This window comes from Ambystoma mexicanum, chromosome 2p, assembly GCF_040938575.1.
Source record: "Ambystoma mexicanum isolate Mex_15411 chromosome 2p, UKY_AmexF1_1, whole genome shotgun sequence".
Lineage (NCBI taxonomy): Eukaryota > Metazoa > Chordata > Amphibia > Caudata > Ambystomatidae > Ambystoma > Ambystoma mexicanum.
The window spans coordinates 1,123,155,096-1,123,731,811 of NC_090923.1; the positions used below are offsets into that span (position 1 = coordinate 1,123,155,096).

The window sequence follows — 576,716 nt, forward strand, 5'->3', positions numbered from 1 at the left end:
TGGATTCTTTTCTCTGGGACAATTGTTTTTAACTTCTGTACTATACGTGCTGGTAATGCCACCAGGTTCGGTCCTGGTGTTCCTCCAACCGCTTTATTTCGATCTTCTATTATCAAGTCCAGCCATGTGGCACCAAAGGCCGTTGCGGGAATATTAGGTCTATATCACCCATGGTAAGCACGGATGATTGTAGGCAGGACTCTACTTCCTTGTAAAACCCTGCAGGATTCTTTGTTATATCAGGAATCGTCTGCTTTATGTTGCTCACCTCCTGTCTGGAAAAGGGGACATGCACATATTGGGCGGTGTAATGGGTTGGTGTCACCTGCGCCGCTGCACCGCCCACTGCATGAACCTCCACTTTGAGCACAAAGATAGGTGGGATCTCTCTCATAGGAAATGCCCCACTTACCGTCCCTCCCCCTTCTCTTAGATGTAACAATATTCCCAGATCCAATGATAGGGCTGTTTCTCCTGTCCCTCGCTGTAGTGATCTTCTATATACTGCCATTATTTCGGGCGGGCTGGCCTTATCGTTTTTTATATCTTTATCTAATAAATGTTCAACCATCGATTGTAGCGCTTTTCTTTTCATAGGCATGGACTATTCATCAAATATCTCGTGTATCTCCATTGTGGGAATACTAGGATCTGATATCCATCTAAACGCTTCTCGCATACATACTTTCAACTTGTCGCCCCTTTGTACTGACGACATCGAATGTCGTCGTTGTATATATGGCTCTACAGTTTCCTTCCTATTTCTCCCGATATCTCTACTCCTGTACCCAGGTGCAGTAAACATTTCGGCATAGTCATTATCTAATTCATCTTTAAGCTCAAAAAGTCTATACACATGTTCTCTCACTTCTTCATCCCTCTCCCTACAGCGTGCTAATGCATTCAAATCTAACAATCGCTGCAGTGGTAATTTCCCAATTAGCTGTTTCCATTTCTCCACCAAATACTCACCCATGCATTCCAACACTACCTGTCTTTTGGTGCTCCTACGAAAGTCATCTATCGAAGCCAATGTTGCCGTCCCATCATTCCCATCTTTATACATCTCTGCCTGTTGCTGCAATTCCACCTTCCTTTCTTTGCTGATTGCGCTGCGGGTTACCCTCGTGCACTCCCTTTGGTCAGTCCCGCCTCTTGCCCCCGCGGTGTCAACTTCAACCCCAGGAGGAACGGACAGTACCGAGCCTGTGTCTAAGGCGGGAGGTGCGGATGGGACAATGGGAACAGGGAGTGTCTGTTGTGGGCCTGGTTGGCTAATAGGAAGTGTTACGTGCGCGGTCTGTGGCTGTGGGAGGGCTTGAGCTACCGGAGGGGGGAGCTTGGGCTACCGGCAGGGTCTGGGCAATAGCTACTGACGTGTCTGGTCTTACTTCTGATCTTGGGCCTTGTTTTGTATGGGTCAATATATTTTCTATCAATTCATCTGCTATGTGTAATTCTCGCTGTGGGTATATCTTTTCTATATTCAACTGGTCACGCCTGCCTGCCCTTCTTAGACTCTCAGTCCACTCACCTTTTGATTTATGCCTGCGCGCATGCTTTGGTCCGCTTCTAAATCGGAGCATTGCTTCCTTTCTCCAGTCTTTAATAGTCTCAAATGCTGCAGGACGCGCTTTCTTTCTTATCAACACCCTTTCCAAGTTATCTATCCTCGCCATCTCAAAACTGCCATTAATCGGCCACTGATGGTCTTGTTGCTTTCTGGTTTGCCTATGCCAAGTCTCACAGAATATTATCGCACCCACTCCATTCTTCACATACATCTCATACGCCGGCATTCCCCTAGGTGGTACAATTTGGCCATCTTCCAAAGATTGTCTACCACAGCGGAAAAACCCTGCTAGGGTGGACAATACCCCAAGCATGTTTCAACCTTCCCCCTGGTTAATCAACCTTACTTAGGGCGTTTGATTTTGCAAAGTCAACTCTCAACCAATATCAGGATGCTTTGAATCGGGGAATGACTCACCTGATAAATCAAGTCGTCTGTATACTGACGCACCAAAGGATGTCGTGTCTGCGTTTCTTGGCTTCCGCCTCGTTTCGGGACCCTCGCCTCCTTGTTCTCTAGCCAGGCAAGTCGATCAGGGATCAGATGTGTGCAGATCTGCAAAGGAGTCTCATCACTTTTACAGGGCGCCCCGAACACCTCTTGATCCCGGCTTCATCGTCCCGTCTTCGCTGTTCTCTGCCTTTCTCAATTACAACGTTACGCAAAGGAACAAGTGGGGGAGGGTCCCTATTCGGGCGCCATCTTGAAAGGGGCCCCTGGGCTATGGAAACAAGGCGGGTCAGCACACACGATAGAGACGCCAGACACGAGGTTGTATTCCCAAAGCTAGGGTTTTATTGCAAAGCAAAAGTCTCAGTTGGCCAACTCTGTCTCACGCCCCGCGACTTGTATCTCTAGACCTCGAGGGACGCAAGAGGGTGAATTACGTACATCAGTTACATATATACAAAATGCATATCAAACAATCAGCTATGACAGGTTTAAAACCCCCCTTTATTGGGTTTCTTTGAACTTGGTGTGATGATGGACATCTCCGACCACTATGACACCTTCAAACATCTATTCTAGTAACAATTTGCAATTTGTGAGTGCGAAGGCATCTTTTGGTTATTGAATAGAACACAGCGCTTCTGTTCTTGGAAGCGAACTACATACGGGGGTGGTGGTGGGGAGTTGCACTCCGGACCTTGCTCTCTATCAGGTGCTATTCGCGTCCTCGGAGCCGACTTGCTCTAGCAGGCTCAGCAAAGGGGGGCCGTTAGAACAGCATAATTCAAGCCTTTAGCGGTATTATTCTAACATATTCTACCATATAACGAGACTGGCTGGCAGCTGTGAAATGATTAAATGCCCTGCAGCTCTGCTTCAAGGCTACATTCGGGAGGGAGCCGGGCATTCTTCCTGGCGCTGCCTACGTTTGTGTTTCAGCGAACTCTTGTTATCCTCATGGCCCTGCGGCCTTGTCCTTTTCACATACAGACAACAATGTTCCACAGTCGAGCAGTGTAAGCGGAAAATATACTGCGAAGCATTAGGAACAGAAAGCAATGAGCAATGGTTGGAAAACAAAATGGCGATCCTTGCTACATCAAAATGGCCGTTTATTGGCAAACTCGAAAACCTATGTTCTGTCGTATCGTGCATGAGACGGTTGGTCCACGGCCACCAAAATGCGTTTGGGGTCTCAAAGTAGAGGTATCCGTATTTCTAGACTGACAGAGTTAGTGATTCAACACCTGCCCACTTGTAAGGCTCCGAGGTCAGATGGGCTCCCCAGTGAATTCTACAAAACCTATAAACAAGAGCTGCTTCCCCCGTTGCTGGCTATGTTGAACGAGGCGTACGAGCAAGGCAGGTTGCCAGAGTCCCTACGAGAGGCGGTGATCATTCCGCTCTTGAAGCCAGGTAAGCCTAGCACAGACTGCGGGTCATACAGACCCCCTTCGATGCTCAACCAACATAGCAAAATCCTTACGGCAGTGCTGGCAAACAGGTTTAAGCGAGTCATTGGCAAACTGATAAATCCTGAGCAAACGGGCTACGTCCCTGTGAGGAATATAACCGATAACCATAGGAGACTGCATCACATTATTGATCAGACAAAGGACGACCCGGGTGAGCTGGCGATCATCTCGCTTGACGCAGTTAAGGCTTTCGATTCAGTAAGATGGCCTTGGTTGCTGACGACTCTAGAGGGCTATGGAATGGGGCCCTGGTATCTCAGGTGGGTTCTGGTAGAGAACAGAGAGGTTTGCATTATTAACACATATGCTCCCAACCAGAATGCTGCTACATACTTCAGAACCCTATGCTCTCGTCTGGGCACGTGTGTGGGGGGAGCGATTATTTGGGGAGGGGACTTTAACTGTGTTCTCGACCCCAGGGCGGACATGTCCGACTGTAAGATTGATCACCCCACCCCGGCGGCCAGAGTATTACAGACATTGCTGGGCGACTTTGGGCTGGCGGATGTTTGGAGACTGAAACACCCTAATGCCTCGCAGTATTCTCACTACTCTGCCCCACAGCACCTACACACGAGATTGGATTACTTCTTTGCCATGTCAGAGGTGGTGATAGCGACCACTCAAATTGAATATAGAGCGAGGGTCCTGTCGGACCACTCGCCCTTTGTGTTGACCTGGCAGTATAGCCGCCCCAGGGCGCGGATACCTACATGGCGCCTTCGCGCTGAGGCGCTTAGAGACTCGGTCTTTAGAGAGGACATTAGAGATGCGATCACGCGGTATTTTGAGGTGAACACGGGCAGTGTAGATTCGGCTGGCACACTTTGGGAGGCCTTCAAGGTTGTGTTGAGGGGTCACGCCATTTCCAAGTCAAAGGGCCAACAAGGTGGGGTCCTGGCGGAACTAGAGAAGGCGGAGAGAGAACTGGAGCGCGAATGCAGCAGGGCAGGAGGGGACGCGGATTCAGTACTTGAGCTGCAGCAGCGGTGTTCGGAGCTTTGGGAGCGGCTCTGTAACCTTAACTAAAGAAAATATGTTGAGAGGCAGCATGCAGGTGGAGACAAAACTGGCCGCCTACTGGCATGGCTATATAAGAGAGAAACCCCCAGGCCCCTGATCAGGCTGATAGTTAGAGAGGACGGGGAGGAGGTAGACACCCAAGAAGGAGTTAATGAAGCCGTCTTTGATTATTATAGAGCACTGTATGAGGACAAAGGGGGAGGAAATCAGACAGAGATCAGAAACACATTGGAAGACATAGAACTACCCAGGATTAGTGATGAAGAGAGGGAGGAGCTGGACACACCTATTACACTTGAGGAACTGGAGGAGGTAGTGAAACGATTGCCCACCTGCAAGACCCCGGGCACAGACGGACTCCCGAGTGAGTTCTATAAAGTGTATAGGGCAGAGATACTTCCTCCGATGCTAGAGATGTTCAACGAATCTTTCGAGAAGGGTCGGTTACCGGAAACGCTCAGAGAAGCGCTGATAGTGCCGCTCCCCAAGCCTAACAAACCGAGACAATGCTGTGGATCGTATAGGCCGCTATCGATGCTGAACCAGGACAGCAAGATCCTGACCAATAGGCTACGAAGGGTCATCAGTAAACTGATACACCCGGATCAGACAGGCTATGTCCCCAATAGAAATATAACTCATAATCACAGGCGACTCCACCGGGTGATTGAAGAAGGGAACAGAAGTGATGAAGAGATGGTGGTAGTGTCCCTAGATGCAGTTAAGGCATTTGATTCAGTGAGGTGGCCGTGGTTGCTGGCGGCCTTGGAGGGGTACGGGTTTGGGCCTGGCTACGTGGGGTGGGCGAAACTGCTGTACAGCGAACCACTGGCCAGGGTGCGCACGGGATCAGTGATATCCAAGAGGTGGCGACTCAGTAGAGGCACCAGACAGGGATGCCCCTGGTCTCCGATGTTGTACATATTGGCCCTGGAGCCCCTAGCGGTGTACCTCAGACAACAATATGACTTGGTTGGCATCGAGGTGGGAGGAGAGAACCATTTGATATCCCTATATGCTGATGATCTGTTATTGTACCTGAAGTATCCGGAGGAAAACCTCCAGTACATTTTAGAGGTTATGGAAAAGTATGCGGAGCTGTCCGGCATAGCGGTTAATCCCAGTAAATCGAGCATGTTTCCACTGGGGAGCTTCGCAGGAGTCCCTCTGGAACGCTTGCCGGTGTTGCCCGTGCCCTGGGCAACTGAGTCTTTCCGCTACCTCGGAATTGATGTATATCATACTGTGAAGGAAGAACACTTGCACAATACCGAGGTGGCTGTGAAGAAAATCCGCGAGACTATGCAGTTTTGGGAGAAGCTGCCGCTGGCAATGATGGGCCGGGGGGCGATGCTCAAAATGGTGGTCCTGCCTAGGCTTTTGCACTTTTTCAGTAACATACCATACCTGATGCCCAGGAAGTTCTTTGTCAAACTTGACAGTGTATGCAGGGACTTCCTGTGGCACGGCATCCGCAACAGGGTGGCCCTGTGGAAACTGCAAAATTTCCACGATAGGGGAGGCATCAAGCTGCCGAACTTTGAGGCCTATTATGTGGCCAGCCAGTTGCAATACGTAACTAAATGGCTCTCTGATGAGGAAACTCCTGAGTCTAGGCTGGTTGGGCGGGACTGCGCCCCGTTTTACCTAAAAGAGATCGTCTGGGTCCCTAGATCAGAATTGAATGGACGCCCAAGTATGTTGCTGCTGGGGTGGAGAATTTGGCGCAGAGCGTGCCAATTGATAGAGAGCCCGTGCCCGTGTTCCCCACAGGTGCCACTGATCGCCTTAACTATGGGGGACAGCCAGCTTAGGAAAATAATCAGGACATACTGGGAATCGGTTGGGCTGGCCACATTGGGAGACATATGGCAGGATGGGGCCATTAGGGAATTCGAAGACCTGGGAGAAGAAACAGGGCTGCACGGGGGCCAATATGTTACGTACCTGCGGTTGGTACGGATCATCCGTAAGACTTGGCCGGAGACGGTGCTGGCGGAAGATCCGGACGCACTGATCGGAACGCTATATTATATATCAGAGGGCGGACATGAGATCTCTAGATTATATGAGGTGGTGATGACCCGGGTGGGGAAGGACTTGATGGATTTGAAGCTGGACTGGGAAGCGGAAGTGGGGGCGCAGCTGACTGATGGGATGTGGGAACGGGCCATGGGATATCATAAGAAAGTGTCCAGGAATGCTAGACTGCAGCAAATACAGCTATACATTACGCATAGAGCATATATGACCCCGAAGAAAATAGCCAAGTTTGTGAACGCAGGTAGACAAGCATGCCCGAAATGCGATGAAGACGACGCAGACATGACACATATGTTCTGGTCCTGCCCAGTGATTGAAGGCTTTTGGGGGGAAGTGGCACAGAAATTAGCAGATAAGGGGGTCCTGCTACGCATTGACACGGCCTGGGCCTGCCTCCTCGGAGGGTTCCCCAGACCACGGAACACCAAACATCTCGGGAAACTGAGAGACCTGGCGTATGTACTTGCTAAGAGAAGGATAGCCATGAGTTGGAAGCAATGCCATGGGCCAAGAATAGAGATATGGTGGCGGGACCTGCAGAAGTGGGCGGAGGCTGAAACAGTGGTGTGGCAGGAAGCGTGTAGCAATTGCGGGGAAGAAGATGTGGGCAACTTAGCGGCTTGGAGGATGTTAATTACGGGACTGTTTGGCACAGAAGTGGACCCTGCTGCTTCGGAAGGAGGCGACGCCCAGCCACACCAAGTGCACACAGAACTGTAAGGTTGATAAGCTCTTGGGGGAGGGGGGGGGTTTGAAGTGCAGTAACATGGGATTAACTGATGTTTACGGTTGTATTGTATAATGCTGCAAGTTTGGTTTGTATTGTTTATTTTGAAAATAAAAAATATTTTTTTTAAAAAAATGGTATCTCAGGTGGGTTAAGTTGTTATACAGTGCTCCAATCGCAAGGGTTAAAACCGGTGCCACGATCTCAGATAAATGGCAACTTAGTAGGGGCACCAGACAGGTGTGCCCCTGGTCACCCATGTTGTATATACTAGCGTTGGAACCTTTGGCTGTCTGTCTTGGACAACAATATGGGGAAATTGGGATCTGCACTGCGGGCAGCCCGCATCTTATTTCACAATACATCCTGGAGGTGATGGAACGATACGCTGCCCTCTCCGGCATAGCGGTCAACCCCAAGAAATCCAGCTTGTTCCCCCTGGCGAGATACAGACTTGTCCCACCTAAGGGTTTGCCAATATTGCCAATACCCTGGCGAACCAGGTTGTTACAATATCTCGGAATTGACATATACCACACGACAGGAGAAGAACACAAACACAACACGCTAAAGCCAGTGGAAGGCATTAAAAACAGCATGGGATTCTGGTCCAGACTACCCCTGGCTATGATGGGGAGAGCTGCTCTAATTAAAATGGTAGTCCTGCCCAGACTGTTACACTTCTTTGTAAATATCCTGTATGTGATCCCTAGACACTTCGCTAGTCTCCAGAGCTTGTGCAGGGGCTTTATATGGCATAACTCCAGAAACAGGGTGGCGCTTTGGAAATTACAGAACTCGTGTGACAGGGGGGGGGAAATAAACCTGCCGAATTTTGGTGGCTGTCTGAAGAAGAAACGGCTGAAACCAGGCTGTTGTGCATGGAGCCGGCACCATACTTCCTCAGAGAGGTGGTGTGGCTGTCCAAGCCAAAGGTACTAGAGATGTCGAGGCTGTTGGCGCTTGGCTGGGAGGTGTGGCATAGAGCATGGCAGATGGTGGGATACCCGGCCCCGTTTTCTATGCAGGTGCCATTGGTGGCGCTATGCAGAGAGGACCCCCAATTGATACAAGGGGTCCGCAGATACTGGGAACTGATGGGCCTGGCCACCCTGGGAGACATATGGCAGGAAGGGGAGGCCCTGGAATTCCAGAAACTAATTGAGGACACCGGGGTGCATAGAGGGCAACACATTACCTACTCCTGAATGGTTAAACGAGTGCGAGAGAAGTGGCCGGCGGTGGTGCTCTCAGAACAACGGGATGCTACCATGGAAATGATATAGGACATCTCAGAGGGTGGGCATGAGATATCCCGCATATACGAGCTACTGGGGTCGAAGGTGGTGAAGGAATTGTCCCTACTGAGACAACCTTTGGAGGAAGAGGTGGGAGAGCCTATGTCGGATGGGGCATGGGATAGAGCCCAAAGATAGAAGAAAGTGTCCCGGAACGCGAGGCTCCAACAGATCCAATTATATGTCTCACACAGAGCATATCTGACCCCTAGCAAGATCGCCAGGTTTGGGGGCCAGTCGACTCAGATGCCCCAGGTGCGGGGAGGAGGAAGTGGGGATGTTACACATGTTCTGGGCTTGCCCGGAGGTGGGTAGGTTTTGGTCAGAACTGAAGATACGCCTGGCAGAAAAAGGCATTACGCTGGATGTGGAGTCGGCCTGGGCATGCATGCTAGGGGGTTTCCCTAGGCCACGCAATCTGAGGCACATTAGTAAAATGAAAGACCTGGCATATATCCTGGCCAAACGAAGAATCGCAATGGGCTGGAAGGCAGCCCATAGGCCTAGGTTAGAGTTGTGGTGGGCTGACCTCTTGAAGTGGGTGGAGGCAGAAACGGTTGCTTGGTTTGAAGCGGTGAGCAGGGGAGGAGAGGAAGAGGTGGGACCCCTAATTGAATGGCGACAACTGTTGGCCACCATGGTGGGCCCCCCCAGCCAGACCGCAGTGATGATACAGACCTGAATAGGACAATAGACCTGCCTGAAGATGCGCAGGTTGGTGATATGGACATATTGGCTCAAGTTAAGGGGACGAGAGGGAACGGGACTGAAGTTCTTATTTTGTAATGTTATGTTGTTAAACTTGAACATGGAAGTCCTACGTTTGTAATGTTTGGTGTGTTATAAAATAAAAATGTTTTTTAAAAAAAGGATTGGAAATAGGTCTATTACTTTAGGCCCTTTTATTTTGACAGACTCGACTAGGGCTGCGTTATTATTTGATGGTCACAGCTTGCTCCCATCTTTAGATTTAGGATTAGATGGCCGTTTTTCAAAACCAATTGAAGTTCAATAAACACCCTTGAACTGTGATTACTTTTGTCTGTCTTACCGTTTGATACAATGCCTTTCCTACAGTTGATTGGTAGCACAATAAGTAGTAGAGCGATGTTGGTCTTGTTCTGGCAAAGGGACTCTTTTGCAATCAACGGGTAGGTGTTTTATCTCTTGGTTTCAGTTGGTTCCTGGGTGTGATGTTTTGGGATTGTTCCAATTGGTTTATTCCGTTTTGGTTATTCCTTGTACGGTCTTTCCGGGTGTGGTGCATTTAGTGGTTGCGGTCTATCCCAGGCGGTGGGGTCTATTCAATGGGGAAGGAGCTGTCCCAGGGGTCAGGGGCTGTCCCATGGCCTTCAGCGTTTCAGGGCAGAGCTATCTCAGGTGTAAGGCTGTTCCTGGGGCAGAGCTATTTAAGGGTGGAACTATTCCCTGGCTGGATTATTCGCCACAGCTGGATTTCTGAGTGGTAAGTTCTTACAGTGTTATGGGTCCTGGTTGTGAGTTCAAGTAGTGATGGACCCTTGTATTGGCGAGTGACATTAAAGTGGTTTTAGCCTCATTATGGTTTGGGCTTTCGTTTATAGCATGCTGCATAGTTATCGGCTTCACAGTGGCGAAGGCCTCTCTGTGGTCAAGTCTTGTGGTGCTTGTGGATCCCAGCTTGTTAGGGTTTTGTAGTGGTATCGGGTTCACACGGCTAAAGTCTCCCTGTGGTGTTGTATCTTAGTCTCCAGACTTCATAGTGGGAACTCCAGTTTTACAATGGTAGTATTTGAGGCAGGGGTTGAAGGTTTCCAGAATTAGTAGTGGGAGGTTCAGATTGTTGGAGCCCAAAAGGAACTAGTTTTAAAGTCGCAAGATTAAACAAGTTACAAGTTATAGCTGTTAACGGTGCCTTGTTGCGCATACCAAGGGAAAGGCGACATTGTCGCCTATGTGGTGACTGCAAAGCAATTGAATCACTCTAACATGTATTCACCTGCTGTAGAATTATGATAAAACATTATGTTAGATACCATATGCATCTAGCAGATGGATTATCAGAGATACAGAGTGAATGGTTTTGGCTAAATGGTATGTCTGGGTGCAGCTGGTCAAGATCAATAGCACTGGTTAAAGTTGGCAGGCTTTTGTGCAGGAACTTGCCAACTCTTCTAAATTATGTACAGGTTCCTAACATGGTACTGGTTTTAATGATGTCCAAACATGTTTTAAGCTATGCAATGTAGATTTACTGCAATGTATGTGCTTTTTGGAATATCTTTTAATGTAATGAAAGCTGTAGATTTTTCTTGTTTATATAATTTTTTTGTATTATGTGAATAGTTCGATATGAACTGTACCGCAGTGGGGGGGCGTGGCCAGGGCGCATGGAGTGAGGACGTGCCTCTCTCGAGCTCCTGCCCTGATCCTCGCATTGATCCTTCAGGAACTGAAGATAAATGTATGCTGCACCTAAAATAATCGCTTGCCCATTAGCAGCATACGCCACTGCACACTCGGCACCCAAGTCCGACGAAAATCAGAGCCGGCTTATGCCCAAACGCTGTCGCTGAAGCCGAGCCTCCCGGGGACCAAAGATGGTGGCTGCGATGAAGCCGCAGCACTGAATTCGAAGGACATCACTGAGAGGCTGTAAACCTGCAATGGCGACGCGAACCCGGAGATCCTGCCCCCGGACCCACTGTAATACCCTCTCCCCACTGCAACCGTCTGGCATGAGCAAAGACCCCACACCAGCTGGCACAGCGCGCCGTGCAGCGGGGACAGAGGCTGGTGATCCAGACCCTCGGCGCCCTCGCAAGCTGACTGAGAAGGACTCGGAGGCACGCTAAGACCCGGCGAGACAGTGCAGCCTGCCCGCAATCCCTGGGCTCCAGTCGGCCCGCCCGGAAAGCCAGCACACTACGGGTGGGCGGCACCTGTTCTACCCGACGTCGCAGGACCTGAAGGCCACAGACTACAGAAATAACACAAGGCCCCCGGTTGGGGCGAGGTCGAATGAGTGGACATTGCAGAGAGTGCCGCAGGCAAGGAAATAGAGCGCCTCGCTCCTAGAGAGGAACACTAACCAGCGGCCACCTTTGATCATCGGACGCCCCCTACTACAGACTGCACAATTTCCCAGCGTCAACCACTGGGCACACACAAGAACTCTTACCAGAACCCCCGTTTGACACCTGAGACCATAGACCGGGACCCCAATTGGACCCCCAGGTGGCATATTACAGGCATTCCACAGTCAACCATGCCGAACTCCAGAGGCAAACCCAAAAACACCATCATGGAGTCGTTCACGGCAGGCAAGTCCAAAGAACCGGACCAGCAGGCCATAACACAGGCTCTGGGACCAATTGCAACAGAAGGGAACGAAAAAGACAGCCAAATACTGGAAGCCATCAACGGGTTCCGTTCCTTCATAGACACTAAGATTGGGGAGGTGAAATCGGACGTTATGCTAATGCGCCAAGATTTGCGCAACCTCACAGACCAAGTGTCCACCACGGAGGCGGCATAGCAGGAATCAACAGAGGCCCTCAAAGACATTCAAAACAATGTGCTGGAACTCAAGAAACGTAATAAATTCCTAGAGGAGAGAGCTGACGACGCCAAAGGGTGCTCAAGATGAAACAATGTACTCTTACTTGGAATCCCAGATGGGATGGAAGGCCCCAACCCCACCGCCTTTATAGAAACCCTAATACAACAAGAAATAGGTGCCGGCCGTCTCTCACAAGGCTTTGCGGTTGAGCGGGCACATAGGCCCCTATAGAAGAAACCACCGTCTGGATCCCACCCGCGTACGATAATAGCTAGAATCCTGAACTTTCAAGACAGGGAAGTCATTCCACACTTCTCCCGTGAAGGAGGGGAAATCATGAGAGAATGCTAGGATAGCCATTTACCCGGACTACACACCGTTAGTGCAAAGGGCGAGGAACTCTTGTTCCAATGAAGGCCAGACGAGGCCAACTGAACATTAAATACATGTTAATGTACCCCTCGAGACTCAAGATCATACACAAAGACAGAGCAATTTTCCTAGAGTCACCAGCGGCGGCCACCATGTGGCTAGAGCATAACATCATGACGGATAGCGAAGAGAAGGCACCATGACATACGCATCAAAACTCCAGGATAAAACCACCCAAAGGCAAACATATGCAACAAATTAAATCACAGACAGCACAAACGGCAGGAAAGAGCCAGTCCACCGAATCGACCCAAGGCACCCCCCCAGTGAATGGATTGGCGGAAGCACACCGCTGTCGCATTATACCCTCTCAAGATGACCTGGAAAGGCCCTGACAGAGCGGGGGCACCCGAGCAAAGTTGTGCCAGCGCAAATGCTGGGTGTAGTTGGTCCACTTGGACATGTTTGGTTTGTTTTATTTTTTGGTTTTGGTTGAAGGGTCTCGCGGTCTACGAAGTAACCATCTCATGCAACTGGAGGACACAGCACGAAAGGCCTGAGGGCCAACTCTGTAACACATGGCAGCAGACATCAGGATATTGACCTCGAATGTCAGGGGGATGGGCACCTATATGCGCAGAAACAAGATCAAATCCTTTCTGAGACGGAAACATATTTCCGTTGCACTGCTCCAGGAGACATCTCACCGCGGAGACCGATTACCGGATCCAGGACTGGTGGGTGGTGGGGGGGGGCTGGGGGAATTCAGGGCTTTGGGGCAACATACTCAAAATACGCTCGTGGACGTGGAGTGTATACATGGATAAACAATGCGGTTCCTTTTAGACTCCTAGCCAAAGAAGTCAACCCTTAGGGCAGATACCTTATACTTCGCGGGAGCATTGAACAATGGGAGGTATGTCTAGTCAACACATCTCCCCAACAATGCAACCTCTGCTTACCTAGCCAAACTGTAACTGAAGCTAGCACCCTACAGAGAATGTTTCTTCATTTGGGGGGGGGGCGACTTCAACAGTGTGTGGGACCCTGTTCTCGACAGATCTGCTCCTCCAACACTGTTAATCAACCATCCACCCTCGGCCCTTCAAGGAGTCATACAAGAGCTAGATCTATCGGAGGTATGGCGGGAGCTACATCCAGAAGGTAGGGAATTTTCATACTATTCATCCCCGCACAGGGTATACACCCGCATAGACTACCTTCTGATAGACTATGCGCACATGCCCCAAATAGAGTCTGCCTCCTACCTGGGCAGAACTATATCAGACCACTCTCCACTCCTGACAGTATGGAAGCTTAAGGGCCCCAGACCGCCTATACCAATGTGGCGGATGCCGACGGATGCTCTAACGGATAGGGCATTCAAAGAAGAGCTCTGCAGCAAAATAGTAGAGTACATAGACAAAAACGTCAGGAGCATAGACAGATGGAGCACCATCTGGGAGGCCCTGAAGGTATTGCTGAGAGGGGAGATTATAGCTAGTGCTGGCGGGACTTAAACGCTTAAACAAGAACTGGAGGCCGGGGAACAGAAGATCAAACTCCTAGAGGCCACGGTCAAGAAGTCCAAGGAACGTGAAAAAGAAATGTCTACAACTAGGAAAGATTGCCTAGAAGCCTGGGCCAGGTTAACCAAATTTGAAAAAAATAAAAATATGTGGATGCACTCCAAATTTATACAGTGAAAGGTCAAAAACACATTCAATTTTAAAGTTCTTCAAGGTTCGGGGGAGAAAAAGTGGATCTGGCACAGGTCCACTACTACAAATTTGTAAAGAGAAAAAGGTCCAAAATTCTGGAGCCCTACCGTCCCCTGCACACTATTGCTAGTCCGTCAATGAAACGGTTCAATAATTATTCATATCAAAGTGTTGTTATTCAATAAGCGTAATTTCGAACATCTGGCCTTCAAAACATTATCTTCATAAAAAAAGAATTATTTATTTGATTTCTTTCACATTAGTTTCATGGATACAGAAGATCAACACAAAGGAACAAAGGATTTTGTAGGTAAATAAACAGTTAAAATGGCTGTGACGCGTTTCGAGAATCCCTTCTCTTCAAGAGCCATATTTAGAACTGAAAAGCAAAAATAATTTTGTTTAACAATCATCCCAAAGAATGGTTATAAACTTTGTCCAGTGTATCAAAAAGATTAACAGTACACAGTAACTACACCCATCTATACACACCTAAGAAGATGTCATTGTGAATGGCAAAATCAATTCAACATTTACGTAGTAAGTGTTCACGAAAGACTTGTGGCAAACTCAATTCAGCATTTATGTGGAAAGCGTTCTAGGGAGACTCGGGTATGTTAGTGGCTAATGAAAAGCCGCTACTGCTATGTCACATGAAGTGTGTAGTTATAGATATTATCCCAAAATGTCTCTCTCCACAGTGGTTTAGAGAGTGATTACTAGTAAGTAAAGAGTGACCCGTGGAGTTACACAGGTGTCGTTTATAAACAGTCTCACCTCTGTTCATGCTTGATAGTTTGAGCAAGAGCATAAAATGAAGTACCTTAATTCTACTCGGTATATGTTCCTTCTCTTAGTAAGAAGTGTAAATCCCTCTATAACATTTCAGGGAATAGATTAAAACGTTTTCTGTCCTCACTCTATGGGTTCCTGTAAAGTTCAAAGAGTCGAGTTAGATATTTGATAATCTATATATCACGCCCAAGTACGCCCATCTAGGCGATCTATTTGTGTGTAAAAATGGAAAACATCTTCTATTCATAAACTCACCCTTCTGTGAGGATTAATCTTGTGACTAATAGTCAGTGCCTGTATATCCAGTATGTCTGGAGAAATAGTCAAACCAATGCAGTATGTACGTTCAAGGGGTTCCATAATGCTGGGGTCCAGTGTGTCTTGAAAAAAGTCATGCTCCCCTGTAAAGATCAAGGCATATAACCTTATTAGACTAGGAATCACAGGTAGGAGCTCGTGTTAAGGCGCGCATTAGGAGTGGGGGGTATGTCAGTGCAAGAGCACTCCTACCTCGAACACCATGAGCTTGGCGTGTAGGTTGTCTCTCGGAACGCGCTGAGATGCACGAGGTACTGACATCGATCGCGCGGTGTGGCAGAAGATGCTGTCCGCGCTCTGTGTCAGGCTGTCTTCCGAGCGAAGCGTGGCAGTCGCCTAGGTAACCAAGAATAGCAGTGCCCCAAATAGAGTCTGCCTCCTACCTGGGCAGAGCTATACCAGACCACTCTCCGCTCCTGACAGTATGGAAGCTTAAGGGCCCCAGACCGCCTATACCAATGTGGCGGATGCCGACGGATGCTCTAACGGATAGGGCATTCAAAGAAGAGCTCTGCAACAAAATAGAGTACATAGACAACAACATCGGGAGCGTAGACAGATGCAGCACCATCTGGGAGGCCCTGAAGGTAATGCTGAGAGGGAAGATTATAGCTAGTGCTGGCGGGATCTGGAAAACGCTTAAACAAGAACTGGAGGCCGGGGAAAGGAAGATCAAACTCCTAGAGGCCACGGTCAACAAGTCCAAGGAACTTGAAAAAGAAATGTCTACAACTAGGAAAGTTTGCCTAGAAGCCTGGGCCAGGTTAACCAAATTTGACTATATCGCAAAAACCACCAGGGCCCACTCAGAGGTAGGCAAATCGGGCAAATTACTTGCATGGCTGTGCTAAAAAGAAAACCCAAAATGGCCAATCTTGGAAATCACAGACCAACCTGGAACCACACACACTACGCAAACAGGGATTAATGACGCATTTAAACGCTTTTACTCCCACTTATACAGCCACAACTCTATCGTACCCCAAGACGACAAATATGACACACTGGAGGAAATAGGCCTTCCTACACTGGAGGAAACCCAAAGAGAGATATTAAATCAGGAAATAACTACCAAAGACATACAGGAGGCGATCAAGACACTGTCCACCTCCAAAATCCCCGGGAGTGTTGGTCTACCCCCTGAGTTGAATAAAACATTTGCCGCCGAGCTAACCCCGATCTTATACAAGGTTTTCAAGGAAGCCTTCGAGACAGGAGTGTTGCCGAGCAGTATGAATGAGACCCTAGTGATCCCTATACCCAAACCTGGTGAAATCCACAACCGAGTGTGGCTCATATAGGCCGATAGCAATCCTCAATTATGACATAAAAATCCTCACAACCATACTCACGAACAGACTGTCGAGAGTCATTGGGACCCTGGTACACAAAGATCCGAACGGATTTGTCCCGGGTCGAAACACAGCGGCAAACCTACAGAGACTACAACATATCATAGCACATACAGCAGATTTGCAAGAAACCTACGCTGTGGTCTCCATGGACACAGTTAAAGCGTTCGACTCCATATATTGGGAGTGGCTTTTGGCTACCCTGAAACAATTCGGCCTGGGCGCACACTTCATCCACTGAATTGGGATTCTATACAAGTCACCGGTAGCCAGGGTCAAAACCGGAAGAATAGTATCGACATCATGGAACATACAGAGAGGCACCAGACAAGGATGCCCCCCTCTCCCCGATGCTATATATCCTTGGTTTAGAACCACTGGCAATATACATCAGAAAACAATTCTTCGACGCGGGGATAAAAATTGGGAGCTTATATCATGTGATTTCACTCTACGCGGACGACCTGAGACACCCACAACTCAACATACCCACTATCCTGGAAGTGCTAAATAACTTTGCAAAAGTATCTGGGATATCGTTCAACCCGGAGAAGTCCTGCGTATTCCCACTGGCAGGACTGGTGGGCACCACGAAAGAAACACTCCCAGAAGTAGGGATAAGTTGGGAACCACACACATTGATACCTGTGTATCAACATTTGGCATACCCCCGAGCAGCCACATGGGGGCAACACCCTATTGGCAATACAAAGGCTCAAGAAATCTATAATGTTCAGGTCCAAAGCTTCCCCCGTCAATGATTGGCCAAGTGGCCATCGCCAAAATGATAATACTACCCAGTTTCCTGTACTTCTTTCAAAACATCCACTACTATATACTGTCTCCTTCTTTCGACAGTGGGGAACATTATTGAAGGACCTGATATGGGGGAACTCCAGACAAACTCTCCCTGGACACACTGACATTACCATATAAAGTAGGTGGAGTCCAGCTCCCCAATCTGGAAAGATACTTCCTGGCAGCCCAGCTTAGCTTCGTGGCTAAATGGCTCGCAGATGAATCCACCAATAACCCTGTTACGCCTGAAGGAAATCCTTTATGTCCGATGGAAACACCTAGTGCAGATTCCCCTGCTTAACCAGCTGGGTCGCAAAGTATGGGACAGGACACTAAAGGTGCTGAACATCGCGAACCCATACTCTCCCGAAACACCGCTGACGCATGCTCAGGCAGAGAGGAACCGGCGCTGATAAGGCTATGGGAAAGATATAGCATCTATACCTGGGGAGATATGCACGAAGACCGCGTCTTTCGAGAGTTCGAATCCCTAGAAGCGATTGACGGACTCCCCAAAGGCAACCTCCGTTACCGCAAAATCAGAGAAGTGGCAAAAAGGAAATGGACAGAATGGCCAGAGGAACTCGAGGCAAATCCGGCCCTGACCCAATTACATTCCCTGCACGACGGTTGGAGGCAGACTTCCAGGATATATGCCCAGCTCACAGACAGGCCTAACCCCAGGAGTGACAATGAATTCATGGGAGCTGGATCTCGGAATAAGCATAACCGATCAGGAATGGGAGAGAATCTGACAGTACCCCAGAGAAGTATCAAGAAACACGCGGTTCAGGCTGATCCAACTGAACGTTCTTCACAGAACATACATGACTCCAGGCAGAGTTGTCAAATTCAGCAAACCCCCAGCCCCACTATGCCCCCATTGCCACTCGGAAGACGCGGGCATGACTCACATGTTCTGGGGCTGTCCCAAGATACAGCACTTCTGAGCAAGCTTGCAAAAGAGCAGGACTGACCCGTTATGAATGGACGCCGAAGGAATGCCTACTGGGCTCCCACCCACGAATAAGCAAAGTTAGACACGGCATCAAACTCATGGACATGGGCTGCATTCTGGCTGAAAGGGCCATCGCTATGACGTGGAAAACGCCGACCAGCCCCCGCTACCCCAAGTGGCTTAAGGAACTGGAACATTGGGCAGAGGCGGAAACTGAGAAATGGGGGGGCGGCATAGCTAAAACAGGGGACAGCCCAAACTCAACCTATGAGGCCTGGAAATCTCCGATTTGGGACATGTTCCACTCCCCAGATAACAAGCCACCATGAACAATATATGCCTACCCACATAACTCGGATACAATCCAGAACCCAAACCCTGTGATAGACTGTCCTACCTTACCCCGAAACTACAACATCCCGCAGATATTGCCCCTCTCCCAAGAACTTTACCCAGCTTCTGAAAACCCAGAATAAAACACAGAACTGCGATGACCTCTTCCTTTTTCTCTTCTTCTTTCCTGTCTTCTCCTTTTTCTGTTTGTTTAGTTACTTGTTCATTAACTAGCTAATAACTGTTCTCTCGATTTCGATGATTGTTGCTTACTGATGCCAAATGTATCTCTGAAAATGCTAATAAAAACATTTAAAAATAAAATTAAATGTATTGCAGTAAAAAATTAATATAACAAAAAAAATTATTGCAATATCAGTTTGGAGCTTTAGGTCAGGTAGCATGCAGGTGTGGCAAACTATAGGCATTGGCCAAACATACTGCTGGAGTAAGAAAATGCAGTGTGGTGGAGCACAACTCTAATGAGGTTGAAAAATGGAACTCCAACCCAGGGAACTCTCTGGGAAGAAAATACAACATAGTGAACACAACACTATAGAGATTTAGAAATGCAGAAAAAACCAGTCCAGGAGACACTGTGGGAAGAACATACAATGTGGTGGAACACAATGCGAGCAAGATTCAAAATGTAACCAATCTCTATCAGGTGGCGCTGTGGGAGGAAGATTCAATATGGCATCACTCAACACAAAGAAGAATCAAAATTGTATTTGTATATTTATAACGCGCAGTCCATCAGGCCCGGGGGCATCAGGGCGCAATTTGTACAAGGTTGCAAAAAAAATAGAGATTACATTACAAAATTTACAGTAACAGCATATTAACAGTCTTTCTAATTACATATATTACATAGATTACAGTGCAACTAGGATTAAACAGAGGTTGTGCTGAAATAGTAACAGAGGTAGTGGGTGAAACCAAATTCAAATTAGGAGCCGCTGTGGAAGAAAATTCAATGTGATGGAGCACTAGCGAGACACCAATATGCAAACAGTCCAACCTAGGAAGCACTGTTGAAAGAAAATGCAATGTGGAGGCACACCACAGTCAGATTCAAAATTCAAAGCAGGCCCAACCCAGGGAGAGCACAGTGAGAAAAATGCAATGTGGTGGCTAGCAAGATTCAAATTGTAAGCAAACTCCAATCAGGTGGCGCTGTGGAAGGAAAATTCAAAGTGGGAGGACACAACACTATCAAGATTTAAAATGCAAAGCAGACCCAACCCGGGAGCACAGCGAGAGTGAAATGCAATGTGGTGTAAAACAATACTAGCAAGATTCAAAGTGCAACATTACAACAATGATGAAGTCTCCTTCTTGTGTGTCCCTGTGAACGGCAATAGATATACCTTGCAGAACTGGACGAAGGTACCCAATGAAAGTGCCCTTTGCCTTACCCTTCACCTGTTGCCTCAGCAAGGCTGCCCTGGAGCTTCTGCTAAAGGCTTTGCTTTCCAGGTACTGTAACACCCTCACTTAGCCAAACAAAGGGGTGCAGGGAGGGCTGGTGCAAGGGAGGAAGGAAAGCGCGTGCAGCACTTCAAAAGTAAGATTTTCTTTTTTTTAAAGGACAAAAGCAAAAGGCGGACAGAGGAACATGGAAGTTCTGCAGTAGCAGAGTCTTACCTCTTTCCCACAATAAGGCGTCCCTGGAGAGGGTCAGCAAGGTCTTCCATGGCTTTGCTTTCTATGTCCCTTTACCCACTCAGTTAGCCAATCCAAAGTGGGGAGGGGAGGGGAGGCAGAGCGGGGAGGGCTGGTAGGAGGGAAAGTGCACACAGCAGTTTAAAAGTAAGAATTCCTTTGAAAGGAAAAAAAGGAAAAATTGAGGGCAGCAGAGGAACATGGGGGTTATGTAGCAGCAGAGCCTTAACTCTTTCCCATGATCAAGCCATCATGCCCAGCAGCTTTATGAACGTTATTTGGAAGCAGACTTGATAACCTTGGATTTATGCAAGCAGAGCCTGTACTCTTTCTTGTGATGGGTAAGCCAAGGCCAGATGTGTCTAGGACATCTCCCAGGAACCTTTTATTCTGACTTGGTATTAAGACTTCTTTTCGTCGTTTGAAAATCCTAGCCTGCATAGGAGACTTATCTTTTCCTGCATGCGTTTTAGACTTTGGCGCTTGTCCCGGTTATTAGCCAGTCATCTATATAGGGGTAGACTGGGATCCCTTTGCGACAGATATGATGCTACCACTGAAAGTACCTTGGTGAATACACACGGTACTGATGCAATTAAAAGGATGAACCTTGAATTGGAAATGTCTGATCTATTTTGTAACAGATATTTTCGATGCCTGGGAACATTGAAATAAGAAAGTATGCATCTTTCAAATCCAGTATTGCCATGTAATCCCTTTTTGAGGAGGGGAATGGTCTCTTGTAGAGTGGTCATTTTATAATTTTGTATTTTCTTATTTGTTTGCAGGTCTTAAATCCACAACTGGTCTCTTTCTTTTGTCTTTATTTGGGAACTGGGGAATACAAAGAGTAAATGCCCTCGTTTCCTTGTTCCAGCCGGGACTCTCTTGGTGGCTCCTTATGCTAGTAGAGTTTGAACCCCTTCCTGCAGGCACACAAGATTTTTTTTTTATTGATATTGTTGAATTTAAATCAACTTTTCAATACAGACATTTTTTCACAATTTAAAATATTAATTGTAAAACAATGGAATACAAATCTAAAATAGAGTACACAAGTAACCATCATCCTCGCACTACATTAAAGTTAACAGTGCCTCCCCTATTGACTGCACATGAGCCCTCTGCTGCCTGTTGCTTATTCCGTGCGCTCGCCATAACTTGTCGGCACTAGACTCCAAGTACATTGCAAACGAAATCAGATGCAGGCACGCTGTTCTGCGCCCTAAACTTGACACTAGCTGCTGTACCGTACGACAGCCGCACCAGCGAACAGTGCTGAAGTCTGTCTATGTGCTGCCCGAGATCTGCTCCGTTGCCGTTAAGGCATACTTGCACGCACCGCTGCTTTCTTCCCGCAGCCTACCACCACTCCCGGCCACGGCCTCTCACCATGCACTTCCTGGTGATCTAATCATCTAAATGCAGACTGCACACCCTGTACTTATTGCTGCACCGTACCATGCGCATTTTGCATATTCCTCTGTATTACCGCAAGCATGACCTTTTTAATGTGCCTACCTGCTAGCCATTGTGCCTTAGCCTGCTGACCACAGCGCCTTACTTTGATTGTGCCCACTTGCTAGCCATTGTACTGACCACTGCACCTCACTGATTGTGCCTACTTGCTAGCCATTGTGCCTTAGCCTGCTGACCACTGCGCCTCACTTTAATTGTGCCTACTTGCTAGCCATTAAGCCCCCTTAAGCACCTCTGAACAGCCACTGATCAAGGGCGCCCTCATCAATGCCCGCTCCCTGGTCGCCCATGCGCTAGATATTGCAGACTTCATCTCTGCCAACAACCTGCACTTCCTGGCCATCACTGAAACCTGGCTGCACCAAGCAGCAGGCCCAGCTCTATCCCTCGCCATCCCAGAAGGTTATTCAATACTAAGGAAAGACCGGGACAGAGCCAAAGGAGGAGGAGTAGCCTTCATCGCCAAAACATCCCTTGGCCTTAGATTAACCCCACCGCCCAGCTTCCGGTCTGCAGAACTTCTGTCAGCCAAGCTCAGACTCTCTGCTACACAAACCATACTATTACACCTCCTCTACAGACCCCCAGGCCCATCACCACATTTGAGGAAGAGATATCCAACCTCTTGACCACCAACACCAAAACAGGATCTCAAATTATCCTACTTGGCGACCTCAACCTCGGTCTTGTCGACCCAAACGATGCTAATGCGCTCTCCCTGGAAAGCACCATCTCCCAACTAGGGTTCAAGCTCAGAATCACAGACCCTACCCACAACAAAGGCAGGACCCTGGACTGGCTAGCGGATCTCAACTGCTCTACGACCATCACAAAAAACGAACAAACTGCATGGTCTGACCACCACGCCATCTCCTTCTCCATCCAAGGGAAATCACAACCAAACACGCCAACCCCCATCATCCTTAAAACCCTCACCAGAAATAACCGCAACATCACCTTACAAAACCTCCGCCCACCTATAGACAACAGCCTTACCCCCACAAACTACGTTAACCTAGATGCAGAGAAACTTGCTGACCTCTACAACAAAACGTTAGAATCAGCAGTAGACACCATCGCTCCACTCAAACTCACCAAAGCCAAACCGGCAGCCCACATGAACAAATAGTTCACACCAGAGCTAAAAATCCTCCGAAACTTCAAACGAGCCGCTGAAGCCACCTGGAGAAAAACACCCAGCCTATCCAACAAAACAACTCTCGATAGCAGCCACCACCTACAAAACCGCCATCCTCAAGGCCAAAAAAGACTTCTGACAACAGAATTGAGAGCGCCAAATCCAAAACAAAAAAGAGCTCTTCAATATCCTCAGGGAACCCGAATCCCCCTCCCCCCTCCCCCCCCCCAACCACACTGGCAGAAACATGCATGAAAGATGCAGACTGGTGTGAGAGGATTCAAAAAGCCCTAGCAGACAAAATCACCATGTTACAATCCAAAATCGAACAGAAAAAACTTAGCCTATCCAAAAAAACAAACCATCCACCACTCCCAAAACTCCCACTTGCCCCCCCATCTTCTCCTTCTCACCAGTATCCACTAAAGAAGTAGAAAGAATCATTAAGGGCCTCAAACCCTCCAGATGCCAAGGGGACTCATGCCCAGCTCCCATCATCCAAGAAGGCGCCAACATTCTGGCGCCCTTCATTACAGCCCTTATCGACGCATCCTTCAAATCAAGTTCAGTGCCTAGCAGCCTCAAGGAGGCCTGGGTCATGCCACTACTAAAAAAACCTAATCTAGATCCCAATAACCCAACCAACTACAGGCCTATCACCACCGTTCCCTACATCCTAAAGATCTTAGAGTGGCCTACCTACAAATCCAGAAGCACCTGGAAGACAACAACCCAGCTGGTTAAGCAGGGGAATCTGCACTAGATATTCCGGCTTCCGGCCAAGGCACGGAACAGAGTCAGCCCTACTGGACCTAAAAATCCAGATGGACGAGGCAAAGGACACGGGTAACCTAGCCATTCTCCTACTGCTAGATCTATCAGCAGCCTTAGACCTCGTCGACCATCAGATCCTCACAGATTATCTGATGACCTCAGCAGCCTTCTCTAACCAGACGACTGCCTGGATCCAGTCCTTCCTAGCCAACCAAACCACCCGGGTCTTCTCCACAGGGGCCTCGGCACTCCCTGCCCCCATCACCTGCGGCGTCCCTCAAGGCTTGTGCGCCTCGCCGACCCTATACAATATCTTCACTAAGCTATTGTTTGACCGCCTAGATAACCTGGGTGTCACATACACACACTATGCTGACGATACCCAGGTTCTCATCACCCTATCAGAGTGCTACGATGAGGACTCCACCAGAATCAATAAACTATATTTGGAGATCCAAGCCTGGATGGCAGAGCACGGCCTATGCCTCAACGACGAGAAAACTGAGCTCCTTCTAGTCAGCTCCCAACCACGGCTAAACAAACTAGACCCCCGTTACGCGTCCATCAACATAGACGCTAACCTAATCACAGTAGCCAAAGAAATTAAAACCCTTGGGGGTTTATCTAGACTCTACTCTCTCGCTCAAAAGACAGGTGAATGCCACAGCTTCATCCACAGCTTATACAAATATGCTTATCAACGCCTGCAAACCTTTCCTATCTCCATCCAGCTGCATTACACTAGCCAGAGCGCTAGTGCTCTCAAAAATTGACTACTGTAACACTTTCTCGGCACGTCAGAACGCAACCTGAACAAACTACAGGTGCTTCAAAATAATGCCCTCAGAGCCGCCCTCAGCATCCCCCGACACGTCCACATCTCCAGCATCAGGCAAGATGCTCAGTGGCTCCCTGTACGAGACAGAATCACTCTCAGATCCCTCGTCATCGTCCATAAATGCTGCTCCAATGACGCACCCAAATACCTGGCAGACAAGTTCCACAATCACACATCAACTAGACCAACTAGAACGGCATACTCACATTGCCTCTCCATTCCCAAATTCTCCCTAAAAAAAGCAGGTGGCTCCAGCTTCCTGGTCCTAGCTGCCAAACTATGGAACGCTATGCCTCTAAACCTTAAGCAGAACCCTCCTTTTGGACCTTTAGAGCCAATACTAAAACATGGCTTGCCAACAAAAATTCTGCTTAATGTACTTCTTCTCCACTTGTCCTTGTCGACCATCTTGTAACCTGGTCTACTACACTTAATGTTGTTATTTCACAGTCTGTATTGTATATTTTTGCCATGTTGTAACTGTCTCTAAGTCTTCGGCGCCCGGTTACCTCAGGGTTCGGCGCGCGGTACAAATAAAAAAACTAAACCAACCTAAACATGTTCTTTTACAATAACACAATTGATACCTAAAACAATTAGTTAGTAAAGAAGTAGTGAGTTAGATTTTTATTTACAGTTTTTCAAAACACAAAACAAATACATAACTCAACAAGTCAAATTCACTGCATAAAGAAAATTAACTGTTGCTATTTGTAAAGAGACATTTGATGTACACAGCAGTGTAGTCCACTTTTCAGCTGAATCTAAAATTCTCAGATGATTGCAGTGACCAGAGAAATATTTCAATCGTTCGTGAATTAAAGCTGGGCATAGGGACACAATATGTTCTACAGTTTCGAGCATCTTAGGATCTAAGCAGAATCGACAGAAGGATGACTTCAACTCGAGGCACTTAAGTTTACACATAAGTTCGCGAGTGTGCCACAAGTTGAAGCGCAGTCTAGCGATTCCGGAGCGTGTTTTCTTGCAAGGAAACCTAAGAAGGTATGGTTCTATGAGCCCCATACTTTTATGTCTAAATTTCTCAGGCAGGGCAGATTTGTATTGGAGACATCGAAATCTCGTCCTGATCCAATCGCAACGATAAATATGGTGTTTGCTTTGTCAGGGTTGTTAACAAGATATTTTGGAAGCAGATTCCCGAAACTTGGTGGATGATTGCGTGGGTTTTGGAGAAACTATACAGTACCCGCACTGTGAATAATGCCCACTGGTCTCATGTTATACCCACCTATGTGTGGGCAAATGATGTTATGCATCTGCCTAATTGGGAAAGTAGCAGGATTGGTGTGTCATGCCTAGCATGTCAGTGCTGAACTGCCCTGGTCGGTGGGACAAAGACCGATATGTAAATGGCTATTCTCCTCTGTGAAGTGTGCAGTGATCTAAAACGTGGTTCTAAACCCTCCGGAGAGGAAGACATTCTATAGAACAGGGAATTTGACCCATGTTCGTTCTCGGTAGAGGGGCTACCACAATCCCTTTACCAAATTGGTGTGTCATGGCTTTGCAGCAGATGAATCCTCTCATTGGGTCTGCCCTCTGCCACATGCTCTACCTCTGTTGAGGCAATGTTGATTTCGAACTGTGGTTCATGCTTGTAATTCTGACTGGTAAACCATGATCCTGCCAAGGGTATACATGATTGGGATGCACCCTGGTTGCGGACGAAAACAACGCCTTCCTGCAAGGGCACTCCTTTGTTGGAAGAGTTTGTTGGCCTAGACTTTTTGTCTCATGCTATTTTTAGCTTTTTCTAATGCTTTGTCTACTGCTAAGCCAAAAAGCTTGGTTTCCTCAACAGGCAAGTCTAACAGGATAGCATGCATCTCCAGTTTAAACCCCAAGCCTCGTAACAGGCATGTTGTGGCTTCTTCAATAAGTCTGCCTGCTGTGTCTGCCACATCTAATGCATTTCTTTTAACGTTCGTAGACCGTTTACTGTGATGAATCCAATGGTGTCATCATTAATTCCGCGACAAAGATTTCCTACCGTGATACGAGGGGACGGAAGCCTATACCTGATCCTAACCCTGGGGGTGGTATTATGAGGGAGGACAGTAACGGACTGTAGGATAAAACATTGACTGCTGACAATTTGAACGAGCGAGGAGCTCACAGATGATCATAGCTCAGATGATATTCCATTCTTTGCACTGATGAAGACCTGGTGGGGGTCGAAAAACACGTGTCAGCTTTGTGTGTTGAACTGACATTAAATTCTTGAGATTTTTGGATCAAGTGTAAAACAGTTCAATTACTTTTGAGACACTTTTCAAAATGCATTTAATGGGATCACAGCTAAACAGTGGACTCTTCTCAAAACGCCCTTTATGCAAAACATCATTTATACCTCATACACAAATTCCTTTAACTCTTGTCTCTAATGATTCTCTAAAGAGAGGTTCTGAACAATATCGCACAAACTATGAACTACAATTCCCAGAAAGCCTCAAGTAATGAGACGAGGAAGAGGAAGGAGTAGTTAATGCAGATCAAAAGAAACACCAAGTTAAAAATGCAGTCTAGTTTTGAGGAGGTCTGGGTGAGCAGGACATTTAAAAATGGCGTCTGCTTTAAAATCGGGAGACCTGAAGGAGAAGGAAGCAAAGCTAGGGACAAGAGAAGCAGAGTTGAAGCAGACAGCAGTACGGGGAAGGACTTTGCTGGAAGGAGCAGGCATTTCCACTTCGCTGCTCACAAGTGTTCCATACCCAGTGGTCGAAGTGTACGAACAAAAGTAGTGGAACTATGTTCCCTACTAGCCTGCACCGCTCCGCACAGACCCCATCGTCACACCCCCTCCCATGCACAGTAAAAACCGAAAAAACATGTGCCTGCTCTTAAAGGAAACATCTTGTGCAGTGCAATCAAAGTGCAAGTTTCAACTTCTTCCTACACTTATTTTAAAACGAAACCGTTCCGGAACGGTTTCTTTTTAAACTAAAGTATAGGAACGGTAAAACGTATTTAAAAGAAGTAGAGGAGCACCGCTCCTGCCCACTTCGACCACTGTCCATACCTGTGGGGCTCGAGACCAGAGGGGACAGGGCAGGCACAGAGAGAAAACCGCAGAAGAGCCAGCAGCCGCAGCGGGGAAACCGGGAGCGTGGTTGTTCAGAGGAGCAGCGGCCGTGCTGGCGGGTGAAAGCAGAGCCGACCATAGAGTTGGAAGGAAGTCTGCACTGCAGAGGAGGCTGTCCAAGAGCTGGAGCTTGCAGCATGCCACGGGCCACAGATGCTTTAGTACACCAGTGAGTCTACCTAGAGCCATTAGGGGCCCCGGGGCATACCAACAGGCACATGAACAGATAGATATTTGAATATCGAACCAGTGAAAGACAGCACTTGAACAAATCCCTACACATGAGATGTCAGTATGGGGAAAATTGGAGCAAATAGTATACCAAGCAAATGAATAGTAATGAAGACATACAAAGGCAGAAGTTTGACATCTCATGTATGGGGAAGTTGGAATAAGTAGAACCTAAAGCAATGGCGCGGAAAGCACAGTGAAGTAACATAAGTGTGTTGAATTAAAAGACAATGAAGTCAAGAAAAGTCCTGCTGAAAGGAACAAACCAGACAGTGAACATTGGGAGGCAAAACATCTTGCACCAGAGTACACCAGGGTTTCTGATAGACCTTGAAAGGGTTTCCTGGCAGGGGAGTATACCAGGAAGTCAGTTTAAGTGATATAAAGAATCGCATTTGTTTCACAAAGTATATGGTAAAGAAGAATACCAGAGACACTTGTTATTCTAAAATAAATGTTGCTTGAAAGATACTTTTGACATCTTCAAGGAATTATTTGAAAGTTACTTTTGCCATTCTTAAGAAACTCTCCTGGAAGAGACACTTATGCCTTTCTTAAGGAACTGTTATTTGAAAGACATTTTTGCCAACATACTTAAATAATCCAGTGAAAGGGACATCATGATCTGGATCCAAGGACTACCCCTTGTAAAAGACTGTTTCTGTTGGATTTCTTTACTTGCCTTATAGTATAAGAGATACATTTCCTTGCACTCTTAGTTCCTTTTAGAGTAAGGGTCAGAATAGTATGTTTTGTACTCAAGGACAGTTTATCTTTAACACTAAAGACAGTTTAACACTGATCTTTAGTGTTAGTTTTCTAGGTAGGGAAACTCTTTAGGATAGGGACAAAGGCTTCCATCCAACCCTTTTTGTTTAATAAAGATGTTGAAAACATTACAACTTTGTGTCCGCCTCTCATTTCCGACTCCCCACATTACCCTCATTTATAATTTTAGACATGGCCTGATGAAACTATTCTGGATGTCCTTTATGAAATCATCTAATTGGTCCCAATGGGCTCTGTTATATCTGGCCATTAAAGCGGTTGAATGAGCAATTCTGGCCTCATAAGCAGGTAATGTAGCCAAGAAGCGTACCTTTTTTATTTAGCTTTTCTGGTGGGAGTTCATCATTTGAAAGTGGTGTTTCGGCTCTTTTCCTTGAAGTAGTCACCACTAACGGGTCTGGTGTTAAACACCAGTTGATATACAATGGGTCTGTTGACAAAGGTTTATACTTTACTTTTTTTCCACCCTGGGGTTGACTGGTTTGGTCAACACTGGATTAAGAAATGAAGGGGAGATTCACTTTTTGACAGCATTCAGTAAAGGAATGTATTGGGCCACTGGCTTTTTTTCATGAAGGATATCCTCAATGGAATCAGTGTTCCACGACTCCTGTATGTCTATACCGAAATTAAGAGCAGCCCTACATAAGAGGTTGTTATACTAGCATAGATCATCCATGGGTGAAGATGTGATTTGTGCTTCATCTACATCGTGTGCTAAGAGGTTGCACTCATCTGTATCAATACCCTGCTCATACACAGTGATTGCGTCCTGTGTCCTTATCTTGGTGACTAAAGCTAACCTCACCCTGAGGTTCCTGTGACCTTGATTACTTCCAACCACCAATGTCTGTATGGCCACCTTGTTCCCTTTTTAAAGGTTTCTCAATGAACTCCATAAAAGAAGTGACCTTGTTAACAGAAAAAAGATCAATGCATGACCCCATCATTACCACACAACAGTCTAATATTCATTACTGAAATGTGGTTTCCAGGCTCACAAAGAGGCAATAGCTCTTGAAATCCATACACACTCTCCCTTGGTTGGAAGGCAAATGCTATTTCAGTGTTTATGTTCACACCTAAGAACTTCTTGACCTTCTCCGGTTATAAACTTGACTGTAGTTTATGGAACATTCCAGTTAGCGGAGAAAAAAGAAATTGCTGCCTGGGTGTGTTGCACACACTATAGGTTGTTCTTCCTCATTATGAGCCAGTCGTTCCAAGAAGGGGTAAGTGTGAACATCCTGCCTTTGCAGGTGGGAGCTCACTACTATCTTTGCCTTTGTGGATACTGTGAGGAATTGCAGGATTCCGTCACTTCGCAAGGGGGAGCCTTTCCCTGTGAGGCTAGGGAGGCGAGCCCGCTATGTAATACCTTCCCTAGGGGTAGAGACAAGCGAGACCTCGCCTGGAGCGACTCCCCCTCTGGGGACAAGGACTCCCATTCTAATGAAGAACTCCCTAAACAGGTCCCTGACCCATCTTCTAAAACATATCATGGAGAACAGCCTAGAATCTGTTATTGCCAGCCAAGCCCTCTGTTTAAACCTATAGAGAAACATTTATATTGTACAAAGACAACAAAGATTACTGGAGGGATACAGAGTCTAACTCAACCATAAAAGGACTTTTACACTATGCCGCGGAAGTACCACAACAGCGTTGTCTAGGCAGGGGAGACCTAAGGAGTGAAAGAGCGCAGGAAGTTCGAATCAGCTGGAAGGAGCATGCAGAGAGAAACTTGGATGCTTGGCATCCAGACAGAGCGAGAGACGCCAGAGTGTAGCCTCCGACGCTTGGCGCTGGAGGGGAGCGAGGAAGTGGTTGCAGGGAGTCCTGAACTTGAGACTGACAAGTGGTGGTGGGACCGAATCATGGTGGACCAAGAGGTCCATGAATGACACTGATCATATTTTTCCTACGGTATTGCAGAGTGAGCAGACAGACGGGGAAACAAAGAAACCAGTAACCATCCCGACAAGAACAGAAGGTCGTCTGTCAAGTCTCGGAGGGTGTAAACAACCCCTCCCTAACCACATAAGCCGAATTAAGATCCCTCCCACCTTGGTTGACACCGGTTCATGAGTTACAAATAACAGGTAACAACGGGGCAGCCAATGAGTGAAAGAGGGCTAGGTAGAAGTTGTGGATGGGAAGAGGGAGTTAAGAAAACCGGGAAGAGGAATTGGTTATCTTGATTGGATGTGTTTGGGAGAAGAACAGGGAAAGTAACAAACACCTTAGGAGGATGTGTCCATTGTACATATACCTGGTGTGCACCACCCTTGATTTTGCGCTGCCTAGAACCTAATGGTTGTGTCTACATGCAATTAGAACCAGGCACAACAAATCACACATGAATAATGGCAGTACTCTCCTGTGCTTCTGTACTGACTGCCACGACTGGTAGCGTCTACACAGAACACAACACATAAGCACACATAATGAAGACGTAACTTTTGCAACATGGAAAGCTACATACAAATGATGACAAGGCGTGAATGCTGATATCAGCCACATTACAAGCAAATGACCAGACAATATCACAAGGAAACCTAAACTGTATGGTTGACACTCTTGAAGAGCGTAACAGTTCCACATATCGTGTCTTCAGCCCTGCTACTTCACAGGATGATTTTGCACACTAGTAATTGGCGAATAACATGCACCCTTGACACAGTATTTATCTTAGGCCCAGCCAACCTCTGGAGGCCTCGCCCCGAATGTAGATGGGTCCTCAACCTTTTGTGCGCAGAGCAAAATTTGCATATGAAATGAAATGGAGAACAACAGGTATTCTCCAGTGCATTTTTAAGTGGTTTACAGGAAATGTTGTGGCGACAGAGTGGTCAGTAGGACATTCTAGACAGATAGGACTAGTCAAGCTGTTCAGTAGGACTAAAACATTACCATAGGCTTTAGATTATGGAGCAAAACATTTAAAAGACATTTTGTGCAAATGTTTGGACAGTAAGTCACAATTGGAGCACTGATTTTCAGGTGTACTCTGGGATTCTGGCTGGGGGATGTTCCAGAATCTTTTGTGGCAAATGGTGCATTCCTGCCTACTCCCGGAGAACCAGTCCAGGACCAGCGTCCCCGGAAGCAGACATGTTCCTGGGGAACAGGCCAGCAACCCCTAGTAGGGGCCCTTTGGACACTGTCCTGGCACCTTTGGCGCCAGGCTCATTTTGGACCTCAGTCCTGGCGCCATAGGCGCCAGGCTCATAAAGGGAGTGTTTATGTGAACTTACCTGATGCAGACCGTGCTGCCAGATCCAGACCTCTTTGAGGCCTGAAAGGGACTATTTTACCTGTGGAACTATTTTGCCACTCGGGCGTGGCCAGGGAAGAATACGTACCTGGAACTACTTTGGGGGCTATTTAAGCCACGCCCAGACAGCAGCTCACACTTCGCGTTGTTCTGCACCTAGCAGCTGGACGCTCACCGTGTCTGCTCCTGCATCCTGACTCCAGCCACACCCGCCTCCATCCTGGAACACCTGAAAGGAAAGAAGAGGAGGGAAAAGTTGAACAGAAGAACATTACCTGCTTCTACCCGGAGTCCGGAGTCATCACGCCGGCGATCCTAAGGAAAGACATTTATTTTAAAGATGCATTGCGTTGCTCGCTGCAGCGCCGCGTTCCACTCACCTGTTCACGAGGCATCTCCGTGCTCCTTAGCGACCATCTGCACGATCCGCCGCATACCTGCGCCTAAGGGGGAAGAGAAGAACAAAAGGAACATATTGAGGAAAGCCAGATTTTCGCCATAAGACTTACCTGATTATTGTTGGGATAATCTTCCCTCATCTCGGGTCGGCGCCGCTTCTTCGGCAGCACCGTACCCCGGCCCATATGGGGAAAAAAAGACAAGCATTAGTGGGTAAAGATAAGGACATTAAAGGAACCACCCATCATAAACTCACCTGAGTTTACCTTCGGCGAATTGTTTCCTCTACGCAAAATCTTCACTCAGCACCTGTGATAAAAGGGATAAGAGACGGACTACTGAATATAAAGGCAAATAGAAAAGGAGGCCAACTCTTGAACTTTTACAACAGTATACTTACGGCACCTTGCCAGGAAAGTCAAGTAAGCTTGGATCCTCACCAATCCGAACACCAGTGAAGTAACTGGATATAATCGCACCCCTGCACCAGAAGCAGGATGGAGAGCTCGTCCTTTCAAACCTTAAGGTGAGAGTCAACGGGGAATTTCAGAGGTGGTCTGAGGAGAGTGAAAGAGGGAAGTGGGAGGCCGACGCGCTACTCCGCAGGTAGTTAATCCCCTTTCTCCATCTGTAGAAGGATTCTCCTGCGAGTCAGACAAGCGAGATTTGGGGGTCCTGTCCAGTCGGTCTTCCGAGTTCTGCGCATCACCTTAGAAGAGGCCGCAGCAGTCCAGACCTGGTCAGCGTCTCCGTGGGAGTCAGGTGAGCGTAACAATTCCTAAGCATACAAGACCCGTAAAACTGCTGTTCCCCAGTCATTGATTACTGTATTGTGAACTGTTTTATTTGCATTTCTGATTGAACAGAGTGATCACCATCTTCTTCAGTTAATTTTCCAATGGCCAGGGCTAGGCACCACAAAGAAGATGCGCGACAACCAGAGGGGCTGGTTGGGGATACCAAAGCTAGACAAGGGGGCATTGGAAAGAATTACAAATTCACAAGAAAGTTATATATTCTCTTAAAACTGTTAAAAGGTTCAGAGGCCAAAAAAGAGTGGCAGTTTGAGTCTTTGGTTGAACCTACCTGGGGCAGTTATTGGCAAAGACATGCCCCAGTTCAGGAGGTCCAGGCTGTAGAAAGGGAGGCCCCATGAATTGATGCACAATGTAGAATCTCGAAAAGAAAATGGACCATGATTTAATGAGTGGAGTGTACATGGCTGGGCAGATTTATAGTTTCAAAAGGGCATATCAAAATTTCTAAAAGAACATAAAAAATAATTTTTGAAACAATTACACCAAATTGTTTTATGTTTAATGCAATTGTCTAGACAAGCATTGTGCCATCTCCTTGCTCAAGTAGTCCTTAGACCACCATCCCACATGGTTATAGACCAGTTTCCTTAATGGACATTGCCAGTAAGATACTCTCCAAATGTCTGTTCCTCAGACTGGAGGGGTTTGCTCAAATCTTGAAGCCTTCCTAAATGGGTTTCATGGGAGGGCTTAGTACAGTGGACCAGTGCTTCACTCTGAGCACGATCATGCAGAAATAGTTTAAGGGAGGGAGATTATAACTTTTTTCTTTTGGAGAAAGCATTTGATTTGATTGATAGTAACATCTTTTGGGATCATTTATATTTTATTGGGGTCCCTAATAGTTTATTAAATCTTATCCAATTGTGATAAGCAGATATCTCAGTGTCTGTCTGATATACAAGATCAAAGAATTATAAGGTGTTATTCCCCACCAATAAAGGTAAAAAGCAGGGATGCCAGTTGGCCCAAATTTATTCTTTTCAGACTTTGACTGTAGGAGTTCTTTTACCAAAAGTTAATTCGCCCTCCCTGAAGGTTACATTTTATAGCATGCTTCTTTATGCCGATGACACTGCCATTTTGGACTTAACCTCGGCAGGTCCCCAACATGGCCGGATGTACACAAATTACCCTTTTGGGAACTATAGATTGAAAGTATATATGATAAAAAACCAAAATATGGTGTTTGGGAAAAGGGTGATACCCTGTAGTTGATTTCAAAATTAATGTAGAGATGAGGAGGTAGTATCATTCTTATTTGAGCCTACTCCTGTCAAAGAGCTTGGGTAATTGTAAGAAGCTAGCTGAGAGTGCATCATTAAGGATTAAAGTGCATTTTAAGATTTAGTTTCAAGTTTGGGGCATTCAGATTGGACAAGTGCCTACAGGTATATAAGGCAAAGGTCTGTTCCATGATTTTTATGGCCGCGAAATCTGGAGTGGCTCGAACTGTCATGTCCTGGAGCAGTTGCAAAATAAATTCCTGTGACAAATAGCATGTCTCCCTCCATGTATGGCTTATAGGGCCTTATGAGCTGAACTGGGTGTGTGCAGTTTGAAGGTGTCGGCCCAGTTAAGATTTTTAACTTATTTTTTAAAAGCGTGATAGCAGGCTGCCCTGGTAAAGAAAAATACTTGTGGTACAAGGGGGTTCATACGTCACTGTCCATTTGGATAGGAGGGGCGGGATTTAACTAAACTGGAGACATTAAGTCAACTCAAAATAACTCAAAGAGCGAGCTTGTTCGATGGGAAGCAAGACAGATGTCCAAAATATTCATAAACTGCCCCCATTAGCTTTATATGCAGAATTACATACACATAAGACGGCAGGGAGAAATCTGTGAAATAAGATCCGCAGAATGCAGGGGGCTGATGCTAATGGCACGTTTAAATTTACACACCCTTTAATAAATGAAGGTGGCGTGCAGGAGGAAGCACAAAGTGTGCCAGAAAAATTGGAGTCGTCAAAGATTTGGTTAATTTTCTGCCAATGTGTCATTGTTTCTCTGTTTTGCCCAAGCGTGGACATGCTTGGAAACTATGTTTTATATTTATATATTTGTGCTCATTTGTAATGCTCAGGTATATGGCATACATTACTCATCGTAATCGTATTTCTGATGCTTCTATCTGCTTAAATTCACATGCTATGCATAGACCGACATCTAGTGGAAGGTGCGTAGTATTACTGTTTTTATAACTCAAAAAGGGACATGGTCAGGGCGTGCCAGTAATACTATCCCTAGCGTGACATCCACTGTACCCATGGTCTTTCACGCGTCGAGGTCCCTCAGATTGTTTTGTTTCTGACAGGAGGTAGCATGAAGAGTAGCACGTAGCACGAGTACAGGTGTATCCAAGCAGATATGTATCAGAGAAGCTCATATAAACATCCATGCACCTTCTCTCCAAGGGAGATCATGGCAGATACAAGCATCAGAAATATGATTATGGTGTGTAATGTATCCCTTCTGAGGCTTGTGGAATCTGCTTAGAGCACATGCTATGCATAGATTAGCCATCAGTGTTAGGAGAAGGTGGTGGATTGTGAGAAGGTCCAGCTGCAAATAGATGTTTTAGAACCGCTTGTCCCACCTCTATCTGCTTTGCAAGGAGTGTCAATGCAGTAGTGCTGAGTGAAAGTATGTACTGAGCTCCATGTAGTTGCTTTGCAAATGGTGTCTAGTGGGACATTTGCGATAAAGGCCAAAGTAGCTCCTGTACCTCTTGTGGAGTGAGCTCTTGGTGTGAAAGGCCGAGTTCTACTTGATAACGAGTATCAGAGCTGTATGAATCTGACTATCCACCTGGAGATGGCATTCTTTGAAATCCGGTCTCCTTCTCTGCCTGGTGCTACGGAGACAAGCAGTTAGTCTGTTTTCCTAAGAGGTCTGGTTTTGTTTACATAGTAAAGGACCACCCTCCTTACATCTAGTTTACGCAGTTTCTTCTCAGCTGAGCTTGTTGGATTCTGGAAGAAGGCCGGTAGCTCAATGGATTGGTTCACCTGAAATATGGAAATAAATGTAGGTGAAAACCTAGGGTTTGTACGTAAAACCAATGTGTCCTTGTGTATGACAAAGAAAGGGCCCTGCACTGACAATGCTTGTAGCTCACTAACTCTTCATATGGAAGTAATAGCCAATAAGAAGGCAGTCTTGTATGTCGGGTGTTTAAGACTTGACTTATGCATAGAGGGGTCCCACGAGCTTTGCGAGTACTACATTGCGATCCCAGCCAGGCGGTGGGTTTGAAATTGGAGGGTGGAGTCTCTACTCCCATCGTGAATGCCTAAATGACTGTCACTTTCCACCACAATACTTTATTTGGAGAGGTGGTTTAAGCTGATAAAGCCACCAGGTGGCCCTTTATAGAGTTGAATACTAACCCCGAGTCTAACAAATGGAGCATTTAGTTAAGAATGTGGGATGGAGTACATTCTATGGGGTTTGTTTAGACTGGCACCAAATTACAAATCTCCTCCACTTGTCGAAATAACTGTCTGGTGTTTGGTTTACGTGCCTCCTTGAGGATATCCATACACTGTTGTGGTAGATTAAGATGTCCGAACTCTATGGTCTCAGGAGCCATGCTGCCAAGTTCGCCGAGTGTGGTTGAGGGTGAACTGTTATTCCCGTGTTTTGGGTCAATAGATTGGTCTTGCACAGGAGTTTGATGGGATTGCACATAGCCAGTTTGCGCAGATGTGTATACCATGGTTGTCTCGCCCACATGGGAGCAACTAGGATGAGCGTCATCCATTCTCTGTGACACTTGTTCACCACCTTGCTCATTCGTGGAGTTGGGGGGGGGGTGGGGGAAGCGCAAGCAAATTTCCCTGAGCAGTTCATCCATAGTGCGTTCCCCTTGGAGTCTGGCTGTGGAAACCCGGACGCGAAGTGTGGGCATTGCTTGTTTTCTCCTATAGTAAACAAGTCTAGCGTGGGGTAACCCCACTGAAAAAAGATGTGCTCTACGACATTTGAGTCTAGTCGCCACTCGTGTTCTTCTGGTAGGGGCTCTCTGCTCAGAGAGTTTGCTAGAGCGTTGAGTATCCCTGGAACATGTTGGGAAAATAGGAACATCCTCCTGTGCTAGCTTGCCAGATTTGAAGAGTGTGTGCTCCCCTGCTTATTGATGTAGAACAGTGCAGTGGTGCCGTCGCTTAGGATTTGGACTGACTGATTTGATCAGCTGATCTTCGAATGCTTGAAGCACTTCGACTACTGCCAGAAGTTCCAGCAGGTTGATGTGGTTCTGTGCTGCAAGTCCACAGATCATGTGCCGTTTGGTGAAGGTGATGTGTCCCCCATCCAGAAAGTGATGCGTCTGTTGTAACAACCGCTTGCACTGCCGGATCGTGGAAGGGTTTTCCTTTGTCCACCAGTGTAGGTTTTCTACTAGTGTTGGCGAAATGACCACTAGATCGTCCCACTGACCTCTTGCCTGAGACCATTGTTTTGCCAACCACTCCTGCATGGGGCGCATGCACAAACATGCATGTGGGACCAGGTAAATGCACGATGCCATCATGCCTAGTAAATGCATTGCTTTGCATACGCTTATATCTGGTGACCGGCTTGATACAGAGGTATTTGCCGTGGCATGTTTTGAACTCTTTCTATTGATGGAAGACTAACCCTGCTTCCGTGTTTAAGACAGCTCCCAGGAACTCTTTGGTTGTGCTCTCGTTTATTGAGAAGCCCAATTGGAAGAGAAGGTTTATGGTTCTTTGAGTGTTTTTCCTGCAAAGATGGGGTGATTTCTCTGTAATCAGCAAGTCGTCCAGGTAGAGGTACACTGAGATTGCCTCCCTGCGCAGGTGCGCTGCCACCACCACCCGTACCTTGGTTAATACCCTTGGAGCAGACGCTATTCCGAAGGGCAGCACCTTGAATTGGTAGTGCTGGTTTGCCATCTTGAAACCCAAGAGTTTTCTGTGCCCTGGGAGCATTGAAATATGAAAATAGGCATCTTTCATATACAGTGTTGCCATGCAGTCCCCCCGCTTTAGCAGAGGGATTACTTCCTATAGTGTTGTAATACATCATTTCTGTGGCTTTACATAAGTGTTTGCAGGGCGTAAGTCGAACACTGAGTGCATAGTTAGATATTTTTTTAGCACAAGGAAGTAAGTTGAATAAATACCTGCGTTTACCTCGTTTGCTGGGACGATTTCTATGGCGTCCTTGAGTAACAGCGCTGTGACCTCCTTGAGAATGGTGTGTTCTTCATTCGTGGTTGTTCTTTGTCGCGGGGGATGGTTGGAAGGTCATTCAATTAGCTCCACGCAATACCTCCCCCACCCCCGCTACGGTCGATAGCCACTTATCTGTGGTGATTCCCTCCCATGCGTGGGTGAAGTGTGAAATACGTCCTCCTACAGGAGGGGTATGGGAGGGGACCTGAAGCGGTGTGCCATTGTTAATATTAAAGGATATTTGTACTGCGCACTATCACCACCGGACTGGTCCCTTGGCGCTCTGGTGGTTCTGAAAAGGGAAGGGGGGGTTAGTTAGTGGGAGTAAGCGGGAAAAGTGCACAAGAGCAGTGATGTGCTGTTGGCAGCCTCAACACGGTTAACACCATTCGCTGGGCTTGGGGTGTTTTCCGGTCGGTAGACGTAATGTGCTGTTGTGCGAGTCCATGTGCGGCTTGTTTTGTTGTTGAGGAGTAGTGAAGTTTATGCGGTTTGTTGTGTTATAGGTTTGTGGATGTGTTTGAGAGGTGTAGGCAGAGGGGTGAAATTTTAAGTGGATTGGCTATTGGCCTCGCTATATAGAAGCGATGTGCTGCATTTCCACGTTCTTTCTAGGTGTGGTGCGCGAACATCACTGCGTGTCTATCTAGCTCCGGCAACAGCAGATATTCACTATCCCTTTCATAAATGATGCTCGCCAACATTCACAATTGTGCCCAGGTTTGGCCCCTGCCCACCTTTTGGGGTCTATGTGTGCAGCTAGCTGGTATTCGCAATTCCATCCAAATCTGGCCTCGATAGCATTCCCAATGCAGTCCAGACGCAGCTCCATTCAACAACTGCTACTCTATCCAGATGTGGAAATGGTTGGTACATGCCAAAACTCACTGCGACGTCTAGGTGCAACATCTTCCATCATTCACAACTCCGTCTGGGCTCTGCGCATGTCCACTTCCATAGCTCAGTCCAAGTGGCAGTTTGCTAGCATTACAATTCCATCTAAGTATGGCACTTGGTAGCATTCTTGGGTGGGATGAGGTTGTAGGATGGAGTTGGGTAAGGGTGCTAATTCTGTTCTCATGGGGTAGTTGCTAGTTTCCTATTCACCTAGCATTGTGTCTCTTGTTATTGTCAGACTTTCCCTAAGTCGCTTCTGGCAGTTGTCTGCGTCATCCTGATTTCTGTCAACCTGTTCTTTGTGCTTCCTGTTTTGATTGTTTCAATTTGAATCTGTGGTGTTGAAGAGCCAGGTTTTTAGTAGTTTTCTGAATTGGAGGTGGTCTTTGGTGTTTATTTCTTTCGGGATGTTCCAGGTATTTTGCGGCTTGGTCGGAGAAGGAGGATCCCCCTAGTTTTTTCTAGAGGTATGGTTTTGGTTGCAGGCTGATCTTGTTGCTTGATCTGAGGAGTCTTGTTGGCTTGTAGATTATTTTCTTTTGTAGGAATCCAGCTCCCCGTCTGCTGATTGCCCTGTGTGTTATGCACATTGTTTTGAAGGTGATGCGCTTTTTGACTGGGAGCCAGTGTAGTATTTTTAGTGGAGTGATGTTGTCTCTTATGGATAGTTTGAGAAGGAGTCCGGCTGCTGCATTTTGGATGCGTTGTAGATTCTTCAGGAGGTATTCTGACATCCTGATGTAGAGGTGTTATACGTAGTCGAATCTCGACATGATTAGGGCAACGATTGTGAGTGTTTTGTGGGTGAAGGAGAGGAAAGGTAGGATGATGATTCTTGTGTGGAGGAGAAATATTTTTGGGGATTATTGCATTTATTTGTGGTTCTAAGGTTAGTGTGTTGTCCATGAGGACCCCCAGATTTTTTTACTACCTTAGATGGTGTTGGCGCGGTTCCCATTTCTGTATATTTCATACATATTTCATACATACATTTCTGGATATAATCATACATTCTGTCTTTCCTGGGTTGATTTTCAAGTTGTTGGCGTTCATCCAGTTAAAGACTTCTTTAAGACACTCAATAAGGGTTGAGTGATCGGGTCGAGTATCTTCCATTTTGTAGATGATTTGAGTGTCGTCTGCGTAGTTGTAGCATGTGATTTTGTATTTTTTGAAGGTTCTGATTACTGGAGTCTGGTAGATGTTGAAATACAGTGGCGATAGGGAGGATCCTTGTGGCACTCTAGTCTTTAACTCGTGGAGTGGATTTGAAGGGTTTTATCCATATGGTTTCTGTCCTGTCTGCTAGGAATGATTTAATCCAAAGTAGTGCCATGTCCTTTATACCTATGTCTTCCAGTCGTTTGGTTAGGGTGTCATGGCTAACTGCGTCGAAGGCTGCGGAGAGGTGGAGCAGAATCAGAGCGGAGATTTTGTTGGCGTCTGCGTTTTTATTTAGGTCGTCCTAGAAGGATAGCAGTGCCGATTCTGTTCCTCTTGCGGGTCTGAAACAGACTTGTGCTTAGTCTAGCAATTGTTTTATTTCTACACATGTAAAATGAGGGAGAATACGAGCACTGGGGGCCTGGAGGTCACAAAAGTATAATTTGAGGCTATGGGGCAATGGAGGATCAGGGTAGCACTCACCAGCTTCCCTAAATGGTTTAGGAGGTGTAGTTCAACCTCTGGATGTGCAGGACCTCCCTCGAGATCAGCGCTGGCCTCTCTGGAATGCCTGTAAGGCTTGTCCCTGGTTGTTACCCCAGGATGAGCCCTGACCATGTCCATAAGCTGAACCCCTTTGTGAGCTTTTGACCACAAAATCTACGAAAATTGTTGCGCCCGAGCTACAAGTTGGGGGATCACTGGCGTAGATGCAAGTGTGAAGTTACCAGCTTGCCCACAGTGCAGTAATGTGCCCCAACAGCAAGCAGGCTTCCAAGCTGTGTGTCAGTCGATTCCCTGCAGCCAGGCCCAAATGTGCCATAATCCGCCGCCCTGTCCTCGCAGAAGGTTAGTTTTACAATTGAAAAGGAACCATGGAGACACTGCTTCCTATTCCCCGCTCCCTGCCTGTGTCGTGTTCACAGCTCCTATTATCAGCAAACACTGGCGAGAGAGGAGCATATTATAGTGTTCCTGAGTGCGCGATTTGCACGCGCAGTACTGACCATCTCCTCCAGGGAGATGTAGTTTCCAGCCCAGCAACACAGCCCGAGTTGCCAGACAACCACAACGCAGGGCTCATTAGCCCACTTCTGGTGGCTCTGGCCGCAGAGGCCCTCAGTAATCCCCACCACCCCACAATTCCTGACAGGGTGCCAGCCTGTCAGAAAGCCCGGCAATGGTATCCCGGAGTAATCCAAGTCATTGGGAGAACAGGAGACCCAGGAGGGGTACCAAAGATGACAGGACTACTCACACTCATCCCAGTAAGGACAAAGTGCCAAGAGTATACAAAAAGAGCGAGGATCATTACTGGAACACACATACTTGTCACAGTAATTACAAAGTGTCAATAATATACGAAGAGAGAAATTACGGGAACGCTCATACTCCTCCAAGTAAAGACGAACTGTCAAAAGTATATAAAGAGTAAGAATCATTACTGAAACACTCAGACTCTTCACAGTCAGCACAATGTGTCACAGGTACATGAGACGAAAAATCATTGCAGCAGGGCTCATATTACTCTCAATCAAGATACATCGAGAGTGAATGAAAGTCAAACGAATCAGTGTTTGAGCCCTCAAACTCATCTCAATCAAGAAAAAAAGTGGACATTAAATAAAGAGAATCTTTGCTTTAAAATAAAAAGAAAGGACAAGAGATATCTAATGGAAGGAAGGAAGGAAGGAAAGAAAGACAGTTGAGACCTTGAATAACCCTATCTGACGGTTTGATAGCTACAGTTGCCAAGAACTACCCAAGCATATGCTATTAAACTGAACTGGGTGAAAAAGCTGCCACACAGGAGAAGGGAGTCCTTCTTCTGTGCTTTAGTTGTTCCAATAGTGGAAGGGTCAGGAAAGTTTAGTTTGGACAGTGGACTATTTTGGTTTGGACCATCGCTGATAACTGAGGTGCACCCTAGTTAGTTTTGTTAGGCAGAGAATACCCTCGCTTAGGGCAAGTTAGGAGTTTTCACCTTTTCTTTAATAAACTAAAGTAGTGAGATGGAAAACTAAAGTGTTCTTCTGACCTGCCACAATACACATGGTGCCAATGTGATCTGGGTAAAGTTCTTCTGTTTCTCAGAATTATTTCTAATCTTCCAAGTGAAGAGATTTTTATTGGATCAGCATCAAAGCGCTCAACATCAGTGTTTGTGCTAATGAGTAGGATTCTACTCCCTATGACAAAGTTGGTCGATTTCTGGCATGAGAGAGAGAGAGAGAGAGAGAGAGAGAGAGAGAGAGAGAGAGAGAGAGAGAGAGAGAGAGAGAGAGAGAGAGAGAGAGAGAGAGACACACACTTTAGGGGTGTTCTGTGGAGAGGGGTGGGCAGCTGTTTTGTAGCCCTGCGCACTCATTTGCCATCAAAGGCTTCTTCTATGAGTTTGGAGTCAGACTCACTACTTACCACACCTCGAATTAGAGAACCTCGAGATCCACATATTGTGACCCTTAACCCTTCTACGCCTGCATGGTGTACGTTGCCCACCTCTCCTGTCTCATAATCTTTGTTTTAAATCTTTTGCATGTTACACACTTTAGCTCTAAATGGTCCTTAGGGTGACAGTAGTTGCACACCAAGCGGGTGTCTGCCCATGCAAGATTTGGATTGCACTTGGGCCAACATTTTAATGTTTTCTCCCTACAGACTCAAGTCACAGGGTAGTCCATGTAAGATTAAAGTGTACTTGAGCTCACAGTAAACTATTAATTCTCGACCCTACCACAAACCAGCTACCTGCCCAGTCGGTCTCAGCTTGCTTCTGAGTTAAGTTGATGTCAGTTCGCATTTTTCTTCCTTCTGGTGATAAAGTTTGGAATCGAAAGTTACAGAACTCCAGCATAGTACTTCTGTGATCATCCAATGGCAGACAAAAAAATCTGAGGGTATAAGCACAAAAGGGCATTGTGGGAAACTGCACGCGCAGGAGAGGAATATAGTGATCGGAACGTCCCGGTTGATGCACATTTTTAACTTTGGAAGACAAATGTAATACTCCAGACCAACCAATATATGGTGGACTGTGCCTAGCATGTGAAGCTAAACCGCTTCACAAACTCCAGAAATAATTTTACAGTAATTCTGTATTGTATTGTATTGTATTGTATATTGGCCTAAATATAACCTGATACCAGCGCATTCATCATCTAAGAGTGAAACCTGACTTCTCTGTTGCACTACCAATTTAGAGAGGTTGGACCATCTTGGGCACCCTGTTTTGACACTAGTCCGTCGGTGAACTGAAACACCCCACTAGAGAGGACCTAAAGAATGTCAAACAGCTTGCTTTGTTGATACCGGTGACAGACAACAACTGAACAAGTTTTGTATTTCGGTGAAGGTTAAGACTCAGACAGCACTTCCAAACTGGTACTGGTGGAAGCGCTCATGGACCCCTTGGGGCAGCTCCAATTCTAATGGCTATGTGGCTACCCAGAGCAGTCCCCAATTTAAGCTGCATTTGCGACAAAGTTCTTAAGGAAGATGAATTGGTGAGCAGCTCAGGGCAAGCTCTGGTGGTAACCCACTGGGGACCATTACTGCAGCCATCCCCTGTTCCAGCAGACCCAATTAAAGAAAACTGGTTCTTGGCAAGGGGGACTATCAGAAAATGGAGACTACCAAGTTTGCACTTCAAAAAGGAAAAGTCCAAGAACTACACCAAATTCCCCTAATGGCTCCATCCAAAAGAGGTAGCAAAAACAAAGAGGTGATGGCTGGAAGGTTTAGACTTAATCTTAACCACTGGCAATGCTCTGGGCAACCCTCCAGACCACCGTTCTTCGCCTGCCAAGCCATTACAGAAGGGAAAGACCATATGCAAATCAGGCTTGGCCCCACCCCAAAAGGGGCAGTCCAGCCCGAACTGCTAGGCCACATCCCTTCTGCACGAGACCACAAGCATCCCCAAACATGTTTCGCCCTTGTTGGGGCTCATCAGTGAGGAGTAGCTTGGGTCTCTAGGCCCAGCAGGCACGGGACCCACGTCTGGGCATACCCGTCCCACTCGGGGTGACATAGCAAAAACAAAGAGGTGATGGCTGGAAGGTTTAGACTTAATCTTAACCACTGGCAATGCTCTGGGCAACCCTCCAGACCACCGTTCTTCGCCTGCCAAGCCATTACAGAAGGGAAAGACCATATGCAAATCAGGCTTGGCCCCACCCCAAAAGGGGCAGTCCAGCCCGAACTGCTAGGCCACATCCCTTCTGCACGAGACCACAAGCATCCCCAAACATGTTTCGCCCTTGTTGGGGCTCATCAGTGAGGAGTAGCTTGGGTCTCTAGGCCCAGCAGGCACGGGACCCACGTCTGGGCATACCCGTCCCACTCGGGGTGACATAGCAAAAACAAAGAGGTGATGGCTGGAAGGTTTAGACTTAATCCTAACCACTGGCAATGCTCTGGGCAACCCTCCAGACCACCGTTCTTCGCCTGCCAAGCCATTACAGAAGGGAAAGACCATATGCAAATCAGGCTTGGCCCCACCCCAAAAGGGGCAGTCCAGCCCGAACTGCTAGGCCACATCCCTTCTGCACGAGACCACAAGCATCCCCAAACATGTTTCGCCCTTGTTGGGGCTCATCAGTGAGGAGTAGCTTGGGTCTCTAGGCCCAGCAGGCACGGGACCCACGTCTGGGCATACCCGTCCCACTCGGGGTGACATAGCAAAAACAAAGAGGTGATGGCTGGAAGGTTTAGACTTAATCTTAACCACTGGCAATGCTCTGGGCAACCCTCCAGACCACCGTTCTTCGCCTGCCAAGCCATTACAGAAGGGAAAGACCATATGCAAATCAGGCTTGGCCCCACCCCAAAAGGGGCAGTCCAGCCCGAACTGCTAGGCCACATCCCTTCTGCACGAGACCACAAGCATCCCCAAACATGTTTCGCCCTTGTTGGGGCTCATCAGTGAGGAGTAGCTTGGGTCTCTAGACCCAGCAGGCACGGGACCCACGTCTGGGCATACCCGTCCCACTCGGGGTGACATAGCAAAAACAAAGAGGTGATGGCTGGAAGGTTTAGACTTAATCTTAACCACTGGCAATGCTCTGGGCAACCCTCCAGACCACCGTTCTTCGCCTGCCAAGCCATTACAGAAGGGAAAGACCCCTTGCCTTCTGTAATGGCTTGGCAGGCGAAGAACGGTGGTCCGGTGGTGGGCCTGCTGGGCCTAGAGACCCAAGCTACTCCTCACTGATGACGCCCAACAAGGCTGAAACATGTCTGGGGATGCTTGTGGTCTCGTGCAAAAGGGATGTGACCTAGCAGTTCAGGCTGGACTACCCCTTTGGGGGTGGGACCAAGCCTGATTTGCATATGGTTTTTCCCCTTTTGTAATGGCTTGGCAGGCGAAGAACGATGGTCTGGAGGGTTGCCCAGAGCAATGCCAGAGGTCAAGATTTATTCTAAACCTTCCAGCCATCAACTCTTTCGTTTTGCTATTGTCACCCCGAGTGGGAAGGGTATGCCCAGACGTGGGTCCCTTGCCTGCTGGGCCTAGAGACCCAAGCTACTCCTCACTGATGACGCCCAACAAGGCTGAAACATGTCTGGGGATGCTTGTGGTCTCGTGCAAAAGGGATGTGACCTAGCAGTTCGGGCTGGACTACCCCTTTGGGGGTGGGACCAAGCCTGATTTGCATATGATTTTTCCCCTTTTGTAATGGCTTGGCAGGCGAAGAACGATGGTCTGGAGGGTTGCCCAGAGCAATGCCAGAGGTCAAGATTTATTCTAAACCTTCCAGCCATCAACTCTTTCGTTTTGCTACTGCTTCCATCCAAAAGAGGACCTCACAACAAGCAAGGTGCCAGAGTGACAGTCAGCCAGGCAATTCAAGAAGCATTTGTGAGGATCATTCTCTGAGAAATGGGATTTACAAGAAAAGCAATCCTTGACGTGATTACCTCTGGGCCATATAGTTTCATTCCAAAAACGAGGGATCTTCAGAAGAAAGCTCTTGTCCATTAGGAGGTTTCTGACAACCAGCACTGGTAAAGGGTACTGGGAAGCCAGCCCAGTGGCCATACAAAGATTTTTTCCGTCTGGCCTGGTGTAAGGAAAGATTTTCTTTTTGCAACTTTCCTCCATTGTCCACTAAGCACCTACCAGAAACTGCTCAGACCTCCCTCCGTCATCCCTCTGCTCCCCTGCTTTCAAGGATGACCTAGTCCACATGGCTTAAGCACTGGCACCAAGAGACTTACAACTTGCCCAGTATAAAGTTGCCACAAGCTCTTCAACCCATCAACAACCAGTAGAATAAATACTTGCCTAATGGAGCGCATCTACATCACCTGTACAGCTGGTTCCAGGGCCCCAATACACAGCCTTAAAACTTGCCCATCCTATAAAGGATGAAAACACGCAAGCAGCTGCACTCACCAGGATGACCCACCCAGTCCACTGTGCATCAGTCCAGTAAACCGTAATCTAACACATTCAGACTCCTTACCAGCTAGCGCACCCAAAATCTTCTGAGCATCCCTACCACCCTCCTGAGTACATTTTACACCTGGACCCCTGCGCTCCCATGATGCTCTGTGCTCTTCCCAGCATAGACATAACATGGGCAAACAAAGTCACTACCTTTATTGATGCCTGGCTGCTCCCATTTGGTTTCAATGGAGGTTGCCTAGGACATGCATCCTCTTTACGGGAACCACAAAACAGGAGCGGCGTCGTCATGTGACCAGTCAGCTGATCTCGCATGCGGTACGGGTACACAGACTCCGCCTTACGGCGCCAGTTAAAAAGCCCATCCTCCATAGCGCTGCTACTAATTACAGTGCTACTTCTGAACCTTTGTTTTGCCTATTTCCTGACCTCAGATCTTTCAGTACGACATTTCTTCGCCTACCCCTTTGGTACCTCTCAGATCGATTGTTGACAACCCGGACTGCCTACTGAATTTCTTCTGCTTCTTGTTAATTGTGCCTCGCATTTGGTACTGAGCCCGCGTGTTCCCTGCTACGTGGTTTAAGGCAACACCGTCTCCTGAACGGCTCGCCGCAGACAACAGGCACCTCGCTGCTCCATCCAGCAAGACTGTTCATCTCCATTGCTGGTAGCCGTACTCAGACGTCCACCGACGGGGATCTCTGCGGACCTGGTAAGAGACGTACTTGCTCACAATACAAAATGTGTGTGCTTGCCCATTCATTAAGAAAAACAACACTCCTGTATTCTCTGGACATTCAAGACAAACACTTACCCAAGTTGAACTCACCTTTGGACCCATGGAAGAACTTCTTTTCACTACGTGCACCTTAGGACATTATGCTGTATCAGTGCACCTAGCCAAATCTAGCGCGGCCCTCGTTCCGCCCACGGCGGTATCCTATACTAACCTTCCCGTTTTTTTATTTTGTCCTTTCATTGCTTGGCCTTTTCTTGGATTCCTTTCTGCCGCAGCTCACTCCAGGGGGGTAAGCCTTCTAGTCTTTCGCTCATTCAGCAATCATTTGGGTTCAGAACCGTTTATACTTTTGTTTTGGGTTTATCATAGGTTCAGCCACCATAAACCAAAAAGAACACAGTGCCAGGTATTTCCCAAACGTTGTGGTCATAGTGTGTGACTGCCTTTGCTCGACTTGCACTAACCGGTTTGTATTTCATTACAGCAGTTTGGCGGTGTGGATATTCCCAGCTCTTTTATGTAATCGACATCTCTGTCTACTCATAAAGAGCAGAGAGATATATTGCAAAGAAGAGCTCCCTCAAGTTGAGGAGGCCAGGTTTTGAGCAGCCTTAGGGTTAGTAGAGGTACTCAGAACCTTGGCTGGTGAGCAGTGGTCCAACAAGGTCTTCCTTCCTCCTGGTCTGTGGATTCAAGGTCTTCTATTCAACGCCCCAACCAGAACGGTGGTGGTAACAGAATTAGTAGCCGGAAGAAGTGCTAATGGAGTCTACGGAACCCTTGCCACAGATAATGCAGATGGTCGTAGACGAAATGACCACTGCCCAAGAGGCCCTTCGTCAACGCCTCAATGCTCTACAGACCATGGTAACCTCACCCGGACATCAAGCGGCTGAAGCATCAGGGGCTACTGCTTCTGGGTTTGCCTTTTAGCGGCAAGAGCCTACTCCTGTAGTGGTGTCCACACAGTTTCCCCTGGCTCCGCCAGAAAGGTTCTTGGCTGACCCTAAACAGTATAAAACATTTGTGAACCAATGCAACCTGCATTTTCTATGCCGTCCTTCCTCCTTCCCTACATCAACTACTGAGGCAGCCTTTGTGTTGTCAGATTTAGGGGGTACGGCTGCGGCTTGGGCCAATCCCCTCTTGGAGGCCAACAATCATGTATTGTAAAACTGCGATGCCCTCTTGTTGGCCATGAGTAGAGTGTTTCACACTCGTCATACCACACTGGCATCTGATCTAGAACTCCTGAAACTCAGACAGGGTTCTTCACTCCTTACATATTTGGCTCGCTTCAATCAGTTGGCTGCGGAGACCGACAGGCATGAAGAGAAGTCTGCTGCCTTTTACCAACGGCTATCAAAGGAATTAAAGGACAGAGGTGAAAAAAGACCAGTACTTCCTCAAGTAGTCTCCAACACATCTGTTCCATCAGTTTCTGTTCCTGAACCCATGCAGATAGGTGCTGTCAGAGGTCCTGAGTCCGGCGCAGAGGGAACATCGCCATATCAATCTCTGTATGTATTGTGGTTCCACTGACCATCTGCTTGCCCATTGCACCAAGAGACCCAAGAAGAAGGCAGGCAACGCCAGATCCCAACAGTAGACGGAGTCCCTACGATAGGAAAACCAGTCTTGGACTCACCAGTTGTAGGACAAGCAGTCCTGTTCATTTACCTGTTACCTTTTCGGTGGCATTGGGTCTTCCATTCTCTGCTACAGCCATTATAGACTCAGGAGCCATCGGTAATTACATTGACCAACAGTTTGCTGCTGCTGCAGGAATACCACTATAATACCAATGGTTTCCAAAACACAACCTGAAACGGTCAGTGCAGTGGATGGCTCCGTGTTAGTTTCTGGATTGGTGATGCAGCACTCAGTTCCTCTCACCATGTGCACAGCCGAAGGGAATTCAGAAGAGATCACGTTTGATGTTACCAAAGCCCCAGCCTACAAAGTCATTTTGGGCATTCCCTGGCTGCAATACCATAACCCCGCTATTGATTGGTCTTTGAGATTGGGTCAGTTCCCTTCAGTTGTTTGCAACAGTCAGTGCATGCTGTCGCACAGGGTTACTAGAGAAACGCCCCGTCAAGCCTTAGCTACCACGTCTTCCTTCATTGGGGCGGTCTCTGCTGTGTCAATCAACAGCATTCCTTCGGAGTATCTTGGGTATTCCGATGTTTTCCATAAGGGTATGGCAGAAACGCTCCCACCACATCGGAGTGTCCGATAAATCTGGTCCTGGGGGCAAAAATCCCATCAGGAAGAGTTTATTCTTTGTCACTGAAGGAAGACAAAGTCCTGAAGGACTATCTAGACAAGGGATTGGCAAAGGGGTTCATCCGCCCGTCCAAGTCACCCGCGGCATCCGTGCTTTTTTTTGTGCACAAGAAAGGCGGCGATTTTAGGCCGTGCACAGACTATAGAACCTTAAACGCTGTGACAGTTAGGAATCAATATCCTCTTCCACTAATATCCGTCTTACTTGACCAGTTGGGTACTTCACAGGTATTCACCAAACTGGACCCACGTGGTGCTTACAACCTCGTCTGCATAAGAGAAGGTGACGAGTGAAAAACGGCCTTCCTTGTTTGGTCTTTACAAATAATTAGTGATGCCTTTTGGGCTTTGTAATACCCCTGCCGTGTTCCAGGCATTTATGAACGATCTATTCCATGATATCCTGAACCGGTATGTAGTAGTGTACCTGGACAACATACTGATCTACTCCTCTTCCTTGACTGAACATGTCCAGCACGTATCATCTGTCCTGCAACGTCTCAGAGAAAATAAGCTATTTGTTAAAGCAGAAAAATGTGTCTTCCACACAACCAAAGGTAGAGTTCCTTGGGTTTCATCTCACCAACCATGGCATCAGAAAGAGCGAGTCTAAAGTCAAGGCTGTAAGGGAATGGCCTGTCCCTAAAACCATCAAGGCCTTGCAGTCTTTCTTAGGCTTCACAAATTTCTATAGGCGTTTCATACACTCCTTTTCCTCCATAGCAGCGCCTCCTACAGCCCTGACCAGCGCCAAGGTCGCCTTTGACTGGTCTGCGGAAGCCCAGCTAGCAGTCGATCAATTGAAGGCTGCTTTTACCTCTGCGCCTGTTCTGCAGCACCCAAACCCAGATCAGCTGGTTTTTGTGGAGGCTGACTCCTCAGGTTTCACAGTGGGTGCTGTTCTCGCTCAGTCTGGTCACCAATACAGGGAAATCCATCCCGCCCCCTATTTCTTCAGGAAGCTTACCAGATATGAGAAGAACTAAACCATCACAGAGAGGGAGCTTTGGGTGCTAAGAGATGCTTTTGTCGAATGGCGACACCATCTTCTGGGCGCCAGGCACCCTTTGACTGTATTCGGACCATAGGAATATTTTGGCCTTTAAATCCATGAAATGTCTCACCGCACGTCAGGGCCACCGGTATCCGTTTTACTTGCAATTTCAGTTCGTGATCACTTATCGGCCAGCAAGACTTCACATTTCTGCAGATGCGCTATCCAGGTTGGACGCTGATTGTCATCAGGGTCACAAGGAACCACTTCCTCTCCTTCCTACTCAGGTGGTGTGTGGTTGTTCTGTTCAGCCTTCTCTGCGTTCTCTTATCGAGGAGTGGGTGGTATCCCAACCAGACGAGATCGCAAACCTCAATCTGGACATCATACAGGGCCTACCTTTCATACAGGGATGGCTGTTTATACCGCCCGGCCAAGCACATACGCATGCCCTGCAGTGGGTCCATGACTCAGTCATCGCAGCTCATCCTGGCCAACAGAAGACACTGGAATCATTGAAACGATGGGCTTCGTGGCCATCCATGTCTTGGGACGTCACAGACTACATAGCTTCTTGTGCCGTTTGTGCCCAGTGCAAGTCCTCAAGGTCCAAACCTATGGGTCTACTCCAGCCTATGCCGGTCCCTTACAAGCCTTGGCAGATGGTCTCAATAGACTATTGTGGAACTGCCGGTGGTTAGAAGGCTTGATACCATTCGAGTGGTAGTAGACTACTTCACTAAGTATACCGTTTTCATCCCCTGCTCTGGTCTACCTTCAGTGCCCTCTTTGGCCGATCTTTTCCTGACAAACGTGTTCAGACGGTTTGGCTTACCATCTATCATTGTTACAGACAGGGGTTCCCAATTCACCTCTCGCTTCTGGAAGGCGCTTAGCTCTTCTCATCGACGACAGGTTCTCATCTTCATACCATCCTCAAACAGATGGTCAAACTGAACGTGTTAATTCCAACTTGGAACATCTGCGGTGTTTGTGTCTGCAGTATTAACAAGCCTGGTTGTCTGCTTTGCCGTGAGTGGAATTTGCAACTCGATGCACTCTTCTTTCATGGTCATCATCCACGTTCGCTCCCTTTGGATTTCACCTTGCCTGGCGATAATCCTGCTGCACTAGCCTGTGTGCGGGATATAGACCAAGTGCATCGGGACGTGCGGTTACATCTGTTACATGCCCAAGTGAGGGCTAAACGGTATGCCGAAGGCCGCTGTTCTCCAGCCCCAGTGTACTGCGTTGGTATGCCAGTGTGGTTATCGACTCGCCATTTACACATTCCTGGTAGGAAAACCTTGTTGCCCCGTTTTGTGGGTCCTTACAAGATTCAATCTCTGATCAACCCAGTGGCTGTTCGCCTGTCCTTACCCGTTTCCTGGCGGGTTCACCCGGTGTTCCACGTCTCTCTATTGAAGCCCTGCCCGCCTGCCACTCGGTTGCCCTCACGCCCTGCGCCTGTTTTGGTGGAGGGTGAAGAGTTTAAGGTGGCTAAAATACTGGATGTCAGGTTTTCACGCGGTTCGCCCTTCTATCTAGTTGACTGGGAAGGGTATGGTCCTGAGGACTCACCGCAATCGTATTTCTGATGCTTGTATCTGCTTAGGATTCACATGCTGTGCATAGGCCGACATCTAGTGGAAGCTGCGGAGTATTACAGTTTGTTTTTCGAAACTCGAAAATGGGCGTCGACACAGAGCGTGCCAGTAATACTATCCCTAGTGTGACGTCCACTGTACCCAAGATCCCTCACGCGTCTAGGATCCTCAGATTGTATTTTTTCTGACATGAGGTAGCATGAGGAGTAGCGCGAGTACAGATAATCCAAGCAGATAGATAGAAAGGTAAGACTACAAGTAATCATGCGCCTTCTCTCAGAGGGGAGGAAGGGTGGGTCGCATGTGAATCTAAGCAGATACAAGCATCAGAAATACGATTACGGTGAGTAATGTATCCCTTCTGAGGCTTGTGTAATCTGCTTAGATCACATGCTGTGCATAGATTAGCGAGCAGTACTTGAAGAAGGAGGTGGGATGTGAGAAGGGTCATGAGCAAATAAATGTCTTAGAACCGCTTGTCGCACTTGTGTATCTGCCTTGGAATGGGTGTCAATGCAGTAATGCTGAGTAAAAGTGTGAATAGAGCTCCAAGTAGCTGCTTTGCAAATGGTGTCAAGGGGTACATTTGCAATGAAAGCCAGAGTGGCCCCAATGCCTCTTGTAGAGTGGGCTCTTGGCGTGAAAGGCAGAGTCTTTTCAGAGAGTGAGTAACACAGCTGGATACAGTTAATAATCCACTTCGAGATGGCACCTTTAGAGACGCGATCCCCCTCTCTGCCTGTTGCTACGTAGACAAACAGCTGATCTGTTTTCCTTAGCGGTCTGGTTTTATTTACATAGTAGAGGACCGCCCTACGCACATCTAGGGTGTGTAGTTTCACCTCAGCCGAGCTTTGAGGGTCCTGGAAGAAAGCCGGAAGCTCGAAGGACTGGTTTACGTGGAATTTAGATATAAACTTAGGTGAGAACCTAGGGTGTGTGCGTAAAACCAGTTTGTCTTTATGGACAGTAAAGAAGGGATCCTGCACTGACAGCCAGAATTTCACTGACCCTTCTTATAGAAGTCATAGCTCCTAAGAAGGCCGTTTTATAAGTCAGGTGTTTGAGACTGCTTTTATGCATGGGCTCGAAAGGGGGGCTTAGATAGCACCACATTAAGGTCCTACCCTGGAGGTGGGTTTGAAATAGGAGGGTGAAGTCTCTTTACTCCTTCCATGAAGGCTTTAACTACTGGTACTTTCCACCACGAGACCTTGTTATGGGAAGTGGTGTATGCCGACAGGGCTGCCAGGTGTACTTTCAGTGAGTTAAAAACCAGTCCTGCATCCAGCAGGTGGAGCATGTATGTAACAATAGTGGAAGGCGTGCAATCAACTGGGTTGATTTGTTTACTCTGGCACCAGATAACAAATCTCTTCCACTTGTCAAAGTAGCAGTGTCTTGTGTTAGGTTTCCTAGATTCCTTTAGGATGTCCATACACCTCTGTGGTAAATTGAGATGTCCAAACTCTATGACCTCAGGAGCCATGCTGCCAGGTTCATTGAGTTGGGTTGCTGATGCACTGTTTGACCTTGGTGCTGGGACAGTAGGTTGTACCAGGCTGGAAGTTTGATGGGCTCGCACACCGCCATCCTGCGTAGGTGTGGGAACCACGGTTGTCTTGCCCACATGGGAGCAACTAGGACGAGCGTCATTGACTCCCTGTTCATCTTGTTGACCACCTTCCTGATGAGGAGTTGGTGGAAAAGCATACACAAACATCCCTGACCAGTTCATCCACAGGGCGTTCCCCTGGGAGTCTGGTTGGGGGAACCTGGATGCAAATCCTGGGCATTGTCTGTTTTCACTTGTGGCGAATAAGTCTATAGTGGGGAAACCCCACTGAGAGAAGATCTCTTCTACGACCTCTCTGTGTAGAACCCATTCGTGTTCCTCTGGGAGGGAGTCTCTGCTCAGAGCATCCGCTAGGGAATTGAGCTCCCCTGGAACATGTTGTGATGACAGGAAGATGTTCCGTCTGAGTGCCCATATCCAGATTTTCTGGGCAAGCTTGGACAGATTTGTCGAACGAGTCCCTCCTTGCTTGTTCAGGTAGAACATGGCTGTCGTGCTGTCCGTCCGGATTTGCACTGACATGTTTAGTAGGTAGGGCTTGAAAGCTTGAAGCGCTCTGAATACTGCCAGAAGCTCTAGCAGGTTGATGTGGTTCTTGGCCACTGCGGGAGACCAGAGACCCTGAGCTGTGTGGTGGAGATGGTGAGCTCCCCACCCAGTCAGGCATGCATCGGTAGTGACTACTGCCTGTACCTCGGGATCGTAAAAGGGTTTCCCCTGTGCAAGATTCTCTCTTGTCCACCAGTGAAGGCTTTGTACCAGTTTTGGCGAAACGACCACTAGATCGTCCCACTGACCACTTGCCTGAGACCACTGTTTCGCCAACCATTCCTGCATGGGACGCAGGCGCGCGTGGGGGACCAAGTAAATACATGACGCCATCATGCCCAGCAAACGCATTGCTTTGCGTACCGTTATTTGGCGACCGGACTGATATTGCGGAATTTGCAGTAGTATATTCCGAATTCTTTCCCCTGAAGGAAATATCAACCCCTCTTGAGTATCTAGGATTGCTCCTAGGAACTGTTTGGAGGTGCTTGGCACCAGGCTTGACTTTTTCTTGTTGATTGAGAAGCCTAATTCGTGGAGGAGGTCGATAGTCCTTTGAATGTTTGTCCTGCAAATTACTGGGGTTTCCCCAGTTATGAGCCAGTCGTCCAGATAAGGGTAGACCGGGATTGCCTCCCTGCGTAGGTGTGCAGCCGCCACCGCCAGTACCTTGGTGAATACCCTTGGTGCCGAAGCTATCCCGAAGGGCAGTACCTTGAACTGGTAGTGCCGACTGTCCACCTTGAAGCGCAAGTACCTTCTGTGCGCTGGGAACATGGAAATATGAAAATAGGCATCTTTCATATCCAAAGTTGCCATGTAATCCCCCTTTTTTAGGAGGGGGATTACCTCTTGTAGAGTAGTCATACGAAACTTTTGTGGCTTGACATACTTGTTGGCAGGCCGTAAATCCAATACTGGGCGCATTGTCAAATCTTTTTTTGGCACAAGGAAGTAAGTTGAATAAATACCCTTGTTTACCTGGTGTCCCGGGACGAGTTCTATCGCGTCCTTTGCTAGCAGATTGGCGATCTCCTCGAGGAGAATCTTCTGATGTTCTAAAGAGTGTACTCTTTGTCGTGGAGGATGGTTCCGGGGACCCTGCAGTAGTTCTATACAGTACCCTGCGGATACTGTTGACAGCACCCATCTGTCTGATGTGATCCCTTCCCAAGCCTGGGTGAAGTTGGAAATGCGTCCCCCTACTGGGGTTGCGTGAGAAGGGACCCTGAACTGAGCGTCACTGCTTTGGTGGAGGCGTGCCGCCTCCTCTACTGGGGCTGCCTCTCCCTTTACCACATCCTCTCCTATTACCCCTGCCGTAACCCTGGGTAGACTGTTGGCTGTTGTTCCACTGTGTACCCTGCCCCTGGGAATAGTTTGATCCTCTCTGGGAGTTTTGGCCGCGTGGGCGACAAAAATTTCCATTCCCTCTCTGGTAAGGGGGTTTATTGGTTAGTTGGCCAAGGGACTCGAGTGTCTCATATTTGTCCTTGGCATTCTTTAGCGCGTTTTCGACCGCCTTACCAAACAGATCGTCTTCCACCGGTTTGTCCAACAATGATGCCTGGGTTTCTGCCTTAAAACCAGACTGCCGTAACCACGCATGTCTCTTGATAACAGTACCCTCTGCTATCAATCTGCCTGCGTTGTCCGCGGCGTCAAAAGTTGCTTTTAAAATGCAACCAGACACGGCTCTACCCCCTGCTGAAATTCGTACTAACTGGCCCTTTAAGGGTTCTGGTGCAGAGGCTAGGAGTGCCGCGACTTCTTCCCACTGATGGCAGTTGTAGCTGGCCAACAGGGTGGTGGAGTTTGCAATCCTTGCCCGATAGGCGGACGTTGAGGCTACTTTCCTGCCGAAACCATATAGTTTTTTGCTCTCCTTGTCGGGAGGAGCTTCGGACGATGACAAGGGTGTTGCAGCCCTCTTACGAGGGTTAGTGACAACCAGGGAGTCTGGCTTCAGATGTCCTCTTATATAGAGAGGGTCAGACTGGGCTGCCCTGAAAAGTTTTTCAACTCTGGGATTGACTGCTCTGGTGAGGTTTGGGTTCACCAGGGACGGGTCCATTCTTCGCTGAATAGACTTAAGAATAGGGATGGTCTGGGCAACAGGCCTCCTTTCTCCCACTAACTCCTCGGCAAAGTCCCTCTCCTGCTGGACACCGTGGGTGTCAATATGGAAATGTTCTGCCGCTCGTGCGAGAACCTCATTCAGGAGGGGTTGTCGACAGGGGAGTCGGTAACCGGGGCTTCCTTCTCTACCGGGGAATCTACTCTGTAGGTTTCAGGGTCTTCCTCTTCCTGGTCCTCATCATCCCCATAGTAGCCCGTCCCGGTTTGCTCTTCTACCATGCCAAATTCTGGGTCCTCACCAAAGGAAGTCTCTCCTTGATACTGTGAGTATGGTTGTACATCGAAGGGGTCCGAAGACCTCATAGGTGTCTCAAACCGGGGCTTCTTACTCGGGGGGGATAGGATCCTTAGAGCCTGAGAGTGCAGACCCTTGTGGATTATAAGAACGAAAATGGTCTGGATTTTTATCATAAAAGGCTGCCAAAGAAGACATCCTTGACATGACCCTATCTATGTCATCACTCGACCATTCTGTGGAACTGGGAATTACTCTCTCAGAAAGTCTACGAGACTTATCCTGAGTAGACTTGCTGGTTTTAGAAATAGCAGCAGACTTGGACTTGTCTGTCTGTTTATGAGGAGTGGAGTGTTTTACAGGTGTGGAAGAGTGCAGTGGCTGCTTCTGCGGTTTTCCCCCCTCCCCGTGAGTGGAAGAGTGTTTTCCCTGTCCCTTTGTAGTTCCGGAGGCTTTCGATGCCTGGCGTCGAGGATCGGGGGTAGAGTCCCTGTCCTTCGAACGTGGGGCTAGGGGATCGGGGGCCGCGGTGATCTTGTCTGCGGGCTCCGACTCTTGGAGAGCGGCCTGGGGGTGGAAGTCGTCTTCGTCCTCCGACAATCGAACTTCCGTTAGCTTAGGGAGCGAGGCACTCTTGGCAAGAGTGGATGATTGCCTGGAGTCATGCAGCGATCTCGATCGAGAACGCCCAGAGGACACCGATTCGGACTGTTCTCTATGTGCCTCTTTCCGAGAACTCGACGTCGTCGAGTCTCGGTTGGACTTCGTGTGTTTTGTGTGAGTGGTGTGTGAAGCGCTTGTGTCGCCGGGGTCTTCCCCATAGCCGCCCTGTCGGACGACCTTCCGAGGTCGGGGACTTGCGCTCGGCTGTCTTAAGACGCCGTAATGCCCTCGCCGTCCGAAAGCACGGCGTTGCTGCCATCGCTGAAGGCGCCCTCAGCCTCCATGGCCGCCTGCCTGGCGTGGTGGGCCCAACGCTTCGTCGAACGGTCCTTAAGTGTCTTAGGTTTAAACCTACTACACGCTCTGCAGTTCACCTCGGGGTGGTCCCTCGGCAAGCAGAGATTGCACGTGGCGTGCCTGTCGACCCAAGGGTATTTGCGATTGCACTTGGGGCAGAATTGAAAAGGGGTACCCTCCATACGCACCTTGAGGCAGCGGGCTGGTAAGTGTAGGAAATGTATAAGATGTACCTATATACAAAGAGTGTAGAGTATGTCCAACCCCCCACTCTCCCTACTTGCAGGGCCAAGGCCAGAGGCCTTCCAAGGCCCGGTCCGAGGCCAGAGGCCTTCCGAGGCCCAAATCCGTCGTGCAGCAGCCGACGGTCGAATTCTTCTCCAATCCGGCGTCGAGTGTCGAAGTTAGACGTTGGGGTGTGGAAAGGATGTAAATGAATAGATATTTTAGCAAAAGTATGGCTAAGGCCAGGGGACTCCGCGAAATGCTTCCGACCAGTATGGCGGAAAAAAAAAATCTGAGGATCCTAGACACGAGGGATCTTGGGTACAGTGGACGTCACACTAGGGATAGTATTACTGGCACGCCCTGTGTCGACGCCCATTTTCGAGTTTCGAAAAACAAACTAATACTCCGCAGCTTCCACTAGATGTCGGCCTATGCACAGCATGTGATCTAAGCAGATTCCACAAGCCTCAAAAATATATATGCAGGAAATTGGGGGGGGAGGGGGTTGAACCTTTCAGAGTCAAACTATTGGGGTTAGGTAAAATTGTTCTAAACCTTTTGTTTTGGGTTTACAATAGGTTCATCCACCATAAACCAAAAAGACCACAGTGCCAGGTATTTTCCAAACGTTGTGGTCATAGTGTGGGACTGTCTTTGCTCACCTTGCACTGACCTGTTTGTATTTCATTACAGCATTGGTTTGGCAGTTTGGATATTCCCCGCTCTTATGTAATCGACATTTCTGTCTACTCATAAACAGCAGGGAAGTATATTGCAAAGAAGAGCTCCCTCAAGTTGAGGAGGCCAGGTTTTGAGCAGCCTTACAATTATTAGAGGTACTCAGAACCTTGGCTGGCAAGCAGTGGTCCAACAAGGTTTTCATTCCTCCTGGTCTGTGGATTAGAGTTCTTCTAGTCCACGCGCCAACCAGAACGGTGGTGGCGAGAAACAGTGCACCAGCAAACAGTGTCAACACCACTAACAGTTATCCTCCCCGCAAAATTCATCCTAGTTAATGCTAGATCTATCCCAGCCGACACTCTAGACATTAATGATCTAGTTACTATCCACAGCCTTGACAACCTAGCCATTTCATGCCGAATCAGGCCCTGCCCAGTCCATTGGAGTCCCTCCGGGATTCACTATACTGCGCAGTGATAGATTCAACTCTAGAGGCGGGGGAGTTGCACTAATGTCTAGAGATATCCTCCATCTCAAACAGAGTTGCACTAACCTGATCGACAACTGTGACCTACTCGGTCAAACTCCCCATCTCACATACAGATACCATTACCATCTATGTCATCTACCGCCCACCAGGCCCAATCTAATCCTTTGAGGAACACCTCCTACACACTCTGGGCACGAACATCAAGCCCACCTCCAAAATCCTCCGCCAGAATGATGTGAACCTGGGCCTCAAAAACCGTGAGACATGAATGCCATCTCTGTAGTCAACTCCCAGAGTGCCCTAGGCTTTAAACACTGTCGCGGATCCCACTCGCATCAAGGGTTGCACCACGGACTGGACAGCCGAACTTAACTGCCAGATCTCTGTCTGCTCTAACACCCGATGGTCAGACCACCACCTAGTTTCCTTCACAGTCGGGACCATCAGCCAACCTGCATATCCTACCCTTCCTGTGCAACACACACAAAGCTATCGAAACCGCACAAATGAGCGATTCTTGCCCCTGCTGGGCATTCTACATACTGAATACCCCAATACACCTGACCCAGTCCTGCCAGCAGACCTTTACTCAAGGACGTTGCCTCTAGCTGTTGACTCAATTGCCCTGCGAGCACACTGCAACACCAAACTTCCTCTGCACATCAATTCCTGGTTCACGCCCAACCTCCAACCTCTCCCCATTAAAAAGCGTGAAGCAAAATTATTAGCCAAATCCACCATATACAACACAAAAGTTACTAATGGCAAGTCCAAAACTTGTGAGATCTTCACCATCCTCAGAACTGGAGACCCCCTCCATGCTCCTCTCAACATCACTAAAGATAATGCCTGGTGCACCAGGATACAAAACGCACTCCTTAATAAAATAGACACCCTACACTAAAAATTCACCTTAAGCAAACCACGCGGAGAACCCGCTTACAACCTCCTTTACGCCCTTTTGCCCTACAAGATCTTCCCAGGTTTCCGCTTCAACACTGTTGCTGTGGACAAAGTCATCTCTATACTAAAGGGCCTGAAACCTTCACGATGTAAAGGGGACATATGCCCAGGCACCATCATCAAGGACTTCTCAGAGGTCCTGGCTCCCTTCATCGCAACCTTCATCAATGCCTCCTTCACTACTGGCCTAGTCCGCACTAATCTAAAGGAAGCTTTGGTAATACCACTTCTTAAAAAAACCATCCCTTGACCCCGCTGTCCCGAGCAACTACTATCCCATTACAACAGTCCCCTTTCTCCTGAAAATCCTGGACAGGCCTACATACATCCAAATTCAGAACTACCTGGAATCTAACCATATCTTCAGAATGCCAATCTGGGTTCCGCCCAGGCCACGGAACAGCATCAGCCTTGCAGGACTTAAGACAGCTTGATGACATCAAGGATGAGGGCAAGCCAGCCCTCCTACTCATTGATCTTTCAGCAGCATTCGATCTGGTTGACCATAAGATCCTCTGGCAACATTTGACCTCTGCAGCCAATTTCTCGCCGGAGGCCACAATTTTGATTGCCTCCTTTGTGGAAGAGAGATCTATTAGAGTGTTTTCTGATAATACTAGTGCCTCTCCTTCACCTATCTCCTGTGGAGTCCCGCAAGTGTCATGTGTAACCCCTACCATTTAAAATAGCTCTACTAAGCCACTTTTCAACCTGCTAGACTCAGTGGGTATATCATGTACCAATTCCGCCGACGACACCAAAGTCGTCCTCCTCTCAGGCGACTACTTACAAGACTCTGCCACATTAAACACGGTTTACCTGAATATCCAGACATAGATGACAACACACCGTCTCTGCCTTAACGATGAAAGGATCGAAATCCTCCTTGTGGGAGCTTCCGCCACGGTTAAGAAACTATATGCTGCCTTTACTATAGGCTGAATCCCTGTCCCCATCTCCCCGACAGTGAAAACATTGCAAGTCCACCTTGATGCCACAATCTCCCTTGCAAGGGAAGTTAAAGCCATTGCCTCTTCTGCCGCCCACACTCCAAAACTGATTAATGCCTGCAGGCCGTTCTTATCTCCAGACAGCTGCCTTACCATTACCTGAGCAGTCATCGGCTCTAGGCTCGATTCTTGTAATGCACTGTCAAATCCCAACAGACCCTCCCGATCCTCCTCCTCACCTGTATCCTCAATAGTGCTGTTGTATGTCTGACTCCTTCTTACGACGAGGCCTTCTTAGTTCCTTGGACCTTCTGTCTTTCTTGTGATGTAGATAGGGGCTAGCTCCTTCGGAGGCCACCTTGACCTGAAAGGTAACCAGGACCAGAGGAACCCCGAGGAGCAGGCTCCCAAAATTCAGGGAAAAAGCCGCTTTGGCGTAAAAAACCCTGAGTTGGCCAAGTCCTGAGAAAGTCCGGTTGAGGTTTAGAAATGGAGGAAGATGCTTGAACTTGAGTCTTTGAAATTACTAGCAAAAGTCCGTATTGTAGATGGAGGAAGTTGAAGTATGAGCTGGACGGAGGATATTCAGGTAGAACAACTGAACTTGGCTATGCAGAACAAGAGGGAGGACCAGGGAGCAGAAGGCGTAAGAGTACTAATTGCAGGAAGTACTAAAGGAGTATTTTACTTGGAGGGAGAGAGAGAATGGAATAAACAGGAAGACGGGAAAGCCCGCTGAAGGCACGGGAGAGGAAAGGAAAAAAAGGGGTGAAAAATAAGAGTGGCAGGTAAGTCTACAGGTAAGAAAGTAGCGGAAAATAATAACCGGCAAAAGAACAGATGTACAGCAAGTTAAGGCAAGGGGAAAAAAGTAGAACGAAAGCCATGACAGCGAAAGTGCAAAGGCGGAGTCACAGAGAAAGGAAAGGTAAGATTGGAATCACAGAAGTAACGAACTGTGAGAAAAAGAAATATTTACGAGTGCATAACACTTACCCAACACCGCAGATATGATCGCTGGAGGAGGGAGAAAAAAGATACGCCGAGCGTAAGTAAACAAAGGGAAAGGCCAGAGGAGGAACCGGGCGAGACCGGTATGGCAGGAGCAAACACGGAAGGAAAGCGAAACCGCTAGGAACAAACAGGAAGAGCATAGGAGCGTCAACCAGGAAACGGATACAACGCTCAGAGCAAGGGACTCCACACAGGATATAGCACTGGTGGCCATGTTGGAAAAACACTAGACCGGCAAGGCGGAACATTGGCCACCATATTACAACTATTTCCATCTTCGCCAAACTCTCCACGAGCAGTGCATGACATGCGCTCTTTGCAGGTACGTGTCTTCACGCAATATACACAAGATGCAGGACATCCAAAATAATCTACTCCGAGCAGCCCACTAAATTCCCATACAAGATCGTACATTGGCTCCCGTTACAAGAACAGATTACATTCAGAACTCTGTCCATCACTCACACATGCCACTCTAATTCCGCGCCCCCTTTACCTCACACAGAACAAAATCAAGAGAGCCCAATCAACAAGGCCAACTAGATCTGCCTATGATCAACAGCTCGTCATGCCCAAATTTAAACAGGTTAAAGCCAGTGGATCAAGCTTTCCAGCCATGGTAGCTAAACAATGGAACACTCAAACACTTACCCTGCTATCAGAACAATTCTATTGGGCCTTCCGGAAAGCCCCAACAACTTGGCTCTTCTCATAAGCCCCTACACAGAGGTTATTTCATACATGCAGCCTGTACTGTAACAGCACCTTGATGCCCCAGGTTTAGTGCACTGTATAAATGTAAAAATAAATACTAATTTTAAGCTCTATTTTATACATTGGAGTACAGGGTCAGGTAAGTAACCCTTTCCTTTAAAGGGTGCTTCTAACTGTTGAATCACTGGCTCAATTCCTTTAGACAAGCTTTCCAAAGTTATTATCAATTCATAACATGCCCAAAGTATTACAAAATCAGGTGTCCTGTGCTGGAAAAAGTAGACTACCAGCACCTATGATCTGTGGCTCAGAAGCAGGGACTCCTGGGCCAGGCTCAACTGTCTTCGACCAAGATGAGGCTGCTACTTTTAAAAGAGAGCTTCACACCCAATGATAATCAATAGAAACAGGGTCACTTAATCGATATAAGCAAGTGTGCCTCGTGGGCCCCTACTGAAGAAACTGCAGTCCTCTACAAGGAATTGCTGAGACAACAGGGCTCACTGGTTTTGTTCAGCTGTAGCAGGGTCAGAGGTCCTCGAACGATTGGGGTAGCCTGTGGCAGAGACCCCTGCATGAGGTGAAGACATCTTAATTGTGCACCCCATGGCGCAGAAGGACCCCTTTGGAGCAGCAGATGGGAGCAGACTTTGTGCAGACCCTCGGCAGGGTCAGTGTGCTCTCAATAGCAAGACTTTTGGACTTTGGTTCTAGGAAGGCAGCAGGCTCTTCCTCATGGAGAAGAACAACAGGAGGATTGCAAAGTCCAGCAGAGCAGCAAATATGCTAGCAACGTTTCCAGCCTTTGGGCTACACATAAATGGAGTCCAGGTAGTGATGCAGTCTAGTCCCAGGGATATGGAAGCCAATTGCAGGCCTCAACAACTTCAGTTAGACAAGAACAAAATACTTGTTAGTCCCACCAGTCTAAGGGAGGGAGGCCCCTGGTTCGGGTCTCCCCGGTCAATAAGCTGTCATTTGCTTTGACAATGCACGATAGAAACTATTCTTGGGTGTTCCTTCAGCTGTGGATCGCATAGTAGACTGAGAAATGACACCAGTAACGATCCAATAGCAAAAGGCCTATATCAATCAAACAGGTAGCAGCTGTCCCGTAATGGACAGCCAGTTACCTCTCATCTGTTCATCAAGAAGGTATCACCCTGGCTGGAATGTGGAGTGGGGCTGGAGAAACACCCCACCCCCTGTTATCCGTCTGCCCCGCCATCATGCCAGTGCCAGCATTACCAGGTACAACAAAAAAAAAAACACTCCTCACTGCAAGAATCTCATGAAGATGTATGCCTTAATAAGGCTATAGCTGAGCTCAGAGGGCAGAGAGGAAACTAATAAAATATGGATCGAATAACGGGGCTTAGACAATGAGGCACATTCATTTTGAGTCTAAAGCACCGAAAAAGGCATTATTAAAAAAGGAACATAGCAGTGCTTACAAAAAAAAAAGAAAACAAAAATAACCAATGGATTCACTACCACAAGCCTGTTCAGGACACAAAAACAAGTAACAAAAGTCCCCTTTGAGAATATCAGATGGGACAAAGTGTCCCTACAGCACTCCACTTATGGACTGTGCTGACATTCAAAAGTGAAGGTGAACAAGCAAAATGGGAGAGTTCTTCCTACTCTGGTAACCCAACGGGCAAACCAGCGCACCCCAAATGATATTGGATGTGCAGGTAAGTCTAAAAAAGAAGACCGCAGTCATCCCAAAAATGTGTTTGAACACAAGAGATGACGGGGGTAGCAATTAGGTTAATAGGGGGAAGCTGAGGTCAATGGGTTTGAGTTGTATTTTTAACTGTGACCTGTGTGATTCCAAAGTGGCATTCCCACTTTGAATTATTTGTATTATAGGTCTTATATCATGTTTTAAATAGACATTGCATCCTGCTACCTGCAGTATTACGGCAAATACAAAACGCAGACTTTAGACTAGGCAACTCTTCATTATTAAACCGAGGTGACTTGGAGGGCCAGAGATAAATATCCTACAAGGCCACATCTACCTGCAAGCCATGTGTTGTGCAACACTGTCTCAAGTGGAGAGAAATAACTGGAGATCTTGAAGCCAGTAGGTTTGCTAGAAGGTGGGGCCTTGCCAGACACAGGATTTTCATTCTCACAGAACTATGGTTCAGCATAGCTTTGTAGAGGAGGAAAATACCATTAGTATGGAGTATAGGCGTAACTAGTCTGGCAGACATGAAGAATAACTTGCAGTACTGCTGCCCTTGCAGTCAGTTTATTTTCATGATTTCCAAAATGTAAGAAGCTGTACATGAACTTTTTGCATCTAGGGTCAGCAGTACTGGGGCCTTTCTTCTTTACCACAGAAGATTGGACCAACAGATCTGCAAATGGGTACAGTTCCAGCAGTCGTCTACAAGGCCTGGGGAAAGATTTAATATATGTATTCCAGCAAGCCAACAGTTGAAGACAACATTTAGTCCTGTGCCCAATATATATACCATGGCTGCAGGAACAAACATGTACACAGTGGGTGCACAGGGAGAGCTGGGACATACGGTGTTCCTAAACACTAGTGTTGCCACACGTCCAGATTAAGTAACCATACCTTCTTTTGTCAAAACTAATATTTCATCCATCCTATCCTTGAATCTGATTGCATCTCATCCGACATTTCAACAGCATTTCCGACTGTTCAAACAGAACATCTATATTTCCCAAATGGGTCCTTAAAAATCAGTACCAAGCCTATTTACCACACACAATACACCCGAAGCTGCAGTCTCTCCAATAAATCCATTGTTACCTCAGTGGTGATACAAACGTGCACTTACCTATAAGTGTTACTGTTGAGTCTGGCAGAGAGGAGGGGATATGGGGGTGGCTTGGAAGATAAGGAAAGTGTCACACATTCACAGAACCACAAAGCAACAGGTGGGGTGTTGAGTTAAATCACATGCACCTAGATCCCCTATGGCTCACATAAGCACTATAGAAAAAGAAAAGCCTTCAGCTATGTGACAAGCCTGTACCTTTTCCGATTGTACAGCTCCATCAAACCTCTATCCACTACAGTAACATAGTATTTTACTAACCTTAAACTGCCTTTGAAGTCCAAGTTTTAATTGTGTAATGTTTTTATTTCATGTTCTTCAATTATTTCACAGATTGGACAGGATTGTAACAAATAGTTAAACTGAAGTACCGAAAAAACCACTGTTAATTGCTGAATTTGAGGCTACTGGTGCTGATCAAAGATGCTGCATTTTTTCAACCAATGTAACTATTCGGCTCGAGTTAGGCTCCAACTGTGCTGATTTAATGCATGACAATGTAATAATGCGACAATAAAATCAGTCTAACCCAAATCTGAGTCACGTTAACTTAAAGTATAAAACCTGCCTCCTGGCGCACCTTTCCCCAACAACTGTGCTCCAGCACCAAGTCTCAAGGTGAACTTAAAACCTCCAAACCCTCCTCTGCTTAAGAAGAACTGTTGGTGTTGGATTAAGTAACTATACTCCGTGGATTTTGTTCTGGTGTAATAAACAGCAGTGCTGCTACTCCACTGGAGTTGTTCGGATGAAAAGAAGTTCTGCTTCTAAGCAGTAGGCATGGGCTGTTGCTATTCTGTAAACCAGCTGCACCTTTGTTCAATTTGTGGTTGGGAAGATTTGCTAATTAATTGGCTGCTGAACGGCACGCCTCCTCACTCTGGGCTGCTGGTGTAGGGTCAAGGAGCTGCGCTTCACAGAGCAGTGGATGTTTGCATGTAATAAAGCAGTTACTTTCCGGATAAGTAGGAGCTGAAGAGGTGAAGAAACCAAACTCCTCAGTCAGGCCTTTTTGTGTCCGGTGAAGCAGCAGTGTTCCTGCATGATCATGACTGCCGTGGCCATCTATTCAGGTTTAGGTTTCTCTTGAGAGGCAGGCTATGCCATGCAGTTCACATTGTCCTCTTTATTTTCTTGCCTTTCCTGGCAGATGTCTTTACCCGCTTCTGAGCCTGGGCAGCCTGCTCCTCCAGCTCTGGCCCTGTACCCATCTGCTTTGAGCAGACACTGTCCGTCACAGTCTCCATCGCTGTCCAGACTTCATCCTCCTCCTCCTTCACCTCATCCTGGGAAGTGGGCGATAGAAGGACCTCCTCTTCCTAAGAGAAGATCAGACAGAAAAGACACTTTGTTAGCAGTGAGATCTAGGTCTCGAACACCCAAAATTGTCCACACGATGGCCCTGGCAGGACAGGACAAGACATCCTCACCACGTCCCCAGACACGTGTGTAATTTGTGAATTAGAGCACTTTTCACACCTACCCCACCCCTCCAGTGGTCACGCAGCGAACAATGAAGTGGTTAAGCTATCTGTTTTGGCCTCGACAGGACAGAAAACAATTGGTTGTCTACCTTTGGTAACCATGTGCATCTCACACCACTACACACCCTCATCCTACCAACATAGAGCCTCAACATTCCAATCAAACAACTAGTCAACGGCACCCAAACACACTAACTCATGCTCATACAAACCCTCTGCAGTGCAACACACTGCAGATTTTGCCGATCGCATAACACGCACACAGACTCATTTTTCGTCATGACAATCAGTAACTAATAGGGTGTTTGCAGACATGTTTGACTTTCCCCCCAAATGATTCAAGAAACTTTCTCCAGTGAGCCCCCATCCAGGGTCTAACTTGGTACAATGTGTCTCCCAGACTCCCGGTTGGGTGCCATAAAGATAGTGACGCATCCCACCCAAATCTGCAACCCACAGCAAAGTGCTGCTGTGCTATGCACAACTTACACTTGTTAACACGACCAGCGATAACCACACCAATGCTCCCTAACTTTGGCACAGGGGGCACAGCTGGGTTACTTTCTTCCATGACACTGAAGAGCACCTGCTGGCCTCTGCATGGCTTCCTTGTGTATGGGAACCTAACTGTCGGTTAAAGGATTGGCAGTAAAGTCCTCGATCACGGACTGCCATGGCAACATCTTACTTTTCTTGAACCACTGGCCGACCAAGTATCCAATCCCTGCTACTAAATTAGCTGCAGTGTACCCCCCAGCATCTGATTCAACTGTCATCACTCCAGCAACGTTGTCTAAATCCTGGTAAAGTCGTCCTTGGCCAGCAGTTACCACTAGCATACCTTGCACCTCGTCTGCTGTACTTCGACTGACCGCTCCTTTTCTCTCTAGCCGGAGCATTTCTGCTGGTCTGTCACAATGAACAATTGCCCATTGAAAACCATTGGGTGCAAGCTAAATAAAAATACAACTTGTGCTGACTCAGCTGCAAATACTGACCGCTTTGCTTTAGTATAACCACAGAAAAGGCAATACTCCTTAAAAAAAACTACTGACCTAGACCATAGCAGAGTTTCATTATATAAACTCTGTGGACAATTCCCATATTGTGTGTTCTTTAATATTGCCATGTAGCTTTTTACCACCCTGCTTTGCACTCTTGCGAGTATAGCCTTGGCTGCTTTGCTAGGTTTACCCCTTGAAAAGTCTAGCATATACAGAGAAACTTAAGCCAGAAATCCTATTTTGGGGATTCTACGGCCACCTTTTGGGACCCTCAAATATTTGCTTTTCCCCGTCTTTTTTGGGTCCTTGATCTCTTTTTGGTAGCCAGAGGGACTGTTCTGGAAGTCCCCCTGCCATTACATCCCTTTTTTACCTTATAGAAGATATATTGTATTGGGTCATCCCAAAAGGTATCCAGTACCAGGGGTACCACTCATGCTCCCCATTTTTGCCCTAGGATGATTTGATCACCCTACACAGGTTATAGGAAGTAGGTTGGTAGCAGCTATACTTTCGTTTTGGCTTCACAAAGGGTAAAAGAATTTCTTTATTGTATAAAACAGTCATAGTATTAACTTTTTATACAAACATACATAGACGAAAATACATCACATCATAAAAATAAATCAGATCAAATTGATATCTAAAATTCAAGCTAAATCTAAACTCATCCTGAAAAGATATTTAATATCTTTATCTCACACTAGAATGTAGTCAAATGTTATTGTGATATATACTGCGCACAGGGGTGTTGCTAGCTCTGAAAATGTTACGGGACTATGCTATTGTCGTGGCTGTTGGGACCCGGGGCTAGCTAGCCTTTTGGTTGTAGCCCCCGAGCTTCTATCCGGGGCTACAACCAAAAGACCCAGGGCTATACCCCCTAACCCCCCCCCCCCAGCAACACCTCTGACTGTCTCCAGGCACTCTGGAGGATCTGAAAGGGAAGAAGGACTGGAAGTGGTTAGTCAGTGGGGTTGAGGAGGCAGGGGAGAAGCGCTGGAAGAGGTTAGTGGGGTTGAGGGGGGGCAGGGGAGAAGCGCAAGTGCTTTGATGTGCTGTTGGTGGCTCAACTGTTGTGCTAGCTTGTTTTTAGTTGGTAGATGTTGTGTGGCATTTGGTGTATGGGTGATTTGTGTGCAATTGGTTTGGTTTCCTGTTGGGTGTTGCGGCGTGTGTGCAGTTTGTGGTGGTTTTAATTTGTTTGGTGCAGTAAGGTAGGAGTGTGTTTTGTTCAGTGTTTGGGGTGAGTATGCAGGATATTGGAGAGATTTTAGTACAGTTAGCAGAGATTAGTCTGTCGTTTAGTGCCATGGCTATGTTGATCTGTCGAGTTTGTAGTATTCTCTGGTGAATTGTGATAGAATGTTTATTTTGTTGGGTGGTCATGTTTTGTTGCATCAGGTTTTGGTGTTCCATTGTGATATGTTGTTGGTTTTCCCGTTTAGCTTGGCGAGTTAAAGAGTCACGTTTTATGCAATTTTCTGAACTTTAGGTGATCTTCTGTTGTTCATATTTCCTTTGGGGTGAGTTCCAAAGTTCTGCTGCGATGGAGAACGCTGTTCCCCAAAAAGGCTGCTTTGCATTATTGTTTAGGTTAGAGATGATTTTCGTTGCTGGGCCTTCGTGTTCGGTTTGGTTTATAGATGGAAATATATTGCTGTACGATTTCTGCTCTTTGGCTGTGGATTGCTCTCCTTGTTATGCAGAGCGTTTTGAAGAAAATTCATTTTTTACCAGCAGCCAATGTAGGTTCTCAGTGCTGGTGTGATGTGTTCTTTCAGCGTGTCTGAGGAATAGCCTTGCTGCGCGTTCTGTCTTTGTTGTAGTTTTTTCATAAGGTGGTCTGTCATTTTGAGATAGCCTAGTCTATTCTTAACATGTTGAGAGAAATGTCGGCGTGGGTTCTATGCGGGAAGGTGAAAAAGGAAACTATCTGCTTGATTGTGTGTAGGGTGTAAGAAGCATTTCTTTCCTGCTGCGTTTACTTGCGGTTATATTGTCCATTAATATGCTGAGACTTTTTACCACTTTGGATGTTTCTGGTTGGTTTCCCATTTCAGTAGGCCATGGAAAGTGACACTGGTTCGACAGGTCATTGGGTGTGATCATGATTTCTGTTTTGTACGGGTTGAGTTTAAGGCTGTTGGTACTCACCCAATGGTTTATTTCTGTGAAGCAGTTGGGAAGGGTTAGGTTTTGATCTTTGTTGGCATTGATTTTGTAGATGATTGGAGTGTCGTCCACATAGTTATGGCAGGTGGGACCATGTTGTTTGAGGAGGTAATCGGGTCGGCGGATCATGTAGATGTTAAAAAGCAGTGGTGAGAGATGAGCCTTCAGGGACTCCACATGTTTTGTGAGGTGTTGACTCAAATGATGTTATCCAAGTTGTTTCTGTTCTTTCTGGCATGAAGTATTTTAGCCAGAGAAGCGATGTGTTGCACAACTTGGATTCCAATACCTTTGAGTCATTTATGCGTGTTTTGTGGAGGGTGGCAAATTCTGCTGATAGATCAAGTAGAATTAGTGCCGATTTGACGCTGGAGTCGAAGTTGATTTTTAGATCATCCCATATCGATAGTAATGCGGTTTCTGTTCCTCTCATAGGTCTGAAGCAGACTTGTGTTACCGTAAGGAACTCATGTTGACAACAGTAAAGACCGACACAAGTGATCACAGTTCAAGGGTGTTTATTTAACTGTATATGCGGGTTGGAAAAACAACTAATCTAAAACTAAATCTAAGATGGGAGCAAGCTACTGCCATCAAATAATAATAAGGCAGTCCTAGTGGTGTCTTGTCAAATGAAAGGGCATATACTAAGAAAAAGAAATTGCCAATCCTTATGCTAAGTACAAACAATCAGCATGGGATAAGGTTCACAGGAAAGAAAGAACTGTTCCTGAATAGTAACTCAGGATGCGGCAGTCGGGGTCTCCCTCCCCCCCCCGTTTTGAGCACAGGCCAAGGTAGGACTCCTGAGCACAGCACACGCTCTGGCTTTCCCAGCATGAGCTAACAGTTTGAATTTCAACTATCGGGCCTTCAGTGGTTAAGTCTCTGTTGGACAAAAAAAAGTCTCTTGCCTCTGAGGATCAGATATTTCCAAAAACAAACAAAAATGTCTTTCTGCTTGCACGTTGGGTGATGCCTTTTCACCCCTGGATCCCCCTCTTCTGGGCTCAGATCCCCAAAAAGTTCCTTTCAATATTGGGACGTTCGGTTTTCAATTTCTTGCTTCCGAGGGGCTGATGTATTCAAAACAGCAAAACAAAAGTTATTTTCTACTAGTCTTTAGAGTGATTGTTCTCCACCCATGGGTTGCCCTCTTTCGGGCTCACACTCCTCTCGAATGTCAGCCTCCCTCCGTCGGGTTCAGTACAGCTTTTGACACAATCTCATCTGTGCCATTCACGCATATTAAAGTCTTTTGAAACAGTTCACTGTGGACATCCGATCGCCAGGTTCATTCTTGCCAACTTTTGCAATTCACAAAATGCGGGAATCACTTCCCTTAGCTTCACCTTCATTTGCCGGTCAAAGACTTTCGAATGTATGAAGGATTTTGCTAGACCCCCGTATGACCAATTCGACCCAAGTCTCTTGCAATGTTCCCATGGCCATCTGGTAACGGTAGTTTTAACCATAGGGTATCCGCCCAGAGTTTCTAAAGCGAGCACCTGCATGGTGCGTGGCTCCCCTGTAGCTGGCTCTCCACCCCCACCCTCGTATCAAAATAACAGTTTTGTACTTTCTTCAATTAGCTGTTTTGCTACTTTTGTTCAAACAGTTCAGTTTCTTATCGGTTCTCTCAACTCAACTCACCGGCTGTGATGAAAAGCTCAGCTTTTATTTTCTCTGTAGTCAAGGTCGGTACCACGATGGCAAGCGTCTCCACTCGGCTTGGTGATCAGCGGAGGAAGCCCTTGTGTACTGTTGACATCTGCTGCAACACATGCTGGCTATTGTTCGTGGTCTTACGTTTCCTTCTGTGGAGGTTTCATGACCTGGCTTGGAAAGGGAAGGTTGTTTCTCTCCTTGTCACCCTCTCAGTTTGCGCCGTCTTTCTCCTCCTCTTGAACTGCCGTGCTGAGTTAGCTCTCTCATCCTCGGTCTGCCTTGCTCGTATTGTGGTCTCGTGGTCCACCTTTTATCCCCATGGGAAAGGGAAAGGGGAAAGGGCAGTCAGGCGTGTGCGATTCCGGTCAATTGCCTGACTGCCTGCGACATGCCAGGTAAATGGCTTTGGTGTTGGTCTGTCTTTCGCAATGGTTGGAAGTGTTCATGTTGGAAAAGGGGGAAGCGTCATGAGGAATGATACTGTTCTTCCTAAGGGTTTTGGTAAATTCAGAAGGGTAAGATTTGTAGTGTTTGTGAGAATGGCTGTGTTTTGTCTAGGCAGATTGGGAGTGCGGGAAATAATCATCAGAGGGACGGAAAGGAGAATGACTGAGTATTTGGATAGAAAACCACCAGGAAACAGGAATTCTGGGAGCTGTGGTTTTCAAATTTAACAGGGTTTGAAGGGGATTCATATAGGGGAGATTCTTTAGGACGAAGGGAGGTTGCACTGGTACAGTTTATCAAAGCCTTAATGACCTCATCTTCCTCGTCCCTTCGGTGGAATACCGCACCTCACCTGGTTTATTCACCCCCCCCCCCCCGAGCACAACCCCAGGTTCCCCTATCCAGGTGATCCCTCCCCACTCATCTACCCCTAGGGTGGGGATAAGAGGACCAGTAATCCCTGGCCACCTGAATAAGGTATTCCCTGAATCTTCTTGGGAGAATACCCTCAGGTTTCTCACATTACCCTCCATAAAACTAGACCAAAGGGATTCGCCGGAGAAAGATTTATACGCGAAGTTTCCTAAAGTGGACAAATATTCCCTACATAAGGTTTCCAAAGCATCATAAGCTATCAGCAAATGTTTACAACTTTCCACACTACTGCCACCACATAGCCTAAAATATCTTACTTCTACATTATCTTGCTGCCTTGCGCCAAGAACCTTACGGTGTCCTGAGATTAAATTTAATTCTCATACTTCCTCCTTATGTAGTTGTTAGGAAATTCCTTTATATACAATGAGGCTGATTAAATATGGGAATATGAGGAAAACATGCTTTACTTAAAGATTTGATCGCCGAATTCACCATAATATGTCCCTGTCAAGCTTCCCCCAGATACCCCCGAGTAGCCTCTTATATTAAAGTAATAATATATCCTGTGTTTAATGTTACATCCTCTACAGCAAGCAAATCTACCCCGTAATAACCAAGCACTTTGACTGCATCTTACTTGCCCATTCCAAAATACCATCTTGCTTAAGTATATTCAGGAGGGTATGACTAGAGTTGGCTAACTTCCAATAACAAGTCAATCGGCGCACCACCACCAATGACTCAATAGAGATGAGCCCAATTCACTTAAAATGTATTCCACAGGGAGATGATGGGGCACGTTGCAAAGTGATCTCAACACAAGCTTCCAATCTCTTTAGGCCTACGTGACAGATTTCTATTCCGTATAATATCAAAGGTAGAATTTCAGCAGATCGTAACGAGGACAGTGAATATGCACTGTATTTTACCGCAACGGTTTTAATCACCCCAAGTTATTGCATAACTGCTAAATTTATTTCATCCAGCTGAAGCCAGTTTATGGTCAATAATGACTCCAAGATGGACACTGTTCAACCAAGTGCCCAGAAAACTGCTTTGAATATTTTCCCACAGCAATTTTCTGCCTGGAAAAAAGAAAATACTAGTTCAGTTTTCTGGGTAGTTATATTAAGATTATTCTGTTGCGATTGAACTGCTGTTGATTCTCATATAATATGGAGGGTCCATGAGAACTGGATTGTCTGCGTAGCCCTGCCACTTCACACAATCATGCCCTTATTTGAGAGGAAATGTGTCCATAGATCTAAGTGCTGAAGTTAAATCTACCAAGAGTAGATTAAACAGATTGGGGGCTAATCTATGTTAGGGAGATTTATCATTTGTATGCTTCATCCCCTCTCGTAGCCCCCTGATCCCCCACCCCCCTGTACTGTTCTACTGTTCCTAAAACTTAAATTCTGAGAAATTGGCACACACCACCTTATGTAGATTTCCAAGGAGATACTTAGTATTCCCCTTCTCTCGGCTCATGTGACTTTTTAGTCACAGACAACTCCCCTAGTTATGGCTAGTGGCAGTGGACGTGTTCTACCAACTATTGTGCAATTTTTTTTTTTATCGCAGACTGTATACAGTCTCGGTTATGCACAATAGTGTACCCAAGTACTAACACGGTGGATCCTTTTGGTTTTCCGCCATTTCTAGCGTGGTTGTTCTTCGTTAGCCCTTCTTCTACCATTCTGGGAGGGGAGAGGTATGCGTGTGGGTTTTGCCTTTCGTGGGAACCCTTGGGTGTCCCCGTATAGGCTCCAATGTGTCTGGGTAGGCAGGAAGTGGGAGAGGAGTTTTTCACTCCCCTGATTTTTGTCTGCCTGGGTGCCTGAATGAAACCAGCTCCCACTGCGGGTCTGGCTGTCCTAATTCGACAGCCACCCACACATTCGTGTAAACTGCTAAGATATTGCAGAGGAGTGTGCTGAAACTGAATAAAAGGTGAGGATCCTGAGGTGAAAGGCAGGTGGACGACTGGAAAATGAAGTAACCGAAGACGACGACCAGAGATGCCTGCAGACCATTTGCAACACTGAAGCGACCACTGCTGTCCGGACCCCATTTTCTATGCGACAGAGGAACTCCTTCCCTTTGACTGGTGGGAACAACCAGTCCTAAAACAAACAATCTGAGCCATCTCCTGAGGTCCTGTGACTTTCCAATGCTAGAAAGAGCAAATACAAGGAGATACACCAGCCAATTGTAGTGTATCGTCTTGCCAATGCTGAATCCGTCCAAGTCTTTGCTGAGAACCAGGTGAACCTCCAGAGACACAATCCGACTCATCCAAGTCCCCTAACCAGAGTGCAGGACTTCAGGAATCGAAAAATATTGACTAGGTGAATCGCGTCCTTTGTTGGTGCTGCAGAAAAGGTGCCACAACTGCATACTGAATAGAGAAGCTGAGCAAATCCATGCCAGAGGTCCTCCCTCGAGACTGCTGCTGAGAGATCCCGTCCATTATTTTGCCTTTCGTCACCAGACCAAGGAATTCAGAGGTTCGGTCCAGCGCTGCTGCATCTAGGAGAATCCAGCCACGAACATTTCTTCTAACTTAAGGTACTTTGGGGAGAAAAGGTATTGCTTACCTTAATCCAAGGAGTCACTACAGAGTGTTGGAATGCACATAGAGGTGTACACTCTTCTCTGTGACCCAGGCTGCCAGCTTGTGTCCCTTTTACGAGTCCTTTTATAGGGTCTCTGCTGTTGAGTTATTCTTCTAGTATCCTTACCCGGAGACAAAGTATCCACAGGAACTTTTGCTATTCTGCTGCTTTGTAAGACGGAGTCCTCTCCGAACTGCCTTTTAGGTAGGGTTGCGAATTGGACTTTCAAAGCCTTAGTGTGCAAAGAAACTGCCATTAGAACCTTAAGCTCTGCTACTGTTTGACTAACCAACAGTTTTTCTTCCAAAAAGACTATCTACTGTGGTTTTGCTAACTAAATGCAATTACCGTATATATCTTTGTGCGCGAGTTCGCGTTATTACAGATTATACGGTAGAACTGTCATTAGTGTTACCTACAGCTCACATCTTATTATAATCCTGACTGCTCTGCTACCCTCCCAGGGTTCCATGAGTAGTACAGACTGATACTAAGAGTTGGGGACCGGTGTTGGGTAAGAATTGGTGCAGTCACACTGTGCGAGACTACACAAGACTTATCGGCTTGGTATTAGGTAACCCACCTTTTGGTATAGGTCTGTACTTCACAAGTTGATAGTTTGATTGAGCACCCAGGCCTATATAAAGAGGGGCGAGTGTGAGCTGTAGAGCTGTACAAATTAAATCTGTAAATACAAGTAGCCAAGTAACACTTACACTCAAGGTTTCAGTTATAAATGGTTATTTGACGTCAATTTTAAATAAGCATTCTTTAAAAAGGCAATTTGTTTTAACAGTTCAAATATACTTTAAAATGACTTTTCAGGATCAAAACAAGTCAGTGGATAATCTTTGGATATGCTTCATACACAATTCCTACACCCTGAGGGGATTTCAATCGCAAGGACAGTAATGGCATTTATAGATCACGCTAGAACACTTTGCAGAATCTGAGGTTGCAGAAAGGAAAGGTCTAGGGAAGAAAGGTTAGAACAGTTTCTTAGTAAATGTGAGGACAACTAAACACTCAAATGAAGTCCAGTTAAGCCTATCCCAGCAGTATGATAGATTTATAATGCGCTTATACAAAAGTGTTTCAAAGCGCGAAGAGGCAATGGAGGGGGAACAGAGGGAAGACGGAGACAACGACTTTACTAGGCCAGGTGACAATGAGATTGCGCAAGTGCAGGGGAGGGAGGAAAGGGAAAGTGCAGGTAGAGCGAGGGGGCAGTGCAATACATAGGGTCAACAGTAAAAAATAGAATGCTGTAGTGCTGCGTACATGCGCCCCCTCAGATGTCCGACCAGTATTGGGGCGTGGACCCTCGGGTTGAGACCCAGTAATAGAACGTGCGGTCCCTCAGCAGAGTCACTAGTAGGATCTTGTGACCCCTCAGCCTGGTGGCCGGTAGCTGAAGCAGCCTTGGTGCGTGTGCTGGTACTAGGCGTTCCCCGTTAGAGAGAATTTTCAGTCTAGTGCTAAATTCCTCCCACCTTAGAGACCTCCAGCTCTTTCGCTTAACTTTGGGACTTTGTACTTTTAAATTCTATGTGTTTTCTGTGTTTGTTTTTTTTGGTTATGGAGCCTGACAAACCTCATAGGCATCATCTTTTACACCTTCAGTGCAGTGACACAGTGACACAGGGACACAGGGAAGTCTTCCAGATTTCCCAAGGTTTAAATACATTTCTCTGGAATAAACTACTGTTTCCCAGAGCAGTTAAGTGAAATTGACTTTACTTACCATTGTAAGTTTCTAGACCCAGCACACACCATCTTACAATAGAGTGCTGGAGGGGTTACTTAATATCCCCTTTGTCTAGCTTCTTATATAGCATGTTTTTATGTTACCCTTTCCTCACTGAATGGCTGGTGGCAGTGTTTTTTTTTTTTTTAACTACCGTGGTTTGCATTTACCGTGACTGTTCGCGGCTCCGGTAAAGCAACCGCGGGAGCCATCCTTTTCAAAATGACCCCCGGTCTTTTTTTGCCATGTCTTTGTAGAAAGGTCCTTCTAGAGATTCTCTGTGCGCCAAACCAGGTTTGGTCTCTTTGTTCATTTCGCCTTTGGTGGGGTTTCTGAGTGAAACCCGCCTCTGGCTCCAGAGTGTCTAGGGTAGTGTTACACTTACCTTCTCTCTGCAGGGGTGTTGGGGCACAGTTGTAGCCCACCCAGGGGGGAAATGCGTCCTGGAGATATACTTGCCGTGGACACCAGTGACTGGCGTAGGAGTTTCTCAGGGTTACGCACGTGAATACAAAGGGGAGCGTTGAGTGATGCTAGCTGCGACCTTGCGCCCCTTCCGTCCCTCTCCAGGATTGTACTCCCGATAGGTGCTCTGTCCCAGTTGGCTCACCTTTTAGTACGGTCTTTGGGCACTCCGTCCTGCTACTTCTGGAAGTGACGCTTAATTGCCTAGGACAGAGTTCCTTCACTGGTCCTTAGCGGGCGGTAGTCCAGTCCAGCTGCGACTACCCGGTTCCTTCGGTAAGTAGTATTCTTAATCTTGTCTGTCTTATTTTGCGTGTTGGTTTTCAGCCTTTCCTTGCTTGTCTTCGTATTGTTCGTCTTCCATTACCTTTCGTTTGCTTCGTTCCTCAACAAGTGTCCGTTCTGTGTGTTCTTGTCTGTACCTTCTGTAATCCTTTTCTTTGCTCTTTTCCCCGTGCAGGTGATGAAAACGGGGCTCTGGAGCTGCTGAGCACAGATGCTGTAACCGGAGCGATGAAGAACTGGATCCGCGGTTGCAGGTAACAGGTAAGTTGAATTGTAGCGTTGCGCGCGTGCTCTTAAATGCAGAGCGGCTCCCAGTTGTTGCGATGCGCTAACCTTGGAGAAGACTGCCACGGAGAGATGCCAGAGCGGAGCGTTGGATTCCTGGATGAGTATTTCTCTGCAGGTTCATGCGTCGGTAAGCGTCACGTTGCTTTTGAATGTAAGTTAACGCGAAGCACTGGCTCAGATGATGGAGCGGCTTATATAGCTGGGCTCCTTTGGCCACGCCCATTAGCCTGTTCTGTCTGCCACGCCCAGACACTGGCACATGAAGCCAATAAGGCCACACCCAGCACTTTGCTAGTAAGAAGCCTGGAAAATAAGTGGTCCAATGGAATTACTGCAACTCAATGTCAATTCCTCACGAGTCTGGTGCCAGAGGAACCAAGACAAAGTCCAGCCGGGCCCCCTGTGTCTGTGTGTTCTAAAAGGGACACAAATGAGTCATTCCTCGGCATGGTCCCATGGCACCCACCATCTAGGGTATTTGTGTATGTGATCCAGGGTGTGTGGTCGTGACAAGTAGGCAGGAAGTGAGGGAGGTGCCCGCAACTCCCCGTGCTTAGTCTCATAGGAGACCCAAATGCACTCCACTGGACGAAGGAACCGAAGAAGAGCTTGAAGAGGACGCCTGCTGCAACTCCTGGACCGTTGGTTTGCCCGCTGAAGCCCTGCTGCAGTGCCAACTTATCTTTCACATTGACAGAGAAGCCCCTGCAAGGACGACTTCTCCCTTTGAGTTGGTGGGACCAATCAACTCCAAAGTAAGCCACCTGGACATCCATCTCAGAGCTGGTTGGATTTCCAGAGTTGCTGCTGGAAACCGTAGAGCCAAGGAGAGGAACACCAGATTGTGTGCGTTGCTTTTAAGCTGACCCAGAACTTTTGAAAGATCCTATGGACTCTCAAGAAGCAGGACTGACCAAGACTGAGCCCCCTCAACAGAGTGTGGGACCCCAGATGCAAGGACGACCACCACAACAGCTACCTGGATACCATTCTCTGAGCGGGTTAGGTTTAACCAGGGAGAAGGACACCAACTTGTGTGGAATGTGGATGGGTGATAAGTAGTCTAGAGAGGGTATGCAAGGACGAGAGACACATTATGTATGCAGCTACTGAGCACATTTTTGTGCAGCTACTGAACACATTTTTGTTGTGAATGGTAGCTGCATCCTTATGGCAGAGGTGTTGTGAAAAGTGTCTTTGAGTGGTGTATGATGGCAGATGCGTTTGGGTCTGCAGACGTGCCTTTGACTAGTTTCTCCAATCAGAGTGTAAGAGGTTCAATGGATTCTACATTCTAGCAGTGACCTAGGAATAAAATGAGGGCTAGACTAAGCCACCTGGCTTTGATTAGAGGTTAAATTCCACCTGCTCCCAGATTCAGCACAAAGGCAACCTTCAGCCTTCTTCTAGATTCAATATCTTGCTACATTCTTACATCTTCGAACATGGACTGAAATTCTTCATTCGTCTAGATTCAGTAACAAGGGTACATTCTTCATTCACCTAGATTCCATACAAAGACTATTCTGTGTTTACCCAAGTTCAGTACAATAGCTACCTTCCAAGTTCACCTGTAATTAATACAATGGCTGCATTCTCTATTCGCCTGGAATTAAGCGATGGATACATTACACATTACCTAGATTCAGTACGCTGGCTATACTCTTCATTCACCTGGATTCAAACCTGGCTGCATTCACCTAGTATTGATACACTTGGGTGCACTATACCATTTGGCTGGCAAGAAGAAAATAGCTACATCTTAACAGTGACCTGGCTGCATGCAAACCACTGGTTATGAGATTTAATGTCTGTTACTGGCAGTTGCCATCTAGGGCTGCGTGCAGGCTCCCACGGGTGTAAAGGGCGAGCTGCAGATGGAAGCTTCTCCTGCAAGCCGCCCTCAGCGCCTGGTTGGCCGCCCAATGTAATTGGCCCTGATGTAGCCTAATGTGCGTTTTTTTATTCCTGCTCTCTGCCATTTTGCGCTTCAGGAATTTCCTTTGTTTAGGTGACCATGAGGTAGGTCAACATGGCGATTTCGACCATGTGGGCTCTTTGTGGGCCATCGTGGCAGACTATATATTGGTCCAAAATTATTCAGAAAATGTATAGGCCCCATTCTCACTTCTTGTGGGGGTGGCTAAGGCTGAGTGGCAGCCCTACCGACCTACCAGTATCTGGTCATTGCACCCTCAGCCCCTCTTAGTGATGGGCGGCTGGCCTCGGGACAGCCCCTTTTGCAGGGCTATTTAGGTTCTGACCTGCCCCTGCCTCACTCTCTTAGTTTCCTATTCTGCAATGAGGACGAAGCGGATCTGCTGAAGGAAATCCTGGCAGTCAATACCGCTGTTGTATGACATTTTACACTGGCTAGTATGGAACAAGTTACTTACCTGTAACTGTTGTTCTCCAGCATGGGTCTGGCATGGATTCACATGCTCATGAATATTCCCCGTCAGGCTGGGAAGCCTCGGTAAAGAAAAAAAATCAGTATCAGTTTAGTTTTTGATCTGTCTTTCTTAGTAGTAACCAATCACTGATCTGTGGGTCATACTGCCCCCAGGCAATGACTGCCCACTCCCTAAGCCCCTCCCCTGGCAGCCATCCTCAGATTTTGTAGCATGTAAAGTGGCAGTATGACCAAGTGAAGAGCCGCAGAGGGGAAGGAGGGAGGGTTAGCATGTGAATCCATGCCAGACCCATGCTGGAGAACAACAGTTACAGGTAAGTAACTTGTTCCTTCCCCAGCATGGGGTCTGGCATGGATTCACATGCTCATGAATATAAGAATACATAGCAGAATACACATGCACAACCATGGGAGGTGGCAACAGGCTCAACATTAAGCATCTCTTACCTCCTCACCAGGCTCACCTTAAGCGAACAGTTTGCGCAGCATTGCTTGGCCAACCCTGGACTCCTCCCTGGAGTCCCGATCGACGCGGTAGAATCTTGTGAAGGTGTGCGTCGACCTCCACGTAGAAGCCCTGCAGATGTCCAGCAGTGGCACACCAGACAGGAACGCCATGGTAGCACCGATCGCTCTGGTCGAATGGGCTCTCGGACGGCCGGGCAGCGGTCGGTTTGCCAACCGGTGACAGTGCATGATGCAACCGGAGAGCCATCTGGAAATGGAAGCCTACGAGAGAGCCTTCCCTTGATTCACAGGTCCAAATTTCACAAACAGCTGTGATGTCTTCCGAAAACTCTTTGTGCGGTCCACGTAGAACTTCAGCGCTCTAGCTACGTCCAGCGAGTGCAGAGTCCTCTCAGCCTGCGGAGGGAAGAAAACTGGCAACACCAAGGGCTCGTTGACGTGGAAGTCCGATGGCACCTTGGGCATAAAGGAGGGGTGCGTCCTCAGCACCACCCTCGTGTCGTGAAAAGTCAAGTATGGAGGCTTGCAAGATAGGGCCTGGATCTCTCCCACTCGTCGTGCGGAGGTTATGGCCACGAGAAATGCGGTCTTCCACGACAGGAATGTCAACGGCGCCGAATGCATAGGCTTGAATGGGTCCCCCCATGAGCCCGGTCAGCACCACGTTGAGCTCCCACGCCGGGGCAGGGGCATTCACCGGCGGGACGATCGGAATAGTCACTTCATAAATTCCTTCACCAGGCGATGAGACCACAAGGACGCCCGTCCTGTAGTTCTGGTGTATCGGGAAATGGCAGCCAGATACACATCTTGATCGAGGCGTGAGCCAGTCCAGCTTTGGCCAGCGACACTAGGTACGGCAATACTTGAGGGGCCGTAATCAGCAGAGGGTTCATCTTCTGTGCACGGCACCAGACAGAGAATCTCCTCCACTTATGTCCATAGTACTTGAGAGTTGAGGACGCCCTGGCTTTTGCAAGAACCTCTCTACAGTCAGCCGGGATATCGTATCCTCCAAACTCTAGTGCTGCAGGAGCCAAGCCTGCAAGTTCAGCGACTCCGGGTCGTGATGAAGAATGGCGCCTCCTATGGAGAGAAGATCCCCGTCCGTCGCCAGCTTGATAGGTGGGGACGTTGACAAGTCCAGAAGGTCCGGGAACCAGATCTGTCTCGGCCACGCCAGTGCGACGAGGATCATCCTGCACCTGGACCTCTTGAGCTGGTTGATGAGACGAAGCAGCAACGGCAAGAACGCGTACAGGAACAGGCCGTCCCAAGGGAACGAGAAAGCATCGCCGATGCTCCTCGGCTGTGTGAACCTGCTGGCTAACCTCTGGCACTTGGAGTTCATCGCCGTCGCGAACAGGTCGATCTGGGGTTTGCCCCATTGTTGAAAGAGCCGATCCACCTGGTCCTGGCGTAGTTCCCACTCGTGGCACGAGGGCAGCTCCCTGCTGAGTGAGTCAGCAATGGAGTTTTTTTATTCCTGCCAAGTGGAAGGGAACCAGAAAAATCCCCTGGGCGACGGCCCAGTGCCACAGATCCTGGGCCTCCTTGGATAGGGCTGGGGATCTGGTGCCTCCCTGCTTCCGGATGTAGAACATCGTGGTGGTGTTGTCGGTGAAGATCCTCACCACTTTGTCCTTGAGGGGCGGAAGGAACGATTTGAGCGCCCAGAACACGGCTCGTAGCTCCAGGATGTTGATGTGGAGAGACCTCTCCTCTGGGAGCCAGAGGCCGCTTGTGTGGAGATCTCTGGTGTGGGCCCCCCATACCTTCATGGAGGCGTCCGTCATCACCGTCTCCCGATACGCCGGGGTCTGAAAGTCTGTGCCTGCCGTGAGGTGCGCACGGGTACTCCACCATAGAATCGCCCGACGGAACTCCTCGTCGTGCGGGATCCGGTCTTTGAAGCTGCCCGCCGCTTGAATCCAGCGGGCGTCGAGGAACTCTTGTAGCGGACGCATCCGTAGTCTGCAAAGGGGCACAAGGTTGATGCATGAGGACATCATCCCGAGGAGGGACTTGATGGACCTCACCCTGGCCATATCCGTGGCTAACAGGCGCTGCACCTTGCCCAAAACGGACTTCGTCCTTTCTTCCGATGGAGATGCCAATCGCTCCACTGTATCGAGCTTCGCTCCCAGAAACAGTGCTACCTGCAACGGAACCAGGTGGGATTTGGGGTAGTTGATGGCGAATCCCAGTTCCGTGAGCAGGCGGAAGGTCCTCGCTGTGTGTTCGACGGCGAGTTCTCTTGACCTTGCACGGATTAGCCAGTCGTCCAGGTAGGGGTAGACGTGGATCCCCTGCAGGCGCAGCCGCGCCGCCACTGGAGCGAGGCACTTTGTGAACACCCTGGGTGCCGACTTTAATCCGAACGGTAGGGTTCTGAATTGGTAGTGACGGCCCTGGACTACGAATCTGAGGAACTTTGTGTCCTTTTAGAATGGGGATGTGGAAGTAAGCATCCTCCAGGTCCAACGACGATAGGAAGTCGCCCTCCTCCAGCTGTCCCAGCACGTGCTGGAGGGTGACCATCCTGAATTTCTGTGCCTTGATGTACTTGTTTAACCGACGCAGGTCCAGGATGGGGTGCCAACCGCCTGTCTTCTTTCCGACGAGGAAGTACCTCGAGTATACTCCGGAGCCCCGGAGCCTCTTGGGGAGAAGCTCGATGGCACCTTTCTTGAGCATCGCCCTTACCTCCAACAGCAGTTGAGGGACCGGATTCTCCTTCCTGGCCACGGGAGGAATGCGAGGACACTTTAAATTCTAGCGAGTGTCCGCGGGCCAGGGTGTCCAGCACCCAACTGTCGGTGGAGATGGACTCCACACGTTGACGAACTTCTTCAGCCGGCCTCCCACCGGGGTGCTTCGGTGGGGGCCCGACGCTACGGCCGGTTCAGTCCTGCTTGGAAGCGGCCTTGCCGCCTTGGCCTCCTTGGCGACGGCGGCAAGACCCTCCTTGCTTGCCGCGGCCTCTGTAGGCCTCCTGGGACGAGGAGCGGGCCGCCTGGCGTTATGTAGAAGAGCCACCGCTGGATCCCTTGGAGGCTCCCTGTCTGCCTCCGGCGCTCCGAAAGGGCCGCCGTTGCTGAAGGACTCCTAGGGCTCGGGCTGTCTGTCAGTCTTTATGGCCTGGAGGGACTCATCCACTGTCTTCCCAAACTGTCTTCCCAAACATGTTGTTGCCGTTGAACGGCATATCCAACACTCTGGTCTGGACGTCCTGGCGAAAGTCCGTAGCCCCGAACCATCCTCGTCGTCGAAGGCAAACCCCGTTGCCCAGCTGGCCGAAATCCGGTATCGGCAATGTCCGTTGCCACCATATTGGCGTGATCCGACGCCACCTCACCTTCCTGCAGAATCTGTAGGGCCTCCGCCCTCTTGTCGTCCAGTAGGAAGTTTAGCAGGGGAGCTATCTTGAACCAGAGCTCCCTGTCGTAACGGGCCACAATCGCTAAGGCATTGGCCGCCTTAACCGTAGTCGCCGCCGACGAGATGACTCGTCGCCCCACTTCTTGCCCTCGCTGTCCGGCGGGGAAGTGGAAGTTGAAGCCGAAGCACCCACCGCTTTCTTCTTGGCCGCTGCAGAGACGACCGAATCCGGCGTAGGCTGGGCCCTGAGGCACAATGGGGCGGCGTCTGGGACTCGGTACTTCTTCTCATACCTGTCCCTCTTGGCGGGTGTCTTGGAAAGGTTCTTCAGGATAGCCAGCCCTTCGTCCCAGAGGTCTTTCTCTTGGCCTCCCGTCGTTGGTAAAGAAAGCCTTCCTTTTTCTGTTCCTCAGGGCAGAGCTGGAAGAGCTTGGATGCCCTGGCTATCATGGCGTGGAAAGAGCCAATTTCGTCGGGCGGAGAGGCCCGAGAGGGGTGGGGGGGGGGGGGATGAAGGAATATCTGTTGTATCATCGCCACCGTCGTCATCCGTCCCCGTATCTGTCGCCGTATCATCCCGAGGGTCCGGCGAGGGGGATGAGGGGTCCACAGGCCTTGTGGGCATGAAGGGCGGTGCAGGGTGGACTCTCCTCCGCTTGTTCGGAGGGCTTCCCGACAGTCCAGGTTCTGGATCCTCCCTCGGGGTCCGTGGTAACCTCGTCCTTATCTCAGTACATAAGGATTGGATCGCCAACAAAATGGCCACCATGCTATCCTGGGACTCGGGCAATGGCTGCGACGGGCGGGATGGATGCTCCACTGGGCCCTCGTCATCGCTATCGTCGCTATATTCGATCACATCAGCAGGATCCTTCTCCTGGGATCGAACCTTCTCGAACCTCTCGTTGAGGCCTTCGAACCTCTCGTTGAGGCCTTTCACGGTTTCCACCAGGTCTTCCTCGGAGGCTGTTTCCGAGTCCAATCGCCACCACCCCCCCACTCTTTTTCCACCGGGGTCTTCACGGGGGTCTTAACAATGGGCTGGAAAGAGGATTCCCTCCGTGGTGGCAGGGAAACTCTGGGCCCCGAGGCCGCCTCCACTGGCATAGTCTCTGCCGGCTTCGCCAAGGCCGCTGCGACAACCTTTGCCGGGTGGATCAAGGCCCTCACCATTTTAGGTGCATCCTGGGCCTTCGCTTTGGGGGGGAGGATCATCGCCTCGCTCTCCCTCGGCTCCCTTCGAGATCGACCGGGGCCTCTCCAGAAGTTTACCCGGGTTCTCGGACTTCCTCTTCCCCGAACCAGAGCGCTGGCTCGCGGTTGATCGTGCCGGGGAAGTCGCACCCTGCTTCGTAGCCGAAGAGCCCGACCTTTTGGTGCTCCCGGTGCCTGTGGACTCGCGGTGCTTGGCCTTCTGTTGAGCCCCCGTCGCCGGGGCGCCCTTACAGGACTTAGAAGACCGCTCAGATTTTTTCTTTGCCTTCTCAGCTGTTGTGCCCTTCTCCAGCCAGGCGGCGAGGCAGGAACGACGATCTTGCTTGGTTCGTTCCGACGGGTTCTTGCAGAACGCACAGTACTTTTCCACATGTGTCTTGTCCTCATGAAGGCAGTAGAGACATCGCGAATGCTCGTTCTCCTTGAAAAGATTTTGCAATCCGCATCCCGGGCAGCTCCTGAACAGGTTGGATCCGGGAGTCGAGCTTCCCTTGTCCTGGGCCATGTCCGTTGAGGTAGGCCTCAGATCTTCTGGAACCTCCAAGAAGCGTAACTCGATGAAAGCTTCCCCCTTGAGGGGCGTAGAAGAATTCCGAAACGGGTCCCCGTTATTGGAAGTGGAAACGGTGGAGCTTGAGGCTCGATTAAACCGAATAAATGAGAAAATCTCCTGAAAAAGCACGAAAAAGCAGTTAAAGCTCGAGAGCTAAAGCACGAGGACTCCCAACACTTGAACGTGCGGTAAAAATCTGAGGATGGCTGCCAGGGGAGGGGCTTAGGGAGAGGGCAGTCATTGGCTGGGGGCAGTATGACCCAGAGATCAGTGATTGGTTACTACTAAGAAAGACAGATCAGAAACGAAACTGATACGGATACTGATTTTTTTCTTTACCGAGGATTCCCAGCCTGACGACGGGGAATACTCATGAGCATGTGAATCCATGCCAGACCCCATGCTGGAGAAAGTGGTTTGGGCATTTTCAGTATTTTTTTTTTTGTCTCTGGAGGCACCTTGACGTCTCCACAAATCAGCTGGCTCAAGCCCTCATGCAATAACAGTTTCTAGTTTGCTTTACCACTGCGACCTATGGTTTACCACCAGAATCATCCGATTGGCTGTGGGTTGCTGCAGAAGTCCAGAAGGTGGCTGAAGTCTCCACTACCAGCCACATCTTCAGTTTGAGAAGTCAGAGGCTGCCACCAGCTTTTGTCTCCGTTCTGGGGCTATTTGCTGCCATGCTTCTGCCTGCTTTTCTTCACACTGCTGCTGGGAGCCGTTTCCATGGGCTCCTATGTCTCCCTGAAGTCTGTGCTACTGCACTTTTCACCCTGGCTTCAAGGTAGAGATCCTGCGAAGATCCTATGTTTCTTTCCTTGGTTGTTGGGGCCTTCGTTGGCCCAGGGTTCAAGTCTGTGTAAACCCAATCCTGCAAACTGCACCTGTGGGAAAGAGAAGTTTACTCACCGGGTTGTTTCGCACTGCTGGGCAGTTTGCCAAAACTGTGAATTAGAGTACCTATCGGTTTGTACTGGGGTGGGCAACAAAAGAAGTGACTCACCCTAGCGACTACCTTACTCCTAGTCCATAGTCCCCCTTCCTCCATACTTTCGGGACATTCCGTCCTGTGGGACGGGACTGGAGCAGTTCTGTAAAAAAGCATCAAATTGAAAAATGTGTCCTCTTTTTACGCGGGATACGCAGGCAGCCGTAAACCCGCCCTCCTTAGCTCCGCCTTGCGCATCGCCCTTCAGTCCTTTTCTATCGCCAGGTCTGAGACCATTTAAGCAATAACCGAAGAAACTTATTAGAGGGGACAGCGGGCGGGCGTATGGAGGAAAGGGGACAATGGACTAGGAGTAAGGTAGTCACTATGGTGAGTAACTTTGTTATACTCCTACGTCCCATCCCCTTTCCTCCATACTTTTGGGAGATTACCAAGCACTCCTTACAGAATAACGGGTGGATGAAACTCCTTTACTAAAAGAGGTTTTGGGAACAGCTTGGCCGGACTGAGCATCAGCCCTGGAGCTCAGGTCTAAGCAGTAATGTGTCACAAAGCTGGTCGGAAAGCCCATGTAGCTGCTTTGGCAATGGTTTGATGTGTTTACAGAGCGACCAACAGGTAGGAGGCAATGAGGGGGAAAAGCATAAGCTTTCATGTTGACCGACGAGCTGCAAAGAGGACCACCTCTGGCGTGCCCCATTGCTGGAAAAGTTGGATATGATATTGCTGTTCATCTCACACTTGTAACTGATGCAGACTGGTGCTTGAATTAATCTGCGGTCACATTGAGGTGACCCGAGATGTGTGGAGCCTGGAGCCAAACAATATACTGGATGGGCCAGCCCAAATTTGCATGACAAGATCCACAAGGAGAGGAGAGGAGAGGAGAGGAGAGGAGAGTCTGTATGGCCCTGCTTGTTGATGTAAAACCCCACTTTAAGGGATGTATTCAAAAAGGCCGCAGTGGGGGGGTGGCTTGGAGCGCCAGCGATGTGGCTGCTCCCCTGAGGCCCGCCGTGCGAGGCCCGCCGCTTCTGGGCCCCTAATGCGGCTCTACGCCTCGATACCGGAGCCCGGCTGATCCTATGGACGTCGGATGGCCTGGGGCTCATACAGGCTGAAGCGGGGATCATAACGCCCAGCGGGGACGAAGTTATTCGCCCCGGCTTCCCGAGCCGTCTTCAGCGACGAATTCCCAAGATGGCGGCCGAGCTCATCCCCCGGCCCAGGAGGGCGAAGAGAGCTCCTTGAAGCTGCATCCGGACGCGGCTCAGCTCCTCGAGTGCCCGGGGCGCGGCGGAGTGGCACCAGCCCCCCGGACTTTTCCTCCGGTGGTCTCCCCGAAGCGACCGCTGCGCAGCTTAGCCGCCCGCGGGGGGCCTCCGCTTCCCGCACTACCGGCCCAGGCCTGCCCGCGGCTACCCGACGAAGAACGGCACGGACGGTGCCTATCAGGTAGGGGCTGCTGGGGGTGAGGACCCGGGTGGGGGGCTGGCCTCCCATCCCTCCGGAGCCACACGAGAGGAGCCCTCCAGACCTGCCACAGCACCTGAGGTGGGGGCCACACCACTCTCCCCCCGCCCTCCATCCCCCGGCGCCCCCGGAGCGGGCTCCAGCCTCCACTCCTCGCTACCCGACCAATACCCGGAGATCCTGACCCCATACGCCGCATTCCTGGGGCGCCCCGGCCCACACCGACGTCTGGGGCCTCCGTCCTGGCCCGGGACCTGGAGGTCCCCTCCCATTATCATCCCCACCAGGGGATCCGGGCCTGGGTCCACGGAGGAGGGGTGGTCCTGGCCTGGCCGCGTTGGGGGGTCCACAGCTGCAAGCCCCGAGGAGGGCCTGACCTACGCACCACGAACCAACGCCGCCCACCTGGAGCCCCGGCCTAAGACCCTCACCGACGCCCCCCGACGCGGCTAGGCTAACCCCCGGGCCTGGCCACCCCTCCGCCCCGGGCTACCCCTGACTCCGGAGGGGAAGCCCCCCCTCCGCTACAGAAGCGACTTGGCTGTGTATTTCCTGGGGCGCCCCGGCCCACTGTATCACCCGCTCTTTCTCCCTGGCCCAGTCCCAAGCGGGCGCACAACAATCTATCTACCCACCGGGACCTACGCCCCACACATCTGCCCACCACCAAGATCTGGAGAGCTCACCCCCTTATTTGAAGCCACTGTGCACCGGCCAAGCTTGGAACCAGCATTCCCTCTCCTCAATCAAGAGCCTTGACGCCCGACCACAGGGTGGGCCTTCCAAACCATCCTCCCACCCACGATTCGCCACCATGTCTAGACAGTCGAAAGCTACTAAAAACGTGGATATTGCCACCATGCTCACCGCTCCTGACAAGGGAAAGAAACCGGATTCAGCTAAACCCACCCCAACGATCTCCCAGGAGGAGGGTGACACCCCAGCTACCAGAGGTGATCTACTGGCGTTTATGGCAGACATCAAAGCTGAGTTTCGGTCCTGCATGTCGGAACTCACCACCAAATCGGAACAAAGGGACCACAGGGTGACCGAGGTGGAGCAGAGACTGAGTGAGATCGAGGACCGCTCCCAAGACCAAACATCTGCTATGGGAGATATCCAGCAAACAGTAAGAGCCCTCCAAGACAGGTGCGAAATCCTCGAACACAAACAAGAAGACTTAGAAAACAGAGCCAGTCGGAATAACCTCCGAATCCAGGGAGTTCCGTCCTCAGTCCTCGACAAAAATCTTGCAGACTACATAGGAGACCTCTTCCAAACCCTCCTCCCACAACTAGATAAATCCCAACTGCTGCTGGATCGGACTCACAGACTGCGTCCGCGTCGGGGAGTAGACTCGGACCAGTTTCCAGATGTCATTACAAGAGTTCACTATTTCTCCACAAAAGAAGCTATCTCCGCTATCAGTCGGTCCGGAGAAGAACTCTCCTTCCAAGGTCACCCTCTTCAAATTTATCAGGACCTCTCCCTCTCAACCCTACAGAAAAGAAGGGCTCTCCGACCTTTAGCCCTCTTCCTCCAGGAGCGTCAAGTCAAATATAGATGGCTCTTCCCCACAGCATTGCAATTTTCTTATAATGGCTCCCTCCGGAGAATATCCCATTTAGAAGATGCCGCTAAAATCATGCAGAAATCCTCCTCCCCCGAAGGAACTACCTCCCCAGACTGGGATGCTTCAGGGAGCCCTACGTCAGCCTTTCCTCCCCACCCCAGGCGACCCTCATGGTCCAGGCCCTCCCGAAACAGAAAAAGATAGCCGGAGTCCGAGCGGCCCTAAATATCCTCCGCTCCTCCGGCGTCCCGGACGCCCGACGCCCTTTCAGCTAAACCCAGAAGCAGCAACTCCGGCCCAACACAGTCCTATGTTCACCCAGTGCGGCGGGCTTCTTTCACGGCCTATGCCCCCCTCCAAGGTCCGCTCCATTTTAGAGTCCTTGGATGCTTACGTTACTTTTTCAGATACAATTGGCCCTGTTGGCCTGGGGTGGGGTTACACCCACAATGTTTCCCACCCCGCCAGTTAAAAAGTTGGCCTCCCGTTGGGGGCCTCCGTTAAAACTGCAAGTGCGGTACAGATCGCTTCTACACCCTCTTCACGATGGCAGCTAATGGACAACCTGGAGTCCCCCCCTCCATCCCCCAAGCATGGAACCTCTAGCTCCCCGATCCTGAAACACCAGACGCTGAGATGCCTTTCCTGGAATGTTAACGGACTCAACTCTCCCCCCAAGCGCAAATCGATTCTCCAGAAGCTACAAGATGAGGAGGCCGGAGTGGTGTTCCTTCAAGAGACACATCTCCTCCCGGCAGACTTCGGTCGTCTCCGATCTAGCATGTATCCACGCCAGTTTTTCGCCTCGGGGAACTCTAAAAAAGGGGGCACAGCAATTATTTTCCGGAAAGACCTGCACCCCCAGATCTTAGATTCCATGATGTGCCGGAGGGCCGCTTCGTGGCCATCAAGTGCTTCCTACTGGGGGACCTCTACACCCTGGTATCGGCATATGCACCCAATTCGGGACAGGCAACTTTCTATGATTCACTGGGCTCCTCGCTCTCAAGCTTTGCGGAAGGCCAGACAATAATTGGAGGGGACTTCAATGGGGTTCCAGACCATACTAAGGACAAATCCCACCCCCCTGCTCTTGGCGAGTTCGGTCAGGCCCTCAGTCTGCTGCGGCTCTTCAGAACCCTGGAGGTGGTGGATACATGGCGGGTGCTTCACCCCACCGAGAAAGATTACTCTTTCTTCTCGGGCGTTCACCGAACTTATTCCAGAATTGACCTCCTCCTATCTTCCCCCCCCAAACTCTCGCCCTCGCTAATGAGGTATCTATAGGCCAGCGAATTCTATCAGACCATGCTCCGATAATAATGGAATTAAGCATTCAGAACACCCACGCTAAGGCGCCACGCAGATGGGCGCTCTATGACCCGATCCTCGATGATATGTCAATCAGAGACAATATAACTACCACCATCAAGAACTTCTTTGAGGAGAACCCAGCCGCGGACACCACCCTAGCCAATAACTGGGATGCAATGAAGGCTGTAGTTCGGGGATCCCCGATAGCCCAAGGCGTAGCATACCATCGAAACCGGAAACACGTCCGTTTATCCTTGGAGGAGGACTTGCGAGCAGCTGAGGAAGCCCAGAAAAAGAGTGGCTGGTCTCCCAGAACGCAAAGAGCGCTTTGTTCGGCCAGGAAGAAACTGGAGGCCCATTATGCGGAACACACTGCGCAACTTTTGGCGAAGACCAAACAATTTTACTATGCCAAAAGCAACAAGGCCAACAAGCTGCTGGTAGCCAAGCTAGCTAAAACAAGACGGACTAACACAATTATAGGGCTCCGAGACCCACGGGGGGTGATGCATCACTCCGAACAGATGAAACTACAACTAGCTTCGGACCACTTAACCCAGGTCATGACAGCGCCCCCCCGAGATCGGACGAAGCAGGAGGCATACCTGCGAAACGCAGCCTTAACGCGTCTCCCAGACTCCACACGAGAGCAGTTGGAAGCCCCAATAACAGATGAAGAAGTCGACGAAGCCATCAAGGCCCTCAAACCGCGAGCCCCGGGCCCAGACGGATTCTCCCCGAGGTTCTATAAGATATTTAAGCTCCAGCTCATCCCCCACATGGTGGCTCTTTTCAACTCTTTCCAGGTTTCGGGTTCCGTAACCCCCACAATGCAAGAGTCGGTGACGATCCTCCTTCCTAAGCCGGGGAAAGACCCGAGGGATCCGGCGTCATACAGACCCATCGCCCTACTGAATATTGACGCCAACCTGTATTCGAAGATTTTGGCTAACCGCCTGGCACTTATTCTCCCGGAAATAATCCACCCCGACCAAACAGGCTTCATTCTTCATCGAGCAGCAGGGGACAACATCCGGCGGACTCTGAATCTGGTGGACATTGCCCACCGCAACTCCCAAGGCCTGGCCTTAATGGCCCTGGACGCAACCAAAGCCTTTGACAGAGTCGATTGGTCCTATCTGGAATGTACCCTGGAAGCATTTGGGTTCGGCCCGACAACCCGAGCCATGATCCTAGCGAACTACAAGCAGCCCAAAACCATCCTCAGGATCAATGGCGCCCACTCAGCCTCGATATCTCTGACCTGTGGGACAAGGCAGGGCTGCCCGCTGTCACCGCTGCTCTTCGCCCTCACGATGGAGCCCTTCGCCCAGAAGATCAGGCGGAATGAGTCCATCAAGGGACTTCAGGTGGGCCCGTCTCACCACAAAATTGCTCTCTACGCGGACAATGTACTACTGACACTCACAGAAGCCAGTACCTCAGCGAAGCACGCCCTGGCCGAAATAAAGGAATTGGGGGAGGTTACCGGCTTTACTGTTAACTTCGCCAAATCAGTGGCCCTGGGAATCGGCCTCCGCCCAGAGGAAAAAGAGGCGTTAACGGGTCTATGCCCGATCGAATGGCGGGACCACTCGATCCCCTACCTAGGAGTTTTCATCCCGGCGAACCCAAGGGAGACCTATCAGGCGAACTTTCCCAAACTGATCAGGGAGCTGGAGGGAGACCTGAAGCGCTGGACCACGCAAGAGATCTCACTAATGGGCCGGATTACAGCCGTCAAAATGAACTTGCTCCCTAGGTTCCTCTATGCCTGCTCGTCCCTATCGGTGCCTTTCCCGGCCCAGACCCTCCACCACTTAGAGGAAGATATCGAAATTCATATGGAAAGGCAAAAAGGCCAGGATTCCCCACAAGACCCTGATTGGTAACGCCAGGCTAGGAGGCCTGGGGGTCCCGGACCTGCAGGCCTATAGCGCAGCGGCGCAACTATCACACATACACGCCTGGCAGTCGAGCACAGCCCGCCCCAGATGGGTGGAACTGGAGCAAGCCCAGCTTCCGCTCCCCCTCCGGTTCCTCCCTCACATCCAACCCTCCCTCAGGGCGCGTTGGAAGGACGTCCTACTGACAACGAAGCAGACCCTAAGCTCCTGGGACTGGGCTCTAAAGCAGAAAGGAATCCCGAGGGGCCAGAGCCCCCTCTCGCCGATCTTCCACAATCCCAACTTCTCCCCGGGAACTCATTCCCGCAACTTCCAGAATTGGATAGACGGGGGCTTTGAAACCCTGGGGCAGATGTACTCGGAAAACAAACCCCGGACCTTCGAACAGTGCAAGGAGACATTTCGGCTTCAAGAGAGGGACAGATTCACGTACTGCCAGCTCCGCCACTGGTGTTCGCACCCCCGGACCCTCCAAGCGGCAACTCGCCCCCCGACTCCTCTGGAGCTAACTCTCGCGGATCTGCCGGCTAGAGGAAGAACTTCAGCCATATATAGACGCTTCTTGGGGGATTTCCTGGTGGCAAAAACCCGATGCATGGCCCAGTGGGAGGCGGACCTAGGCCACCCGATTGAGGACCAAACATGGGTGGACATATGGTCCCGCACCCACTCCTCCTCCACCTGCGTCACCAACAAAGAATGTGCATACAAACTCACCCTGCGTTGGTATTACCCCCCTCTCAGACTCCACCACATGAATCCACAAGTGGACTCCGCCTGTTGGAGAGGCTGCACTCAGCCAGGCTCTTACCTTCACATGTGGTGGACGTGCCCCAAGATCCAGCAATTCTGGACCAGGTGTCTCTCAACCATTGAACAAATCACCGGCTCCGCCCTCCCACTGGACCCTGAAACAATTCTGCTGGGGAACCCGGTCCCCGGAATCTACCCCCGCTCCGGCAACAGGGCTAAGCTCCTCACACAATGCCTCTTGGCGGGCAAGACAGTTCTGGCCCGTTTCTGGAAGTCGCAAGATGGCCCCTGCCTAGCCCACTGGTGGGGAAAACTGTGGGACATCTTGATAGCGGAAAAGGTCACCGCAGCGAGAGCAGGGACTCTGCACTGCTTCCAGAATGTATGGGCCCCAGTGCTGGACTATGATCAGCGATTTCCCGCAATGACGTTCAAACCAATCAATGCCCGTTGGGCCCTGAGGGACCGGGAGAGTACACACCAGGCGGGGGTGATAGACTGAATCGCTGGCCCGGGAAAACCGGAATGATGGGGGGAAAAGGACACACAGCCAGAATCTTTCTTTTGCTATGTTATACTGCCATCCGATACTGTTTGTAACCTATACTGCCTTGCTATAAATAAACATTTGAAAAAAAAAAGAAAAGGCCGCAGTGGCCCGCAAAGGTTGGGCCGCCATGATCACACACCAGGGGCGAACTGCGTCACAGAGGCAAGTGAAGCAATAGTTTCCCCGGTGGAGTCAGGGGCCTTGCGTGCCATCCTAGCCTTGAACAAGGAACCTCGTCAGATCTAGGGTGTTTACATGACACGTCAGAGGCTTACCCAGAATTAGTGGAGTATCCTCGGCAGAGCTGGTACTGGAAGGTCTGTGGTACGTGAACACCTTCCTTCGCACCCTCAACAGAACTGGTATCCCCCAATGGCCGCGCACGCAGAAAGGCTTAGGGATATACCTTACAGCCAGTATCCTCGATGAGGCACTCAATTCTGTTGGTGACCGATTTAGCCCCAAGCAGGGGAACCTCAGGTTTAACCCTGTTCTTATAGCCACCTCGAGAGGGGCCTCGAGCCAAGACTCGGTACAGTTAGCTCCAGATGGAGAAGCTTCAGGGCGAACCCTGGTATCCAAAGCCACAGCTGAACTGAGTCAGCCTTAGCCCCAAATGGGGGAATCCTGGAAGAAGATCTGGTATTGGGAGACTGCTGCAGGAACCCTCAGAGTAGTTTCCGGTGCGTCTCGCTGAGCCGAGACCAAAGAGAGTACCCAAATCTGAAGTGTTCTGCTCCCACGGAGAACCACATCTATTTCATATGCGGGCACCAGAGAACCGCATATATTTCATATGCAGGCTCCAAGTCAGAATGTGCATTTACGCATCCTGGAAGACCACCACACTGAGTCAATCGCCCTTCCAAAGAGAGGACTTTATTTGGCAATGTCGTGATCAACTTGAATTTCTCTCGGAAAGATCAAAGTTAGTGTGCAGGGCAGCCTGGTTGAGCACTGTGAAAGGACAGCAGTACTAGCCCTTCCCTTGCCCCATGAGGTGAACAGTGTCGGAAGAGACGTTTGAAAGGTGGGGTAGGAGGAAATGGCAAGCGAAAACCCGCCTAAACGATGAACAACCCCACCAGTCTTCGGTGATGGTTTGCCACACCTCAAGATGAGACTAGATTCGTCCTCCCACCGAAGTGTAGTGTAGTGTGACCGACAAAAAATATCATTTGGTGATTTGTCGGCAGGGAGATTACCTGTACCTGTAGAGGAGGCCGATGACCGAGAGAAAAACCAAAAGGAACACTCCCACCCCTAGTCGTCATGAAAGTTGGTGTAAGGGAGTTATCCAAAATGGCTGCCGTGGACCAACGAGGTTGGGCCGCCATTTTGTCAACACCTGAAGAGAACTGCGTCATAGGAGAAAATGAGGCAACTGTTCCCTCATGGGAGTCAGAGGACTAAAACACTTAAGCCTTGAAACAAGGATCCTTGGCCGAGACAGTGCCAGGCGATCTAGGATGTTTATTTATGTATTAATAAAACGCCGAGGGCTCGCAAGCATCAGGGCGCGAAAGAGACACAAAGACGGAGAGTTCACAGGACAATACAAATAGAAAGGCAAAAGAAGAAAAATAAGCATTACAAGAGGGCCAGCATGGTGGAGATGTTGATTATTTGAAGAGTTTAGTGGACATCCTAGTAACTGACCCAGAATAAGCCTCCAATGGAGGAACCTCGGCAGAGCTGGTACTGGAAGGCCTGTTGCTGATCACCTTATTTGCCCCCTCGACAGAATCGGTACCACCACAACCCCGAGAGTGAGACGGTGGAGGAATGTACTCTACCGACTGGACCCTTAGAGGATCCCTCAACTCCATCGGTACTGTATTTTGAGGAACTTTGGGTTTTAACCCGGGACATATAGTTCCCTCAAGATGGCCCTTGAATCGTGGCGTGGTGTGACAAGCACCAGAAACTGAGACCTCAGGGCGTACCCTGCTATCAGTGTGGAAAGCTCCAGAAATGGAGACCTCAGGGCAAACCCCGGTATCCAGAGCCAAAGACGAGGTTAGCACCCAAATGGTGAACCTCAGAACCATGTCTGGTTTTGGCAGGTCCTCTGAGGGACCCTCAGAGAACCCTCCGATGCGCCTATTAGGCCCTTGAGGCACCTCAGGGGAATCCCTGGTAACAGAACTACACAATCCCTTCCCGGTCATGTAATACTCTCACCGAGCAGGGCTGCTCATCGCGGTCCTCATCCACTTAAGGCTCATCCCAACGAGAAGACTAGTCCTCCACGCCTACCGCCTCAGGTTTTAAAAAAAAACCGAAACGGAGCCGCCACGGACGGGGTGGAACAGGAGTGAAAAGACGCTTGAAATATATCCTCATAGGGTCAGAGTGCATGAGCATCTGAAACTTCCCAAGAAAACCCATCCTCAGCCGAGGGATTAGTAGGATTGTTGCCGGGATGGTCCACCCCCAGACGGGTCCACATAGATCAGAGGAGCAAAAGCAGGAGGGAGCGAGACAGTATGAGGCAGCGGAGCCCATGCACGCTGGTCAAAGAAGGGCATAATGGGTTACTATTGCTGAAAGGAATGCTTCCCAGCACCAGACGTTGCAAACGTAGGTGTAAGGAAGGTATCCAAAATGGCCACCGTAGGCCACGCAGGTTGGGCCGCCATTTTGTCACCACCTGAAGAGGACTGCGTCACATGCGTAGCTGAGGCAATTGCCTCCTCAGGAGAGTCAGGGGCTTAACTAACACTTGAGCCTTACAAGGAACCTCGGCAGAGCCGGTACTGGGTGGTCTCGGATGTTTAGTTGACATCTTCAAACCAGTCTCAAAATTAGCATCCAACAGAGGAACCTCGGACAAGCCGGTACCAGTGGGAATGCGCTCTGTGACCCCCCCCCCCTCTTTGCCCCCTTGACAGAACCGGTACCACCACGACCCTGAGCGTGGGACGGTTGAGGAAATTACCTCACTGACAAGACACTCAGAGAAGGCCTCTCAGATCTGTCGATGTAGACTTTAGCCTCCACAAGAGGAACCTCAGGTTTCAACCTGGTTACAACAGGGAAAGCTCCAGAAACGGAGACCTCAGGGTGAACCCTGGTATCCCAGCACCCAGTCGAACTGGGCTTAACTTTGGCACCGTGATGGTGAACCTCGGAACAATGTCCAATACTGGCAGGTCCGTCAGAACCCTCGGAGGAATCTCCTGTACGCCTGTTAGGCCCTTTGGGCACCTCAGGGGAAACCCTGGTGACAGAGCTACAAGAAAGGCTCTTAAAGTACTCCCTCATGGGGTCAGAGTGCATAAGTCTCTGAAACATCCCAAAAAAAGGCATCCTCTGATGAAGAGGCTGTTAGGAAGTGAAGACTGTATGCGGTAGTGGCATCCGAGCACGCCAGTCATATGAAGGGCGGAACGGATACACACTGTCGCGTGGAAAAGGTTGTCCACCAAAAAGAATATTCCTAGCACCCAGCGTCGATAGCGTGGGTGTGAGGGAAGAATCCAAAATGGCCACCGTAGACCACACGAGAAGGCCTGCCATTTTGTGAACATCTGAGGAGAACTGCGTCACAAGTGTAGATGAGGCAGTTGACTCCACACAATGATTAGGGTAAGTTGACTGAAATTCTAGCCTTGACACAAGGATCCTCGGCAGAGCCGGTACTATGGGGCCTTGGATGTTTACTGGACATCCTGTCTCTTGAATTAGCCTCCAAAGGAGGAACCTCAGCAATGCCGGTAACAGAGGAGTTAAAGTGGACAACCTCTCCCTGTGGCCCCTTAACAGAACCAGTGACTCTGCCAGCACAGGAAGGTTGAGGAATCCACCTCACAGACAAGGTCTAACAGACCTCAGTTATGTTGGTACACACCTTAGCCTCGTTAAGAGGAAACTCGGAACAGAGTCCGGTCTTAATAACTCCCGAGAGGGTTCTCGAACCGTGGTTCGATACAGAAAGCCTCAGGGCGCACCCCGGTGTCTGTGTGGGAAGCTCCTGACAAGGAGACCGAGCAAACTCCAGTACCCAATGCCTCAGCACCACTATGCAGGCTATTAGCAGCTGATCGGTGAACCTCGGATCGCGATCTGGTATAGGCAGGCCCCTCGCGGAAACCCTCGGAGAAAACCCTGGTACGCCTATTAGGCCTGCGAGGCCCCTCAGGGAAAACCCTGGTAGCAGAGCTTTTGAAGCCCCTCCCAGACCTGGAGGACCCCGGGAAGGAGTACCTAGGCCGGGGTGCCCCAAAAAGTAAGGAACTTACTCGGGCGTCTCTTCTTTCCGTCGATTAAGAGTTGGAAATGCGATGGAGGAACCTTCTGGAAGATCTCCTCCCACCGACGGAGACGGCGCTGTAGTGGCCGGACCGAAAGGGAGTCACAGAAGAAACATGAGTCCCAACGCTGATCCGGTCCCAGACACTCCAAGCAGAGAGAATGGGGATCCGCCCTTGTGAAGCGATGTTCGCAAGAGGAACAAGTAGCAAATCCCAAACGATCCGGCATAGACAGAGGACTACTGCAGACCCGGAGCAGGAGAAAAGGACAACGGGAAGGAAAAAAGGTCTTCCCGGTGATGCAAGTGCGTCCACCCCCGACCGCGTGGATTAACGGACTGAAGGGCGATGCGCGGGGCAGAGCTAAGGAGGGCAGGGTTATGTCCACGTGCGGTACCCCGCGTAAAAAGAGGACGACACATTTTTCTATTTGATACTTTTTTACAAAAGTGCTCCGGTCCCGTCCCACGGTACAGAATGTCACAAAAGTATGGAGGAAAGGGGACGGGACTTAGGAGTATTTGAGATACTCACCTTCAAGTGTTCCCTTGGTCCGTGGTAGATTCCTGGCAAGTCTTTACTGCAATACCCATACATATCTATTGATGGTTCCTCCTTTTCTGCTGCTTCTTCCTCTGCGGCCTGGGCCCATCTTCCAAACTCTAGAACACTTCTTTACTGTGGCCGGCCTTCCCTGTGGTTGCCCGTCGCAGCACCCACATCTGTGGGGACAAACAAACTTACCTTCAATAAAGCAGATTTTCCTTTAACATTCTTCCATCATGTGAACTTCCTTGGCACTCTTCTAAAATTGACCCTGGAGTACTTATCTGACCCCAGACATTTTTTTCTGGATCCCCTAAAGGTTCAGTGAACTCTGGGCCATGTTTGACATTTTTGGGACTCATTTTCAGATGCATTTATTCCATGGAATTGTAAGTGGAATTTCTAGTAACTATTTTTCCCTTTAAATATATGAACCAGGTAACTAAAAATGTTTTGCTACTTCTTGGAAGCCTTTGGCTAGGGTTTTCAATTGTTTCATTCTCTTTCTGCCTATAATACACCATATATTCCTGGGTATTAGATGTATACTGCCCTGGGGAGTTCAAATCAATATAGGAGTACTGTTTTAGGTTTTAGGGATTTATTAGATATTTTACTTGTGTGTAAAATTGTGTTGCCCTTTTTATCATATACCCTATGCGACGAATCCGAGGATGTCGTCCTTTCTACCCTAGAAGACCTTTCCCATGGGGCCAGGGCGGTGCATCCATAGTACAACAGTCCCCCCCCATCCTCCCCGGGTGGTGCACCGAGGGAGGATAACATGGGTAAGAAATCCCTCTTTGGGATTGGGGATGACCATTATCAGAGGTCCAGAGACGTAACTGTGAAAACCCAGAAGCAGGGGGTGGGGAGAGAGGGTTTGGGACCATGAAGCAAAGCAGGAAGAGTTGTATTCTTGGCAGGAGAGTGAACCAAGCAGATACAACTATACAGTGCGAACCTGGGACCCGCACCCAAATGAGAGGTCGCGAATAAGAGGGGCTGGGATCCTGATTGAAAGCGAAGTAAACCAGGAAGAGTTTGCTACTCTGAAGGAGAGTCAACCAAGCAAATACAACGCAAAAAAGTGAGAGTCTGGGACACACACCCATATAAGAAACCAAAGTTTAAGTGAAGATCAAGAGAGTCTGGGGTCCTGTGAAAAAAAAGTCCAGGAGAATACACTGGCATGGTAGGAGGCTAAACCAAATAACAGGGGGGTGGGGAGGGGAGCCTGGGAAGTCCCTCTGGCAGAAATTAGTCACGGTTACGAGAGCCTTACCCAGATTCTTTAGCTCACTATCTTTCACAGAGGAGAAATATCCAAAACATATCAGTCTTTGTCCTGCCCTGGGGCAGTCCAGCACCGAAATGCTAGGCAATTCTCCTCTGAACAAGAGTACCAACAGCAACCCCAGACACGTGTTTCGGTCTGGTTGGACCTCATCAGTAGGGTGGAGCTGTGTGTCTCAGAATAGTGAGCAAGGAGTCCACGTCTGGATTTCCCCTAGTAACTAAACCAAGCCATTAGTCTGGGTCTCTCACCCATATGAGAGACAGAGAATAAGAGTTGAGAACCCTTGAACTTACAGAAGGAACACTATACTTGTTAGCAAACTGTGCCAATTTGGTAGGATAAAAAAGCATGAACGCAAGTCACATTTCCTTGTAAATTGCCTAATGACACTTTTCCAAAATGAGTTCAGGAGCCCTAAAGGAATGGGCTTAAGACAAGAAGTCGTCTAGGGGAAAGGTGTAAGCACAACCATAGCATTGGAATCTTGTATTTTGGAACATTATTTTGTATCACTTTTTATTATCAGAGATACCAAGAACTTTTCTGTTGGTTGAAAACACAAGGAACACTTTCTTTGAAGAGAGATCTTCCTTGCACAGTTACATTAGGTTGTTAGTGACAGAGGCAGGTTTTGAGACACAACGGGGACAAACCTTTTAGTTTTGGACTTCCTGGTGTACAAACATTAGAGCTGTATAGTCCACTTTTTTAGGGGGCTGCGTGGAGGAGGACAAATGGTACAAATGTATATAGAGGATACCACAAAAACAGCTTCCCGCCTACACACGTACTCTGTGTTCAATTGCAAAAAATTACATGCTTCATGTCAATCAATATATGTAGACAGAAAAAGATTTTAATTCATATATACAGAAAGTTCAAAAATTTAAAAAGAACATCACAGACATCACATAAAAACATAGTGAAAGTGACCTTTTTGGACCAACAAACAGCTCTTCATTAGTCTAACCAGATCCACATATTTTTCATTAATAGGTTAAAATCCGTAATGTAATGCTGTATTTAGTGCTGTTACAACAATAAATGCATTTATATTTAACATCAGAAAGAATATCAGGGCATCTTAACCTAGAAATTATGTGATATATATATATATATATATATATACATATACACACACAGTAATCGTTATGCAGCGTTGCGCTGCTTTTTCCAGCCTTAGTAAAATGATATCCATCTCTAGCATTGCAAGTATATATATATATATGCTTTAAGTCGCGCGTGCCACCATTTTTCCACTTAAGATGGCGGCTGGAGCACGCCATCCTGTGACTCTGGCGCCGAGTCTAGCATTCAAATAGACCTGAAATCAGATGAGGCAGCTGTTGATTTAAGTTTCCGCAAGTAAACACTTGGATCGCTGAGCAGACGGACAGCTAACATTGAACAAGTAAGCACGTGAAGTCTCTCCGGAAAGAGACCTGCATGTAGATACTACAGCTCCGCTTTGGTAAAATGAAGTTATTTGCTGGTTTTTGAATTTGCACTTTGTTCCCACAGATTGGGCAATATTTACATCGCCGCTGAATTCGTCAACATACGTCCAGCCCCTACCACCACCAGCTGAACAGCGCGAGAACCGCGCTCATTCTACACACAGGTAAACTTTCACCTGTAGTCAGTTTGTGTCTAAATCTTGCTTATCAGGTCCATGCATTGACATAGATTAGACACGTTGTCCTTTCTGACAACCAAGCACAGTATAATATACTTCCCCAGCCTTTGTGGCGTGCTTTAACAAGAGTTCTACAGCAACAAGTAGACACAGGGGCTTGAGTCCAAATACAGGACTTGAGCACTTAAAGGTTTAAAACTTTGTTGTAAATAACCTTGCTGACCACTATTTGGTTTGAATGTTGTTTGAAGAACACATCGTTGTTTGTCCATGTGAAAATATACAAGATGCCACTTTGGAGGAACAGCAGACATGAGTGTCTATGCTCTATTTTTACAGCTACAGGTGTGCGAGGATTAAAACTCTGGTTAAACAAGAATCACCATCAATGTTACTACATGCGAAGCCCGATACGTCAAAGAAATTAGAAGGTTAGTGTTAACAGTTGCAATTGCCAACTAATAGAGATAGAATACGCCAAAAAGGTTTTAAAATGTCACCAATACGTTTTTCGTTTTGGTTTTTAGATTGTCAGAAGTGAAGGTTGCCAGACTTTGGGCCACCTCTCCACACTTCTCAATATTTTGTCTCATCACACAACGTCCTGAAGACTGGTCCAGTAGATGTCGTACAGCATATTTGGTTGGCTATAGACTGTCAACTTTAGTTGTTGTGGCTAGGACCCAGAAACACAGTGGGCCTCATTACGAGTCAGTCGGTCCGGAAATAACTGTGGCAGTAAACCCGCTGCCACCGGTGTTTCCGGACCGGCTGAAACCATCACGAGATGGTGCCGGTGTTTCCACTTCCTCGGACCCCATGGGAATGGGGATTTACCGAATTCCGCCTCCGGAATTACCGGGTCACCGGGGATGTAATGCCCTCGGTGATTCCGGGAATAACGGAGGCGGAATGGTAATACGAGTCCGGCGGTAATCTGCCGGTTTTTCCAGCTCGGTTACCCCCGGACTCATAACGAGGCCCATTGTTTTGTGTCGACATAGCCAAGGACAATTACACTATGATATGAGGATACATGAAATAATGAAATGTTCACCTCCCGTCCCTACTAACCACACGATCATTCTGTGATAAAAAGACGGTTTGTCTAGCCTAATGAGGGGCTGACTGTTTGTTGGTCCAAAAAGGTCACTTTCACTATATGTTTTTATGTGATGTCTCTGTATGTGATGATCTTTTTAAATTTTTGAACGTTCTGTATAAATGAATTAAAACATGTGAATCTCTATTTTTCTGTCTACATATATCGATTGACATGAAGTGTGGCATTTTTTGCAATTGAACACACAGAGTACGCTGTTTTTATGGTATCCTCTATATACAGTTTTAGACATCCTGACAATTTCACTAGTTTCCTAACCCCTCATAGCGTAGGGTCCGAAGCATTTTTCAAACCCACTTTTTATAAAGATCTACACCCAAAAAATATGCCACCATTGTGTCTGAGCCTTACCTCTGCACCCTTACAACTTCCATATGTGTTCGGTGCAGACGAACCGGTCTAGGGCATTCCACATATACTAGGGTTGGGTTGTGTTTTGGGACACTATGCATTATTGTACAGGCCAGTATGGTACTGATCTGCTTGTTAGTTTTTATACTTCGCTGATCTCCCCATCCTCCTGTTATTTTATGTCGGGTGCTCACCTCTGGTAGAGGGTCAACATACTGACATTGGGGTTAAGGGAATCCTTGTAGAGGCATTACCATTTTTATAATATGCTGGTATCTTTTTAATATTGTGTATTAATAGCAAAGGTACACAACTGAACTGATAAGTTGTATATGTGCGACTACAAAAGTAAGCATTTTTGGAGTTTCAGTGTAGTGTATTTTCTAGAGTTATGTGTGTGGATTAAGACCGACTACCCCTACTACCGGAGAGTGAAGCCTTGTCGCTCTGACCGCATTACTTACACTAAGAGAGGCTTGGCATCCCTTGCTTTTCAGGCGTGTTGTCCTCCCCGTCTCCACCCTAAGTTAGCGGTTGTAGCATCAGAGTGGTGCAAAAACTGCCTCAACAGAAACCATGCACCCAAAGTGTGCAAGCATGTCCCAACCCCTAAATTTAACACTAAACTCTGGTCACACACTTCTACAGCATCCAGCTAGCACATCAATTGCACAGGGAAGACAAGAGGATGTGCACCCTTCTAGATCCCTGGCAACCCATGCATGGTGCTCCTGAACCGTTACCTCATGCTTTCCCATGCTCAGCAGCTTCTGTCCACCTTATCTACCAGCCAACCCAGGAAAAAGCCTTCCTCAATGAAATTATAGATCTCATAATGAGTGTTAGGGAGAATTCTCATTAATGTGCTAATTCCCTCTACCTTAAAGCCCTCCAGCTCTTTTGCTAAACTTTGGGACTTTGAACGTTTGTTTTCTGTGTTTATTTCTTTTGGTTACGGAGTTTTAGACAACTCCATAGGCATCATCATTTTATTTGTGTCACACAGCACCATCAGTGCAATGACACAGGGAAGCCTTTCAGGCTGTCCCAAGGTTTAAATACCTTCTCTGGGATAAACTACTGTTTCCCAGAGAAAGTAAAGTTAAATTGACTTTACTAGTCTTTTTAAATTCCTAGACTCAGGACACCCTATCTTACAATAGAGTGCTGGAGGGGTTACCTAGTATCCCTTAAGTTTAGAAACGCATGTAGCAGTCAAATGCTGCCCTTTCCTCTCGAAATGGCTGGTGGCAGTGGTTTTACAACGAACTACCATGATTTTTATCGACCGTGAGCACCAGTAGCGTTCAATCGCGGGAGGCATGTTTTTCAAGATGGCGTCTGAACCTCCTTTGTTTAAAAGGGTCCCGGTCTTTTTCTGCCATTTCTTTTTGGAAAGGTCCTTCTAAAGTTTGTCTCTGTGTGCCAAACCAGGCTTTTTGGTCAATTTGTTCCTTTGTTCCTTTGACAGGCTTCAGGACTGAGTGTCTGGGGTGGGCAGGAAGTGAGGGAGGTGCCCGAAACCCCCTGTGCTTAGTCTCCTAGCAGACCCAAATGCACTCTGGCGTGACTGGCTGGCTGACTGTCCGGCAAAGGCAGCCACCATGCTGGGTGAGTGCCAGCTAGGCTGGAATGAATGGGGGAAAACTGTTTAAAAGGCAAGTCTCTTGGCTTGGAAGGCAGAGTCAACCACTGGAATGAAAGAACCAAAGACTAGCTGGAAGAGGACAGCTGCTGCAACTACTGGACCGTTGGTTTGCCCGGCGGAGCCACAAACCAAAAACCAAAAACCACAAACCAAACTGCAAGTATACTTTTCGGAATAGTGGAACACAAATTCAAGGAACAGTATAAACCTATAACTACATTCAGGATAACAGTTACACTAGGTGAGTAAGGCCTTTTGGGGTAATATACAATTACAGTAGCTTTTCAGCTCAGTGGAACACAGACTAGGGCAAGCAATCACTCTTTACACTGATTTAGGAGTGCACCAGGCAGATCAAGGTCAGCTTCACTTACACAACACTTTAAGAATGGCACACAGCTATTCTGGGCAAGTAAAACGGAATTTTGTAATATATTACATGCGGTTTTCAGATCAGTGGAACACATAATGAGGTAAGCAATAACTATCATTACTTATTATTACTTATTTTAGGATGGCCCAGGGCAGACTAAGGTTAGTAAAACCCTCAGTAATTTATTAAGAATTGCACACAGCTAACTCAAGGTAAGTAAATCCCATATACTATTTAAAGGAGATATCAGCAACATAAAGGTAGGTACAAACCTAAGACGGTTTTAGAATCTGTATAAAACAGACCAGGAAAAGCAAAACACAATGTTACGATTTAAGAATGACACACTGTTATTCCAAGTAGGTAAGACCCAAGGCAGACTTAGTTTAGACAGGTTATACAGTAGATCAGGGGAAGCAAGATCCTGTTGGGAAACTTACACACTAATATTCTGAAAGAAATAGTTAAGTGAAGCCAACAGCATTACTTTTGGGGAAGAGGCAGGGGGAGGACACCCAACAAATCATGCCTGCCTACAGCTAGTCCACAGAGGAAAGTCAGGTAGGTAGGACCCTCAGTCCCCCTCCTGTCCCCCCCACTCCCCACACCCAGGACAGACAGGGAGTGACCAAAAACCCCTCACACCAAACATCGCCAACCCAGGGTGGGGAACACACCTGCATCAGCCAGGTAGACCATACCACTAGAGTAATGCAGAGGAAAACTCCCACCCAACACCTGTCTGTCAACTAGGCGGACAAACTACAATACCAAACACACAGGACAATCATAGATGTTGGGCACAGAAGCGCAAAGACAAAGAGGTAAGCAAAACCTGTTAACGCAACTCTAAAACCTCAACCTTCAGCACACACTTCCCATAAAGAAATTCTCACAACTACATCTTTGCACAGCAATCCGCACGCTCCTTAAACCACACTGCAAAACAAACTAACACATAACCTGGCACAACAGCACATGGGAAGTTGCACCGACCCGGACACTGCACTTAAGCTCAGCAAACAGTGCAAACTGAAGCCACCAACAGGACATCACCTGTCACTTTCCTATTCCCACTCCACCCTACTAACTCCCACTCTCCTCTTTTTCACACCCTCCTTTTCATATCTGCCAGAGCGCCTGGGGACCACTCTGGTGGTGACAAAGCGCAATACAAATACATTTTTAACAGTAATTTCTTTTTAACAAAGGAGTCACTTGACCGACTTTCGAAGAGTCCGGTAAGCGGCCTGACTAGAGATAAATGGACCATATGTTTGAAATATGTAAGAAAGAAAGATAGTGAATTTTCTTTCATCTTGGAGGCTGGGCAAATATAGTCAATGTGGCTCTGGTTGTCAGTCTTCAGTTTGAGATCATCAGGAAGTAACCATTTGCTTTACAGCTCAGACCTCATGGTCTTGAGGGTAGTTTGAGAATTTCATTCTGAATTGTTAGATTTTTCTCTGAGAAGAATGAAGCACATTTTTGACATTCCTCTATGTAAGTACTGTTTTGTATCATTGGAAGGGGGTTCTTCATTACTTTCACCAGGGCAAACGATGCCCTTGGTTGATTTGCTGCCAATTCGATAGCCAGGTTATAATAATGTTTGGCATCCATATGTGCATATTCCCAACGCAATCATTTTAACTTATTTCGGTTCTCGGCAAAGGGGGCAACCCGCTGTTGAAATAGATTTCTTAACTCTGCCCTGGTGGACAGATGTTCAGGAGTCCACCCTTTTTAGATGAACAGGGGAGCACTTCCGGGAAGATAGCCAGACCAATTCATGGTAGCTTGGAGAGCAGTTGAGGCTAAATCTCCAGAGGAGTGAGGGTGGTCTGGGGTCTCCAATGAGCACACACTGTACCAAGAGTTACAATTGGACAGTAGTATATACTATTATAGGCCCAATAACACAAATGAATCTTCAAATGCAATAGTAAAACACTATGTAATATATAGGGAGTCAGTAAAGGGAAAGTTAATGACTCCACCAATACCTGGGTGCCGCTTGCGATCCCAAGCAGAATGGTGGCTCTTGCGTGAGCTCCAAGCTCGATCCCAAACATCCTAAACAATCCTGCATCTCCAGAAAGATTTAGTGTGCAATTTGAAGCAACTGGCAAACAGCGACTGCGGAGCGACCAGACAGTGTTTCACCCCATGGCAAAGCTGATTCTGGAGCCTCGCTGCGGTGCTGGTGCAGCGATCTGTTGAAAAGAGGAGGCAGGAGTGCTCTTGCCTCTGTGACCTACCGGTGAGGAGGCCTGTGACTGGGAGCGGCGGCATCTGGTGAGCACACCCTGTGGCAGCCACAGTGATCAGGGGGTCATTGCCAGGCTTCACCCACCCCCCCCCCCCACCCCAGTGGATTGTACAGAGTGGGACATATGGTATGGTCGTGGTGACAGTGAGGCGCTGGTGCCTGCACTCATAACAGGTGTGATACCAGTTGGAAGCCTTCTCTACCCCCCCCCCCCCCCAACTGCCAACCAGTCTGCCCTCAAACACTGCTCTCTGGAACGCCAGATCCATCTGTAACAAAACCGCAGCTACCCTTGATCTTTTCTTTCCCCTCAATCTTCATTTCCTCTGCCTGAGACATGGATTCCACCTCACAACACCTCTGTCCCTGCTTCCTTAACGACCTTGTCTTCCTCTCATCCATACCCCTCGTACCTCTGGTCGAGGTGGCGGTGTTGGTCTCCTATTCCACCCTAAATTAATTTCCTCCTCTTCATCTCCAACTCTCCCCTCTTTCTCTACTTTTGAATTCCTCTACAAGTCCTTCTCTTCTCCCTACCCTATTTCCTTCCTGGTCGTCTATCGACCCCCTGGTCCTCTCTCCTCCTTCCTTGATGATCTGGATCACCTCCTCTCACTTATTTCTCCACCTGCCTTTCCTTTAGTGGTACTTGGCGACTTTAATATCCATCTGCCTTCTCCCCCACAATCTTATCTTCTCCTCTCCTCTCCTCTCCATCCTTGATTCCCATCTCCTCTCCCTCCTTCCTTCCTCCACCCTCTACTCACTCCTCTGGTTCCACTCTTGACCTCATCTTTTACTCCTCCCCTGTCTCTTCTCTCCCTGTTTATCTCTCTGACCATGCCCTACTCTCTTTCTCCCTTTCCCCTCTCTCTACACCTACTATTACTAATCCCTCTCCCCCAATCTACTCACGTCGTGACCTCCGGGACTTTGACGCTACCCTCTTCTTCGACACCTGCTCTTCTTCTCTCCCATCTCACCAAGACTTTGCATTACTCTCTGCTGATGATGCTCTCTCTTCCCTTTCATCCTCCATCTCCACTGCCCTTGACCAACTTTACCCCCCTTCTCTCTTTCGCCCTACTCGGAAACCTTCTCAACCTTGGCTTACCTTCCATCTCCGCTCTATGCAACGCCATCTCAGGCGATTAGAGACTCTGGCTCAAAACTCCTTCGCTTTCTAATCAACCTCATACTTCTCTTACCACGCTCTTTACCACTCTTGTCTTGCAACCACCAAGTCCTCTTATTACTCTAACCTTCTCCAGTCTCAAGCATCTCATCCTCGGCAAATTTTTCAAGCTCTTACCCGTCTTCTCTCTCCTGCTACTCCCGATCCCTCATCCAACTCCACGCTTTCTCCCTCTGACTTTGCTAACTTCTTTTCCTCCAAAATCATCTCACTCTGCCAAAAAATTAACTCCCCCTCTAGCTCCCTCTCTTCTCCCCCCTCTCCTCCCTCTTCCACTATGTCTGTCTTCTCACCTGTTTCTGCCTCGGATGTCTCCTCCCTTCTTACCAAAGCCCATCCCACTTCCGCCCCCTCTGACCCTCTCTCCTCCGTTCTCGTCCCCAAAATCTACCCTCTTATCCCATACCTTACCACTTTCTTCAACTCCTGCCTCTCTCCTCTTCTACCTTTCCCTCAGCCTTCAAACATGCAACGATTATTCCTATCCTAAAGAAACCCTCTGCTGATCCACTCCTCACCTCTAACTACAGACCTGTCTCCCTTCTACCTTTCCTTTCTAAACTCCTTGAGCGTCTCACCTACTCTCAACTCTCTTCTTTCGTCTCTTCCTCCTCCCTTCCAATCTGGCTTCCGACCCAAACACTCCACTGAAACCGCTCTCACTTCTATTCTCAATTCTCTCCTCTCTGCTCGGCATGCTAAGCAATCTTCCATCCTTATTCTCCTTGATCTCTCTGCAGCCTTTGACACCCACTCCTCCTACACACTCTCTCCTCCTTCGGATTCAAAGGCCCTGTTCTGAAATGGCCATCTTCCTACCTCTCTTCTCGTTCCTTTACCGTCTCATGAGGGGGGCCAAACCTCTTCTTCCTTTCCTCTCATATACGGTGTTCCGCAAGGCTCTGTACTTGGTCCTTTCCTCTTCTCTCTTTACACTTCCCTCATCGCCCCTGTTATCTCCTCCTTTAATATCTCCCATCACATCTATGCTGATGATACTCAACTCTTTCTCTCTTTCTCCTCCTTTACACCTGACCTTCATCTTAAACTCTCCTCCTGTCTCACAGCCATCAAGAACTGGATGTCCTCCCGCTTCCTCTCTCTTAATACTGATAAAACCGAAGTCCTTTTCTTCCCTTCTAACACACTTCCTCCTCCCTCTCCTCCCCCTTTCATCCACTTTCCTCCCTCCAACCTCCCTACCTCCTCCCATGCTCGTAATCTAGGCGTTCTATTTGATTCCTCTCTCACCTTTTCACAACACATTTCACTTACCTCTCGTTCCTGCCGTTACCACCTCTACAACATTCACAAAATCTGTCCCTCCCTCACATTCCATGCGACCAAACTCCTTATCTCCTCTCATCTTTTCCCGACTATTCTACTGCTCCCCCTTATTCTTTGGACTTCCTGCATCCCAGCTTGCCCCCCTTAAATCCATTTACCACTCCGCTGTTCGTACTCTGTCTCCTTGCCTCCCGTGACTCCATCTCCTCCCCACTCTCTCACCTTCGCTGGCTACCTTTCCACACAGTTAAAATTCTGCTTTCTCTGCCTTGTTTTCAAATCCCTACATGGTCTTGCTCCTCCCCATCTCTCCTCCCTTCTCACCTTTTACTCCCCCTCTCGCTCACTTCGTTCTGCTGACCATTTCCTCCTCACTGTACCCTCCTTCCCCCTTGTGCTTCCTCCCGGTTTCCTTCCAACTCCTTGCTCCTCTTCACTGGAACTCACTCCCACTCTCAATCCGCTCTTCCACGACCCTTCCCTCATTTCGCACCTCCCTTAAATCCCTTCTCCTCCACTCTCCTCCTTGAAGGTCTCCCCTGTTCTCTCTTCCTCCCCCCTCTTTCCCTCTTCTAACTCCTCTCTCCCCACTCCCATTTCATTCTCCCTCCCTTCTATTCTTCACTCGCTCTATCCTTCTCTGTTCCCCCTCACCAATCCTACTCCCTCTCCACTTCCCCTCCTCAGTTAATTGCTTTTTGCACTGTTTTGTTGTCGAATGATTCATTATGTAATTTTGCTCCGAATGTTTATTGTTCAATGTATGAGTTGTTCCATTGTACAGTGCCTTGGTGTGAGGCGCTCTATAAATAAACAAATCAATCAATTGGCGGGACGGTGAGAGTTTGACCACTGTTCGATACAGTAAAGCAGACCCCCAACACCATCTGTGGACCTCTGGGCTGGGGAAAGTGGGAGAGGGAGCAGCAGCTAGAGGCACAAGAAGAGGAGAGCCTGGAAGGTGGGGGTCGGAGGGGCACAAGTGTATGATAGTCCCGACTTTGCCTCCAGCTTGGGTAACCGGTCTATCATGTACTAATAGTCCGGTTCATGCTCAACCTCCCTAAACAACCAAAACTTACAATAATTGCACCAATCACACACGCCCGTGACATCTTCTGGGAAGACCAGTGGTAAGCCAAGCGCACTTAAATGTCCTTCATATTTTGAAGCCTCTGCCTTTCCCCTATTGTCTAGGAATCTCAAATTCAGCTGTGTTTATATATGCCATTCTGTGAAAACTACACCTTTTCCCCACCATCTAGGAATCTTTAACGTAGGTGTGTTCGTTACTGCTACTCTATGAAAACTAGGCCTTTCTCCCACTTTTTGGTAAGAATTGATGCAGGCACGCTGTGGGACTACACAACACGTATCTGCTTGGTGTTGGGTAACACACGTTTTGGTATTGGTCTGTACTACACAAGATGGTAGTGAGGCCTGGCTCCCTGGTCAATCTCAAGAGGGGTAAATGTGAGCTGTAGAGCTGTACAAAAATGAAATCCGTAAATACAAGTAGCCAAGTAACACTAAACTCCAGGTTTGTTCGTTATTTAAAAATTGATGTTAAATAAATAAGCGTTCTTTTAAAAAGGCAATTTATATAACACTAACTATATTTTCAAAATACTTTTCAGATCAAGACAAGTTAGTGGATAATCTTTGGATATGCTTCTTACAATTCCTACACCCTGAGGTGACTTCAATCACAAGGACAGTAATGGCATTTATATATTACACTAGTTATACTTTTTATATTCTTAGATTGCAGATAGGAACATTTTAGGGAAGGAAAAGGTTAAACAGGTTCTCAGTAAATGTGAGGACAACTAAATCTTCCAATGAAATCTAGACAAGCCTTTCCCAGCAATAACGGTCTAAAACAAGTTACCACCTATGAGGAAACTAATAATCGTCCCGGACCTAGCCGACGCACTCCTCCAGTCTCCACCACCTACCTGCCAACTCAACAAACAACTAACCTCCGACGCCTTTGATGCATTGGCTCAATGCATCTCTGATGCGGCTCACACCCCCTTGCAAACCATCAACCCGCCGTGGCCTCTTCCCCAGATGGTTCACTCCTGAGTTGAAGATCACTAAACAACTATATAAGTACATAGAACGCAAATGGCAGAAAGACAAAACCCAGGAGAACAGGGCCACCTTGGCCCGACACCTTTATCAGTACAAGGCCGAAATCCGGAAAGCAAAAAAAGCCCACTACAACTCCCGAATCCTAAACTGCAAAAACCCAAGCAAAGAACTCCACAAAATCATCTCCGAATTCACCAATCCGGCTTGCAACACGACCGTCCTGACTCCCTCACAATCACTGTGCGATTCACTCTCCCTCCACTTTTTCACCACATCTCTCGAAAGAACAAATACTCTAGCCACCAAAATGGCTCTCTTACATCCACCAAGCAATTCTCTTCCCATACCGACCGGCCCTCCAGCTGCGACCACTACACAAACAACGTTTGAATCCTTTAGTCCAATATCACCAGAGCAATTTCTCAAACTTCTATCTGCCCGCAAACCATCTGGTTCGCCGCTGGACCCTTGCCCAGCCACAACCCTCAAAGAAATTTTCGCTTCCACCTGCACAGGTGAACACGCAAGATCCATCATAAATGCCTCCCTTTCCTCTGGTATCTTTACTGACGCATTTAAAACGGTTCATTTCAAACCTCTAATTAAAAAATCTTTGCTCGACCCTCTCGAGCCCAAGAACTACCGCCCCATCTCAAACACCAGATTCCTTGCCAAACTCATTGACCGAACCGCCTACTCCCAACTAAATGCCTTTGTCGAAGCCAACAATATGCTAGACCCCGCTCAATCAGGTATCAGAGCTCGTCACGGAACGGAAACCACCCTAACCTCAATTTGGGATGACCTTAAAATGACAGCAGACTCCGCGGGATGCGCAGCACTAATTCTTCTTGACCTATCCGCCGCGTTCGACACAATCAATCACTCAATCCTCCTAGACGCCTCCACTCCCTAGGAATACGTGGAACCGCTCTGAAATGGGTAGCTTAATTCCTCAAAGATCGGTACCAAATAATGATACTCTCCACCTATACCTCCCAAGCCCGAGCAGTCGACAAGGGAGTCCCACAAGGTGCATGCCTATCCACCCTCCTGTTCAATCTCTACTTGATCACCCTCCCACCAATAATTCGTTCGCACAATATCCTGTGCTACAACTACTCCGCCAACACTCGACTAATTCTAAAACTCCTGAATGCAAAACCCAACTCCCGACCTGACCTCCTGCCTCCTTGACAAAGAACTCTGGATGACCCAAAGCCACCTCCTGTTAAACCTCTCCAAAACGGAAATCATGGTATGTGGCAACCCCAAACTTCTTCCACACCCACTACCCTGGCCATCCGCCATGGGCAACTCACCGACCCCCTCCAACTCAGTGAAAAATCTTGTATGCACCGTTGACTCTGACCTAACACTCTTGCGCCAAGTCAACATCGTCTCAAAGTCCTGCCACTACCACCTTAAAACCCTTAGGTGCATCTTTCCATATCTCTCCTTTCCCAACAGACTCTCCGCAGTGCAATCAATCGTTATATCAAGACTGGACTACGCAAACCCCCTATACCTCGGAGTCCACGCGTACCAACTGAATAAACTCCAAAGAGCACAAAACGCGGCAGCCAAATTGCTTCTTGCGCTGGCCCAAGAGGCCACATCTCCCCAGCCCTTATGACACTGCACTGGCTTCCAGTAGCCCGAAGGGTGACTTTCAAAACCATGTGCATCTCCCATCAAGCACTGCATAAGACTGGACCTCAGTATCTTCAAGGCAAGCTAAAACCCTACCACCCCCCACACACCTTAAGATCAAGCTCAGCCAGCCCCCTAGTCATACCAAAGACAAACTCAATCAGGTTAGGCAGATCATCATTCTCAGCTTTGGCCCCCACGCTATGGAACTCACTCCCACCCCACATCCGCCTAACTGAGGATTTAATGTCCTTCCGCAAACTGCTGAAAACCTGGCTCTTCCCCTAAAAACAACCCGTACCAAACTAACCCAATCAGACCAACAGCAACTCAATGACACCAATCCATTCAAACCACCTGATGCGAGAAACTGACAGCTAACAACCCCTAATGTAAACTAGAAGGACAAACAGAATTAAACAGATAAAGTAGATCAAAGCAATGAAATGGTTGATAAGAGTAAATCATACGGAAACAGTAAAGAGATTTTAACTCCAGACATGGACAGAATGCACGTGGAGTGAACAAAGTGAATGGTGTGGATGAATTACTTAGAATCGATGAAACAGGTGGAACAAATGAATGTGCTGAATGGAAGAATACATGAGTCGAAGAACAGATAATTACATAGTTCGAATGAGTGTGGAAATCGAATGAATATGCTGATCGGATGAGTGTATGGAATGGATGAACATGTTGAGTGGATGAGTGTGTAAAGCGGCTGGGTGTGTAGTACGGACAAGTATGTAGCACGGATGAGTGCGTAAATACAGAGAAGTGAGTAGAACGCAGGAGTGCGTAAAAACAGATGAATGTCCAGAACGGATGAGCGTAAACGGGATAAGTGTGTAGAATAGATGAGTATGTGGAGCAGATGAGTAAGTAGAGCACATCAATGTGGATAACGGATGAATATGCAAGCGCAGAGAGTGTGTAGCTTGCGGGAGCAGATGAATGTATAGACCTGGCAAATGTATAGAGCGGAGGAGTGGATAAGTGTACAAAGAGAATGAGTGTACAGAACCGATGAAGGTATAGAACAGGTGAATGTAGAGATCAATATATAGAACAGGATATTGCTGTTGAATGCTTAAAGCGGATGAGCGCATAGAGGGGGCAGGCGCATAGAGGGGGCGAGTGCCTAAAACAGGTGAATGCATAGTACATGTGAGGGCATAAAGTGGACGAATGCCAGAGCGAACAAGTGCCTGGAGCGAACGAATGCCCAGAGTGAATGGACGTGTTGCGTAGAGCAGGCAAGTGCATAGAACGAACAAGCACAGATTGCATCCAATACGGATGAGTGCCTAGAATGGATGAACACAGGCGTGCAGGCGTGGGGCAGGCAGGCGTGCAGGCGTGGGGCAGGCAGGCGTGGGGCAGGCAGGCGTGCAGGCGTGGGGCAGGCAGGCGTGGGGCAGGCAGGCGTGCAGGCGTGGGGCAGGCAGGCGTGCAGGCGTGGGGCAGGCAGGCGTGCAGGCGTGGGGCAGGCAGGCGTGCACGCGAGGGGCAGGCAAGAGTGGGCAGAAGTGCATGGAACGGACCGGAGCACATAGAATTGGACGACGTATATAGTATGGTTTGGAATGCAGAGAACGCTTGAAAGAGCATACAAACCACCATGACTGGTGTTCGCATGGCCAACTGGAGGACTCGAACGTTCGCGGCAAGCCGGAATGCATGAAAGCATGGAGCGGACCAGAGTGTATGGAGCAGACTAGGTTGCATGGAACGAACTGGAGCGCATATAATTGCGCAACGTATATAGTATGGTTCCGAATGCAGAGAACGTCTGAAAGAGCATCTAACCCATCATATCACACCACCACGCTTACTCTCTCCTTACATCACCACTCAACTAGAACACAGAGATACTATGACACCATTCGGTATAATTGTTCTCATACCAACATCCGCTGCTCACTCCACATCATTCTAAATAATCACTGCTGGTTACACACACCCCAGCCAGGCGTCCTCCTCAGGCCTAACGCAGCCACATCCGGTCTGGATAAATCCTGCCAGAACGAACACATACTCCTGATCTCTCAACCATCACACCTACCGCTAAAAAGCAGCTATTACACGGATACCGCACAAGCTGCACACATACCCGGTGCTCACACGCATCTTTTGACTCGCTCTACTGATCTGAACTTCGGTTCCCAAGGGCGTTCAACCAACCAGCACCTTCAGACCATACCAATGGTATATAAGGCGCTATATAAATGCAAAATAAAACCAACAACAATAACCAATTCACATGCAAGTAAAATAACCTTGCATACACTTTTCAGAATGGCAGAACACATTCAAGGTAAGTAAGTCTATGGCATGAGTTCACTCAGAGGCAGAAGAGGGACCCTAGTGGCCGAGGAGCCATCTGTAGGCAGGGTGAGATGGGGGTCAGTTGCAGAATAAGTCAGGGTTCCTTTGGAAGACTGTTCAAACAAGTAAGTATTTCACTTTAAAGTTAGGGTCCAGGGACTTCTGTGAAGACACCCATGGAGGATTCCAGCAATCGGCCTGGGTAAACTGGATGAGAGGACTCCCAATCACAGGAAACACACCAAAGCTACACAGGAATAACAAAGGCTTAAGGTAGGTAAATACCACAGCCAACACAGTAAAGAGTTTGCAGCGGGGGAGAAGATCTGCAGCCAAAAACCCAGTCAATGAATTCCTGGTCACGAAGATAGGACACTGGAAGGGATTTTGCAGCAGGGATCAACAGGGAAGGCTCCAGGCAAGAGTTTCTTTGCGGCTGGCTGGGGCTCTGCTTGTGGTGCCCTTTTCAGGAGCCAGAATATCAGTGTTTGGATTTGCGTCGCCAATCTGGTCCAGCACTCTCGTGAGGGTACTTTAAGGACTGGAATCACATCGGAGGTATGGCAGCATGCCACCACAGTTTCAGCTCGATTATGAATTTGGAAGACCATGCACTGCACGATGGCTCGAGGTCCCAGGGTATTAGGGTATTGCAGCCCCGCAAGGCCGCAGCACGTTGTGGGATGGCTAAAAATGTAAGTCTGCTTGAGTCTAGTGGGTCTCACCAGGCTCTGGGTCCGGGTCATCCTTTTCAGAGTGCCCAGGCCGATTGGAAGGAAGGGTAACAGCAGGCTCCGGTTAAACAGCAGGCTCTCTGGTCTCTGGAAATCGTCTCAGGCGCAAATTCTTCATCTCCCTCTTCTGTTTTGGTTCCAGTGGTAGACTACCTCTTCAGCCTCCAGGATCGGACCTTTATGCAGGAACCCAGTCAATCAAACAGCCTTGCAACATTCAAACTTGGGGGTGGGGGAGTTGACAATCTTTTCAGGACAGCCAGCCTCCCAGTTTGAACTGGATTCTCACACTCAGGTTGGAAGACAAAGGACTAGAGTTTTGGACTCTGCCCTCACTTCCTGCCTTCACTGACACTCTGGAGCCTGGGCAGGGAGTCCACAAGACTCCTGTCGACGATAAAATTCACACAAAGGATTTTCCCACCAAGGAGGTCGACGGAAGGAACAAGAAAGGACTAGGAACACAAATGGCGAAAAAAGAAGCCGGGCCATGTTGGTAAAACGAGCACCCAGGGGTGCCTTTACCAGGGCTGTGGAAACAACCCGCTGTAAAGGTGCACCTAATTTGTTAAAAGGTTCACTGCCACCAGCCATTAAAGGTAAGCTTGTAACAAATGTTACAGTTAAACGAAGAAAGGGGATACATTGCATCTCCCCAGCACTCCACATAAGGTGAGGTGTGTGCTGGTTTCACCTAATAAAATGTAAAAGGGATCCCAAGATCCTTTCCACCCTTGGGAACCGTAGTACTCGCAGGGTTAGCCAGAGAAAGTTAAAAGGGGAGCCCCAAGGGCAAGCCAGCAACAATAGGCAGTATGTGCCAAAAGTTGTCAAAAAGCATACAATTAAAAAGACACTATGGAGAGTCTTAAAATGACACCCATAAAAAAAGAGTAACAGATTATGCGAGAGTGGCAAAAGGTTGCCACCCACTGAGGTATAGGGAAAAATAATCCACCAGTAAAGCAAAACGTTCTGGGGTTGACACAGGTCAGGAAGATTTATCATTGCTATGAAAATCTTATCTAACGGTCTCCCAATGAGACATGTTAAAAGTACAACTACTACGCTAGAGACACTAGCTTCGGAAGATCGAACAGCAGTAAACAAGCCTCTTTCGTCCAGTTGGGCATGTTCAAAGAAGGTAAAGAAAGTAGAGGGTGGAAGAAACGCTACGGGAAGGGGGCCCCACATGGAACTTTTCTTTTATGGTGAACTTGGGAACCTCTCCTTCGTTGTGAACCTTGGAACATTTCCTGACCTTGAGAACATTGCACCCTGAGAGACTCATACACAGGAGAAGGGAGTAATTCTCCTGGGTTTTAGAAATAACTTTTCTTAGATTAGGATTTGTGTTTAAGTGGTAGGGATAGAATAAGAGTTTGGAATAGGATGGTGAACTATTGATTTGGACCACACAGGCTTCCTGACTGCCCGAGTTTAGCTTGTCTAAGGTAGGGAAACCACCTCTAGTTGGGGACAGATAGGATTGTATCTTCCTTAAATACATGTTTATAGCAATCACTATGCCACCACTTGGTCAGACTACTCAATCCATGCTGCCAGTGCCTAAAGACAAGCTGGTGGCAGAAATTCTCTTTTTACCATTTTGTTTAATTTCTATATTGCACATTGGAGCGTACTGCGTATGGCTAAAAAAGCGTGGCTAGTGCCCTAAAATGGCCACACCAGGAGATTTTCACTTGTTCTTTGGCCATATTGTTTGGCTTTCTTGCTGCCTTGCCAGGTCAGAATAAATCCTGCCGCTTTTCGTGGGCTAGTGATACCCGTGTGTGTGCATGGCTCAGGAAGTGGGTGGTCCCGTCTGGTCCTGTTAGGTAAGAATAAATGCAGTCCAACTGGTGTGGGACTACACAAGACTTATCTCTTGGTATTAGGTAACCCACCTTTTAATATAGCCCTGTACTACACAAGTTAGTAGTCACTGAGCAGCCAGGCTTATTTTAAGAGGGGTAATGTGAGCTGTAAAGCTTGCAATGAAACAAGTATCAAATTAAACACTTACATATTTATTATATAACTGTGTATTTATTAATACACAAAGATATTTAAAGCATTCTTTAAAAAAGCACAAAATTAGCTGTAACATTAATCCCAGATGAGGATTCAATTAAAGTCAATAAAGCAGGTGAGTAATTAATTCATATGTTACATATGTTCCAGTATCCGGAGGCGACATAATTTGAGGTCAGTATAGCATTTATATAGTATCACCTTTGCAATATTGAGTTTGAAGGAAGGAAAGGTTAGGGTTAGATCAGAACAGACCGATAGGTTAGAAGAACAGTTAGATTCTCCCAAAGGGATGCAGGCAGTCTATTCATCCAGTATTAAAGTCTTCAACATTTAAAACCTGCAAGGGAAAACGCACTGCCAAAGCCAATAGGTTCAGAAGGAGGCCTTTAGGGAGCCAGGACAGCCAAAGTCAATGGGAAAAGTCAAAGCTCTGATGCTCTTCTTAGAAAAATATTCTTAAATATTCAGTGTTCAAAAGAGAAATCACAGCAACTCAAGGAGTCACTTTTAGAAAGCACAAGCTCTAAGGTCAATGCAGGCAAATTGAGGCCAATGGAAGCAAGTTGAGATCAAGTGTAGGGTTAAATTGCACTCTCAAAAATAGGAAGCATTGCAAAAATGATAAAATACCCCAAGCCCCACAGTACCTTTGAAATAAAGGAAGTGTTCCAGCTGGTTGCCTTCACGATGCAATAGAGTAGTCCCTAGTGCCTTATTCCTGGTCCTTGGTCGTGGTGACGAAAGGGAGGATGTCTGGTGGGCTCTTGCGACAGCACTCAAGAGAGGGACTCCGCAGCAATGGATTTCCGTCTATTCAGCGTCTTTGTGGTTTTACCACCTTTTTCTCAGCGCCAAAGAACAATGAAAAACTGTGGTTAGGATTTCCTTGATCCCTCGGTCCTGTACTCTGGTGAGGGGGATCTGGATGCAAATTTCTTGCTTCTGTAGGGTCCTCTGGATGTCCAGAAGATCTGGCCGGATACGGACTTCAGAAGACAATGCACTTGCAAGTGGTCGAGGCAGCCCAGGTATTCGGCTTCTGCAGCCTTGGAAAGTCACAGCAAGTCAGAGATTGCACCAAAATAGAGTTTGTCTGGAGGCTAGTTGGTCCCACCAGCCTAAGGTAGGAAGTCGGCCTTTACGGGTCTTCCCTGTGTATTCCAATACAGAGTCAGCACAGCTGCAGGGCTTCACTGGGCACTTCGTGGTCCAGGAGGGTGCTGCTGGCGTTTTATCCTTCGGATGTTGTCCTCCAGTGGTCGACTCTGCTCTTAGTCCCCAAAACCCTGCTTTTTATGCAAGTTCCCATTCATTAACAGCCACAGGCTGTCAATCACACGGCAGGGTGGCTGTCCTTCAGGGCTGAATCTAGCAGGTGAGTTCGGTACAGGACAATATGTGTTGGTGTGCATTCAATAGGATTGATGCTTTTGCAATTACACCAGATGACAAAGCGTTTTCATTTGCTGGAGTAGCAATGCCTGGTGTTCGGTTTCCGTGCTTCCCTAAGTAGGTTTCCGTGCTTCCCTAAGTATGTCCATACATCTTTGAGGGAGTTGGAGGTGCCTGAACTCTTATGTTATCCAGAGACCATTCCCCCTTTGAGCGGTTCTGCAGGTACCGGGAGGCGTAATCTGGGCATTGTGCGTTCTCCAGAGTTGCGAACAAGCTGATCTCTGGGAAGCCCCAGTCTGCAAAGACGTTGAGAACAATGTCCTTGTGCAATCGCCACTTGTACTCTACTAGTAATGGTAAGTCTCTGCTGAGTACCTCTGCCAGAAGATTGAGTTCCCCTGGAACGTGTTTTGACAGGAGGTACATCTTGTGTTTGAAAGCCCATTTCCATATAATCTGTGACAGTTTGGACAGCCCTGGAGAGTGAGTGCCCCATTGTTGAAGTAATACATGGCCGTAGTACTGTCTGTGAGGATTAGAACCGCCTTCCGCCCGAGACGAGGTTGGCATGCCTTCACGGCCTTGAACACTGCTAGCAATTCCAATAAGTTTATGTGGTTGGATGCTACCACTGGGGACCACAAGCCATGTTCTGTCTGATCAAGGAGGTGAGCCCCCCTCCCACCCTATCAGAGTGTCACGCCACTTACCTGGAGACCGGGGTCCTCTGCTCCAACTCGCTCTCCTCCCTCTTGGCGGATCTACCCATGCTTCCGCTTGCGGGGATCCGCCATGGGGAGAGCTTCTGGGGTTCCCATCGGCAGTCCCCTGCGCATGCGCGGGAGACCCCAGTCTCGATTCCGCGCATGCGCAGTTGATTGGGCTCTCTCCTCAGCAAGGCCTCGCGTTCCGAGCCTCGCTTTGGATGTGCCGGCACCCAGTAACAAGGCGGCTTGCGTTTCAAGCCTCTCTTGGGTGCCGGCCATCCTATAAAGCGAGCCTCGATCAGGAGCAAGTCGCGTCTCAACGCGGTTTGCCCTGATCGTGGTTACGCTCGTTACGCTACTTACCTGTTCTGGCTCTGCTCAGTCTCCAGCTTCAGCCTGCATCCTTCCCTGGGTTCCTGCCCCTGCAGCTTTTCTGGTCCTTCTCCCTTTGGGGTCTTGGGGATCCTGTTGGGCTTCCGAGTTCTCCCTGGGGTTCTGTTTAGTTTTCCCTGGGTTCCCCTTCTCAGTCCTTTCCAGTCCTGTTCCTGGGGTTGTCTTCCAGCCCTGTTCTTGGGTTGGCTTTCCCAGTCCTGTTCCTGGTTTGGTTTTCCAGTTCCTGGGTTGGGTTCCCAGTCCTGTTCTGGGGGTCAGGTTCCCACACTCTGCCTGAGTCATCGCCTGTTTCCTTTGAAGCATTGAGTCTCACAGCTGCTTTCAGTCGGATCTACCATCTGCCTGCGATCCCTGTTCCTCCAGTGTTTGCGGAAGTTCGACTCTACCACCAACTTCGGACTTCGCAGTCTTTGGACTTACTACATCTGCCTCTCCTGTCAGTGCTTGCACTGTCCTGACGCCACGCAAATCAGGAGAGTGCGTCCTGTGGCGTTGGGAGTCGGTCCATCTTCCACCCTGTTTAAACCTTGGGTGGCGGAGAGGCCGGTTCCTCGCGTCATACGCTCATCGTCAGTCTGGCTGCCACGTCAAGATCTTCTTCCAAGTCTTCAGGTACGCTTCACTCACGAGATACCCAGCTTAACACAGAGATGAGTCTGTGGTGAGAGTGGTTTCTACTGCGGTGGTGATGAAGGTTTTCCCTTGCAGGATGTTTTCCCTTGACCACCCCTACAGACACTGAACGAGGGCTGCTGAGACAACCCCTAGATCATCCCATTGTCCGCTGGCCTAACACCATTGGCTCGAGAGCCACTCTTGCATAGGGCGCATGTGCAGACGTGCGTGTGGAACTAGGTAGATGCAGGAGGCCATCATCCCCAACAGTCGCATGGCCTTGTGTATGGTCACCTCGTGACTGGCCACATAGTGAGGGATCTGGAACAGCATGTTTTGAACCCCCTCGTTGGAGGGAAAGACAAGGCCGTCTTTGGTCCAAATTAGAGCCCCCAGAAACTGTTTGACTTGGCTGGGGTCTAGACTGTAATTTTCTCGTTGATCGAGAACCCCAAGCTGAAGAGGAGATCTACAGTCCTCTGGGTATTTGTTAGGCATGTTCCGTACAAATCCCTTGTTATTAGCTAGTCGTCGAGGTAAGGGTAGACTGGGATGGACTGCCTGCGCAGGTGAGCAGCTACTACCGCCAGTACCTTCGTGAACATCCGTGGACCGGAGGCGATGCCGAAGGGAAGAACCTTGAACTGATACTGCGTGTCCTCCATCATGAACATAAGGTACTTTCTGTGCGCTGGCGACATTGAAATATGAAAGTATACATCTTTCATATCCAATGTGGCCATGTAATCCCCCTGCACCAGCAGTGGGATTACTTCCTGCAATGTTGCCACTAGAAATCTTTGCGGTTTGACATATTTGTTCGCTGGGTGCAGGCCTAACACAGGGCGCATGGTGAGATCCTTTTTGGGTACAAGGAAGTACACTGAATAAATACCCTCGTTTACCTGGTGAATGGAGACTACTTCTACGGTGCCCTTCTCCAGAAGGATTTGCACCTCTTCCAGCAGGATTTGCAGGTGTGCTGGTGATAGGTGTCTGCTCTTTGGTGGGTGATATCGAGGTGGCCAGTGGAACTATATGCAATAACCATGGGTGATCATCTTGAGCACCCACTAGTCTGATGTGATCCCCCTCCCATGCGTGAATGAAAACTGTCTTCTGAGCGGGGAGGCATGGGAGAGGAAGCGGACTGGCGAGTTACTTTGTGGAGGCCGGGGAGCCTTTTGGAGTAGTTTCTGCCTCTACCCTTACCTCTGTGCTGGCCTCTTTGCTGATGCTCGCTGTTGCCCGATGAAGCTTGTCCGGGGGACCATGGGGTGCCTCCAGCATGGGCCATATGGCACATGGGGAGAGCGGGAGAATTTGTATTTGGTTTATTTATTTAAATAATATAGGAAACCCAACCTTTGGTATAAGCTTATACTACACAGTTTTGGTGAAGTGTTGAGCAACCAGTCCTATCTCAAAAGGGGTCAATGTGAGCTGTAGTGGAGTTACACAGAGATGTACAGTTACAAGTATTCAAATAAACTCTTATACTCAAGGTTTCTTGAAAAAACATTAATTTATTTAGCAGTCAGAATAAGCCTTCTTCAGAAGGGAGCAAATATAGTAACACTCAAATACACCTCATGCAATACACACTCTTAGGATTTTTTAAATCAGTAGATACCCTTTTGGGATGGCTCACGGACACTATCTACATCCTACGGTGCTGGGGACAATAATATATCACTGTTGCATTTAGAATCATATAGTAATAAGTCAAAGGAACATGTTATTTAGAACATACAATAGACCACAAATATTCTTAAGCAGGCAAATACTTTTAGATCTGCCAATAAGAGTCATTCAGTGAAAAGAGGGTAAGCCAAAGTCAACAGGCAAAAGTCTTTATGAGCTGAAGCACTTCTTTGTAGGTAAGTAGAAAGTCTTTGCACAGTGTTTTAGAAGTCTTTGAAGAAAAAGAAGAATCAAATCTAGGGCCACAAGCTGATTAGATTTGTGAGTAGTAGAAGATGCAAGCAACTCTACAGTAAGAGGTAAGTTCTCTCAGACTTTACAGTACCTTTAGCAGATGACTTCTGTTCCTGGGCCTCAGTCGTGGGGACAAGAGGGAGGACTTCTGGGGACTCCTGCACTGCAATGGGACAGTCACCGCTCCCAACCGGCAATCTTCAATTCAGTGGCTGTTCAGTGTTTCAGCTACTCGCGCTTACTAACAAATAGCAACACTGCGGTTCCTGGCTGTCGAGATGGACTTTCCTTGCATCTGGGGTCACGCAGGCTTGGTCAGTCCTGCTTCCTGGGAGTCCGGAGGATCTTTCTGGAGATTTAGGCCAGCTTAAAAGCAACGCACACAATCTGGTGTTCCTCTCCCTGGTTACACGGTTTCCAGCAGCAACTCTGTGGAAATTCAACCAGCTTCGAGATGATGTCCAGGTGGCTTACTTTGGAGTCGATTGGTCCCACCAACTCAAAAGGGAGAAGTCGTCCTTGCAGGGTCTTCTCGTTCGATACAAATTTGGAGTTTCAGCACAGCAGCAGGGCTTCACCGGGCAAACCAATGGTCCAGGAATTGCAGCAGGTGTCCTTTTTTCAAGTAGTTCTTCGGTTCATTCGCCCAGTGGTCGACTGTCTTCCAAGCCAAAAGCCTCGCCTTTTATTCAGTTCTCTCCCATTAATTCCAGCCTAGCTTTCAATCACCCAGCAGGGTGGCTATCCTTGCTCGACAGTCAGCCGGTCAATCACCACAGAGTGCATTTGGGTCTCCTAGGAGACCAAGTACAGGGAGTTTCGGGCACCTCCCTCGCTTCCTGCCTACCCCGGACACCCTGGAGCCAGAGGCGGGCTTCACTCGTGAATCCCACCAAAGGCAAAGCTAGCAATGGAACCAAACCAGGTTTGGCGCGCAGAGTAAATCTCAAGAAGGACCTTTCCACAAAGAAATGGTGAAAAAAGAAGACCAGGGCCATTTTGACACAAATGGCACCCTTGGGTGCTTTACTGCAGCTGCGAACGCAGCCCGCGGTGAATGCACACCACGGTAGTTAAAACGAAACCACTGCCACCAGCCATTCAGTCAGAAAAGGGTCACATAAAAAGGTTACATGAGAAGCTAGACAAAGGGGATAGTAGGTAACCCCTCCAGCACCCCACTGTAAGATAGTGTGTGCTGAGTCTAAAAAGGTACAATGGTAAAGTCAATTTCACTTTGCTGCTCTTGGAAACAATAGTTTATCCAAGAGAAGGTATTTAAACCTTTAGGAAATCTGAAAGACTTCCCTGTGCCACTGCACTGAAGGTGCTGTGTGACACAATGTAAATGATGATGCCTATGGAGTGTGTCAGACTACATAACCAAAAGAAACACAGAGTTCCAAATCACATTCAAATACATGAAAGAGTGGGGGAAAAAAAAGTCTCCCTCTCCAGGTAAAAAAAATCAAGTCCTCAAAATCCAGCAAAGTTGCTGGGGGTCTCTAAGGTGGAGGGAATTAGCACATTTCTGAGAATTCTCCCTAACACTGTGTGCACAGCCCTGGCAAAGGCAACCATGGGTGCTTATTTCACCAAAATGGCAATATCTTTTTTTTTTTTGCCATTTTGGTGTTTCTTGTCTTTCCTTCTTCCTTTCCACAACATCCTGGGTGGGAAATTCCTTTGTGTGATCTTTATCTTGGGCGGTAGTCCGATGGACTCCCCGCCCAGGCTCCAGTGTGTCTGAAGGCAGGAAGCGAGGGAGGAGTCCAAAACTCCACAGCCCTTTGTCTTCCGCCTTGCCTGAATGAGGACAAATCCCAGTGGTGGGGCTGGCTGTCCTGATTGGACAACCAGACCGCCCCTTCTTGTAAAATGCAGGGAAAGAATGCAGATGCTGTGCTGTAGTTCCTGTTAAATACTCCGAACCTGGAAGCTGAAGACAAGTCGACCACTAGAACCAAAACCGAAGAGAATGAAGGAAAAGCAGCTGAGACGATTTTCAGCGAACGGAGAGCCTGCTGTGTAACAAGAGCCTGCATTAGCCCTTTGTTCCAATCGACCTGGGGACTCCGAAAACTACGTTCCCGACCCAGAGCCTGGTGTGACTCACTAGACACACAAAGATCTGCATTTTGAGCCATCCCACAACATGCTGTGACCTTGAGGGGCTGCAATAGCCCAATACCCTGGGGCCTCGGCCCATTGTGCAGTGCACAGTCTTCCGAATCTCGCTGAAACTACATGGGCATTCTGCTGTTAATTCCACGTTTCAATCCTTAAAAGTCCCCTCAGCAGAATGCTGGACCTTTTGTAATGACGAGAATCCGACCAGCGATATTCTGTCTTCTTCTGTGCTCCCGAAAAAGGCACCAAATACACAGAGCCGCATTCAGCTATGAGGAAAACTTTGCCTAGAGCCTTCCCTTTGATCCCCGCGGCAGAATCCCTTGCAAGGTCCTTTTTTCAGTCACCACGACGAAGAATCCAGCAACCCGGTTTTTTGGCTGCAGATCCAGAAGTCGTCCTGCTGCAAAATCATCTTCTGTGCCGAGGTACTTTTCTGGCTTGGGTATTTACTTACCTTAAGTCTCTTGTGATTCCTGTGTAGCTTTGGGGTGTTTTCTGTGATTGGGAGGCCGCTCGTCCAGTTCACCCAGGCTCACTGCTGGAATCCTCCTAGGTTCTCTTATGTGAAGCCACTGGGCCCTCAACTAACTCTAAAGTAAAATACTCACCTGTTTGAACAGTCTTGCTTAGCAACATTTACTACTTAAGAGCCTATCCTGCACTGCCTGTTGGACACTAGACCCTAATGACCCACATTCTGCCACCGAGAACACTCATGCTCCAAGAGTAAGGGAAAAGACGTTAAAAGAATTTCACCTAGAAAATAGAATAAGTACTTAAAAGTTAATTACTGTAAAAGAAGTTGGTTGGTAACTGTAACTCAGAGTGAACAGTTACAAAAGATACTACTTACCTTAGATATGTTGTGCCATTCTGAAAAGCATATGTACCATCTTTCTTTAATTTTAAACTGTTTTGCCATTCTAACAGAAAGTAGATGTAAGGGTATATTACTCACCTGTGATTTGGTTGTGCCTCTTCCCAAAAGTAATGCTGTTGGTTTAGCTTTATTATTCCTAATAGGATAATTGTATGAGTGTCCCCCAATTGGGCCTTGCTTCCCCTGACTTGCTGTTAGCCTGTCCAGAATAAGTCTGCATTAGGTTTTACCTACCTAGAATAACCTTGAGTCATTTATAAAGAGTAAGACTGGGTTTTGCCTTCCCTGTTCTGTTTTAGACAGACACAAACACAGGCTTAGGTTTATACTTGACCCAAGTTGCTGATAGCGCCTTGAAAATGTATATGGGTTTTACTTACCTTGAGTTAGCGGTGTGCCATCTTAAAATAAGTTACTAGAGTTACTGCTTATCACAATCTGTGTTTCACCAATCTCAAAAGCACCTGTAATTGAATATTACATCCTTATGTTTCACTGTTAGGCAAGATTGTATGTAGTAACCCTGTGGGAGACTACACTAGCCTTGTCTGCTTGGCAATAGGGAACCCAACCTTTGGAATAGGTCTGTACTACACAAGTTGGTAGAGTGACTGAGCAGCTAGACTTCTCAAGAGGGGTCAATGTGAGCTGTAGAGGTGGAACAGAGATTCACAGTGAAAAGCATTCAAATAACACTTATACTTAAATTAATAAATTATTTTAATAATAATCCTTAACAGTCAGTTTTAAAATAAGCCTTCTTTAGAAAGGGCGATATACAGCAATAAAATACACTTAAAAAATACACTGCTTCAGTTTCAGTTAAGTAAGTAGATACCCTTTTGGGACGACACACACACTTCCTACACCCTGAGTTGACTTCAATAGCTAGGAAACTGTGGACATTGATACATCACTTTTACACTTAAATGTAATACTGAGATTGTGGAAAAAGGAAAAGGTTAGGGAAGGAAACAAAGATTAACATGTTGCTCCAAACAGGGAAGTACTTTATAATCCCACAATGAAATAGAGGTTAACCCTTTCCCAGCTATACAAGTAATTTATGTATGACTTTTGTATGACTTTTTGAGGGACAGATTAACACAAAGTCAAAGGGTAAGAAGAGTCTGCAGGGAGCCAGGTCAGCCAATATCCATTGAAAAAAGTCTAGGAGAGCTGAGGCACTTCTTGGAGATAGCACAAAATCTTGCACAATATTATATATTTTGTAGAAAAGAATCACTGTTGGGCCACAAGCTGGGAGGCTTGTGAAAAGCAAAGCAGCAAGCAACTCTGCAAAGTCTCCAGTGAGAGCAAGCAAGATACACACAAGAGGTAACTACTCCTAGTTAGACAGTACCTTGTGCCTGGAGAAAAGGGTCCAGCTGGCTTCTATTCCTGTTATAGTCCTGCAGATGCTTGGTTCCTAGGCCCCAGTCGTATGGACAAGAGGGAGGATGTCTGGGGACTCCTGCACTACGGTTTGAAGGTCGGTGGCATCAATGGGCACACTCCAGATCAGCAGCACTTCGCGGTTTCAGCTACCGGTCAATAGCACCACTGCAGTTCTTGGACACCTTGTGAGCTCCCCTTGCTTCTGGGGTCCAGCATTCTGTTGAGGTGGCTCAGGCTTGGGTCGTCCTGCTTCGAGGGAGTGCTTAGGATATACCTAGAGCTTGGGTCCAGCTTAAAGACGATGCACTCGTTTCTGGTGTTCCTGTCCCCTGGCACTCGGTTCCAGCAGCAGCAAAGAAGTACAGGTAGCATGGATAGGGGTTCCAGTCAAGTTAGTCTTGGGGTCAGTTGGTCCCACCAACCCAAGAGAAGAAGTTGTCAGTTCCGGGCTTCTCTAGTGGATACGAAATTTGGAGCTTCAGCACTGCAGCAGGGCTTCAGCGGGCAAACCAACCATCCAGGAATGTGCAGCAATCTTCTCTTCTAGTCCCGTTTATTCTTCGGTTCCTTCGTCCGGTGGTCGACCCTGCCTTCCTTAGAAAAGACCTTGCCTTTTTTGCAGGTTTATCCCATTCATTCGCAGCCCCGCTGTCACTCGCACAGCAGGGTGGCTGTCCTCCAAGGACAGCCAGCCAGCCAGCCAATCACCTTTGGGTGCATTCCTGTAACCAAGGAGATAAGGGAGGGAACCTCCCTCGCTTTCTGCCCTGCCAGACACGCTGGAGCCAGAGGCGGGCTTCACCAGTGAATCCTGCCAAAAGCAAAACATCCGACTGGCGATATTTCGTCTTCTCCTGGCTCCTGAAAAGGGTGCCAAAAACACAGAACTGCATCCAGCCGCAAAGAAACCCTTGCCTTGAGTCTCTCCGGTTGATCCCGGCTCCAAATTCCTTTCCAGTGTCCGGTCTTCAGCCATCACAACAAGGAATTCAACAACCAGGTTTTTGGCTGCAGACCCTGAAGACGTCCAGCTGCAAACTCCTCTTCTGTGCCTGGGTATTACTTACCTTAAGCCTTTTGTGATTCCTGTGAATCTTTGGGGGCGATTCATGTGATTGGGAGTCCTCTCATCCAGTTCACCCAGGCCCATTGCTGGAATCCCTGTAGGGTGTCTTCTCTGAAGTCCCTGGAACCTTTCTACCAAAGTAAAATGGAGCTTGTACTGTCTCAGTTGTACGGTATTTAGGGGGCCCTTAGTTGGACTTCAGAAACACTGTCCTAACAGACCAAAAGAATCCTTGTACCCGCAAACCAACAGCAGGAAAGCAATCCACCAGTCGACCCATCCAGTCCTCTAGGACAATCAGTCTCAGGGGTTTAAGTAGACGCAAAGTATTTGTCTCCACCTTTTCGCCATAGGATAACATTAAGAACAAGTCTCTGTAGCCTTACACTTTTTGGTCGCCGCACCTGAGCAGTAAATGCTGAAAGATGAGAACACATTTTTACTAAACAGTAATTTTGTTGCATCTCTTCTCTTGAACAATCAAAACACAAGAACTTTGCCTGCATCAGATACATTATAGGGATCAGCATTGTGCTTTTGGGCACAAGGCCAACTCTTCATAGGGATTGGACTTCTGAAGCATCTTACTGCATCACTTACCTTCTTTAATTAGGTAATTGAATGCATTTTAAGAACCTATGGTGACTGTATGATATATTGCAGACCTGTAACCGCCTTTCTGAAAACATGCATTTGCTTAGATTCACATGCTTTGCATAGTGGTAGGGGCAGTGTATTGCAAAAAGGAACATCGACAGGGATGGTTTGTAATACTATCCATAGTCCTTCATGCATCAAGGTCCTCAGATTGTTGGACTCCAAGAGGGGAGGAAGGGTGGGAGCATGTTACTCTAAGCAGAAACAAGCACCAGAAAGACTATTACAGGTATTTGTCTTCTGAGGCTTGTGGATCTGCTTAGAATCACATGTTTTGCACATACTAGCAAGCAGTACTTGTAGAAGGAGGTGTGTTGTTGGAGGGTACAGAGGCAATAAGATGCCTTAGCACCACCTGACCGACTTGAGCATGGTATATAACTACAAAATATTGCAGACCATTACTGCGAGGTAGAAAACCCTGAATTGAAAACAATGGATAGATGGGTGGGTTGGATAGGGGTATTCAAATATTTATTAAATTGGGGGGATGAAAGGAGGGAGGGGCTTGCGGGGTCTCCCCAGCATTTAAAATACCTAAAATCCATGGTTTTAAATTGGATGTTTTCGACCTTGCAGTAAAGTATTCATATTTTCACATAGATCCCTTGTATGAGCATCCACACAGTAATGTTGAGTGAAAGTGTGAATGGAACTCCATGTAGCAGCTTTACAAATTGCTTCTAAAAGGTACATTTGCAATGACGACTAGAGTAGCTCCAGTACCTCTTGTAGAGTGCGCTTTGGATGTAAATAGTAATGTTTTTCTTTTCACAAAGACTAGCAGAGTTGGAAGTAATTTACTACACAACTGAAAATTGCTGATTTAGAGACAGGATCCCCTTCTCTACCAGCAACTAAGGAGACAAAGAATGGATCAGTCTTCCGGATTGATTTTGTCTTGTTTAAGTAGTACATTACAGCTCTCCTGACATCAAGTGTATGGAGGCTTCTATTTGCAGAGTTTTGTGGGATTTGAAAGAATGCAGGAAGTTCTATGGACTGATTAACACAAAATCTAGAAATATTTCGGAGAAAAACTAGGGCGTTCTTAACACTACCTTGTCTTTATGGATGGTTACAAATAGGTCCTGGATAGAAAGTGCTTGCAGTTCACGGTCACTTCTTATTGAAGTAATGGCTACTAAAAAAGTAGTCTCGTAGGTGAGGTATTTAAGAGTAGCTTTTATGAACATTCCCAAAAGGGGACCCCATTCGGAGTCGGTCGCAGAGTCTTTGGGTCTGTGCCTGCCTCAACTTGCTACTGGATTGCTTCCTGATTGCCCAAGTCCTCTTTCTATCTCCACTGCCCAGGAAACCCAGCCTGCACCTCTTCATAAGACTCATTCCACCGCGGAGCGGGCCGCGGAGTCGGTTGCAGAGTCTTTGGGTCTGTGTCTGCCTCAACTTGCTACTGGATTGCTTCCTGATTGCCCAAGTCCTCTTTCTATCTCCACTGCCCAGGAAACCCAGCCTGCACCTCTTCATAAGACTCATTCCACCGCGGAGCGGGCCGTGGAGTCGGTCGCAGAGTCTTTGGATCTTCAGGCTCTGCGGGACTCCTGCGGTCTGCTACGCTGATCCTTTAGAAGCGCATTCAAAAGGTGAGCGGTACCACAAACTTTCCTTCTCTGACACCAGTAATGAAGATACATGCTTGTAATCTAAATACACTATCCTTTCGATTTCCTATACCTACTCATATTTGTCTTCACATACTGTGTGAGAAATTATAAATCGTTACATAGAACGCTGTAACTCTCAACAACAGAAAACCTCTGCTCCCCCCCTTATGGTACCTCTCACGGCGCACTGAATCCGCTTGCTGTCATAAACATCCAACGCCCTGCCATGAGACGTGTGCGAGAATATAGGGAATCTGCCCTCAGACTTTGCATCCTCTGCAATCACTGAACTGGACATTGTAGAACCTGTTTATTCATCGTACAATTGCTAGAAGCCACTAACGTAACCTGAAACCACTTGAGGAACGGCGTGCGAGAGACTGACGAGTCGGATTCTTGATTTTGCCCACCCTTCTCGCATAACGTCAGTTTAGCAACTTGGCACTTCATACTCAACTCACCAAAGCAACTGACAACAAGCGCTCAGCCGGTGAGAGACTGCGGGGCAACTGCCCTTTGATCTCACCCGCTCAGCAACCAAAACGCTAATTACTGGAAACAACCAACTTTAACTTCTAGCGAAACTTGGCTAACGAACCTTCCAAGCTGCGACGGCTTTATCACCAACATCTGGCCTGTTGACGCCAATTCAAATTCTACCAGAATGGTCAATTGTCGTTACTAACATAAATCCTTGGATACAAAATACCATCATTCGAATACAAGCATCTGGCTTTAACAACCTTGATCGCTTCATATCCATCATGAACCTGTATTGGAATCCAGCATCGATAAACCGCAATTTCCTAGATGGTGTGTTTCTAACCATCGATCAAACACTCACAGAACACCAGCATGTGGAATTTATTATATGCAGTGATTTAAATATACATCTATATAACAAACTAGGCCAACGGATGGAGTTCATCGATTTGTCAATGCGGGCAAAAGAATGGCAGAAAGAAATCTCAATTCGAAATCTGAAACAAGTAGACCAACCGAAAGACGCCACGTGGTATGGTGGTAAAACGACAGCAATAATAGAGTACGTATATCTATCAATAGATCTACTGGAAACAATTACAGAGACTTAAATCAATCTATCAACAAGAAGTGATCATCACCAACTAATAGTCACTGGTTCTAGACCCACACAACCAAAAAAGACTGACTTCCGCATCCAGACAGAAGTTGCTGGCAATAACTACCAACTGCGAATAACCCAACAGCAAATAAGAGATCTTACAGACCGACTGACAACAATGCCAGATATTGACAAACTTAATTATGATACCTTCCTGATTGAACGAAACTAAATAATCATTATTACGATACTGTAATCGCTCAGAAAAAAAAACCCAGATGCGCAAGGACATTCCCAACCTAAAACTCACAAATGGAATTTCAATTTTTGCACAGAAGAAAAAAATAAAACAAAAATACACAAACTGGAGGAAATCATATCAGGCAACACTGATACAAAATGATGCACAAGCCATGATGAAAGCTTACAAGAACCACAACCCAAGACAACTGTGGAATCTGTTGAACAATAACGAAAGCAACCAACAACTCTTGACAGCAAACATGACCAAGCAAAAGTGGATAGATCATTTTGCAAACATATATAATGATTCAGCTATTACCAGGGCACGGGCGCTACAGACTAAATAAATCATGGAACGTTCGCTACGAGAAGGAAGACCTGATCCTGATCTTTGAAAAACTGAACACCTCACGTGCCCCGGGTCCCGACGGCCTGTCCAATGCAATTTCAAAACAAAATGCAGAGCTGTGGATTCTCTTCATGAGACTCATAGAAACCATCAACAAACAGAATACAATCCCGCCATCATGGAGAAGAGTGATAATCGTCCCCATATACAAACAAGGGCCGCGTGACAATCCTCAGAATTTTAGACCAATCGCATTACTAGACCCATTGGGCAAGATCTTCGCCGCATTGCTTCTCAAAAAACTTAAGGAATGGGCTAAGAAAACAAAGCGATTTGCAGCGAGACAGACGAGATTCACTGCTGGCATTGGTAATGAACTTGGTCAAATGTGAAGCAATAGGAAAAATAAAAAAACAGATCTATGCTGCTTTCTTGGACCTACATATGGCATTTGATTCCATACCAAGAAAACGACTATGGGAAAAACTGTCGGCGTGGAATTGTCCGGCGGAGATCCTGGAGCCCATAAAACTATTATATTCCAATACAACAATAGCTGTGAGACTTTCAAAGAATGGCACGACTACCCCCATGATAAAAACAACGAAAGGACTAAAACAAGGTTGTCCTCTCGCAGACACCTTATATAATTTATACACAGCAGACTGTGAAGAACATCTTAATGACCTGGCTCTGAATCCTCCAAAACGGAACTCTGTCCCAATTCCAGCACTGTTTTACGTCGACGACATTATCCTATTAGACAAAACCATCTCGGGTTTACAACGGAGCTTACATCTCATGGGAACCTACATGAAATCCAACAATCTAAGTATCAATACAGCAAAGACTAAAATCATGTCATTAGTAAAACTTCCATTTAAGAAACATCCAGCATTAAAATTCTCTATTGACAACATTTGCCTAGAAGAAGTATCGACCTTCAAATATCTCGGCATTATGCTAAAATCAGTCTACACTAGAAAAACAGTGGTTCAACTTGGAAATGAAAACCCAGACACTAGCCAGACAATGTTCTGTACTACACAGGAAATACAGTATATTTTCATTTAAACCGGTTATAACATTCTACAGACAGAAAGTAATCCCTGTAATTACATATGGCAGTGTCGCAATGATTCACTCACAATCCAACAATTGGGTGAAACTAGAAGCTATAAACTGGAGAAAGATCTTAAGGCTCTCAGATTCATATCCGATGGCTAGAATTCGCTATGAGGTCGCAACCCAATACATATCTTCGATAGTGACATGGAAACAGCTCGACCTGCTAAGAAAACTCCTGACAAATGATGAAACACCGGCCACAGCAATTCTGAAAAATAATCCAACTACTCTTCACAGTACATTTTTAAGGAAATGGAAAGAACATTTGTTCCAACAATTAAAAGACGAAGAAATATCACTCGAAACCCTCATTAACAGACCTCAACATGCAAAACGCAAATTGGCAAACAACGACTGGATCCGAAGAGGTCATGCCAAAACTTTATATTCAAGAAATCTTCAAAGCCAATTGGACATTCGAGCCCTAAACTAAATCCCGAAGTACATGGAACAGTTTCCTGATAATATCCGCACAGTGTACATGGGGATTCGTCTGAACAATTTACCTACAAGAGAAAAGCTGGCAATGACACGGCAAATCCCGAAAAAACTGACAACTATTGCCGTTTCTGCAAAGACAGAGAAGTACCAGATACAATCTATCATCTAGTAATGATCTGCCCAGAATTAACGACCAAGAGACTGAATTTCGGAAACGTTTTCAAAATATCGACCCAACAGATGGATATGGATATGCGTTGGTCTTTATTATTGAACGGACGTGAAAACAAACTAATTTACACGATAGTTCAATATTTACAACATATTTTAGGATTGCAGCCTGGAGCTCAACAGAAAGCCAAGTGAAGATACTGACGACTGGCCTAATTGATGCCGAAAGGGTCAACAAGAGATCTTCTTATCGTCTCTACATTTCTTTCCTTTTTTCTTTTTTTGTCTCTCTCCTCTTTCTACTTCTCAATTGAATTGCTAAATATTATAATTTCGTGCATCACTGAGTTGAAGTCCCAGCCTGGAGGTACATTTGAAATTGGGTGGTGAAGTCGTTTGACCCCCCCTTCCATGAAGGCTTTGACCACAGGAATTCTGCACCAAGAAATCTTGCTCTCCGAGGTGGTGTATGCTGAGAGTGCTGCCAGATGGACTTTAAGATAATTAAAGACCAACCCCGACTCTAACAAATACAACAGATAGTGAATGCTATTGGAAGGTGAACAGTCAATAGGGTTGACATTGCTCCTTCTGCATCACAACGCAAAGCGTTTCAACTTGTTGAAATAATAGTGTCTTGTGTTAGATTTTCAAGCCTTCTTTAAGATGTCCATTCATCATTGTGGTAAGTTTAAATGCCCAAACTCTATGACCTGGCTCAGGAGCCAAGCTGCTAAGTTCAGTGTTTGAGGACATGGATGCAGTGTTGTGCCCAGATACTGGGATAACATGTTGTAAGGTCTGAGTAGCTTGATAGGCAGGCAACATGACAATTTAAGTAGGTGCGAGAGTCAGGTTGGCATGCCCACACTGGTGCAATTAGGATCAATGTAAGATGTTCCTGCCGCATTTTGTGGATTAAGTGCGATAGTATCACCTGCTTGTTTTATTTTTTAATGTGTGTTTTGGGCCTGGAATAAATACAGTATTTTTGTACATTCCTGACTAAATTGAATTATTGTGTGCTTCATTGTGTGAACTCACTGTGGACCCCGGACTCCACTGCTGAGAATAGCCTTGACTGCTGTCCATTGCTATCTTGATTGGGTTTTGGATAACCTCTCAGAAATCCTATTCACTATACTAGAGTGGCCTACCACCAAGCCAGATCCTAGAAATCCAGCTCAACAGATTCTCCCTACCACGACTGCATGTTCTATCATACTCCTCCTTTGCCTCTGACAAGTAACGCTCTTTGGCGCCATACCAATGGCAGCAGGCGCTATGCAAATGCAAGATATCCAAGATAACGTTTACCCCCTGGCAAAGTCTGTCATTCAGGAGAAGATCTGCAACTTGGGTGTGGATGGACAGTCCTCTGTTCTGATTGCAGGACTTAGGAAAACATCCCCCACTTCTTGATCAAAGCTGTGTTAATTGGAATACTGATTGAACACACTCAGGACTGTTAGCTCAAATCTGGAGTGTTCAGTTACAAGATAGTATGGTGGTAGCACCATAGGGTCACCTCTTTACCAAGGTTATGAATCAGAGATGTTGACATACAAATGGTCAGAAATAACTCCCAGCGTTATAAGTTGCCAGAGTTTCAAACGAGATCCCAGAATACTTCTTATAGTAGAATGCTGACATTAAGAAGAGTGGATCCTCCCTCTACAGAATCTTTGCCCACTTTGTCTTACTTGCCTTTCCAGTACTTTCTTTGATGGTCTAACTCCTGAGCCGCTTACTCCACCTCTGGAATTCTAGTACCTCTCCTCCCACCCCTCCCATTCAGAGTCTGACAAGGGTCGATCCTGAGGCTCCTCCTCTTTACACCGGTATTCACAACTGCGGCTTTGCACAAGAGGATCACATTTGTTCCAACAAAGTGGCTCCATTCTTTTTTGGCAATTATTTGTGTGGTGGTTCTCTCTTGGTCCTTCTTCTAGCCTGGGTGCGGGAGGTCCCGATTTGAGTTTCGTCTTCGGTAGGAAGACATTGTGTAGCCCGCTGAGGCTCCTGTGTGTCTGAGAGGACAGGAAGCATGGGAGGATCCCAAAACGCTGCCATCCTTTGTCTTCTGGTGTGCCTGCAAGGAACTAGTTCCCACTGGGGGGGCTGGCCCGATTGGACAGCTTGCACCCCTTTCTGTATACCTCAGGGAGAGTTTGCAGAGGATGTGTGTGAAATCCTGATAAAAGGTGAGGTTCCTAAAATAGAAGGCAAGTCCACCACTGGAACAGAAGATATGAAGACAACGACCAGAGACGCCTGCAGCACCTTCCAGTAACCGTGAAGAGACCGCTGCTGCCCTGACCCCGAGTTTGAAACCACAGGAGCTCTGAAGAGAACGACTCCTTCCCGTTGGCTGGTGGAACCAACTAGCCATAGGACGACCTGCACAACAAGCCATCCCCAGATGTGCTGTGACCTTCCTGGGCTGTAAACCGCCAGTACCTGGGACCTCGGGGTGGTACTTATCCTAAAGCCATTTTGTTGCACCTGTGATACTGGAGTGCTAGATCCGGTGTTTGGGTGTTCAACAATACCATTTTGCCCAGCCCTAACGGGGGTACCTATTGAGAGTCCTTTCCAAGGTCCCCGATATCATTTTGAGCAACAAAAGCATTCTACTGACTACTAATCAAAGTATGGAACTGTACCTTATCGGCTGCTGTGTCTTACCTGCATTCCCTCCAAACTGTCTCTGAAGAAAACTCACCTACTTAGGGATAGACTGCTAATGCCTTGTGGCCTATGAAAAGCATAATAGGTCTACGAAAGTTTCAATGGCTAAATAACCTTTTTATTCGCACAACCGAACATTTTCTGAGCGACTATAAGTGATTTTACTTACCATTGAACTTTGTTTCTGAACTGTAGATGTCATTACTATTGGTTAACTCACCTACAGTATTGTTGATTTCTATGGTGTTGATTAGTTTAAATAGTACTTACATATCTGAATATAATTGTGGCTTGTGTATATAAAATACATGCCTATTTTAGTATAACTAAGCGTGTGAGAGTTCAGCTCACATCCTCCTCCTAAGATAAGCCAGGCTGCTCTGCCACTCTACCAAACCTCTACTAAGAGTTGGGGCCTGTATAACAAGGGATATTTTTATAGTCTCTCACCTGTTGGTGGACTTTAGGAAAACTCCCCTGGCAACCTCAATCACCAAAGAACTATCCTCTTGCATTACCAACTGCTTTTCTTTAAAAAAACAAGCAATTATCTATCTCATACGCTGTTGGGCAGATATTGGTTTTATAAATCCTTTTCCTATCTTCATTCAGCCTTCCAGCACTATTGAGGTACTCACTGGAAGAGTTTGTATTGACTTAGAAGGGGGGAGTTTTTTTTATCCCACTCACCCACTGCTTTCCCTTGTTTGGGGTCCAGTACTCCTTTTCGCATTTCCAGAATGGGGAACCTTCTCCCATTTGTTCTGGCATTTGTGTTTTCCAATGGCAGCACCCCCACCATATGTGGTGTGCAGCCAGGGGCCAATAATTTATCACTTCCACGCTCAATATGGTCAATATTGTTCACATTCTTGAAGTAATTGATGCAAAAGTGTGCAAAACTAACATCGCTACTAGGCTGGAGCAAAGGGAAGTGTATTGAAAAATAGGAATGAATGAGAAATTCAATGTACACTGTAATCGAATATCTTTCAAATCAATTGATCTAGGCGTAAGTGTACTGACCTCGTAAAGACTTTATTGTGCGACAAATTGCTTGTCGATAATTTTCATGAGAGAACTGGCCATCCTAGTTCAAATTGGAAATTAAAATGTATTTCTATTCAATACAATGACGGACTGTATTTCCACATGTTCATAATGGTATACATTACTCACCGTAATCGTATTACTGATGCTTCTATCTGCTTAAGAGTCACATGCTCTGCATAGTCTGACATCTAGTGGTAGTCACAGAGTATTACAAGATTTGTTTTGTTCGAAACTCGAAAACAGACATCGACCGGGCACGTTTGTAATACTATCCCTAGTGTGACGTGTACTGTACCCATGGACCTTCACGCGTCGAGGTCCATCAGATTGTTTCTGACATGAGGTTGCATGAAGTGTAGCGCGAGTACAGATGTGATAAAGCAGAAACGGTGATACATCAGAAAACATCTATGCACCTTTGACTCCAGTAGGGGAGGAAGGGTGGGCACATGTGAATCTAAGCAGATACAAGCATCAGGAATATGATTACAGTGAGTAATGTATCCCTTCTGAGGCTTGTGGATCTGCTTAGATCACATGCGTGGCCTAGAATAGCAAGCAGTATCTGGAGAAGGAGGTGGGATGTGAGAAGGTACATCAGCAAATAGATGTTTTAGAACCGCTTGTCCCAATTGTGAATCTGCTTTAGAGTGCTTGTCAATGCAATAATGCAGTGTGAAAGTATGAATGAAACTCCATGCATCAGCTTTGCAAATGGCATCTAGAGGGACGTTTGCAATGAAGGCTAAGGTAGCTCCGGTACCTCTGGTAGAGTGAGCCCTGGAGTGAAAGGTAAAACATTTTGGATAGGGAGTAGCAGAGCTGTATGCACTATCCATTTGGAGATGGCATTTTTCGATATGTGATCGCCCTCTTTTCCAGGTGCTATGGAAACAAAGAGCTGGTCCGTTTCCCTTAGGGGTTTAGTTTTGTTCATACAGAACAAGACCGCCCTCCGTACATCAAGTGCATGACGGTTTCTTTCAGCTGAGGGATGGATTTTGAAAGAATGTAGGAAGTTCTATGTATTGATTAACGTGGAACTTTGAAATGTACTTGGGTCAAAACCTAGGATGTGTTCTGAGGACAACCTTGTCTTCGTGGATTAAGAAAGGGTCTTGTACGGACAAAGCTTGTAGCTCACCGACTCGTCTTACAGAGGTGGTGGCTACTAGTAATGCAGTTTTGTGAGTTCAATGTTTTAGGCTGGCTTTGTGCATAGGCTCAAAGTGTGGCCCCATGAGCTTGGAGAGCACGACATTAAGATTCCAACTTGGTGGAGGGTTAGATATGGGAGGGTATAGCCTCTTTACCCCTTCCATGAATGCTTTAATGACAGAAACTTTCCACCAGGATACCCTGTTTTGTGAAGTGGTGTAAGCCGACAGGGCCGCAGGGTGTACCTTGATGGAGTTGAATACTAGGCCAAAGTTTAGTAGGTAAAGCATCTAATGCACAATGTTAGCTGGGGAACATTCTGTTGGGTTTAGGGTCTATGACCTGACCATATCACAAATCTCTTCCACTAATTGAAATAGCAGTGTCTGGGGTTAGGTTTCTGTGCCTCCTTTAGGATATCCATACACCTTTGTGGAATATTTAAGTGGCCAAATTCTATGACTTCAGGAGCCAAGCTGCTAAATTCATAGATTGAGGGCGAGGGTGCTCGCTTGTGCTTTGTTAGCATGTTGTATGTGCACGGGAGCTTGATTGGGTCGCACATTGCCAGTTTGAGCAGATGATATGATATGGCATTTATAACGTGCCTATACACAAGTGTTTCAAGGTGTGACGAGGCCTGGGTGGGGAAACAGAGGGAAGACAAAGACAACAATCCTACTAGGCCAGGTGACATTGAGATCATGCGAATGGGAGGAGGGAAGGGGAAAAGTGGGGAGGGAAAGGTGAGGGGACATTGCAGTGGATAGGGTTACAGCAAGATAAATAAAGACAATAAATAAAAGTGCGGCCAGCAGGTGGTAAGTGCTAGTCGGGGCTGTAGGGATATGGAACAACCCCCGGGTGCAAAGGTTGCTAGGGGAGCAGTGCAGGTGTGCAACTGGTGTGGAGGGGACCTGGGCCCAATATCAGAGGGCAGCCAGGTAACCAGTGCAGTTTCAGATGAAGTCAGGAGATCAGCAGGGGAGAGGAGGAGAGAAAGCATAAGCAAAGAGGAAGGTCTTGAGGTGCTTCCGGAACCGGAAATGGTTCTCCAAGTTTCAGAGGGGCCGGGAGGCTGTTCCAGAGGGAGGCCCCAGCAGAAGAAAGATCTGCCACCAACTTGCTGATTGGAGAAGAGACTGACCCAGAGGGAGTTGGTGGTGGATGAGCGTAGAGCTCGAGAGGTAGGACATTTAGGAAGAGCGAGTTGAAGGTATTGAGGTCTCAGACCTCAGAAGGCCTTGTGGACAATGCAGAGGGTTTTGAACGTAATCCTCACTGCCACTGGGAACCAGTGCAGAGATTTCAGTCCTGGAGGGATACGATCCCTGGGATGAGGCCAAGGACAAGTCTTGCAGTCCTGTCTTGGATGAGTTGCAGGGGGCGGAGAGTAGAGGCAGGCAGATTTAGAAAGAGGCTGTTGCAGTAGTCCAGCCTAGAGAGAACCAGACGTCTGGAGACGGTAAGCTTCTGGGGGAAGGAGAGGAAATTAAGAATACCTCTGAGGTGGTGCAGCTAGTAGTGAGACTTCTTGGAGTCGTCAGAGATGTGAGGAGAGAAGCAAATGGTGGAGTCGAAGACGACCCTGAGGTTTTTAGCCTCACTGGTGGGAACAGGAAGAGGGCCAAGAGAGGCCGGCTTGAGAGTGACAGGAAAGGAGGGAGCAGGTGCGCCGATGAGGAGAATCTCGGTCTTACTGGCCTTAAGGCAGAGATCATTGGCGGCACACCACTTCTGGATAGCAGAAAGACAGTCAGAGATGAGAGAAGGAGAAGAAGTGGCGGAAGGGAGCCTGAAAATGAGTTTGGTGTCGTCCGCATCGCACTGAAAGTTGGGGCAGAGAATGGCAATGTGGTGGGCAAGAAGTGCCAGGTATTGGTTAACCAGCCAGGGAGAGAGGTTAGACCCCCTGGGGAACACCACAGGTATAGATAGAGGAGAGGATGGTCCCAAGTTGGACCTGGGAGGGTCGATCGGAGAGAAAGGAGGTCAGCCAAGCCAGGGCCCGATCAGTGATACCCAGGTTATCACGGAGACGGTTGAGCAGGATGGCATGGTTGAACGTGTCAAAGGCAGAAGAGATCAAGTAAGATGAGGACACAGCGGGTGTTGGAGTCGAGGTTGGAGAGCAGGTCTTCACAGATGTTCAGGAAAGCAGTTTCCATGCTTCTGGTAGCTCTGAAGCCAGACTGATGGTCATGGAGACAACCAACAGATTCAGTGTGAAGGTTAAGCTGAGAGATTGCCAGCTTTTCCAGGTGTATGCCCAGGAAGGGAGTGATGGGGATTGGAAGATAGTTAGCCGGGCAGGAAGGGTCGGCAGAGGGTTTAAGAAGAGGGTGCACAAGAGAGTGCTTCAGGGGTAGGGAAAGACTCCAGTAGCAAAGGAGTGCTGGGAGAAATCAGCCAGAGCAAGAGCCAGCGTGTCAATGTGGTCATTTATGGTTTTGGAGGAACAGGGGTGAACCTGTTTTGACGAGACTTTCATAGATTGGACTTGTCTAGAAACCTTGTCTGGGGAGAACATGGGAAAGGCAGAGAAGGTGGAGAAACGGCTGCAGAAGGGCCAGAGGAAGAGCACGGAGTAGAGAGAGGAGGGAGAGAGGTAGAGAAAGGACAGGATGTCCTGAGTTTTAGAGATGAAGTGAGAAGCCAGGGCAGTGCAGATGGCCTGGGAGGGGACAGGAGAGGTAGAGACTGCAGCAGGATTGACCAGCTCCTTGCAGATTTTAAAGAGTTCGGCCAAGTTGTTAGATGCCGCCGAGAAGCAGGCTCTCTTCTTGGTGCGAGACAACCCACATATGAGCAACAAGGATTAGAGTTACTTGTTCCTAGTGCATCTTGTGCACTATTTGTCTCAGAAGTGGTGTCGTGTGAAAAGCGTAAGCAAATTTTCCTGACCATTTCATCCACAGGGTATTCCCATTGGACCATGGTTGGGGAAACCTGGATGCGAAGTCTGGGCATTGCGCGTTTAGGCTTGTGGCAAACAAGTCTAATGAGGGGTGACCCCATTGTGAGATTTTGCCATCTAGGATATCCTTGTCGAGTTGCCACTCGTGTACTTCTGGTAAAGGGTATCTGCTTAGACTGTCTGCCAGAGAATTGAGTTCCCCTGGAACATGTTGAGAGGATAGGAGCATGTTCCGCTTAAGTGCCCACTTCCATATTATTTCGGATAGCTTGGACAGACTTAGAGAGTGTGTGCCTCCTTGCTTGTTTATGTAGAACATGGCTGTGGTGCTGTCTGTAAGGACTTGCACTGTTTGACCTACAAGATGTTGCTGAAAGGCTTGAAGAGCATTGAGGATTGCCAAAAGTTCCAGGAAGTAGATGTCTTTGGGCTGTAGCATGTGTCCACTGGCCGTGGGGTGACGGAAGTGAGGCCCCCCCCCCCCATCCGACGAGTGAGGCGTCTGTAGGTAGGATCGCTTGTGCAACGCGGAAGGGTTTTCCTTTTAGCAGGTTTTCCCTGGACCAGCAGCAAAGAGCCTGTACCAGGGTTAGCGAAACAACCACTAGAACGTCCCTCTGACCGCTTGCCTGAGACCATTGGTTTGCTAACCATTCCTGCATTGGGCGGACGCACAGACGCGCGTGTGGAACCAAGAAAATGCATGAGGCCATCTTCCAGAGCAAGCACATTGCTTTGCGTACAGTTATCTGGCGACAGGCCTTGTAGTGAGGTACTTGCAGATTTTAGGAGATTGCCCGGTAATTAGCCAGTCATCCAGATAACGGTATATGGGGAATGACTCTCTGCGCATGTGTGCTGCCACTACTGAGAGCACCTTTGTGAATACTCTTGGCGCTGAGGGGATGCCGAAGGGGAGTACCTTGAACTGGTAGTGCACACCCGCTATCTTGAACTGCAGATATTTCCTATGTGAAGGGAGCATTGAAATATGCATCTTTCATATCCAATGTTGCCATGTAGTCCCCCCCTGTTTTAAGAGGGGGAATTACTTCTTGAAGCGTGGTCATGCAAAACGTTTGGGGCTTGACATATTTGTTTGCAGGGTGCAGAACTAGTACTGGGCGCATTTGAAAGGTCTTTCTTTGTCACAAGGAAGAACGCTGAATAAATACCCTTGTTTACCTGGTTTGCTGGGACGAACTCTATGGCGTCCTTTTCCAGCAGTGTCTTTACTTCTTCTAACAGTATGCGTCGTTCTTCTGGCGTCATTTTCCGGTGTCTTTGTGGGCAGTTGCGTGACTTTGCTAACAGCTCGATGCAATATCCACCTGCCACGGTGGACAACACCCACTCGTCTGACGTTATCCCCTCCCATGCGTAGGCGAAATGTGAAATTTGGCCTCCTACTGGAGTGGCATGGGAGGGCACCTGCAGCGGTGCGTCACTGTTTGGGAGGGGTGGAGCCTCTCCCAGGTGAGGTTCTGCCTCTTCCTCTAGATCTTTTATTTCCTCTTTGAAAACCAGAAGAGGAAGTTTGTCCTTGCGATGGGCCCCAAGTTCAAGACTGTCTGCCCAGAGTGCATCCGGAAGAGCGTTTTGAAACCTGACCACGAAACCTTCTGGAGGTTGAGGAGCCCTGTTGTACGTAGGGCTTGTTTGTTTGTTAACTGCCCAAGGGATTTAAGAGTGTCATACTCCACCTTGGCGCTCTTGAGCATGTCTTGGACAGCCTTATCGAAAAAGTACATTAGGTTCCACCGGCATGTTAGAGGGTGGCCCGAGTTTCTAGCTTAAAACCAGACTGAGCCAGGCGTGGCGCTTGATGAGCATGCCTTCTGTGATGATGTGGCCTGCATGGTCTACTGCATCAAGATTATTATTTTTGAGGCTGCAGTTTGATACCTGCTTTCCCTCTGAGACAGTGCTTAACAATTGTGATTTTACTGATTCTGGAACCGCTTCAACCTGGTGTTCCAAGTCATCCCGCTTATGGCATCCATAACTATCCAGGAATGTAGTGTTTGCGATTCTAGCTTGGGGAGGCCACTGAGGAGGCAACTTTCCTTCCAATAGCATAGATTTTCTCGCTTTCTTTGTCTGGTGGGGCCTCAGCTGATGCCAGAGGCGTGCCAGCCCTCATTCTGGTAGTGGTGACTACTAGTGAATCAGGTTTTAGCTGACCCCTAATGAACAGGGGGTCAGTGGGCACTGTCCTGAATAATTTCTCGATTCTGAGGTTAACCGCCCTTATGAGGTTCGGCGCAAGTAGGGAGGGCTGTATACGTCTTGTACAGACTAACAGTGGGATAAACTGAGTGGCAGACTTTGTCTCCCAGAATGTCCTCCACAAAGTCCTTGTCTACTTGTGCCTCTTTGGTGACAATACTAAAGTGTTGGGCAGACTTCAGAAGCACTTCATTGTGTATTGTAGTGGATTGTCTATGGGAGAATATGCTAACGGCTGGTCTTGGTGGTCAGGCGACCAGTTGACGTAGATATCATCATTGTCGTAGTATTGATTTGGACTGTAAAGGTCCCCTTGCGAGCTGGGGTCTTGTGACCCTGAGAGATCCACCCCATATATGTCCCGAGAGTGGTCTTGGTAGGCGTGAGGCCTAGAGCAGGGGTACTAGGCTGTGGGTCTAGCTGAGGTTTTTTGGCAGGGGGTTGCTGTTGTGAAGTCCCTGGCTGTGAGGCATCTCTAAGGGACGTTAGTTCTTCTGGATGCTTGTCTCTGAAGTCAACAAAGCATGACATTCTTTTAATAATTCTGTTCAATTGTTCAGGGGTATAGTCACAAAGGTGGGAAGCCTGACATAGTAGGGGTGCCTTTGGTAGGTGCCTGGACCTTGTGATTCATAGCCTCAGAGTTTGTCTACAGGGGAGGAAGAAATCAGTAACCCGAGGGCTTTTGGAGGACAAAGGCGTTGAGGAATTCTGACTTTTTGACCTTATTTTTAAGAGTGTAGCAGGGACGTGCTTTTTAATTAGTTCCTGCATTTTCGGTGTATGTTTAGGGGATGGCAATGCGCCTTTCGCCGCCTGTTTTACGGCACGTGAAAGGAGGGCCTTTTTGTGCGCAGTATCCAAACCGACTTTGTGTACCGGTTTTGGAGCCCGGTCATGAGGCGTAAGCGATAGCCCAGAGGACAGGGAAGATCTAGAGGCTCTTTCCGCAGACACTGCATGGGGCTCGACAATTTGGTTGTCTGTTGGCCATGGGTTATGTGCTTATTTTTCTTGGGCGTGTATGCGCTGTGGCCACCGGGTTGTCGTCTCCGTCACAGAGCCGCTGGCTTGCTTATTAGAGTTGGCACCCGCACATGGGGTTCCGATGAACCTCGATCTCCTTCAGCATCACCAAGGACACCGATTCTGCCATTGCTGTAGTCCTCCGTCACGTCGATGGAGGCTTCGGCCTGCAACGTGTGGACAGCCCAGCGCTTTGTGCAATGATCTTTGAGAGTTTTCGGGTGGAAAAGTTTGCAGGACTTGCAAAGCTTTTCAGGGTGATCCCCAAGGAGACAGTAATTGCACACTCGTTGCGTGTCTTTCCACAGGAATTTTCTATGGCAGTGCTGGCAAAATTTAAATTTTATTTGTCCATTATAAATGGAAAGGGCAGTTATGCGAGGAAATGGGAAAAGGGGTGGCAGAATATGCATTCTCTAAAAGGTCAGTATGAAAGACCTCTCCCCCCCTCTCGCTACTGTAAGGGCGAAAGCCCGAAGAGGCCCATGAAGGCCGCGTCTGGTCGTTGATTCAGTCAAGCAGACAAAGAAAGAAACAGAAGTCTATGAACTAGTCTTAAGCATCAGCCTGGAAGGAACTCTGCAACATGCGACCGACCACGATGGCGGCAACAATCAATCTGAGGGACCTCGACGCATGATGGACCATGGGTACAGTACACGTCATACTAGGGATAGTATTACTAACACGCCATGTCGACGTTCGTTTGAGTTTCGAAAACAAATCTTGTAATACTCTGAGACTACCACTAGATGTCGCACTATGCAGAGCATGTGATCTAAACAGATCCACCAGCCTCAGAAATATAAATATACACAGTATGACGAATTTGTCAATCATGTTGTGCATTGGTACCGTTTCATACATTTGTTAATTATCTGGGACGGACGAATGCACAAACTACATGTATAGGTTCACTTAACATGAATGAACATATCATCAAATTGACTATGACTGCGAGCCTTGAGGAACTAATTTTCTTGGAAGTAAAGTTCAAGGTACAGAATAATATCTTAACATCGGAGCTTTACCGAAAACAGACAGCATTCAACTCCGTTAGATGCAGGGAGCCAGCATCCTGTCCCTCTTATTAACAGTAACCCATATGGAGATACATTGAGAGCGAAAAGAAATTGCTCTGAAGAGAAGGTATTCAAATCAATGGCCAGATCCATAGGAGATTGTTTTTTGACGAGAGGCTACTCACATAAAGTTATAGATCGAGCCTATCAAAAAACTTAAAACTAAGAAAAGACAAGAACGCCTGAACCCTAAGGCTAACATAACAATTAAAACCTACAATCATCAGATATATATCACCCAATATAATGTACAATGTGCAAAAATTGTACAGATATTTTACAAACACTGGCCTATATTGAAGAGTGATAGGGATCTGAATCAGGCTCTAGCCAGCAGCCCACAAATCACAATCTAAAGCCCCCCACACCCCATTGAAGGAGAAACTAGCATCAAGTATGTTAAAAGATGTGGATGTGCACCAGGCAACCTGGTTGCACACAAACAAACAAAATAATGACGTTCAATCATGCAGAAAATATAAGATTTGCAATTTAGCTCCAAGTGGATACTGTAAAATATGGGGAGCATACTGTATGGCATATTGATCAAATAATTATATGCATTACGAAATATGTGGTTTAATATGTCTGTGCAATAGGAGGTATATAGGCTCCACCACAGTAGCTCTGAAATTGAAACTCCCCTAGCACTACACTTTCAAGACAAGCACAACACAGATGTTTACCTAATTAGATTTGGTGCTCTGGCACATGTCAAGGAACACAATCGCAAAGGAGACAGCGAACAATTATTGAGATGTTCGGAATCAAGGTTAATTATAAAAATGGAAACATTGAAACCAAAATGGACATAACAGTGATGGAAAATTGTAGGTATTTTTTAGATAAATTAACATACAAGTACCTTTAACATAACACATCGGAATGTACAACTTTAATTATGTGATTATTGTAAGATATAATGTGTAACATTAACAATTAACACCCTTAACAAGAGACATGCCTAATGCAGTATGGTAACTGAGGTGATTTAACAGACAGGTGAGCCACACAAATCAGAACATATACTGATAGACTCACCTCCCACTTTTCACGTCGGGTCATCAAGAGACAATTGAGTCGTGACTTCAGATAGACCTGCGAGAGATTGTGTGTGAAAGTAGTCAGCAAAAGACAACATAACAGGACACAAGCAGCAGAGGATGATGTAGTAGCACTCAGTGTGGGAAAAATATAGGTCTGACCATGTGGGCTAGTGAAAGAGTTGGCTATTGGTGTGGTTTTAAGGATATGGTTTAGGGACTTTCCCTGTTGGGGCATAGTGTCGGAGAGCAGTCCCTGGATGCAATCCATGTGGAGAACACTGTGTGAGGAGATGTAAAAAGAAAGCCTGTGTGGGACTGGGACGTTAGGGGGATTGTTAGAGTAGATGTCCACTTGTGTGAAATTCTCTCCACCTGAGTCCACCAGCACTTTTTGCTGGAACACAGGATTTTTGACTAGCTCTCCTGAGCGAGTGGGGACCTTTATCCACACGGACCCATTCTTTTACTCTGATCCTAGGAATCCTTTGTACCCCTTTTTGGAGCTATGCTTTCCTCCAACTTTTATGGCATCTACCTTTTACTATTATGGCAGCACACATCACTTTCTGCGCAGTGTTGCTGGGAGTTCCTAGAGCTTCCACTGTAGTATTTCTTTATTTTCCCTTGGCTAACTCTCAGTTACACCAAGTCAGGGGGATACTTTTTATCCTACCTGCATTTCTTTTTGCAAGATCAGCACACCCCAACTTATGTTTACTGCTGAGGGGATCCAATGTATCCCTTTTCACAACTCTCCAGTAACATTTTGGTTACTGTAACAGGCCCTCCGTTTAGACTGATGCAGTTTACCTTTTTGCATGACTTTTTGTGGACTTTTGTTGCAGACTGTTTTTGCAGCTGCTGTAGGGGACACAAGGGTCACCAATGACCCAAAATGGCGGCATTATTTTTCTAACCCCTAATGTCTTCTACCTTTCTTGGTGGGGGGAGGATTCTCTGGACCCAGTTTCTTTGTTGGGCTTCCTAAGGAAAGCCTGCAAAGGGTTTCCGAATGACTGGCAGGACAGGAAGTGGGGGAGGTGCCCGAAACTCCCCGGTCTTTGTCCTGCAATGTGGCTGACTGAAACCAGTTTAGACTGGGAGGCTTGCTGTCCCCATTTGACAACCCCCCCTCCCCCCAAAGTTTGAATGGTACACGGGTCTTGATTGGTGCACTTAGCCAGTGCTGGAACGGAGTCTACCACTAGAACTGAAGATTCTGCAGAAGAAGCCCAAAGAAGGATGCCACCAGCAACTTCCAGCTACCACCAGAGCCTGCTTAGTAACCACTGCAGCTCCGACCTCAACGTCTAAGCGTCAGGGAAGATCCCAACACTGCTTCATCCCTTGGACTGGTAGGCCTATAACCAGTCCCAAGACTAAATGCATTGTTTGCGCCATCCCTGGAAGAGCTGCGACCTCCATGGCCTGCAATTCACCAATACTCGGGGACCTGTGCTGCATCGCTGTGCAGCGTCAACCGAAGCGCAGACTCGCCTGGAACTTTGTGGCTATCCTTCTAAGCCTACAATGACTAGAGCCAGCTCCCCAAAGTCCCCTCACTCGATAGGAGGGCTGAGGAAAAGGAAAAGTCTATTGCCGCGACAGCGGTCCTTCATCCAAGCCTGAAAAAGGTGCCAGCAAGCCAGAAACGCTAAGATCCTTTGCTGGGCATCTGTCTGACCGAGAGCGGTCGGCAGATCCACCTAAGTCCCTTTCTTCTGTCGCTAAAACCGAGAAACCTGTGACCAGGTCTGCTGTCGCCTCACCGCTGGAACCATCCTACAGCAATGGCTTCTTCACTCCAAGGTACTGTCCTGCGCCGAGTAAAACTTAACCTGGAGTCTGCTTTGTTGGTTCTGTGTTCCTGGGGGCTGTAGGTAGCTGGTACCTTGCACCCTTCCAGGGCTCCCATAGAGTTACATTGGGGTGGACAACCCATTGTACTCTAATCCTGACTTAAGACATTGGTCTTGGGCTAACCCTTCAAGAACACATCTTGACTTCCTTGAGAAACCTAACTTTTACGTACCTGCAAAACCAAGAAGAGATCCTATTGGACTCTGCCACTCTGAACCTTTTACACTGTCTTCCTGTCTTTTCTGCCCTAGACCTGGTCACTGGAGATCCCTCTGAACATTGTGAGACTCTCATAAAATAGGGTTGGACTCTTTACAACAGGCTGAAACAAAATTACTAAATGTCAAGAGTTTGGAAAATTTTGCATATATGTTTCAGAGGGTTTTACTGTGATTATCTGCGATTTATTCTCCAAAGAATATTGAAAGTGTTGTTCTATTGTTTCACTATGTTCTAGTACTTACTTGAAAGTAACAACAGTGTGCCCTAGTGTATATATTAAATATTTTTTATATCACTTCCAAGTGCATCAGTGTTTTCATGGACTAAGGGTATGCTCGGAGTTTTGTACCTTACTACTGCCCTCCTCCCTCCTTAGACTAAGCCTGGCTGCTTGCCATTCTACCAAACCCTTGTGTGGTTCAGGCTAAACCTAAGTAGCGTAACACTGTTCGCCCAAGGTGGCCTTTCTTAAGTGCTGTCTCAGACAGTGCTTTTGTAAAAAAAAATAAAAAACAGATTTTTTTAAGGGTCCGTGGTCAGTGTCTGAAGTTAGATCTTCCTGACTGGTATTGCTAGCGATTCACTGAAGCGCACTATTGGTTTGGTAATATGGACACAGGAGCCCAGCCCAACTCTCATGCGGTAGAGCTGGGTGGGTCACAAGTGCAGTAAACACTTTTCATTAATACCCAATGAGAGATGGTTTAACACTACAGTTTTAGAAAAAATATAATCTTTACATATAAGAGAAGGCAAGGTGAAAAACAATGCAATCACAGGTAAGTAACTCTGCAAAACAGAAGATGGCACACTGTATCACACAAGTAATACAGTTTAAGAAAGATCTTCAGAGACTCCACCTAGAAAGGAAAAGGCAGCCACAGGTGTGCATAGGCTTTCCCATCTAGGCTGGCAAGTTCACAGAGACACAAAGACCAGAAGCACGAATAGTCTTTGGTAGGAAACATTAACATTGGGCACAAGTGTCCCCAAGCAGCAGTTCTTGGAGTTATGTTGGAAGGAAGCCCTCAAGAGACTCTGAAGGTGAAGAATGCGTCTTGGGATGAAGAAACATAAGACGTGTCAGCAGCGCCAGAGGATCAGAACAGCAATACCCCGGGACCAAAGAAGAAATTCTGCAGCAGGCGGTCAGCAGTTTCCAAATACTGTTGCTGTGCACGTTGTTCAGTGACCACCAAGGGATCCAGCGATAAGTCACTGATGAAAAACACCAAAACCCTTGCGGAGTGAGACTATTCTTGCTTTAGTGATTCCCAGTTCAGGAGTCCGGCCCAGAGGAGCAGAAGAGTGAGTCAGCCGAGGTCGGCGGTTCACAGTGATGCAGGGTCCCCAACACCAACAAAGTCCTTCGGCACGGAATTCAGCGTCTGAGGTTAGGGGTGTAAAGAGGAGACAAGGAAAATATTGTTTGCGATTTGCTTGGAGAGTCGCACCAGAGAGGAGCCAGCCAGGGAAGAAGCATGAGGAAGGCAAATTGAGTAGTGCAGTCACAGGAGCCGAGCCAGCACAGGCCTCTGAAGCTTCCCAGTTGAAGGAGATGGGCCTAGGGTGCTTGCTCAATGTCCTGGGATGATGATTCTCTGATCAGTTTGGCATAGTGAGTCTGGTCAGCAAACACCAGCTTCTGGGTCCGGCGATGCAGGCGCAGTCAGGAGCTTCAGGGGGACAAGGATCTTGAGCAGGAGTGGTGATCCAGTTGTGTCTTTTTGGGAAAACCGTGAGAAAAACCATCCAGGAATTAAAAGGTCAACGAAAGTTATGGACTTCAACTCCCATTACCACTCAGGTACTGAGCCGAGGACGACGACAGGAGTTTGTGCAGAGTGACAGGAGCTGAAAGTTCAACATTCAGACTCGTTTTTCCAAACCTGCAATGAGTGGGACATTTAAAAATGGCAACTGCACTATAGAACGGGTAAGGTGCAGCAGAAGAACAAGTTACTCTCTTACCTGGTAACGTTCTTTCGATGGGATGGTCCAACAACGTATTCCATATCTATGACAGTAATCACTACAGCTGTGCTGCTTCGGAAAATCTTTCTGCGTCTATTACGTCGATATGCTGTCCTCGAGGGCCTCTGTCGAGCCGACGTCACCGGATGTTATAAGTAGGACGCACGACGCCCGTAGCCTCAGTTGTATTTTTTTCCCCCAGAACGTGTGGCATCAATCTTCTGTCAGTATGACCACAGAAAGCCTTGCGGAAACGTAAGCTGCAATCGCATAAGAAATTCTGTAGCGGGGAAGGTAGGGACGGAGCGATATGGAATACGTCGTTGGACCATCCCATCGAAAGAACGTTACCAGGTAAGAGAGAGTAACTTGTTCTTCGAGAGGATTGGGTCATCCGACGTATTCCACATCTATGACAGACTCCCAAAGCAGTACCAACGTATGGAGGAGGGGAAAAAGAATTTAAAATATAGAAATTTTAGAAATTTAGAATGCCCAATCAAATTGCAGAGTAAAGGACCGCCTTGCCAAAGGCTAGATCCTGCCCAAGGATAGAATCTAGGAAGTAGTGTCGTACAAAAGTATGGACCGAAGCCCAAGTGGCTGCTTCACAGATGTTTCGAATAGGAACACCCCTCTGCAGGGCAGTAGAGGCAGCCATACCCCCAGTAGAATAGGCCAGTAAGCCTACCGGAGGGTCCTTACCTGCAAAGCGGTAACATTCAGAAATTGCCAAGATAATCCATCTAGACAAAGTCTGCTTAGTAACAGCTTGTCCCAAACGCCTTCCAGCATAACCAATAAAGAGTTGATCGTCCACTCTGACCCGCGACATACATGAAATGTAGAAACTTAAAGCTCTCCTAGGATCTAACCTATGGAGCCTCTCCTCGTCCTTACCAGGATGCGGAGGAGGATAAAATGCCGGAAGAATGACCTGGCTTAAATGAAATTCCGACAACTTTCGGGAAAAAGGAAGGACGAACTAAGGACAACCCTGTCCTTATGAAATACAGTGAAGGGTGGCTTAACTGAAAGTGCCTGTAACTCACTCACTCTGCGAGCGGAAGTGACCGCAACTAAAAATACAGTTTTAAGGGTTAACAGTCTCAAAGGACAAGAATGTAAAGGCTCGAATGGAGCACCCATTAGAAACTTGAGAACAAGGTTCAAATCCTAACCGGGCACCTGGAAAGGTGATGGAGGGAACACATTAGTGAGCCCTTTCAGAAACTGAGAAGTTAAAGACATTTTAAAATAAGAACACTCCTCAGAGCAGCGCTTAAATCTGGACAGCGCCGCCAGGTAACCTATAATGGTACCCACTTGCAGGCCCTTGTGGGCTAAAGAAAGCAAAAAAGACAGAACCACAGGAATGTTACATGAAAAAGAATCCACATTCTTAACCCTGCACCAGTCGCAGAACTTTCTCTAACGGAAAATGTACAAGGACTTTGTTGCCAGCCGTCTGGCCGAAAGCAACACCCCCATCACGTCTTCAGGGAGGTCCCAATCCTTGTACCTCAACCTTTCAGAAGCCAAGCGTGGATGGAGAACCCGACACCCCCCCCTCCCGTGAGAGCAGATTGTCTCGGTAGGGAAGACGACGTGGAGGGCAGATGGACAAGTCGAGAAGGTCCGGGTACTACGTCCTCCGGGCCCATGCTGGAGCAATGAGGATCATCCGGGAACCAAACCTCCGTAACCTCCGCATCACTTGCAGGATGACGGGGACTGAGGAAACGCGTACAGCAGTGGGAAGGACCACTCCACCACCAACGCGTCTCCTAAGGGTCCTCTTGGAGGAAATTCTCACAAGCAGAACCTTTCGCCCTTCCGGTTGACTCTGGACGCGAAGAGATCCACTTCAGGGGTCCCCCAAAGGGCGAAGATCTCCAGGAGAATCTCCTGAGCCAACTCCCACTCGTGAGAGATCGCGTGCCTGCTCAGAGCGTCCGCCATCTCATTTTCGTCTCCGGCCAGATGAACTGCCGAGATAGAAATTTCCTGCTGGATGGCCCAGAACCAGAGCTGCATCGCCTCCCTGCACAGAGGAAGTGTTGAGGTAGTGCATGGCCACTGTGTTGTGCGTCAGAATCTGGACATTCTTTCCTAGCACAGCTGGCAGAAAAGCCTGCAGGGCAAGCCTGACAGCCCTCAGCTCCAACAGATTGATATTGAGTCTGGACTCCGACGGAGACCAATGACTGCTGACTGTCAACTCGTTGGCATGAGCTCCCCATCCCGTGAGGGATGCGTCCGTCACGATCGTCACCTCCTGCCAGGGTAGCCAAAATGGATCCCCCCTCATCAGATTGACTTCGATGGCCCACCACAGAAGGTCCTGGGAGACCGAGGGCAGCACCTGAACGGGGTCCGACATCCTGCCGGAGGACTGACCACTGCATCTTGAGAGCCCATTGCAGAGATCTCATCCGCAACCTGGCCTCTGGCACCAGAAGAATTCAGGATGCCATGAGGCCGAGCAACCTCAAGAACTCGAACGCTGGGAGACTCTGGGCATGTTGAAACTTGTGCACCATCTGCTGAATGTGATGAGCCCTCAATCTGGGGAGGAAAACACTGCCCCAGGGATTGTCGAGCACTGCTCCGATGTACTGGAGCCGCTGTGTTGGCGTCAAGTGGGACTTCTTTAAGTTGAGGAAGACGCCCAGCTTGTGAAGGGAGTGGCAGGTGACGGACAGATGATCCAGGACTTGCTCGGGAGAGCGTGCCCTGATCAACCAATCGTCCAGGTAGGGGTAGACGTGAATCCCTCCTTTCCTGAGATACGCTGTCACCACCACCATGAGCTTGGTGAAGACCCTCGAGGCGGAGTCCAATCCAAACGGCAGGACCCGAAACTGAAAGTGCGAGTCGCCAACCGCGAACCTAAGGTACTTCTTGTGCTTGGGATGGATCGGCACATGAAAATAAGCGTCCTTGAGGTCTAGTGACACCAACCAGTCCTGAAGTTGAAGGGCCTAGAGGACTTGAGAAAGAGGAACCATCTTTAACTTGTCCTTCCTGAGGAGCTTGTTCAAACCGCGCAAGTCCATGATGGGTCTCAATCCCCTGTCTTTCTTCGAAATCATAAAATGAGAATACCATCCCTTGTTCCTCTCCGCTACAGGCACCAGTTCTATGGCGCCTTACTCCAGCAGGGATTGCATTTCCTGCGCAAGGAGCGGATCTGGACTCTTCAAAGAGATTCCCTGGTAGATTGTCGCGACGCCTCTGCCGGAAAGGAATACAGTAGCCATGGGCTATGATCTCCAGAACCCACACATCTGAAGTAATGGCACGCCACTCTACAAGATGCTGCGCCAGCTTTCCCCCAACCGGTGAACCATGGGACATGGCCTCATGACTGAGCTGAAGCGGCTGCGGCAGTGCCCGAGGGCAAAGAGGCAACTGCCCGAGCGGCCTTGGCACCATCGAGTACCCGGTTTTCAACCTCAGGCACTCCTACGGTGGCCCCTTTGACTTGCAGCTCCTCTCGATTTACTAAAGGACGAGTAATACCGAAAGGAACCTCCCCTCCATTGCTGTCCCTTAGGACGAAAAGGCGGAGGTTGGTGAACTGCAGCACCCAACGACTTTGCTGCAGCTTTGGAAGTCTGCAACCTCTCAAGGCTCTCGTCAGCCTTGCTGCCAAAAAGATGTTCCCCATCAAAGGGCATGTTGAGGAGCCGGGCTTGGACATCAGGATAAACCCAGACTTCCTCAACCACGCAAACCTGTGTATTACGGTGCTCGCCGCCATGGACCGGCTGACGCAATCAACCATGTCCAGAGCCAACTGAACGGATTCACACATGGCATCCTTGCCATCCTGCACGATAGCAAGAAAACCATCCCGTTCCTCCCCTTGAATATGATCAGCCACTAAGGAAATACAGTTCCACAGAGTGTGCGTGAAACAAGACAAGGCACAAACGGAGCTGGCAGCCTGAAGCGCCATACCCCCCCGAAGAAAACACCTTCGCCCAGCGGTCAAAACGTTTGTCGTCCCTATCAGGAGGGATGGTAGGGTATGGCGCCTGCTTTGCGGGGGCCGTAGCCGCCTGCACCACCAAACTCTCCGGAGTGGGTTGAGTGGTCAAGTAGCAGGGGTTGCCACTGGCTGGGTGATATTTCTTCGGCAAGGACTTGCTCACTGCCGGGAGACTCTCCGGAGAAGTCCAAGCCACAGCCACCCTTCTCTGCAAGGCCATATGGAATGGCAGCACTGGGTCAGTTGGTGGACCTTGGTCGAGGATATCAGTCAGGTCATCCTGCTGAAAATCCCCAGGGGGGGCCGACCACCCCAGGTAATCTGTGACCCTCGACATCAGGCACCGGTATGAGGACGCGGCATGCATGCCAGGCTCAGGCCTACCAAACTCCACCTCCGGAGAGGTGTCTAGACCACTGGCGTCGTGCAACGACTGACGCAGGTCCTCAAGTTGGCTATGACCAGAAAGGAGGTCATCAGGAAGCTCTACAGGAACCTCACCTTCCTCAGACCCCTCATCCACCTCAGAAATATAATCCAGGGGCTGGAAGGAGGGTACCGAAAAAGGAACAAAGACATGTTTAGCCTTGGCCAGAGCCTTTCTGGGGGGGTGCCACCGTGCCACGGGGTACCTCCGACAAAGCCGCCTCGAAAGGCATCGAGAGCATCGACGGAATCGGCGTCTACGTAGAGCGCGGCGCCGACAGCTTCGAGCCCAAAGGCGTACGAGCAGCGTCTCTAGAATGGTCACAGCCAGCGTCTTTCGACGGCGCGGACGGACCAGAGCCCTGCGATTGGAAAATCGCCAACATCTCCTTTGGGAAGGAATCTCATTCCTCAGGAGTGGAATGCTTGTTGGGACAAGCAACCCGCCGACGGGCGAAGTCCTCGGATGAGGACTGGGAAGGCGACCTGTGATGGCACTTCCTGGAGTGCCTCGAAGAGGCAGAGGAATGGGGCGACCGACTACCTGACCGAGGACCCCCGGACTCACGACGACGATGCCGAGAGTCGCCCCTCGAATCATCCGTCGAAAGACCAGTGGAACATGACTTCCAGGGCTTGGCCACCCTACCGACCGACAGCTTCTTCTTACGCTCCTGCAAGGCCTTCGATGTGAGCGATTGGCAGTCGACACAGTCATCCGTATCATGGTCCTCCCCAAGGCACCAGAGGCAAGCGTTGTGCGTGTCCGTCAGCGACATCTTGGACCCCCACACCAGACAGTTCTTAAAACCAGACCACGGGGTGGAAGAAGCCGAAGACACTATACAATATTGCAAGGAAGAAACAGGTTCGAAGAACTGAAAGAACAGGATTCAGTAGAACCGAGGCGCGCCGAGATCTCCGAAGCGAACACGTTCGCGGAAAAAACAGAACTGAAGCTACGGGCGTCGTGCGTCCTACTTACAACATCCGGTGACATCGGCTCGACGGAGGCCCTCCAGGACAGCGTATCTACGTAGGACGCAGAAAGATTTTCCAAAGCAGCACAGCTGTGGCGATTACTGTCATAGATATGGAATACGTCGGAGGACCCCAATCCCCTTGAAAAGGATGTTGCCATTCACGCCGGGGCTCCTGAACACAAAGCGCACCGACAGAGCCAGCAGAGGGGGCTGTTGGGAGCAGAAGAGGAATGCTGCGTGCGAGCAAGAAGGGCCGCAGAGATGCCAGTAGCAGTGCTCCTGGAGGTTCGGTCACTCGACGAAGCAGCAGACTTCACCTTGGGCTGAGTAGGAGAGCTGGCGTATGACCATGGAGCCACACCAGTTGCTAGGAAAGCATTTGCAGACTTCACCTTGGGCTGAGAAGGAGAAATGGCATTTGACCGCGGAGCCACACCGGGGGGCTGGCAAAGCATCTGCACACTCCAACCGAGAAGGCAGAGGAAGAAGCCATAACACAGAGGTGCAAGCAACATCGGTAACCCTGGAGAAGATTGGCGAGGCTGACCAAAGCAGCTGGGGGACCCCAACAAAATACCGAAGCATGAGATGCCAATGTGGGGGAGAAGTTTGAGCAAAATATGACCACAAATATATACCAAGCAGCACACTGTATAGGCTATTGTGAAACATCTAAGAACTGTGGAACACATACGAAGTCCTGACAGGCGAGAACACCGGTTTTATGTGATATTTCTGCATTTTAAAGACACAAAAAAAGACAGTTTTGTTTTCTTCTACTTTTGTGTTGGCTTTAAAATGCTGAAATATAACATACTGGAATCCCCGCCCACACCTGCAAGGTGATCTATTCCCCACCCCCACCCTCTACAGCTGGTTGGGGGGGGGGGGGGGTGTTAACCTCGCCGAACCCTTATTTACCCACCCCCACCCCCTTCCCAGCACAACACACACTTACTCCAAACACAACACTGCTGCAATTACTCCTCTTGGTCTCGCTGTGCCAGTCAGGCCCTGTGCGGCAGGGGCGTGACAGTTCAATTTAGAAAGACTGCTCTGTGCGGTCACAGAGCGTTCTTTGTAAATCCATTTTTTTTCCTGGTAAAGTGAAAACTATTTTTTCACTTAATACGGAGTATATCAGGCAGCTGAGATTATACAAAGATTCCTGGCAGGCGAGTACACCAGGCAGTTGAAAAATGTATAGAGATTCCTGGCAGGGGAGTATACCAGGTAATCTGTAAAAGGTACAAGGACTCTTATAGAAAGGTTGTTTCAGAACATTTTGCTTGAACAGAACTTGTTGGTTAAACAAGAATTTGTGAGTCCAGTAAAGACACCAAAGAACTGTTAGCTAAAGATACATTTTGCCATCCTGTTTAAGAATCCAGGGGAAGGGGACCATCCTCTGGATTCAAGGGTCTTTACCTTTGGGAACATTTTCGCTGGAGCCGTTCTAACAGTTTGGGTTTTGAACACGTTTTACTATCAAGTTAAAGACATTTCCTTGCACCTTCGTGTTTGTTTGAAGTGTGAGGGTCAGGATAGGTTGTTTTGGATACAAGGTCAGCTTTTCAGTTACGGACATCCTGAGACAGACAGTTCCTTAAATTTAGTTTCTAGGTACTGAAGTCCCTCTTTATAGAGGCATTTTTCCAATCCATTTTTCTTTAATAGAAATGTCTATACTTGAGAATAGAACAACCTTGTTTCCATCTCTCATTTCTGACCCTTTACATTGTGTACTGCTGAAGTGCCTTCCCTGGGTACCAACCAGGTCTCTCTGGTTGCTGTCTACAGGCAAGACGTTCCTCTGTTATCTTCTCCTATCTGGTATCCTTTCAGTCACTTTTGCCCCACTCTGGAACTTCTAGATATTCTGCCCACTCTGGTGCTTGTCTCAATTTTTCTCTACCCGCATAAGGTCTGGTCTCTTTCTCTCGTCCCACTCTGGGGCCTGCAGGGGTTTTCCGCTCTCCGTGGCTTGTCTCGATTTCTCTCAGTCTTACATTTCTTGGATCTCTCCCTGCTCAGAAGCTTGTCACTCTTCTCCCACTGTGGAACCTCTCGGTTCATTCCCCACTCCGGGGCTTGCCTCAGCTTTTCTCCCCACCTTGGGGTCTCTAGGGCGCTCCCAACTCGGGCTTGGCAGTGACGTCAGGGAACACAGCACCCAAGTGTTAGGGCGAATTCTCATTTCTGTGCAAGTTCCCTTTAAACTTAAAACCACCAGCTCTTTTTTGCTGGACTTTAGGACTTTTAATTTTAACCCTGGATTGAGTGGGACATTTTTCTCTCTCCGATTCATGTGTTTTGATCTGATTTGGATTATGTGTTTCCACTGTTTTTTTGGAGTTTGACAAACTCCATAGGCACCTTCTTTTTGTATGGTGACACACAGCACCTTCAGTGCAGTGTCACAGAGAGGTCCTTTAGATTTCTCATAAGGTTTAAATACCTTTTCTTGTGGGAAATACAGTTCCCAAGAATAGTAAAGTCAAATTGACTTCACTTACCCTTTCTCTTTGTAAGTCCAGCACACACCATTTTATGTAGAGTGCTGGGGAGTTACCTAGTAGCCCCTTATTCTAGATTCTCATGTAACATTTTTATGTTACCCTCACTACTTTAAATGGCTGGCAGCAGCGGTTTAATTTTCCTACCATTGTGCTTTTCTACCTTAGGCTGAATCCTCAGCTGCAGTACAGCACCCATGGGTGACCATTTTGTCAAAATGGCCTGCTCTTTTTTCGTCATTTTCTGTTTGTGAGGTTTTTCATTGGTGTAACTGTGTGTTGAGCCAGGTTTGAGTCCTTCGTTCATTTTGCCTTTGGCGGACTTCATCCCTGAAGCCCACCTCTGGTGCCAGTGTGCCTGGAAAGTTCCTGAATGCAACCAGTACTGAGACCTTTGAATTGCCCATTGAAACCCTGCTGCTGTGCTGAAACTCCTTTTTCAATTCGACAGAGAAGCTCCGGAAGGGATGACTTCTTCCCTTGGGTTAGTGGGACCAACTAACCCTGCGACGAACTCCACTGGACCATCTTCCTTGACGGGCTCTACTTCTTTGCTGCTGCAAGAACCGAGTTCCAGGGGTCGAGAAATCTGTATTGGGGTGCAAAGTCTGAAATCCAGCCAGAAACTCCAGCAGTCTCCTAAAGACCCTCCAGAAGCAGGACAGCCAGAGCTCGAGTCTCCTCACCAGAGAGCAGGACCCAAGGAGTGAAGTAAGCCCAACTGGTAGCCAAGATCCACGACGGTGCTGTTCACCGAGCTGAAACCTCAAAGTGCTGCTGAACCGAAAAAAGCCCTCAGCTGCCAATGACCCCCAAACTACCGCCGCAGGAGCCCTCCAGACGTTCTCCCTCTTGTCACGACGACTGAGGCTCTGGAACACGGGTTCTGCATCGCCGCAACAGGACAGGATTCAGCTGGATCACTCTTCTTCACCTCACTCTTCTTCAACCCAGAGGTACTGTTTAGACGTGGGGTACTTGCCTCATTGTCTTGTAGCTGTGATTTTCGCAGTTGGGAATTGCAGTGGCTTACCGTTCAAGTCGATTCCAACGTGCTTTTCACAGGCTTAACAGCTTGTGTCCCTACAAGTGATTTTTTTACAAACTCTCTAACTTTGTGCAAAACATATCTAAGAAGTGTCTCAGCTCCATACACTGATTCAAATTGACTTTGGCTGTCCTGGCTACCTGCAGCCTCTTTGACCAGAAAGGAGGTCATCAGGAACCTCTACAGGAACCCGACCTTCCTCAGACCCCTTTAGATATTGCTGTCCCTCATAGGTGGTAACTCGTTTTAGACTTAGTTCTGGGAAAAGCTTGCCTAGATTTCATTGGAAGATTTAAGTGTGCTGACATATACTGAGAACCTGTCTAACCTTTTTCCTTCCTTAAACCTTTCCTTTCTGCAACCTCTGAATCTGCAAAGTATGACTAGTGGGATATATAACATTTCTATACAATTCTAAAATTTAGAAAACTACAAAAAACCTGGCTCTTCAACACCTCGGAACCAGACTGAAACAATCAACCAGGAAATAGAAAAGAACAGGCTGACAGAACCCATGACGACACAGACAAAACCTAGAACAGACTAGGGAAACTCTGACAAGGACAAGAGAGACAATGCTAGGTGGAACAGAACACGAGCGATAACCCCATCAGGACAGAACAATAGCAAACTAGCCTAACACAAAGGCACAACCACCAACCTTACCCACTCACACAGTGAGTAGGGTACGGGCGCAGGTCGCAAGTAGATCGATCCAAGAGGACTAGTTTGCACCAACCGCAAACTGGGATGTAGTGGTTGGCCAAAAACAAAGATAGAAGTGCAAAGATTAGGTAACTTAGCATAATGACAGAGATGAGAGACAGCCTTAACAGGCTGAAACTAGATCACTTAAAGGAAGACAACCTTGTCTAAATTCCGACAGACACACAATAGGAGTGTGCTTTTCTCCAGACAAGGCTACTAACCAATCCTACAAAACTTCTAAAAACCTCACACCTCTTACACTTTAAACACAATCACACCTCTAGAAACCCACCAACCGGCCTGCATATCACCACACCGTAACAATAAACACACCACACAGACCCTCACACAACAGCACACGACAGGCTCGGACCGGATACCACACCAAAAAGCTCAGCGAACGGTGTTAACCGAACTGAAAGCTGCCAACAGTACATCACAGCTCCCCTGCTCCTCTCCAAACTTTGTCCTTCTAACACGCCCTAACCTACCCCCATTTTCTTTCATATCCGCCAGAGCGCCAGGTGACCACTCCGGTGGTGATAGTGCGTGGTACAAATATCCTTTAAAATTAATATCCGTGAGGCCAGGATGAACCTGCAAAGTCCAAATCGTGGTGCAGAACTCCTGGTCTCAAGTTCTCCCTTTCCAGAGAGCCATAACCCCTGCATGCTCCGTAACATTCTTAAACTGTGCAGGCTTTGCAGATCCTCTGTTGCGATCGTCTCCCTATATCATGTGCCTCACAGAGGCAAGTCTTTCAGTCGCCCTCCTGTTTCCCAGACAGACTGAATACAGTTTGAAACAGAAGCCGAGCTAGCCAGTACAAGGGTCATAGGGGTACCATATATTTTAGTTCCCATGTATCCCATAAAGGTGCTTGTGTCTGGGGTTCGGGGGAATGGACTATGGTTCCTTAATTCCTTCTCTGGGAGTTTTCTGACCCAGGGGGAAGTCCCTGCCAGAGGGAGCCCTCTTAGCCTGTTCCCCCAGGGGTTAAGCATAGCAGGCTCACCTCCCTATTCCCAAAGGAGGCGGTTCCCCCTAGGCGAGAGATGACAAACTCCCTGAATTGGTCGCAGGTGGATGACGAAAAGAAAGTTTGCTGGGACGGAAGGTACAGGTGGGGGAGTGGCAAGAAATGGTCGACAGGCTAGCCCCTTGTTGGATTGAAAGACAGAATGAAACTAAAGAAGGGAGCTGTTGTGGACAGCCAGCCAGCCAGCTAGCGAGGTGGCACTGGGGAGAGAAGAGTGCACAATTATAGAGTGCGGGTAGCAAAGTGCAAGAATTTGTCAATTGGTGTGAAAGAATAACGAACCAAGCTGGAGCAGTTCTTGAGCACAGTCTGGATGTGGTGGCAGTCGAATATTTTAAATTGTTTGAGTTATAGGTTTGCTGAGTAAAGAAGTCATCAAGGTTGTGGGCCATGGGGACAGCGTCTAGGTTCTTCCTGCTGGGGATGAAGTAAGACACAGGCTATTTAGAAGGTGTAGAAGCTCTGACAAAGCTATATGAGAGCAGTGCGGGATACTATCGGAGCTCTGGCTTTACATGATAAAGTAAAGACATGTGGTCTGCAGATGGTGGCGTAGATGTGCCGACTGCAGAGGATGTCATAGGAGGCATGTGTCCAGAGGATGGTGTAGGAGAACAGGCCCCAGTTTCAACTTTCTCACCTTGTGCTGCAGCTTCTTATCCTCGATATTGTGGACCCGGAGAAACCTGTCGAGGCCACAAGAAGCCACCAGCGGCATCGAAGGGTGGCACTGGATGCTGCGGATACTACCTGCAAAGCCTTTGAGGCACTTCAACAACCGTCCTGGGAGATTGGGAAAGTGAACAACAAGTTGGGTACATTTCATCCAGGAACCACATATCAGAAATTATGCAATAAAGCTTCTGGTCCCAGTTGCACTGCACAAACTGCCTAGCCTGACACTCTTCCACAACGCAGCAGTCCATAAACCCCGGCCCACATTCAATAGGAGGTAACAAAAGGCATCTATGAAACTACCCAAACCTACAGTCTGTGCTCCAGCCACTAAGCTCCTTTGTTTACCCCCATAGTTTACAATCTTCTCTAGAGCTACTACCCTCCTGTATGTAAACTGTCTCCCGGGCCCCATCAAGAGGTCACCCATCTACCATAGGTACAAATGTTCTCATAAAAACATACTCTGCTCAGGAGATGGACATTTAAGCTCACCTTGCCGCAGGTCGATGACTGCTATATTCCCGTGTGTGTTCCCCACCACAACTGAACTGAAAAAAAGAAAACGGAGTGTTAGAAAAACTACAATGTGCAATAACTGCCAAATTAATGGCAGAAGGGGACCTCATGGACCACCACCATGCTCCCAAATTCAGCAAAAACAGAAGAAAATCAAGAGCGCTAAAAGAGCAATTTTTAAAGAGCTAGTAGGCAGTGAAGTCCACATAGACATGGACACTCTGCCAGCTATTAATAAAGATCATTTTATTTTCTGTGAATCGTCCTTTTATGGGGTCCTTTGACACACCTTGAAACTTGTGGTTTTAGAACAAGGTTTCTTATGAACTATTAAAAAAGGCAAACAGCCTGTTTTGTTAAATGATGGTTTTGTTACTCAATGGTCGTACGACTGCAATTGGTGCATTATGGAGATCTCTCCACAGTTCTATGGTTAGGAGTATGAAACCATTTATCCTAAGGCAACAAAAGTTATATCTTCATTGGTAGCTACGGCAGAGCAGTCAGTCTGGTGGATAGGTAAAATTAGTCTGAAAAGAATCCACTACACAGATGTATTGAAAACAAACTGAAATGTATAAATATATATAAATCACATGTTCAAATAGTAACTGGTGTTGCAATACACTAGAACAGTACATGCTCATTTGCATACCCATTTGCTTACCAAAAATGCCTTACTGATGTTGCTCTGAACTGGAGGTGAACCTCCAGCGATGGTTGCTAGGTGGTGGTGTGGAATGTGTGACTTGGCTCAAATAGACTATTATATTAGCATACAAAACTTACCGTAATCTTATTTCTGATGCTTGTATCTGCTTAGATTCACATGCTTTGCAAAGACCGACATCTAATGGTAGGTGCAGAAGTTCGAAAAGAGACGTCGACTGGGCGTGTTTGCAATACTATCCCTATTGTGACAAGTACTGTACCCATGGTCCTTCACATGTCGAGGTCCCTCAGATGGTTTTGTTTCTAACAGAAGGGAACAGGAAGTGTATGCGCGAGTACAGAAAGGTAAGGAAAGATGTAGGAGTTCCATGTACCTTCAACTCCAGGAGGGGAGGAAAGGTGGGTGCATGTGAATCTAAGCAGATACAAGCATCAGAAATAGGATTATGGTAAGTAATGTATACCTTCTGATGCTTGTGGATCTGCTTAGAATCATATTGATATTTTATTTCTATTGCATCGTACACAAGTGCTTTAGAGCGCGGCAAGGGAGAACAAAACAACGATCTTACTAGGCCCAGTGACATTGAGAACGCGCAAGTGCATGGGAGAGGGGTAGGGGGAAAAGTGCATGAAAGTGGGGAGAAGTGGAAAGTGCGAAGCAAAGGAGAAACAGATCAATAATAAATAAATAATAAAGGCAACAAACAGTGGTAGTGCAGCCAGCACTTGGCAACTGCTAGGTTTAAGGTAGCAGACAGGGTAGGTCTGGTAAGTGCAGGAAAAAAAGGGGGGGCTGTATGGGTACAGATATAAACCCCAGTGCAAGGGGTGGGCCGGAGGCAGTGCGCGAGGGTGGCAGGGTGAGCAGGTACTTGGGCCCGCAGGACAGAGGGTGGCCAGGTGCCCGGTGCCAAGAGAGAACAGATCAGCAGGGAAGAGGGGGAGCAAAAGCAGAAGAAAAGAGGAGGTCTTGAGGTGCTTCCGGAACCGGAGATGGTTCTCCTCAAGTTTTAGAGTGGCAGGGAGGCTGTTACAGAGGGAGGCCCCAGCCGAAGACAGATCTACTTTGCATAGATAAGCGACCAGTACCTGAAGGCGGCGGAGGGTTGTTGGAAGGTACATTGGCAAAAAGATGTCTTAGCACTGCCTGGACCACCGATTAATCACCTACTGAATGTGCATCTAAGCAGTAATGCTATGTGAAGGTGCAAATGTAACTCAGTAGCTGCCTTGCAAATAGCATCTAAAGGCACATTTGCAATGAAAGCTACATTAGCCCCGGTACCTCAAGTTGAGTGTGCTCTGGGCGTGAATGGTAATGTTCTCTTGGACACTGAATAACAGATTTGGATACACCTGACAATCCATTTTGAAATAGCGGATTAAAGACAGGATCCCCTTCTGTTCCTGCGGCAAGGGAAATAAAGAATTGATCAGTTTTCTTCAATGGTTTGGTTTTGTCTAGGTAATACATTACTGCCCTCCTAGTGGCTAGTGTGTTAGGCAAGATTGTATGCAGTACCCTTTGGGTGCACTACGACAACCCTGACCTCCTGGCAATAGGAACCCAACCTTTGGTATAAGCTTGTACTACACAGGTTGGTAGCGTGTTGAGCAGCCAGGCTCATCTCAAGAGGGGTCAATGTGAGCTGTAGGGGAGTTACACAGAGATTCACAGTGACAAATATTCAAATAAACGCTTACACACAAGGTTTCTTGAAGAAACAATTATTAATGTATTCATTAGTCAGTTAGTAGAATAAGCCTTCCTCAGAAGGGAGCAATATAACAGTAACACTCAAATACACTTCAAAAATACACACTCTTAATATTTTTAAATCAGTAAGTACCCTTTAGGGATGGCCCACAGACACTACCTACACCCTCAGGGGGACTTTAACAGTTAGGGTGTTGGGGACATTAATATATCACTGTTGTATTTAGAATCAGATTTCAGAGTTGGTCAAAGAGAAAGGTTATTATGACAACAAGAGAATGTAAAATTAGTTAACCCTTTCCTGGAAGGAAGACCAAACACATTCACAGAGGGAAGAAGAGTCATTCAGGGAGCCAGGCTAAGCCAAAGTCAATTTGAGCAAAAGTCCAGGTGAAACTGAATCACTTCTCAGAGGTAGGCAAAAGTCTTGAACAATGTTTTAAAAGTCTTTGTAGATAGAAGAATTCAAAGTAGGGCCACAAGCTGTTTAGGCTTGTGTAGTAAAGAGGCGTTCAGCAACTCTACAGAGCAACCACAACAAGTTTCACAAACAGAGAACAAGGGCAGTTACACGACAAGAGGTATGTTCTCTTAGACTGTATAGTATCTTTAGGTTGAAGAAAAATACAGCAGATGACTTCTGTTCCTGTGCAGTTCTGCAGATCCTGGCGTTCCTGGGCCTCAGTCGTGGGGACAAGAGGGAGGACTTCTGGGGACTGCTGCGCTGCAATGGGACGGTTACCGACCGCAACCGGCAATCTTCAAACAAGTGCCACTTCGGTGTTTCAGCTCCTTCCGTCTGCCGCAAATAGCAACACTGCAGTTTCTTGCTGTTGAGGTGGACTTTCCCTGCATCTGGGATCCAGCACTCTGTTGAAGTGGCTCCGGCTCGGTGAGTCCTGCTTCCTGGAGTCCGGAGGATCTTCCTGGAGCTCTTGGCCAATTAAAAGCAACGCACACAATCTGGTGTTCCTCTTCCTGGTGTTTCAGTTTCCAGCAGCAACTCTGTGGAAATTCAACCAGCTCTGAGGGAATGTCCAGGTGGCTTACTTTGGAGTGGATTGGTCCCACCAACTCAAGGGAAGAAGTCGTCCTTGCAGGGGTTTCTCTGTCGATACAAATTTGGAGTTTCAGCACAGCAGCAGGGCTTCACCCGGCGAACCAATGGTCCAGGAGTTGCAGCAGGCGTCCTCTTCAAGTTCTTCTTCGGTTCCATAGTCCAGTGGTCGACTCTGCCTTCCAAGCCAAAAGCCTCGCCTTTTATTCAGGTTTCTCCCATTCATTCCAGCCTAGCTGTCAGTCACCCAGCAGGGTGGCTGTCCTTGCCGGACAGTCAGCCGGTCAATCACTACAGAGTGCATTTGGGTCTCCTAGGAGACCAAGCACAGGGAGTTTCGGGTTTCAAGCACCTCCCTCACTTCCTACCCCCACCAGACACCCTGGAGCCAGAGGCGGGCTTCACTCATGAATCCCGCCAAAGGCAAAGCGAACAAAGGGTCCAAATCTGGTTTGGCGCAGAGTAAATCTCAAGAAGGACCTTTCCAAGAAAAAAAAATGGCAAAAAAAGAAGACCGGGGCCATTTTGACAAAAATGGCACCCTTGGGTGATTTACTGCAGCTGTGAACGCAGCCCACAGTAAATGCACACCACGGTAGTTAAAAGTAAACCACTGCCACCAGCCATTCATTGAGGGGAAGGGCAACATAAAAATGTTACATGAGAAGCTAGACAAAGGGGATACTAAGCAACCCCTCCACCACCCTATTGTAAGATACTGTGTGCTGGGTCTAGAAAGTGACAAATGTAAGTAAAGTCAATTTCACTTTACTGCTTTTGGAAACAGTAGTTTATCCAAGAGAAAGTATTTTTTAAACCTTTGGGAAATCTGACAGACTTCCCTATGCCACTGCACTGAAAGTGCTATGCGACACAAAGTAAAAGATGATGCCTATGGAGTTTGCCAGACTCCACAACCACATTAAAATACATGAGTTGGGGGGGGGGCAGGGTCTCTCCAGGTAAAGTTCTCAAGATCCTGCTAAAAGTTGCTGGGGGTCTCTAAGGTAGAGGGAATTAGCACATTTCTGAGAATTCTCCCTAACGTAGTGAATGGAGGTTGTTTCTGCTGAATTTTGAAAGAAAGTAGGAAGTTCGATGGATTGATTGACATGGAGCTTTGAAATACATTTAGGAGAGAAACGTGGATGTGTACGTAGCACAACCTTGTCCTTGTGAATAATAATATAAACAGATCTTAAACTGAAAGAGCTTGCAGTTCGCTGACCCTGGCAATTGAAGTGACCGCACCAAGAAAAGCAGTCATATAAGTGAGATTTTTTAAGACTGGCTTTATGCATTGGCTCAAAGGAGTACCGCATGGGCTTTGTAAGAAACAAGTTACTTACCTGTAACTCCTGTTCTCCAGCATTGGTATCTTATACAAATTCACACGCTTATGAATATTCCTAGTCAGGTTAGGAATCCTCTAATATTAAAGCAGTTTTGCTTTAAAGCCTAAAAAACTGCTAGTCACTTTTATAGCCCATTGCTGTCCCTTTGGGTCATACAGCCCCAACCAATGAAGTTTGTCCAACTTGGCTCCACCCCTGGTGGCCATCTTCAGATTTAAGAGCGCACATAGCTGTGTTAGAAGGAGCCATAGAGAGGTAAGGAGGGAGGGTCGTATGTGAATCCATGCAAGATACCAATGCTGAACAGGTAAGTAACTAACTCGTTCCTTCTCCAGCATTGGATCTTACATTAGGATTGTCTGTTTAGGGTAGTATAGGATATAAACAGTATGCTTACATTACACACAAACATACATAACACATAGGCTAGAATATGTTTAGATATGAAGGATAGTACGTTAGCAAGATTATCCATTCTTTTAAAATGGATACTTGGTTCAAATGACTGCAAATCTCAGAATCCCACAAAGTGTTTAGAAAAAAACTGGGAACACAGAAATAGGGGTCTAATTGAACAGAGGCCAGTATGAGGGAGTTTAGCATTAAATGAGACAATATACAGTATTTTCACAGTGCCGTTTGCAAGTGAAACCTGGCACAGCAAGCTGGAATAATTAGCTAATAGAAAGCCAGACAGCTTATCTATGTCCTGAACATCGTGTGCTAAAGAAATCTGGAACAAATGCGTAATTCTCAGAACCTTGTTTTGATTCAGTGTACAAATTGCAACATATTGCATGGTCAAGTGAAATTTGGGAAACTGCCTAGGTTTGCTCATTTGTATAAGGAGTCATGGGTTTCAGACCTGCCATTTTCTAGTTTTTAAAATTACTCGTCATCCAGGAAAAATTGGGAAATAGCAAGTCATCCTAAACAGGAAGTGTTTTTTGGCCAATGGGAGATCAATGGTAGTTTGCCTCTTAGAAGGACCAATTAAAATGTGTTAAATACGTAAGGTCCACATTAGCATAAATGTTTGCACAATCCATTTTCAGTGCATAAAATCCATTATATATCCATGGTAAGTGTGAGATGTTCCTTTTTTTGATGAAGAGGAGTGAATAAATTAATTCAATCCCAGAGCAGACGGATGTCTCCCTTTCTCACACAAGTAGCATGTGTTGACAGGATGGCTAGCTGCAAGAGAATTATTGCTGAGAGTTCATCTTTAACATTTGGCGACCGCACGAGAAGGTGCCGTCTTAACTTCAAAGACCCCATGTTCCCACGTTCCCCCTGCACTGACCGACACAGGGGATTTGCACAGAAGACAGATGGTAAGGCAGTTGACCCTATGCTTCGGGGAATTTCCCGGTGCCCCATAGAGCAGAAAGCCAGCCAGCCTTGTGGTAATGTATACCATTATGTGGAGAACAGAGATGTGGGGATTTATGTGTGTCAGTTTAAAATTATGAAAATATTTTTTTTAAGTGTTTTGATTGTGTTTTGTCATATACCAGTGAGGACTGGTTATAAAGAGTTCATAGTTTAGTTTAAATGAATTAGGTTCTTCCACGTTAAGCTATGGCCTGTGTTTTAAATTTTCATAGTAATTTGTCTATTTTGCTAGCATTTATGGCTACAGTGCACACGACTGATGTTCAAATGCCAAACAAGAGATGGCACTACCTAGACTGATAATATATTTCAAACAGTCAACACAGTTTTAATAAATACAATGCCTGAAAGGCTTTGCTTGCAGGAATAGAAGACAAAGCACCTTTTTTCGAAGCTCTGAGTAAAAAGTTAATGTGTAGAATCTGTATTTTATCTAGGCTTAAACGTGTACATATTATATAAAACAAATGTATGTTTGAGCAAGAAACGAAAGACTTTAGAAAATGTACACAGACTTCCGATAGCCAGCGCTGCGCAGCAGACAGTTACTGTTTTCAGTATTTAGCGTAAGCTACAAATAAAAGACTAAGAAATAATAGTGTGTTGCCATACAGAGATGTAGTAGCAAGATTGATGGAAGCCTGCTAGAGAGACAGGCAGATACAGATAACATTTTTTTTATTTTGCCGCGCAGACTTTAAACAAGTGGCTAACGTCCCAGAACTACGACCTTCAGCAGAACAAAAGGGGCAGTAGGAAATAGAAAATATAAACAGCTTGCATCTCTTGGGCAATAACAGGAGATGGAAAAAGGCAGTGAGAGCTAGGTAGCTCAGTTGTAAGAGCAATAGTCGCTAAGCTGCACATAAGTGACGAAGTAGCGTGAAATTCTGAAGTTTTTAGATGGTTAAAGTGCTCCTAGGAAGAAGTAGTAAGGTATTATATATGCATTTTAATTGAGGCTAGATTCTTTAGGAGACATTATTTTATAGATGCCAGCAAAACGTAGGAAGCTTGGAGAAATATGAAGAGCTTGAGCAGTGTTGCAAGTATGACATAGAAGGAAAATGTTGGTTTTAGTATTGGTACTGATAGAAATATATTGGTAAAGCGTTTTGAATTAAGGAGCCATCTGATGCAGAAATACAGTGCGCATAAAATGCAGTTTGCTGTATAGTAGCAGTTTTGAGTTGATCATATGGACAGAATTGAAATTATGGTTTGACAGGAAAATACAAATATTTATGATGGGAATGACAGACGGCATGTAAAAACAGTTATTGGTGTATCTAGTTAGAGGATGTTTTGTTTGAAGGTATGAGGAAAAGAGTCTGAAATTATTGACTAATTTGAAGAAAAACAAAAATGAACACTTAATTTATATGCGAGGCACATGGAAAAATGCAAGTGTGGAACAAAGGTTGAAAACATATGGAAATAGAACTGTAAGAGGTAAGAATGAGGGGCTAGAGATGATATAGGTGGGCAGGCATAGAATTACTCTGGATTATGAATAGACATTTTTAAAATGTGTATTTTTTGTTTTGTTTGTGTGAAATTATATTTTGCATGTAGTAGCAAAGTGATTTTGGACAGACATTGGTAGTAGAGAAAAGATTAGAATGATTTTGATACTACATGTAGAAAATGTATTTTTAATACAGAACTTTAATTGAGCAGGGGCTGAGTGGTGCTTTCATGGAAAAAGTAGTCCTGAACAAGAACTCATTGAACTAACTTCCTTTTTTAACGGTTTATTTGAGAAGTATCAGTAATAATGGTGTTGTTTTTAGTATAGTAGAGGAGCTCAGTTTTAGTTTCATATAAACAGTTGAAGAAATTGAAAATGGAGATTTTTTAGGAGAATCTTTTTGGGGATATTTGTTGCACGTTATGTTAAAGTAATATGCTGGGGAGCACTTGATTGAAATATATGGGATTGTAGGGTGGGTAAGTACTTGGTTTTCATTTGGTGGGGGTCCATATATTTTGAGGAATATATTTTGTTTTGGCCAAAAAAACCATGTATGAGCACACTGTTTTACACTAGAATGTGTCCACTTTTTAAATATTACGTGAGCCACTTTCCATCTTAAGGTTTAATTAGGTATTTTGGATTTATGCCAGATACTCTTTTTTAAAGACTTGATCATAAGACATATGAGAACTCATCGAGCACCCAAGCTTTTTAAATTTAATGTTATCGTCATGCAACAGCAACAGCAGCAACAACCCTTACTTCCACCCACCTTGAGACGTCACATGGGTGGCCCGGCCCAGCGTCAGCAGAGGTGCGGGATGCCTTCAGGGTCCGCAGCGTCGGACCGCGAGGACTGAGTGTGACATCTGCGGCTCGACGCCGCACAGCAGTGCCGACATCACGGCACTTAGGACAATGATATGGATGGAGGCTGCCATGGCGCTTGTGGTCCTGGTGGACCTTCCAACGTCCTGGCCGCTCACGTGACCACGCGCGTAGTATTACAAACTACGCTTACCGCCAGGTCACGTCATGTGTGCCAGGGCCATCATGAGCAGTTTCCACGCGATCACATGACCAGGAAACACGAAATATAAGCAACACCTACTTTAAGGCATACGCTTCTCAGCTGTTCTCACAGCGTGTTGCCCACTACTGCTCCTGAGCTACGATCCGACTACCTCGTGTTTTGGACCCCGTTTTGGATTTTGGATTACCCTTCTGCATTTGGAATCCTGGTAGTGTTTTCTTCACAGTTTTTGGAACTCTGGACTTGGTTATTGGGCTGTTTCTGCTAAACCCTTGGATTTGGTGAACTTGGATACTTTTTGGATATTGGCCTTTCATGAACCACAGCATCTGCCACCACTACTTTGCACTTCAGAATTAAGAATCCTCAGGTGGGTCCTGGTTGAATCTTTCCACCTCCCATTCAACATTCACTACAGTTGGGGCATATCACCACATCTCAATCCCCCGCGGCCAGTCCTATATTCTTTGTGCCCAAGAGGGAAGGGGATCTACGCCCTTGCATAGACTATAGGAGGTTAAACCAGATTACTATATAAAAAAAAAAACAGTATGCGATTGACCGCTTGACCCATGCTACAATATTCACCAAGTTGTACCTCAGAGGTGCCTACAATCTGATATATATCAGAAAGGGTGATGAATGGAAAACGGCCTTTTGTATCCGTTATGGCTTATTCGAATATACTGTTATGCCATTCGGGTTATGTAATGCCCCTGCCACTTTTCAGAGAATGAGGGCTTCCATGATATAATGGATACTTATGTGGTAGTATATCTCATTGATATACTCATTTTCTCCCAGTCACTTCAAGAGCAGACATTAAATGTGCGGGAAGTCCTCAATAGACTCCAACAGTCTCTACGCCAAACTTGAAAAATGCCTGTTCCATGTACAAGTAGATTTTTTTTTTAGGATTCCATATCACTCCCGGAGGACTGACTATGAATACTGCAAAGGTCTGTGCTGTCCTAAATTGGCCAGTCCCCAAAACCATCAAAGAGTTACAGTCATTCCTTGGGTTCGCCAACTTCTAAAGGCGTTTCATCGCAGGGTTTTCAGCCATCGCTGCTCCCTTAACAAGAGTCCCAATGTCCCGTTCATCTGGTCCTCACATCAACAGGAGGCTTTCCTAACCCTAAAAATGGCATTTACCACGGCTCCTATTCTGCAACATCCCAACCCAGATCTGCCATATGTGCTTGAGGTGGACGCCTCTTCATACGCATTAGGAGCCGTCTTGTCCCAATCCTGCCCAGCCACTGGTTTGTTACATCCAGTTGCCTTCCATTCTCAGAAGTTTACACAAGCAGAGAGCCATTATACCGTCACTGAAAAAGAACTAATGGCAGTAAAGGACGCTTTTCAGATCTGGAGACACCATTTACTCGGGGCGAAACACCAGGTTGGGGTATACACAGACCACCGTAATCTCCAGGATCTTGCCACATTTAAGTGCACTAATAGTCGGCAGGTCCGGTGGCATCTGTTTTTCTCTGCTTACGACTTCGTAATAAAACATCGCCCAGGTAATGCCCATGGTAAGGCAGATGCTCTTTCTCGTATCCTGGGGAGAGGCACTTCCAATCTTCCCTGACACACTCTTAGAAGACAAACACGTAATCTGGTTGTGTACACCTTCTACTGATCGCTTAGCTATGCTTCGCCAATGGGCCTCCACACATCCCGAACGGCTTCAGGAATGGGATATCACCATACACGACGGTTTACCGTTTATTCAGAAGAGGCTATACCTTCCCACACCCGATACACGTTCAATCGCTCCGGAGTGGTCCCACGATACCCCCATTAATGGACACCCGGGACAAACGCGCACGTTGGCCCTGCTCCGCCGTTGGTGCTGGTGGCCATCTATGCTCAAAGACACGGTCTCGTATGTGGCTTTGTGTTCAGTGTGCGCTCAATGCAAAAACCAAAAGACACGCCCGTCTGGCCTATTACAACCGTTATCACCACCAATCCGACCACGGCACACCACAATGGATTTCGTTACAGTCATGCCTAAAGTGGATGGATTCAACACTTTATGGGTTGTAGTTGACTTTCACAAAAATGGCCTGTTTTGTCCCCTGTACTGGCATTCCTACAGCAGCAACTCTAGCAGATCTTTTCTTTCGCCACATATTTTGTTTCTTTGGCTTGCCCACAGTCATATCGGATCGAGGTACACAGTTCAGTTCTCAGTTCTGGAGATCACTCACACGATTATTAAGCATCGATTCCCGATATTCTTCCTCATACCATCCGGAAACAGACGGGCAGACAGAACCAATCCAAGGAGCAGTATCTCTGCTGTCTTTCCTTACAACACCAAAATACCTGGCATTCGATTCTGCATGTGGCTGAGTTTGCCTATAATAATGCAACCCACACATCCACAGGTTTCTCTCCCTTTTACTGTCTATATGGACAATACCCTCGAGTCCTCCCATTCCCGGATCCTTCACCGACACACCTGCCTGCCGTCAACTCATGCATTAGGGATATGAAAGCAGTCCATACCCAAACTGTTGCATCTCAAAGAGTCTCAGTAAGAACACAACGGGCAGCTGATAGGAAACGTACAGATGCGGCTGGGTACTCTCTGGGGGATAGAGTATGGCTCTCTACCAGACATTTGCCCATACCTGGTTGTCGCAAATTACTACCCTGCTTTGTTGGCCCACACCGTATCACGAAAGTCATCAATCCTGTGGCTTATAGGGTGTCTGTACCTAGTACATGGCGGATCAATGCAGTCTTCCATACTTCCCTTCTTAAACCATGTCCTGCCGAAATGCGTATAGTTCTACCCCCTTCTCCCGTTCTTAAGGGTTCGGATCTGAAATATGAGGTTAGTGCCATCCTTGGGTCACGCATTATCAGGGGATGTCTGTATTAACTGGTAGACTGGTTGGGGTATGGTCCGTGCGCGCTTAGTATTACAAACTACGCTTACGCGTGGGTCACGTGATGTGTGCCAGGGCCAATCAGGGGCCGTTTCCACGCGATCACATGACCAGGAAACACGAAATATAAGCAACACCCACTTTAAGGCATACACTTCTCAGCTGTTCTTACGGCGTGTTGCCCACTACTTCTCCTGAGCTACGATCCGGCTACCTCGTGTTTTGGACCCCGTTTTGGATTTTGGACTGATTTGGATTACCCTTCTGCATTTGGAATCCTGGTAGTGTTTTCTTCACGGTTTTTGGACCTCTGGACGTGGTTATTGGACTGTTTCTGCTAAACCCTTGGATTTGGTGAACTTGACACTTTTTGGATATTGGCCTTTCATGAACCAGAGCATCTGCCACCACTACTTTGTACTTCAGAATTAAGAATCCTCAGGTGGGCCCTGGTTGAATCTTTCCACCTGCCAGGGAGGGACATCTAGGTATTGAACCCACATTGGTCTTCCCTCAGGTAGGAGACAACAGTCCTTCTAGTGTTACATTTTTTGTACTGGCGGTATTGTCTCGTCTAACCCTATCCCTTTCTTGCAGCAACCTGGGATCCGTGTTCCTGTCCCCACCACCTGTGGTCTCAATCGGTCAGCGAGTTGTTATCTACCTCTCTGGCTGGTACTTGGGAACGGAGGTATACCTAACTTCGTGGAGCTCAGATTGTGACATTTAAGCAGTATAGTTATTTTATTAGCAATAGAAAGGGCATCTTGAAAAGGCATATACTATAAGCACGAAAAGGACATTCACAGATAAGAGGCAATGGAAAGAAACCATTTTTTAAGTTTAGGCACATTATTGAAAAGTAATTTGGAAAAGGGAAAGCTGCCTTGCTCAAAGGTTTTCCAATATACAGTGAATGAGCACAGGGAGATTCCTTGCACCCTTGTGATAAGCAGCATAGAAATGATTGCAACAACTGGAAGGGCTCTAAAGAAGTTTCAGTGCACTACCAAAAGTAAGAGCAGATGCGCACACAGCATATGTTTATAGAAATTGTGAAAAGAAGTAGTCAAGGAAGTATGTCAGCAGAAGGAAATGGGAAAGTGATTGGAGAAGGAGAAATAATGATGAGAAGGGGCACAGGCAAGGGAGAGCAACAGTTAAGACCGAGATTTCAATAAAGGTATGAAGTACTATAGGTAACTAGACAGCGAGGACACGGGTCAGAAGAGTAACTAAGAATTGAATGAGTGGGACAGCATCTCCTGCACTGCATTGTACATAAGCAAAAAAAAAAAAAATGTCCAAGATCACATATGGTGCTAGGCATGCGCCGAGATTTAAAATGCAAGTATGAATGCAAATTACATAACAAAGAAGGGTAAGGAACAAGTTACTTCACATGCTCATGAATATTGCCCGTCAGGCCGGGAATCCTCCGTAAAAGAAAAAACGTTCACTTACAAACTGTATTTCTCATATAAACCAATAACTGAGCACTGGGTCATACTGCACCCAGCCAATGACTGCCCTCTCCCTAAGCCCCTCCTCTGGCAGCCATCTTCAGGTTTGGTAAGCACGTAAAGTGCCAGTATGACCAAGAAGAGCAGCGGAGGGGATGGCGGGAGGGTTTGCATGTGAATCCATGCAAGACCCATGCTGGAAAAGACCATGCATTACTTACCGTAAAAGCATTTCTGATGGTTGTATCTGCTTAGATTCACATGCTGTGCATAGTCCGACATCCAATGGTCACTGCGGAGTATTGCATTTTGTTTTTCGTAGTCGAAAAGGGGACGTCGACAAGGTGTGTCTGTAACACTATCCCTATTGTGACGTGCAGTGTACCCACAATCCCTCACGCGTCGAGGTCCCTCTGTTTGTATTTTTTCTGCCCTGAGGGAGCCTTATAGACGTAAGTGAGTACAGAAAAGAGAGCTAAAGAATGTCTATGTTCCTTCCATCCGAGCGGGGAGGAAGGGGGGGGGCACATGTGAATCTAAGCAGATACAACCATCAGAAATGCTTTCACCGTAAGTAATGCATTGTCTTCTGATGTTTGTTAATCTGCTTAGAATCACATGCTGTGAGAAGGAACAGTAGAGAAAAGTCTTAATACTGCTTGTCCCACCTGTGAATCAGACCTAGAGTGGGCATCTAGACAGTAGTGTTTTGTAAAGGTGTGTACAGAACTCCAGGTTGCCGCCTTGCAAAAGGAGGCAAGAGGGACATTTGCAAAGAATGCTATGGAAGCCCCAGTGCCTCGAGTAGAGTGTGCTCTTGGCTTGAAGGGTAGTTCTCTCTTAGCAAGAATGTAACAGAGTGATGCATTGTACGATCCATCTAGATATAGTGGATTTTGAAACTGCATCTCCTTCTCTTCCTGCTGCCACCGAGACAAAGAACTGATTAGTCTTTCTCAGTGGTCTAGTTCTTTCCATATAAAACATGACAGCCCTGCGCACATCCAGTGTATACAGGCTTTTTTCTCCCAAGTTTGAAGGGTTTTGAAAGACCATTAGTAGTTCTCTAGATTGGTTCACATGGAACTTAGAAATTAATTTAGGTGCAAACCTAGGGTGTGTGCATAGAACCACCTTATCTTTGTGAACTGTTACAAAGGGGTCTAGAATAGATAGCGCTTGTAGTTCACTTACTTTCCTGATGGAGGTGATGGCTATTAGAAAAGCAGTTTTAAGGGTGAGGTCCTTAAGCGTTGCTTTGTGCATGGGTTTAAAGGGCGAGCCCATGAGCCTGGTTAATACCACATTTAGGTCCCATCCGGCAGCCGGGTTAGCTATGGGAGGGTGTATTCTTTTAACGCCTTCCATGAAGGCTTTAATAACTGGGACTTTCCACCATGACACTAAGTTGAGAAGTGGTGTATGCGGAAAGTGCAGCTAAATGAACCTTAATAGAATCAAACACTAATCCTGAGTCTAGTAGGTGAGTCAGGTAGAGTACAATTTGTGTGGGAGAGCAGTCAACCGGGTTGATGCTCTTATTCCTACACCATATGACGAATCTCTTCCACTTGCTAGAGTAACAGTGACGAGTGTTAGGCTTTCTAGCTTCTTTGAAAATGTCGATGCATCTCTGCAGGAGTTGTAAATTACCAAATTCTATGATCTCAGGAGACATGCTGCTATGTTCATGGTCTGTGGGCATGGGTGTAGTGTCTTGTCCTTGTTCTGTGACAGCATGTTGTACGGGCAGAGTAGTTTCACCGGTGGAGACAGAGACATCTCCATCAGGTGAGCGAACCAAGGTTGCCAGGCCCATTAGTATCATGGTGACTGGTTCCTGGTGCATCTTGTGCACTATCTTGTTGAGAAGGGGAGTCGGGGGGGAAAAGCGTAAACAAATTTCCCTGACCATGGTATCTATGATAGACCGTTTCCCATGGACTGGTTCTGGGGGTACCTGGAGGAGTAATCTTGGCATTGGGAGTTCTCCAGAGTTACAAACAGATCTATTTCTGGGAATCACCATTGTGTGAAGACATCGAAGACTATGTCTTCTTGTAACCGCCATTCGTACTCTGCGGGCAGAGGGAAGTCTCTGCTGAGTTCGTCTGCTAGCAGATTGAGTTCCCCTGGTACATGTTGTGACAACAGGAACATGTGTTTGAGAGCCCACTTCCAGATGTTCTGGGACAGCTTGGACAGTCCTGGAGAGTGAGTGCCCCCTTGCTTGTTCAGATAGTACATGGCTGTGGTGCTGTCTGTGAGGACCATCACTGCTTTCCCTTGCAGGTGAGCCTGAAAAGCCTTCAGTGCTTTGAAGACCGCTAACAGTTCCAGCAAGTTTATGTGTTTGGACGCTACGCTCGGAGTCCAAACTCTGTGTGCAGTCTGATGGGATAGGTGAGCCCCCCATCCTGTGAGGGATGCGTCTGTGGTTAGAGTGGCCTCCACTGCGGGGGTGGCGAATGGTTTCCCTATTACAAGGTTTTCCTTCGACCACCACCGTAGCGAGAGAACCAAAGCTTGCAAGACCACCACTAGATCGTCCCATTGTCCGCTGGCCTGACACCACTGGCTGTTGAGCCACTCTTGCATAGGACGCATGCGCAGTCGCGCGTGAGGTACCAAATATATACAGGACGCCATCATTCCCAGCAAGCGCACTGCTTTGCGCGCCGTCGTCTCTCGACCGGCCACATATTGAGGGATCTGAAACAGCATATTTTGGACCCTCTAGTTGGTACGAGAAGACGAGGCCGTCCTTTGTTCGAATTAGAGCCCCTAGGAACTGTTTGATCTGGGTGGGCTCTAGGCTGGACTTCTTCTCGTTGATGGAGAAGCCCAGTTGGAACAAAAGGTCTACAGTCTTTTGGGTATTTGAGAAGCAGGTCTTGTAGGAATCCCCTGTTATGAGCCAATCGTCGAGTTAAGGGTATACTGGGATGGACAACCTGCGCAGGTGGGCCACTGCCAGTACTTTCGTGAATACCCTCGGCGCTGACGCTATGCCGAAGGGTAGCACTCTGAACTGGTAGTGTTTGCCCTCTATCATGAACACCAGGTATTTTCTGTGCGCTGGCAACATTAAAATATGAAAGTATGCATCTTTCATGTCCAGTGTTGTCATGTAATCCCCTTGAAATAACAGGGGGATTACTTCCTGTAATGTCACCATACGAAATTTTTGAGGTTTTACAAATTTGTTCGCTGGGCGCAGATCTAGTACAAGGCGCATGGTTAAGTCCTTTTTGGGTACAAGGAAGTACACTGAATAAATACCTTCCGTTACCTGTGATAGAGGCACGACCTCTATAGCTCCTTTTTCTAGTAGCTGGTCCACTTCTTGAAGAAGGATGGCGAGCTGCTCTGGTGACAGGTGTCGTCCCCTTGGGGGTCTGTACGTCGGGGAGAGGTTGAATTCTATACAGTAGCCGCGAGCTATGGTTGAGAGTACCCAGTGGTCTGATGTTATTCCCTTCCATGCTGGAAGAAAGGATGTTAACCGGCCCGACCGGCGATGTATGGGAGGGGACCCGAATCTTCGGGTCATTTAGTGTTGGTGGCGTGGGAACCTCTAGGGGTGGGACCACGACCTCTTACCTTGCCACAACGCTGTCCTCTCTGGGTGTATTGTCCACTGGTTCCTTGATTCGAGGACCAGTTGCCTGCAGAGTATTGCTGCTGTTGATGTTGTTGCTGGCGTTGGCCTCGAAAAAAGCATCTGTTTCCATAACCTCGCTTGTTGGGAGGCCTTGAAATTTGATCTAGGGTCTTAATGGTGTCAACATCCTTTTTTGCAGTCTCTAGTGCATCATCCACCGCCTTCCAAAAGAGGTTGGCATCCTCTATTGGTTTGTTAATGAGAGATGCTTGTGTTTCGGGTTTAAACCCTGAATTACGTAGCCAGACATGACGTTTGAGGAGGATTCCTTGGACTAGGGAGCGGCCAGCCGTTTCTGCAGCATCCAGAGTATTCTTAATGATGCTCTGGTTGACTAAGGTTCCCTCAGTAACCGTGGCTAGAAGCCGAGTTCTTAGGGGTTCAGGTACCTCCTCGATGTCTTTGCGTAGTTTGTTCCATTGGGCATCTGCATAACTTGCCAGTAAGGAGTTGTTGGCAATCCTGGTAGAAAAGGCTGCCGAGGCTGTAATCCTTTTTTTACCTAGGGCATACAGCTTTTTACCTTCCTTATCTGGTGGTGCCTCGCTGGTTTATAGCGGGACCCCTACCCTCTTTCTTGTATTTGTTACTACTAAGGAGTCCGGTACAGAGTGGCCCCTGATGTATAACGGGTCCGATGGAGAGGGACTACATTTTTCTATCCTTGGGTTGACCCCTCTGACCAATGCAGGTGTAGATAGCAAAGGAATGATTTGTCTCTTTACTGAGGCAAGGAGGGGAATGGTTTGACTGACAGGGGGCTTCTCCTTGATGATCTTTTCCACAAAGTCTATGTCAGGAGAACTTTTCCCAGTCTCGATTTCGAAATGCGTTGCTGCTTTGCGTAGTAGTGCATTAAAGGTAAGTTGATCGTCTATAAGTGACGTATTCCTGATTGGTGAGTCTTTGGGGGGGGGGGGGAGGACAGATTTAGGGCGTCAGTGTCTGTAGACGCTGATGGGGACTGCCAGGGCTGTGAAGCACCTTCTTCTGGGTCTTCTTCAAAGCCCCCACCACCCATGTCTGGGTTATCCGCGAAACCTTCCTGGTCTAGGTTTTGTTCCTGTTCATTAGTTAAGAACTCCTCTTCATGAAAGTGGGAGTCCTCTTCAGTAGGTCATATAACTCCAAATCCTCCTGGGGGGAGGAGGGGGTTAAACAGCCTAGGGTATTTAGCCCTAGGATCCTCCTGAGGCCCCTCTCTTGGTCTTTTGGGTGTGGGTAGGTATTGAGTACACATAAAACTCTCCATTTTGTCCATACGAAGCTGGAGTCTCTCTAAGGTCCCTTGAGGTAACCCAGAGCGGCTTGAGGGTCCGGGGGGCGGTGGGGGGGGGGGGGGAGGGGGTGGTGGTGTGGTGGGGGGGGCGGGGAAGGCTTTCGGCCTGTAAACGCTTTGGCCTATCCCATAACGTCGAGGATAAACTCACATCGCCTTCTGAGAAGCCTTCTAGTAGGCTAGGAGTCCCTTTCGACGGAGGGGGCAATTCCTGCCTTCCTTCCGCCACTTTCGGCGTTTCCCTGGCCTTGCGAGCGGTATTCGCCGTCTCTTTCGCTGTCCGTCTCTGGCTATCAGTGGAAACAATACGTGCCAGGCTCTCAACGACTAAATGGTCTGTCGAGGGTACCTCTGGTGTCGACATTACAGGTGTCGCGTTCTCTACGCCGACGGGCGCTCGCTGACGGGGCACGTCGTCTGGCGGTTTGGTGATAGCGCCCTTATCTGGGGGTAGCCCAGTCGCTGGTCGCGTCTGCGAGGGGGGCTTTGTACCCTTACGGTCTGTGGAGGCCGCCGGTAGGACCTGCGTCTCCGTTGGCGCTAATGCTTTCTTCGACAAGGAAGAGCTGTGGGTCGTGTGCTTATGCGAGTGCTTGTGTGCGTCAGTGTCACCGGGGTGTTCATCCCCATAAGCAGGGAGTGAGTCGAGCTCGTCAGGGCCAGGGACAGACGAGGAGCGTGACCGCTCCCTAGAGGGGTGTACAACCTCCAAAGCGGAGGTCGGGTTATCACTTTCCTTGTCACTTTCGGCGGCGGCGGGTGAGGAATCGGACCTAGACATGGCGTAGGCTGCCCACCTCTTGACCCTGCGGTCCTTTAAAGTCTTCGGCTTAAGAAGCTTACAGGCCGCACAACCGTCTTCTTTGTGGTCAAGGGGCAAGCAACGGTTGCACCGTTTGTGCTGGTCTTTCCAGGTGAATTTGCCCTTGCAGCGCGGGCAAAACCTAAATGTTGTCCTCTCCATAGCTGAGGAAACGATCAGACGTGATAAACAACCCCGAAGGAAAAAGGTGGGGAAAGAGAAAGGCATTCTTAAAGAGAATCAAGAAATGTCCCATGACCCCACTCTCCCTACTGTTTGAGGCCGGCGAGGCCAGGCCACGTGTTCGGCGACGCCAAAGGATCTCCTCCGTCGAAGGCACAGCCGTCAAAGATCTTGTCGGCGGAGAACAGCTTTGTCGAAGAAGGAACCTAACATAAGGTAAAGTTAAATAATGACCAACGGTCGAGTGAATATTTAAATAATGACCAAATGGTGGAGTGAATATTTGCAATGTCTTTCGAGGAGCTCCGCGTAACGGCGACCAATATCTGGGCGGAAAAAAAATCAATCTGAGGGACCTTGACGCGTGAGTGATTATGGGTACACTGCACGTTACTATAGGGATAGTGTGACAGACACGCCTTGTTGACGTCCCCTTTTCGACTACGAAAAACAAAATGCAATACTCCGCAGTGACCACTGGATGTCGGACTACGCACAGCATGTGATTCTAAGCAGATTAACAAACATCAGAACAATAGTTACAGGTAAGTAACTTGTTCCTTCTTCAGCATGGGTCTGGCATGGATTCACATGCTCATGAATCGAGAATACATAGCAGTAGAACATTACACAACCAAAGGAGATGGCAAGGCTCAACAGAAGCAATTACTCTTACCTCCGGTTCAGGCTCACCTTCAAGCGAACAGGTTGCGTAGCACTGCTTGGCCAACCCTGGATTCCTCTCTGGAATCCCTGTCGACGCAGTAGAATCTTGTGAAGGTGTGCGTGGACCTCCACGTAGCAGCCCTGCTTATGTCCAGCAGGGGTGTTAGCGAGAATTCTCAAACATGTGTCAATTCCCTTCACATTAGAGAACCCAGCAACTTTGCTGGATTTTGAGGACTTGATTTTTTTTACCTGGAAAGTGTGAGCCTTTTTTCCCACTCTTTCATGTGCTTTGATGTATGCATTACTTGTGTCCTTTTGATTATTGAGTTGTAAGATAACTCCATAGGCATCTTTTCATGTGTGTTACACAGCACCCTCAGTGCAGTGACACAGGGATGTCTTTTTAGACTTCCTAACGGTTTAAATACCATCTCTGGGATAAGACATGCATTACTTACCGTAAAAGCATTTCTGATGATTGCATCTGCTTAGATTCACATGCTGTCCATATGGTCCGACAGCCAGTGGTAACCGCGGAATATTGCATCTGGTCTTTCGGGGGACCGAAAGGGGACGTCGGCATAGGCGTGTCTGAAACACTATCCCTATCGTGACGTGTGTAGTACCCAAAATCCCTCACGCGCCGAGGTCCCTCCGATTGTATTTTTTCTGCCATGAGGGAACCCAAGGCTATAGTGAGTGAGTACATGAAGAGAGAAAGTAGTAAGAAGTCTGTTCCTTCCACCCCGAGCGGGGGGGCAGGGAGGGCCCATGTGATTCTAAGCAGATACAATCATCAGAAATGCTTTTACGGTAAGTAATGCATATCTTTTGGTGCTTGTTAATCTGCTTAGAATCGCATGCTGTGCATAGACTAGCGAGCAGTACCCGGAGTTGGTGGTGGGTTGTGAGAAGGAACAGTAGAAAAAAGATGTCTTATTACTGCTTGTCCCACCTGAGAATCAGACCTAGAATGAGTGTCTAGGCAATAGTGTTTTGTAAAGGTATGTACAGAACTCCAGGTTGCCGCTTTGCAAATGGACTCTAGGGGAACATTTGCAATGAATGCTATGGATGCCCCAGTGCCTCGAGTAGAATGTGCTCTAGGCTTGAAGGGCAGTTCTCTCTTTGCAAGAGAGAAACATAGTGTGATGCATTTGCCAATCCACCTTGATATTGCTGATTTAGAGACAGGGTCCCCTTCTCTACCAGCTGCCACTGAAACAAATAATTGTTTAGTCTTCCTCAGTGGTTTAGTTCTATCCATGTAGAACATGACTGCCCTGCGCACATCTAGTGTGTGAAGGCTTCTTTCGGCCATGTTAGTAGGTCTCTGGAAGAACATGGGTAGTTCGATTGACTGGTTCACATGGAACTTCAAAATAAATTTTCGGCGCAAATCTGGGATGAGTGCGCAGAACTACTTTATCTTTGTGGACTGTAACAAAGGGGTCCAAGACCATGAGGGCCTGTAGTTCGCTAACTCTTCTGATAGAAGTGATAGCTACTAGAAAGGCTGTCTTGTAAGTCAGGTCTTTCAGACTAGCTTTATGCATAGGCTCAAACAGGGGTCCCATGAGCCTAGTTAAAACCACATTTAGATCCCACCCAGGGGCTGGGTGAGTTATATGGGGATACATTCTTTAACCCCTTCCATAAAGGCTTTAATCACAGGTATTTTCCACCACGACACCTTCTGCTGTGACGTGGTGTAGGCTGACAATGCCGCTAGGTGAACCTTTAAGGAATTGAAGACTAACCCAGAGTCCAATAGATGGGATAGATATAACACAATGTGTGAAGGCGAGCAATCGGTGGGATTGACGCCTTTGGAACTGCACCAAATGACAAAACGTTTCCATTTGCTGGCATAGCAATTTCTTGCCTCCCTCAGTATGTCCATGCATCTTTGAGGGAGTTGCAGATGTCCAAACTCTAGGACTTCAGGAGCCAGGCTGCTAAATTCAGAGTTTGTGGGCATGGGTGCAGAGTTTCCCCCCTGTCCCGAGACAACATGTTGTACGGGCAGCTTGACTGGTGGGGAGAGGGACATTTCCATCAGCTGCGCGAACCAGGGTTGGCGGGCCCACATGGGAGCCACCAGAATCATGGTGACTGGTTCCTGGTGCATCGTAAACAAATTTCCCGACCAAGTTATCCAGAGACTGTTCCCCTTGGATCGGTTCTGGGGGTACCTGGAGGCGTAATCTGGGCATTGGGCGTTCCCCTGAGTAGCGAACAGGTTGATCTCTGGAAACCCCCATTCTGCGAAGACGTTGGATGCAATGTCTTCGTGCAGACGCCATTCGTATTCTTCTGGCAGAGGAAAATCTCTGCTGAGTACGTCTGCCAGAAGATTTGAGTTCCCCTGGAACATGTTGGGCTATCAGGAACATCTTGTGTTTGAGAGCCCATATCCAGATGTTTTGGGACATCTTGGATAGCCCTGGAGAGTGAGTGCCCCCTGCTTGTTCAGATAATACATTGCTGTTGTGCTGTCGGTTAGGACCAGCACTGTCTTCCCTTGCAGGTGCTCCTGAAAGGCTTTCAATGCTTTGAACACTGCTAGTAGCTATAGTAGGTTTATATGGTTGGACGCTACCTGAGGGGACCACACTCCGTGCGCTGTCTGTTGAAGCAGGTGAGCCCCCCACCTTGTGAGAGATGCGTCTGTCGTGAGAGTGGCTTCCACTGCAGGAGTGGTGAAGGTTTTCCCCTTCAAGAGGTTCTCCCTCGACCACCACTGCAGAGAGAGAACGAGGGCTGGTGAGACAACTAACAGATCTTCCCATTGTCCGCTGGCCTGACACCACTGGCTGTTGAGCCACTCCTGCATGGGACGCATGTGCAGCCGCGCGTGGGGGACCAAGTATATGCATGACGCCATCATCCCTAGCAAACGTATAGCTTTGCGTACCGTCACCTCACGACTGGCTACATACTGAGGAACTTGAGAGAGTAAGTTCTGAACCCTCTCGGTGGAAGGGAAGACTAGACCGTCTTCCGTGCGGATTAGAGCCCCGAGGAACTGTTTTACTTTGCTGGGGACTAAGCTGGATTTCTTTTCGTTGATAGAAAATCCCAGGCTGAACAGTAGGTCTGCTGTCTTTTGGGTGTTCGAACAAACGAACGAGTCCCCCGTGATGAGCCAATGGTCGAGGTAAAGGTAAACTGGAACTGAAAGTCTGCGCAGGTGTGCCGCTGCCACTGCCAGGACCTTGGTAAACACCCGTGGCGCCGAGGCTATGCCGAAGGGGAGTACCTTGAACTGGTAGTGTTTGTCCTGAATCACGAACCTTCGGAATTTTCTGTGCGCTGGCAGCATTGAAATATGAAAGTATGGATCTTTCATATCCAATGTTGTCATGAAGTCCCCTTGTTTTAGCAATGGGATCACCTCTTGAAGTGTTACCATGCAAAACTTCAGGGGCTTTATGAACTTGTTTGCTGGGCGCAGGTCTAGAACAGCATGCATGGTGAGATCCTTTTTGGGTACAAGGAAGTATATTGAATAAATACCCTTGTTTACCTGAAGAATCGGGACGGCTTCTATGGCGTCCTTTCCCAGCAGCGCCTCCACCTCTTGGTCCAGGATCTGCAGATGTTCCGGTGAAAGGCGTCGATGTTTTGGCGGTCTGAACTGTGGGGGTCGGGAGAATTCCACGCAGTAACCGTGGACGACCGTCTTTAATACCCACTGGTCTGAAGTGATCCCCTCCCATGCCTTGAGGAAAGATGTTAATCGCCCCCCGACTGGGGAGACATGGGAGGGGAACTGAACTTGGTGGTCATTTCTGACCCAAAGTTTATGTACCTCTGGAATTGGAGCCGCTGCCTCTCTTCTTTCCGCGCTTCTGACCCCTCTGGGGGTAGTAAGTGGGGCTTGCAGCCGGTTGACTTGAGTTGAAGTTGCCCGTGCGGAAATTTTGAGCGGCGCGGGCTTGTCCTCGAAAGGACCGCCGAGAATTGCTGCCCCTCTGTGAAGAGGGTTTTTGGGAAATCTGGTGCAGCGACTTAATAGTCTCATGCTCCTTCTTGGCTGTCTCCAATGCATCGTCTACCGCCTTCCCGAAGAGGTTGGCATCTTCTATGGGTTTGTTGATGATGGATGCCTGGGTCTCAGGTCTGAAACCCGACGTGCGCAGCCACGCGAGTCTCTTTAGGAGAGTACCCTGTGCGAGAGACCTGCCTGCTGTCTCTGCAGAGTCCAGGGTATTCATTACAACATTTTGATTGGCAAGTTTGCCTTCCGAGACAATGGCGAGAAGCTTGGCTCTGGTTGGTTCCGGAACCTCCTGAAGGCCTTCCTGGAGTAGGTTCAATTGGGCGTCGACGTAGCTTGCCAGTAACGTCGTGTTATTGGCAATCCGGACGGTATAAGCAGCCGCCGACGTGACCCGTTTGCCTAAGGCATACAACCTTTTGGATTCCTTGTCCGGGGGTGAGACTCCCGTGGCAAGGCGAACCCTGCTCTTTTACGAGTGTTGGTCACCACCAGCGAGTCTGGTATTGCATGCCCTTTGATGTAAAGCGGGTCGGTGGGGGAGGGCCGGAAGAGTTTTTCGACCCTTGGGTTCACAGCCCTCATCTGAGCGGGTGTGAGTAAAGAGGGGGCCAGCCGTCTCTTTACAGAGCTCAAGAGAGGGATAGAATGGCTAGCCGGAGGCTTGTCATTAATGTTTTCCGCGAAATCCTGTTCTGGCAATGCCTCAAGCGTGGCAATTTTTAAAGAATTCTGCTGCTTTTTTTCAACGTGTTGTTGAAAGCCATTTGATCATCCACCGGTGGAGCCTGCCGAACCAGTGAGGATGGGGGAGAGTCGAGGCAAACGATATCAGAATTGTGATTGTCCTGCTGGGTGTCTTCCCAGTTGTCCGTTGCGCCTTGATCTTCCCCATAATTGTCCAGAAAAGTCGTCTCGTCTTCTTCTGTATAGATGTCTCTATACGTGTCCTTCTGGACATCTTTTTGATAATCAACATAGTATTGAACATCTAAGTGTTGAGCAACTTGTGTATGAGGGTTACGGTCTACCCAAGCTTTTTTCGGCGGAGGTTGATCAGAAGCCCCGAAAGCCTGCTGCGGCCGATCCATATACCCCTCAAATTGCTCCGTGGTCCACTTTGATGACCCAAATGGGCCCAGCTGAGCAGGAACCAGGTCCTCCGCCCTAAGGCGTTCAGAGGATCTCCTCAGGGTGCTTGAGAGGGGTACCTGGCTCTCTTCATAAGAGTCCTCAGGATCGTCTCCCAAAACCGTGGAAAACCTTTCGGCAGATTGGCCCATAACTGTGGGTGAAATCGGTACTAGGCCCACCGCCGTTGCAATACTGTTGATGCTCTTACTGATAGTTACCGAATCTTTGGGGGACAACGCCTCCGATGATGGCTTCCCGGGTAGAGGCCTACTCGTAGTTTTCGTGCCTGCACAATCCTTGGAAACCTTGAAACTCGAAGTTTCTTGTTCAGAAACTTCGGCGTGTGTAGTTTGGGGAGTAGTGCCTTTGTTATGTTTATTAAGCCCAGTCGTCATGCGCTGCTCCGGATGCGGGGAAGGCTTCGGATCAGATCGATCCGATGGCGCTTGCGCCTTCTTCGACAATGTCGTCGAGGAGGGCGCTTGGGTTGTGTGTGGTGCGAATGTACGCCCCTGTCACCGGGTGTGGTCCCTGTAGCAAGACCGGAGTCGAGCCTGGAAGGGTCGGGGGCGGGCGTGGCGGCTCTAGAATCGTCCGCCTCAAGGTCTACAACGTCCGCATTGGACGTTTGATCATCCGATGTACCCCCGTCACTCTCGGCTGGTGTCGCGGCAGGGGAGGGAGGCTCCACGCGTGACATACCCTACGCGGCCCACCGCTTCAGCCGGCACTCCTTAAGGGATTAGGTTAAGGAGTTTATACGCCGAACACCGCTTTAGTGCTCTAGGGGGAAGACAAGCGTACACGAAGTGTGCTCGTCTTTCCACGGATATCTGACCCTTCACAGAGGGAAGGATGACCAGACCAAAAAGGAAAGAAGTGGAAAAGAGGAAAGACATCATAGCAGTATGGCAAACCCCGAGCCCACTCTCCCTACTGTGTAGGCCTGCCAGAAGGCCCGACCACGTGGAGGTCCGAACGCTGGATCTTAGGTGCCAGAATCCACAGCCGTAGATGGTTCCCCTGTAGTCTTCTTCGAAGATGTTCTTGATAGACGAAGTGACTTAACGGGGGTTAAACCGACATTTCGGTAAGATAAACAATGTCTCATGAAGAGCTCCGCTATAGGGCAACCAGTTATCTGGGCGGAAAAAAACAATCTGAGGGACTTTGGGTACTACACACGTCACGATAGGGATAGTGTTTCAGACACGCCTATGCCGACGTCCCCTTTCGGTCCCCCGAAAGACAAGATGCAATACTCCGCGGTTACCACTGGATGTCGGACCATATGCACAGCATGCGATTCTAAGCAGATTAACAAGCATCAGAAACTACGGTTTCCCAGAGAATGCAATGTTAAATTGGCTTTACTAGTCTTTTTAAATTCCTAGACCCAGCACACACTATCTTCCTACAGAGTGCTGGAGGTGTTACATAGTATCCTCTTTGTCTAGAAACTCCTAGTAGTCAAATGCTACCCTTTTCTATCAAAATGGCTGGTGGCAGTGGTTTAACAACGAACTACCAGGATTTTTCCCGACCGTGAACACCGGTAGCTAAAAATCACGGGAGCCATGTTTTTCAAGATGGCGCCTTAAGCCCCTTTGTTTAAACAGGTCCCGGTCGCCATTTCTTTTTGTAAAGGTCCTTCTGGTGTTTGTCTCTGCGCGCCAAACCAGGTTTGGTCCCTTTTTTTCTATGCCTTTGGCGGGCTTAAGTACTGAAGACCGCCTGAGTGTCTGGGGTGGGCATGAAGTGACGGAGGTGCACGTAACTCCCTGTGCTTAGTCTCCTAGGAGATCCAAATGGACTCTGGCGTGATTGGCTGGCTGACTCTCCGGCAAGAACAGCCATCCTGCTGGGTGAGTGGCAGCTAGGCTGGAATGAATAGGATAAAACTGAATAAAAGGCAAGTCTCCTGGACTGGAAAGCACAGTCAACCACTGGAACGAAAGAACCTGAAGACGAGCTGGAAGGGGACGGCTTTTGCAACTCCTGGACCTTTGGTTTGCCTGGTGAAGCCCTGCTGCAGGTCTGAATTGCCCAGCTTGTGGCCCAACAGTGATTTAATTTTCTACAAAGACTTCTAAACATCTAAAACATTGTGCAAGACTTTTTACTTACCTTCAAGAAGTGCTTCAGCTCCCCTAGACTTTGCTCAATTAACATTGGCTGCCCTGGCTCCCTGAAAGACACTGCTATCCTCCGACTTTGTGCTTTAACTATCCTTCAACAAAGGTCACACATACTATAACTTGTGTAGCTTGGAAGGGGTTAATTTACTTTGCATTGGGGGGTTCAAAAGTACTTACCTGTGTAAGAATATTTGTTAACCATTGTTTTATTCCCTAAACTTTTCCTTTTGACACCAAACGCGGTATTGCTCTAAATGTGCCAGTGATAATATCAATGTCCACAGTGTCCTAATTATTTAAGTCACCTCAGGGTGTAGGAAGTGTGTGTGCCATACCAAATGGATATCTACTGATTTATTGAAACCGAGAGTGTGTATTTCAGAAACATTTGTTACATATATTGCTCCCTTCTAAAGAAGGCTTATTCAAACTGACTGTTAAATAAATAATTGTTTAATCAAGAAACCTTGAGTGTTTAAGTTTATTTGGATAATTGTCATGTTGAATCTCTATGTTACAACCCTACAGCTCATATTGACCCCTCTTGAGATAGGGCTGACTGCTCAGTCACTCTACCAACTTGTGTAGTACATGCTTATACCAAAGGTTGGGTTAACTATTGCCAAGAGGACAAGGCTGGTGCAGTCTCCCACAGGCTACTGCATACAATTTTGTCTAACAACCATGGGTATGAATTTAGAGTTCGGGCTTAACCTACCTTAAGGGGGATATATTTGTTGAAAGAGGATAGAATTCATATGCTGACCCGCATAGAAAAAAGCAGTGGCCAAAAGGAACTTGTCTTCTTGCATTGGTTCAAACAGACGATGCAAGAATCTGGAAAGTACTATATATAGTTCCCATACAGGCGTAGTCTTCTGACCGAGAGAAACGTCCTTGGTAGACCATCCATAAAGTGCTGAATGTTTGCAATGAATAAGAGCCATGTATCCTGTCTAGCCTATACCTGCAAATTGCAGGAGATGGAGGCAAAATATTTTCGGTATTGCAGCAGAAACAATTCAAGCACATGCAACTGCACCTAATAGAAAACCTCTTATTTCCTTCTCTATGCCAGCCTAGTGGAAGGGGCTATTGCTGTGCCAAGATATGGCTGAACTTAACTTGCACTCACTAAGTTGATGTATTAATTAACATGAGATTGTGTGTGCTGAAAAAGAGGTCCCAACTTTAAATTGTTCCACCTGCTATATTTCCTCACATGCCCTTGAATTGTGAACCTTTGGGTAGTGTGGGGAGGGGGTTGGTAACTACACTTCCCAGTATTACCAATCAACTCAGCCTACACTTGGTGCATAGCAGCTTGGTTTTGGGTTACTCCTATATGCTAGGGATCACCACAAAGGAGTGGCAGCACTAAATGCCTGTAGGGAGCTGCTTCTTAGAGTTACTCACCTGGCATCAGGAGTAAGGGACAGAGCAGTGAGTGGGTGCTCATCAAAGGAGGCCTCCAACACCGGTCGGCGCTTCGGGCAGCTTGGGTCATATAGCCGCACCTGAAAGAAAGGGGCTAGCAAGTGAGAATCCCAGGACTGTATCGAGAAACATGGATCAAAACACTGCCACAAGATCGGCCTTTTAGAGCGTAGACGCACACAATATAGGGACATTGTATCATTGGCAGGTAGGACCCCAAGGGCACAAACGGATAATGAGGAGAAACATCACTACCACCAGAAAAGGCCTACAGGAACCAGTCACACATGCATAGGAGATAAAGCACTGACAAAACAGAAAACACAACTACTCTAGATACACGTCTTATGAATGCAGCTGTGCCTGTTGCGAAGACTCTCAAGCCTTAAACGCACATCTTTGGGGCACAGCATTGCCAGCATAATAAAGCTCAAATGATCAAAGATGTATATGCTGAAGGCACACATCACTGCTGGTAGACGAGATACATATACCCAAGATCTGCATGCATAAGGAAGCATAATACAGCTTTCTGGAAGGTCCTCCACCACTGCTTTACGTGACCAGGGAAACTTGTCCCTGCTTTTTACATTGGCTCCCATGCTGCAGACAGTACTGGCATATATGATGGGGCCGAAGGGGGGCGACAAATCGCAGTCAATATGACACAGAAAAAAAAGACATGTGTCATGGGGATAAGTTTCAAGCAACTAAGAGACTACTTTCAAATTACTTTCTAGACACTGAAGTAGCAAATCTCTTGATACAGACCTAGTGTGTTTGCACGTCTCTTTTCTCCGACTGCATATGCTGCTCCCTCCCTTCCTCCACAATGTATCTATAAAACACATACCTGGTGGTAGCTAGTGCAAGTCACTATCTTCTCTGATCCAGGCAAAAACTGCATGTCTCGTACCCAGACGGGCACTCGCAAATCTAACCAGTCATTGCTCACCTGGAGATGGAGAAAAAAAAAAAAGGGGGTTAGGACAGCGCCAGCAGGGGTGATGTGTTGCGTACTTCCTCACACAACATCACCTGATCAATCTGCCCTTACTCTCATGCGCTACATGAAAGGTGTGGTCTATAACCCACAGCCACACACCAAAGATTGCAGATGAAGTGCAGATGTATGGTTAATCCTGGGTATGGCCTTTTGAGCTATAAGGGTAATTATGCCCTGCACACCAGATTGCAACTACTATGCGAGTAATCCTTTTTGAAGGACATTTAGATTTTTTAGATGGGTGTATGGGTGCGGGGAGAACAACAGGGCTTTAGCACTACAATCCGTTCAAGTAACGTGCAAAAAAATAAGCGTCCTTAAGTGGTGGACACTCCCGTCCCCAGCACACCTAAACTGAAAAAAGTCCGGTAGTAATTATATTTATACTAATAAATAGAAAACAGAATTGTCAAATTCATTCTTATGTTACTTCGCTATTACAATTGCTATATTCATATAATTCTGGCAAATACTCTTTCTGTGGTGTGCAAAACCAATTTTTATTTACCCAAAGAAATTAAGATTTGTGAGCTCTACACGTTTCAGGCAAAGCCCTTCCTCAGGAGCAATTTCCTCTCAACATTAATATTTCGTCATTAGAGATTCAATCTCTAAATGATAAAGAATACGAGGGTATCAGTAATGGCGGCATCTGCCATATTTTATATATATATATATATATATATATATATATATATATATATATATATACATACATATATACATATATACATATATACATATATACATATATATATATAATAGTTTACATGGTTTTGTACAAAGCAAAGTTGGGAGAGTCTTCCACATATTTGTTCCATCAATTTTGGGTCACGTGGGTCCACCAAGTGCCTATCGTGGAACATCACAATGTCACTCCCAAAATAGTTCCAAATATCATGTATGGCGATTTTATAAGTCACAAATTCCTGTGCAGGCACAATATCTTCGGTTCAATGACAACTACTGTGGAAGAGGAGACAGAAGAGGAGTCTGTGCCGTCTTTCTTTTACTTTCTCTTTACCGTTTATAAGTATGAAACATATGATGGAAGGCAGACTTAACTGGTAGGTGGTGTCTGCTACTCGTAATCATACTAGATTAGCTGCACCTAGCATCTGAATCTACCACATCTGATCTAAAAAGAATGGGTAAGTTATTGTCAATTCCCCCCCATCCCCCGATAGCTTAATAGTCTAGGGGCCTCATTACAGTTTGGGCGGTCCGGAATTAACAGTGGCGGTAAACCCGTCGCCACTGTTAATTCCGGACCGCCCGATCCAGAGTCCTGCAGGCGGGAGGTGATGTTCCCGCCAGGGTTTAACATCCGCCTTCAGGCGGACGTAGAAACACCATCACGAGATGGTGCCGGTGTTTCCACTTCCCCATTCCCATTGAGTCCTATAGGACTTAATGGTTCCGCCTCCGGAATTCCCGGGACACCAGGGTCGTAATGCCCTGGTATTTCTGGGAGTCACGGAGGCGGAATGGTAATACGAGTCTGGCGGTAACCGAGGTGGTAAAACCGTCTGGTTACCGCCAGACTCGTAATGAGGCCCTAGGTCTACGATTGAGGTCAAATTTTATGTATTTATTCCAAAATGTGGAAAGTTTCATACCCGCCTTGTTATGCGGACTCATCAGGAACTCTCGGCTAACGTGGGAGATTCTAAGATGGCTGCTATTTATGCTACATCATTGCCGTCTGACGTCCAACATCATGACGTTGGTAAATATTTACAACCGTGCGATTGCAAGCTTGCACGCCTGTTAACCAAGTTTAAGCAACCTCAGCTTCCAAATATTCGCCAGTAACTCATCAATTGTGTGTGATGTCCATCTGTGTGACACCTTAACTGAAAATGGATAAGAAAAAGAGCATGTGAACCCGATGGTCATCCAAACGACTATAGTTGCAACCCTGACACGTTACATCGAGATCCCACTTGTTGTCTACGACTGACATTGTATTCCTAACTTGACATGCTTTGTTGGTATCCATTCTGTATTGCAGCAATAACACATTTAGTTGACAGATAAAGTATGATGTTCTGTGTGATTCAATTATTAGTGTCGCGTATGTCAGTGAATGAAGTTTCTGATCTATTATACAACAGTTGTAAATATTATCACTATAGACGCAAAATGTCCTGCCGCTGATTCTGTCTAGTAACGTTCTCATGTGTGGAGAGTCATTCATCTTCCCACAGTGCCTTGGTGTGTAATGCACAGTTGCAGTTTTGCTATAAATACCTCGTTTGACTAGAACACAGTGTAATCATAAAAAGGGTACAAGAGAAAATTCTTCATTCAGCCCATTCGGGGCCATGGCATCCAATCTATGGATCCAATACATCTCTTTTCTCTAGAGGTTTGCCTGGGTTCCCACCTCCTGTTGGAATTCCTACTACTTCCAGGCCCACATACCGAAGTTGTGTCTCATTTCAGTGTAATGTCTCGCCACTTGGGATTTCTGGTTGCTGTTCCTGATGCTTGATTAAATGCTCTGTGATCCTCTTATTTTGCAAATGGTCTGTCCAACATAACATTTGCGACACAGCAAATTATGCCATCTATCACAAATTTGGAATCGCATGTGGCAAAGTTCTTGAGTGGTATTTTTTGTCCTGTACATGGATATCGTATATGATCACCTTTCTGAACATCGTTACATTGGCTGCAATGGAGGCAGGGTAATGTGCCATTTTTTGGTTTCCCAAGGTGAGTTTGTTTTCTTCTCTACATTATTTTCAGCTTTGACCGGTTTGTCCCTTAGATTTCTACCCCTTTTCTGGGCAATCATCAGTGCTTTGGGGAATAATTTGGCTAGCTGCTGGTCTAGTCTGGTAATTTGCCAATTTTTCTTCAGAATTCTATTGATGTGTGCACTTTGTCTGGAATAGTTAATTGTGTGAATCAATAGTGGTTCACATTTCTTCATTTTCGGCTGTAACAAGATCCCTCTGCCTAGATTGTAATTTCTTGCTTTATCTAGTATTTCTTTGACCCACTCAAAAAACGTCTGCAATCGATGGGAGTCAAATATGGACTAATCTTCCCTGCCCAACTAAAAAATGTTCATAACGGCACGACTGTGCACTTTACTGACCCCAAGGAAGCATGGAACTGGGCAGAAAGTACACATATAAGGTGACTGGAGCGCCGAGGGGAAGAAGAGAAGAGAACGCAACAGACCACATCCTGAGCGACCACCAGACCTAGAACCCCAGCAGCACCAGCAAATTGAGATCCCGCAACAAGGAAACGAATAACAGGAGGCAACGCCACTCAAGACAAGGACATCGCTGTATGTGAAAAGCAAGGGAGCGTATGCTCCGCACTGCAATTCAAACCACAAGGCATATCAAGGCTGGCGGCCAACCAGCAACCACCCCCCTAGACGACAAAGCGAACTCATAGTACCAAACGAAGGTGCTATACTGCCCAGCCCCAAGCTGTATCCAGTCTGTGGAGTCCGGCTGAGACGGAGCAGGCACATGAGAGCTAATGTTTAACTGTTTATAAGTTAAAGTTGAGCCGACAGATGCTTCAGTTGTGGGTGAAGTGTGGGGAGGGGGGGAGTTGGGAATATTGTTTTATTCAATGTTTAGCATACAATGGCACTACGAGCATACTAAGGGTGGCAATTGCCGTAATACAGCATGCTTTGTTAACGTCGGCACAAATACAACCTATGGAACACATCCGGGAACCTAACAGCCAAACAACTGATGGCACCTGAGATGGTGCCACATAACAAGCGCCTAACGCTCCTTACATGGAATGTGAATGGGCTGGGATCCAGCATCAAAAGAAGACTGGTACTGCAACACAAACAGGCACTCCCCAGACATAGCCCTCCTAACAGAAACGCATCTGGCGGGAACCACGTGCAAACTATTCCAGAGATCCAAATACCGCACAGCGGTACACGCGGGATTCTCCATGGGGGCGAGAGGAGTCCCAATTCTGATCCACAAAAGGCTACCACTGGAGATTAAACATATAATACAAGACAGGAGTGGTCACTATGTACAAATTCAAGCAATGCTTTGGAATCAAACCCTGGCAATTATGGCAACGTACTCCCCACCAGCCCTCCTCAATTCTCTACTGACCAACATTAGCCCCACCTTGACATAAAGTATAGCAGACACGTGTGATAGGAGGGGACTTTAACAAAGTAATGGACAATGCCTCAGATCGCACGCATTTGAGGACCAGAAACCCTGCCACCGTCACCAAATTAGCCGCCTTTGCGTCCGCACGGGGGCTCCGGGATGCGTGGCGTGACCTACATGGGGAAAAACGTGAATATTCCTTCCACTTAGGAGCGCATGCCTCTATGTCCAGAATAGACTATTTCTTACTACCAAATCAGAATATCCACAAAGCCTGCAGTGCATCCTTCCTCCCACGAGGGATATCTGACCACTCTCCACTATTACTTGAACTGGAGACGGAGAGGCCGCATCCCCATCCCACTTGGAGACTTAACTCCTACTATCTAGGGTTTCCAGACCTACAAGAGAAAATAGAGGCAGCCACCTCCAACTACTTCGACCTAAACACAGGCTCGGTGGATGACCCCACTATACTATGGGAAGCATACAAACCAGTCCTGAGAGGCGAGATCATCTCGTAGATATCAGCCAAGAAAAAAGCACACTGTGAACTGATCATAGAAGCTGAAAGGGAAGTTGTGGACAAAGAAATAGAACACATCAACAGTGACACCCCACAGACAAACAGAGCCCTAGTGCTAGCGCAGATAACATATCTCTAGATTGCGCCCAAAAAGCACATAGTGCCATGAAAGCATGTCTATACGAAACAGGGAGGAAAAGGCTGGCAAGCTGCTTGCATGGCTGGAAAGACGGGACGAGGGACAGCAGAAGGTAAAGAATATAAGGACAAGAGAGGCGGAGATAGTCTCCTCCGATGCACAAATAGCAGAACGTTTTGCTGACTTCTACGAAGAGCTCTATGCGCCTCCCAGTGGCACAGCAGACAGTTCCATACGGGATAGCACCGAGCTCCCAACACTTAGCGCGGAGCAAGCCAGCATGTTAGATAACAAAATAACAGGAGGAAATTTCAATGGCCATCGCCCAACTTCAAGCATGCAAGACCCCAGGCCCTAACTGCTTCCCACTCGACATTTGGAAAAAACTAAGCAATTTAGATATATCCACCCACCTCCTCAACCTGTTTGAACACTCCCTAATGGAGGGTACAACACTCCCGCCAGACCTCTGCAAAGCCACAATAATAGTGATCCCCCAAAAAAGGCAAACCCCCAGACGAGTGCAGCTCCTACAGGCCCATATCACTAATCAACAGCGAAGCAAAAATACTGGCCAAAATACTAGCAAACAGACTCCAAACGGTCATTACGGCACTTATCCATCCGGACCAATGCGGTTTTATGCCTCAAAGATCAACAAGAATGAATATTCGCAGGCTGCATTTAGCACTGGAGAGAGCTCCCGCTCTACAACAGTCATTGGCGCTGCTAGCCATCGATTTCGAAAAAGCCTTTGATTCAGTTTATTGGGAGGCTCGGTGAACCATTCATACAATGGGTCCAGCTTCTTTACAACGACCCGTTGGCTGAGGTGAGAGTGAACGGGTGGCCCTCGTGCAATATCCAGCTGGGAAAGGGCACCAAGCAAGGATGCCCCCTCTCAGCAATGCTGTTCGCACTGATAGTTGAACCATTAGCAGTCATTCTGTGGGGGTCAGCCACATGGACAGGTTTTCGGTGGAACCAGTTTGGGAGGACAAAATATCCCCATACGCTGATGACCTCCTGGTATACCTAGACGATCTGACAGTCTCCTGCCCCATAGTCACTGAAATATTAATAAAAATACGGAGTCTTCAGTGGCCTCAAGGTGAACTGGTCCAAATCTGTGCTTTTTCCAGTGAAGGGAGTAGACTACATACCGCCACTTGGCTCCCCATACCAAATAGAACTCACACAGTTCCGTTACCTAGGCATCATAATCACAAATAGACTAGATAGCTACGTGTCCCAAAATCTACACCCACTAGTTAAGAAATTTGCGCAAGATGTAGTCCACTGGGAGGCACTACCGCTAACACCATTAGGCAGAGCAGCGCTCTTCAAGATGCTTGCCCTACCCCGGTTCTTGTACATCCTCCAAAATGCCCCTCTCCACATTCCCACTGCAGAATTCCGTAAAATAGATAGAATAACACGTAAACTATTATGGGGAGGGAAACTCCCGAGGATAGCTCTCCAAACCCTCCAACGCTCAGTCTGGTAAGGGAGAATAGGACTCCCAAACATCCAAGTCTACTCCTGGGCGACCCAAATGGCGACGGTAAATGACATACTCCATGGCAACCCGAAACTTCCCCATATACTAGCTGAAATAGCTGCTCGGCAGGACATGTCCCCGATCGAAAGTCTCCACGGCAAAAAGAACCACCCTCCGGAATACTCGATAATAGCGCACACAGCCCAAATATGAAAAGAAACACAAACACATCGGCTGGGCCAATAGAGTCACTCCAGCCCATCTGGAACAAGGCCCACCTCGCAAGCCTCAGTAAACTCCCCAAATGGCCTAGCTGGGCAGCAGCCGGCATACAAACCATACAGCAAATTTATGTGAACAACCGAATCATACCATTTGCCGAGATCTCAGACACATACGGTCTTCCGGCCACTGAGAGGTACCACTATGCACAGCTACAACATGCATTCACGGAACAAAGGGACCAGCTGTCAGACATGCCGGAATGCACACCAATAGAAAGAAACCTAGTCGAAGACAGTGTGAAAAGCAAGGTCACATCCACCATGTATAATGCCATCTCCTCGTTTGCAGCGACTGAGCTATCGAGCTTGAAGTTGAAATGGGAAAGAGACGTGGGCCCTATAGCACCGGAAGATTGGATCTCGACCCTGATGTACCACAGAGACACTGCAATCTGGGCTAGAATCAGACTCGTCCAACTGAAAATACTTCACAGAATATACTACCCCTGCATAGCATTGTACAACTGGGGCAAAGTGACCGACCCCAAATGTTTACGCTGTAAACAAGAAGAAGGGACCTTCTACCACATCCTATGGCAATGTACACAGATACAACACTTTTGGAAAAATGTAGTGAAAGACTCAAGTGTTTTGGGCCGACCAATTTCAACTGACCTCAAACTCCTCCTCCTGGGAATTGAAGAGGAAGGGGAAATGTCACGCTTCAAAAAGCTGATGCTCTCAACTGCCACAGGAATAGCCAAAAGAAACATTGCACAACTGTGGGGCTCCGAAACAACTCCACACTATGACCAATGGACATCTGATGTAGATGCTATCATCCTAATGGAACAACGAGTCTACCAAGCAAGAGGCTGCCTGGGTAAGGCAGATAAAATATGGGGGAAATGGGAACTAATGCCATAAAATACAGACAGTACAAACTAATGTACTCCGGGGTGCAACCCTGCCATCGCTCCTAAGTGCAGCACCACTACTGATCATCATCATCATCACCCGGATGAACTTAGCAAGAATGTGCCAAAGTTGACTTTGTACTTGATATATATATATATATATATATATACAAAACGAAAATAATGCCCTGAAACAAGGCAAAATCCAACGGGTTGCACTCCCAAGAGCAGCTGAGGCATGGAATCCAGTCTCAGTAGACAAAAGGCATGACAACTAGTCCAGGCAGCACAAATTTTTCTTTATTTATAAAAGGTGCAGCAGAAGGAAAAGCCTGGATAACAAAACGACGCGTTTCGCGGTACACTGACCGCTTGTTCACGTAGGTAGGGAATTACATGGAAGAAGGACTCCTTATCAATGCTTTAAAACCTCTATGATACTAGTGCATACAATGTCCCCATTCACAAGGGAATACAATGTGGTGAACAAATGGCGGCCATCTTATAACTGTAAAAGAACGGCAATGCATAGCAACATGCAGTGTATTATATAAATAAAAACGCACCTCAATCATAAAAGCATTAAACCAATGTTGTATGATTCAAAATATGTCATTAAGTGCGCAGATGCTATAGTTGCATGGACTGAGGAGAAAATGGCAAAAAACACGGGTAAGTAGCGGACGTAGAAAAAATTATGTTGTCAAATATAAGTTCAAAAAAAGAAGAAAACATCACATTCAAAATGAAAATGTGCGTTACAAAGCCATGATAATCCTAAAGGGATGTGACACAATATAATATGTCTTTTTAAAGAAGATGCCGTTATAAAGCATCCACCATTAGTCTACATCCCAAATCCAAGACCCGCACTAATTACTCCCGCTATTCTAGCCACTTCCTCAACTGAGTCCCACCGACAATCCATCATTCATACAGTTTACTAGCTGATACATGAAAAAATATGATCATGCCAAGTGTTCACCACTTGTCTCGCACAAACCTATATGCGTAGTCATACGAGTTTAAATACTCATATGTATACAAAATAATAAACATATCAAGCTCAATAATACAGCGTTTGACAATATAAAGTGCTTAGTGCTTTAGCAGCAATTAAAGTGCATAGTGAGGCCACCAGGGGGCGCACAGGCAATGGCTGCCTGATTTGCGAGCTCTTCCCGAGACCAGGTCGTAGCGGGGTCTGAGCCCCCCCCCCCGTCCCCTCGAGAAACCCCCACGGTGCACAAGTGGGCCGGATCATGTTGTGACCCCCCCAGGGCCCCTACCACCGAGCGAAACAACGGGGTCTGAAGACCTCAGGAAGGCAGAGCACCTAAGACGCGGCTGCCGCAGCGGGATCGCCGAAGAAGGCCGCAAGATCACCCAGTGTGGATTTCGGGGAGGAGCGAGCAGGCCCGTCGGAGCCAGCGGAGGAAACGGCCTCCCTTCGCCTCCCTCTGAAGGCAGCACAGGCCGCGGGAACAGCGTGCTGCCACTGAGGGAGGGGACGCTCACCCGGAGAGGCCCCCCCCCGCCACAGCAGGATCGCCGGAGGAATCCGCCAGGTACGGGACTCGGAGGGAGGGCGGTCGGGCCCGCCGAAGCGGACTGACGAGGCAGCCTCCCTTCACCACCCGCAGAGGCCAGCACAGGCCGCGGGAGAAACACGCCACCACTGGGGAAGGAGACGCAACCCGGAGCGCGCCCTGGCGAGGTCCCCCCCCCCCGCCTGCAAGAGAGGTGCCCATTCCCTCTCCCCCCTGCCGGAGCCCGATCGGCGGCACCACCACGCGGGGTTATCCCTGGGGGAGGAAAGTGTACCCTGACAAGAGGGGCCCCCAACATCACATCAAGGCCAGCAGTCCACCACCCCGGGGTGGCAAAAAGCACCCCTCCCCCACCCCAGTGGATAAAAAGGGGCACCGGAGGCACTGCAGTCGCTGCCCTGGGTGTGAGGCCCCCGCCTGAGGCGAGCGGGCGCGTGCCCGCCCGGGGGCAACTACCAAGATCCAGCAGGATCACGCAGAAGGGGGGGGGGGGGAGTGTACCCTGCCAAGAGGGGCCCCCCCAACATCGTGAAAAGACCAGCAGTCCACCACCCCGTGTTGGCAAAAGCACCCCTCCCCCATTCAAGAGGATAAAAAGGGGCACCGGAGGCACTGCAGTTGCCACCCTGGGTGTGAGGCCCCCGCCTGAGGCTGGTGGGGCGTGTGCCCGCCCGGGGGCAACTACGAAGATCCAGCAGAGTCACGTTGAAGTGTTAGGGGGTGGCCACCGCCTCCCGCCTCCATCCCCTGAAGAGCGCCTCCACCGAAGAGACACCAACGGACCCGCGAGGTGTGCTTGTGGCCCACTAGGATCTGAGGTACCTTTGACAGAGAGCCCGGGGGGGGGCAACCTGATGGACTGGCAAAGAAATTTGATAAAATATCATTACCAAGACCCGGACCCCCCCGCAAAAGAACCGCCCCTCGGTAAGGTAATGGCCCATCCGGAATCCTCAGCACCCTCAACGGCCGCAATGGAGCGGGGCTTTGCTTCCATCTTGCAAGAAATTCGAGATATGCGTGCGGACATTGCCCAAAAGTTTGAAAAAAATGGACCAACGGGTCGACAAAGTTGAGGACAGACTCCTTCAGGTTGAATCCAACCAATCTTCATCGGCAACCCTTGAAGTAGAGGTAAACATGAGGCTAGCTGCCCTTGAAAAAAGAGGAGGAGAGGTCAAGACAGATGGATGATTTCGAGAACAGGGAGCGGAGAAACAACCTCAGGATTTTTGGGGTTCCGGAGACGGAGAGAGAGCTGACCCGAGTGGTGCGGAACATAATCGCCCTCCTCTTTGAAGAAGAGATGACCACTGAACTCATATTTGATCGGGTGCATAGAGCGGGAGTCCGGGCAGGGGGCCCCCGGTCGATCCTAGTCCGGGTCCATTACTACCTGGAAAATACGCAGGTGTTGGAGGCCTTCAGGAAAGTCCAGGAGATCAAAGTATAACAACTCCCAAATCTCCATTTTCCAGGACCTTTCGGCATACACCCTGGCTAAACGCAGGATGTGCCGCCCCCTCACACAGCTGCTGAAAGAGAAGGGAGTGCGATATAGATGGGGCTACCCCTTCTCCCTAACATTCGAATACCTATGCCAGCGAACGACACTGATCTCGGAGGAAGATATCAAGGGAGCCATCCAGGACTATGTGACTGACCCAACACCCCGACGAGAACCGTTGGGGCAGGCCAGGAGTGGACCGGGTGGCCCAGGCCCATCGGGCGAAAGACGGAAGAAATCAGGAGCAAGGAAATTTAGGAGGATGAACACGCCCTCCCCAGCAAAAGAGGGGGAACGGAATGACTGAGGGGTAATCGCCAGAGAGAGTGTGGTCTTTTGAGTTTACCAATGGACTTTGGTTCACCCGCGGGATGGTGATTCGGCAAAGACAGGAGGTAAAGAGGAAGCCAGAATTCCCATGAAAAGCAAGTTTAGCGGGACCAATACCGGGGAAAAGGTCGAAGGGGGGGGCTCACGATAATGTGATTGGTAACGATCGCCTGGCCGAGAGGGGCAGGCTGGTGGTCCAGCCAAAGTGCCAGAGATGGCTGAACTATCTGGCTGGACGCCGGGGCAGGGGTTGGGGGGCAGGAACGAGTTGGGGTTTGTTTGTTAGGGAAGGGGTTTGGGGGTCAGTTGGGGAAACTTTATAATAGTGTCCAAAAGTCGATTCATGGAGAGCGAGAAAGGAGAATTGTTGCGATGCTGCTGACCATTAGAACGGGAATCAAAGACTATGGCTGATAGCTTGCCGGCCCTGGGAGTGGGTACCCTGAACGTGTGGGGGCTGAATACCCCTACGAAAAGGTCCCTGATCTGCAGGGAGTTTAGGAGGGCTAAACTAGACCTGCTGTTCGTGCAAGAAACACACTGGGCAAGGGGAAAGGAGCCCAGGTTGCCGGCGGGGGGGGGGGGGGAAATCAAGGAGGTCTTTCATGCATCCCACAGGACTAAAAAAAGAGGGGTGGCCATCTTGGTGGCAAGGGACGTGGGGTTTGAGAAGGAAGACATCTTAAAAGACCCAGAGGAGCGATATTTGTTGGTTCGGGCACCCTACAGGGCTCCCCCCTTACTCTGGCTGTAGTGTATGGCCCGAACGAAGGACATGCCCTATTTTGGGAAGAAGTAAGAGATAGGATCAGACTATTCATGCAAGGCCCACCGGTGGTGGGGGGAGACTTCAACATGGTCCTCGACCCAAGCATGGACAGGAAAAGGGTAGACCCCCTTACTCCCAGAGCAGCAGAAGAAGCCATGGCACAGTCTTTCCAGAGGGTAAATGAGGACCTGGGACTAACAGATACAATTCCTTCTCCCAGAGTGGGAATCCCATCCTTCACCTATTACTCAGCCATACACAACTCTTTCTCCAGAATAGACTATGTCCTGGTAGATGATACACTCCGAACATATGTGTCAGGCACCCAATTCCCTGGTCAGATCACGACATGGCCAGAGTTACCGTAGCGATGGGGTGGTGCAGAGAACGCAGAGGGTGCTGGAAGTGTAACAATGCCCTATTAAAAAATGAGGTCCTTGCCCAGGAGGTCTTGGACTCCATAACAGAGTTCTTTGAGCTTAACGATAATGGGGAGGTCGCCACTCACACGCTCTGGGGCGCCTTCAAGGCTACCCTGCGAGGGGTCCTCATAAAAATAGGGCCCCAAAGGGAGAGGGAGATCCAGGAGAAAACTCCAGGAGAGAAAGAATAGCCCGTCTCCAACCGGTGAGCTCCCCGGGGCATCCATTAGAGCGTGACCGGGTGGCCGCTCTGGAAGACTGCAGGCTACAGCTAAAAGATCTACTTTTACACAGAACAGAAAGGAGCCTTCAAATGGTTAAACAAAAATATTACGAGAAAGGGGACAGGGCAGATCGGACCTTAGCCTGCAAGTTGAGGGAGGTTCAGAGAAGCAGGAGGGTGAAGGAAGTGAGGGACGCTCAGGGGCTCCTTGGCAACGACTCCCCCCATATCGGCAAGGCTTTCCGCCAATATTATAAAGTCCTCTACTCCTCTGAATATGATGGGGATGATGCCCAGATAGAAAGCTTCCTTAATTCGATACAGATCCCATCCCTTTCGAGGGAAATGGCAGAGGGGATAGAGGGCCCGGTAACCGAAGATGAAGTGGACAGGGGGATTAGTGGAATGAAGGTGGGAACTTCCCCCAGGGAAGATGGCTTCACAGTCTTCTTTTACAAAAAATTCCGGTCCTCCCTGATCCCATACTTGATGAGGGTCTTTAATGGGGTACTGGAGGGGGGCATACTCCCCGAGTCCATGATGGGAGCCGTGATAGCAGTCTTGCCCAAAGAGGGAAAGGATCCATCGGAATGTTCCTCCTATCGGCCCATATCATTGTTAAACATCGATGTTAAGATCTTGGCCAAGGTGGTGGGGAAGCGGCTGGAAGGTATAATGCCGAAGTTAATCCATGGGGATCAGGTGGGCTTCATAAGCGGAAGACAGGAGTCTGATAACATCCGCAAAACACTAGACCTGGTCCACTTTGCTCAAACATCGGAACTCCACGCATGTGTCCTCTCACTGGACTCGGAGAAGGCCTTTGACAGGGTCGAGTGGCGTTACATGGAGCTTCTCCTTTACAGAATGGGCCTTGGGACCCACATCATGAGCTGGGTAACTGCACTCTACAGAGCTCCCACGGCTAGGGTACAGGTGAACGGGACACTGTCCGGGTCATTCCCCCTCTCCCGAGGGACGAGGCAGGGGTGCCCACTCTCCCCCCTGATATATGTCCTCACAATGGAGGCTTTGGCAATAGCGGTCAGAGCTCACCCAGACATTAAGGGAATAAGAAGAGGGGAGATCGAATTCAAGCTTTCCCCGTTTGCAGATGACATTCTGGCCTACCTGGTAGACCCGGGCTCCTCTCTCCCCCCCCCTCCTGACCCTGGTGTCAGCATTTAGTCGCTTCTCTGGCCTAAAAATAAACACGGCAAAAACGGTCCTGCTCCCAATGCGAACAACGGACCCTGCGCTTGACCCTCTGAGCAGGTTCCATGGGATTGTAGTGGAGAAGATCGCCATACGATACTTGGGGGGTACTCCTCACCAGAAACATTTCAAATCTGGGCCCCGCCAATTACGGCCCCATGATGGCGGAGATAACTTCCGATATGAGGAGATGGGGCAAAATGATCCGCTCGTGGTATGGCCGAATGACGGCTGTCAAAATTAACATTCTGCCACGACTCCTGTACCTGTTCACGACACCCCCGACTAGAGTCCCAGCGCAGAACTTCATAGACTTACAAAATGGGGTCCGCGACTTTGTATGGCAAGGGAAGACCCTGAGAACTGGAAAGGCCACCTTGACCCTACCAAGGGAGAAGGGGGGATTCGGGCTGCCCAACTGCGCGTCCTCCTGGAGCACATGAAAGAGGGCCTGAGAACGTATTGGTCTTACCTGGAGGATATGGATGCCCACCCCCAGAAGGTCCGCGACCTCCTATGGGCGCCTCGCAGGGAGATCCCGACACTTACGATCTCACCCGACCCTGGGAGTCCAATGGGAGATTTGGAAAGAAGGCCCCCCAAACCGCTCACCTCACCACATGGCCGTCTCCAATGTCATCTCTCTGGGGCCACCCCATCAACCTGGGAGGGAGAGGGTTCAGACACTCCCAGAACTGGTCAGACATGGGGATGGAATGGGCGGGGCAGATGTTCAGGGACGGCGAATTCCTATCTTACGAAGACCGCAGGGAAGCACTAGGTCGTGATTCAATATCCAACTTCGAATACCTCCGCCTAAAGGGCATCCTTTGCGACCAATCATGGGGCACCAATCTGAGAAGACAGTTGACCCCTTTCGAGAAACTCCTCCACTCAGCGGCCTCCAGGAAGGGGGCGGTTTCAAGTATGTACAGGGTTCTAAATACGTACAACCTTCAAAGCAGGAGGAGCTTCCGCTTGTTCTGGGATGACCTGGCAGGTGCCGAAATCTCAGAGGATGACTGGGCCAGAATATTCAAAATCGCATTTCACGGAAACCTTTTCACCGGAGACATGGAGCACAACTAAGATATTACAGGGGTGGCACAGAGACCCCATAAAACTGTCAAAGATGTTCCCGGGGGTGTCGCGAAGGTGCCCGAGGGGATGCGGGGAGATGGGGTCCAGAGGCCACATGTGGTGGCACTGTTCGAAGGTTCAAACATACTGGGAACAAGTGAGGGACTGGATAGCGGAAGTGACTGAAGACCGTCTACCACTTAATCCCCTGACGATGTTGTTGGGCCTCCCCCCGGAGGACACGGAGTTGCACCGATATCCAAGGATGTGGGAAACCATGCTAAGGGCGGGAAGAGTGGCATTGGCCCAGAAATGGAAAAGTCCTGAGGCTCCCTCGAAGGAGGACTGGCTGAAAAAAGTGAAAAATATGTTTTTGATGGATAAATTGACAGCCATGGTCAACAATACTAGCTCTTTCCTTACAGACTGGTTTGGAGTACAGCAATCCTGGGGATGGGACGTTCACTGAACCCACAGAATAAATCCCTCCCCGGAGATGACGGGATTAACCCCACTATGTAGGTCAAAGACCTGGGGAACAGCGGCAGCAAGTCAACTGATGACACGGCCACGCATCGCAACATCTCCGAGATGAGGGAGACGGAGGTAACACCGTGAGTCTCCCATGCCGGACACACTGAGCTGGACACTGGAGAGGGGGGGGGGGGACCCAGGGGTGGGGCGGGTTGGCAGGGGGGGGGGGGTAAGGGGTTTCACAGTTATTTCTTACTTGTTTGTAAAGTTAAAAATGCCAATAAAAACTACAGTTTAAAGTGCATAGTGCTTTAGCAGCAAAGAAGGAATTAAAGGAAAACATTGTCCTCTCAACAGGAATATTATGGCTAGTGCTCCGAGTCCATGGATGCACTAGTATGTTCATGAGTGTATAGACAATATAGATCACAACATCATACAATTTACCATAAATGGATAAAAAAAACAAATATATGTATATCACAAAATGATAAAATAACATGGTCTCTAAAATATTGCCATAAATACACTCAATGTCACAACACATGAAAACATGCATACATGGACGACTGGAGAGTAGACAACAAGTTTGTCCCCAATAAAGTGCAAGTGCCTAGAACCCTTAAAATTGCCAATCTTAAATGGCAACCTACTCCCTTAAAAACCTATTGAGCACGATGAACCCAGAAAAGAAAATACCAACTCTGGGAAATCTCCAATTCAGCGAGACTGCATCTAATGACTGAAAATTATGAATCATCAATAAAAGAAAGCGAGACAAGTGAACGGGAAAGAGTTAAAAAGAGCAAGCAATAGGGAGTCCAATAACCAAGCCATATCAAAAAATATTCAAGATAATTAATATTAAGAAAAAACACCCTCCTAAGAATCATGTTAAAAACAATCATTCAAGAAAAGCTTCACATACGTTTGGAAAAAACAACCAATAAAGTGCGTCAGAGAAAAGGGATTTTTTTTTATATATATGTACATTTTGCTGTGTGGGCCAGGATAGAAAGCTGTTAAACACTGGAGGGTCACTCTAAAACGTTAAAGGTTTCATACATTTCAAAAATATGTTAATAAATTCAGAAAATATACTAGTCAGTACCTAAAAATGTGTATAGCTCCTCATCAAGGTTGTGACCCCTGGGTTTTTTTGTCTCAAGATCCAAAATGGACTTGGTTTCTAGTTGTCTCAACAGTAACTCCCGGTTACCACCTCTGGGTGATTTAGGCACTGTCCGGATACCAAAGAAGGAGAAACCCTCCAATTTACCTCCATGTTGAGACTGAAAATGCAGAGCCATTGGATAATTAGAACCAACATTTCTTATGGCTCTAATATGTTGAAGCCTTCTCATCTTCAATTTGCCTTTCGTACTGCCAGCATACCACATGTTGCAGGGACAATTCAAAACATAAACCACAAAATCTGTGTCACAAGTAATTCTTGATGCGATCTGAACATTGTTACCCAGGATAGGATGTATGTAACTAGTCTTATTAACTGCATAAGTGCAGGCTTTACACTTGGCACATTTATGAAAGCCTCGTGGTTTGGTGTTTAACCATCCGTTAGTCAATGCATTGTCAATCGGCCTCATAAAACTAGGAACTAGTGTATCTTTAAATGAAGTGGAGCTGCGAAAAGTAATGTTAATGCGATCTCCCAGAATGGTGTTTAAGTGTTCATCTGATTTAAGGATATGCCAATGTCGTTGCATGACTTGTCGAATATTATGGGCACCTTCACCATAGGTTAGAATAAGACGTGTCTCACTGGTGTCTGTAGTTCTATGTTCAGTAGTGTCTGCTAATAACAGTAGGGAGCGATCAGTGTCTCTAGCTTTCTGAAAGGCTCTCTCCAACACTTTTTTAGGGTAGCCCCGTTGCTTAAATTTATTGGCCATAAGGACACATTCGCAATTGAAGGTTTCGATCTTGGAGCAATTTCTGCGTATGCGAATAAACTCCCCATAGGGGATACTCCATTTCAGGGCTGCGGTGTGATTGCTCTTGGCATGGAGTGGGATGTTGGAGCTAGTGTGTTTTCTATACAGACTGGTCCTCAATTCACCCTGAGCCACAGTAACAAGAATATCCAAGTATGGGATAGCAGTCTTGCTGTGGCTCTCCGTGAATTGCAAATTAAGGTCATTGATGTTAAGTACTGTGACAAAATCCAACCATTCTGCACTAGTTCCTTCCCAAATTATAAACAAATCATCTATATATCTCAGCCAGAGGGCGATCTTGGATGTATGATGACTGTTTCTGGGATGCCAAACCACAAATTTCTCCCACCAACCCATCAATAAATTGGCATACGAGGGGGCAAATGTAGAGCCCATGGCAGTACCTTGTAATTGCATGAAGAACTGCTTGTTGAAAAGAAAACAATTGTTAGTAAGGCAAAGCAAAATCATTTCCAGAATCATTTGAGAATGTTGAAGGTAATTAAAGGATCTTGCATGCAAAAAATGTTCACATGCTTTGAGCCCATCTGTGTGTCATTATATATATATATATATATATATATATATGGGATACATTACTCACCGTAATCGTATTTCTGATGCTTGTATCTGCTTAGATTCACATGCTGTGCATAGGCCGACATCTAGTGGAAGCTGCGGAGTATTACAGTTTGTTTTCGAAAGTCGAAAATGGGCGTCGACACAGGGCGTGCCAGTAATACTATCCCTAGTGTGACGTCCACTGTACCCATGATCCCTCACGCGTCTAGGATCCCCAGATTGTGTTTTTCCTGACATGAGGTAGCATGAGGAGTAGCGTGAGTACAGATATTCCAAGCAGATAGAAAGAAAGGTAAGACTACAAGCAACCATGCGCCTTCTCTCGGAGGGGAGGAAGGGTGGGTCGCATGTGAATCTAAGCAGATACAAGCATCAGAAATACGATTACGGTGAGTAATGTATCCCTTCTGAGGCTTGTGGAATCTGCTTAGATCACATGCTGTGCATAGATTAGCGAGCAGTACCAGAAGAAGGAGGTGGGATGTGAGAAGGGTCATGAGCAAACAGGTGTCTTAGAACCGCTTGTCCCACTTGTGTATCTGTCTTGGAATGAGTGTCAATGCAGTAATGCTGAGTAAAAGTGTGAATAGAGCTCCAAGTAGCCGCTTTGCAAATGGTGTCGAGGGGAACATTTGCAATGAAAGCCAGAGTGGCCCCAATGCCTCTAGTAGAGTGGGCCCTTGGCGTAAAAGGCAGAGTCTTTTTAGCAAGAGAGTAACACAGCTGTATACAGTTGATAATCCACTTTGAGATAGCGCCCTTAGAGACGCGATCTCCCTCTCTGCCTGTAGCTACGGAGACAAACAGTTGATCTGTTTTCCTTAGCGGTCTGGTTTTATTTACATAGTATAGGACCGCCCTACGCACATCTAGGGTGTGTAGTTTCACCTCAGCCGAGCTTTGTGGGTTTTGGAAGAAAGCCGGAAGCTCGATGGACTGGTTTACGTGGAACTTGGATATGAATTTTGGTGAGAACCTAGGGTGTGTGCGTAAAACCAGTTTGTCCTTGTGGATAGTAAAGAAAGGATCCTGCACTGACAGAGCCTGAATTTCACTGACCCTTCTTATGGAGGTAATGGCTACTAAGAAGGCCGTTTTATAAGTCAGGTGTTTGAGACTACTTTTATGCATGGGTTCGAAGGGGGGGCCCATGAGCTTAGATAGCACCACATTGAGATCCCATCCTGGCGGTGGGTTCGAGATAGGAGGGTGAAGTCTCTTTACTCCTTCCATGAAGGCTTTAACCACTGGTACTTTCCACCACGAAACCTTGTTGTGGGATGTGGTGTAGGCTGAGAGGGCTGCCAGGTGTACTTTCAGAGAGTTAAAAACCAACCCTGCATCCAGCAGGTGGAGCATGTATGTTACAACGTTGGAAGGAGTGCAATCAACCGGGTTGATTTGTTAACGAATCTTTTCCACTTGTCAAAGTAACAGTGCCTTGTATTTGGTTTCCTGGACTCTTTTAGAATGTCCATACACCTCTGTGGTAATTTGAGATGTCCAAACTCTATGACTTCAGGAGCCATGCTGCTAGGTTCATAGAGTTGGGTTCCTGATGCACTGTTTGACCTTGTTGCTGGGACAGAAGGTTGTACCAGGCTGGGAGTCTGATGGGCTCGCACACCGCCATCCTGCGTAGGTGTGGAAACCATGGTTGTCTCGCCCACATGGGAGCAACTAGGATGAGCGTCATCGATTCCTTGTTCATCTTGTACACCACCTTCCTGATGAGAGGAGTTGGTGGGAAAGCGTACGCAAACATCCCTGACCAGTTCATCCACAGGGCATTCCCCTGGGAGTCCGGTTGGGGGAACCTGGATGCAAATCCTGGGCATTGTTTGTTTTCGCTTGTGGCGAATAGGTCTATAGTGGGGAAACCCCACTGAGAGAAGAGATCTTCTACTACGTCTTTGTGAAGGACCCATTCGTGTTCTTCTGGGAGGGAGTCTCTGCTTAGAGCATCCGCTAGGGAATTGAGCTCCCCTGGAACATGTTGCGATGACAGGAAGATGTTCCGTCTGAGTGCCCATATCCATATTTTCTGGGCAAGCTTGGACAGATTTGGCGAACGAGTCCCTCCTTGCTTGTTCAGATAGAACATGGCTGTCGTGCTGTCCGTCCTGATCTGCACCGACAAGTTTAGTAGATGGGGCTCGAACGCCTGCAGCGCTCGGAATACTGCCAGAAGCTCTAGCAGATTGATGTGGTTCTTGGCTACTGAGTGAGACCAGAGACCCTGAGCTGTGTGGTGGAGATGGTGAGCTCCCCACCCCGTCAGGCATGCATCTGTAGTCACCACTGCCTGTACTTCAGGATCGTAAAAGGGTTTCCCCTTTGCGAGATTCTCTCTTGTCCACCAGTGTAGGTTCTGTACGAGTGTTGGCGAAACGACCACTAGATCGTCCCACTGACCACTTGCCTGAGACCACTGTTTCGCCAACCATTCCTGCATGGGACGCATGCGCAGACGCGCGTGGGGGACTAGGTAAATGCATGACGCCATCATGCCCAGTAACCGCATAGCTTTGCGTACTGTTATCTGTTGACCTGACTGATAATGCGGAATTTGCAGAAGTATGTTCCGAATTCTTTCTTCCGAAGGGAAGGTCAATCCTTTCTGAGTATCTAGGATAGCTCCAAGAAACTGTTTTGAGGTGCTTGGCACCAGACTTGACTTTTTCTCGTTGATGGAGAAGCCTAATTCGTGGAGGAGGTCGATGGTCCTCTGAATGTTTGACCTGCAGATTCCTGGGGTTTCCCCCGTTATGAGCCAGTCGTCCAGATAAGGGTACACTGGGATTGCCTCCCTGCGTAACACAGACGCAGCAGCTGTTCATAATGCTCTTCCATATGTATGCATGGTTATATGTTTGTTAATGTATTAAACGTTTTCTTTCTTTTTTGTTGTATTTAAGGCCAAAATCCAATAAAATGTGTTATTAAAAAAAAATTATTTCTTCAGGATAGCCTCGGGTTCTGAATCTTTTAGTGATCGTACATACAGCTGCTTTGTGTGTGGTAGTGTCTGAAACTATTCGTTTGATTCTCATAAATTGGCTCAATGGAAGATTGTCCAAGTGTCTGAGGTGAAAACTCGCAAAATGCAGTGTATTGTTTACATCAGAGGGTTTGCGGTACACTGTCATAGCCAATGAGTTGTTTCTGACAGTGATTTCTACATCTAAAAAATGTATAGGAGTGCCGTTCTCTAAGGTAAATTGTATTCTCTAATTGCAAGAGCTCAAATATGGCAAGACGTTTTGGAGATGGAACAAGTTAATTACCTGTAACTGTTCTCCAGCATGGGTCTGGCATGGATTCACATGCTCATGAATATTCCCCGTCGTCAGGCTGGGAATCCTCGGTAAAGAAAAAATCAGTATCAGTTTCGTTTCTGATCTGTCTTTCTTAGTAGTAACCAATCACTGATCTCTGGGTCATACTGACCCCAGCCAATGACTGCCCTCTCCCTAAGCCCCGCCTCTGGCAGCCATCCACAGATTTGGTAGCACGCAAAGTGGCAGTATGACCAAGTGAAGAGCCGCAGAGGGGTAGGTGGGAGGGTGCGCATGTGAATCCATGCCAGACCCATGCTGGAGAACAACAGTTACAGGTAAGTAACTTGTTCCTTCTCCAGCATGGGGTCTGGCATGGATTCACATACTCATGAATAAAAGAATACATAGCAGTATACACATGCACAACCACGGGAGGTGGAAAAGGCTCAACATTAAGCATTACATCCAAAACTCAACATTAAGCAATTCTTACCTCCTCACCAGGCTCACCTTTAGGCGAACAGGTTGCGCAGCACTGCTTGGCCAACCCTGGACTCCTCCCTGGAGCCCCGATCGACGCAGTAGAATCTCGTGAAGGTGTGCATCGATCTCCACGTAGCAGCCCCGCAGATGTCCAGCAGGGGCACACCAGACAGGAACGCCGTAGTGGCAGCGATCGCTCTGGTCGAATGGGCTCTCGGACGGCCGGGCAGCGGTCGGTTTGCCAACCGGTGACAGTGCATGATGCAGCCGGAGAGCCATCTGGAAATGGAAGTCTTCGAGAGAGCCTCGCCTTGATTCACAGACACAAAGTTCACAAACAGTTGTGACGTCTTCCAAAAACTCTTCGTGTGGTCCACGTAGAACTTCAGTGCTCTAGCTACATCCAGCGAGTGCAAAGTCCTCTCGGCCGGCGTCGAAGGCGACGGGAAAAAAACTGGCAGCACCAAGGGCTCATTGAGGTGGAAGTCCGATGGCACCTTGGGCATGAAGGAGGGGTGCGTCCTCAGCACCACCCTCGTGTCATGAAAAGTCAAGTATGGAGGCTTGCAAGATAGGGCCTGGATCTCTCCCACTCGTCGTGCGGTGGTGATGGCCACGAGGAACGCTGTCTTCCATGACAGGAAATTCAAAGGCGCCGAATTCATAGGCTCGAATGGGGCCCCCATGAGCCTGGTCAGCACCACATTAAGCTCCCACGCCGTGGCAGGAGCCTTCACCGGTGGGAACGATCGGAATAGTCCCTTCATAAATTCCTTCACCAGGCGATGAGACCACAAGGACACCCGTCTCGTAGTCCTGGTATATCAGGAGATGGCAGCCAGATGCATTTTGATGGAGGTGTGAGCCAGTCCAGCTTTGGCCAGCGACAGTAGGTACGGCAGTACTTGAGGGGCCGTAATCCGCAGAGGGTTAATTTTCTGTGCACGGCACCAGACAGAGAACCTCTTCCACTTATGACCATAACACTAGTTGAGGACGCCCTGGCTTTTGCAAGAACCTCTCTGCAGTCAGCCGGGATATCGTACCACCCCAAACTCCAGTGCTGCAGGAGCCAGGCCTGCAAGTTCAGCGACTGTGGGTCGTGATGGACAATGGCGCCCCCTTCTCTGGAGAGAAGATCCGTGTCCGCCGGCAGCTTGACTGGTGGGGACGTTGACAAGTCCAGAAGGTCAAGGAACCAGATCTGCCTCGGCCACGCCGGTGCGACGAGGATCATTCTGTACCTGGACTTCTTGAGCTGGTTGATGAGGCGGAGCAGCAGCGGCAACGGAGGGAATGCGTATAGAAACAGGCCGTCCCAGGGGAACGAGAAAGCATCGCCCATGCTCCTCGGCTGCGGGAACCTGCTGGCAAACCTCTGGCACTTGGGAGTTCGTCGCCGTCGCGAAAAAGTCGATCCAGGGTTTGCCCATCGTCGAAAGAGCCGATCCACCTGGTCCTGCTGTAGTTCCCACTCGTGGCACGAGCGCAGCTCCCTGCTGAGTGAGTCGGCAATGGTGTTTTTTATTCCTGCTAAGTGGAAAGGAACCAGAAACATCCCCTGGGCGACGGCCCAGTGCCACAGATCGTGGGCCTCCTTGGATAGGGCTGGGGATCTGGTGCCCCCCTGCTTCCGTATGTAGAACATTGTGGCGGTGTTGTCGGTGAAGATCATCACCACTATCTTTGAGGGATTGAAGGAACGACTTGAGCGCCCAGAACACTGCTCGGAGCTCCAGAATGTTGATGTGGAGAGACCTCTCCTCCTTGTGTGGAGATCTCCGGTGTGGGCCCCCCCCCCCAACCCACCAGAGAGGTGTCCGTCGTCACCGTCTCCTGAAACGCCCGGGTTTGAAAGTCCGTGCCTGTAGTGAGGTGAGCACGGGTACCCCACCATAGGATCGCCCGACAGAACTCCTCGTCGAGAGGGATCCTGTCCTCGAAGCAGCCCGTCGCCTGAAACCAGCAGGGTCGAGGAAATCCTGTAGCGGCGCATCCGAAGTCTGCAAAGGGGTACAAGATAGATGCACGAGAACATCATCCCGAGGAGGGACTTGATGGACCTCACTCTGGCCACGTCCGTGGCTAGCAGTCTCCGCACCTTGCCCAGCATGGTCTTGGTCCTTTCCTCTAACGGGGAGGCCAATTGCCCCACTGTATCGAGCTTTGCTCCCAGAAACAGTGCTACTTGTGACGGAACCAGGTGGGATTTGGGGTAGTTGATGGTGCACCCCAGTTCCGTGAGCAGCCGGACGGTCCTCGCTGTGTTTTCGACGGCGAGTTCCCTTGTCCTTGCCCGGATTAGCCAGTCGTCCAGGTAGGGGTAGACGTGGCTCCTCTGCAGGCGCAGCCGGGCCACCACTGGTGCCAGGCACTTGGTGAATACCCTGCGTGCCGACTTTAGTCCGAACGGTAGGGCTCTGAATTGGTAGTGGCGTCCCTGAACCACGAACCTGAGAAACTTCCTGTGCCCTTTTAGAATGGGGATGTGGAAGTAAGCGTCCTCCAGGTCCAAAGACGATAGGAAGTCACCCTCCTCCAGCTGTCCCAGCACGTGCTGGAGGGTGACCATCCTGAATTTCTGCGCCTTGATGTATTTGTTTAACCGACGCAGGTCCAGGATGGGGCGCCAAATGCCTGTCTTCTTTCTGATGAGGAAGTATCTTAAGTACACTCCGGAGCCTCTTGGGGACGAGCTCGATGGCACCTTTCTTGAGCATCGCCCTTACCTCCAACAGCAGTTGAGGGACGTGATTCTCCTTCCTGGCCACGGGAGGAATGCGAGGGCACTTCTCTTGAAATTCCAGCGACTGCCCGTTGGCCAGGGTGTCCAGCACCCAACGGTCGGTGGAGATGGACTCCCACACACTGACAAACTTCGTCAGCCGGCCTCCCACCGGGGTACTTCGGTGGGGGCCCGACGACACGGCCGGGTCAGTCTTGCTTGGAGGCAGCCTTGCCGCTTTGGCGACGACGGCGGGATCCCCCTTGCTTGCCGCGACCTCTGTAGGCCTCCTGGGAAGAGGAGCGGGCCGCCTGGCGGTATGTGGAGGAGGCACCGCTGGATCCTTTGGAGGCACCCTGTCTGCCTCCGGAGGTCCGAAAGGGCCGTCGTTGTTGAAGTACCCCTAGGGCCCGGGCCATCTCAGAGTCGGTCTTGATGGCCTGGAGAGACACGTCCACCGCCTTATCAAAAAGGTTGTTGCCGTCGAACGGCAGATCCAACACTCTGGTCTGGATGTCCTGGCGAAAGTGTCGCCTTGAGCCATCCTCGTAGTCGGAGGCAAACTTCGTTGCCCAGTTGGCGAAACCCGGTATCGGCAATGTCCGTTGCCACCGTTATGGCGTGATCCAACGCCACCTCGCCTTCCTGTAGAATTTGTAGGGCCTCCGCCCTCTTGTCGTCAGGTAGGAAGTCTAGCAGGGGAGCTATCTTGAACCAGAGCTCTCTGTCGTAGCGGGCCACGATCGCTAAGGCATTGGCCGCCTTAATCGTCGTCGCCGCCGACGAGATGACTCATCGTCCCATGGAGTTCAACTTCTTGCCCTCGCTGTCCGGCGGGGAAGTGGAAGTTGAAGCCGCCGCACCTGCTGCTTTCTTCTTAGCCGCTGCCGAGACGACAGAGTCCGGCGTGGGCTGGGCCCTGAGGCACAAGGTGGCGGCATCGGGGACTCGGTACTTCTTCTCGTACCTGTCCCTCTTGGCAGGTGTCATGGAAGGGTTCTTGAGGACAGCAAGTCCCTCGTCCCAGAAGTCGTCGAGCAAAGGCACCGCGAGGACCGTCTTCCTCTTGGCCTCTCGTTGTTGGTAGAGAAACCCTTCCTTTTTTTGTTCTTCAGGGCAGAGCTGGAAGAGCTTGGATGCCCTGGTTATCATGGCGTGAAAGGAGCCAATTTCGTCGGCTGGGGAAGCCCGAGGGGGGGGAGGGGTGATTACGGGATGTCCGCTGTGTCATCGCCGCCGTCGTCGTCCGTCCCCATTGCTGTATCCGTCGCCGTATCCTCTCTAGGGTCCGGCAAGGGGGGATGAGGGGTCCACAGGCCTCGCGGGCACGAAGGGTGGAGAGAGGTGGACTCTCCTCCCCTTGTTCGGAGGGTTTCACGACGGGCCCGGTTCTGGATCCTCCGTCGGGGTCTGTGGTAATCTCGTCCTTATCTCGGTACATAAGGATTGGTTCGCCAACAAAATGGCCGCTGAGCTATCCTGGAGCTCGGGTAATGGCTGCGACGGATGGGATGGCTGCCCCACTGGGCCCTCTTAGTCGCCATCTTCGATCACGTCAGCGGGGACCGTCCCCTGGGATCAAAACTTCTGGAACCTCTCGTTGAGGCATATGAACCTCTCGCTGAGGCCCTTCTCGATTTCCACCAGCTCCTCCACAGAGGCTGATTCCGAGTCTGTAATGGCCACCGCCCACCCCCTCTTTTTCCACCGGGGACTTCAACGATAGGCTGGAAAGAGGATTCCCTCTGCGGTGGCAGGGATACTCCGGGCCCAGAGGCTGTTTCCACTGGCGTAGTCTCAGCTGGCTTTGCCAGGGTCGCAGCGACCACTTCAATAGAGGCCTTTGCTGGCTGGATCAAAGCCCTCACCACCTTAGGTGCGTCCTGGGCCTTCGCCTTGGGGGGAGGGTCAGCGCCTCGCTCCCCCTTCGAGATCGACCGGGGCCGCTCCAGCAGCGTACCCGGGTTCTCGGACTTCCTCTTCCCCGAACCAGAGCGCTGGCTCGTGGTTGAACGTGCCGGGGAAGTCGCGCCCTGCCTGGCAGCCGAAGAGTCCGACCTTTCGGTGCTCCTGGTGCCCGCGGACTCGCGGTGCTTGGCCTTCTGTTGGGCCCCTGTCGCCGGGGCACCCTCACAGGACTTAGAAGCCCGCTCAGACTTTTTCTTTGCCTTCTCACCTGCTGTGCCCTTCTCCAGCCAGGCGGCGAGGCAGGACGACGATCTTGTTTGGTCCGTTCCGAAAGGTTCTTGCAGAACGCAGTGTCCTTCTCCACGTGCGTTTTGTCCTCATGAAGGCAGTAGAGGCATCGCGAATGCTCGTCCTCCTTGAAAACGTTTTGTAATCCGCATCCAGGGCAGCACCTAAACAGCTTGGATACGGGCGTCGAGCTTCCCTTGTCCTGGGCCATGTCCGTTGAGGTAGGCCGCAGATCTTCCGGAATCCTCCAATAAGCGTAAACTCGACGAAAACGTCACCCTTGAGGGGCGTAGAAGAATTCCGATACGGGTCTCCGTTATCGGAAGTAGAAACGGTGGAGCTTGAGGCTCGATTAAACCGCAAAAATTAGAAAATCTCCTGAAAAAGCGCGAAAACGCAGCAAAAACTCGAGAGCTAAAGCACGAGGACTCCCAACACTTGAGCGTGCGGTAAAAATCTGAGGATGGCTGCCAGAGGCAGGGCTTAGGGAGAGGGCAGTCATTGGCTCGGGGCAGTATGACCCAGAGATCAGTGATTGGTTACTACTAAGAAAGAAATCAGAAACGAAACTGATACTGATTTTCTCTTTACCGAGGATTCCCAGCCTGACGGGGAATATTCATGAGCATGGGAATCCATGCCAGTCCCCCTGCTGGAGAACTGTTGGTGTACCCTTCCAAATAACAAAAATATCCCCACTGTATCTGCTCCATATTAGCAGGTTGTTGGCCTATTTTTCACACTGCAGGACATATTTGGTTTGGAAAGAATACATACAAAGGTTTGCATAGGCCGCAGCCACTGCAGAACCCATCGATGTACCTGAGGTTTGCATATAATAATGTTTGTTAAATTGGAAAAAACCATTGCATAGTATGATTTCTGTCAATTCAAGGATGAAGATTTTGTTAGCTTGCACGGAGTCTTCCTGTAATGAGATCCATTCTAAAGCTTCTACCCCTTCGCCATGGATAATAGAGGTGTACAGGCTTTGTACATGTAGGGTGAACAGCGTCCAATCTGGTTCTATGTGGGTTCATGACATGTTCGAAAAATGAGGAAGGCCTTTGCCCGAAAAGCGTAAACTCTTTTTGTAAATTAAAATTGGTTTTGAACACCACAGAGAGTATTCTCCACAATTATATGACTATAAAAATTGTAAAAGTCACAAAAGAATGAATTTGACAATTATGCATACTATGGCCTTCTGAGCAGCAGAACACTCATCCCCCATACCTCACAAGAGCAAGTACAGAGTAACTTTACGCCCAAGGCTGGGGTAGGAGTTCACGTGTAACAGTATAATATAAGTCATTTATAATGCGCCTGTACACAAGTGTTTGTAGGCACGAAAAGATAAGGGAGGGAGGGAAGACAGAGGGAGACGAGTGGGGGGATGGGGGAAGGGGAGTGCCAGGGAGCAGGACGGGGACAGCTCTGATTAAGTGCAGCACAGGGCAGTGCGGCTCTGGGTAAGTGCAAAGGAGGCAAGGGACTGTAGAGGTTACAATTACAACCCCCAAGTGCGTGGAAGGCCCGGAGGCAGCGCAGGGGTAACCGATCAAGGGAGAGCCTGCTACCCAGCGAGACTGAGGGTAGCCAAGCAATCAGTCAGACCGGCAGACAGGTAGGTCAGCAGGGGGGGAGAGAGAGAAAACAGAGGCGAAGAGGTATGTTTTGAGCTGCTTCCGAAACGTCTGGTGGTCCATTTCAAGTTTGAGCTGGGCAGGGCCATTTCAGAGGGAGGCACCTGCAAATTAGAGATCTACCCCTCACTCTCTTCCTGGAAAAGAGTCTGAACCTTAGAGAGTTGGAGGTAACTGAGCGAAGGGCACAAGAAGGCAGGTATTTAGGAAGAGCGTTGGATGTAGTGCCGGCACCGGCCACAGAAAGCCTTGTGGACAATGCAAAGGATCTTGAACTTGATCCTTGCAGCCACTGGGAGCCAATGGAGAGATTTCAGGGCTGGAGCGATACGGTCCCTGGGCTTGTGGCCAAGGATAAGTCTTGCAGCTATGTTCTGGATTAGTTGCAGATGGTGGAGAGTAGCCGAAGGCAGACTAAGGAAGAGGCTGTTGCAGTAGTCCAGCCTAAAGAGAACCACGATCTGGAGACAGTGAGCTTCTGGGGGAAGCTGAGAGAGGGAAGTGTACCTTTGAGGAGGTTCAGCTGGTAGTGGGACTTCTTGGCGACGTCTGAGATGTGAAGAGAGAAAGAGTGGAGTCGAAGATGACACCAAGGTTTTTTGCCTCGCAGGAAGGCGAAGGACCAGGGCCCAAAGAGGGCAGCCAGAGTGAGAGGGAAAGCAGGAGCAGGAGTCCCAACGAGAAGGATCTGGCATTAGGCAGAGCTCATTGGAGGCGCACCACTCCTGAATCGTGGATAGACAGTTAGGAAGGAGCGATGGAGGAGAGGAGGCTGAAGGAGAGCAGAGTGTCCTCCGCTTAACACAAAGTTAGAGGAGAAGGTAGAGATCAGGGGGGCCAAATACAAGTTGAAAACCAGGGTCAGAAGATGGAGTCCTGGGAAACACCACAGGTGGAGAGAGAGGTGGCAGAGACAAAGGAACCAGGGGGAGTTGGACCTGGGAGGGACGGTCCAAGAGGAATGAGGTCAACCATTCCAGGGCTTGATCCCAGATGCCCAGGTTCTCACAGAGTCGATTGATCAGGATGGTGTGGTTGACAATATCAAAGGCAGAGGAAAGGTCCAGGAGGATGAGGACTGAAGGAATGCTGGAATAAAGGTTAGGTCTTAGTAAAGGACTGATCAGTCTCCAAGACTACCAGTCCAGGAGTCCCGTTGGTCCTTTTACATTTTTCTGTAGCACTACTAACCCCCTTATGGAGAGTGCCTTGCTCAGTCTTTTGTTAGTGTCTCCTCCACCCCCCTCCCTGAGAGGGTGGTGCCAGTGTATGACAAACATAACTTTCCTCAGTATAGTCGGTCTGTGGTTTGCAGCTGCTTAGAATCACATGCTTTGTACAGGCAACAATCTAGTGGTTGGTGCAGCGTATTACATATGTTTAAAAAGTGGGCGTTGACAGGGGCGTACCTGTAACACTATGCCTACTCTACATGTATGGGTACCCATGATCCTTTGTTGTTTAAGCCCCATCTCTGCGGACCACTGCCTGGGTTGGCTGTCTCCCTGCTCTCTAGGGTGGGAAAGGACCAAATATGGGCATGCCTCTTTGGGAGAGGTGTGCTTGGAACTAGTAAGTGTTGGTTTAGGGTCCCAACACACTTGCTCATCTTCACCTCAGCGATGTCACCAGTGCCTCTGAGCCCATTATCCAGGATTGGATAAAGACTCATGTTAGGCAAGTTTGTATGCAGTACCCTACCCTGTGGGAGACTGCACCATCCATGTCCTCTTGGTAATAGTTAACCCAGCCTTTGGAACAAGTTGGCAGAGTGACTGAGCAGCCAGGCTTATCTCAAGAGGGGTCAATGTGAGCTGTAGATTTATGACAGAGATTCACAGTGACAGGTATCCAAATAAACACTTGCTCTCAAGGTTTCTTGATTAAACAATTATTTATCTATTTAACAATCAGTTGAATAAGCCTTCTTTAGAGGGGAGCAAAAATATGTAACAAAAATATACTTCAAAATACACACTTAGTTCCAATAAATCAGTAGATACCGATTTGGGATGGCACACAGACACGTACTATACCCTGAGGTGACTTAAATAACTAGGACACTGTGGACATTGATATATCACTGGTACATTTAGAGAAATACTGAGTTTGGGGTCAAAGAAAAGGTTTTAGGGAATAAAACAATGGTTAAAAAACTTTCTGAAGCAAAGTAAATTAACCCTTTCCCAGCTACACAAGTTATAGAATGTATGACTTTCGTTGAGGAATAGTTAAAGCACAAAGTCAGAGGATAGAAGAGTCTTTCAGGGAGCCAGGACAGCCAATGTTAATTGAGCAAAAGTCTAGGTGAGCTGAAGCAAGTTAAGTAAAAAGTCTTGCACAATGTTCTAGAAGTCTTTGTAAAAAAAATGAAATCACTGTAGGGCCACAAGCTGGGAGGCTTGTGAGGGGCAAAGGTGCAAGCAACTCTACAAAAGCAACCAAGACAAGTCTCAACTGAGAACTAGCCATTCTACACAAGAGGTAAGTCCCCTTAGTTTTTAAGTACCTTAGGTCTCAAGAAATTGGTTCCAGCTGGTTTATGTTCCTGTGTAGGTCTGCAAATCCTGTTGTTCCTGGGCCTCAGTCGTGGGGACAAGAGGGAGGATGTCTGGGGACTTCTGCACTACGAATTGAAGGTCGGCGGCAGCAATGGGCAAACTTCAAATCAGCGGCACGTCACGGTTTCAGCTCCTCACGGGTCTCGCAAATAGCACCATTGCGGTTCTCGGATAACTTTATGGACTTTCCTCACATATGGGGTCAAGCACTCTGTTGAGGTGGCTCAGGATTGGTCAGTCCTGCTTCATGGGAGTCCGTAGGATCTTCCTATAACTCGGGTCAGACTTAAAAACGTGACACTCGATTCTGGTGTTCCTCTCCCTGGCAATCGGTTTCTGCAGCAGCAATGGAAGTACAGCCAGCTCTGAGAGGATGTCCAGACTAGTTCGCTTTGGGGTTGATTGGTCGCACCAACCCAAGGGGAGAAGTCGTCCGTTGCAGGGCTTCTCTAGTCGAGGCAAATTTGGAGCTTCCACAATGCAGCAGGGCTTCACCGGGCAAACCAACGGTCCAGGAGTTGCAGCAAGCGTCTCTTCCAAGTTCTTCTTCGGATTCCTTTGTCCAATAGTCGACTCTGCCTTCCAAGCCAAAAGCCTCGACTTTTATGCAGGTTTCTCCCATTCATTCGCAGCCTAGCTGTCAATCACACAGCAGGGACAGCCAGCCAGCCAAACACCTTTGGGTGCATTCCTGTTACCAAGAGGATTAAGCACAGGGAGTTTGGGCACCTCCCTTACTTCCTGCCCTGCCAGACATGCTGGAGCCAGAGGCTGCCTTCACCAGTGAATCCCGCCAAAGACAAAACAAACAAAGTGACCAAACCTGGTTTGGCGCCCAGAGTAAATCTCAAGAAGGACCTTTCCAACAAGAAACAGCAAAAAAGGAGACCAGGCCATTTTGACAAAATGGGCACCCATGGGTGCTTTACTGCAGCTGCAATTGCAGCCTGTGGTAGAAACACACAATGGTAGGAAAAAGTAAACCACTGCCACCAGCCATTCATTGTAGAAAGGGCGACATAATGTTACATGAGAAACTAGACAACGGGGATACTAAGTAACCCCTCCAGCACCCTATTATAAGATAGGGTGTGCTGGGTCTAGAAAGTTACTAAACTCGAGTAAAGTCAATTGCACTTCACTGCTCTTGGAAACAGTAGTTTCACCAAGAGAAGGTTTTTAAACCTTTGGGAAATCTAAGAGACTTCCCTGTGCCACTGCACTGAAGGTGCTGTGTGTCACAATGTAAAGATGCCTATGGAGCTTGTCAGACTCCAAAGTCAAAAAGAGACACAAAGTCCAAATCACAGAAAAATACGAGAGAGTGGGAAAAAGGTCTCTCTCTCTCTCTCTCCAGGTTAGAAATTAAAAAGTCCTAAAGTCCAGCAAAAAGAGCTGGGGGTCTCCAAGGTAGAAGGGAATTAGCACATTTCTGAGAATTCTCCCTAACAACTCAGATAGTTTTCTGTATATCTTGAACCCATTCTTCAGTCGACCACTGAAAATCGAATTCGAAGCACTTAGAAGGTCCTGAAGTTTGTCAAGAGTGCAGCTTAAACAGACACCGGCCAAGCCACCTCTCCAAGTAGAAGTTCTGCAACTTTCGACCAAGTGAAGCCCGAGCAAGGTTTTTCCAGCCATTGAGCCAGTGGGGGATAGCTTTACGCTCGTCAAGCTGGTCTCTTGTAGGACATGGATCTTTTACAGTCTTCAGGTTCTGCACATCTTGAGAAGAGACCCCATCTTGAAACTGGGCACCGAGATTTTATACCTGCTCTCTTTAATGACCATTACTGGGAAAACCATGCATTTCTGGCACAGAAATTCTTCAAACATAGTTATTGATTTACAGAACGGAGAACCGGCATCCTTAAAAATGGGCGAGAGAATGTGGATGCAAGACCAGATGATGCAGGGGAGGTAGAAACATGAACAAGGGACGAAGACAGTAAAGCATGATATAGGAACGGGATAGTGGAGGAAGTGCTACGTTCTAAGATGAAGGGGTGAGGGTTAAGTGCAGTGGGGTTGTTGTGGAGAGCAAGGGGGAGAAGAGAACTGGGAGATGCGGTAGCACAGAATGCAATGCAAGTGGCTCTAGAGAAAGGGGTAGTGTGGAGAGGGAGAGCACTTAAGAGTGCGGAAACTAGAGTGTGCAGGGGGCACGAGAGTTGGCAGAAGGTGAGCCGAGGATGATCGTAGAAGTGAGATGGGCAGGGTGGGGCAAGTGCGTGTTTCGTTTGGAAGATGGGGAGAATGAGTTTATACTTTTCCCTTATTAGATTCGACTTCTAAACTCTGGCCTTGTGGACAGCTATTTAGAAGGCCAACCTATTTATAGTGACTAGGGAAACTCTGGGAGCTGTGGCCAAACCAATCAAGGTATCACAGAGTGGTGATGGCTAAATCGCAGGACAGTGTGTGGGGTCAGCGGTCCACATGAGTCCACACAGTGAGCACTGAAGGATTACACTTAGACGGTGTCCAGTCAAAGGATCAACTGAAAAGGATCGAATGACAAAAGGGTAGAGTCAAAAGGACCGAAAATCAAAGGGTGTTTTTAAATGTATATTTTTTTTTTGGCTTTCGTATAGGTAAAGAAAGTGATTTTTACACCAAAAACGGGGGTTTGGGTGGGGGACCACCCCAAATTTTTTTTTAAAAATCAAATAAATTTCGACCCATTTTTTGTCCATTTGACTCGACCCTTTTGTCATTCGATACTTTTCATTCGAACCTTTGACCTACAACCCACTTCGACAGTTATATAAAAAAAACTATTTATTTATGGCCAAGAACACTATGAAAATGACTAAGAACAGGTAGTATTACAACACTAATACATATACACAAACACAGCGAGTTAGCTTTAAAAACAAAAAAAAAATTATAAAATCAAGTCACACACCGCCCCCTGCCCAATGCCTGAAAGGGAAGGGGAAGGCAAGTATTAGTCAATACACCAACAGTCCACAGGAATAACAACCCTAACTTGAAAAGGCCAACTCCAAGTTGTATGGGGCCTTATGCCCAAATGTTCAGTTTCCAAAGTGTTTTAGGGAGTGGGAAAAAGTTAGGAGAGGGTCCTATGGGTGTGAAGAAGGTTCCAGAAGACAGGTGACGAGGTTCACTGGTGAGTAAAAGCTTTTTCTACCTTTTGGAGGGTTTTAGCAACAAGTATTGCCAAAGCAAAATGTTACTATTAAAAATGTTCCTCAAATGTTCAAAGGGTGGAGATAAGAGTGCAGGTAAGTCCCGCCAGAGGTCGGTTTCCCCATCGTTGGTTCCGGTCAAAGAACCCTAGGAGCTGCAGGTGCAAGAAGAGTTCCAGTAGGGTACAGGAGCTGTGTGCAGCCTCTTCTCGTGGAACAATGCAGCAGGCACCGGTGCAGGACTCTTCAAGATCCTTGACTAGACGTTGGAAAGTCTGTTTCAGCAACAGTCACTGATGCACATTGACGGCAGGAGTCACAGATGTTGCGGTTGAAGGAAGCCTTCTATCTCAGGACCCTTGGATGCTGGAACACCGAAGGTTCACAGAGAGGCTACTTACAGGACAAGCTGAAGACCCCCAAAGTTCCTAGTCAAATGACAGAATGGCGATACTTTTACTGCGGCAGCCCAAACTGGAGTTGGTCAGCTCACTGGATGGTCCAGGGACACTTCCGAAGGCTACAATTCGCAGGGCACCAATAACACGTCAAGAATGGTTGTTCCCACCACTCCACAGGTTTAAAGCACAGACAATGGCCTTCTAAGATAAGCAGCCAGACAGGGCTCCACCTGGACTGCGGCAAAAGGTGGTCGCCAGGCCTTCTCAGGATCGGTTCATGGGTCTCCTGAAGTTTTCACGGCTATGCAGGATACTTGGCTCCTCTTCAGATCTCTGGGGAATGGTTGCAGGACTCCCGTTTTCCAAAACTCAGGTGAGCATAGAAACTCAGCCCAAACAATGAAGATCTGCCCCTCACACGCACCGCAGCAGTGGTCCAATTAGGGACCACTGTTGGTGAAAATCATGCATGCACTCCAGACAGACAGAAAACAGTTTGTGGATTGGGACCAGCCAGTCCCAGCCCACTTCCTGGCTTGCAACTCGCATGGCCTGCAATAGCACTGCTTTAATGAGCAAATACATCATTAAAGGGTTTTCGTAACCTGGCAAGGCAGGAAGAACTCTAAAAGACAATGTCCAAAGAACACGCAATAAACCTTGTGGCCCGACCATGTTAGGGCACTAGCCACAGTAGGTAGCCAAACCCGGTATGCGAGAGAGCTCAAATAAAATACAGTAAAAGGGAAAGAGTAACTGCTGCCATCAGCTTTTCTATAGGCACATTTAAAAGTAACTAAAACATCCTCCGAGTGTAGTCTAGGGTGATACAAAAGTCAACGCCATTGCACTGCAAGGTGCTGTGTACAACAAGAAAGTTAACCAAAATAGATAACATTTACACAGAAAAAGGGAAAGTTTCCCCAACACTGACAGTCCAAAGAACTAGTCAGTTTCCCCATAACAAGTGAGCAAAAGGCCTGTGGAGTGAAGCTGGAGAATTAACTACAATGTAAAAAGTCAGGACAAGGTGTAAAACAAAAGCAACACGTTTTGCAGTCCGTAGAATGTGGAGGAAAACTTGCTCCAAGAGAAAATATTCCTGACAGCTCTCGGTCTCATAGATAACCAGCCTGCAAGACGACGGGCTACAGAGGTGGAGGTGAAGCGGGGAAGGTTGAAGAGTGTACAGACAGCAAAGCTGAGCAAGTCCATAGAGTAGACTAGTGCAGTAGTCGCATCGAGAAAGTACTGAAGAGGAGATTAGGTGGTTAGGAGTGTTGAAGGGAAGATGGTCTTATTTTTCTGATGTTGAGGAGATGACGTCTGGCCGCATTAGTAGATTTGGAGATGAAGAGTGAGACGTTCTGAGATTGGTCGAAAACACCAAGGTTGCAAGCAGAGTAGTGAAGTTAGTCAGAAGAGAATAATAGAGAAGTAGAGGAAGAGATAGCCTGTTCGGATGGGAAGTACAGAACTTCATTCTTAGTGGAGTTTAGCATGAGCGAGTGAGATGCCAGTTTGCAAACAAACAGGGTAAATTCGTAAAAAGCAAGGAGAGACGGGCAAGCCGTTATCGTCCTTAACCGTTAACCAGATACAATATGATCGCACAAAACAACGGTTCAGTAGGAGAGAGGTTATTCAAAATTACAGTGTATTTAATAATCTTACATGGTCACACAATCTGAAACAAGGGGAGACAACCAAGCTAAAAGCTAGCCCTGGGGAAGAACACCCTGACCCTGCTGTATGCGGCAATGCTGGGCGAAGATCACTGTAGAAGGTTAGGGACAGCTCTCTCCTCCATCGCTTTTAGATAGGCAATGCACCACACGCCACCTAGGGTGAGGGTCAGGGTGTTCGTGGGGATAGAGGGTTGATGGGGGCGAAAGAAGACTGTCGCATGAGAGGAGGGTAGAGGAGGTGAAGAAAAAGTAGCGGGTGGGGGATAGAAGGCAATTTGCAAGGGTATTTTGAATGTTGGACATTTTTTAAGTAAGGTAGAGAGCTAGATCATTAGCAGAAAAAGTAGAGGAAAGTTTAGGTGAGAGAATTGAGATTTGGAGGCACTTACGTTGAGAGGATTGAGAAAGTGAGAGCTAGAAGTGACGTCTAGCAGATTTTCTCAGTTATTTATCAAGATGCCGAAAGTAGGAGAAATCCAAGGACGTGGAGGGGAGGGTTTAGGAGTGGATGTAGCAAGAGTAAGAGAGAAGTGAGAGGAGAAGGGGGCGTTAAAGTTAGTGAAGGCTTTATCAGTAGATGGAACAGTGAATTTTGCATTGGAGGAGAGAGTGGTGTATGTCAGAGAGGTAGATGGTGAATTTGTAGGGGGGTATCCAGCAAGTGGTAATGCAAGTGGTAGAAAGAGTGGAGATTGAGGCAAATATGATGGAATGATCAGAGGGAGAAAGAACAGTGGAGATATTAGAGGCAGAGTTGAGAGGAGATGAGAATATGGTCAAGGGGTATGCCGAGAGTGGAAAAAAAGAGGTTAAGGAGAAGAGAGCTGAAGTCAGTGGATAGAGGTGTGGTAGAGAGACAGGGAGAAGGTTAAAGTCATCAGTGACGATGAGGAGGAAGGAAGTCAATTAGTTGGGAGGGGTGGTTGTTAGGCAGAATTCTCAAAGATGTGCTAATTCCCTCTACCTTAGAGACCCCCAGCAACTTTGCTGGATTTTGAGGATTTGATTTTTTTACATGGAGGGAGAGGGAGAGGGAGAGGGACCCTTTTTTCCCCCACTCATGTATTTTGATATGTGTTTTACCTCTGTTTTTTGTGGTTATGGAGTCTAACCAACTCCATAGGCATCATCTTTTTCAATTGTGTCACACAGCACCCTCAGTGCAGTGACACAGGGAGGCCTTTCAGGCTTTCCCAGGGTTAACTACCTTCTCTGGGATAAACTACTGTTTCCCAGAGAAGTAAAGTGAAATTGACTTGCAAGTCTTTTAAACATTCCTAGACCCAGCACACCCTATCTTACAATAGAGTGCTGGTGGGGTTACTTCAGATCCCCCATGTCTAGATACTCATGTAACAGTCAAATGTTACCCTTTCCTCTCAGAATAGCTGGTGGCAGTGGTTTTATAACGAATTACCATGCTTTTTCCCCCCCAACTGCGAACTATTCGTAGCTCCGGTAACGTTAAATCGCAGGAGCCATGTTTTTCAAGATGGCGTCTGAGCCTCCTTTGTTAAAACAGGTCCCGGTCTCTTTTTTCGCCATTTCTTTGTGGAAAGGTCCTTCTAGAGTTTTTCTCTGCATGCCAATCCAGGTTTGGTCTCTTTGCTCATTCGCCTTTGGCGGGCTTCAGGAGTGAAACCCGCCTCTGGGGCCCAGAGTGTCTGGGGTGGGCAGGAAGTGAGGAGGTGCCCGAAACTCCCTGTACTTAGTCTCGTAGGAGACCCAAATGCACTCTGTGGTGATTGGCTAGCTGACTGTCCAGCAAGGACAGCCACCCTGCTGGGTGAGCGACAGCTAGGCTGGAATGAATGGGAGAGAACTGAATAAAATGCAAGTCTCTTGGCTTGGAAGGCAGAGTCGACCACTGGACGAAGGAACCGAAGAAGAGCTTGAAGAGGACGACTGCTGCAACTCCTCGACTGTTGGTTTGCCCAGTGAAGCCCTGCTGCAGTTCCGAATAGTCAGGTTCGCATCGACGGAGAATCAATGCAACGGACAACGTCTCCCTTTGAGTTGGTGGGACCAATCAACTCTAAAGTAAGCCACCTGGATTGAATTTCCTCAGAGTTGCTGCAGGAAACCATAGGACCAGGGAGAGGGACACCAGCTTGTGTGCGTTACTTACAGCCACCGGAATTGAAGTTTGCCAGTTGCAAGCTTTTTTGACCATTTCAAGTGCAGTGCAGAATTCCCCCGATCCCCCCCCTCTTGTCCCCACGACTGAGGCACAGGAACAGCGAGATCTGCAGGAACTGCCAGGAACAGAAGTCAGCTGCCTCTTTTTCCTTCATTGTAAGGTACTATGAAACAAGACAGAGTTCTTACCTCTCGCAGTGAAAGTGCTTGAACCTTTTGCAACTCTTGCATGTCTAATTAGCTTGTGACCCAACATATGATTCTTCTTTTTACAAACTACTTCTAAGAACTTGTGCAGAGACTTTACCGTTTACTTAACAGAACCACTTTCTCCTATCCAAGGCATTAGCCCATTGACTTTGGCCTAGCCTATTGAATTGAATTGACTCTTCCGTTGAACTCCAAGTATTTACACTGCCTAAGAATAACTGTAATCTTTCATGTTCTAATAATCTTTGCCTTTTACTCCTCTTGAAAAGTATTCTGAAATCGTATTGAAGTATATTTGTGTGTGATTATATAGTTGCCTCCTTCCAATGAATGTTTTATAACTGACAGATAAATAAATTAATAAGTATTTATCAAAGAAACCTTGAGTGTAAGGGTTTATTTGAACACCTGTGATTGCAGACCTCAGTGTAACATCATTACTGCTCACATTCCCCTCTTGAGATAAGCCGGCTGCTCAGCCTCGCTACCAAAACTGTAGTACAGACTTCTACCAAAGGTTGGTTTGCTTACACCTGTAGTCATAGTTGTGTGTAGTGTTCCCAGAGGGTACTGCATACAAACTTTGCCTAACAGTGGCCAATAAACTGACTAGCGGGATCAGGTGGTGAATATAGAGATATATGAATGCCATAGGGAGCAGTGATTGCAGAGATGGAACAAGTTACTTATCTGTAACTGTTGTTCTCCAGCATGGGTCTGGCATGGATTCTCATGCTCATGTATATTCCCAGTCAGGCCGGGAACCCTCAGTAAAAGAAAAAACACTTGTTTATAAACTGTCTTTCTCCTATAAAGCAATCACTGATTTCTGGGTCATACTGCCCCCCAGCCAATGACTGCCCACTCCCTAAGCCCCTCCTCTGGAAGCCATCTTCAGATTTGGTAGCATGTAAAGTGGACGTATGACCAAGAAGAGCCGCAGAGGGGCAGGAGGGAGGGTTTGCATGTGAATCCACGCCAGACCCATGCTGGAGAACAACAGTTACAGGTAAGTACAAGTAATGTAAGGGGTGTAACCATAGATAAGTGCGCTATTCTCCAAAACAAACAAGTTGGTCACTTGCAGCAGTGACAGCAGGGGAGGTACCCCTAACTCTCCCAAAATTAAACAATAAAAGAGATGAGTAGTTGCTGTCAAATGGCGCTATAACCCTGAGTTAGTGCGCAAGTAATTTCTGTCTCATTAATATAATGTCCAATATGTTTCTTCAATGTGCTTTCAATTATTGCAAGGTCTAGAACAGCCGACATGTGTTTCAACTAGAAGGTCGTCCTCTAGGCTGATGGTTGTTCATTACATGAGTAGTCACCAAATATGCAAGATTATCAACATCAATATTCATGATCATCAGTTCCAATGTAACAATATTCATTTGAAGTTACAAAGGTTATCAATACATACCCATCATAAAGTTGGTAACAGATGAGGTCAGTAGGGAAAAAACAAACTTTCTGTTAATTGCGGTACATTGCTGTTAAATATCTAGTCGCAGCTTCACTACATACAGACTCGTTAGATTCCCAAACCCAATTCCTTCACCGATATTCAGCATGGTGTCTACGGCTCGTAGTGAATCATGATTTAGCTGTAAAACGTTTATTGCTCTGGACTCCTCCCTGGAATTCTGTCGACGCAGTAGAATTTTGTGAAGGTGTGCGTACGACTCCACATAGCAGCCTTGCAGATGTCCAACAGGGGTACACCAGACAGGAATGCTGTCGTAGCAGCGATCGCTCTGGTAGAATGGCCACGCGGATGGCCAGGCAGCGGTCAGTTTGCCAACCAGTGACAATGAGTGATGCAGCCAGAGAGCCACCTGGAGATGGAAGCCTTGGACACATCCAACAAGTGCAAATGCATTTAAGCCGTTGAGGAAGGAGACGAAGGCGTCAGAAAAAAAACAGACACCACTAAGGGTTCATTGAAATGGAATTCTGACAGAACCCTGGGCATGAAGGAGGGGTGCGTCCGCAGCACCACCCTCGTCTCATGGAAAGTCAAGCAAAGCTGCTTACAGGACAGGGCCTTAATCCCACCCACTCTCCTGGCGGAGGTGATGGCCATGAGGAAAGCTGTCTTCCAAAAAAGGAACTTAAGATTAGCTTGATGCATAGGCTAGAAGGGGGGGGGGGGCCCCCCCCTTGAGCCTAGTCAGCAACACGTTGAGTTCCCATGCCGGGGCAAGCGCCTTCATCAGCGGGAACGAACAAACAGTCCTTTAACTCCTTCACTAGACGATGTTACCAAAGAGAAGATCGTCCCGGAGACCTGGTGTAGCAGGAGATAGCCGCCAGATGCACTTTGATGGAGGCGTGAGCCAGCCCCGACTTAGCCAATGACAAGTACGGAAGGAGTTGGGGGGGGAGGGTCTGGGGGGGGGGGGGGTTGGGGAGGGGGGGCCGTGACCCTCAAAGGGTTAATCTTCTGCGACCGGCACCAAGTTGCGAAACGCTTCCATTTGTGCCCATAGCACTTAAGAGTCAACAACACCCTGGCCCTGGCAAGGACCTCCCTGCAGTCCGCCGGCAGCTTGTACCCACTGAACTCTAATGCTGCAGGAGTCAGGCCTTCGGGTTCAGCGAGCCTGGGTCGTGGTGCAGGATTGCACCTCCTTCCTTGGCGAGCAGATCCATGACCACTGGTAGCTTGACTGGAGGTGCTGCTGACATGCTGAGAAGGTCCGGGTACCATATCTGCCTCAGTCATGCTGGTGTAACGACGATCATCTTGCACCGACACCGCCTGAGTTGACTGATGACTGGTAGTAGTAGAGGCAACAGAGGGAATGTGTACAGGAACAGGTCTTCCCACAGGAAGGAGAATGCATCCCCTGTGCTCCCGGCTGGGGGAACCTGCTGGCAAACATTTGGCACTTGGGGTTAGTCGCCATCGCAAATAGATCGATCTGGGGTCTGCCCCACCTGAGGAAGAGGCTGTCCACTTGATCTTGCCGAAGCTCCCACTCGTGTCAAGAGCGCAACTCCCTGCTGAGAGAGTCTGCGACAGTGTTTTTTACTCCCACGAGGTGAAAAGGAATGAGAAACATCCCCCTGGGCGATGGCCCAGTGCCACAGCTGCTGCGCGCCTCTCTGGAGAGCGCTGGTGACCTGGTGCTTCCCTGCTTTCTGATGTTAAACATTGTGGTGGTGTTGTCAGTGAAGACTCACCACCTTGCCCTTGAGGGACAGACAAAATGACTTGAGGGCCCATAACATTGCCCGAAGCTCCAGGACGCTGATGTGGAGCTCCTTCTCCTCTGGCAGCCAGAGGCCTCTGGCGTGGAGACGTCCAGTGTGAGCTCCCCAGCCCTCCAGGGAATCGTCCGTTGTTACCGTCTTCTGGTACAGTGGGCTCTGGAAGTCTGTGCTCCTCGTGACGTTGGAGCGAACACCCCACCACCTTATCGCTCGACCGAACTTCTCGTCGAGAACAATCCTGTCTTTGAAGCTTCCGGACACCTGGCTCCAACGATAGTCCAGGAATTCCTGGAGTGGTTGCATCCGCAACCTGCAGAGCCTGATCAGGTAGATACATAACATCATGCCGAGCAGCGACTTAATGGTCCTCACTGTGGCGATCTTCAGTGCCAACAGCCGTTGCACCTTGCCCAAAATGTCCGCTATCCTTTCTTCTGAGGGGGCCACCAGGCAGGGCACAGTTTTGAGTCTGGCCCCCAGGAATAGTGTGTCCTGTGATGGGAGTCAAGCAGGACTTTGCATAGTTCACTGAGAACCCCAGATCCATCAGCAGGCGGATGGTCCTCGCCGTGTGATCAACGGCGATGTTCCGTGCCCTGGCCCGGATGAGCCAGTCATCGAGGTACAGGTACACATGTATCCCTTGTAGGCGCAGATAGGCCACCACTGGAGCCAGGCACTTTGTAAAGACTCTGGGCGCCGACTTTAGCCCTAAGGGGAAAGCCTTGAACTGGTAGTGCTTCCCTTGTACGACGGTTTCAAAAAAGGTAGCAGGCGCTCCTCTCCAGAAAGAACATGGCATGATAACCTGTTCTGAGTTGAGAGTTTGCAGCACACGCTTTTTGCTCACTGTACCTTTCACAGATGGGAAATACCCATTTGCATATCAGTCTTTGTCCCGCCCACATGGGCAGTCCAGCACCGAAATGCTATAGCAATTCCTCTCTGAAGAAGAGTACCGACAGAAACCCCATACACGTGTTTCAGCCTGGTTGGGCCTCATCAGTGAGGTGAAGCTGTGCCTCTCTGAGCACAGTGAGCAGGGAGTCCACGTCTGGTTGCCCCCAGGTAACTCAGGGTGACCAACCCAAAGTTCCTTACAAATGTTTCAAAAAAGGTAGCAGGCGTTCCTCTCCAGAAAGAACATGGCATGATAACCTGTTCTGAGATGAGAGTTTGCAGCACACACTTTTTGCTCATTGTACCTTTCACAGATGGGAAATATCCATTGTACGACGAAGCACAGGAACTTTAAGTGTTTTTTGTGAATGGGGACGTGGAAGTAAACATCCTCGAGATCCAACGATGACAGAAGTCTGCCGCCTCCAGCACGTGCAGCAACCTGACCATCTTGAATTTTTGCGACTTGATGTGCTTTTTGAGCCATCGTAGATGGAAAATGGGTCTCCAGCCCCCGGTCTGCTTTCTTACCAGAACGTATCTTTAGTAAACTCCGGAGCCCCAGAGTTACTTCGGAACCAGCTCCATCACTCCTTTTTCTAACATGGCCCGAACTTCCAGCAGCAGCTGAGGGATGTGTTGTTACTGCCGGGCCACCGGTGGTATCCGTGGACACTCGCTGAAACTCCAAAGCGTGCCTGTGGACGAGAGCGTCCAGCTCCCATCGATCAGTGAAGATGTTTTCGCCAGCTGGCCTCCCTGCGGAGTGCAGGGGTGGGGGCCTGACACCTTGGCCAGTTCAGTCCTGCTTGGGGGTCGGCACGCCACCTTGGGAGCCTTGACGACTATGGCGGCCACCTCTGAAGGCCTTGGAGCAACCCCTGTAGGCCTCCTGGCCATGGAACTGGAGGGCTGGCGGTAAGAGGACGATCCGCCGCCAAAATCCTTCAAAGATCTGCCCGACTTCCCTCCTGAGGAACGAAAGGACGGACAGTGTTGCTGCAGCATGCCCATGGCACTGGCCGTGTCCGTCTTGATGGCCTGAAGAGATTCATCAGCGGCCTTTCCGAAGAGATTGTCTCAGTCGAGCAGAATGTCCAAGACCCTCATCTGAACCTCCTGCCTAAAGTTGGTGGCCTTCAGCCAGCCATGGGGACGGAGGTAAACCCTGTTGCCCATCTGGCAGAATCCCGTGCCCACAATGTCCAGGGCCACGGTAATGGCATAGTCCGATGCCACGTCGCCTTCTTGAAGGATCTCCATCGCCTCAACCCGCTTGTCCTCGGGCGGAAATCCAGGATCCGAGCCATCTTGTACCAAAGTTTCTGGTCGTACCTGGCCAGGATAGCTAAAGTGTTGGCCTCCTTGACCGTCATCGCCGCCGAGTAGATGACCTTTCTACCCATTACGTCCAACTTCTTTCCCTCACTGTCCGGGGAAACGGAGGCTGAAGACGACTGGTTGGACAACTTCTTCCGCACAGCAGCCGAGACCACCAAGTCCAGTGATGGCTATGAACAAAAACACTTGGGAGCAGACTCCGGCACCCAGTATTTTTCAACCCGTTCCCTTTTCGCCAGGGCTGAGACGGGGTTCTTCAGCAGCGCCAGCACCTCATCCCAGAAGTCGTCCAGGAGGGGCACTGCCAAAATGGTCTTCCTTTTCGCCGCTTAGTGTCGATACAGGACGCCCTCCTTCATCTCCTCTGGTGTGAGCTGGAAGAGTTCCCGAAGCACGAGCGATAATCGAGTGGAAGGAACCAATTTCGTCCGGGGGAGATGGGGGGGGGGGGGGGAGAAGCCATTGGCAGCGGAGAGAAGCCGCAGTCATCATCGGTGTCAGTCGTGGCCGTGTCCGTCCCCGTATCCCTAGGGAGGGGTCGGAGGGGATACCAGCGCTTGGAGCAGAGGGTGCCTCTTCCTTTTCTTCGGCGGTGGTGGTGGTGGCCCCAGTGTCAACGGGATCGTCACTGGTAAAGGTGCCGTCAGCATCCTCTTCTGAATCTCTGACACCAGTGTGTAGAGGATCGAGAGAATATCATGCGACAGGTCTCTTGGAAGTGCCTGGGGAGTACGGTCTCTGGGCCCAGCACCTATGTCGTCGTCCACCCACCTCCAGCAGGTACCTCCTCAACATTCCCGTCGTCGTCTCCGTCTTCCAGGATGGTGTGGATGGATCCCTTGTTCTCTACGTCAGAAGAAGAAATATCCGTGCCTTGGAGTTCTTCCACACTCTCCCCTCCCCTTTTTTGGATCCTGTGGGGTCGGCCCCAGGCTAATGGACGGCATCCTCTTCTCCAGGGTCCTTTACGCTGGTTTGGCAGAAGCCTCCCGCTTGGGAAGAAGAGATACCCTGGCCACTGCATGGGCACCCTGGACCGGGTCAGCCCCTTTCGCCTTCGAAAGGGCAACTGCCAACAGCTCGATCTATGCGGACGATTTAGCCTGTATCACCTGGGCCTTAACGGGCAGGTCGGCCACCTTTTCTTGTTGCTTGGCCTTCTCCAGTTTCTCCTGTAGCTTCCCCAGAGGGTAGCTGGCTTTCTCTTCGAGGAAGAGCTGGAGCGATGGCTGGAGATTGAGGCCGCTGGAGAAGATGAACGTGCCCTGGCCGCCACAGAAGCTATTTGTGCGGCGACCCAGACGGAAACGAACTTGCAGTGCTTGGCTTTGTCTTGGACCCCCATGGATGGAGCGCCATCAAAGGACTTTGAATCCCTCTCTGGCTGGCTGGAACCGGAGGAGGCATGCCCCTGTGAACCACATGGGGCAGGGGCCTTGGATTTGAGCCACGCCGCCAGCCTGCTGGGCTGATCCTTCATCGTGCGCTTGGTAAAGCCACAGCAGATCTCGCAGTCCTGGGAATGCTTGTCCTCCGTGAAAACATTCGGCAAACTGCGGCTGTCCCCGTCCTCGACATGATCCGGCGTGCAGTGTAGGCCCTTCTGGAAACTTCGAAGAAGAAACACTCGACAATTCTGCCCTTGAGGGACGATGAAAGATGCCGAAAAATTGATTCCTGTTAGTCGGATAATGAAACGATAAAGCACACGGGCTCGATCGTACAAAAATAGGATTTTCCTAGCAAAAAAGCACAAAAAACGCAGTAAGCTCCAAGAGCAAAACACGAGGATGCCCAACACTTGGACGTGCAGTAAAAATCTGAAGATGGCTGCCAGAGGAGGGGCTTAGGGAGTGGGCAGTCATTAGCTGGGGGCAGTTATGACCCCAGAGCTCAGTGATGGTTTATAGGAGAAAGACAGTTCATAAACAAAAGTGAAACTGTTTCTTTTACGGAGGATACCCGGCCTGACAGTGGGGAATATGCATGAGCATGTGAAAGTATGCCAGACCCCAGGCTGGAGAAGATGCATTCGAAAGAGGAAGAAATAGCGGGAGATAGGGGAGAAGGAAAGATAGGAAGTTTGAAAGATGCAGACAGTCCTACACCACCGCCCCTACGAGTTGGGCGGAGAGAATGGGCGAGTGTGTTGGCTGGACGTGAAGGGTAGTAATGGTTGCAGAGTCTAGGGGAGATATCCCGGTTTCTATAAGGGTAATAAAGTTTCAAGTAGGAGAATGGTAAAGGAGGGAAGTCTGAGGTATAGGACGTCTTGTTACCGCCAGATTGAGCATCCCAAAAGTGTGAGTTGTAGAAGAACAAATTACTTTCCTCTGGTAATGTTCTTTCAAAGGGATGTTTCTCCCACAGATTCCTCATCTTAAATATATTCACATCCTGCTTTGCTGTCTCAGAAATGTTTCACCATAGAGGGCGCTATGCGGCATCGAGCCGATGTCTTCAGAAAATCGAATGCTGCAAAATATTGGCTATTCTGAAATCTCGTTACCACCTGCAAGATATTTTGAGCCCTCCCCAAGGAAGAGTACACGACCACTCCAATAAATTGCAGCTTTTCGAGAAGGTGTCACCTAGGACTTCTTGAAATGGGGGGGAAACCCAGTTTGTGGAAAAAGTGGCAGGTGCTGTTGAGATGTGCCAGAGCCTGTTCAGGGGAATGAGCTCTGATCGGCCAACCATCTAGGTATGGAAAGTTGTGACTTCCTCCCCCTCCTTAGATTTGCTGACACCACCGCCATTAGACCCTCAGTGAGCCTGGAGGGCAGAACACGAAATTGGCAGTGAGATCTGACAACAGCGACCCTCTGGTACTTTCTATGCTTGGGATGTATAGGCACATGAAGGTAAGCATGCTGAAGATTGAAGGATACCATCCAGCCTGGAGCTGAAGGGCCTGGAGGCTCTGCAAAAGAGGTACCATCTTTAATTTGTCCTTCCCGAGAACTTGTTCAAGCGCCTCAGGTCCAAGAAGGGTTGCAGTCCTCCGTCTTTCTTTTGACCCACGAAATAGGTGAAGTTCCAACCCTGGTAATGTTCCGTTACAGGTACCCTTTCCACTGCACCTTTCGCCAACAGGGAAAGAATCTCCTGTAGAAGGTGCAGATCTGGTTCACCAAGCAATTGTTCAGGGTCTACCTGCAAAGTGTTCAGAGAAGTTTTGGGGTTGTGGCAGAGAGCAGTGAGGAGGTTAGTGCCCGAGCAATCTTTCCTCCACAGCCTATGGGGGGCACGTGTGAATGTCCTTTGTCCTCTCTGGATAGCTTGACCTCTTGTCCTTTGTCCAAAATAGTAGTAACGAAAGGAATGCCTTTTCCAAGCCTGCGTAGGCAGGATTTGTGGCTGACGAATGGCTGCCCTCTTGTAGCTTTTCTAGGCTGCCTGCCTTTGGTCCAAATAGGTCGGACCCATTAAAGGGCATGTGCAGTCTTGACTGGACATCAGGGGCAAACCCAGACTTGCGTAACCACACAAATCTTCCCATAACTGCTAGAGCTCATACATCGGCCGACGCATCTGGGCCTGACTGAAGGAACTGGCAAGAGGCCTCCTTGATGAGATTATTAATTTATTTTTTTAAACACTCTTAATTGGCATTTTGTAATAGCAACCTAAATAACCAGTTTGGGTTTAAAGCTCAAAGTTGTGTCTCAAGTCGACATCGAAGGGTCCTTCGACTCCTTCGAGGAGTAAGTCATAGAAGCTTTTTGCTTCAATGTGGTCTCAGCGGTAAACACTAAGCAAGACGACATCCCAGAGATCTTCAAACCTGGGATTCAGGGCATGCAGGTCTAAGCCTTACTCAATTCCCTGCCAGTCTTGGACAAAGCGGTGGAACCTACAGCCTTTTCCGAGGGGCCGCCTTCGAAAAGACATCCATCATTTTTACTCCAAACTTTTGCCATTCGGCCACTGAAGCGGTCTCATCGATATGATAGGTTGTTTATATGATAGGTTATTTATAACGCGCTTAATACCCAGAGGTTTCTAAGCGCGGACCCAGGGATCGAACCTGTGTTGCTCTGTGTCGTCTTGTTTCCAAGTCGAGCACGTTGCCACTGAGCTATCCTCCTGGGACAAAAACATACGTGGCGCTTGTCGGGTGACGAGTCAGAAGAGGAATGATGGAGTTGTTTCTTCGACTTCTTCCATGACTATAAAGAGGAACAGTGATGGGGATCTATCTTGGATCCTGACCTTTTGGAATGTTGATCTTTTTTGGGCCTTTCTGGAGACTTTCTCTTCGAAGGTGTAGAAGACGGAGACTTGGAATCCGACTTGACCTAGGGTGATCTTCGATCTTCTCTCCTTCAAGGCCTTGCTCATCATTGATTGGCAGGAGCCACACTCAATGATTGCATGGTCATTATTATGGCACCAGAGACGATCCTGTGCGGATCAGGGATCAACATCTTCGATTCACAGTCATCACTTAAAGCCCGTTTCTGGCATAGACATTGTGAAGATTTACTTAACGAATTACGGCGTTAGTGATTCGCTGAGCGCAGTTCATGCTATTTATACGGTCATCGACGTTATATCCGGACGTGGGAATGGTAAACATCGAGGGACATAGATTCGAATCCACAGCACCTTCTGCTGTCGAAAAGATTTCTCAGATGAGGAATCTGTGGGAGGACACAATCCATTAGAAGCATACGGATGTTGAGTCTGCGAAGTGGAGAGGAACTGAGGGTAGATGCAAGAAGTGGAAGTGTGATGAAAGTTAGGTTTGGAAGTAAACAGTGTATGAGCGAGATGAGGGGTGGCAACAAGGAAAAGATGAAATATAGGAAGAGAGTTGAAGTGGTTTTGAGCAGAGGTGAAAGGAGTAGAAGAGAAAGAAAAAGGGAGTAAGCAGTGCATTGTGAGGGCGGGGCAAAAACGTAATTGGTACTCGCAAATAGCAGAATACAGCAAAGCAGTAGCTGAAATGCAAAGAGACTAGAGAAAAGGCTTGAGGGAGCGGCCCTCCGTTTGGTGTGCGTTAGGAAATATTTTCTTTTTGCACCTTTCTCTCCACAGATTCCTATAGCACCCTCATTCTTTTTTCTCGTTTTGAACCCTGGCCTGACATTTGGGAGGTCAGAAAAGCGTACTGCTTTACTTCCCTGTCTGTTTTGCTCATTTGTATGGGGAAACTGACCAGTCCCCAAGACAGTCAGTACTGAGAGACCGACTTCCCAGTATGAATTATTGTATTTTTGCAATAGCACACATCACCTTACAATGAAGTGCAGTTGGGATACTTTGTATCCTTATAACTTTTCATGTAATGGCGTTTTGGTTACTTTGATAACATGCCTAAGACAAGCTGGTGGCAGTGGTGTGATTTTTTCAGTTTTTGTGATGTTACTTGTGCACCTTTGTATTTTCCGCAAATGGCTACTTAAGGTGGCTAGCACCCTAAAATGGCCATGCCACAAGATTTTTCTCTTGTTCGTTGGCCATATTGTTGTTTGCCCTTCTTTCTGCCTTCTCAGGTCAGGAAATGACTTTAACGGAAATCCCTTTCTTGGGGAAAGTCGTTGCTTTTGTAGGCAAAGGGGCTTTTTATGTATGTGAGGCAAAGGAAGGGACTGGGACTGTCTAGTTACAATCTACAACCTCTGGTGCCTGCTTGGCATATGTGACGACCAGTGGTTGTTCCCAATTGAACAACCCTGGGCTGTTTAAATGTTGCAGATCCTAACCATTGGTGGGCTTGCTCCCAGCTTGAATCTCGGATAAAAGGAGAGCTCTGGCAACTGTCAAGCAGATCAGAGTTGGAGCCAATAGTTCTACGACAAAGAGCATTCTGCTGATGACCAGAGGAAGACCCCCCCCCCCCTCTAACTGAATAGCATGGACTCCAGCGATTGGCCCGGAGAAGCCCTGCTACTCTGCATGATCTCGGAAGACCCTCGTTGGGGCTTCGCCCCTGGACAGTGTGATCAACCGGTGGACTGACCAGCTCTCTGCTGGGCTACCTCGCTGCAGCAGTCATCGTTCCGAGCAGACCCTTTCAACTTTGTAGATCTCCAGCTTATGCCACAAGTCGCCCACTCTTGCATAGTAAGCGGTCTCACTCCAAGGGAAGCTGTGCTGGGGCAGCTTCTGTGTTCGCTTCTGTATGATGGCCTGTCGCCACCTGACAGTGGTGACCTTCGTTGGATCTGGTCTTTTTTGTTTCCTTGAGGTGACCAGTGGCCGTCTCTCCCGCAGGAATCGTCCTTTATTTGGGTCTTCAACTGGAAGCCGCTCAGAATAGATTCTGGTGCACCGCGACCGACCAAAACTAAATCCCAAGAAACAAAGTATCCTGTCTAGACGTCCCCCGCCTTGCGGTCAAAATCAGAATACAACGAATTATGGAACCTACACAAGTGGAATCTGAAACATCCCGAGCCAGGTGGGAGGGGTATACGTCAACACATCAGGTGCTTTCTCCCCCCAACCCGCAGTCTCCCATATGGTGTATTGGGCGTAAATTCCTGACCCTAACTCACTCAGACTTAACCCCTGATTGTTGAACCTGGGTTAAGGATGCTTCCCTAGGCCTACCCTAGTGAATAGGATGGAGTTGAGGCCTTACTTGAACCTTGCTAAATACGTATCTAACTTTGAAAACCTTCTAAAAGTGCCACCACAGCCCACTGCATCATTTCTGAATAACCTTCCTGAAGATACAGAGCCATGGCATTTGGACAGCAGCTCAGCTATGACAGGGCTGATGCGTATCAGCTGTTTGGCATGGGTGTCTACACAGCAGCCATGTTGGACAATGTCTAGGAGGCTGCTTCTTTGCCCCCCCCCCCCCCAGAGAAAGGAAAACACCCTTCTCCTAGGCCACAGGACTCCTACCGGGGAGGTCCCCTGGGAACCAGTGCTTCAAAGGCAGACTGGACATAAAGCTAATCTGACACTAGGATTCTGACCAGTGGACTCCTTTTGTAGTCAGCAGATATGGTAAGGGGGTGGAGTTAAAGTAGCCCAGACGCAAAGGTACCTCTCCGCACTTTGTGGAGACAAAGCACCATGGGTATGGTGACAGAAAGCAAATGACACTGGTGACAGTAGACTGGATTGGAGCCCTGAAATTAGGCTCTCTTTGGACCAATCACCAAAGAAAATCCCCAATAAAAACATGGTCCTACTGGTCTTGTGACAATGGGATTGTGCAAGCGTAGCCAACAGGAAGTGCAGGGGGGTGAAAGGGCAAGGGGAAGGTAAGGGGATGGGAGGGGCAGGGCGAGGGGAAGGAAACGGGAGGGGCAGGGGATGAAGATGGGAAGGGGCGCCAGGGGCTGGTTAAGTGTAATGCGGCCTATGGAGCAAGTGCTAGGTGAGGCCTCGGGGGCAAGTGCTATGGGGATGGGGTGAGGGTCAGGTAGTGCAAGGAATGGGGTTGGGGGGGTTATGCACCCGACAGTCTGATCGGGTAAGGATGACTGAAGGCACATGCAGGGTGCTAAGGCAGACTGGTCGAGGGGGTGGGGGCCTGGCCCCTGTATGACTCAGAAGGGACCAGGCAGCCAGTCATATCAGCAGGAGGGGCATTAGCAGGGGAGAAGGAAGGAGGAGTAGAAGAGGAAGGTCTTGAGAAGCTTTCAGAACTTAAGGAGATCTGGCTCAAGTCTGAGAGGGGCAGGAGGCTGTTCCGGAGGGAGCCTCCGGCTGAAGAAAGATCTACCCACCCCGCCCCCCCCCCACCCCCACACTCTCTGCTTGGAGAAACAGTGTGAGTTAGAGCTGGACTCTAGCAGGGCGGTATTTAGTGAGAGAAAAGTTGAATGTAACGCGGTCCAGCCTTCTTGACAAGGTCAGCAATAAGAGTTGAGAAGGAGGAGATAGAGGAGTTGAAGGAGGGGGGGAGGCAAGAGAGTAGGGGGGAAAGAAGAGGTGGTAAGGGGGATTACCAATGAGAAGAATCTCAGTATTACTGGCATTAAGACAGATCATTAGCAGCACACCATGACTGAATGGCGGCCAGACAATCGGGAATGAGAGAGGAGGTAGAGGAGGGAAGTTTAAAGGAGAGTGTCATCCGCATAACACTGAAAGTGAGGCAAGACGGTGATCAGGTGGCCAAGAGGAGCAAGATAAATGTTAAAAAGCCACAGCGATAGGATAGCATCCTGAGGGACGCCACAGATAGAGGAGAGAAAAGGACTAATTTGAACCTGGTAGGGCCGATTTGAAAGGAAAGATCAGCCAAGCCAGCGCCCTGTCTGTGATGCCCAGGGTATCACAGAGTCGGTTAAGGAGGGTGGCAGATCAAGGGGGATGAGAACAGAGGGAGAGTTTGAGTCTAGGTTTGAGAGCAAGTCTTCACAGGTGTTCAGGAGAGCAGTTTCCGTGCCTCTGGCTGCTGTGGAGCCAGACTGGTGGTCGTGAAGACAGCGGTCATGCCCTCCTGGAAAGTATGGGATCGCTGGCAACACCATTAGAATACTCCACTACGTAATCTGGTGTTTTCGCCCTCAGCGGCCTACTCTTTATTCAACATGGCCGCCTTCTGGGATAACAGTCCCCGGATTCAACGTTGCGGTGCACCTTGGTTCTTCTGTGCCGAACGCTAGTTCTGGTTTCTGTTTGTTCACACTCTGTAGCCTTTCTGAGTGTTTGAAAGTGCTTGTTCTCCCTTTCGCGGTTCCTCTTGCAGCTGCTTTCCCCTTTTTGTGGAGCCCTTGCTGCTGCAACGCTCTCTTTCCATCTGTATTCTTCCTTCCTCGCTTTAGTGCTTTGCTCGCTCATGGTTCCCCGTCTTGTGAGAGTTCTGTTTTCATTTCCTTTTCTTGCTACCCGATCCTCTAGGGATACTTGCTTACCCGTCTTCTCCGTGTTGCTCTCTCTTGTGCTTACCTTGCCATCTCCCGTATTCTAGAATTCACGACAGAAGCTGCAGCTGTTCAACTTGCCATATCTTTGCCTGAAGGAGTTCTCTGCCATTCATCTACGCCTTCACATTTCTTCAGCTATTCGTCCGGAGACACCATACCATCATACACCGGACTAAGAGGGTTTTTCAGCAAAGAGGCTTTTCCCTGAACTTGTGGTTCGCTCCTGTGGGGGATCACGCTGTTGGGTAGCTTTCAACCGACAGAGTGGCTACCCGAGGAGAGAGACCCTATTTACATCAGAAGAAGAACAAGAAGGGGAAGGACACCTTGAAGTCATGCCGAAGGAAGAAGAATCATCCTGAAGACAGCTCCACGGAGGACCCAGGTGAGGAGGAAGGGCGGTAGGTCTCTTCAGAATCTAACAGCATGCAACGCCAGAACCCATCATGGCATCCTTGGAGCAGTATCATGAATTGGTCTCAGCCATTCAAGGATTAACAGCGGAAGTACAGACTCTTCAATCTGAGAATGTTTCCTTGAGACAGCAGATTGCAGTTCGCGACGATGGGGTCCGAGGGGAATTACCTCCCCTACCTTTGCCATTTGGCAACTAAGATGGTAACCCAAAGGAATTCTTGGATGCCTGTCTCAAGTATTACACAAAACCCAAGATGGGAACCTCAGCAATCACTGGCACCTTGAGGAAAGAGCATACAGTGAAACACAAGATGGTGCCAGGAGCATGAGACTACCTGGAGAAGGAAGGCAGAAAAAAAAATCAAATTATTATTTCATTTTATTTTGATTTTAATATTTTAAAAAATTAAACATTTTAATCAATTTTGTTATAAAAACATCATATAAATCATGCATCCATACATTCAATCTAAATAAGTTCCTATAACATTCAATTATTTTGAGATATTGAAGAGGAATATACAATTCATTTCCAATTCGTTTCACACATACAATTAATAGTTGTTCATTCCAAACAAAGTATCGACTATTTGTGCCCATAAATGTAGGTCTTCAATAGCACACGGGCTTCCCAGTTGGTAAATAGTTTTGACTTGACAAAATATGTCTTCATCAGGATGGGATGAACATTAACAGATTCTGCAAACTCAACTTAGGCTCGCCTGGTAACTTGTTCTCCAGTGACCAAATAACTTGTGCTCCAGTATCCTCGTGAACATCAATGTTGCTCACTCTTCAAATACAGGCTAGTCCTCCACCGCAATCGAATCCAAGGTTTTCTTTGAAAGATCTTGAATAGAACGCATATGCGCGACGATTCGTGAAGAGTGCATTACTCCATTTCTGCTTGTTACGAACAGTTCCGCGTCCTGTAGTTGGACACACAGGAGGCGGTTTGATTTACCAAAAGGAGACCGTGCGAGAGACTCATCGATTTATATGAGCGCTAACGTGCGGATGAATTAGTGTGTTCGAACGAAGATTAGCCTGTACCACCCTCAGACCAATGGGCAGACAGAGGTTGAATGTCACGGTAGAGCAGTATCTATGTTGTTTTTGTTGTCACAAACAGGATGAGTGGAGTAGGTTTCTTCATATGGCAGAGTTCACGTACAACAATACTTTACACACCGCTATCGGAATGAACCTGTTCGTATGTACGTACGGATACCATCCTCGACATCTTCCACACAACGTACCAACCACCTTCAAACTGCCTTCTATAGAACCTATGCTGGAGACCTTAAATAAAGACCCACAAGCAAGCTGCCGAGCCTTGGAAGAAAGCCGGAAGGGTTGCAAGCAGAGAGCTGATTAAAGACGATTACCTAACCCGTCTTGGTCTAAAGGAACTTTGGTTTGGTTGTCCACAAGATATCTACCCAGATGGATAAGGAAAGGGGAATTCTCTCCCAGATGCATTGGTCCTTACCCTATTGAAGCCCAGATCAATCCTGTAGTGTTCCGTCTCAGTCTTCCGTCAAGTATGAAGAGAATACACCATGTGTTTCATACATCCTTGTTGAAGATCCACAAACCTGATCACTTTCACAGGAAGTTTCCGAGGCCAGAGGTTTCTGCTCCTTCTGACAAAGAGGAATATGAAGCATCCTGTCTGGTAGACTCTAGATACCAGAAGGGCGTTACAGTATCTGGTCCATTGGAAGGGGTTTTCTGAGGGGGCGCGTACCTGGGAACCAAGAAAGAACATTCACGCACCCCTGCTCATTCAGAAGTTCCATAGATCGCACCCGGGAAAACCAGGGGCCCCTCTGAGAAAGAGGGGGTCTACCGTCATGCCCTCCTGGAAGGTATGGGACCGCTAGCGACACCATTTGAATGTTCCACTATGTAATCTGGTGTTTTTGCCCTCAGCGGTCTAGTCTTTATTCAACATGGCCGCCTTCTGGGAAAACAGTCCCCGGATTCAGCGTTGCGGTACGTTGCACCTTGGTTCTTCCATGCCGAACGCTAGTCCTCGTTTCTGTCCGTTTACACTCCGTAGCCTGAGTGTTGGACAGTGCTTGTTTCTCCCTTTCGCGGTTCCTCTTGCAGCCGCGTTCTGTCTTTTCCCCTTTTTGATGAGCCCTTGATGCCGCAACGCTCCATTTCCATCTATATTCTTCCATCCTCGCTTTAGTGCTTTGCTTGCTCGTGGTTCCCCGTCTCGTGGGAATTCTGTTTTCATTCCCTTTTCTTGCTACCCGATCCTCTCGGGATACTGGATTACTTACCTGTCTTTTCCGTGTTGCTCTCTTGTGCTTACCTTGCCGTCTCCTGTGTGCTCTTGAATTCACGAGGGAAGCTGCAGCTTTTCAACTTGCCATACCATTGCCTGAAGGATTTCTCTGCCATTCATCTACGCCTTCACATTTCTTCAGCTATTCTTCCGAAGACATACCATCACACAACGGACTAACAGGGTTTTTCAGCCAGGAGGCTTTTCCCCGAACTTGGGGTTCGCTCCCTGTGAGACCACGCTGTTGGGAAGCTTTCAACTGACAGAGTGACATCCCGAGGAGAGAGACCCTATTTACATCAGAAGAAAAAGGACATGAAGGGGAAGGACACCTTGAAATCACGCTGAGGGAAGAAGGATCCCGAAGACAGCTCCACGGAGGATCAGGTGAGGAGGAAGGGAGGGAGGTCTCTTCAGAATCTGATATCAGCCACAGATTCAGTTTCACGGATTAGTTCGGAGAGGACCAACTTCTCCAAACGGTTGCTCAAGACGGGGGTAGTGGAGATGGGGCAGTAGTTTGCTGGGCAAGATGGGTCTGCAGATGGCTTTTTAGGAGGGGATGTCCAGGCGAGAGCTTAAGAGGTGATGGGAAGGAGTCAGTCAAAAGAGTGATTACAGAACTCAGCCAGAGAGGGTGCAAGGGTGGAGATATTGTCCTTGATTGAGAAGCACCTGTTTGGAGGAGACATTCATATAGTGACCTCATTCTGTGCTATGGGAGAGAAGGAGAGTAGGAGAGATGGAAAGAGCAAGAGGGGCCAAGGGAGGCCTAGGTGCGGGTGGAGGAAGAGGGGAGGGGGAAGAAAGTAAGGACAGGATGTCCTGAGTTTTTGTTGAAAAGTGGGAGGCCAAAGCCATGCAAAGGAACTGGGAAGGAAGAGGAGAGACTGCAGTAGGATTTGCAAATTCCCTACAGATTTTGAAAAGTTCAGCCATGTTATTGGTGGCCAAAGAGATGTGGCCTGAATATGGGCCTGCTTCTTGGACCGGATGGAAAGTCTATAATGGCTTTCGAGAAGACGACAGGCCAGTTTGTCAGAGGATGTGCGCGAAGCCGTCCACTTCCGTTCTGCAACCCTGCACTTGCTTTTCAGTGAGGCTAGGTCTGAATCATAGCAACTGTTGCACTGGAGACAGGCTTCATACAGATCCTCATGGCAGGGGCAGAGTTAGAATCAATAGCAGGGGTGAGGGGAGAATAAAAGAGGCAGCGAAGGCAGCCGACACTTGCTTCATCGGTCGGATAACGGAGAAGGAGATTGGCAGTGTGGGCAGAGGCTTAGCTGGGGAGCCCAGGGGTTACAGTGAGAGGAGAGAATGATCGGACCAAGAGAGAGGTGTATTGAGAGGGTTAGAGAGAGAGCGGTCAGCAGAGGTGAGTCCATCCAGCGTGTGGGCTCACACAGAGTGGGGCCAGAGGGAAGAATGGTGAGGGAGAAAGTCAGAGTTTGCAGAAGGGTAAGGCCACGTCCAGAGAGTCAAGATGGATATTGAAGTATCTGTGGAGACGCTTAGAGGTAGAAGTCAGGAGAGAAGATGTTAGGTCAGCCCATTCGGATAAGAAAAGGGAGACCGGTCCAGTAGATAGCAGCAAGAGTGATAGAAAAGGTAGGAGAGATGCAAAGCTTGCAGACAAGACATTCAAAGGAGTAGGATTGGATAGGTATGATAAAGGCAGGGATACATTCAGGGAAGACAAAGGCCACTACGCCTCCTGGCTGTTTAGGCCTGGACTTGGAGAGGATCTTGTAGCCCTCAGGAAGAGAGTGTCAAAAGCAGTGACAGAGCTGGCATTAAACCATGTCTCGGTGAGCGTGAGGACGTCAAGGTCAAAGTCTTTAAGGAGGGGACAGATGGCCGAGGAGTGCTTGACAGTGGAGCGAGAATTGAGGGTAGCTAAGTGAAGCTGGTTGCCACCTTTTCGAGGAGGGTTACGGTGACGAAGTACCACCGCTGGGGGAGGTGGGAGGGGAGGGTGAAGGAGGAGTGGCAGGAGAAGGAAGGAAGTTCATGAGAGACAAGTAGACACATGTCAAGGAGGAGGAGGTTGGGCTGAGAGCCCTTGGCCATGATAGTGTCATTCAAGTAGACATTAATGATGTACTTGGATGATGGGAAGAGTGTAACAAGCCCTTCCCATCTGGTTCCATCATTAATGGGTGAGGAAGGAAAAGGGGAGAGGACGTAAACCATATGGGGAGTCCATAGCTCAGGAGAGGGATCAACAAAGAGAATGTCAGTAATAATCTGCCTGGAGGGAGCACGGACATGTCGGCAATGGGCAGTCCTGGATTTGGGACTGGGAGATTCTTCTTAAACATCTTCCTTCCAGGCTTCGAAACAGAGGGCGGATAGGTAATACAGTAGCAGTTGGAACAGATAGGGGAGATACAGAGCACCATAGAGATGGGGTGGGTGGCAGAATATGCCCAGGGGAGGGAGTGGGAGGAGAGCTGCACAGTGCACAAAACTCACCAGGCGGCCTAGCAGCCAAGCAGGCACAGATAAAGGAGGTGCTTTAAACAAGACTTGGACAGGGTAGCAGAAGTTTAAATGCCCAGAAATGGGGTCTAAGCATACATAAATGCCAGCAGTATACACAAGGCCACAGATACAAGGGGCAAGACAGGAACACACAAGGGGGGCAGCACATTAGAATACAACAGAGTACAGTTAAAAAAAAAGGCATATTAAATTGCATCTGGATTTGATTTTCCCACAGCACACTAGCAATGCAAGGCCTTGATTACAGTTAAAAGAGCAGAGTAAATTAAATCTAGATTCGATTTTCCCACAGCACACTAGAATGCAGTTAAAAAAGCAGGGTAAATTACATCTAGATTCAGTTAGCCAGCAAAAGTAAAACCGCAGATTTGGTAGTGCCTGCAAATACAAATACGCTACTCGGCAAGAAGGAGGCGGCCCAGGACATCTAAGACATCATAAGTAGTAAGTGGTGGGAGAGGCCTCCAGTTCCAACCCGTGGATGCTGAGGGAGTGGAGGGGCAAAAAAGGCAGTCCTACTTCGGGCATTAGGAAACAATGAGGGGGGTGCCTACAGGGGCCCATAGGCAAACAGAGGTCCAGTCCAGTGGCAGTTAGTCAAGATTAGGGAGATAAGATGCTTGTGCAGCTCACGCTACGGTCCAGGTGAATTGCGCACCACATGATTATGGAGGGAGAAGGAAGAGACTCCTAAAAATGGTGTGCCTCAATGGCTAGATAGTGGGAGGAGGGCTGCAATTTGGGCGTGGCGGCAAGAGGAGGGGCGAGATTAGACCCAGCCACGAAACTAAAGCAAGTGTGCAGACTGATAAAAGCATTGCGAGTTGAGCGCACGGAAATGCCCTCACCTCTTTTGACACTTCACACTCTTCAAACCACATATCTACTCTTCCAGCTATACAGAGACCAGCTCGACCCGTTGAAACCGACGACCATGTGCAGACGGCCAACTCTCCTCTGTTGAAGCAACAGATTTGAATGCTGATTTGAGCCATTGGAGTCTATCGACGCAACTATCTACTCAACAAGACGGGGGCCCTCAAACAGACTATGCCCCATGGGAATGTACGACTCAACTGCAGCCAATATGCCTGAAAGTTTAGCTTGACATGGTTTCATTGCCTTCTAAAAGAGTCTTGAATATTGACATTTCTGCTGAAATCTTTTGCCTGAACACCCCTGCTTATCATCCCAGAGTGCCCTTTCTTTTCATAGTCTGCTTTCTCGGTGTTCCATTACAGGGATGGGCCTTTAGTGCTTTTAATTAGATGTGTGGATTTTCCCTTTTTTCCATTTTCTTTTTTTAATTTATTATTATTTTTTTTAAGTCCCCATTTTTATAGAACATTGATTGAACATACTTTTATTTTGGCAACACCACACTATTGTTGTTTGTGTTGCAACTTTATCAGCTCACACCGCTCTTGAAGATATAGCTCGACCCCGGCACACCTTACCAAAAGATGCAAAGTAGGTGTACAGGGGTGGACTAAACCAAAAGTGGCCCTGAAATTGTATTTCAAAGTGGCCCCATATCACACTGTTCAAGCAACACTAACCCTTCCAAGTAGATATTTAGGGATGTATGGAAAGAAATGGTCACAACTGGCTCATTTTAAAAGCAGATGTGTCCTCAGATAAAGATAAAAAAGAAGTTAAACATAAAAATTAGATATGTTAGCTTTTAGTTAAGAGTGAGAAAGAACACACTGGAAGCTTTGTTAAATTCTTTAGTTCAAAGGGATGTGGGGAAGCAGGAGAGATACGTGAAAGGGAGAGTTTTAAAATGGAGCGGTTCAGATGAGAAATCCACGGTAACCACAACAAGAGGGCCATGGTGCAGGGGCACACCAGGAAATCTCCAGAGTTCCCCAAAGACCAGGTCATCACTAGAGGTATACCTGTTGGACTGTGCACGTTTCACCTTAATGAGTGGGATCACTGCTGCTTTAGTAGTAGTGTGGTGCCGAGTAAGCAGTTTAGAAATCTACTCATCCCTGTACTCCTGCAGAGCAGTAATCATTTCGTCACTGCCCATCTACATTCCTTGGGCTCCTGCAGAGGGCTTGATTCACTGGGAGCCTGACGTCCTGCTACAGGCACCATTTGTAGCACTTCGACAGCTGTGGTCTCTGTTTAAGGAAGGACTGTCAGCTGTACCCAATCCCAACCCAAAAGCTAACCTCTGCACCCTTGACCCCCTAGACTGTCTTCACTGACACCAATGGCATTAGAAGTCACGCCCACCCTGCCAAAGTCTTCTGACCTAAATGGAGTTGTGGTGTCTGCGTGGGGGAGATCACGGGCATGCTTGCATACCCTTCCGAAGACTACCTCACTTCCAGACCACATCAATTCCATGGGGCACAAACTCCTTCACTGCAGCCATCACTGGCCTACTCTTAGGTGGTAAAACATAGATGTAAGAATTTGCTGTTGGCATACTCTGAATGCCAAAACAGCAGGCTGTTCCCTCTTATTCATTGGAAACCTTTAGTATATACGGCATAGAACAATAACCCCACCTATGTATTAGATTTCGCTAATGATAGCTTAGGAGAGAATATTTTGTATCGACAAACTACTCCTAAATTTGTGACTACAACCAATAATGGCACTACATAAGAACACTAGAACAAGAATAAGAGTAAACACCCAAGGAGCCCTGTCAATGGAAATAAAAACTAAGAGCAGTCAAGCAGGGATGCCCACTGGCGGCAACACTCTTCAAACTATACATTGCCGACCTTCCAGAAGAACTGAAACAGATAAATCATCACCCAAGTCTAAATAACATGGAAGTTTCAACAATATGTTATGCTGATGACTTGGTGCTTCTAAACCAACCAGAAATAGGACTACAACATCTACTAGCCGGTCTACAAACGTACATGGACAATAACGACCTAATAATAAATACTAAAAAAATCCAAAATCATAAAAATTGGAGGGAATAAAAGAGTCACAACAAAAGACTTTAAATGGAGAATAGGTTCCCAGACACTGGAAACTGTGAAAGAAATTCATTATCTGGGAATACTGTTCAACTCATCGATCTCGGAAGAAAATTGGAAAAGAGATCTTATGACAAAGGTAAAAATGCTTTGTTCAAGCTAAAATCATAAATGCCCGCTTTGGGAAATTCTCGTTGATACCAGCAAGGATGTTTTACATACAGAAAGTCACGCCCATACTAACCTAAGGTGGAGAAGCTGGATTGAATGTAAGCTGGAAGATACGGGATTCACTAGAAAGTAAAATTTGGAAATCATTCCTAAACCTTCCAAGAATTCTGCCAATTTCGGCAATAAGAGCGGAACTGGGTCTCCAATCACTGCATTCGATCATTTGTTGGAAATCAATACTATTACTGAGAAAGATCCTGGTAAAAGAAGTGGTGATTGGTTAGAATATACTGACAAGAAATGGTATTGGTAAAAGTGGGGAACTATTGAACCATTGGAAGGAAATATTGAGTGCGTAAGACATCGACTCAAATACAACTGAACTAATAGAAAACCCAGAGAGAGTAAAAAGAAAATTAAACGATTCAGACTGGATAAAAACAAGAGAAATTAAAATATCATACGAATCAACAAAAAATGTGGAGAATGCCAGTCGGAAAAGAGATACCTTACCAGAATATCTACGATACTTTCCAAATTAATTTCATAGATATAAACTTCTCCAGATTCGAATGGATGTGTTGCCAACGAATGGCTACTTACATAGTAGAGGAAAGCATGGAGTGAATAATGTCAGTAAAACAACATCTCCTAGAATGTGAGGCAGTATCAACAGAAAGAGAAAGAATTTTCCAAGAAGTTAAGACTTTTTAAAACAAGATCGATAGAGGACTGGTGGAAAGAATTCCTGAACGGAAACAACATAAGACTAACATGTGCAGGAATAAATTCCATCGAGAAAACACTGGGAGATCTTGATGAATGCAAAAACACTAAGGAACGGACTCAAGGACTCATTGGTCAATGACAAAACGAGAAATGAATGTCTCTTTTTAATTTTTATGAAGGAGAGGAGTGAAAGTATTGTGTAAAAAGTTAATGAACTAAACTAAAACCACAATAAAAAAAATTAAAAAAAATTGTGAAACTGCTTACTTACCTGTGACTGTTGGTCACTTGTACAGGTGCTAAAGCTGAACTCAAGTCAGTATTGATTGTTTTGCCTTGTAACTTAAATGACCTGTAATATGTTTTAAACAAGGTTTTCTTCAGACTTTTTTTCATTTCAACAATTGTACACACTTTATTAAGCGATTTTGACCCTGCACGAGGCCCAGCCCTCCCTCGCGCCCCGATTGGTTTCCCGGGCCATTACCACAACACAGCCCCCTTTTGCCGGTGCACGGCAAGCGCTGGCATGCCCCGACCCACAGAGCCATCCAAATCCGCACAAGTTTATGCTTTAAAAAAAACAGAATCAGTGGGATGTGCGCATTTTTGTTTCCTCTTAACTGGCGGCTTCCCAATCCACCCTCCAGCCCGCCTCCCAGACCTCCCTTGCACCCAGATTGGTTTTCTGGTCCCATAATGGACAATCCAACCAGGGCAGCCCCCTGCCCGGCAGCCCCAGCAGCTAAGGGTCCCAAGGCAAAGGGTGGCTCCTACAGCAGCAGCTCCAGACTGTCTGCAAGGTCAGCAGGGGGGGCCAGCGGCCAGCCGTCAACCAGCATCGACCATCAAGGTAGGTGTGGCCTGGGTGTGGCGTAGAGCAAACACTCTACTCCGGAAGCCCTGCCACTCGACCTAACCTCAGGACATAGCACGCCAGCATGTTAATACTAACTAGCTTAACAACTAGACAGGATAATGAATGTTAGCCAATGCCACATTAAACTCAATGGTGAATATTAGCCACACTTAGATATAATTGCGAATATTAGCTTGCGTCACATCTAAACAGGATTGAAAATGTTAGCCAGGTCCACATTTAGATAGAATTGTGAATACCGGCTCCCGCCACCTAAGAAGGTGCATCATTCAGATATAATTGTTAATATTGCCTTGTGTCACATCTGGTCAGGACTGTGAATGTTGGCCGTGCCAATTTAGATACAATCGTGTGAATATTAGCCACATTTAGATATAAATGCTATTAGCTTGCGTCACATCTAGACAGGATTGTGAATGTTAGCCAGTGCCACATTTAGATATAATTGTGAATACAGGCCTGCACCACATCTAAACAGTGCCTCATTCAGATAGAAGTGTGAATATCAGCTTGCGTCAGATCTAGACAGGATGGTGGCTTGAGCCACTTCTAGACAGGACTGAGAATGGTAGCCAGTGCCACATTTAGATTTAATTGTGAATATCAGCTTGTGCTACATCTGGACAGGATTGTGAACGCTAGCTAGGCCCACATTTAGACAGAATTATGAATACTGGCTTGCGCCACATCTATACAGCGCCTCATTCAGATATAAGTGTAAAAATTAGCTTGCATCACATCTAGACAGGATTGTGAATGTTAGCCAGTACCACATTTAGACATAACTGAATATCATCTAGCAGGGCAACGGTACGTATATCTTACACCACATCTGTGGACACAGGCTGCAGGCACGGCAAGCATCCATGCACCGTAGAATGCAGCTATGGCTATGCTTTCCGGTCTAGCAGCACATTTAACCATCCAGACAAACATTTGATCTACCTCAACACCTCTGCCACTAGCATACGGCGACTACCTACGAAAGAAATCCAGTATAGCTGGTCACACATCGACTCTCAACAATAGCAATCTATCGCAAACCACCAACAGCGCCCACCCACTTGCCCGACCTTGCTTTGGGCTGCTTAGTCGAACCTAGCCAGCCATCCAAGTCCTAGACCGGCAAAATGCACACATGCGTCTTCTAATCTAAACTCTTTAGAATTTTCCAGAACATTGACTACGCTCACCGAGGGCATTCCAACCTAAAAAGAGCGCTATAGAAATAACCAAATACAATACAAGTGTGGGTGGGGCTCCTTTTGGACTCCTTACTGTTTTCAATGTATCGATGTAGGTGTTAATTATCTTGTAGTTAAACTAAACACACATTAATCTTATTAAATAATATATGTTTTGTTCAGTTCAAATTATGTAGACAATACCTTACTTTGTTTATTGATTTGTATTGCGCGTCAAACCCAGGGGTATCTGGGCACATTTGCACAGGGTTACAAGTATACTTTAGGCATGAGTGACAATAGTTAGAATGGAATGAGTTACAAAGTTACAATTAATTATACAAGGCAACGACAGAATAGCATAAACATCAAAATACAAAGAGACAGTGCAATGCAGGTACAGTATGAAATGCAATGATGGTCAGTGGCAGAAGTCACAATGCCTGAGAGTCATATAACGACAATTACCAAGGCTTAGACAAATGAGGTGTGTCAGAGGTCCTTAGCTACAAGCCAGTTTATGGTGTTTCGCCTAAAGTTAGGGAAGGGTTGGTCCGCTCTTAAGGAAGGAGGGAGGAGGGAGGGTGTTCCAGAGCTGCGCCACCCTAACAAGGAAGATGCCCCCCCCCCCGCCTTTTTTAAGTCTGAATCTAGGGGCAACCAGACAGAATGAGTTCACTGTCCTAGTAGGGCGTGAGGTAGATTTTTTGACAATTCTCTCAGAGTTAAGGTGGAGCAGCATTGTTGAGGTACTTGTGGGTTAGGGCGACAGTTTTAAGCATAATTTTGTCATTAATGGAGAGCCATTTAGTCTGTCTCCTCAGTTCCGATATGTGCTCCGTCCTCGATCTGCCCAGAACTGATCGGAGCGCATTGTTTTGGAGAATTTGGATTTTCTTAACAATGTTCTTGCTTGCACCCAGGTACAGTGCATTGCAATAATCCAACTTGGCGAGGATGAGGGCTCTGGCTAGGATAGTCCAGCTTTCTTTGGACAGAAATGGTTTGCAGGCCCTGATCAGTTTGCAAATATATGCTGTCGCTGATGAAGGGTCGAGTCGAGGTAAAAGCCTAATGTTTTTACATCTTTTACCACTTTAATAGTGTGCCCATCGATATTGAAAGAGGAGTATATTGTGCCAAGTTTGCTCAGGTTGACTACAGTTCCGAGAATTAGGAGCTCAGTTTTATCGTCATTCAGGCATAGGCCGTGGGCAGCCATCCATGCCCGAATGTGGTGGTAAATTGTGTTCACTAAGGCCGTGTCCTTGTCATAATCAGCAGTCAGGAGGCATGAGAATCTGGGTGTCATCTGCATAGTTAGTGTAGGTGACACCCAGATGGTCAAGTCATCGAATAGTGGCTTCGTGAAAATGTTATACATTGTTGGAGATACGCAGGAGCCTTGTGGCCCACTGCAGGTTATAGTGATAGGGTCAGCGGCATCAGTAGTAGAGAAGACTCTCATAGTCCTATTATTCAAGAAGGATTTGATCCAAGCAATGGCATCGGTGAAAAGTGAGCAGCTGAGGAGAAGTGTTTGCAGAATACCTTGTGGGCCACCAGATCGAAGACGGTGGATAGATCGAGAAGTAGCACGGCCATTTTCCCTTCATCTTTGAGTTCATCGAGCTGGGTAGGTTTTCAGGGCCGTTTCGTAACATGTTGTGGCCTAAAGCCAGGTTGGCATATTCCTAGGAGGTGGTTAGTTTCCAGATACTCCTGTATCTGGATGTAGGCTACCTTATCTAATATCTTAATATGATATGGTAGTGATCGGCCTGTAATTAGTGGGGATGGTAGGATCCAGGGATTGTTTTTTTTTATTTTTTTTAGAAGGGTTAGGACCCATGACTCCTTTAAATTGCCAGGGACGTTCCCAGATGAGAATGATGCATTAATACGTTTAGAGATGAAGGGTGCCAAATCTCTAGCAGCATCTTTAATTATTTGAGCTGGGCTGCTATCTCCTTGACACCTTGAAGGTTTGAGGGAGGCAAAGACTTTCAACCTCAAGGATAGAAACTTGTGAGAATCTGAAACTTTGAGGCGGTTTAGTAGGCAAGTGTTGGTAAGAGTTGTCTCCCTTGTAAGTGATCCATGCTTTATACCAGTGCCTAACCCTCCTAAGAGTTAAGCCTAACTGCTCAGACCCACTTATCAGTGAGTTGTCCAAATGTTTAGTGAAAAACTGCAGGTTCACTACAGGTTAGTCTCTATAAACCCCACACGAGTGATGGTCCTGAAAACCCTCCTCACAAAATGCCTTCTGAATTCCAGAGAACAGAACAGAGCCAGGGGAGTCTTAATGTTGGAGTAAAGCTAAGTGTACAGCAGGAAGGACCGCCATTCTTATCCCAGAAAGAAGAGGCATAGTACGTGAAGGTTCAGTCCTGAAGCAGAGTTAAACTTCATGAGCAGCAAAAGACCAGAGAGAGTGTCACTGAATCTGGAGTCTACTTTCATGGACAAGAGGAGGTTCCATAGGCCCGTTGGCCCATAGGATACAGTAACAGTGGATTTAATCCAGACAGTGAGCTCTAGATTTATGTGCAGCAGAGGGGTTCCTAACAGAACCATTTCAAAGCGTGTATGTTTAAGAGCAGAGGCAGGATGACATTCCCCAAGACTGGAGTTAATCCTCCCAAAACTGACAAGTTCCATCAGCAATGGCTACAAAATAGTGGGTGGAATGTAGTATACCCTGTTATATATTTTAACACAAGTGCAGGTGTAGACCAAGCTACAGGCTACTTTAAGAGTCATGTGATGTATGGGTCCCAGTTTCGCTATGTTGGACCCATTCCCAACAGCCTGCAGCTGCGTCATCTGTATTTAACCATTGCATGGAAGATCAAAAAAAAAAGAGGAGCAGCGGGGGAATCTCTGGGTGCACATCTGTAATGCAGCTTCCTATGCCACACATCTACTACCACCTTCCATTAGAGTGCCAGAGGGGAGCACATTAGCGAAAGGCAAGATAAAAGCAAAGCCAATGCCAATCAGAACCATCAGAAAAGCTCTCCATTGCTAAAATAGCAAGTGAGAGCCTTGATGGGAAGCATTTGGCGAATAATGATACGCCCTTTATTTTCGGTTACTTCCAGAGGGTACATAGTGGGGGAGGGGTGGGGGGGGAGTCAAGACTAACTGCAAAGGAAACTGCCTTCCAATCAAGAGAAATGTTAAACATTACATCTGGCTGGACACCTACTGGTGTGCAAAAACTCATGCATTCTTGGAGAGCCTCAGAAGGGTCGGTCCTGCCATCCGTAGGGTGAACACAGTATATACATGCAGTAGAGTTATAGTAAACAATATAATGTGCAGCAATATCTACAGTTACAGTGGAAAACAGTTTACAATGTGATGTGCAGCAATATCTACAATTTCGCATGAACATAAATACAGACGCAGGCAATTAACGATCCGCAAACGTCATGAGTGGAATTAGGCATTTAGGAATGTGTGGTGGATAGCCACTGTTTGGTTCTTTGTTTGAATATGGTAGGAGAGTATTCTGATCTGATAGATAATGGAATCGAATTCCATAGTTTGGAAGCGAGGACTGGGAAGCTAGCTCCCACGGCTTTCTGCAATTTGTATCTGGGGATGGTCAGGCAATGTGCTTGATCCGATCTGAGTAGCCGGGTGGGCGAGTGGTAGGAGAAGCGGGAGGAAAGATAGGTGGGGGCCTGATTGTTCAGACATTTGTGTGTGAGGGTAAGAGATTTCAGAGAAATTCTTTGTGTTACTGAAAGCCAGTGTAGGCTTCTCCTTGTTTCGGAGATGTGTGAGGATCTGGGGATATTGAGGGCAGCTCTAATGGCGTTATTTTGGGTAACCAGTAGTTTGTTCAGGTTACGTTGGTTAGTCCCTAGATAAGGCATTGCAATAGTCCAGTTTGGACATAACCAATGTCCTGGCCAGGATAGTACAATTCTGTGTGGTGAGGAATAGGCGGCATGCTGTGATACGCTTACATGTGTAAGTGGATGCCGAGACAACTGCGTTTGTTTGTCTATTAAGAGATAGAGTGGAGTCGAGGTAGATTCCTAGTGTTTTAGTGTCGGAGGAGACTTTAATAGAGTTACCATCAATGTTGAAGGTTTTGAAGGCAGGATCAAGTCTATTCAGTCGTTGTTGGGAACCCAGGATGAGGAGCTCCGTCTTGTCATCGTTAAGACAGAGCTCATGCTGAGCCATCCAGGCTTGGATGACTTGATAGATGTCGTTCAAGGCTTTTGAGTCCACTATGTAGTCACCTGTGATTAGAATGAGTATCTGGGTGTCATCAGCATAGTTCGTGTATGTAGCACCCAGATAGTCTAGTACATCAAACAGAGGTTTAGTGAAAACGTTATAAAGCGCTGGTGAAGTGCAAGAACCCTGAGGAACCCCGCAAGGCACCGGAGTAGGATCTGCTGAGGCATTCGGTGAGAATACCCTCATCAGTCTGTTATCCAGGAAGGAACTAATCCATTTGGTAGCTTTTGCGGAGAAGTGAACCGCTGATTTCAAGTGGCGACAGAGGATTTGATGGTTGACCAGATCAAAAGCTGCCGATAGATCAAGGAGTAATAGTAAGGCCATTTTGCCATTGTCTTTTAGGTCCTCGATCTGGGTTTTGAGGTCTAGTAGGGCTGTTTCCGTCTTGTGTTTAGCTCTAATGCAGTAAACAACCTTAAGTATGGATTGTGATATTTTTTTCCTTCCACGCTAGTCTATGTTAGCTTTGCAGCCTACTTAGGACTTCATTTGAGAACACACCCAGCTTTGTGAATTTGGTTAAGTCTTAACCGCGATCCACAGTAAAAGACAGAAATATATTGTCATTTGGGCTATGGAGTGACCAGGGTTTCTATAATTATTCAAAGCTTACTTTAAAAGCTGGGTACTTCTCCATTGTGTGACGAATCCAGGGAGTCACCCCCTTTGAGACTAGGGAGGTGAGCACGCTAGGTGTAACCCCCTGGGGGACAGGACAAACGGTATCCCACTGGGGGTGGCCCACCCCTTCGAGGAGAGGCAATCCCTATATAGGGATCCATGTTATCCTCCGCTGCTCACAGGAACAAACAGCTGTGTAGGTTGTATGAGCGCTAAACTCTGAGATGGTCCCATGTAATTCCACCAACAGTAATTATTTAGTGGTGATTTAATGTGAAGTAATTACTTCGAAATGTTTGACATTTTTTTATTTGGGGGCCCTCCCCATGCCCCCATCCCCTTTTTTACTGCCCCTACCCCCAACCCTCCAACCACCCCATTTTTGCCCTTTACCCCACAAATACCTATATTGTTCGAAGACATTTCGAACTAAATACTTCGTAGTAAATTACCACAAAGTAATTAGTGTTGATGAAACACGATAACCTGTGAGACACAGCAAATGTGGACAGGAATGACTAGTGTGGGTGCAGGCCCCTCTCAGGAACCATACAAGCCTTAGGAGAGACCAGGGAATAGTCCCACCACCTTGTTGCAGAAAAAATAAAGATCTCATCATCTGTGACAAAGAAAGGGGAAGAGCAGCTTACAGGAGCAGCAGAGGCTAGGAAACCTCCTCATGAGAGGCGTGGCCAGGGATCGGAAGCACATGCACAAGGAAGACTCCGAGAACCCCCAGAACGAAGGGTAGGCCTGCTGGGAAAGGTACTGGAAAGGCCCAGTCATTGAGACTGTTGAGGCAGGAGGATGCCTGAACCGGGAGGGGCAGCCACGTCAAGGAGACAACGCAGGAGTCCCGCTGAATGGCAGCAAGGTTCCAAGCCACACGGAACACAAAGAGAAAGCCAGGGAAACAAAGCTGCGTCACACTCCTGAAACGGTCACCCATAGGCGAACCACAAAGACGACAAAAGTACACAAAGGCTCCAGGGATCCGGGTTGTGGGTAGACTGGCCCCAAGAGACCCCAAGGCGGGGTGAAAGGGAGATCTCCACGGCAGGGTAAAAACAAGTTGACCCCAAGGCGCGGACAAGGTCAGATCTGAAAATGGGGCGAGACCGTCCACAAGCCAGGCTGCAGAACCCAGGTCACCAAGGAGGGGAAACAAGCAGGGAATAACTACTTGGAAAGAGTGCAGCAAGGCTCTGGAGCACAAAGTCCCGAGAAAGAACCAGGTGTTGACATACGACCCAGGAAGCACCAAAGGGTAAAATCAGGTCAGGGACTGGGACAGAGTGTTTGGGGTATTTTCCAAAAGGAAAGAAACTGAAGCCCCAGAGAAGGTAACAGACTTTATTAGAGAAACCTAGTGTTCTGATCGGAACTGTGCAATGGGGCAATAAAACCTAGACTTTTGAACAAGAGACATTTAGGTGCGTTCATGAACCAGCCAGCATACCTTTGGGTGGGTGTTAGGCAAAGTTTGTATGCAGTACCCTTTGGGTCCACTACACACAACTAGGACTACAGGTGTAAGCAAAACCAACCTTTGGTCTAAGTCTGTACTACACAGTGTTGTGGTAGCATTGCTGAGCAGCCAGGCTCATCTCAAGAGAGAATATGAGTTGTAAGGATGTTACACAGATGTCTCTAATTACAAGTATTCAAATAGACTCTTATACTCAAGGTTTCCTGGAAAAACACTATTTATTTCACAGTGAGTTATAAAACATTCACTAGAAGGAGGCAATCTATATCACACAAAAATACACTTCAATACTTCACACAGAGGCATTTAAACTACTTTGAATCAAGCAAAACGGCATTCAGAGCATTTGAAGTAGGAGCAAAAAGGCATAAGTTAATATAACGGATATTACAGTTACTCTTAAACAGTGCAAATAGTTGGAGTTCCCCAGAAGAGTTCATTCAATGCAATAGGTTAGGCCAAAGTCAATGGGCTAAAGTCTTGTATAGGATAAAGCAGTTCTGGAAGTTAAACAGAAAAGTCTTTGCCAAAGTTCTCCGAAGTAGTTTGTAAAAAAAAAAAAAAAAGAAGATTCAGATGTTGGGTCACAAGCTGACTAGGCCTGCAATTTGCCAACATTTCAAGCACTTTTGCAGTGAGAGGCAAGTTCTCTCGGTCGGGTTTTCAAAGTACCTTACCAATGAAGAAAAAGATGCAGCTGTAGACGTCTATTCTGGGCAGTTCCTGCAGATCTCGCTGTTCCTGAGCCTCAGTCGTGGGGACAAGAGGGAGGACGTCGGGGGACTCCTGCACTGCACTGGAACTGGTCAAAAAAGCTGGCAAAGGCAAATCTTCAATTCCGGTAGCTGTAGTCAAGCACACAAACTGGTGTCCTTCTCCATGGCTATTCTGTTTTCTGCAGCACTCTGAGAAAAATGCAACCAGCTCAGAGAATGGTATCCAGGAGGCTTAAGAGTTCATTGGTCCCACCAACTCAAAGGGAGAAGTCGTCCTTGAAGGGCTTCTCTGTCGAGATGAACTTGGCAATTCGGACCTGCAGCAGGGCTTCACCAGGCAAACCAACGGTCCAGGAGGTGCAGCAGCCGTCCTCTTCCAGCGCGTCTTTGGTTCTTTCGTTCCAGTTGTTGACTCTGCCTTCCAAGCCAAGAGACTCGTCTTTTATCCAGTTTCCTCCCATTCATTCCAGCCTAGCTGCCACTCACCCAGAAGGGTGGCTGTCCTTGCCGGACAGTCAGCCAGCCAATCACGCCAGAGTGCATTTGGGTCTCCTAGGAGAGTAAGCACAGGGAGTTTCGGGCACCTCCCTCACTTCCAGCCCACCCCAGACACTCGGGCGCCAGAGGCGGTCTTCAGTCCTGAAGCCAGCCAAAGGCATAGGAACAAAGGGACCAAACCTGGTTTGGCGCGCAGAGACAAACTCTAGAAGGACCTTTCCAAAAAGAAATGGCGAAAAAAGAAGACCGGGACCGGTTTAAACATAGGGTGCTCAGACGCCTTCTTGAAAAACATGGCTCCCGCGATTTACCGGTGTTTGCAGTCAGGAAAAATCATGGTAGTTCGTTGTAAAACCACTGCCACCAGCCATTTTGAGAGGAAAGGGTAGCATTTGACTTCTACATGAATTTCTAGACATAGGGGATACTAAGTAACCCCTCCAGCACTCCATGGTAAGATAGTGTGTGCTGGGTCTAGGAATTTAAAGAGACTAGTAAAGTCAATTTCACTGGGAAACGGTAGTTTATCCCAGATAAGGTATTTAAACCTTGGGACAGCCTGAAAGGCTTCCCTGTGTCACTGCACTGAGGATGCTGTGTGACAAATGAAAAGATGCCGCCTATGGAGTTGTCTAAAACTCAACAATCAAAGAACGCCAGAGTAAAACACACATCAAAATCCATGAGAGAGTGAGAAAAAAGGCTCACACTCTCTCCAGGTAAAGAAACCAAGTCCTCAAAATCCAGCAAAGTTGCTGGGGGTCTCTAAGGTGAAGGGAATTAGCACATTTGTGAGAATTTTCCCTGACAGTGGGCAACAGCCCTTTTTGTATTTTTGATTCTCTTTTTCTTTGTAGAAAGTGGTAGGGACAGAAGTCTGTCCAGAATAGTTTTCTGGATGACGGACTTGAATGAAGTTTTAAGACATCCGACAAGCGCTCAGTTTTCTTTTCTTTCTTTAGATTAGGGCCCACAGATTGGAGAAGTGGTGTACCATTGATACAGAGTCCTATAGTTGACCATATAAGATGGGACTTGTCTTAAGGTAGGAAGCTTCAAGTAAAACGGGCAACCCAGCTTTCTTGCCCATACCCAAAACAATGAGAGGCACAGTGTAATGTGAGGTTATTCTGAATGCAGGAATTAGGCTTCATGCGTAGCAGGTAGTCCCGAACCAAAAACCTTCCAAAATGAGTATTGTCTGTCAGAGCTTTGCAGGGGACTGATTGGTCAGGGCTGGAGCAAGGTACACCAGAGAATGAGCTTGTGGAAAGGAGAGCATAAGAAAAGTAGAGTGGCTGAGGTATAGGAGACTGTGGTGTACAGAGAGAGAGGGGACAATGAGAAAGGCAGAGAGTGAGCAGACTATATTGGACTAGGAATCGCAGAAGTACAGAAAACCATAGCAGATTACAGGTTAAGCCCAGGATGTGAAGGGTTCAGGAATGGATCGCAGATCACTGGCTTGAGGCCTTATGCATGATTAACTCACATTCTTGGCTTTGAAGACTGGACTCTTGGGGTTCTCCAAGTCCCAAATCTTCAGGCAGTTCTCCTTTCCACCTGTAGAGACACAGTGAGGCTTTACTGGATTCTGGCGCATCTTAGAGATCCCAGGGCCAACGTTTGCCTCGACCTAAATTGAGAAAACAGCAAAGGATGACATCATAGAACCACAGATCCTTAGAAAGATGGGCAACTTTCATGTGATGAAGGGTAGGATTGAGGTGTATTGCATAGCTGTGTGTGGACCGTAGTACTGGAATTGCAGGGGGTGCTGTAGGCCAGGAGTGAGATTCATCGGTACAATTATGTGCTGCTACTGGTAATGAAATTGCAGAGGTTGCAGTATGTAAGGACTGATTTTCTATACTCTGGCCTGGTGGACAGATGTATAGAAGGACAACCTATATTGTAGAACAAAGGGTGCAAAAGCACAGAGAATTGATTACCCCTCTCTAAATCGAAAGGGGAGTTGCGAGAAAAGAGTATTTGTCACACAGATATTAACATTTACGCAAACATATGCATTATCTTTTCGTTGATCAGAAAAGTACTAGCAGGACAGAGAAATGATTTTTAGTAGAAGAATTTTTCTTTTTAATATAATTCAAACATATTTGAAAGAAGGTGCATGAATTCATACATATTAATCATAAAAACAAACAAGGGGGTATGTCAATCAATGGACAAAAAGGGGTTTTTTTCAGAGGCAAATTAATTAGACGACTATATTTAGACGTCCTTTGAGAGATTGGTGTCGACATGTTTCGGCCATGTGACGCATTAGACATCCTCTCTAGTGTCCATTCGGAAAAGGGTCCCAGGCCCATCTTCAGGACAAAGGATTTCTTCCCAAGAGTCTTCACATATGTGGTTTATGGTGTATATTCAACATCATTAATTTGCTTCTCCAGTTCGGATGAGAAAATGACGGTGGTAAATACGTCAAAAATAAAGGATATTTCTTTTCAAACACACAGGCTGTTAGTGATGACTATTGGTCCTGTGGTCAAGGATCACCTTATTTTTAATGTGATCACTGATGTGTACATCGGAGTCCCGCAGATTGAGGGAAAAGAGCTAAGCAAAGTTGTTAGAGTGGCTAGCAACACAGTATCGGCGGCTGTCACTTGTTAAGTTCTCAGACAAGTAGAACTTAATTCCGCAGAAGCCCGGTAAACAATGCTTGACTGAGACTGAATAAAATAGCCAGTTGTCACTCAAATATTAAAGCCGCAGCTTCATGGATGGAAACTCGGTGGCTGCCATATGTTATTTTTGAAAAACATATGGCCCAATCAAGGATGCAGAGCCGTTGCTGTAAAAGAGACTTGATCGATGTGCAGCGTAACTTCCGACACATGTAAACCGTCTGGAGATCTATATTAAAAAGAAAAATTCTTCTGCTAAATACTCTTTTCTCACAACTCCCATTTCGATTTAGAGAGGGGTAATCAATTCTCTGTGCTTTTGCACCCATTTGTTCTACGTATACTTACCCATTTGAGAATTGCTCCCCCGGTAACAAAAAAATTGTGTCATTACCACTTCATTATATACAACCTATAATGTGACAGGGACAACTTTGGGGAGCTGTAGCTAAACCAGTTCAGGTAGCAGTGGCTAAGGTCTTCAGAGGTGGTGAGCTTGTAAAGGGTCCACAATGAGTTCACACAATGGGAATCACAGATTACACTTAGATAGGATGTATACAAATACAATGGTCATGTATTGGCCAAACACTATAGAAAAATGTCTACTGGCACGTAGAGTTATCACACAACACTAGAAAAATAGATTACATATATACATTCACTTATCAGAGGGCATAATGTACATCATGAACTCCTGCAAATGAAAGGTAAGGTTATATCATGCATTTTAGGTCCACAGGGAATTATCCCTAACTTAACAGCCCTAAGTTGACTGGGGCCTTTTGCCCAATAGTTCAGGTAAAGTTCCACAGATTCTGTAAGGCAGGAAAAAACTGTAGGTAGTGTCTCTGGTGTTCAGTGAAGGTTTCTAATCGTCAGAGCCCAAGTTAAACAAGCTAACAGAAGTAGACCCAACTTTCACAAGTCCTGTGCGAGCAAGCAACCTGTGTAAGAACCACTGTAACTCACCCCCCACCCCCCCACTCCGATTCTCCCAAGACTTGGCAGGTGGATGGAAAAAGGTCAGGTTGCTTTTCCCGCAGTCAAAATCCTCGATTCGCTGGGGTTGCAGGTTCTACCTGATCTCCGGTTGGTGTCTTCCTGGTGCAAGGACTCTCGAATAAAGAATGCAGCAAAAATGGATGCAGAGCAGCTCTCATGACTGGACTCGGGTCAGGTAAGCAATTTCAGAGAGTGGTCACGGCAGCACAACGACGCAAAGGGCCACACTTGTCACAGTCAGACTTTCCCTCCTATCTCGGGGTCCCTTTGAAGCTAGGACCCCGAAATTTCGCTGAGGGGAGTCTTATATGACAAGCTGAGGACCCCCAAAGTTCCAGGTCAGAACGAACGGTGACATCGGCAGCACAGTAGCCCAAAGTCAGCGCTGGTCATCCACAGGACAGTCCCAGGATGCTTCCAAAGGCTCTTCTTCGCAGAGTACCAAGCAGACTTCTGGAATGGATGTTCACTCCACTCCAAGGGTCGCAGCTCCCAGGCAGGACTGCTGAAGATCACAAGCAAGACAGGGCTCCACCTGGACAGCAGCAGAAGTTGTTTGCCTGGCATCCTTCCGTCAGATATCCGGTCTCTTCACGGGTCTCACAGCGGGACAAGAGTCTTGGCTCCTTCAGGTTACTCCAGGATCTCTGAAGAATGGGTGCAGGGGTCCTATTATCCTAAAAGCCAGGTAAGAGCCGAAACTCCCACTAACCAATAGCAGGACTAGCCCACACACCCCAGCAGTGGTCCAATCAGGACCACTGGTGGGAACACTCATGCATACCACTCAGACCCACTGAAACCAGTTTGTGGATTGGGACCAGACGGTCCCAAACCCACATCCTGCCATCAAACGCACACAACCCTCCAGTAGCCCGCCAAAAGCTTCTTTCCCGGTCACTGGAAGTCTGTTTTCCTGGCCTCACAAGCCAGAAAGAAGGCTAAGGGACAAGCGAAAAACCATCTGGCACGGCCATGTTGGGACACTAGCCACAGCTAGTAACCAAACGCGGTAAACACAGTAAGGCTAAAACGAAAAGCACCCAAAAACAAAATGATAAAAAGTCACTGCTCCACCAGTTTGCCCATTTAGCACACCAAGTGTAACCAAAAAACCTTTCAGAGCTAGTCTAGAGTAAAACAAAAAGTGTACCCCACTGTACTGCATGAGGCTTTGTACCATGATAAAAGTTACTACAAGTGATAACAAGTTACTAAATGTAGTAACAAAGTCGCAAGACTAAGGGAAACAATGCTGCCCAGTACAGACAGCCTGAAGGACATGTCAGTTTCCCCATAACAGATGAGCAAAAGACAGTGTAGTGAAGCTTAAGGCTTCACTGTACTGTAAAAAGTACAGGTCAGAATCAAAAATAAAAGCAAAAAGTTTGGGGGTCCATTAAAATGGAAGGAAAAGTGCAGTAACACGAAATCTTTCCCAACACTCGCCCACCCCTCACCCTCCACAGACAAGGGATATGGGGTACTAATTCACCCCTGGATGGGTACTCTGTTCCAGTCGGTTATCCCAGTTGGACAGCCCATCAGAATTGCTACTTTTGGGATCTGGCCTATGCCCAATAGTAAAGTTCAAGTCCTGCAGACTGATGAACCACCTTGAGCCACTTTGGATTCTCTCCCTTAATATCCACCAACCACTTCAAAGGCTTGGGGTGAGCATAGACGGTGAAGCGAGTCCCATGGACGTAGGACCTAAACTTCCTAAGGCACTATATAATGGAAAAACATCTTTTCTCCACCTGAGTTCTCCACACCTAAACCGGTAGCCGATTTGACATACAGCCTGAAGGACATGTCGGCTTCCCCATAACAGATGAGCAAAAGAGTGTAGTGAAGCTTAAGGCTTCACTGCCCTGTAAAAAGTACAGGACAGAATCAAAACTAAAAGTAAAAGGTTTGGTGGTCCATTAAAATGGAAGGAAGAGTGCATGCATTAAAATGGAAGGAAGGGTGCAGTAAAGCGAAATATTTCCCAACACAGGAAATCACGATCTGAGAGCAATCAGGATTCTTACATTTTCAGGGCCGCCTTCTCTCCACACCTTCAAGAGTCCAGACTCGACACATGTGATAAGAGCACTGAAAGAAAGAAAAAAAAAGAAAAAAAATAAAGAATAAGCATATCAATTCAAAACATCCAAACCATTACATTGTGCAGGTTAACAATCCTTGAATCCTATGTCCCACAAGCAAAGGTGGGCAGGGTGCACCAGACAATGCTGCTTCTAGGCTGACCTGTCATGGATGGCCAGTCCACGAAATGGACCCTCACCGCCAGTGCAGTCCCGAAACTCTGTAAATTTGCCCTTCTCTGTGCTGAAGACCTTCACAGTACCATTTCGGCAGCCCAAAAGCACCTGAAACAGGGAAAAGGAAAAATCATGTCTGAAGGGAGAGTTGGAGAGCGGACCACAGGAGGTTAAAGCACTGCATGGGGTTGCTAGCATAGGGGACTTAACCTGTAGATAGAGCTTTCATTTTACTAGTCTTTGTGGCTAAAGACAATCCAGGCATTTTAGCCTCCCATAAACAAATACAGCCACACTATTTGAACTATAGTCTTTTATTCTATGGAAACATTTTACAAGTACAAATAGTTAATAAACAAAAAGGCACTTTGATGAGCCACAGATGATTAACATTGGAAAGTGCCAATATGTGGGATCCATTGAGCTGTACATTTAGTGCAGGACTACAGTCACTATATGTAACTCACTGATGTTCACTGTTTAGGCATGAGCTGAATGGGTCATAAAACCAGCTGGCCAGAACCATAATCAGATTTTAGGCAAGCGTGCAACTAGCATTGCCCCACCCCTATTAATCTTTCAGGCATGCTTGAAGAGATTGCATTGTTCCCAGAGGAAAGTAAACACCTTCTTTGAAGGTGTTATGGAGATTTTCCTTATGGCCATGTAATGGCCAGTCAGTGCATGTGTCAAGAAGATCCATCCAATAGCTATTTCCTCAAGCTCACCAGGTACTCCAAGTGGTAGTCGTGTCAGAGCAGCCCAGGCCTAACTCAAAGGAGGTAGAGTGGGGTGGTTCACAGTCACAGTATATACTTCCTTGCATACCAAATAAGTTTCACACACTATGTTTCTATTAAAAAAAATAATCTTTGTTTTTTCTAAATATAAAGAGAAAAAATACATTGGCAGAGAAGTAAAACAGAACCCGCTACAGCAAGTATCACTTTAAAATATGGTTACTTTCTTAGTCAACAGAAAAGCCCTTCCTTAAAGTGAAACATCAATAACAAGTAGGCCTGGAACGATATGGACCAAAAGTCATATCTCAATATGATTATATATATATATATATATATATATATATATATATATATATATATATATATATATATATATATATATATATATATATATATATATATATATATATATATATATAGGATACATTTCTGATGCTTGTATCTGCTTAGATTCACATGCTATACATAGGCCGACATCTAGTGGTAGCCACAGAGCATTACATTTTTTGTTTACAAAACTCGAAAAAAGGGACGTCGACAGGGCGTGCCAGTAATAGTATCCCTAGTGTGACGTCTCCTGTACCCATGGTCCTTCAGGCGTCAAGGTCCCTCAGATTGTTTTGTTTCAGACATGAGGTAACGAAGTGCAGCACAAGTACAGATGTAATAAAGCAGATAAGAGTAGAAAATCCAGAAAACATCTATGCACCGTCTACTCCACAGGGAAGGAAGGGTGGGCGCATTTGAATATAAGCAGATACAACCATCGGAAATACCATTAAGCTGATTAATGTATCCCTCCTGGGGCTTGTGGATCTGCTTAGATCACATGCTATGCATAGGCTAGCGAGCAGTGTCTGGAGAAGGTGGAGGGTTGCGAGAAGGTACAGCTGCAAATAGATGTTTTAGCACTGCTTGCCCCACCTTTGAATCTGCTTTAGAATGTGTGTCAATACAGTAATGCTGAGTAAAAGTAGTATGGAACTCCATGTAGCTGCTTTGCAAACGGCGTCCAGAGGGACGTTTGAAATAAAGGCCAGGGTAGCTCCTGTAACCCTCGTAGAGTGAGATCTTGGTCTGAAAGGCAGAGTTTTGTTTGATAGGGAGTAGCAGAGCTGTATGCATTTCGCTATCCATCTAGAGATGGTGTTTTTTTGAAACATGATCACCTTCCCTGCTAGGTGCTATGGAGACAAGCAGTTGGTCTGTTTTTCTTAGCAGTTTTGTCTTGTTTACATAGATTTAAGGAGGGTGACTATGTCTATGCTAAGTGTATGGCGGTTCTTCTCAGCTGAGTTTGAAGGATTTTGAAAGAAAGTGGGTAGTTCAATGAATTGGTTCATATGGAACTTGGATATGAACTTAGGCGAAAATCTAGGCTGTGGTCTTTGTGGTTAACTAAGAAAGGGTTTTGCACTGACAAAGCTTGAAGCTCACTGACTCTTATGGTGGTGATGGCCACCAGAAAAGCCGTCTTGTACGTTAGGTGTTTAAGGGCTGATTTGTGCATAGGTTCAAAGGGAGGACCTATGAGAGTATGACATTGAGAACCCACCCTCGGTGGAGGCTGGAAATGGAGGACTGGGGGGTTAAAGTCTCTTTACTCCCTCCATGAAAGCCTTAACTGAGACTTTCCACCAGGACACCTTGTTTTGTGAAGTGGTGTACGTGGATAGAGCCGCTAGGTTAACCTTGATGGAGTTGAATACTAGGCCAGAGTCTAGTAAGTGGAGCATGTAGTTAAGAATGCATGATGGAGTACATTCAAAAGGGTTTACATTTTTTGACTGGCACCATATTACAAATACATTCCAAAGAAACAGTATCTGGTGTTAGGTTTATGTGCCTCCTTGAGGATTTCCATACAACATTGAGGTCATTTTTAAATGACCAAACTATGATTGAGGATGCGGGTGTAGGGGTGCCGTTCCCACCCCCCCCGTGTTGGGTGAGCATGTTGACTGGGCACAGGAGCATGCATGGGTTGCAAATGACCAGTTTGAGCAGATGCGGAAACCAAGGTTGTCTTGCCCACATTGGAGCAACCAGGATAAGAGTTGCTTGTTCAAGGTGCATTTTGTGCACTATTCTGCTGAGGAAGGGTGTCGGTGGAAAAGCGCAAGCAAATTTCCCAGAACAGCTCATCCATAGGGTGTTCCCCCTTGGATCGTGTATGAGGAAACCTGGATGCAAAGTCTGGGCATTGTGCATTTGGGTTTGTGGCGAACAAGTCTTCTAAAGTAGGATAGTCCCGGAGGGAAAAGATATCGACTAAAACTCTTCTGTTGAGGGGCCACTAATGTTGTTCGAGTAGAGGATCTCTGCTTAGAGAGTATGCTAATTGAGTTCCCCTGGAACGTTTTGGGATACTAGGAACAGGTTCCGCTTGAGTGCCCACTTATTTTCTGGGCTAGCCTGGACAGACTTGGAGAGTGCGCCTCCCTGCTTGTTCATGTAAAACATGGTAGTGGTGTGGTCTGTGAGGACCTGCACTGTTTGACCGGTTAGATGCACCTGAAAGGCTTGGAGGGCTTGGAGCACTGCTACTAGTCCTAAAAGGTTGATGTGATTTTGGGCTGTGATCTGTGTCCACAGGCCATGCACTGTGTGTTGGAGGTAATGGGCTCCCCATCCAGACAGTGAGGACTCTGTTGTAACCATCGCTTGCACTGGAGGATTGTGAAAGGGTTTTCCCCTTTAACAGATTCTCCTTTGTCCACCAGCGTAGCACTTGAACTAGGGTTAGAGAAACAACCACTAAATCATCCCACTGACTGCTTGCCTGAGACCACCGTTTTCGCTACCTAATCATGCATTGGGCGCATGCACAACTGTGCGTGAGGAACTAGGTAAATGCATGAAGCCATCATCCCGAGCAAGCGCATTGCTTTGCGTACGTATATTTGTCGACCGGCTAGATATTTAGATATTTGGAGTAGGTTTTGTACTCTCATTTGAAGGGAAGACTAGCCCCCTTCCATTTTTATGATAGCTCCTAGGAACTGTGGTTTTGCTTGCAGCGAGCCTGGATTTTTTCTCATTGATTGAGAATCCCAATTGGAACAGTAGATGGATTAACCTTTGGTTGTTTTGCTTGCAAATTTGAGGGGATTCCCCTGTTATCAGCCAGTCATCCAGATAAGGGTACACTGGGACAGATTCTCTGCTTTAGTGTGCCGCCACTACCACCAATGCCTTGGTGAATACCCTTGGAGCGAAGGCTATACCGAAGGGTATCACCTTGAATTGTTAGTGTTGATTAGCTATTTTGAAGCGCAGAAATTTTCTGTGAGCTGGGAACATTGAAATACAAATGTATGAATCTCATGTCCAAAGTTGCCAAGTAGTCCCCCTATTTTAGCAGTGGGGTTACTTCTTGGAGTGTAGTCATGCATAATTTCTCAGGCTTGACATGTGTTTGCAGCGGGCAGTTCTAGGACAGGGCACATTTTAAAGGTATTTCTTATTTCTTTGGCACAAGGAAGTACATTGAATAGATACCTTTGTTTACCCGATTTACGAGGACGATTCTATAGTGTCATTTAGTAGAAGTGCGTTGACCTCTTCCAGCAGAATGCGCTGTTCCTCCTGCGTCGTTTGTCTTTGTCTTGGCGGGTGGTTGGAATGGTCTGTATGGGTTCTATGCAATAGCCTCCCGCTACAGTGGAAAGTACCCTCTTATCTGACATGATCCCCTCCCATGCATGGGTAAAAAGAGAAATGCAACCTACTGGAGAGGCATGGGAGGGGACCTGGAGCAGGTGGTCATTGCTTTGGTGGGGTGGAGCCTGCGGACTTCTGTGGACCCTTTGAAAGTTTTGTTGGGAGTATTGCCCCTGCAAGGAACCCCAAGATGTCTGCCCAACCTGGTTGTAGTTGGAGGGCCACTGGGAGTTTTGACCTCTAAAACGGGGTGTATTAGAAGTGCCCCTCTGCACAAATGGTTTGTTTGTGAGAGGTCCCAGGGATTTGAGGGTGTCCTACTCGTCCTTAGCACTTTTTAGCGCATCCTCGACTACTTTCCCAAATAGGGCATTTGGCTCAATGGCATATTTAAAAAGGTAGCTTGGGTTTCCAGCTTGAAACCTGATCATAGCCATGCATGCTGTTTAATGAGGGTACCCTTGGCTACTGTCCGGCCTGCATTATCTGCTGCATCCAGATTATTTTTCAGGATGCAGCTTGCCACCCGTTTACCATCAGCTACTTTTTTAAACAGCTGTGTGTTTAGGGGCTCCAGGGCAGAGTCTTTGTTGTGAGCTCTCGGCCCACTTGTGGCAATTATAACCCACCAGGAGCATGGTGTTGCTGGCTATCCTTACTTGTTTAGCTTACTCGGCTGCTTCTTTCCTGGCCAGTCTGTAAATCATTTTGCGCTCCTTTTCAGGAGGGGCTTCGGAAGAGGCTAAAGGTCTTTTCCTTGTGGTGGTCACCACGAGAGAGTTGGGCTTTAGCTGTCCCCTGGTGTACAATGGGTCTAATAGGGCTGGTCTAAACATCTTCTCAATGCAAGGGTTGACTATCTTTGTCAGGTTGGGAGTAAGCAAAGAAGGCGGAATGCACCGTTGGATAGATTGGAGCACTGGAATTAAATGGGCTGCAGATCTCTTATCCCCGAGGATGTCAACTACAAAGTCTATGCCGACTTGAGCCTCATAGGCATCGATTTAAAAATGTTCTGCAGTTTTTAAAAGAAGATCATTATACTGCAGCTGATTATCCACAGGGGAATCAGCCACACGTTGGTGAATATGGTATGGAGATTGAATGATGTATACATCATAATATTTGTCTGTATCCTCTATGTCCCCTTGGTCGGCTATTGAGCCAGGGTCCAGCGAACCTGTAGTGCCAAAATAGTATAGGTCGTCGGATATGTTTTGATAGGTAGAGGTACTAGTTTGCGTCACGTCTAGGTCTTGGTCGTTTTCGTCGGGCTGCTCATTAGCTGCTTCGCCTGGAGGGTGGAAAGTTGATCAGGTTGTTGATAAAAAAAAAATAATAATAATAATAATAAAGCTAGTCATTCTCCAAACTGCTCCGGGGTCCATTGAGTAGAGCTTGATAAAACGGTGGGAAGAGGGGTATGGAAAGGCTGTTTGTGGTGCATTGCTGCCGAGAAGGTGTCACTAGGGGCAGAGTGTTCTCCATTATTTGGAGTGTGGATTCATGGAGAGTGTCTGGGGTGTGTTTTTTAATGAGTTCTCATTTTTGAATTATAAGCAAGGGCCATCGACGCGTCTTTCGACGCACGGTCGCCGGTACCAGAGGAGTTGTCTGATTTGCTTGCGGTGTCAGAGACAAGACTTCGGTGTCTGTTTTAGGGGCCTTTCATGTGGCGAACGCGATGGCCCAGGACAGGAATTTTTCGGACCTTTCCTTCAACACCGCGTGTGGCTTATCGGTCGATGACACGGTCGACTGTCAGCTATGGGGGGTGTGTTTAGTGTGGCATGCAGTGTAGGTCCTTGAACTGCCGGCTTGCTTTTTGGAATCAGGGGATCGCACGCGAGAATACGTCGGGACCTAATCACCCTTGATGTCACTTAAAACGCTGATGCTGCCATCGCTGGAGGCTCCATCAACGTCCCTGGCGGCCTCGGCCTGCATGGCATGGTGGGCCCAGCATTTACACTTGCAGTCCTTTAGTGTTTGGGGCCAAAACAGTTTGCAGGACGGGCACTGTTTTTCGGAAAGGTCCCTAGGAAGGCAGAGATTATACACTCTGTGTGAAACCTTCCAGGGAAGCCACCTGTTACAGGAAGGACAACATTTAAATGGTGTGTTTTCCATAGTATGGAAAGATGTCAGTTCGGCACTGTAAAAGGAAGAAGAGAAATGGCCATTCTCTAAACAAGATGAGTTATTACCTCCACCCACTCTCCCTACTGTGCAGGGCCGAGGCCCGTTGGGGCCTAGATAGGCCGCAGACTAAGTTTGTCAAGACGGCAGACTCGTCGTCTTCAACGTATGGCCTTTGCCTCAAAAGCAGTCGCCGGAGATCTTGCTGTGTATGGCCATCGGAAGGATAGGAAGAAACTCTACATTTAAAGTTGTATAAGTAATGGCGTTGGCCAGAAGAAGGAACTCTGCAACTTGCGTCAGACTATGATGGCGGAAAAAAAACAATCTGAGGGACCTCCACGCGTGAAGGACCATGGGTACAGGAGACGTCATACTAGGGATAGTATATTACCGACACGCCCTGTCGACGTCCCTTTTCGAGTTTCGAAAACAAAAAATTTAATACTCCGCGGCTACCACTAGATGTATGCCTATGATTAGCATGTGATCCAAGCAGATCCACAAGCCTTAGAGTGTGTGACGTCCACTGTACCCATGATCCATCACGCGTGTAGGACCCTCAGATTGTATTTTTTCTGACATGAGGTAGCATGATGAGTAGCGCGAGTACAGAATATCCAAGCAGATAGATAAGACTACAAGCATCCATGCGCCTTCTCTTAGAGGGGAAGGAAGGGCGGGCGCATGTGAATCTAAGCAGATATAAGCATCAGAAATACGATTACGCTGAGTAATGTATCCCTTCTGAGGCTTGTGGAATCTGCTTAGATCACATGCGGTGCATAGATTAGCGAGCAGTGTTAGAAGGAGGTGGGATGTGAGAAGGGTCATGAGCGAACAAATGTCTTAGAACTGCGTGTCCCACTTGAGTATGTGTCTTGGAATGAGTGTCAATGCAGTAGTGCTGAGTAAAGGTGTGAATAGAGCTGCATGTAGCTGCTTTGCAAATGGTGTCAAGGGGTACATTTGCAATGAAAGCCAGAGTGGCCCCAATACCTCTTGTAGAGTGGGCCCTTGGAGTAAAAGGCAGTGTTTTATCTGACAGGGAGTAGCACAGTTGGATACATCTGACTATCCATTTCGAGATGGCAACTTTACAGACGCAATCTCCTTTTCTGTCTAGAGCTACGGAGACGAACAGTTGATCTGTCTTTCTTAGTGGTCTGGTCTTGTCCACGTAGTAGAGGACCGCTCTCCTCACATCTAGTGTGTGGAGTTTCACCTCAGCAGAGCTTTTGGGTTCTTGGAAGAAAGCCGGTAGCTCAATGGACTGGTTAACATGGAATTTTGAAATGAACTTAGGTGAAAACCTAGGGTGAGTGCGTAAAACCAGTTTTATCCTTATAAACAGTAAAGAAAGGATCCTGCACTGACCGAGCCTGAATTTCACTGACCCTTCTTATGGATGTAATGGCTACTAAGGCGGCCGTTTTATAAGTCAGGTGTTTGAGACTAGCTTTATGCATGGGTTCGAATGGAGGTCCCATGAGTTTAGCAAGCACCACATTAAGGTCCCAAACTGGTGGCGAGTTGGAAATTGGAGAGTGGAGTCTCTTTACCCCTTCCATAAAGGCTTTCACCACTGGTACTTTCCATCACGACACCTTGTTATGGGAGGTGGTGTAGGCTGACAGTGTACCTTCAGTGGATTAAATACTAACCCTGCATCCAGTAGGTGGAGCATATAGATGACAATGTTGGAAGGAGTACAATCAATTGGGTTGATTTGTTTATTCTGGCACCAAATAAATCTTTTCCATTTATCAAAGTAACAGTGTCTCGTGTTAGGTTGTCTAGACTCTTTCAAGATGTCCATGCATCTCTGGGGTGATTGAGATGGCCGAACTCTGACTTCAGGAGCCATGCTGCCAAGTTCCATCGAGTTGGGTTGAGGATGCACCGTTTGTCCTTCGTGCTGTGAGAGTAGATTGTACCAGCACAGGAGTTTGATGGGGTCGCACACCGCCACCTTGCATAGGTGTGGAAACCATGGTTGTCTCGCCCACATAGGAGCAACTAGGAAGAGCGTCATCGATTTCCTTTGTATCTTGTTGACCACCTTCCTCATCAGAGGGGTTGGTGGAAAAGCATAGGCAAACATCCCTGACCAATTCATCCATAGAGCGTTCCCCTTGGAGCCTGGCTGGGGAAACCTGGATGCGAAGTCTGGGCATTGTCTGTTTTTGCTTGTGGCGAACAGGTCTATAGTGGGGAAACTCCAACGAGAGAAGAGATCTCCTACGACTTCTTTGTATAGTTGCCATTCGTGTTCCTCTGGGAGGAGGATCTCCGCTCAAAGCGTCCCCTAGTGAATTGGGATCCCCTGGAACATGTTGGGATGACAGGTAAATCTTCTGTCCAAGTGCCCATTTCCAAATTTTCTGGGCAAGCTTGGACATATTTTGAGAACCAGTGCCCCCTTGTTTGTTTAAGTAAAACATTGCTGTCGTGCTGTCTGTTAGGATCTGCACTGACAGGTTGGATAGGAGGGGTTCGAATGCCCGAAGCGCTCTGAAGACTGCCAGAAGTTCTAGCAGATTGATGATGTGATTCTGAGCCACTGTGCGAGTCCAGAGACCCTGAGCTGTGTGGTGAAGGAGGTGAGGCCCCCCACCCTGACAGGGATGCGTCTGTTGTGACGACAGCTTGTATTTCTGGATCGTAAAAGGGTTTTCCCTTTGTAAGATTCTCTCTTGTCCACCACCAAAGACTCTGTACTAGTGTTGGCGAAACGACCACTAGATCGTCCCACTGACCACTTGTCTGAGACCACTGTTTCGCCAACCATTCTTGCATGCGCAGGCACGCGTGGGGAACCAGGTAAATGCACAATGCCAACATGCCTAGCAAACATCGCTTTGCACACCCTTATCTGGCGACCAGACTGATTGAGGAATTTCGGGCAACAGATTCTGAATTCTTTCCTCTGACCGAAAGGCCAAACCCTCTTGGGTGTTTAGGACAGCTCCTAGGAACTGTTTTGGAGGTGCTTGGCACCAGGCTTGATTTTTTCTCGTTGATTGAGAAGCCCAATTGGAGAGGTCGATTGTTCTTTGAATGTTGGATCTGCAAATTACAGGGGTTTCCCCTGTGATGAGCCAGTCGTCCAGGTAAGGGTACACCGGGATTGCCTCTCTGCATAGGTGCGCCGCCAGTACCTTGGTGAATACCCTTGGAGCCGAGGCTATTCCGAAGGGCAGCACCTTCAACTGGTAGTGCTGGCTGTCTACCTTGAAACGCAAGAATCTTCTGTGCGCTGGGAACATGGAAATATGAAAATGGGCATCTTTCATATCCAATGTTGTCATGTAATCTCCTCTTTTTATTAGGGGGATTACTTCCTGGAGTGTAGTCATGTGGAATTTTTGTGGCTTGACATACTTGCATCGTTAGATTTTTTTTTGGCACAAGGCAGTAGGGTGAATAAATACCCTGGTTTACCTGGTTGTCTGGGACAAGTTCTATTGCGTCCTTTGCAAGAAGAACAACGATCTCCTCGAGGAGGATTCTTTGGTGCTCCAAGGAGTGCATCTTCTGTCTTGGAGGATGGTCGCGGGGGTGTTCTAGTAGCTCTATACAGTATCCCGTGGACACTGTGAACAGCACCCATCTGTCCGAAGTGATCCCTTCCCATGCGTGGGTGAAGATGGAAATACGCCCCCCTACTGGGGATGCATGGGAAGGGACCCGGAGCGGAACGTCACTGCTGTTTATTGGAAGGCGTAGTGCCTCTACCTGGGCTCTCTCACCCTACTGCGGCCCCTCTTTTGACCTGTGGTGAAACCTTGGGTAGCCTGTTGATTGCCACCCCATGAGGTTCCTTGATTCTGATAGTTATTTGACCCTCTCTGGGAGTTTTGGCCGCGAAAGCAACGAAAATTATTGTTATTTCCCCTTTGACTTGGGGGTTTATTTGTTAGTTGGCCGAGGGACCTTAAGGTTTCGTATTCGTCCTTAACCGCCTTCAGTGCTTCCACTGCTTTCCCAAATAGGACATTCGGTCCTACCGGCATGTCTATGAGGGTGGCTTGGGTCTCGGGCTTAAACCCTGATTGTCCTAGCCAAGCATGGCATTTACTAACTGTGCCTTCTGCCATTAGTCTCCCTGCATTATCTGCTACATCAAAGTTTTCTTTTAAAATACATCCAGACACTGATCTTCCGTCTGATGCAATATGGGCCAACTGGCTCTTTTGAGGTTCGGGTGCAGAGGCAATGAGGGCAGCTACTTGTTCCCATTGGTGGCAGTTGTAGCTTGCTAACAGAGTGCTAGTGTTGGCAATGAGTGCTTGGTATGCTGACGTGGATGCCACCTTCCTCCCCGGAGCATATATTTCTTTGCTCTCTTTGTCTGGGGGTGCTTCAGAAGAAGCTAGTGGTGTTCACGCCCTCTTTCTGGTGGTTGTTATGGTCGGCGGGAGCGGCCCTAAATAATTTTTCAACTCGTGGATTAACCGCCCGAGTAAGATTAGGGGTTACCAGAGAAGGATTGATTCTGCGCTGGATCGATTTTAAAATGGGGATAGTTGTGGCAATGGATTTCCTGTCCCCTAGAATTTCTTCTGCAAAATCTCTCTTCTTGGACACCCTGAGTGTCAATTTGAAAATGGGCTGCAGCTTTAGCTAAAACCTCATTAAGTAAAGGCTGATTGTCAATCGGTGAGTCAGTCACAGGGGGATCTTTGGGAATAGGGGAGTCAAGACTATAGGCTTCCGCCTAGTCTTCCTCTTCCTGGTCCTCGTCGTCCCCATAGTAATTGACCCCTGCCTGTCTTGCAGCATTTGTACTTCTGACTCCTCACCATATGGCTGGTAAGGCTCAATTATAGAAGGGTCTGAAATCAAACCCTGAACTGGAGTCTCAGACCGGAGCCTCTTAGTAGGAGGTTGAGGGTCTTTGGATCCCGAAGGGGCAGATGTAACTGGAGTACTATGATAGCCATGAAAGTAATTTGGGTCAATTTCGTAGAAATTGACAAAAAAGGACATCCTCCTCATCACTCTATCAATGTCCTCAGAGTCCCATTGCTTGGAACTGGGGATAACCCTCTCCTGTTGTGGTAATTCACTTATCTCTGTTAACCGAGTAGTGGGTGGAACAGACTTTCCCTTGGTGACAGGGTCAGGAACCTTGGATGTTTCCTTGTGTTTCTCCTTCTGAACCTGATGTTCAGAAGCTTTTTTATATTGTTTTTTCCCCTTTCTCATGTGTAGAGGAATGTTTACCTGATCCTTTGGGGTTTCCTGAATGTTTCAACGCCTGGCGTCGAGATTCGGAGGTGGTGTCACGAGATTCGGGAGTCTTGGAAGAGGGGTGTTGAATCTCAGAAGCAGATGTCGAACGTACTACAGAAGTAGACATCGAACATGCTACTTGGGGGGAAGAGGTCGGATTGTCTGACGACAGTACCTCAGGGACTTTTGGTAGTGTGGCACTCTTAGCAATCGTGGACAGTTGCTGTGTGTCATGAGGCGACCGTGACCTGGAACGCCCAGAGGACACCGAATCGGCAGACCGCTCTCTTTGTGCCTTCTGCTGATCACTCGACATACGTGCTGAATCTCGGCTGGGGTTAGTGTGGTTGGTGGAAGAGTTGTGTGTTGTGCTCTTGCTGCCGGGTGTTGTCCCCATAACTGAACCGCCGGTCAGTCACCCAAGGTCAGGGGCTTGAGCATGGGTGCCCGACGACACCCCTGTGCCCTCGCTGTCCGATAAGGCAGCGTTGTTGCCATTGCTGAAGGAACCCACTGGGTCCATGGCCTCTAGCTGCCTGGCGTAGTGGGCCCAATGCTTGGTTGAGCGGTCCTTGAGTGTCTTGGCTTTGAAGAGCTTACAAGCTCTACAATTAGCCTTGGGATGGTCCCGTGGGAGACACAAGTTACACGTATTGTGTTGGTCTACCCAGGGAAACTTACGGTTACACTTTGGGCAGACTTTAAAGGGGGTGTGTGTGTGTCTCCCTACTTGTAGCGGGCAGAGGCCTTCCGAGGCGCAAAGTCCGTTGTGTAGTCTCGACGGCTGTGCTTCCTCTCTCGAGTACCAACGTTGATCTTCAGCGATCTTTGACGTAGGGTTGGAGAATGGGGATTTTTTGTAATTATAAGGTAAATGGCTAAAGCCAAGGGAACTCCGCGATATGCTTCCGACAAGTATGACGGAAAAAAACAATCTGAGGGTCCTACACGCGTGAGGGATCATGGGTACAGTGGACACACTGGTATAGTATATACACACATATATATATACACACATTACTCACCGTAATCGTATTTCTGATGCTTGTATCGGCTTAGATTCACATGCTGTGAATTGGCCGACATCTAGTGGAAGCTGCGGAGTAGTAGTTTGTTTTTCGAAAATCGAAAATGGGCGTCGACACAGGGCGCGCCAGTAATACTATCCCTAGTATGACGTCCACTGTACCCATGATCCCTCACGCGTGTAGGACCCTCAGATTGTATTTTTTCTGACATGAGGTAGCATGAGGAGAAGCGTGAGTACAGATGATCCAAGCAGAAATAAAGAAAGGTAAGACTACAAGCATACATGCACCTTCTCTCAGAGGGGAGGAAGGGTGGGTCGCATGTGAATCTAAGCAGATACAAGCATCAGAAATACGATTACGTTGAGTAATGTATCCCTTCTGAGGCTTGTGGAATCTGCTTGGATCACATGCTGTGCATAGATTAGTGAGCAGTACCTGAAGAAGGAGGTGGGATGTAAGAACGGTCATGAGCAAATAAATGTCTTAGAACCGCTTGTCCCACTTGGGTATCTGTCTTGGAATGGGTGTCAATGCAGTAGTGCTGAGTAAAAGTGTGAATAGAGCTCCAAGTAGCTGCTTTGCAAATGGTGTCAAGGGGGACATTTGCAATGAAATCCAGAGTGGCCCCAATGCCTCTAGTAGAGTGGGCTCTTGGCGTGAAAGGCAGAGTTTTTTCAGAAAGGGAGTAACACAGCTGGATACAGTTAATAATCCACTTAGAGATGGCACCTTTAGAGACGCGATCCCCCTCGCTGCCTGTAGCTACGGAGACAAACAGTTGGTCTGTTTTCCTTAGCGGTCTGGTCTTGTTTACATAGTAGAGGACCGCCCTACGCACATCTGGGTGTGTAGTTTCACCTCAGCCGAGCTCTGTGGGTCTTGGAAGAAAGCCGGAAGCTCGATGGACTGGTTCACGTGGAATTTAGAAATAAACTTAGGTGAGAACCTGGGGTGTGTGCGTAAAACCAGTTTATGGACAGTAAAGAAAGGATCTTGCACTGACAGAACCTGAATTGCACTGACCCTTCTTATAGATGTAATGGCTACTAAGAAGGCCGTTTTATAAGTCAGGTGTTTGAGACTGCTTTTCTACATGGGCTGAAATGGGGGGCCCCTGAGTTTAGATAGCACTACGTTAAAGGTCCCATTCTAGTGGTGGGTTAGAAATAGGAGGGTGAAGTCTCTTTACTCCTTCCATGAAGGCTTTAACTACTGGTACTTTCCACCACGACACCTTGTGATGGAAAGTGGTGTATGCCGACAGGGCTGCCAGGTGTACCTTCAGTGAGTTAGTTAAAGACCAGTCCTGCATCCAGCAGGTGGAGCATGTATGTAACAATAGTGGAAGGAGTGCAATCAACTGGGTTGATTTGTTTATTCTGGCACCAGATAACAAATCTCTTCCATTTGTCAAAGTAGCAGTGCCTCGTGTTTGGCTTCCTAGATTCTTTTAGGATGTCCATACACCTCTGAGGTAAATTGAGATGTCCGAACTCTATGACCTCAGGAGCCATGCTGCCAGGTTCATTGAGTTGGGTTGAGGATGCACAGTTTGACCTTGGTGCTGGGACAGTAGGTTGTACCAGGCCGGAAGTTTGATCGGTTCGCACACGGCTAATCTGCCTAAGTGTGGGAACCACGGTTGTCTCGCCCACATGGGAGCAACCAGGACGAGCGTCATCGACTCTGTTCATCTTGTTGACCACCTTCCTGATGAGGAGTTGGTGGAAAAGCGTACGCAAACATTCCTGGCCAGTTCATCCACAGGGTGTTCCCCTGGGAGTCTGATTGGGGGAACCTGGATGCAAATCCTGGGCATTGTCTGTTTTCGCTTGTGGCGAATAGGTCTACAGTGGGGAAACCCCACAGAGAAGATCTCTTCTACGACTTCTCTGTGTAGGCACCATTCGTGTTCCTCTGAGAGGGGGTCTCTGCTTAGAGCATCCGCTAGAGAATGGAGATCCCCTGGAACATGTTGCGGCGACAGGAAGATGTTCCGTCTGAGTGCCCATATCCAAATTTTCTGGGCAAACTTGGACAGATTTTGCGAACGAGTCCCTCCTTGCTTGTTCAGGTAAAACATGGCTGTAGTGCTGTCCGTCCGGATTTGCACTGACAGATTTAGCAGGTAGGGCTTGAACGCTTGAAGCGCTCTGAATACTGCCAGAAGCTCTAGCAGGTTGATGTGATTCCTGGCCACTGAGTGAGACCATAGACCCTGAGCTGTGTGGTGGAGATGGTGAGCTCCCCACCCTGTCAGGCATGCATCATTTGTGACTACCGCCTGTATCTCGGGATCGTAAAAAGGGTTTCCCCTTGGACAGATTTTCTCTTGTCCACCAGTTTAGGCTTTGTACAAGTGTTGGCGAAACGACCACTAGATCGTCCCACTGACCACTTGCCTGAGACCACTGTTTCGCCAACCATTCGTGCATGGGACGCATGCACAGGCGCGCGTGGGGGACCAGGTAAATACATGACGCCATCATGCCCAGCAACCGCATTGCTTTGCATACCGTTATCTGGCGACCGGACTGATATTGCGGAATTTGCAGCAGTATATTCAGAATTATTTCCTCGGAAGGAAAGGTCAACCCCTCTTGAGTGTCTAGGATAGCTCCTAGGAACTGTTTGGAGGTGCTTGGCACCAGACTTGACTTTCTCGTTTATTGAGAAGCCCAATTCGAAGAGGAGGTCGATTGTCTTTTGAATGTTTGTTCTGCAAATTACTGGGGTCTCCCCCGTGATGAGCCAGTCGTCCAGGTAAGGGTACACCGGGATTGCCTCCCTGCGTAGGTGTGCTGCCGCCACCGCCAGTACCTTGGTGAATACCCTTGGAGCTGAAGCAATCCTTGAAGTGGTAGTGCCGACTGTCCACCTTGAAGCGCAAGTACTTTCTGTGCGCTGGGAACATGGAAATATGAAAATAGGCATCTTTCATGTCCAATGTTGCCATGTAATCCTTTTTTAGGAGGGGGATTACCTCTTGGAGAGTAGTCATGCAAAATTTTTGGGGCTTGACATACTTGTTTGCAGGCCGTAAGTCCAATACTAGGCGCATTGTCAAATCTTTTTTTGGCACAAGGAAGTAAATTGAATAAATACCCTTGTTTACCTGGTGTCACGGGACGGTTCTATCGCGTCCTTTGCTAGCAGATTGACGATCTCCTCAAGGAGGATCTTCAGGTGTTCCAAAGAATGTATTCTTTGCTGTGGAGGATGGTTCCGGGGACGCTCTAACAGTTCTATGCAGTACCCAGCGGATACTGTGGACAGCACACATGTCTGATGTGGTCCCTTCCCAAACTTGGGTGAAGTTGGAAATGCGTCCCCCTAACCGGGGTTGCGTGAGAAGGGACCCTGAACGGAGGGTCACTGTTTTGGTGGAGGCGTGCCGCCTCCTTTACTGGGACTGCCGCTACCCTTACCACGTCCTCTTTTATTACCCCTGCCGTAACCCTGGTAGACTGTTGGTTATTATTGTTCCACGGTGTACCCTGCCCCTGGGAATAGTTAGATCCTCCCTGGGAATTTTGGCCACGTGGGCGATGAAAATTGCCATTCCCTCTCTGATTAGGGGGTTTGTTGGTTAGTTGGCCTAGGGATTTCAGTGTCTCATATTCGTCCTTGGCATTTTTCAGCACGTTCTCGACCGCCTTACCAAACAGAAGATCCGGCTCCACCGGTTTATCTAACAAAGATGCTTGGGTTTCAGCTTTGAATCCAGACTGCCGTAACCAAGCGGGTCTCTTGATAACATTTCCTTCTGCTATCAATCTGCCGGCGTTATCCACGGCATCAAAGGTTGCTTTTAAAATGCAACCGGACACTGCTCTTCCCTCCGCCGAAACTCGTGCCAACTGGCTCTTTAAGGGTTCTGGGGCGGAGTCTATGAGTGCCGCGACTTCTTCCCATTGATGGCAGTTGTAGCTGGCCTACAGGGTGGTGGAGTTGGCAATCCTTGCCTGGTATGCGGAAGTGGAGGCAACTTTCCTGCCCAACCCATACAGTTTCTTGCTCTCCTTGTCGGGAGGAGCTTCGGACGATGACAAGGGTGTTCCAGCCCTCTTACGGGTGTTTGTAACAACTAAGGAGTCCGGCTTCAGATGCCCCCTTATATACAGTGGGTCTGATTGGGCTGCCCTGAAATGTTTCTCAATCCTGGGGTTCACTGCTCTGGTGAGGTTAGGATTTACGAGTGAAGGGTCTATTCTCCTTTGAATAGACTTCAGGATAGGGATGGCATGAACAACAGGCCTCCTTTCTCCCACTAACTCTTCGGCGAAGTCCCTCTCCTCTTGAGCACCCTGGGTGTCAATGTGGAAATGGTCAGCTGCTCGAGACAGCACTTCATTCAGGAGAGGTTGGTTGTCGACAGGGGAGTCGGTAACCGGGGGTTCCTTCTCTACCGGGGAATCTACTCTGTAGGTTTCCAGGTCGTCTTCATCCTCTTCTTGGTCCTCATCATCCCCATAGTAGCCCGTACCAGTTTGTTCTTCCAACATGCCCAAATCTGGATCCTCACAAAAGGATGTCTCTCCTTGATACTGAGAGTAGGGCTGTACATAGAAGGGGTCCGAAGACTGTGTTGGTGTTTCAAACCGGGACTTTTTACTTGGAGGTATAGAATCCTTAGAGCCTGAGGGTGCTGACCCGTCGGGAGTATATGAGAGAAAGTGTTGAGGGTTTTTTGCGTAAAAATCTGCCAATGACGACATCCTTGACATGACCCTGTCTATGTCATCACTAGACCATTCTCTAGAACTGGGGATGACCCGTTCTGGAAGTTTCTCTGACTTATCCTCACTAGACTTGGTGGTCTGAGTAGGGGTTTTTTTGATAGCAGAAGACTTGGACTTGTCGGTCTGTTTCTGAGGAGTGGAGTGTCTTAAAGGTGTGGAAGTAAGCAGAGGCTGCTTCCTTTGTTGTTTTTCTCCCTCCCCGTGAGTGGAAGAGTGTTTGCTCTGTTTTTTCACCCCTACGGAGCCTTTCGATGCCTGGCGTCGAGGTTCGGGGGTAGTGTCCCTATCCTTCGAGTGTGGAGGTAGGGGTTCGGGAGCCGCCGAAACCCGGTGTGCGGGCGCCGACTCCTGGAGTGCGGTCTGGGGATGGAAGTCGGCTTCGTCCTCCGACGATCGAACTTCCGTTACCTTGGGGAGCGAGGCACTCTTGGCAACAGTGGATGATTGCCTGAAGTCATGCGGCGAACGTGAACGCCCAGAGGACACCGATTCGGACCATTCTCGATGTGCCTCTTTCCGAGAACTCGACATGCGCGTCGAGTCCCGGTTGGACTTCATGTGTTTTGTGGAAGTGCTGTGGGAAGCGCTTGTGTTGCCGGGGGGCTTTACCATAGCCGCCCTGCCGGACGACCTTCCGAGGTCAGGGACTTGCGCTTGGCTGTCTTTCGACGCCATAATGCCCTTGCCGTCCGAAAGCACGGCGTCGCTGCCATCGCTGAAGGCGCCCTCCGCTGCCATGGCCTCTTGACGCCTGGCGTGGTGGGCCCAACGCTTGATCAAACAGTCCTTAAGTGTTTTGGGTTTAAACCTACTACACGCTCTGCAGTTTGCCTCGGGGTGGTCCCTCGGCAAGCAGAGATTGCACGTGGCGTGCCTGCCACCCAAGGGTATTTGCGCTTGCACTTGGGGCAGAATTGGAAAGGGGTACCCTCCATACGCACCCTATAGCAGCGGGCTTGTAAGTGTAGGAATATACAAGAATGTACCTATATACCAAAAGAGTGTAGAGTATGTCCACCCCCCACTCTCCCTACTTGCAGGGCTGAGGCCAGCAGCCTTCAAAGGCCCGGGCCGAGGCCAGAGGCCTTCCTAGGCCCAAATCCATTGTGCAGCTGTCGACGGTCAAATTCTTCTCCGGGCCGGCGTCGAGTGTGGAAGTTCGGTGACTCGAAGTTGGGGTGGAGAAATGGGTAAATTTAACAATATTTAGCAAAAGTATGGCTAAGGCCAGGGAACTCCGCGAAATGCTTCCGACCAGAATGGCGGAAAAAAACAATCTGAGTGTCCTAAACGCGTGAGGGATCATGGGTACAGTGGACATCACACTAGGGATAGTATTACTGGCACGCCCTGTGTCGACGCCCTTTTTCGAGTTTCGAAAAACAAACTAATACTCTGCAGCCCTTATTTTCATCACCTGTTCCACAGAGGGCCAGGGAGGTGAGGCCGCTACACGATAGTGCCCCTCGGGTGATGCTCAGTGGGAGGATCCCATGGGAGAGGAGCCCCTCTGTGGGAGAAGGGAAGACTATCAAGGGAGAACACAGTAGGTTAACCACAATGCTTTGCTCACCCAACAGCACAGATCAGGGCCAAGCATCCCCACCCTCTGTCTCCTCTTTCTTCTGTAAATTGTGAGTTGAGAAACAAAAAATACTGGTTGAGAGAGCACCCCAAAGAGACCAGAAGAGAGTAGGGCCTGACAAGATAGTAAACCGGGCCTGAATAAGAGACCATTATAAACCTAAAGAGGGGGTCTGGGACCCAGAAGGTTAAAATTTTTGATGAACTGTAAATGCGAGACAACGCTTGGTAGGATAGTGAACCGGGCCGGAGAAAGATTATCAACCTGAGGAAGGGGTAGGGCACCCACATAACCACAAGGGAAGACCAGGGGGAAGAGACATCCATCCTTTGGAAAAGGTCAGAAGAAGACCAACAGGAAAGAGAAACATTCTTTAGCCAAAGACAAGAGAAGACCAGGGAAAGAAATACTTTGGCAAAGGTCAAGAGAAGACCAGAGGAGGAAAGATACATCCTCTGGTAAATAATCCAGATATCATTGCGACTGTTAAAAGAAAGCCTGGTAAAGGCCTGGGGAAAGGTTTCTCCACCCCTTCTTCCCCCAATCTGTGTGGAACTATGTAGAAAGGCCTAGTGACGGCCAGCGGAAGGAGGATATTACCCCATCAGTTACGAACTGCCCAAAACCATGCAGAAGAAAAGGAGCCACCCTTCTGGAGTCAGGCTAAGGGCTGTTATTTGTATAAGGGACAGACATAGGTTTGGGGCATAGGACAGTGCATGATTTACTTTTGACAGACATTGATATCCTCAGTTCTGTTTGAGGAAGGGAAACCCCTCTTGGTTATAGGGGCAGGTAGGGTTCCATCTTATTTTTCTGTTAAAGTTTTATGACAGCAAGCATGCAATTTTTGTGTCCCGTTTCTACTTCTGTACCCTTACAGATGCCAACAGTACTAATACTGAACAGTAAAATGCATAACACAACTAACATTGTCAGTTATCCTCATGCTAAAATTGCAATCGATTCAAAATTACATCTTGACAATAATGGGAATACTAACAAAACAATTCAAGTAGGATACACATCCCTATATGCCCTAAAGTAGGCATTAAAGGGAAAGTGCACTCAAAAATGTTATTGTCTCGATCGGGCAGGTGGTTTCAAGCATAGTGTGATCGATCTTAAAAAAAAAATGTCCTATGCATCTTACCTTAGTTTTCCTCACTTTTACACATGCGAAAACACTGGGTCGGGCGCAGCCATGTTGTGCTAATCTTATCCGTTGATCCTTCGCCCTAAATTCAGGTGCCCTCGCTGCATTAAATCATATCACCCGCCCTTGACAACACTATTACAAACGATATGCTCCACCTATTTTCATGAGGTTAGTGGGCAGCGTAGCCAAATGCGCCCAGTCATCACCCAAACAGTAACGCCAGTTAACGCAGAACCCAGAACATCAACACACATCCTCTCAGTGCGTCCCAAGTTGGATTTTCTAACAATACTTTTAAAGAAAACATAATTAATCTGCAATTTAGCATTTGTTTTCATTTAACAAAGAACGCTCCAAAAACCACATTATCAAGATCTGCTGATTGCGATCAACAACCAATTTTCGAGTGTCCTTTGGTTGGATAAGCAAAACTTTTCAAACACGCACTTGGTGTTCCATTTGGGGGGCGTGGTCTGGCACGCATGGAGTGAGGAGGCAGAGGCGTTGAGCTCCGGCCGAGATCCTTCATATTGATCCTACAACAGCGATCATTCTGTGCTAACGTTGGCAGCACAGACACCATTGGAAAGGCAAAGTGATTCCCTGCGAAACCGCACTGAGTGAAATCAGACCGGGGGCAGAGCAGAAAAACCCTGTGGATTGATCTCCGCCCCACCCCCGGCTGCACAAAATGGCGGACGTGAGCGTGTGCCTGCGGAGCTGAATGGGGAAGGGTGACACGCCGCTAGAGCCACACAACGAGTAGCGACACCGTCCTGAGACGACTACAACACCGGCAAAACCCTCGGGCTGCAGGTAAACCCACCCGACCTGGGGGTGAGCGGAGGAGATAAGATTGGGAGCGAGGAGGCATTCTTGAAGAAGCTCTGAGCAAATGCTCCCAAAGACGGGCTGCCGAGCACGAGATTCAGACGCAACATCTGGAGCGCTGGAGCCAAGGAGAACACCACGGACGGTACCCTGATGCGGTAATGAAAACAAGGCGCCTGGCACCAAAGACAGAGGCGCACAGACGAGCCCCTGCTGCAACACGAAGCTGACGGAGGCCCCCTTAGACAGCGAGGTGGGACCTAACAGACGGGAGAAGAAAGGACTGTGACCCCCCCCCCAGTAGCCGCACAAGGTGAGACACTCGATCATGGGGGATGGCTGAGCCTTTTTGGGAGGGACAACTGGGAGCTTGAACTGGGGCAAACTTACACTGTAAACAGCGCAGGACACATTATTCCAGCCCCTGCAAGATAACGCCTAATGAAAAGCGGGACAGAGCAGAGGAACCCCAAGCAGACGCAGAGATCTGAGTAAGACTGAGGAGATCTAGGCAAACCCTGACAGGGCTGCGGCTTCGAAACTCTGCACAGAGGCTGCAGACACGCTACACGAGTACGGGAAGCAATCCACAGACCAAAGCTCCACTGGGAGTGGGGCGAGGTATGAGTAGCCCCCTATAACTCGCATGCGCAGCCTCGCATGAGCCCCAGAGCAAAAGACACTAGTACAGGCCTGCCTCCTTGCCAAACGTTAAGGCCATTTGCACTGAGCGCAGCATAGCCCAACATATCTACGCAGCACCCGAGTAACCTCGAAGGTACACAGCGACAGAGCCACCCCGAATGCCCTACACATAGCCGGAGCACTTTACCTGGGACGAGAAACCGGACCAACACAAAACCAGTGCTCAATATAATTGCCTGCAACGCCGGAGAAACAGCTGTTAACAAGTTACAGGGCCTCTCTGACAACTGGCCTGGGCTGCAAAATATGAGAGGTGGCAAAAGTGCAGCAGCCCATCTGGGTTTGGAGCAATAAGGTAGCAACTTAGGTGCAGTGGAAGAGTTACTTTAAGACGATCAAGGAGGGCCAAAACATCGGAGTACGGAGCGAACACACACACCAAGCGACCATGTCCGAAAGGGTGCTGCTGCCTTAGCGGGAGGCAAGAAAATTACGGAACGCTAGGCCACACGGCCCCCCTACCCTTTTCATCGTAGTGTAGTCCTGCTCCCGTCACTGAGGTCTGACTACTGCCATTGGACTGCGCATCTTACTACACCCAAAGCAAATATGCCACCCACCCAGGACAAAGATAAGCCAAAAACGACAATTTATTTGCATTTGTTAAGCGCACTTGCAGCCAAAAGGCATTGAGGCGCTGTTACAGAATGTGAGAGGAACTTGTGATTAGAAAAGCAGGATATACAGTGGTATGCAGGTGCAGAATAATGCATAAGGAGAATCACATTGGGAGGCCTTTTTAGACAAAGCCTAGTTTTGATAGGCTAGGTGTGACTCAATCAGTCTGAACTGAGGTGGCAGTGCGTTCCAGTGCGTGGCTGCTTGGGTGGGGAAGCTGGAGCCATCAGCGCGTGGTGGGCGTGACAATTGTTTTGACATAGCGTGACCCTAAGTGTCTTGAGGCCGTGTGCTTGGCGATTCTGTGCGTTAGGTAGGAGAGCGGGGGGGGCAAGTTCATGCAGGCATTTGTGGGTGATGGCGAGGGTCTTAAAGACAATTTTCTGTTTGACTGGGAGCCAGTGCGCCTGCCTGCTGATTTCAGAGATATGGTCTCTTCTGGCGGTACCTGTGGCTGCCCTCAGAGCGTTATTCTGGACTAGCTGCAATTTGGCAATGCTTTTGTTGGAGGTCCCAACGAGGAGGGCATTACAATAGTCTAGCATTGACCCGATAATTGCACTGGCAATGGTGAGACAGTTATGGGGGCACAGGAAGGGCCTAGCGGCGTTGAGGACTTTAGAGTAGTAGGCTGAGAAGGCGGCAATAGCATTTACCTGCCTGTCCATGGATAGGTTGGAATCCAGGTAGACTGAGCGTCTTCACATAGTTGGAGACCTTAATGGGGATGTTATCGATGGTGAAGGAGGTGTATTGATCTCTGAGGTTGCTCAGAGTGAATGGGGAGCCTATGACGAGGAGTTCAGTTTTATCACTGTTAAGGCAGATCCAGTTCTCTGCCATCCAGGATTGGATGGTGGAGTAGATGGAGGTGAGGGTTTTGGTGTCAGCTAGGTAATCCCTGGTAAGTGGGATAAGGACATGTGTGTCATCCGCGTAGTTGTATATCGAGGATGTTAAACAGGAGCCTTGTGAAGAGGTTGTAAAGCGTGGGCACGATACAAGAGCCCCGAGGGACACCGCATGTGATAAGGCTGGGAGAGGCAGATGCTGAGTCAGAGAAGACCTTCATGGTTCTTTCTTGGAGAAAGGAGGTGACCCATTGACACGCCTTGGAGAAATTGGCTTGGGTGGCTAGATGGTGGCACAGGGTGTTGTGGTCCACCAAATCAAAGGCGGCGGAGAGATCCAGGAGCAATAAGAGAGCAGATTTGCCTTTGTCTCTGAGAGAGTCCATTTGGTTCTTTAGGTCAAGGAGGGCCGTCTCGGTGCCATGGCATGGGCGGAACCCGGATTGCCACAGGCCGAGGAGACTTGTCTTCCAGGAATTTTTGGACTTGCAGGTAGGCTGCTTTGTCCAGTATTTTGAGCAGGAACGGAACAGTGGTGATGGGCCTGTAGTTCCCAGGGACCGTTGGGTCGAGTGAGGGTTTTTTTTTAAGGAGTGGGTGTACCCAGGCTTCCTTAAGTCCAGACGGGACATAGCCTGACTGGAAGGAGGAGTTGATAAAAGCAGTAAGGAATGGGGCTAGGGTGCGTGCTGAGTCTTTGATGAGACTAGCTGGGCAGGCATCGCCCTTACAGTTGGAGGGTTTAATGGAGTGGAGCAGGGCAATGACTTCTAGCTCAGAGACATCTTTGAAGTCAAATAGCGGGAAGGGGGTGGTCTTGTTGGGTGGTTTAGCCTGCAGAGTGGCTATGAGGTTGGAGAGGGCTTTTTGGTGTCCGCGAATTTTGATTTGGAAAGTGTTGAGCTTCTCTAACATGGCAGATTGGCTACTATTACACCACTTGACGTCCTTAAGGACTGAAGAGGGGGGGGAGCAGGTGGTTTTTCCAATTCCCTGAAGATGGTGAATAGCTCTTTAGATCCCGACTTGGCATCAGTGATCCTGGCGTTGAAGAAGGCAGCTTTGGCTGTGGTGTTTGTTTTATAGGATTTGGAGATGTCTTTGAACTTTTGTTTGGTGGCTTCAGAGGGGTTGGCTTTCCAAGCGGAGAGGGCAGTCCTCTTTAGGACACGTTGGTCAAGGAGTTCTTTAGTGAACCATGCATTGGCTTGTTTGTCCTTTTTTGCTTTTTTGAGGGTCAGTGGGGCGATGGTGTCCACGGCTGACGTGATGACTTCCCTTAAAGTGTTGGCTAAGGTTTCGGGGTTATTGGAGGATGGGGCCTGAAGGGCAGAGTGGAGAAGGTAGGGTGCTAGATTCTCTGCTGAGAGTAGATGTGAGCTCCTTGTGTAGGTGGCTGGGCAGGGCGGGGGGCTTTGGGGGGTGAGGGCAACTTTTTTGGTTCCAAGGTGGAATTGGATGTAGTGGTGGTCGGACCAGGGGATGGGGGTATTGGTGGTAATGAGAAGGGAGCAATTGTGATGGCTGATCCAGTCAAGGGTGCGACCTTTAATATGTGTGGGGTCAGATATAGATTGCGTGAAGCCGAGGTTGGACAATGCCTTCTTGAGGGATTTGGCAGGGGAGTGCTTGGGGTCATTGGGCTCTAGGTTGAGATCTCCCAGAAGTATAACCTGTGATGTCTTTTTGATGTTGTTGGAGAGTGCAGGGATGAGGGTGTCGTGGAAGTTGAGACATGGGCCTGGGGGTCTATTCACGATATGCATAGTTATGGTGCAGTTGGGGGAGACGTTACTTTTTAGTGGGAGGTAGTCGCTGTTGTTGTCAAGTAGTCCATCGACTACTCTGATGGCAATAGTTTCCCTAGCGATGAGGGCGATGCCTCCACGTCTGTGGGAGGTGCGGTCTTTCCTGAGGATAGAGTATCTCGATGGAATGGCAAGCGATAGTGCTGGGCCTGAACTCTCATTGAGCAATGTTTCAGTAAGGATAAGGTGGTCAAGGTCATCCTTGATGAGTAAGTCGTTAATGTCAAGGGCGTGGGCAGGCAATGATCGTGCATTAAGCATGGCGCAGCTGAGTGTGTAGGGAGTAGGGTGCTTAGGAGTATGTGGGCTGGTGGACATGGACGGGGCTGCAGCTGAAATGATCCTGGGGCATCAGCGTGGGCATTGAGCAGGGTAACATGAGCAAATCATTATCACCAGTAGACGAGTCACTATTATCAGTAGACAAGGGAGCAGCCGCATGTGCAGTAGGCATGGGAACATCATGAGGCATAACATTATGAGCAATAGACAAGGGAGCATCCGCATGTGCAGTAGGCATGGGAACATCATGAGGCATAACATTATCAGCAATGGACAATGGAGCGGCATTGTGCCTGGCAATAGGCTTGGCAGTGTCAACAGTTGTGGGTAGGGCAGCAGTGCGAGCAATGAGCAAGGTGCTGGCACTTAGGTTAGGCCTGGGTGGTGCCAAATAAATGCTGTAGTTGGGCGTAAAGTTAGTGGCGACCCTGGAATCAGTATCGGGGTTGTTAGCATGACGAGGCTGTCGTAGCGTAGCTTAAGTGTAATTGGCAGCCCTGAGGTTCAAGTCAGCCTTGGTGGCCGTGCGCGAGTAGTGGAAAGGCTGGGATCTCAAGCCTACCCTACTGTTGCGATGACCCAAGTCGGGTGTATAAGTATTGAGGTTAAGGGGGTGGGTGCGAGACCGTAGGCGTGCATTGCGGTACTGGCAGGGCGCGGTGCGCAAGGGGAAGATCTGGGTCAGCTGATGAGGAGGGTGAGGCAAGCAGGTAATGAGGCCGAGGGCCTTACCTTGTGCGAGCAGGGCGGTGCTTTGGGGTGCCGTCTGCGCCGTCGAGCAGCGGAGAGCTGTTGAGAGGGTGATAGGCTTTTTACTGTGGCCTCAGCCGCCAGGCAAAGCCGCCACACGGCGGTCCCCCTCTCCCTTTAAAGCGGGAGAGGAGGGGCTGCGGGTGGCAAATGAGCTGCTATTATGATGCTGGTTTCCATGGAGCCCAGACACGGCTCCTCGAACGTGCCGCTTGCGGCAGAGGCCGTGTGGCCGGCAATGCCAGCCTGTGCTGGTCTGGTGGGGGGGCACAAATGCATCCTGGGTGCCGGTGACTTTCCCTCTCGCAGCGGAGCTGCTGAGAGGGTGATGGGCCTTTTCCTGTGGAATAATGGACTCATTCGCGACATCAAAAACGACGCCCATGACGCAAAGAGGAGCGGCTGCGCCAGAAGCCCAAAAAATGACAGAAACAGACAATCGAGATGGGCAGGTACTTGAGGCCATAGCAGCTCTGAGGTCCTTCATCAACATGAAAATTGACAAAGTAAAAACGGACATGCAGCTAATGAGGCAGGATGCAAGGAACCTGACGGAGAGGGTGGCCACAACTGAAGCTAGGTTATTAGAAACCACAGAAACTACGACGGCCCTGAAATCCAAGGTAGCCGAACTGGAGAGGAAAGTCGAGATGCTACAAACGAGAGCTGAGGAGGAAGAAGGGCGGGCCAGACGCAGTAATGTTAGACTGCTTGGAATTCCAGAAGAAACGGAGGGTCTGAACCCGACCAGATACATCGAGTCCCTGCTACAGCAGGAAATTGGTGCAGGCAAACTCTCGCAGGGCTTCGCGGTGGAGAGAGCCCACCGAGCCCTTCAAAAGAAACCACCACCAGGCTCATACCCCCGTCCAATGATCGCAAAGATCCTTAACTTCCAAGACAGGGAGATTATACTCAAGTACTCGAGAGAAGGAGGGGTGATCGAGCGAGGTGACTCCAAGATAACCATATACCCCCGACTACACACAAGCTGTACGAAGAGCAAGGAACCTCCTATGTCCTGTTTAAATCACAGCTCAGACAACTGAACCTGATATACATTTTGCTATACCCCTCCAGACTGAAGGTGATTCACAAGGGGTGAGCTATATTCTTAGAGACACCAGCGGCAGCCAACATGTGGCTGGAACACAATAACCTGGCGGATGGGAAAGAAAAGGACACCTGACATACACTACTGCCGAAGAAAGAACACCCACAAGGAAGCAAGACTACCCTGAGATGCTGCCAGTGGAACAATTCACCGTCATGGAATGACCGTAGACGCATTTATCAAACGGCTGGGACCCGAGCTGAGCCACTCACCCTGTGTGCTGCACCCTAACCCTCGGAATGACCTGTGCGAGCCTGTTGCCGGCACGTATACATTTGCGCTCGATGCCCTGGAAGGGGCAGGACAGTGCGGAAACACCCGCGCACACTACTGGTTGTGTAGTTGCTGGGTGCAATAGTTTGGTTTGCATTTGTTGTTGCAACTGTTTTTTTCTGTTTCAAAGTCTTCATGCAACACAGTAGTAGTTGGGGGTACCAAACGATTTAAGTGCACAATTGGTGGGGTGAGGGATGGGAGGAGGAAAGGAGGGTCCCAATTGCAATTGCCCGGAACACGGGGAATGGGACGGGCGGAGGAGCTTGTGATCAAAAATGGCAACACAGCTTAAAATATTGACATGGAATGTGCGGGGAATGGGGTCCTACTTACGCAGAAACAGAATCAAGTCTTGCTTGCACAGGAAGAAAGTGGCTATTGCATTACTTCAGGAGACCCACCTCAATTCTGAGGCCCGGATTAAATTAAAGGAACGCGGGGGGGGGAGGGGGCAAGGACACAGGGCTCCTTACTCTAAATACACGAGGGGGATATTCACTTGAATCAATCCTGGGGTGCCCTTCCAACTACTGGGGGTTGAAACAGACTCAGAAGGGAGGTACCTAGTATTATGGGGGGCAATCGAACAGACAGATTTGCATAGTAAACACATACTTCCCTAATCATGGCATACCACAATAAGTTACAACCTAAGATGACTCTGCACCGGGAGGGCCTCTACATTTGGGGTGGCAATTTCAACTGTGTGAGGGACCTGGACCTAGACTGATCTGCACCCCCACAGAACTGGGCTGAAACAGCTCCAGTTGCATTAAACAACACACTGGGTCAACTGGATCTCGCGGATGCCTGGAGGGAACACCACCCTGCAAATAGAGCTTATTCATACTACTTCGCACCACATGGCCTTTACACACGGATAGATTACATTTTCATTGACAAAACACATCTAGCACAAGTGGATTCAATACAATATATGGGTAGATCGATCTATGACCACTCACCCTTACTTATGCACTGGGCAACGATAGGCCCTAGGCCCCCAATTCCGCTATGGCGAACGCCTACATATGCACTCACGGATCCGATTTTTTAAAGATGAGCTTGGGGATAAATTAACAGAAAATGTCACGATCAATAGTGGCAGCGTGGAATGTTGGAGCACAGTGTGGGATGCCCTGAAGGTTGTAATTAGTTTATAGCTGGTGCAGGAGGAATCAGGACAATGCTGAGGAAAGAACCGGAGGAGGGGGAAGAAGAAATAAAGCAAATGGAGACCACTACCCTAGGGACCAGGGCGGAGGAGGCAAGCCTAATGGAGGCATTGACAAGTTGTCAACTGGGGTGGGGGCAGCCATAACACGCACCGCCAGGATGCACAAGGAGGGGTACAAACCGGGTAGACTGTTGGCATGGCTGTGCAAAAGGGAACACCCGATGGTGATGGGGAAATACACAAAACACGGATCAATAAACAACACCTTTGCAACCTTTTACACTAAACTATATGCCCAGAACACTTCAGTGCCGCTGGCAGACATACGCGAAACGCTGGAAGAAATTGAACTTCCCAAGTTGAGCAGGACACAGCGAGAAGCTTTAGACAAAGCAATCACCCCACAGGACATTACAGAGGCTAGTAGATCTCTGGCAACTTGCAAGACCCAAGGAACTGATGGGCTCCCTCCAGAGTTCTACAAAGCATACAAACCGACACTGACCCGGGTACTCTATGAGGTGTTTCAAGAGGCTTATGAGGTCGGGACCCTACCGAAAAGCATGAGAGAAACACCAATTGTCCCGATACCCAAACAACATAAACCAGCCGATGAATGCGATTCTCATCGCCCTCTGGCAATGCTAAATTACGACAGCAAAATACTGACCACCATTTTGACCAAGCGCCTGTCCAGAGTGATAGGTAGTCTGGTACACGAGAATCAAAACGGCTTTGTGTCTGGTCGCAACACGACTGCCAATTCACATAGACTACAACACATCATGTCACAAACAGAGGAAGACAAGGAGCACCTAGCAGTAATTTCACTGGATGCCATTAAGGCGTTCAATTCCATATAGTGGGAATGGTTTGTGGAGGTACTGAAGGAATTTGTGATTGGGGAAGGCTTTGTGAGGTGGATCAAAATATTATACAAAGAACCCACGGCAAGAGTCAAAATGGGCAAAATGGTCTCGAGAGCTTGGAACATACAGAGGGGCACTAGACAGGGTTGCCCTTAATCGCCCATGCTCTATATCCTTGGGCTAGAACCGGTTGCGGCTTATTTCAGGAAACAGTTCTGGGATGCAGGGATACAAGTAGGAGGGAAATATCATGTAATCTTGTTATATGCAGAGGACATCTTACTCTACGAGAGACCCACAAAATAATGCCCCAACTGTCCTAGAAGTACTGGATAACTTTGCACACTACTCAGGGATACACTTCAGTAAACAGAAATCTTGCATGTTTCTGCTCGCTGCTCTGAGATGGACACCAATTAGAAATGTACCGGAAGTGGGGATACAGTGGCAGTTGGACACATTCAAGTATCTGGGGGTCAAGATCAGACACACGCCAGAACTCATGCATGAGCACGATACAATGGCTGTAACACAGGGACTCCGTAACTCAATGAAGTTTTGGTCCGAATTACCACTGTCAATGATGGGGAGAGCATTGATTGCCAAAATGATTACATGAAAAATAACAACTTGCAAATTAACACGCAGAAAACTAAAATCCTTCTCTTCACAAAATCGACAGTCGAAAGCAAAATCTTGTCAACTTGGTTTTTGGAAAATACCAAACTGGAAGTGGTGAAAGAATATAAATATCTTGGGATGTGGATTAATAATTCCCAGAAAGAAAACACCATCACGAAGGTCCTGTGGGATAAAACAAGAAATCTGACAGTGCAATTGAAAGCTGTGGATAAAAATTTTGAAAGTTTTCATGGACGCCAGCGCTTCAATTCTACAAGTCCAAAATAGTCCCAGCTTTGGTATATGGAATGAGTGCGAATCTCACCCTTCCGCAAGATCTGTGGCTAAAGCTGGAAGGCTTTGTGTGGAATGCGGTGCTGGGTCTGCCGAAGTCAGCACCTATGGCGGCGATTCGACGGGACCTAGGCCTTATGTCTCTTGCATCAACAGTCGAGCAAGGTGCGCTGCAACTCTTCAGAAAAATTATTTTGCAGGACTCCCTCCCTATCTTCCAGGCTGTAGCAGAAGAAATTCAAAGAGGGAAGTGTAAACCTCTAAATGACTGGGTAAAGAAATTAAAAAACAAACTGGGAGAGATAGCCTGTACGGAAGAACTCCTAATCTTAAACCCAGGCAGAGTGAAGAAAAAAATAGAGCAGCAAGATTGGATTTTGACTAATGAAAAAATCATGTCATGCAAACTTCTCAAAGATCTCCCGCCGGGACACAAACTAAAAACACCATTGAGATATTGTGAAAAATTCCCTGAGAAAAATTGAGAAGAACATTTCTGAGAGCTCGGTTAAATACCTTACATACAAGAGAAATCTTGGCTCTACCATAGCTTCATGTCGGCTATGTGAAAACCCGGACCAGCTTGAAACTGAGACACCTACTGACGTCCTGTCCTGAAATGTCTAAAGAAAGAGGCGTACTTGGCACCGCTATTATCTCACCCATCAGCATTAAGTGAAGAAACGGGTTGGTGTCGGCTAATTGCTGGTGACTCAGCCAGACGGTCGAGGGCTGCAGCTAAATGTTTGGATATTGCATTGAAACGAGCCAACCCAGTCAACGTCTAACGTCTATCCTTGAACGTTTACCGTAAAACGGATATTGATCAGTCTGATGATAACATTGCGCAAATGACTTGGGAAAGAAAAATTCAGCCGATCGCGGTGTCCTAAGTACTCTCGTATGAACTTGTTATCGAAATGACTAAAGACTTTTGTAAAAATCTTTTATTGATTAAATACAAAATAAAAAATAAAAAAAGATGATTATCCTCCCAAGGCTCCTATATTATTTCCAGAACGTTTGCTACTATGTCAGACCGACATTCTTTTGAAATCTAGATGCCCGGACTAGAGATTTTATATGGGGAAAGACACGCCATAAACTAGCACTGACCACATTGACTCTACCACACGGAGCAGGAGGCATACAACTCCGATTTTGAATGATACTACCTAGCAACTCAGCCATGTCACCAGGTGGCTGTCAGACGCCACTACCGAGACAGGCCTTTTACAGGACCTGATGGCAATCTTGTGGATTCCCCAGGTCCAAATGAAACACGTTCCCATGTTAGCCACGGTGGGTAGGCAAATATGGAACAGGGCCAAAACCCTCACACATCTGGTGCATCCCTATTCTCCTGAAATACGAATCGTGGCGGAGACAGGAATAACACTGTCTGACCAACGCACCATGAGACAATGGGAAAGGCTGGGCATATATACCTGAAGGGACATGTATGAAGAGGGGGAATTCAGAGAACTGAAATTGCTTTATGAGAAGGAGGGGTTGCCAAAAGGGACAATTTCTATGGTACCAAAAGCTTAAACATGCGGACAGAGGGATATGGGACGGCTGGCCATCAGAACCAACAATAAACCCCCTAGTGACCGAATTATATAACTTGAGCGACGGATGGAAACCAGTTTCAAGGCTGCATGCTCAATTAAATGATAGCCCCAACCTCTGCAGCACCACACAAAGTCAAATGGGAGGGGGACCTTGGTGAAACTATTACAGACAGTGAATGGGAGAGGGCACGGCAGCACCCTAAAAAAAGTGTACACTAACGATAGATTCAGAATAATACAAATTAATGTCCTATATCGAACATGCATGACCCCACAAAAAGTGGCAAGCTTTAACAAGCAGACGAAGGCAACATGCCCGTGGTGCGATAGTGGTGAAGCCAACCTGAGACATGTTTTGGAGATGTGGGAAAGTAAGTTCCTTCTAAATAGACACTGAACAAGCATGCAAGAAAGCTGGAGTCAAAAGATATGCTTGGCGTCTGCTTCTTGCTACACCGTAAACTATGACAGGTTGCTAGTTGTCGCTGGTGCCGCGAAAGGGCATATCGGACCCGGTCAATCGTCCCACAAGACGGTGATCAAAATATATCCGTTTAGGCGTATCTGCCATTGTTGGCTAAAGAATCCATCCCTCTGTAGCTATGGCAATCGCAGAACAGTAGAATATATCTGTGTAGATAACACAATAAAAATATATTTTAGTAGCCGTTCTTTACTCAAATGTATCCATTTACCCTGTAATTCTTCAGCGGCTGAACCGCATATAATGAACACACACATACAAATATGGGAGACTAGTTGAGACTATGATGAGCATGAAAGGATAGCACTGTGAAGTAAGTAAAGCTCCCAATGGGAAGGAGAAACTCACGGAGAAATGGAACAGACAGACAGCATTATAATGGAACTGGGAATTTTATCTATATAAAAGTGAACCAAGTTCACTTGGATGTGAAGGGATCAGAACATTTTCCAATAATGCAACGTTGATAGCACACCCAGATATTCCATGGGACGAAGTGGCTTAGATATTGCTAGCCTGCATACTGGTTGTGGTTGCATGTCGTCGATGAATAATCGTCACAATATGCACAAACTAACATGTGAGTAAGCAATACCATCCCAAAAATAAATAAAATGGAACCTTTACTCACTCCTCGTTAAACTATACACAAATAACAATTATTAGTAGACTTATAAACCGCGAGTTACACTTTTTTTTTTTTAAATATGGCGCAGTATGAATTTAATCAACGGAACATATTGGGTCCTCTAATTTTTTCAAATGGCATATTCAAAAGTTGCTGAATAGTTACATATGCATCCAGCACAAATGCCGTTTTAAAAATCGCGAAAAAATATTACGGATAGTTGAACTTGCATCATGTTTGGTACTTCCATTCTATTGGCGTAACACAGTGTCCGCTCAGAGCAACAGTTTGCATAAATTGAAACTAAACCTTCCAATGTACACTTTCTATATAGTCAATGTTATCATGTTTGCGGTTATTCAATGCCTTCTGTCCTTCAAGCCTAGCGATTGCTCCCTTTCATTCAGGGTCACATAACAAATGAACCTAGTTTTCAGCTTCTATGCATGGTAAGTTGTGTGTTTGTGAAAGAATGCCACAATAAAAAATAAAAAAAAAAAACATACCGGACAAGGCGCATCAGTGTGAAATTATTAAATTTCATCTATTCCCAGAAGCATCATCCCACTAAGTGACCTTCACACCATGGAGCGATTAGCAGAGGTGACCCACGTGGCATTCGAAATACACCTGAAAAACAAACGACTTGTTGGCTGGTATCCACCAATGCCGCACGATCACGAATACTGTCTTACCCATCACTAGTGTGAGTTATGTACCTATATGTGATGTCATTCATGACGCTGTGACCTTTTGATAGGCAAATTCATTCATTCAGGAGTCTCAACATTCTCGAAGAGCAGACACCTCTGATTAATTGGTTTTAATTTCTGAAAAAGTTAACCTATTGAAATCCCACAAGCTATCTCTTGGCTTCTTTGCCGAGAGGCTTGTATTCATTATGTTGTGAGCTTGACAGGGGGCATACTTCAATTGCACGCCGTCTTCTATAATTTATTCATGTCCGTTCAGACTATCTATCCCACCTGACGCAGCCCTGTCTACATTTGAGCAAGACAGGTTACATTCATTGTCTATACCAAGTTTGTTTTCATTCATGATCCGACTAGACCTTGTGTTGATCGACCGTGCGAGTGCATAAGGTAAGCAAGGAGGAGCATTAGACAATTTTTCTCAGTCGTTCCATAACTTTCGAATGCGGACCTCAGAGGTTGGTAGCCTTCAGCTCAGCGTTTCAGTTGTGCGCGAAACTGCACAATCGTGACGGTCATGCAAAAAGCGTTTCTTCCTGAGAAGGCCGTAGCATGTCAGGAAGGGGCCTATGGCGATGAAGAATTGGTTGCCACTATTCGAGTAGGATGTGCCATTGGCGGCAGACCAGTTTTCAAAAGGTGAAAATAGCTTATGAGCGCAGGCCAACCCAGCCAACATTGAATTCCTTTAGTAGACCCCATCAGTTCTACCGTGACTCTCAACAAGAAATCACAGTGTAATAAACTGCACAATACATTTTACTGATCGTCTGAAACTCAATCAGAACAGTGCAAACCTATGAATTGTATTCTGAATAACGGTCATTCACAGGGAGTTGGACCTTGTGGTGTAATATTCAATTAGTTACTTTTCGGCTGACAGAGTAGGGGAAACAATTACTTCAACTGAATTAGCCTCACAGGTGGGAGCAGGAAGAGGGCCAAGAGAGGCCAGCCATAGAGCGACAGAAAAGGAGGGAGCAGGTGTGCCGATGAGGAGAATCTCGTTTTACTGGCATTAAGACAGAGATCATTGGCTGCACACCACTCCTTGATAGCAGGCAGACAGACAGTCAGAGATGAGAGAAGAAGAGGTGGCTGAAGGTAGCCTGAAAATGAGCCGAGTGTCATCCGCATAGCACTGAAAGTTGGGCCAGAGAGCGGCAATGCAGTGGACAAGAAGTGCCAGATATTGGTTGAACAGCCAGGCAGGGAAATTGGTTAGACCCCTCGGCAACCCCACAGGTAGAGATATAGATAGAGGAGAGGAAGGGCCCAAGTTAGACCTGGTAGGGTCAATCGGAGAGGAAAAAGGTCAGCCAAGCCAAGGCCTGATCAGTGATACCCAGATTATCACGGAGACGGTTGAGCAGGATGGCATGGTTGACCGTGTCAAAATCAGAAGAGAGATCAAGTAAGATAGCCAAGGAAGAGACAGCAGGGGGGGGAAGAGAGGCGACATCAGGAGAAGAAAGGAAATTGATGAGGCGCGGGAAGCGTCTGTCAAAGAGGAGACGGTTGGATTGAGTGCCTTGCACCAAGACGGTACCATTCAAGTAGACATTAATGAAGACCTTAGATTAGTGGAAGTAGGCCAAGAGGGCCTCCAACCAGGTGCTCATGCAAAACCAAATACAAAGTTACACTGTACGATTGATCCAAAATTATGTCTGTAAAACCTAGGGCAGGCTTTATCTGCACAAGCTAACAGCTTGTCAGGGGAAGTAAAACCCAGCTATACAATTATTCTTACTGTAATAATAAAATCAAAACAAAATTCCTTTTGTGGGGGAGCAACAACCAATTCTTATGCAAGCAAAATAACCTTATATATAGTTTCAAGAATAGCATAACATTTCAAAGGTAACTAAAATGTCACCAAATTGGATCACAAGAAACTTCTATCCTTCGTGAACTGTAGTTCTGTTAAGGTTAGCCATGAAATATCAAAGTTGGTGCACCTACGGCAACCTAGCAACAACTGGCACTTATTGACAAAAACTTGACAAAGAGGATACATTTGAAAAGACAATTTGAAAGCTATTTGGAGCTATGTAGAGCTATGGAAATTCCAACAAATCGTACACATCAAAAGACTAAAATTCTTGCGAGTGTGTAAAAGGGTGCCCACTCGCTGAGGTATTTCAAAAAATAATATACTGCCAAAGCAAAACGATCTGGAACTTATGGGGTTGACACAGGTCAGGCGATTGATCATTGCTATGAAAATCTTACCCACCATAGGTCATCAAAGCCAGTGCCATGCACATCACGTGTGGGTGTGGTTTGGGTCTAGCAGAGGGTTTGACAGACTTGAAGCCTCAGTGTACCTTGCATTGATGGCAAATATCCATTTGCCCATCAGTACTTCAGCAACCCAGCAACTATGTGCTAGGGCAATTCTATTCTTAAATATACCACCAATAGCAACCACAGACATGTGCCTTATCGATCGATGACCAGTATTATAAATGAAGGGACGGTAAAACATATACATTAATGATTCATACACCCACTTAAATGTGCATAATTACTTTTTATAGCATTGAAATTTCGTGTAAAAGCATTCGATTGTTGATGTACATTGTCCAAACATTGGTGAACATATAGAACATTTTATTGTGAGCAGATTATGAAGACAGCTGCAAATCATTTAAATCGTGAAGTCAACTTTTCACCAAGTTCCTCGTTTGGTGGACAGGGATCATTTGCAATGTTTTGAGGCATTGTATGTGTCCTGGGAACAAAATCAGGATCAATTCCATGAGAATGCATGGCCAATACATTCAATGTCAAATCTTTCACAAATTCGAATTCCATTTCCTCTTATATTGGCTTAGCCAGCCATTGTTTGCTTCGTTTCGTAACGGCCATGAGGTAACGAAGCATCGCAAAGTTTCCTGCAGTTTACGCTTGTTCCCTCCCAACATTCTCACTGTGCGCAAGTACAGCTAGTCTTGTTCGGGCCGCCATACCGTCTATGCCGAAATGCAACCTTTTGTGCCTGTATTTTAGACACATATTATGTAACACCTCCAAATCTCCGGTGTGACAGAATTCTGAGAGTCCCTTCAGGTCTCTTGAAAGCATTTTATCGTACACAATCTTCTCAAGAGTTTTGTGTGGAGGTGAACATGGCACCAACCACTTCTTACGTTCCTGCTAGTTAAAGGTCCATGTGTAGATTGGTGAAAATGTTGGGTTTCTGTCCAAGAGTGTACGTTGGAACAATGGTGCATCAATGAACGCCATTTTTCAAGTAGAATTTCTACAGACCCATCACAAGTTTTGGAGCTCCAAAGATGGTTGCTGATAGACTGACAACTTTGAAATATTCTTTTTTTTTTTAACCAGCATTTTTTTTATTGACTTATTTGGCAACGTGCCACACATCAAATTGATGACGAATGTGTGGAAACTGCTCTCGCATGGCCTTGGCTATTGAAACACGTCTGTCAGTGGCTATCAGGTCTATTTGCATTGCCCTCGATTGAAGGTGTTCGGCTGATTTGATGAAGCCATGTTCCTCCATGGCCACAGAGGATGTACATTGGGACACCTGCACGATCTCCGAGCTCACCATTTTTTTTACTTTCCATGTCTTGAAAGTGGTATGTGCCGTACTTTGCTGAAAATCCTGGGCTGTCACACTGTCCATCGCCAGATAGCCATAAACATTTGCCAGAGAATGTGCTTTTGATTGACATCTGTTCAATTTTCCAGGCTTGACTAATAGCGGGGAATAGGAATTCCCTTTGATATTTGTAGCACTGGGTTTTAGCAAGGAACTCAAGTCCAATAAATTTACAGAAACTGGAAATTTTACGGTAAGTTGACCCGCTGAAAAGTAAAGCTGCTGCACATATTTTTTGCATGTCAGTAGGGCTCCCCGTTGGGATACTGGGCATGTCTGGTTTCTTGACTTGTGAGGGTCTGTACTTCCATAGGAGTACTCTGCGAAAATAAAGCAGGGACAGATGAAGTATAGTGAAATGTTGTATAGTAAAAGTTGAATACAATCTGGTAACGATGGAAAGTTTAGTAAGACACATTTCAAGTAAATGTACACCGAAAGATCCTGTACGTTTCTGAAGTTACCTTTTCAATACCCTACCCTAAATAGAGAGATCGAAAATACTTATGTAGACCATCGTCCTACATGACAACAAACACAGCTAATTCATCATCCATGACTCACCTGGGACAGTGTGTGCATACCTTTAGTAGGTATTGCATCTCGAAGCAATTTACGAAGAATTATGGGTCAACCTTTTTTGTGTACTTCAATTGTTCGTACATATCGTCGGTAAAGTGCAGGCTGCAGATGCAGAATCGATTGGCCCTCACGTCCTTGAAGACATTCTTTGTTCTACTTTCAATCTCGTTCACCACAAAACCACAACATTTAACACGTTTTCTTACCAAATCAATATCCTTTGGGAATGTATGCAGGACTACGCCAGGACTTTTGGCATGGCTCTTGGAAGGGCAACCAAAAACCATACAAGCAGGCATTCTTGAAAAGTCTGAAAGGTCTGTATAAAAACAAAAAAAAGAACATTTAAAAGAAATAATACTCTATGCATTTGATTGATGGAATTACATCACAGCTTTCAAGACAATATTTGTTTTAGTCAAAGAGGGAAAACAAGTAACTTAGTCGAATGAACACAGCGATAACTTTCTAACAGAATTGATTTGTATTGCACAAATCGTACCCTTTGGCTCGTCCGTTGAATGTACTTTCATGCATCAAAAGGAAACATGCTTACAAACATGGACAACGAAAGATTCCATTCCAAATAACATTGATGCAATGTGCTATTTATCGAGATCAAAATACTTGAAACCTTAGACAATGGTGAAGTCATTGAGATCAATGAAAACTAAAATACTGGGAATATTAGGTGTAAATAGATCTAAAATTTGAGATCAATAATCCACGAGTATAGAGAAGTAAATAGGTGACCAACCCATACCTGGACTAACAAACAAGCCAATTCAGCAAGCTGGGGAGCAAGTAGCCGGGGAACAGGTAGCCGGGGAACAGGTAGCACGATACAGCAATATCTTGCAGAGCTCCGAGATGTTCCCCTTTAAAATGTCAAGGTGTCTATAAAGGATTAGAAAAATGGGTGAGTATGAGAAAGTGTGATGTGTTTGTTGCGTGGTCTTGAAGAGGGGAGCCTGGAGACACTGGGTCTGGGGAGGCCATGAGAACAATGGTGACTGTGCAGAAGAACCCTTTTGAAATGTACATGGTGTTTGGCACCTAGTCGAGCCCCCTTTACGAACGAATGCCCACAGGTGCGAACTGCCATTGATACTTGGCGAGGGGGGCGGGGAGAGAATTGATGGATGGGCATGAGTCGAGCGCAAAAGGGCTAGAACACACGCAGAAGGGAGACACACTTATGTGGATTGCAGGGGCGGAGTATTGAAGAGGGGAGCCAACCCCCCCCCCCACGGCATTATGTTGCACCACAGAAAAGAACCCATACTTTATAGCCCCCCAGCTCAGCCATAAGAAACCATTTTGAACTAGTATCAACGCCATCTTTGCTACCAGGCCCGAAATTCAATCTCTATGTAGAAATGCAGCTCGATCCATCATCCCACAGCCAGCCCACACCATCGCCTCCCCCTTGCCAGCTCTGCGCAAGCCATGTTCTCATGGAAGGCAGTCATGCTTTGTTACAATCCTGTAGTACGATTTCAGAAAGAATGTGCTCTGCGAAGAGCGTGAGAAAGTGAGAAGTCATAAGCCAATTCATCTCCACTAAACTGCCCGTACTCTCTCAACCACCACCCCATAAGTCCACAGCCCACCAGCTCTGACCACCCAGTTCCTTTCATGCCAATACCCATCTGACCCTCCAGTGCTCCGATGACTCCAGGACCCCCACAACAACCCCAATCCTGTGTGGCAATATATTTTTCCAAAAAAACAACAAAAGTCTACCCATTTTATGAAGACCCAAGCGGGCCAGATGGCAGATCAAACCTTTGGGGTTGGCGCCTGGGTGCAGAGTTTGCGGTATAAAAAAGTCAAAACAAAAAGGGGAAAAGGTTACAATGCCAATATATTAGCTCGTGCTGCCCGATTACCCATAGACATGCAAGATTTTATGTGTGCCATTATTTCTGCATTATCAGATCCTGTGGTTTGGTTTAGTTAGAAAGATGTGTGGTCTCCCTTGCCCTGACCTTCACACCGCGGAGATGAGCCCAGCTAACTCACTTGTGCCAAGAGCAACGGAGAAACGACGGCCAATTATCTTTCCCATATAGCATCAACTGTTCCTTAGGACCCCCTCACCAATCCAATGCTAGAATGTGCACCCTATTCACGATGTCAGAGACGCTGGTACATTGATATTGGAGGGGGGGGGGATGGATGGGCATGAGGCAAGCGCAGGGGAGACACGTATGTGGATTACAAGAGCAGGGTCTTGAAGAGGAGAGTCTGGAGACACTGGGTCTGGGGAGGCCATGAGAACAAAGGAGACCATGCAGAAGAACCCTTTTCAAGTGTACATGGTGTTTGGCACGTTGGCCGTTCACACCCTCCCAGCCCCCTAGCGAGAGCATGGCCACAGGCGAGAACTGTCATGCATACTGGAGGGGGATGGATTGGCATGAGGCAAGCGCAAAAGGCCCGGAACACTGCTGATGGTGTTGGTACCTTGGCCGTTCCCATCCTCCCAGTACCAGAGCAAGGTATAATGGAGAGGGGATGGATTTATGCAGACAAGGTGACTAAAAAAAGCACCAACCATTCTTTTATGCCACTCAAACGAGTGAGCATGTTCTTGATGCACTGAAAAAAATTAAACAACTATTCATATATGACCATTTGAATTTATTTAGTTTGGCGATGTTGATGTCTCAAAAGAAAAACGACAAATTGAATACTTGAGGTTGCAGCAAAGTGTGTGAAAATCCCCTGTACTCTCCGCTGTCACTGGGGAATTTGGCGCAAATGGCTCTAACGACACAGACAGGTATCACTCGGCGAACGCAGAATCCAAGCCTCCCGTAAAGCCACCATGTAAATTATTGGTAGGCCACTAGCCTGTACCACCTGTGAAAGAGAAACATACATACTTTAATTAATTGAACCTGATAAGTGTACAACTCTTACTTGAAAATGCACCCTGTATCCTATGGCATAGTTGCTTGTTCAAAAGTTACTTCATGGATAAATGGCATTCCTTTGTCAGTGATCGATCAAAGTTACAACAATGTAGGAGAAAGACATGAAATGTTAGTCGTCTCAGTGGTCAAAATGACATCACATGTAGAGTACACTTACTCGATACTTGGATTGCGAGGGCGAACAGTTGCGCGATATTCGTGTATACGCTCCATCATAATCCTCAACACGGACCTTATGAGGCAGGCTGACTAAGTCGTGCAGCTCGGTAACGCATAGCGATGGTGTGTCTTCTTCCGATATGTAGGCCGAGCATCCAGAGTTTTCTTTGCAGCATCAGTTCTCCACCTCGGTTGGCATGACCTTGCACTGATAGCAGGTACACCAGGTGGAAACGTCTTCCATGCGACTAGGCTCAGGCTCATGCTCCGGTGATTCATCTTACAAACTATCGTTCGATTCCCCATTGTTTCCGCATCTTTCCCTTTCAATTACTTCCTCCTCGGAATACTCCGGCTCATACTGGCAGGGCTGTATTGTTGCCATTATACTGCACATTTTTGAATAAAACTGAAGTAAAGATTTAAAATCAATAGTAATGCTAGTGTAAGTATTTGTTTGCAGGGGCTTCGTGCAACGAAGATAGCTGAACAGAGCACAAACAAGTCAAAGGCGATCCAACAAGAGACAGTCAAACGTTTGAAAAACCTACTCTCATGTTGTCTGATGAAAATGGGTTTGAGGAAAGTGGCGTCTGGCCATTGCCATGGAGACATGCCAATAGCTTGCGTGCAGAGAACCTTGACACGAGACATGCACTGGCGTTGTGGAAAGGGCCGAGCGCGTCTAGTGAAGTCAGTTTCAGGGGCGGCTGATATGATTTAGTGCCGCGAGGGCACTTGAACTTAGGGCGATGGATCAACGGATAAGATTAGCACAAGATGGCCCGCCCAACCCGTTTTCGCATGTGTAAAAGTGAGGAAAAGGTAAGATGGAAAGGATTTTTATGATCGATCACACAATGCTTGAAAGCACATGTCCCTCCTGTGTATCACCATTAGAATGTGTGTCCAAACAGTAATGTTGGGTGAAGGTGTGTACTGAACTCCAAGTGGCAGTCTTAGGCATCTAGGGGCACGTTTGCTATGAAGGCTAGAGTTGCCCCAGTGCCTCGAGTTGAGTGTGCTCTGGGCTTAAAGGGAAATGGTCTCTTGGCAAGAGTGTAACAGAGTTGGATGCAGCGGACAATCAGTTTAGAAATTGCTGCTTTAGAGAGGGTCCCCTTCTCTTCCAGCCACTTCAGATACAAAGAAGCAATCTGTTTTACCGATCGACTGTCTTTTGAAGGTAGAACATGACAGCTCTGCGTACATCGGGGGTGTGTAGACTTCTTTCTGCTGCGTTTGTTGGGTTCTGGAAAAACACAGGAACCTCAATAGCTTGATTGACATAGAATTTGGATATGAATTTGGGTGAGAAGAGAGGATGTGTACGTTGCACCACCTTGTCTTGTATAACTACGGAAGGGTCTTGTATTTAATTATTTCATTAATATGCATTCAGCCAACAAAGGCTTTACATATATCACACAATAGTACATCCAATGAAAACTTGAGGTTAATAAAAAAAAAAAATGACAAACACAACCCAAATACATCTTCAGCTATAAAACAACTGTTAAAATAGGATGCCATCAGACAATTGTTTAAGCATTTTAAAACAAAAGCTCATAAGAATTCATCATGTGAAACATTAACAAAAAAGGGTTTCCCATAAATCCTTCATAGTATCAAGGTCGCTAAAGTTATCGTAAGCTTTCAAATATTTCAATCTTAAAAAGTTGACTCTCACATCGACAATATGTTCAGCGGTTTCAATTGATGGAAGTCCCACATAACCTACACAACCTGTTGCCTCTTAAAATTCCGTATTTGTCTCCCACTATTTAAAAAGTATCACACACATATTTAAATAGCAAGTATCGCCCAATTGTTTTGCTGTCTGGAAACGCAAACTGGTATTTAGGTATTCCAGGATAATTCAACCATTGTTGCAAGAACATGCCACTATTAACTTTAGTTGCAAGTTCTACCATACCTCTTTGTTTACCTAGTTCATAAATCACATTTTTCAGTTGGCGCTTGATCTTCACATGCGAAAACTCTAGTCAGTCATAAGCATTTTCCCTGGCCCATTTAAAATAAGTAGATTGAATATATTCTAATGCACATAGATCATAATAGTTGTCCAGATTACTAAAACATCTCATGAGTTCTACAATAAATGTATCATTATTCAGTGCACATTATTTAACGAAGAGCATTGCGATTTTGTAATCCATGATATCGCCTATGCGCATCAGGTTGCATTCCAATAGTATATACTCACTTGAGAGCGACTTTGGTATTCTAAATTTAAAAAAAGTTAAATCTTTGCTTCAAATCTATTCAACTCAAGTTTGAACTTCTTCCCCCAAATTCCGACACCATAAACTAAACAAGGAACAACTTTACAGGAATAACAATAAAATAGTACTAACTGAGCATCCACCTTGTGTGCCAATGAAATGGCTTAGTGACAGTGACCTTCATACATTTTGTTTTAATTTCAGCCCACTGTTCATTGCAACACAATTTCTAATCATGTGGAACCCCCAAGTGTCTGTAGCAATCTACAACTTCAATATTCTGAACCTACAATAGACCACCTCATGTTGTTTACGCCATGATATTTTATTGTTCCTAGGAAGGCAAGAACTTTTTCTAGATATTAATTTTTTATCCGTTAGAGACTGCAAACTTTTCGAGCGCATTCAATTTAGTCTGCACACGTTTTGGAGTATGATCTAGAAGCAAGAAGTCATCTGCATAGCCTAGCCAACCTAATTTGTTTAGTCCTATTTTCACATCATTAGATGTTATCGCATTAAGTTCCAGTGGTAGATCTGCCAGGTGTGAACCAAAAAGGGTGGCAGCCAGAATACAACCCTGTTTGACCCCAAGGCATGTTGGTATCGATTCAGATATTTTACCTTCTCTGTCGAACCTCACTCCAACTGAAGAAGTGTCAGTATACAATAGTCCAATCATAGAAAGCAGCCCGGCAGGAATACCCCATTGATTCAGTTTAAACCACAATTTGTCCCTCAAGATGGTATGGAAGGCTGTGCTAAAGTCAATTAAAGCACCATAGACTGGGGGGTGCCATCTATTCCACAAGTATTCCATTGCAGACACTAAGTTGGTAATATGAGTTGTGGAGGATTTTGCTCGAAAGCCGAATTGGTTAGGGGGAAGGATGCGTTTGTCTGCCATCCATTGGTTCAGTTCTTTCAAGAGCACTTTCGCAAATATTTTGGCTGGAATATCCAACATCGCCAAAATGCAATAATTGGAGGGATCTTTCCAGCTGCCTTTTTTATAAATGGGTAAGATGGAACTCACAGGAGACAATCTGTCTAGAGCATTACAGGTGCCGTCAGGGCCTATTGCTCACGATGTAGGGAGAGTTTTTATCAATTTTGTGAATTCATCGACAGTACAACTTCCTGTCCAGACTGCCTCATTAAGTGTAGTCAAATCGTCAATTTTGTCTTGGGCTCCTAGGGTCTTATTCACATGTACGGTCCATTCATATTTGGAAATGCTATTAACGGGCAAGGATTTATTTTTTTGTTCCATTAACAGCCCATATACCTTGGTTGTTATTCGACTTGGCAAAATGAGCCATAGTTTGCCAAACTTCGTTGGCCTTGTATGCTCGGTGGCAGTGTACCCACTGTTGGTACTCTTTCTTGGCTCTTTTTATCCTCCGAGGAGCATCAGCATGATCAGCGCTCTTGTTCACATTGATTGTTCTGAGCTTTTTTTGGCCTCGTGAATATCTCCATCAAAGTATACGTTCTTTGGCTGGGTAGCATTCCATCTCTCACTGGTGCTACTATAATTACGTTTTTGTTTTGTCACGGCTTTAATGGCCACCAAAATGTGCTCAAATGCTTGTATCATTATATTCTCTATGAAGCTAGTTAGCTCCTGTTCTGCCACCTTTTTCTAGTTTAATAGGATTCCAAATAATCCAATTACCTCCATTATTAATGGAAATATGTCCATTTAATTGATGGTTACTTTTCTCTTTAGCTATGGCAAGCAAAATATAAAGAGGGAGATGATCACTTTCTTCACAGATACCTACTGCCATATCCAACACGAGTTTGTTGGCACTACCATTACTAACTATATAATCAATAGTCCCCATACTTTGACCACTAACTCGCGTTGCACTTCTGTTGCAATCACTTAGACAATTACCACTCAACTTGAACAACTGATGTTTTACGAACAGACTGGCCCATGCTTTTCCTTGTCGATTTCAAGAACTATGGTCAAGGGGCTGGGGGGGGGGGGCAGATTCTTGCATATCTTCTACACACTCAGAGGACCACTCAATGTTAGCATTCAAATCGCCCAGTAGAATTATAGGAGTGGCTGTGTCGCATTCTTCCAGAATACGCGTTACAGTCAGAAAGTTGGCTTTATTATGTACATCATTTGGAGGATTATAAATATTAACTAATATGGGCGGGCCTGTATCTGGTCACATTGTACCAAGACTACCAGCACCATAGCAGTAAACCAGATGGTATCACAGCCCACCCAAGGATGTCTAATTGAAGTCAAAAGCCCTCCCTTTGGGCAGCCCTTGGGCCCTTTAATTTCTAGTCTTTGTACCATGCTACGGCCATCTTTTTCACAGAGTTCCCAGAGCCAAGTTTCTTGCAGGGCAACCACAAAGAAAAACTGCATGTTAGCAAGAAGATATCCTTCATTTGTAAAATGTGAGTTCCCTCTCGTATTCCAAGACATAATGACTTCAATATCATCGATGTTGCTTTCAAACTGAGTTTTTAATGCCACTGGCAACCATTGCCAGTAACCCTTAGTCACGTCTATGGGGGATTCCATTCTGGGCTCGCCATCAGCATTCTTACTACCAAAAACATTTGGATATGTATTTTTCTTATCTTTCTTGGAATTATCATCAATAGATAGATTTAGAGGCAGAAGTATGAGGGCTGCTGCTACTAGAATGATATTTCACTATTCATAGATATCTCTTTACAAGAGTAACCCAAATTCCTGAAATGAATGTTGTAGGATATATTCCAGAATAGATGAATTCGCACACCATACATTTGTGAGAACGGTCGTAGTGGCAACCAATTAATCAACCATTTTAAAATCCTTAGAGGACACCATACGCAGAGGAACTATGGAGTGGCATAGCTCAATTATACGTGCTCTATTCAAAAGCATTGTTTCATTAGTTCGATCTATTGCCTGGAATTGAAGAGCACGTATAAAGTTCTGAGAATGCGTCTCATAGGGTTGACTGTTCTTATCCAATTGGTCAATGTTTACAACAATTACAACTAATTTTTCCTGCGGTTGCTGTCTAGCACTTGTGGAAGGATTAAGATTAATCACCCCTGAGCTCTTTGAGGCACATTCCATATCTATCGTTTCAACAAAGATATTCTGGATATCGGCCAGTACAGTATCCAGAATGCCAATATCCTTCTTTGCCTTCATCCTTTGTAGTTATTTTACGTCCACCTTGCCACGATGGAAAGGGAGAGGGATGCTCCTTCTGGACTGGACTTACTAAAAAACATCCAATATCATTGGTCTTCACAGATTTCTTGTTTTCTTTAGACAGAGGCCTCTTATGGGTGGCATGAACAACCGCTGCATGGGCATTACTACTGGAAATCTCACCGGTCGCTTGAGCATGTGTCTGTGGCTGTATCTTAGCCAAACTCGAATCTGAAGTATCATTAGGAATTTCATCTCTTTTCCGGTTATGGCAGATTTCTCAAGTGGGCAAAAGGTTCAAACGAAATCTTAAGAAATCGGATCTTACTATAGGATCGGGGAATTTCATCAGATACATGGGAAGAGAAAATCTAGGTTTATAAATAGCAGTTAAAGATGAAGATTTTTGAAGGTCGCACGGCTGCTATAGTTCTGATCCAATCCAACCTTTTTAGACACTCCTTAACTTTGATAGCATCAATCAGGGTCTCTTCCGTACAGTTGGCCTCAATTAAGATTCTTGTACACAGCGTCTTAAGAGTTGTTAAGTAACGATTAGAATAGTCCTGGAGAGCAAAAGACACGTCCTCATATAAAGACAGTGGGAGGGGGACCAAGATCAACCTACATAGAGAAATCCACCTCCACTCCATCCATGGCGCGAGCGACTGTAGGCCCAAGTCGTACCTTACACATGCAATGGGCACAGATCTGGGAAGACGGAGGACACTTCCATATCCACAAGGCCGGACTTGAGCCATGTCTCCTGAAAAGCAATTAAATCAAAGCACTGAAAAATATATGCCTTCCTTCGATCATTGCTAAAAGACCTGGATCCCCTAGTATTCCACCCCAGGAATTTGGCATTGACTTTTGTTAGAGCGGCTTCTCAGTTAAGCCTAGTTTCAATAGAATTTGAGCTACAATTTCCGGCACTGCGTCCCACACATTTGAGATCCCTGTCATTTTTTGTGGGTCGCTTTGCCTAGTTGAAATGTTATCCATTGAGGGGGCTCGAATGGAAATAAATGTAGCTGGCAAATCCAGTAAAGCTTTATAGCTCTTTCAAAATGTCTGCAGCAGCTCCCATGATTGCATCAACCCCCAGTCTCGATTTCACCCCCATTTCCACCGTGTCTGTTGAAGGAAAATGGGGGAAACGGATGTACTCAATATCCACTGAAGTAAAATGCTGTAAATCGCAAACATCCTTGAAGAATGACAGCATCATGATCCGAGTTAAAGGCCTACTTCTGGAATTAGATGCAGTTACCCTTTGAATAAATATTTTGGGGACCCTTCTCTGTGGCGGACCCTGCAGCCATTTGCCCTGGGCAAGTGGAAGAGTGGCCTGTCAAGCCATAGAACATGAACAGCAAGTGGCTCCTTGTCTCAGGGGGCCCCCCAGACTTGATGTCAAAGTTAGATCCCCAGCCTTGTTTTTCACAATGTCAATGAGAGGAAGTGGTGGAACTTCCTTAGATGGGAGAATTGTGAAATTATCTTTTTGCGTTGCATTGTAGAGGTTTATGGGAGCCGCCTTATGATGGGTTAAGATATTCAACTGCACTGCCAGGAGGAGCCATTGGGTCATTTCGAACTCTGCGTCCATGTTTCCCTCTAAGGAACATTGGGGCAATCTTCCTGGGGACACATGAAGTGACAGTTTGAATCCCCACTGTTGACTTTGTGATCCCCGCTTCCGGAGCCTCCAAAGACACACATCCTACTTGTTTGCAGTTTTTCCCCTTTCTTTTCGCTGGAATTATGGGAACTGTTTAAGACACTCTTCAATACCTTCTTTGGCACCACCACTTCTTCCACCTGAACCCATTTTAGTTTTCTGTTGAACTTGGTAGCTTCCGAAATTCCTTGTTTTCTTAGGCCTTAGGTACCTTGTCTTCTTTGCCTGGCACTCCGTAGGCGCCTGACTCCTTCAAAATCATCGCTTGTTTTTTCTGCCTTTTTTGTTTTCCCATTTGCTTTATGGGCCGAATCTTTGGTTTCCTTTGCCCGATCTTCCGCTGTGGACAAGAAGCTGATGTTTAGTTCTTTTGTTTAAACTACTTCTGGAATCTGCGGAAGACGGATTAACTACTCTAACATCAAGGCCGAAAGGGGTGCATCATCCATTGAGATTACCGGGTCCTGCTTTGACAATTTAACCGAACCCGTCGTACACCTCCCATAACATGGACGGTGACCATCCAAGATTTCTCCCCCCAAATTTGTTTTCAGCACCATCAATTCTTCGACACCCTCCCATTGCCTCTGGAGAGAATAGAGTTTTTCCAAATGGAGTTTACAATCCATACGCAACTTTGTCAAAGCATCCCCCATGGTACAGTTGATAGACGATTTCAGGACTACTAAAGCTGTTTCACTGGTGTCCATATCCCTGGTTAATTCAAGAAGAAAACCTGAGTGTTGGTGTACTTCCGTCTTCAAAGATTCAAAAACCTTTACCAAGGATATCGGGGAAAAAATGTAAAGCAGAAAGCGTCTGAGCCGAGTCATTTGAGGCTTGGCTCACGTGTCCTTTTGCTCCGAAACTCGGATGGCCTCTCCAGGTCCATTCACTTCCTACTTATCTATTCACACAGGTGAGGAATCCATTAGGGCTGAGATGGCATTGAGTTCAAAAGAAGAATCCAGTGAGATTTGGAGGATGGAGAAGCCCTCCCCCTCATCGCCCCCGCCCCGTAAATTGTTAGTGCAGGACATATTAAGGTGTGCACCCTCCCTCCAGAGCGGGTGGTTGGGGGAATGCAGCTACAGAGACCTGTATAGCGTCATTCAAGCTGCACGACCTTCAAGGGAAAAAATTCAGAAGAACAAGTTACTTTCTTACCTGGTAATGTTCTTTCGATGGGATGGTCCGACGACGTATTCCATATCTATGACAGGTAATGTCCACAGCTGTGCTGCTCCAGAAAATCTTTGGCGTCTGCGTCCTGCGTCGATGACGTCGATGCGCTGTCCCCGAGGACCTCCTCCGACGGCCGACGTCGCACGATGTAATAAGTAGGACGCACGAGGCCCATAGCCTCAGTTATACTTTTTTCCCCAGAACGTGTGCCACCAGTTTTCTGCCAGTCAGACACACAAGGCCTTGCGGAACGCAAGCTGCAATCGCAAAAGAAATTCTGCAGCGGGGAAGGCAGGGAGGGAGCGATATGGAATACGTCGTCGGACCATCCCATCGAAAGAACGTTACCAGGTAAGAAAGTAACTTCTTCGAGGGGATTGGGTCCTCCGACGTATTCCATATCTATGACAGACTCCCAAAGCAGTACCAAACAAGGAGATGGGAAAGAATTTAGAATACAAATTTAGCATGCCCAATCAAATTGCGGAATAGAGAACTGCCTTGCCAAAGGCCAGATCTTTCCCTCTAATGGAATCGAGGGAGTAGTGACATACAAAAGTATGTACTGAAGCCCAGGTGGCTGCATCACAGATGTGACGAATAGGAACTCCCCTCTGCAGGGCAGTAGACGCAGCCACTCCCCTGGTAGAATGGGCCCGCAAGCCAGCAGGAGGATCCTTACCCGCCAAGCGGTAACACTCGGAGATAGCTAAAATAATCCAACGAGACAAAGTCTGATTCGTCACAGCTTGTCCCAAACGCTTTCCAGCGTCACCAATGAAAAGTTGATCGTCCACTCTGACCCGGGACATGCGCGAAATATAAAAGATCAACGCTCTCCTAGGATCAAGCCTATTGAGCCGCTCCTCTTCCTTACCAGGATGTGGAGGAGGATTGAACGCCGGAAGAACCACCTTCTGGCTCAAATGAAATTCCGAAACCACCTTCGGGAGAAAAGAAGGACGAACTCTAAGGACAACCCTGTCCTTATGAAACACAGTGAAGGGTGGCTTAACTGAAAGTGCCTGTAACTCACTCTGCGAGCGGAAGTAACTGCAACCAAAAACACACAGAGTTAACAGCCTCAAAGGGCAAGAAAGTAAAGGCTCAAACGGAGCACCCATAAGAAACTTAAGAACAAGGTTCAAATCCCAACCGGGCACCAGAAAAGGTGACGGAGGGAACACATTAGTGAGCCCTTTCTAAAACTGCGAAATTAAAGGAATCTTAAAATAGGAACATTCTCCAGACGAGTGCTTAAATATGGACAGCGCCGCCAGGTAACCTTTAATGGTCCCCACTTGCAAGGCCCTGTGGGCCAAGGAAAGCAAAAAAGACAGAAGGGAATGTCACATTCAAAAGGATCCACATTCTTAACTCTGCACCAGTCGCAGAACTTTCTCCAACGGCAACGGTACAGAGACTTCGTTGCCGGCCGCCTGGCCGAGAGCAACACCTCCATCACGTCTTCAGGGAGGTCCCAATCCTTATACCTCAACCTTTCAGAAGCCAAGCGTGAAGGTTGAGGGATCTGACCTCTGGATGGAGAACCTGACCCCCTCCCGTGAGAGCAGATCGTCTCGGTAGGGAAGACGACGTGGAGGGCAGATGGACAAGTCGAGAAGGTCCGGGTACCACGTCCTCCGGGCCCACGCCGGAGCAGTGAGGATCATCCGGGAACCGAACCTCCGCAGCACTTGCGGGATGACGGGGACTGGAGGAAACACGTACAGCAGTGGGAATGACCACTCCACCACAAACGCGTCTCCTAAGGCTCCTTTTGAAGAAAATTCCCGCGAGCAAAACTTTTCGCACTTCCGGTTGACACTGGAGGCGAAGAGATCCACTTGAGGGGTCCCCCAAAGGGCGAAGATCTCCAGGAGAATCTCCTGAGCCAGCTCCCACTCGTGAGAGATCATGCTCTGCCTGCTCAGAGCGTCCGCCGTCTCGTCGTCGTCTCCGGCCAGATGAACCGCCGAGATCGAAACTTCCTGCTGGATGGCCCAGAACTCAAGCTGCATCGCCTCCCTGCACAGCGAAAGGGACCCTGCCCCCCCCCCCCCCATTTTTGTTGAGGTAGTGCATGGCCACTGTGTTGTCCGTTAGAATCAGGACACTCTTTCCACGCACAGTCGGCAGAAAAGCCTTCAGGGCTAGCCTGACGGCCCTCAGCTCCAACAGATTGATATGGAGTCTGGACTCCGACGGAGACCAACGACCGCTGACTGTCAACTCGTTGGCATGCTCTCCCCATCCCATGAGGGATGCGTCTGTCAAGATTGTCACCTCCGGCCAGGGCAGCCAAAATGGGGCCCCCTTCATCAGATTGCCCTCGACGGCCCACCACAGAAGGTCCCGGGCTACCGAGGGCGGCACCTGAACAGGGTCCGACAGCCTGCCAGAGGACTGAGACCACTGGAGCTTGAGTGCCCACTGCAAAGATCTCATCCGCAGACGAGCCTCTGGCACCAGAAGAATGCAGGATGCCATAAGGCCGAGCAGTTTCACGAACTCGGACGCTGGGAGATCCTGGGCAAATTTAAACTTGTTCACCATCAGCTGAAAGTGAAGAGCCCTCACCTGAGGAGGAAAATACTGCCCCAGGGAATGTGTCGAGCACTGCTCCGATGTACTGGAGCCGCTGCGTTGGTGTCAAATGGGACTTCTTTAAATTGAGGGAGAAGCCCAGCCTGTGAAGGGAGTGGCAGGTGACAGACAGATGATCCAGGACTTGCTCGGGAGAGCTCCCCCTGATCAACCAATCGTCCAGGTAGGGGTAGACGTGAATCCCCCCTTTCCTGAGATGCGCTGCCACCACCAGCATGAGCTTGGTGAAAAACCCTCGGGGCGGAGGTCAATCCGAACTGTAGGACCCGAAACTGAAAGTGCGAGTCGCCAACCGCGAACCTCAGGTACTTCTTGTGCTTGGGATGGATCGGCACATGGAAGTAAGCATCCTTGAGGTCGAGAGACACCAACCAGTCCTGAAATTGAAGGGCCTGGAAGACTTGAGAAAGAGTCCCCATCTTGAACTTGTCCTTCCTGAGGAGTTTGTTCAAACCGCGCAAGTCCATGATGGGTCTCAATCCCCCGTCTTTCTTCGAAATCAAAAAAAAATGCGGCGAATACCATCCCTTGTTCCTCTCCGCTACAGGCACCAGTTCTATGGCGCCTTTCTCCAGCAGGGCTTGAATTTCCTGCGCAAGGAGCGGATCCGGACACTTCAAAGAGAGGTTCCCTGGTGGATTGTCCTGAGGCCTCTGCCGAAAAGGAAGACAGTAGCCGTGGGTTTTGATCTCCAGAACCCACACATCCGAAGTAATGGCTTGCCACTCTACAAGATGCTGCGCCAGCCTTCCCCCAACCGGCGAACCATGGGACCTGGCCTCATGAGTGAGTGGTAGCGGCTGTGGCGTTGCCTCAGGGCAAAGAGGCAACTGCCCGAGCGGCCTTGGCACCTCGAGTACCTTTGTTTCCACCTCTGGCACCCTTACGATGGCCTCTGACTGCTAGCTCCCCTCGCTTTACTGAAGGACGAGTAATAGCGAAAGGAACCTCCCCTCCATTGCTGTCCCCTAGGACGAAAAGGCGGAGGTTGGCGAACTGCAGCGCCCAACGACTTTGTTGCAGCTTTGGAGGTCTGCAACCTCTCAAGGCTCTCGTCAGCCTTGCTGCCAAAAAGGTGTTCACCGTCAAAGGGCATGTTGAGGAGCCGGGACTGCACATCAGGAGCGAACCCAGACTTCCGCAACCACACAAACCTGCGCATTACGTTGCTCGCCGCCATGGACCGGCTGACACAATCTGCCAAGTCCAAACCCGACCGGCCTCACACATGGCATCCTTGCCATCCTGAACCATTGCAAGGAAACCATTCCGTTCGTCCCCTTCGGGAATATGTTCAGCCTCTAATGCAACACAGTTCCACAGAGTGTGTGTGAAACGAGACAAAGCACATATGGAGTTGGCCGCCTGAAGCGCCATACCCCCGAAGAAAACACTTTCTTCGCCCAGCCGTCAAAACGTTTGTCGTCCCTCTCCGGAGGGATGGTAGGATACAACGCCTGCTTTGCCAGGGCCGTAGCCGCCTGCACCACCAAACTCTCCGGAGTGGGGTGCCTGGACAAGTAGCAGGGGTCGCTACTGGCTGGACGGTATTTTCGCGACAAAGACATGCCCACTGCCGGGAGACTCTCCGGAGCAGTCCAAGCCGCCGCCACCCTTCTCTGCAGAGCCATATGAAACGGCAAAACCGGGTCAGTGGGGGGACCGAGATCAAGGATGTCCGTGAGATCATCCTGAACTAACTCCCCTGGGGGAGCTGACCAACCCAAATACTCGGTGACCCGAGACATAAGGCGCCGATATGAAGAATCGGCATGAGTGCCAGGCTCCAGCCTACAAAACTCCGCCTCGGGAGAGGTGTCCAATCCAATGGCATCATGCAGTGACTGCCTCAGGTCATCAAACTGGCTATGGCCCGAGATAAGCTCACCCGGAACCGTAACCGGAACCAAGCCGACATCAGAGCCTTCATCACCCTCTGAAATGTACTCCAGGTGTGGAGAGGAAGACCTCTGGGGACCAAAGCAGTGCCTGACCTTAGCCAGAGCCTTTCTAGGGGCAAACCCCGTGCCACGGGGCCCCTCCGACACCACCGCCTCGAAAGGCGTTGAGGGCGCCAACAGAAAAGGCGTTGACGTCAGCTGCAGCGCCGCCAGCATAGGCGGCGTCGACACAGGCCTCGAAGCCAGAGCTCCGAGCGTGTCTCTAGACGACCTAGGCGCCGACGGCGTCGACGACCCCCTCGGAGGCAGAGCCTCGAGAGAAATCGTCGACGGCCTCGGCGCCACAGGCGTCGACGTCTTCTTCGAAGATGGCACAGGATCACGCGGTCTCGAGCGCGTCGAGGACCGGGACCTGGCATGGCATGGCGAGAACGGCTACCCTTGTCCGAGTGGGACCTCTCCCGCGAGCCGGGCCGACCGGCCCCACTCGGAGGCGCGGACGGACCGGTGCCCTGCGATTCAAGAATCGCTAGCATCTGCTTCCCGACGGAAGCCAATTCCTCCGGTGTCGCTTGCATGGAGGGATAAGCGACCCGCCGCCGGGCGGAGTCCTCGGAAGAGGATGGGGAAGGCGACCTGTGCCGGCGCTTCCGGGAATGCCTCGAAGAGGTGGAGGAGTCGCGAGACCGACTCCTGGAAGGAGACCCACTGGACTTCCGACGATGACGCGGAGAGTCGCCCCTCGAGTCATCCGTCAAAAGCCCTGCAGACCTCCACTTCCGGGGCTTAGACACCTGGCCTACCAACAGCTTCTTCTTGCGTTCCCGCAAGGCCTTTGCCGTGAGCGACTGGCAGTCGACACAGTCGTCCGTATCGTGGTCCTCCCCGAGGCACCAGAGGCAGGCGTCGTGCGAGTCCGTGACCGACATCTTGGACCCATAGTCCCCGCATTTCTTGAAGCCCGGACGCGGGGTTGAAGACGAAGTAGACATCGCCACGAACAGGTCTTCACAAAAAACCGAACAGGTTCAACAAACCGAGAATTCGAAAACAGCAAACTCCAACGAGTTGAGGCGTACCGAGATTCACGAAGCGAACACGTTCGCGGAAAAAACGGAACTGAGGCTATGGGCGTCGTGCGTCCTACTTATCACATCGGGTGACGTCGGCCGTCGGAGGTCGTCCTCGGGGGCGGCGCATCGACGTCATCGACGCAGACGCCAAAGTTTTCCGGAGCAGCACAGCTGTGGACATTACCTGTCATAGATATGGAATACGTAGGAGGACCCAATCCCCCTCGAAATGGTTTTTCTTAGAGTTGATGTAGTGATTGTATACTCCATGTTTGATGTTCGTGCACCCCTCAAAATAGGATGATTAGGTGTTGAGAGGATACTCTTACACCTTGGACTGGGGGAAACTTTGTTCCCAAGCCTGTAGGAACTTGGCTGTCCATGACAGAGACACACTCAGGAGGGAAAAACCTGCCACCACCAGCAGGATATGGCTTGAATATATTTCTCCATATTTATTGTGCGCTTTCCAGAGACATTGGCCCCGCCAGGTTTAGGGGCCCTTAACTCATCCCCCAACGCTCTACTACGGGACATTCTGTTTTGCCCTCTCAGAGGTCTCTATAGTTTGCTATAGAGCACTATGGTTCCCCAGTAAAGTAAAATAAGTGGCGCTTGACAGGTTCAAGGGCCTATTAGATCCGATATGAGTAGCCAGCTGAGGAAACAATTACAGCAAGTGTGTTCGTCAGGCAGCTCAAAGGCTTTTCCGAGCCTGCAGTCACTGCCCAAATTCATCCCCCCCTTACCCTCAAGTGAGGCGGAGACAATGGGGGACAGGGCTTCAACTGAGGAATTTGTTTTCACCACTGCAGTACCGTTCCCAGTTTGAGCAAATACAAACACGTAGAGTCAAAAAGGTATTTTTGAAGCACGATGAGAACGAGTGCAAAGAGCTGGCATAAGGCTCACCTCGTTACTGCTGAGCAGGGTCTAGTTTACAAGTGCAGATCTTGGTCAACCAGCTCAGAGGCTTGTTAGAGCCCTCACTTCCCGACCCCCTCCAAAAATAAAGGGGGGGGGGAGACAAACGGGGGGGGCAAATGAGAAAAAAGGCCACTAATAGTTTTTCACCGGGGCAAAGTTTATGGGCGGTAGAAAGAAGATCCAAATGTCACTCGGCAAGCAGGAAATTCAATGGTCAGTATGCCCGTTCGTGTATGGAGGGAAAAGTATGTGTTTGATCGTGGAGTCTCTGGGCCAGTGCGTATGAGGAGGAGGAGCCAGCGGGGATATACAGTTTCCACACGAGTAAGAAGCAAAAAGGACAATCTCAAAGGGCCCCGGGTACCTTATTTCTTGGAATCATTGAGCCCTGGTGTCCCACAGTGAACCATGGTAAACCATTCTTGCACCGCTCCCGCACCTTTAGGGAATGGATAACAACCCATGAGTCTAATATGTGTGTTTGTACAGGACAATATTTGTGGGGGAGAAGTCAAAGGGATTGACGTTCTTACCATTGTGCCAGATAGTGTTTCCACTTATTGGCATAGCAATGTCTGGTGTTGGGTTTTCGTGCCCCCCCCCTCACCCCAGAGTATGTCCATCCATCTACGAGGGCGTTGGAGGTGACCAAACTATGGTTTCAGGAGTCAAATCGCTAAGTTGAGTGTCTGCGGGCACAGATGCAGCATTTCCGCTTGCTCTTGCAATAGCATATTGTACGGGCATGGCAGTTTCTTTGGGGGGGGGGGTGCGAGGGGGATACTGACATCCCCATGAAGTGGGAGAACCACAGCTGCTGGGCCAACAAGGGCGCCACCAGGATCATTGTGACTGGTTCCTGGTGCATCTTATGCACTATCCTGTTCAGTAGGGAAAGTCGGGGTGCATGGGGGGCTTTGAGGTGTAGGCAAATCTCCTAGACCAAGTTATCAAGAGACCGTTGATTTTGAGCGCTTCTGTGGGTACCTGCAGGCGTAATCTGGGCATTGGGTATCAGTCGCAAACAGGTCGATGTCTAGAAAACCCCATGGGTAGGTCGAAGTCTCAGCTGGGCACATCTGCCGGAAGATAAAGTTGCCCAGGAACAGGTTGTGTTTGAGTGCCCATTTCCAGATGATCTGGGATAGCTTGGATAGCCCTAGAGAATAAGTGCCCCTCCGTTTGTTCAGATAGTACATGGCCTTGGTGCTGTCTATAAGGACGAGAACTGTTTTCACCTGAAGGTGAGCCTGGAAGGCTTTCAGTGCTTTGAACACTGCAAGCAATTCCAACTGATTGATGTGATTGGATGCTACTGTTGAGGACCATACGCTGTATGCCGTCTGTTGATGGAGGTGAGCTCCCCACCCCGACAGAGATGCGCCCATGGTGAGTGGCCTATACTGCAAGGGCGGAGACTGAAAAAGGGCTGTCGAGACAACCACTAGATCGTCCCACTGGCCTGACACCATTGGCTCAAGAGCCACCCCTGCACTAGGAAGATGCAGGAAGCCATAATCCCAAGCAGCTGCATGGCCTTGCGAATGGTTACCCGGTGACCGGCTACATAATGGGGGGATCTGGAACAGCATGTTTTAAACCCTCTTGTTGGAGGGGAAGACAAGCCTGTCTGTCTGAATCAGGCCCCCCAGAAACTGTTTGACTTGGCTGGGTACCAGACTGGACTTCTCGTTAATAGAGAATCCTAGATTGAGTAAGAGATCTGCTGTCTTCTGGGTATTTCCCATGCATGTCCCACACAAGTCTCCATTTATGAGCCAGTCACAAGGTTAGGGTACACAGGGATGGACTGCCTGCGCAGGGGAGCCGCTGCTACCGCTAGAACCTTTGTAAACACCCTTGGGGCTGAGACAATGCCGAAGGGGAGAATCTTGAACTGATTGTGTGTGTCCTCCATCCTGAACCGGAGGTACTTTCTATGCGCTGACAACACTGAAATATGAAAGTATGCATCTTTCATGTCCAATGTGCCCATGTAATCCCCCTGCCGCATCAAAGGGATTACTACCTGAAGAGTTGTCATCCTGAATTTGAGGTTTGACATACTTGTTTTCAGGACGCAGATCTAAAACAGGGCGCATGTCCTTTTTGTTTACAAGGAATTATATTGAATAAATATCCTTGTTTACCTGGAGATGAGGGATGACTAATGCACCCAGGATGCACAGATGGTCTGACAGTCTGCTGATGGAGGAATTCAATGCAGTACCCGTGGGCGACAGTCTTGAGTACCCACTGATCTGATGTGATTCCCCACCTACATGTGGATAAAAGATGTTAGACGTCCCCGACCGGCAAAGTGTGGGAGGGGACATGTACTGCCAAGTCACTTGGAGGCGGCGGCCAGGGAGCCTCTGGAAGCAGAGTTTCTGCCTCTGCCTTTCCACCGCTGACGAAATCCTCTTTGTTGAGGGGACTGGAAACCACTGAGGGAGCCCTGTCCGGAGGTCCAGGTGGAGCCCCCCAAACCATAGAGCAGGAGAAGGACTGCCCATGAAAGGGCCAGCGGGTGTAGAATTGTGGAAATTGTCGCACTGGAAGAAGGGCTTGGTCGAGCCTCATCAAACGCTTTCCTGAAAAGGTTGGCTTCCTCCACCGGCTTGTTGATCAGGGATGTTTGGGTCTCGGGTATAAATCCTGAATTTTTGAGCCAGGCATGGCGTTTGAGAAGGGTCTTCAGTTCGGCAGCATCCAAGGTATTTTTAAGAATATGCTGGGTGACTTGCCATTCTTCCGCAACCACGGCCAAAAGGCGGGTGCGAGCGGGTTCTAGGCCTTCTTGGAGGCCCCTTTGGACAAGGCCCCACTGAACTTCACTATAGCTCGCTACGAGAGTGGTATTATTGGCTATTCTGGTGGAGAAGGCAGCAGAAGTGGTTACATGCTTGACAAGGGTGTACAGTTTCTTGCAGTCCTTGTCGGGAGTGGATTCCGACTAGGACAGTGGTATCCCAGCCCTTTTCTGTGTAATAGTGACGACTAGAGAGTCCAGGATGGCATGGCCCCCAATGTACAGTGGGTCAGATCGAGCAGGGGCAAACATTTTCTCCACACAGGGATTAACCGCACGTGTGAGCGATGGTGTGAGTAATGAAGGGGTCAGACGCTTTGTGATTGAGTTCAGCAAAGGGATTGCTTGGCGGAGTGGATGCTTTTTCTTATTTTCCACAAAGTCCAAATCAGGGACGGCTTCTTGTGTGGTAATTTGAAAAAGGTCAGCAGCATTCTTTACAAGGTTACTGAACATCATCTGGTCGCCAATAGGAAAGTCTCTGGTCTGAGGAGTAGGTAGTTGGAGCGTCCAGAATTTTTTTTTTACAGAATCATGAGGGGGAGTGGTAGGCCACCGGCCCGGGTCATCTACAGGGTTCCAATCGGGGTCCTGTAATCTAGAAACACATCCGCCTTGGGTTCCTGATGGGAATCACTCAGAGAAGAGAATTGAGCACCTGGGAAGTGGAGCCTCTGATTTAGGAGGGACAGGAGAGGGGTCAATAACATTTTCACAACATCATCAAAGTGGGCCGAGAAATTAATGAAACCTGCAATTTTATTCGTACACACCTCAAACGTGTCCCTGGTCCATTCAGGAGTCGGAAGGATCAAGAGGGGGGAAAGGGCTGTGTGGGAGGGACCAGGTCATTGCGCAGGGCTTCAGAAAGAGGAGTAGAGTCTGAAGAATAGTTCTCAGACAAGGTGTGACTTTTTTGGGGGTCTGAAACAGCTTTGGAAAGCTTCTCCCGAAGCTTTGGGAGTTGACGAGTGGACCCGTCTGGGTGCGTCTTTCGACAGTACCACAGGTTTCGACACCACGGCATTCGACTATACAGCATCAGAAGCCTTAAATTTAGTGGGCGTGCCCGCTACAGAAGAGAATTTACCGCCATGCGTGGGCCGCAAGGGTGTGTGCACAGAGAGCGTTGAACCACAAGTTTTGGAAGGCCTCGCTGAGGACTGGAGCAGGTGATGCTGGTGTGCCTTGGTCGCCGGTGTTAGGGAGAATTGTCCGAAATGTGCCAATTCCTCTCTACCTTAGAGACCCCCAGCAACTTTGCTGGAATTTGAGGACTTGAATTTGTAACCTGGAGAGAGTGAGACCCTTTACCCCCCCCCCACTCTCTCATGTATTTTTAATGTGATTTTGAACACGGTTTCTTTTGGTTGTGGATTCGGACAAACTCTATAGGCATCCTCTTTTACATTGCGTCACACAGCACCTTCAGTGGAGTGGCACAGGGAAGTTTTTCAGATTTCCAAAAGGTTTAAATACCTTCTCTTGGATAAACTACTGTTTCCAAGATCAGTGAAGTGAAATTGACTTTAATTACCATTTGTAACTTTCCAGACCCAGCACACACACTACCTTACAATAATTAAATTACTTAGTATCCCCTTTGTCTAGCTTCTCATGTAACATTTTTATGTTACCCTTTCCTTGATGAATGGCTGGTGGCAGTGGTTTACTTTTAACTACCATGGTGTGCTTTTACCACAGGCTGCACTGGCAGCTGCAGTAAAGCACTCAAGGGTGCAATTTTTTGTCAAAATGGCCCTGTCGTCTTTTTTCGCCATGTCTTCTTGGAAAGTTCGTTCTTGAGATTTACTGTGCGTGCCAAACCAGGTTTGGTCCCTTTCCTCGATTTGCCTTTGGCAGGATTAATGCATGAAGCCCGCCTCTGGCTCCAGGGTATTTGGCAGGGGCAGGCAACGAGGGAGGTGCCCGAAACTCCCTGTGCTTAGTCTCCTAGGAGACAGGAATGCACTCTTAGGCGATTGGCCGTCTGGCTGCTGGGTGACTGACAGCTAGGCTGAATGAATGGGAGAAACCTGCATAAAAAGGCAAGACTTTTTGGCTTGGAAGGCAGAGTCGACCACTGGATGAAGGAATCCGAAGAGGACGCCTGCTGGAACTCCTGGACGTTGGTTTGCCCGGTGAAGCCCTGCTGTTGTGCTGAAACTCCAATTTCGTATCAACAGAGAAGCCCCTACAAGGATGACATTCTCCCATTGAGTTGGTGAGACTAATCAACTCCAAAGTAAGCCGCCTGGACATCCTCTCGGATGCGGTTGAAATTCCACTGCAGTTGCTGCTGGAAACGAATAGCCAAGAAGAGGAACACCAGTTTGTGTGCGTTGCTTTTAAGCTGGCCAAGAGCATCAGGAACATCCTCCAGACTCCCATGAAGCAGGACTGACTGCAAATGCAAGCAAAGCCCATCTCGACAGCCAGAAACCGCAGTGTTGCTATTTGCGGTAGACGCGAAGAGCTGAAACACCGAAGTGCGACTTGTTTGAAGATTGCTGGTTGCAGTCGGTAACCATCCCATTGCAGTTCAGGAGTCCCCAGAAGTCCTCCCTCTTGTCCCCACGACTGATGCTCAGGAACGCCAGGATCTGCAAAGCTGCACAGGGAAGAAGTCATCTGCTGCATTTTTCTTCAACCTAAAAGGTACTGTACAGTCTAAGAGAACTTACCTCTTGTCGTGTAGCTGCACTTGTTCTCTGTTGGCAAGACCTGTTGTGGTTGCTCTATAGAGCTGCTGATAGCTTCTTCACTTCACAAGCCTATACAGATTCTGGCCCTACTTTGAATAATTCTTTTCTCCAAAGACTTCTAAAAACATTGTGCAAGACTTTTGCCTACCTCTGAGAAGTGCTTCAGGTTCACCTAGACATTTGCCAAATTGACTTTGGCATAGCCTGCCTCCCTGAGTGACTCTTCTTCCCTCTGTTAGTGTGTTTGGTCTTCCTACCAGGAAAGGGTTAACTAACTTTGCATGGGGGTGGGGGTTTAAGAGGGGGGGTGGTTTACAAAAAGTACTTGGCAGCTTTGACAATATTTGTGAGATCTCTTGTTGTGTCTTGATAACCTCTTTTGACAAACTCTCAAGTGGGATTCTAAATGCCAACAGTAGTATATTAATGTCCACGGTGTCGTAGTTACTAAAGTCACCTGAGGGTGTAGGAAGTGTGTGTGCCATCCCAAATGGGTACTTACGGATTTAGAAATATTAAGAGTGTGTATTTTGAAGTGTATTTCTAGGTTGCTATTATATTGCCCCCTTCTGAAGAAGGCTTACTCTAACAGACTTAAATTAATAATTGTTTAATGAAGAAACCTTGTGTATAAGAGTTTATTTGAATACTTGTCACTGTGAATCTCTAACTCCCCTTCAGCTCAAATTAACCCCTCTTGAGATAAGCCTGGCTGCTCTACACGCTACCAACCTGTGTATTACAGACTTATACCAAAGGTTGGGTTCCTATTGCCAGGAGGTCAGGGTTGTTGTAGTGCACCCAAAGGGTACTGCATACAATCTTGCCAAACAGCCAGGATGCTGCTTCCCCATGGCACTGCAAGTGGCATGCTTGTCAGGGATGGGGATAGACACGGGCGAGCGCAAGGGCTCCACAGTAAGGACGGCCTGCAAATCGTAGCCACGGCTCCAGACAGACTCGTCGGAGGCTACGGCACCAGCGGGAGAGGGACTCTCGGGCCTGCATAGCATAGGCCGCCCTCCTTTTCATACGCCTGGTTTTCAGGGTCTTGGGCCGAAAGAGCTTACAGGCCTTACAGTTAGGCTCATGGTGCTCAAGGGGGATATGATAAGTCATTTATAATGCACCTGTAAACATGTGTTTCTAGGCTCGAAACACAGATTGCATCGGCGATGGGTGTCTTTGCAGGGGAATTTGCCGTTTTGCACGACAGGCAAAATGTGTAAGGCGTCCTCTCCATAGCAGAGGGAAACGGCAGCCAGACCAAAGGAAAGGAGAGAGAAGGGATGAAGAATAGGCCTTCTCAAGAGAGGGCAGTACCAACAGGGCCCCACTCTCCAGACTGTAAAGGCTGCGCCGGAGGGCCAAGGCCATGTGGAAAGCAGTTGCCGAGCAGTCACTGGATGGACAGTCAGCAGACAAGATCAGGCATCGAACAGACGTTGAGTAGTCGCCCATGGCAAGCAAACTGCTGAAGAAATAGGAAACAGCAATATAAAATTCTTACGAGCTCTGCATTATGTGCGACCGACTAGATAGGCGGAAAAAAAACTATCTGGTAAGGACCTTGACGCGTGAAGGATTTTGGGTACACTACACATCACATTAGGGATAGTGTTGCAGTCACACTCATGTCGACGTCCCCTTTTCAATCTTTGAAAAAAAAGATGCAATACTCATATTTCCACTAGATATCGGACTATATGCACAGCATGTGATCTAAACAGTCACAAACATCAGCAATGGTATTTCCACCTAACAGCCAGTCAGGGGGAAAGTGACAGAGGCAGGGCTTCCCATGACTTTTAGAAAGAAGGTAAAAGGCAAAAGCGCCTCCATCAGACCTGAGGAGGAGACCACGCCGGGAGACCTGAGGTGGTGCATAATCTGTACTGGTTAGCCGCTGCACGCACCAGCTGAACACAAGGGGCTGAAGAAAAGAAAAAAAAGGGATTACACCAGGCACGGTCAAACAGTAAGCTCCAAGAGGAGTGAGGGGGACTGCTGAACCCCGCTTGGGACCTGGGGCTAAAGGGTGAGAGGTCCAGAGAGGGGATTGGCAGCGCGCTTGGGGCGCATAGACTGCTGGTCTAATACGGAGAGGAAAGGAGACCTTCGGAGTGGCCAGACATTTTGAGCTCAACCCCAAAGCTATTACGATTGTGGAATCCCAGAGGAGTTGCCAGGCGGAGGCATCTGCGCGGGTGGTACATGGGTGTAAGGGGTTAGAAACATTGATTCTGTGGTTGAGGTGCCCAGTCCCAGAGAAGACTGTGCAATAACAGCTGTGTTCCGGTCTGTGAGGGGGTCCAGTTCCTGGGTGAAAGCACCGACTCCGATTAATCTCTCTTCGCCGGCGGGTGTGTGCAGGTCCTGAAGTGTGCTGGGGGAACGGTACCCCGGGTCGGAGTGACGCGGGGAGGACCTCGCGAAGCCACAGATATCCGGATTCATAAACTAGAAGTATCGAACCGGCGCTCGCCCGGGGCCCGTCCCACCCATGCAGCATGTCAAAATCCGGTAAAGGGGGCAAGCAACAATCGAAACTCCACTTCGAATCGTCAGCCAAACTAAGAACAGTGCAATGAAGGGAGATTCTCCTACGGCGCATGCCCCAGGGGCAGATCCGGAACCGGCCGCCGCCTTTCAAGACAATAAAGCTATGCTTTCACAGCTGCAGTCGGGAATACAGTCTCTGGATGGGAAACTCAACACCTTGACCTGTAAGGTAGATCACATGCAGGTCTGTCTGGACAAGCATGGGGAGAGACTGCAAAAAGCGGAGGGAAGACTGTCCGGAGTGGGATGTGGCGGCCTCTGTCCCGGGAGAAATATCTGGGGTAAGAAAAGCCCTGAAAGAACTTAAGCAGAAGCAGGAGGACCTTGAATCGAGGTCAAGAAGAAACATAAGAATTGTGGGCCTTGCTGAATCGGTCGACCAGAGGGATATGGGAGCTCTGGTTGAAAGAATACTACTGGAGGCGCTGAGGCCTGAAGGGTTCTCCCCAGTGTGTCGAGGAGAGAGCGCATAGAATCCCAGGCAGGAGGAAGCCGATCCCGGGGGCGCTGCCTAGGCCGCCGATTGCTCGACTATTGAATTATAGAGCTAGGGAAACAGCGCTCCAGAAGGCACGAGAAAAAGGAACTTTTACCTACAAGGGGGAAGTCATCAAACTCTTCCCTGATTTCTCAGATAAGGGGCAGGCGACCAGGAGAACATTTCTTGATGTGAAAAAATGTACCCCAGCGCGGGTGGGGGGGTGGATGGTGGGGAGGGAACACACTGACAAGTTGGGGGGGGGTTGTTGGTAGGGGTGGGGGAGGGGACTTAACGGTACAGAAGGTGCACATAACTGAGAAGACAAGAGGCAAGTGGAAGGCGTGCATTGTGCTATTTACTAATGGTGACACTTAAATTCATGACCTGGAACGTTAGGGGCTATAACAGCCCGCCTAAGTGCCGGAAAGTTTTACAATATCTGAGACGACACCAGGTGGGAGTGGCCTTCCTCCATGAGACCCATCTGACAGTAGATTCAGAGTCTCACTTTGGTAAGAGCTGGGGGTGTCAGAGGTATTTCTCCTCCTATTCTGCATATTCCAGGGGTGTATGCATATTGGTGCACAGTTTGGTGGGGTTTCGACAGACCAAGGTCCTGAAAGATCAAGAGGGCAGAGCACTGGTGGTACAGGGGCTCATCCAAGGGAAGCTGTACACACTGATCAGTTACTATGGCCCCAATCAAGACACAACTGAATCTTTAGAGTGGGTCGAAAGGCAGCTGGGAGCCATCCCTGAGGGAGGAATCGTATGGGTGGGAGATTTTAATTCTGTGCTAGAACCGGCCAGCGAACAGGTGGGGAATGCCCTACGCACAAGTAGAAGCTCTGTCCCCATCCAGGGCATGCACACTGTGTGGGGAATGGAGGACGTATGGAGGATGAGAAATCCGCTGAAAAACCAGTTTACACACTTCTTTGCCCCCACATGACTCAGCCGCGGGGCGGGATTATTTTCTGGTATCCCACGAGCTCATGGGTCAGACCACAGGGGTGGACATTTTGGCTCGCACCCTCTCGGATCACTCCCCCGTCCTGTTAACTATCCATTTAAGATGCCGCGCGGGGATGAGGCCCCCGTGGAAATTCAGGAGCGATGAACTCACAGATGCTGTCTTTAGGGAGGAGGTATCGAACGCCATAGACAAAATACTTTGAATTTAACGAGGGGTCGGTATCCTCGGTGGGCACCCTATGGGAAGGTTTTAAGTGTGTGATAAGGGGGGAGTGCATAGCTAAGGAAGCAGGGATCCTAAAAGGGATACAAAGGGATCTGGCTGACAAGGAGGACGAGATACGCGTCTTACAGGAGGCAGCCCCCGTCCCATCTAGGGCCCAACAAGGGGACATAATGCAGAAACTTCAAGAGTTTCACGCCCTAGCCCAGCGGGAACTAAAGTATGGGTGGGATAGAGCGGCACCCCGGAGATATGGTGAGGGTCAGGCCCCGGGACGATAACTAGCCAAAGCCACTAGGATGTGTAAGGAGGGGAATAGGGTTGCGGTGATTACGGGCGAGTGGCGGGTAGACCACTTTAAAGATGAGGCAATAGTCTGCGAATTTCAAAAAATGTTAGTCACCTATACTCCGCCCAATTGCGGGCTAATCAGACGGACATTGACACTTATCTTGACCAGGTGGGACTGTACAGGTGTTCGGAGGAGCGACGTGAGTGGTTGAATAGGCCGTTGACATTAGAGGAAGTAGTAGGTGCCATTAAGGGGCTGCCGAGGGGGTGGGGGTGGGGGGACAAGTAGTCGTCGTCCCCGGGCAGCTTTACGGCCGAATTTTATAAATGCTATATTGACAAATTGGCACCATACCTACTACAGGTGTATCTGAGGGTCGATGATTGCCAGACTCCCTGTGGGAGGCAATGGTTGTCGTGCTGTTGAAGCATGGGAAACCAGGAGGGATTGCTCCTCGTATCGCCCGATATTGCTTATTAACCTGGATAATAAGATCATGGCTAAAATTTTGGCAGCAAGACTGGCGCCGTTGATGCCAACTTTAGTCAGGGCTGATCAGGTGGGATTCATTCCCGGACAGTCGACATAATTTGGGCTGAGGAGGATGTTTGGGCTCATGGCGGCTCTGCCGAGGGATGATCCAGTGGCGGCAGTCTTCTTGATGCCACTAAGGCGTTTGATTCCGTCGAATGGCCATTCCGGTTTACGGTATTGCGCAGGTTGGGCTTGGGAGGGTCCTTCATCTCCTTGGTGTCATTACTATATAAAAAAATCGGTAGCTAGAATAAGGGTGAATGGGCAGACAACCAAACTAATCCCACTTGAGAGGGGGACACAACCCCCTATCCCCTCTGTTATTTGCCCTAGCGATAGAGCTGTGGGCCGAATTATTTAGAGAGCAGCATTTACATCTGGGCATTCAGCTGCATACCCATAAAGGTAGTAATTTCGCTATACGCGGACGATATGGTCCTGTTCATCCGACAACCAGAGGTCAACCTGGACCCGATCATGTTCGACGTTCAGAAATTCAGGGAACTGTCAGGGCTACAGGTAAACCCTAACAAATAGTTGTATTTCTGCTGACGGATGGGCTGAGTCGCTTTCAAGATAGGTGGGGTTTTCAGTGGTGCCTGCTAAGCACAAGATACCTGGGAATCACAATAGCCAGGGATGAGCGGGTGGTCTACCGAAGTAACTATGGGGAGGCATTTGAGTCGGCCAGACTGGCGATGCTGAGGTGGGGCTCGCTCCCCCTTAATTTGTTCGGTAGGATCTCTGTAATCAAAATTTCTATTCTCCCCAGATTTCTGTATGTGTTTCTTAATGCGCCAATAAAAAGTACCCAAGAAATACTTCAGGGATCTCCGCTCGATGGTGTCGAAATTCATCTGGGCTGGCAAGCAGGTACAGGTCTCGTGGAATAAACTTATGGCACCTGCTCCGAAGGGGGGTTGGCCCTGCCAGATTTTGAATTAGATTACACTGTGGCGCAAGCAAGTTTCCTCCGGTACTGGTTTGGGATGGCGGCTGAACATAGGCATGTGGAAATAGAAAGGTCGATTGCATCCCCAGTGTTGTTGAGGTTGGTTATTCTAACTTCTCCGAACCGCCCGCGAAAAACCGAAACCCGGTCGAGTTGACATGTGGAGCTTGGTCCCTTCTGGAACGTAAACCTAGGGGTAGCATACTGTACTCACCAAAGCTCCCGGTTATATACATCATGGATGTTCCCCTTACTAGTGAAGTACGGTATGTGGCGTTGATGAAGAGGTTGGCAGCAACTAAATTTGGAGATTTGTTCCCAGAGGGGAAGTTCATACTGAAACACTTGTGTATAGGCGCGTTACAAATGCCATATCATATCCATCACTCAGCTGAGGGAAAAAGGAGCTCTCTCCGCGTTACATGTGTTTTTGTACTATAGGTTGAAGGTGGCGCTGCAGTGACTGTTTCCGTCCTTTCCAGAACAACCCCAGGCAGCGGGAATGCTTGATAAGGTGATGGGGGGGGGGGGGTCGTGGTCTGGGGCGGAGGGTAGTCTCTGGGAAGTATGCGATGGCTTTGGGAAATAGACCATCAGTCGCGAGGTCACCGCGGGAGGTGTGGGAGAAGACATTGGGCATGGAAATACCAGAGGCCACATGGGACTACTGCTGTGAAATGGTCCGTAAGGGTGCAATCAATACCAATTTTAAACAGATTCATTTCAAGTTCCTGCACCAGTAGTACTATCCCCCGGTCAAGTTGAAAGTACTTCCCACCAGAGGTTGGGGGCCTGTGTCAGATGTGGACAGGAGGCTGCATGCTTTCTCCATGTGGCATGGGAGTGCGGGGAACTCAGTTTTGGATGCATGTGTGAAGTGATTGGAGATATTGTGGGACAGCGGCTTGCACCGGACCCCATAATGGCGCTACACCAAACAAGTTCCTAAAGAGACTCTGAAGCCGATAGGTCTTCTTCTAATCCTGGCAAAAGGCTGAGTGGCTACGGGGTGGGGTAAGAAATGAAGCCCCTCGGCAGCCCAGTGGTCCAAGGATAATTTGTACTGCAACGACATGGAAGCCAGGTGGGGCGCAATGCAAAGGAATGGCTGGGGAAATTGCCAGATATGGAATGCATACATGCTATAGTTCCTCAAGCAACCAAGAGGGGGTTTGGGGGGGGGGGGGGACTCTGAACCCTACTCCCCGCAGGGAGCCATGCATGAACCCTCCCCATAGAGGGGCACCCACCTGCTTTGGTGTCCTAGCTGAGGCTCACTGTACCATGGGCATGGGACTTTGAAGGCACTGGGATGCTGGGAGCTGGGCAGATGTCATGTCAGAGCCCAGACTTCCTGAGTGTGTTGTCCGCGGAATCCTGGACTTATTGAGTTACGAATAGCACCACATTCATGTTTGTAACATTAAGTTTGTAATTCATCAGTTGATTGCCTTGTCATGGTTGGTTCTGCTGTTAAACGAAACGCTAATAAAAAAAGTAATAACAAAAAACACACAGGTGCCCAAAAACACACAAGGGCGACAAGGGTGTACCCCCACCCAAGGGTGCCATAATGGTATCCCATGAGTGTTGTTCAACAAAAGGAAAACATGAAGCGCTGCACTGCCAGAGGTCCAGGCCGATCCTCTGTGGCAGAAAACAGAGGAAACAGCGCAGGAGGCCCGGTCCCTCCATAAGGCATCACAAACTGAAAAATCCTCTGAGGCACATTGGTTTATATGATGCGTGAAAGCACATAAATGAAATCCTACTGGCTAGCTGTATTGCAGATGATCATGGCAATATTGAACATGCACATTGACCTCACCCAAACAGAAACTACTGTGGGCTCAGCCACACGCTTTCAATTCCTTTCCCAGAAGAGAATAAAAATCTAAAATGTTGATTAGCACAAAACAACAACCATTGGATATAGCTAGAAATACGACAAACTACACCGGATGGTGGGCACCGGCATCCATAGCAAGGAGGTGCAACATCATAATTCTCAATCGAGGCTTACAATACATTTAGTAAAATACAAATCAAAGAACCTGCAGTCCCTCAAACAAGAATACGTACAGAAGTAGAACACATGGTAAGGGTTAACAAAGCTATCCATGTTGAAGCCATTCCTCCATGAAGATGCCCTTATGTTACGGATTAGGTTCCCACAAATGCATGATTTCCCTTTACATCAGGTGCTGGCATGATATGAGATAAGTCCTTTAAGTGCCATCATACCCAAAAGTAGAGAAAAATAGATTTGACTGTATTTTGCTTTTCTTTCTTCCTCTTCTCCATTTTCAAATGTAAACTTCTAGCACACTCAAGCTGGCTGAAAGACACTGCTCTGGTTTTAGGGGTATGGTCCTGAAAACCAGCATCTCCCCATGGTTTCATTGACGTTTTCAGTTAAAGGTCAAGATTTATAAAAGGCTCCCACCATTGAATGATACCATAAGTCTCTTCATACTGCCTACACTGATTAGATGTCATTTGTCTTGCACCCATTGTCCATGGCTCAGAATAGGCATGTTGAATCGTATTTCTATGCTCCTCCTAATACGACTCCATGGCACCCATACTTGGACCAAATCAAGTCCTCCTTTCAAGCTCTCTCTCTCATCTACTACACTAAACATGCCTTAAGAATTTAATAACATGCTTGCCTTCTCCCTTGAATATCACCATCCTCCTCGCCACTTCATCTGCCTCCCACCCTTTACCTTGGATCTCCCCAGCAATCCAACTAATTAAGATAACCATGTGTCGCCAGTTAAATCAAAGCCACAAAGATAAGTCCCTCATTCTTCCTTCTGTCACGGACCCCTCAGACTACGCCCCCAACACACAACGCTCCCTATCCTCCTGTTAGAACTTTGCATCCTACTTTGACAAAACTTAATCTCTCAAATGCAGGGAGTCATGCCTACACTCTCGTCTTTCCTATCGATTTATCTACACATTTTCTATATAGTACCACTCACCCGGAGGCCTCAGAGCGCTGACAGGACAAAAACACAAAAACATGACTGGGTAAAAGCTGATTAGGTCAAGATCTCCTTAGTCTTTACCTTTATCAAAGAGAAAGGTTTTAAGACTGTTTATAGAGTGAGAGAGATGGTATTCCCTCAGCAAAATTGGCAGCATGTTCCACATCATAGGAGCCCAGGCATCAAAGCTGGTCCCTCTAAGCTTTTCTAGATTGAAGCATGTGCAGGCCTGGGTTCCGCTTCTATTAGATCGCAAGGTTTGTGTTATAGGAGGCTTTAGGACGTGTGAACAGAGATACAGGGGGGGCATTACCAGACATGCATTTGTACACAGGGAGTTTGCATTATGCTGTACTCTTTGCTCCACCATGAGCCAGTGTAGCTTCCAGCGAGCCTATACTTGCGCTGGCTTCCCGAACTCACATACCGCTCGCACAGCTCCATTCTGTAATTTTTTCATATTTGCCTTTGAGGTGCTGACCAGCAAACTGTTGCAGTAGTCCAACTTTGCATTCAGTGACAGAGGCCGCTACTGCCCCATTCCGACAGGTAGGGTCTTATTTGCAAATGTATGAACATGTGGTTTTGAGATGCTTATTCGATGTTAGTTGTGAGTGTGGGATATATTTACCCACTCAGCAGTACTTCCCCACATCTTTGAAACAAGGGGGAGGGCGTCCTGCCACTTCCTATTAAGGCTCTTCACCTATGTATTTGGTTAAAGGCTAAATTATTTTGCATGCTAAATATGGCATTAGCTATTTCATTGAGCTGTCATATGTGTTAAAAAGACGAGCATTAGAGCCCATCAAAAGTACATTCTAGCTTTTTTTATTTTGCTAATGTTAGTAGGTACACATCACATTTTATGCATTTAAGTTAAGCAAGTCACTATTGCGTTTCATAGTGTGCATTTCAATCAAAACATATTAATCTTCTTACACAAATATATTGAAGAAAAGGTGACAATCATTATTTACACAAAGGTTTTGGCTCAATAGGATACAATGAACAGAAAACCCTTCATTAATGTTTTGTCTGAATGTGCAGTAGATGCAAGAGAACCTCATACATGTTGTATTCTTTTTTACAAGGCAAACAATTACATGAGGTAGCTAAAGTCAAGAACCATATGCTCTTGAAGAGAAAGGGACCAACAACTAGGTCCCTTTCTCTTCAAGAGCCAACAGAAACTAATTTAGTTATAGAAAGAATGCCCTTTCCATTTCTTTCTTTTAACATATGGTTCTTGAATTTTGCTCCCTCATGTAATTGTTTGCCTTGTACAGACTGTTGTGTAAAACAAGCTGACTTCAGCTACAGAACAATATTGGGAAGTAGATGGATGATAAATCCCAGCAGCAGTGACCACGTGTCAAAATGGGCTTTTACAAACCAGAGGAAAAAAAATGTCTGTTCTGTTTTAAAAAGTACAATGTTGAATGAAAGCTTGTCCGTGCCGAACAATGTAAAGAGGTTTGTTGCGGCGAAAACGTATGGGCTGGTTAATCAACAGGCTTGTTTTGATTCAGGACACAATAAAAGAAATATAAAACTGTTAAACTGCATGGGCTGGATTTTGCAAGTTCCCAAAACAGGTTATTCCTGTTGGCAGAGCTAAGGCTTCCCCCAAAAGGGAACCACCATAAACTTCCAGGACACGAAAGTGATAATTGCTAGGTTGGAAAACTTTGACTGACCAAGATAAAGAAACTTCACATACTAATCAGACTTGGGCCTGGGCTGAGCCATCTTACAATGGAACTTCTAGGACACGGATGTGCGAAGTGAAACATCACACCTACTCGTGACTTCTACAGTAAGAAGCTTCAAAGGAAATCTCCGTGACAACCCTGGATTGAGGGGGTAGCTTGGAAGCTATGCCCGTATATGGGGAAACCACCCTGAACATTTGTTTCCAAAGACTATTTTATAGTTAAAACTTGTAAGACTTCTATCTTTGCCAGAGGACTTTGCAATAATGTGAAACGTTAACAGTTTAAATGTGATTTGATGTGCTTTCATTTAAGACAGACTGACACATAGGGAATAGAAATGGCAGAGAATTGGGTATTATAAGGAAAGTATCCATGATGCCATTGCAAATGTAATACTTACGTGCCTAATGATAATCCACACCCATGTAAAAAGTTATAGAATTTTAAGTAATATAATTCTCACTGAAAGCGCGAAAAACTGGTAAAAGGGCGAAACAAGGTGCTACAACCGTGAGGATTGGACTGCTATGCTCTACCTACAATATGCAATCTGCCCATGTGATTGGGTAAAATGCCACAAATGTATAAATGTTTAAAATAGGTTAGGACTGATTTTTGGCAAAGAGGACTGTTGGATGGCTCGTTACCTCAAACTGGGACTCCTCCTCGAGGAGGCAACCAACATTGATTGTCCTATCCGCTTCTTGGAGGTAGGCCTTGCTCAGGTCCTGCCCACCAATAATTCTGTGATGTCACCATGCTGTATAAAGAAGAGTGGTTGACAGAGCTCCAGGACACACTCGTTCCTGAATTTCCAGTGCCTGTGTTCCTGATCTTCCACATTCATCCTGCCATACTCCAGATTCCACTACAAGGCCAAAGCAAAGCTGACCAGATTTCACTGCCAGGGCAAAGCATAGCTCACTCTATTCCAGCAAAGGCCTAGATTAAGAAAATGCCACTAAAATCCCATTAAAAAGGGGAAAGGCTGTGGTACTTTAGCATCCTGAGACCAGACCGTCTTGTCCACTACCTGTGCCATCCAGTGACCCGAATTGCCCAGCTGCACTTGCCATCCGGTGACCAGACCTTTGCCCAACTATCTTTTGCCAGGAGAGTCCGCTACCTGGTGACCCGAGCGGTGCAGTGACCAGAACCCAGTTGACATTTTCAAAATTCCCAAACCCAAGCGTAGACTGAGTATCCCAAATCCCATAACACAGTCTACCCCATCCTGACCAGTTTGTCTTTGTTCCACTCTCTAAGCAATCCTACCCCTACCCCGGTAACTTATTAAAAATGTTAGAATTCTCTGTGCACCCTGTCATTGAATTTCCCAGCGTTAGCGCCACTTTCCTATATTCCTTTTGTTTTGCATAGATCTCAAGTCATGGCAATATTTTGATTAAATACATTAATTTTCCCTAAAGAAAAGGGGTACACTGAGTGAAGGGTTACAACTGCAGCGTGACTTTTATATTCACAGGTGGCATTCCTCTTTTCTTAGCCATCAAATCTAGTTTAAGTAAAACTTGTCTTTCATTTTAAAACTGATTCTCTTTGTCACTGCTATATTTTCCTAAAAACGAACCTCACTCTGCCTTCCAAATCTCTCTCAATTCACCAGCTAGAGACCTATGTTCACCTCTATATTGTCCCTGTGATATACATCTATCCCCCAGCGCAAACACTGCATTGAGAATTCAAGTATTTCACCAGTTTTTCCTCAAATTCGTTTAAAATGACAAACGGGAATTGAGAAAATTGCAACTTTCTAACATGTCATTCGGGTGCAGCATGTTCCAATTTTCCACTCGTTTTTGAATTGTATGCTTCTTGTTGATCCCTTGCTACGGTTTATGCACTACTGTTGTCGTGAGAAGTCATATTTGTCTCAAAGATTTAACCGCACATTCATTATTTGTCATTTCATGCTATTACAAAGGGGTTTTCCCTCTTATTTTGTGAAGGAAGGTCAGATTTTGCTCCGTTTGCTGCCTCTTATCCCCAACTACCTGCTGCTTCTTTCTATACACTCAGAATTTGGTTATTTGTGGGTTGAGGAAACGTTGCAGGGGGAAACCTTAACTTGGGTGCCATCTATGCTAATTCAAAAAGTGCTCCTATTGAATTGTGCTTTGGATATGTTCCACTAGAAGGTTAGCCAAGTGCATTGCTTCCATTTCCATTGTCGTTATCATCCCATTGGTGATTGCTGCCCAATATTAACATTTGTGTTATTTTTGTGAATTCTAAAAATAACTAAATATTGTATTTCACCAACCGGCCTGGTTCATGGTCCATTGTGACCCGAGATATTTGTAAATGGGGGTGAGAGACGGGTCGGGTATCGGCTCAATTTGAATTTATTGAAATTAAAGAAAAAGCATTCCTATTGAGCACCACATACCAGGCTAAGACCACTTGTCCTGGTCCATTGTGTGACGCCCGATTGGTATCCTTAACATGAGTCTAGGTAGATTCCCAATGTTTTGACGTGCTGGGCAACAGGAATGACCTGCAATTTCAAAGTGACTGTATTGTGGATCAATTTCCTTTAGCCTTGCACCAGTTCCAATGATCAGCAACTAGGTTTTCTCGTTATTCAGGGCTAGCAAATTCTGCACCATCCATGCCTGAATTGCAGAGAAGATTTGGTTGGCTCTTTCCACATCTGTGGAGTAAACCCCACTGAGTTCAATAAGAATCTGCGTGTTGTCCACATAGTTGGCGAACTGCACACCCAGAGTGTTAAGTCGCACAGGGACCAGAGATATATAGCTATATATTGGATACATTGTTCACCGTAATCGTATTTCTGATGCTTGTATCTGCTTAGATTCACTAGCTATGCATAGGCCGACATCTAGTATTACAGTTTATTTTTCGAAACTCGAAAAGGGACGTCAAATAGGGCATGCCAGTAATACTATCCCTAGTGACGTTCCCTGTACCCATGATCCCTCAAGCATGTAGGTCCCTCAGATTGGATTTTTTTTCCTGACATGAGGTAGCATGAGGAGTAGCGCGAGTAGAGTATCCGAGCAGATAGATAGGACTACATGCATCTATGCGCCTTCTCTCAGAGGGGAGGATGGGCAAGCGCATGTGAATCTAAGCAGATACAAGCATCAGAAATACGATTACGGTGAGTAATGTATCCCTTTTGATGTTTGTGAAATCTGCTTAGATCACATGCTGTGCATAGATTAGCGAGCAGTGTTAGAAGGAGGAGGAAGTGGGATGTGAGAAGGGTCATGAGCGAACAAATGTTTTAGAACCGCTTGTTCCACTTGTGTATCTGTCTTGAAATGAGTGTCAATGCAGTAGTGCTGAGTAAAGGTGTGAATAGAGCTCCATGTAGCTGCTTTGCTAATACTGTCTAAGGGGACATTTGCAATGAAAGCCAGAGTGGCTCCAGTACCTCTTGTAGAGTGGGCCCTTGGCGTAAAAGGAAGTGTTTTGTCTGAAAGGGAATAGCACAGTTGGATACATCTGACTATCCACCTAGAGATGGAGTTTTTAGAGACGCAATCTCCTTCTCTGCCTGACGCTATGGAGACGAACAGTGGATCTGTTTTTCTTAGCGGTCTGGTTGTCTATGTAGTAGAGGACCGCCCTCCTCACATCTAGTGTGTGGAGTTTCACCTCAGCAGAGCTTTTGGGCTCCTGGAAGAAAGCCAGTAGCTCAATAGACTAGTTAACATGGAATTTTGAAATGTACTTAGGTGAGAACCTAGGGTGAGTGCGTAAAACCAGTTTGTCCTTATGAATAGTAAAGAAAGGATCCTGCACGGACAGAGCTTGGATTTCACTGACCCTTCTTATAGAAGTAATGGCTACTAAGAAGGCCTTTTTGTAAGTCAGGTGTTTGAGACTAGACTTGTGCATGGACTCAAAGGGTGGTCCCATGAGTTTAGCAAGTACCATATTAAGGTCCCAACCTGGCGGTGAGTTAGAAATTGGAGGGTGGAGTCTCTTTACCCCTTCCATAAATGCTTTAAAAACTGGCACCTTCCACCATGACACCTTGTTATGGGAAGTGGTGTAGTCTGACAAGGCTGCCAGGTGTACTTTTAATGAGTGAAACACTAACCCTGCATCCAATAAGTGGAGCATATAGGTTACAACATTAGAAGGGGTACAATCAACAGGGCTGATTTTTTTATTCTGGCAGCAAATTACGAATCGTTTCCATTTGTCATAGTAACAATGCCTCGTGTTCGGTTTTCTTGACTCTTTCAAGATATCCATACTGTCCGAACTCTATGACTTCAGGAACCATGCTGCCAAGTTCATCGAGTTGGGCTGAAGATGCACTGTTAACCCTTTGTGCTGGGAGAGTAGGTTGTACCAGCACTGGAGTTTGATGGGGTCACGCACTGCCAGTTTACGCAGGTGTTGATACCATGGTTGTCTTGCCCACATAGGAACAACCAGGATCAGCGTCATCGGTTCCCTGTGGATCTTGTTCACCACTTTCCTCATCAGAGGGGTTGGTGAAAAAACATAGGCAAATATCCCTGACCAGTTCATCAATAGGGCGTTCCCTTTGGAGCCTGGCTGGGGGAACCTAGATGCAAAGTGTGGGCAAATAGGTCTGTAGTGGGGAAACACCACTGAGAGAAGAGGTCTCCTACGACCTCTTCATGTAGTCGCCACTCGTGTTCCTCTCAGAGGGGTTCTCTGCTCAGAGCATCTGTTAGCAAGATGAGTTCCCCCGGAACATGTTGAGATGACAGGTAAATCTTCCCTTAGAGTGCACATTTCCACATTTTCTGGGCAAGCTTGGACATATTTGGAGAACGAGTACCCCCTTGTTGGTTTAAGTAAAACATTGCAGTTGTGCTGTCCGTTAGGATCTGCACTGACTGGTTGGATAGGAGGGATTCGAATGCCCGAAGCGATCTGAAGACTGCCAGAAGATCCAGCCGATTGATGTGGTTCTGAGCCAGTGTGTGACACCAGAGACCTGGAGCTGTGTGGTGAAGGTAGCAAGCTTCCCACCCTGCCAGGGAGGCATCTGTTGTGACGACGGCCTGTATCTATGGTTCGTAGAAGGGTTTGCCCTTCATAAAATTTTCTCTTGTCCACCAGAAAAGACTCTGAACCAGTGTTGGCGAAACAACCACTATATCGTCCCACTGACCACTTGCCTGAGACCCCTGTTTCGCCAACCATTCCTGCATAGGTCGCATGCGCAGGCACGCGTGGGGAACCAGGTAAATGCAAGATGCCAACCCACTAGGGATAGTATTACTGACACGCCATATTCGATGTCCCTTTTCGAGTTTCGAAAAACAAACTAATACTCTGCAGCTTCCACTAGATGTCGGCCAATGCACAGCATGTGATCTAAGCAGATTTCACAAACATCAGAAATATAAATACATTACTCACCATAATCGTATTTCTGATGCTGGTATCTGCTTAGGTTCACATGCTGTGCATAGGCCGACATTAGTGGAAGCTGCAGAGTGTTACAGTTGTTTTTGAAACACGAAAATGGACGTCAACAGGGCATGCCAGTAGTACTATCCCTATTGTGACGTCTACTGTACCCATGATCCCTGACGTTGCAAGGTCCCTCAGATTGTTATTTTTCTGAAATGAGGTAGCATGAGGTGTAGCGTGAGTACAATTGTATCCAAGCATATACGTATCAGACAAGCTCCTAAGCATCCATGCGGCTTCTCTCCGAGGGGAGGAAAGGTGGGCGCATGTGAATCTAAGCAGATACAAGCATCAGAAATACGATTACGGTGAGTAATGGATCCCTTCTGAGGCTTGTGGAATCTGCTTAGATTACCTGCTGTGTGTAGATTAGCAAGCAGCGTTAGAAGATGGTGGTGGGATGTGAGAAGGTTCATGGGTGAACAGATGTCTTAGAACTGCTTGTCCCACCCGTCTATCTGTCTTGGAATTAGTGTAAATGCAGTAGTGCTGAGTGAAAGTGTGCATTGAGCTCCATGTAGGTGCTTTGCAAAATGCTGTCTAAAGGGACATTGGCAATGAAAGCCAGAGTGGCTCTTGTGCTCCTTGTGGAGTGAGCTCTTGGTGTAAAAGGCAGTGTCTTGTTTGATAGGTAATAGCACAATTGTATACACCTGGCTATCCACCTAGAGATGGCATTCTTTGAAATGGGGTCACCTTCTCTGCCTGGTGCTATGGAGACAAACAGCTGATCTGTTTTTCTTAGCGGTCTGGTCTTGTCTACATAGTAGAGGACCGCTCTCCTCACATCTAGTGTTTAGAGTTTTACCTAAGCTGAGCTGGTGGGTTCCTGGAGGAAAGCCGGTAGCTCAATAGACTTGTTTACGTGAAATTTAGAAATGAATTTAGGGGAGAACCTAGGGCGAGTACGTAAAACCAGCTTGTCCTTGTGTACAACAAAGAAAGGATCCTGCACTGGCAATGCTTGTATTTCAATAACTCGTTTTATGGAAGTGTTGGCCACCAAGGCGGCAGTTTTATAAGTCAGTTGATTGAGACTAGACTTATGCATCGGCTCGAAAGGGGGTCCCATGAGCTTAGCGAGTACAACATTGAGGTCCCATCCTGGCGGCGGGTTCGAAATTGCAGGATGGAGTCTCTTTACTCCCTCCATGAATGCTTTGATGACAGGTACCTTCCACCACAAGACCTTATTGTGGTATAGGCAGACAAAGCCACCAGGTGGATCTTTAAGGCGATGAATACTAATCCCGGATCTAGAAAGTGGAGCATATGAATTAGAATGTGAGAAGGAGTACATTCTATGGGGTTGATTCGTTTAGACTGGCATCAAATTACAAATCTCATCCACTTGTCAAAATAACAGGGCCTAGTGTTAGGCTTTCTTGATTCTTTTAAGATATCCATACATCTTTGTGGCAGATTAGGATGTCCAAACTCTATGACCTCAGGAGCCATGCTGCCAAGTTCATTGAGTGAGGTTGAGGGTGCACGGTTAGTGCTGAGTGAGAAGATTGTACGGGCACTTGAGCTTGATGTGATCGCACATCGCCAGGCTGCGCAGATGTGGATACCAGGGTTGTCTTGCCCACATAGGAGCAACTAGGATGAGCGTCACACCTGTTCCTTGTGGATCTTGTTCACCACCTTCCTCATTAGAGGTGTTTGGGGGGTTGGGGGGTGTGTTGTGGGGTCTAAGCAAATTTCCCTGACCAGTTCATCCATAGTTCGTTCCCCTTGGAGCCTGGCTGGGGGAACTTGGACGCCAAGTGTGGGCATTGTCTGTTTTCGCTTGTAGCGAACAAGTCTATTGTGGTGAAACCCCACAGAGAAGAGGTGCTCTACTACTCCTGCGTGTAGTGGCAACTCGTGTTCCTCTGGTAGGGATCTCTGCTCAATGAGACAGAGTTGAGTTCCGCAGGAACGTGCTGTGACGATAGGAATATTTTCCGTTTGAGTGCCCATTTCCAAATTTGTTGCGCAAGCCTGGACAGATTTGGAGAACGTGTGCCCTCCCCGCCCCCGTTTGTTGATGTAAAACATTGCTGTAGTGCGGTCTGTCAGGATTTGCACAGATTCGAACGCCTGAAGGGCTTTGAATACTGCCAGTAATTCTAGCAGATTGATGTGGTTTTGTGCTGCCGCGTGAGACCACAGACCCTGAGCTGTGTGGTGAAGGTATTGAGCCCCCACAACCAGCGAGTGGGGCATCCGTCGTGACAATCGCTTGTACTTTCCTGATCGTAGAAGGGTTTCCCCTTAAACAGATTTTCTCTTGTCCACCAGTGAACATTTTGTACTAGTGTTGGCGAAACGACCATGAGATCGTCCCACTGACCACTTGCCTGAGACCATTGTTTCGCCAACCACTCCTGCATGGTTCGCAGGTGCGCGTGAGGTACCAGGTAAATGCAAGATGCCATCATGCCTAGCAAATGCATAGCTTTGCGCACCCTTATCTGGCGGCCGGCCTGATAATGTGGTATTTGCAGTAACATGTTTTGGACACTTTCCACTGACGGAAAGACCAACCCCTCGAGTGTTTATGACAGCTCCTAGGATCTGTTTGGTCGTGCTTGGCAGTAGGCTTGACTTGTTTTCTTGTTGATGGAGAAGCCCAATTGAAAGAGAAGGTTGATAATTCTTTGAATGTTTTTGTCTGCGAATTTGGGAAGACTCCCCTGTAATCAGCCAGTCATCCAAGTAAGGGTACAATGGGATTGCCTCCCTGGGCAGGTGTGCTGCCAGCACCACCAGCACCTTTGTGAATACCCTTGGAGCAGATGCTATTCCGAAGGGCAGCACTTTGAATTGGTAGTGCTGGTTCGCTATCTTGAATCGCAAGAACCTTCTGTGCGCTGCGAACATTGAAATATGAAAATAGCCATCTTTCATATCCAGTGTTGCCATGTAATCCCCCTTTTTTAGTAGGGGGATTACCTCTTGTAGCGTAGTCATGCAGAACTTTTGTGGCTTGAAATATTTGTTTGCAGGGCGCAAATCTAATTTGGGCGCATTGTTAGATCTTTCTTTGGCACAAGGAAGTAGGTTGAATAAATACCCTTGTCTACCTGGTTGGCCAGGACAACCTCGATGGCATCCTTTAGAAGAAGCGTGGCGATCTCCTAGAGGAGGATGCGCTGGTGTTCCTTGGAATGGGTCTTTTGTCGTGGTGGGTGATTCTGGGGTTGTTCGAGGAGTGCTATACAGTATCCGGCTGTTACAGTGGACAGCACTTGATCTGCCTGTGGCGATTCCCTCCCATGCGTAGGTGAAGCTGGATATGCGCCCTCCTACTGGAGAGGCATGGGAGGGCACCTGGCGTTGATAGTCACTGCTTTTGGGGTGGAGTGGCAACTTGGGAGGAGTTGCCTCTACTGCGTCTGCTGGATCTGCACGCTCCTCCAGGGTAATTCTGGGAGGACTGACCCGGATTGTTTCTCCAGTTAGTACCTTGGCTTTGGGTATAAGTGGAACCCAACTGTGAATTTTGGGCGCGTGAGCAACGTAAATTCCTGTTTCCCATCTGGCCAGTAGGTTTATTGGTCAGTTGGCACAATGACTTGAGTATCGTATTCTTCTTTGGCCGTCTTTAAGGCATTCTCGACAGCCGTGCCAAAGAGCACATTGGGCTCAACTGGCATGTTGATAAGGGTAGCTTGCGTCTCTGGTTTAAAAGCCGGTTGGTGCAACCAAGCGTGACGCTTGAGAATAGTCCCTTATGCTATTATCCTGCCTGCGTTGTCTGCGGCGTCAAGATTGGTTTTTAATAAGCAGCTTGACACTGCTGTCTTCTACAGCAAGCTGAGACTTAAGTGGTTCCGGGGCCGAAGACAGTAAGGCCAGGACCTCATCCCATTTGTGGCAGTTGTGACTGGCCAACAGGGTAGAATTGTTAGCAATCCTAGTCTGGAATGCCGCAGAGGTGGCTACCTTCCTGCCCATTGTGTAAAGTCTCTTGCTTTCCTGGTCAGGCGGGGCCTCAGAAGAAGCTAGGGGAGTACCAGCCCTCTTTGTCGTAGTGACAACTAATGAATCGGGCTTCAGTTGCCCTCTGATATACAGCGGGTCAGAAGGGGCAGGTCTAAACAGTTTTTTTATGCAGGGGTTCAGTGCCCGCGAAATATTAGGGGGTCTCCAGCGATGGCTGTATTTTTCGCTGAATGGACTTGAGGGATAAACTGCGTAACAGCCTTCTTATCTCCTAGGATTTCTTCTACAAAATCCTTATCTTGTTGTCCTTCCTGAGTCTCTATCTGAAAATGCTCTGCCGCCTTGACGAGTACTTCATTTAGTAGGGGCTGGTTGTCAATGGGAGAGTCCCTGACCGGGGGATCCTGAGCAACAGGTGAATCCATGGGATACATATTTGCCTCGGGGTCAACCTCAGGGTCATCATCCCCGTAATAAGGGTCTGCTGCATCACCCCGGTAATAAGGGTCTGCTGCATCATCCCCGTAATCTGTGACCCAGAAAATGCTGGGGTGGGGTGAGGAGCAGGGGGGTGGAGTGGAAACTTTTGAAATAGACAGGGTCCTTTTCATAGAAGTTGGCCATGAAGGAAATCCTCCCGATAACCCGCTCTACATCCTCAGCTGACCAATGTGCAGAACTAGGGATTACCAATGGGTGAGAAGGGAGCCCTAAATCTTCATCTGTTGGAGGAAGTAATACAGGTTCTTTGGGCCTAGCCTCTTGAGATTTCTCCCTATCAGGTGTCTTAGCCCCATGTCCCTTTTAGGACTTATTTTTGGACTCTTTCTCGTTACCCTGGCCCCTGAATCGAGTTCCCCCCCCCCCCCCCCCCCCCGACTGTTTGGGGTCTAGTACCCGACTTGACGTAGAATGTCAAATTTCGGGTGTGGGCTGAACCGGAGCCTCGTCTGCGGACAATCGGCCCTCGTGGGAGTTTTTGGGGCGACGTCTGTGCCGCCTCGATGTCGTGCGTTGCCGTTCGCTCAACACGTGCGTCGAGTCTCGGTCTTGGGTTGTGCGCTTAGTGGTGGATGAAGTGATATCGCTTCCGCCGCCGGGTGTTGTCCCCATAACAAGACCGACGGTCTGTCTTCCGGGGATCGGGGCCTGCGCTTGGGTAACCAGAGCTACCCAGTCGCGGACGAACACCGCTGCATTGCTGCCGTCGCTGAAGGCACCCTCTACTTCCATGGCCTCGCGCTGCTTGGCGTAGTGGGCCCAGCATTTAATAAATCGGTCCTTCACAGTCTTGGGCTTGCAGAGCCTGCACGCTCAACAAGAACACTCAACGTGGTCTCGTGGGAGACAAGTTACAGATGAAGGGTTTATCAACCCACGGAAACTTCCTATTGCACTTGAAGCAAAATTGAAAGGGGGTCTTGTCCATAACGGAATGATATTGCAGGTAGGCAAATGTAGTGTAAGAAAGGGGGCATATACATTCTACAATGACCTCCCCCCTCTCTTCTCCCTACTGTGTGGGCCGAAGCCTGGAGCGGCCTTCCAAGGCCGAAACGGATCTGTCGTGGGAGTCTTCCAACAGTCGTTTTTCTTGTCTTCACCGGCATCTGATGTTTCGATGGGCAGTGATATAACGGATAGTAAGAATAAACTATCGGTAATTGAAAAATAGTAAATGGCTATAAGCCGAAAGAGGAACTCAGCGTCCATCTAGAATGGCGGAAAAAACTGAGGGACTTCGGCGCGTCAGGGATCATGGGTACAGTGGACGTCACACTAGGGATAGTATTACTGGCATGCCCTGGCGATGTCCCTTTTCAAGTTTCGAAAACAACAACTGTAATACTCAACAGCTTCCACTAGATGTAGGCCTATGCACAGCATGTGATCCAAGCAGATTATATATATATATATATATATATATATATATATATATACATATACATATATATATATATATATCAATGCATTACTTACCGTAAAAGCATTTCTGATGGTTGTATCTGCTTAGATTCACATGCTGTGCATAGTCCGACATCCAGTGGTCACTGCGGAGTATTGCATTTTGTTTTTCGTAGTCGAAAAGGGGACGTCGACAAGGCGTGTCTGTAACACTATCCCTATAGTGACGTGCGTTGTACCCACAATCCCTCACGCGTCGAGGTCCCTCCGTTTGTATTTTTTCTGCCCTGAGGGAGCCTTCTATACGTGAGTGAGTACAGAAAAGAGAGAGATGTAGAAAGGTGTCCATGTTCCTTCCATCCGAGCGGGGAGGAAGGGTGGGCGCATGTGAATCTAAGCAGATACAACCATCAGAAATGCTTTTACGGTAAGTAATGTATTGTCTTCTGATGTTTGTTAATCTGCTTAGAATCACATGCTGTGCATAGACTAGCGAGCAGTACCCGGAGTTGGCGGTGGGTTATGAGAAGGAACAGTAGAGAAAAGATAAATACTGCCTGTCCCACCTGGGAGTCAGATCTAGAGTGTGCATCTAGACAGTAGTGTTTTGTAAAGGTGTGCACAGAACTCCAGGTTGCCGCTTTGCAGATGGACTCAAGGGGAACATTTGCAATGAATGCTATGGATGCCCCAGTGCCTAGAGTAGAATGTGCTCTTGGCTTGAAGGATAGTTCTCTCTTAGCAAGAGTGTAACAGTGATGCATTGAACAATCCATCTAGCTATAGTGGATTTTGAAACTGCATCTCCTTCTCTTCCTGCTGCCACCGAGACAAAGAACTGATTAGCCTTTCTCAGTGGTCTGGTTCCTTCCATGTAGAACATGACAGCTCTGCGCACATCAAGTGTATGCAGACTTTTTTCTCCCGAATTGGAAGGGTTTTGAAAGAACGTTGGTAGTTCTATTGACTGGTTTACATGGAATTTTGAGATGAATTTCGGTGCAAACCTTGGGTGTGTGCGTAGAACCACGATCTCTGTGAACTGTTACAAAGGGGTCTAGAACAAAAAGAGCCTGTAGTTCACTTACTCTCCTAATGGAGGTGATAGCTATTAGGAAAGCGGTCTTAAGAGTGAGGTCCTCAAGAGTTGCTCTGTGCATGGGTTCAAAGGGTGAGCCCATGAGTCTGGTAAGTACCACATTCAGGTCCCAGCCGGGAGCTGGGTTTGCTATCGGAGAGTGTATTATCTTTACTCCCTCCATGGAGGCTTTGATAACTGGGACTTTCCACCACGACACTTTAAGCTGGGAAGTGGTGTATGCAGAAAGTGCCGCTAGGTGGACTTTAATGGAATTGAACACTAGACCCGAGTCCAGTAAATGGATCAGGTACAGGACAATGTGCGTGCGGGAGCAGTCAACTGGGTTGATGCTTCTTCCTCTACACCAGATGACAAATCTCTTTCATTTGCTAGAATAACAGTGACGAGGGTTAGGCTTTGGATGTCCATGCATCTCTGCGGGAGTTGTAAGTGTTCAAATTCTATGATCTCAGGAGTCAGGCTGCTAAATTCATGGTCTGAGGGCATGGATGCAGTGTCCTGCCCTTGTCTTGTGACAGCATGTTGTGCGGGCAGGGAAGTTTCATCACTGGGGGAGATAGAGACATCTCCATCAAGTGAGCGAACCATGGCTGCCGGGCCCACATAGGGGCCACTAGTATCATGGTAACTTGTTCCTGGTGCATCTTGTGCACAATCTTGTTGAGAAGGGGAGTCGGGGGAAGGCGCAAGCAAATTTCCCTGACCATGGAATCGATAGACCGTTCCCCTTGGATTGGTTCTGGGGGTACCTGGAGGCGTAATCTTGGCATTGTGAGTCCTCCAGAGTTGCGAACAGGTCTATTTCTGGGAATCCCCATTGTGTGAAGACGTCGAAGACGATGTCTTCGTGCAACTGCCATTCGTACTCTGAGGGCAAGGGAAGTCTCTGCTGAGTTCGTCTGCTAGCAGATTGAGTTCCCCTTGTACATGTTGCGACAGTAGGAACATGTGTTTGAGAGCCCACTTCCAGATATTCTGGGACAGCTTGGACAGTCCTGGAGAGTGGGTGCCCCATTGCTTGTTGAGGTAGTACATGGCTGTGGTGCTGTCCGTAAGGACCATCACTGTCTTCCCTTGTAGGTGTTCCTGGAAGGCTTTTAGTGCCTTGAACACGGCCAGTAGCTCCAGTAGGTTTATGTGCTTGGATTCTACGCTCGGAGTCCACACTGCGTGAGCAGTCTGATGGGATAGGTGAGCCCCCCATCCAGTGAGGGATGCGTCTGTGGTTAGAGTGGCTTCCACTGCGGGTGTGGCAAAGGGTTTCCCCCTTACCAGGTTTTCCTTTGTCCACCACCGTAGCGAGAGAACCAAGGCCTGCGAGACCACCACTAGATCGTCCCATTGTCCACTGGCCTGACACCACAGGCTGTTGAGCCACTCTTGCATTGGGCGCAGGCGCGCGTGAGGTACCAAATAAATACATGACCCCATCATTCCTAGCAAGCTCATCGCTTTGCGCACCGTCACCTCTCGACCTGCCACATATTGGGGGACCTGAAACAGCATGTTTTGGACCCTCTCGTTGGAGGGGAAGACAAGGCCGTCCTTTGTTCGAATTAGAGCCCCTAGGAATACCTTGCTCTTGCTGGGTTCTAAGCTGGACTTCTTCTCGTTGATGGAGAAGCCCAGTTGGAACAAAAGGTCTACAGTCTTTTGGGTATTGGAGAAGCATGTTTCGTAAGAATCCCCTGTTATGAGCCAATCGTCGAGGTAAGGGTATACTGGGATGGACAACCTGCGCAGGTGAGCCGCTGCCACTGCCAGTACTTTCGTGAATACCCTTGGTGCAGATGCTATGCCGAAGGGTAGCACACTGAACTGGTAGCGTTTGCCCTCTATCATGAACCTGAGGTATTTTCTGTGCGCCGGCAACATTAAAATATGAAAGTATGCATCTTTCATGTCCAGTGTTGTCATGTAATCCCCCTGTGCTAGCAGTGGGATCACTTCCTGTAAGGTTACCATACGAAACCTTTGGGGCTTGACAAACTTGTTCGCTGGGCGCAGATCTAATACAGGGCGCATGGTTAGATCCTTTTTGGGTACAAAGAAGTACACTGAATAAATACCTTCCCTTACCTGAGATAGAGGCACAAACTCTATAGCCCCTTTTTCCAGTAGCTGGTCCACTTCTTGGAGAAGGATGGCGAGGTGTTTTGGTGTCATGCGTCGTCCCCTCGGGGGTCTGTATGTTGGGGAACTGTTGAATTCTATACAGTAGCCGCGGGCTATGGTGGATAGTACCCAGCGGTCTGATGTTATTCCCTCCCATGCTGGAAGAAAGGATGTTAACCTGCCCCCGACCGGCGATGCATGGGAGGGGACCTGAATCTTTGCGTCACTTGGTGTTGTTGGTGGCTTGGGGGCTTCTAGGGGTGGAACCCCGACCTCTCCCCTTGCCACGGCGTTGACCTCTTTGATTGTACTGGCCACTATTACTTTGGTAGTTGCTGGCAGAATATTGAAGTTGTTGATTCTGTTGCTGGCGTTGGCCACGAAAAGAACGCTTGTAGCCAAATCCCCGCCTGTTAAGGGGCTCTGAGATTTGGTCCAAGGTCTTTATGGTATCAAATTCTTTTTTCGCATTTTCCAGTGCGTCGTCCACTGCCTTTCCAAAGAGGTTAGACTCTTCAATAGGCTTGTTAATGAGCGCCGCTTGCGTTTCCGCCTTAAACCCGGAATTGCGAAGCCAGACGTGGCGCTTCAGCAGAATTCCCTGTACCAAAGAGCGGCCAGCTGTTTCTGCTGCATCGAGGGTATTCTTAACGATGCTTTGGTTGACCAGAGACCCTTCATTAACTGTAGCCAGCAATCGAGTTTTTGGGGTTCAGGGACTTCCTCGATGTCCTGCTTAAGCTTTCCCCATTGCGCATCAGCGTAGCTTGCCAACAATGTGTTATTATTGGCAATCCTAATTGAGAACGCTGCCGAGGTGGTAATTCTTTTGGCTAGGGCATAAAGCTTTTTCCCCTCTTTATCCGGGGGTGCCTCGCTGGTAGACAGTGGGACCCCAGTCCTTTTCCTAGTGTTAGTCACCACTAAGGAGTCCGGGATTGAGTGACCCTTAATATATAGTGGGTCTGATTGAGAGGGTGAGAACAATTTTTCGATTCTTGGATTAACCCCTCTTACTAGGGCAGGGGTGGCCAGTGAAGGGTTGATTCGTCTCTTAACAGAGGCGAGTATTGGAATTGTTTGGCTGGTGGGGGGGGTTTTCTTTGATAATCCTTTCCACGTAGTCAGTGTCTGGGGTGACCTCCCCGGTTCGACCTCAAAATGTGCTGCTGCCTTCCTCAGCAGCGCATTAAAGGTGGGCTGATCGTCAACAGGCGAAGGGTTCCTGACTGGTGTGGTCTGAGGAGACCTGATGTCTATAATGTCTGGCTCTGTAGACCCTGATGGTGACTGCCAGGGATTTGGGTCACCCTCACCTGGGTCTTCCTCGTACCCTTCCTCACCTATGTTAGTGTCCTCATGGAAGCCTTCTCCCTCTTGTTGGTTTTCATCATTAATGAACTCCTATCCTTCCTGGAAGTGAGTGTCCTCTTCGGTGAGGTCGTAAGAGTTCATATCCTCCTGAAAGGGGTTATAGAACAACTTCGGGTATTTAGCCCTTGGACTTTCTAGGAGTACCTTCCTAGGTCTTTTAGGTGTCCTATTTTCTGGAATGGCCATGAATCTTTCTAACTTGTCCATACAGGACTGGAACTTCTCTAAGGTCCACTGAGGTAGGCCAGAGCGTTCTGGGAGTGAAAAAGGAGTTTCTTCTCCTTGTATTTGCCTAGATCTGTCCCATAGTGTCGAAGATAAGGTGCCTTCGCCTTCTGAGAAGTGTTCTGGTAGGCTAGAGCTTTCCGTCGACGGTGGGAGCTGTCCCAGCCTACTTTCCGGCGCCTTCGGCCTTTCTTTGGCCTTGTGCACGGTTTTTGCCCGTCTCTGGCCGTCCCTAGAAGATATACGCGCGAGGCTTTCGGCGATCATTCTCTCTGCCGAGGGATCGCTCGCCGTCGCGCTAGGTACCGTCAAGTCATTACTGGCAACGTGCGCACTCTTACGAGGCGCGTCGCCGCCTGAGGGTTTGGGGTTAGCGCCCTTATTTCCAGAGGGCCCGGTCGCCTGTCGCAGAAGCGGTGGCGGGGAGGGCCGGCGACCCTTACGGTCGGCGGAAGACGCCGGTGGGCCCGGCGCCTCCGTTGGCGCTATGGCTGCCTTCGTCTTCGACTAATGCGTGCCGTGGGGTATGTGTTTATGAGATTTCTTGTGTGCGTCCTTGTCGCCGGGGTGTTCAACCCCATAAGCCGGGCGTGAGCCGGGCTTGAGCCAGGCTTGTCGGGGACAGACGAAGAGGAGCGAGAACGCTCCCTCGAGAGGTCTACAACCTCTGTTACGGGGGCCATGTAATCACTGTCCTCGTCACATTCGGCAGCAGCGGTCGAATAATCTGACCTAGACATGGCGTAGGCCGCCCACCTTTTGACCCTGCGGTCCTTTATTGTTTTGGGCTTAAGTAACTTACAGGCCGCACAGCCGTCCTCTTTGTGATCGAGGGGCAAGCAACGGTTGCACAGTTTGTGCTTGTCCTTCCAGGTATATTTGCCTTTGCAAAGTGGGCAAAACCTAAAGGGCGTCCTCTCCATAGCTGAGGGCAAGAAGTGTGATTACGACCTCGAAAGAGAGGGAGGGGAAAGAGAAAGGCATTCTCGGAGTGAAAAGAAAAGATCACACAACCCCACTCTCCCTACTGTGTAAGGCCGGCGAGGCCAGGCCACGTGTTCGGCGACGCCGAAGGATCTCCTCCGCTCGTCCTTCCGTTGAAGATCTTGCTCGGCGGAGAAACAGCTTGCAGCTTTGTCGAGGGAGGGATCTATGTGTTAGATATTAATGATAATAAACGACCAAGGGTCGAAGAAATGATTTTGCAATGTCTCTCGAGGAGCTCCGCATAGAGGCGACCAATAACTGGGCGGAAAAAAACAATCTGAGGGACCTCGACGCGTGAGGGATTGTGGGTACAATGCATGTCACTATAGGGATAGTGTTACAGACACGACTACGAAAAACAAAATGCAATACTCCGCAGTGACCACTGGATGTCGGACTATGCACAGCATGCGATTCTAAGGAGATTAACAAACATCAGAAATATATATATCTCTCTCACAGTAAGGGGGAGAAGACATGATCACTGTGGTACGCTGCAGGTAAGCAGTATAGGAGAGGATTGCAAGTCATTTTTGGTCACTCTTGCTGGTCTTGGCCCGATGAAGCATTTGAACCATTTAGCAGCAGTGTGTGAGCATTTCCTTAGTGTGATCAGGCGGTCCACCAGCATCTCATGATCCACCAGGTCAAACATGGCTGACAGGTCTAGCAGGAGGAGTAATAACGTTTGACCTTTGTCAACAATTTTTACAATGTTTGACTTTAAATCCAGGAGTGCCCTTTCCGTCCCATGTTTGGAACGAAACCCGAATTGGCCAGGACCAAGAAGTTTATGTTCTTTAGCATATTCACAGTACTGGAGATAGACGGTTTTGTCAGTGATTTTCAACAAAAACAGTAAATTGGTTATGGGTCAAAAATAGGAGGCTACATATGGATACAAGTTATCCTTTTTTTTGAAGAGGTGAAATCCAAGCTTCCAGCAGGCATGATTAATTATTGTTGCCACCCGTGGTAGCAGTGGGAGGAGACAGTCTTTAAACAGAGAGGTTGGGAAGGTAGCACATTTACAGGAGACTGGTTTTAGGGCTTGCACAATGTTCTGAACCTCTAACTCGGATAGTTCCTTGAAGAAGGGAGTCAGAGGGTCGGGTGTTTCTTCCATGGTCGGCAGAGGTTGGTTTTCAGTAACGTGCTCCCCTCCACCCCCCCCCCCCTCCAAGAGTAGTGCTTGGGATTCAGTATCGTGTTCCCCCAGTAGAGCGACACGTTAAGCATTTTGGTGGCATGCCACTTTTCTAGAGCACTTATTTTGGATGTTCAGACACCATCCATCATTCACCAAAAAACTGGATTAAGTCGCGTTTCCCTCCAATTCATGCAGGATGGAGAAGAGCTCAGGTGAGCTACATTTGGGAGTGGTAATTCAGTAATTGAAGTTGTTTGCTTGGCTGTTAGAATAGCCTTTTTATATTTGTTCTTTTTTTATGTGCTACGAGTGTGGCGGCACATGTTTTCTCCAGCTCCGTTCAACTTTGCGTTTGTCTTTCCTAAGTGCAAATATCTCAGTGTTGAACCAGTAATTGTGCTTCAATACTTTATTTGGTTGGCAGAACCCCCCAAAAAAAAATGTAAAACAATGAAACTTTACATGAAGCTGGCCAGTGCCAAAATCCTTCGAAGATTTCAGCACTGGACAGCTCCATGTAACGTTTTAATGTTACAAAAAAAACATCCAAATGCCATTTTTTACATTTAAAAGTCCATATCCTTCGAAACTTATCCATTTCTATATTTGATGGACAGGTTTCGAAGGATAAGCACTTTTACATGTAAAAGATAGCATTGATGGATTGGCATTCGATGTGTGAACTTGAATATAAAGCTCATGGGATAACCTGGTTCGAATAGGGTAGCTTGGAGGGCATTGTGATCACACCTGTTGGATATTGTTTTGGATACTATAACAAACGATGTCCTGTCAATATCAAACTTTACATGCAACAATCTTGCATGTTTATGAGTCTTGCATTTCAGAGGTATTTTATTCCCTGCCCGCCTTCATATACCTACAATCTGGTTCTTGTAAAGGAATACATAACAATTATGTTCCTTGTTTGTTGCCAGTTTTCAATTGGCCTCATTTTATTTCTTTTTTTATAACTTAGTTTCACCTTCAATCTTTACTTTAGGTACTATATTTATGAAACCACAAACAGTCAGCGATTAAACATTTGTACAAAAACAGTTTAAAACATTTATACATATCGTTGAAAAACATTACGAAAATAATTCATTTAACGTTTTCAACAAAACAGTTAATTTATGCATTATGTCAAGAGCATATCGTGACCAATCCAGGGTTGATGTCACTATTATTAGCATTAGACTTGTCTGGACACTAAGGGTGTTCTCAATTATTTTCTTAATGTTTTTCAACTATATCTATAAATGTTTTACACTGTTTTTGTACAAATGCAAACTTTGATATTGACAGGACATCTTTTGTTAGTTATAATATCATTGTATTGCCCATAGTCCTTGCCAAAATTGGGCTACGTTCCATTCCCAAGGATATTGTTTTGGAACCACCCCTAAACTTCGGGGGGAAGCCAAGAGGGGTAAACAAAACCTTTTGCGGTGCAGCACTCAGACAAGCAAATACTCAGACCCAAGGACAGTCTTCAACAATGTAGAATGGAAAATAGTTCATACGCTGGTAGGGGTATCGACCCAGGCTTCCCCACTGTGGCCCACTTGGTTCATTGTACTGCCAGTGGGTTTGTTCCGTGTTACTGGAATGAGTGACTCTCCCTCTCAGGATTACAGCTTGGTGGTTGGGGTCCTCAACCTTTCCCTGGTGGTCAGTGGGTTGGACCCGATCACTGTGACGAGGGACTCCTCTCGGATTCTCTTGCTGCTGGTAGGGGCTCTTGACCCTTCCGTAGTGGCCTGTGGGTTTGAGCAGGCCACTGTGACCATGGGGAGGAAGATCATAGGCAGTCTGTCCCTGGGGTGACACCCTCGTGTCTGGACTACATAGGATTCCAGGGAGAGCAACCTGCGCCGCTTCCCCTGCGGCTCTCCCATGCCAGCCCTTAACTCTCAGAGTTTTGCAATGTCCCCAGGGATTACAGAGACAGCGAACTATCAGCTGAGCTTCCTCAAAATCTGGTTTCTGCTACACGGGCGGGACAGCGTTCCTCGCTGTAGCTTGCGTATGTTCGCCTCTTTGCCGACTGATCTGCTCCTGCGAACACTCTAGTACTGACGCTCGGCCGACTGCCAGCTTCTTCTGAGCTCCTCCTCTCCTGGTTACGAACGTGAGTTTGAAAAGCCTGCATTTGGTACACCGTGCACCTACAGTCATTCGCGGCTACCTCATTATTGTTGTCAGCCGCGTCTGGTCTGGATGGACAAGTCGTTGTCAGTTTCCTATGTTGTTCTTCCAGGACTCTGCTGGGCCACCTCGTCCCAGTACTTGAGTGGTGAACACTCCCGCTGCTCTTTCTCGTCCCAGTGCCTCCTCCTTGCCAATAATACAAGGAGGTAAAAGGCAAGAGGGGAAGGAAGGGGATATAGATTGCAGAGGTGCAATGGGGTATACCTGGTAGGGGGGCCAAGAGGTGTTGGATTGGAGTTGTCATACTGCATTCTTCCAAGATGTTCTCCCTGATCCCCAGAAGGGGACTCTCCCCATGAAACCCTCCCACCGAGTTATCACCTCCAGGGGGACTATCCGGTAGCAGCCTCACCTCTCTGGCCTCATGGGAAGGGGCTGCCCCTCGGGGAGAAGAACAAGTTACTTACCAAATGGTAACGTTCTTTCAACTGGATGTTCCTCAAACGTATTCCTCATTTATGACATATAATGTCCACAGTTGTGCTGGTTGGGAAATCTTTTCCCACAGCAGAGGGCCCCTTGCGTTGATGGCGTCAGGTTGATGTCCTCAAAGACCTCCATTGAAGGGGACATCATTAGATGTTATAAGTAGCACGCACGGCGCCCGTAGCCTCAGTTCATGTTTTTCCCCCCCTCACAAAGTGTGGGACACGTGCCCATAATACAGTATCGACTGCACTTGGCCTTATTGGAACGAAAGCTGTAATGGCATGGGAAATTCTTGAGGGGGTAGGCTGGCAGGGGGATGAGTAATAAGTCGAAAGAATGTTACCAGTTGGTAAGTAACTTGTTCTTCAAATGGATTGTGTCCTCCAATGTATTCCTCATCTATGACAGACTCTCAAAGCAGTATCCAGGAGTGGAGCTGGGAGAAGAATTTAGACATACCCAATTAAATGGCAGAGTAAAGCACTACCTTACCAAAGGCAACATCCAGGGAACAATGCTCAACAAACGTGTGTGTATGGAAGACCACGTTGCAGCATCACAGATGCGCTTTACCGGTACACTCCACTGCAGGGCTGTCAATGTAGCTATGCCCCTGGTGGAATGAGCCTGCAAGTCCTCAGGAGGGTCTTTGCCAACCAATCTGTAGCATTCCGAAATAGTGAGGATGATCCACCTAGACAAGGTCTGCTTAGAAACAGCTTGGCCTAATCGGTGTCCAGTATACCCCAAAAAGAGCTGATCATCCACTCTGACTTTGGACATTCTAGAAGAACTAGTTACTCTTACCTTGTAACGTTCTTTCGATGGGATGTTCCTCCGACGTATTCCTTATCTTAGATAGAAATCCTTCAGCTTTGCTGGCCTCGGAAAATTTTTTTCGCCAGAGGGCGCTGCGCGTCGATGATCGCCGAGTCGATGACCCTCGACGGCCTCCGTGCCGACGTCGACGTCATCCTGCCTATAAAGGCCGCGCGCAGCGTCCGTTGCTCAGTTCCGTTTTGTAGTCCCCAGTAATGTTTTTGGATTAGACTAATCACCTTGAAGGAGCATAGGCTGCAAACCCACAGGAAGTCATACTGCGGGGATGGATGGGAGGGTCGATAAGGAATACGTCGGAGGAACATCCCATCGAAAGAACGTTACAAGGTAAGAGTAACTAGTTCTTCGAAGGGATTGTGTCCTCCGACGTATTCCTTATCTTAGATAGACTCCCATAGCAGTGGTATTGTGACTGGAGGCGGGAGTAATAAAAGTTATGTTACCCTTCCAGAATGGACAGAGTGTAACACAGCCTTGCCGAATCTAGTTTCTTGACTAGAGGAGGAATCCAGGCTATAGAATTTGGTAAATGTATGTGCGGACGACCATGTGGCAGCCGCACATATATCTCGAATTGGCACCCCTCTTTGAAGGGCTGAGGATGTTGCGATACCCCTGGTAGAATGAGCCCTTAGATTTTGAGGAGGCTCCTTTCCTGCCAATTTGTAGCACTCCAGAATGGCTAAAATAATCCATCTGGAGATGGTTTGTTTTGTTATTGGAAGGCCCAACTTATGTCCTGCATAACCTACAAAGAGTTGGTCTGCTTGTCTGATCTTAGCCAATCTGCTGATATAGAAGCTCAAGGCTCGCTTAGGGTCCAGCCTGTGCAGTCTCTCTTCCTCCTTCCCCGGATGAGGAGGAGGGTAGAAAGAAGGTAATATAATCTTCTGAGTGATGTGAAACTCCGAGACTACCTTCGGGAGGAAGTTAGGCTTCACCTGAAGAACAACTTTGTCCTTGTAAAAGATTGTATGTGGAGGTTTACACGATAAGGCTTGCAACTCGCTAACCCTTCTAGCAGATGTCAATGCTATTAGCAAAACAGTTTTGAGGGTGAGAAGCTTCAATGAACAAGAGTGTAGTGGTTCAAAAGGGGCACCCTTTAGGAAGTTTAAAATTAGGTTTAAATCCCATAAGGGAACTTGAAAAGGTTTCGGGGGATAAACATTAGTTAATCCTTTTAGGTATTGTATTACCAATGGAATTTTGAAGTATGAAGGCTCCTCTGCAGTGCGCTTAAAGATTGATAGCGCTGCGAGATAGCCCTTAATTGTGCCAACCTGTAGGCCTGAATTAGCCAGGTAAAGTAAGAATGACAACACCATAGGTGTACCACAAGAAAAGGGTTCAATATTCTTTTCTCTGCACCAGCTGCAAAATTTGTTCCAACGGCAGCGGTATAGAGTTTTAGTTGCCGGCCTTCTGGCCGAAAGCAACACCTCCATAACATCATCCGGAAGGTCCCAATCCTTGTACCTCAACCTTTCAGACACCAAGCGTGAAGGTTGAGGGTCTTGATGGCTGGATGGAGAACCTGACCTTCCTTCTGCGAGAGAAGATCCTCTCTGTATGGCAGTCGAATTGGAGGGCAGATGGACATGTCTAGAAGGTCCGGGTACCACGTTCTCCTGGCCCAATCCGGGGCAATTAGGATCATGGTCTTCCGAAACCTTCTCAACCTCCTGATCATTTGAGGAATGACAGGGACCGGAGGGAACGCGTACAGAAGTGGGAACTCCCAGTCCACTACGAACGCATCTCCTAGAGCTCCTCTCGGGGGAAATTCCCTTGAGCAAAATCTGTCGCACTTCCTGTTGATACTGGTGGCGAACAGATCCACTTGAGGGGTTCCCCAAAGGGCGAAGATCTCTTGAAGGACTTCCTGAGCTATCTCCCACTCGTGAGAGACTGTGCTCTGCCTGCTCAGAGCGTCCGCTGTCAAGTTCTTCTCTCCGGCTAGGTGAATTGCCGATAGAGAGATTCCTTCCTGAATTGCCCAAAACCAGAGCTGCATCGCCTCTCTGCACAGTGGTAGTGAGCCTACGCCTCCTCTTTTGTTGAGGTAGTGCATGGCCACTGTATTGTCCGTCATTATTAGGACGTTTCTTCCCCGTACAGACGGCAGAAAAGCCTTCAGCGCTAGTCTGATGGCTCTCAGCTCCAACAGGTTGATATGTAGTCTGGACTCCGATGGAGACCAACGACCGCTGATGGTCAAGTCGTTGGCGTGAGCTCCCCACCCCGTGAGTGAGGCATCCGTGACTACTGTTATCTCCGGCCATGGTTGCCAAAACATTTCTCCTTTCAGGATGTTCTCCCGACAGGCCCACCACTGAAGGTCTCGGGCTACTTTGACCGGGATCCGAAGGAGATCTGTCATCCTTCCTGAGAACTGTGACCACTGAGTTCTCAGTGCCCACTGGAGGGATCTCATTCTCAGGCGAGCCTCCGGCACGAGGAATATGCAGGATGCCATGAGGCCTAGCAACCTCAGAAAGTCGTAGGCTGGGAGATATTGGGCATTCTGAAATCTGATGACCATCTGCAGAATATCTCGAGCCCTCACCTCTGGTGGCAAGGCTTTTCCCAGGGAAGTGTCCAGGACTGCTCCAATGAATTGGAGTCTCTGTGATGGTATCATCTGTGACTTCTTTAAATTGAGGGAGAAGCCCAGCTTGTGAAGGAAGTGGCAAACATAATCTAGTTGTCTCTGAGCCTGTTCCGAAGATACAGCTCTGATCAACCAATCGTCTAGGTAAGGGTAGACATGAATCCCTTCCCTCCTTAGACTTGCAGCCACAACCGACATTAGCTTGGTAAAGACCCTCGGGGCGGAGGTTAGCCCAAATGGCAGAACTCGAAATTGATAATGAGAGCTGCCAATTGCGAACCTCAGGTATCTCCTGTGCCTGGGATGGATCGGCACATGGAAATAAGCGTCCTGGAGGTCTAGAGATACCAACCAGTCCTGAAGCTGGAGGGCCTGAAGGATCTGAGAGAGAGTCACCATCTTGAACTTGTCCTTTCGGAGGAATTTGTTCAATTCCCGTAAGTCTAAGATGGGTCTCAGTCCTCCGTCCTTCTTCGGTATTATGAAGTAGGGGGAGTACCAACCCTTGTTCCTTTCCGCTACAGGTACCAGTTCTATGGCACCTTTCTCTAGCAGGTCTAAAACCTCCTGCAAGAGGAGCGGATCTGGAAGCTTCAAAGGGTTGTTCCCCGGTGGATGACTCTGAGGGATATGTAGGAAGGGCAGGCAGTAACCTTGGGCCACTGTCTCCAGAGCCCAAGCATCTGACGTAATAGCCTGCCATTCCGTCAGATGGTGAGTTAACCTGCCCCCTACTGGTGTTCTGTGAGGGGAGACCTCAGAGTGGTTTTGAAGCGGCTGATGCAGTTGCCGAAGGTAAAGTGGCTCCTGCTCCTGCGGGTGCGGCTTTCTTTCCCCTACCCCGTCCACCACGGGTAAATCTTCCTTGGCCTCTTTGAGCCGGTCGTCCCCTGCCCCTTCCATATGAGGAATAGTAACGAAAGGACCGTCCTCTCCACGATGATCCCGAAGGACGAAAGGTATTCTGACGGATAGCAGCTCCCAATGACTTGGCTGCTGCCTTGGACGTTTGCAGTTTCTCCAAACTGTCATCCGCCTTCTTTCCAAAGAGGGTAGAACCGTCAAAGGGCATATTCAAAAGCCTGGTCTGCACGTCAGAGGCAAAACCAGACTTCCTCAACCACGCATGCCTGCGGATTGTGGTACTTGCCGCCATGGCCCTGCTGATACTGTCAGCAGAATCTAGGCCAGTTTGTAGGGTCTCGCACATCGCATCTTTACCATCCCTGATGATGTTTAAAAATGCGTCCCTTTCCTCTCCTTCTTGGAGGCAGTCAGCCGCTGATGAAGCGCACTCCCAAAGGGTGTGGCTGAACCTAGCGAGCGTACAGGTCGCGTTAATAGACTTTAACGCCATGCTACAGGCAGAAAAAACCTTCTTAGCCATGGCATCATACTTTTTGTCATCCCTATCCTGCGGAGCAGTGGGGTATGCAGATGTGCTGCCTGATGAGGTTGCAGCCTGTACAACCAAGCTCTCAGGAGTAGGGTGTTTTGACAAATATTCAGGGTCAGAACTAGCCACCCTGTATTTTGTTGACAGTTTTTTATTTACTGCCGGGATAATTTCTGGCGTTTCCCAGTTTGTCAAAATCCTTCTCTGTAGAGCAGAGTGAAATGGAACCACAGGATCCTCCTGTGGGCCCTTGTCCAGTATGTCAGTGAGGTCATCCTGCTGAAAGGCAGGAGAAGGTGCAGACCAACCCATAAATTCTATGATTCTAGACATCAGAGCTCTATATGGAGTCTCCGCATGTTCTCCTGGGTCTGGTTTGATAAATTCTGCTTCAGGAGAAGTGTCCAAGCCACTAGCTTCCTGAAGTGCATCCTGAAGATTTTTTAATCTTCCTTCCTCAGAGGCGAAAGTCTCTGGCTCTGGTGATGTGGTCCTCTGTAAATCAATATCTTGGTCTGAATCCTCCCTTTCCTCAAAAATCGAGGTTAAAGGGGGATACATTGGTTTTTGGAATGGTATAAACCCCATTTCCAATGCAGAAGGAGCCATCATCACAGGCCTTGAAAACGTCGATGTCGTCGACACCGACGTGAAAGTACTCGAAGGCGCCGTGAAAAGCGTCGAGAAATGTGTACTAGGCCTCGAAGAACTCGAAAGGATCGGAGTCTTGCTCGAGAACGACGTCGACGTTCTCGGCGTCGAGTCGGAGGTCTTTTGTCTAACCGTTGGCTGTGGAGTAGCCGTGGTTCTTTCCTTCACCGGCGTCGATATCGGCGTCGACGTCGGCGTCGACTCGATCGACTGATGCGCCGATGAATCCTTCGACAACGGCGTCGATGGCGCCGACCTCTGTTTCGAAGGAGTTTTCGACGATGGCGTCGATGATGCTTTATCTCCCGATGGCTCGAGGCGCTTTCGGGTTGACTTTTCCGCCGGGTACTGCGACTCGCGGCGTTTAGATTTTTTGGGTTTTTTACCCGGGGTATCACCCTCAGCTGTCTTCGAGGGGGACGAGGCCGCTTTCTCGAAGACGCTTAGCATCTTTTTCCTGAATTCCTCCCACTCAGCTTGCGAGCTGCGTTTTGTGGGGCAATGAACTCTCTCAGGAGAACTCGACGAAGATGACGAAGGGGATCTCCTACGTCTCTTCTTCGAGTGTCTCGATGTCGACGAGTGGTGGGAGCCACTTCGTGATCTAGATCGAGAGTGTTTTTTATGGTGAGGAGACGAACGTCTCGACTCTACCGAAGAAGCTTTCGAGGAAGTTAAAGTTGACCTACCTCTCTCGAGCTTCCCCCTACGCTCCTTCAAGGCTTTCGCCGTCATGGAAAGGCATTCCTCACACTCCGAACTCTGGTGCGTGATTCCCAGACACCACAAACAGACCCTGTGAGGGTCCGTCAACGACATTTTCTTCCCGCAGTCTCGGCACTTTTTGAAACCGGACCGAGGGGTCGTCGGGTCGGAGGAGGATGCCATCGATATCGAGGTAAATAGTAGTTATTATATACGTTATCTTGACGAGAACTGAGCAACGGTGTTCCGAGGCACAACGAAGCGCGGAAAAACGGAACTGAGCAACGGACGCTGCGCGCGGCCTTTATAGGCAGGATGACGTCGACGTCGGCACGGAGGCCGTCGAGGGTCATCGACTCGGCGATCATCGACGCGCAGCGCCCTCTGGCGAAAAAAATTTTCCGAGGCCAGCAAAGCTGAAGGATTTCTATCTAAGATAAGGAATACGTCGGAGGACACAATCCCTTCGAAAGATAAAAGCTCAATGCTCTCCTACGATCCAACCTATGGAGTCTCTTCTCGTCCTTACTAGGATGAGGAGGGGGATAGAAGGCAGGGAGCACCACCTTCTGACTTAAATGAAATTCAGACACATTAGGTAGGAAGGACGGCCGTATTTTCAATACAACCCTGTCTTTGTGGATCAAAGTAAAGGGTGGCTTAGAAGAAAGTGCCTGCAACTCTTAAATGTCAACAACCACAACAGACAAGAGTGCAAAGGTTCAAACGGAGCACCCAATAGAAACTTTAAGACCAAATTTAGGTCCAAGACCGGCACCTGAAAAGGCGATGACAGGAACACATTTGTGAGTCCTTTCACAAACTGAGTGACCAGTGCAATCTTAAAATAAGGGCATTCCTCGGACTAGCACTTAAAGATAGAAAGCGCTGCCAGATAACCTTTAATAGTTCCCACTTGAAGACCCCTGTGGACCAAAGAAAGTAAGGAGAGAACCTCTGGAATTGAGCACTGAAAAGGATCACCATTCTTTCCACTGCACCAGTCACAAAACATACGCCAGCGGCACAGGGATTATATGTTGCAGGCTGCCTGGCCGAAAGCAACCCCTCCATTACGTCATCCGGGAGGTCCCAATCCTTCTATCTCAAACTTTCAGAAACCATGCGTGAAGGTTGAGAGTCTTGACCTCTGGATGGAGAACCCGACCGTCATCTCACAAGAAGATCTGCTCTTTGGGGAAGATGCATTGGAGGACAGATGGACATTTCTAGAAGGTCCGGGTACCACGCTCTCCTGGGCCAATCCAGAGCAATGAGGATCATGTGTGCCTCGAACCTCCATAACCTCCGTAGGATTTGAGGAATGACGGGGATCGGAGGAAACGCGTACAGAAGCTGGAATGACCGATCCACGACGAATACGTCCCCTAGAGCTCCTCTTGGAGGAAATTCCCTTGAGCAGAACCTCTCGCACTTCCAGTTGAAACCTGTCGCAAACAGATGCACCTGCGGGATTCCCAAAAGGGCAAAGATCTGCTGAAGGACTTCCTGAGCCATCTCCCACACATGGGAGCCCACACTCTGCCTGCTCAGAGCGTCCGCTGCTGCGTTCTCTTCGCTGGCTAGATGCACTGCCGCCAGAGAGATTCCCTCTTGGATTGGCCAGAACCAGAGCTGCATCACCTCTCTGCACATTGGAAGCGACCCTACACCTCCTCTTTTGTTGAGGTAATGCATAGCCACTGTGTTGTCGGTCATTATCGGGACATTCTTCCCCAGTACAGGTGGCAGAAAAGCCTTCAGTGCTAGCCCGATTGCTCTCAGCTCCAAAAGGGAGATGTGTAGCTTGGACTTCCATGGAGACCACCGACCGCTGAAGGACAGATCGTTGGGATGAGTTCGTCACTACGTTACCTCTGGTCACGGTTGCCAAAAAAAGTTCTCCTTTCATAAGATTTCCTTCGCAGACCCACCACAGAATATCCTGCGAGACGCGACGCGGAACCCGAAGGAGATCTGACATCTTGCCGGAGAATTGGGACCTTTGTGTCCTGAGAGCCCATTGAAGGGATCTCATCTGCAGTCGAGCCTCTGGCACCAGAAGAATGCAGGATGCCATGAGGCCGAGCAACCTTAAGAATTTGAAAGCCGGAACACTCTGGGCATGTTGAAACTTGGTGACCATTTGGAAAATGTGTCGAGCCCTCGCCTTGGGTGGCAAGCACAGCCCAGAGGTACTGGAGCTGTTGGGAAGGGGTCATGTGTGACTTCTTGAAATTGAGTAAGAAGCCCAGTTTGTGGAGTGGCAGGTGACGTCGAGATGATCCAAGGCTTGTTTGGGAGAACGCGCCCTGATCAGCCAATCGTCCAGGTAGGGGTAGACGTTAATTCCCCCCACCTGCCCCCCCTCTCCTGAGATGCACTGCCACCACCACCATGAGCTTGGCGACGTCCCTCGAACGGAGGTCAACCCGAATGGCAGGACCTGAAACTGATAGTGCATGGCGCCAACTGCGAATCTCAGGTATTTCCGGTGCTCGAGATGGATCTGCACATGAAAATAAGCATCCTGTAGGTCCAATGACACCAACTAATCCTGCAGCTGGAGGGCCTGAAGGATCTGAGAAAGAGTGACCATCTCGAACTTGTCCTTCCTGAGGAACTTGTTCAAGTAACGCAAGTCCGAGATGGGTCTCAATCCTCTGTCCTTCTTGGGAATAAAAAAAATACAGGAAGTACCAACCCTTGTTTCTCTCCACCCCAGGCACTGGTTCTACAGTGCCCTTCTCTAGCAGGGTCAATATCTCCTGCACAATGTGCGGATCTGCAATCCTCAAAGAGTGCTTCGCTGGTGGATTGTTGTGAGGCTGTCGCAGAAAAGGAAGGCAGTAACCGTGGGCAATGGTTTCCACAGCCCACGCATCTGAAGTAATGGCTCGCCATTATTCTAGATGCTGAGAAAGCCTGCACCCTACCGGTGAACAATGAGTCAAGGCCGCAGATTGGTTTTGAAGCGGCTGCAGCAGCACCTGATGGCGAAGCGGCTGCTGTTTGAGCGGCTTTGGCACCGCTACCTCATCCACCACGAGGAAACTTACGTTGGCCCCTTTGACTGGCCAACCCTCTTGCCCTTCCAAATGAGGAGTAGTAGCAAGAAGGAACCACCCCTCCATTGCTGTCCCCTACGACGAAAAGGCTGAGGATGTCGAACAGCTGCTCCCTAAGATTTGGCAGCTGCTTTGGAGGTCTGCAACCTGAAGGCTCTTGTCAGCTTTGCTGCCAAACAGAGGAGACCCGTCAAAGGGAATGTTGAGAAGACGAGCCTGCACATCTGGTGCAAACCCTGACTTCCGCAACCACGCAAATCTGCGCATCACGGTGCTCATAGCCATGGGCCTGCTGACACTATCTGCAGTGTCCAACCCAGATTGAAGGGATTCACACATGGCATCCTTGCCATCCTTCACAATAGCTAGAAACTCCTCCCTTTCTTCCCCTTTGGGAATATGCTCAGCCGCTAAAGAGATGCAGTTTCACAGAGTGTGCGAAAACTTTGCTAAGGCACAGGTGGAGTTGGCCGATTTTAACCCCATACTCCCAGCAGAAAATACCTTGCATGCCCATCCATCCATCCATCCATCCATCCATCCATCCATCCATCCATCCATCCATCCATCCATCCATCCATGCGCTTATCGTCCCTATCCGGAGGGATGGTAGAGTATGCCGCCTGCTCCGAGGTGGCCGTGGCCGCCTAAACCACCAAACTCTCTGGAGTGGTGTGTGTGGATAGGTAGCCGGGGTCGCTACTGGATGGGCGGTATTTCTTCGTTAATGACTTGTTCACCGCCGGAATACTCTCTGGGAGTTCCAAGTAGCAGCCACCCTCTTTTGCAATGCCACATGAAATGGCAACACAAGGTTGGTTGACGGTCCCTGATCCAAAATATCTGTAAGATCATCTTGATCAAAATGCACCGGAGGCCTGCAAAAGCCCAGGTACTCCACAATTCTCAACATAAGTCTCTGATAAGAGGAGTCGCCATTATCCCCCGGGTCTGGCTTGCCGAACTCCATCTCAGGGGAAGTGTGAAGGTCACTGGCATTGTACAAAGACTGACACAGATCCTCCATCCGACTCTCTTCAGAAATGAGAGTCCAGAACATTAGGGGTCCCATGCGGAAGACCAAAAGGGACAATATCCTCATCCGACCTTTCTTCGTCCTCAAACGTCATGGAGGGACTCAAAGAAGTCCTTCCTTGGGAGAGGAATAAACCTCTTTTCAGCCACAGGCTTCACAGACTTAGAAGTAGCCTTTCTCGTCGGGTCCACAGTCACAGGGACCTCCACCAGTAAATTCGCCTAGATGGCATTGAAGGAGGCGATGGCTTTGACGGAGTCTGAGTCGACAATAGCGCCGACTGCTTCAAGGGCCTGACCGGGAGCAAAGACCGGACAGGCATGTCGCTGATGGTGTCGACACCTTCAAGGGCTTCGACGATTTTGCAGGCTTTGACGGAGACTAAGACCGCGACCTGGTTAGTCCCTCACATTCATCCGTAGCGTGGCCCTCGCCGAGGCACCACAGACAAATGGATGCGGGTCTGTGATAGACATCTTGGAGCCGCAGTCCTGACACTTCTTGAAGCCAGACCGCGAGGTTGTCGAGGTAGAAGACATAATTCAGTAACTTCACAGTAACCTCGAGGCGCGCCGAGTTTTACGAACCAAACACATTTGCAACAAAAACAGAACTGAGGGTACGGGCGCTGTGCGTCCTACTTATAACATCCAACGATGTCGCCCTCGACAGAGGCCTTCGAAGGACATCGACCCAACGCCATCAACGCAAGGTACCCTCTGCCAGGGAAAACATTTCCATAGATGAGGAATACATTGGAGGACACAATCCATTCAATCTCTGGGATCGTCACGCAACCAACATGCAACTGCCAGAGGGCAGTAACACGGGGTGAGCAGTTGTAAGGTCGACCACTTTATTTTTGCATTGGATGGGAACATTACAAAAAGGGAAGAAAACAAGGTATGAAGCAGTATAGACACTACATCGAGTGTCAGTTTAGGTGAAGGTACCGAAGCATGGAGGCTTAGGTGAAAGCCAGGTTTTCACATTTTTCCTAGAGGTCCAGCAGGAGGGCTCTTTTTAAAGCGGCAGGGAGATTCTTCCAGAGCTTAGTGGCAATGCCAGGGAAGCTTGTGCCTCCTGCAGTTTTTCAGTTGAAGCTGGGTACTCTGAGGTAACGGCAAATCGTGGATCTCAGTCGGCAGGGGGGTGTGGGGAGGGTGTATTTCTTCACGCGGCAGGTGAGGCATGCCGAGGCAGTGTAAGTGAGGCACCAGTGTGCTAAGGACAAAGCCTTGAATTTTATTGGCCCTTTTTTCTGGCTTCTGAGACATTGTGTTTGGACTGACCCAACGCAGCGGGGAGGGCGTTATTTTGAGTGGTTTGGAGTTCACACAGGTTTTGCTCAGAGGTGCCTGCACAAAGGGCGCTGCCGTAGTCAAGTTTAGCACCGATAGTGGCTCTGGCCATGGAGAGGCTGTTGGTTCTGGTAAGCAGGGTTCGAAATTGAGGGGAGCTGGGAGTGATTTAGCACCTGCTTCTAGCATAGTAGAGCCTGGTTAGAACACATCTAATATAAGTTTTAAACACAATGGCTCATACACAATGGAAAAGGACATCTCTGGAGCTCCTGGTTCCCCTGCAGTAACTCCTGCCTACAGGGTGATGACTAACACCCAGCAGCTGGTTTTAGCTCCTGCTCACCGGATCTCAATTTCAAGCCATGGGTAAGGAACGGTTTGCTGGCATCGAGTAGTTTGGCGTTGTAGACAGCAGAGGAGGCAATGGCGTTTAATCAGCACGATGGGTCAAGGGGGGCATCTAAGCAGATGGCCAAGGTTTTAGCTGTGGGTGAAGTTTCGATCAGACTTCCGTTGCGGGGTGCGGCGCATGAGCCTACGATGAGAAACTCGGTTTAGTCAACGTTTGGACAGGAGGTGAGACGCCATCTAGTTTTGGAGGATGTCGTAGACCAAGTTGATGGCCGCGACATCTTGGTGGTAGAGACCTAAGAGAGGGAGGAGGATTTGGGCATGGTCAGTGTAATTCGTGTATATGCCATGCCGAGGACATCCAAATGTCCATAAAGGGGGTTTGTATAAATGTTAAGAGTAGGGGAGATGTAGGAGCCTCGTGGTAGGCCACAGGTTATCAGCATGGGTGGGGCTGCATGATCGTTCATGAAAACACGAGTGGGTGGATCTGTCAGCCAGGAAGGACCTGATCCAGTAAAAGGCTGCAGGGGAGAAGTTAGCTGTTGAGGTGAGGTAGTTGCAAATCTTGCAGTGGTCGGCGAGGTCAAAGGCTGAAAATAGGTCTAGCAAAAGGAGCAGGGAGAGTTTGCCAGTGTCTTTAATGTCATCCAGTTTGTTTTTAAAGGTCCAGCAGCGCAGTGTTGGGTCCGTGTCTTGGGCAGAAGCCGATTGTCAGCTGCCGAGGACATGCAAGGCGAAGGTCGGTGCCAGCATGTTTTGTTAACTAAGGAGGGATCTTTTCTCCAAGCTGTTTCTGCAGCGCGTTTCTTAGCGCGAGTAGCCAGGAGCTCCAGTGTGAACCAAGAGGTTTTGTTTTAGTAAGGGTTTGGCTTTGTGGTGATAAATAGGTTTGGGCCGATTATTCCAAATCAAATAGGGCATTGGAGAATCAGTCTTTATTTTTTTACAGCTATATATTGATGCATATATATGGAGAAGATCACCCTGCCGTAGGCCCACCCCGGAACCCCCAATACATTAATTCTATCCCTAAACCCCCTGTAGTGATACACAAAATTGCAACCTTGCCAATCAGGGCTTTAGACGACAGCATTAGCCGCTGAAAGCCAATAGTGTATTCAAAGTATGTGCTAAAAATGCTGACAATAGTCTGTTGTAGCACTTCTATTATGCAGTAGTGAGCTACAAGGAATATGCAGGCCTAGTATGAGTGATCGGTCACATGTTGATAGACAGGCAGGGAGAGGGCCCTAGCTCTGTCGCTAATAGACATTTTTGGAGTGTTTGGAACATTATGGCACCTATATAGCGCTTAGATAGCCAGTCTTAAGCGCTATGAACACTAAGCTATGAGTGCATGCCTTTTAGAGCTTGCAGATGGGGTTAATACATCCCTGCTTCCCTTAGAATATTCTGCCTCACTAACGGTAGCCCTGCATGGCCCCAAGCTAATCTCCTTTTCTCTGGGAAGGCACTGATAAGACATTCCTGAGCTTTCGCGCAGATGGGCTCCAGGGAGCCAGGGAGGGGCTCAGAAGAAGCACAGTGGAAATTAACAGAGTTGGGTTTTTTTCCATGAGCCAGCCTATATTTTGCACAGGGAAAGTTCTGGAACTGTGCGTCATGGACGGGCAGCACGAGATTATAAAATATGCATGCTCACATGACTCAGGTGGGAGATCGTCCTGTGGACTTGGTTCGAGCAAGATCAAGTGCCCGGAATTTGGAGCTCTGATGGCACCCAGCAGCGCTGTCCTCTGAGCAGGGCTTGTTACAGCTAGTTTATGAGGGCCAGGGTCTCCCAGTGCTGATTGAAGGGGCGTAAAACTGTTTCTCTATGTTTCTCTATGTTTATCTAAGTTCTATGTTTCTCTATATTTTGCATTTCTCTAAGTTTTGTGCTTTGTAATCTTCTCTAACTTGAATCCCAAATGTATATGAAATTCACTGTTTAGAATAAATACTAAAACTTATTGAAGGTGTCATGTGTCACTAGCATGAGTTCACTGCTCAGCACAATAGAACCTGTATTTTGGGCTGAATTGGGTATTTTTGCTCTCAAAGGGCTGGCCCCGAGGAAGATTTTGCCCATAACAAGACACCCCCGTACAAATATATGCGGCAAAATGCGCAATACAAATTCTCCTGTGACCAATTTGGACGCCCAATAAATCAACCAATTAATTACCAATAAATAAGACACCTATCCAAAAAAAGCAACCGCTGGTTACGTGATCCAAACATTTTATGGCACTACTTGCAGTCCATACGCTACCATCCACTTTAGTGCGATTTGGCTGCTTTGGAAGTCGCATAAGGGAAGGTTTGGCTAGTTGAACCTTATCTAAAATCAGAATTATAATTTAAAGGGCCCTGGGTCACTTTGGGGCTCAACAGTATACTCGGATCATTTGATGTATATCCTGCAGCCAATAACTTAAATCTGATCCAATCATTTATCAGATAATCAAACGTGTACACATGTGCAAAACTAACTATTGTAAATGTATGATTGTTTACATAACAGAATGTACGGAAGTGGTTCAGTGGCAGGGCTAAAGACAAGCATTTCAAGTTAAAAGATAACCTAAGTGCATACTAAGCTATGAAAAAATAGCAAGCGCTCCAAGGGCGAGTATAGTGGATGGAATTACGAGGCATAGGGGAAACGGAGCATTTCGGGGCATAGCAGTGAAATCGCCAAGCTTTCCAGGTGAGAGATCTAAAATTGAGAAGCATTCTAAGGCAGAAAACAGGCAATTCAGAACCGAGAGGTATTGCCTTTTCCTACCAACACCTGCATTATAACGTACACAATGCAAATGGTTGCAATCCATCCAGGTACCATCGATCCAGTAGGAAGTCGGCAACAAGCAGTTCCAAGTCATAAAGTGAAAACAAAATGAGCAACAGCTGTGATTGGAGACACCTGCCAAGTAAGCCGCGTATGGAGGGGAACAATGGAGTGTTCAGAGTCGGAGGGCAACGGACATGGATTAAGAGGCGAAGAGGAATCAAAGAGTATTCCGAAGGGGCATACACAAATCAGGGTTTTATATACTATGAACTAGGGTGAACAGAAACAGAGGGCTTTGAAAAAGGGAATGAGATACAATAATGAGAAACACCAGGATAGGTGATGGGGCGAGTGGAGCAGAATTGGGCTCTCATAGGGAGGTCAGGAGTTCAATGAAGTAAAGAGACCTAAACTGTTCCTTGAAGAAAATTTGTTTTCAGTTGTGCTCTGCAACAGAGGCATCAATAAGCATTCAGGGAGTGAAAATTAGAATCGGTAAGGGAGCATTCCACAACACAAGGAAAAACAGAAACAGGTTAAACCCCATGACTAACAGCTTCACTTGTCCTGTGAATCTTTGTAGATGCACAATCAATACTGCACAGCACTCAACCAGTCCAAATGCCTTGTATCACTAGTATCGAATAAATCTTGGAGTGCAGGGTGAAGCATCTTACCTCAGACTCCTGCTCATCACCCCAGCACATGGCGCAGATCTCCTGGTCTCGTGTGAGGTTGCTCAACTCGGTGTAGTTGGTGGCCTGCTTCCTATGCAGGTTTACACCTGCGTAACAAAAGCAGGTATGGAGTCAGTATTAAATAAGGGCCTCCTGAAGATTGTGGATTTAGAACGTGGATGTGGAAGAAAAGGAAAACATTCACCAAATATGCTAGCAACCAAAACCTTCTAAACTACAGGATCCTGAAAAATCTGATCTAATAGCATAATTACAAAATAGACATTTAACTTTATTACAAAATGTATTTGATATAAAATGTGTTACACAAAATGTATAAAACCACATAAAACTCACTGCAAACACAACATCCACAATACATCAAAAACACATTGCCAATGTATATTCACCCACAATTGGGCACCAGACGAAATCTTCAAATGGTAAAAGTTGTGTACATACAACGTTTCTAAGTTTATTAGTATACTTATAGCGAAAAGCTTTGTAACACAGATTAAACATATACATCTCCAATGTTAAAAAAACAGTTTAAACAATCACATATCTCATCATATTACTGCATATACCTGGGCTTTACAAATACCTATATCTTGCGACATTGCTGTTGTACGATGCCTGTTTCATTTGTATATTCGCTTTTGTACCTTCTGTAAAGACCGGAGGGGGGGGGGGCCTGTACATCCGCTCTCTATATCGTTGACGAAAGGCACAGAGGACCCCTGCCAAGATTTTCTATTATTGGTAGACATATCTGAGCAATCAAGGCCTAGCTTATCAGGAGGTGATGCGAGCTAGTTCTTAAGTACAGTGTAGTCCCCAAGCACCCACAAAGGAATGTCCACACACTGTATTAGTTAAAACACAGTCTTTATATAATTAGTATGCAAGGTCATATACACGGTCATGATAACTCACTTTGTACTCCGAAAATCAACAATGGTAAATATGTACAATTCTAAAGTGGTACCACTTGCGTTATTAGATCTCATTAAAGTGCATACGGTCAGAATGACACAGATCAAAATAAAGAGGAAACCAGCAGTAGAGAGAGGAAGGAAAGCAAGGTGGTTGAGCAATTGGCAGAATACTGGTAACTACCGTTAAACACAGCTCTGTGTTGAGGTGCCCCCCACCTGAGCAACCTGTAGAAGGAGGATACAAGCCCAGTCCATATATTGCTCACCCTAGACTTTCCAATAGTTCTGCCACCCCAAAGTACCCTGGCGTTGTAGCTTTCCGCGTCAGGGAATCGACTGCCCTTCTTGAGTGTCCTCCCTTTCAGGGAGGAGTCACGGGTCGAACATCCGACGGAGAACAGGTCGAGCTACGATGGTGAAGTGGCAGCTTCGTTCCTAGCGGTGCTCGTTGACGGGGAAGCGTAAACGTCCTGCAAGGAAGAGGCGTGTGGGGCACCTCAAGGTCAATAGTTCTGGACCGCAAAGAGTTGAACTGTGGCCCAGCAAGGGCGTCGAGTCGTCGGTGTCTGTGGTCTTTGGGTGGCGGGAAACCCACTGGTGGATGTTCCTCCGCTGATCGACGGTCAGGCCTTCTCCAGCAGGATACAGCGGCGACGATGCGGACGAGAGCGTCCGTGGATCAATGAAGTTCTTAGGCAAGAGGAGCACGGCGGCAGTGGTGGACAACAGTCTGGGTGCTTGTCCTTGGAGTTCCGCAGCAATCCCCGTATAGGATCGGCAGCCTGTCAAAGGTCTGTCTACCAGGGAGCTTAGGCAAAGATCAGCTGGTGCACAATGGTCCCTCGTAGCTCAGGAAGAGGGCGCCTTACCAGATCCTTTCTGGGTCAGTCCTTGAGGCAAAGCAGCTTTCAGATTGTGAAGGAGAGCAACAGCAATTCTTCCTGTCCAGCAGGGCTTCAAGATCAAGCTTCAGTTACTCCAGTTACTCGTCGTAGTGGACTTCAGCTTCTGAACACGATTCCTAGCAGTGAGAGGTCCCCAGATATACTGTTGATCTTCCATTCATTCCCCTGGGTCACACTCAAGCATCCAATCACGACTAAGGACATTCATGCAGGCAGCCTGCCAGCCAATCAGGCACACGGTGCATTCAGGCCTTTCACTTCTCTCCAGACACAACAAGTTATGTGTATTGGGACAAGTACCAAGCCATTCAACACTCCATACTGTATTCATACCGGTTTCGGGCAGGGCTGTCTAAGGCATTGTATCAACCACCAGATACTAGACACCCACAACATAGAAAGCGTATTCGTCACACACTCCATTCACCCAGGTCCCACCCACAAGCGTACCCACAGGTGTACCCACAACATACGGTCTTTGAGAAGGCTCCAGCCAGTCTGGTCGGCACTTCCCCATACTACCATGTATGGAACTTCCACCCAACAGCCAGTCAGGGGGAAGGGACAGAGGCAGGGCTTCTCGGGACTTCAAGACGATCAGGATAACAGGTGATGGAAGGCAAGAGGCCATGGGGGCCATTTTGTCTCCATCCGGAATCTACCGATTCCAATGACAGGGCCTGGGCATCCCAAAATGGAGGACGCTCAGGGCACCAGTAATTTCAGAGCGGAGCTGCCACCAGCCCATACCCTGCTCTGTGGGTCACACACAGGTGCCCAAAAACATACACTACGGGCACAGGGTTGCACCCCTACCCATGGGTGCCATAAGGGTATCCCATGGGTCTGTTCACCAAACCAATAGAGTCCCACATGAACTCCTGTGCGGAAAGCACTACAGAACACATGATAAAAAGAGTAAAGGACAAGGATACGGAGGCCCTGTCCCTCCGATGCATTTCCAGCATCACAGTCGCTCCCCCCCAGACTGAGGCTAGGGTGCCTAATCTCCCACGAGATAGACACCCTCATCCAGACAGTCAACATACCTTCTGGAAAGGCCATCTGCATTATCGTGACTCTTCCCTGCTCTGTGCTCAATGGTAAAGTCTAGCACTTGTAGACTAATGGACCACCGGAACAGTTTAGAGTTTTCACCCTTCATCTGCATAAGCCACTTAAGGGGCTTATGATCGGTTTGGACCTTGAAGGTAGACCCCGTAAGGTAGGGCCTAAAAATGCCTAAGGCTCCAAACTATACTAAAACATTCCTTTTCAACAGTAGCCCACCTAAGTTACCTACCCTTAAATTGTCTACTGATAAATATGATCGGATGTTGTCTTCCTTTGTCATCTAACTGGGACAAGACAGGTCCAATTCCGGTGTTGCAGGCATCAGTTTGAACGATAAAGGGCTTGCTGTAATCAGGCGCACACAACACGGGTGCCCTACACAGACTTTCTTTCAAGCCATCAAAGGCCCTCTGACAGTCTTCCGTCCAATTAACCTTCCGCGGTTGCTTGGGCGAAGTCAGAGCTGTCAGGGGTGCAGCTATGGTTCCATAGTCTGCCATGAAATTGCGATAATACCCCGTGAGGCCCAAAAAGGCTCTCACCTGGGTTTGAGTAGTGGAAGTCTCCCAGTCATGTACATCCAGTACTTTACTGGGGAGAGGTTGGATTTGACCCCCTCCTACCTCATGACCAAGATACGTGACTTTCCCCTGAGCTATCTGGCACTTGGTGGTCTTGATAGCGAGGTTAGCCCTTTGCAACGCCTGCAACACTTTATCCAGATGCGTCAAATGCTCTTCCCAAGTGGAACTGTAGACGGCAATGTCGTTGAAGTACGCCACAAAAAAAGGCTTCCAGCCCACTAAGCACATGATTGACTAATCTCTGGAAAGTGGCAAGGGCGTTCTTCAACTTGAAAGGCACGAGTCCCTCTGGTGTTGAGAACGCTGTCTTTTCCTTGGCATGGTCCGCCAGAGCTATTTGCCAATAGCCTGAGGCAAGGTCAAAGGTGCTCACAGATTTGGCAGCCTCTATGGTGTCCACGAGCTCATCAGCCCGGGGCAATGGGCGCGCGTCAGTTTTAGTGATGGCATTGACTCCTCGGTAGTCCACACAGAACCGCCAATCCTTGGTACCTGCCTGGGAACAAGGACCATGGGACTGGACCAGGGACTGGGTTGAGGGTTCAATAACACCCAGATCCAACATCTTGGCGACCTCAGCCTGGATGTGGTTCTTAACGGTATCTGAAATACGGTAGCACATGCTTTTGACAGGCACACTGTCACCAGTGTCAATCTCGTGCCTACACCACTGTGTAAGGCCTGGTGTCAGCGAAAACAGAGAGGCGTACTGCTGGAGCAAAGCCCTGCAGGCCCTCTGCTGCTCTGCTGTCAGATCGGGAGAGAGATGGACTCCCTCCACGGAGCCATCCTGAGGGTTGCTATGCAAATCAGGAAGGGGCTCACTCTCATCCTCTCCTTGCCCTGAAGCTAGCAAGAGACATGAGACTTCGGCTCGCCTGTGGAAAGGCTTGAGCTTGTTGACATGGAATACCTGAGGGGCGACCCCAGAGACTCCCATGTCAACCAGATAATTGACCTCGCCCATCTTGGAGATTATCCTGACGGGTCCAGTCCATTTATCTGCCAAAGCCCGGGGCTTGGTAGGCTCCATCACGAGGACCCCCTGTCCCGGAGTCCAATCCACTTGCGATGCTTTAAGGTCATGCCAGTACTTCAATTCCTGCTGGCCTTAAGATTCACTGTTGACTGACCCATCATCTGTGCCATCCTCCGTCTGAGGCCTAACACATAGTCCCCCACTTGCTTGGCGGGACCTGGAGGGGTGGCCTCCCAACCTTCTCGGATCAAAGCAAGGGGCCCCCTCAAGGGATGTCCAAAGAGTAACTCAAGGGGCTGAAACCAACACCCTCTTGAGGAACCTTTCGGTAAGCAAACAGCAGGCATGGCAGGAGAAGATGCCACTTCTTCCTGAGGGGCTCTTCCAAAGCGCCTAACATGCCCTTGAGAGTGTTGTTAAATCTCTCAACCAACCATTGGTCTGGAGGTGGTAAGAGGTGGAGAATTTGTAAATTACTCCGCATTCTTTCCGCATGGTTTTCATGTAACTCGACATGAAGTTGGGTCCTCTATCAGAGACAACCTCCTTAGGGAACCCAACACGGGTGAAAATGCCCAGGAGAGCCCTGGCAACCACCTTGGCCGTAACCGCCCGAAGGGGTATAGCCTCAGGGTACCTGGTGGCATGATCGACCAGGACCAGGATGGACCTATGGCCACCTGACGTGGGTCAAGGGGACCGACGAAGTCGATGCCCACCCTCTCAAACGGTGTGCCAACCACTGGCAATGGTTGCAGTGGGGCAATTACTCTGCCTCCAGTCTTACCAGACAACTGACAAGTGGGGCAGGTCCTGCAGTGGGAATCCACTTCTACTCCCATCCAGGGCCACTAGAAATGGGCCGAGAGCCTCTGCTTTGTCTTCTTGGTCCCAAGATGACCATCTAAGGGCACCTCATGCGCCAACTGTAGCAGGAAGGGCCTGTAAACCTGAAGTACCACCAACCTCTTGAGGGCACCAGGTTCAGGCTTAGTGGGCTCACCAACGAGGAGCTCACCCCCTCCCCCCCAATAAATCCGAAATGTCCTAGGCACTTCTCCTTGTGCCTGGGACAGGGCCTGTGTCCTCAGACCCTCGAGAGAGTGGCACACGCTCTGTCCCTTACAGAAGTCTGCCCGGGAGGGTCCCCCTTCAGCTAACAAGCATTGAAGGTCGGGATGATCCTCCAGGTTAAGAGCCTCTCCCACAGGAAAAGACTTCTGGCTCTTCTCCCACAGGAGCTGACACGGGATTTACCACTGGACCCAGCCCATCCGGAGCATGGATCCCAATGGGTGCTGTCGGAACAGCAGGGGCTTCCTCCACAGAGGTGGCCTTACTTTCCTGTTTCCTTCGTGCCTTGCCCTGTCGGCAAGGGTACCGGGCTCACAGCCGGACCCTGTGTGACCTGCGATCGGGTGACTGCCACAGCAGCCATGGGTAGACCATCCGTGATCATCCCCAACTCGACCAAATCGTTTCCCAACAAAATGTTCGCATGCACGTTGTCCTGAACCAGAACCGGAAGCTTTGCTGTCTTGTCTCCAATCATAATGTTGACTAAGGCTACAGGCGATAATTTGGGAGGCCCACCAGCTAACCTGGTGCTTCTCAGAGGAGCACCTACATAGTCCTCTGGCTTGAGCAGGGTCCTGTCCACAAACTGTCATGCTTGCCCCAGTGTCTCTCAAACCAGTAGAAGGCTGGCCATTCAAGAGGACACTTCTCAAAAACCTACGAGTGTTTTGTGGGATAGTCACCAGTACTTCTGCATACTGGTCCCAGGCCCCAAGGGACACTAAGGAAATCTCTACGGGATCACTGAAGGCGATTCCAGTAGAGGAGGGGAGGACAGTGGCCTCCACCTCAGGTACAGAGTAGGGGTAGGTCAGGCTGGCAGCCTGGACTCCAAGTGCCTTACCCTTACACTTGGGGTCACCCCTTCGGTGGTCCAGAGCCCCACAATCCCAACAAGTGCCGGGAGTGCAGGGTACGGTACTGGAGCCACTGGGACCCTGCTTTGCAGCAGGCGGACCACTACTCTTACTCCCACCCACAACAGACTTATCCCCACTAGTTTTTTGGGTCTTCGGAGAGGAAGGTTTTGGCTTACCCGACTGATCGCTTTTGGGACTCCTCAGCTTTCTGAGAGGCCCCCTTTTCTTTGTCCTTGTCCTTCCCACTGGAGTCCTTAGGGGACACCCGGTGGGAGACCCACTTGTCAGCCAACCTAGCCAGCTTAAAGGGGTCCAATACTGACGCAGCTCTTGTGAACAGGCTTCCGAAAAATGCTAAAAAAAAAAAAAAACAGGTGGTGAGACAATTCAACAAACGTTTTCACTTTGTAGATAATCAATCCACCCCATCATGTTCATGTGCACAGCACTCACCAGTCAACCCAAGAGACATACACTCGTTTCTTAAAATCCCTGAACCATTTAAGATATTGGGTAGGCGTTTTGCCAAACTTGGCAATTAAAGCAGACTTCATCACTCATACTGACTCCTTTCTTCCACACTCAGTTTCAGAATACAGTCATATCCCGTTTGAGGCACTCTGCTTAACAAACACTTAGCACAATCTCTCAACATCGTGAATTGCACAAGCCATTTCAAACGCTTCAATCCATTGGAGTATATCAGAACCCTCCGCATACATACCAACCAAATCTTTCATAAACTTGGTTGCTGGGGACCCGACACAACTGGTTTCGCTGTAGTCTCCACTCGAGCTTTCTCCAACTGGATTCGCTGACATTCGGTGTACTTGTCTTTGAGTTCAAGATCCCTATTCTTGAGTTCCACTTGCTGTGCCAACTCCTCTTTCTTAAGCTCAACATCGAGTTCCAACTTCATCCTTAATAACTCAAGCTCTAAAGAACTGCTGGTGTTCGGAACAGAGGCCGCAGGAATGGTGGCATTCCCAGAATCGGACTCGGCGACAACCCCAGGGGTAGAGTCCTCATTGGTTGCATCCCCCCTTCAAGAGTTTCACAATCGATCCGTTAGTCCACCAGGGCAGCTATTAGCTCAGCCCTAGAGTTATCCACAAAGTATAATTCCTTGGCTTCACAAGCACTATGGAGAGCCTCTACGCTCATCTGAGTCAATTTACCATTCGCAATCTTGTACAGGACTAAACCTTAATTTAACAAAGTGCACATATCCTTCGTAAGTGGGACGGTTACACGCTGAGTCTTAAAACCATACGCATCCCACCGCTGCCACCAGCTGTAAAGACCAGAGGGGGTGGGGGGTCTGTACTTCCGCTCTCTATACGGTAGAGGAGAGGCACAGAGGACCCCTGCCAAGATTCTCTATTATTGGTAGACGTAGTCGAGCAATCAAGGCCTAGCTTCTCAGGAGGTGATGCAAGCCGATAAGTACAGTGTAGTCCCCAGGCACCCACAAAGGAATGTCCAGACACTGTATCGGTTAAAACACAGTCTTTATATAATTAGTATTCAAGGTCATATACTCGATCACGATAACTCACTTTGTACTCTGAAAATCAACATTGGTAAATATGTACAATTAAGTGGTACCACTAACGTTATTAGATTCATTAAAGTGCATACGGTCAGAATGACACAGATCAAAATAAAGAGGAAACCAGCAGTAGAGAGAGGAAGGAAAGCAAGGTGGTTGAGCAATTGGCAGAATACTGGTAACTTCCACCATTAAACAGCTCTGTGTGGAGGCCCCCACCACCTGGGCAACCTATAGCAGAAAGATACAAGCCCATTCCATATATTGTTCACCCTGGACTTTCCAATAGTTCTGCAACCCCAAAGTACCTTGACGTTGTAGCGTTCCACGTCGGGGAAATCGACAGCCCTTCTCGAGTGTCCTCCCTTTCAGGCAGGGGTCACGGGTCGAACGTTTGACGGAGAACAGGTCGAGCTACGACGGTGAAGTGGCAGCTTCGTTCCTAGCGGTGCTCGTTGACGGGGAAGTGTAAACGTCCTGCAAGGAAGAGGCGTGCGGGGCACCTCGAGGTCAATAGTTCTGAACCGCAAAGAGTTGAAGAACTGTTGCCCAGCAGGGGCGTCGAGTCGTCAGCGTCTGTGGTCTTTGGGTGGCGGGAAACCCACCAGTGGATGCTCCTCAGCGCGTCAACGGTCAGGCCTTCTCCTGCAGGATACAGCGGCAACGATGCGGACGAGAGCATCCTTGGATCAATGAAGTTCTTGGGCAACGGGAGCACGGCGGCTCCAGTCGGCGACGGTGGTGGGCGACAGTGGTGGACAACAGTCCGGGCGCTTCTCCTTGGACTTCCGCAGCAATCCCCTTATCAGGTTGGCAGCCTGTCGAAGGTCTGTCTACCAGGGAGCTTTGGCAAAGATCAGCTGGTGCACGATGGTCCCTCGTAGCTCGGGAAGAGGGCGCCTTACCAGGTCCTCTCTGGGTCAGTCCTTGAGGCACAGCAGCTTTCAGATTGTGAACGAGAGCAACAGCAATTCTTCTCATCCAGCAGAGCTTCAATATCAAGCTTCAGTTACTCGTCGTAGTGGACTTCAGCTTCTGAACACGATTCCTAGCAGTGAGAGGGCCCCAGATATACTGTTGATCTCCCATTCATTCCGCTGGGTCACACTCAAGCATCCAATCATGACTAAGGGCATTCATGCAGGCAGGCACATGGTGCATTCAGGCCATTCACTGCTCTCCAGACACTCACAACAAGTTATGTGTATTGGGACAAGTACCGAGCTATTCAACACTCCATACTGCATTTATACCGGTTTCGGGCAGGGCTGTCTCAGGCATTGTGTCAACCACAAGATACTAGACACCCACAACATAGAATGCATATTCGTCACACACTCCATTCACCCAGGTCCCACCCACAGGCGTACCCACAACATTCGGTCGTTGAGAAGGCTCGAGGTGGTCTGGTCGGCACTTCCCCATACTACCATATATGGAACTTCCACCCAACAGCCAGTCAGGGGGAAGAGACAGAGGCAGGGCTTCCCGGGACTTCGGGAAGATCAAAAGTAACAGGTGATGGAAGGCAAGAGGCCATGGGGGCCATTTTGTCTCCATCCGGAATCTACCAATTCCAATGACAGGGCCTGGGCATCCCAAAATGGAGGACGCTCAGGGCACCAATCATTTCAGCACGTAGCTGCCACCAACCCGTACCCTGCTCTGTGGGTCACACACACAGGTGCCCAAAAAAATACACTAGGGGCACAGGGTTGCACCCCTACCCATGGGTGCCATAAGGGTATCCCATGGGTCTGTTCACCAAACTAAAAGAGAGAGCTGCACCGCCAGGAGTCCCACATGAACTCCTGCGCAGAAAACACTACAGAACACACAATAAAAAGAGTAAAGGACAAGGATACGGAGGCCCTGTCCCTCCGATGCATTTCCAGCATCACACCTTCCACCTGTGAATAGATACCAACTGTTTATACCCTATCTAATTAATATCTGTATGTACATTTTTACCCTGCTGCTGTAACTAAGCTTCGCATATACTTGTAACTGCTGCGCCCTGTTACCCTAGGGTATGTTGCGCATTATAAATAAAAAAAAAAACTATTACAATTCAATACATCGTAAAATTAGAACGATCCTTTTATAAAATACAACCATAAAATGTATCAAATTGATATAATTTCCACTCATAAATGGTCTCCAATCTCACAATCAAAAGGTGGTAAATAGACTCAGTTACTTCATTACCACACAAGTGACACATTCGGCTGTCTCGTGGTATGCCCATCTGTGCACCCTTTGTTTCCAGAGCTTCAGATCTGTTGAATTTCAGTAGTAAATATAGCCAAACAGTATTTGGACTAGGATAGGCATTGATATAGCCCGGGGGGGGGGGGGGGGGAGTTGAGGGGAGAACTTCTGGCAATACGGTCTTGACAATAAACGCTGCTATATGATTTTGTTGCTAGGTTAGTTAAGTATTGTCCATAACCAACTTCTTTCAGTTTACATTTTAACATGTGTTTTATGATGTACACACTGGTTTGGTCGGTAATTGAGGATACGCCAGCCCACTTGATGTGTAACATTTTTTATTTACCCATGGTACCAATCAATACTTTACTATCTAGTCTCAGAAACGCTGCAACATAGGGTGCCGTAATTCTATCTATTTCTAATCTACTTAACTTCTCAAAACCCATCACACATTGATTGATGAATGGATGAGATACCAGACAGATTGAATTCCAAGTATAGGTACTCCACACTTACATTCGGTGGTAAGCGGAACAATATGATGATAGCATAGAGCAAAATCAGTCTTATTTTTGCTATATATATGGTCAAAACTGCAGAGACAGAATATCCGCAGTTTCGCCCGATAAATATAGTCGGAGCATTTGTTGAGGTTAAAAACCGAGCTTGAAGAGAAGCCCAGTGTGAGGCCCATGTTAGTCGATCATCCACTATAATTCCCAGATATTTATAGGTCGTCACTTGTTCAACTGTTTTGCCATACAGCGTCCACACATTTTTTTGGCCTACGTTTTTTTTTTGTGAAAGCCATCACTTTACTTTTGTCAATATTGATTGGCAATCCATTGTCGGTACAATATTTGACAAGGGCATCCAGCATACGCTGGAGACCTGCAGGTGTATAATCTAATAGTACAAGATCATCGGCATATGCTAGTCATCCGATGATAACATTGGGGATCTTAACTGGATTGGCAGTATTAAGACTGAATGCATCTTGTATATCCGCCAGATAGAGGTTAAATAATACTATGACGACCATACATCCCTTTTTATACACCACTGGATGTTTCCATAGATGCTGATAGTTTTCTCTCTGCGTTTAATCGAATCCGCACGGTAGGGTCGATATGCAGCAACATGAGCATCTTAAGGAGACCCTTTGGGATACCCCATGCATTCAACTTCGTCCATAATCGATTTCTCTGCACTGTATCGGACGCTGCAGAGAAATCGATATATGCACAGTACACATCCAGAAAATCAGTCCAACATTTTTCTGTCCCTTTCTAACAATTACTAGGACATTCACCAGGGGACATCCATTTTTTGATAGGCGAGTATGTTGGTCTCCACAGCGTTACAACCAAGACGCAGGATTGTTAAAACTACAAAAAGAAAAGGACACCAATTGGAAAACACCAAGTTAATTGATCTCAAACAGACCAAGATAGCACCACAAATGGAATGGAATCTGGTCACTGCTCATTTCATACAACAAACACGCATAATTAATGAGGGGTACCTGCTAACTGCGCATGGTATTGTCTGATATGTAGAAACGCAATGAAGTCCTCCTTAGTAGAACTTGTAATAGTAAATGAAAGGCCTCAAAAGGCCACCGCCAACACTGCAACACAAAACGTACCCCCCCCCACCCAAGGTAATCACTTGCAGGATTTTTGGTTTCTTATCCCATAAACCCCCAAACATGTGTGGTTTGTACAATAAACAGGGAAACATACCTGCCATCTGAAATGAAGGGAAGGACTGAAGCGTGCTTCTCAAAAGGTTCAGAGTGCAACAAATTCCTACACAGGCAAAGAATCAAACAGAGAACCCCGTATTGAATGAGGATTTCACATTCCAGGCCAATAGCAACGTTACCATCACCCACCAAAGGCATCCTAATCCACAATCAATGATCAGACCTGCTGCAGTGCCATACACGGAGTGCTCATACCCCAAAAAAAGATGCCATCAAACACCTAGAGTGCTACCAATTTCAAAGCACCAAGGCACTATATAATACCACTGTAGTTCCAAAAACATGTCTGGCACCGATGGCGGTATGCACAAATATCACATGCTGCTGGTTCGATAAAAATCTTCCCATTCGACACTTGATCTATTCCTCTTATATAAAAATGTGCAGCACAATTACAACCCATGTGTCAAATCAGGTAGAACATAAAGCCAAAGTAGCATCCCACAAGAAAAAGATGACCAAATGGTGCCCGCGGCAAAAACGGCATTTACAAATCATGTTGTCAATTGAAAGTTTAATCCTCACTCTCAACCCTTTCCATCTCCAAACACGGAGCAATCCACGAATGACCCACGTTTCACCTGCTTCTACACAGGCTGAAACGAAGAATGCCCATCAAAACAGGACTAACCGATTGAGAGACATACCAGGAAATGGACCCAAAAAACGCGGCCCAATCTTTAAAAGGCATATTACTCAATCTAATCTCATGCATGTAAGCCCACAGACAAGAAGAAAATTGATGTTATCCTAAAGATTCTTCAACAATATTCAACTGATATATTACCAACAACCAGAAAGACCTGGTGTTATACACGGCTGTGGGGATCATATGATATGGCATTTATAACGCACCTATACACAAGTGTTTCAAGGCGCGAGGAGGCAAGGGAGGGGGAACAGAGGGAAGACAGAAAACGATCCTACTAGGCCAGGTGTCATTCAGATCACGCAAGTGCATGGGAGGGGGCAATGTGCAGGAGGGAAAGGGGGAGGGGACAATGCAGTACATGGGATGATAGAATAAATAACAATAGTAAAGTACGGCCAGCAGGTGGCAAGTGCAAGGATCAGGTGTCAAGTGCTGGTAGTGGGACTGTAGCGGTACAGAAAACAGTCTCCAAGTGATGGGGTTGGCAGGAGGGCAGTGCAGGTGTGCGACTGGCGGATGAGGGGACCTGTGCCCGAGATCAGAGGGTGGCCAGGTAAACCGGTGCAGTTTCAGTATCACCAGGAAATCAGCAGGGGAGAGGAGCAGAAAAAGCAGAAGCAAAGAGAAAGGCATTGAGGTGCTTCCGGAACCAGAGATGGTTCTCCTCAAGTTTCAGAGAGGCAGGGAGGCTGTTCCAGAGGGAGGCCCCGGCCGAAGAAAGTGATCTACCACCAACTTGTTGCTTGGAGAGGAGGCTGACCCGGAGGTAGTTGGAGCCGGATGAGCGAAGAGCTCAAGAAGGAAGATATTTAGGAAGAGAGACTTGAAGGTATTGAGGCCCCAGGCCCCAGATGGCCTTGTAGACAATGCAGAGGGTTTTGAACTTAATCCTCGCAGCCAATAGGAGCCAGTGCAGAGATTTCTGTCCTGGAGAGATACGATCCCTGGGTTTGAGGGCAAGGACAAGTCTCGCAGTCCGGTTCTGGTTGAGTTGCAGAGGCCGGAGACTAGAAGGAGGCAGATTTAGAAAGAGGCTGTTGCAATAGTCCAGCCTAGAGAGAACCAGAGTTCTGGAGACAGTGAGCTTCTGGGGGAAGGAGACGAAAGGAAGAACACCTCCGAGGAGGTGCAGCTGGCAGTGTGACTTCAAATAACATCGAAAAATGTATTCAAACCTTTACATTTTTGAAAAAACAAACATTTTGAGGTAACCAGAATACAAGTCATATGGAACACTGACATCATTCATAAGGCAATACATTTAACATCACACTTCTTCAAAACTGCGCACGCCTTTCCAATTGTTTGCATCAAGGCACCTCAGATGTCTTGATGCACAATCACTATTGCATTTCCTTTCTGATAATGCATTTACATGATTTACAGAAAAAGATGGTAGCTTCCTAGGTTTGTAACCCACATCCACGTGCCCCACAATCTAAATACAACCCTCATGTCTCGAAGTCTTAATGGAGTATTAATATGAGGTGCGCAAACACACGTGAGCAAAAACTCAGTCAAAAGGACCATATGCCAGAAACCCTTATGCATAATGATTTCAACAAATGAAAGAAGGAACCAGATTCCTACTTTGTGTCACATGTAGAGACAGCTAGAGGTATTTTAAGCTCAATCAACTCAACCATACAGGACTCTCTATGTGATGTGGACATGATGCCATTCAAGCCCATCATTGAGACCGGATACATGGCTAATGGGTTTTCAAAACAATTTTTGCTCAAAAGGGAGCAGTCTTTGATAAGTATCTTCTTTATTGAGCTCTTTGATCTTCTTAAGTATGCCCCACGTCATGTTATCATATGTGTGCCCTTTTCCCATAGTGTTTTACCAATGGGGCCTGCATGATATTCTTAATTCAACTCGGGTGCTCTATAAATCTTTGCACTTCATATTAGTTTTTCCTAGATATAGTAGCTACACGAGCAGGTAATCATGTACACCACATTTGAACTGTTTCAGATTGTTTGATCTTTAAATCAACCATTTATCATGCAAGCCACTGTCCACTTCATTGTTTTTTGTCGTGTATTCACATATCATGCAATGTCCACAAAGGAAATGGCCAACTACCACGGCCATACCCCACAAGATTGACCATTTAACCACCCTAGGAGGTTTGTCGGTAATGTAATTCCTGATAATCATATTCCTTATATTTTGACTTGTAAGCTACTAAAGGAGGGGCTATTTTCTTTGTTAAGACCTTCCTCCAATTCCTCATAATGCCCGACTATTTCGTAGGAAAGATCGGAAAAGGTATTCACAAAAAACGGTCCCGTAAGCTAAAGAAAATCTTTTGGAAAACATCAATTTTCTGCATGTCTGTGGGCATCCATGCATGAGATTAGATAGAGTATTATGCCTTTACAGATGGTGCCTGCGTTCTTTGGGTCATTTTCCTGGTATATCTTTCAATCGTGTAGTCCTTTTTTGATGGTCGTTCTTTGTTTCAGCCTGTGTAAAAGCAGGTGAAACACGAGTCGTTCGTGGATCTGTAGACATCGGGAGAGCACTGTGGATTGCTGCGTATTTGGAGATATAAGGGGTTGAAAATGAGTATTACACTTTTAAATTGATAACATGATTTACATGATTTGCACATGCCGTTTTTGCTGCGGGCACGGTTTGTCTTTTTCTTGCAAGACGCTACTTTGGCTTTATGCTCTACCTGATTTTGACATGTGGGTTGTAATTGTGATTGCCACATAGTTTATGAGAGGGGAATAGACAAAGTTTGGTCAAATAGAAACTTCTTTTTGAACGAGCAGAATGTGATTTTTTTCGAACTAGGAGCATGTGATATTTGTGCATAACACCATGGTCGCCAGGCATGCGTTTTTGGGATTAGAATGGTATTATATGGTGTCTTGGTGCTTTGAAATTAGTGGAACTCTAGGTGTTTGATGGTATCTTTTTTGGGGTACAGGCACTCATGTATAATTATAATTGGTTATTAATAACACGTTTAATACCGTAAGTGCGGACTCTGGGATCGAACCTGTGTTGCTCCGAGTCGTTGTGCTTCCAAGGCTAGCGCGTTGCCCCTGACCTGTGTGAATTAGGACACCTTTGGTGGGTGATAACATTGCTATCGGCATGGAATGTGAAATTATCACTCAATATGGGGTTCTCTGTTCGATTCTTTGCCTGTGTAAGAATTTGTTGAACTTTGAACCTTTTGAGATGCAAGCTTAAGTCTTCCCTTCACTTCAGAAGGCAGGTATGTTTCCGCAATATTGTACAAACCACACATGTTTGGGGGTTTAATGGGATAAGAAACCAAAAATCCTGCAAGTGATTACCTTGTGGTGGTGTGCGTATTGTGTTACAGTGTTGGCAGTGGCCTTTCATTTACTATTACAAGTTTCACTAAGGAGGACTTCATTGCCTTTCTACACATCAGACAATACCATGCGCAGTTAGCAGGTACCCTTCAATTATGCGTGTTTGTTGTTTGAAACCAGCACTGACCAGATTCCATTCCATTTGTGGTGCTATCTTGGTCCGTTTGAGATCAATTAACTTGGTGTTTGGTGACCTTTTTCTTTTGATTTTTCTAGCTTTAACAATCCTGTGTCTTGGTTGTAACGCTGCAGAGACCAACATACCCACCAATCAAAAACTTTGCAAATGCTTAGTGGATAGCCCCTGATGAATGTCCTAGTAACTGTTGAAAAGGGACAGAAACATGTCGGCCTGATTTTGTACATACACAAATTAGACCATTGTAGATTTTTGATGTTGTCCAATTGTGGGTGAATAAATTGGAAATGTGTTTTTGTATGTATTGTATAGTATAGTGTATTTTGTGTTTGCGGTGGGTTTTATACATTGTGTAACACATTTTATATCAAATACATTTTGTAATAAAGTTCAATGTATTTTGTAATTATGCCATTAGATCCAATTACTCAGAATCCAGTAGTTTAGACGGTTTTGGTGACCAGCATTTTTGTTGAATGTTTTCTTTTCTCTTCCTCATACACGTGTATATTGCCGTTTCCCAGACGGTAGAGAAAAGGTTCCTTTCCCTGTTTTAGGGAAAGTCTGGGTGGCTTTGCCCCATTTAGAATATTGAGCATCTTTAGGACACATGCCACCAAATGGTACAGACCCTTGCAAGCATCTCTCTCTCCTGCGATAATTCTATTCACTTTACTCTTGCTAGTATGTTCTTGCGGTGGATGCTGCGTTCAGAGTAAAGGATTTCTGATCACCCTTTCAACCACTCGGAATGCATCCAGGGGGCAGAAATTCAAGTTGCAAGCAATTAGCCATCCATAAAAAAAAGCCACTCGCCACCTCAATTTTATACATATGCAGAGCTCACCATTTCTTACTCGCCAAGACCCAAATGCCACTAGCCACTGGCTAGTGACAAGTGCACATTTTGCACCCTTATTAATCTATTAGATGATATTCTGCCACTTCTATTGTTTGTTCTATGGGTGGAAAAGGGCAAACGTATGTGTGCTAAACAATCCGCCCTGTGATTGTTTAGTGTATTTAAGCTTTTGTGAACTTTGGCTCAAATGAATGGGCAAAACGTTCCGAGTCAGTGCAGAGGGACAAGGTAATGCATCTAGGTATTGCAAAATGCGCTTTCCTGCATTTGTGTGTGCAATACACGCATAGCTCATCCGTCCCCGGTTTATTTATTGCCATATTCTTACTTGTAGTGTTGCTTTTTATATTACAAATCAAGGACTACAAATCCCTGAACACAAGAACAAAACTCAGGAGTGGATGACCAATTGTTGAGGTTTTTTCAGAACCTGCTCTGGTGAGGGGTTCTCAGAAGCCAACGTAAAGGTGAATCTAGATTACACAATTCTTTGACCAAATGCTCAAAGGTTGAGTGACTGAGTAGTAAAGCTTAGACTCAGTAAGAGCTAGACTTGGTGTTAACAAGGGCAAAGTCAGTTAAAGACTAGAGGCACACACCTTTTAAGCAGGGTTCAAAATTGAGGGAAGCTATTTAGCCTAGAAAAGCCTTGTTAGCTTGTTACCAATAGCTACCATGATTTTTGACTACCCAGGCGAGCCATTGCAGAACAGACAAACCTATGTGCATTTGGGACAATCTATAAACATTAGGACACATATATACAACATTTAAAGCATAAGGGGTCGTAAATAACGGATACAATTTTATCTTTGCATCTTTTGTGGAAGTTCGATTTGCGGAATGCTATGTACTAGCGCCTTGTTCCCAAGTGGTAACTCCTGGTCCCTGGTTAATGCTGGATGACCAGGACCTGCTTCCAGCTCCTGCTTACCAGATTTTAATTTAGATCCCAGTTTAATATAGTAATATACAAAAAACATCAAATTCAACACACTACTGGTAAGAAAAATTATTAGGTATATGTACATCAGCAGTTTAACACCAAAATGGGTTATCTACCATTTTAGAAATCAACATAGTTAGCCAACGCGCACAACCAACCATATTGCGGAGATCCCCCTATGGAAATGACCACTTACCTCGGATATGTAAATACATAAACTATGGCCAAACTTGCAGTATACCAGGTTAGGGGACATGTATAAAGATGGGTCTTTATTGGGATAACAAGGCAATGCAGGTTGCTATTTCTCCTGCAATACTTACAGCAGGTGGAGTGCGGTCATCCAGACCAGATGGCCTACATTTTCTGCAGAACAGATATACATCCCTGTCCATCATACATAACACTTTCAAGAAGATGCCAGAAAAGCGTGTCTGCTATATATAAACTGATTCATAATCAAATATCTGAGAAGCCTTCCAAGCATTGGGTCAAATGGCCCACAGATTTAAATATAAAAATAACAGATGTCACAAAGCAGCCCATGTGCAGGCTGACAGGAGATGTCTCCCTAAACTCACATTTTAGAGACTTATCCAATTGAAGGTCTTGAATATGGCACAGTACACCAGCTAGAATGAAATAATGTGTGTAAGCTTGCTAGGGCTTATGCCAGAGGTGTTGGGGATATGATGCCACATATTGTAGTCATGCCCCTATCTGGGGAAATTCTGGAGTGATCTGTGCTCCACATTAAAGGCAATTACAGGCATACACCTACTAAGTACATCTTTCTGTTTTGCCAAAGTCCCCAAGTGGAAATATAAATGCCCGAGTCTGTGCCTCCTTTTGGCTAATACATGACTACTCTGAAATTCGACTCAACAAAATGTTCCAAATACAGACCAGTGGAAATGGGATATAGTTTAAGCTAGGAGAAAATGCTGATAGCACCGCCACTTGCCGCGAGCCATCCAAACGACATAGGGACAGACTTCAAACATACTTGTTCACCCAAAACACACGATCGAACAAAACACCAACATTAACGTCAGTGTGCTTGTAGTGACACATCGTGACCAAGATACTCACATACATCCACATTTATCTTTTGATCTTTGGCATATGAAAATGTATATATCGTGCTGCTGTGCAGTTTGTGTGTTCAATATATTCTCGAAATAGAAAGTAAGTAAAAGTTATAAAATATTTTTAAAAAACTTCAGTTAGGCATAGGAATACACTGCAAGAGAACTAAAGTGATGGAGCAACGGTTAAATGTAGTTCCACACGAGGGCGTGGCCGGTGAGCAAACCAAGAAGGCTGCATGATCGATGAGCTCTTATACGGAGCACTTCTAATGGCCCCTCTTAAAATATACATATTTTAGTGATGAAATAGGTGCGCACAAGGAGGGCACAGCTCTGAACCAATGCTTCCTCATATTCGTGTGACTACTCGGATACACGAACGGCCTCGCTTTTGAAGAACACCAGCGCTCTCGTCTGACTGAAAGCGTGAAACACCAGTGCTCTCCAGCACTGCTGCTGCTCCGTTATGATATGATCGTTTATTTATATAGCGCCTATACACAATGTGTTTCAAAGCGCTTCAAGGCAAGGGAGGGCACAAGGGAAAATACAATGACATTCTTACAGGCCATGAACAGTAAGGATGGGGAAATTAACTATCGTACTCGGCCTGATGACATTTCAGATAGTGCAAGAGCTAAGACATAGCTAAGGAAGGGAGGGAGGGAGGGGGAAGAGTGGGAATGAAATGGAAACAGACAGGCGACTACCGTACTAGGCCGGAGGACATTTCTGGTAGAGCCGGAGAAAAACAAAAGGTGAGGGAGAGGGGTGTAGAAAGGGAGGGGAGGAACAAAACAAGCGACTATCGTACTAGGCCTGACAACGTTTCAGATAGTGCTGGAGGGAGGGGGGAGGGAACAGTAAGGGGATGGGGGAGCGACAGACGAGGTTGCTATCATACTAGGTCCAGGGACAATTCTGATAGAGTAAGTGCCTAGAAGAAAGTAAGGGGAGGAGGGGAGGAGAGAACAGAGAATAAGCAGTCAAAAAGAGTGGAGAAGCAAGAGGGGAGAGTGAATACAATTGCAGAAGTCAGTAGTAACACAATGTTGCAAGCCAGGATACAAGATGAAGATGGGAACAGCATGATTCAGGGCCACCAAGAGTACAAGATGCAAAGATGTTTGTTTCCTTTACATGGGTGTGGTCCGGTAAATGGAGACATATGGTGACAGTGACCCGATTTCCCCCTTTCATCAGCTAGGCATCAGCTTGCTGAGCATACCGTTGCTCCAACATTCAACGCTTCTCTAGACGTACCCCCTGAGGTAAGGAATCAGTCACATGCTACGTGACAACGCAGTTTCCAGGACCTGAAGAGGCCTCAATTTGCTGACACACAGTGACCTATGCTGCTAGTACATGTGAGAATATTATTTTTACTGTTTAACCTGAACTCTTCAGCCCCACTTTAAAGCAAATTAACTCTTACAAGAAATTAATCAGATTCCCCATCAATATGCTGCGCAATACATGCAGTACAGGACCCCAACATAATGTACTTCCACTCCCTACCTTTGTCAAAATACTAGCTCCTCAATTAGTCAATTTTTCAAGATTAGGAGTGCTCATGAGGAGAAATATACTTCGAAGGGATTGTGTCCGACGTATTCCTTATCTTTGATATCATCCATTTCAGCTTGCTGCCATCGGAAAAAAAATTCAGTAGAGGGTGCTGCGCGTCGCCGTCCCTCGACAGCCTCCGCATCGGCGCCGACATCATCATGAGTATAAATAGACTCGCTCCGTTGCTCAGTTTTCTGCGCTTCGTGGGCCTCAGAAATGTAACACTCGGTTCCTTTCTTCAGAAAAACCTTCTTATTCTACGAAGATTATTTCCATTATACGATTGCTTCTTCATCCGAACCATCGACCCATCGGTCCGGTTTCAAGAAATGTTGTGACTGTGGGAAGAAAATGTCTTAAACAGATCCTCACAGGATCTGTCTGTGGTATCTGGGATCAGAGCATCACTGTTCAGAATGTGAGGACTGCATGTCCATGATGGCGAAAGCCTTGAAGGAGTGTAAGGGGAAATTAGAAAGAGGTAAGGGCTTTAAAACTTCTACTCCCTCAAACGTTTCTTCGTCTGAGTCGAGACATTCGTCTCCTCATCGAAAAAAGAAACATTCCCGTTCAAGATCTCGAAGCCGTTCTCATCAGTCTTTGAGATCAAAACATTCTAAGAAGAGGCGTCGTAGATCTCCCTCTTCTTCCTCTACCTCCTCGGGAAGGGTCACCTGCCCCACGAAACAGCTCTCCGGCAAAGTGGTAGGAATTCCATAAAAAGATACTTAGCGTCTTCGAGAAAGCGGCCTCGACCCCCTCGGAGACGTCTAAAAGGTGATACCCTGGGTGAAAGACCCGAAAAATCAAAACGCTGCGAGTCATTGAACCCGGCGAGAGAAGGTACTCGAGAGCCTCATGAACCCTCAAATAAAACCAATAAGACCGCGTCATCGACGTCTTCCAAGATTCCTTCGACTCACAAATCTGCATCATCAACGCCTTTGTCGAAGGTCCCTTCGACGCATAATTCGATTTAATCGACGCCACCGTCGACCCCGATGAAAGACAAACCTATAACTGTCACGTAGTCACAGGCAGTTGGTGTCGAAAGCCACGACTATGAGGTCGAGGATACCATGGACAACCTCAACGACGTTGAGTAGGATTCCGATCATCTCGAGTGCATCAAGATCTTTTCAAACTTTTGACGCCTTTTTCAGGATTGTCGAAGCGTATGACGTCCACAACCTCGACGTTTTCTCAGGCAGTGAGAACGAATTTCGAGGTCTTCTTCCCTAGAAATAGGTTTTAAAACATATCCTAGGTCCGACTACTTTAGAGCCTTGTCCTCTATATAAGAGGAAGGGGATGATTCAGAAAATGAGAGACCCTTTGTTCTCCAAAGGGCTACAATACCCATGCCAGAGGCGTTAATCTCTGAGGAGAACAGGAGATCTCCAAGAGTCTCTACATGAGGCAAGTGGTTTAGATACTTCTCCAGAAGTAGTGGTTTGCTAAAACAGCTCCTGAAGAGCATGCCGAGACTCCTTATAGGATTCTGATGTCTAGAATAATTGAATTTATGGGGTGGGCTACACCTACACCACCTTTTCAGCAAGATGACCTTACTGATATTTTAGATAAAAGGTCCACAGGAGGATCCTGTTCCTTTTCATACTGCTCTGCAAAGAAAAATATCTGCTAATTGGGAAACTCCTGAAGTTATCCCTGCAGGAAATAAAAAACTTTCTGCTAAATACAGAGTATTGGCTTCAGATCCTGAATATCTGAGTAAGCATCCAACTCCAGAGAGTTTAGTTGTACAAGCAGCGACTTCATCTAACAGTAAGTCGGCATACCCTACTATTCCACAGGACAGAGATGATAAAAGATTTGATGCCATGTCAAAAAAAGTCTTTTCGGCATGTAGCATGGCGTTTAACTCTATCAACGCCACTTGCACGCTAGCAAGATTCAGCCACACACTTTGGGAGTGTGCTTCATCTGCGGCTGACTGTCTTCCAGAACGAGAAGAACAGGATGCATTCTCAAACATCGTCAAGGATGGAAAGGATGCAATGTGCGAGTCTCTCCAAACAGGCATCGATTCTGCTGACAGCATCAGCAGGGCAATGGCGGCAAGTACCACAATCCCCAGATTTGCATGGTTGCGGAAGGCTGGGTTTGCTCCAGATGTGCAAGCCAGACTTCTGAATAGGCCCTTTGACGGCACTTCTCTATTTAGATAGAAAGCTGATGACAGCCTGGAGAAATTGCAAACATCCAAAGCAGCAGCGAAATCCCTTGGGGCTGCAATCCGGCAAACTCTAAATTGTCCCACAGGTACATCCTGGAGGGGGGGTCGCTTTTACTCCGCATTCGAAGAGGCAGAGGACAGCCAGCTCAAAGGGGCCAGCGACGATTCACCCGTGGTGGACGGGTCAAAGGTACAAAAGCCGCAGCAGCAGGTGCCACTTTACCCTCGGCATCTGCGTCAGCCGCTTCTATACCCCTCTGAGGTCTCCCCTCACAAGACACCAGTAGGGGGCAGGTTAACTCAACATCTGGCAGAATGGCAGGATATTACGTCAGATGCTTTGGCATTGGAGACAATTGCCCAAGGTTACTGCCTTCCCTTCCTACACATTCCTCAGAGTCATCCACTGGGGAACAACTCTTTGAAGCTTCCAGACCCGCTCCTTATGCAGGAGGTCTTAGACCTGCTAGAGAAGGGTGCCATAGAACCGGTACCCATAGCAGAGAGGAACAAGGGTTGGTATACCCCCCCTACTTCCTAGTACCAAAAGAAGGACGGAGGACTGAGACCCATCTTGGACTTGCGAGAATTGAACAAATTCCTCAGGAAAGACAAGTTTAAGATGGTAACTCGTTCTCAGATCCTTCAGGCCCTCCAGCTTCAGGACTGGTTGGTATCTCTAGACCATGGGTGCACAACATACGGCCCGCGGGCCAGTTGCGGCTCGTCATGCTGTTTTTTCCGGCCCGCGAGGAGCATCGGCCGCCCTCCATTAGGAAAGTCTTTGTTGTCTTCCGGGCCGGACAAAACACTGGCCGTCATTGGCTCAGCACAAATGCACCATGTCACTCCTACGAGCCACATAGTGCGTGTGTGCTGTACCAATGGAGTGCCAGCACTACGGCTGGCGTGGCCAGTAAGGCTTGATGCCGGAAGGCATTTCAGCCTTGCTTGTCACGTTAGCTGTAGTACGATTCCACTTGCCTCGCCAGCGTTCCAGCTTACCTGCCTTCCAGCACGTCTCCGGTAAGCGGTCTGTGTGTTTGTGTTTGTGTGTCGGGTCTGTTCTGCTGTATGTTTGTGTTGTGTATGTGGAGATTGGGGGGTTGGGGGGGTCGTGTCGGATGTGTATGAATGTTTGTTTTTGAGTGTTTGTGTTGTGTATGTTGAGATGCATGTATGGGTACATGCTTCAGAGTTTGTGTGCTGAGTTGGGGGGTTTGGGTCTGTATGGGTGCATGCTTGAGAGTGTGTGTGTGTGTGTGTGTGTGTGTGTGTGTGTGTGTGTGTGTGTGCGCCGAGTTGGGGGGGGGGTTCAGGTCTGTATGGGTGCATGTTTGAGAGTGTGTGCTGATTTAGGGGGGTGGGGGGTTTCGGGTCTGTATGGGTGCATGTTTGAGAGTGTGTGTCGAGTTAGGGGGGGTGGGGGGGTTCGTGTCCGTATGGATGCATGTTGTATGCTTGAGAGTGTGTGTGTGCTGAGTTGGGGAGGTGGGGGGTTCGGGTGTGCATGAATGTTTTGTACGTTTGTGTTGTGTATGTTGAGATGCATGTATGGGTGCATGCTTCAGAGTTTGTGTGCCGAGTTGGGGGTTTGGGTCTATATGGGGGCATGCTTGAGTGTGCTTGGGGCATAGTGTTTGGTTGGGGGTTAGGGGGCCATAGGGCATAGTGTTTGGTTGGGAGTGAGGGAGCCATGGGGCATAGTGTTGCACTCCAAGAGTGAACTCAATAATAAAAGCTAAAACAGGCACAGTTAGGAGATGTACATCCTTTGCTTTTTTGAGGAAACCTGACTCATCGAAGGCCATACTCCTCTTGGGCAACCCAAACGGCAAATTATAGCAGTCCAAAATAACGGAATGTCCAATCAAGGGTCAATAAAATATATATAATTTAATTAAACAGACGATATACAATAACTAAATCGAAATAAATGATAACAATGGAAAATGTGTAGTACAAAATGTAAGTTTGAAATGCAATAAAAATCGTTACCCCTCAAAAACATTCTTTTTCCATGTGTTTAATACAAATTGGGGGTTGATAAAGCCTCCTGACATGTCCCGCCTACCGCCCCGCCCACTTTTACTTTTCGGCCCACTATAGCCCTCATGTAAGGTACTTTCGGCCCTCTGTCAAAATCAGTTGTACACCCCTGCTCTAGACCTTCAGGGTGCTTATTTCCATGTGCCATTCCATCTCAAACACAGGAAATACCTGAGGTTCGCAATTGGCAACTCTCACTATCAATTTCGAGCTCTGCTATTTGGGCTGACCTCCGCCCCGAGGGTCTTTACCAAGCTAATGTCGGTGGTGGCTGCAAGTCTAAGAAGGGAAGGGATCCACGTCTACCCCTACCTGGACGACTGGTTGATCAGAGCAGTATCTCCGGAGCAAGCTCAGATCCAGCTAGATTATGTCTGCCACTTCCTTCACAAGCTGGGCTTCTCCCTCAACTTAAAGAAGTCACAGTCAATACCGTCACACAGACTCCAGTTCATTGGAGCAGTCCTGGACACTTCCCTGGGAAAAGCCTCGCCACATGAGGTGAGGGCTCAAGATATTCTACAGATGGTCACCAAATTTCAAAATGCCCAACGTCTACCAGTCTGACTTTTTGAGGTTGCTAGGCCTCATGGCATCCTGCATCTTCCTAGTGCCAGAGGCTCGCCGGAGAATGAGATCCCTCCAGTGGGCACTAAAAACCCAGTGGTCGCAGTTCTCAGGAACAATGTCAGATCTCCTACATATCCTGGACAGAGTAGCTCGAGACTTTCAGTGGTGGACCTGTCGGGAGAACATCTTGAAAGGAGAACAGTTTTGGCAACCATGGTCGGAGATAACAGTCACGGATGCCTCACTCACGGGGTGGGGAGCTCATGCCAACGACTTGACCATCAGCGGTCGTTGGTCTCTATCGGAGTCCAGACTACACATCAACCTGTTGGAGCTGAGAGCAATCAGACTAGCGCTGAAAGCTTTTCTGCCATCAGTACAGGGAAATAACGTCCTGATAATGATGGACAACACAGTGGCTATGCAATACCTCAACAAAAGAGGGGGCATAGGGTCATTGCCACTGTGCAGAGAGGCAATGCAGCTCTGGTTTTGGGCAATTCAAGAAGGAATCTCTCTATCGGCAGTTCACCTAGCCGGAGAGAGAAGAACCTGACGGCGGACGCTCAGAGCAGGAAGAGCACAGTCTCTCACGAGTGGGAGCTTGCTCAGGAAGTCCTTCAAGAGATCTTCACCCTTTGGGGAACCCCTCAAGTGGATCTGTTCGCCACCAGCATCAACAAGAAGTGCAATCAGTTTTGTTCAAAGGAATTTCCCCCCGAGAGGAACTCTAGGGGACACGTTCGTAGTGGACGGGGAGTTTCCACTTCTGTACGCGTTTCCTCCAGTCACTGTCATTCCTCAAATGATCAGGAGGTTGAGAAGATTCCAGAAAGCCATGATCCCAATTGCCCCGGATTGGGCCAGGAGAACGTGGTACCCGGACCTTCTAGACATGTCCATCTGTCCTCTGATTTGTCTTCCGCAAAGAGAGGATCTTCTCTCGCGGAAGCGAGGTCAGGTTCTCCATCCAGACATCAGAACCCTCAACCTTCACGCTTGGTTTCTGAAAGATTGAGATACAAGGACTGGGATCTCCCGGATGACGTCATGGAGGTGTTGCTTTCAGCCAGAAGGCCAACAACAAAGACTTTATACCGCTGGAACAAATTTTGCAGCTGGTTTAGAGAAAAGAATATTGAACCCTTTTCATTTAATACATCGATGGTGTTGTCTTTCTTGCTTTACTTAAACTCAGGTCTACAAATTGGTACGGTCAAGGGCTACCTCGCAGCGCTGTCTATCTTTAAGCGTACTGCTGAGGAGCCTTCATATTTCAAACTACCCGTAGTAATCCAATTTCTGAAAGGATTAACAAATGTCTATCCACCAAAACCTTTTCAGGTTCAGGGACTTAAATCTAGTCTTAAAGTTTCTGATGGGTACTCCTTTTGAACCACTTCATTCTTGTTCACTAAAGTTTCTCACTCTTAAAACAATCTTTCTAGTGGCCTTAACTTCTGCTAGAAGAGTGAGTGAATTACAAGCTCTATATTGCACACCTCCACATACAATCTTTCATAAAGACAAAGTTGTCTTACAAGTGAAGCCCAATTTTCTCCCAAAGGTGGTTTCTGAATTCCATATTACTCAAAATAACCTTACCTTCGTTCTATTCTCCTCCCCATCCAGGGATAGAGGAAGATAGATTACACAGGCCGGATCCAAGGCATGCCTTGAGTTTTTATATTAGCAGACTTGCCAGGATAAGACAAGCAGATCAATTGTTTGTAAGATATGCAGGGCACAAATTAGGATTACCAATCACAAAACAGACCATTTCAAGATGGATCATTTTGACCATTTTAGAATGCTACAAATTGGCAGGAAAAGAACCCCCTCAACATCTTAGGGCTCATTCAACCAGGGGTATCGCAGCCTCTTTGGCTCTCCAACGAGGGGTCCCAATTAAAGATATATGTGGGCCTGCCACATGGTCGTCCGCACATACTTTTACCAAATTTGACAGCCTAGATACCTCCCCTAGCCAGGAGACAAGATTTGGGAAAGCTGTGTTGCATTCTGTACATCTTTAAAGGGAAATAATTCATCTTTACTCCCACCTCCTTTTTATACTACTTCTATGGGATTCTATCAAAGATAAGGAATATGTCATAGGACACAATCCTTTCGAAGGACAAGTTACTTACCAAACTGGTAACGTTCTCTCAATGGGATGTTCCTCCGACGTATTCCTTATCGCCCCTCCCATCCATCCCCGCAGTAAAACTTCCCTTGTAGTTGCAGCTTACACTCCTTCAAAGTTACTAAGCAATTAATGCAGAGCAAATCTGAACTTCAAAACGGAACTGAGCAACGGACGTTCCGCGAGTCTATTTATACTCATGATGACGTCGGCGCCGATACGGAGGCTGTCAAGGGACACCGACTCGAGAGACGTTGACGCGCAGTGCCCTCTACTGACATATTTTTCCGAGGCCAGCAATCTGGAATGGAGGATATCAAAGATAAGGAATACGTCGGAGGAACATACCATCGAAAGAACGTTACCAGTTTGGTAAGTAACTTGTTCTTCCATAGAAACAACACCCAACACATAAAAGAGAGGAAGTAGCTTGAGTGAGTGTCTGAGCCCTTCGAGGAGTTTGTTGCCCTGAATTCTAGCCGAGACATTTGTGAAGATACCTTAGCCCAATACATTAATTTGAAAACGAATGTTGCCTTTTACAACCCTATTCTCAAAACTAGCCTGTGCATGCCAAAAAATCTACAGGCTTACACCAAGTGATACCGGGAGGGATCCCAGCCTACCACATTACTGGATCATGCAAGAAAAACCTTATAACTACAAAAGTGTATCTGGTATTTGTACTTACACTGCTAACTCTTGAATGCTATTAGTTCCTGCAAATGGTGTCTATCAATACCTGTTTAACTGTGCGCTTGTTCTACACACAGTACCACAAAACCAACAGGGCTGTTCTGGATAGATTTTCATCCCAACTAAGACCCACCAGCATTAGAGTGCACCCAGGGCTTCCATTTGTTAATTAACTTTGCATTTTAAAACAAAAGATATCTCTGGGCGATACATGACTGCAAATAGCTCTGGTAACCCCTCTGGAGATCTATCTGCCATAAATAAAGGCGCGGAAACATTTTTACTTGTACTTTCCACCAGTCATTCATTTCTGTGCTAGATTCCAGATCCCTACTTATTCAAGATGTCCTCAACTCCTTTAAAAATGAATAAAACAATCAATGCCAGACTTTCTGAAGTTGAAGAACGTGTCCTTCTCAGAAGATAGAATGGAAGGGCTTTAACAAATGCATTATAAAATCCACCACTTAGAAGATGAAGTCACAAATCGTGAAGACAGGAATAGAAGGGACATTATAAGAATTTACAGAATTCCTGAGAAAGTTGAATAAAATTATTCCATTACATTTCTTACAGATTGGCTTTGTGAGAAACCTGAAGGTGTCTCCCTGACCAGTCCCCCAGGGGTATGTCATCTAAGTGGCCAGGACACAGCCATCACCATTGGATCCAGTTCCTGGGGGGTGGCCTAGTGAGGGAGGATCACCTGGTTGGGGGGGGATCTTCGTGGAGTGAAGTGACTTCCCTATAGGATACTCAAACACTCTACCCCCCCTTTTCTCACACAAACACCACGAAAGACGGACAAACAACACACGTTTATATGACATGTCCCAACAACAGGGTCAGGCAATTGACAAAGATCGCACACACCGGACGGCCCTTTCCCCTTGCCCCACAGGGATAAAAGGTGGAGCACAAGAGCACAATACGGGCAAGGCAGAACACTCAACGAGATAGCTATCCAGGCACAGCAGTTCAAGAGGAGGAGGAAGGCAGCGAATATTGCAAGGCTGACGAGGAAAGAAGCAATCTTGCCCTTTCCGACCCAGACCTGTGAGACCTCCGCAGAACAAATCGTAACACCGCGGACAATAGCTCAAGTGTGCTGCAGCAGATGTCAACGGAGTGTGCCGACGCTGATAAGCAGGACCGAGGAAGATGCCTGCTACCGTGGTCCCGGCCTTGACTCCAGATACAAGGAAAGCCAAGAGGTTCATCACAGCTGGTGAGTTGAGCGGAGAACCGATAAGTAACTGAACTGTGTTGAACGAAAGTCACAAAAAGGGCACATTGAGAAAAGTTCAAAGAACTGTAAATTGTTAAGTGAAGACCAGCTGCAGAGGGAATCGGCACCACGTGGGTGCTCACTCGAAAGTCTCTGGTTTCTCTGGTGTGTTTGATTTACTGGAGGCTGCGCTTCACAAACGAAGCCTTTTGGTATTGTGTCTTTTCCAGCGTGAGCCCAGCAGCACTGTGAGTCGACCTCTTGCTGCTTTCCCTGCTTTCTGGAGGAGGCGGGGCCTAGCGCGCACACGTGACTGGTCACGTGACTTACAACCAACATTAACTGCCGGCTGATCCGCCCGAGCGGCGTGTGTTTGATTTACTGGAGGCTGCGCTTCACGAACGAAGCCTTTTGGTATTGTGTCTTTTCCAGCGTGAGCCCAGCAGCACTGCGAGTCGACCTCTTGCTGCTTTCCCTGCTTCCTGGAGGAGGCGGGGCCTAGCGCGCACACGTGACTGGTCACGTGACTTACAACCAACATTAACTGCCGGCTGATCCGCCCGAGCGGCGTGCGTTTGATTTACTGGAGGCTGCGCTTCACGAACGAAGCCTTTTGGTATTGTGTCTTTTCCAGCGTGAGCCCAGCAGCACTGCGAGTCGACCTCTTGCTGCTTTCCCTGCTTCCTGGAGGAGGCGGGGCCTAGCGCGCACACGTGACTGGTCACGTGACTTACAACCAACATTAACTGCCGGCTGATCCACCCTTGCGGCGTTAAGCCCTGGAGGCTGTAAGGGCTGGAGACGCTGTTCTGCTGTTCGGCGTGGACGGCGATCTCCACCTAGTAAGACTCTCTTTCCTCCGGACCTATTAATCTGCTGGGCCGCACTCTGTGCACCGACATAATATTAATTATATTGTTAATGTCATTGACTTTCTTTATCTTTTAATAATAGTAAATTGTGCTTTTAGAGACAGTGGAGCTGCAGACCAATATCTCTCATACTAATTGCTATTTTTGATATCCGGCCATACTTAGTCCCTGGTTCTCCAGATTTAAGATTATCTTAGTTTTTTTTATTCTTGGGGGAACCTGGTGCCAAAGTTTTATTTTTATATCGTTATCTCATCGTTATAATACTGATATCTTTCAACCTACGATGAGATCTGGTTTACGCAGCCAAAAAGGCCCTCTATTCTTATCAGACGCTATTTTAGCTGATCCGACTTTACAGGCTGACCCCACTTGTACCATGGCTAAGTGCAGATTATCTAATACTGTGCCCTCAATCACTTCTAAGTCTCTTTGCATTGCTCCATTTTCGGTGGAATCTACCTCTCCCTTAAATAATGCCATGTCTTGCACCCTCACTTTGCTAAAGCCTACTATTCCAAACACCCCGGAACCTAGTATTCCATTAGTCACGCATAAAGCTATGATTCATAACCCTGAGACCGCAGATGCCACTACCACTGTTTCCATAACAGGCGATATTGTAACACATAAAACTCCTGGAAAGCCTAAACTATATCAACAAGCACTTGGGCAAACATACATGGACAAATATATTTTAAAAGCAACTTCAACCAGCACAGAAATAAAACTCCCTAAAATTTTTAGAGGCAATGCTATGCTAGACCACTCAGCAATATCCACACAAGCTTTTTTTGGTGGAAATAATAATATCACTGATCTTAGCATAATCGAGTGTGCGGATAAAGCGATGAATCTGCCATCTACTACCGGAATTCCGGAAATTTCTAGATCCTCTTCTCATGAACCAATGGCTGATAACACACCTACCGCCCTTACTAACATTATTGAAGACACTGAAAACAACATACTGGACTATGATCCGGACTTAGCTCCTCTGCCTACAGATCAGAATCAAGCAAATTCTCCACAATTACACCATACATTAAAAGATGTGGATGAACGGATTCGATTGACACACCCAACAGTTTCAGCCCTTAACGCCGTTTTGAGCTCCTTTGTTGATCTCTATGACAATGTTTGGTCCGAGCTCAAATCTATCAAAATTGCTATGACAGAACTTAATCTGAAAATTGACTATTGGTACAGATGTCTTAGTGGATATTAATAATAAAGTGGACTGGATCGGCACCGAGTTTTCTCAGAGGTGTCCGGTGCAAGCTCCTCAAGGTGAAAGCTCTCCAACGCCCCCTAGTCAAATACCCACTGTTAATACCCAAATTATAGAGATATCAGACAACACCTTGCCAGTGGAACCCCCTAATACTGCTGCGGCTCATGTTCAAGATTTACCAGCAATTCCGGCTGGTCTTGACATTTTTGCCATTTCTACAGGTTTACTGGCTGATCCTATCCAAAGTTTGCCTATTCAGATCCCCAATCCGCGTCAATCTAACTGTACCCTGCCCCCATTTTTTATAGTGAATGCTACTGGTAAAGAAATTTTTACCGAACATACTAAGCCCACATCTTCGGCTTTTCCCCGCAATACTGCTGAGGATCCATTTAATACTATAAAATCTATTCAGCGGACAGAGCCCAATCCTATAACAAGCTTGTCCACAATTCAGGGGCTTAACCGTACACAAGATAATGCTCCTAAGTATCCAGCCCGCAAGAAATTGACGGCCCCACGCAAAACGCGCCTTATCAAGCGGAACTTGGCTACAAAACAAACCAACTTTCTCTTCACTAAATCTATTGCAAAGGTCTCTACTTCCTTGAATTCTGCCTCCAATCCTAAGGGTAATTCACCGAATATTTTTAAGCCTCCAACAACCAAATTGGTTGATTTCTTGGCTCAAACCGATAGTTGCAACCCTCCGGTTACTCATGTTTTAGATAAGTGGCTAGGAAACCCCCCAAAATTCTGTTTGGGTCCCTCCAAACAATCCATAAGTGAAACGCTTCACGTCTCCCTTACTCCAAAACCGTGCCCTCTGTTACCACCTCAACAGGGTTGTGGCACTGGCAAATTTAGGTTCAGTGAGCAAACTTCAATGGTTCCACAAGCAGCAAGCCCCAGCAAACCACAATCTGTAGCTGATACTAGTAAACTTAAAACTCTCGTAACAGCTCCGATGGCTCCTAGCGTGACTCTAGCTAGTGGTACTGGCTATTTTAAGATCCAAGAAGAATTCCCTATTATTCCTTCCATTCCACAAGGTGTAAATCACACCAAATTTCATCAGGGGTGCGGTATTGGAAAATTTACAACTTTCAAAGTAACTCCTCTCCCTTGTGTTAAGACCCAAGATACCGATCTAAATTTCTCACAGAGTTTGCCGGCCTCAAGGCCTAATCAAATCCCGGTTAACTGGGTCCCCACTCATCTGCAACCTCGCACGAATATTATACCTAACCAGCCCCTGCTCCCTGCCCTCCCTTTGGAGGTGGGATTGGAGAGGAGACTTTTTCAAGATACCAACTATCAGTCCGCCTCTACCCATCCCACAATCTCTGCTGGGATTCGCAACCTGGTGGATCGCCTATATAAACCACAGGCCAGACCCTTGCCCCCTGTTGTCACCAAACATCTTGATTTAACCATCAAGGGTCCTCAAAACCTAACAGCGAGCACTTTACCATGCCAAGAATTTACGAACAATAAGAAACCTAATTCTTTACACCTGATAAAGATTCAAAGCCTCCTTAAATTGGAAGAGCCTGTCTGTTTGAATCGGTGTAATTTATTATCTATCTTTTCTGAAATCCCAGCCCTTGCTCTTATTTCCTCTAAGGATATTGATAGAGTGGCTTTCTTTGATTGTAATTCCTTGGATATGAGCATGCTGTTTCTTGCGTCACCACTTGTCAAAGAACTGATCCTCACTCAAAAAGACGCTCTGAAGGAATTGGGATTCAGAGTTGAAGCAGCTGCTGCATGGGAACTGTCGACCAATGGGCCCCCTGTCCCACAATTATCAGTTAAATCATTAGGGACCCATGCAGGTGGCCAGAATTCCCTGCCCATTCCTTTAACCTCTTTGAATCAACAAAATAAAGACGTTGACTGGGCTGCCATCATCTCCACCCTGTGGCAAAAACTTGTGCCTTAGGCCTACCCCCCCAAATCTGACCTCAGATACTCAGTCGACCTTCTCCATAAAATCTTGGAATTCCAGAGGCAATCAACATTTATTCTCGAATTTGGAGTGCCTACAATTATTGAGAGTTGCAAATGTTATATGTATCCAAGAGACTTGGATGACCTCAACCCCCTGCTTAGATGGCTTCCAAATTTTCGATCAGCCGGCCCAATATAATTTGAGGGGCAGACCTTCGGGTGGTTTATTGGTGGCAGTGGATAACTGCTCTGGGCTAGCCGGCAAGGTTCTTTTGGGCCTCCCCTACGGCGCACTGGGGGTTGCCTTGAATTCAAGTACTGGCCAACTAAAATTACTAATCATCAACATCTACTGGCACTCAGGGGTTGGTGAAATTAAGTTGTTTGTGTCTCTCATCTCGCAGACTATTTTGGAGTGGATGCTGGCTAATGATTCAGGCCATGTACTACTAGCTGGGGATTTGAACTGTGATTGTTTATTCAATTATTCTCCATGGCTATTATGTGAGCTGTATCCCCCTGTTCGATGTGATAACAGGAAAAAACTGGCTAGTCAAACTTGGTACACTGAATTGGGCAATCTAGGTTTACAACCTCTACGTGATCTCTCCCAACCCTCTTCAATTCCTATTTGTTATACCTGGCGGCGGGGGTTGTCCACCTCTATGCTCGACTACATCTTTGTGGATGATTATCTTCTTACAAGATGTTCGAAGTTTGAAATTTTCCTGAATCCATGGAGTGACCATGGTATATTAACGGCAACTTTAACATCTGCCTGATAAAGGGGCGGCCTTGTCATTCGACCGTGGTCTCTCCAAATTCATCAGGTTCTGCTATCCGGTGGTCCCCTAAAAACATTGAAATTCTGAATGCTAAACTATGGGACATGCTTAACAAGACTACTCTGGACTGGAAATTGGCTACTTTTAACTCTGCAATGGTCACTACCCTAATACAAGTGGCAGTAGATGATATTGGCACTAGTCTTGTAAGCCGAATTCCAGTCACTAGGCATTTACATCAATATAACTCTGAGGTGGCAGCAGCAAAAACCTTTAAGAACAAAAACATTAGGAAACTACAAACTACAATAAGCGACTTGTCCTCTCGCCTAATCCTTATGAAGAAGGTTAAACAAACCTACAAGAATTTTTGTAAAACTATTAAACACCAGTTATTACAACAAGACTCGGAACTAATGCTACAGGTCATCCTGAAGGCCAATGTGGGAGCCTTCTGGCAGATTGTTAATGGACAGGATGGTAACCAGGCCATTGCTGAACTTAATCCAATTGCGGAACAAGGCTGGCTGGAGTTTTATACAAATAGATTCGCCCCTACCCCCTTAGCGGCAATGACCAGCTTCTCTGACTATGACCCTTTAGCCCCTTACCCTAAATGGGATCCTCCGTTAGAGATTGATTCAATCCTGGAGTTAATCCATAGGTGTAAGCGATCAAGAGCCCCTGGCCCGAATGGGCTAACGAACAATACCTTCAAAGCAGACCCGAATCTTTGGGCCAATCTTTTATGTATGGAGTTTCGGGATATCTTGCAAACTGGGTCATGTCCTTTCTCTTGGTCCACTGCATATGTGATTCCGATCTTCAAATGCGGTAGTAGGTCCGATCCCAAAAACTATCGGCCCATCGCTTTGATTGACGCGGACTGTAAAATTTTCTCTGCTTTTCTTCTCTCACACTTAAGGGAATGGGAAAACCACTCCACTAACATCAATGGACTGGTAGTTAAGTGCATCCAAGAGACTGCCTGGAGCTCAACTAAGGGACCCACTTTTATGGCCTCAGTGGATCTCTCAGCAGCCTTTGACTGTGTTGACCGAAATAGGCTTTGGCAAAAACTCCACGCTTGGGGCCTCCCAAGGGGCTTAATTGGCTTACTGGAGGGGGTATATAATAACTCTACCGTTCGTATCCGGTTAAACAAAAAGGGGGATATGTCTGATGCTGTTCGCACTCATTGTGGGGTTAGACAGGGTTGTGTGCTAGCCCCTTGGTTGTTTAATCAATATGTTTCAGACGTAGCAGAGCACCTTGTGAAAGAGGGGCTATTAGCGCCGTGTATTGGCACTTTGAAGCTTATTTGGTTGGCGTATGCAGATGACTTTGTTCTATTCGATCTAACTAAGGTGGGGTTACAGCGGTTGCTGGACGTATTCGCCAACTATGCCCAACTCAATGGTTTGAATATTAATCCTGCGAAGACCAAAATCCTTGCCTTATCTAAAGGGGTTGTTAGGAAGAAAACTAACCTCTGGAAGTTAGGAGGTGCAACTATAACCTGCTCCACTTCCCTTACTTACCTGGGCTATTATCTGGGAGCAAGTAGAGGCTCAAAAGGGCAGAACCTCCTTCTCCTGCATAAAGCTAAGGCACTGGCCAGTCAGGTCCTTAAAATTGACCGTAAATATGGCCGATTCTCTATTAGACCTGCTTTACTCTTTTTTGAGGGGAAAATCGCACCGAAATTGACATATGGCCTAGAGCTCGCTACTCGGTTAACCATTGCTAATTTGGATGGTATTGAAGGGGACATATGGAGACGGGTTTTACTCATCCCCAATGCAGTTCCCCTGGCTGCCATTCGTTTCGAGCTGGGCTATATCTCTTTAACAGCACAAGTTGATTGGAGGAAGCTGCTGCTTTATGCTAAACTGAAGGCCCCGATTGCCAACACGCTATATGAACTGGCTGGCAATAACATCTTCCGATCCGGATTTTTACACAAATTTGCTATGCTTTGTGAAGATATTCTGGCCAATATCGGCTCAGATTTAGAGCAACTAATCACTAATCCCACTAAAACCAAAATGAAGTTGTGGGATTTTGACTGGTGCCGGACTGTGGATGCCTTTCATGCATATACTTCAATGTCACACTTGGCTCATGAACATAAAAAAAAGAGGTACTCTTTCTTCAATACTTAAAATCTTCCCAAATCGGGAACACAGACACACACTACTCAAACTACGGTGGAATATCCTACCTACTTTGGATACTAAACTGAGGTGGAAGCAGATTACAGCGGCTAATAGTTTCTGCAGATTTTGTGGCTTAGTCCCTGAAACGGCTGAACACCTCATTTTGTTCTGTACCCATCTCCATGTACTGAGAGACTCCTGTTTGAATGCCTTGAAATTACAACTCCTAGGCCTCTCGACTGACCTAGTATGGCAACGCTGTCTGTGTATTGGAACTAGTAGGGAAGGGTTGGCCTTATCTAGTTTTAACCGGAACCTCCATCTTGAATAGATATATATCTGCTGTTACCATGATGTCACAAGATATACATATATGTTAAAGATATAGGTTAATTTGTTGCTACTGCGCTTGCTCTTGTTCTTGTAATTTTTAATTCTCTTAACCCTTTGTAATACTCTAAATATGTAATTACGTAAATTTATAATTGTGTATCTATTTATACTATGTGTTGATTCTATGTGTTGATGTCTTTTGTAAAGGTTTAATAAAACCATATACAAATAAAAAAAAAAAAAAAAAAAAAAAGTCTCTGGTTAATCCCATTTTGAGTGAACTACTGATACCAGAAGGCCATAGCAGGGGTCTAGCGAAATCCCCATATACTCGAAAGTCCTTCACGACAAACTGTTGAGAAAGCAAGTGAAGAGAATCCTGCATCAAGAGAAACAAGAGGAAATATGAAGTGGCAAGAGTGAAGCCGAAGGAGGGATGCCAATAAAGAGTGGCAAAGTCTAACGTACCAAGAAACAGTGTTTTGACCAAAGTGAACCCAGCAGAGGGAGTTCCATGTGAAACTGTTTAAAAAGACATTTGCAAAAGCCAGATTGAACTCGAAAGGAGGGCGGCAAGCGTTCGAAAAGGATCCAAGCCCAGAAGAGGGAGCTCCAGAGATGAGAAGCAATCGCTCCAATGACACGTAAAAGCAATCGAGAAGTTACCTTTGAATATAAGCCAGAGTGAACCCGACAGGAGGGAAGCTGATATTCGAGAGGGGTCTGAGCCGAGAAGAAGGGGACCCAGGGGTGAAGAATCATCCCCTCAAGTATAAAAGGAAAGGAACTTTTTGGTTTATTATTTTCGAAACCTATCAAACCCTCAGAAGCACGAAAATTAAACCCCCGAATGTTTTGATATCAATAGTAACTGTTTTGGAATCTAAGCCCAGAAGAAGGGGATCCAAGGATGAAGAGTCATCAACCAACATACAAGCAGAAAGGAACTTTTGTTGTTATTTTGAATACATCAGGTCCACAAAGGCTTTATACAGAACAAGACACTTGGCTATCAACTGTCCTGATAGCGGAGAATGCAACTGTCGTCTCGTGCTGGGAAAGCTCAAGCGTGTTCTGTGCTCCATAGTCCCGCCTTGTCCTGTGTCTTCAAAATGTGTAGAAGGGAGACCATGACTAGCACATCCCAACTTATTATTTGTGAACACTTCTTTATTTCCTGTGAGCACTATCCCAAACTCAAGGATTGGCAATAGGTTTTTCTTAGTATAGGCCCTTTTATTTGACAAGACGCCACTAGGACTGCCTTATTTTGATCTCATGGTCGTAGCTTGCTCCCATCTTAGATTTAGAGAAGACGTTTTTCCACCCTACATATGCAGTTTAATAAACACCATTGAACTGTGATCACTTGGGTCTGTCTATTCTTGATACCATGCCTTCCTTACAGCTTCCAACAACTATTTTTACACCTCCTCTTGAATTCCAATGTGCACATAGAATCAAGTCTCGTTTCGTCTCCAACAGCAACAGGCTCCTTTATAGACTGCCTACTACATCAGAAGCATGGCAGATTTTACTTACTGCAAAACAAATCTCACCTCTCCGTTTACAAGGCAACACACTATTCATCTCCCCAGACTCCTCCAAAGCCAAACAAGATAAAAGTAAGACATTTTTAGACTTACCAGCATTAAAAAACCGAGATATTAAATATGGTCTGTTAGAGCCAGCTAGAATGGCTCATCACGCCACCTGGAGACATCAGCAAAGAATTTCCAAATCCAGATGACCTTGATCTCATCAAGTCCCTTCAATCTTCACAGACGACTACTTTTCCACATGGAATCTCTCATGCTTCCAATTCAACTTCTCAACTACCCCTACATACTTATAATTTTTGTGGTCGGCATAAATTTAAACTTGGAAAATCCCATCACTCCAGAAGCAGAACTGAGGTTAATCCTACTACTAGTGTATTGAGAATCCTGAGAAACCAAGATGAATCCTGAGAAACCAAGATAAATCCAGGTCTGCCATTATGCATATTGAGCCTGAAGATACACGCCAATGAAATAATACTGCATTTTCTTACTTAACTCCCATTCTAGGTTTATCCTGGTTGTATCTTTAATATGCTGTACAACGATATGGCCTTACTGTATAACCAATCTTTTTGACAGCTCTGTCCAGTTCAGATTCATAATGGACTGTCTTGTTCCTTCCTATGGCCTCTCTTGATCATCAATTACTTGGCTTATGCTTTTGTATTGTAGCTCACATATTTCAGAATTCTTATGCATTTTTCAAGATTGTAACTATTGTTTGCCTTAGTTCCCCTGCCTCTTGTGTATTCCCTATCCCTACCCGTTATCCTTCTAATTAGGACTGTTTTCATATGGCTAATAACATTATTTTCATGGCACTACTTAACATTCCTTTTTGCAAAATAATTACTCTTATTGCATTTTCCATATTTCCTTTATCATATTCTATGCCTCAGTGATAATGAGTACAAGTATTTGAATTATGACTTGGAACGTTAAAGGGCTTAATAAACCTATTAAAAGACAAAGATGACTTAGCCAGTTGGGGAAAAAATGATCCCGACATTGCATGCATCCACGAAACCCACCGACAATCCATTGAAGAAAATAATAAACTAGTTAAACTATGGGTAAAAAAAATGCTTTTTCCACGCCAACAGTTAGGAAAAAGGGGCGGGGGGTTAGTATCCCCCATTCATAAGAAAAACACTTTTCAATTGATTAATGAACTACATGATCCCTTGGGGCTTTGGTCTATTATTGATGCCAATATCAAGAAGTTAAACGTTAGGATTCTTATGGTCCCAATGCTCTAGGCCCTTCCTTTTGCATTAATTTAAAACCTCTTTTTAACATAAATTACGACCAACTTGTTTGTGGAGATTGTAATCAAATTTGTGACTTCACCCTAGACCGAAAATCAAACTAAATTCACCAATTCTAAATCTCAAACAAATCATACATTTTACAGAAGAACTTGCCGTTGTTACTTGCCATTTTTGTCACCCTGATGTCGAAGAATGTACCTTTTTCACCCAGTCACAAATCCTTATTCAGATTAGATTATATATTTATCAATTCCGTACTCGCAAATCTTAAGTCTTCACTCCTAGCCCCATGGTCATTTCCGATCATGCCTCGGTCCTTACTGTCCTAGAGTGGAAACCTCAACCTACCCTTCCTTCCCGATGGAGATTTAATTCTTACTTACTAAATGACCCACACTTCGTCCAACAAATTAATACTTTCTATACTGACTTTACCTTTAACAATCCCCCAGACACCTAAATGCATAATAATTGGGATGCATTTAAAGTCACTCACGTGGTTTCTTTACACAAAATTACACTTAAAAACAAAATGAGCAATACTCTCAAGAACTACTGCGCTCCTTTAAATCTTTAGAAACCGCATATATTAGCACCCCAACTGAAGACTTAAATCCCTCGTCAAAACAATGAGAATTCAATAAGTATAACACAAACAAACCTTGCATATCTTTGTTGAGTTCTAAGGCAAAATTATATGGTGCATCAAATAAATCTGGTAAATTAGCTGCTTATCAAGAAAGAAAGCAAGCTAGCTCTACTATCACTTCTATTGTTAAAAAACAGGCAATTAGAGTTACGAACTCATTACACTGAGTTTTATACTCTATTATATTCCGCTGACCAAACCATTCGTAATGAGAATATTCTTAACTACTTCGCTCAAACAAAATAAAATCACTGATTACCCAATTGATCTCTCCTTTTAGATACCCCATTTCATTGCAGGAAATTCAAAATGCCATTTCTGATCTTCAAATCGGCAAGCCCCCGGGACTTGGTTTCTCTGAGGATTTTTCTTTTCCACTCGCTTTCCCCTAAACTTCTAGAACTCTTTAACCATTTAATTACTTTAGGATCTAGTACCAGATCTTTTGGACAAGCATTACTAATCCTTTTCCCCAAACCAGACCAAGACCCTTCATTTGTTAAAAGTGACCGTCCCATTTCACTAATACAGACTCAAAAGAAAATGCCAAATTTAGTCAATGTCAAACAAACTGGTTTCATCAAGTAAAGATATGCTTCATCCAATACTAGAAACCTTTTTCAAAATCCTTTCACATGCACAAAATTCCTCTGACCCTCTTATCCTTCTTGCGTTAGATGCAGAGAAAGTATTTGAAAGTTACAGGGCCCTTTCCATTTAAAATCGCTACTCTGGCAAGGGTTCAGACCTACCTTTTCCAAATGTGTCTCCTCCTTATATTACACACCCTCAACCAGAAATCAATTATGCTTTTTCTGAATCATTTCCTATTTCACGCAGAACCAGACAAGGCTGCCCGTTATCACCACTTCTTTTTATTCTAGCTCTAGAACATTTTCTTCAAAGTATCTGTTAATTACAGCATTAAAAGTCATTGTTATGAAAGATCTAACTATTACATGTTCTGCCTACACGTAGGATATTTTACTATACCTTTCAGAGCTGTCTACTTCTCTTCCAGCACTAAACTGTTCAGTCTCGGGATACGAATACAATTTCGACCAGTCAGAAATACTACCTCTTACTAATTCTTGTATTTTATCCGATACCCCTCTTTATGGTATGAAATGGTGCACAACCTCCATTAAATACTTTGGTATCTATTTTGCTAAAGATATTGCTTCTAGTTTAATTCTTAATCAGAACGCAACTATAGATACAATGAATTCATCCCTAAAATCAGCGGCCCCCCTATTCCTCTCTCGGTGGGGACGATTTGACTCCATTAAGATGACTCTTGGACCTATTTTTCTTTACTATCTGTCCATGATTCAGATTTTATTTCCTACCCCCTTCTTTAAATACATATATAAACTCCTAACCAATTTCCTTTGGAAAAATAAAACCCCCAAAAAAGCTTTGAAAAAACTTAAAACCTGTAAATCTGGTGAAGTTATATTCCCAGATGTCCTTGTGTACCAAAAATCTTTTATTGCAACAATTATCATATGAACACCAATTCATTAATGCACCCTCTTGGATTATATTAGAATCAAAATTCATAGCACCTCTATTCTTCTCTCATTTTCTTTAGAACTTCCTCTTGGCCTGGTATTAAAAAACATCCACTCCTTACTCTCTCAAACAGGCAGGGAGTTCCTTAATTCGATCCTCCATTACATAAGACTCCTCTAGTGCCTTCTTACGGTTTAACAAATCCTTCCCGTTGACACTTTACATAAATGGTACGCCGCAGGAATTCTTCTTGTTACACATTAATTCAATAATAACCTGCTCATCCCTTTTAATGAACTCTGCACTCTATTTAATTTGAATGAATCAGATCTCAAAACATACACTATTCTTATGAAGCCAATTACCAAAGCCATCCCATATTACTCCCAAAATGCACCATCAAAACATATTGAATCAATTTCTTTCTCGCTCTCCTAAAGCCTCAAAATGTTACACTATTCTTAACCAACTCATTGACACACATCTAAACTCACTATACTTTGGGAATCCGATTGGTAGCTGCACATTTCTCAAGAGATTTTGATTAAAATCTGGGAACAATGCTTTTCTAACTCTGTAGCTGCAAACCTTCCACAATCACATTATTTCATATTAGAAAGAGCAGATTTAACACCCCACCGTATTGCTAAAATTACTAACTCAAATCATAGCTTATGTTGGTCATGTCAATCCCCCCACAGACTTTATTCATTCAATCTTTAGCTGCAAATCTGTATTTTCCTTTTGGATAAGTTTGGAAATGCTTACAAAAAGGTATTTTCTTTTCAGGAACCGTTGTCATTTTGCAATGTTACGATTGGTGTATTAGTGAATCCTTTCAGGTCAACTGTTTCTTTGACAGAATTATTTAACTTTTTTGGTTTATATTGCTTTTCACCTCATCCCATCCAACTGTAAAAATACACAGAAATCATCATACAATGTATGGTGGAATTCTGCATGTTCTTTCTACAGAATTGAAAAAAAAATGTAAGCTTTGTCATCTAGGACTAACTAAATTTTTTTTCTTTTTTTTTTTAATCGAATGTCTTTATTTAGCGTAAATGTCATCATACCTTCCCCTCTCCTCCCTTATGCGTTTCCGAGTTTGTCTTGTTTGTCCCCCCTGCTCGTCCATATTCATATAATGGATATCATTACTATACTACAGCTGTTACAATATATTGTGTTATTTAACCAACTGTAGTAACTAGTATTGCAAAACGTTCACCTAATTGGCTTATCTCTATTATTGCATCTACTCCTGTATTTGCTGGTATATTCATACATTTTCAATAAAAATCAGTTAACATAAAAAAGTAGCTCCCTACATCTTAAAACATCCAACAACGTTAACACACAACAATGTTTTTGAAGTCCAGCCCTATCCTTTTCAGAGTGCCGTCTGTCCACACAGGGGATCTCATCAAGCAGGTTATTTTATAAAGTCACTGTAGAAAGTTTCCAGTTAGTCCTGTAGCCTTGGAGGGGTAGACTACTAGTACCTAGGCCTTTGATGGCCATGGAGGGGACACCCCCCCCTAACTTGTGCTCCACCGCCTACGCCCCAGTAAGGTAGCTTCTTTCTGAAAAAGACTTTACACCCGATACAAGTCAAATGGGAATAGCTGTGCTTAAAAGAAATATAAACCATCTTAAACTCCAAACACCCACAGGACAGCATCGGTGGGGACAAAAGGGTGCACTGTGGATGAAGTTGCTGAAGGCTCATAGGCTGTGGGTTCGAGGCCTCCACCGCTGTGGGATCGAGGCCTCCACCGACTTATCTCAAGCCCTTGGCAGAGAACCCTGGACAAGTTGAAGACTGTTCGATTGTGGCTCAAGCAGCACAGAAGACCTCTCAGGAGCATACAGTGTGACCCAGTACAGGGTCGGCAGGTTTTCAGGAGCACTGCGGTCAGAGTCCAGCAGGCCCTTCCTTTTGGTAATAGATGGCAACAGCAAGTTGACAAGGTCCTAGCAGAGCTAGGAGGTTCTCGGGAGAATTTTCAGCAACAAATCGGATGATGCCTAGGCAACAGTAAAGTAATGTTTCAGGCAGGTGCAGGCCAAATACAAACACTGCAATGACTCATCGCCTTGGAAAATTGATGGATTTACAGCAGTGCTGCAGACTCATTGGTCCCACTAGATCAAGAGGAAGGCATCTAGTTCACTCAGTGGGGCTAAAGGAAGAGGTCCACTCCTAGTTGTGGTTGCTGTCCTTCAGCTTCAAATGTTTGTATCTTGTAGTCTACTATCCCGATTGGGCTCCAGGGCCGCCTCTATTTAGAATTTGGGCTAAGGGCTGCCCCCCAGCCCACTTATGGAAGGGGACTGCTACAATGAAACAGTTGGTGGCTGTCAATCATGCCACCTTACCGAAGTATGCATTGGAACTAGGTACAAGACCCAGTTTCAGATGGTACTGTGACAAATGTGCTAGGAATGTGTATATGCTATGCAGCCAAAAGGAAATTGCACTAACCTGGATCAGTTAGGTAGCCTGTGGAAAGTAAGGAAACCCCCAGTGACCCTGTGCCACCTCCCCTGCTCCATTACAAAGGGAGGAGGAAACAAAGCCCCCAGGGAAACCCCCTAGGGAAGAAAACCCTGATGGAGTGTTGTCTTCTACTCATGCTGGAATCTAGATGGGCAGAGACGTCCTGTGGTCTCTTCTTCGTCAGCTGCTGCCCTACCCCATAGCTACTCTAAGAGTAAAAGAGAGAGGAGGTGGGGTTAACAACTTCCAGGATAGGTCAAAAGGAGAATAGGAAAGAAAAGAAGGATTACGCCAAAGCAAGTGAACGTAACAGCAGTGTGCAGGGGCAGCTGATCTTGTTCTGCGTGCCTGGGATTGGTACTGTGGTATTCAGGGCTGGGGAGCTAAAGTTCCAAAGTCAGATATTACAGAAGCTAGTAAGGTTTAGAGTGAAAGGTCAAAGAAGAAAACCTACCTGGCGCAGCCGAACAGAGCAGAGCGAAACCGCAAGTAATGGTGGCTGAGATCACAGCTGTCTGCAGAGATCGGGAGACAGAAGGCTGAGACAACACCGTATTGGGAGTGAATTTGTGTAGCTAAGAGGACTGGGGAGACAAGGAAGGCTAAACGCATTAAGAACCAAGACCTAAGGAAAAAAGGTCATGAGGACGAGGGTGACTAGGACGTACCATTGCTAAGCAGCCACTGTGCGTCCCGATCAAACCAGGAAATGAAGGAGAAGGCTGGAGCCGGTACAGGGGCTCGTACAACTTCAGGCTAAAGTGAAGGCAAAATGGTCAGAAGACAGAACAAAGAGGCAGCAGATAGTATGAATGTAAGCTCTAGATTTCGGACTCACGAAGCGTCTGAATAATGGAGTAGCAATGCGCTGCTGCAGAGTTTCAGCCTGCAGATATGCACCTTCGGCATGTAGAGGGGGCGGAGCCGCATGAGGGAGAATCACAGACTGCAATGCCGTCCACAGAGTGAGGTGCCATCTTGGGGGAAGGAGAGGTCACCATGGCTACCCGTCTCCACCGCCGCCAAAGGGACCAATCTCCCCCGCAGCCCATGAAAGGTTCACACCCACAAAGCACTGACCAGAGTCCTTTGCAAGACTCGTGCAAAAGTACATGTTCTTCTATGGCAATTTCCGAACTGAAGATGGCTAACGGAGAGGACACAAAAAAGGGCTTGAACCAAGAGGAGAAGCTATTTTGAGTAAATGGTCCTAAAAATAAATGTTTAAAAATAAGATACATGGCTTTGGACCAGAAAAAAGGTACAAGTCTTGTAGCTGCCAAATCAGACTGTTCAGTGCACATCACAACAATAACTGGAACGTTACTTAGAGAAAAAGAAATGGAACTAATCAACTGAAGTTGGCTTGAGCTACAGCGTAAAAATAAAGGGATACATTCCCTGCAATGACAGCCACAGGGACCAACCAGTGCACCCCAAACAAAATGATGGTGAGTGAGGCAAAAGTGATTCACTCACCACAAAAATCAGTCATGATCCAGACAAAAATCAGCAATGAAGTCAATGAAGGAATGTTACAAAAAGAAACACTTTCCCAAGATCTATTCACGCCAAGAGATGGACAATTTAAGGGTTCTGAGACTCAGCAATCTGCATAGTACGTGTAATCCAGAATTCTATGCAAAGGTAGAATGCTCAACAGACCACCTAAACGATGCATCCAAACAAAAAAAAACCTGAAGACAGCATACAGACAGTGATATTGTTCCTGCGTGTATTCATCCTTGTCCCGGTGCTTATTTGGTGATGAGAACCTTTAATATCAAAGCCCAACATATCCCTGAAGACAAAAACATCCATGCTTTAAAGACGACAACTATCCCTCCAGACTCTTTTCCTTGCCTGGCCTTCCAGACAGATGCCTTGTGGTCTCCATGATCAGTGAAACTCTAGTTGTTCCTACTATTAACAAGTATGGAACCCATAGGATATTGGGCAAAGTTTAAGAATTGTTGGTGCAGAAAGAAATCCTCTGGTGCCGTTGTGAGAAGGACCTTCTTCTTTTCTGTTCCCATTACTACCGTCCACAACGGAGCGAGCAAAGTATAGGGTAGAGGAAAAAAAGGTTTCAATTTCTCCATTTACAACTAGAGTTTGAGTTTGGGTCTTTTGTGCACTGGTGGAGACCTGCTAATCAAACCTGTAGCATCTCATTGAGACCAGCGAACATTTGATGCAAGGATTGAATGCCCACCAGGGGAAGCGGGGTGTGTGTAATATTTAGCTTACTTGGGGAATGCGCACAAGACTTCAAGGTTACCAGGGGTGTACAGCAGGAAGGAGTTTTAGCACCCCAGTTATTTAAATAACTATTCAGTTATTTAATCTTTAAAAACATACCCTGGCGAGCACCCTTCTATCAGGCGATAGGGAACGAAATATTATGATTGGCTAAGCAGGATAAACAGGAGCTAAAAGCAGCTACTGGGTATCCAGAATTTACCAGTGATCAGGAGCTTCCATGGCAGGACGAGGAGCTAGTACATAGCGTTCCGCATATCCAACTTCAGAATAAGATGCAAAAAAATAGTAGTGTCCATTATTATGACCCCTTTTGCTTTAAATGTTGTATAGATGTGTCCAAATGTTTATTTATAGATTGTCACAAACGCACAGAGTTAAATTCACACAGACGTGTTCGTTCTGCATCAGTTGGTCTAGCGAGCCAAATGTAGCTCATGGTTGCTGTTGGTTTTAAGTTAACTAGGCTCTTCGAGGTGACAAGCAGTAGCTAAATAGCTCCCAGCTCCCCTCAATTTCGAACCATAGGTGATTTTAATACCCCAAAGGCTGGTGGTAATCACGTACCTGTGCTAAGCTATGCTGATGCTAGTGCTGTTGGTTAGGAACCCCCCTTGCAAAGCTTGACAACTAAGCCGCATATATGGGAGGAGATAAACTCCCTTATTAATAGTAGTAAAACTAAAATTATGATTCTGGGTGGTAGACACAAATTCAATCACCATTTCACCCCAAGCAGTGTAAAACTTGAACGCGTTTAAACATTCATTTATGTAGGAGCAGTCTTCTGAAAATGTATGAAGTATGGCACACATAAGACACGTAGCTGGTGCAAGGCAACTGAATGGGGCTCTTGTCAAAAATTAGTTAGATAGGTAGTTGGCTGTGGCTGTGGCTGTTCAAAAGTTCTATAAAGCCAGGTCTTATTCCACTGGACGTATAGTCAGAACTTCAGGGATTTGAAGATTATCATCAATTTCAAGTTAGGTAAGATTGCTCCCTAAAAAGTATCCTTCAGCTCCCGAACTTTGCCCCCTCCTCATTGCCCAATGAGTTAAATCAGTTGTGCATCATAAATGAGGTGAAGTCGAGACCAGTTGGTAGTGGTCATCACTTATGGTCCAAATTTCATGCACGGCTGCTGCTGTCCATCATGAACGATCTTTCAGATCGAGAGCTTTATTTCCAGATTCTCTGGCTAAAACATGTCCATTCATCATTAATGAGCATACATTCAATATTTTGATTAGAAGTAGAATTTTAGGGGGTGGGGGTGTGCTGTTGAGTGCCGTGGAAAATGGCCGTCTGACCTGTGAGCTCCGGTAGCCCACAAACTCCTGTCTTAATTATCCTGCGGACCTCCTCTGCAGTAAACTACTTTCCCACAGACTTCTGGACCAGAGATCTGTGAACAGGTGGGGCGACTTTCAGCCCAAAACGCGACGTCTTTCCAGTGAAACCTGCTTTGCACTCCCCGACCCCCACTGATGGGCATGAACGGCTGGCGTACTGCGCGCCAATTCCTGCTTCTCCATAATCATCGGCCCTGAGCTCCGCCTTCCGCGATCACTCCAGAGCCCATCACACCCTTCAGGGCTGGCTGTGGCTCCCACTGGGGGGGAACCCAAGACATCTGCCTAGACTGCCAGTGACTTCTGTTGCGGGTTGCAGCGGGTGCTGGTGACCCGGGCGCGCGGACCGCGCACATACTGGCCCGCTCCCCGGCAACAGCTTGACTCCCTCGCAACGGACCACGGAGGGCTCTCCGGCACTGCCTCCTGCCTGGCCCCACATCAGACAACCCAAGCAGCTGGGAGAAGGGGGGCCGCAACCAAATAGAGGTATGCTGGGGGTGGCCAAAATCGCAGCGTGCCTGAGCATATGTGCATGCCCATCATCGACTCCTGAGACCGCTCGGCACCGTCTCACAGAGCCCCATCTCACAGAGCCCCACCCGGGCGCGGACACAAACCCCCCCCACCATACAAAACAACACAATGGATCACCCACTCCCCCTGGGGACAACTCCTCACACAGAACTACAGCGCGTGGGCCAGTGCCGGGGCATTCCGCACCAATATAGCACCACTACAACGTGCCACAGGCACAAGACAACAGTCAAAAGCAATCCATACTGCCCAAGATCTGCACATGACTCCCACTCGATCTGAGGGTGCCGTTTGGGCCCCCAGGCCCATCAAACAGCATGCAGCTGCAACAGCCTTTGGGTGGACAGCGGCGGAGAGACACGGCCACCCGGGACCCCTTATATCACCTAGACCACTGCTAAAGACTCCTACCTACGCGCCAATCCACCCTCCCGGCCTAAATCCCTGGAACTACAGGGAGGTGCTCGCTTCCACTCATCACACCCCAAAACACACACCCTCACACCCCTTAAGCTGTGCAATCAGTCCACGATGACTGGGGGAACAAAGAACAAGAAAAAGGGCCCGATGGATGCATTCGCTTACACCACCAATACGGAACAGAGCATAGCACAGCCATCTCCCACAGCAGAACCACCTAAGCAATGCATGGCCCCCTATATGTCGGCAATGGAAAAGGGGTTTCCCACCATCAATAATAAGCTTGATGATATTGGGGATAACATAGCCTCCATACAAGCCAACATACGGAAGGTAAACACCAGAGTCTCCGAAGGCAGAGGAAAGGGTGAACACCCTGGAAGACACAACTGCTACACAAGGCAAGGCTATCGAGGACATACACAAAGACGTCAGAGCCCTTCGGGCCAAATGCAAAGACCTCGAATCCCGATCACGGCGCAACAACATAGAGGTGGTCGGAATTGCAGAAACCAAACTCAACGTTCCAATGGAACAATTCCTCGAGGGAGTCCTCTGCACGCTATTCCCAGACACCCAATTTTCAAGCCAATTCCTTGTTGAAAGAGCCCACAGAGCACTGCCCCCCCTGCGAAAGCTGGCCGCCCGGCCCGAACTATCATAGCACGCTTGCTTAACTATCGGGACAGAGACCTAATCCTGAGATTGGCACAAGAAAAGGCTCCCCTGACATACAACTCCAAGCAAATTCACATATATCCGGACTTCTCAACAGGGGTGCAGTCGGCTAGATGCTCATTTGACCATGTGAAGAGATTGTTAAGGGAAATAAACATTGTCTATGCCATGCGGTTTCCCGCTAAACTTCGCATCCAACACTCTGGCAGAACCCAGTTCTTTGAAACACCGGAAGATGCTCAGACATACATCGAACGAATATTCCCCCCACCAGTGGGAATACTTGAACAAGGCCAAGCATAAACAGTACACAGATGTTCAGACACGGTTCCACATGTAACCCCAGCACAGAGAAGACACCGTAGAGGCCCCAATAACCTCGGAGGCTACTACTCCAGGCGCGGAAACGGACCGCACTACCTCCATCGGTGCAATATTGAAGTTGATAAGTTGGGATACACCGCCCGATTGGGGGTGATGGTGAGGGTGGGGCAGGGGCAGGGGAGAACTCACAACAGGCCTGTTGCCTGTGAAGGGATGGTCTTAGTACGGCAAAAGGCCTGTTGCCTTAAACCAGAAACGGGGAAACCACAAGAGAAAGAAGAACCACGTAGGGGAAATGTTTTAACAGTTAATGATTGCTATTGTTGTAACAAGAAAAACCTGGCATCAACACAGAATGAGGAAGAACATTAGAAAACCAAAGACGCAATGTCCTTGTTACAAAAGCTCCACAAATGGTGTCACAGCAAGTAGCTAAAAGTACTAGATCCCACTCCTGGAACGTCAGGGGGTTACTCAACCCAATCAAGGGCAGACAAATCCTAGCATACGCCAATAGACAAAGAATCGATATTCTCTTACTACAAGAGACTCACACCACCGAACAAATTCCTGGCTCATTCGGCCGCACAAGTATTCACTGAAAACTGCTCGTCACAGTCAAGGGGGGGTACTGACGCCGATCCCTCGCAGACTTATGGCAAATTTGTTATAATGTGGGACTCACTACAAGGACAAGAAATATAGTCAATACATACATACCCATTATTGACACACCGGAATTCTATCAACAGATTATTACACTAATAACACCAACAGGGGAGACGAGAGTGAAATGGGGTGGGGAGGGCGATTTTAACACTATGCTAGATCCTTCACTTGACAGATCATCCACTGCTCAACGGACGGAAGCAAAGGCAGCACTCACCATAAAACAAGCCATGACCCTACCACCACTCACTGATGCATGGCAAAAACTGCATCCCCTTACCAGAGACTATACATTTCACTCATGTATCCATGAGTCATGCTCCAGAATTGACTACTGGCTCTGCTCCACCGACTGTATCCCAGACTTGAGTGAATGCACTATGCTACCCAGAACCCTTTCAGACCGCTCCCCGGTGGTAATGGACATGCAGATAGGGACACCCGTGCCGGACCACTGCCTATGGAGAATGCCACCGGATCTCCTCCGAGATGACTCGCTTCTGGAACCACTCCGGATAGAGGTGGCGGAATTCTTCGAACGCAACCAGGACTCAGTGAACTCATACAACACGATTTGGGAAACCTTCAAAGTGTGGCTGAGAGGACACCTGATATCCAATGTCTACGGCACTCTGCGAGGAATACGCACCTGTCGTGATATATAAAGTGCCAATTAGGGCTTTAGATGACAGCATTAGTCGCTGAAAGCCAATAGTTCATTCAGAGTATGTGCTAAATACTGAAAGTAATGCTGACAGTATCTGTGGTAGCGCCTCCATTATGGATTAGTGAGCTACAAGGAATATGCAGGCCTAGTACCGGTGGTAGGTCACATTATGCATTGTAGATAGACAGGCAGGGCGAAGGCATTATTGGAGGGTTTGGAGCATTATAGCACCTATATAGCGCCTAGATCTTTGAAGCGCTATGGGCACTAAGCTATGAGCGCATGCCTTTTAGAGTTTGCTCACATGGGGTTAATTCATCTCGGCTTCCCTTAGAATATTCTGCCTTTCTGTAGCTCTGCATGGCTATGTAAACAAATCCTCTTTCCCTGAGACAGCCTTGCACTCACACTGATAAGAAGACATTCCTGTGCTTTCGCAGATGAGCTCCAAGCAGGGAGGGGCACAGAAAGGAGCACAGTGGAAATTCACTGAGCTGGGGTTTTCCATAAGTAAACTTATTTCTTGGGCGAGCATAGTGCGTCATGGTGACTGACAGCACGAGATTAAAAAAATGCATGCCCACATGACTCAGGTGGGAGATCGATCCGTGGACTTGGTTCGAGCAAGAGCCAGTGTCCGGAACCTGATGCTCTGTCGGCACTCTGCAGCGCTGTCATCTGAGCGGGGCTGGCAACAGCTAGCTTATGAGGGCCAGGGTCTCCCGGCACTGATTGAAGGGGCGTAAGACTGTGTTTCTCTGTATTTCTCCAAGTTCTATGTTTCTCTATATTTTGCGTTTGCTCGAATGAGCTTTGTAATCTTCGCTAATACTTGAATTCCAAAGTGTTGCTAAAGTCACCGTTTATGCTTTTTTGTCCAATAAATGCTAAACATTTTGAAGGTGTCATTTTTCACTAGTATGAGTTCTCTGTTCAGCAAGATAGAACCTGTATTTTGGGCTGAATTGGGTAATTTCTGCTCTCAAGGGCTGGTCCCGAGGTAGATGTTCCCCTTTTCAAGACAGTACCCAATTAGCCATGGCCTAGGATCACATCAAGGAGGCAGAGGGAGCATACATGAAATCACCAGGGCCAAAAACTCTGACCCCGTTACACAACGCCCTGGCTGAATTTACGACACTGGCAGAACAGGAGGTCTGGTACGTGACACAACCAATCAAAGCCAAAAAATATGGAGAAGGCAATAAATTAGGCAAGATGCTGGCCAATCTAATCAAGTCCGAACATGGCCACCGACAAATTACCAGCATCACCGACGAGCACGCGAGAACACACATCGACCACCTGAAAGTGAGGTGTTCCTGAGTTTTTACACCAAGCTCTACACAAATACAGACATGGTGACAAGAGAAGAGTTACGAGATTATCTGGATTCCTTTCCACTTCCCACACTTATCCTGGAGGAAATAACTACCATAAACCTCCCACCTGAGCCTAGAAGACTTGAAAAAAGCAATCAAAGACCTCAAGGCGGGCAGGGCACCAGGTTCGGATGTTCTACTTGCGGACCTCTACAAAATCCTCATCGAAGAACTTGCCCCACGGCTCCTGGAAGTATGGGAAGAATCCCTGGAGAGGGGGAATACTGCCACAGTCAATGAGAGAAACCATTATCACGGTCAAATTGAAAACCGGACAAACCCCCTCACTCTCCCTCCTCGTATAGACCGTTGTCAACACCAAAATCTTCACAAAAGCCCTAGCCAATAAACTGAACCCGTATATGCCCAAACTTGTGCACCCGATCATCAGGCTTTATACAAGGCCGCTCCACTGCCCTGAACCTCAGACGCTTCTTCGCTATTACCTCCCAGTTAGATCACCGCGCAAAGACGGTAACGGTCACCTTAGACGCAGAGAAATCGTTCGACTCCATCTCATTGAAGTTCATGTACGCAACATTAGAAAAGCTGGGATTTGGCCCTGGATTCCTTCAACTCATACGAGTCCTGTACCGCAATCCTGTTGCTAGAGTATGGACCAATACGACTCTTGTCATCCAGCTTCGATCTACAGAGAGGCACCAGACAAGGCTGCCCACTCTCTCCTCTAATTTTTCCACTAACAATAGAAGTAATGGCAGCATACCTACGATGCAGACACGCTTGGAGAGGGATTCGTATCATGGGATCCCCGCAGTTCGTCTCTCTATACGCGGATGATACGATGCTATACATCAAAGACCCGGATACTCACTTACCACCTGTGTTGCGTGATATAGCTGAATTCACAAAATACAAAATCAACCAAGCCAAGTCTGAAATAATACCTCTGACCAGCTCCACAATCCAAACTGCAGCCATGAATGGCCTTCGTTGGTCCCCGACCACAACACGATACCTGGGCATCATAATGGGACCAGACAGCAAACTTTGTAAGCCAATAATTACGCTCCATAACTGACAACTGGAATACAAATTCAACGCATGGATTAAGTTGTCACTATCCCTGCACAGGCGTATATCTCTATTGAAAATGCTGGTGGTTCCGAAATTACTGTACCTATTTAGCAGCATCCGGATCTGGCCAGGTGGAAAATTCTCGACACACTACAGAAGCTGTCCTCTCGATTTGTCTGGGGAGGGCTTACGGTCAGAATCAGCTGGCCTAAACTATGCGAAAGCTATGATACTGGTGGTCTAGCGGCTGCAGGCTTTCTCCTATACTACTACTCGGCACAGGCGTACTTCGCTAAATACTGGAACAATACTGCAGAACAATTTGCTCACATACATGCGGAAGAGTTTGCTGCATCTCCCCTTAAGAGCATGATATTTGACAAAGTTGCAGAAGAAAAGATTCTGGCAGACCAATTCTCATCAACAGTGCGGGCATGGGCACAGATCCTCAAGAGAGTGGGATATGACACGCCGTATTGGCCACACCTACGGTGCTATCCTGATCTTGAACCTACCATGGATCGAACGATTCAAATGAAATGGGATCCCGAAAAACAAGCCAAGATTGGAGGCCTCTTCCCTGAGGGCCGATGCCTTACTGCTGCAGAGATCCAAAACAGAGCGGGGACCGTACTTACCACAACATTACAACACCAGCGTCTAAAAGCAACCTGCAGGAAGAAATGGTCGTCCTTCCAGATGGCACCACCTGTTCATAAATTCCTATCCGATATACTAACACAGGATGGCTTCACAGGCAGCGTATCTACGCTATACAGAACAGTACAGAGCAACACCCCATCCAAGAATGAGATGAAGACCAAATGGGAGAGGGATCTGAACATCGAGATCGACGAGCAACACTGGACGAACTACTGTAGGTTCACTAAATCTATCTCCCGATGTGCTAATTTAAGACTATTCAATTCAAAATTTTAAATCACGTACATATCACCCCCAGGCAAATCTCCAAGTTTGATCCCTCCAAGCAAACAAAATGCCCCAAATGCAGCACAGCAATTGCGAATGTGATCCATATGTACTGGGAATGCCCACCAATTAGACAATTCTGGGAAGTAGCAGAAACTATGAATGATATATTGAATACAAGTATCTCGGCTACGCCACTTTAATACTTACTGGGTAATATTGGGAAAGCATTTGTCAAGACCCGCAGACTATTCACAGTGGGCGGGGCAGTGGCTAAGCGGAACATTCTCAGAAGATGGAAATCCAAAACCCCTCCCACAAATGAAGGCTGTCTCCAAGACCTGATAAACACACAGGATAGTGAGATAGTGAAGAGTCCTATATAAGAGGAATCCAAACCACCTCCAGATCAAAGGACATTTGGGACCCCCTCAGGTCATACCTACAGAACGCAGAAGAGATATAAGAAGAAAGAAGAAAACAAGTTAATGTCTAATCAACCCTTTGTGTCCTGTCTCTCTCCTCCCCACCCATACCATGTGGCTAACAACTCATTATCAAACCTACACCCAAGCCATTCCTAATAGTCTTATTGTCTTGGTGATAAAGTGATGATCTTTGTGTTGTGATTTGCTACGCCAGTAATAAATAAAGTTTAAAAAAATATGCAAACAAAAAAAGTAGAATTTTATATTTTAATTCCATTTAATTAAAGGGTTTGCTTTATTGTGAATTTACCATGAATTTTAATTAAGTGTTTTCAGATCTTTATTTTCATCCATTGTTATGTTGTGTATTGGTTTTATGGGCTTTGCCAGAATAAACTTGAAGTAACTTACTACAATCCCTTACCAAAATATATACGAATGAATACAGGCAACAATCCATCACACTTGGGCTCCATTTGCCTCCTTTTTGCATATAGTACCACTGGGACAATCACATTGAAATTAGTCTACAATATAGTTAGCTGGTCAGATCACTCACATAGTTAAGAGCTTAATACTATGATGTGTTTCACCTGCTGATCACAGGATTGGATCCAGGAGCCACTAATGCAGCCTTTTCTTTTGACGTTTAACATACTGCGTACCATTAGATTAGGTAACTGTACCACCTGTCGTGCACACTGCAAAACCATGATAGCAAGAGCTATACATTTTACATTATTTTTGTCCACGGATAATCACATTTTATTTAGCTCTTCAATATGTCTCCTTTGCGTTTGTAAGTGCTGCAAGACAGGTGTTATTACACATTTTAAAAAGACTCAATAATGGCTATGTAGTCACAAGTCGACCTCCTTAAAATCGCTGCATCATTTCCACAGGTGTGGGAGGGCGGGGTGGTGTCGGGCTTTGAGTAATGGCATGAGCCTATGGATTGCTTTCCATTTTACTGGTAATTGTGCGATAAAATGCACCATTCAAGACAATATTTCCAAAATGTTCTTGGGGGAACCTCCCCCCACCCTGGAAAAGTTGGGCTTGCATGCTATACTGACATGCTCGGTGGAAGTTGGGCACAGTACATATGCCCCACCTGTTTCAAACATCACAAGCCGGCTACATTATTAATAGCTGCAGCTTAGTAGCACACACAGCGGACAGAGAATAGAAGCCTGCTCTGACCTGGTGATAGCAATGGCCTGCTTCCCCACAAGCAAGCTGCATAGCCTTTGTTCATCAAGGTCTCTCCCACCATCCCACATATTAGAACCTTTGCACACACTCAAATTTGATGAGGCCCTGCTTGCTTTGGGCAATTCATTACAGTTAGAAACCGAAGGGCTGAGGGGAAACTTAAAAAGGCAGACCAAGGAAGGGTTATCGCCTAAATAGGAAAGTGGCATAGATGGAAGTGAGAGCGAAAGCTGAGAAGGAAACCTATAATTGAGAGAGCTGGTGACAGCTTGTGTGAGTGGTGGATGCAAGAAATGGTATGATAAGTGATGTAAATGGTTATCCAATAAACAGGATGGTGATGGAGAAATAAAGATACTGTATATGTAATAGAGAAGGGAAATTGAAGGAGACTAAGTGGATTAGGACTGAAGGATAAAAAGGGATAAGGGTATGCAAGTGGCAAGATAGAGAAGAGTTAGAGATAATTGAGCCAAGAGTGAAAGTAAAGGAAAGAAAGACAGGTGGAGTAAATAGAGAGACACACGAGGTAGAGACCAGTTGGAGGACAACAGTACAAGAAAAACCAAACAAGCTGAAGGGAAAGTCCAAACCATTAATGGAAGGAGGGATTTCTTTGGATAATCTATTTGTTACTAAAGTCAAGTGCCTCCGTTTTTTGTAGGTTACATCTTCCAGCGGACCCACTATGGTCTCACAACCATAGTATAATACCCAGTGAAGTATATGAATACTTTCACCACTGTCCGGATCCAGGGTCCTGGTACTCCACATCAGGTTGGATATTTGCCTGGATGAATTGCATCGTAGTATTTTTACTTGACGTCTCGTTTCTTTGGGCCTCATTACAAGTATGGCGGATCATGAACAAATGTACAGTAACAGAATTACTGCCAATATTCCCGCTCCACCATACTACGAGTAGGGCCCTGGAGGGGAGGATTTACCGCCAGCATTATGCAGGAGGTAAATCCTGCAACTCTCTGCCGGAAAAAAAAGGCTAAATTACTGCAGCAGATTTACCGCTGCAGTAATTCTGCCACAAAAGCCCCATAGAGTCCGATGGACTCCTAAAATAATGGAGATTTACACCACCACCGCCACTTGTAATCCAGCAGTAATTCCGCCAGACCAAGTGGTGGTAACAGTAGTTCATTTGGGCAGTATTCCAGCGGATTTACTGCTGGAATATGACCCAATTCGTAATGATGCCCTTTGTCTTTTAACCTTTTTTATTCTGGCTCATCTGGTTTTTCTCTGTATCCTGGTGCCTAGTTTGTGTATTTGTCTTCAGCGCCCGTTTGCCTTTGGGCCTAAGGCGCTTTACAACTGCATGAATAAATAACTTTCTACTGGTGGGAGAAATTAAACAGATAACATTCACCCAATATTCTGCTTCACTGTGAGGCAGATTTCAGCCTGTTCCACCACTTTGTAAGAGACATTTTGCTTTTATGGTGGCTGCCGTAGGCATGCAGAATTTCAGCCCGAATTGGCAATCATTTTGCGTGCAAACCACCTAAAAACAAAATTTCAAATGGAAAAACCACTTAAATTCACAATTTCGCTCTTTGGCAAAATGGAATAAGTAAGAGTAACTGTCTTAACATTGCTAGAGCCACAATTGGCGCAAAACTCGATTACTGTAACAACCTACTCCTAGGCACCTCAACAAATAACATTAACGGATTGCAAATTGCACAAAACAGAGCGCCCTGAGAGCCGCCCTCAGCATCCCTGGGAGAGAGCACATCTCCCAGGCGAGAAAAGATGCCCACTGGCTTCCTATCAAAGCACACATAACATTCAAGGCTCTCACAATCACACACAAATGCCTTACCCAGACCGCCCCAGCCTACCTAGCAGAAAGAATACACCAGGCTCTGGCCGACACACCAAAACGTGACCAATATTCCCACTTACTCTCAGTACCAGCATTCATCAGAGCCAAAGCAGGCGGCACCAGCTTTGAAGTACTAGCCCCAAAAGCCTGGAACGCACTTCCACTTAATCTTAAGAAACAAAGAATCCCTCACAGTTTTCAGAAAGGTGCTAAAAACAAAACTATTTAACTAGACCACCTCCCAAATGTACAGTATCCTACATTGTTCCTCTGTAACCATGGAACACCAACTGTCATTAACATGTATTACTGCCTATGCATCATCGGTGCTATTTGTATCACTGCTTCTTTCATATCTGCCATCTTATATTAAGTGAATATTCTGTAACAGCGCCACGATGCCCCAGGGCCGCTGGTGCTTTATAAATTCAAATAAATAAATAGGAGCATGTTGCTCAAAATTCGCGATTCCTTCAGTGGACCGAAATGTAACCCTTTTCCCTGTCCTTAGTGGTGGCCCAGATACGTTTCATAACGGTCCCTAGCTGATAATTACTGATATTCAGGATGATTCTCAGGAATACAGAAATATATCGAGATGAACCATGAAGTCTTCATGTGGTAATGGATTGGAAACAGCAATGGAATCTACTTGCCGAACACCAAATTCATCTATGCCAAAACGCACATGGTTGGTCCACACCTGATAAATAGAAGGACGTGTCTGGCCCACAGAACATCATCCTGCAGTAAACAAAACGCTGTACTCATTTGCAGCTGAATGAACTGCAGTATTCGTCATATGCAACGTTGGCCATTTGTCTGGTGCACATCACGGGCTGAGTGGCCCTTTGGCTCCTTCATAGCATCACTTGTGGGCCATCGTCCTAGTAGAATAATGAGGGGGGACTGATATGCTTGCAGTGTTTGATGGATGGTGGTGGCCGAGCAGGGATCTAGCTGGGGGTTGGCAATTTGAGTGGCAAGTCTGCCTACACAACTGCTTTTTTCATTCCAGCCCCTAGCCCTCTGGTCCCGAGGCTACTCCCGGGGCTCAAGCAAGGGGACACGTAGGTAGACAGAGTCCCCCCACTTTTTTCAGAGGGCACCTTGATTTGCAAATTTCTGGTGAACCAAATTCAGCCGTTATGTTAATGAGTCGCCCCTTTTTTTTTTTTAATTAGGACTTTGCCCCTGGTTACTCCTGTTACCATGTTTGTGGAGGGGACCAAAGATGTTGCATTATGCTGGGGAGTGTATAAACCCAGCACGGTCCACATTAGAAAAGTAGTCTGCAACCTTTGGCTCTCCAAATGTTTTGGACTTCTCCCACCAGCCATAGACATTATAGTATACAGTGCGGGCAGGCCTCCAGATAAGCTGTGTACCAAGCCTTTTTACGCATGAAAGTCTTGTAAGTACGACAGCTTTATTATTTTCTTGTGTACATTTACACAAAGGTTTAGAGCAGATGGCAGTGCAAATGTCAGGTTACTTGACAGAACCCAGAAGGCTTCTTTTGATTTGTATCTACGTGGATGTAATTGCAAGCGACCGCTGAAACAGAATGTATTTCTCTGAAGCCTTTCAAAAAAAGAAACTACACACTTAATAAAAGGAATGTTTCTTTCCATTCAGCTGCTGCTGTGTTGATTCTCATGAAGCAAACAATCACTGTGGATATTTATTTTCTTAGAATTTTAGGATTGTATAATTAATAAGATGGAAAACGAAGTTGCAATTGAGAATTCATATTTAACAAATTATGTTTTTTTCCAGTGAAAGCAAACCTGTATTGCACAATTGTATTTTTCTGTGCTGTGTGCATAATCATCCGGAGGTGGATCATTTGTACACTTATACTTTAATTTACACTCTAATTATAGAACAGTGTGTAAAATGATAACTATGTACAGTCTACTTTAAATCCATTCAACCTTGCAGTCAATGGGGTACATTACTATAAATGGTGAGTGGCAGCAGAGTCTTTGCTCAAGTGTGAGTGATTGTCATTACACCAAACACAGGTGTTCTAGTCTCGCAAATCTTCAGGACTACAATTAAAACATTAAAAAAACCTGACTCTCCAGGAAGTGTAAGCGCTGTTCAAAAACAAATGGGTTACATTGGCAATTGACATAGAAACTCAGCAAAACCTGTCCCTGTGATTAATCCAGATAGGTATTTAACTGTATGTAGTGCTTCATAAATGGTTCGTCCAACATCTAGGTACTGTGATTATTATACCTCAGTCGATACTCAGTTAACCGACCTCTGAAGGATGTTAGCCAATAAGATAGCTCAGCTGGTTGAGCACTTGTTGCTGCAATCTGCGTGATCTGTAGGTTGCAGGGTCGAATTCCAGCAATGCCAACTCAGCCTTTTATCCTTTTGAGGTCGATAAAGGAGTCCTGGCTTTGGCTTGGTGATAGTTGCGATAAATATGATCTGTGTACAGTGCTTTGCCAAAAGCGCTATATAAATAACCATTTGACCATTAGATTAGATATAGAATTTAGCATGGAGTCCTTGCCTCTCTGCACTGTTGTATCATGACATTGGAATACCATTAGGTAGGAATAGCTTCAGGAAATGAGGACTTTCATTAAACATCAAAAGAAAATTCTGCTATCGAACCTCAAAACACACATTACAATTCATGGTTGCTTTACTATGTAATTGGCTAGGATTTTGTGATTTCAACATTTAAATATATGCAGGAGAGATCAAATGGCCAGACCTTAGAAAAAAATGATAGGTGTACTATGTCACAATGTAGAAAGCTACCGCATAGTAACGATTTCCATACAGTTTCTGCACACGTCGGCTGGATGTCGCATACATTTTACTCTCTTGCAAAGGAGAAAAGTCATTTTTACTCTCTTAAAATCACATTTACTCTCAAAGTTGAAAAATAGGGAGTAAAATACTCCCACCTCTGGAGCGTGCGGGATCATGGGAACCATTTTCCAGAACATTCGGAGAGTTAAAGGTTGCAGACCTCGTACCAAAGTACCTAGAACCAGCTGCATCCTGAACAAAAGGACGCATCTGAAGAGAGCCAGGCCCGGCTGAAGATGTGTGGGGGCACATTTCAACATGATAGTTGCCCCCCGCCCCTTGCTTAGAGCATGAAGCAGTCTGAGGCACACATTATAATGGAGATAAGAGATGGTTAATAGCTGCCAATTATGAGCCAGCAGGGAGCCGATACACTGAATGCCCGCTGAATGGTGTGCAGCCAAAGGATAGGAAAAAAAAAAAGAACGAATGCCCTTTTTTTTCTAAACCATTTATTTATATATAATTTTAGTTTAGTATGCAAAAAAGAAAACAGGGGGTGGGGGAGGAACCCCCCATAAAAAATAAAACATAAAATTCGAACCTTTTTTTCGGTCCTTTTGGTGTCGAAAAAATCATTTGATCCTTTTGTTTTAGATCCTATCACCTATAACCCCGCTGAATAGCTATGAATCCTTCCTTTTAGGAAAGTGATTGACATCGAGGACCATGGTTGAACTACAATGGAGATCCTAACACTTCTGTGTTCCCCAATGGAATGGACAGCCGGACGGGCTACAGCAAATGCATCTTGTAAGGCGAGTGTTACAAATCCTTTTATTTATTCATTGAATATTTATAAGGCACAAAAAGTGTTTCCAGGCGTTTCTGTGTGTTTGTTTCCAAGCTCACGCTGTAAACCCCAGAACAGAAGTACTATATAAATAAGTATATTGCTGTTGTTAGACTGCTGCTGACTGGCAATATGGGACACAGAAAAAGCCCTCTCCCCTGTTTATCTTCAGTTATTAAAGGTGGTACATAGTCTTCAAAGTAACATATGGAACACAACTTGGTACTCAATTGTGTAATTTATTTCATAAAAAATGTGTAATCAAAGAGGTAACATGTATTCAAATGACCTACAAGCATTCATACATGGGGACAAAACAATTAGTTACAACGATTGTAGTTAATCCACCACCTTCCCCTAGCAGGATCTGAAAATTGGTCTCACATGAGGCATTACATCCAAACAACATTCACCCATCCACACTCGCATTCATACTAATGCTCCAAACAAGGGTAAGAAAAAAAAACAACACACTATCACAAAAGGTGTTGGTTAACTGGATAAATCAAATCAGCTCCTGTGCATCTGGTGTACAATTCCAGCATGTGCCGTTAGTCAAGAACGTGACTTAAGAATGAATATAAAACCTACATCTCAGATTATAAAAATAAAGCAATGCTCGGGCACTCAATGGAACCTAACCACGTAACAGTGCTCCAGATAGGATTTTGGCGTGAGTATTTTACTCTCAATTTTTTAAATTAGAGAGTACATCCAAATCCAAGAGTAAAAATTAGTTTCCTCCTTCACAAGAGTAAAATAAAGTCTGACAACTATCCAATTTGTGTGTAAAATTAAAACTGTGTTCGAAAACATTAGCGTCAAAAAACGTGTCAATGCGTACTGCCCAACTTCGTCTTCATTATTCTTGGACACTAAAAGTCTGTTAATAACTACTTTAGGTGGCAGCTAGTTACATCATAAATCAAGTCCCTCGCTCTACCAGCATCACTGCTCTGCCTCTTGCGCCTACTGTTGCTGCCTGGCACTACCTGCTTGACAGCTACTCCTTGTTTTTGCTTCGTCTCTTGCTCGCTTTGCTACTCCGTTTCCCACCCCCCCCATCTCTCACTTTCTGATGCTCTACCTCCAACCCTTAAGTGTTGCTCTGCCACGTTTTGCGGTCTGTTGCTCTGTTACTCTGCCGCTCCCCTCTCTGCATTCTATTATTGCTGTTTCCCGCCTACATCTTGTGTATCGGTTGATATAACTCTTCTTCCTCTCTCATGCCATTACTCTGGCTATATCTGTTTTTTCATTTTCTCTGTTGTGGTTGCTACTCCTTTTGATTATATTTTCTGCACTGCCTCTTATGTTATTGGTCTGCCTTTCTCTAGTCTGGATTTTCAATTTCCAGCTCTCCCCGTCTGTGTTTTCTTATTTTACTGTCTCTATATATCTCTTTTGCTCTGCTTCAATCCCTCACTCCTATTGTGTGTGTGTGTGTCCCATTATTTACCTCGGTTTCCCTTCTCACTTTCTTTGTTGCGATCTTATGTAGCTCATTGGTCTCTCTTACTGTTGCTTGAATTCCTGTTTTGGATTGTCTAATACATTCTTTTATTTTTTATTTTGATACAGCTGAATTAATCAACTTTTCAAAATTATCAAACAGATGTAAATTTCAATTTCATTCAACATAATAAACGCTTCGCCAGTAATAAAAGGTTACAATACGGAACATTACAATTGAAACAAAAGCAGAAGCAGAATAAGAGCAATTAATATAAAACGAAAATTTTAAAACTTGAAATCTAGTACATTTCAATTGATTTCACGAGTACACACAATAACCTTGAATATATACAGATGATATTTTCATGGATCAAATTAGGTTTGTAAATAGATTTCACCAGGTAAAATACTTTCCAAAAAGTGCACCAAGGCCTTTATGACCGAGAATTTTGCACTATTAACTAAAATGCTTGATATCTCGTCCTCACTCAGATCCTCATGTAAATTCAACAAATTAGAGAAATGTTTAGATTGCATGTCCTTCAACTTAGGGCAAGAAATGATCACATGTTGTAGGGTTTCCCTCACAGACTGGGATTCACAAAACCGACAGAAATTCAGATCAGCAGAATATAATCTTACGCCTCACCAACACTTCCCTAGTAGTCCATAAACTGAGTCTCAAACGCAGAAATGTATTCCGTACATTCGTGGAGGGGCATTTCAACAAATAACCGGCCATTTGACCCAGACGCTTGATTCAAAAGTGATTATTGAAATCTTTGTATTTTAAGCAAAGGTCATAGTTTTGGATCCAATCCCATTGATAATACTTTGTTTTTGCACTGACTGGATTCTCAATTAGGAGCTGTGATGAAATATCGGCATCTACCAGGGTGGTCAGTACTAGATTTCTCCATTTTAAAGGAAAATCGAGAGTTGAAGAAGACAAGTAGCGGGCAACAGTACTCAGTATATTATTGTTTGCCACACCAAGCAAACATTTACGAAAAAAGGAGCACATTCTCCACTTAACCCTGCTAAATAGTGAATTCAGACCTAATTCAAAACATAATATGGGCATAGGAGAGCAATTCGGTAAGTGTAGAACCCTTTTCCAAAACGCTGCCTCCAATTTGTTCCATGTGTCATCATTTGAATAAAACTTGGATTCAACACCATAAAGGAGAACAGGAATGACTTTTTGCTCGTAAAACATTAGAAGATGCTTTAAGGTGAATTTCCCAAACTTATAGAGAAGTATTTTAGCCTGTGACATCAAAGTCAATAGTTTTGACTGTAAGGTAATCAAATATTTACTGTCAGCAACACTATTTTGTACGAAAAGGCCCAGGTATTTGTATTCCAGAACTATTGCCATGGGTTCCTGTCGCAAGCGCCAAATTCCATTATAATATTTGGATTTCCCTTTAGGTCTACAAACCAAAATCTGAGATTTGGTCAAATTTACTGTAAGGCGATTCCTCTCGACATAATCAGAGAGGGCAGAAAGCAAATTCTGGAGTCCCCTGGTAGTTTGGGATATTAAAACTAGGTCGTCAGCATAGAGCAACCACAGTATACGCTGACCACCCATTTCGGGAGCATCCGACAAGATTCCCAGGAAAGAAAGGCCCATATCAAAAATAAACAGATTAAACAGTATTGACGCCAAAATACAACCCTGTTTTAGACCCACGAAAGTGGAAAAGGAGGGGGACAGAAGACCTTCAGAAGATAGCCTTACTCGCATGGAGGTCTCCGTGTGTAGCTGAATGATTAAAGCCAAAAGAGAAGAAGGACAGCCAAGGGATTTTAACTTATGGAATAAGAGATCACTATTTATGGAGTCAAAAGCTGATCAGAAATCAATAAATGCAAAATATAAAGATCGTTTCCTAGACGCATATTGAGACTTAAGAATGTTAATGGTGATATTTGTAAGCGTGCCGAGGCCACAAATGAAACCTGATTGAAGAGGATCTCTCTTACAGAAGTTCTTGGGCCACGTATTCAACTCTCTCAGGATTAGGCGATAAAAGATCTTTCCAGGCACATCGAGCAAAGAAATGGGCCTATAGCTAGCTGGGTTGGCCCGATCAGCCTTCTCCTGTATTGCTTAGGTTCAGAGTTGCTCTTCCTCTCCTTTTTGTCTTTTGACATAGCACCAATAAATATTCAAAAAGCTAAATATGGCTTTTCCATTTACTAATCTAGTGCAGCTTTGCCATTGGGTGCTACTTTTTAGATGTGTGCAAACCTTCTTTTGGCCATTAGACTGGGAATATAGAGTGATAGGTTTGTCTTACCAGATGCAGCACTCTTGAATGCAGATGTTTTACCAGCACTGTATGCCATTACAAGTATAAGAGCCCAAACGAGATGTGTGTTTTGAGCCATTACAAGTACAGCAGCCCACATGGGGCTCGTTCAGAGCCATTGCAAATATAGCAGCCCTAATGAGATGCGAGTGGTCTAAGCCATTACACGTTTAGCAGCCCTCATGGGATGTGCTTCTTCTGAGCCATTACAAGTATAGCCATCCAGATGAGATGCGTGTGTTTCTAGCCATTACAGGTATAGCAGCTCTGATGAAATGTGTGCGTTATGAATCTAGTCCTTTTGATAAGTCGAAAGCTGTCAGCTCTTTAACAATTGAATGCTACTTGTATCTTAAATACATACCTTTGATGCAGACACATTAACTCGCCATCAACAGGATTTAAACTAACATGTTATACAATGATCTTTACAGCAGGGTTATTGACCCACTGAGCTACCTTTCTCAACAGGCTGTTGACTCGGAAAGGAACATAGGTTTAGGGCACTGGCAGTTCCATGTGAGACTTGCCCAGCATAACTGGCTTGTCAAATGTTCTCAGCCTCTTTTGAATATCCTACATGAGTTAGGAGATTCATAATGAGGCTTTGAAATGTGCTAGAGTTGTGGCAGTGGGACTCAGTGACATAGGAGAAGCAGTTTTTTTTTTTTAAGCGCAAGAAGTATATGACAGCAGTGCCATCTTCTCACACTGTTCACCAGTGTGCATCACACAAGCGCAGGATCTACATGAAAATACCAATTATTTTAATGTGAGGTTGAAAATCATGCATATAAAACCATACATTTACTGTTTTTTTTTTTTAATGCGGGTGGGGGGGGGAGGGAAGACCCCTCCTTCCATCCACACCACATCCCCCCACTATATTAAATAACCCTACCCAACCGCCCATCTATTTGAGGAGAAATGTGTTTTCCATTAAAGGTTTTCTACCTTGCAGTAATGGGATTCGATATTTTGTAGGGATACCGGTGGGAAGAGCTCAGACACTGTTCTTGCTCAGAACTTTACCTCGCTGAAGAAAATGCCAATACATGTTCGTGCTTTGTCATTACAGCAGCTCCGTTAAGAAATTCAGGTACCATCCCAAAATAACGCAGTGCTGCTAAGAAATGTGGACATAATGCAATCAGCCCGGCTGTGAATAATTAGCACTGTGCCATGACATGCGTATAGATGCTATGCTGATAAATTATGTTACTTTGCCTGAATATACAGCAGTCCCATTGAGAGGTACCGAAACAATCTGTGCCGCTGAAAATATATACAGCACTACTTCTACCGGCATCCATTACACTGGCTTGTGGTGCGTGGGTGGTCAGAAAGAGGGTTAAAGTAAAGTTCCGACCACATGCCCAGCTATTCTTTGCTCTCCAAGACAACAAAATACAGTGCCCTTACGTGCATGTGCCTGCACGCGGAACCCATGCAATCTTAAAATGTTAAAAACACATTGAAGTATCTGAGTCAGGAATGACATGGAGCAGGAACCAGGCTGACTCAGGTAAGTATAAAAGGAAACAGGCTTTATTCTTGCTTAGTTACATAGGTAAAGTTCATGAAAGGTAGCAGAGTAAGTAACAAGCATCTGCCCTGGTTCACAAACTTACTCCAAGTCCCAACCGACACTCTCTGGAATCCCCTGGCCTCCCACACTCCAAACTCCACCTTACCATTCTATGAGGCCCCTGCATACACTCAAGCAGTCAGTACAATCATACCAGGATACCACACATCCCCCTCCTTAACAACAACCACAATAAACAGAATACACCCACCATCATGCCAGGATTACAATCAAAAACAAACAGAACACCTTCTACCCCGGCCTGCCACACCGAGGTCTCAGTGCTGCCACCACCAAGCGCATACCTTGCCACATGGACAATAAAAACTAAACTAACATCAAAAACCCTCATAACCTACCACCTTTTGCCAGAACTGCCACTCCTGCCTCAAGCCTGCCACACCTGAGCATTAAACTCCACCTTACAATTCTACAAGGCCCCTGCATACACTCAAGCAGTCATTACAATCATACCAGGATACCACACACATCTTCATATAAAATACCAAAATATTTTCCTTCTCACAAATGCCAAACAACTGCTTGCTGGGAGGCTCTCCAAAACATCGACATCAAGAACCCCAAGCCATTAAATGCAATTGATGTTCTTCTGTGATGAAAAGTAAACAGAGTATGAAGTACCCATGCTGCTGCAACTGCGCTGCCTCTATTAAAGCGGATTAAAACAGAGGAAAATGAAGCAAAAATGCAGCCCTGGTTTAAGACAATTTTGATTTTACACAATACTACATGGGTCCTAAAGCAATGTGAAAAGCCTGTTCATGGTTCAAAATGCTTTAAAAACACTGTAACCTACAAAATGCAGGCAGTTGAACAAATTGAACAAAACACAAATTTCCTTCTACATTACTCAAATTATTATCTTGATAGAAGTGTTAACAGAGGAGAGTGTTTAAAAAATAAACAAGACCAGGACTTGTCCCAGTTGATTCTTACAAGGAACTGTGTTGATTGCTAAATTAAAGAGTGGATTTGCAAACTGTTGCTGGCCTATCTGCCACTAGTGAACTCCATGATTTATGGGGGTGCTGCTATAAATAGCCTGTGTAAACTGTACGCAAGGAAGAATTAAAATGGCCGTATTGACAAGATTTCTGTGAGTAAAATGGCCCCATACGCTCCTTATCTGGAGGGCTGTGTAGGAACAAGGCTAGTTGACTGCTGTCAACTTGAGTTTCGGCCATCACAAGAGACCTTCTTCAAGGCAAGAGGAGAACATGGATGTTGGTTGTAATGATGAACAGAACTAGTGAAAGGAGGATAGCACAGGGGCAAAGCTTTAGTCTTGGAAGCAAGACCATGCAGAGCAACAGAGGCTTGAATCCCAGATCCACGCTTAGAAACCGAACTCAGGTATGGTATTAGGCGCATTATATAAAAAAAAAAAAAAAAAAAACAAGTGTAAAGTATTGGTAAAAAAATGTTTAAAAAATTGAATATAAGAAAACGGTCTGAAGGCGTTAAAGCTAACATACATTCAGTTACTCTGGAGAGTTGGATAGAATAGCCAAAAACCCAAGCATCTGAAACTGCACTCTTATGTCCATGCCACCCCTAGTCCACCACTGAGTGCCCTAGGGACAGGCTGAGCCGGATCAAGCCATTTCTACTGGGTTCCCTTTTTTCTCCCCCTTTTTCTGTGTTGCGTGTTCTTGTCTTTGGCAATATGGGGGTAGTTACATGACCCTCTTCAGGCGAGATGAATGTTGAAAGGCCCCGACGCCGTCCCTGCTAAGAGCATAATGCAAAATAAAACTGCACACAAGGCACTCTGCCACACAAGAGTAGTCGTGTTGCTGCAAAAGACACGGCCCCAACCCAAGCATCATTTCCTAGCAATACCTTAAATCTACGTAATGTTGCATGATCGTTTTCCTTGGAAGTACAAATACAGCCACCGGTAGCGTAGAAAACAAACTTCCATCAAGCACTTTGTTAATTCTGAACGGCCTTGAGGCAAACTGTCTGCCAGTTTAGAAAGATTATCTGAAGTGCACTTTAACCACACACATCTGAAGTTGAAAATATGTTAGGCTTCAGCCAGTATTCCAGTCCCCCTCTCTGACCTAAAACCCCACTCTAGACATTTGGGAATCGTACGTGCTATAGACATGACGTCACAGATGACCCTGTTAACTTACCTTTTAAGATGCCGGTCTCGGTTCCCACCCACACGTGATTCCATCGTGCTGGGTCCGCCATCCTCCAGTCCTACTCTGTATCACGCTTGTTACTAGTGGTAGTGGATAGTTCCATTAGAAGAAAGCACCCGGCAACGCATTAACCCTATCACGTGACCTCCACGTTACGTGCTATACAACGCTACAACGCATGAGCCTTACTATCTGTCCATTTATTTAATGTTGTGTTTTATGTAGTATGCATGCCATGTCCTTTTTTTCCTCAGATATCCATACGTTGCGCTAGATTAATGCTTAGATCAATTAGCAATAGAACCATCGAGTTGTAATTATTATGGGGCTAGCGATGTCTCGTATGGATCTTGATGCCTGGCTCCTGGTTTATAATTTTTATTTTTGGATTTATAGCAGCGCACAAAGCGCTGATGCATCTAGTCGCTAGTTACAGTTAAATCATATTACAATTTGTTGTCAGGTGGTACAGGTACATGCGTTAGCAGCACAAGGCTGCACAGGTCATAAGTAGGTTTCCTGCAAGTTACATTTGCAGCACAATGCTGCGTAAGCCAGGATAGGTAGGTTTCTGGCAAGTGACATTTGCAGCACATGGCTGCACACATCAAGATAGGCAGGTTTCATGCATGATACAAGCAAGTTACATTTGCAGTATACAGCCATGATAGGTAGTTTTCAGGCAAGTTATGTTTGCGGCATACAGCTGCACAAGTCATGTTAGGTAGTTTTCAGGCAAGTTACATTTACAGCACAAGGCTGCACAAGTCATGATAGGCAGATTTCATCATGATACATGTTATGTTCCAGCCCTCGGCGTGCGCGCACGAGGGATGGAGGAGTTATGCAAGGCCGCACAGCCTGTGGCGCAGCTCCAGCGGGAGCTTCAGTAACTCACACGCACACGAGTGGATGGTCTGCCCTGGAACTGCCTCCCGAGCGCGGGGGCGGGGCTTTTATTTGGCACGCCCTGCGTCACCGCGTAGCGGGACGCAGGGCGGAACATAACATTTCTCCTTTATTATAAAACAAACAAACATAACACTAACTTGCATCAACTGTGAGTGCAAACATCGGCTCACGCTCTTAACCTCTGCACTGCACTGGCCTCCCACTTCATCTCTAAAACTCAGGACATCCTGTCCTCACTCTCCTCCTATCACCTCCCGCCCTCTCTTCCCTGCTCTTCCTCTGGCCCTTCTGCAGCCACCCCTCCTCCCTCCTTCTCTGCCTTTCCCCTTTTTTCTGCTGACGAGGTTTCCAGACAAGTCCGATCTATGAAAGTCTCATCTAAACAGATTCACCCCTGTTCCTCCAAAACTATCAAGGACCACATCGACTCCCTGGCTCCTGCCCTGGCTGACTTTTGCAACCACTCCTTCGCCTCTGGAGTCTTCCCATCCCCCTCAAGCCCTCCCTTGTGCACCCTCTCCTTAAGAAACCCTCTGCCGACCCCTCCTGTCCGGCTAACTATCGCCCAATCTCCATCACTCCCTTCCTGGGCAAGCTCCTGGAGAAACTGGCCATCTCCCAGCTTAACCTCCATGCTGAAGCTGTTGATAGTCTCCATGACCATCAATCTGGCTTCAGAGCGGCCAGAAGCAGGGAAACTGCTCTCCTGAACATCCGTGAGGACCTGCTCTTGAACCTCGACTCCAACACTCCGTGTGTTCTCATTCTGCTCGATCTCTCTTCTGCCTTTGACACTGTCAACCATGCCATCCTGCTCAACCGTCTCCGTGATAACCTGGGTATCACTGGTCAGGCTCTGGCGTGGCTGACCTCTTTCCTTTCCAATCGACCCTCCCAGGTCCAACTTAGGTCCTTCCTCTCTGACATCTTTTTCTCCACCTGTGGCGTTCCCCAGGGATCTAATCTCTCTCCCTGGCTGTTCAACTAGTATCTGGTACTCCTTGCCCACCGCATCGCCGCCCTCTGCCCCAACTTTCAGTGCTATGCGGACGATACCCAGCTCATTTTCAGGCTACCCTCGGCCTCCTCCTCTCCCTCCCTCATCTCTGACTGTCTGTCTGCTATCCAGGAATGGTGTGCTGCCAATGACCTCTGCCTTAATGCTAGTAAGACTGAGATCCTACTTATCGGCACACCCACTCCCTCCTTCCCTGCAGCTCTCTGGCCTGCCTCTCTTGGCCCTCTTCCTGCTCCTACCTGCAAGGCAAAAAACCTCGGGGTCATCTTCGACTCCACACTCTCCTTCTCTCCTCATATATCTGACGTCTCTAAGAAGTCACATTACCAGCTGCACCTCCTCAGAGGTTTTCTTCCCTTCCTCTCCTTCCCCCAGAAGCTCACTGTCTCCCGAGCCCTGGTTCTCTCGAAGCTGGACTACTGTAACAGCCTCTATCTTAATCTGCCTGCCTCCACTCTCCGCCCTCTGCAACTCATCCAGAACAGAACTGCGAGACTTGTCCTTGGCCTCAAGTCCAGGGACCGTATCTCTCCAGGACTGAAAACTCTACACTGGCTGCGAGGATTAAGTTCAAAACCCTCTGCATTATCCACAAGGCCTTCTGGGGCCTGGGGCCTAAATACCTTCAACTCTCTCTTCCTAAATATCTTCCTTCCCGAGCCCTACGCTCATCCGTCTCCAACTCCCTCAGGGTCAGCCGCTTCTCAAAGCAACGAGCTGGGGGTAGATCTCTCTCCACGGCAGGGGCCTCCCTCTGGAACAGCCTTCCTGCCTCCCTGAAACTTGAGGAGAACCATCTCCGGTTCCGGAAGCACCTCAAAACCTTCCTCTTCACTTCTGCTTTCTCTCTCCTTCTCCCCTGCTAAATTCTTCACCAAAACTGCACTGATTCTGCAACTTGGCCACTCTCACCGACCTCGGTCCTGGGCCCAGTCACTCTTCACTTGCACTGCCTCTCTGGCAACCCCTGCACTGCGGGACTGTCTCTGTATCACTACAGCCCCCCCCCCCCCCAGCACTTGTCTGCACTTACCTTGCACTTGCCACCAGCTGGCCCTATTTATTTATTATTTTATTTCTATTCTACTTATTTGTACTGCACTCCCCCCCCTTCCCCTTGCACTTTTTCCCTTCCCCCTACCCCTGCACTTGCGCGGTCTGAATGACACCTGGCCTAGTAGGATCGTTGTCTGTCTTCCCCTTGTTCCCCTCTCCCTGCCTCGTCGCGCCTTGAAACACTTGTGTATAGGCGCGTTATGAATGCCATATCATATCATATAACCGCCCGGCCATTAGTGTCCGTGGTCCAGGTACCTCACACTACCACACATAGGGCCTCATTACACAGATGGCTGTAAGGATTTACCGGTACCGGTAAAATACCGGTACCAGTAAATCCTTACCACCTTACTACGAGGTCCCTTTGCGGGTTGGGGGATTTAACGCCTGCTTTTTGCAGGCGTTAAAAACCAACCCGCAAAGGGACCCAGGGAGCTAATTACGGTACCGCAATTTGCGGTACCGCAATTAGCGCCTTCCCATTATGCCCTATGGGGCAGAAATGGGAATGGGGAAGGGCAATGGTGGAAGGGGGAATTACCGCCCCGCCAACCTTGGAATGGGGCGGTAATTCCCCTTTCCGCCAAGGCGGTGCCGGTATTTTACCGGCATGAACCATGGCGCTAATAGCGCCATGGTTCTCCGCCATCCGTGTAATGAGGCCCATAGTCATTAAACTTGGCCGGCGGTCTCGTGGCCGCTCTCAGACCGTACCGCCCTTCTCGGGGCCTGCACCCCCCCCGGCTCCTGATCTGGCTCACCTTCACTGGTCAGGTCCTCGAGGCCGGGGGCCTCCAGTGGTTCCCAGGTTCCATCCGCCGCTCCTGTCCCATCCGGGATGGACCTAGGCTCGTCTTCGCTGGGCTGAGCTTCCTCGTCTTCCAGATGGCACTCATGGTCAGTCCTCAGGTTGCGAGGCACCGCCTTGAACCACGACGAGTTCCTCGTCACTTGACGGTGTCCTCGGGTCACAGTCACCATGGTTCCGTGCCGATCGCTGATGGTTCATGGCAGTTCCTCGTATCTGGTGTCGAGTTTTGATTTGGTGGGGTTTCGTAGCATGACGACTTGGTCGCCCACCTGGTGATCGGACTGCCTCGCTCTCCTCTTGCCACTCATGTGGGCATTGGCACTCCTTCTCCTCATTTCCGTGCGTCCTTCATTGACCTCGTCCGGGGTCCTGCTTGGATGGTGCGGAATCGAGGATCGGATGACGGTGCCGAACATGAGATCCGCCGGCGGTATGCCGGTTGTGCTGTGGGGGGTAACCCGATAGTTCCTGAGGAACCGGTAGAGGTCGACCTTCCATAGGCTGGCGTTCGCCTTGGATACCCTTAGCACCTTGTTAATGGTTCTCATGAAACGTTCGGCGTCCCCGTTGGCCTGGGGCCACCTCGGCATGATGTGGTGATACTTTATATTAAGGTCCTGCAGATAGTTTTTGAATTCCTCCCCGGTGAACGTTGGCCCATTGTCACTTTTGATGGAGGTTGGTAGTCCGTGAGTTGCAAACATTTTTTCTATGGCTGGAATGACCACTTCCGCTGCTGTGGATTCGACTATTTCAACTTCCGGATATCGGGAGTGGTCATCAACGGCTACCAAGAGGTGGAGGCCTTCCCGTAGCTTGTAGAAATCAATACTGATGGCCTCCCACCGAGAGCGGCCGCGTGCCGCCGATAGAATTGGTTCTGGTTCTGGCGGGGCTCCCGTTATCTGACAGGCTAGGCATGTACTGATGATTGTCTCGACCCGTTCCTCGATCTGGGGAAACCATACCCTGTGCCGTATGCAGGCTTTTGTCCTTGCCAGCCCTTGGTGTCCTTCATGCGCTAGGGCCACTATCCTGTCTTGTATTCTGAGAGGGATTACGATGCGGTTACCCCTTAGTATCACTCCGCCTTCTGTGATTGACAAGTCTTGCCGGACGGTAAACATGCCGGACGGAAATCCTTTTGCTTCCGCTGTTCTGTTGTGTGTGTCTCATGAAGGTTTTCCAGTCCCCTGAGATTATGGCATCTTTCACTAGATTGCAGCAGGGATCCTTGTTGGTTTCTGCCTCGATGTCTTCGGTGCTCACCGCCTTTGGTCTCCTTGCGCGAACTACTTGGCAAATATGTTCCTCTGTCTCTTCGGTCACTTGGATCTCTTGTTGGGTTGCCGCTCGCGGGTGCCTCGAGAGGAAGTCCGCGGGGTTTCCACTGCCTGGTTGGTAGATGAGATCAAAGTCGTATTGCTGGAGGTGTAGTAGCCATTTGGTGATCCGTGCCGGAGGGTGTGACGACGTTCCCATGAAGATGGGCAGTAGGGGCTTGTGGTCGGTGACTGCTGTGAACCGCTGCCCATATAGGTAAAGATGAAAGTGCCTGCAACCCCACAGCATGGCGATGGCCTCTTTCTCAATGTGGGAGTACCTCTGTTCGGTCTCCGTGAGGGCTCTCGAGGCGTATGCTATCGGTCTTTTCTCCCCTTCTCTCGTCACCTGCATTAGGATGGCACCGAGCCCAACGGGGCTTGCATCCACGAACAGTTCTGTGCGCAGTTCGGTGTTGTAATACGCCATCTTGGTGTCGACGGACAGGGATTCTTTAATACTTTCAAATGAGTCTTGGCACTTCTGCCCCCAGTCCCACTTGACGTTTGCTTTCGTCAGTTCCCGTAGTGGCTCAGATAGGGTGGCCAGGTTTCGAATGAACCTCCCGCAGTAGGTTGCCATCCCCAGGAAACTGCGTACTTCTGTGGGGGTCATCGGTGGGCTTGCCGCCTGGATGTCTGCGACCTTCTGGGGATCAGGGGAGATGCCCGTGCTGCCAAACTTGTAACCAAAAAAAGTGATTTCCGATCTGAGGAACTCGCACTTCTCCCTGTGTATGGTCAGTCCAGCCTCTTGTAGTCTGCCCAGTAGGGTATGAAGCCTCTTGAGGTGCTCCTTCTTGTCGGGGACGTGAATCAGAATGTCGTCGCTCACGTTGAGGACCCCAGGGATGCCCCGGATGACCTCCTGGATAGTTCGCTGGAATACTTCAGCAGCGGACGAGATCCCGAAGCTCAGGCGCTTGTATCTCCTTAACCCCAAATGCGTCGAGAATGTTGTGATGTAGCGCGAGTCTCTGTGGAGTTTGAGTTGATGATACCCCGCTTTCAAGTCAACTTTCGAGAAAACACAAGACCCTGTGAGGTCCGCCACAATTTCGTCGATCGTTGGGGTGATGTGGCGTTCTCGTTTGATGGCAGTGTTAGGTAGACGCATATCAATGCAAATCCGGACCTTTCCGGGCTGTTTAGGCTTTCGCGTGACGACCATCGGGGAGACCCATGGTGTGGGACCTGTAACCGCCTCTATGATGCCAGCTTCCTCCAGAGCCTTGAGTTCCTGCTCCACTTGTTCTCTCATGTGGAAAGGTGTCCTCCGATGCCGTACGGCCTTCAGCTGTACTGTTTCGTCAATGTGCAGCCGGATGGTTTTGCCCTTCAAACAGCCTATTCCATCTTGCAGCTTAGGGTATTGACTTAGCATTTTCTCCACCTCTTCGGCCTCATCAATGTGGCAGATGAATTTGACCACTCCCAGATCTTCTGCGGCGTCCCCACTCAGGAGGCTTTCAATTCCTGCCTTCACGACATAGACTTTCGACCATAGTCTGTTTTCGCCGTGCTCCAGCGTGGTGTGGAACCTGCCCATGACTGGTAGGGGCTTCTGGCTGCCGTAGGCATACAACAGCATGTCTGTGCTTTTCAGGACTGGTTGAGGCTTTAGAGTCTGGAATATGCGTGTGGGCATAACATTCACCGAAGCGCCGGTGTCAATGGTCATGAGAATGCGCTGGTCTTGGACGGTGACCATGCACTTGCGCCTTCGGACAGATTTTCTTTGTGTTTCTTGACCTTGGCTTAATGCGGACACCAGGTATATCTTTCTTCCTTTCCTCTCGTTGTGCTTGCCGGGATCCTGCTGCCCTGTCGACACATCATCCCCTTCTTCCTCCATGGAAGAGTTGCCCACTGCGACCCTCCTTGCACTGGCTTGCTTCTTTTTCTTGGTCGCGTTTTTGTCTGAAAGGTTCTGTGGGGGCTGCGTGGAGGCACCCGATGATCTGCACACCTTTGCATAATGATCCTTTCTGCCACAGGCACCGCAGGTGGTGCCTTGCGCAGGACAGTTGCGGCGGCCATGTCGTGGGCCACCACACCAGCCACACTCTGTGGGCCCAGGAATGCGCGGTTGCCACCTGTTCTGGCCATAGCCCCCACCAAATTCATCCCTCGAGGATTGTTTGTTGGTGATCTGGGCCACCATGGCTGTGTTGAGGGCAGGTTGCAATCTGTGCAGTGTGGCCTCCATGTTGGCCGCTCTGGTGTGGGCTAATTCCCTTTGTCGTCCTAATTCAAGGATTCGTTGCAGGGGGATGCCTCTCTTGCTGAGTATTAGGCGCCTTAGTTTTTCTGATTGTACGCCGTTAATGATCTGCCTCCTGATCTCCCTCTCAACATTAGTGAACTCGCAGGACATGGCCAATTTTCTTAACCGAGTGTGGTAGGCATCCAGGGTCTCGTCTGCTGCCTGTATGGTTGTGCAGAAAATGGCTGCACAAGTTATGATAGGCAGATTTCATCATGATACAAGCAAGTTACATTTGCGGCATACAGCTGCACATGTCATGATAGGTAGTTTTCAGGCAAGTTACATTTGCGGCATACAGCTGCAAAAGTCATGTTAGTTTTCAGGCAAGTTACATCTGCAGCACACGGCTGCACAGGTCATGAACGGTAGTTTTTAGGCTAGTTACATTTTCAGCGTGCAGCTGCACAAATCTTGTTAGGTAGTTTTCCGGCAAGTTACATCTGCAGCACAAGGCTGCACAAGTCATGATAAGTAAGTTTCAGGTATGTTGTAGCTAGTGCAGTAATGGCCTAGCGCCTCCCTCAAAAGCAACACCCCATGTGACAGGAGGCTACATCAGCAGCACCAGGCATTAGCAGCAGGATCCAGTGAAGTGCTACAGGACCGATGGGGTTGCAGGGTTAGTAATAGGTGCACTTGTGTTAAGATGAAGAGGATTAGGGCTTAGGGCAACCCCCTAGGTAAACACAAAGATTAGAGGTTATGAATATGGACAGTGGTGGGGTGGTTTAGTAAATGGTTACGAGACTGAGAGTTTACATGTTTTGAATGTCCAGTAACGTTTGTTGCAGAAAGGAGGGGACCTGCACTGACTATACAGGCGGCTGTCATCAAATAAGAAAATTAAAATGTTGGAAAGTATGGGCGGGCCAGTTTCACTGCCTACAGAACAGACCAGTGGCATTTTCCAGTATGCAGCAGGGGGGAAAGAATTACAAGTGGCAAGAGCTGAAACGATGTGGGTTTGGTTACAGAGGAAGAGAAATACCAGAGCACTATGGGGGAGACATAATAGAAGTGCAGGGCGTGCGGGACGCGGTACTGATCTCCTTAGGCTTGGGTTTGTAGTGGTTTGCGTGGTGACAAAGGCAACAACGTGCAGGGGTTCCCGAAAAAAAAGTACTCCTGGTCATGAAAGGTGCAATAGTAGTAAACAAACGTGGGCAGATAGTATTTTTGCTCCAAAGCGGTGTACGCACCCGGACAGGCCCAGACAGGGGTCATCTGCCTTTTGTGTCGGCCTTCGGTGCCGGTTCCTCATGGCTTCGCCTAGCGGCGAGATGTTTCCCCAACACTTATGGGACGTGCGGCCAATCGGCAGGCTCGATCAGGGGAGGTGCCAGGATGGTAGTCCTCTGTACAATCAGGGGTGCGGCGGCGATTACAGTGTGGTGCTCGAGCTTAGACACATATGGAGTGATGAAGGGACAGTGCAGCCATGGTAGATATAGGCCTGCACTGCTCTTTGGGGGCCTCTGGAATGCAGTGGGCCCAGACAGGTGACAGCTGCCTTTTGTGTCGGTCTTTGGTGTCTGTTCCTGGCGGCGAGATGTTTAATAATTTTGAAACTCCTCAGTTTGCTATGCTTAGAGTCCGGGCTGAACACCATTTGGCTAATTGGGATCTAGTTGTTCAACCACTCAATTTATAGGCACTATACGTGTGGTGTGTGACCCTCCCAAGTGTGTTCCCCCTTTAAGGGAATGTATCCCTCCCATGTGTATTGCCCTTTTAACATGGGCCATGACTGTGCCATGGCACAAGCTAATAAAAGGAGCCCCTGCAGGCACGTGCGTTACAACGGCTGCAGACTCCCAAAGAAGAATGACTGGTCCGTCTCTCATTTAGAGCTACAGGCCCACAACGTGTGAGCACGGGCCTGCAGGCCATGATGCTTTTGGACCCTCGAGCGAGCCGAACAGTGGTCTGCATGGTCATGGGCATGGCCCGTCCTGCCCTTACTGATGACCGGGTGTCCCCCGGCAACCCTCTATGGTGCTGATGTTTGTCACTCTGCTCGTACGATTTGGAATTTCGAGCAGAACCTGAACTTTTGTCAGCGAATTTGAGTGCTTTTTCCATTGCTAGTGGAAAGGGGAGTGTTCCTTGTGTTTGAGCGGGTTGCGGCATTGGCGACCTTCTATCAGAAAGATAACTCAAGGCAAGACTGCTTTGAGCAAACCCTCAGCTTGTCCATTAAAGGATAGTTCCGGGACTTTTTTTTTATTGTCCCTACGGTTCGGCCATGTGTTTTTAAGCATAACTCGGTAGATCGTAGAAAACTTTCCTATGGACCTTACCCGACTTTTCGTCCATTATCGCACTCGAAATCAGCCGCCATTTTCTGATAATCCTATCATTTCCCCCCATCGACCTGGCTCACCTGCTTTTGCGGCACTAAATCAAATCCCCCGCCCCTGAAACAGACTTTATCAAAACATTCATATTCCCCGCCTCTATCCGTGACGTGACTGTGCTGCGTAGGCAAACGCGCCCAGGCGTCTTCTACGCGACTCCACACAGAACCCGGAAATCACCACAGATTAGCTCACAACACAGCGCGCCACAATTCGGAATATGAAACTGTACTTTTAAATCAAACCGCAAGATTGTAAATTTGGTAAAGTACATTTATTTGACATCAAATGTTTTGAGAATATTCAGCGATTTTCATTTTTATTTGCTCACGTTCCAAAAAGTTTGTTTTGAGTCACGCGATATTCCTTTGCTGTACACAGGGTCTTAGATCATCTCACAATACAGCGCCACAATTCGGAATATGAAACTGTGGTTTAAAAGCAAACGGCAAGATTGTACATTTGGCAAAGTACATTTATTGGACATCAAATGTTTAGAGAATATTCAGCGATTTGCATTTTTCTTTGCTCTCGATCCAAAATAGTTCGTCTTGAGGCAAGCGATGTTCGTGTGCAGTACACAGGGTGTTGGTTTACGATAAAATAAGCTCTTCGGTCGCACTGATAATCGCATGGCTGTTCCAACAACGAGGCACTAGGCCACCACAGCGGTCTGTATGTTGCATCTAGCCGTTAGTACCGCGTAAGGGCATACTTGTACTTGGCGATCGTCCCATAAAATGGTCAGGGTGGTAACGTTGTTCACGCGGAGAAGCAGCTGGCGGTTAAAAAAGCCATCCGCCGGTGTCTGGTACTCGTGACACATACAATAATGAATGATGTACCTGTTGAAAAACATAAAAAATGAAATTAGTCTCACCATCAGATCTTTATTAAAATTATTCATTTTATATATTAGGTCGGGAAATTATTTCATAGCTAGGACAGTGCAACTGGGTATTATACGTCAAGGGGGGGCTGTGGGATACTGAGACAGTCCCCCAGTGCAGGGGTTGACAGGGAGGCAGTGCAGGTGGAGAGTGGAAGGGCCCAGGACCAAGGTCGCAGACAGTGGACCAGTTGTAGCAGGGGAGAGGGAGAGAGAAAGCAGAAGAAAAGAGGAAGGTTTTGAGGTGCTTCCGTAAAAGGAGATGGTTCTCCTCAAGATAGTGCGCGGTACAAAACAATATGCCACATAGAACGAACAAGTACAACTTAACCCGTCTTTAAAGCTACTGTATAGTAATTAAATTGCGGTATAAACTCATCTAAAGAGTTACTTACATTATATTTGCATTTTCCATTGGGTCTGTGCGTAGGGCAGCCCCGAAATACCACTCCTTCTATGCCGACGTTATTTCTTCTAATGAACGAACATTAAATGGCTATCGTTTCTGAAATTTTATTCATTATCGTTTCTTACGTTATTGCACCACACCCCCAAAAAGAAGTCTTTCGGGATGGTCCCGGCCTGTCAAGGTCAAATAACAATAGAACCTTATACTGAGTCGTGGGCCATTCCGGCACCCGAGCAAAAAATCAAAGCAGCTGACCTTCACTTTGAACGAGCACACATTCCTAGTTAGCTACATTCAGTGTAAGGCCATCTCACAGGACTTGAAATTTACACTCCATCTTTGCATTTTGTCTGCGTGCTTTGCAGCCCCAGAGAACCATAAATACGGAGACATTCTATATTTTTTGAAAAATGATTTATATTACTGTTTGGTTTAATTTAATGCGCAAATGAACAAGGTTGGATAGACACATTGCATGTACACTGAGCAATCACTTTTATTTACACAATACATAGCTACACATATTCAATGGGCCTGCGACATGAGGAGACTCGAGAGCAAAGTCACAGGTGACACCCGGGTGGTTCGCACTACTGCACGGTGAAGGGAGGGGCAAGGGTGGAGAGACACATTGCATGTACACTGAGCAATCACTTTTATTTACACATTACATAGATACACATATTCAATGGGCCTGCAACATGAGGAGACTCGAGAGAAAAGACAATCAAATGACAATCATTTAAACCGTGATGTGTATTTCTCAATGAGCTCTGCTTTAGGTGGACATGGAACAGAGGCAATGTTGGGTGGCAATGCAGTTGTCCCCTGCACAGGTTCGTTCACAACTCCATGTATGTGCCTATCTAGGACATCAACAATAAGTCTCTCAATAAACTCATATTGCATATCCTCAAATACTGGTTTGATAACCCATTGTTTACTTCTTTTAGTGAAGGCCTTATTGTAGCGAAGCGTCCCTAAAGTTCCAGTCGTCCTACTTTGTTGACGGCCAACATTATGGTTATGTACCAAGACCGCTAGAAGAGTCCGATTTATCATGCCCTCCATGCCAAAATGCAATCGTTTTGGCCTGTACTTTAGGCACATATTGTGGAACACCTCCAAATCTCCTGTGTGGCAGAATTCCGTGAGTCCCCTCAAATCTCTTGTTATAGTTTTATCAAATACAATCTTTTCAATGGCTTTGTGAGTGGGTGATGAAGGAATCAACCACTTCTTCTTCCGTGCCTCCTCTGTGGACAAATGGCCATGTTCACAATTGTGGAAATGTTGGTTTGTGGTCCAGCGGTGAACGTTGCTACAGTGTAGCATTACTGACCGCCATTTTTCCAGTAGAATTTCCAACGACCCTCCACATGTTTTTGAGCTCCACCAAAGATGGTTGCTGATTGACTTGGACCACTGTGAAATACCTTGCATATCTTTTTTTTTACCTGCAGCCGACAATTTTTTATTGATTGTTTTTGCAAGATGCCAAACGTCAAATTGGTGATTTATATTTTTGTACTCTTCTCTCATTGTCTTGGCAATTGAAACGTGTCTGTCCGTGGCTATCAGGTCGATCACCATTCCCCGCGATTGTAGTTCTTGCAATGATGCTACAAAGCCAACTTTCTCCATGGCCACTGAGGATGTACTTTGTGACACCTGCACGACCACCGAACTCACAATTTTCTTACTTTCCATGTCCTGAAAGTGGTAGGTGCAGTACTTGGCTGAAAATCCTGGGCTGTCGCACTGTCCATCACCGGCTAGCCTGAACCGTTTGCCCGCGAATGTACTATCAATAGACATTTTTTCCATTCTCCAAGCTTCGCTAATGGCTGGAAATAGATAATCGGTTTGGTATTTGTAGAACTGAGTTTTCGCAATGAAATGGATTCCCACAAACTGAAAGAAAGACTCTAACTTTTTAAAACTTGAACCACTAAAAAGTGCAGCCGCTGCACAAAGTAGATTGCCTGCTGGCAGTTGCCCCAGCATGGGTTGTGCAGACCATGAGAAAGGATGATATTTTGTACAGGTGGCACGTATTTTAAGGTTAGTGCCTCGAATTGCACGAGTCACATTAATCAATGGCTCCCCACATACTTCCCCACCAACCGAATGCCCACATTTCATCCGAATAATAATATCAATCAAACAACTATCGAATACAATGAATTTGGCCTCTTTCCTTATACTGTCACTCTGCATCCCAGCTGGTTCGGCCTGTAACGTTGAGGACATGTCACTCACATGAAAGGTAGAATCTCTGATATCGTCTTCCGCTATGTTCAGTGATATTGATGGTGTTTCATTGTCGTCCACTTCATTCTCTTCCATTGCAACATCTGTTCCTTCTCCGGCGATGGGTGAATAAAACAATTTCTTCAACTTTCTCGCGGTCTTAGTTTTTGCGGGTGTGGATTCTGTGAATTGATCTCCAACTGCATCCGAACTACCAGGAGGACATTCACTATCAATGGCTGGTGGTGGTATAGCTCCGTTGTCAATCACTTCATATTCTTCCCATTGGCACGATGCATCTCCAGTCTCAAGTCCCTGCCAAAAGGTTTGACAAGCAACATCTCTCGTTCGCTTCACTGTCTGTGTAGATCTAGTTCGTACACCCACTCGCAACTAGAGGACAGATTGGAAAAGGGATGTTCAGTTTAAACACAACTTACAGTATTGAACTATTAACAGTGAAAAACAACATAATATAGTGACCAGGACACAAACCTTCTTTTGCTTTCTTTTCTTTGAAACTTTCTTGCCTCGAACTTCAACATCAGGACGCTGTTGCTCCGACTCGTGTGTGCATGTCTCCACTTCCTCTTGCGCTGCAACGACTATATTTTCATGATAAGCACATCCATCACGCACTGACGCTCCATCGACTCCCTGAAACATAGAACTTTCATTAGTATGTATAATAATATTGAAAACACAAAATGTACTTGGGGACCAATACCCACGTACATCTCAATAGGAAAACACGAATGAACGCTTTGTGTAGAACATTCAAACAACAATTATTCACGCATTGTTGATCTAGTTAGATGGAACTGTCAAGATCCATACCTCGGGCTCCTCATAGACTTCCATTGATGATATTATTGAAGATGATGCTTCAGTAACTCCCTGAAACACTGTAATTGCATTAGTATGGTTTTCTATTTTGTTAAAAAGAACATAAACTTTGTGCAGGCGTCAACGGCTCATCTAAATAGACCTGCACAAATGATCAGTTGTCTAAAATAAATAATGGATATGTAAATATGATTCGATTTGCTTGATCGTATGAAGTTTCACCACCCAGAGATCTGCATCAACTACTAGGGGTGATGTTCTTGTAGAAGAAGCTCCGTCATCTCCCTGAAACATAGTACTTGCGTTAATAAAGAAGGAAGTATAGCGGATGTAATCACGTCATATGATTTCGCTTGATCGAACTGTCAGTATCCATACCTCGAAATGCATAAGAACATCAAGGGACGATGTAAATGCGGTGCACACTTCTGCAAGCTGTTGCGCCGACCCGTAACTGCATGCTCCCCCTTCTTCTTGGACTAATGCTCCATCGACTCCCTGAAACATAGGACTTTCTTTAGTAATGAACACAATATTGGAAAAAGAAGACACATAGGAGGGCGACGACAGAAGGACATATCAATGGCTAAAAACGAAAGAAACATTGTGTGTAACAATCACGCTACAAGAATGCAAGATCTGATGATCTCCATCGATGGAACTGTCCGGAAACGTACCTCGAGCATCTGAGTGACATCAACGGTTGTCGTCAATACGTTGGACTCCTCAGCATCTCCCTGAAAGACAGTACTTGCATTATTTTGGATAACAATAATTATAACTGAAAACAAAGACTAGAGGACGAGTACAAGGGTGTACCATTAGGTAAAATAATTACACAATAAATTAAAACTATTGATTTACATGCCTAAAACAAGTCAGTGGCAGAATAGCCAAGTAAGATTACCCGATAGGCGCTTGAAGTGGCTGATGACTGCAATAACGACACGGATGGAGAATCTTCCGCCTTCATATTGAGTGGATACATAAATGGGGAAATTATTGTTAGCTAATGCTACACACTACCGCAAGGCCGAGAGATAAATACGTAAACTTGACTCACCAGTGGAGGGATGTGGACGAATAGAGTGGGACTAGCGGTTGAGAGCAATTTTCGCCTCGCTCGCGGTGTGTTCTTCTTTATTAGCAATGATGTGGAGTACATGTCTGAGCTAAAGTGCCTGCTGCAGATGCGGTATCGATCACCCCTCTTGTCCGCAAAGACTTCTAGGACTCTACTTTCAAGCTCAGACGGTGGATATCTGCAATATCGGACCCATTCTCTTATCTGATCTATTGTCTTAGGGAAAACATGCATTATAGTACCTTCAGATTTATTATGGGTCTTCGAAGGGCAACCGCCAATGGAACAGGCAGGCATTGTGGAAAGTTCTGAAAAGTAAAGATCAACAATTCTCTATGAATACCAATGTGTTAAAAAATTAAATGACACATAAAAGGTTCAATGCAAGGTTTGTTTTGGTTCTTGGAACTATACACGTTATTCACATGCGGATAAGTATTTGAATAACTTTAAAAAAATAGAAAAATAATTTCACTAAACTCAGAACATGTGACTAGTTCCTTGCATGTACTGTCTTGAACGAAAAGAAATTGGATGCAAAATGATTATGGTACATGGCCTCACCTTGACGAACAAACAGTTAGATGCAGGGATCAGAGTAGTTTCTTGTCGTAGAACAGGGAGCAGTTCACAGGTTGCAAACTGACGAGTTTCCTCGAAGTGGTCACGGAAGTTCACAGAGACGAAGAGCAGATAACCAGCACCTTCACGGGTTGACTAGCAAAGCTCAAAGAAGTTCTCATTAGAAATATGAAGTGGGTTATAAAGAATTCGAAACAGGGGTGTGTTTGTGAATGAATGACGTGTATATGTCGTGGCATTATGCGGTTTGCAGGGGGCCGTCCAGCGTGAGGGGGGATGCTTGGCAGGAGACACGGGGTCTGGAGGTAGACATGGGAACAACAACCCATGCTCTATAGACCACTTTGAAGTGTACATGGTCTTTGGCACCTCTTGGCCTTTATCGCTCCCTGACAGCTCCACTTGCCAGCACAAGTACCCCGGTGCGAACTGCCTTTGATAGGGCGGGGGGTGGATTGGGGCGGTGGTCGTGCAGACAAGACACAGGAAGACTCGTGAATGGAGACACACTTATGTGGATTGCAGGGGGCCGTCCAGCGTGAGGGGGATGCTTGGCAGGAGACACGGGGTCTGGAGGTAGACATGGGAACAACAACCCATGCTCTATAGACCTCTTTGAAGTGTACATGGTCTTTGGCACTGTCTTGATATGGGCAAAATCTTCCTCGGGGCCAGCCCTTTGAGAGCAAAAAATACCCAATTCAGCCCAAAATACAGGTTCTATTGTGCTGAGCAGTGATCTCATGCTAGTGACAAATGACACCTTCAATAAGTTTTAGTATTTATTCTAAACAGTGAATTTCATATACATTTGGGATTCAAGTTAGAGAAGATTACAAAGCACAAAACTTAGAGAAATGCAAAATATAGAGAAACATAGAACTTAGATAAACATAGAGAAACATAGAGAAACACAGTCTTACGCCCCTTCAATCAGCACTGGGAGACCCTGGCCCTCATAAGCTAGCTGTAACAAGCCCCGCTCAGAGGACAGCGCTGCTGGGTGCCGTCAGAGCTCCAATTCCGGGCACTTGATCTTGCTCGAACCAAGTCCACAGGACGATCTCCCACTTGAGTCATGTGAGCATGCATATTTTATAATCTCGTGCTGCCCATCCATGACGCACAGTTCCAGAACTTTCCCTGTGCAAAATATAGGCTGGCTCATGGAAAAAACCCAACTCTGTTAATTTCCACTGTGCTTCTTCTGAGCCCCTCCCTGGCCCATCTGCGCGAAAGCTCAGGAATGTCTTATCAGTGCCTTCCCAGAGAAAAGGAAGATTAGCTTGGGGCCATGCAGGGCTACCGTTAGTGAGGCAAAACATTCTAAGGGAAGCAGGGATGTATTAACCCCATCTGCAAGCTCTAAAAGGCATGCACTCATAGCTTAGTGTTCATAGCGCTTAAGACTGGCTATCTAAGCGCTATATAGGTGCCATAATGTTCCAAACACTCCAAAAATGTCTATTAGCTACAGAGCTAGGGCCCTCTCCCTGCCTGTCTATCAACAATGCATAATGTGACCTATCACTCATACTAGGCCTGCATATTCCTTGTAGCTCACTACTGCATAATGGAAGTGCTACAACAGACTACTGTCAGCATTTTTGGCACATACTTTGAATACACTATTGGCTTTCAGCGGCTAATGCTGTCATCTAAAGCCCTGATTGGCAAGGTTGCAATTTTGTGTATCACTACAGGCACCTCTTGGCCTTTATCGCTCCCTGACAGCTCCACTTGCCAGCGCAAGTACCCCGGTGCGAACTGCCTTTGATAGGGCGGGGTGGTGGATTGGGGCGGTGGTCGTGCAGACAAGACTCGTTTGCCGCAGGGCCTCACCAAGGAGAGGCCATCTAACTGCATGTAAGAGGCAGGCTGCAGGATCTAGTACATGGAAGGCAGGGGGGTGAGTTTATAAATACCTCACCGTCCCAGGAGAATATATGGGTGCAGTTCACCCTGGAGACCCTGGATGCCTAGGCTTGATGCCAACCCGCAAAATAACATATGTATGTCTGCTGCATATGGGTTCAACGGTTATGTGGATTGAAGGTGGGCGGCCAGCGTGAGGGAGGATGCTGGCCGGAGACATGTGGTGTGACAAGACAAGGCACAGGAAGACTATTCAATGGAGACACACTAGATTCATTTAAAAAATCAAAACAACCATTGTTAAAATATATGTTGGGTTTTATTTTAGATCTTAATTTCAATTGAACATAAATAATAAACATTACACATTGTAAAGTTCCGGTTGCAGCACATCCAGGGAAAATCCGCGGTATTGTCCACTGTCGCTGAGGAAATGTTGTCTAATGGCAAGTACCGCACAGGCAGGTATTACTCTCCGAACGCGGTGTCCGAGCCTCCCGTGAAGCCACCAAGTGAAGCAACGATAGGCCACCAGCCTGTACCACCTGTGAAAATGAAAGATGCAAACTGTATTAAAATGACAAAACTTTCTTATCACTGTCGATTCAGGTAAAAAATGTCATTCTGCTTTGAAAAAAATTCTATCTAGAAAATGCACAATATGGAACCAATTTACATGCATTCGAATGATAACTCGATGTAATTTTATATGTGGGAGACGACCATGAAATAGTAGTGGCATCACTGACATCACAACCAGAGTATACTTACTCGTTACTCGGATTACGCGGACAAACAGTGCCGAGAAGTTCGTGCATAAGCACCATCATCATCCTCAACACGGTCCGTGAGAGGTAGGCTTCCCTGAACTCTGGCAGCTCGGTGATGCATTGCGGACTTGGCTCGCCTTCCGAAATGTAGGCCAAGCACCCGGAATTTTCACGGCAGCAGCAGTTCTCCTCCTCAGTTGGCATTAGCTCGCACCGATTGCACGTGCACCAGGTGGAGACGCCGTCCATGCGACATGGTCCAGGCTCTTCATCCGTTGACTGGTCCTCCCAACTGCCGTCCGAATCCCCATCGTTTTCGCGTGCTTGCCTTTCCAGTAGTTCTTCCTCGGTGTACTCGGGCTCGTACATATACGGCATTATTGTAGCCATTGTGTGGTAAAGAAAGTAAAATAATTTACAGAGATGCTACAGGTGTTCACAAGGCCTAGAAGCGGCAAAGGTAGCTGACCAGAGCACAGAAACGAGTCACAGAATACTCAAAGTAACACAGAGAGAGTAATGGAATCGAAAATCTGCTGCTGTGTGTTGTGAAACGGTGTGTTTATACTTATTGAGGAAAGAGGCGTCCTGCCATTTCCATGGCGACACTTCATTAGCTGAGGCGCAGCGATTGTTGACACGAAACGTGCTTTGGCGTTGGGAAATGGGCGGTACGCGTCTGCTGATGTCAGGCTCAGGGGCGGGGGATTTGATTTAGTGCCGCAAAAGCAGGTGAGCCAGGTCGATGGGGGGAAATGATAGGATTATCAGAAAATGGCGGCTGATTTCGAGTGAGTTAATGGACGAAAAGTCGGGTAAGGTCCATAGGAAAGTTTTCTACGATCTACCGAGTTATGTTTAAAAACACATGGGCGAACCGTAGGGACAATAAAAAAAAAGTCCCGGAACTATCCTTTAACAAGGCTGCAGCTTCGCCGCTGCAAATCCACACTTCCTGAGGTATCATCCGGCGATTGCCGTACCCGTGCTCAAGTAGGTAATGCAATCGATACTTACGCAGTGCTTGCCAAACCTATGGACTCTTCTGAAGGTGTGAATGCTCAAATTGCGCAGAATGGTGCTGCTGTAGCAAATAACAAATCATTATTGACTTTGACCACCCCATTAACTGCTCTAACTGCTTCAAATGCCTTAAAACATCCAATAAGAGCGACATGAGCATTACGGTTAGTGTGGCCTGTTTGTCGATAAATGGGCCCGCGCTGGTAGTTCCCTCCAAAGCAATAATATTAGCTGAAGCCTTTGTGGTGCCCTAGCTGCGAGTGCTAGCGTGGCGTGCACACAGACGTTCCGAATATGCGGAAGCCTATGGGGGAAACCTACTTGATTCATCCAAAAATACTGGAGTTCTTGTTAATCAAGAACATAGACAAATGAAAGTGAAAAGGCCGCAAGGGGGGCGCTGTTGTGTAGCTTGCAAGATGGCCGCTTCCTGAGAGGCTCTGGCAACAGCTACATAATCCTGAAAAAAATCCTACATCCTGGAGCATCGCCTGACCTCCAGAGCACATATAAATGCTTATGAACACTGCAGGCACCCTATGAGCCCACTCCTGGCGATACCAACTCAGTGTGGAGAGCAGAGCAACAACTGCATACAGCGGCCCTGCCGGACCACTGGAGGCATGGTGGGGGAAGTGCGCCAACACTGCAACTGGAGGCGGGCTGGGGCCGGAGGCTGCAACGGGTGCCCGTGCCCCACCGAGGCTGAGGCGGCTGGGCGTTCACCATAAGATGTTTGGAGGGCTGCCTCGATTCCAACGACCTGTGCGCCAGCTCGACCCGCTCCCCTTTGCGGGGCTGTGTCGGCATGGCGCGGCCGTGTCGGCGGTGCCCCCCTGGCCCATAATGGAAACTGCGTGGCGGCCCCGTTGGCCTGATTGGCGCTGCTCCCCGGTCTAGGTGGACAGTCGGATCATAATAGATCCTGAGACCTGCTGACGTCGGAAGGCATCTCCAGGGACACCTCCAGCCTGCAATTCCCGCCGTCTCCTATCCTGCAACTGTACATGTTTGGAATACTGCCCGGCTCCTCTGCCTGACCCTGGCCGGGTGGCTAATCACACAAACCTGGACGCACTGGGGGATCGCCTGGAGCCTGTTCATCGGTTGGATCCGGGGCAGGATCGCCCCCTGCTGCTCAGCCCCCGACCTGGCTGTATCCTGAGAGGAGGATGTTCGGCTGACCGATTGGGGGCACCTGCGCTCCTCCCCGTGACTAGCTGGTCCAGGCTGCACCATCTGCTGGACCGGGCTCGATTGGCCTGACACCCCACGACTGGAAGGCACTGGCTCCTCCGCTCCTGGAAACCAGGCCCTGCACCTCAACGGCACCAGGTCTAGGCAGCGGTGGAGGCGAGAAGCTGTGCTGGCACTCCGTCCAGCATCACTACGGGACGAGATCCCTCCATAGTGCCTCTGCCCAGCAGGCTGCCGCTTGTCACCCGTGGGGGGTTCTGACGGCCGCCGTTGCTGGGGTGGTGCAACGGTAAGTGGCAGAGCTTACATAGAGCTGGTACGAGCCCCCCCCACGTCCCACTCACTGCAACCATTGAGAGTTTTGCTCCCCCCCAGACCTGGGCCTGACCTTTCCCTGGCACTGTATGAATGCTGAACTATCGATCCTTATCAGCCGCTCGACCTGCACCTTAGGCTGCATGAGGCGGCGGTGTACTAGGTGGTAGGGGCATCGACGGCGACGCCAGATCTACCCCCTCCAATTCACACGCAGCTGCTGGGAATGCACCGGGGTCAAAGCGGAACGTCTTGTGCCGCCCTGAACATAGCTCCCTGAATCTTTGGTCACACAAGCACGAAGCAGGGGAAACACAGAAACTGGTCCCCCGACTGGTATCTGCCACCTATCATGAGCTACCGAGGGAGAAATTCAGATCCACTCTTATCGAGAAGCAACATGCCCCAGCACCCTCCCACCCTGGTGGGACACTGATCTCTCAATTTCCTCAATAACGGCTCCCCCCTGCTATCACCTGGGAGCTGAGGTCATTATCCTTGATCTGTATGCCAGTCCGGGGTGGAAGAAGCGACCTAAAATACACTGCAGGGAGTTGCTGAGCATGACGTACCGATCAGGAACTACCGACAGACCCCAAGGCATTACTCCTGGACCATGCACCTTCAGGGGGCGCGGTATATCACTCGTACCAGATCTAGTGGCTGATAGTCTAGTCTCTCATCCCCTGAGTGCTACTGGACCGGTGGAATCGGTTGGCCTTGAACATTTTGATGAGTAGCGCCTTGTGACAATGACAGGTGGGCCCAGGCTTAAAGCTGATGTTCGGTACATTGCTCAACATATCTTACTCCATACCCCCACTGAACCTTATTAACATCACAATTCTGCCATCTCCCCGGACAATACCTGGCCAACAACAGTCTAACCTACATCCGGAGACAGTCACTAGCTGAGGCTGTGGTGGGTCGACACCGGACACCCATACACACTCCCTTATCCACCGCACCCCCAGTGTGGACCAACGGGAAGCATTCTGGGCTCCACAGCATATAGCAACGTGCAACACCATCTCTGGCCACCACAATAGCCCGGTCCCTGCCCAAGAGCCACGCTGCGCTGCTGCTATTGCCCCGAATCCCCCCGAGGTTGACATTGCTATGGGACATCCTAGGAAGCAAGCCAAGATGGACCAATTTGCTTGCCCTGATCAGCCCCGATCGCCGGCAGACCAGCCTCGGTCTCAACTAGATGTAGCCGCCCTGAACCAAACGCTACTGGCCCTAAAGAGCAGCACGGACAACCTGGTGGCAAAAATGGACGCGTTAACATGCAAAGTCAATGTGTCTGCTGTGCAGATAGATAAACTGTGCGGGCGCATGGCCAAACCTGAACAATGGATTGGGGATGGCGATGGACAAGGTGACCACCCTCCAGCGACAAATGGCGGAAATGCAACAAATGGTGAAAAAGATCTTAGCCAAAAATGAGGACTTAGAAGTCCGGTCCAGGAGGAATAATGTCCAGATACTAGGCGTCCCTGAATCGACTGCCATTGGAAATATGGAGAAATTCTTTGAAACACTACTGGTGGAAGTTCTAGACAACCTGCCACTGACTACGATGTGCATGGTTGAAAGAGCCCACCAATCCCTGGCTACTTGACCTCCTCCGGGTGCCTCGGAACACCCGATAATAGCCAGAATGTTCAGTTACAGAGACCGAGACTTTATCCTCCGAACAGCCAGGGAAACCTACGCTGGGGCTCCTACACAATCCGTCTGTTCCCTGACTTCAGTCCGGTGGTGCAGGACCAACGGAAAACATTCCAAACAGCAAAAACAACTCTGCGGAAAAAGGGTGTTAAATATGCAATGCTATACCCCACCAAGCTACAAATCCAGCACAATGGATCAACTGTCTTCACCTCGCCAGAGGCGGCGTAGCGATTTGCAACAAACTTACCCGATCCCGGATGATCACCAAACCGCTCTCCACAACACTCCTGAACGAATATTGGGCTGCGATGGCCCATGCTATGTTCTTGTATTAATGGTTTAATCATGGCTCTGGAGCCCCTTAGGCATGATCCGGCGATGACACCATAGAAGCCGCTGCCAATAAGAGTATAGAAGCCGCCCTTAGCGCACCACTATCCGCAGCCACTGTGGACTGTTCTGTTTCAAACATGGGTTTAGCTATGGGTTGCGGGGAGGGTTGGGAGCCGGTATGTTTATGTTTCTGGCATGGGAGGGGGCAAACGGGGTGAGGTTAACATGTTGGTGGGTTAGTTTGATAGTTTTTGGTACCAAGGAATCAAGAAGACACTTGGAGACTCACATGGGGCACACAGTATTATGGAAACATTCACTACGGATATCACAACACACAATTATATAGCAATACTCACGATAATAACCATCACAATCCCACCAAGGGCGTGACCACCCCATTAACGGGAGAGCGCCCCGGGACGACGCTAACAATCCTCTTATGGAATATAAGGGGATTCACCAATCGGAAGAAATCACGATTAATTGCGAACTATGGCATAAACCACGGGACAAATGTATTGTGTCTCCAAGAGACACATCTAACCCATGGCACCCCCTTCCCTAGATTACCAGATGGGGCATCCATAGGTACGACTCTTCTACACTTCACACTCCAGAGGGGTAGCCATCTATATACATGACACTTTACAGTATAGACTGCATGAACAAATCAAAGACGAAGATTGTCGATTCATAATTCTTGCAGGCGAGATACTGGTAGCTAAACTCCTCCTGATAAATATTTATGCAACGAACATTGATACTCCTGAGTCCTTCCATCAATGTGCCAGGCACATCCACAAGTTTCCAGGATACAAGATCTTATGGGCAGGCGACTTTAACCTTGCCCTCACGCTAGACCTTGATAGATCCACAACAGCTCAACTGACACCCACACAGGTGGCTAAGGCATGGCACTCCATTTCCCAATATCGCGAGTTACTAGACCTATGGCGTTGCACACACCCTGAAGATAGGGAGTACACATACTTCTCTGGAGTGCACGTTAGTGCTTTCAGGATTGACTATATAATGGCCACTGACTCACTACTACGAAGTGTCATGGAGTCATCTATCCTCCCCGGACTCTATCCGATCATTCGCCAGTGATGATCCGCTTGGAGATCTCCAAGACCTTTCTGGACCCACTTAGATGGCAATTTAGAACTACTGCCCTTGAGGATGTGGCTTTCCGCCCTGAGATTGAACAGGATATCCGCACATACTTCCAGGCGAATAAAGGGTCGGTCCCCGATCAAGGTGGAATCTGGGAAGCCTTTGAAGTTTATATAGGAGGATGCTGCATCTCTAAAGAGAGGGGGGGGGGTCCTGAAGGCCATACGCCGATCCATGCGTGCATTGGAAGTCAAAATTTGCGAGAGGGAAAACAGGCAGGGCAACCTGGACACACCTGATCTACGATGTGAACTTAGGTCACTCAGGGAAGAGCTTTTACAACTAGCACATAGTGAGGAAACGTTTATTGGTGACCCTACACTGGCGGTTAGACACAAGGAGGGCGATATACCGAGCAGAACACTGGCATGGGTCATCCGCAAGGAACGCCAATCAACCAACATAGCAGAAATTGAGAATAGAGATGGGGTACTCACCAGAGATATACAAGGGATAAACAACAAATTCAGAGAGTACTATGAACAATTATATACCTCCCGCCCCACCCCTGGCCATCATGAGCTGGTACGATATCTCGATGAAATAGCCCTGGGATGGCTAGACCAGGTCCAAGGTAGCACCCTCAACAAACCTATTACGGAAGAGGAGGTAGGCGCTGCTATTAAATCCCTACCCAGCGGCAAGGCCCCTGGTATGGATGGCATAACTGCAGAATTTTACAACGCATACGCTGACCTGGTGATTCCCCACCTGATGTGTATGTACGACGGAGCACTGGGCGCAGGTATCCAGCCAGGATCCACCAGATCTGCTTTGGTGACCGTCCTAATAAAACCTGGCAAAACCCCCCATTCAATGTCATCATTCAGACCGCTATCTCTCATTAACACAGACAACAAAATATTAGCCAAGATACTCACAGACCGCATACTATCCCACATGCCAGCCTTAGTCCTCCCAGATCAAGCTGGCTTAATCCCTGGTAGGTCCACCCAAAATAATCTGTGGTGCCTTTTCACCCTAATGCACAATATAAACCAGGAGGTGCCAATGGCAGTTGCCGCGTTGGACGCTGAAAAGGCCTTCGACTCCGTCGAATGGCCCTTTATGTTTGAAGTGCTTCGCCGTTACGGGTTTGGGCTTACATACATTAGCTGGGTTAAACCACTTTACAAAGCCCTGCGATCTCAACCTTTATCTACCCCACACGCGGTACTCACCAGGGCTGCCCCTTCTCTCCAGTCCTGTTTGCACTTGCGATGGAACCCCTTGCTTGTCATATCCGTGATCTTCATGCTCATCGTGGAAATCGCATTCAAACACATCTCTCTACTATATCCCTATACGCTGATGACATTCTGTTGTACGGTAGGCAGTGAAAAAGTCGAAAACATTATGTCGAAAGACATAATGTTGAAAAAAAATGTTGAAAAAAAATTAGAATGTTTTTTTTTTTATTTACATTTTTTTTGGGTTCCGCGAGTTAAAACAAGGGGTAAAACAAACAAAAAAATGTTTAAAAAAGGGGGGTTTGAGGGAACCCCCCCATTTCAAACAAAAAGCAATTAAAAATAGACATTCTAATTTTTTTTTTCAACTTTTATTTTCGACATTATGACTTTCGACATAATGTCATTCGAATTTATCACTATAAACCCTGTTGTACATCAAGCACCCCCGGCAAAAATTAACCCCGATGACACAGGAAGTGGTTGGATTTGGTGAACACACACACAGGGCTTAGGATCAACTGGGATGAATCCGAAATATTCCACCTGACCCCAGAGGTGCTGCAAGTGGACTTGGGCAACAGATTCCGGTGGTGTCCGCACGGGGTACAATACCTCGGTATCACAGTCTCCATTTCGCAGGAAAGTCTATATAGAGATAACTATATCACCCCACTAGAGGCGATAGAACATAAAGTTGAGGCATGGATACGACTCCCTGTCACACAAGCGGCCCGCATAGCCCTGGCCAAGATGGTTGTACTTCCCAAACTCCTGTACATCTTTAATAATGTACCAGTATGGCCCCCTCTAAACTACTGGTGCCGCATACAGAAAATGATGACCGGGCTGTTATTGGGAGGCTGTTGTCGATCTCTAAATGTACCTATGTGAGAGTTGGAAGGGGTGGGAGAGGGGAAGGCTAGGCCCATTGGCCTTATACTGTATTTGTATCAATAAAACAATAAAGAAAGTTTTTAAAAAAAGAAAGTGAAAATGCCGAAAAAGAGTGATCGGTTGGAAACTGCATTGAATCTCAGACAAGTACCCGAGCAATTACATGCTTCTCTGCTGTGTGATCAAAATGTGTATGGAAACAATTTTAACAACTGTTTGCAATTGACAGACACAGAAGATGTTTTCCAAAATGTGACTCCTGTGATGCTAGTCCCACTATCCATGGAAATAAGCACCAATCACTCGGAGCGTCGGAGTTCCCTAGCAGTTGCGGACAAACTGTTATGGGATCTAACGAAGCTAAATAATAGCATTTCCAATAAACAGTGAGAAAGAAGTGCAATAGATCAGACGACAGCTGCGGTAGAATCCAAAACAACATCTGGTTCTCAAATGAGCCCCAAAAAACATGATGGGTCAGAAATGTGCAATGATATGGAGCAACATCCACTAAAACGGAAAAGAGTAGATCTGTGGTCTCCTCCAGTGGTGGCGAGCTCACAATGCACTCGAACGGAGTTGGGTGAGGAGAGTTGAGTCTGCTGGAGTCTCTCTCCCCTGTCTACTACAGCATGTGGGAGGGCTTAAAAACCCTGCACCAGAGCGGAGCGGTGAGCGGAGTTGGGTGAGGAGAGTTGAGTCTGCTGGAGTCTGCTGGAGTCTCTCTCCCCTGTCTACTACAGCGTGTGGGAGGGCTTAAAAACCCTGCACCAGAGCGGAGCGGAGTTGGGTGAGGAGAGTTGAGTCTGCTGGAGTCTGCTGGAGTCTCTCTCCCCTGTCTACTACAGCGTGTGGGAGGGCTTAAAAACCCTGCACCAGAGCGGAGCGGTGAGCGGAGTTGGGTGAGGAGAGTTGAGTCTGCTGGAGTCCGCGGGAGCCCGCGAGGGCAGAGGCAGAGGTAGACGAAATATGGATGCATCCCAGAAATATGAGAGACCATCTTTACAGCAAGGGCGAAAAAATAGCAAAAATGAAAAACCGGACGAGGCGGGAGCGGTTTCGGACACTGACAACACTGATAACAACAAACGGCGTCTAAGGAGTGTGAAATCGCCAGCCATGCGGCTGAAATCCAAGACGCTTCCCAGTGAAGAAACTGCCCACGAAGGAAAAAAAAGAGCTACATACGCCGATGTCTCGTTTCAACAGTACGAATAACGAGCTCAGAGAGGTGGGCACGACGACTACTTTGTGCGTCTTCGAACCAAAGGAGAAAGATGCACAAGTAACAACAGAACCAGTAAGAACAGAACTACAAGTCCCGCAAATAAATCTAAGCGGTGAAAGTAAGCAAGACCTACCGGGATCTGAGGTGACCAGTGCCCTGCACACCGCGCCTAAGGCGAGTGGGTTTCCGGAAACGGCAGCCGGAGGGCAGCCGCTGACGGACCCTCAGCAGGAGCGCTGTGACGCCGAGGACCGGAGGAAGAAGAAATCATCGGAAAAGACAACAAACCGCGGAGCAGGACAGCCAGCCCTGCCTGCCTCGCCGGACTCAGGGAGGGCTGGGAGGAGGAGCCCCACGCGGATGGGGAACACGGAGAGGAGTGGTCTAGAGAAACGCCGTGAAAAAGTTCGAGGTCAAATAGACAGCCCAAATGAAAACACTAAAGGGACGCAGATAGTGGAATTGGCCAAGAGCCAGGCTAACAAGCTGACCACCACTCAAGAAAGGGAAAGTGTGGAGGTGGACAGTTTACCACAAGAAAATGAAGAAGGAAGAAGGCTAGACTGGCCAAAAGAGAAGGTTCCCAAAACAGTCGTACAAGCAAGTGTACACAGGGAACCAGGATTTGTTGACACTGATAAGGAACTAGGTATAAGTGAGAACGTAATAGAAGAAGAGGCAGAACAAAGGGAAGAAAATCGGACGCAAGTGCCAAGTAACAAATCCATCAGCAACGAGGGGAAAGAAAGTAGTACAGAAGAAAGTTGGAATGAAAGTGAAACGGGGACGTCTGACTCAGATTCCGAAATAGAACAAGAAAAAAAAAGCCTTAGAAGTAAAACAGAAAAAAAGGATAACTACCAATAAACCAACAACGCAAAGAAAAAACCAAGAAAAGACAAACGAAATGAAAACAACAAAAAATAATAAAGAAAGAGGACGTGAACAGCTAGGAAAAACGAAAACGACATTAGAAAACATAAAAAAGAAACCGCAAAAAAAATAAATGAGGGAATGCAAAAAGGATCATTGCCAGTATCCTTGTCAGGAACATTGAAAGCATTTTTCTTTAACCAGCAGAAACGAAAATTAGAACCGGAAAACGATCTATCTGACGCAGAACTGCTGGAAGCGGTTGAGGTAAATTCCGGAGGAGACACCCAACAGACCCCTGGGGTCTCACCGGGGCCAGAAGGATCGCCAGCTATAGGTCTGCCGCAGCTCCTGCAGGAAAAAAAGAATGCGGCGAAAGCAATCCGGCGACAAATAGAAGAAAGAGAAGAAAGACGGAAGCAAAGCACTTTAAAAGAACATCAGGAGGAGCCCCCTGAAGGAGGGGGAAATACCGCAAGACCCGAAGACAATAACCAAAGACAGGCCCTGGCCCGGGAGAGGGTGTCCCAACCAAAAGATCAACGACAAAACGTGGACGGCCCAGATGGGGCAAAAGCACACCCGAATTCAGACCAGTTACTTCGTACCCCGGAGAAAGTAAGAGAACTATATGGAGAGAACCACCAAAGAGAAACACAGAAAGAAAAACCTAAGTGCATAAGGTTGGAGGAAAAAGCACACAGGCCCAGGTTAAGCGATAGCCTATTCACAGAAATAATGGCTATGCCAGGGAAAATAGCCAGTACTCCAAAATCGCCGAAAAATAGAAGGATAAGTGAATTAGGCACGCCGACACAAAAGGAGTCCCCAAGTAAAAAACCAGACCTACTAACAATCATGTCTGCAATAACGATAGCACTGGCGCCATATTGCAAATTGTACGAAACAATAAAAGAAGGAATACAAGACAACACATCAATTCTAGCTTCAATGTCCACAAAAATCACGCATATAGAAGGATACATCACAGCTGTAGAAGAAAGAAATGACGCCTGCAAGAAAGGGTGGGAAAAAGAACTGGAGGACTTAAAGAAACAAATTGAGTGCCTAAAAAGAGGGACAGAGGAGGAGAACGAGAAAACCAAAAAATCAGAGCGGGAAAGAAAAAATGCGGCAATAACAGAGAGACACAAAGGAGACCATGAGATAAAGGAAGTGATGGAGAAAAGATCCAAACCCCCACAAACATACCCAATCAAATCAGGACTCCAGAATCATCCCCAGAACAAAGTCCCAGTGATATTGAAACTAAAGAAAAATGACAAGGCTGACAAAGACCTGATGACAGAGAAGGCGGAGCAGCAGGAAGCAGAAAAACTAAAAGAAAAAAAAAAAGAAGAAGAAATCAGAGAGGAAAGTTCAGAAAAAAGCCAGAAAGAAAGTAAAAGAGCAAAATGAGAAGCCCCCCCTCTCGGTCGAAGATTATATGAGCGACACAAACCTGATGAACTTGTCCCAGCATTGGGAGACCGCCTCCAACAATTCAGTGATGGAGGTGAATACAGATCAGCAAACACAAAAGCAAAAAGAACCAGAGAAAGAAATAGAAATTAGACAAAACATGAAACCCCAAACACCAAAAAGAAGCCGAGAGACAAGTGAGATCCAAAAGGGGAGGGAAACGGAAACACAAAAAAAGAACAGAGAAGAAGAATGAAAGCCCTCAAAAGACCAAAGAATAAGTGAGCGGTCAACAACGCACCGAAAACAGGTGATAAAAAGCCCAGAGAAAAACAGAAGAACTGGTATGCCGAAAGCAGAAAGACAGGAACGTATATTCAAACTTGAGCAATTAGATCTAAAAAGTGGATACATGATCCTAAATAGGAAGACGATCTTGAAATTAATGAGCAAAATGAATGCGTTGAAGATGATAAAAACAGAAGATATCACGTTAGTAGAACCTTATCATAGAGGAAAGATCGCAAAGGCATACATTCACGTGAAAGAACCAATCCGGCAAGAAACGGAAGCAAACGCAGCTACTGAAATGCTCCAAAATGGGTTTGGGCTGACAGAAATAAAAAGAGAAATACAAAAAGAAAAGAAAGACCCTAAGTACGATGAAAAAGAAAGAAGACCATACCATTTCACTTCACGGACAGAAGAGCGGTATCGATCTAATAGACTAGGAAAACATAGAGAAGAAAGGGGTATCGATTGGGAAGTGATGTATGGACGAACGGAAGACAGAAAAGAGAACCGAAGACCCCATAAGGACGAAAAACAAAACACGCAATCTAGGAAGGAGCACCAGGACACGGGCGTAGAATATCAGAACCTATACCGGAGAGTGGAAGCAAGACGCGTTCAGAGACATTTTAGTCCAGAGAGAACTGGCCGCCACAGTAGAAACGAGAGAGCAAAGAAATCACCTCCGAGACAAACAAAGGAGACGTCAACGAACACGGGCCCGCTAGCATGGCTAAAAGCAGCCTTAATGGGCAAAACAGAAAATTAGCAACTAACACGGTCACCGGCATCTATGTGGGACGAACGCAGAAGTGGTGACCGAAAAGAAACCAAGAAATGTTTCATCCTGGGGTCATGGAACACAAGAGGATACACGCACTTAACCAGACCAGGCGACGTGGACTTAGGCGCACTAGACATCATATGCCTACAAGAAACTTGGCTACAAGAAAAACCCGGCCTAGACGGCTATGTAGTGGAAATAGCACCTGCAAGCAAGGGCTTGTTAGGCCGACCATCCTCAGGCCTATTGACAGCAACGAAAATGGGAGTAGGCCTGGCAACACCGACAAAATTACACGAATCATATGAGATGTTAGTAATACTGACCACATGGACCAACGAAGGAAAATCAAATAGCAAGAGGATTGGCAACCAAGTCATCATAATAAACACGTATTGGAACCCCCAAAAGATGACAAACAAAACATACTGCGCAAAAATGGCAGAGGTGATAGATGAAATCAAAATAGAGCACATGAATGCGGACATCATCATATGTGGCGACTTAAACGCCGATTGCAGAGAGGGGATCAAAGAAACAAAGTCGGGAAAGTGTCAAGATTCAACCCGCGAGAGAGGTGTTGCATGGGAGACCCTGATTAAACCAAGAAATCTCCACAACATCGCAGCTCTATTTCCGAAACAAAAGAACATTCCAACTTGGGAGAGTTTGAATGCAAAAGCTAACCTAGATTATATCTTTGTGTCAACAGAATTCATACCCAGAATTGAAGAATACAAAGTCCAAAGAACCACACACAGTGATCACAATCTGCTAACATGCAAATGGACAGGATCACAAACTGAAAATCACGTGTACAAACACAATCTCGAAATAAACAACCAGCAATCTAGAGTCTGTTTAACAGAAGAAGAGGTAAAAACGATAACAGCAAGATATAGACTCTCAGAGGAAGCTCAAGAAAAAGCCCCACAAACTCGACCGAACTACCATACAAAAAACTAGCGAGGAGTCAACAGAAGAAAACATCAAACGCATTACATACATATGATAAACTGGTGGTGGAAAAAAGAAAAGTGGTGAGGAGGTTAAGAAAAATTGCAATAAAAAGAAACCAGCAGGAAGACTGGGAAAACTGGCAGATGGAGGCTAAGAAATATAATCATTGGCTAAAGCAACATAGACTATGGATGTACCAACAAGATGCGGAAAAAATGTTGAAAAGTCTTGGCTCAAAGAAAATAAGCGATTTCTGGAGAATAATCAAAGCAACAAATACATCGAAGCCACCAGAACTGATAAATCAAGTCCCTGAGTCAAATTGGAAATCATATCTAAGGGCACAATTCGAGCGACCGAAAACGCAAACAATTAAAGGATTATCAGACACGACAGCCATTTGGGTGAACGTGGCTAACATCACAGACATTGAAAAAACCATCAAAAACTTAAAAACATCAAGGGCCCCCGGACCGGACGGGTTGTCAAATATCGACCTAAAGCAATCTGCGAAGGCATGGGCAGTGCTAATTAGCAAAATTTTCTCACATTGTGCCCAGACAAAAATGGTGCCGGAAACATGGCTAAAGGTCATAATTGTGCCAGTGTACAAAAAAGGCGACAGAGAAGACCCGGAAAGCTACAGGCCCATAGCACTGTTAGACATTGTGGGCAAAATCTACGCAACCCAGTTGTTGACCCACTTTGGGACATGGGCAAAGACTGCACCCTGCTTCAACATTTTTCAGACAGGGTTCCAGAAGAAGGGAGGCACGACAATAAATATATTGATAATTCAGATCTTGAAAGCAAAAGTAAAAGAAGGCGCCCCAAAAATCTACCTGGCATTCGTAGATTTATCAAAAGCCTTTGATAAAATTGATCGCGAAAAACTATGGCTGAAACTGAACAAGTGGGATTGCCCAACGTCCATCATGGCACCAATAAAAGCGCTTCATGAAAACACAAAAATCAGAGTAAAACTGAATAAACAAGGCACCTTGTCGGAAGAGATTGAAATCCAGAGAGGTGTAAAGCAGGGCTGCCCACTGGCTCCAGCCCTGTTCATCGCTTTCTTGGGGGACTACCAGATCGAAGAAAAAAAAATAAGAGCTTTTCCACCAAAAATTGGAAATGAAATCATACCACGACTATGGTACGCAGACGACGCCATCATTATTGACCAAACACCAATTGGGCTGCAACGAAAACTGAACAATCTGGCAAAGTATATGTCAACAAACCATCTGGAAATCAATACAACAAAAACTAAAGCGATGGTCTTTGAAAAAACCGCAAACAAAAATACAAAGCAGTCAAATTGGCATTTGGAGAACGCCAAACTGGAAGTAGTTGATAAATTCAAATACCTAGGGGTAACCTTAGATGGATCAGCAGGTGACAACGCAATACAAGATCAGTTATGGGACCAAGTCAAAAGACTTACGGCACAAACTAGACTGGTCGACAACAAATTTGGGAAATTCTCCATTATTCCGGCAATAAAATTTTACAAGGCAAAGGTTGTGCCTTCTATCACCTATGGTATGGAAGCCGCCCTCAACTTACCGAACTCAATATGGCAAAAATTGGAAGGACACGTGTGGAAGGCAGTACTAGGCCTACCGAAATCAACCTCCATGCCCGTAATTAGAAGGGAATTGGGCCTGGTCTCGTTAGCTACATCAGTGAAGCAAAGCAAGCTGAGACTTTTTAGAAAAATCATAATGGCCGATTCATTGCCAATATGTGCGGTGATAGCAGAAGAATTGAAAACGGGTACGTGTAAAGCGCTCAACAATTGGGCAACAACAATACAAGAAACACTAAACGAAATATCATGCACAGAAGAAGATCTAAAAAAAAATCCAGATCGAGTAAAGATAAAAATTGAACTCATGGATTGGATCCACACTGTAGACACAGCGAGAGCAAATAAGCTACTCACCCACCTCCCACCGACGTTCAACAGGGTGAAAGAGCCACTGAACTACTGCAAAAAGTTCCCGAACAAAAAGATGAGGAGCACATTCTTGAAGGCAAGATTAAACCTGCTGATGACCCACCAAATCCTAGCCATTAGATCATCAAAAATGGATAAAAGTTGCCGCCTATGCAAAAATAAAGAAGAAGTGGAAATATTGCGACATCTAGTCCTAAGATGCCCAAAAACCAGCATAAATAGAGACAGATATATACAACCATGTCTGCAAGGGGCGACGACGCTAGATGAAGAGGCAGTCTGGAATAGGCTAATCTCCGGAGAAACAACGAGATGGACCATAGCGGCAGTAAAATTGATAGACCTTGCCTTCGAAAAGATTTCCAACACACAGGCCCATAGGAAAATAGCAGAGATGGCCGGAACAGTGAAAACGCCCATTGCAAGCCAAATCCGAGTAACAACCAAATAACAGCGAAATTCCCAAGAGAGAAGGCGGAAAGTAACTATGAACTCAGAAGCGTCATCATTATCACAAAAACGACTGTGAAAAGCGCCTTGGCGCATCTGTAGAAGAAGAAGGGTTCTTGTAAAAATCGCTAATTTCTTTTCCGATTAAAAACAAGTAAAGAAAAAAAAAAAAAAATTCGAACAGTGCACGTGCTGCAACCCGCGCCGAAGTGTAACCTTCTAGGAAAGTTAAGGGTTCCTTTTGTGGACCATATACCTGCAAAAGAGTCACAAGTAGTGCTGGACGATGATGGTGAGTGTCAAGATTCACAACAAAAGGTGAAGAGCGGTCGACACTCTCCCCCAAACCACAGAAGCCGAATGAAGTCGACCCTCCCACCGTGGTTGGCACAGGTGCCTGATAGAGTGAACAGGACACCACGTGGCAGCCAGTGAGGGGAAGAGGGTTAGGAAGAGGTTGTGGACAGGGTGGGGAATATTAGGGAAACCGGAAAGAGGTTGAAGGGAACCATAGTGGGTTCTCCTAAACATGTCTTACCCATGACTATGACATAAATTATATGCATCCCTTGAGACCACTTTATCACATCTTGATACATGTACCACAATCAATCACACATTGACATAAACACTACATAAAGCAAGCAGTATGGCACATACAGTCGGGTGAGCTCCCCCTTATGAATGACATAACACATTGCCCACTCGGGCTGGCAGATAGCAACACTGATCACGGTTACATGAAAGAACATATACACATGGAAACATGCTTCTTCTGGTCATTCCCCTCTGCAGGCCATAGTCTTTATTGCCGTAACTCTTCCTGTCAACATTCAACCACCTAATACCTGTCGAGGCAGACCTTGTGTCTAAATGTCCTTAGAAATGCATTGCCTATCAGGGAATAGCCCCTAGATGTGTCCATATACAATGCTGGAGTAATTCATGCACATTAGCGGATCCGCGGAGTGCAATGCCACCTCTCCGCACCCAGACCCGCCCACCGTCAAGACCAATTGTTCGTGTGCATAAAGAGAAATGCGGATTCAAGCTTTTTGGAAAATATACATTGGGCACTTATCTTGAACCCAGGAGGCTCGGAAGCCCTCCCAGACGCTGGATGAGAAGGCACGTTGCAGCTGCAGGCTTGTCTGTTATGCGTACCGCATTGTTTCAGCCCGCCGCTGCCTCAGCTGCTTCACAAGTTCTCTCCGGCATGGAGCTCCGCACACACCCACAATAAGCCACACCTGCCGTGCGCCGTGTGGCCTTAATAAAATGTTCCTCATCAAAATCAGCTGGCCACACGCGCGCACGGCTGAGGACTACCAATCTCCCCACGTGCTCTTGGGAAATGTAGTTTTGACTATTTCTTCAGTTTCTGGCGCCGCTTTCGTCCCTGCCAACCCCTAATCCTGACATTACCTCCTCTTTTCAGGGCCCTTTCCAAGACCTGGTTTACCCGGATGTCGCCGATGAAATTGTTGAATGAACCTTGGGGCATGTATTGCCTCCACTGGTTCCCAAGAACAATCCTCAGGCCCATAGCCTTTCCACTGAATCAAATACCATAGTCGGTTATTCCTTCTCTTGACGTCCAAAATCTTGTTCACTTCATACTCCGTCTGCCCAACCTTTATGATCGCCGGGGGTCTCTTAGTAGTCATTCCCAGAGCTGCGTGTTCAAGTAAAGACACATGGAACACCGGATGGATAGGTAATGATTTGGGCAAACGCAATTTCATAGCAGTTGCAGACACACATTTAATAATTTCATACAGCCCAATGAAACGAGGTAAATCTTCCTTGATCCAATCAAAGCTAAATTTCGTGTTGATAACCACACTCTATCCCCCACTTCAAATTTTGGACCTTCTTGTCTATGTTTATCTGCCTGCATTTTGTATTGTCTTTTGGCTCGTTCCAAATTTTCCCATGAAACGAGGTAAAAACTTCCTTGATCCAATCAAAGCTAAATTTCGTGTTGATAACCACACTCTATCCCCCACTTCAAATTTTGGACCTTCTTGTCTATGTTTATCTGCCTGCATTTTGTATTGTCTTTTGGCTCGTTCCAAATTTTCCCATGCCTTATATCTGACCTTCAGAAGCATCTATTTACGCTCCTGTAATACTGGCATATGTACCACTTCAGGCAAGTGTTCTGGTATCATATTTTGTACTTGACCATGTAAACATTCATTGGGTGCCATTCCTAAAGAAGTATGATACGTATTATTGTAACTGAACTCTGCCAAACATAAGGCCTGTACCTAAGATTCCCTGCCATCTCCCAAGTACCCTCTTAGATATTGCTCCAATGTCTGGTTCACTTGTTCTGTCTGACCATCTGTTTGAGGGTGATAGCTCGTGGAAAGCGCACACTTGATTCCCAGCATCTGACAAAAGGCACGCCAAAATCTGGAGTTAAATTGCAAGCCCCTATCTGAAACAATGCTCTTTGGTAACCCATGCAATCGTACCACATGCTGCAGAAATAATTCGGCCAATCTCCCTGCTCCCGGTATTCCCATACATGGAAGAAAGTGGGATTGTTTGGACAAGAAGTCTACCACTACCCAAATGGTGTCAAATTCATTATCAGTGGGTAAATCTGTAATGAAATCCATAGAAATGTCAGTCCATGGTTGTGCAGGAGTTGTTAACGGTTGTAACAACCCCCTTTTCTTCACATGTTCCGCCTTGTTAAGTGCACAATTCTCACACAACCCCAAATACTTTTCCATGTCTTGTTTTAAGGTCGGCCACCAGAAGTATTTTTCTAACATGGCTTGCATTTTTCTCAACCCTGCATGTCCCGCTAATGGAGACTTGTGGCACCAATATAATGCTTTGTCCTGTAATTCCTTAGTGGGTAAGTACAATCTACCCTTATGATAGGGTAACCCGTCACAAACTGTTCGTGCGCATGACTTTTTCTCCACTCTTGCATCTTTCTGAAGGGTAACACCTTTTTTACTTCCCCAATGACCTGCTTTGTAATAGCACCAATATTTTTTTCTGGCAAAATGATGGTCTTAGTTTCACCTACTACATTATCCAAATTTTGTTGTCTAGATAAAGCATCCGCCTTTCCATTCTTACTGCCTGGTCTGAAGGTAACCACGAAATCAAACTCATTGAAGTACTGAGACCATCGTAACTGTCTAGGGCTAAGTGAATGGGCTGTTTTAAAGTACTGTAGATTCTTGGGATCCGTGACCACCACCACCTGATGCCTTGCCCCCAGTAAATAATGTCTCCACTCCAAGAATGCTAACCGAATAGCCAACAACTTTTTATCAGTGATGGAATAATTTTGTTCACATCCTGACAACTTCTTAGAAAAAAATGCCACAGGGTGCAATATGCCCTTCTCATCCTTCTGGGATAGAATAGCTCCTACTGCCACATTACTAGCATCCGTTTCCATCTGAAACGCTCTCTCTGTATTGGGATGTCTTAACACCGGAGCAGTGGTAAAGGCTGTCTTCAATTGCTGGAAGGCTTTCTCTGCCTCCACATTCCATTTAAACTGCACCGCTTTTTTCAATAGTTGTGTAATAGGAGTGACAATATTAGAGAAATTGCTAATAAAGCGCCGATAAAAATTGGCAAACCCCAAAAAGGATTGTATGCCTTTAATGCACTGTGAAGAAGGCCAGTCCATAACAGCCGGAACCTTTTTTGGATCCATTACAATTCCTGTGTTAGTCAGTATAAACCCCAAAACCTCCACTTGTCTCATGTGAAAAGCACACTTCTCAATCTTCACACACAATTGATATTCCTGTAACCTCTTCAAAACTGCCCTCACATGTTTTACATGTTGCTCTGGGAACTCTGAATAAATGAAAATGTTGTCAATGTACACAATGACGAAAACATCAATAAACTCATGCAATACCTCTTGCATAAAAAACTGAAAAGCTGCAGGAGCATTAAATAACCCAAACGGCATCACAAGATACTCAAATAATCCAAACTTAGTTCTGAATGCCGTCTTCCATTCATCACCCTCTTTAACTTGTATCAGGTGATAAGCTCCCCTTAAATCCAACTTAGTATAGATTTTTGCATTCTTTACCTGATCTAACAGGACAGATATTAAAGGCAAAGGAAATCTGTTCTTGATGGTTACTTTGTTTAATGCCCGATAATCAATGCAAGTGCGTAAGGTACCTTCCTTTTTAGGAACAAAGAATAACGGTGAAGACACAGGAGAAGTAGAGTGTCTAATAAATCCCTTAGACAACATCTCATCTAGATACTCTCGTAGATGCTCATTTTCCTTTTCTGTGAGGGCGTAAATTCTACTGCAGGGTAATTTTGCTCCTTCCTCCAATTCGATAACACAATCATATGTCCTATGAGGGGGTAACTGTTTCGCTATTCTTTTGTCGACGAACACTTTCTCAAACTCCAGGTATTGTGAAGGAACCTCCCCCCCACAGCTCCCATTACCTGAGTTCCTATTTCCTTCTCAATTAACAATGCTGCAGGGCCCACTTCCGATAGTATGTGTTCCTGACACCTTAACCCATCAAACTCCACTGTCTGTTGTTCCCAATCAATTTGGGGATTGTGTAATCTCAACCATGGCATTCCCAGAATCAACCCGAACTGTGGTGCAGCTATTAAATCAAAAGTAGTTTCCTCTTGATGACCCCCTACACAGATCATTTCCAATGTCTCAGTCTGCTTCCGTATGGGTCCCGATATTAGTGGAGAACCATCTACTGACTGGACCCCTTCTGCTTGTTTCTTGTCCACCAACGGTAAACCTAACTGCTTGGCCAATGAAATATCCACAAAATTACCTGTAGCCCACGAATCCACCATAGCCATGACCTCCTGTTTAGTTCGGGCAAAACATAGCATCACCAAAATGTATAAGTGGGAAGTTTTACCCCCCACCGTATTTGCAATCCATTTGGGGAATCTCACATCTAATGGGCCTGACACCTGTGTCCCCCCTAAGGCCGGCCCAACTCTTTTCCCGCCTCCTTTGAACTCTTCTCACCACTCTTCTGAGGAGTATTGGGACATGTACGTATAAAATGTCCTGCCTGTCCACAATACAAACACAATTTATTGGCCTTCCGAAGTTCTCTCTCTCCCGCTGACAAGGGTCTCCTTACACTCCCAATCTGCATTGGTTCCACCTCACTTGTCATTCCTCCTCTACTCCTGTCCAATCGCACAAAAGGTGCTGCTTCTGGTCTCCTTTTATCACCTTTCCTCTCATTCATGCAATGATCCAACCTCAATGCTAAATCTATCATGGCAGTACATGTTCTGGGTTGAGGTTCCACTTGAGCAATTGCATCTTTAAGTTCCTCTTGCAGTCCCTGATAAACTAACACTGTCTGCTTGGCCACCGGCCATTCAGTCTCTATTATTAATCTGTTAAATTGGGTTACATATGTTACCAAATCCCACGTTCCTTGTTTTAGAACCAACAATTCCTTATCCTGTGCTAAAGACACCTCTCGTCGGTCAAATAGCCTCCCAAATTCTGCTAAAAACCCATCCCAGTCACACAACAGAGGATCATCTTTCTGCACCAATGGCATCGCCCATGCAGCGGCGTCTCCTATCAAGTAGGAAATTACAAATGCTGTCCTAGCTTGGATTGTCTCAAACGTCGCAGGTTTGCACAAAAAATATAATCTGCATTGTGTAATAAACATCATGTATTTTCGAGGATCCCCTGTAAAGCATTCTGGCGCGGCCAATGGTACATTACTAGGAGGTTGGACTATGACCGTAGGATTCTGACTAGAAGATGTGCTAGCCCCTTTTAACGGAGTACTCTGAGCTACCAAACATTTTACTTGTTGTTTTAAATTATCAGATTCTTGTCTAGCCTGAGCTAATTCCATCTGAATGTCTTGCAGCGCCTTTAGCACATCGGCCAAAGGCAGAGGAGTCGCTTCCATTTGGCTTGGGTGGTTATAAGTATCCCAATTTGGGGGTGGCTTATTATGTCAAGATGCACAACAAAAGGGGAAGAGCGGTCGACACTCTCCCCCGAACCACAGAAGCCGAATGAAGTCGACCCTCCCACTGTGGTTGGCACAGGTGCCTGATAGTGTGAACAGGACACCACGTGGCAGCCAATGGGGGGAGGAGGGTTAGGAAGAGGTTGTGGACAGGGTCGCGAATATTATGGAAACCGGAAAGAGGTTGAAGGGAACCCTAGTGTGGATAGGTCGGGGGGACGTAACAGGAAAAAAACCTACACTACTTAACTCCTAGTATTCTCCTAAACATGTCTTACCCATGACTATGACATAAATTCTATGCATCCCTTGAGACCACTTTAGCACATCTTGATCCATGTACCACAATCAATCACACATTGACATAAACACTACATAAAGCAAGCAGTATGGCACATACAGTCGGGTGAGCTACCCCTTATGAATGACATAACACATGGCCCACTCGGGCTGGCCGATAGGAACACTGATCACGGTTACATGAAAGAACATATACACATGGAAACATGCTTCTTCTGGTCATTCCCCTCTGCAGGCCATAGTCTTTTAGTGCCTTAACTCTTCCTGTCAACATTTAACCACCTAATACCTGTCGAGGCAGACCTTGTGTCTAAATGTCCTTAGAAATGCATTGCCTATCAGGGAATAGCCCCTAGAGGTGTCCATATACAATGCTGCAGTAATTCATGCACATTAGCGGATCCGCGGAGTGCAATGCCGCCTCTCCGCACCCAGACCCTCCCACCGTCGAAGACCAATTGTTCGTGTGCATAAAGAGAAATGCAGATTCAAGCCTTTGGGAAAATATACATTGGGCACTTATCTTAAGCCCGGGAGGCTCGGAAGCCCTCCCGGACGCTGGTTGAGAAGGCACATCGCAGCTGCAGTCTTGTCCGTTATGCGTACCGCATTGTTTCAGCCCACCGCCACCGCTTCACAAGTGCTCTCCGGGATGGAGCTCCGCACACACCCACAATTAACCACACCTGCCGTGCGCCGTGTGGCCTTAATAAACCGTTCCTCATCAAAATCAGCTGGCCACACATGCGCACAGCTGAGGACTACCAATCTCCCCACGTGCTCCTGGGAAATGTAGTTTTGACTATTTCTTCAGTTTCTGGCGCAGCTTTCGTCCCTGCCAACCTCTAATCCTGACAATGAGGAATACTCGTCCGACTCTTCTGACTCTTCCTTCTTTGTGCGAGACTACCCAAAAATACAAAGAAGCGCCCCTGGTCAAAGGAACGTAAGGAATGAAAGCTTGTTTGACGACCATTCCATAAAGGACATAGTAGGAAAAGTGGTTCTGGAGCTAAATCCGAATTTAATGTCTGCCCTTACAATTGCAGTGTATCCATTTCTTAAAATGAATGAACACTTAAATGAAAATCTGAAAGATCAAAATACTTTGAGTGTCATGTTAAACTCTAAAGCAGCCTCAAATGAAGCAGAAATACATGCAATTAAAGCACAGTCAACTATTGACAATGAAAAAAACAGAATTCACGGCTAACATCTTATTGGAGCATTTAAAAAATAACATGGATGATAAGAGACTCGTTGCATAAGTTGCAAGAGAAGCCGTCACAGCACTAGGATACAAGCAACATGAAGTGGCTCTTAACACGCAACAAGAAACCACAAATGCAGATTCATCTATATCTATGAGTAGCAGCTCTAACACCGCACTGAAAAATAAAACAGCAACTTGTGAAATTGCACCGAAACTCTTAATTCAAGCTTGAGTGCTGACACCAATCCCAGTCTCTGAGATCACACAGACACCTGTAGCAAAAGATACTGTGAGTGCAAAGATCAAAACTCCTCCCCAGAGAGGGGTAGGAAGGGCGTTGTATGATCCAGAAATGGATTGTGATGGTCCATCAACACAACCCTCTACTTCAGCTAATGCAGAAGGTTTGATTGGGAATCCTCAGAGCCCAGAGAAAGTGGCGGAAAGGCAGAAAGCTAATGGAACGTATCCCATCTTTCAAGCAACTAAAACGGGCATCGACAAAGTAAACAAGAACATAACTGCTAAAGGAAGGAAAACAAAGAATCAGCCTAGAAACAAGAGTCATAACACCAATAACTCCTGGAAATGTCTGTGTAACATAAAATCTTTGAATGTGACAATAACTCCAATGGAAACATACAAAACATCCAACAATCGACCTGGTGAGCTTAGCATAAGTGCCTCAACCAACATGATATCCAAAATAATTCCAGCCGTCTCTACAGATTCACAAAAAGAAAGTAACGATGAGATGATGATGGAACTGTTAAACCTTTCAACATACAGCTCGTTTGAAGGAGAATAAACCAACCTTGATGGGCTAAAAGATAACAAGATTATCTGTATTGAACATTACACAGACTCTGACTCCTCAGACGGCGATGCTAAAATTGAAAACGATGAGCCTGCGGGGTTGAGACTCTGTGAAATCATCTCAAAACCAAAAGTTTGGTTTGCTAGAGAAAAAGAAGAACTTGGCTCAGGCAAGGAACCTTTGTGCTTCCGCACACTTAGAGAAAACAGAGAGAAATCAGATGCCCAAAATCTCTTAAAGGGTTTCATAACAAAGCAAATCACTCTGTCTGGTGGTTTGTTTATTTCGAGCGAAGAGAAGAGAGAAGCTAATAGCCGGCATCTAGATTAAAGCCAATCAAAAAGCCGCATAAAGCAGCCTTTGGAAGTAAGCCCAAAGCTAAAAAATATGGCTGGGCCATCCCATCAAAAAGGACATTCTTTCGATCCAAAAAATACCAAAGGTAAACAAAAGGCTCCCTCAAACTATTCTCTTGTCTTAGAGCGCATCCTTCCAGTAAATGATGGGCTCATTCTCAGCATAAAAAATGTCATACGTCTACTACATCATGTCCCCAATTTAAGAACTATTGATTCGGATGACATAAGAATAGTGGAATTTCTCGAAGAAGGAATTCATGACCGGGTGTTGTTACACATTCAGTCGGCTGCAATTTGCGATATGCTAATAAATGCAATATCTTCCATTAATCCTGATTTTTCAGAACTCAGAAACAACGAAAAACCCTTGGTGAAATTGATTCCTTAGGAAGATCTGCACAAAACAAGTCGTCGTCAAAGCAACTGCAAAGACCTAGGAAGTATTGAAGCCTTCAACGACATTGGTCAAGTGGAAACCCCAAATGAAGAAACACAATCTGTTGCGGGCAGTGTAGTAACGAGTGACAAAATCAGAATTACAATATCTCGTGGAACCAAACACTCCTTTGACAAAGGCAAAAAAAACGAAGTGAACGCAGAAAGTAAGGTCAATGATTGGAGTTAGCTCGCAGGCTCATTGGGTGGATGGAACTACAGCTAACGCTCTTGTTCGCACTCAGATGGCAACTTTCACATAGGATCTTGGAACACCAGAGGCCACTCACATCTCTTTAACAATGCCTCGCAGTTTCTGAAGGAAATGGATATATTATGCCTGAGGAAACTTGACTTGTTGATGTGCCAATAATTGAAGGCTATGAAACCTCTGTAAACCCTGCAAAAAAAACTTAAAGGCAGACTAGTTGCTGGCTTGTTAACCATGGCAAAGAAAGAGAGCTGATGCCAAATCATTAGCACCAAGAACTTTTCTCATTACGTACAACTGACTGAGTTAGAAATACGGTTGCCACAAAAAAACAATGAGAATAAGATAATCATAATAAATGTCTAATAGCAACATTGAGCTGCAGGTACCCAGACCTTTATTGATCAGATTGCTGACATAATCGACAACATTAGGATGAGTGATTCATGTTCAAATATCATAGTTTGCGGAGACTTAAATATTGACTGCTTAACTGTGACACCAGCAAGAAAAGAGACAACAGGAACCACCAGAGCTTGTCAGGAAATCGCTACCAGCTGGCTGCAAGAACTGGAAGTAAGGGAATTTACACTATTAAATGGAAACACCCCAGGTGATACTCCAGCCCAAGCCACCTGGGAAGGACTTGATAAACAATCAATCCTTGATTACTTTTTTGTGACCGAAGAGTGTACGCCATGCAGGTGATCCATGTGTAACACAGCGATCACAATCTAGTCAAAATATCGCTGATTGTGAAAGAGAACAACAAGCAAAGGTAGAACCTGGTAAAAACAGGCTAAGAATAGACTGATCTAAATTAGAAAGCATTACTAGTTTCCTGCAAAATGATAGAACCAAATTCAACCATGAAAAACTTAAATATTGTGCCCTGTTGGAGCAATATAGGGAGCGCACTCAAGGTTCACGAAAAATGGAGTACAAGAAATGTCATGCTTTCGATAGAGAGATACTTAAAAAAAGAGAGAGCTTCGGAGAGAACTAAGAAGCATACGGAACACCATCTCTATAAACCATCCAAATGAGGTAAAAAAGGTCAAACAAAAATACAAAAATTGGATTCTGTCGCACAAGCATCTGACACATCAACAAGATGCTGAAGCCATGATGAACACCATTACAAACAATAACTCTCACTAGTTTTGGAAATTACTGAATAACAACAACACCTCACAACAGGCGATCATGTGCAATATGGTCACAGAGAAGCAGTGTATTGACCATTACAGTGCTCTTTTTGCTAAACATGGCACTGTAAAAGACCCTGTACTGCCAGTACTGAGGTGCTGGGACCTGCCAATAGAAAGAGATGAAATCTAGAAGAACATTCAGCAAATGAGCTGTCTTGATATTGGGAAAATCTTCCTCGGGACCAGCCCTTGAGAGCAAAAATTACCCAATTCAGCCCAAAATACAGGTTCTATTGTGCCGAGCAGTGAACTCATGCTAGTGACAAATGACACCTTCAAAATGTTTTAGCATTTATTCTAAACAGTGAATTTCAGCAACATTTTGGGATTCAATTTAGAGAAGATTACAAAGCACAAAACTTAGAGAAATACAAAATATAGAGAAACATAGAGCAACATAGAGAAACACAGTCTTACGCCCCTTCAATCAGCACTGGGAGACCCTGGCCCTCATAAGCTAGCTGTAACAAGCCCCGCTCAGAGGACAGCGCTGCAGGGTGCCGACAGAGCAACAGGTTCCGGACACTTGATTTTGCTCGAACCAAGTCCACAGATCGATCTCCCACCTGAGTCATGTGGGCATGCATTTTTATAATCTCGTGCTGTCAGTCCATGACGCACAGTTCTAGAACCTTCCCTGTGCAAAATATAGGCTTGCTCATGGAAAAACCCAACTCTGTGAATTTCCTCTGTGCTCCTTTCCTGTGCCCCTCCCTACTTGGAGCCCATCTGCGCGAAAGCTCAGGAATGTCTTATCAGTGCCTTCCCAGAGAAAGATTAGTTTACGAAACCATGCAGGGCTACAGTTAGAAAGGCAGAATATTCTAAGAGAAGTCGAGATGAATTAAGCCTATGTGAGCAAGCTCTAAAAGGCATGCACTCATAGCTTAGTGTTCATAGCGCTTAAGATTGGCTATCTAAGCGCTATATAGGTGCCATAATGTTCCAAACACTCCAATAATTTCTATTAGCTACAGAACTGGGGTCTTCGCCCTGCCTGTCTATCTACAATGCATAATGTGACCTACACTCCTACTAGGCCTGCATATTCCTTGTAGCTCACTAATGCGTAATGGAAGTGCTACAACAGACTACTGTCAGCATTTCTGGCACATACTTTGAATAAACTATTGGCTTTCAGCAGCTAATGCTGTCATCTAAAGCCCTGATTGGCAAATTTGCAATTTTGTGTATCACTACACTCCACCCCTATTCAAAGTGTGTGCGACAATGCTGACTAATACCCATCAACATAGTATGTAGTGCATTGATAAAGACCTTGGGGCTTTGCAAGAGGTTTAAGCAAACTATCTTCTAGCGGTTAGTCAGCGTGGCATGCAAGGTTAGTAAAAACACTACCTAAACAAAAATGTACACAAAGTGAACATGGACATTTGCTGTAGCCAAAACCTGGCCTACACAAAAATACCTAAAACATTATCATATAACTGATTGTCAGTTAAAAAGCAGCATGCCGTTAGAATATCAAGGCAATCCGGTGTAGTCTAATCTACAATGCACTATTGCATTCATGTATGGTTACCAACTCTAAACCTGGCAGCCTTCCACTCTAAGGGCCTACCCTCCCCCCTGACCCCAGGGGATTCAGACATGATTATGGGCTGTGTGATTAGACACTACTCCCATGTATGTGGAACCCAACCAAAAACCATCTAATTTCATGAGCAAGGTGAACCCATGGGCACCAGGTTATCTAAATGAAAACAATTCTACTAATTTACATCAAAGCATGGCATGTGTTATTCATGCAATTCAAAAGCAAGCAATTTCATCCATATGTTTGCTGGTAACTGTAGCTCTGTGTGCCAGTGGGTTGAGGATGGTCGCCCCCACTTGGAGCGAAAAGCCAACACCTGCTGATTTAACAATGTTTGCCATAAAATGCATCGTGTGTATTTAGCAGTCTTGTTGACCTGCCCTATGGCAGAAAAAATATCTTCATAACTAAAGTTTTGCCATCTGCAGTGGTGGCCAAAGCTTGTAGCAGTATTGGGCATATCAATGGGCCCCACTAGGCCAGAGGTTTTATAGCAGAGCTGGCATCAGAACCCCTAGTGGCTAGCTTATTGTGCACAGTTTCTATGTCAAAAGCGTATAAAGCTCCTGTTACCCCCCGCTGCTCCCACAATTAATGAATCTAGCTCCCTAGCTACGCGCACTGATGGGCCATAGAAATGGACTCCATTTGTAGCAGCTTGGTAGTACTAAGGAAACATTGCCTCGTGATAAATCTATGTCTAAGTGTATCACTGTAATAATAGAGGTGTGCATTACCAGCCTACAGTTTAAATGTTGCCTTACTACTGGAAAATCTAACATGTTCACAGTTTCTACCTTGTGTGACTTGGAGAATACCCTTCTTCAAGTGGGATGCCTACCATATACAATATTAGTTTTAGCTACAAACACCATACCACCATCCGGCAGTGGCTGTTTCATCGTACCATTGTGTGAAATCCATTTAGTCAAGTTATAGTCCATAAAATCTTGGCGAGAACACTCGCTGCAGTTCTTGGTCAAAAAAACAAATCGTTGGATCCATTCACTGAAACATTTGGGCCTAGGATTTCATAAACACCAGTTATATGAGTCAGTGACAAAAGATGCCCGACAATGTGCCAGGCCAGTACGCTAGCAATTCCATGTGGATACTCATTTGTAGCGCTTTTCCAAGGAATTATTCTACATGTCTACAATCAAAAGGTGACTCTTTGCATTAGTGTGCTGGAGACAGCCGTCCTCACAGAAACATAAAACTGGTTGGTTTAACAAAAACCGTGTCACACACTGTGTCATAAAATCAAGTATCAAGTCAGTCTTGGTTTCATTAACCCGCCTTAAGGCTGGCTGTAAAAGTATCCAGTGTTTCAAAGATTACCATCTCAAATTAGAGCTCACACACTTGGCAGCATTACTACAAATTAAGAACCTTAACCTACGCACAGCTGACTTTGGTGTGCGCACTCATTTTATCTCAAAATAAATTACGCTCCTGCTTGCATAATCCTGCTGCCCCAACAATTCATAAATCATTTTCCTGCCTACGTGCAACGTAGAAGTTTTTTTTCAAAAAAGCAAAGCATCTCTGGTTAAAGCAATTCAGTTGGAAGAGTAAAACATTTCGTTTTTTCAGATTCATCTCAAAAAGTGCATTTAAAAACCATTTTTCAATGTGTTAGCATTCAAGTGCTGTGTCACACAGCTGTTTGTGGTGCATGATGTCACAGTCCACAACCCATTGTCCACAGTCCTTTAAACAAGAAAGGCAAAACATATCAACCAGGTTATTTCCAGCAACTGAATCATTTGAGTGTGCAGCATCAAATGTTTGACAACTAGCCAAGTCTGCACCGTGCCAGTTCAGCAAAAGCTATTACTCTGTTGAACACCTCTCGCAGGTTGCAGAACAAAATTCCTCATACGTCATGCATGTTAGCAGCATTGAGTGCGGTGCAGGACAGGTTCAAAGTTCACATATCATCTTGCAGTGACTCGCTTTCTCTGAGAATGCGTCTGCTTGACTGATCAGTGTCACCCACAAATTGCACACATCTACCCCAATCATGGCACGCAACTGTCTTGATTTTTTTTGCCTAAGAAAAAAAATCAAACAGAAATGTTAGGATTTCATCAAAAGTACAATGTCATTGTTCTTCACGTTAGGATGTCATCAAAACTACAATATCAGCGTTATCCATCCCTTCCCTTAACACCACCCCCCACCTTCAGAAGTCTCATCAGGTAACTACACACTTTATCATTGCTACCACAATTATTTGTCACCCTTCTGCATGTTACTTGGGGCTTATTTACACTCAACCATACGGGGTGTAATTGCCTAATCACAAACTCATTTGTGCAGTGTGATCATAGTTGGTCAATGGTACTTCAGACTGATCTGTGATTTTACAAAAGCCATATAATAACTACCCAGGTCGCACTTCTCAATGGATGAATGCTTTTCTTTGTCACCAGAGCGATCACGAATGCCAGGCGCCAACTTGCTTCCAGTGTCTCATGATCTTGATTTAGGTTGCCCTGCTGGCATCACTCCATTTTTCAAAGGTAAAGTCTTTCAGTCCAATACCGCCTGCACAAGCAGCTTTGTTTATTTTTCTCCATACAGCTAGTGTCTTTCAAGCCCCTGGTTTTCTACTTGTCATTTTCCCAAAGGGTGTCTGCTGATTTCTCGGGCCACCCCTTTGAGCGCGATAGTCTGAATCAGTTCCTTTATTTGCTTCAACAAATCATTCATTCTTGCACTAAGCCGTGAGGCTTCTGGATCATGGCTAATGTGCAGTGTTCATGTTATACTCCAAAGCTCCGCTCTGCAAGTTGTCTCTTGCAAAACGGCTACCTTTGTCAGTTTTGCTTCCATCTGGAACGCCATAATGTCTTTGTCAGTTACTCCAGCCCTGGCAATGTAGCTTGCATTTTTGCCAGCTGTGTATTTTCACTTCTCAAAGCGCCTAGAGGTTTCTTCTCCAGTGCACAGCGCTTTACTTCAGTTCACATCACATGGAGCACTGGGATGCAGCTTGCATGGTAATGACTTTTGAAATGGGCAGCTGTCTTTTCTTAGCCCATTCACAGATGCACAGGTTCCCCAAATGTTCAGATGCGATGTGCCCATTCTGCCATTCTGCATGTAGCATTTGTTTTCCTTCGAGTGTTGATACTGGGGTAATTCTTTACTTCTGATCAGCTCTGTTATTGCATGCTAGTGTCAGAAACCATGCGTACATCAGCATGTGTAAGGTAGATTGTGCTCTTTTTCATTTTCTCACTCACGGCAATTATTGCCTTCAGTTCTGTTTCAGCATTCTGTCTTTGCACCCCCCTCCTCAGTTTTTGCTCACACTGACGGTGTCTCTCACAGGGGATGGAATGCAGGAATGTCATTGTTTATATTTCCTGTGCACATGGCAGCGCCATACCACGCAGCAAGCTTATCTCTTTGCCTATAACTCATAAACTGGGGCGGCTTCAATGGAAGGCACTCGTTTCAGACAGTTCCTTCAGACTAACTGTTTCCTGCACTGCTTCAGCAACTCAGAAAAGCTCCCATATCTGCCAGCTTTTATAAACACCATTTTACTGAACAGGAGCGCGGCATTCTGCTTTCCTGCCTTCCTCCAACAGTTTTTTTTTTTTCGCGCACCTCACCCAAGACAGTGCAAGTTATCTTCAAGGCACAAGCTCTGCACAGCAAGACTCTTATTTTCAAAAGAGGCACATTTCTTGTCATCAAATTCTACTCCATGTAATTTAGCAAAATGTCAAAGCGTCTTTTATCCTGTTTTAAACTGATCAATGTTCCATGTAAAGACATACATTTTTCTTTTTCCTCGTAACCTTGTAGTTTGGCTTCACAAACTCAATCCAATGCAATGCGCGATCTTTAAAAAGAACCCGCAACCCACACACAGATTTTTCATTCTGTTGTACCATTGCCAAATTAAAACCAATTATTTCAGTGCATTTAAAACATGCCATGTGTAGTGCAGCTCCCTGCACGTTTTTTTCTCTGCAAGAGCAACCCACACTCTATATTGCATGTGGGCTGTTAATGTGTCAACAACATTTTTCACCATGTACCGCAGTCAACAGGTCACTATTTCCAAAACATACATCACTTATAACGCAACAGTACTTATCCATGGCATAGCGTGGGAACAGTCAAAAATACTCCAGGGGCAATTTAGAAAAATATAAATTGTCTTTTCCCCTCAAACCATTGCAAACTGATTCTGCAATTCCAAATCAATACACAAAAATCGAAAATCCAAATACCATTCACTCACTTTCTCTTTTAAGTGAGTCTCTCACCCATTGTAAGCATGGCACAGCTAAAATGCAATGTAGCCATTTTAGTGTGTTTCCTTAAACAGAATACACCACCAGCACATGGAATTTACAGTTGCCCAAAAAACAAACCCTTTAGGCTCTCAACACAGATGTTACTCTTTCTCCTAAACACGGCTCATTCCCCACGTTATCTTCAGGAATGTCAACACTTCAAAAGCATACATTTAAAAAGCGAACCTTCGCCTCTTTACATTACAGCCCCCCACTCGCTAGCACACTGGGGCTGAATCAATGGTTAGATCTATTCACAATTTGCATGTCAAATCCTCGCAACTATTTTCCTGCCCTCATGACAGAATAGAGTTGAGAACTCCGTCTCGCTTTGCATTTCAAATTACAATTTTAAACTGGGGAAACCGCATGATAAAATTCTTTCCTAATTGAGCATAAATCTTTCTTGACCATTCATCGGAGTGCTTTAAACAAAGCCATTTCCCGCTTGTTTATCGCCTTGTGCTCCCTGGCACCATTCCCAAGCAGTAAGTCAGCCACGACTGATTTACTGAAGGGGAAAGTCTTAACCACACAAGCTATCGGCCGTGGCAAGCCGACACAAACGTTGCTGTCTTTTGAAGTCTCAGAGCTGCAGTGAGACCACCAAGGAAATGCGACAGCCTGCTCATCACTCTGCAATGTGTTCTCTCACACAATTTGTCATTTCACAGCAAGGCACTGCTCTGCACAAATCCCCAAGCTGCCACCAAATGTCTTGATATTGGGAAAATCTTCCTCGGGACCAGCCCTTGAGAGCAAAAATTACCCAATTCAGCCCAAAATACAGGTTCTATTGTGCCGAGCAGTGAACTCATGCAGTGACAAATGACACCTTCAAAAAGTTTTAGCATTTATTCTAAACAGTGAATTTCAGCAACATTTTGGGATTCAAGTTAGAGAAGATTACAAAACACAAACTTAGAGAAATACAAAATATAGAGAAACATAGAACTTAGAGAAACATAGAGAAACACAGTCTTACGCCCCTTCAATCAGCACTGGGAGACCCTGGCCCTCATAAGCTAGCTGTAACAAGCCCCGCTCAGAGGACAGCGCTGCAGGGTGCCGACAGAGCAACAGGTTCCGGACACTCGATTTTGCTCGAACCAAGTCCACAGATCGATCTCCCACCTGAGTCATGTGGGCATGCATTTTTATAATCGTGTGCTGTCAGTCCATGACGCACAGTTCTAGAAACTTCCCTGCGCAAAATATAGGCTTGCTCATGGAAAAACCCAACTCTGTGAATTTCCACTGTGCTCCTTTCCTGTGCCCCTCCCTTCTTGGAGCCCATCTGCGCGAAAGCTCAGGAATGTCTTATCAGTGCCTTCCCAGAGAAAATAAGATTAGTTTACGAAACCATGCAGGGCTACAGTTAGAAAGTCGAGATGAATTAAGCCTATGTGAGCAAGCTCTAAAAGACATGCACTCATAGCTTAGTGTTCATAGCGCTTAAGATTGGCTATCTAAGCGCTATATAGGTGCCATAATGTTCCAAACACTCCAATAATGTCTATTAGCTACAGAGCTGGGGCCTTCGCCCTGCCTGTCTATCTACAATGCATAATGTGACCTACCACCCCTACTAGGCCTGCATATTCCTTGTAGCTCACTACTGCGTAATGGAAGTGCTACAACAGACTACTGTCAGCATGTTTGGCACATACTTTGAATAAACTATTGGCTTTCAGCGGCTAATGCTGTCATCTAAAGCCCTGATTGGCAAATTTGCAATTTTGTGTATCACTACATGAGCTCATCGCGAGCTTCAGGTCCTGAAGGCCTCCCAAGTAAAATTCTAAAAGAGAATGCAGAAAAGTGGGCAGATTTCTGTACCTTGCTGTTCAAAATGATCGTAGGCAATGATATGATCCCAAATACTTGGAAGTGCGCAATTGTGGTCCCCATTTTTAAAAAAGGCAAAAGATCTGAGCTGAAGAACTATCGCCCAATTGCCCTACTAGATGTTTTGGGTAAAATCTTTGCCACTCAACCTCAAAAACAACTAACATCATGGATAAAAACATCAGGTACATTTGATCAAAGACAAACAGGTTTTGTAAAGGGTGTAGACTGTGGGTTGAACTTAATAACAATCAACTTATTAATGCTGGAAGCAATTCGGCAGGGGACCAGAATATATCTTGCATTCATCGACATGGCCCACGCCTTTGATAGTGCCGACCAAGAACTTTTATGGACAAAACTAAAATTCTGGAATTGTCCTGCAAGTTTGCTAGGTGCACTGAAAGAACTTCACACAGGACCCGAAATAAGAATCCGTTTGGACAAGGCAGGAACCCTATCGAGCCTGATCAAAACCTTTAGTGGCGTTAAACAAGGATGTCTGCTCGCCTCTATCATGTTCAATCATTTTATTTCTGACATTGGTGTTTGCTTTGAAGGTGTTGCAACATTCCCCCCCAAAATCAATGGTCAACATATTGGTTGGATGCTATATGCAGATGACCTGGTTCTTCTAGATGTCACGCCTATTGGTCTTCAGCGAAAGCTGTCGGCTCTCGAAATCTACATAAGCAACAATGGATACAAAATGAATCCTGCAAAAACTGAAATTATAATCCTTCAAGACCTAAAAGGAAAACAAATAGGACCAAAAAAGAAGATCCAGTGGTACCTAGGGAAAGAAGTGCTTAGAACTGTGAAGCAAACTCAATATCTGGGAACATGCATTAACAGCAGTATTTGTGATGCTCCATGGGTGATCAAAGCAAAAGCCAAATGTAAATATCTTGCGACCCAAGGAGCAGCCTTGAACAGGAAGTATGGCAAGTTTTCATTAAAACCAACAGTGGAGTTCTATAAACAAAAAGTAGTGCCGGCACTCATATTTGGGGCAGAATGTATCTTAGTAGCTCATTTGTTTTGTGGAACTCACACGAAAACATGTTCTGGTGAAAGATTTTGTGGCTCCTAAATGGGGTGCCAACGGCATGTACTCGATATGAGCTGGGGCTGACATATATCAATGCTCGAGTGGCATGGAACACATTGGCATTTTATCGAAAAATGCTTGATGAGAACAGGCCATCCCAATTTGACCTTCTGTACAACCCTGGTGAGAAGAACAATGGAACGATCCTATGGTTGTGGACAGAAAGGTGTGAAATACTCTTGAAAGAGTTAAATACCAACAAAAACACCTTACTAACAAACCCCACATCGGTTAAAAAAAGATTGCTACAACAAGATTGGGCAAACACTGGCGAATCGAGATCCAGACATAGACAAATGAAAAATCTTGCCATTGAAGCCAAACGGTCAAATTCGCTACTTAGTTACTTAGAGAAGCTTCCAGGGATTCTACAAAGGAACTTATTCTTGAAATTTCGAATGAACTTATTCGAAACTAAAGAAATAAAGGGGCTGAGACAGAAATTTCAACCAGAGGATCAAACTTGTAGATTGTGTAAGAGCACGGAAGAAACATTTAACTTTATTCTGTCCGGCACTTAGAGACTTCAGAACCAAATACCTGGGAATGCACATATTAGAAAGACCTTGCCTAAGTGGCGATGATTGGTGGGTGGTATTGTCAGAAGGTACAAATGAGAAATGAACGTATTCACTAACCTTCTTTTTGGCTCAAATGGATGATTTGTTAAAACAACGATAAAGACATGCATTTTTGACCCATAGAAGAGGTAATGAATTTTGCGAAACTGTATAAAGTAATTTGGGTCGGAAAGGATGGTAACTTAAGTCTGATGAGATGAGATGTATTGAAGATGTGATAACTGAGATGTATTTTAAAAGTTTGTAACAAACTGTATAAAATAAAGAAAATAAAACAGCCTCCCTGTCGCGTCCGTCTTGAGCCTGATCTTCTCAAGTTCCGGAAACTCCTCAACACAATCCTCTTCTCCTATTCCTTCTCTCTCCCTCTATTCTGCTAACCTAGTTCTCTGCTCTTCCCCTTTCTTCCTCCTTTTAAAGACAGCTTACTGACTTGGCGCATTTGAGCAAACTCTATTTCTCATCCCAAATTATTTTTACAGCTTACTGACTGGCCGCCTGGTGTACCTCAGAGTCTCACAGGTCCCTGGCACCTCCTCCAGTCCTCCGTCGCACTTGCCTCAGGGCCCTACCCCCCACCCACACTCACTGCACATGGGAATAACCCTAGAGAGTGGCTCTCTCTGCACTTACCCCAGTCTCTACCGACCGGGTGCACTTGGACCTCCCCCTCCCTGTGACCGTCTGTGCACTTGCACGATCCATACGCACCGTGCCTGTAGTTCGTCTGTCTGTTCTCCCTTGTCTTCACCCCTTAATCACACTGGTAAAACTGCAGAATCGCTTTCAGGCCTATTTGCTGTTTCCCAAACTGTTGAATGTATTTTACGCACTTACTCTCCAGTGCAGACTATTATCGTCTCTGAATTTCAAGGGATCTGAGCGACTGTTGTTTTTCCCCATGTTCCCACCCTCCTTGAGCACTTTGAAACACTACCTGTGTATAGGCGCTTTATAAATAAACAATACCAATAGTTTTAGTTTGTGTATAATTATTAGGCATTTGAGACACACTGCTATTGGATGCTGAGGCACTCACACTATTTGGCACCTGCTACCATCAATGGTCATTTAATACCACAACAGCAGTGCCTGGCAAGGGCCTTTCCCATGCCTACTCAAAAGCCAAAACTGATGCCAATGCTTGCTTTTCTTTTATTATCAACAGTGCCTTTATGAGGCATGAATAGTTAAGTTAGTTAACACTGCAGAGGGGCATTTCAACCTGAAAGACCACACGTAGTTCCAATTCACTAGCAAATCTGTATCTGCTTCCATGACAATGTGAGTAACACAATAAAGCTCCCCTTTAAAGGTTAGTTTATATCCCTAATTTCTACTATTTTGACAAGCTGAACTTTTGTAACACACAATCTCTACACCAGATGGCCTTTTCACTTAGTTTCTTTTAGAGTGGGGATCATGTTTATTATGACGTAGCATAAACAGCATTTTTAAATTGTATCTGCAAAACGTTTTTACGCATGCTTTTTACACCACATCATATTTTATTTATTTGTATGGAAGAGAAGGGGCATCGAATGTAATTACTGTTTCCAATTGCCGTTGACACCACTCCCATACTCTCCCGTCATACAAAGGCATTTACGTATGCATGATATTTTCATACTGGTGCAAATGCTTTGGATTCTTATGGAATCTGCCTACTTTTTACAACATTTATAAACTGGAGGATTCCAAAGGAACTCAATGCAAATACTGCCTGTTATGCATAAATAAGAGATGGCATTTTTCTTTTGCACTTAAAGTAAAACAAAACTAAGTCATGCAGGCAATTCTGCCTGCATTTACACCTTTGGTTTGTACTTGATAGTGCAAATGACGAACAATGCATGTAAGGAATCTGTTTGCACTCAAGTGGAAAGGTAACAGACCTTCTCCATGAACATTTCCCTTTTAAATAAAAAGACCACCTGTACTAGTGTTCCTGGAAACCATGCAAATTGCAGTGGTGTGGGGTACAAATACCCACTCTGTGCATATGCGCCCAGATACCTTCGGGTTTGGTGCACAATACAAATCAATAAAACAAACAAAACAAACAAACACTAACATAACAAAGTATTCCTTAAAGTGCTGAAAGCCCAGTGCTGTACAATAGGAGATTGGTCATGCTATCACTTTTTTGCATTCTAAGACCTGTAGTTTTCCATTTAAGAAGTGGAAAATAAATGTACAATGATATAATTGTGGCTTAACATGTTTCTATAAGAATTTACATAATGTCAGGTTGCTTTATATAAGAGATTTGTGGACTTTCAAGTTAACACTGTAAGACAGTATTATTGTATTCTAAAAAGCCAAAACCTAAATATTTGTACCAAGTATAATTCATGAGATATAAAGTGCAGTTTTTAATTTGCAAAGTGGGTTAAAATCTGAGGTTCATTACTTAAGCAAATAGTGTAAACATGAGCAAAGTATTTAATCTCGCTGAGATTTAACTGCAAAAAGTGGAACCCTTAGAATTGATTAAATTCATACTATTTAAAAAATGACTGCCTAACATAGAGCAGATATCATGGTTTTAGGGACACATTTTGGGCCGCATTACGAGTTGGCCGGTTTTCCGGCAGCAAATCTGCTGGAATACCGCCAAACGGAATTACCGTTACCGGCACTTGGTGCAGTGGAATCACTGCAGGATTACAAGTGGTGGAGGCAGAGTTAATCCCCATTTCTTTTATAATCCATTGGACTCTATGGGGCATATTTTGCAGAATTACCGCTGGTGGAATTACTGCCACAGTAATTCTGCCAATTTTGCCGATTCTCGGCAGAAAGTGGGAGCATTTACTTCCAGCATGATGCTGGAGGTAAATCTCCCACTCCAAGGCCATGCTCGTAGTATGGCGGTGCGGGAAAAGTGCTGGTAATTCCTTTACTGCCATACTTGTAATGAGGCCCAAGTGTTCTCTCCTAATGCTTCTTTATTAGTCATCTAGAATTGCACTATTGTTGCCGGGACTCTCCCTCTGTTCCAATATCACTTAATGTGACAGGTAGATATATAGGGCCTCATTACACGTTGTGCGGTAAAAATCCACAATTACCAGAATGGCGCTCTTAACGTGTCCGCCCTCGCAAGAGGGCGCTAATAGCGCACCATTACGGTACGCGGACATGAGCATAGTGCCATGCCGGTAATGACCCAACCGCCATGCCGCTAAAGACCCCAAAAAGTCACTTACCGCCCTCGACGAAAGTGCAGATAGCACCTCCGCCCTCACGCTGCATGCAAATAGCAGTCACCGCTATTATGACCGTTAAATTGCGGAACCGGAAATAGCGTCATCGCACAGGAACGGGAAAGAGCACGGCGGCCATCTTTAAAAACACAATCCATTGCCATCCTCTGCCCCCTGGACCTGTTTGTGGTACGTTGCTGTCTGAGCTTTACTGGAATACCCTTACCATGCCCAAGGCACTGAAAAAAACAACTGACCGCCAGCGGAAAGAAAAGTTCTCTAATGAGGAGTTACTCATGCTGACCCAAACCTCAGCAGACAATGCTGCAGTGGTCTTCGCTAACGACATGCGGCGGGAGACCCTCCTTAAGAAAAAGGCTACCTGGGCCGAAGTGGCAATGAAAGTAAGTGCCGTGGGCACCAGCACCCGCAATGTACGTGAGTGCAGGAAAAGATGGGATGACCTGAGACTCCGGGTCAGAATGATCCTGGCAGAGAATCATAACACTGCCACCGCTGGCGGATCTGGGTCGTCAATCGAGCTAGGATGGGAGGAGACATGCGCCAACCTGATTGGAGTCGAATGTATCGAGGGAGTCGGGAGGATGGAGCATGGCATGGCAGACACGTCGGATGGAGGTAAGTGTACTGATGAAAGCATGCAATATGTATCTACAGGTCCCCACAAATGTCAGCCCAGGCTCACCTCATGGATGGCCATACATCCACACATGCATCCCACCCTGCCCATGTCAGTGCCAGACCCAAACACACACACATGCACACATCAACAGAGCCAAGTGCCACACACAACACTGCATGCATGAGCCACTGAACTGGCACATCACCTGCACCCTTCACAATGAATTACAAATGCCCACAACTGCATTGATGATGTATCCTGCATTAAGTACATCGGACCCTAACCAATGCCATCCCCCTTCTTGTCCCCGACAGGGTCACATACAGACAGTGAGGATGCATCCCAGGCACCCCCTGCGCAGAAGAAGAAAAGGCCACAGCCCACCGAGGACACCCCCACGACATCAAGGGGAAAAGGCGCAAGTCTCCATTTGCAGAGTTCCAAACATCGTTCAAGCGCCACTGCCAAGGCCACACCAAACCCAACAGCCCCACCTCAGGAGGTTCACTCACCACCACCACCACTCACAGCCACCAGGGACCACCCTCAGACACTGCTAGTTCGGCAGGAGAGGCGGCAGCCACCGCACCATTAACTGATGTGGAGGACCCAACTGAATTCGAGCTGGGCATGCACAACCCAAGCCCACCCAGAACCCCCGAGCCATCACCCCATCACACACCTGGCTCCAACATCACTGGTGACGAGACCATGGGATCATTCAGTAGCCCCCCGGTGCCTCCAACTGTACACCTGCCAGCATCACAATGCACTGCAGCCACACCACCAGAGGCCGACAATGCCCTTGACCTGGCCAGCATCATCCAGCGGCAACAGGGTCTCACTGTGCTGGTTGGTCAGCATGTGGCGGAGGCTGCCCGTCTCAGGGCGTAGATTGGGGAGACATCCAGGCACTCCAGGGAGAGTATGGAGACCTGCACAGACAGGCTGTGTGGGGGGAGCTCATCAGAGTTCGTGAGGTCCTCACACACATTGCGGATGCAATGGACCATCAATTTCCACCACCACCAGCACCAGGACAGTCTGCCATTTCTTCGTCCGCCAGTTTGCGGCAGACAAGCCCACTCCGACGCTCCGCACGCACCACCAGGCGCTCCTCCCGGCAGCCTCCAAGTGCTGGATTAGGCAAGGACCAATAGGGAGTGAATATCCATGCTTCTGCGTGCATGCCTGGATGCAAAAATTGTGGAAGACACATGAGGGACAGTTGTGGGGTGTGGGGTGTGGGGGGTAGGGTGTGATGGGACAGTTGTGGGGGGCGGGGGGTAGGGTGTGATGGGACAGTTGTGGGGGGTGGGGGTAGGGTGTGATGGGACAGTTGTGGGGGGTGGGGCGTAGGGTGGTGGGATGTTTGGGTACATGCACATTTTCCTGCTTGAGTTCATAAATACACTGGTGTTAGAGCAAAACACAGGCCTGGACTTCTTCATTGTGTATGTTTAATTTATTGACGCCAGGGTCCATTGTGAGCTAACAAACAGACACCAGTGCACCACTAGCTATATCCATGTGACAGTACGAGAACTTGTTACTCAGAATATTTGGTTGATCAGATGCTGCCTCACAGCACGTCCCTCCTGGCCATCCCCTCTTGCATGACCTGCATCCCCTTCACCTCCATCCTCATCACCATCATCATCCTCATCAGGTGATTCTATTTCAACGTCAGGGGGCAGTGGCACATTCCGTCTGATACACATATTGTGCAGCATGACATATGCCAGGGTGATCTTGGCCACCTTCTCATGGTCATACAGGAGAGCGCCACCAGACCTGCTAATGCACCTAAACCGTGACTTCAATAGGCCAAAAGTCTGCTCGATCACGATGCGGGTACGGGTATGTGCACAATTGTATTCCTCTTCGTGCCTGTTCTGTGGGTTCCGTAGAGGCGTGAGGAGCCACCTCTTCAGGGGATAGCCGGCGTCACCTATATGGGGGAAGGAATGGGGTCCTGTTACTGTTCACCTCAAGTGTGGCCTGTTCATTTCATTGGCTTACATCTGTATGTGCATTTGGACGATGGACTACAGGCTACACCCAGTTGGAGTATCTATCTCTCCACCCCACGCACACCCAGTTGGAGTATCTATCTCTCCCCCCCACGCACACCCAGTTGCAGTGTCTATCTCCCCCCCACGCACACCCAGTTGGAGTATCTATCTCCCCCCCCATGCACACTGCCATGTGCTTGGCCTGCTACTCACCAAGTAGCCATGAACGCTGTCCCGTTTGTCGCTCCATGTAGCGTGGGATAGTTGAGTTCTGCAGGACCATGGAATCATGGGTAGATCCGGGAAATCTGGCACAGCAATGTGTGATTATCTTGTTGGCGTAACATACCATTTGGACATTGATGGAGTGGAATTGCTTCCTGTTTCGGTACACTACTTCATTGTGATGTGGGACGACCAATTCCACATGTGTACAGTCGATGGCCCCGATGCAACTTGGGATGCCTGCCAGTGAATAGAAACCGACTTTGGTGTTTGCAATCTCCTGGGCAGTCCGTGGCATGTATATGTGTTCGGCTGCATGCTTCAGGAGGGCATCGAGTACCTGGTTCAGTGTGCGTGAGAATACTGGTTGGGAGATGCCATGCATCTGCCCCACTGTATGCTGGTAGGTGCCTGTGGCCAGGAAGTGGAGCACAGTTACCACCTTCAATAAAGGGGGGATGGCAGTTCTGATGTCTATGAGGCTCACAATGTCGTGGTGTATCATGTCCACGATGCTGGTGATGGTATCCCGGTCCAGACGGTACAGGGTGTGTATCTGCTCAGGTGTTAGGTTAAATGGACTGGCTCTGATCCTGGGAATTGGTGGGTGCCTCTGTGGTATGATTAGGTGCCATGGTGGTGCTTGCTGTGCCTGTCTTGCCCTCCTCCTCCTCCTGAGTCTCCTCTGTGCTGCCTGTTGTTGTTGCAGCTGCGCTGCTATCAGGTCCTCCAGGCCATGTAATGCTGCTAGTATTGGAACCATCTTGGTGTGGGAAGGGGTGTGGTGTGCTCCTTTTGAGCAGCCACAGTCTCCATTGCCTCCACCTGTGCTGATTGTGGCCACCTGTGGCAGGTGGTAACACTGCACAGTTATTTTAACGGGTGGTTTGCGATGGCGGCATTAGCGCCATGCCGGTAATGGGTTTTGGGGGCTTTACCATGCCGCTATTGGCATGTCCGCTCGCCTTGTGATGGTGTGCTATTAGCGGCATGGCGTTATTTAAGGGATGGAGGGTCGCACGCCCGTGGACTGGCCGCTATTAGTGGCACCGTACTTAGCGGTGCCGCTAATAGCGGTGAGCCGGGTCGTAATTAGCATGGGGATTTAACATTACCGGTAACGTTAAATCCCTACCGCCTACCATGTAATGAGGCCCATAGTCTCACCAACCAGTCACTGCACCAGAAATTATAAAATAGCAGAATTATATTAATTTCTTGCCCTTTTGCTGCCAGTCACTGAAGTTGCCTGGGCCTTTCAGAGTATTATCCCAAATAAGAATGAGTGAAGCTCTTTGTTAAGCCTGATTATGTTATGATATTGAGTGCTGCATAGCACACCTCCCTCTTACACAGTTTCCTGGAGCTTCAGTGGCTTCAAGTAGTGGTGTACAGGAATAACACAGGAGAAAGTCAAAGATGTTTTGTTGCAATGTAGATGTGTGCAGATCTAATAAGGTAAGGCTATCTGTAGTGTATTAAGGTTTAGATATTTTGTGACTTGTCCAAAGCAGTGGTTAATGTGCACTCCAGGTTACTAACGGAAACTGTGTGCTTGCTCTGTAGTTTCTGTGAGAGTGGTGTTCTAGGATTGTGGAGAATTGTATTAGTGTCTCTATGGTGGGGTGGTGTTTAGGGAAATTGAGTGTAGACTTATATCTTTGGGTGGTGCATGTTACATTGTATAACCTGGTTTGGTTTGCTGCTGGAGTTGTATGTTGAAATGTGTTGGGCTAGAAAAGGCTATATCAGGTGACACTATGCCATAGCACAAATTCAGGGCCCACAGTATCTGGTCAGTTCCTGGGATCTCCCTTGTGACTGCCCGTTAACTCCTCAAAGGCATAACTGTAGCGTCACTCATTCTTACATGGAATTATGGTACAAGACAGCTGGATATGCACCATATACTACCAATTTGCAAAGCCAATACCACATCACAAGCACAGCATTGTCATTCTGGCAGGTACCACCAAAATGTGCATTTTGTATTAAAAACCTACCATGTTTTTGGCAATGTCACTGGCCCAATGTGCATTAAATTGTACCATTGGCTGCTAATTAGACCCATGTCCCACAAAGATTCCTTTGGGACAATGGGAATGGGACACTGTTAAGAGACATTTCTAGAATCTGGCCTTGTGGACAGATTTTAGGAAGCCACCCTAGTTATAATCAACAGGAGACTCTGAGAAGTTAGCCAAAACCCAACCAAGGTAGCAATGAAGAGCACACAAGGCTTATTCTCAGGGGAGTGTGAGTGGAGTCAGGGGCCATCAATAAGTGCACACAGTATGGATCACAATAATTCAATTTCGACAGTCAAGTTTAAAAATACAGTTATTTATTATAGGCCTTATGAACACATTGGAAAATTAATCTACCAGGTAGCAGTATCACACAACACTCTATGATACAAATATATACAGTCATAGGTTCAGATATACATCAAATAACTTAATCAGAAAAGCAGGTAAATATTTCAGATGCACTAACGGATGGAGCCAGATCACAAGACAATGGGGCTCATTACGAGTTTGCTGGTAAAACGATGGTCACACCGGTCCGGCAGTGTTACCATTACTGGCAGGGTGACCAGCGGAATTACTGCTGTATTACGAGTCATTAGGCATGTAAATACACCCTACCCGGAAATGGTAATACTGCTTGGCGGTATTACTGGCATCGACCGCCATCGTATGAACAAAGAGGATCTCCAATATCTCAGGAACACAAAGGAGCATAGACTAACATATAACAAGGGATGTTCCCGAAAGACTCACGTTAAAGTGTCTTATAAACGTCTATTAGTGCATATTGAACTAATAGCTAGAACAGAACAAATCATTCAATGAAACACATCTATTTTTATATCACCAATCAAACAAACCTCAATTCTGCCTAATATTGGTAGCACATATAATTCAACATTCAAAAAATAATATGTACAAAAAATATATTTTTTTATTTTAGAAGAAAAAACACAAATATGGCCACTTGCTGGCTTCATATATAAGAGCTATTTACACTAAAACGTAAACATGAATAACCGAATCTGCAAATACAAACAAAATACATTCAGTTTTATGAGGAAAGGTATAGAAAAACTAAGAGAGAAAGAAATAAGAAGAAGGAGAGGTGAGCAGCATAAACAATTGACAAGGAAAATAAACACTTGTTCTGTTCAGGGTCTGTTATCCGTTCAAATTATGCAGACACCTCTAGTTCAAAATAGGGTTTTGAGTCTATCCATACCATGTTTTATGGATAAATTGAAAAGAAAACAGATCATAACTAACTGACCCTTACTAGCTCAGGGGTATGATGAGCAATCAATGTTTTTTCCACAAAAATACTAAAGCAAAATTATGCAACAAGAAAGAATACTGTGCATTGTGCCTAACTCAGGCAAACAAACTAAAAATACAACATGAACAGATCTGTATAGCAAACAGAAATGTAATGTGTAAGAATTACTTGTACTAAGGAAAAACCTTGAAAGGTTATGTCACAAGCTGAGATGATGTACTAATGTACACTAATGCTTTTGGTAAGGCAAAAACAACCATAAAAGGTTATATCAAAGTGGTGTACATAACACAGGCTGAAATGATGTACTATGCCTTCCGCTTATGCCTTCCGCTGATAAGCATGGGTTACACAGGGGTAACACGATAGGCGTTTCGGTGGTGTGTAAACAGTAAAGGACCACCTTCTTCAGGTAATTTTGATCTTGAATTCAGCCCCTAAAGTCTTAATTAACATGACTTTAATGCAGGCATTTTGTAGTGGAGTCACAATGAACAGCACACTTAAGTAAATGAAGTGGCCTCTAAAGTATATAAACACATCTGCAGTGTGCAGTGCAGACGTGTTGCACAGGGCGCCGTGGAAATCCGGCACTTATTTGAGGGCAGCAGCGGGCAAAAGTATCTCCAAGCCCGATCATGCAAACAGTCTGCGTGGTTACCGCCGTTGCTGTAGTGTGCCTCCGGAAGGAGCAAGAACCAGGGTGATTCGAGTGTACGGCCCGGCAGAGACATCCAAGCCAAGTACTGCCATCGGTCAGTAATACCGGCAAAATATTGCCAGTAATACCGGTTCTGCCACCATACCAGCTGGTATTACCAGCGTTGGTATTACAGCGCTGGAAATGGCATCTTTGCCGGAACGGGAAGCTCAGCGTTGGCCATCTTTAAAAACTCAATCCACCCGAATCACCCATTTCCTGCTGGCATCCATTCCCAAAAGTTCTGGCAACATAATGGTACAGGAAAAAAGGCCCTTCTGCCAGATCTCTGGCTCCGGAAGCCAACATTTACGGAGGCAGAGCTAATTGCATTGGCAGATGCAGTGGTGGAGCATGCTGATGCCCTATTCGGCAGCAGGCACAGAAAAACCTCTGCCCATAGTAAGACAGCCAAATGGGCTGACATACAGGCAAGGGTGTGTAGGAAAGCTCCTCGACGCTCACACCAGAAAAAATACAACCCTCTAAGGAAAAAAGGCCCAAGACATCTCTTGCAAGGATAACAAGTATTTTGTTATTACAAATTAGGAATGCATCAGCAAAGAGCTCTGCCGCTGCCGAATGTTCGGCCAAAATCTGCACGAGCAACACTTTAAAAAGGTACATTGCATCATCAGTGACATCACTGTATACAGTAGAAACCCACGTTACATGCTCCATAGGGGAGGCACGGCCATTGGCACGGCACGGCCATTGGTACTAGCCCCTTCTGTCCATCTTCTTCCACGTGGGTGATGCTGCAGTCGTCATCCGTGATGAGGTGGTGGCTAATTGGCAATTATGTACAAAATAACCAATACATCTCTATCTATTTAGCAGTACACCTGGTACAGGCAGACAAGGGCCCGGGGGAAAAGCTGAGGTCATACTAACTCACAAACTTCACTCGGTCCCAGACATACCAGCATCTCTCCATGGTCTCCCACCCTCATTCTGGATTATAATTGTGTCCCTCCCTGCACCTCGCAGCCCAAATCAAGTGACCCAAAAGCAAAGACAGGAAGTCCTGCTTTCTGATCTTTCTTTATCGATTGGGGGACTAACAGGTTTATGGTCAGTGGTCTGTGGCTGGCTGGCACCTCGAAATTCAGAGGTCTTAAGGCTAGGAAATTTGGGGGCCATAACTTAGAGTTGGGCCTGGTTCGGGCGGAGGACCGCGCCCTTGTTCTCGTGGGATTGTGTTACACAAGAACGCTCAGCCCACCTCCCGTGGCCTTGCCAGGCACATTCCTCCCAGAGCATGAATATTGGCAACTTTTAAGACAATGAAGGGTTTATGGATCTCTGCAGCTCTGGCCTTTCTCATCAGTGCCCAGAATACAACCTATTCCTTTCCTTATGCTCACGGCCTAGACCTTTGATGTTGGCTACTGCGCCGTGTTTTGCACTTTGTGCTCCAATATGGCTTCTAATATGTAAGGTGGCATTTATTCCCACATGTGCACTACGTGTACGAAGCATGCAATAATATGATTGCGTAAAGGGATTTAAGAGCACCCCCCTAGCCCAGAGTCTCTTATATTACATTTCATGGCCTTTGCCTCATTCTGAACCACCTGGGGGTGTTGGGAGGTCCTCCCACCTTCCCAACATTCTCCCCTTTCGTTAATTCTACATGAAAAAGCTAAACAAAAAAAAAACATTGTTATTTGTCCTCTGCCAGCGTTCCTCCTCCAACCTCTCAGCTGCTAAGTAAGGTGGTGATCCCTCCTTTGGAACCCATGCTCTACATACATGATGCAAACTCTGGCCAGATTGGGCTTACACCTCAGGAGTGCAAGTCATATATATATATATATATATATATATATATATATATATATATATATATATATATATATATATATATATATATATATACATCCCCCATCACCTGCTAAGTCAACCCAATGTTCTGGGTAATGCTCGGGTCAGGTGGGGGCGTAGTGATGGTACTAAGGAGGTGCAGACACAGCTCTAACGCAACAATGCATGGTTTATTTGGGTCATCTGTTTGGGCAGCGCTATCTTTTGTACTGCGAGGTGCATTTGTTATGCCAATTGAAACCATCATCATGGCACTGTTAGGTACTGCTTTAGCACAACATCGGAGTCCCAGCTGGCAGATGCAGAAAAGTACCAGTACCAACACGAACACTATCACTGGTACCAGTAGTTTTACGATCGCCCCCATCCAGAATGGTGTCCAGGAGAAAAGGTTGTCAAACCAATCCCCCTTATGGATTCTTCTTTGCCAAACAGTCTATAGCCATTGGGTATTTCTTTAAGCAGTTCAGAGGAGTCCTGAGACAGGTAGTTCAATCTTCTTTTACTGCGCTACTTCTCATTCTTTTGTTTTTCAGGTAAGATATGAAAGGTGGAGGGCTGCAACAGGTTTCTGGTAGGACCTCTTACCATGGAGCCTGGAGTTTGGGCAAGCAAGCTCTTCGATCCAACTGCGAGGTGTCTTCAGGGATCACGAGAAGCACTAAGTGCAACGTGGCCAGTGAGAAGTAGCCCCTACAGGATGGCGGGAGGTGCAAGAATGCCTGATGTCCACGCACCCAGTAGTAGTCCATTACTGCAGCAGTGCCTTTTTTGAGATCTGGGATGAGCAAGGGTTTCTTGCATCGTTGGTTGGCCTCTACAAAAACAGCTCCTTTGTTATAAAAACATAGTTCATAAGTCTCTTTCTGTTGTACCTTTACTGGCTTTTCCAGTGCTTTGATCCACGTCAACTTTGCGATATGTCTGTTCCAGAATGGCGCAAATACTGTATTCACTTGGGCCAACACTTTGTCTTCAAACCCCAGAAGCCCTCCTGCCGCGCAACTCATTGATGTTTCTTGCCACTTGTTTGTCGCACACGTTTCTCCTTGCAATTTCAGGTATGGCCTGTGTGAACACTGGTTACTTTTAGGAATATTTTTTTTAATATAACTTTTTATTGATGTTATAATCATACATCACAACAGACATTCACTTTAACATCACATATCTGCATTTTCAACACTTCTGTCTCCCGAACCCCAGCCATCGGCCGCCTCCCGACCCATTGTTCCGAACATCAAACACATTGTAGAGCTCAATTTCCCTCCTCCTACTTGCCCCAGATCTTTCTTGCCTTTTCAGGGAATCCTCTTGCCGTATATGTACGCTGTTCTATAATCATGCACATATTTACATCAACGATCCATTGTGCAAAAAGAGGGCACTCCTGGGACCCCCACAGCCTATCAATATTACTTTTGATCTGTCCTGTCGCTATGGACAGAAAGGCTTTCTCATAGCGATGAACAGTCACCTTTTCACCTATTCCCAGTAACAGCATCTTAGGACCCACTGGCACCTCTCGTGCCAACACTCCCGCTAGTTTATCGCAGCATCGCTGGCAGTAGCTTTGGATCTGGGGGCATTCCCACAGGATGTGAATAAACGCAACCTCCCCCTGTGACATCGTAAGCAGTTGGGGCTAGTAGCTCGATTCCAACAGTACAGTGCAACTCTGGGATAGTATACCCTATGTAAAACTATGAGTTGTATCAGGCAGATTCTAGAGGAGATTGCGATCTCCCGTGGATACATCAGTGCCACAATCCAATCCTCTGGTTCAATAGTCCCCACATCTACTTCCCATTTTGCTTTAAGTTTGGACAGTTCTGGTGTCACGAAAGCAGTTATAACGTTATACAATGTGGAAGTAACCTTGGTGGGTATGCTTTCCAAAAGAAAATGTCTTTCCAGTGGTGTACAGTCTGGCATATCTGAAATTGTGGGAAGATACGCATGTAGTGCATGGATGAGCTGGAGGTAGTGATAGTATTCCATGTCTGAGAGACCAAATTTGCCCCTCAGTTGTTTGAAAGGGGTTATCTTCCCCTCTGTAACCATGTCACCATACTTCATGGCCAGTAGTGCGGAAACCTCTTTAAACAGTTCATTGAAGAAATGCGTGCCATTATCTGATTTTAATACATCGCACACACCCCATATGGGAAAAACATCCTGCACCAAAATTTAAAATCGGTGAGCTAAATGCATAATCTAAACCTAAATCTAAGATGGGAGCAAGCTACGACCATCAAATAATAATAATATGGTCCTAGTTGAGTCTAATCAAATAAAAAGGGCCTATACTAATAACAAACTATTGCCAATCCTTACTGCTATGCTATAAAAGAGTGTGGGGTAATGCTCACAAGAAAAGAAAGAAATGTTCACAAAATGAAAAGTCAGGATGTTATGGCAGGGGTCTCCCTTCCCCACGATTTTAGCACAGGATAAGGCGGGACTCTCGAGCACAGCACACTCCTGGGCTTTTCCAGCACAGGCTTACAGTTCCTTTTCTCCGTCTCAGTCTCTTGCTTCGGAAGGCCTGATACGCCAAAACAACAAAACAAAAGTTCCTTAGTCATCAGCCTCCCTTCGTCGGACTTGGGCCAACCAGGCACTTGCCAATCTCAACAGAGACTTCCGATGGGCAATTTAGTCTCACTGGGTCACTCTGTTAGCTTACAGCAAGTGCGTGCTTCGTACCATCACAGTTCACACGGCATTCCCCTCAATCAGGCACAAATGCCTGTTTTACAATAACAACGTTTCTGTTGTACAAGGGATTTGACTCGACCCTTGTATGACCACCTTAACACCTTATACCGGCCTTCCCTATGTTCTCTTGGTACTTGGAGTTTCTCTCTTCAGATGTTCAACACACCACTGACATCCGTCGCACCACCTGCCAGCTGCGATTCCCGGTCTTATGTTTTTTTTCATCAGAGGCTTTGAAGGTCTGTGTTCAAAAGGGTAAGGACAACTCCCTCCTTGACGTCCTTTCAAGTCTTGCCGCTGTTCTCCTCCTCGTGAACTGTCCTGGAATGGCTGTTTCCTTGTGTGCTCTGCCTTGCTCGGAGTGTGCTTGTGTGCTCCACCTTTTATCCCTATGGGGAAGGGTAAGGATAGTTAAGTGTGTGTAGTTGTCAGTAATGGCCTGACTCTGCTTTATCCTTGTGTTGGGACATGTCAGGTAAACGGCTCGGCTATTAGTCCGTTGTCATTCATGCTGTGAGAAAGTGTTTGTGTTGGGTGAGGGGGGGTAGAGTTTCTAAGTATCCTACTGAGTAGGATAATGAAAGGGTGTCATAAGGAAGGGGATACCGTGTTGCACCCTTTGGGTGTCCCACTTACACTCCCTGAACACCCCCAATCCAGGTAAGCCTCCCACACTGGTACACCCCTAGGAACTGGATCCAATAGCGATGTCTGTGTCCTGGCCACCTGGATGACAGATCCCCAGGGACTAGTGGGTGAGACACCTTCAGGTTTCTCACAGGACAAACCAGTCCTTCTGTATGTCTACTGTGTGAGAAATCTGAAGGCGTCTCACCTGCTAGTTTTTGGGGATCTGTCATTAAGGTCTCTGTTAGGTATCCAACTGAATGGCGACTGTATTGTTAAACAGAAGTTTGTATCGAAGTGGTCCTGAAACAGGTCAAGCTAAACCCGTGCACATTTGAAAGTCTTTGATAAACCAAGGTGAACTACAGTTGGTCTGAGCCCGGTTGAGGGAGACTAATTGAGAAAGGGAATGGATCTGAGCCCAGCTGAGGGGGATCCGGGGTGAATCGTGAGTCACTTCAGAAAACAAATATTCTCTGAACTTTGTAAAAAGTAGGGTCTGAGCCCGGCTGAGGCGGATCCGCAGTGACAATTGTAAAATAACAGGGGTCTAAGCCCGGCTGAGGGGGATCCAGGGTGAAGCATCCAAGTTGAATACTTGTAAGAAGAATTGAACTGTGTATCGTATTTTTGTACATCAGGCCCTCTGAATCAAGAGACTTTGATGAGAAAAAAGACTTGAGCACAGAAGGCCCTGTTTCTTTAAATAGAACTGTATGCTCGTGTCGAAGAAGCCAGAGTGTGTGCTTTGCTGAAGTGAACCACCTTGCCCAGTGCTGAAAATGCGGGGAAGGTAGGCCAACAGCCCGAACATCTTGACATATCATTTTGTGAACACTTCTTTCTTTTTCATGAGCATTACCCCACACTATTTGTAAGTTAGTTGTAAGGATTGGCAATAGGCATTTTAGTATAGGCCCTTTTATTTTGACAAGACTCCACTAGGACTACATTATTATTATTTGATTGTCATAACTTGCTCCCATCTGTAGATTTAGGCTTAGATAGGTGTTTATCACTCCTTTGTGAAAGTTCAGTAAACACCCTTGAACTGTGGTCACTTGTGTCTGTCTCACTGTTGATACCATGCCCTCCTTACAGCTGCAATGAGCTGTTTAGAAACGTGCGATGGATGGTGTAACTGGTCGATTGCGACCATTAGTAATTCATGTGGCATAACCACTTTCCCAGATATTTCTTGCCTCCATAATAGATTGGTTGGGGACTGTTTACAACCCCTTTTCACCCAAAGTTATTTCTCTTCTTGCAGTGCCCGCCCCAGTAACTCAATCAGCTGTGTAATTGGTAATGCATTGTAAGATGCTGGCAACTGTCCAGTGTTTGGTGTCAACACAGGATACTCCAAAACTTGAGGCACTAGGAGATAAGCTGCTGTTTTCGCTGCTGCATCTGCAGCAGCATTACAGAGTGAGACCTTGTCTGTGTTATTAGTGTGGGTGGTGCATTTTCCGACTGCCACTACTGATGGTTGGGATAATGCGTCAATAAGTCTGTCAGGTCTCCTAAATCCTCTCCTCTTCCACCATGCAAGGCCTGATTGCACTGTAGTGGTGACTTAGGCAGAGTCCGACAAAATGGTTACATGGCAACTGTGGGATGCTTGTAGCACTTCGATGAGCGCCATGAGCTCGGCAGCCTGGGCCAAACAATGTATTGGTAATCTCTTCTGCACTATTGCCTCATACTCCCCATCCACCAGGCAAACTATGCCACACCAGTGTGCTGTAAGCCTGTGTCCTGGTCAATTGTAGACCACCCATCAGCGAAGAGGAACTCCCCCAACCCCTCGAGTGGTTTATCATGGGCCTTTGGAATATTCTCTTCTTCTCCCTCAAAAGTAAAAACAGTCATGGTTGGCCACATATTCGTCAGAACACATTTCTTTTAGAAGGGTAGCAGGGTTGATGGCTATGCATTCCACTATGTGAATGTTTGGGCTTGACAGAATAACTTTGTATGTGGATGCTTACTGCGTGGTTACTGTGGATTTGGAGCGTTCTAAGATAGCAAAAACCGTGTGCTCAGCGTACATTGTTACAGAGCATCCCATAACGATGGTGGAGCTTCTTTCAATGGCAAATGCTGCAGCAGCAAGTGCTTGTTTGCATGGAAATTGGCCCTGCATTAGTCTAACATGCCACTGTAATAGGCCAATGGCTTGTGGCCCATGGAGCTTTTCTGTATCAGTACCGCAGTCCTCAGTTGCCCGTTGGAGTGGGAAAATAGAACTCTTGCGTGGGTTGGTTGGCTGGCTAGGTCGGTTGGTCCACCAGAGGAGCATAAGGGGTCTCTAACCATTCCTTTTTACTTTTCAGCTGGAACACCAGGGGGCATCAACACCTATATGTCATGATCCCAGTCAGAAAACCTAGTCTTCACTCAGACAATCAAGCTAGGCAGAACACATTACAGCAATCAGCAGGTCAAAGGTGGGTGTTAGCCCAGGACATATGTCATTTACACCATTCACAGCATCCAATCCCATTGACTTCCATGGGTTTAAATAGTAATTCTTTACTCCTAAACTGGCAAACTTACATTTTTACGTTTTCTCATCCTGAGTAACGTTGCAGCCATCCCACAGTCATAGTTTCATCTTCATGAAGAAAAACTCATTCTTTGAAGCGGGCATCATTTTAGTCACCGCTCCAAATCCCTAGAACCTGCAAAGAGGGGAGAAGACAAAAGAAAGTTAGCATGAGAGATCTCTCCAACGTAGAAATCACTGAAAACCCTTAAGGACTATAATATCTTCATCTGCTTACCTACCAAAGATAGACACTCTCCTTCCAAGAATTATTGAGTTCTTCAGTATACCAAGCTTAGCAATTTTTTTACCATCTCAACACGCCCCTGTTGAAAGCAGGATGGAGAGCTCCACAATTACAAAATACAGGTGAGAAGGGAATTTAGCACAAGAGTTAGAAGGGAGGGGGTAATTTTTAGGTGTTTACACACACCTCACCCCGTAGTTATCACAGTTAAACGATTTTACAGCATATCTATTGTTGTCATCTGTCTGTCCTAACAGAAAGAAAATCCTAAAGGCTTCCAGTTATCAGGTCTACAGGCTGAAGGGGTATTATGCTCCTGAGGAGTCCAGGTAAGCATTACACTATATGAAGATGATGGCCTGTTTGACCATATTGATTGCTTCAGTGCTGTTGCACTACAGGAGACTTGGCTAGTGGACGCACTGGTTTTAGATGAGTGGGCTATTCTCCAAAAACATGCAATTAAGGGGAGGAACGGCAAACCAAAGGGTGCAAAAAACAATTCTTGTTGACCGATATTCTATGTAATTCCCCTAACATTTTGGTTGGTTGGTTGACTTCCAATGACCCATCTGTGATAAAAGAAATCATATTCGTTAACATTTATGACCCCGCTATGCTGCGCCCCACGGAGCAGTTCTGCAAGATTTGGAAGGGTGGCTTGATTCAGAGACAAGTGCCTCTCCAATAGTATTGAGTGGAGATTGTAACTCTAGGATTCCCGGAAATGTTGATCTAGAGGTTGAAGCTGAGGCCTCACTACTCTGGCTCTTTGTTTGAGTCAAGACTTGACCATTATTGTTTTGGGGTCTTTCTTGGGTAACTCTCCTATTTTCTAGAGGATTTGTCATTGTGAATGGCTCCCGGCCATCTGACTGTCCCCCACAGTTTACATGGTCCACCCCTACTAGCTCTAGCATTATAGATTATGTGTTTTTGGCCAATATACCAGCTGTGGTCACTGACATTGGTATTCACCATGATGTTGGGAGGCCAAACTTTGATGACCACACTATGGGGACAGTTTTCATTAACATGGCTTTGATTCGTATTGTGTGGAATTCCTCTAGAGTTGAGGCTGCCCTGGCTATCGCCCGTAGGACTTTTGCTGATTTCACACCAACAGGGCCTATTTCCTCTTTGGTGGTGGACGAGGGTGTGGGTCTGGCACAATGGTAAAATATGAGCAGAATGTTCCATTGGTTTATGATAGCATTTCCCCTTACAACAGGGGCAATAATCGGAAGTCTAGGGCAACAGCCAAAAACATACCCATGGCTACGATAAAGCTATTTGTGATAAAAAGAGATTGGACCTCATTACACTGTAGGTGGTAAGGGTTTACCAGTACCGGTAAGGGCACGGGTACCGGTAAACCCTTACCGCCTTACTACGAGTTCCCTTTGCGGGACCCGACCTTAACGGCTGGTTTTACCAGCCGTTAAAGTAGGGTGCCGCAAAGGGACCTTGGTGCTAATTACGGTACCGCAATTTGCGGTACCGTCATTAGCGCCTTCCCCATTCCCATTATGCCCTATGGGGGCAGAAATGGGAATGGGGAAGTGCCTTGGTGAATGGGGAATTACCGCCCCCGCTCACCTTGGAGTAGGGCGGTAATTCCGCCATCCACCAAGGCGGACACAGTAAAATACCGGCGGCAACCATGGCGCTAATAGCACCATGGTTACCGCCTACCGTGTAATGAGGCCCATTGACTCATAAAGAGCTACGTAGTCTGGCTCTCTTGGCTTTAGATCAGGCTCAGTATGCTTTTGGTAGTAGGTCGATGAGGGCACAATATTCTAAGTGGCTCAGACTCCATCATTTGTCTGGAGAATGCCAAAAGTGGCAAGACCTGGTGATGACAACCATAGCCAATGACCCCAGGAAATGTTGGCATATTGTTAATGGCCAAAATTTGACTTGCTCAGACATCAATGGAGTCTCTGAGCCTGAGTGGATTGCCTATATCTCTGATACTTTGAAAGGCCTCAATCCTAGACAGTCCCACATTTTCCAGCTGCCTGGAGTCTAGAGGTTTGGGAAAACCAAGGAAGAGGTTGCCAGGTTTATCAGCATTAGCAAGCCTTCTCAGGCCCCAGGGCCCGACAGCCTTTGCAATTTGCTAATCAAAACTGATGTCGCTTTTTGGGCGGATGTCCTCCACCCCCTTTTTCTGCTGTATTGCTGCCACTCAAGCTCTACCACATTCCTAGCACTACAGTATCTTGGTGCCCGGTTTTAAAAAAAAAGGTTCTCACGCTGACCCTAGCAATTACCGCCCTTTGGCGATGTTAGATGTTCCAGCTAAGGTCTTTTGTGAGGGTCCTTCTTGAGGAACTGACTATCTGGGCAGAGGCTGAAATCCTCCCCTGGAACCAAACTGGCTTCAGGAAGGGCTGTTCCACTGCTGTTAATCGTTTGACCCTTACTGCCATTATTCAACAAGCCTGGCAGATCTATAAGAGACCTGTCTATGCAGCGTTTGTAGATTACAGCGGTGCATTTGACACAGTCGATCGTGCTAGACTTTGGGGAAAGTTATCTAGCTGGGGGATACCTCTGGCCTACTTAAAATGATCATGATCCTGCATGATGAGACCTGTGCTAAGGTCCGACTGGAGGGCAATGGGGGTACCTCTGTCTGGATCAAACTAACATGGGCCTAAAGCAGGGCTGTATTTTGGCCCCCATGTTATTCAATTTATACCTGTCTGACATGGGGAAAGCTCTGGTTGACCCGAAGTGTATTCCGGCCAAACTTGGTGACCAAGTGGTTTTGTGGATGGGATACACTGATGATATCATCATTCTTGATCTAACCCAAGGTGGATTTCAAATGACTTTGGACAAGCATAACTCTTAAACGGCTTTGAATCCCCTTAAGGTAAACTCTTCCAAAATCAATCTCATGGTATTTGAATTCCAACATAAATGTACAGCTAGAGCTGACTGGAATCTGAAGGGTTCCCTCAATGAAGTTGTTACCCAGTATGTCTACCTTGGCATTGTATTTGATGCAAAACTTAAGAGTGTCTCCCAATTGAATAGCCTTAAGGTGCGTTCCGCTCAAATCTCAGGGGCCATCTGTGCCTTTGCTTACAAGGGATGAGGCTATTCCGTGGACACATTAGTCAAACTGCACTCTATGAAAATGATTCCTATCATTTGCTAAGCAGCTGAGGTGTGGGCTTTGGGGTCCTTGGGGATCCTGTCCAAACTTGAAATTAAAACTCTCAAGAGACACTTGAACTTCCCCCTTATGCCTCATCTGAAATAATTTTTTGAGAGTTCGATCTTTTTCCGATATGAGAGCGAATTGTATTGAAATGTTTGAAGCTTGCTCATACCCATAGTAATACCATTATGAGGATATTGTTTGATGGGCTTAGTTCCATAGTCCCTTTCATTAAATAATCTACCCTGGGAACGATCAAGTGTTTAGCTGACAGATGGATTGGGAACTCTGGAGGCGAACCGTTAATGCTGGGCCTTAACCATTTTAAAAGAACTATGAGAGTTTTACTGGAGGCTTTTATCCACGACCAATTGATCACTTCCTACAACTGAAGAGTTTTTTCTGTATATACTTGACAGGCAAATGGCTCCTCCTTACAAATATAACTTTATCGGTAATCACTTTGTCTGGAATGATTTGCGCTTAAAATTCAATGCTGTAAAAACAAATGAGATTTTAGGGGGTTGGTATCAAATTAACAAGAGGGATAGACTCTGCCGTTTCTGCGGAGAACAAATAATTGAATCAGTTCGCCATCTCCTTTTCAACTGTAATGCCTTGGTTAATTTGCGTGGAAAAGCAATTAGAACATCAGGGTTTGATTTGTCTGTTTCCCCTGTTGTCTTCTGGGAAATGTTTATGTCTGAAACGCATTAGGGTTCCATTTTTATTTAACTAAAATGTGGAGAAAAGTTTATGAAATAATACTAACTTTAGAGGAATTCATGTTTTGAGCTGCTAATAGATATATGGATTTTATAGTTGGAGGGATGAATTGATTGATGGGAATGGCTTTGTTGTTGTAAATGTAGTAAAAGTTATTTATTTAACTGTATGGTACAATAAAATAGAAAATAATAATAACTATTGCGTGTAGTATGGAGTTGCTAGAGTTGCTAGCAGTGGTACTGTGGAAATGGCCTCCTTGAGGTTATTGAAATTTGTGAGCATTTTCTCTGTCCATACTTTTTGTTGTTGTCATCCTTCTGTGCTTCCTTGAGGCCCTGTAAAGTGTACGCTGCATAGCCATGTATCCATGCCCTACAATAGTTGCATAGTTGCAAGAACCTTTGCATCTCTTTTACTGTTTTGGGTTGTGGGGTGGCACGCACAGAGGTGGCGCCTCAGGAATTATTCTATATGATCATTTGACCCAAATAGAGTACCTCCTGGAGTCAGTACTGTAGTTTAGCCTTATCAACCTTGTATCCCTTGTGGGCCAAGAGCTGTAGGAGCATAATGGAGTCCTTCCTGCACTGGTGCTCGCTGTCACGACACACCAGTAAATCATCAACATACTGAATAATTGTGCTAGGAACCTGAATATTGCCTAAATCAGCGTGTAGTAGCCTGTTAAAATGCTGGGAGACTCACAGTGCCCTTGAGGCATTCTTGTGTTTTCCAGACGCATCCCCCCATGTGTAAACTCAGTGACATATTGTGAGTCGGGGTGCAAAGGGTCAGAAAAGAAGTTGTTCTTAAGATCCACCACAGTAAAATGGGTTGCCTCTTTGGGGATGTTCACAAAGTATTGTTGCAGGGTTCGGGACCACCGGAAATTCTGCCTGTATAATGGGCCTTATTACGAGGTTGGCAGTAAACAAGTATCCATGCCCTACAGTAGTTGTATAGTCCCAAAAACATTTGCATCACCACTGTTTTAGGTTGCGGGATACTGCGCACAGAGGCGGCGCGATACGGATTTATTCTATTGCCATTTACAGAGATAATTTGACCCAAATAGAGTACCTCCTGGAAGCAGTACTGTAATTTAGCCTTATAAACCTTGTATCCCTTGCGGGCCAAGAGCTGTAGGAGCAAAATGGAGTCCTTCCTGCACTGGTGCTCACTGACACTACACACCAGTAAATCATCAGCATACTGTATAATTGTGCTAGGCACCTGAATATTGCCTAAATCAGCGTGTAGAATCCTGTTGAAACTGCTGGGGGACTCACAGTACCCTTGAGGCAGTCTTGTGTGTTCAAAGCGCATACCCCCCATGTGTAAATGCAGTGAGGTATTGTGAGTCAGGGTGCAAAGGGGCAGAAAAGAAGGCAGACTTAAGATCCACCACAGTAAAGTGGGTCGCCTCTTTGGGATGTTACAAAGTATTGTTGCAGAGTTCGGGACCACTGGAAATTCTTCCTGTACAATGGGCCTCATAACGAGGTCTGCGGTAACCTGACAGTGCTACCGGGAGTTGCTGCCGACCTCGTAACACCGTTTCGGGCGCCTCATATCCTGCTGCCACCGGGATATTACGAGTCCCGGTGGTCCGGGATGTTAGGTGGCGGGAACTGTAAGTCCCCATTACCATGGAGTTCCATTGGACTCCACGGGAATGGGGACACAGACACCAGCACCGTTTATATTTTAAACGTTTTATGCTCTGGAATAAAAAAATATAAAACAAGTTAAAAATAAGTAAAATAAGTAAAAAATAGAGTAAAAGAAGAATGAGAGAAAAAAATATATAAGAAAAAATAAGAAAGTAACATTTTATGTTAAAACCGAATTCTTTTCCGAAATGTCAATAATTTTCTTCCTTTTCGTCTTCTAAGGCAGCTATCTTCTCAAAAATGGTTTTACAAAAGCCTCCAGGGCTAACATTTCTGTAGTTCTTCTCCCTTGGCAGAGTTGAACCCAAAATTTATTGGGAGAGAGTGATGTTGAAGTTTGATGCAGTGGCCCCAGGCACCTTGTTCTTAAGTCCTTGAGCGCTGCACATTCTGTAGTTAAATGTTCAAGCGTTTCAAGTGTTTCCTGACAGAGCCGCCATGAGTAATTTCGCAAAGCTGCTGTTTTACGTCTCTCCAGAACCTCTCTCGTTGGATACAAATTAAGACAAATTCTCATAAAGTCTTATCTCAAGGTAGGAGATGGGAATTTAATCAAGTATCTGGGTATTTCTCCTTGTTTCCTGTTGTCTCTCATTATCCCTCTACCACTTTCATAGTTCGAATCTGTTCTCTTGTAGTCACCCAGTATTGATCAAGTAACTTCTTAACGTGTTCGGGATTTGCTAATAGCACCTCTTCACTTAAGGCTAGACTGTTTAGTATCTCCACACATGTACTCTTCCATTCATTTAAAGCTCTCTCACTTTTTGTGTTCAGAGCCCTTTATAGGACTTCAAAACCGCCTTCACCAGGTGGCTTCAGGCATTTCCTCAAAAGTGAGAGAGATTTCCACACCATGGTAGAGTTCAGAGAAACTATACCCAATTCTCTTCGGATCACTTCTACCGGGAGAGAATTAGGCATATTGAGGACATGTCGCCAGAAAATTCCCTCTGCCTGGTGCCAGACTGATCCTACAAGTTGTAGTTGGGTTTCAGATCCATACAACAATATAGGCTTTACCTTCAAGTTGTAAAAATCAATAACCGGCAGTAGGGAAAATTTGCCATATTTACGATAAATTATTCTGTCCTGCGTCGCCATGTTTTTAGCTTTCGATTTCACAGCCATTACTCCATGAAAATCTACCATACTTGTGGTTACTGTTGATCCTTGATACTGCATCGAGGTGACTTCAGGAATTTTTTCACCTTGTAGGCTCCAACTTTCCTTATTTTTGCGACTTCCCTTTGCGTCTCCGATGACCAAAATTTTGGATTTCTTAAGGTTAATAGTTAGTGAGTTTGAATCCACATATTTAGATAGTGCATTCCATTGTCTCTGCAACCCTACTTCCGTTTGGTGCAAGATTAAAAGGTCATCGGCGTAGAAGAGTCTTCCCACTGGAACTCCCGCTATACTTGGACAAAAACATCTCACGTCCGCAAAGGCATCCTCTATATCTGATATGTATAGCTTGAATATTGCTGGTGCTAGTCTACAGCCTTGTTTTATCCCTTTCGTTGTTCTGACTTCTCTAGACAGGGTCCCTGCCCTGTCCAGCCGTGTTCTTATTGTTGTTCTAGTGTTCAGAAGTTCCAGGGCTTCTCGCAAATCAGTTGGTCAACGCCACTGTAACAGTTTTTTCCAGAGGGTTTTTATGTTTATAGAGTCAAATGCATGGGCCAGATCTATTGAAGCAATATATATCTTGGTGTATCTGTTAGCCTTAGCCCTGCATTTTAGCAAATGTATCAAAAATAAGTTTAGGGCTGTACCTGTCGCTTTTTTAAATCCTGACTGCCAGCGGTCTTGATGATTTGTTTGCAGCGACCATGTGTTGAGATGTTTAAGAGAATAGATGAAAACAACTTTCCCACCACGTCCCAAAGGGCAATAGGTCTATAGTTCGAGGGATCAGACCTATCGCCCTTTTTATAGATCGGGACCACAATTGATTTAGTCCATGATGTTGGTATTTTCTTTGACATTTTGATTTCCTTAAACAGAATTAACATAAAGTCTGCCCAGTGCTCCAGATGATTTTTTAGCATGGCGTTCGTAAGGCCGCCAGGGCCAGCTTGCTTTGTTTATCAGAGTAAGGATCTCCTCTTTGCCAAATTCGAAAGTCCATGGTAAGTTGGAGTTGGATCTTGTCATGCCCTTCCGTTTTCTTGTTAGAGAATAGGTCTGCAAAATGCTTCTCCCATGTCATGGATGGAACTGAAATTTCCAGTATTGCGTCTTGAGGAATTGAAGTGGAGTTCAATAGTTTCCAGATCTCAGCCATGTTTTTGTTGGCTATTAGGCCTAACATTCTCTCCCCATCAGCTTGCAAAAGGTTATGTTGTTGTGTTTTTAACCAGTTTTTGAGTGATTGTTTTTCTTTTCTTATCTTTTCTCCTAGTTCAGGAGACCTCCCTTTCTTGAATTGCTTTAACAACTCTTTTTATGACTTTTTTCCTTTCGTTATGTCCTGGTTATAAACGTGTTTCGTTGTAATAGTTTTTTTCAGACCATTTCCACCTTTGACATGGAAGATCTTCAGAGCCAATGGATATTGAAGCAGTGATATAATTTCCCCAGAGCCATCCTTGCTTTTACCTTTAATCAATGAGCTGGTCAACTCATTGATTGCACTGGGAGGAATTTTTAACCGGCTGAGGCCTGGCGTAACCGCAATACTTGTTGCGTTATGTGTATGCCAGTCGTAACTACTTATATCTTTGCTACAACTTCCCACCATCTCTAGCAAATTGTGGTCAATGTTTACACACGTGATCACTTCAAAGTGAGCCATCTGAGGCAAACCTGTAATCGAGGATTTTGGTGTAATTTCCACTTTTCCAGGTTACTTTTGGTGGAATATCTCCCCTTGTACTACCATTCAACAAATTAATATTTCTTCTCTCTAAGTCTTCTCTCCAACGTTTACCCCTTAGGGTCTTTGAGTTGGCCTCCTTTGGTGAATTGATTATTAATTCCTGCCTAGAGTTAAAGCATTCTATGTTCAGGTCTCCACACACCAGAACATCAATTTTGTTATAAGTAATTCTAGCTTTGTCGATGTAACTCATGACAGTTTCTGAAAAATGTAATGCAATTGACACGAAATTCCAATAGAGATTGCAGATTAATAAGTACCATTTATATGAGCTGTACTTTCTTTCCAACATCAAATTGTATTAATGGTGAAGGGTTTTTTACAGAGAGCATTGTCCAGCCATTAGTTCTTCTACCGCCATTGGTCTGCCCAGATCCCCTTTAATAGCATGGTTCAGAAAAACCTTGTAATCCTCCAAGGATGGTTCTTCACTCAACCAGGTCTCCTGGAGGCACAGTACATCATATTTCTCGAAAATCAGGTCCCCTTCACCAAAGAGGCGTGCAAAGCCCCTCGTATTCAAAGAACAGATGGCCAAATTCAGGAACAGAGGGGCTCTGTAGGCATTATGATTTCCTAGCCAGTGAACCTGCTAACCAGCTCCAGTCTTCCATTGGGCTGCCTTGGTTGATAATGAGGGGCCGTCCGTCTTCCATGACGTTTTTCACTTTCCATCTTGAAGTTAAGCTGGCCCCTTCTGTTAGCTTCACACCTGAAAATTCATCTTGTCGATGGTCCTTGCCTCTTGTAAAAAGCTTTCTTAACCTGCGCCTGTTTGCCAAAGTGATGACAATCTTTTTCTCGATCACTTATTTCCCGTTCTTTTAGCCAGAAGCCCATGGTGAGGAGTCTATGTCCTTCCTTATTTAAAGTGTCCTTGGTCCTACAATCCGTTACATAAATCAGAACTCTATCTAAACGCTTGTCCTCTGGGAATTCAATTGAATGCAAATCCCCGGTTTGTATGTTCTTGAGTTCTTCCACAGTTCCGATGAGTCTCATAATGTTGGCTCTATTGAGGATCAGAACCCTCTATGGGAGAAAACAGGAAAGTGACCTGTTACCAATTTTGTCGGTCTTGTCATCCACCTTGGTAATTCGAATGTTGTCTTTTTCTAATATTATGTGTCTCACTCCCGATCTTAGAGCCACTTCGTTATTTTCCACATCACCTTGTCTTTTTAGGTTCCAAGTTTTGTATTCTTTTGTAGCTAGTTGCTCTAAGTCAATAGTCTCCTTTTTTGTTGCATTTGAGTTATCGTTTATCTGTTGCAAAGTTCTCAATTTCCTTTCATTTACATGACAACAGAGTCAGCAAGCCTGTGGTTGTTTGAAAATCTGTCCTTGAAAGATGTTCTGGAGGTAGGCTTGCGCTTGTTATCTAACTCCTGGTCCACATCTGATTCCAAGGACTGATCTCCAACCTCCTCGTCAGATGAATTTTCTTCAGACTCTCCACTTTGTGAGGGGTTGTCGGTAGCAATTGAACAGGACAAGTCTGTATCATCAGAATAAGCTGATAAGTTTAATAACTCCTCATCAATGTCATCTCTTGGGTCCATCCCTTGGGCTTCAGGTGGCTGTTTCACGATTGTTTGAACATTCACACTTTGAATTTCTTTCCCATTTGTATCTGCCACAATCTTGTTTAACCCTCTATCGAAGATCTCCGGTGCATCTGGTCTTTTGATGTTTCGAATCATGGTGCCTGGATTCGTTTTCACTGTCTTCTTACTAGACACTACCCTTGCTCTTGTTTTTTCCGCTTCAACTTGTGGCTTCACTGGCTGTATCTTTGTCACTTGTTCTTTCCCCCTCGCTTTTTTTGCTTGTTCCAGTTTTTTTCTGAACGCTAGTCTCTTGGTCTGCGCGCGAGTCCGTCTTTTTTGTTGCAGCTCAATCTCCCTCACTTAGTTTGTCAAAAATATGGAAGATCTTGGGGGGTAGATGAATGTCTTGTGTTGATTCTTTGTCTGTCCCAGGTTCAACTTCTTCAATTATTTGAGTGGCTTCAAGCATGGGTGAACTCGCAATTGATCTAACAGTGTCTCCTGTTGATTTTTTGTCTATCACCGGTTCAACTTCTTCAATTATTTGAGTGGCTTCAAGCATAGGTGGACTCACAATTGATCTAATTCCTTCCGCCTCTGTTTCCACAGTATCTGTTCTTACTGGGATTGTGGGTTCCATGAATATCGAACCACTCGTGTTGGTATTTCGTGACTTGTTAATGTCCATATTGAACCCTGTCAGGGCCCTTTTTTCATTGGAGACGTCTATCCTCAAGTTCCCTCCTGTTAGTGGATGTTGTAGATGTGTGGTATGAAAGAATCTTTCAGACCTTCTTCTCTCTTTGTCCCAAATAACAGGCTCCAATATGCTTTTCAAAATGTTGGTTATTTGTTCTTTATTTTTATCCATACTTGTTTGCAAGGCCATAATGAAGCCTTCTACAAAGATCGTTTTGCTGTGCAACATAGCGATCACTATAGTTTGGTCTCTTAGCTGTTCATTTTGAGTCTCTATCAGCTTCATAAATGGCGCCCTAGTTAAAGAGAAAGCTGTAATTCATTTGGGATCAATTGTACTGGAGCTGTTCAATTCCTCTCTCCGTTGGGAGGCTATTAAGTCCATAAGCAGGTCCTCGTCAAGTAAGTAAGATCTTACTTCCTCCAGATCAGTCCTTTGCATTTATTTGCTGGAATTGAATTTAGTGATTTAATAGGATCAATTGTCTGCTGTTTAATAATCAGTGATGGACCTGCTGGAGCAGGTTGTTTAGCTCCCACTCCAGTGCTTACGGGCTCCTGTAGCTTTAATTCAGCTACTGACTTATCTCCACAGTAACTATTTACATGCGGCTCGTGTGAATCTAGGTGACTTCCTGAGTCAGTTAGCCCCTCCTGCAAGCTGTCAGTTTGAACTTCTGTACCCTTCAAACCGGTTTCCATAATCGCAGTGGCATTTTTCTTGATGTTCAGACCTCTTTTAGTAAGACCCCCTTTCCCCCTAGAGTAGCATCTGTCCTGCAGTAATTCCGCTGCACTGCAGATCAAAGGGTCACCAACCCCGCAGCCTCTGCAGTTCAACCAGCCAACCAGCGAACCAATTCAGGTAATTAATGCTTGTCTCCACTTATCTCTGCCTTATCTCCACTATCAATCACTGTTGATAATTACAATGTGCAGGGCACTTGAGCCTGCACCCTCAGCCCTTTGCTCAGCACCTTGCTGTCCGAGCTCAAAGCCCTTAAATCCCAGACAAGGGGCAAGGGGCAAGGGGCAAGGGGCAAAGGGCAGGGGGGGGGGCAGGGCAGGGGGGGCAGGGCAGGGGGGAGGGGGAAGGAGTTTATGCAGCTCGTACCTCACACTTTAAGCCCCCCGCTCACCTGCTACTGCTGTAGCAGTGCTACCGTGCTGCCGTATCCACAGCAAGGTTAAAGGCGAAAAAACAAAAGCAGAGGCAAAGGGGAAGTCTCAGACACAGGCACGGTCACCTGTGAGCCCCGAGCCCCAAGCCACTGTGCTGCCTTCCTGCTTTCTGACTTCTGTTGCTGGTGCTTCCATGAAAACCATGACTGCAGGGGCCAAGTTCCTTTCTTATCAGGATTTTCACATTCACAAATTATCGCTTCCAGTATTCATCATGGGTCTCTCTCCTTCGGGCTCGGACCCCTTTTTATCACAATGTTCACAATTGGTTTCCCTCGATCAAGCTCTGACCATGGATCTCCCTCGTTTGGGCTTGGGCCCCTTTAGCACAATGTTCACAATTGGTCTTCCTCGATCGTGCTCGGACAATGTATTCTCACTTTCTACGTTTCCCTCTTTATATAAAAATCAAAGACTTTCGATTTGTGCAATGGGTTTTGCTTAAACCATCACACTTTCATTCACTTCACACAACGTTCTTATGAATCTTCCACTTTCGTTACTGCCACTTCTTGGCTGGATACCTTACAGAGACTTTTGATTGAACACACCCGCAGTGCCGGACCACACTGTTACTTTATTTCACACTTTTGTGGTTTTGCATTAAAGTTCAAACATCCATCAGCAATTGAGCTTTTCTTGTGTCTTTCATCACACACATTCAATCTTTGCTCTTGCGTCCCTCATACAATGTCGCCGCTTGCAACCTTGACTTCAACACAGACCGGTCTTGCATCAGACTCCCCAACTTACAGGCTGTGTTGGTTTCTCTGGCGTTGCTTTGATCCTGGAGCCAAGGACGGCACCACGACAGCTGCAGCTCCTCCCCGACTCGCTCAGTCATGCAGGTGGGCCCCGGGTATCTTTGACACACAATGCAGGACTCTTTAGTCTTGTTTCCTGACATTATGCTTTCCAGTGTGAAGGTTTCTGGAAAGTAACATTTTCTCGCTGGAAAGGTCAAGGGTATCTCCCTCCTTGTTCTACCCTCTTGGTTTGCCACCTTTCTCCCCTCATTCAGCTGCCATCTGGAAAACGCTATTCCTTTGTGTGCTTTGCCTCTCTCAGAGTTTGCTCTCGTGCTCCGTCTTTTATCCATGTGGGGAAGCTTAATGGGAGTCAGGTGTGAGTCGTTAAACATAATTGCCTGACTCTGCCTGACCACAATATTGGGACATGTCAGGTGTGATGCGCTCAGGTGTGAGTCTGTTTTCGCCTAGAGCGGACTGTCTATTAGAAAGTGTTCATGTGGGAAAAGGGGGAGGGGAGTAAAGTACCTAAGTATCCTACCTGGTAGGATGGGGAAAAGGTGTTACAGTGGAGGGATTTAGTTTCTCACCAACTAGCGTCCCACTCTCTGACCCCTCATCCAGGTGATCCTCCCACACTGGTCCACCCCCAGGGTCTGGATCCAAAGATGATGGCCGTGCCCTGGCCACCTGAGAGAGAGACCCCCGGAGACTAGCGGGTGAGAGACCTTCTGGTTTCTCACATGGGTCACTCCTTGTAAGAGCTCCACGTCATGGGCATTTGTTGTCCAGAACCTTTCAGGGACTTGCTCTAAGTCTGTTTCAGTGAAGGGGCAGGGCTACAAGAGCCATCCAGGAGCAATGCACTTTTTGATACTGCACCATAATATCACAAGGGACAGAAATCGCTAGTACAATCTCGATCCTCAAACAAGTCTGCATCAGTTACTTCTCTAAGAGGCACTGTAGGGTCAATACACAACACTGTATGCCACTTGCACCCTTCCAACAATCCTCTTAGCTGACACCACCAGGCCCTGTAAATCCACGGACAGTATCGTCCCTGCCACCAATTCAGGGGTTACCACAGGCCGGAAAGTGAAGTCAGATGACACTCGCCAACAAGACTTGCCAATTTGGGCCACTGCCTCCTGGAGAAGCACTGTTATGCCATACACACACATATCTGGGTCCACAGGAATACTGCAAACCACTGCCTCTCCTCTCCTTGCATGCATTATGATCATTGCTCTTATAGCACACATGCCCGGGGTGGCACACGCTATTCCTTGGTCTATGAAGGAGATGGTCATATTCAATTTGCTTAACAGCTCTCGTCCCAAAAATGTGTAGGGTAGCTAGAACACAACAAGGGTGAAAGTATCAACTTTCACCCTATTTTGATATCTACTTCTTTTGTGTAGGGAACCGTGGTGACAGCCCCATAGAAGCCTTGCGTGTCAAGAGTTTCACCTAATAGTGGGAAGTTTCCCTCACTGATGCATGATTTAGTGTCACCTGTGTCAACCATGAAGATGAATTGCTTGTTACCTATCTCAGTGCCCACCTAGGGTTCTACATCAGGATGGAATGTCATAGACAGAACTGGGCACACAAGAGTTCTCTGTGGGCTGTCCTAGTCAGGGTGTGTGTTGATGCCCGGGAACGTAAAAGGGTTATTCCATACTACACTCACTCCTCGATAGGGTACGACAGTGCCGTTCTGCACTGCATAGTTCATTGGCAGGTTATTTCTGTACATGGTGTTTTGGTGGGGCACCAGTGGTTGTGTTACCTGAGGATTTTGCACTTGGGCACCTGTGAGTCATGGTGGTAGTTGGGTATAGGCCTGATGTATCTCATAGGTGATTGAGGGTGGCCTTGGCAATTGTGCCTGTAATTTGAGTTGGGGCGGTGGGCAATAGTTGCTAGATGGGTTGCATCACACCCCCTGCCTGCTCCTACACTCTCTTGCAAAATGTCCCTACTTCCCACAGCTCTAGCATTGTGCGGGTCCCATGCCTACTCCCCCGATGACCTATACCTCCAAATCCCCTCTTCCCGTTCTAAACCCGCCCCTTCCGTGCTGCAGACCTCCTTGCTGCCACTCCAGGTAGGGGCACTGAGGTCCACCTCCCCACTGTCTTTGTCCTCCTCCTGGCCAGAATACCGCTATTCTCACAACTTGAGATGCCGAGGTCTGCTCCACCTTCTCCTTTTGCACACTTGATGATACTGCCACTTCGACTGCTATTTTTGCTAGTTGTTTCTGTACTAGATTTGCTTCCTCAGCCTGCAGTCTCTGGGCCGTTTCCTTTTCTCACTCCTTTACTCTCTTAAAATGGTGTATGATTATGGTTTGAATCTCAGCCCACCCTTTTGCTTCAATGCCCCTTTTAATAACGAAATAAAAAAGAGGAACTGACCAGTCCCACTGCTCTTCCGCCTCCGGACATCACATCTCCTGAACCTTAATAATGTATTGCGCTGGGTCTTCATCATCCTCCATGGCATACTGCGTGATAGACTGCAGGTCTGGTGTGTCGGGGTACGTTTGCTGCAGCGCGTCCCACACCTGTGCCCTGACATTGTTAAAGGGCGCACCATGTGCATCCTTGTTTAGCTTTACTCGCGGATACCCTGTTCTGACCCAAACATCTCCAGCTTGGTCCCCCACAATCGCAACAAGCAGACTTTTCATATCCCCCACGGCCAAGGGATTCTCTGCTGTCTGTTTTTCAAAGGCATAGATCCACTTACCAGCCCCGACAGTAAGAGGTCACTGTATACCCTGCCTTCTTGTTCCCCATCCTGTTGCTATATATCCGTATGCCCCCCCCTCCTGTCGCTGTAAGACCAGCCCGCTGTCACTGTGAATCCATGTGTCGCTGTGTTCCCTGCCATCCTGTTCACGTGCCTGGTCTCTGACACTTTAAAGATGAACCATCATATCATATCCTATCACTATGCTCACTCTCTACTATACACCATCACACAACTAAATTTTGCCTAGCTATTCACATACGAACACTACCCAATGAACACCTCATCACCCTAATAAAACGCAGCTATGCCATGAAATTCCAGCCTAGTTGCTTACATAAGCGTCTTTCAGGCCTAACACAGCCAGAACCCATCTGGGTGTCCACCCACCAGACTGCACACATCCAACTGATATCTTCAGCACCACACCTAACACTAGGATGCAGCTATCATCCGGCAATTACATCAGCTGCACACATAACTGGTGCACCCACACACCCTACGACACTATCTCTCTCTACTGACCTGAACTTCGGTTCCCAAGGGCGTTCAACCTACCAGCGCTTTAAGATCATACACATGATATATAGAGCGCTATATAAATGCCAAGTAACATAACATAACAAAATAGTAGACTACAATTCCAATTCCAATAATAAAACACACGTAAGCAGTATAAAAACAATATGTCAAATTTATTCGTACTAATCCCTAAAAACATGATCATTCTTAAAACAGATACATTTCATACACAGTCTCAACCAGTTTTAAAAACATGTTCACACTAATTAAATGTAATTTCTGATATCTCTAGATGCATGTTTTGTCATGTATTTTTGAGGGAAGTTTAACGGTTGATGTCCAAAGAAAAATGATAAAAAATCTTGTAAGTGGCCAATTTTTTCCTATCAGTAATCCGGTCATTTTCAAAAAGTGTTTTCTTGATTTTGCCTGGATTATATTCTAGTTTGTCCAAAAGGTTTGTCCGATTGATGCCGCAGTCGCTACGTTGTTCACCCAATCATTTAGCACAATGCAATTATTCCGGGTGTATGCTGTATTCAAATGGACAAATAAAGTTGATACCGCAGGGAACAAAAGAGATCTTAGCAGTAGGATTCTCTTCCAGATATAATTATGATATGATATGATATGATAGGCTATTTATAATGCACTTAATATCCAGAGGTTTCTAAGTGCGGACCCGGGGATCGAACCTGTGTTGCTCCATGTTGTCTTGCTTACAAGACAAGCACGTTGCCCCTGACCTATCCTCCCAAAAAATCTCTGAACTGAGGGAAAGGGATGCCAGCTGGGATACACAAGAAGCTTTTCCAAATATTGGTCTCAATCTTGTCCCACTCAAGGCCCTCCTCCCGTACCACGGCCCCGAAGGATAGTTTCAGGACCAGGACCTGGTTGTATATTTTGATCGCCGGAAGTAGTGAGAATCTGTCGAGCACATGTAATTGAGCTAACGCAAAGACTGCCTCCAGCTTCAGTCCTTGGTTAGCAGGTTCAACTGAATGGTTTGATTTAACTAATACCCCAAGGTACCTACATATTGTAACCACTTCCAGCTTCTTGTTGTCAATGTACCAACTGAAATTTGGTCTACCTGAGTGAATCTTTCTTTGATTAATTACTATAACCTTAGATTTCGGCACATTAATCTTTATTCCAATATCCCCAAAGAAAGCCTGTGTCTTATCAAGTAATTTCTGTAATCCTATAGGAGTATAGTCAATCAATACTAGATCATCTGCATATAGCAGATATTGGATTTTCGCAAGTCCCAACCTTGGAGGATTAGTGCCATCACTCTCCAGAGCTGCCCCAATGCCAAGGATGTAAAGGTTAAAAAGAAAGGGCATTGCTCTGGGCAACCCTCCAGACCATCGTTCTTCGCCTACCAAGCCATTATAGAAGTAGAAAGACCATATGCAAATCAGGCTTAGTTCCACCCCAAAAGGTACAGTCAAGCCCAAATGAAGTCATATACCTTCTGCAAGAGACCACAAGCATCACCAAACATGTTTTGGCCTTGTTGGGCCGAATCAGTGAGGAGTAGCTTGGGTATCTAGTCCCAGCAGGCACGGGACCCACGTCTGGGCAAACCCATCCCACTCGGCTAATGGTAATTTGCACCTTATATGTAAATACTGTCTTCATTTAGTGGCCACTCATGCCTGTGTGTGATTATATTTGAATGAAAAGGCTTTCTCAGTACTATAGTGCTTTATAAACAGTCAACAGAAGTCTTGCCTAATTGTAAAGCGCTTGGTGGGTGCAGGAAGGCGCTAGCTCCTCCCCAACAAGTTTTATGTCATTTCATAGACACCCGTTATTACAGTGCGTGTTTTGCCACAGACATTTTGCAAAGAAACATTTTGAAATGTGTTTAAAATACTTTGGGGGCAACATTTACCTATTTGTTTAAATTCCTGACCCCCAACCTTTTATATGCCCTTGCCCACCCCCCAAAAAAACGTGAAAGGTTTCGGGTGTCAATGAAAGGACACTATACCGTTAAATGTGCACCCCATTACAGATACAGTATTTGAATGCAGGTGTCAAGATATGCTCACTTAATCGAAAATCTTACTATCTGCATCAAGAAGGGCGATTGGACGATAGTTGGTGGGATCAGTCCGATTGCCTTTCTTATAGATCGGTATGATAACAGCTGTCTTCCAACTCTCCGGACAACACCTCTGAGCGATAATGTTTTTAAAGAAAAGAGGACCATTGACCACAAGTCAAGATCAGATATAAGAATCTGATCTGACAGACCTTTGGGTCACACTGCTCTCGATGTAGATGATTTTTTTATTAGACTTTCCACTACCTCTAGCAAGGGATGGAGCATCCAAGAAATATTACAAAGTTCATTAATCACAACTTTCCCCGGTTTACAGAAAAAGCATGTAGTTACCAGATCTCTTCAGACACACAATTACTTTGACATTCTGTTTGGGCAGCTTGCCCACTATTGACTAACAACCAGATATTTCTGGTATTCTTTAATATGAGGGTAGTCAATATAGATTCACCTTGTCTTTGGAATCTTAACAGTCTATAGGATCTATTCCAGTTCCTAAACGCTGACAGCAATTCTTTCTTTTTCAGTGTTATCTCAAAGCTTGACATTACAGATTTCTTTTAAACTCTCAAATTTTTCCAGAGTTCTCTTTTCTGAGACGAGGTTTCCTTATCAAAGCTATATTTGTGTTTTGTCTGTGCCATTTTCATACCAATTTGTGGACTATCAAGATCCCATACAAAGGGTCTAAAATGTTTTGGTTGGCTGGCCATAGACAATTGATCCGGAGAAAACAATAATACGGTTTCTTTGTTATTATTTAACCTACAACCTTTGCTCTCAAACCTATTTGTTCGATCTTCTTTATCCTTCTGTAGACAGGGGAGAATCTGACCCTCATGCCCCCCACACAAGTCTCACCACAAAGGCAGAGAAACTGCAGATGTGCCTCACTCTTAGGCCCATCATGCAATCATCGATGTATCGCAGGTGTGAGGAGCATTATTCTCTAAGGCAGCCGTTTAGACCATACCCAATCGATGATTTGGACGATATGTAAATGACATCGATCAAGCAAGTCGACTGACCGCAAAGCCAGAAATCAATGATGTCATCACTGACATCGCGATGTAGCTGCACTTATACATGAAGTACATACTCATCCATTCATGAAGATTACACAAACATGCACTAGTTTATTGCATATAGGCACGAAGCATATGCTTATGACTCACATAGGTAGAGGACAGACACATATATATATCTGTTTATATTCACTTCCTTCGCCAAAGCTTAACCGCAAGATGCAAAGTATTCATATATTTAGCTTGCACATGCTTGACGGCTACTAACGTGGAGAAGCCATAAGGAATTATATGGTAGCTGTTTGTCTTTGAAATGGATGGTAAAGGAGAGACAGGATTCCAGTACATGCTGACATGATCGTCGCAGCCAGAAGCGTGCAGAGAGAAGGCACCCAGCCAAGGACAAGTGGAGATGGAAAGTTCCAGTTGCCAAGACAATGAGCCACCTGCAGTACATCAGGCTAAAATCCTCATAATTAAAAGCAGGACAGCTTCATTTTGTGGTCTCAACACACGTGACCCAGCCACACAGGACAACGGCCATTCAAATCGAGGTAGACGAAAAGGACTGTTCCCATAGAACCAGAAGGGAAAAGGTTGTGTTGCCCATGAACTGCTAACTGAATGCACTCTCCCAGGCTTAAGTAATCAGAGATGGCAAAATGAGGGAACACTTTGTACCTTCATGTTCAATCCCATTGCCTTGAAAATGTACATTGTCTGGTAATTATCCAGGGTCCAGCGATGGGAGGACACACATTCTGCCCAATCCAGATTCACCTTTCACGTGGGGCAATAATTTGTTGCAAGGGCCAATGGTCTCTCTGCAACACTGTAGATTGATACTAGTGGAGGTGGTCCTAGGAGGAGCCACTAGATATGGCTATTGAATAGTAGAAATAACCCTTATATCTTCTATTTATTTAATATACATGTAGCCCCACTGGCTTTGTATATACAACACATCACAAAGATACATTAAACAATGTAATACTAGATGTGGGAAAGTTCATCTAGTGCTTGTATCTAAAACCAAATCCTCAGATTCAATTTACAAGGATAAAATACCATGATAGGTAGAAACACTACTAGTTAAGATATCTTAAAAACAAGCAATTGATAAATTCTAAGATAATTCTTCTAAAATGTTCAAGATTTTGGTATTACATTTTACCATAAAATAAATTAAATTCATGTCATGACCTTCCATCCACATTTCCCACATAGTACATATATCTGCCTCATGGATAGCATTGTTAAAAGATTTAACATATCTATATCTATTCAAATTAAGACTCTCACAGTGTATCAAGATATGCTCCACAGATTCAATCACATCAACACCACATAATCGACAAATTCGCTCAGATCTAATCTAGCGAGTCCAATCTTTGGGCCCTTTGTTCCAAGGACCTGGCTAATAATGAACTTCAGTAACAGATATCCTCTAATGATAGAACTATCACGATTTGTAGACACATAGTCTGGGATTTATGTGTGTGTCATTCGATGCTCTATACATGGCCCACTGTTCACATTTGACAACAATCTCACCAGATTAGTCTCATAGCCATAGTCCTGTAACTTACATTTTTAACCAATGTTTACGTGAGATCATTGATAGACCATTCACTTGTTCAATTCGTTTGCCTCATATGTATTTAGCCCATTTATGAGTTTGTGACCCCATAACTCTATTCCATATACAAGAACAGGCTCAATTGTTGCAGTATAGAGCAGTAGTATGGTCTTCATGGAGCAACCTCCATTTCTGCCAATAAATGAGATGAATGTGTGCACAGTGGTCAAGCATCTCTTCTTAGTTTCTTCCCAATGCCCTTTCCAGTTTAATTTGTCATCCAAAATGACTCCCAGATATTTGTAGGTGCTGACACATTCAACTTCGGACTCGTTAATCGGGCACTTGTATCTGGTGTCATTGCATTTATTCTTACCAGTGAGTGCTATGATCTTTGTTTTAGAATTGTTGACATGTAGTCTGTTTTGTTCGGCATAAACACTGAGAGCCTCTAGCATGGTTTGTAGACCCTTTGGGGTGTGATCTAATAAAAGAAGGCCATCGGCTTACAGCAGGTAATTGATCTTTTGCGCTCCCACTTATACCAGATGGACATTCAGGTAATTCAACACTGCAGCCAAAATTGGCAAGATAGAGATTAAACAGGGTTGCCGCGACTATGCAACCCTGCTTTACACCTCTACTAGTGGGGGAAGTTCTGGACAGTTTGCCCTGACCGTCAAGGCAACTCTTGCACTGGTACCTTTATGCAGTAGCATCAACATGGATAAGAGGCCAAGTGGTATTTCCCATGCTATGAGTTTGTGCACAATGCAATAGCATATCAATCTATTCCTCATTACAGTGTCGAATGCGGAACTGAAGTCAATGAATGCTGCATATAATGACACCATGCGGCTATCCCAAGCGTATTCGACTGTCGAAGTAAGGAGCAGAAGGTTGTGATTTGTTTCCACATTTTTTCTAAAACAATTTGATTTGGCGACAGTATACCTTTCTCGGCTATCCATTCATTAAGTTCAACTAGGAGGACTCTAGCAAAGAGTTTGGCTGGTATGTCTAACATGGCCAACATACGATAGTGAGCAGGGTTAGTCCAACAACCCTTCTTGTGCACTGGGAGAATATGGCGCTCTGTCCAAGAAATAGGCAGTACTCCACACTCACCAATACGGGTGAACAAAAGGTGCAGTGCTTCTGCCCACAGCTTGGTGGACAGTTTTATCAAGTTGTTACAGGTGTAACGCTTACCTGCACTCCTCAGGAGCGTAATGATCTTTGAGCCTGTTGACCTGCTATACTGAAGCTTTTAGATTATTTTCCTGTTAAGACATATAGATAGATAGAATAGAGGTACTATAAGTATTACGAATGGTGAGAACTACTATGAGGTTATGTCTAACTTCACCCAGAAATTAACTCCCTTCAGTATTGAGACCACACACCCTCGTCACATGTGTTTTATATTTATGGAGCTCTCCATCCTGCTGTCTAACAGGGGCCCGTTGAAATTGTGGTTCTGAAATTTGAAATGCTGTAGAACTTTGAAAGACTCTGAAGGCAAGTGTCTTTAAAGTAATGAGTCTCTTGACACGAAAAACAAATCAGGATAAATGTTGTCTTTCTGATTTTAAAAGTTTTCTAAGCTGGAGTGATCTCTCATTCTAACTACTTTATTCTTCTTTCTCTTTGCAGGTTCTTCGAGGAAGAAGAGCTTTGCTGAAAGTTTGAGGCATAAGGAGAAAAATATGGACCCCTTATTTCTTATGGAGAGTTGGCACGCGTGCTACAGCTGAGGTGCCTATCTAATAAAGAGATTTCGTTATCCAGGAAGGATCTTTGGTTGCGGAATGGTTGCACGCGTTATCAGGACGAGAAAACATTGAACAGCGTAAGTTTGTCTTATCTGAAAAGGCGAGAAATACAAGTAGTTAGAGCTAGGGTGTCCTCTTTTTTAGGGGGCTGTGTGGCTGAGGACTAATTAAACAAGTAACAGAAGGTACCACAAAAACAGCTACCCACCTATACACGCATTAGATGTGCTTAGTTGTAACAAGTGCTACTTAACATGTCGGTCAACAGATCCGGACAAAGAGAATAGAGATGAACATTTTAATCAATACATATTAAGTGTGTTATTTGTAATTGAAAGTGCTCGCACGCAAATCAGTGCATAATTATTACTAATATTGTAGTGATGTCAAACTGGCACCTGATATGTGCAACCGTTAAGTCAGCATGTGAACAGGATGTTATTCACCACATGCAGAAGCTAATGTTGTTTAAATGATAAATAAATTAAATAAATAAATACCTCGTATTGATGTTCCCGCAAACAAGGTGGTTGAATGTCTGTACGCATGGCCAGCATATTGCTTAGCGTTTCATGGTGCCGGACTGTATCAAAACGAAGAATTAAATATTTTTTAGCCGGACTTCGTGTTAAGTATGAGAAACTTAAAAAAGGTGTAAGCGTGCCACGGCTTAGCTTACCTTCCGTCTATGTTTGCGATGTTATATCAAAGACCCGCTCCTCGTTTGAATGCAACTGGGCGCCGTGTTGTATCAGAATGCATACACGGTTGTCGTATCCGGAAGTGGTTTAATAGAGGGGCTGCGCGCAACTAGACCGCTAGATACAGTCCGGCACCATGAAACGGTAAGCAATACGCTGGCCATGCGTACAGACATTCAACCACCTTGTTTGCGGGAACATCAATACGAGGTATTTATATACATTATGTCATTTAAACGACATTAGCTTCTGCATGTGGTGAATAACATCCTGTTCACATGCTGACTTTACGGTTGCACATATCAGGTGCCAGTTTGACACCACTGCAATATTAGTAATAATTATGCACTGATTTGCGTGCGGGCACTTTCAATTACAAATAACACACTTAATGTGTAGAAGCTTGCGCGATGCTCACGAAAATAATACTAATTTGCTTATAGTTAAAAAACAATAAGAAACATTTTGCAAAATGCAAGGTTCCCTAAGTTACTTTCATTTTTTGTTCATTTTAGCTCCAAGCACTGCGAGACCACACAGTGATAGAAGCCGAATTTGGTTAAACTATCCTCCCTATTCGCGACCATACACGTTATCAAAGCAATTGAAAGGTTAGTGCTATGAGTTGTAAGTGCACTTTAATAGAGATATGCCACCCTTAAGTTCGGTTTTATATTTTCACGTTACCAATTCACCGTTTTTTGTGCCTTTTGGTTTTTAGATTGCTATAACAGGAAAAGTAATTTGACGGTTCCTCGCCCTCAATTCTGACACTATTGATGTGATGTCACCATCTTTCGTACTGAAGACGGGTTCAGTATATATCTATTAACGGTCAAAGTCGGCTATGGACTCTCCCCAAGTATCATCACTGTTTCCCAGAAACACATTCCTCTGTGTCAAGGGCTAGCGATTATCATTTAAAAACTATGAAAATCATTATGTGTTCATTACACATTATTACTAACATCACAATGTTGCCACTTTATGAAATTTGTGGTTCTGTTCAATTATTGAAAAACATGACCGTCACATGAGTTTGTTTTTTTTATGTGATATTCTTTCTGTTTGTTAACAAAATGCATTTTTGTCCACTGTTTTACATGGAAAATATTCCAAGTGTTTTTATATGTATTGATTAAAATGTTCATCTCTATTCTCTTTGTCCGGATCTGTTGACCGACATGTTAAGTAGCACTTGTTACAACTAAGCACATCTAATGCGTGTATAGGTGGGTAGCTGTTTTTGTGGTACCTTCTGTTACTTATCTGAAAAGGCTGCAACCTTCTACTGCGAAGCGTGGTTAACAACTGTGAGGAAAAACTCTGTGGAGCTTCAGGTACGTATGCGCATAGAAATTATCTTCACTTAAAACTCTGTAATGTTCATTTTAACTAAATACCTTTGTTTTCTGCAGGTCGTCGGAATGCTGAGAAAAAACCCTCGGAAGGTGCTGCGGCTGCGAGTGAGGACTGCGGTCTGAGGAGACTCTGTGACGAAAGAATATTCTTCAACTGAATGACTGCGGTGAAGGAAAACTTAAGTCAAGTAAGTCTTATCTGTGGTCTGTGGATATTCTGTGAGCAATTCAAAGTATTTATATTTCTTCAGGTTCTGTGAGCAGAGGCGCCGGTAGCGTTGCACCGCTGTCAGTGGGTTAAACGCGAAGCACGCGTTCCAACGGGCACGGAGCTTAAGTAGTTCTCTATGACAAATGACTAGCTCAATGCTGCTGCTTGTCCTTGACCCTCTAGGTGGCCATTTTATGAGTATTGAACCACTATTGTAATCTATGGGGGTCTATGCTTATTTCAATGCTGTGAATGATGTAAATGCCATATGTGCCAAGCTAACACCCACCTTTGACCTGCTGATCTTTGCAATGTATCCCACCTGGCCTGAACACTTGAATTAAGACTATGGACTGTCTTGATATTGGGCAAAATCTTCCTCGGGGCCAGCCCTTTGAGAGCAAAAATACCCAATTCAGCCCAAAATACAGGTTCTATTGTGCTGAGCAGTGATCTCATGCTAGTGACAAATGACACCCTCAAAGCTTTAGCATATTTATTCTAAGCAGTGAATTTCATATACATTTGGGATTCAAGTTAGCGAATATTACAAAGCATAAAACAAAGAGCAATGCAAAATATAGTGAAACATGGAACTTAGATAAACATAGAGAAACATAGAGAAATATAGAGAAACATAGAGAAACACAGTCTTACGTCCCTTAATCTCAGCCCTGGGAGACCTGGGTTTCTCATAGAAAAACAAGGCTGGAGGACACCGTGAGAGCCAATTCCGGGCACCTGACTGTACACGAATCAAGTCCACAGGCGATCTCCCCCTGATCCATGTGTGCATGGATATTTTATAATCTCTTGCTGTCAGTCACCATGACGCACAGTTCCAGAACTTTCCCTGTGCAACTGGCTCATGGAAAAAACCCAGCTCTCTCTGAGATGCTCCCTGCTCGCTCCTACCCCCTCCCTTGGTTCCCATCTGCGCTGGCTGAGGAATGTCTTATCAGTACCTTCCCAGAGAAAAGGAAGATTAGCTTGGAGCCAGGGCTACCGTTAGTGAGGCTGAATATTCTAAGGGAAGCAGGGATGTATTAACCCCATCTGCAAGCTCTAAAAGGCTTGCACTCATAGCTTAGTGTTTATAGCGCTTAAGACTGGCTATCTAAGCGCTATATAGGTGCCATGATGTTCCAAACACTCCAAAAACCTATTAGCTACATAGCTGGGGGCCCTCCCTGCCTGTCTATCAACAATGCTTAATTTGACCTATTTCATACTAGGCCTGCATATCCCTTGTAGCTCACTACTGCATAATGGAAGTGCTACAACAGACTACTGTCAGCATTTTTAGCACATACTTTGAATACACTATTGGCTTTCAGCGGCTAATGCTGTCATCTAAAGCCCTGATTGGCAAGGTTGCAATTTCGTGTATCACTACATTCCACCCCTATTCAACGTTTGTGCGACAAATGCTGACTAATACCTATCAATATAGTATTTAGTGCAGTGATAAAGACCTTGGGGCTTTGCAAGAGGTTTAAGCAAACTATCTTATAGCGGTTAGTTAGCGTGGCATGCAAGGTAAAACACTACCTAAACAAAAATGTACACAAAGTGAACAGTGACATATACCCTTGCCAAAACCTGGCCTACACAAAAATACCTACACAAAGTGAACATGGACATTTACTCTAGCCAAAACCTGGCCTACACAAAAATACCTAAATCAATTTTGTATAACTGATTGTCAGTTAAAAAGCAGCATGCAGTTAAAATGTCAAGGCAATCCAGTGTAGTCTAATCTACAATGCACTATTGCATTTATGTATGGTTACCAATTCTAAAACCTGGCAGCCTTTCACCCTAAGGGCCTACCCTCCCCCTGATCCCAGGGCATTCAAGCGTGACTATGGGCTGTGTGACTAGACACTTCCCCCAGGTAGGTGGAACCCAACCAGAAACCATCTAATTTCGTGAACAAGGTGAACCCATGGGCACCAGGTTGTCTAAATAAAAACAATTCTACTAATTTACATCAAAGCATGGCATGTGTTATTCATGCAATCAAAAAGCAAGCAATTCAATCCATATGTATGCTGGTAACTGTAGCTCTGCGTGCCAGTGTGTGGAGGATGGTCGCCCCCACCCAGTAAAAAGCCAACACCTGCTGATTTAACAATGTTTGCCATACAATGCATTGTGTGTATTTAGCAGTCTTGTTGACCTGCCCTATGGCAGACAAAGATGTCTTCATGTCTAAAATTCTGTCATCTTCAATTGGCTGTCAATACTTGTAGCAGTGCTGGGCATATCAATGGGCCCCACTAGGCCAGAAGTTCTATAGCAGAGCTGGCATCAGAACCCATAGTGGCTAGCTTATTGTGCACAGTTTCTATGTCACAAGCATATAAAGCTCCTGCAATTAATGAATCTAGCTCCCTAGCTACGCGCACTCTAGTGATGGGCCATATAAATGGACTCCATTTGTAGCAGCTTGGTAGTATTAAGGAAACATTGCATCATAAATCTATGTCTAAGTGTATCACTGTAATTATGAAGGTGTGCATTACCAGTCTACAATTTACATGTTGTCTTACTACTGGAAAATCTAACAGGTTCACAGTGTCTACCTTCTGTGACTTGGAGAATACCCTTCTTCAAGTGGGATATCTACCATATACAATATTAACTTTAGCCACAAACACCATACTACTATCCGGCAGTGGCTGTTTCATCACACCATGGAAAAAATTCATTTAGTCAAGTTATAGTTCATAAGATCTTGGCGAGAACACTCGCTGCAGTTCTTGGTCAGAAAAACATCACATTAGACAAATTAAACAAATGGTATCCATTCAGTGACAAAAGATGCCTGACAATGTGCCAGGCCAGTACACTAGCAATTCCATGTGGATACTCATTTGCAGCGCTTTTCCAAAGAATTATTCCAAATGTTTACAATCAAAAGGTGACTCTTTGCATTAGTGTGCTGGAGACAGCTGTCCCCACAAAAACATGAAACTGGTTGGTTTAACAAAAAACGTGTCACACTCTGTGTCATAAAATCAAACATCAAGTCAGTCATGGTTTCATTTACCTGCCTTAAGCTGGCTGTAAAAGTATCCAGTGTTTCAAAGATTACCATTTCAAATTATAGCTCATACACTTGGCAGCATTACTTCAATTAAGAATCTTAACCTACGCACAGGTGACTTTGATGTGCGCACTCATCTTATCTCAAAATAAATTACGCTCCTGCTTGCATAATTCTGCTGCCCCAACAGTTCATAAATCATTCTCCTGCCTACGTGCAATGTAGAATATTTTTTTTTTCAAAAAAAAAAAAAACATCTCTGGTTAAAGCCATTCAGTTGGAAGAGTAAAACCATTTGGTTTTTTCAGATTCATCTCAACAGTGCATTTAAAAACCATTTTTCAATGTGTTAGCATTCTATTCCTGTGTCACACAGCTGTATGTGGTGCCTGATGTTACAGTCCACAATTCATTGTCCATAGTCCTTTAAACAAGAAAGGGCAAAAACATGTCATTTAAATGTGTAGCATCAAATACTTGATAATTAGCCAAGTCTGCATCGTGCCAGTTCAGCAAAAGTTATTACTCTGTTGGACACTATTCGCAGGTTACAGCATTGAGTGCGGTGCAGGGCACGTTAAAGTTGAAATAGCATGTCGCAGTGGCTCGCTTTCTCTGAGAATGCGTCTGACCCTTCTTTGATCAGTGTCACCCACAAACTGCATATTCACTCTCTGATATTGTAAAATGTTGTGCTTTGTCTAGGCAAAATACAAACAGAAATGTTAGGATTTCATCAAAAGTTCAATATCAGCGTTATCCACCCCTTCCCATAATACCACCCCCATCTTCAAAAAGTCTCATCAGGTAACTACACACTTTGTCATTGCTACTGCAATTATTTATCACCTTTCTGCATGTTTCGGGGGGCTTATTTACACTCAACCATACGGGGTGTAACTGCCTAATCACAAACTCATTTGTGCAATGCAATCATAGCTGGTCAATGGTACCTCAGACTGATCTGTGCTTTTACAAAGCCATATAGTAAGTACCCAGGTCGCACAATGCTTTTCTTTTTTTCACCAAAGCGATCACCAATGCCAGGCGCCAACTTGCTTCCAGTGTCTCATGATCTTGATTCAGTTTGCCCTGCTGGCATCACTCCATTTTTCAAAGGTAAAGTCTTTCAGTCCAATACCGCTTGCAGTTGTACAGGCAGCTTTGTTTATTTATCTTTCTTTTCTTAGCAGTGTCTTTTCAAGCCTCTGGTTTTTTAACTTGTCATTTTTTTCAAAGGGCGTTTGCTGTTTTTGAACCACCCCTTTGAGTGCGATAGTCTAAGCCAGTTTCTTTTGTTGCTTCAACAAATCATTCATTCTTGCACTAAGCCGTGTGGCTTCTGGATCATGGCTAATGTGCAGTGTTCATGTTGTACTTCAAAGCCCCGCTCTGCATGTTGTCTCTTGCAAAACGGCTAAGCACTTTTGTCAGTTTTGCTTCCATCTGGAATGCCATAATGTCTTTGTCAGTTACTCCATCCCCTGGCAATGTAGCTTGCAGTTTGCCAGATGTGTATTTTCTCTTCTCAAAGCGCCTAGAGGTTTCTTCTCCAGTGCACAGCGCTTTACTTCAGTTCACATCACATGGAGCATTGGAATGCAGCTTGCACAGCAATAGCGTTTTACTTCACTTCACATCACATCACATGGGAATGCGGTTTGCACAGTAATGTCTGTTGGAATGGGCAGCTGTCTTTTCTTGGCCCATTCACAGATGCATAGGTAAATGTTCAGATGTGATGTGCCCGTCTGCCATCCTGCAGGAAGCCTTTGCTCCGTACCACAGTTTACTGGGCAAATTCTTTACTTTTTGAACAGCTCTCTGTTTTTGCTCCCCCTTCCTCAGGAATGCAGGCATGTTTATCTTTCGTGTGCACCTGGCAGCGCCATGAGCACGCAGCTTATCTCTTTTGCCTATAACTCTTATACTGTGGCGGCTTCACTCGTTTTAGACAGTTCATCCAGATTACCTCTTTCTTGTACTGTTTCTGCTTTTGTTTGCCTTCACGCACCTCGCCCAAGACAGCTTCAAGGCACAAGCTCTGCACACACAGCAAGACTCTTGTTTTCAAAAGCGGCACTTTTCTTGTAATGTGCGATCTTTCAAGAGAACTCGCAACCCATTAAATCTTTGTGCTATCTTATCACACACAGATGTTTCATTCTGTTGTACCATTGCCAAACTATAACCACTCAGTTCAGTGCATTTAAAAAATAAAAATGCCAATGTTTAGTGCAGCTCCCTGCACGTTTTTTTTTTTTTGCAAGAACAACCCACACTCTATTGCTTGTGGGCTGTTTAATGTGTCAACAACATTTTTCCCCATGTATCACAGTCAACAGGACACTATTTCCAAATCATACATCACTTATAAGGCAACAGCACAAATCCATGGCATAGCATGGGGACAGTCAAAAATACTCCAGGGGCAATTTAGAAAAATATAAATTGTTTTTCCCCCCAACCTTTGCAAACTGATTCTGCAATTTCAAATCAGTACACAAAAATCGAAAATCCAAATAACATTCACTCACTTTCCTTTTAAGTGAGTCTCTCACCCAATATAAGCATGGCACAGCCTAAAATGCAATATAACCATTTTAGTGTGTTTCCTTTAAACAGAATTTGCCACCATTAGCACATGGAATTTTACAGTTGCCAAAAGAAAGAAAAAACTCTTTAGGCTCTCAGCACAGATGTTACTCATTCTCCTAAGCATGGCTCATTCCCCTTCCTCATTATTCAGGAATGCCAACCCTTCAAAAGCATATATCAAAAAAGCGAACCTTCGCCTCCGAACATTACAGCCCCCACTCGCTAGCACACTGGGGCTGAGTCAATGGTTAAATCACTATTCACAATTTGCATGTCAAATCCCTGCAATTATTTTTTTTTCCTGCCCTCATGACAGAATAGAGATGAGAACTCCGTCTCATTATGCATTCCAAATTACAACTTTAAACTTGGGAAACCACATGATAAAATTCTTTTTCTAATTGAGCATACATCTTTCTTAACCATTCATCGGAGTGCTTTAAACAAAGCCATTTCCCGCTCGTTTATTGCCTTGTACTCACTGGCACCAATCCCATGCAATAAGTCAGTCACGACTGATTTACTGAAGGGAGTCTTAACCACACAAGCTATCGGCCACGGCAAGCCGACACAACATTGCTGCCTTTTGAAGTCTCAGAGCTGCAGTGAGACCATCAAGGAAATGCGACAGCCTGCTCCCCACTCTACACTGTGTTCTCTCACACCATTTGTCATGTCAGCATGGCACTGCTCTTCACAAATCCCACCGCTGCCACCAAATGTCTTGATATTGGGCAAAATCTTCCTCGGGGCCAGCCCTTTGAGAGCAAAAATACCCAATTCAGCCCAAAATACAGGTTCTATTGTGCTGAGCAGTGATCTCATGCTAGTGACAAATGACACCCTCAAAGCTTTAGCATATTTATTCTAAGCAGTGAATTTCATATACATTTGGGATTCAAGTTAGCGAATATTACAAAGCATAAAACAAAGAGCAATGCAAAATATAGTGAAACATGGAACTTAGATAAACATAGAGAAACATAGAGAAATATAGAGAAACATAGAGAAACACAGTCTTACGTCCCTTAATCTCAGCCCTCGGAGACCTGGGTTTCTCATAGAAAAACAAGGCTGGAGGACACCGTGAGAGCCAATTCCGGGCACCTGACTGTACACGAATCAAGTCCACAGGCGATCTCCCCCTGATCCATGTGTGCATGGATATTTTATAATCTCTTGCTGTCAGTCACCATGACGCACAGTTCCAGAACTTTCCCTGTGCAACTGGCTCATGGAAAAAACCCAGCTCTCTCTGAGATGCTCCCTGCTCGCTCCTACCCCCTCCCTTGGTTCCCATCTGCGCTGGCTGAGGAATGTCTTATCAGTACCTTCCCAGAGAAAAGGAAGATTAGCTTGGAGCCAGGGCTACCGTTAGTGAGGCTGAATATTCTAAGGGAAGCAGGGATGTATTAACCCCATCTGCAAGCTCTAAAAGGCTTGCACTCATAGCTTAGTGTTTATAGCGCTTAAGACTGGCTATCTAAGCGCTATATAGGTGCCATGATGTTCCAAACACTCCAAAAACCTATTAGCTACATAGCTGGGGGCCCTCCCTGCCTGTCTATCAACAATGCTTAATTTGACCTATTTCATACTAGGCCTGCATATCCCTTGTAGCTCACTACTGCATAATGGAAGTGCTACAACAGACTACTGTCAGCATTTTTAGCACATACTTTGAATACACTATTGGCTTTCAGCGGCTAATGCTGTCATCTAAAGCCCTGATTGGCAAGGTTGCAATTTCGTGTATCACTACAGGACCCTGGCTGTGATCATGACAGTTTCCCCCCCGCCCAAAGCCCCTCTCAAGGGTGGACCCTTCGGCCCTGGCTTGGTTGGATGATTCTGATGAAAGTTTTGAAGTAATTGGGGAGCATGAACATTAGAACTAGGTTCCCAAGTTCTGTCCCGTGGGCCAAAGCCTTTCCAATCCACTAAGTAAAACAGTTTCCTTTTGACAATCTTGGAATCTAAAATTTCTTTCACTAGGAATTCAGGTTCTCCATCTACAATTATGGGATTGGGAGATTTCTGTAGTCTGGTTCCTGTACTCATTGGTTTCAATAAGGAAATGTGAAATACAGGATGAATTTGCATGTGAGATGGTAGTGTTAACCTTACTGCTACAGGGTTGATGACAGCTTCCACTGAAAATGGGCCCAAAAACCTGGGCTGAAATGTATGTGGCCCCTTAAGTGCGATATGTTTGGAAGCTAACCATACCTTATCTCTGTCATGGCCACTTGCCCAGGATCACAGGAGCGGCACCATCAAGTGGAGGGAGCAGGGGTCATCATGGTTCACACACGTCCCTTTGGGACATTTATACATAGGGGGCCTGGTTGGAGGCGCCAGGCTCATGGAAGAACTTAAACAAGACATTTTCATTATGGACAGAAATGCTTGGAATGGAATGGAACGGAACTCGTTTATTATGGGCAGGAATACTCTCAAGAACTTCTCACTTGTGTGTAATTAGTCTGGGTGTGGCCTCCATCTGCATCTGCATGTGCAACCTCTAGGACTGGCAGGGTGTGGCATGCAGGGCTGAGCTAAGGGGTGTGGCCTTAAGAGCTCAGCTATAAAAGCCAGCCCAACTCCAAGGCACAAACTTCGCGTTATTCTGCACCTCCGTGCAGCGTACCGCTCACCGTCACCTGGAATTTAACTTACTTGGAGAGATCCTGCCATCTACATTGATACTTATCATCCGGAGGATCCCGCTCTCACCTGTACGCTTTTTTCTGGCACTGCGGCTCACCTGCAAACATCTCGGAGCGCAGACATCTTCTTCCTGGCACCCCGGCTCACCTGCAAACATCTCGGAGCGCAGACATCTTCCTGGCACCGCGGCTCACCTGCAAACATCCCAGAACGCAGACAGCATCATCTGGGTACCGTAGCACGCCGTGCTTCATCCGAACTCGCAGCACCTGCAAAAGAAAGGCAAAAGACAAGGTTGGACACTTAACAGACATTTCGTTAAGGGTGCGTTGCAATTAAACCTCGCGCCTTCTCCAAAACCATCACTCACCTGCTGCCGGACATTGCGGTCGCATCCATCTTCCGCTCAGCCGCGTTCCACACTTCCACAGTCGTAATTAGGCTGCATTTCCATCTATTTGGGAGAAAACAGAGAGGAATGTTATTCAGGAAAAAACAACGACATTGAGAGAAAGCAGAAAGAAGGGAAAATACAAGAGACATTGAGAGAAAGCAGAAAAAGGAGCTTAGTCGCAGCTGGACTGGACTATTACTCTGGAATCAGTGAAGGAACTCAATTCCATCAACAAGCGCCCCTGCCAGAAGTAGCAGGACGGAAAGCTCATCATTCACACTTACCAGGTGAGCCTTATGGGCCGGTACATGCCCACTGAAATCGCACCTTGGGTCGAAGGGTTAGGGAGATACCACAGTCACCTATCAGCGCATTCACATTTTCCCATATCCACGCAGGAGAAAGGCCACCGATTGTCGCCGCTCGCAGCTGATCCCCCCAGGGGATGAAACCAGAAGAGGGTGATCTAACTCAAGGGAGGGCTGCAACTGTGCCCCAACGCCTATGCAGAGACCAGGTGAGCGTAACAATCTCCCACTTGATAATCTGGAGGTTTTCTTCTAAGTTTGTCAGCAAATTTCTTTTGACTCTCTTTTGCAGCATTTAAATGCTCTAAGACTTCCTTCTGTACTCGAGAAATGTTCTCATGAAGATTCTGCACTGCTGGCATCTCTAAAGTGTCTGGCGGATGAAAGGTAGAGGTCATTGGATGGGATCCATTAAGAATGCAGAAAGGAGTATGGCCTGTAGAAGTGTGCTCGGAATTGTTGTAAGCATACTCTGCAACTGTAGTGATACACAAAATTGCAAATTTGCCAATCAGGGCTTTAGATGACAGCATTAGCCGCTGAAAGCCAATAGTTAATTCAAAGTATGTGCCAAAAATGCTGACAGTAGTCTGTTGTAGCACTTCCATTACGCAGTAGTGAGCTACAAGGAATATGCAGGCCTTGTAGGGGTGGTAGGTCACATTATGCATTGTAGATAAACAGGCAGGGCGAAGGCCCCAGCTCTGTAGCTAATAGACATTATTGGAGTGTTTGGAACATTATGGCACCTATATAGCGCTTAGATAGCCAATCTTAAGCGCTATGAACACTAAGCTATGAGTGCATGCCTTTTAGAGCACATGGGGTTAATTCATCTCGGCTTCTCTTAGAATATTCTGCCTTTCTAACGGTAGCCCTGCATGGCTTCGTAAACAAATCCTCTTTCTCTGAGAAGGCACTGATAAGACATTCCTGAGCTTTCGCGCAGATGGGCTCCAAGTAGGGAGGGGCACAGAAAAGGAGCACAGTGGAAATTCACAGAGTTGGGTTTTTCCATGAGCAAGCCTATATTTTGCACAGGGAAAGTTCTGGAACTGTGCGTCATGGACTGACAGCACGAGATTATAAAAATGCATGCCCACATGACTCAGGTGGGAGATCGATCTGTGGACTTGGTTCGAGCAAGATCAAGTGTCCGGAATTTGTGGCTCTGTCGGCACCCTGCAGCGCTGTCCTCTGTGCGGGGCTTGTTACAGCTAGCTTATGAGGGCCAGGGTCTCCCAATGCTGATTGAAGGGGCGTAAGACTGTGTTTCTCTATGTTTCTCTAAGTTCTATGTTTCTCTATATTTTGCATTTCTTTAAGTTTTGTGCTTTGTAATCTTCTCTAACTTGAATCCCAAGATGTTGCTGAAATTCACTGTTTAGAATAAATACTAAAACTTTTTGAAGGTGTCATTTGTCACTAGCATGAGTTCACTGCTCGGCACAATAGAACCTGTATTTTGGGCTGAATTGGGTATTTTTTACTCCCAAGGGCTGGTCCCGAGGAAGATTTGCCCAATATCAAGACATTTGGTGGCAGCGGTGGGATATGTGCAGAGCAGTGCCTTGCTGTGAAGTGACAAATTGTGTGAGAGAACACAGTGCAGAGTGATGAGCAGGCTGTCGCATTTCCTTGGTGGTCTCACTGCAGCTCTGAGACACAAAAGATAGCAATGTTGTGTCGGCTTGCCGTGGCCGATAGCTTGTGTGGTTAAGACTCCCTTCAGTAAATCAGTCGTGACTGATTTATTGCTTGGGAATGGAGCCAGGGAGCACATGGCGATAAACAAGCGGGAAATGGCTATGTTTAAAGCGCTCCGATGAATGGTCAAGAAAGATTTATGTTCAATTAGGAAAGAACTTTATCATGCGGTTTCCCCAGTTTAAAGTTGTAATTTGAAATGCAAAGTGAGACGGAGTTCTCAACTCTATTCTGTCATGAGGGCAGGAAAATAGTTGCGAGGATTTGATATGCAAATTGTGAATAGTAATCTAACCATTGATTCAGCCCCAGTGTGCTAGCGAGTGGGGGGCTGTAATGTAAGGAGGCGAAGGTTCGTTTTTTTTTAAATGTATGCTTTTGAAGTGTTGACATTCCTGAAGATAACGTGGGAATGAGCCGTGTTTAGGAGAAAGAGTAACATCTGTGTTGAGAGCCTAAAGGGTTTGTTTTTTGGGCAACTGTAAATTCCATGTGCTGGTGGTGCATTCTGTTTAAAGGAAACACACTAAAATGGCTACATTGCATTTTAGCTGTGCCATGCTTACAAAGGGTGAGAGACTCACTTAAAAAAGGAAGTGAGCGAATGGTATTTGGATTTTCGATTTTTGTGCATTGATTTGAAATTGCAGAATCAGTTTGCAATGGTTTGGGGGGAAAAGACAATTTATATTTTTCTAAATTGCCCCTGGAGTATTTTTTTACTGTTCCCACGCTATGCCATGGATTTGTACTGTTGCGTTATAAGTGATGTATGTTTTGGAAATAGTGACCTGTTGATTGAGGTACATGGTGAAAAATGTTGTTGACACATTAACAGCCCACAAGCAATATAGAGTGTAGGTTGCTCTTGCAGAGAAAATAAAACATGCAGGGAGCTGCACTACACATGGCATGTTTTAAATGCACTGAAATAAGTGGTTATATTCTGGCAATGGTACAACAGAATGAAAAATCTGTGTGTGATAAGACAGCACAAAGATTTAGTGGGTTGCGGGTTCTTTTTAAAGATCACACATTGCATTGGAGTGAGTTTGTGAAGCTAAACTACAAGATTACGAGGAAAAAGAAAAAAAAATGTATGCCTTTAAATGGAACATTGATCAGTTCAAAACAGGCTAAAAGACGCTTTGACATTTTGGCAAAATTAGAGTAGAATCTGATGACAAGAAAGTGCCTCTTTTGAAAATAAGAGTCTTGCTGTGTGTGCAGAGCTTGTGCCTTGAAGATAATTTGCACTGTCTTGGGCAAGGTGCGCGAAGAAAAAAAAAAAACTGTTGGAGGAAGGCAGAAAAGCAGAATACTGCGCTCCTGTTCAGTGAAATGGTGTTTACAGAAGCTGGCAGATATGGGAGCTTTTCTGAGTTGCTGAAGCAGTGCAGGAAATAGTTAATCTGAATGGACTGTCTGAAACGAGTGCCTTCCATTGAAGCCTCCACAGTTTAAGAGTTATAGGCAAAGAGATAAGTTTGCTGCGTGCTCATGGCGCTGCCATGTGCACATGAAAGATAAACAATGACATTCCTGCATTCCATCCCCTGTGAGAGACACTGTCAGTGTGAGCAAAAACTGAGGAGGGGGGGTGCACAGACAGAATGCTGAAACAGAACTGAAGGCAATAATTGCTGTGAGTGAGAAAATGAAAAAGAGCGCTATCTACCTTACACATGCTGATGTACGCATGCTGACACTGGCATGCAAAAACAGAGCTGATCAGAAGTAAAGAATTTGCCCAGTAACAACACTGGAAGGAAAACAAATGCTGCATGCAGGATGGCAGATGGGCACATCGCATCTGAACATTTGGGCAACCTGTGCATCTGTGAATGGGCTAAGAAAAGACAGCTGCCCATTTCAAGAGACATTGCCGTGCAAGCTGCATCCCAGTGCTCCATGTGATGTGAACTGAAGTAAAGCGCTGTGCACTGGAGAAGAAACCTCTAGGCGCTTTGAGAAGTGAAAATACACAGCTGGCAAAAAATGCAAGCTACATTGCCTGGGCTGGAGTAGCTGACAAAGACATTATGGTGTTCCAGATGGAAGCAAAACTGACAAAGGTATCCGTTTTGCAAGAGACAACATGCAGAACTGAGTATAACATGAACACTGCACATTAGCCATGATCCAGAAGCCTCACGGCTTAGTGCAAGAATGAATGATTTGTTGAAGCAAATAAAGAAACTGACTTAGACTATCACGCTCAAAGGGGTGGCCCAAGAAATCAGCAGACACCCTTTGGGGAAAACGACAAGTGGAAAACGACAAGTGGAAAACCAGAGGCTTGAAAGACACTAGCTGTATGGAGAAAAATAAACAAAGCTGCTTGTGCAACTGCAGGCGGTATTGGACTGAAGGAATTTACCTTTGAAATATGGAGTGATGCCAGAAGGGCAACCTAAATCAAGATCATGAGACACTGGAAGCAAGTTGGCGCCTGGCATTCGTGATCGCTCTGGTGACAAAGAAAAGCATTGATCCATTGAGAAGTGCGACCTGGGTACTTATTATATGGCTTTTGTAAAATCACAGATCAGTCTGAGGTACCATTGACCAACTATGATCGCATTGCACAAATGAGTTTATGATTAGGCAGTTACACCCAGTATGGTTGAGTGCAAATAAGCCCCCAGAAACATGCAGAAGGGTGACAAATAATTGCAGTAGCAATGATAAAGTGTGTAGTTACCTGATGAGACTTCTGAAGGCGGGGTGGTGTTAAGGGAAGGGGTGGATAACGCTGATATTGAAGTTTTGATGACATCCTAACATGAAGAACAATGACATTGTACTTTTGATGAAATCCTAACATTTCTGTTTGTATTTTGCCTAGGCAAAAAACCAAGACAGTTGCGTGCCATGATTGAGGTAGATGTGTGCAATTTGCGGGTGACACTGATCAGTCAAGCAGACGCATTCTCAGAGAAAGCGCGTCACTGCGTGATGATATGTGAACTTTGAACCTGTCCTGCACCGCACTCAATGCTGCTAACATGCATGACGTATGAGGACATTTGTTCTGCAACCTTCGAGAGGTGTCCAACAGAGTAATAACTTTTGCTGAACTGGCACGGTGCAGACTTGGCTAGTTATCAAACATTTGATGCTGCACATTCAAATGATTCAGTTGCTGGAAATAACTTGGTTGATATGTTTTGCCTTTCTTGTTTAAAGGACTGTGGACAATGGGTTGTGGACTGTGACATCATGCACCACAAACAGATGTGTGACACAGCACTTGAATGCTAACACATTGAAAAATGTTTTTTTAAATGCATTTTTGAGATGAATCTGAAAAAACGAAATGTTTTGCTCTTCCAACTGAATTGATTTAACCAGAGATGCTTTGCTTTTTTGAAAGAAAAGAAAAACCACTACGTTGCACGTAGGCAGGAAAATGATTTATGAATTGTGTGGGCAGCAGGATTATGCAAGCAGGAGCGTAATTTATTTTGAGATAAAATGAGTGCGCACACCAAAGTCAGCTGTGCGTTGGTTAAGGTTCTTAATTTGTAGTAATGCTGCCAAGTGTGCGAGCTCTAATTTGAGATGGTAACCTTCGAAACACTGGATACTTTTACAGCCAGACTTAAGGCGGGTAAATGAAACCATGACTGACTTGATATTTGATTTTATGACAGTGTGTGACACGGTTTTTGTTAAACCAACCAGTTTCATGTTTTTGTGGGGACAGCTGTCTCCAGCACACTAATGCAAAGAGTCATCTTTTGATTGTAGACATTTAGAATAATTCCTTGGAAAAGCGCTACAAATGAGTATCCACATGGAATTGCTAGCGTACTGGCCTGGCACATTGTCGGGCATCTTTGGTCACTGACTCATATGACTGGTGCCTATGAAATCCTAGGCCCAAATGTTTCAGTGAATGGATCCAACGATTTGTTTAATTTGTTTAATGTGATGTTTTTTCTGACCAAGAACTGCAGCGAGTGTTCTCGCCAAGATTTTATGGACTATAACTTGACTAAATGCATTTCACACAATGGTGTGATGAAACAGCCACTGCCGGATGGTAGTATGGTGTTTGTAGCTAAAACTAATATTGTATATGGTAGGCATCCTATTTGGAGAAGGGTATTCTCCAAGTCACACAAGGTAGAAACTGTGAACATGTTAGATTTTCCAGTAGTAAGGCAACATTTAAATTGTAGGCTGGGAATGCACACCTCTATTATTACAGTGATACACTTAGACATAGATTTATCATGAGGCAATGTTTCCTTACTACTACCAAGCTGCTACAAATGGAGTCCATTTCTATGGCCCATCACCAGAGTGCACGTAGCTAGGGAGCTTGATTCATTAATTGTGGGAGCAGCGGGGGTAACAGGAGCTTTAAACGATTTTGACATAGAAACTGTGCACAATAAGCTAGCCACTATGGGTTCTGATGCCAGCTCTGCTACAAAACCTCTGGCCTAGTGGGGCCCATTGATATGCCCAACACTGCTACAAGTATTGGCAACCACTGGAGATGGCAGAATTTTAGGTATGAAGACATTTTTTCTGCCATAGGGCAGGTCAACAAGACTGCTAAATACACACGATGCATTTTATGGCAAACATTGTTAAATCAGCAGAAGTTGGCTTTTCGCTCCGAGTGGGGGCGACCATCCTCAACCCACTGGCACACAGAGCTACAGTTACCAGCCAACATATGGATCAAATCACTTGCTTTTGATTGCATGAATAACACATGCCATGCTTTAATGCAAATTAGTAGAATTGTTTTTATTTTGATAACCTGGTGCCCATGGGTTCACCTTGCTCATGAAATTAGATGGTTTTTGGTTGGGTTCCACATACATGGGGGAAGTGTCTAATCACACAGCCCATAGTCACGTTTGAATGCCCTGGGATCAGGGGGAGGGTAGGCCCTTAGAGTGAAAGGCTGCCAGGTTTAGAATTGGTAACCATACATAAATGCAATAGTGCATTGTAGATAAGACTACACCGGATTGCCTTGGCATTCTAACTGCATGCTGCTTTTTAACTGACAATCAGTTGTACAATTATGTTTAGGTATTTTTGTGTAGGCCAGGTTTTGGCTAGAGGAAATGTCCATGTTCACTTTGTGTAGGTATTTTTTTGTGTAGGCCAGGTTTTGGCAAGGGTATGTCACTGTTCACTTTGTGTACATTTTTGTTTAGGTAGTGTTTTTACTAACCTTGCATGCCACGCTGACTAACCGCTAGAAGATAGTTTGCTTAAACCTCTTGCAAAGCCCCAAGCTCTTTATCACTGCACTACATACTATGTTGATGGGTATTAGTCAGCATTGTCGCACACACTTTGAATAGGGGTGGAGTGTAGTGATACACAAAATTGCAAATTTGCCAATCAGGGCTTTAGATGACAGCATTAGCCGCTGAAAGCCAATAGTTAATTCAAAGTATGTGCCAAAAATGCTGACAGTAGTCTGTTGTAGCACTTCCATTACGCAGTAGTGAGCTACAAGGAATATGCAGGCCTAGTAGGGGTGGTAGGTCACATTATGCATTGTAGATAAACAGGCAGGGCGAAGGCCCCAGCTCTGTAGCTAATAGACATTATTGGAGTGTTTGGAACATTATGGCACCTATATAGCGCTTAGATAGCCAGTCTTAAGCGCTATGAACACTAAGCTATGAGTGCATGCCTTTTAGAGCTTGCTCACATGGGGTTAATTCATCTCAGCTTCTCTTAGAATATTCTGCCTTTCTAACGGTAGCCCTGCATGGCTTCGCAAACAAATCCTCTTTCTCTGAGAAGGCACTAAGACATTCCTGAGCTTTCGCGCAGATGGGCTCCAAGTAGGGAGGGGCACAGAAAAGGACCACAGTGGAAATTCACAGAGTTGGGTTTTCCATGAGCAAGCCTATATTATGCACAGGGAAAGTTCTGGAACTGTGCGTCATGGACTGACAGCACGAGATTATAAAAATGCATGCCCACATGACTCAGGTGGGAGATCGATCTGTGGACTTGGTTCGAGCAAGATCAAGTATCCGGAATTTGTGGCTCTGTCGGCACCCTGCAGCGCTGTCCTCCGAGCGGGGCTTGTTACAGCTAGCTTATGAGGGCCAGGGTCTCCCAGTGCTGATTGAAGGGGCGTAAGACTGTGTTTCTCTAAGTTCTATGTTTCTCTATATTTTGCATTTCTCTAAGTTTTGTGCTTTGTAATCTTCTCTAACTTGAATCCCAAGATGTTGCTGAAATTCACTGTTTAGAATAAATACTAAAACTTTTTGAAGGTGTCATTTGTCATTAGCATGAGTTCACTGCTCGGCACAATAGAACCTGTATTTTGGGCTGAATTGGGTATTTTTTACTCCCAAGGGCTGGTCCCGAGGAAGATTTGCCCAATATCAAGACAGCAACCCAGAGCATCTCAACCCAAGAATAATCTGTTTGGTGGAGAAGACATCGAAGGTACTGTTCTAAGGTTTGAATTGTTCTCTCAGTTTGACCATCAGTGTGTGGATGGTGACTAGTAGACAAACGCACCTCGATGTTAGCCATCTCACAACACCTTTTCCAGAATTGGGCTACAAATTGACTCCCTCTATCAGTGATCACTGCTGACGGAAATCCATGAAGTCGTACAATATGCTCCAGACATACTTTTGCCAAAACTGATGCCGATGGAAGACCTTTCAAGGCAATAAAATGAGCCATTTTAGAGAATAAATCCACCACTACTAAAATCGTATTATAACCCGAACAGGCGAACAAGGGGGTAACTCTGTGATGAAGTCCATCTATATGGTACACCATGGTGCAGGTGGAATAGGTATGGGTTGAAGGATTCCTGCTGGCCTCTGCTTCAAACATTTATTTTGGACGCAAAAGCTGCAAGTTTGGATGAAATCTATAATATCTTTGCGCCAAGTAGGCTACTTAAAATGTCTTTTGATCTTAGCTATTGTCTCAGCAATTCCAGGATGACCTTCTCGCATCACTCCATGATAATCTGCTGTGACCTCTGTTTGTTTGTTTGTTCCCGAGTGGGTAGATAAAGACGACCCTGGAAATATGGTAAACCCTCTTGAATTGAGCACTTAGATCCTCTTGAATTCCAGGCCTCTAACACAGAAGTGGTCATGCTAAATTGAATCTGTAACTTCAGGTCTTCTTCAGAAAATCCAGTCACTCCCAGCATCTTCTCTTCCGGAATTATGCTCACTGGATCCGGAATAGTTTGAACATCCTCCCTCTCTCCGATACATGACAAGGCATCCGCTTTGCCAATACGTACTCCAGGGCAGTAGGTTATGACAAAATCGTATTCCTGCAAAAACAATGGCCAACTGAGTTGTTGTGAGGACTGAGCCGTTGCATCGTGTAAATATTGCAGGTTTCTGTGGTCAGTAAGATCCGTGATAATGTGACAGGCCCCTAATAAGTGGTGTCTCCATTCCTTAAAAGTATTCTTTATTGCTAATAATTCTTCATCTGTGATATTGTAATTTCATTCCGCTGCTGAGAATTTCTTTGACCAGAAAGCCACTGGATGCAATTGTCCGGTTTCTAAATCCTTTTGGGACAATACTGCTCCCATAGCTGCACTGGACGCATCGGTCTCTACCACAAACAGTAAATCTGGCTGTGGGTGTCTTAAAACTGGAGCGGTTGTAAATGTACTCTTTAAAGTCTAGAAGGCCTCTTCTGCTTCCTCGGTCCAGGCAAATCTCTTGTGTTTTCATGGTAGTGACCTTATTGGGTGGACTAAATGGGAAAAGCCTGAAACAAAGTGCTGATAAAAATTGGCGAATCCCAGGAAACTTTGGACTCCTTTCACCGACATTGGGGAGGGCCAGGTTAAAACTGCTCCTACTTTTCTGTTGCCCATCTGAATTCCCAATGGTGACAAAATGAATCCCAAAAATTCCACATGAAAGGAGCATTTTTCCAATTTGACGTATAACTGGTGTTGTCGTAGCTTCGTAAGTACTGCTCTCAAGTGAGCTATGTGCTCCTAGGCAGAGGCTGAATAAATTAAAATGTCATTGATGTACACTACGGCACACACCTATAACAATTTGCGTAGGACATCATTCATGAAGTTCTGAAAAGCTGCTGGAGCATTGCATTAGCCAAAGGGCATAACTTGATACTCGTATAGTCCATATTTTGTGCAAAAGGCGGTTTTCCATTCATCACCTTCTTTATTTCTTACTAAATGATAAGCTCCCCGAAGGTCTAGTTTTGTAAAAACTTTTGCATCTTTAACTTGGTCCATTAACACTGGAATGAGTGGAAGGGGGTATCTGTGCTTTACTGTGATCTGATTTAACGCACAATAGTCTATGCAAGTACAAAGGTCCCCCCTTCCTTCTTGGGCATGAAGAACAGAGGAGAGGCTACCGGGTACTTGGATGGCCGAATAAAACAATTGGCAAGGGACTCATCCAAATATGTCTTCAAATGTATATTCTCTTGCTTTGTTAAGGCACAGATCCTACTACATGGGGTTTGAGACCCTGAGATTAAATCAATTTGACAGTTGTAGGGCAGATGTGGAGGCAACACGTTGGCCTATTCCTTTTCAAAGACTTCTTGAAAATCTTAAACTCTGGGGGTAGGTAGAATTCTTATTAACCCTAAGGCGAGGTTCTCTTTAGAAATCGCTTGACTTTGTTTCTTAAATCTTCTTCTTGACCGTAACATGAGTTTTGCATTCTTCTGTAAATACTAAGGTTCTGACACGCCAATCAATCTGTGGATTATGCTTCTCTAACCATGGGATATCTATGGTTATTTTGAACTGCGGAGCACTTATTTGGTCAAACGAGATCTTTTCTCGATGTCCATCCTGGCAAAGCAAAGTACAGACTTCAGTACACTTTGTCACTCGTCCGGATATTAGCCGAGTACCATCAACTGCTGTGACATTCTCCACCACAGGCTTTGGCTTCATAGCAATACCTATTTTGCCTGCAAGTTCATAATCCATGTAGTTTCCAATCACAGCACTGTCCATATATGCTTCAAGAGCATGTACCTTGGAAGGTTGAAGGTCACTACTTAAGATAACGGGAACAACGAAATGAGAGATATGAAATTCCTTCTTCTGGCTCAACAAGTCGACCTCTAAACTTGTCGGGCGTTGGAGTTTTCCATCCGTTTGTCTTTCTTTATGCCTTTGTCACCCTTGTCCAAGGCTCCCACTGGTTTCCAAGGAGGTTTCACCAGACAGTTATGAAGATAATGACCAGCTGAACCACAGTAAAGACATAGAGCCTCCATACCGGGTTCCAGTAGCGGGTTCCTCCAATGAGGATTTACCGGGCTATTCCAACCATGAAGGACCCGGTAAGTTCTCAATGGAAAAACCCATCCCCATTCCCATTTGAGCCCCCATAGGGCTCAATGGGAATGGGGAGGGAGCTAATAACGGGCCCGTTAATAACAGGCCCGTTATTATCTCCTTGATCACCTCGTGGGACCCGCTAGGGATGCATGGTTTCACTAGGCGTCCTGCCCCGGTCCCACAAAGGGAACCTCGTAATAGGGCGTCCCGTAATGAAGGGTGCCGGTCCCGTACCGGCACCCTTCATTACTGGAGCGCCATGGCCGTAATGAGGCCCATAAATTCTGTTGTCTTCTTTTTTTTCTTTCTTCTTTAGAAATGGGTCCCCGAACACCCCCCAATTGCATCGCCTCTGGATGACTCTCAGTTACTTGACGATTAACACTGTCTTTTGAACGGATATAGAATTATCTATTTTCTGATCTGGAACGGTCTGTTCATCGATCTTGCAACCGATGGACCAGTTGTATAGTGAGATCTATGAATTCTGCACAACCTGTAGGAGGGTTCACAACCTGAGCCAATATGTCTTTGAGGTCTCCACATAAAGCTCGCTAAAAGCGTGTTGTTCTTTTTTTCTTCTGGCCAATTAGTTTCTGCTACTAATCGACTGAAAGAAGCTACATATGCCAACACTTCTTGACCACTTTGGCGTAGAGAAAGCAACTCATTATCCAGGGCCTGTCCCTGTGTATGACGGGCAAAGAGCTTTTCCAATTCCTGCTGAAAGCCAGGGAAGTTTCTTAATAACCGGTAATCTCGATTGACTAAGGGAATGGACCAATCAGCAGCATGCCCACCCAGATAGGATAACACAAATGCCACCTTAGACTGATCTGAGGAAAAGACCCCAGGTTGACACAGGAAATGCAAGTTACATTGATTCATTAAGTCTGCAAAACGCTTTGCATCCCCCATAAATCATTCTGGGGGGCTAATGGAATGTTTCCCGGTAAAATTACCTGCAGAGGAGGACCGGGAGAGGAACCTTGAACTGGTGGAAAGCCACCAGGAAGTGGGGCTTGTCCTGCTTGTGATTGTAATAACTGGTGACCCAATACATCAGTGCGTTCCCTGTTAACCACCAACTCCCTCCTAAGGGAACTCGTTTCTGACCTTGCTGTGTGCACTTCTGAACTCCCCCAAAATCTGGGACAAATTGTCTAATTCTGTGGTTTCCATTACGCTCAGGTGGAGTATTTTTTATGTACAGGTTTGCATTCTGTACCGCTTACCTGGACTCCTCGGGAGCGTAATGATCTTTGAACTTGTTGACCTGCTACACTGAAGCTTTTAGATTATTTTCCTGTTAAGACATAAGGATAAGATAGAATAGAGGTACTGTAAGTGTTAAGAATGGTGAGAACTACTAAGAATGTATTTCTAACTTCACCCAGAAATTAACTCCCTTCAGTATTTGAGACCACACACCCTCTTCACCTGTGTTTTATATTTATAGATCTCTCCATCCTGCTGTCTAACAGGGGCGCGTTGAAATTGTGGTTCTGCAGACTGGAATGCTGTAGAACTTTGGAAGACTCTGAAGGCAAGTGTCTTCAAAGTAATGAGTCTCTTGACAGGAAAAGCAAATGAGGGTAACTGTTGTCTTTCTCATTTTCAAAGTTTTCTAAGTTGGAGAGATCTCTCATTCTACCTACTTTATTCTTCTTTCTCTTTGCATGTACTTGGAGGAAGAAGAACTTTCCTGAAAGTTCGAGGCAGAAGGAGAAGAGTATGAACCCCTGATTTCTTATGGAGAGTTGGCATGTGCGCTACAGCTGAAGCGCCTATCTAATAAAGAGATTTTGTTATCCAGGAAGGATCTTTGGTTGCAGAATGGTTGCGTGCGTAATCAGGAAGAGAAAACATTGAACAGCGTAAGTTTGTCTTATCTGAAAAGGCTGCAACCTTCTACTGCAAAGCACGGTTAACAACTGTGAGGAAAAACTCTGTGGAGCTTCAGGTACGTATGCGCGTAGAAATGATCTTCACTTAAAACTCTGCAATGTTCGTTTTAACTAAATAGCTTTGCTTTCAACAGGTCATCGGAATGCTGAGAAAAAAACCCCAGAAGGTGCTGCGAGCAAGGGCTGCGGTCTGAGGAGACTCTGATGAAAGAATATTCTTCAACTGAATGACTGCGGCGAAGGAAAACTTCAGTCAGGTAAGTCTTATCTGTGGTCTGTGGATATTCTGTGAGCAATTCAAAGTATTTGTATTTCTTTTCTTTTATTTCTTCAGGTTCTGTGAGCAGAAGCGCCAGTAGCGTTGCAGCGGTCAGCAGGTTAAACGCAAAGCGTGCGTTCCAGCGGGGGCAGAACTTAAGTAGCTGTCTATGACAAATGACTAGCTCAATGCTGCTGCATGTCCTTGACCCTCTAAGCGGCCATTTTATGAGTATTGAACCGCTATTGTTATCTATGGTATTTCAATGCTGTGAATGGTGTAAATGCCATATGTGCCAAGCTAACACCCACCATTGACCCGCTGATCTATGCAATGTACCCTGCCTGGCCTGAACACTTACATTAAGACTATAGATCCTGGCTGTGATCATGACACAGGTCCCATGTGGGCCAGCAGCACGAGAATTACGAAGCTGCTCAATAATAATGGTAAGGTCTGCTACAGACACTTTACATACCCAGGTAACCTTTGGGAGGGTCACCTCAGGGTCCATAGGAGTGGAGGTTCCCATGGTAGCCACGATGTGTGGGGCCCAAACCTCTTTGGGAATGCTATTGATAGGCAGGCCCTTTTTAGTCGACCCCTTGATCACATTCCATATACCTGTGTTGTTTCCATTTTGCACATAGCCAGCCAGTTGTTGCCATTTTTCTTTCTCACACTGCCAGCTGTGCTGTGTAACCCATCTATGGTAGTTCTTTTTTAATACTTTGATTGCATCAGATATATCTACACCTGTAAACTAGCATGGTGGAGAGTGAAGTATCTGGGCAATGCTAACTCGCAGTAATTATTCGCTGTTGCTAATTCTTTTATCATGCTTCTGCCTTTTCTTCTTAATCTCCCTATTCCATCGCTCATCTACGTTTTTGTGGTTTCTCCGTTGTTGGACTGCTTCTTTAATGCTCATAGTTAACATCAGAAAGTCTGAAATCATAACTGATTTTTCACTTGCCTGGCTATTAGCAAACTTACTGATAAATATAGGAAATAAGGTCACAAGAAATATGCTTAGCTTTGTCAGTATTTCATTCCATAATATACGATTCTGTTGCACATTTAGATAAATGTGCCCACTTAGATCATAAGAATCATGGGTGCAGCTACTTGTTTTGACATTCAATAGAACACACAGCGGTAGATGGTCACTCTCATCACGTTCCAAAATGGCCATATTTTGACGATTTCTAAGGCTACAGTGTTAGTAAAGACATAATCAATAGTAGAAGCACTGCAAGCACTCACACACATGCATGCCTTAGGTGCGTCTCCTGAACAGTGGCCATTCCATTCAATCAGGTGATGAGATTATAACAATACTGGCCAGTCACGGCCCCGTTTAGTACGTGCCGGACGCTTCAATGGTGCACATACACACAGATTAAACAGGTCTTCGTCACCCATTTCTATTGGAGGGTTAAAATCCCCCACAATCCAAATGGTAGGTCAATATCAAATGTAGTCAGGCGATGTGCCATAGTCGCTATGTAGGCTACCGCATTAGGGAGGTCATATATATTAATAAGAAACATGACAAGACTTCCAGTATCTATTTTTGCTGCCTAGACCATGTGGGTGGACCCGGTCATATTATACTGTCACAAGAAGACCACCCTTGGGATGCCCAATATGTCCCTTTGTAGCAGCTACATGTGCAGTACTCCTATTGTTAAACTCACATCCACCGATTATCCAGGTTTCCTGTAAGGCAATAATTGTGAAGGTGTCTATGTGCTTGATCAAGCCACCCTCTGTGAAAGGTGTGCGAATCCTCTAGTATTCCATGAACAAATGATACCTGGTCAGTGTGTTATTGCAACAAAATGGTTTTTGAAGACTTTAGGTAACCACCGCCAGTAGCCACCCCTCATATCAATTGCAGCTTTGTTAATTTGTGGCCCACTAACAGGAACTTGATTTTTCATTTGGGCCACACTGTGATCATTGGGCATGGGCTTGGTACATGCAGTGGTAGGTGCATTTTTGACATTTATGAGTTTACACACACTTGAAGTATTAGGATATTTATACAGAGACATCTTTCCCATTCTACATGAGTAACCTAATAGACGTTCTGTCTCAAAGCACAGGATATAATCAAGAGTGGCTGGAGCTACAAACCACATATTAGAGACAGGCGATGCAACGTCTACTAATTGACCAACTATCTTTATGTCATCAATAGTAAGTAGTCTTAAAGCAATCACTTTATGTAGGATATGTAGTCCAGCTGCACAATTTAGAGGCAGATGATAGTACAGTCTGTATTTGGAGCGCACTAATTTCATTGCAAGTGCTAACTTCAGTGTTTTCTAGTGTTATTTTAACCTTTGAAGCATTTATCGCAACATTACCCTGCTCCTTACTGATGTCATCGATTTGAATCAAAGGGTGAGGTATATCAACAGCTACGACATTTAGAACCGATGCAGACGTCTCGATGCAGGAGGTGGAGGGAATATCCCTTGGATCACTGAAAACCCTTGGGATGTCAACAATTATCAGGTCAGCAGCACCAGCCTCTCTCGGGTTTCTGTGCTTCTTAGGTAAAGGTTTCTTTTTGGGGAAGGTGGTAGCATTCGGTACAACATGGCCTATCTTTTCATTGTGATCTTGATCTAGCATGTAGTTCCTAATATCATAGCCCAGGGTTATAGAGGCAGTTGCCCACTATAATTCATAGATCCAGGTATAACATTAATCTGTTTTGAATACTGAGTTACAGTAGACGATGTGTTATCTGAGTGTACGATGTTAAGCACGTCACTATCCTCATTAATAGTGCACACACTTTGTCGTCTTTTGATGCATTGAGCATACATGGTTGTGAGACCTTTCTTCTTATGTTGTTTTAAACATTTAGGAGGAACTCCCTCTATCCTGGCAACCTCAGCAGGTTTAATTTGGGAGCTCACCATCCTTCAATATTTATGCTAGTGGATGTAGTACATAGGTTAGTGTATGAACTCCCTGTTCTGTAAAGATCACCACGGTTGATTGATTTGTGCAAGAGTACAGCTTGGATATCCAATTTATTCTCCACTCTGGAGCACCCATCTACCACCATGGAAAGCACATTTTCAAATGCATGGAACATCTCACTAGAATTCAGACTATTTTCACTGATTTCAGTATATGCGGACTCGTTTATCTTGTCAGCTACATGTGGCAAGTCACCTTCTACAGATGATCACGCAGTAGCAGGAGGCGATAACAGAGGAATTGGGATCTTTAAGGATGGCATATTTATGGTAAAGGTTCTTACATTAACCTCTTAAAGATTTTCAGACAACATCACTTACAACCTTTCCAAGTGTAGTAGTAATACCATCAATAAGATTGCAAACAGTCTCATGTGACATAAGAGATAAGGTTTCAGTGATCGGTGCAATGGTATTGCCAGAATTCTGGCTGAATGCACGTACTATCACTGCATATTTGTGCTAGGATAGTCATCTGTGAGACTCTGACGTTAGCTGCACTCTCACAGGGATGCTCGTATTAGGGCTAATGCTGGTAAATTGGAATAGTGTGCATTCGCAATCCCACATGGTTCTACTTCGCAATCTCTCATACTGTACATTCTTTGGCTGCAGCTGTTAACTCACCAAGTCTGGGGTAGTACGTCGTCAGTTGCTTAGTTTTAATTTCGTGATTTGCTTTGGTAATAATGGCATTCCAATGGGGGTTTCCGAAAGGGTTGAGGGGAGGGACCATGGAGGTCCTCTCCCATAATAATTTATACCAGCGGAGCTGAGCATACACCTAAAGTGTTATGGTATAGACGCAGGGGTGCACAACTGATTTTGACAGAGGGCCGAAAGTACCTTACATGAGGGCTATAGTGGGCCGAAAAGTAAAAGTGGGCGGGGCGGTAGGCGGGACATGTCAGGAGGCTTTTTCAACCCCCAATTTGTATTAAACACATGGAAAAAGAATATGTATTTGAGGGGTAACGATTTTTATTGCATTTCAAACTTACATTTTGTACTACACATTTTCCATTATTATCATTTATTTCGATTTAGTTATTGTATATCGTCTGTTTAATTAAATTATATATATATTATTGACCCTTGATTGGACATTCCATTATTTTGGACTGCTATAGTTTGATGTTTGGGTTGCCCAAGAGGAGTGTGGCCTTCGTTGAGTCAGGTTTCCTCAAAAAAGCAAAGGATGTACATCTCCTAACTGTGCCTGTTTTAGCTTTATTATTGAGTTCACTCTTGTGCAACACTATGCCCCATGGCTCCCACCCCCAACCAAACACTATGCCCCATGGCCCCTTCACCCCCAACCAAACACTATGCCCCATGACCCCCTCACCCCAACCAAACACTATGCCCCATGGCCCCCTCACCCCCAACCAAACACTATGCCCTCTGTCCCTCACCCCCCAAGCAAACACTATGCCCCCTGACCCTCACCCCCAACCAAACACTATGCCCCATGGCCCCCTCACCCCAACCAAACACTATGCCCCATGGCTCCCACCCCCAACCAAACACTATGCCCCATGGCCCCCTCACCCCCAACCAAACTCTATGCCCCATCACCCCCTCATCCCCAACCAAACACTATGCCCCATCACCCCCAACCAAACACTATGCCCCATGGCTCCCTCAACCCCCAACCAAACACTATGCCCCATGGCCCCCTCACCCCCAACCAAACACTATGCCCCATGGCCCCCACGCCTCAAGCAAACACTATGCCCCCTGTCCCTCACCCCCAACCAAACACTATGCCCCATGGCCCCCTCACCCCAAACCAAACAATATGCCCCATGGCCCCCACGCCTCAAGCAAACACTATGCCCCATGGCTCCCACCCCAACAAAACACTATGCCCCATGGCCCCCTCACCCCCAACCAAACACTATGCCACATGGCTCCCACCCCCTACCAAACACTATGCCCCATGGCCCCCACGCCTCAAGCAAACACTATGCCCCCTGTCCCTCACCCCCAACCAAACACTATGCCCCATGGCCCCCTCACCCCCAACCAAACACTATGCCCCATGGCCCCCTCACCCCCAACCAAACAATATGCCCCATGGCCTCCTCACCCCCAACCAAACACTATGCCCCATTGCTCCCTCAACCCCCAACCAAACACTATGCCCCATGGCTCCCACCCCCAACCAAACACTATGCCCCCTGTCCCTCACCCACAAGCCAACACTATGCCCCCTGTCCCTCACCCACAACCAAACACTATGCCCCATGGCTCCCTCACCCCCACCCAAACACTATGCCCCATGGCCCCCTCACCCCCAACCAAACACTATGCCCCATGGCCCCCACGCCTCAAGCAAACACTATGCCCCATGTCCCTCACCCCCAACCAAACACTATGCCCCATGGCCCCCTGTAGTGATACACGAAATTGCAACCTTGCCAATCAGGGCTTTAGATGACAGCATTAGCCGCTGAAAGCCAATAGTGTATTCAAAGTATGTGCTAAAAATGCTGACAGTAGTCTGTTGTAGCACTTCCATTATGCAGTAGTGAGCTACAAGGAATATGCAGGCCTAGTATGAGTGATAGGTCACATTATGCATTGTTGATAGACAGGCAGGGAGAGGGCCCTAGCTCTGTAGCTAATGGACATTTTTGGAGTGTTTGGAACATTATGGCACCTATATAGCGCTTAGATAGCCAGTCTTAAGCGCTATAAACACTAAGCTATGAGTGCATGCCTTTTAGAGCTTGCAGATGGGGTTAATACATCCCTGCTTCCCTTAGAATATTCAGCCTCACTAACGGTAGCCCTGGCCCCAAGCTAATCTTCCTTTTCTCTGGGAAGGCACTGATAAGACATTCCTGAGCTTTCGCAGATGGGAGCTAGGGTGGGGCTCAGACGGAGCAGTGGAAATTAACAGAGTTGGGTTTTTTCCATGAGCCAGCCTATATTTTGCACAGGGAAAGTTCTGGAACTGTGCGTCATGGACGGGCAGCACGAGATTATAAAATATCCATGCTCCCATGACTCGGGGGGAGATCGTCCTGTGGACTTGGTTCGTGCAAGGTCAAGTGCCCGGAATTGGCTCTGACGGCGTCCTGCAGCACTGTTCTCTGAGCGGGGCTTGTTTACAGCTAGCTTATGAGGGCCAGGGTCTCCCAGTGCTGATTAAAGGGACGTAAGACTGTGTTTCTCTATATTTCTCTATGTTTATCTAAGTTCCATGTTTCACTATATTTTGCATTTCTCTATGTTTTATGCTTTGTAATATTCTCTAACTTGAATCCCAAATGTATATGAAATTCACTGCTTAGAATAAATATGCTAAAACTTATTTGAAGGTGTTATTTGTCACTAGCATGAGATCACTGCTCAGCACAATAGAACCTGTATTTTGGGCTGAATTGGGTATTTTTTGCTCTCAAAGGGCTGGCCCCGAGGAAGATTTTGCCCAGATCACGACATTTGGTGGCAGATTTGTGAAGAGCAGTGCCGTGCTGTGAAATGACAAATTGTGTGAGAGAACACAGTGTAGAGTGGGGAGCAGGCTGTCGCATTTCCTTGGTGGTCTCACTGCAGCTCTGAGACTTCAAAAGACAGCAATGTTGTGTCGGCTTGCCGTGGCCGATAGCTTGTGTGGTTAAGACTCCCTTCAGTAAATCAGTCGTGACTGACTTATTGCTTGGGATGGAGCCAGGGAGTACAAGGCGATAAACAAGCGGGAAATGGCTTTGTTTAAAGCACTCCGATGAATGGTCAAGAAAGATGTATGCTCAATTAGAAAAGAATTTTATCATGCGGTTTCCCCAGTTTAAAGTTGTAATTTGAAATGCATAGTGAGACGGAGTTCTCATCTCTATTCTGTCATGAGGGCAGGGAAAAATAATTGCAAGGATTTGACATGCAAATTGTGAATAGTGATTTTTTTTTAAAACTTTGGTTTTATTGGTATTTTAAAGAGTATAACAAGCGGGCAATATTTGTAATCAGCAGTTAATCACAGTGCACTTGCCCAGCAAACTCCCCCCCCCACCCCCCCCAACAGCCCCCCCCCTTCAAACCCCCCTCCCCCCACCCCTCGTTTTACCAACTCGAACCATAACATTGGGAAATTTGGACTTTTCTTTTGCGTCCATTACTTTGGTGGTGAGTGTGAGCGTCGGCATAATCTGGTGGCTGACGGCCGACCGAATGTCCCCGGGCCGTGGGCGCACATTCCGTCCATGGGGTCCCTGGTACTTTATCGTACAGTCTTTCGGCCTAGTCTCCTCGAGCCCCGCCCGGCCCCCCCCCTCAGGCCTCAGTGCACATCCCATCCCCAGGCCTCCCTTACCCCCTGCCAATTTTCAAGGAATGACCCGGAATCATTGTTCACCATGGCAGTTAGTTTGTCCATTAGAAACAAGTTTTTCAATTTCTTCAGCCAGTCAGCCTTGGACGGGGTCTCCGGGCTCTTCCATTTCTGTGCCAATGCCACTCTCCCCGCCCGGAGCATCGTTTCCCACATTCTGGGGTACCTGTAGAGGTCCGAGGACTCTGGCGGGAGGCCCAACAGCACCACCAGGGGATCCTGGGGAAGCAGTTCCTCTGTGACCTCAGCCATCCAGCCCCTCACCTCTGCCCAGTATGCCTGCATTTCGGGCAGTGCCACCACATGTGGCCTCGTGAGCCCCTCTGGCCGCAGCCCCTCGGGCAATCGGGGGAGACCGCCGTAAACATTTTAGACAATTTCACCGGGTCCCTGTGCCAGCCCTGAAGAATCTTAAAGTTATGTTCCATGTCTGCAGTGTACAAATTACCATGGAAAGCAATTTTGAAGATCCTGGCCCAGGCGTCTTCCGAAATCTCCTCCCCTGCGAGATCATTCCAATATGAGCGAAAGCCCCTCCGTTCTACCAAGTTCTCAGTATTGAGGATTCTATACATTCCGGAGACGGCTCCCTTTCTAGAGGTCGCCATATCCAGGAACTTCTCGAAGGGGGTCAACTGCCTCCTCAAGTTCTCTCCCCATGTTGGGTCGCAGAGGATTCCCTTCAAGCGCAGGTATTCAAACACAGAAAGAGACCCCCGCCCAATGGCGTCCCTTAGGTCCTCGTAG

At 46.8% G+C, this 576,716-nt stretch overlaps 1 protein-coding gene across 1 annotated transcript; it reads right to left on the bottom strand.

The window, feature by feature from the left end:
- Window positions 1-66,205: 66,205 nt before the first annotated feature.
- On the bottom strand, window positions 66,206-449,658 carry WDR74 (WD repeat domain 74). Its single transcript, XM_069645163.1, has 11 exons — window positions 449,453-449,658; window positions 380,245-380,351; window positions 271,629-271,750; window positions 271,409-271,472; window positions 267,206-267,349; window positions 194,506-194,607; window positions 193,632-193,732; window positions 165,236-165,291; window positions 164,706-164,848; window positions 149,288-149,344; window positions 66,206-67,239 (listed from the first exon to the last, which is right to left on the bottom strand). Exons 1-11 carry the CDS (start codon window positions 449,511-449,513, stop codon window positions 67,033-67,035), a joined length of 1,164 nt encoding a protein of 387 aa, XP_069501264.1. The 5' UTR covers window positions 449,514-449,658; the 3' UTR covers window positions 66,206-67,032.
- Between the last annotated feature and the right edge of the window lie 127,058 nt (window positions 449,659-576,716).

What these genes read in the sequence shown, in the direction of transcription:
- WDR74 (XM_069645163.1), bottom strand. Translation starts at nt 449,513, where the DNA reads ATGGCGGACCCAGCACGATGGAATCACGTGTGGGTGGGAACCGAGACC. An exon ending in GAGAAGGCGGCCCTGAAAAT is followed by an intron (nt 267,350 to 271,408) that starts GTAAGAATCCTG and finishes TTCTCAATTTAG; the next exon opens with GTCGAGGCAAACGTTGGCCC. An exon ending in CAGTCTTCAAAGCCAAGAAT is followed by an intron (nt 194,608 to 267,205) that starts GTGAGTTAATCA and finishes CTCCATCTCCAG; the next exon opens with GTGAGCAATGACTGGTTAGA.